Source organism: Pieris brassicae, chromosome Z (genome assembly GCF_905147105.1).
Source record: "Pieris brassicae chromosome Z, ilPieBrab1.1, whole genome shotgun sequence".
NCBI classification, from domain to species: domain Eukaryota; kingdom Metazoa; phylum Arthropoda; class Insecta; order Lepidoptera; family Pieridae; genus Pieris; species Pieris brassicae.
Window position 1 is genome coordinate 2118283 of NC_059680.1, and position 573706 is coordinate 2691988.

At 35.8% G+C, this 573706-nt stretch overlaps 18 protein-coding genes, 2 long non-coding RNA genes and 2 other non-coding genes across 49 annotated transcripts; 13 read left to right on the top strand and 9 right to left on the bottom strand.

Annotated features, from left to right (window-relative positions):
• Positions 1-20515: 20515 nt before the first annotated feature.
• Positions 20516-60398, top strand: LOC123718955 (transcription factor CP2-like protein 1). 3 transcript variants are annotated; one of them, XM_045675971.1, is made up of 20 exons: positions 25324-25386; positions 31853-33327; positions 34478-34586; positions 35391-35511; positions 36001-36088; positions 37558-37650; positions 39505-39595; positions 40448-40592; positions 40814-40915; positions 41871-41978; positions 42377-42511; positions 44024-44143; positions 45041-45108; positions 54174-54226; positions 54490-54532; positions 55083-55176; positions 55537-55652; positions 56098-56172; positions 57022-57157; positions 57481-60398. In XM_045675971.1, exons 2-20 carry the CDS (start codon positions 33186-33188, stop codon positions 57619-57621), a joined length of 1980 nt encoding a protein of 659 aa, XP_045531927.1. In that variant the 5' UTR covers positions 25324-25386; positions 31853-33185; the 3' UTR covers positions 57622-60398. The 3 variants fall into 3 exon arrangements, with proteins under 3 accessions (XP_045531925.1, XP_045531927.1, XP_045531926.1); XM_045675969.1 differs by lacking the exons at positions 25324-25386; positions 31853-33327 and adding an exon at positions 20516-21084; XM_045675970.1 differs by lacking the exon at positions 25324-25386 and having other exon boundaries at positions 31817-33327.
• A 1087-nt stretch (positions 60399-61485) lies between these two features.
• On the bottom strand, positions 61486-77041 carry LOC123718483 (LIM and SH3 domain protein Lasp). 2 transcript variants are annotated; one of them, XM_045675027.1, is made up of 8 exons: positions 76844-77041; positions 70009-70103; positions 68451-68583; positions 67576-67711; positions 66638-66916; positions 65860-65987; positions 65241-65288; positions 61486-65035 (listed from the first exon to the last, which is right to left on the bottom strand). In XM_045675027.1, exons 1-8 carry the CDS (start codon positions 76910-76912, stop codon positions 64895-64897), a joined length of 1029 nt encoding a protein of 342 aa, XP_045530983.1. In that variant the 5' UTR covers positions 76913-77041; the 3' UTR covers positions 61486-64894. The 2 variants fall into 2 exon arrangements, with proteins under 2 accessions (XP_045530983.1, XP_045530984.1); XM_045675028.1 differs by lacking the exon at positions 66638-66916.
• Trnav-uac lies at positions 72193-72265 on the top strand. Its single transcript has one exon. It is a non-coding gene; the product is annotated as a tRNA-Val (tRNA).
• A 161-nt stretch (positions 77042-77202) lies between the features above and the next one.
• LOC123718605 (coiled-coil domain-containing protein 13-like) lies at positions 77203-79974 on the bottom strand. Its single transcript, XM_045675258.1, has 4 exons — positions 79734-79974; positions 78546-79172; positions 78103-78321; positions 77203-78014 (listed from the first exon to the last, which is right to left on the bottom strand). Exons 1-4 carry the CDS (start codon positions 79929-79931, stop codon positions 77223-77225), a joined length of 1836 nt encoding a protein of 611 aa, XP_045531214.1. The 5' UTR covers positions 79932-79974; the 3' UTR covers positions 77203-77222.
• Positions 79975-80214: 240 nt separating this feature from the next.
• LOC123718766 (dymeclin) lies at positions 80215-101447 on the top strand. Its single transcript, XM_045675544.1, has 17 exons — positions 80215-80322; positions 81078-81223; positions 81510-81656; positions 82068-82191; positions 83504-83607; positions 84165-84284; positions 85053-85189; positions 85623-85829; positions 86435-86502; positions 93410-93532; positions 94190-94315; positions 95603-95765; positions 96271-96369; positions 96892-96950; positions 97250-97420; positions 98095-98220; positions 98742-101447. Exons 2-17 carry the CDS (start codon positions 81084-81086, stop codon positions 98889-98891), a joined length of 2064 nt encoding a protein of 687 aa, XP_045531500.1. The 5' UTR covers positions 80215-80322; positions 81078-81083; the 3' UTR covers positions 98892-101447.
• Positions 101448-112109: 10662 nt separating this feature from the next.
• LOC123718432 (guanylate kinase-associated protein mars-like) lies at positions 112110-144057 on the top strand. Of its 3 annotated transcripts, XM_045674913.1 has the most exons (8): positions 112110-112493; positions 126181-127217; positions 136680-137869; positions 138133-138229; positions 138502-138659; positions 139186-139325; positions 141586-141679; positions 142302-144057. In XM_045674913.1, the coding sequence occupies exons 1-8, from the start codon at positions 112432-112434 to the stop codon at positions 142395-142397; spliced, it is 2874 nt and encodes a 957-aa protein (XP_045530869.1). In that variant the 5' UTR covers positions 112110-112431; the 3' UTR covers positions 142398-144057. The 3 variants fall into 3 exon arrangements, with proteins under 3 accessions (XP_045530869.1, XP_045530870.1, XP_045530871.1); XM_045674914.1 differs by lacking the exon at positions 126181-127217 and having other exon boundaries at positions 112291-112493; XM_045674915.1 differs by lacking the exons at positions 112110-112493; positions 126181-127217 and adding an exon at positions 118553-118789.
• Positions 144058-147033: 2976 nt separating this feature from the next.
• Positions 147034-202700, top strand: LOC123718405. Of its 2 annotated transcripts, none has more exons than XM_045674836.1 (19): positions 147034-147462; positions 177403-177541; positions 180315-180404; positions 181452-181600; positions 182488-182600; positions 183001-183192; positions 183381-183486; positions 184201-184270; positions 186686-186777; positions 188486-188577; positions 190127-190280; positions 190587-191059; positions 192049-192371; positions 192478-192701; positions 193055-193228; positions 195655-195757; positions 196269-196699; positions 197518-198005; positions 198715-202700. In XM_045674836.1, the coding sequence occupies exons 1-19, from the start codon at positions 147310-147312 to the stop codon at positions 198839-198841; spliced, it is 3693 nt and encodes a 1230-aa protein (XP_045530792.1). In that variant the 5' UTR covers positions 147034-147309; the 3' UTR covers positions 198842-202700. The 2 variants fall into 2 exon arrangements, with proteins under 2 accessions (XP_045530792.1, XP_045530793.1); XM_045674837.1 differs by having other exon boundaries at positions 186689-186777.
• Positions 202701-210023: 7323 nt separating this feature from the next.
• LOC123718444 (cyclin-T) lies at positions 210024-232620 on the bottom strand. 2 transcript variants are annotated; one of them, XM_045674933.1, is made up of 9 exons: positions 232381-232620; positions 224127-224244; positions 223770-223880; positions 222199-222307; positions 221057-221193; positions 220565-220718; positions 219804-219917; positions 218316-219355; positions 210024-212498 (listed from the first exon to the last, which is right to left on the bottom strand). In XM_045674933.1, the coding sequence occupies exons 1-9, from the start codon at positions 232527-232529 to the stop codon at positions 212466-212468; spliced, it is 1965 nt and encodes a 654-aa protein (XP_045530889.1). In that variant the 5' UTR covers positions 232530-232620; the 3' UTR covers positions 210024-212465. The 2 variants fall into 2 exon arrangements, with proteins under 2 accessions (XP_045530889.1, XP_045530888.1); XM_045674932.1 differs by lacking the exon at positions 210024-212498 and having other exon boundaries at positions 213535-219355.
• A 211-nt stretch (positions 232621-232831) lies between these two features.
• LOC123718445 (KAT8 regulatory NSL complex subunit 2) lies at positions 232832-251360 on the top strand. Of its 2 annotated transcripts, none has more exons than XM_045674935.1 (11): positions 232832-232897; positions 234886-235046; positions 235520-235713; positions 241322-241435; positions 242184-242281; positions 244203-244362; positions 245608-245771; positions 247396-247541; positions 248568-248705; positions 249185-249316; positions 250388-251359. In XM_045674935.1, the coding sequence occupies exons 2-11, from the start codon at positions 234897-234899 to the stop codon at positions 250511-250513; spliced, it is 1422 nt and encodes a 473-aa protein (XP_045530891.1). In that variant the 5' UTR covers positions 232832-232897; positions 234886-234896; the 3' UTR covers positions 250514-251359. The 2 variants fall into 2 exon arrangements, with proteins under 2 accessions (XP_045530891.1, XP_045530890.1); XM_045674934.1 differs by lacking the exon at positions 232832-232897 and adding an exon at positions 233327-233443 and having other exon boundaries at positions 250388-251360.
• LOC123718447 lies at positions 235736-237336 on the top strand. The gene is made up of 5 exons (XR_006755024.1): positions 235736-236259; positions 236343-236500; positions 236926-237034; positions 237107-237200; positions 237271-237336. It is a non-coding gene; the product is annotated as an uncharacterized LOC123718447 (long non-coding RNA).
• Positions 251361-252915: 1555 nt separating the features above from the next.
• Positions 252916-260756, bottom strand: LOC123718446. Of its 4 annotated transcripts, XM_045674938.1 has the most exons (3): positions 257725-257757; positions 257179-257543; positions 252916-253091 (listed from the first exon to the last, which is right to left on the bottom strand). In XM_045674938.1, the coding sequence occupies exons 2-3, from the start codon at positions 257519-257521 to the stop codon at positions 252997-252999; spliced, it is 438 nt and encodes a 145-aa protein (XP_045530894.1). In that variant the 5' UTR covers positions 257522-257543; positions 257725-257757; the 3' UTR covers positions 252916-252996. The 4 variants fall into 4 exon arrangements, with proteins under 4 accessions (XP_045530894.1, XP_045530896.1, XP_045530893.1 ...); XM_045674940.1 differs by lacking the exons at positions 257179-257543; positions 257725-257757 and adding an exon at positions 260501-260756; XM_045674937.1 differs by lacking the exon at positions 257725-257757 and having other exon boundaries at positions 257179-257682.
• A 5903-nt stretch (positions 260757-266659) lies between these two features.
• Positions 266660-299299, bottom strand: LOC123718476 (PTB domain-containing adapter protein ced-6). 2 transcript variants are annotated; one of them, XM_045675007.1, is made up of 13 exons: positions 299159-299299; positions 292406-292657; positions 278838-278955; positions 274104-274268; positions 273168-273270; positions 272551-272683; positions 271897-271999; positions 271231-271393; positions 270687-270786; positions 270503-270591; positions 270249-270323; positions 269594-269895; positions 266660-268928 (listed from the first exon to the last, which is right to left on the bottom strand). In XM_045675007.1, exons 2-13 carry the CDS (start codon positions 292465-292467, stop codon positions 268851-268853), a joined length of 1491 nt encoding a protein of 496 aa, XP_045530963.1. In that variant the 5' UTR covers positions 292468-292657; positions 299159-299299; the 3' UTR covers positions 266660-268850. The 2 variants fall into 2 exon arrangements, with proteins under 2 accessions (XP_045530963.1, XP_045530964.1); XM_045675008.1 differs by lacking the exon at positions 292406-292657.
• Positions 299300-302629: 3330 nt separating this feature from the next.
• On the top strand, positions 302630-322862 carry LOC123718575. Of its 7 annotated transcripts, none has more exons than XM_045675208.1 (9): positions 302630-302684; positions 305210-305291; positions 306070-306130; positions 306770-306879; positions 307705-307808; positions 308147-308566; positions 309456-309530; positions 316229-318158; positions 318910-322862. In XM_045675208.1, the coding sequence occupies exons 1-8, from the start codon at positions 302674-302676 to the stop codon at positions 316248-316250; spliced, it is 885 nt and encodes a 294-aa protein (XP_045531164.1). In that variant the 5' UTR covers positions 302630-302673; the 3' UTR covers positions 316251-318158; positions 318910-322862. The 7 variants fall into 7 exon arrangements, with proteins under 7 accessions (XP_045531164.1, XP_045531162.1, XP_045531165.1 ...); XM_045675206.1 differs by lacking the exons at positions 316229-318158; positions 318910-322862 and adding exons at positions 313704-314166; positions 315276-315474; XM_045675209.1 differs by lacking the exons at positions 316229-318158; positions 318910-322862 and adding exons at positions 313509-313575; positions 313704-313788.
• LOC123718577 lies at positions 310041-312884 on the bottom strand. Its single transcript, XM_045675210.1, has 2 exons — positions 312680-312884; positions 310041-310842 (listed from the first exon to the last, which is right to left on the bottom strand). Exon 2 carries the CDS (start codon positions 310812-310814, stop codon positions 310251-310253), a length of 564 nt encoding a protein of 187 aa, XP_045531166.1. The 5' UTR covers positions 310815-310842; positions 312680-312884; the 3' UTR covers positions 310041-310250.
• A 1147-nt stretch (positions 322863-324009) lies between the features above and the next one.
• LOC123718907 (phosphatidylinositol 4-phosphate 5-kinase type-1 alpha-like) lies at positions 324010-365801 on the bottom strand. 5 transcript variants are annotated; one of them, XM_045675893.1, is made up of 19 exons: positions 365526-365801; positions 365355-365398; positions 360744-360882; positions 360277-360488; positions 359397-359561; positions 357667-357819; positions 356639-356791; positions 356170-356303; positions 353971-354018; positions 351941-352033; positions 351220-351352; positions 350867-350954; positions 350119-350181; positions 346755-346760; positions 345706-345780; positions 333954-334155; positions 332769-332863; positions 331621-331730; positions 324010-327026 (listed from the first exon to the last, which is right to left on the bottom strand). In XM_045675893.1, exons 1-19 carry the CDS (start codon positions 365620-365622, stop codon positions 326946-326948), a joined length of 2091 nt encoding a protein of 696 aa, XP_045531849.1. In that variant the 5' UTR covers positions 365623-365801; the 3' UTR covers positions 324010-326945. The 5 variants fall into 5 exon arrangements, with proteins under 5 accessions (XP_045531849.1, XP_045531850.1, XP_045531845.1 ...); XM_045675894.1 differs by lacking the exons at positions 346755-346760; positions 350119-350181; XM_045675889.1 differs by lacking the exons at positions 324010-327026; positions 331621-331730; positions 332769-332863; positions 333954-334155 and adding an exon at positions 338468-341525.
• Positions 335376-336913, bottom strand: LOC123718908. The gene has a single exon (XM_045675895.1). It carries the CDS (start codon positions 336786-336788, stop codon positions 335640-335642), a length of 1149 nt encoding a protein of 382 aa, XP_045531851.1. The 5' UTR covers positions 336789-336913; the 3' UTR covers positions 335376-335639.
• Positions 365802-366471: 670 nt separating the features above from the next.
• LOC123718842 (PC4 and SFRS1-interacting protein) lies at positions 366472-386440 on the top strand. Of its 2 annotated transcripts, none has more exons than XM_045675759.1 (16): positions 366472-366544; positions 366663-366808; positions 371413-371468; positions 372366-372525; positions 373166-373243; positions 373649-373723; positions 374981-375123; positions 376232-376364; positions 378744-378780; positions 382509-382673; positions 382784-382885; positions 382954-383088; positions 383960-384268; positions 385288-385380; positions 385462-385859; positions 385934-386440. In XM_045675759.1, the coding sequence occupies exons 2-16, from the start codon at positions 366722-366724 to the stop codon at positions 385991-385993; spliced, it is 2031 nt and encodes a 676-aa protein (XP_045531715.1). In that variant the 5' UTR covers positions 366472-366544; positions 366663-366721; the 3' UTR covers positions 385994-386440. The 2 variants fall into 2 exon arrangements, with proteins under 2 accessions (XP_045531715.1, XP_045531716.1); XM_045675760.1 differs by having other exon boundaries at positions 366506-366524.
• A 2048-nt stretch (positions 386441-388488) lies between these two features.
• LOC123718924 lies at positions 388489-389830 on the bottom strand. Its single transcript, XR_006755074.1, has 3 exons — positions 389728-389830; positions 388972-389184; positions 388489-388540 (listed from the first exon to the last, which is right to left on the bottom strand). It is a non-coding gene; the product is annotated as an uncharacterized LOC123718924 (long non-coding RNA).
• Positions 389831-428386: 38556 nt separating this feature from the next.
• On the top strand, positions 428387-465826 carry LOC123718642 (probable V-type proton ATPase subunit D 2). Of its 5 annotated transcripts, XR_006755042.1 has the most exons (7): positions 428387-428518; positions 428591-428762; positions 429934-430045; positions 431394-431465; positions 432344-432504; positions 463403-463765; positions 465149-465261. XR_006755042.1 is itself a non-coding variant. In XM_045675328.1 (6 exons), the coding sequence occupies exons 1-6, from the start codon at positions 428503-428505 to the stop codon at positions 465360-465362; spliced, it is 747 nt and encodes a 248-aa protein (XP_045531284.1). In that variant the 5' UTR covers positions 428387-428502; the 3' UTR covers positions 465363-465826. The 5 variants fall into 5 exon arrangements, 4 of the variants coding, with proteins under 4 accessions (XP_045531284.1, XP_045531281.1, XP_045531282.1 ...); XM_045675328.1 differs by lacking the exon at positions 463403-463765 and having other exon boundaries at positions 465149-465826; XM_045675325.1 differs by lacking the exons at positions 463403-463765; positions 465149-465261 and adding an exon at positions 442787-447406.
• Positions 430439-430512, top strand: Trnan-guu. The gene has a single exon. It is a non-coding gene; the product is annotated as a tRNA-Asn (tRNA).
• An 11381-nt stretch (positions 465827-477207) lies between the features above and the next one.
• Positions 477208-479313, top strand: LOC123718597 (ephrin-A4-like). The gene has a single exon (XM_045675247.1). It carries the CDS (start codon positions 477547-477549, stop codon positions 478321-478323), a length of 777 nt encoding a protein of 258 aa, XP_045531203.1. The 5' UTR covers positions 477208-477546; the 3' UTR covers positions 478324-479313.
• Positions 479314-511548: 32235 nt separating this feature from the next.
• On the top strand, positions 511549-512385 carry LOC123718656. The gene has a single exon (XM_045675342.1). The coding sequence runs from the start codon at positions 511595-511597 to the stop codon at positions 512351-512353; it is 759 nt and encodes a 252-aa protein (XP_045531298.1). The 5' UTR covers positions 511549-511594; the 3' UTR covers positions 512354-512385.
• The last annotated feature ends 61321 nt before the right edge of the window (positions 512386-573706 follow it).

A 573706-nucleotide genomic window follows, 5' to 3' on the forward strand; every position in this document is an offset into this window, starting at 1 on the left:
CCGGAAATATCTTCTTGATATTTTTGGGCGAATCTGAGGCAGCTGGACTGCTGGACCCTCGCCACCTCTTGTGCTATTCATCTTACATATATTGGACATTTTTATAACAGATTTTTTCCAGCTGCGATCTTTCCTCTGCAGTTCTGGGCAGGATCAGTTGAATCTATGTAAATAGGGTCCAAAAGCCCTATGGCCACCCAGGACTGCGCCATGTTACTTGACGTGTGTGTTTAAGTATAATTAGTTATTCGATAATAACACATACGTATTTTAAAGCGCCTGCCATTATATTTAAACTAAAAATTATACAGTGAAGTGTTATCGCAGAGAATATGTTGTTTAAGGCGTTGCACATATATGTACACATATACATATGTCGCAGTAAAGTAGTTAAATCAGAGAGTTAATTGAATATCTAGACAGACTCGTTTGGACGTTTTTAAAAAGAAATTTAATTTAAATTCGACACAGAGTCCTCTCAGGAGTTGTGACCGATATCGCGGGCTACTGCCGAGGAAGTTGCATGGATCTGGTCTGGCGCCTTCTTGAGTTCTCATGTCATTTTAACACGTGTATATCTTATAACGTTGTCATAAGTGATTTTAAGATGTGTGATATTTGAGAGCATAATTAAATTAAATAATTATTTAATTTATTTGATTGAAATTAAAATTTCGTACTTTTTAAGTAATTCCTAAATCCTGAGCGCGAATAGAGCTTTGCTAACCCAACCTTCCAGTGGAGTACGTGCGTAATTGCGTAGATGTCTCCCGTACCTTCTTCGCATTCTCAAGTTCCACGAGCACTATGACCGTAAGCGACAGATCCAACCGAAGGTGACGGTTAGAGCTCCACGCCGGAAAAAACATGGTGTGAATAAGCTAGTTGGAGAGCCCATCTTTTATTTACTCAACATTTGAGCACTGGATGTGAAGTGTTCTTCGTAGGCCCAGAGTTCGTACGAGGCTCACAACGACACAATATTGAGGAGTAGTCCTCAATATCTTTATAATATCATATATCTATATAACTTACATTGGGTCATATCGCCCGTCGCAAACCAGATATCCTGGCCAATCTAGTTAACATCGGCAGCAAAGGCTCAAGCCACGGGGTGTGACCAAGTCCCGATACTCACGGGTCTCCCCAACAGCTGTGCTAAGGGATGCTATAGGCTGAACAATGTGTGACATGACCTTCAGCAATGAAGAAAACTGAGATGAGTTCCGATCTTGCCCTTAGACCCCTGATCTTGCTCGTCCCCATTCCTGAAAGACGGTTTTATGAATTCAGGAAGGCGGTCAAAGTCCCATGAGTTAAGTACGTAGCAAAGTTATGTATATGTAACCACACACTTTTGTTACACCCACTTTGGTATGGCCTTAAAAAGTCATTGACATTGCACTAGGGCATCATTTATATATACATATATTATATAGGTCATATTGCCCGCGTTGTTGACAGGTGACAGGTGACAGGCTCAGTGGGAAGGAAAGACAGACACCCACCAGAAACCTAGGCTGGAATAAAAATCGGTCAAGTGGAATAATTTGAAGGGGTATTCACTCCGTCGGAAGTCGTGAATGTTAAATAAAATGACTTAATGATGACGTAAACTCAATAGGGTTGGTTAACCCCAAAGAACTAATATGGACAGGGGAAAAGGGTAGGAGGTTCATGTGATGCATGACACTTACTGCAAGATATTAGTATTGGTTTAGAAATATTTCGAAAAAACTTTTTTCTCCGAATAGCTTTGAGAGTATACTGAAACGGTCACAGAAGTGTGTTTTCCCACGCGCTCTTTGATAAGGTACGGATGTAGTGTAATGTAATTTTTAATCTGTTGAAATGTGATTGCACCAATTCTGGCCCCCTCAAACATTAGTGCAACATTGTTCGTGTGGTGTGCCTGCCTTCATAGAATTGTGTTTTGTCAAAATGTACAGGAATCCTGCGTTCGATGCGTTTTGGTGAGTTCGAAATTTAAAATTATAGGTTTGAAATAATAGTTATTCGATTTTTGAAAAAATCGTTTCATGTTATACTGAATTATCATAATTTATAGAATGACGCGTTTAATATATTGGTGACTTCGATATTTAAAATCTGTATTTGGGTATAAAATAATAATTATTCCATTTTTAAATAACAGTGTCATTGGGATTTCTGTTTGAAATAGTTCGATTTTTGAATAAGTTACAGCTTATTACTTTCATAATACTAGTAAAGATTAACGTTCTAAATGTACTAAAATCCCAATTACGATATTTGGAGTAAAACTTGTAGCTGAGTTTCATTATCGGACGTCAAGGCAGAATACAAAATACCATCCGTATCACATCGGCTGCGACGTCCGTCGTTCAGGTATTTTTTACCTCGCACCACCACTTTGTGGAGCCAGCTGCCTATTGAAGTATTTCCGAACCAATACGAATTAGTAACCGTACTCAAGATCGTACAAATTCTTAAAAGGCCGGCAACGCACTTGCGAGCCCTTGGGTGAGTGGTATCGCTTAACGTCAGGTGTGCCTCCTGCCTGTTTGCTTCCTATTAGGTTAATAAAATAAAATATTGCGTCATAATGTGAGACCTTACTAAAAATCCTAACAACAATGTCAATACATTCGCCTCTTTCTATCAAATTGTTTTTATTAATAATGAAAAGAGATAACGGTAGTCAAACAATAGTTTTCAATTGGTAGATTTGTTATCTTCATATTATGTCTATACAATGTTGTGACTTTCAAATTAGTTTATATAATCTGTTTTTTTTTGTAATTAAAAACCGCGCGAAACTCACCCATACCAGTTCGAACTCATACCAATCAAATTCAATTCAAAGGAATTAATGGTTATGGCGCGTTTCCTTTTGACAATGGTGTAAGGTTCATTTTTCCGTGTATTATGTAATTGCTTTCAATTGATAAATAGACGTCTTCCCTTGACAGAGCTACTAAGACCTATTTGAATTAAGAATGCGAAATTGTTCAATGAGCAGATTTTCGAGGAAAGCCTTTTTGAATTTGGAATGTTTTGAACGAACGACGGCTTTTGAATGAGAAAAGCTTACAAAAAATTTAATAATTAAATTAAGAATTCGGAGCAATGCTGATATATTGATGAACAGTTGATGCAAATTTGAATTTAGAATTCTTTGAAGGAACGACGTTTTTTGAATTAGAAACGCTTATTTAAATTAGGACTTGAGCAATGCCCAAATATTAAAAAGTACTTTCGAATTTAGAATTTTTAATATTTCGTATGATTGCCTTATGTGAATAAATTTTGGAGGACTGCCTTTTTCAATATGCAACGTGAAATGAGCAACGCTTTTTCAATTTAACACCAGATCCATGCCCAAATATGAAAAAAAAATAGTTTTCGAATTTAGAATTTTTAATGTGTCGTAGGATGAAAAAAGAAATGTTGCAAATTTTGAAGGAATACCTTTGTGAATTTGGAATGTTTTGAAGAAACCATTTTTAACACTAATTTAAATTAACAATTTGATTGCCGTCCATTCGAATTTAGAATTAAAAAATACTGTGCTAAGATTCACTGTAGAGAAATAGCGAGAACTGATTTTCGTATGTTCCATTTGAGATGGTTATGGAGGTATTAGATTTTGTTTATATTATTAGATAATTTTTGAAGTTATGTTTCTTTTGGCGCGTTAGGGAAAAATGATGAGAGTAAATTTTTACGATGCGGCGTACACCGTCACAAAAACCCGACACCCTGAAGTTAGGTATAGGCAACATTTTCACAAACGTAGAATAACATTTTTGAATAGATATTTACCTTCCTACACCTTGTGTTCATTTCAAAAATCAACTGCTGCAGAGCAGAAAAGTCTGCCCCATGCCCAATTGCGAGATAATGGGACGTACTTAAGTGAACAGGCTTTGCGCCGCTTTAATTCACTTCCAAATTGAACCTCATTGGGGTTTCAGGGTAGTTTCCCTTTGATAAAAACATCAACTAAGAACGCTTTTAATAATACATTTTTTTTCAGATCAACAAAGGCGATAGAAAGAGAGAGTTATACATCTCTCAGCTCGCCAAGTTCGTGTGATGAACATATATATAATTGACTGATATTGGCTTCTATTAATGGTGAGTTATATGTGTTCTACCAGTAGTCGGCCTATAACGGCTGCGAATGGTTTGACAATCCATCCATTTTTTTTAAATTTATTCTAATAAAAGTACTAAAAAGTATAAAAACCAACTCTCGAATTGGTATTTAACAGATTTAAAAGTAAAAAAGGATAATTAATCATATGCGGGATAATTAATCATATTTTGGACGAAGCACGATTTTTTTCTGGCAGATTTCAGTTAATATCCTGAAAACTATAAGTCTAATTGCCAATTCCTTTGACCTGGACTTAGTCGCTGAAACTCCTAATCATTTGACACCTGAATAATCCAGATCGGTCCACGGATGGTGGGGCTATAAACATACAAACATACACGTCGAATTGCTAAACATTTTTTAAGCTACTTAACAAATGGAGTTATCTCAATAGGAACGTATATTCTCTCTTTATATGTGATAAATGTAATAGTTCTGAACTGTCAAATTTGATAACTATAAAATGTCAATTGTTTGTAATATTTTATTTAAATGTGTTTGTCATAAAACTATTTTATTATCCACGATATTTGATTTTGATTACAAACTCAGAGAAAGAGGTTATCCGTAAATGTCGGCAATATACCGTCATCTCTAGGCGTTGCAGGTGTCCATGGCTAACACTAGTCTGCTCACATCCATAAAAAGGGTAATCATAAATTGGATTCGCTATACTTCGTGGTCGATGGTCCCTCATCAAATTATGAAACAATTAGTGAAGGATATTTCTCATTATTTGTCCCGCTATGCTTTGTATCAGTATGGGCATTATCCCATGGGACCTGTGCCCGTACTCTGTCACATCCAATGGCAATTCAGATTTCGACGGCTTTGTGTTCAAGTTCGATAGGTCTCTCAATATTCGTAGCGCTGACACAACGGAAGAAAACACATTATTGAGATCGGGATTTGACAATTCTTGTTTCTTTTTCAACACAATTATAACCAAAAGAATTTATCAATTAGACGTGTAAATTGTATGCGGGTAAGCGTTGCTCCTTCGTCCGAGGACCGATCTGAAATTTGGATTAATGCGCCATCTTTTTATGGTCATTGCATATGTTTTTAAATACGGGCGGAGTTGGATGCAATTTATTATAATAGAAGATCACAAGATGTATAAAATTTGTGTATCTTGAATGGCGATCATTTGAAAAATACGTGACATAGATTTTTTTACGGGTTAATTTATGGAACATCCTGTATAATTCAAGTTCGCGTCTCAGGCTAATTGAAGTCAATAAAAACAATTAATAACACACGCTTACTGATTGCCTTAATAGCTGGGACAGTTTTAAACATTCTTAAACTGAATTCGTCTTTAGATCACTTAATTTGTAGAAAATTATATGCCGTAACATAACTGGAATTCTGAATCACCAATTAATCACCATCCTGAAATCTACACACATCTCAAAATTCAGCCGGAAGCGCAGCCACCTTTCGGTAGTACGATGTTCTATAGCCTGAAGCTTTCGGTAAATAGACTTTTAAGTGCAGATTTTTGTTAGACATTGATGTCACACCTTGGGTTACACCATCGTAATGTCGTGAACTTTTTGATAATATTCTATTGCCTATGTTCTTAAGGTATAACGTAGGGTTCTAATGGTCATTGGGTTGAATGCCTTGGTGAACCCCGAGGGCCACTCTTTAGGGCGTGATGAGGGTAGAGAAGATTTTAGTGGGTGCGGTCTCGCTTCCACTCTGAATAACAGAGGGATAAGAGTGTAGACCCAGCCCAACAGTCCCCGCGTCGATCCCGACATCACAGGTCTACGTAAGCGCATTTTCTCCTCAAAAAAAGATATACTGGTTCTATTGGTGAATTTTTTTTTCCTGTAATTTTAATGCGAAGAAAACATCAAATCGTTCGTCCTTATAAGATATGTTATGTATGGTGGGAATGGTAATGCGCCTGAGTAATTTGTTTGCCCCGGGCACAAAGGCAAAGTCTATTTTTCCAGGAAAAATCAAAGGTGTTGCTATTATTAATAGGTCACGAAGTACATTATATATTCAAATATGTATATCAAATGAGAGCTTATTTCCTTTTCGACCATTTAAACAATGTTATGTATTAAATATAAATATGTAGATAAAAAAAGCTAAAGCGTTTTTATGATTGGTCCAACATTACGGACTGTAACCGCACATTACGACTAATGTCTAGTACGTAATAATGTATTACCACTCCTTTCGCGGAAATATGAAAAGGAAATACACCTTGGTGAAACAGATATACAACTATTTATTTGTTTTTTTACTGTCGCATTAACTTTTATGATTATTTAGTTTTACAATCTAAACTAAAACTAACTAGTCTGGCCATAAATTCTTATTTTTTCCAACTTCAATTATTTTGATTTTGAAACACTTATATTTTAATAGCTTCTTTCGATTTTGCACCATTTCACATATTTTTTCGTGTTCGTTATCAATTTACAATATGGAATGGGGTGTTAAAGAAAATAGGATTGCAGTGATCGCCTTGCACAAAGTGGAGTCATTGGTCATATTCCAGACACTTCAAAAGCTCGGTATCAGACGTATGTTCGTATATAGTACTATCAACAGATACAACAACACTTCGTCTGTCGAAGACCAGAAAAGATCGGGGCCGACGCATACTGTAGAACTACAGACGCTGTTAATGTTGTTAAAGCCAGAATTCGTCGGAACCCCATTAGAAAGCAAAAAACCTTATCGCGAGAAATGAAGATTCCCGCTAGGACTCTGTCTTACATGAAGACAAGACCTGAAACGCTTTCTGTCGTGATACGTGAAAAGCAAAGAAATATCCTCTAACCGATGAAAAAAAATCACGATAAGCAAAATTTATTGTATTTATTTATTTACATCCCATGCACGGCCAAATTCTAACTAAAAAGAATATAAAATTAAATATTATACAATTAAGTTATTTGACCCCCCATACGCTTCACAAATAGGTCGCTCTTCGGCGAAAAGTTGAAAGAAGCTGCGAGAGTAACCAGTAAGTATGCGCTTTCCGTTTCCTTTTTAATTATGCTTAAACCAAATTTGATTACAGCTTCATCTAGTTTTAAAGAATTATACCCCAAAACCTCCATCAAGAACTTAGTCGGGCTAAAGGTAAGGAGAAACGTACCTACTTTATACAAATTTCTAAGGATCTTCTTTTGCACGCTTCCAATCATGTCCCCATAACATCTTTCATGTAGGGGTCATATAACGCAGCTGGTTTCAATATTTGTCCCTACTAATGTTGAATATAGCACCCTAGTGGCAATGTTCGATACTACAAACAAACCCGAACCTCCTAAAAGCTGCATCTGTAATCGTCCGAATACGCTCCGCAAATGAGACATCTGGAACAAACAAAACACATAAGTCGCGGTCTTTGCCGACGCGCCTAATAACTTTAGGTCCTATTCTATGGTTACAGAGTATTTTATTCGGAGAAGTACTAAAGGTACTGATGACCTTCGAATTTGTCATAGTTAACGTGGAGTTTATTTAATTCACTTCAATGCAGCAGTTTCTTCAAATCTAGTTGCATTCACATACAGTCATTATTTGTCTTAATTACTTTAAAAACCTTTACGTCTTCGGCAAATAATAGGACTTTTGAAGATTTAATAACGCTTGGAAGGTCGTTAATCATTATCAAAAATAGCAACGGTCCCAGCTTTGAACCCTGGCCAATACCAGAACTTGTTGGACAATTGCTGTGAGATATATTGTCCATATTTAACATATTGGTTACGATTTGATAGGCAACTAGAAAAAGACTCGAGCAGAATAAGTCCAAATCCAATTGCGGCTAACTTTTGGAGAAGAATGTCATTGTTTACTTGATCGAATGCTTTGCGAAAATCCAATTATACTACACTACCTGCCACCGCTAATCAATTTCTAGCGATACCATGTCAGCCAAGAACAATTGATTATTATTAACTGATCTATGTGGAAGAATGTCGTGCTGGGAAGGACTGATGTGGGTATTGCATTTAGGCAATATTAACTAGTGCACCATTTCAAACACATTTCAAATACCTTCGCCAGCGTACACATGTGTTTTAGATTTTTATTTATTTACACTACGCGAAATAACTTCTTTTTCGAGTGTTTTGATATGAAAATGATTAGAGTATGCTTTCGCGTTGGCAGTTGCTGGATTTAGTTGCGGGTGAACTGCCAGAAATATCGACTAAAAGTGACTAGCAAATGGCTCTGCCGCGTTACAACCATAATTTTAAACATTTTTATAAAAATTACAAACGCTTGTTGTTTTCTAAGAGAATTAATATATTGCCAACATTGCGAAGGTTTATTACCTAAATTAAATGAGATGGTATGTAAATTGTTATTATTAGCTTTGCGAATGTTGTTCTTAATGATTGGCTTGATGTTTAAATTCTAAACGCGCGCTTTTATTATTAAGAAACTGCTAATGGAGCTGCGCTTTGGATAGTTCTTAATGTAGCGATCTTAGTACTAAAATATACAGGGAAGACCCCATGTTACTTAACTTTCGAAGTTTTTTTAGGAAAACATTGATCAAAAGAGATATATAAAAAATATAGTGATTGGCGATGTTTTTTCCTTTTATTTTAAAGCCTTTTCAATGTGAAGAATTCTGGGAACTGTGATGCGCTTGGATAACTTTTCAGGAAAAATCAAATGTGTCGCTATTATTAATAGGACACGAAGTATATTATATATTCAAATATGTATATCGAATGAAAGCTTATTTCCTGTTCGACGATTTAAACAGTGTAAATATGTAGTTAAAAAAAGCTAAAGCGTTTTTATGATTGTTTCACTGTTTCAACATAATTACGGACACAGTAAGCGCACATTATGACGGTAATTTTGACTGTAATAAATTTATTGTCTTTTGCTTTGGTGTTTCTAAGAGACCTAGTAAATTGCCAAAATTGCGAAGGTTTATTAACTAAATTTAATGAGATGCTGTGGAAATTGTTAATATTAGCTTTGCGAATGTCGTTCTTAATGATTGATCTAAGACGTTTAAATTCTAAACACGAGTTATTATCATTAAGAAACTTCCTCGCGTGTTAGCTCTTAATTTAGCAATAATTTCATTACTAAAATATACAGGATAGACCCTTTGTTTAGTTCAAGTTTAGGTCAATACATTCTCTCCAGTAATTCTCTTCATTAAAGTTCCATTCATTTATGTTAGTGATATTCGGTGGTTCACGGGTTTGCGCAGGTTGGTAAAAATTATAATTAAGAGTTATTTTCAATGACTGTCAATTCGGGACAACTCATCACCTGGATCTACCGCTACCACATTTACTCTGCTGTAACTCGACTCTTCACCGGTAAGAACTGCAACTAATACTCTCCCATTATTATTCAACATTTTATTGAACTGAATTAAGGCCACTTCAGCAAATGTGGTCGGAAAGGTACAACGTGGTCATCATCCTGCGTCAGTGATGGTTTGTTGAGGTGTGCCTTATCAAGGAGTTACAAAACAACATTTTTGTGAAAAACACGAGACAAATTCAGCCAAATTGTATCAAGATAACGTCTTGGATGATGTTGTGAAACCTTTCAGTAACACACTTTTTCAAAATATACCGTGGACTTTCCAGAAGGATTCTGGAAGTCTGGCTCGAAACCAAAGCTTCTGACTTTATAAGATCTGAAGATCGGCCCTCATTTAGCCCAGACCTCAACACTTTAGACGTCAAATTATGGTCAGTTTAAGAGAATATGGCCTGCTCTACACGGCTCGCCTACATTAAGTCTCTTAAAAAATCTTTGGAACAAGCAGTGGCGAACTCTCCCTTGAAAACTGTGCGTAAATCCATAGATTCGTGGCCAATCAGATTAAAGGCCCGTATGAAAGCCAAAGGTGGCCATTTTTTTTTGCTGAGACTAATAAATATGTAGGTATACATTTTAATAATTTTACTACAGGTAGTTTAAAAAACAATGCATTTTCATATGCAAAAGAACTTATGGCTGGACTAGGTATATTTATGGTTGGCTATCTATCAGGAAAGTCAAATTAGGTAATCGATTATTACTGACATTGTGCACAAAATAATGTCCGTATAATAAACACATCCTCGTATTTTTTAATTATAAAATGTTTTGCATTAAAACAATACAGTTATAGTACATCACCCAAGGAAAACATGAAAATAGTCGTAATAGTGCTATTACGACGTTTTTCCCGTGGACTTTACTTTAGTAATGTCCATTATAATTTTCTTAACCTACGTAGTAATATTAATAACAATAACCTTTATTTCCAATTCCTAATTCATTGAAGTTCCATTCCTAAAAATATAACATTAGTTAAAATACAATCATATGCTTGGCTTGTCAAGTTTTGCTTTGTTCTTTGGACATAAGGCTCGTCCATCCGGTTCCACTCGTGTCTGTCGTGGGTCAGGCGCCGCCAGGTGACTTTTCGACACTGATTTTAATTCGTTGTATTATATTTTTGTTTGATATCTTGGAGTTTTCAGTTTGTTGAACCGAAAAAAATATTTTTGAGTGATTCTTGTTCTGGTGGGTTTAACATCAGGTGAGCCACTTGTTTTATTAAAAAAATTGGCTCATATGTGTGTAGAATATGTGACTAGTATTACGGATACAAGACCAACATGGATTAGTGAGATCGGGTTAGGCCTTGTCGAACCTGGACCAAACCATGAAAGTGAGTGAAGCGAGAGAGATGTCAGGACCGTAGCACGTGGAGATCCGTGGCCTTCCGGAAAAAGGCTAACTAGAAAAGTGTAGCTATTTAGACTTCTAAACGTAAAATGGGCATACTTAAAGGCCGGGTAGACCCACTCAAACTGACTGACACTTTGACTGGAATCTCGCTGTTGGCCTGAAGAGCCTTGGCAGTTCAGTTCCTGCTGTTTTAGTGAGCAGAGACCTGCCAGAAAAGCATTTTGCGAGAGTCGGATCTCGACTTGCGTTTGCAAGGTCAATCGCCTGAAGGACAGGAAGCTCTGTAGAGTGAGAGAAGTCCGTACCTTCCTTAGTGATGGCGGTGTTTTACCCTAATGTGATTTTGCGGTGTCCATGGGCTGTTGCCCCTGTGGCTGTTCCGTAGGCTCGTTTCCCCTATTAAAAATATTGACGCAAATCTGCAGATTGATATTTGAATCGGTTCTTTTTATTTTGTTTTTTTTTAGTACACACAATTGTTTTGTATGATTCATATTGTCTTGAAGAATTGTATTATTTTTTTTGTGTATTTTTCTTAATATTGTTCTTGACTTTGCATTAATAAAACGTTGTGACCCTCGAGTTGATCTCAATTTGTCAGCTGGCACGCGATTGGCCGATGAATTAGGCGGCCATTTTAATTTAGTCTCACAAGATACGCCGTAAATTTGCGACAAGTTTACGGACAACAAAGCGGTAGAAAAATACGGGCTATTTTGTCTTAATTTTAATAATATTTACTTATTGTGATAAATTTGTAGGTCTTTAGATTTTCATTAGTTTTTTATTGTTGCTAAAGCTATGGTGATTTTTCGTCTTTTTTTTTGTGGTTTTTATTATATTTATTGAGGGTGATGTGTTGAATTTGTAGACAATGTTAAAAGCTTTTTTTTTCATTTTTTGTTTTGCTTTCATTTCGATAACCTGGTGGTTGAAAGCCTTTTTGTGTTTTTTTACTGTGTTCATTATTAATATTTACACATTGTGATGAATTCGTAGGGCTGTTTTTTCTATAGTATTCCGTTTGTTTTTTTATTCCTAATGGTGACTTTTATGTAAGTTTTTAAAATATTTACTCGGAGTGTTACGTGATAAATGTTGCTCGGCTGTTCTCCCTTTAGATTTTGATTTGTTTTTTTTTTCAATTTTAAAAAACCTGTTTTGACAGTCGTGTTTTTTCTTTGGTCATTTATTATTTTTCTATATTTTCACCTAGGGTGTCTTCATGCTTCGTTACATGCTTAATTTCGTACAGACACGTTTTTACGTATACGTTTACGTACGTACTTTTATTGCAAAATATTGTATAGCCATTCTTCATCAGGGATACTGTAGGGTTCTTAATGCTTAAAGAATCTTTAAATTTTCGAGCCAAAACAATCAATTCGTTCCTCTTTTGAAACCAGTTTTTAAATTTCTCATAACAATGAGTAAAATGTTGAATTAATTCATGGAAAACCGAAGTATTTTCCAAATCATCTCTAACATTTGAACAGAAATAAAAAAAACAGAGTTGCTACCACCATTTTGGTCTGGCCCTCTTATGTATCTGTTTTAATAGGCAAGTGCAAGGTAGCAAGGTGTTCAGCCTATGCCTGATTTTCCTTTCGGCTCGCCTGATGTTAATTGATACCCATGAAAAATTGCAGAAGGCTCGCAAGTTAAATGGTGCTCTTTCAAGTTTTTTTAATTCCTGGTCTTTTTCTTATGGTACAAATGATCGAAAGTATATATATATATACGTTTGATTATGAAGGTGATTACATATATATGTGTTTGTAGCGCTATTTAAATTAAATATTCAATAAACTTTTGTTTCAAAGTCAAAGTCATTTATTCATATCAACTATATCATATTATATACAATATCATATTCAAATATACATTAAATGCTTCTAATTTTACGTTTACTGCCAGTTCTCAAATCAAGGGTATATAACGGAAGAAAAGAACTGACAATAAACTCTCCGCCACTCTTTTTAATCGCCAAGATTAGTTTTTTGTATTACACAACGTTTGTAAGGAGCTGCAACCATCACAGCATGTTCCACATGACATCTTAAGTAATAAATAATAATAAAATAAATTAAAACGAACAATGTTGTTACCATTTGTATTAATTTTTTACGCCATTTTAAACTATGTAATCACCTTCCCAGAAGTTAATCACTGCCGTGTAATGCTTTCAAAGGGAAAATTAAATTTTTAAACTTTGAAATAATTTATAAAGAACAGTTCTTATTATTATGACATATGGCTGATAGTGCGAATTAATAATTAATCAATCTGAATGTCCCACTTGGCAAATTAACGATTTATGATTATTATTTAATTGACAAAATAGCCCGTTGGTGAGTTAATAATGGATTAGTGTAAAACACGACGACAAGATGGCCGTCATTCGCCAATATGGCCGCTGAAAAGTGATTTGTGCTGTGATTGGACGTTTTTTTTTTTTTTTTTTTTTTAGTTTGGACAAAGACGGTTTTAAGGTGAGAATAGTGTTTTGATTGTGGGGAAGTATAACGTACAGCGGTACCACGAATGCTCTAATACGAGTGTTTCGTGATCCGCTTTTATATTCTCTATGCGTTTTCTACAAAGTGTACTACTGGTGTTCTGAAGAGTTGTTTGGGTTGGTCCCTCCTGCCTTCATCACCGTACGAGCCTTATCAATTCAAAATTTCATCAGCGTCACCTTGTTGGATGGAAGTCTTCCACGGTCCTCTTCACAATACACTTTTGCGCACTAGGGAACTGTGGAATCTACTCCCGGTGGGAGTTCGGGTTTTTTTTCCTTTTTGTAAATTTACAAAACATTATCACATTTCTTTTAATCGCCATTGGTCTTAATAAGATGATGTCTTTTTAATTAAACCGTGAAATCACTTTCACGAAAGGAAATATTCATTAAAAAAAACATTCTACGTTTGTAGAAACAAAACGACTCTTACAATAGAAAAGGTATTTAATACATTGAATGTTTTATTATAACGCATTAACTAGTTATATAAAGTTTATTTAAATATCACAAAAATATTTCTTCTTAATCAAAGAAATGGACATTTTTTTATTTTATAATGATGATCTACGTTTATGAAAATGTTGCCTATACCTAACTTCAGGGTGTCGGGTTTTTGTGACGATGTGCGCGCGCATCGTAAAAATTTACTCTCATCATTTTTTCCTAAAGCGCCATACGAAAAGTAAGTATAACTTCAAAAATATTAAATACACAATTCCGTTGTGTTGTGTTGTTGGTGTTGGGTGGTGGTTGATGGTGTGTACATGGGGGGTGTGTGGGGTGTGCTCATGATGCAGGTTTAGCGCTATGGATATTCTTAATACTGCTTTAGCATATAATTCAAACTCAAAATTTCTTATTCATATAGGTAAACAAGTTCACTTAAAACGTCAAAAAGAAGTTAATAAATAATTATTATACCGCGATAGCTTGAACAAGTCAAGGCTTATGTCCGGGCTGCGCGATACATAACTAACAATATATATTTATTGTAGCAAGTTGATCTATATATGATGAATCTAATATTCTATTAGCCTTGGGTTGTAGATATTTAAAATGCCATCAAAAACATAATAAAAACCAGGTCTCGCATCGCAGTTCTTCTACCGTAAAAAGTGAGGTCCATGTAAGTATTCCGTTCAGTCCCTACTTAAGGAACCTTTTGTCTTAAGTTATTACGTAATTAACTAACCTAACATGGCATAGTGATCACATCAATAGAACTTCCTTAGGGTTATGATGATCGGTCAGTCAGTGACCGATCGATCGACCGAGTGATGGATGAATATTTCAAGGTATAAGTGCGGCTTAGCTATTGTTATTATTGGTGTGTATGTAGAGCTTGTAGCTCGCGGCGCAACTACCAACATAGGTTCCGTGCTGTCTTGCTTTTAAAAATAGAATTTTTGATCAATGCCACTTTAATAACAGTTAAAACGTCAAGTAAAACTACTAATAAATAGTTAAATGTAAAGTCAGTACATTTAACTATTGAATTTTAAGTATTTTAACGAGGCTCCAACTGCACGTCAGTTACGCTACGCTTTAAACAGACGAATTCGTAATACTGTTGAATTTGTGATGTGACGTTTAGTGATAAAAGTGTCTAATTGCTAGAAATCTTAGTGCAAAACGAAATACAAATAATTAACAGACATTAATAATCCGTAACCAAATAGAAATAGAAACTATTTTGCTACGTGATATTTCAAGTAAGGTATCAAAAGCGCCATCTAGTATAGAGTGGCTGTACCATAACAATAAGCTCGATCGATCGACGGTCAACTTTGTGAGTACTACAGAGGTCTGACAAGAGAGGGCGTTACTAGTACCATAAAATTATACTGCCAAGCGATCAATATAGCATTTACAAATATGGAAGAAGTTGCATGATGAAGTGCATTCATACTAAAAATATCCAAAGGAACTCGAGAAACAAAAATATACGGACTTAAAAAACGGAGAAAGAGTTACTGAACAAGTAACCCAAAATATAAACATAATTTAGAAGATAAATTTAATATATTAGATGGTAAATACAATAATCTCATGGAAAATTTTGAAAATCAAGAAAAAGACTATACCTCATTGAAATATGGAAGAAAAATGTCGTCTTTTTTGGGTTACAAAGAATCAGAAACATTATTTGCATAAAATAATGATCAAATTCATAAAAGAACGCTTTTCTTTAGACCTGGATCATAGGGATGTACAAGAAATAAAGAGAATAGGAAAAAAGTGGAAAGACCTAGACCGATAACAGTGACATCTTCCACACTCAGTATACAAGAAACTACAGAGTTCCATTTAAAGGAAGATTATCCACAAAATGTACTTGAAAGAAAAAAAGAGTTACAAGACCAGGCACGAACTGAGAAAGAGAAAGGAAATGCGGTAATAATTAAATATGATAAGCTAATACGCGACAAAAAGATCACAGAAGCCAAAAATAAAAGAATGCCTTCAACGTCTCCCGTTATCAACCTCGCCGAGCGTGACGAAATTAGAACGCGGACCAGCAAGAAGAACAAGACTCAAAACCCTGGTACCCAGGCGAAAAAAAGGACTACCAAAACACCAAATAGCGCACCCGGAAAAAGGGACAATAACAAAGAGAAGTATTTGGAACTACGACACCCCTCTCACACTCTGACATGATCAAATCACGTCTTCCAAGCCGGCTGGTCACCGAGGAAGATTATGACCAAAACTTCCAGAGGTTCAAACAAAAATAAAATCAATAAGAAAACTAAAATTTGCAACACAAATACCTACCCCGACTAATAGTACCACTACTAAGACTAGAACATCAGGAAAACTCTACATTTTTACATACACATACATTACATACATGTTAAAACACTCTCAACATACGATCGCTTAATTGAATTAAATGAATCCTTATCAAACATCAAATATGACATAATAGGACTGTCTGTAATTAGGCGTATGGGAGACAGAATAGAAGAGAATGATAATTTTATATTATGCTACACGGGACAAACGCTTAGCCTGTATGGTGTAAACTTTTTAATAAAAAAAAATGCCACAAAAGCAACATAGGCAGCTACTAGAAAGAGTCACTGTTTTAAACTTGGTATTCGAAGATACTGGATTGTCAATTATACAAGTTTATGCACCTACGGAAAAATCTAACAAGGACAAGATTGATATATAATATCAAGACTTACTGGATACTGGAATGCGAAAATTGGTAACCCAAAAACATATTGTCACATCAAAACAGCTGGTTCCAACTGGATTCAAGTAGCTCAATCTAGTGAGGACTGGCTATCTTTGGATGAGGCCTTCACCTACTGAGAAGTTCTTACAGAATGAAGAATAATAGTTTATTTCTATAGGGTTAAGGAAAAACTAACACAACTCAATTTAGGATACAAACTTAATTACAAACAAAACTAATAAATGTATGAAAGTGAACTAACTTAATCTAACTTCTTGTTTTATAAGAATTAAATTTATTTATGTATGTGTGCGTGTTTGTGTTTACTTAATAAATTATTTTGTTTATTATTTTTGTACATTGATTACCTATTGGCTTCAGTGTGCGACTCTAATCCCTGATGACGTGAATTCGATACCCGACCGTTCACCAATGGACTGTCTATGTGCGAATTTAACACGCACACGGTGAATTAAAACATCGTGAGGAAACCGGCTTGCCTTAGACCTAACTTGCGTCAGGCACAGGAGCAGAGGAGTAGATGATAAGCATCTACTTGCTTATTTTGACAAATCAAACAGATACAGAAGTCTGTGGCCCAGACCTATAAAGGATGTAGCGCTACTGATTTTCGTTACTAAATAAATGACGGAAGTATTGATAAAAATTTTAAAATGTCTAATTATCTGAACTTTAGAGTACATTAACAAACACCCACTCCCACTCACTGTTTTTTCAAAGATTATGCTTGTATAAACTATACTATAATGTACCACAGAAGAATAAAGACCCAAGGAAGAAGTGGATACCTTCTTCGTTCCTTACATGTTTGTAGCTTAGGTTAATGGACAAAAGTTCATAATTATATATAATACAAGATTTTTAAGTGTTATAAGTTACAGAGCAAGTGATGATTTTAATTCAAAAAATGTTTGACATCCAATATAACGTGGAGTTCAGATACCAATCACTGTTTGATCATACATTTTATTTAATCGCAATTAGAAAATGTCAATTCTAGAAGTACTTATGACGTATCCTGAATTTTCAGGAGCCGTAGGATTTGGGGCATCGCAGCGAAGACACATGGAGGCCCTACCTCACTCGTATTTAATTGGAAACCGTTTCACGAACAAATCGCTGCCGGGCCTCGTGCCGCACATACAATACCATTTGTGCAGGTGAATATTGTTATATTTATCGTACGCCTGTAAATAACATACATTATAATAAACAATCATACTAAAGATATAGCCAAAATTGGATGCAGCACTCCCAAACTAATAACGCGCTTACAGATCTTTGCGAGTTGTCGTATTCCTGAAAAACACCCGAATCATTGAATAAAGAAGTAGTAGTAGTAAAGAAGTTATTTAAGTTTATTTATTTAAGCCCAAAACAATTTATTTCTTTATATTTCGTTACGATAATATACATAATTATACAAATAATAAACAAAAAGTATGTAGATTACACAAGTTATTTGGCAACAGGCGGCTCTATCGCTAACAAGCGATTTCATCCAGGCAACCCTAATATGGGAGAATAGGAAACACCTACAGAGGGTAAAGTAGAAAAGAAGTGCATAATTAATTAACAAAAAAAAAACTCAAAATAATATGCAACTATAACTAAAAATAATTAAATAATAATATGTATAAACAGACATGTAAAAGCTATGCCAAAGGACAATTGACTCACAATTAATATATATAAGTAGTAGCTAATTAAGAGGCAGAAGGAAAATGATCAAAAAGAAGATTTTTAAGTAAATTTATAGACAGCTCGTCTGATATAAATTGGTAAGGAATTTCGTAGTAGGATACTTTGCAGTGACGGAGGAGTGATAGAATTCAGTTTTATGAATAGGAGTTTCAAGAATTAGATTATCTAAGGAACGCAAATCAAAACTACCGCCAGAGAGGAACATAAATTTGATATTGATAAACGACCTTCCAAGCGTAATTAAATCTTACAACGTCCTATTATTTGCCGACGACGTTAAGGTTAAAGTAGTTAAAACTACCAATGACTGTCTGTGTATGCAACATGATTTGGATAAACTACTGAATTGGAGTGAATTAAATATACTCCAGTTTAACTATGACAAATGTGAAGTGATGAGCTTTAGTGCCTCTCCAAATAAATTACTCTGCGACTATAGAATAGGATCTGTAATTATTAGCCGCGTCAGCGAAGTCCGCAATTGGGTGTTTTGTTTGTTCCCGATCTTTCATTTGCGGAGCACGTTCGGATAATTACGGATGCTGCATTCAGGAGATTGGCGTTTGTCCTGCGAAATTCAGTCGGTCTGTCGGACACTGACACTAGGGTGCTATATTCATCATTAGTAAGGCCAATTCTTGAAACCAGCTGCGGCATAGGGTACAGAAAAAGTTCCATAAAAATTTCTTTAAGAAGATACAATTTTTTTCCTTACCTCTACCCTACTAAGTTCCTGATGGGGGTTTTAGGGTACAATTCATTAGAACTTCGTAGAGAGTTAGCTATAATCAAATTTGGTTTATACGTAAGCGCATACTTGCTGGGAGAGATCGTGGGACTGTACGTTCCGAACAAGTATTACCGCTGTCGGAAACATAATCTTTTTGCTGTGCGTTCGGCTCGTACTGTCCAGCGTCAACAAGCTCCGATTCAGTTACTCTCGCTGCCGAGTTTCTCGACTATTCACCGGAGAGCGACCTATTTGTGATTCGTATGGAGGTTATATATTGTGATTTAAAAATATACTTGGAAAAGATTAGAGGATAGGAGGTTTACTGCCGAATTAATGGTATTTTATTTTAGTTTTATGTTAATTTTAGTTCAGAATTTGGCCATGCATGGGCTGTAAAATAAATAAAATGTTGATTTAAGTAACTAGGAGGATTAAGTAAGTTTTAGGATTTAAAAAGAGCATTATAGAAAAGTTGTAAAATGTGCATCTTACGTCGCAATGCAACATTTTGCAACTTGTTCGAGAGAAATAGGAGTCAATATCATGTGCACACAATCGAAAAAAAATCCCACAATTGGGGTGGTCGGCGGTAAGTCCAAAGTCAGTCAGTCGTCTTTAAATATTGGCCCTGAATTAGCGAAACAAATCTCGTTACTGATAAATTAATATTTAGCTCTTTTCGCACAAAATACATATTTCTACCAAAATAATTCGTGAAGAAAACAATTCGGACGGTCACCGATGAGTCCAAGGTCAGTCAGTCGTGTTTAAATATTGGCGCTTCGAATCGATCGAATCAAATCTCGTTACTGATAAATCTATATTTATCTCTTTTCGCACAGACTACACAGCCGCAAAAGCTAATTTGCCTGATTGGGTCTAGTGCCGGTATTACGATGTTCTCGCTACAACCTTTTCTGTCTGGGTCCTACGAGTGTGTATCTATGAGGCAAGTAGGTTGTCGGCCTTTGCCTGATTGGGTCTAATGCAGCTATTACGATGTTCTCGCTACAACCTTTATGTCTGGTTCTTACGTGTATGTATGTATGAGGCTAGTAGTAGTAGCTGGCAAAAAAGTTAGATGTAAATTTTAGTTTCTACGACTCATGTGTAATTTTATAGACCTTTTAAACGTATTAAATACAATAAAGTTAATTGTTTGAAAGTAATCTACTATATAATTGCCCAAACTCTTTATATAATTCAAATCTAACCTTCCTCAGATACATTTATTGGTGAATTTCTATGAGTCAGCCAGAGGTAAATACCCTAAACATTGAGGTCCTATTTCCATAGACCATACACGGACGCACCTGTAAACCATTAGCACCATAACCAATGTGTGTCTGGTGTTAATTTTAAACGTATTTTTCCAGATCGAGTACAAACATGCTCCTGAAAATCGAGAACCAATTACTTCAGAGACACCGACAGCGCGAGACAACTGGAATTAAGAAACTATATAATTCGTTCTTCGTTCTATTTTAACCGTTCAATTGAACTCACTTTTAAATATCAGTGTGGTATAAGTTCGATTGATATAGTGTTTTTAATTTAACTGACTTTATTGCGTGGACTTGTGTGTCGAACACATTCAAATCGTGTAAAATATCCTTTCAAGTGATACCAAATACATAATAAACAGTTTAATTCTAGTGCGGTAAATCCCGATTATATAAAACAGGTTAGTTCTAGTGTGTTAAATTCCAAATCAGTAGAACAGTTGAATTCTAGTGCGTTAAATACCAAATCTTAAAAACAGGTCAGTTCTAGTGTGTTAAATTCCAAATCAGTAGAACAGTTGAATTTTAGTGCGTTAAATTCCTAATCTGTAAAATAGGTCAGTTCTAGTGCGTTTGAAATCAAGTCAACGGACTGCGTCTGTTTAGCGGGCTTTGGCCCTGTGATGGAATTCGAGGGGAATATTATGCATGGGAGAGAATATTGGGAGTCGAGCGTGAGATTATCAGTTGGCGAGGACTTCGGAATGTTCCTTGAAGAGGGGAGGAAGCGGAAGTGGGAGGGGAAGGAGGAAAAGGAGCAGAGGAAGGTGCCGCCGAAGAAAGTTATGGGTGAGTGATTAATTAATATCTTAGATATTATATTAATTTATGAGTAATCTCACAGCTATATATATAAAAATTTATAAAATAACACAGACAATATACAAAGCCAAATACTTATTTATTTATTTTATTATTTCCTATTTTTCCACTAACTTAATGAAACTAATGAATATCCTTGAATCCATCTCTTTGAAGTCGGTTAATTATTACATCTTTTAGCTTAGTCGATTGGTTTTTTTTAATATAATAGGAGGCCAACGGGCAGGAGGCTCACCTGATACCGCCGCCCACGGACACACACATTGCCGTAAGGCTCGCAAGATGTGATACGCTCTTTTCTTGAAAGACCCTAAATGGAATTGGTTCGAAAATACCTAACGCCTATGGATCAAGGCAAGAGGGCTCGCGAGTGAGTTGCCGGTCTGTTAGGAATTTGAATTTTAAGGACCCTAAGTCGAATTGGTCCGGAAGTACTTCAGTGAGTAGCTGGCTCCACATGGTGGTGGTGCGCGGCAAGAATTAAATAACGCCCCATGGATGTTTTACCGTCTCCTTTCGGCATAGGAATCACTCTGGTGATTTTTCAGGTCTCTGGTAAGTATTCATTATCATGGCACAAATTGTTTACATAGGTCCGCAGTTCAGCCAGTACAGATCAGCAGTAGATGGTGGGGTGAAAAGGTTGTAGGCACAGAAAACCTTTTTTTTGTTAGAATTTGATTTGATACTAATTCGTTGCTAAGATGTATCTTTATCCTCAAAATGGGCTTCAATTTCGGCGATGACTTTTTATGATGATCTGGATCCGCCGAGCGCGATTTGAGGCGAACGAACGCCTCTCGCAGGTGTCAACGCTGGCAAGTGCAATCGTGAACTGCGAGCAGTTCCTGTTGCCTCGGCTCGACATCTAGCCGTCCTGTTTTTAGACTGAGTAGAATACTCTCAAAGTTTAGGTGCACAGCTCCACACTAGGATTCCTTGTGTCGTGGACAGCTAGTCTAAATTTTACATAACACTTACAATTTTATAACTAAAGTTCTTTTGCACAAGAATACTTTCCGTTTCAGAACGTAACGTCATAGAACAGAAGGTGTTGCTGAAAATTGATAGAGAATGTATAGTTTTTAAGAAAGTGGTTAAAGAAAGGGACTCAATTGGAGAAAAAGAATAAATAATGATTGGAAGATTATTTGTTCTCCCCTTAATATGGCTTGTCCCGAGAAACAAACGAAACGAAGTCGTAAAGCACTATGACGACTTTTTTTAATGTCTTCATTTTTGACCTCGTTAGGTGACTGAACTTTCAGAATGTTTACAAAACATTTTATCACATAAACAAACCCGAGGATGTCTTTATTCTACGGACATTATTTTGTGTCTCGTTTACTGATACTCGCTTTTATTTTGAATTTCGCTTCATTACTTTGATGCATATTACTCAATTGAAACTACGACCTCAGGGATGATAAGGGAAGCTACCAAAAAGTTTTACTAAAGAGTATGAACAATATTTTTATCTAAAGCAATAATATGTTATGTAACAACTAGGAGGAGTTTAATGCGCTCCAACCATAAAGGGGTATAAGATAAAGCGTGCGGTAGATTTATCAGTAGGGTTGGATTTTGGCCACTTTATATTTATTCTTTGTATTCTAAGGCAAGTTGGTGATCAACCTTTGCCTGTTGTCTAATGCCGGTGCTACGATGTTCTCGCTACAACGTTTTAGGTCTGGGTCCTATGTATCTGTTTCATGAGGCAAGTACGTGATCAGCCTTTGCCTGGTTGGGTCTAATGCCGACATAACGATGTTTTCCTTCACCATAACTGACCTAGGTATATTTAGCGAATGATTATTTACTCCATGACACATTTTAACGCATCGCATATCGAGAAGCGGATAAGGCTCTGGTGTTACTGCAACCCTTCTAAGGCGATTGTTGGTGGCGCTTTGGGGTATGCACAGAGTCCAACATAACCCTTTCGTACTAAGCTGTCGCGCCGCGGTTGGGAATGCGCAAAGCATTTTCCCAAGTATAAAAAAGCCAATTTTGACGTGTTATAAATCTATGATAGCCTGCTGCATGCAGGAAAATCACTCATTTTCACGTTCCGCATGCGCCAAGAGTGCAAGGCGTAAAACAAGCGATAAAGAGGCGCAATCGGCCTAAGCGTTTGCTTCAGATTAAAAGAGACCTATACGTGAACTGTTTATAATAAAAAAGTTTTCTTACGCATAAAGTTATCGTCGAACTGAAATAATTTGTTATTCTATACGTTACACAATTATGTGGTCGTTCTAAATTATTTTATGTTTGAAATAACTTAAAATTACTTGGCTAGTCTACTGTAATAACAGTATGTTGAAATCACTGTGCGATGACCTTTAACGGGCAAATCAGTGTGCGGTGACCCTACATTTATGTCAAATCATATTAATAACTACGTAGATACGTCAAAGATGAGGTATTTTGGAAATGGAAAATGTTTTGATACTTTTACACAATAACAATCTTCGTGTAGAGTCAAGACTTCGGTAGCAGTCTGTCTGCTGCCTTAACAAGTGATAAATGAATTTTAGAAAATGTAATGTGCTTGTTACCAATATATGGAATGATTTCTGAGAAAGGTTTAAATATATTATTTATTGGTTATAACGTTTATAACGTTTATAACGATTGTTGAAAAGCAAAATTAGTTTATAAAGATCGCTACGTATAAATGAAATCCCCCGGTCGATAAGAAGGAACTCAAAAACTATTGCACAGATTTTTATACGTTTTCATTATAGATAAAGTGATTCATGAGAAATGTGTTTATATATGCCTTATTATGGTTGTAGACAAACTGTTTTTTTTTTGTTTGAAGTTATAGCTATACATGTTATGTCAGTGAAGTGAAAGAAGTAAGTTATAGTTAATCAAGTCATTAGTGGAATGTAAATTTCCCTAAGAACTATATCAACTACTTTTTTACTTGTAAATGTGTTCGCCTGTTTAATACTGTCTTGGAGATTAATTACAGAGATTTTGATCGAAATATATTAATATTATTAAGTAATTTAAGAATGACACATGAGAAGCTTGATTTTCCACGTGTTTACAAGTACATTACAGGGGCTGTGACGCCATCTTGTTTAAAGAAAGGTTTTGACATTTGACATTACGAATCATAAATTTTTAAAGCAATACTCAACAGATTTCACTCACTCCTCGGGCTCTACAACCCAAAAAATGTCTCGGGCTGCTGCTGATATTTTTATCATATCAATTCTCTGTACCCTTTTTTGACAAATGCCGCCGTATCTGAACTGTGCAACTATCTGCTATGCATCAGCTGTTTACTTAATGTGGTTTATTCACCTTCTAAACCTAAACCTTGTCTTCAGCGTTTATTGTACCTTGGGCACCAGTTTAAAACTAGGTCCACTTTTCTGTTACTTTTCCCACGTGCTTAATTATTCTTTCTAATGATTTTTTCTTCTCTTCCCATGATAATAGTTCCATCTATCTTTAAGACACCTGTAGTTCTGTATGTGCGGTGACATTCATGTGTACACAAATATTAAATCCCCGCCTTTAAATTATCATGCTCGTTTTCTTGTCATGACGCTGTCCTGTTCCACCTTCCAACTGCTGAATTTCACAGCACGTCCTCTATCAACCCAGAGGTAATAGAACTAAATACAATTTGTATGTCTAGTTACTGATAAATCTGAATTTTCTTTATTCCTACATATGTATAGATTATTACGCTTGGCGGACCCAATGCGACTGACACAAACAGTCCTCTCGGGAGTGTGCTGTGATATTGCAGGTCTAGCCTGGTGCCTTAAGTTCTCATGTCATATTCACATATGTACAGGAATTGCCCTTATTTATCAAATTATTTCTGTAGTCTAATTTATAATGATTTGTAGAGTCCATAATTAGTTTTGCGTACCTTTGAGCTTGTTTCAAAATAACTATATTAAATTTGTGTTCATAGTTTTTGGGTTATTAAAAAAAACGGGTTTTACGAGAATAATTCTACAACGCGATTTCCTATAACGCGGTCAGGGTCCGGCGTTATAGTGGGAAATACCTTATATGCCTTCAATAACATATCTACATAAGTATCTGATCTGAGATCTGATGTCTGAGAACAAAATTAAAATCGTTTTTAAATATTTCTGAATGTGTCGCAGGGGAAAACAGCTATATGTCATGTGTATGTTGATATGTTATCATTTGATTTAGTATTGAGCGGGGCGTTACGTTTGTCGCGCGTGTACAATGTTAAGTGTTTGTGAATTTGTGAATAATATTTTAGTATGTTGAGATATTGTTTATTTTTAATTTATTATTATTCTGGATTTTTATCGTGGATTTTTCGTGTATCGGGAATTCAGTTATAACTTCCACGTCCACCTAAGCTCCGATTACAATAATATAATACTTAAAAACAACTAATATAATGAAGTGGAAGTTTTAATTTAAAAAAATATATTAAATTTTAATATGTAGATATTGATGTCTTCTATAAAACTGTAGTACACTGCTCTATTGCCAATTGTTTCCGCAGCATATAGGAATCTTTATTAGTCTTCACGCCTTGGTTCCAAGGTTTTCCTTCTCATAACTTTATGATTATATTCTACAGCCTATGTCCATCAGGTCCTGGTCTTTGTAGATATTGATGTCTTCTATAAAACTCTAGAACATTGCTCTATTACTCATTACTTTATGGTAATATTCTATAGCTCATGTACACCAGGTCCTGGTCTTTGTAGATATGTAGGTCTTCTATAAAACTGTAGAACATTGCTCTATTGCCAATAGTTTCCGAAGCAGGTTAATTCGTAATTTTCCTACGCATAACTTATTTGAAACCAGCCTTCATCAGGAGTAAGGTAACACCAGAATTAGACCCAATTAGGCATAGGCTGATCACCTTCTTGCCTCATGAAACAGATATAGATTACTAGGCAAAGTTTCCTAATTTTGTCACTCACTGTCCTATCATCAAATCTCTATGCCACTTCTGGCACAAATAGAAGCAGCATTTAGATAACAATTAGTGTTTAGTATTGATATGGTCACTGTAAGATGTTAGGTTAGCTAATTACGTTATAACTTAAGACAAAAGGTCCCCTTAGTAGGGACTGAACCGACTTGATACCACATGAATCTCACTTTTTACGGTAGTAGTACCAGTCTTGAGTTGCGAGAATTGTTTTCAATTTATGTTTTTGCTGTCCGATGGGAATAGCTAGAAATGCTATGCCATTTAACACTTTTTCTAATTTTTACATAATCATTTGTCTTATAGGCAAATAGGTGATCGGCCTCCGGTGCCTGACACACGCCGTAGATTTTTTGGGTCTAAGGCAAGCCGGTATCCCGGGATTGGGATAGGGATTGCCTTCCTTTGTATTAAATGCGCATTAGAAGTCCATTGGTGATGGAGACCTCAGGCATGTGACTCGCAGACTGAAGCCACTAGACCAACAGCTCTATAAGGCGAAACTCCTTTGTTAAATGATAAACTAATTAATCTATGGTTGGAGTAATTAACATAATATCTGTGTCAATTTAGTTATCAAACACGTTTACGCTCACTGTAAACAAGATATTGTGTAAAATTTGATTAAAAATTAAATAATTATAAGATTAGGGGCTTAAGCGAATGACAACCCTGAGTATCTGTATCTGTTCGAATTAAATATATTTTATTATCGTACTGGAATTATTTGTGCGACGGCGAAGGCCTAAGTTATTTGCGATAAGGGCGAAAATCTGTTGCACAGATCCCCGTTAACAAAGGCGTTGCTTCTGAATGTTGCCTCTGATATGTCTTCATATGTTCGCAGAGTTCACAGTAGCGATATCGTGTATCTATTATTATATACTTCGACAAGATTGTTCGAAGTACATGTATTTTTGTAAAAAAATTGTCAAATGAGATACAGTAACTGTCACAGACTACAAAAACGTATTCAAAATGGCCGCCTCTAGAGGGTAGCGATTCTGGTAACGCACTTGTGAGTCTTCTGGCAGTGTGTTTAAGGGCGGTAATCAGACATCCTCTTGACAATTATGTTAATCAGGTGTCTCGTGCCCTTTTACCCTGTCCTATAAATAGGCTAAAAATCAAATACTCGTATTTGCTATCAGCGCTCGACGGGAGTTATCGCCGACGCTACAGTGTGTTAATAATATTTTCGACACATCTGAATAGCTTGCTGCCCCCGCAAACATTTCGCCTTAATATGATTTTGAAGCCTAACGTTTTATTACTTACCAACATATAGATTTTGCCATGCTTTCCGATAGAGCTTTTCCGGAATAAAAACGGTATTTTTTTAGGATTAGTCCAATTTTCCTCCTTCAAGGAATTAATAAATACTGGTTAGTTGTTGAGTTTTGCGCTTGGCAACATATTTTGCGATTCATTTTTATTTATATACTTAGATAAACTGTTTAAATAAAATGCGTGTAAGTGATCTTTTTATGGCATTAAAGAATACAGTAAAAAGTACAAGTAATTAACAACTAGCGTAGTAATAACAGTGGGGGCCAAATCTGAAAATTCTCGATGATCCGCATTAATTCGGCAGAACAATGTTCTGTAGCCTAAAGCTTTCGGTAAATAGACTTTTAAATGCAAAATTTTTGTTAGACATTTGTAGAAATTGATGTCTTCTATAAAACTCTAGAACATTGCTCTATTACTAACTCTATGGTAATATTCTAGAGCTCATGTCCATCAGGTCCTGGTCTTTGTAGATATTGATGTCTTCTATAAAACTGTTGTACATTGCTCTATTGCCAATACTTTCCGCAGCATGTAGGCATCTTTATCGGTCTCCACACCTTGGGTTACATGGCTTCCCTGCTCATAACATTATGGTAATATTCTATAGCTCATGTCCACCAGGTCCTGGTCTTTGTAGATATGGAGGTCTTCTATAAAACTGTTGTACATTGCTCTATTGCCAATACTTTCCGCAGCATGTAGGCATCTTTATCGGTCTCCACACCTTGGGTTACATGGCTTCCCTGCTCATAACATTATGGTAATATTCTATAGCTCATGTCCACCAGGTCCTGGTCTTTGTAGATATGGAGGTCTTCTATAAAACTGTAGAACATTGCTCTATTGCCAATACTTTCCGCAGCATGTAGGCATCTTTATCGGTCTCCACACCTTGGGTTACATGGCTTCCCTGCTCATAACATTATGGTAATATTCTATAGCTCATGTCCACCAAGTCCTGGTCTTTGTATATATGTAGGTCTTCTATAAAACTGTAGAACAGTTATTGCCAATAGCACCCGCAGCATATAGGAATCTTTATTGGTCTCCACACCTTGGGTTAAATGGCTTTCCTGCTCATAACTTTATGATAATATTCTATAGCTCATGTCTGTCTAGTCCTGGTCTTTGTAGATATGTAGGTCTTCTGTAAAACTGTAGAACATTGCTCTATTGCCAATACTTTCCGCAGAATGTAGGAATCTTTATCGGTCTTCACACCTTGGGTTACATGGCTTCCGTGCTCATTACTTTATGGTAATATTCTATAGCTCATGTACACCAGGTCCTGGTCTTTGTAGATATGTAGGTCTTCTATAAAACTGTAGAACATTGCTCTATTGCCAATTCTTTCCGCAGCATGTAGGAATCTTTATCGGTCTTCACACCTTGGGTTACATGGATTCCCTGCTCATAACTTTATGGTAATATTTTATAGCTCATGTCCATCAAGTCCTGGTCTTTGTAGATATGTAGGTCTTCTATAAAACTGTAGAACATTGCTCTATTGCCAATACTTTCCGCAGCATTTAGGAATCTTTATCGGTCTCCACACCTTGGGTTAAATGGCTACCCTGTTCATAACTCTATGGTAATATTCTATAGCTCCTGTCCATCAGGTCCTGGTCTTTGTAGATATTGATGTCTTCTATAAAACTGTCCAATATTGCTCTATTGCCAATACTTTCCGCAGCATTTAGGAATCTTTATCGGTCTTCACACCTTGGGTTACATGGATTCCCTGCTCATAACTTTATGGTAATATTTTATAGCTCATGTCCATCAGGTCCTGGTCTTTGTAGATATGTAGGTCTTCTATAAAACTGTAGAACATTGCTCTATTGCCAATACTTTCCGCAGCATGTAGAAATCTTTATCGGTCTCCACACCTTGGGTTAAATGGCTTCCCTGCTCATAACTCTATGGTAATATTCTATAGCTCATGTACACCAGGTCCTGGTCTTTGTAGATATGTAGGTCTTCTATAAAACTGTAGAACATTGCTCTATTGCCAATACTTTCCGCAGCATGTAGGAATCTTTATCGGTCTCCACACCTTGGGTTAAATGGCTTCCCTGCTCATAACTCTATGGTAATATTCTATAGCTCATGTCCATCAGGTCCTGGTCTTTGTAGATATGTAGGTCTTCTATATAACTGTAGAACATTGCTCTATTGCCAATACTTTCCGCAGCATGTAGGAATCTTTATCGGTCTCCACACCTTGGTTTAAATGGCTTCCCTGCTCGTAACTCTATGGCAATATTCTATAGCTCATGTCCATCAGGTCCTGGTCTTTGTAGATATGTAGGTCTTCTATAAAACTGTAGAACATTGCTCTATTGCCAATACTTTCCGCAGCATGTAGGAATCTTTATCGGTCTCCACACCTTGGGTTAAATGGCTTCCTTGCTCATAACTCTATGGTAATATTCTATAGCTCATGTCCATCAGGTCCTGGTCTTTGTAGATATGGAGGTCTTCTATAAAACTGTAGAACATTGCTCTATTGCCAATACTTTCCGCAGCATGTAGGCATCTTTATCGGTCTCCACACCTTGGGTTACATGGCTTCCCTGCTCATAACATTATGGTAATATTCTATAGCTCATGTCCACCAGGTCCTGGTCTTTGTATATATGTAGGTCTTCTATAAAACTGTAGAACAGTTATTGCCAATAGCACCCGCAGCATATAGGAATCTTTATTGGTCTCCACACCTTGGGTTAAATGGCTTTCCTGCTCATAACTTTATGATAATATTCTATAGCTCATGTCTGTCTAGTCCTGGTCTTTGTAGATATGTAGGTCTTCTGTAAAACTGTAGAACATTGCTCTATTGCCAATACTTTCCGCAGAATGTAGGAATCTTTATCGGTCTTCACACCTTGGGTTACATGGCTTCCGTGCTCATTACTTTATGGTAATATTCTATAGCTCATGTACACCAGGTCCTGGTCTTTGTAGATATGTAGGTCTTCTATAAAACTGTAGAACATTGCTCTATTGCCAATTCTTTCCGCAGCATGTAGGAATCTTTATCGGTCTTCACACCTTGGGTTAAATGGCTTCCCTGCTCATAACTCTATGGTAATATTCTATAGCTCATGTCCATCAGGTCCTGGTTTTTGTAGATATGTAGGTCTTCTATATAACTGTAGAACATTGCTCTATTGCCAATACTTTCCGCAGCATGTAGGAATCTTTATCGGTCTCCACACCTTGGTTTAAATGGCTTCCCTGCTCATAACTCTATGGCAATATTCTATAGCTCATGTCCATCAGGTCCTGGTCTTTGTAGATATGTAGGTCTTCTATAAAACTGTAGAACATTGCTCTATTGCCAATACTTTCCGCAGCATGTAGGAATCTTTATCGGTCTCCACACCTTGGGTTAAATGGCTTCCCTGCTCATAACTCTATGGTAATATTCTATAGCTCATGTCCATCAGGTCCTGGTCTTTGTAGATATGTAGGTCTTCTATAAAACTGTAGAACATTGCTCTATTGCCAATACTTTCCGCAGCATGTAGGAATCTTTATCGGTCTCCACACCTTGGTTTAAATGGCTTCCCTGCTCGTAACTCTATGGCAATATTCTATAGCTCATGTCCATCAGGTCCTGGTCTTTGTAGATATTGATGTCTTCTATAAAACTGTACAATATTGCTCTATTGCCAATACTTTCCGCAGCATTTAGGAATCTTTATCGGTCTCCACACCTTGGGTTAAATGGCTTTCCATTCTTTTGATAATATTCTATATCCTATGTTTTCAAGATTTCCTGGATGAAGCAGGGTGGTGAGAGGAATTTTTAATTCAGTCCAGTTTTAATGCAAATAATCTTTCCTCGGTATAATATTAGTAGATCCTAATAACTCATAACGAAGCGATAAACTTATATATAGCTGTTTTGTGTGTTATTTGTATATGATATAAAACCCACTTAGCAACACTGAAGGTTTCTATTACATATGTGATAATTAAATTGTTAACCTTCTAAAATTCAGCGGTCGTGTGATCTTCTTACACGCGTTACGTGATTTAAATAAGAGTACTGTTTATAAACAAATTGAATAGTGTAGTATTTCCAAACCGATTCGACTTGGGCAAGGGCGTGCGACTTAAAGAACCTTCTAGCATTGATGGACTGGTATCTCTTAACACCAGAGTCTTTATAGAAAGATAATAAAAATTACATGTTAAGTCTAAAATTAAAAGTGTAGTGTAACATTTATGTTTACCATAATTGTCACGTATTTTAGAAAAGATAGCTTGTAAGGTATACTGTATATATATTTTATTGACTAATTACTGAATATTATGTTGACTTAATTTTCTACAATACTAATGAATTAAACTAAGCTAATGTTCATTAACAGTCATAATGTTCTGTAATGTTTTGACACTACGTTCGTGTGTCCGAGATAGTATTATATGATTAATAAAAATTTAAACAATATCTCAATATATTTTAAGTAGTGAAAGTAAATGAAGTAAAATGAGAATTGTCTCTGGACTCCTATTGAAGCCGTACAGTGTTATGTCAAAGAGAACCTATAGGTGGACAATAAAATGTTGTAGTGTGTTCTGACAGTGGATTTAAGGATTGCTTATAACGCCATCTAGAGGTTCCAGTCTGAATTACTGGAAGCGTTTGGAAGAGATTAAAATTCCGGTTGAGGAATGAAGACAGGATTTGAATTATTCTTGACTATAGTTAACTATAGTCTGAAGGAAGAAGAGTTTAGAAAAGATTTATCATTCGTTGGAAGAATGTTATACAACGAAAAGTTTATTTAAGGTTTGATACGTCCAGGAAATATACTAATTACAACGCCATCTGTTGGGAAGATTTGAATTATTATAGAAAAAGAATAACATATAAATCATATTTTAATACTACGTCCCGGGGGGACGAGAGTTTTATTATATGAACATCATTGAACATTCATCAGGATATAAAAACACATCATCGTAAAATTTGTAATAGCGCCATCTATTAAACAAAGTCTAAAATATTTTAAGTGTATAAAGAGGCTGAAGGCATATTGGAAGATCTGAGTAAATCATGAAAACCGTGGCAGGCAATGTTGAATATTATCAAGATTATCAAACGCGCCGTAATATTGGTTGATGAGTTTAAAGGCTTAGTGTACAGAGAGACATGTGGTGCACTGAAATTTATTTAAATAGTGTCTAGATTTGAAAAAGTACTTTCAAACTCTTGAAAAGATTGTAACAAGTGGTGCAAAACCAACAGTGAGGCAAAACCAAAACAAAATTCATCCTGAATTAACATGAACTTTGTTGAACACAGAACCATGTGAATAGTGTCTTACTGAATACAGAGGCAAACCTGGAGTAGGAAAACCTGAATAGCCTTCCTAGTAGATTATTCATTTTGTAAGGGTACTTGTAAACTCTTAATTTTTTTTTTTTACCATAACCAGTGAAGTACGTCTTTAGGCTGAACCGAAAGAACGACGTCACTTGTATTAACACTTGAACAAAACCAATTTAAGAGTGGCTTAGTGTTTACAGAGTCAAAGCTGGACTAAAATAGCCTCCTCAGCAGAGTTATAATATTGAAAGAACACTTTAAAATATTTGACGGTTGATGTTAATAAGTGAAGTGCATCGTGAGGCTAAAATAATACCGATACAAAAGCAGAATTATTGAGGGTGTTTTAGGCTGAACTAAAAATAGCCTTGTCAATAGACTATTGATTTTGAAAGGATATTTTAAAAACTTGATTGATCCCAGAACTAAGGAAGGAACCCGATAAAAGGAACAATATCTTTTAAAAAAATGGTGGAAGACACAACTCAAAACGGGGATAGGATGTCTGCAGCTGCGGTGCTGCAATTCGCAGCTCGGGAAGCAAGAGAAGGCAGGCGGTTCGCGGAATTTGGTGCCCATGCATTCGCCAGCATCACCTACAACGCTCATGGTATTATATTTTATCAGACTTGTTTAATATTATAAACAGGTAACGTATGTATGTAGAGCAGGGGTCGAAGCTGTCGTGCTGTCATTTGGGCACCAATGATTTTGGAAAACAAAACACCGGCATTACTTACAACATAGACCCAATCAGTCAAAGGCTGATCTCCTACTGGCCTAATGAAATAGAAACATATGAGGCCCATACCTAAAAGGTTGTAGCGAGCATTAGACCCAATCAAAGGCCGATCGCCTACAAGCCTCGTCAAACACAGGACTCAGACCGAAAAGCTTGTAGCGCCACTTTTTAATTTATTTTGCTTTTGTTTAACTACTCGACAATTATTCTATTATCTCTGGTCACATTCACCTATGACCCTATATCTCTAGTTTCGCAAATAATGAACCAGTTACTCTTATCAAAGCACTTTGCCCTGCCTCAGATAACTGGTTAATACCAATGCTGGACGAATTAGAAGGATAACATATGGAATCTATTTTCTTTTGTCGCGTTCTTCTTTATTGAACTTCTACCTAAAAAAACTACTTACCTAAAAAAACCTGAAGGTTCCCATAGGTTTCTCTGGGATACCATCATCAGGTTTTTACCCAGTTGTCTTCCCATAATAATAAATAAATATCAAATAAGGTTCATAAAGTCTATACAAAAAGTTTAAAAATTTGACGTGTATCTTTGTATCTAGCTCCTCCATGCTGGGACCGATCTGTATAATCTGGTGTCAATTGATGTTTCAGTGACTAAGTCCAGGTTAAAGGATTTGGTAATCAGACTGATGTGTATTAACTGAAATGTCTCGAAAAAAAACTCGCGTAGTCCCATTCGCCTTCCACAATTGCCTAATATGATTTTCATATCCTGTATTTAAATAACCAACTCGACTTACGGTCCAGAGGCGACAGGTATTGCTGAACCAATTCGACTTAGGGTCCTTCAAAGAGCGTAACAATTCTTAAAAGGTTCTTGTAAGCCTTTTGGTATTGGCTATGGGTTTCACTTATCATCAGGTGAGCCTCCTATCCGTTCCCCCCTATTCTTTAAAAAAACCTAATTAATATTGATATTAAATATATACGCAATACGCAATACGTTACTCATTGTGTATATCCTGTAATATTAAAATGTATGGTTATTACAGCATCCCTCGGTGAGATGGGTGGCAGTGGCAGCTCCTCCTCATCACACATGTCACCCGGATGGCAGGTCAACGACCTGGATCTGGATCTACCTGGAGAGTTGACGATGAAGTAAGTCAAATATCATTTATACTTTAATCAGTCGAATTTAAAGTATTTTTTCCTCTTACTCTGCAACCTAAAAAGTCTCACGGCCTCCGAAACGAGAAACTTCCAGCGCACCCTGTCTTGTGACACGGAGCCATTGCTGGCTTTTAGCTACAGCAGCTCCTCCTACACTCCGTCGTCGTCCGTCGCAGTACCTAGGCCGACCAGTAGTCTCCGACCACTTAGAATCCTCCACACTTTCGTTTCTTTTGAAATTATATTTAAGCCCGGATGAAAAGATATCTTAACCTCTATATTCTTGATGACAATATATTCATTCTTTTACTGCCTGTTCTCAAATCAAGGTCGTAAAGAAAGCGAAAAGAAGAACTGGCAATACAATAATACTATGTCATTCTAAATAGCATAGCTTTTCCTTGTTTAACGTTCAGAGGGGCATGAAATTTACCACTATGTGGAGCCAGCCCACTAAATGTTGCTGAACCTTACTTAGGGTCCTTAAAGCGCGTACCGATTCTTAAAAGGCTACTTACAAGTCCATGGGCGGTGCTACTTATCATCGTGAGGCTCCCTATTCGTGTCCTAAAAAAAATACCGCATGTCTTTCTTATTTGTTCTTCTTTTGGTTCCAACCCATCACTGGAGGTTGCCCGTCAGTCTCGTGAAGCGTGACCTGTACCAGATGCAGCAACCTAACGTTACGAATTAATGATTTTTTCACTCTACCAATACGCTGTTTACCCATTGTAATTGTAGTGGTAGACGATCATGGCCCAGGAACTTTATTTGTTAAATATTTTTTTACAGCGAGGCGTTGCTTTCCCTGCCATCGTTGGCAGTATTCAAGCAAGAAGCACCATCTCCAACTGGGGCCGTACTGTCGCCCCCACGTCGGGCCTGGCCCCCGAGACGACAGAATGAGAGACAGGTACGTCAATATGGTATATAGCTTCGATTGGTTAGTAATGACGTTTTCCAATGACGGGACTAGGAATCCATTAGTTTTGGGTTTATTTGTCACAAACATACAAACCTTTTCGTAAGAACTGGACGTCTGGAAACCTCGGGAGTTGTAAGCGATATTGCGGGCTAATTCTGAGGAAATTGCATGGATATCCTGGTCTCCACCTTCTTAAGTTCTCCTCCTATTTTCACATGTGTATTTAAAAACATACTTTCATAAGTGATTGTCTTTATTCTTAATGTGTTATGTTTGATGGGGTACTGTCGGCACCCCTGGTAGGGAGCTCCCCAGTATCAGCTCCTTCCACTTGACCGTATTCAACGAAGAGCAATTAGAATGGTCGACTACCATTTACCATGGATTGTTTAGACGAGTTGTTTAGATTCTGCAGCTGAGTTCAGTTAGCTGATGTGGCTAATAAGGACTAGTGTTTACAGATATAAAAATTTTCAGATCACAAACATGATTGTTGATAATCGCGAAGCGATGGACGAAGGCTGTCAAGAGTCGCCGTCTCATAATAATTTAATGAGTCAGCATTGTAAGTAGTTTCAATTTCTTTTTATACCTTTTATTAGAACAGGGGGCAAACGGCAAAACTGATGTTGGATGGATACTCAATAAAAGGTCTGGTGTTGCTGGACTTTTAAACCGAAAAACATTTCGTTGTTTCGCATCTGAGCGTTTTAAGGCAGTTTTTGCTCCACCACTATGTGATCAAGCCCATTGAATCCGAAGCAATTCGAGTGAGGGTGCGAGCCCTCTTGCGAAATAGTCAGAGCTGGTACCACATTGGTGGTGCGCGGTAAGAGCCTTTATATCATACGGATATTAAGAAAACACTTTACCGGATTGAAGCTATGTATTATTATAAACTTATAATTATTTTCAATAGGGAAGACGGCCTAAAATTATCAAACACCTGGGATCCAATAATATCCAAATTAAAATCTCAAGACAAATAATCCGCGGAAATAGAGGATACCGTTAGTCATTTCTGCAAAAACCCGTCATCTTTTAGTCGATACCAACTCCGGGGAAATAAATACAGATAATACAACTTTCTCTACAGCTGTGATACTTATTGACATTCAAAACCTTTTGTCTTCAGTCACCGTGACCACGCACGCTGTAAAGCCGTGAAACGTAGGGAGAAATTTAAAATTATATAAAATAATTATAAGTTTATTAATAAACATAATAAAGTGTAATAATTTACATAGATTCAATCCAGTAAAAAAGTGTTTTCTTTCAATGTGTCAAAGTTATGTTTATAAAACACAATACTATCATACGAATATTTCCGGAGTAGTGACCCGGGCTTATCTGGAGAAGCCAGACCTTTTTTACCTGTTAAATGGTCCGGGGAGTGCCAAGATCTCGATGCTACCCACTCCCAGGGCCTACTGTACGCGAATGGACGAGGACGGATAACAGCGAGGCTTCCAGATGTGGTTTGAGGAAATAAAGTCCCTTTTTCGGATTGGAGAGATTTGCCACTCCCCTGCTGCAGCATTTTGGCCATAGATCTGCCCGATCGCGTGGTTGATACTATTATGGAAACTAAGTAAATAAATGCCTTAAATAACGCTCAGTTGTGGGACAACGGACATCGAGGTGACACGTAATACACCTTTTTCGGTTGATAATTGTATTGTCCAAATCGAGGCATCGTTCTAGCTTCGCTAGGAATCTAGATAAACTAAAAATCGTCCATCCAAATTCACCTTTAAACTGATAGTTCGACAAGCGCAAATTGAAGGAGGAAGCTCGTTTGCGCCCCCATTCTATAAAAAAAGCTTTTTTGGATTACACTTTGCACTATTAAGTCAGGCCTGAGCTGACTCCAGGAGTTACTAGTAAAGGGACAGGTCAAAGATACCCAAAAGCATGGTAAATCTCATAGATCGGTATGTCAGAGGTGTGCAAGTGGAAATCCGTGTAACTTTAAGAAGATCTCGAAAAGTTGTGTAAAATATTTAGTATTTGATGAAAGAATTAATTTCGCAGCTAACAGCCCGGAAAGCATGCAGTGCCAAACAATGGCGCCCACCATGATGGATATGAGCGGATACAATTCGCCAAACGAACATGACAATAAAAGTGAGTTTCTCTTCTCTCTTTTTCATGATTTAAAAATACTTGAATTCCTCCTAAAACCCAGGTCTGGGAATCTTAGGCGAGAAAAAAATAAACCGGAGTAACACGGACGGTCGGCCGGTCGGACCTCTTTTAAATAACCTTGAAACACTATTAGACATTTTATGTCACTGTCAAGCCGATTTTAACACATAAGCATCAGTTACACGCAAATACACACCCACATCCATCGAGCATTCTCTCTCATGTTAAGTCTGTTGGCGTTAAGTAAGCTTTTTATAAATGAATTCTTGTCACGTGAATTACTTGACATGTGTCAAAGTATACAAGCATGTTACGACGCCATCTTGCTTTGAGACGCGTTTCGTTCTGTGGTAATTTAATTTGTATAGATTCTATAATCACACACTACCGGAGATCTCTAAACGCTGTAAGGTTCTGTTAAAAATTGTAATATGATCGAATACAGAAAAGTTGCCTTTTACAGGACATTTACATTGTCGTCCTATATTCATTACCAAGGTTTTTCAGCAGAATTTTCCAAATTACGTCTGCAAAAACCAACCTCATTTCCGAACTCTTCCGAAGCTTGACATATATGGTAGTTTATAAAAAATGCTAGTAATATATATAGAATATAGAAAAGATAGTTTGTAACATAAACTGTATATATAGTATTATGTATGATGTGGTGAACTTCAATAAATAAATCACGTAAAGGTTTTTGAAGTTAAACTTCTTTTGGTGATTGAGGGTAATTTTTTGCGGATGAAACGCAATAACAATAATATTAGCGTCACGAAGATGTGCAGAGTTTTTGTCGAAAAAAAAGGAGAGAGGGATTGAGAGAGTGTGAGAAATGGAGAACGTAGTATGAAGCAAATAGCCATGGAGCGAGAGTAGAACGACGAATGTTGAAACACGAACTTATATTGCATAATTTCGACATAGACATAACATTTATTACTAACAAAACACACACACAGAGAAACACACAACAATGAATAATAAAAAAATAAAAATAAATTATAAAAAAATAATAATAGAGAGATAACATTTTTTTAAAAGAAAAAGGTTTAATTGTGTAATGCGTGTGTTCTGTGGTTGTAATTGGCCCTCGCTCAGCATTATGCTGAGGAGACGAGTTGTTCCACAGCGCTGGTCACTCTGCCAGAGACCACAGCAGTTAGTTTGCGCCTCAGTCGCAAAAAAAAATAAGAATCTGATACTCAGTAGAAACAAATAATAATAATGACAGAAGTAAAAGTTAGCAGCGTAAGCAATGAAGATTTTTTTTTTAATAAAATTAAATTAAAAATAAGAATAATCGTTAAGAAGTAGATAAATTAATATTTTTGGGCGGATCAACAACTATAATTCGTGGGATTTTTGTTGAGTAAATTGATGTTTTTTTATAATTGCGACGAAAATTTGTTTTTAGTTGAAGATTTTTCAACGGAGGAGAGATATTATTCCAACATAGTTATCTTTTTTTTATATAAAATAGGGGCCAAACGGGCAGAAGGCTCACCTGATGTTAAGTGATACCGCTGCCCATGGACAATCTCAATGCCAGAGGGCTCGCGAGTGCGTTGCCGGCCTTTTAAGAATTTGTGCTGACTTATCATAACGCTTTAGTCACAACATCACCAAAAGAAATCGAAATAAATTCATTAAATTCCTAACATATCTTCCTTCTTCCCTTCCTCTAAGTCTCTGAATTCTCATGTTTTAGATTTTTATAAATATGACCAATACTTAACAATTAAATTGCCAAAGAAGATTCACTTCTGAAATTTGTGCATACGCACGCACTTTTTCTTTGATTAAGTTTGTATGTTTTAAAATAAATTACAGATGCCGGGTTACTAATGTGTTCTCCCAGCGCGTTTGACGGCTTCTTGCAGTCACCTGTACGCTCTGAGACCAGTTATAAGGATGACTCAAGGTAACATTTATTTATATATTAAGATATCTGTTTCATGAGGCAACTAGGTGATCAGCCTTTTCCTGGTTGGGTCCTTTGCGGGTATTACGGTACTTTCCTTCGTACCAGCTAGTTTTAAGAAAACCCATTTAACAGACGGAGACCATTCTCTTCAAGAATAAGAGTTGTAATTTAATTATGAATGGGGTGTCATGGTCATCATCTTATTGGGGGTCATGTAAGGAAATTATCGGGAGCCAATGAACGATGATATTGAAAAAAATATTTCATACAGAACTAGATCTTAACAGTCTGGTTCTCTGGATGCTAGCTTCAGGTCCTGTGTCGTTTGTTGGGTCTCCTAAATTTCTTCACTCCGCCAACCACCAGCCTTTACCGGCTTGTAACGTAACTGTGTTCTATAATACGTTATCCTAACTGTGGATTGGAATTACTTGTGGATACGCAAATTAATAAAAGGGCTTCGGTACTCAATACTGTAGTTTATATTTTCCCCAATACTAATCCACGTCCACACGCGATCGCAGTGCGCAGTAGCTACTGATCGCTAGTTCATACTTCTCTATCATACATCAAAACGCTTACTCGACACATTCATGCTTACACATGTCCCTACAGGCTCATCTTTCTAGTGGCCGTCTAACGCCGTTCCGATTTGCAGTTCATTTTCAAATTTCTAACTCAGTAATTTATATTCAGTAGTTTTTAAGAGAAAAAATCAAAAAATCATTTTGAGTCAAGTGATAACCACCACGCCACTCCGGGAGATAGCCGGCGCTAGAGTGGTCTCCGAGATCCAGAATTTTTTCCTCTCCCAGAAGTACTAGATGAAGATTTTGAAAAATATTTCAGATTTCAGTACGTCCTGGCTGCAGCGACGTCTATAGCCACGAAACAGAACGAGGAAACGTTGACCTATCTGAATCAAGGGCAGCCATATGAGGTTAAGCTGAAAAAACTGGGTGATCTATCGCATTCTAAAGGGAAAATATTGAAGGTATTCTTAAACATTTGCCACCAATTTTACTTCCGATGGGGGTCTTCCCTGGATGACCTGAAATCGTTTTTAAAGAGAGCATACTTCCCCCTCAAAGTTCTGCAGTGAACCTACTACATGGGTAAGATAGGGATCTTCCCTGGCCTCTACGAGATTCATTTGAAATAGCTTATTGCTTTTGTAATTTCTGACCTGATTTTCACCACTATGTATTTTTACAGAGTGTGATAAAAATTTGCTTCCACGAACGGAGACTTCAATATATGGAGAGGGAGCAGATTGCGCAGTGGCACGCCCAAAGACCAGGCGAGAGGATTATCGAGGTAATGTATTACCAAAGACTAAAGAGTACATGTAAAAAATTATAACCTTTTCAGGTCTGGGCCTCAGAATTCTGTATCTGCTTCATGATCATCTGTCTTATAGGTAAATAGGTGATCAGCCTTATATGCTTGACACACGCCGTCGACTTGGGTCTAAGGCAAGCCGGTTTCCTCACGATGTTTTTCTTCGTATGAGCGAGTGATAATTGCACATTAAAAGTCCATTGGTGCACAGCCGGGGTTCTACGACCTCAGGGATGACAGTCTCACGCTGAAGTTACTCCAAACAATCTCTGGATATTTGAAAAGATACTCAGGGATAATTTGGCGTTGTATGGTGACAAACAAACAAAAATTAAATCTTTAATATGAGTAGAAGAGCAGCCAGAACTGTTGGCCAATGCGAGTGTTACACCCTCCCTCGCTAGGAAGGTGCATTTTTGGGGCGTCCTACCGGTGGTGTGCTGGCTCGCGGCCAGCCCTGCCCTGTGGTAGTGGTAAGGATGCAGGTGCACCCCTTGATTAACGCTGCTGCGCGCGAGGAGACAGAGGGTGGTCGTGTCCCGAGGTGTCAAGTTGACAATTCACACGCAATAAGATACACATAACTATCAAATCCGGTGGTGTTGGTGATATCCAATATATACATTGGGAACAAGTATCAACCCATAAACAACTTTAAAAGATGATGAAGGAAATCCTTGTAAAACTGTCATTAGACCCAGATTTAAGTTTGACGATTAACAATACGAATAAGTACTGACATTTGACAATTAACATCATTGTCAAATTGAAGATTTAATATTGCCAGAATGATCTCTCGCATTATAATCATTGACAGCTCGAGACTAGATTCAAGTTTGACATATGTCATTCTTTATCATTGTCAATTAATTAAATCAATTTAGATATTTGTGGTCTAAAATTAATAATAGAAGGCGTAATTCTATTTTAGGTCGACGTCCCATTGTCATACGGTGTGACGCGTGTTGAACAGCCGTCCGCGTTGAACGCTTTGCATGTGTATTGGGACCCGACTAAGGATGTTGGTGTGTATATCAAGGTATATTTTTTTTCCTATTTCATGTTCCACAGTATACTATATTTTTGTATTTTTTTCCTTTGTATACTTTGTTTTGTTTTCCCTATAAGTTTAAATTAAAATCAAAATATAATTTATAAACTTTTTATTATTTACTCGCAAAAATACTTACAGTACAATACGATAATATCGAAAAATTATATAATATAATATAAAATAGATAATATACACAATATCGCTAATAAACTCTGCTGACAAGTATACCTCCTATTGACTGTTCTCAAACGTAAAACGAACTGGCAACACTGAACTATTGAACCGCCTTTTTTAATGTCAAATCATAATTTTAAAGCATTTCATTTATTATAATGAAATCAGGTATAAATACTAATAAATCAAGAGAAAATCATTGTTTACAGGTGAATTGTATATCCACGGAATTCACCGCGAAGAAACATGGCGGCGAAAAGGGCGTACCTTTCCGCATACAGGTTGAAAGTTATTTGGCGAGCGAGGAGTCGGTTCGACTACACGCGGCCGCCTGTCAAATTAAGGTAACGAACTGTTACGCGGAAATTGCTTGGGATCTTTAAAAAAAGATTATAATTATTTCCATATAAGCATATTAACTTAGATTATAATTCACAGTAAATAGAATAAAATCAGAGCACGTCTGCTTGAATTAGAGTCAGGAGAAGGACTGGCTTGATGGGAATGTAAGATTGTTGATGCATGGGAAGAAATTATGACGAGGATATAGCACAGGATATGTCAGCAATATAGGATGCATCGAGGAGTTGTAACAGAACGATATGAGTAATAGTGCAGAGCAATCAGTGAGTTGGTGAGTAAGGGAATGGCTGTGTGAGTGAATGATTGAGTTAGTGAAAGAGTGAGTGCGTCCGTCGTTCCTCAACTGAGTGTTTCTTAAGGCAGTTTTTCCCTCTCACAACCACTATGTGGAACCAGATGTCCACTGAAGTATTTCCGAACTAATTCGACTTAGGGTCCTTCAAGAATAGAGCGTAACAATTCTTAAAACGCACTTTTTTGCGAGCCTTCTGGCATTATGAACGTCCATGGGCGTCCTGCCCTTTTGCCTCCTATTACATAACATAAACGATTTAGTTCGTGAGTGAGTGAACGATTGAGTGATCATTATCCCTTCGAATCTTAATTGTTACGATTTAAAAGAAGCTACGATTCGTAACCATTACGACCCGATTTAATTTATTACAATGAATTCTCAAAATTGTGAGTTATTAAGTCTGGATTGAGGGAATTGTATGAAAAATATTGATATATCGGATAAGCCTTAGCTCAATATTATGACTTCCGTAAATATGTAATGCATTTTGTCATACGGGAAGCAGTTTCCTAGAGAGTGAGTGAGCGAATGTGTGAGTGAGTAGGCGTGTCCGTATACAATTCTAAATTGTTACAGGCCCTTGATTGTTCTGCGCTTATGTTCTTTCTAAGAATACAGGATTTGCAGCCATTACAATCCGTTTCTAATATATTTGAACTGAGTGATAAAGTGACTTAGATTGTGAGACAGTGAATGATTGGGTCAGGAGTGAATGAAGATAATGAGTGTTAGCTCTTATGACTCATGACTTTACAACAGTAGGCATATCATAATATCCTAGCTTCCTTCAGTATCATTGATCAGAACCCCGTCACGGGTAAAGGCCGCCTCTAGCCTTTTCCAAATATCGCTATCCATGCCATTTCTCCATTCGTTTCCTGCTAACGCCTCTATATCAATCCACCATTTTTTTGTGGAGCCTTGTTTCCCTTTGATAGGATAGTAGACCAATGGAGATGTCTACGACTCCCTTAAGCAAAAAATAATGTTTCACAGTAGTCAGAGGTTTCTTAGCTTTAGAATGGTCTTATCTAAGTATATATGGAGACCATCCTTGCACCTGGGACCAGCCATTACTAATTTCTCATTTGACTCTACCCATTTCATCAAATGACAGTAGATAGAAAGTATTACCCAAAAGTGTCAGGAATCCTGGAACTGAAGTCAGGATGTTTTTGTGATAACGATTTCCCCTTAGGTGTTCAAATTGAAAGGCGCAGACCGTAAGCATAAACAGGATCGAGAGAAAGTCATGCGCCGTCCGCCGGCTGACATCGAGAAATACCAACCTGGCTGTGAGGCAACAGTTCTTACTACGGTAAGTTTTACAGTAGACCAATACACTTTCGCTCTTAATACTCTAATAATGACATCGGAACTAGAACCCATCAGGCAAAGGCTGATCAGCTACTTTCTTCATGAAACAAATTCATTGGACCCAGACCTAAAGTGTTGTAGCAAGAACATCGTAAAACACGCATCACCTTGTTGGGTGTCCATGGGCTGATGTGACTGCGCTATTTGTATTCCGGTAAAAAATGGACTCAATCAGCCTAAGTCTAATCACCTACTTGCCTTATGGAACCAACCTAAGATGCCTGAAAGGTTCTAGAGCCTTAAGTCTTTTTTTAAGTCAAAATACTGTAGCATGTTACGCCAGGATGGTACGACGCCATCTTGTCTAGAGATATTTATTAAATTTTTAAGTTTTTAATGTAATCATCGGAAGTCGGGGCAGAGTTCCACAACTGAGTGTTTCTTAAGGCAGATTTGCAGCGCACCACCCCTATGTGGAACCAGCTGTCCACTGAAGTATTTTCGGACCTATCAAGTTAGGGCCCTTCAAAGCGTACTGATTCTTAAAAGACACTTTCTATGGGTGGTATCATTTAACGTCAGATGAACATCCTGCCCGTTTGCCCCCTGATCTAAAAAAGCCACTAATACATCTGAAATGATGTTAAAATCTTGTCTTATTTGCGCAGAAATACAAATTAAAGGGTTATTATTGTGTAGTGCCATTCTGACGTTTAACATATGTCAAATATAACGTTTAACTTTAGTCTGTGCAACTATCATTTATTCACAATAATTATATATATCTAATAATATATTTTCGAACTATGATGAAGTAACGAATTCCACAAAGGCTCGATTCTCTTTCCACGATAGCTAAATAAACATACTTTGTTGAAAGTATTTTTTTCCTTATCAGCTCTCAAATGACGCTTTGATGCCTCCACCGGTTGTTACAACATCACCACCATACTCTCCTGAATTGTGGTAAGTAATATGAAAAACTGCCTTGCGTTTGTCATCCATCAGGCTCGTGCAATGTAACAAGGGAACTGTTATTAACACTAGTACATAATAAAAATATCATAATATCATAAGACCCAATCAGGCAAACGCTGATCACCTACTTACCTTATGGAATAGATACATAGGACGCAGACCTAAAAGGTTGTAGCTCATAGATTTTCCTAATTAAAATCCGAAAATGTTCTTATGCTCAAGTGGCACCCTAAAGACACTTTCCACAGACTAACAAACTCTATCTCACAATTAAATAAAACGTCAGTATTGGCACTTGGCAGATAATTAAAAATCTAATCTAAAAATATAATTATTTCTTTACATATATAATAATATATAGTCATAGGGAAACTATAAATATATAACAATATTGTAATGGCTTTAATGGTGGACCTGCACTATTAATTATCGCTCCAATTAAGAAAAGACAATATAAAATCGACAGTCAACTAACAGAGTTATTTTCTCTGACAATTGTCATGTCAAGCTATGGTTATTGTGTCATGCTCTGTGCATTAGACACATAATATAATGTCTTTCATAACCGATTCCAAGACTCGAGAGAGAGATTTCCTTTGTCAATTTTCATCTAGGGCAGATGCCATCCAACGTAGAAAACCAGCCTAATCGCTCCTGGGCGGCTCTCCTAATTTATTGCTTGATGATGATACTTCGTTGCCAGGTCTGTTTTGGGCGGCCACGTTTCCTTTTGTCTTGAGGATCTGATTTGCGGCGTTTTATAGACGTGTCAATTGGCACCTATGTCACGCTGCGTTTAATGTGTAATGCTCTGTGCATTGAGCATAGTACATTATGCCTTTTATAGCAGATTCGTTTGTCCCCCGAATTGAGATGAAACAATCTAGCAAGGACAATCAACTGACAAAGACATATATCCACTGACAATTGTCGTGTCAAACTATGGTTGAAGCGCAATGCTCTGTGCATTGAGAATAAAAATAATGCTTTTTATAGCCTATCCGAAGACTTGTTTGTCGCTCGAAGACGAGTGTCATTTTATGAGAAGTGGCTAGTGTGTAATGCGGTGTGCATTGCAGGAGTAAGTGGAAAGTGAACCAGCAATTATGTAAACTGATATAATAACTTCAAAGAGCAATGTTGGCCTTGTGGCTTCAGCATGAGATTCTCATCCCTGAGGTTCATACCCCGGCTGGGCAACAATGGACTTTCCATGTCGGCATTTCACCGGAGGAAGCCGGCTTGCCTTAGACCCAATACGACGGCGTGTGACACAGGAGGCTGACCTACTTGTCTATTAGATTGAAAATCTTAAAACAGATTCAGAAATATGAGACCTAAAAGGTTATAGCGCCACTCATTTTTTTCACCTCGACACAGGTCCAGAATGTGTTACCTACAAACCCACTAAAGCATTCCGAGCCAATTACACAGACTACCCTGGTGAAGTCTCTGTTTAATCTGCTCCTGAAAAATTCTTGTAATTGGCTCCAGGAATATCACTCACCGCACGGAACAAGGTGGACATCACTTCACGCCGGTTTTCTGTGTGATAGTGGTACTGACCGCCGAGCCGGAGAGGAAGTCTGGCACTCCCACTAGGAGATTTGATTATTTCATGAGTAGGCGTTGAAGTTGTCATGTGCTGACGCCAAAAACAAATTAACAATTATGCTCCTGTATGCCCCAAGTCGAATCGGTTCGGAAATACCTACCGCAAAACCATCAATACCAAACGCCATTTTCAAACTGTATGTAAAAGTATGGTAACCATTCACCGTTACTTCTCGGCATTTTCACTTGTCTCCGTGGAAGAGGACCACAAATAAAAACGAACAAGAACAAGCTCAGAAGCAAGAAAATGCTCACCTCGTGTCGGCGTTTGCTTCTCTGCAGCGCGGGAGCATGAAAATGGTCCCCTGCACCTACACTTTGCCAGAGAGTTTAGGGAATGAGTGCGGTGTGAGAAAATGTGAACTTCTGTGTTATATATATATATATACGTAGGTACTTGGATGGCTTGACAAAGATATTTTAGTAGATATTGTGTCATTGAATGGAGTTAAAGTAGTACCGAAATAGAACGTAATTTGATTCAATTGACTTCGTTGTCCGATATGTGAATGAGGATCTAGATCATTGAATGAAAAGATTGATTGTCAATTGTAATTGTTGTTTCAGTAGGCTCTCAACGGCCGTCGTTTATCTAGAGACTTACCAATAATAAGACTGACGAGAGCGTACCAATTTTTAAAAGACACTTGCGAGCATTCTGGCATTGTTTATGAGTCATGTTAAAATCTGGTGAGCCTCCTACTAGTTTGCCCCCTGTTAAAAAAGACACCAAAAGATCAGTACCTATGCTGATCAACTACTTGTTTTTTTTTAATATTATGCAAGTCTATAATCTACGACTTGTCACTATGATGACGTCATACCTTAAAACGCGTTATCAAAGTATTTCTCGTGGTGCATATATACGAGATCTATGAGTAAAGCAGTCGAAATAAGATTAGAGTAGAATCCTCCTTCACCGGGGAAGGCGAGGTCTGTCATTCACTCCAGAGTGAATGAACACTCTGGAGTGAATGAAGTAGCTAGCTTCCGTCGTGCCCTTAGGTGATTGTCCACCCCGTAAGCCAAAGCCAAGCTTACAAAAATTGGTTAAAAATCGGTTAGGTCGGAGAAAGAGCTGCAGCTGCTTATTCCACATTCTTTTTTTAATAAAAAAAGGTGCTGTTCGCGCACGGCATGGTGCTATCACCGTCCTGACATGACTCGGTCCTATCACGGTCGTAGAACGCTTTTAATAATGTCAATTGTCAATGCTTCTATGTAACATGTTACACTGATAATATTTCTATATTGTTCATGACAATTTTGTAAAATTTTCAAAGAATAAATGAGGCTTTATTATTATTGTTGTATATGACAAATCTTTCGTAAATAGTTATGATTAAAACCGGTTTTTATACACATCACTAGGGTTTTAAAAATAGAATGCCGTTGCGTAATTGTTAGCGAGTTGTAATTGCATTAAGTTGGCTCAGAGTAAATTAACATACCGATGTAATTGAACTTATGCTTGATATATATATATAGGAGTTCTTGTTGAGTTGAAATATATCGTAAAGCCAAAATGACGGCGATCGTATATACTTACTATGCAACGTTTCGAAAATATTGAATAGTATTTTTTAACATAGTAAAACGTTATGATTGCTGCCATCTGCCCTTCTGTACTTTGGCGATACCCTTGCCACTGTGCTGCTTGTTCTTTTAGAATTTCATCTTACAGTTTTATAGAAGACATCAACATCGACATAGTCCGCGAGAACATATCTCTAACAAAAAAAAATTTCTTCATTTAAAAGACTGTTTACCGAAAGCTTTCGGCTATATAACAGCGTTCTGCGAATTGATGCAGGAACCGTAACAAAAGCCGTGGATTTACCAGTTAAATAAAATATAATAAATTATGGCACTATGCGAATTTAAATGCCGCGACGGGTGCGAAGCTGCAGATGTAGACAGACAGACGCCCGCATCGTTTAATCTCGTCAATCTATTTTTAGTTCAGAAACTGAACAGGTTTAATGTAGTTCTAACAAGCACTGCAATTAATTAACTAAACACAATTTATGATAAATGATGAGCAATATGGTACTCGACTCTGTATCAGCATTACAAGCTTGCCAGTTAAGCAAGAAGAAGTTCCATATACGCTATTACTGACTGATTAATAACAGAGCAATCACACTTTGGCTTGAGGTTTTTTATGTTTGTAGTAGCTGATGTTTGTTTTAGGCTTCTAAGATTAGCAGTCAGATGTCAAATTAAAATTTCCTGTATGCTGTTGAGCTAGGGGAAGTAGCTGTACGGTATCATAGTCATAAACTATCATAAGACAAGATTTAATCGACATATAACTTATATATACACACAGCAAAAGGCTGCATCTTGATATAACTTTGAGGACCTATCCGGTCGCCAATATCCAAAAAAGTAAATTGTCTTTCCATTTTTTGTCATCGTTTCTTGAAGTAGGGCGAATGGCAAAAATATATGGTGGAGTTGAGTAGTTTATGTATCCATTTTGAAAGATCGATATGCTATATAAATAACTTTGCTCGTTAGAAAAAAAATCGAAACATAACCAATTTTGGACACTTTGAATGCATTTTATGACGAAAATGTATATGGAACATGATTTTGAAATTTACACGATATATTTTATCACGAGCCAAGTAAGCAATTTAATCTTTTACATAATTAATTGTTATTACGGGATGCCGTGCCTCAGTGCTACAGCTCTCCACTGCGCACCGCAGTCCACCCCAACCTGGTTTTATTGATAAACCTGGGTTCTACGGTTTTACTCGTCAACTGATGGTATTGTTTGGTTGATGTGTCGTAGTGAGATGGTACCTATTGCTCTCTACAATAAATCTGAATTTAATCATATTATATGAATGTCAATATCATATAAATTAACATTTTTAAGCCACATGCTTCTACACAATCTTCGTGAAAACAGATGCCAGTAGAGCTATTAACTTAGGAGACTTTAAGAAAGAGAGCCTCCCTCACAGGTCACTGCCACAAGCTCCCTGGGGTTGCAAATGGGCTTCGGTTAGCACTTCATTATAAACAATTTTTTCATCATTTACTTTCGACGGTTATCCTCGAGTTCTCTAAAGTGGAATCGTCAGATTCTTTCTTTATCATGGTACCGTTTTTGGGATATATCTTGTCCAACAAAAAAAACATCAAAATATATTACAAACGACGAAGTTATCCGCAAACACATTATATTTAGATATGTATATATTATGACTTCGACTTACGACTGTATGTGTATATATATGAGAAACCTCCTCATTTTACACTTACAGTAAGGCCACCCACTGGTTCACCTTTACTGCCTTTTAAATATGTTAACTGATTGTAAAAGTGCTTTGCTGGTCGCCTTTTTTGTTTATATTTTGTGTTGACGATACCTTTATATTAATACTATGGCCCCAGCTTCGCAACGTTTACCGTAAACCGTGCAACCGTAAACCTTGAAAAATATACCTGAATTTTCATAAATCATTCTATATATTGGTGAAAGCTGCAAGAAATTCCGTGCAGTAGTTTGAGTTTTTTCTTGTTTTCATATATTAGACATCATATGTTTTATAGGCTTTATCAAGCTCTAAAACTTATATACCTCGCGTTAATGCAGCGTTTGTAAGAATGTCTTTTCATAATCGTCTATGACTCACAAATAACGTGAATTTCTATTGGTAACACAATTACAAAATCTTGAAATACTTTTGCAGTGTTTGCCAACGTGGCACACGCCCCATAGGGGCAATTCGGAAATTTATTAAAATTATTTGGGATTTGAATTTCAGTTTCTAGTTGTTTTGAAATTTTACTTACTGTTACGTAACAATGTCCTAGTGATTTATTTCTAAACCCTATTATTTAAGTTTATTACGTGAAAAATCATTTTTAATATTAAAAACCATGTCTGTTACATGGGGGGAATGTAAGAAAACGTAAGGTAGGTCATGGTACTAAAGAGTTTGGGAAACACTGCCAAAAACCTCGCAAATTTTACCTGTTTATTATATAGATAATAAATAAAATATATGAAGTGTCACTTAGATCTTTTGTATTCTGACTGACAGATACTTTTTTGATTTTATCCTAGCTAAAAACCGTTAAATTGATATCAAATATACTGACAAATTTATATAAGAAATTATTATAGCTTGAAGCAAACAGCGTAATAATACTATATTTCACACTTTCATGTTGATGACGCGATTTAATTTAGTTGTCTTAGTAATCGTACTTTTTTTTTAAATAACTCTGTTACTATCAATATTTATCGTGATCTATGTATGACACAATAATATTGTCCGAGGTCGTGAATTCGGAACAAGTGATGTAGTGATGTTAACCGGTAAACGTCAATTTTAATATAAAATCCAGATCGCGCCGATCTCGTACGCAATTGGAAACAGCATTCATTTATATGTTCAATTGGGTTCTTTGCCGTTTCGGCGTGTTTACACTTTAAATAAATTCAATTTATTCTAGTAACCGTCGAAATATTAAAACCGATAAACATATTCACATCACTATGATGTTCAATGCACTAATAGAGGCCGGTTGCGTCCTGCGCGAACCGATTTTAACCGGTTTTATTCCATTCGAGCGCGCCTCACTCACAGCCAATCAACGCTGGATCCGCTCAGTTGTTTTCGTTCAGTGATCTGTCACATACGCTGTACGCCATTTCGCAATATTTTCGAGTTTCGTTTATTGCTACCAAAACGCATATTTATAACGCGGTAACTAAATAATGCTGGACAAGTGATTGTTTAAAGCTGTGTTTAACGTTTGTAATGGTTGGTGAAGTGTTTTGGGAACTCGCTATGGTGGATGTTCGTAGCTCGGCTTTCCGTTTTGCCTCAGGAGCGTTTCTATTCTTTAACCTGACCAGGCAGGATTATAGCTGACGAGTACAATGCTCGTGATCGAGCAAAGAGTCCACACACGTAATTTAAGCCGAGGGATCTTTCTTAAGGCTAGACTGTTTCACGGTCTGGAGGCCAGTGGTTGGCGGATGAAATTCTCTCTTCTGAAGGCCGAGGTAGAGATCGAGGCCGATACTGAGACGTATATAGAGATTGCAAGAAAATTGAAAGCTGCCAATGTTGTGGTTAAGCCGACACGACTTAGATTACCGTAAATATCCAGTTATTACCGACTTTTACCAAGCCCCTCAAATTACACTGTGTACTCTAAATGTACTCAACATTTTATAGTTATTTTCTTAACAGCTTATGCAAGGCAGATACTTATTACATTGAATGAGTGTTACATATTATTACCTGATATTTGCATAATACATAAATCAACAATTACTTTTTATACAGACATTAGTATGAGATTACTTTTATTAAACATTATTAGTAAGAGCAGTATATGTCTAGAAGTCTAGTATAGACCCAAACATAGTGTAGGATATTTACCAAAGGATTTGTTGAATGTTTATATATACCTATGAATATTCTTAATCACTCAAAGAAACTTCAAAACTATATTGATTAAATTAAAGCATTACATTTCCATCTCAAAGCATAGTTTATATCGCATAATTTTATAGAAGTAGGTACATTTCTGCTTTAAATATATGAATTTTTACTCAACACTCGAAAATTACAAAGAAGAATGCTATGCTAAATGGTATTAAGTATTTTATTCAAGACAAACATATTCAAGGGTTTTTATTCTATTGCATTGCATTTTCCTTTGTTGATAAATTCATATAGTATCACAATGTACACTTATGAACATCTAAAACAGAAATGTATATAAAATGCTTCTACTTTTACACATACTAATAAGCTGCACATCATTAAAGCTTCAGAACAGAATAATAACAACACTATTAAAACATTTTTTTATAAAGAAAACTGAAATAAATTCATCCACATATTTAACTTAGAAATACAGTTAGTAATCTTTGGTTTATGCAGGAAATACTCAATTAAATACAATTAAAGTAAAAAATATATTAACACAATTTTTCTATTGTCATAGCTCATTGTTTCAAATTATTTACAGCAATTAAGAACTATATGACAAGAGCCTAATTGTTCTATTATTGCCAATAGAAAGAAAAATATTTTTGGTTTGGTTTTATAATATAATTTGCATATGACTCAAGACATTTTATCAGAACAGTTTCATAAATAGCTTGAATACTAATCCCATATTTAGTTCAGAATTTACAGTTAACTTGAATCTTTGCTTAACATAATGACGAAATTGAATGATTGTGCAATCTAATAGACTAGTATATTGCAACATTACAAGTAAAACTGTATCTGGAAAGGTTTTATGATTCAATGATTAAATGAAGGACAGGAAATTATCAATAACCAAAGACACTAGAATTGTCTATATCTTATAATAGATATATGTATGTGACATACACAGGAAAATACTAATAAAACCTTAGTACTTATAATTTAATAATAACCATTTATTTTCAATCTTTACAAATGTTGAATATACAATTTAGATTTGTAATATACATTTTTTTTCTTGTTACGATATCCTAATTTTCTTAAGTTCCATTATTTGGAACCCCTTCACAGGCAAAGGCTAAGGCTTTCTTTCTCCATATGCTTCCTGCTAATGTTTCTGTTTCTCTTACCTTTTTTAGGGCACCGTCTTATCCTACCCCTTGTTCCTTTCCATATAGTTGTCTCTGTCCATGAGTATAAAAATAGTAATCTCTCATACCTACCAAATACACCAAAAACTTATTAAAATTGGTAAAGATAAGGTGTTTGGTTAAACTCACCACCACAAACACTGATACTAGAATTTTATATACATATTTAATTAATTAATAATTAACTTATATATAATCTCGACAATATAAATACTTCTAGTAACTTAACTTAGTTAACTAACATAGTTCTTGATAGTAAAACAGCAGTATCGGTATCCTTACAACTAAGCATTGAGGTTTTGGGTTACTGGTTTGATATTCTAATAAGAAAACCTTATAAAATTCACATGGCTCTAGGTAAATTACTCACCAATAGAGAATAGATCATATAACTAGCTGTTCTGTGTTGTTTAACCTGCATTAATTCTTTGCAGAATGTTCTATGTTGCCTTAAGAATTTTTCGATAAATAGATTTTTAAATGCAGTAAGAATATCCTTCTGTTAGACGTTTGGTATTGCAGAAATTTTTGTAAATATTTGATGTCTTTTAAAAAACTAGTACATTGGTTGATTGTCAATAGTTTCCACAGGATATAGAGATTTTTATTGGTATACCTTGGGTGACACTATCTTAATTTCATACAGAACCCAAGCTTCTTAAATATTTTATAGCTGTTCCTAAGGGATAATGTAGGGTTCTAACAGTGAAAGATTTTTAAAAACCACTTATGTAGTTTTGGAGCCTTGTCAATGAAATCAATGATTCAGTCAGCACTATGAATCATAAACAAAATGTATTTTTCGTTTTAGCTCACCAAAGGTGGCAAGCCCTGGACTGAACAAGCCTGTGCTGTCTCAGCCATGTAAGTTTTAAATATTTTTTTTATTTATGGGCTTTTTGATTGTTGGAAATTTGACTAATTTTATTCAATGCGGAAGTATATATTTTTTATATTGAAAAATTATTGCATTTACTAATTTGTTTTATTTTTATAATTGGACTACACTACAACTGAGATGTCGACACTTGACAGCTAAGTTGAAGTTTTTGTCTTCAACGGAGCTGTCATTATGACATTAGTTACAGATAATGTAAAATTAAATATTTATTGTTTTTATTTTGCAGCTATCATCACAACAAACCAGATGAAAGCCTTGTACTGTCAAGAGTAAGTATCTCCTGCAGGCTTACCACAAATTTACAAAATAAGGCTACCGCTACTTATCCAGTGCCACTACATTAACAGGGTTGAAACCCCGGTCATGGTCTTCTCAACAATAATCCTCTACTGATCTCGATCCTTGGCAATTTTCCCCATCACTTATGTACTCTTCCATCGTTTCGTGGTTGGCCTTTTCTGCTGTCCACTTTCTGAGTCATGGTTTTTAGTGTCCTGGTCTACGGCATTTCAAGTACCGTAGTGATTTTGAAAAGACTATAATCGAATTGCATTCAACACTCACTTGGCTGGGTCTGCTACCCAAAAAGTGTCTCTTTTGAAATGGGAAACCTCCAGCGGGCCCTGTTTTGTGCCACTTCCCATTTACTTGCTTTCAGCTGCAGTAGATCCTCCTTCACTCTGTCCATCCAGCGGTACCTAGGCCGACCTACTGGTCTTTGAGCACTAGGCTCCTGTTCTTGACCCTTGCGCTCTAGGTGCCCGTGTTATTTATGTAAGATAAATAAAAAAAAAATTAAAAAATATTGTTTGTTTCTAGTGCCCCGGAGGTTAAAGTGGCAACACCGTCTTGTCACTCGCCCGGCGCCATCTTGCCCGACCTGCCGCACCCCACAGATAATGACACTGACAAGGTAAATGTCAAAGGCATTTTATACCAAAATAAATAAAAGTTTTAATGTAAGCATTATGTATAAAACTCAGCTTTAAAGCGTTAATAAGTAGAATTACTTGGAATTTATGATTAATTAATCGAAAAATATTCAATTTGTACGTCAATCGCGTGACATTCGTGGCGCAATATGCTTGTAAATAATGTCTTCGCCTAAAACAGTATCAGTATTTTGGAGTAAATATGGATAAGACGTGATAAACTTGGCACTTGTCAACGTATTTACAAGCATATTGCGTCACAGTGCAACGCCATATTGAAATTACTAATGTATAAGTTCTATAGTCTCTGATATATCTGAAATGGTTTTTGATATCTTCAGAATAACGGTCTCTCGAAGGAGGCATCCTCGGCGGACACGCAAGCGTGGCTGACTCGGCACCGTTTCGCCCAACACGCGGCTACGTTTAGCAACTTTTGCGGGGCCGATCTGTTGCGGTGAGTGTTTTGGGGTATGGGCCAGGTAGACAAGAACTTAGATATGCCCTATGGGGAATGGAATAAATTAAGTTTTTTGAGTCTTGTAAAAACGTGTCCCGCCATTATTGGAGTATGGGACATGTGTGAAGTCAGATATGCCCCAAAATGGGGAATGGGATATCCTGAATAAATAAAAGTTAATTTTACTTCACTTTTTAAGCGTCGTAAGAAATGTGCCCAGCCATTATTGGGGTATGGGACATGTAATTGTGTGAAATTGGCCCATGATGGAGAACGGGACATATATATTAAATTCCTTTTGACTTTGTGTCAATGTTGTAAAAAATGAGTCCAGCCATTATTATTATAATGGGACTCAGTGAGCCGTGGGACATATTTGAATAACTTTTTTGTTCATATACTATTTTTGGGGTATGGGACATAATATATACTGTCATTACAGTCTCTCTCGTGACGATATAATACAAATTTGCGGGCTCGCTGATGGTATACGACTATACAACGCCCTTCATGCGAAGTGAGTATTTAAAATTTCATTTGACCATGCATATATTGACCCTGCATTACATGTACAGTATAACCCGTTTAATACGATTTCTCTTATAATACGCCACTTTACGCCAGACTCTGCAACTTGAGACATATTTTCATACATTTCTTAACGCTTAATACGATTCGTCATCCCGTTTAATACGCCCCAGCCCGAGCCCCCAGAAGGGCACGTGAAGAACTCGAGAAACTCATTGATGACAATGTAGCACCGTACGAAATTCAATCACAAAACGCGGCTCTAAGTGATAAGGATGAAGACGAAGATGAGTCAACTCCGGTTTTGTCAAACGCCCAGGCTGCTGCTGTCAATGATTTAAGACATTATGAAGCTACTTTGGTTCAAAGCGAATACACATAATATATACCAAATAAATACCATAATATATACCAAAATTTGAACATAATACATAATAATATGTAGTACGTCTTATTTTCCAAATCCCGCATAAAACGCTTTCTCGCTTAAGACGCGTTTTTGATAGTTTTAATCGGGTAGAGTCATCAATTGTCAATGTCAGTCAATCATGCATGTATCTATAGATAATCTGGGTCTGCACGTGAAAGCCACCAGTTATTGAAGTGAATGCCAAATGAATTTGTTCTAACATTAGCACTGGTTTGGTCACGTGACGTCCTCGTGTCCTAAAGACCTGCGCATGGGCATTATATTGTAGCGGGTCAATAGACTAGATAATCTTGTGTCACTTAGATCTTAACACGGAGGGTCACCATTCAAAGTCAAATATTGTTGCATGGTCATAGTTTACCATAGTACAACATTTGCAGGGTCACTCAATGTTTACATTGTTTTCAGACGCATCGAACCACGCCTAACAGTGTACGTATGCGCTAGTGGTTCAAATATATACAGCGCATTGTACCTCGACGCATACGCAGCCAGCGAATTACTCATCAAGCTGAAGGGGCTTTTGCACAGTGCTGCCGCCAAGGTAATAATTGACCGACTTCAAAAATGGTTAACAACCTTTCAAAATTAATATTTAAAAAAAGTATTTCTTTTGATTTGTAAGATTACTCAAGTTCATCAAAATCGGTTGAGTTCTTTTTGAGATGTGGATTTCAAAGATTTATATATATACAAACAAGCATTTCGGTATCATCTGACACGTCGTCCTAGCTTTAAACGCATGAAACTTGAGGTCGTGGGTTCAAATCCCGTTAGTAAACTTTTTTTAAATGTTACATGAGCTGATTTTTTCTTCAATTGTCACTTAACGTTACTAAGCCTAATATAAATATTTACATTCTTTAGGAATGCGACACAGTGCTAGTGTCGGGACCGAACGGGGCAAGAGTTCGTTTAACGGACGAACTCGTACGACATCTCCCAGATTCGTCCACTTATAAACTTGAACATGTCGAAAACTCACTTCTACTAAGTCCGACTAACTAAAATGTAGTTGAAATTACGCGGTAATCATTATTACAGCATATTACCGAGACGTTCGAAAATAACTTAACGGTAATTGCAGGAATATTACGGTAATGTTTCAAATGTCAATGGTAATCATTATTACCGTATATTACTGAGATATTCGAAAATAATTTTACGGTAATGCTATTATATTTTCATCGATAATTACTAATACTTGGACTATTGTATTACTGTATAGTATAGCTATTGTATTACTGTGAACACAATGTTATTACTGAAATGTTTCTGGTATTGCCGTAATGTTACTTTATAAACCGTGAATAAAGGCTATCTTATTGTTAAAATAAATGTGAAATTCCATTTGGAGATTATTATACCAACTATTGGCAGGTGTCTCCGTCATACCCGATATAAAGGTAAGAGACGGCAACACTTGGACATTTAGTGATTGATTAAACTCATACATTGTTATTTTTAAGTAGTTTTAAAATTAGTAATCACCTCAACTTAGTAGTTGTTAGTAAATGTTAGTACATTTAGTTGTAATTTATGGATAACTCTCCGTAGAGGTTAAATGTCAGTTTTGACGCAAGTCTAAAAGTCATAAATATAAATTATGACAGAATAGGTTGACGTCTGTCAACCTCTTAGAAATGTCATTGTTCTTGTCGCATGAAGTTTGCGCTAGAAATGTCAACTACAATTGTTACAGACTATCAAATGGGTGCAGTTGTCAATTTTCAGATGTGAAAGTTATAAAAAATACTAAATATGTCAACACGAGTCCGTGATTTTGTAATAGAACATTTTAATACAGACTATCCAATTAAGTAAATGTCAATATTCTGTTGTCAGTTGTCAAAGTTATTTACTAAATTGTGTCAATATAAATAAGACCTTTGTGAGGAATTATCTATAATTGTTTTACTATTTGGGGACCAAAGTCTTCAATTCATGTAAACTAGATTTAAGTTGATTAACATATATGTATCATAAATCTATTTTTTGTTTTTTTAGAAAAATAAAATCATAAAAAAAACAATATGTAGTATTGTACAATGTTAAAAAATATGATGGGTAACACATCATATTACTGGTAATGACGAGTGTAGCTTAACCTCGTTGATCGATCAGAGTCATAAAAGCTGTTGTTCTTTAAGTGTTTCGTTTTTTTTATATAGACATAAATATATGTTTGCTACACGAAGGATATTTAACCCATAAGCCCATCGTATTCTCAGCCACGACGAGTGTAGCTTAGCCTCGTTGATTAGTATGAGTGAGCTTAATTAGCAAATCTTAACATATTTATTTTTAGCTACACATAAGAAAGAAAGAAAAGAATTTACGAGATTTTTTTGACAATGGGTAACCCATCATATTCCTAGCCACTACTAGTGTAGCTTATTGTTGTTATTTGTAAAATTCCCTGAGGAATATTTTAAGTTAAATACAGTGTAAACTTTATATAACGACACTGAAGGGCCAGAGCTGTTAAAGAAGAGAAGAAAAATCAGAAAAAAAAATTTCAGACTAGTTACTATTAGTTAAAAGAATTTTGTTTGAATGCTATTGCATAAATTCCGTTATTTTTGTCTGACGTCTTTTGCTGCACCAGTAACTCTTATATTCATATCTTGCGAAGCATCTCGGTGTTAAAGCAAGTATTTTTCAATTAATTTAGCTGTTTTTACTAATTTTAGCCAATTAAAAAGAACTTTTACCTTGAGTGTATCATGTACCAACCAACAAAAGTCATTTTATTTCGACCCTTTAGGGAGTTCGTCGTTAAATCGAACGTTACTTGGAGTTTGCACTGTATTTGTAAATAGTTTTGTTACGAATAGTTAAAATATAGAAACTGGGACCAATTCACTTTTGGTTTACTGGAGAACAGTTAATAATTTAATCGGCCTTATGGTATTTAGGAAGATTTTCCCTGATTTTCTGGAACTTGCGATTCCAATGATTCTTTGGCTTACTTGGAGACGAGTTGCTTGTTAGAAAATTACAACTAATGTGCGTAGGTTAAATATACTTTCTACATACACTACTGATATGGCAACTTGACTAAACCCCCAGAACTCCAGAAACAATAATTATCTTATATCAAAACTTTCTTAAAACATCGCTATCTATGTTCAGCATTAGCTAACTTAACGTTGTGGTTTATCTAGAAAGGGTCCAGTACGAGAATAAGTGTTTCTGGAGTTCCAGAACTGATGCAGTGCCGACGATATTAACTGCTTACTTAAAAAATTACCCTTTTTGGCAATTTTTCTCCTACCTACAATTTTTGTAATTTTTTAAACTACCCACATGTGTTTTAATTTTCTAACCTACCCACATTTTTCACGTTTATCTAAGGGTTCCTATAATTAACTAATCGTTGCCTCCTATGGTTCGTACGTTAAGAAAGTGTATGTAATATTGAAAGCGGTGCCTTAAATGTGCCTATATTAGTTAATAGATAAGCATATAGGCTTATGAGTAGTGCTTTAAGTGTGTCAACGTTTCGACAATCAAATAGGCTTGCTTCACTATAAGTGTTTTAAAGCTTGTATGCCTCAGATGTTATAATAATTTACGGTTAGATTAGCTTGCAGCACTATAAGCCAGTAACAATGAAGTGTTTAGTTAAGTTTCATGCTTCGCCATAATACCTACTTTAAAATGGAAGGATATATGTGGCACTATACTGTTAGAGCACGCATGCGCGTTGCGATACGGAGTATTAATGTTTTAATTTATAAGTAATAAGTGTATTTTGTTAAAAATAAATAAATTTTATGTCATTGTTTTCTTTATAACTGAAAATTTCTTCAAAAATGAGTTATTTTTGACGAGAACGACCCAGACCTGACAGGTCGTAGCGAGAACATGCGGCTTAATCCTCAAGCAAGCAAGTGATCAGCCGCTGCCTTATCACAGCGACCATTTAAAGGACAATTTTAAATACGTTGACTCTTCACTGAGATATGAAACACTTCAATTTAAACCTAAAAAGGATATATAACATAATGTGCCCCAAATAACACAACTTACAATTTTTTTCCAATTACGACAGCTGTTTAGCACTTAAGACTAACGTACACTAATTCAAATGGTTTTGCCCTTTTCAACCTTCTCGCATCGCTCTTGGTGTCAAGTTGAATAGCCTCGACGCTTGACTTGTCCGACTGAAAAATATTGCTGGAGCCCACGAACAAAGGCTCCAGCAATATTTTTAACTATTCTGGCGACGTCCTCTACATGAAGCTTCATCAAATGAAAAAACTCTGAAGACAAACGATGTCTTGTCTTACTGCTAAAAGCAGCAAAGTTTCTTCATGACAACCCAGACGTGAAAAAAACAAATTTAATATAATATAAAACTTAAAGTGAATTTTACTCAGAAGTTATATGTTAGAAATGATTGTGGAACAAATATAGAAATCTGAGGTCCAAACCTTAAAAGGTTGTAGCGCCACTAACAATTTTTTTTAAATATATTTTTCTGTTTGCGTGACCCCAACAAGAATAGAACGGCTCTTACCTCATGTTCCCAAAAAAATTGAATTAGTCAAATATTTTACACACACTACTCTTGGTGCCTCTGCATTACTGAAGGTAATTGTGGCCATCAGTCTCGTGAAGCGTGTCCTCTCCTATGCCAGATGCAACAACTCTCGCAGTCGCATTATCCATAACGTTGCGAAGCCATGATTCTCTCCTTCGACCAACACGTGGTTTACCCTGGACTTTAACCCTTTAAAATGGACCGGTCTTAGCACAACACCTGGCCAAGGTACGCACACATAATGTTTACCGTACATAGCTGATATGCCAGCATGTTTTAAGCCCAAACCAACAATTACTGGGAAGATTGAAATAAAACAACGATTTTCTTAAAATATATATTATAACTTTACAAGGCACATTTATCTTAATACTGTTACTTTTGTAACGAACGATTATAAGTAGAGGAAATTTCTGTTCAAATGTGATGTAGAATTAACTAACTTAAATTAAAATAAATATTTGTGCATAACTTAAGTGTAACGAAACCTCAAAGCGTCAATTGCCAGTTTTGTCTATGTCAATATAACAGTTTTGACAGCCCTAAGTAAAAATATGAATCTCTTTGGACTATTTGAATTGTTCGTGTTTATCTACGAAATTGGGTCTACGTTGTAACAAGGAAACGGATTACCACGTCACGTGTTAGTTCTGTTCTGACAGTTCTGACAGCTCAAAACTTAAGACATGGAAACCTTTTATGCTTTTTGTGTTCTTCATCTCTTTCTACGCAATTGGATTAACACTGTGATGAAAATAGATTTGTTATACTGGATTATACAGATCTATAAGTGTAGGCTAGTCATGTCTAAGATATATTGGCGGGTTTTCGACTGTATCTAATAACGGCAACTTAAAGCTTTTCAGAGCTGTCAGTATTTTTTTTTAATTTCTTGAAGTTTCCGTAAATTAATTGTATGTGGGGCATGGTTCTTTACAAACGTTGGCAAGATTATATTTCACATAAAATTCGTGTTGTCAACGACTGCATATTGAAAGTGACTGAACTGTCAAAGTAAGACGTTTAAGACTACAGATTAAGCATATGAAATGAGGTTTCTTTACGAACAATGGAATTAAAAGGAATGTAAAATCTCTGTATATTATGCTCTTATTCATACATATCTGATGAGATATTTCAGAGAATTTTCGTGTGTCAAATATAAAATGGCGGCACACTGGCCTTGCGTGTGTTTGTTTATGTCACCTTGTCACAGATATAATAGTAAAATTGTATAAATATAATGACGCCATAATTTGTAGAGTATAAAAAATATATTTACAATAATAAAAGCACTTTCCGGAGAAATGGAATGAAAACAAATGCGAAAACACTTGAAATTTGACACTTGACAATGTATATAGAACGAAGAACTTATCACACAGCTCGATTAGGGACTCCATTCGTGGCGAATCTAATGGTATTATATCAAAAACATACATTTTAGCAAAAATACTTATTTTGTTCTAAGCGTTAATTTATTTTATATGTAGTCTGGCTATAGGAAACACGAGTTCCCGCTTAAAATTTGACAAACGACAGTGAACGCTAAAATCTATAGCCTGTTGTATGTAAAAACAACACAGAAGTCTGTCGTAGATGGGTAACTTGACAAATGATAGTTGACATTTGACAGATGACAAAAACTAGCTTAATTAATGAGACAATTCTATATTCAAAAAAAACTTGTCACTGATAAATGACGTAGCATGATAACGCTGTGCGCTCTGTGGAAAAACTATCTATAACAAGCGGGTACGTCGGCTGAGTGCACAGAGAAGAAAGCTTATACTGGTGGTCAGAGACCAGTAGGTCAAACTAGCTCTAGGTCAAAGCTAGCGGAGTGAGTTACCCATCTCTACCACAGTCGTACAATATTTTATATATGATTTCTATAAATAAATTTGTGCATTTTTGAAACTTTCCAAACATTTTCCATAGTCTCGCTAAGGCAAATGTTTAGACAGTTCTCGAAACGTCGTCACCGAGTTAAAACTTTGACGTTTTAACTCGGTGTGTACAAAACTATAGGCGTCTCGCTTTTTTTCAGCTGGTCAAAATTAATTTTATAATATTGATATTAGGCAAGTTCTGCTAATTTTAAAATTATATTATTAGACCTTACGAATTATATAAAACCTGCTATATTAATGCGCAATATTAAAATGAAATGAAATTATATGAAATAACAGTGATTTTATAGCATTTATATCTAACCATAAAATACAATATTTGCTAGAGAACTGTCAAACAGACAGTAAAAAATATTAGACAACTGACTCGTGAGAGTTCGATCGATGAATGTTTATGAAACTGTCAAACAGATAGTTAAAAAATGATTTTTGACAACTAAGTCGTGTGACAGCTCTCAAATACCGTTGTGTTGCCGGTTCTTGTACAAAACGCCACACATTTCGGTAAACATATTAAAAAAAGTTAGTCGACGCATACAAAACTTGATTTTTGACATCATTTCAAGTAAAGTGTGACAGCTCTCAAATACCGATGTGTTTCCAGTGTTGGTACAAAAATCCGGTAAATATTTTAACAAACTGTATATGTAGGCGATCTCTTGACATTACAAATATCATTTACAGAGTATATAAAACATATATATATATATATATATATATATATACATATATAATAGATGGGCATGGCAAGGGAGCATACAAATAACAATGACAACAATAGCGGCTTAAGGCAGATATTAATTATAACGAGCGTTCCAACCCCACTATTAATTCAGGAATATCAAGTTTATATTAGGTCCTGTACTTTTGTAGTTTCATCCTCACGTAGCCTAAACCTAACAATATGATAAAATACTCGAAAAATTTTATGGACTTTAAAATAGATTAAAAATTGTAATAAAATCCTCAAAATGCATATTGACTTTATGAATCACGTGATACCAAACACGTCACAGATAAATCGATTGCAAATGTCATCTTATCAGATCGTAAGAACAATTGACTCTTTGTTGAGAGGACAATAAATGTAATCAGAACTTAAATGTAGGCAACGGGCTTATCGCTAACAAGCGATTTCCTTAAGCGGAATACTAACGCGCAACAGGAACTGCGTTTAGTTCATTTACAAGTAAAACTATTTGATATTATATAAAGTGTTATTGAGGGTTTTAAACATACCTTAAATCGTTACGGAGATATAGTCAATAATAATAATCGTGTCACAAAAATACCACAGTTTACTCAAAGTTGAAATTACATAACTTTGAGTTTGAGACTTTATTTCATTGCGTTTACAAGCAAATTGACGCCATCATGCCTAGAAGTCTGCTGTTGATCGAAATGTGTGTAAAAGAATGACAATTAAGTGAAAAACTTGACGTTTGTGACGTGTTTACAAGCATGTTACGTCACAGGACGACGCCATCTTGCTTTCAGCGATTTGCGTCCTTGCTATAAATGTTTAATTTAAATTATTGAATCTAATTATAGTAAAAAGTTGAGTCTGCGTCTATATACTAACACGATTAACTCAAAAATAACTGAACGGATTTTCGTATAGTTATCCCAAATAGTTACGAGTGATTCCTGAGGAAGATTTTCTTATATAATTAATAACGGTTAATATAATTTGATTGAAACATATTGGTTCAAAGTCGGGGTCGGAAGCTATTATAAGGGAACAAGATTATTACAAATATCGTAATGCTTTATTAAAAATATGATAAAATTTTAAAATCGCCTTAAAACAATTAACAATTTAATTGGGGTAATTTGGGGCAAGTTCGACGTAATTAGCTGGCAACATACCGGTGTGACCAGTTCTTAACACTTGACCGGTCATCCATCCCTCGTCTATGGAGGTGACATTTGAAATCAGGTCTCCCTCGCGGAATGATACCTGTAATCCAATGTATGTATGTTTTTCCAATATCTTCAGTAACATAATTAAATTGAGTCCAATTTTAAAGGGCTGAAAATCACGTCTATCTATAATAAGACGTAAATCTATAATCTATATTACGACAGTACGGTCATAGCATACCATACCTTACATTCAACTAGTGTGGTAGCAGCGTAATGTAATACAATTAAAAAAAACTTACCTCATCGCTATCATTTGCTTCGTAGTCATACATCGCTACGTAGACTCGCTGAAACAAAATATTAAAAGTTATTCCTTTTGGCTAGGAATAGTTCCTAGAGATTTGCTCAAGGCCTATTTAAATTTGGAACATTTTTTTATTAAATAAGGTTATTCGTTTTATTAGACAGATCGGTTTATTAAATTTGGAATATTATTTGAATAAATAAATTGGTTGTGTGATTTACTCTGGACTTCAAATGTTTTCTTTATTTAAATTTGGAATGAATTTTGACTAAAATAGATTATCCATGAGATTTGCTCTACTGTCTCCTTTTTTAAATTTGGAACAAAAGTCTGGTAGCAAAGTATTTAAATAAAAAAGGCAAAGTCCTGAAATCTATAGGCAATAAATAAATAAGAAAATACACTTTTACATCCATCTCCTATAGTAAAACAAGAATAACTACGAAGTCCTAAAGTAACTGATAAAACTCTCAAATAATAATAAAAAGATTGCTTAAATGGAGCTTGGAGCAATGGTGAACTAGATAGCCCATAAAACAATATATTATATAATATCACTCTTGCATTATAAGAGGGAAACGAACTTGAGACCCTACTGAAAATAGTATACCAACCTGATTGTGATGATTAGCCGGCCTGTGTGACTGATGCGTGACCTGCGATTGGTGATGCTCATTCGCGAGTGGATCCATATCTGTGACGCGCCCTATGTGGCGAGTCTGTTGTTGGATTTGCTGTGTTCCTGAAATTATAACACAGTAAGTATGCAGCCTTTGACATTTGGCGTATGACAGTTGACAGATGCCAGTTGGCACTAATTAGACCGATGTATATTTAATGTCTGCATCATTATCACCAAAATTATGTTTTTAATTTTTTTGAAATATTTAGAGTGTTATACATTAATGTGACAGATATACAAAGACAAACATCAACTGTCAACTGTCATGTGAAAGTAAATTCATAATTATTACAATTAGATATATTCCAGCTTAGCAAATATCAGCTCTCAGCTGTCATTTGTCATCTATAATCTGTAATCTTTCATCGATCGCCTGCCAACTGAGTAATTTGTCAAAATTTCTCCCTTAATATATGTTATAACTGTTTTTTTACTGAGCAGTCAAGAAAGTTGTAGATTTTTAATCCCCAAACACACAATACAATGATTTGTGCAATGATATATGAACATCAAATAGCAAATTAGTTTCTAGTATATGATTGTTTATAAATGGGAATTATTTTATTTGTGAATGTAAATAAAATATTTTAAAAAGTCATTTCTTTAAAATTTTGTTAATTTTACTAACGTCACATGCCGTGATCACACTGTATGACCATGCCAAACTCAAAATGTGTTCGAAATTCAAAATAATTCCCACGCAACCTCACCTCTCTTATCACTGGAGCTGTTATAAATCAAAGTAGCCGAAGCCCGCTGAGTGTTGGGCGGCGCCCGCGGCCCATCGCTCAACGGGTCATAATCTTGAATCCTACCAATTTTCGAGCCATAATTCGATTGCGACGCCAACTCCTCATATTGCGGGTAGTTGTAAATCTCTTTGAACTCTTGGCGTGCGGGTGTTTGGTAATGATTTTTCGGTGGTAGATTTGGTAGCATCTCCGTTGCGTACGAGTCGATTTGATGTTGATAATCGTTTGTTGCGAGATCTAGTTAGCACAAACATAAACCAATGTTCAGTTGCGTTTTAACGGACCGTTAAACATGCTTAACCATGATTTGACAGTTTATTTTTGTTCCTACCTTCATATTTATAAATATACTAAAAGATTTTATCAGACCGCAAGTCTGTCTGAACATCGGTTTATGCTAAACACAAAACATATAAACACATATTGAAACATACAAATTATGTTATATATAGAAATAAATGAGTACCATCCTTATAACAGAATTTTCTGGTCAAGTGGCGAGAATTCAAAGTTTTGACTCCTTACCACACCAGCTCTGTTCTATTTAAGTCAAAATTTGTATATTTCAAATAGCCATCCACCAGAAAATGATGTGAAAGTGAAAGAAAGAAAAACTGTGCAGTTATGAATAGCAACAAAATTTTCAATAATAACAGTGCTACAACTCTGATGACACAGAAGCACAGTCACACTTTAAAATGTATGAATGACGCTTCCTTTAGTAATGATTCAAATCGTTTTTCCAATATCAAAATGATATTTTCGTAAGCGTTTTAACAGACCATTAAAAAGTCCATTAACTTGTTAATCCATACGATAGAGCATCTAACTTGGTAGACATATGTGACTGAGTTGAATTTAAGCATTAAGGTACCCTCAATTTTTTAAATACTCACCAACAATTTCGCCATTCTCATTAATCTGCCTTTGCCGCTCCATCTGGGCCTTCTTTTCCAATTCACCGTGGTACGCAACGTTACTTATAATTTTCGTATTCGCCTTAATTCTTAATGTTTCGGGATCGTCTGCTACCTAAAATATACAAATACCCTCAAAATTTGTTGGTAGTGTCAAACTTCATATAGAAAAATGGTTTAACAGGTTCAGGAGGCTTCCCTGAGCCGGCCTAGTCATTAAAGACCAGTAGGTCGGCCTAGGCACTGCTGGATCGACAGAAGACCTGCTTAAGCTGAAGGCCAGTAATTGTGAGGTGTCAAAGCCGGGGATCGCTGGAAGATTCTTATTTCGGAGCCCAAGACACTTTGTGAGTAGTAGAACCAGCAGAGTGAGTGAGTTCTAGAATGGCCTAAGCTCCTCTCGGTGCAACTCCCGTACAGTGTTCACTGCAGTCAAGCAGCTGGACACACCTTCTTTCATACCATAAACTTCCACTTCCTACAGTCCTGACATACGTGTCTACTTTCGTTAACTTTCATCACATTCACCGCGCTTATGCTTATGGGTATTTTTAACTTGTCCCCTAGTACCTCCTGGATTTGGTCCGACAAGGCACACCGCCATAAACCAATCCTCATTCATCCATCTACACCAAACCACCTAAGCATTCCCTTTTGTAACAATGTCTTCTCTTTTAACCCTAAGTGCTCGAGTATATCACTATCACTTATCCTAGTCATATTATATTATATCAATATATCAGAATTATCCTGTAATACAATTATGAAATTATCATGATAGCATCGTAGTTCCCAATCCATGCTCCTGAGTTTTGGACGTTTGGATGAAAGTTCTCTACCACTCTTCGACTCACCTGTGTAAATTTTCCCTTGCTTTTCTCGAAATCGGCATGATAATTGACATTACTCTGCAATCTCGTGTTTTCGGCTATTCGCCTGAGTTCTGGTGTTTCCGCCATGGTCGTATGCTTCGCTTTTGGCACATGTCTGCAAAAAATCGATACAAAATTATACAAAATGACAAGTATCCCGCATACAAAAAAATACACTTCTCTGTTATTAACATTCTCACGAAAGAAAATATCGGCATTAAAACCAAGAAGTCGAATTATTAATGTGCATGTGGGCATTGTGTTAAATTTACTTAGCACTAAAAATACCACTGGCGCATCAACCTTTGAGGACTGTATCGTATGTGTCTGTTTCATGGGGCAAGTAGGTGATCAGCCTTTGCCTGATTGGGTCTAATGCCGGTGTTAAGAAGTTCTCACTAGACCTGTCATCGTTTGTCTAGAAATTTGACAAACGATGACAGGTTGTTTTTTTAATCCATTAATATTTGTTTTTACTGTTATAAAACATTCACGGATTAACTCGGGCGTGTCATGAAAGTTGTTTCGCGCACTTTTACTTGTTTTTACTTTCCCAATGCCGATTAGAATGTAATTACTCGCTTAATTAGCAAGACGTAGCGTGAACACTTGGTTTTATTAAAGCTGAGATTCAGCTACTTTTTTTTACATTATAATCCATTTATTTCAATTACAAATGAACAGTTTACATTCGTTATATACATGTTTCTTTTTACTAGATAGAATACTAAGAAGGTGAAAGGACCAAATTAAAGGAACAGCAGGTAGTATATGGCACAGTGCCGACTGCATGGCGGGATTTAGGGCAAAGGCCCTCAGCCAAAAAAGGCCACACAGATAGAAATGTAAATGTATTTATGTGTAAAAGTAACAGAAATGAATGGCTATCATTATTATATTCTAAAGAATACCCCGTGCGGCAAATAATAATAAAAATAATATTAGGGTAAAAAACCGCCTTCACCGGGTTACTCGTGGACAATAACTTCGTACTTCGCTCACTTCAGTGAGCTGCCGTCCTGCCCTTCAGGCGATTGACTACTCTGTGAAAGTCGTGGGAAAACACTCATTTCGGCCGCCTGCCCGAGCTGGGTTGTAAAGGCCCTTAAGCCAAACAGCGAGATTCTATTCCAAAAAAAAAACTACGCAGAGCCGATAAAAACAGCAACAACAGACATGAGCCACCGGTCGAAGAGAGAGATATTAAGATTTATTATGACACTTCAACAAGGCTGAAAACCATCCCAATCCCTTGGCTACTAAACTACTACTGACTACTGAATATGGAAGACTCCGAGTGTTCATAAACGCCGCCCGTGCGGCAAGTCTGTTCAGACAAAAAAGCTTTCAACGGGAAAGGTGAGGAGGTACTCCGTGCTTCACTCTCCAGTGAGCTTCCGTCCTGCCTTTCAGGCGAGTCACGACAGTTCAAGCCTCGCAGAAGCCTTTACGCTAGTCGTGGAAAAACAGTCCGAGCGGAGCTGTCAAGCCCTTCAGACTAACAACTTGAAACCATTTTTATTTAAAAAAAAATACTTACGACTCGCAATAAGGCAGTTTTCCATAACCTTTGTATGTTCTCATGTTAAGTGTCATCCCGCATTCTTGACATTTGAAGCACCCTTTGTGCCAAACCTGAAAACATTCCATTTATTAATATGAAAAGGTCGATACAAAACTACTTTCGGTGACAGTTGACAGTGTGATAATAGTTACTTTTCTTACAAATAGGTGGCGCTATACATCAACTTAAACGCGCTTGTTAATTACGTTCCTTAATCTATATAACTGTTGTGAAATCTTTGAAGGTTATATTATAGTAAAAATGTTTATTTAAGTACTTTATTAATTTTTACAATTACAATCTTTCAATTATCTTAAACAATTCGTAAACGCACGCCATATAGAATATAAAAAACAATTAAAGCAAACGAGCGATCTTATTGCTCAAAGCGATTCCTTCCAGTATGGATTTTTTTTTGAAAAGCACCAAATGAGTGAGTTACTAGTAGCTAAGTAATTACTAAGACAAACACACAAAATTTCAACCATTTTGTTTTCAACACATATATTAAGTTATAAATAACAATTCTAGTAGAAACCCCCTTCACAGACATAGTCCTCCCAGTCCAGCCAACTGGAGAGTTTTATCTCCAAATTTTGAGGGAATCTGGAGAAGGAAATTTAATTTTTAACATTTACTTAATTAACATTTACTTCCGAGTACTTAACAGGGTTATTGCATAATTCTATATAATTTATATTAAGCCTAAGAGGCTACAACTGAAATATCAGAATAGTACTTTAATTTCTAAATTTTATATATTACTCGAATGAATTTTAAATGCATATTTGAAAATACCTCTCAAGCTAGGCTCAAATCACTGGTTTTGATTTTAAAGTGAGCAGACAGTGTGATTAGGGAGCGTTCAAGTATTACGTCACGCAATTTTTGGAGATCTTGAAACCGCCCCCCCCCCCATTAAACGCACCCCCCCGTGACTCTTTATATCTAATACTTACCATTGTCAATAACGCGTAATTCAATCCCCGCATCGTAACGTATTACAAGAGGACCGCTCCCCTCCAAAATTCGTCTATACTACCATTAATGGAACAACTAAATAATAAACATATATAATATATACAGTCAAAATCTCTTACAACGCCATCGAAGAGACGTTGTTATCAAGTACCTAACACAATAGAATTCAGAACCTTTGATTTTGGTCAATGTAACTGGTATGTTGTCCTAAACGATCGTAAACGGTTTTGACTGTATAAGTAAATAATTCATAGCAATATACTTTAAATCTAGGTCAGTGAGGTTATTAAGAACATATGTTCAAAGTGCAAATGTAGGCCGCTTTGTACTCGATTAACTCAACAAATTTTGAACCGATTTTAATACTGTTCGCCATTCAATGGTGATTGAGAAAGGTTTAGGTGTAACTTATAATTATGGTTTTATGTTATTCAACAGAAATATGACTCTAATCCGAATTTTATAGAACTGGGGCAAACGGGCAGGAGGCTGACCTGATGGTAAGTGAGACCATAATTCCAGAAGGCTCGCAAGTGCCTACCGTCCATGAACACTCTAAATGCCAGAGTTGAGAAGTTGCTTTGTCGGCCTTTTAAGAATTGATACTCTTTTCATCAAGGACTCTTCTAGTAGGTAGGTTATTTTACTTCCTTAAGAAAGGATCCTTGACTAGTCAAACAATTGGCACTGAGTGGCCCTGATATCGAAATGTATAGCCCCAGCGAAAATACTTTGATAGCGCGTTTTAAGATATGACGTCATACGTAATTTGTAAGTAAACTGTGGATGTTGCTACATTAGGTAAGGTCCGTCCGTGGGAAGCCAGCATTTCACTTAATTAGCTTAATTAAATTAGACATTGTTAATGTGAGAATTGCTTATAATTATTTCTTTACTGGAATTAATGATTTTGACCGACTTAATTTATCAGATGTGTTTGTCAAGGGTTCGAAACCTAGAATAGACCAATGGACTTAAACACTCGCTGGTACGATACAGGCATTATACCCAAGTCGACAGGCACAGAAGGCTGATCACCAAAATTTCATTAAAACCAGTTCAGCTTTAAATATCCACGTAATTCTGAGTGGAAAGGCCAAAAAATAATATTCCTTATTTGGGGTCAAATTACATAATTTTGATACGTATCTATATTCTAAATTGAGACACTCCAACACAGGTTCCGTGGTGTAGTGGTTATCACATCTGCTTTACACGCAGAAGGCCGCCAGTTCGATCCTGGCCGGAATCATAATTTTTTATTTTTTTTATAATATTAAAACGTGACAATATATTAAACTTCTTATCATTGTAATGAAATGACTTACTTATTGTATTGTTACTTATTGTAATGAAATACATAGGCAATATTTAAATTTCAAAATTGTTTAGAATGAGATAAATTTTATATTTCTTAAATGTTTGAACTTATTTATAAGTTTTTTCTTATATATAATTTATGTTACCTATAGTTTTACGAACTCAATAGGACGCCCAACTTGCATAATGCTTACAAATAAATAATTACTGTAGTTACCGTCTGATATGCTTTTACTCCACAACCATGAAACTATATTAATCAAAATTTAATAAGATTTAGGACATAGGTATCGCAAATATAGTTTGAAATAGTGAATTGAATTTCTTTTACCGATTAAACAACAAAATTGTAATTTATAGTCTATGCTAACACCAAATGCTGAAAAGCACTTGAAAAATAATAAATAATGCATATAAACCCTACCTGGAGACGAGGAATGGTTACAACTAATGGGCCACCCAAACCAAAAATCCAAAACATCTAAAATTAATTTTGCACATACTAAATTCAATATTATAGCATGCAATGGGCAGCCTTATATAGCGTCTCTTCCAGGCCTAACAACAGAAAAACATAAATACTGATGAAATGCCAAAGGTTACATATTTACTTTAATCAATATCTTTTTTGCACTTCCTTTCACTCTTACCTCTCTTTTAGCCTGTAAGAGAATGCTGGGCTATGAGATTGTTGTAGTGATTTATTATATAAATTCAGAAAAGAAAAGAAATAATTAATGGACAGCAAAAGATATTTTATGTTTATAAAAGACACCTAATTGTATAATACTTCTATAATATTTTTTGTTAAAATTTGGCCATAGAAAAATTGGTAATACATAAAAATTAAAATTTTCCTTTCATAAACTCAATTTATGCCAGTTCTAAATAGCAAATATCTTAATAAAAAATCCTAATTAGAGCTTTTTGGTTGCATAAAAGATACTTTTTCATTGGAACAGTAGACCTTCTATGTTTTTTGAATCGGTTAAAAACAATATTGAAGTAACCTTGTTGAAATGGCAATTGTTCATATCCTCATTAAGGACAAAATAGGTACAGAATACAAGTCTTCATGGAATTACTCATAGCTTTGAGGAAATTACTCTAATTAATAATACACTATCTTCCCGAGTTAGTGCTCAGAAACCTGAACATCCCATAGGCATAGTCAGGTCCACAAAATTTTGGACATTTAAAACATTGCACTTAGGCCTCCTGAAAAATAACCTTAGGTATTACTATGGAATACATCTAGGCACCTCTTTATGTGCATTCACACTGGCTTATATGGACAAAAAATTATAGGAAACTGGCTGACTTAGAAGGCTTGCCAAAAAAGAATCAATGCTAACTGTAGGCACCAGTATCATGGTCTCCTTTGGGCTAATATCCTTAATTGTTTGGCCTAAGATTAAAGTGTTCAACTGTTTACTGTGAGGTCATGGCTTTACAACAATGGATATTTATTTTTATATGTACAATGCTATTTGTAAAAGTATAAGGTAAATCCAATCTCATGTGTCAGATCTGATCAGATGATGCTGGAATCTGAGTACAAATATTGTACATAATACTGATGTCATATATTGGTGATGTCATACCATATATAGACTACCTCAGTGCAATGTATATATGTATATTGTAAGCAAGTACCTTCAAATTGAATCAGGATAAAATCTAGCTGTTCCAGGCCTTTTAGGGGTGCTCCATACATATCACAGAGTATATATAGTAACACTGATTCAATTCATACTTTTGTAATTTCTTTGTTAAATGACCTTGAAGTTGATGAGAAATAACTGAGAATTGTGGTAATTACATGATTCAATCTGTGAGTCTTACTTATCTAATCATTTTTAACCAGCTCCAATAAAAGGTGCTGGCTGTGAATTTGATGTGTAGTTATATTTTTACAAAATACAGCATTTTAATATATTTAGCTTTCTTTTTGATTTCTTATCACATTATTTGTTCAAAAAACCTATAAGAAAACTATTGTCAGTTTTCTGAAATCATCAGTTACTGAATAAGTGCATCATTTGGCATACAACATACATGACCTCCTCATATAAAATTGTGAGCTAGCTAGATACTGAGGTTCTGTAGAGGGTCTAAATATTTTAATGACTGTTCTCGTTCGAAAGATATACGATATACGTGACTTCGGCTCTGTACATCGAGATCCAACAACGTAGGTATATGGGGAGAGATAAATGGACTACCCAGTCAGTTATTAGATAGCCTAAAATAATAAAAGTAAGATAAAAACTACTTTTATATGCGTTTATATTGCGTTCCTAAACAAAACTACAATGTTGCATTTATATTTACATTTATGCTGTGGATTACAGAGGTTTTCTAATGTAACATACATATTTTGATTTTATTATATTATTCTGGAAAATAAATTAAAAAAATAACTAAAATTTGAACTCAGATTTTCAAACAAGACAAAATGCAGAATGAACTAACAATTATCATCTCATCAAAAATTAAAATGAATCAGTGGGGCTAACACCTTTTTAGGTTCTTAGATCTCATGATTATTGTCAATCAAATGAACATTGCCTGACAATTTTTGTGACAAATCTTGATTGTGTCATAATTACTTACTAAATAAATAATGTTTTAGAATACTGAATAATAAATGGCTTATAATTTACATATTATCAATTTGAGAAATACCCATGTTTATTTAAACATACAAAAACGCAGAGGATAATACAATTCATGAGTAAAATAAGGAAAAGTTTATTTATAATAAATATTAGTGATAAAGCATTCTTATTTATTGTAAAATAAACATGCAGAGTCTATTTCTGTAGTCCTGAGGAAGGTTTAGGTATGTAATTAATTATGCTATATTTTTTAATACATGGAATAATCATTGAAGAAGTTGCAACAAGAGACTTGTGTCAAAACACTCAATCAACCCATGTGGTATCTTGTTTAAAATAAAATATGATATATTGGGGAATGATGTTACATTATACATATCATCTTATAGTTAGCCGAAAGCACCTTAAGCAATAATTTTATATTTTTTTACAAATCTATAATAAATAATCAACATTTATAACTTATGTAAAATAAAGACAATATAATCTGACATATTACAATACTGTTAATGTGTAAGTAGCTACCCTATTTGGACAATTAACTTGCTGAATTGTTATATGTATTAAAGTGATAAATTCATTATGACATCATTAACCTAGTTTCATGTCCTTGTTGTGTTTTACAATAAATGTATTATTATTGCAGCAAAGTTCACTTGTTACTTTTTCAAAGCCTCCAGAATGTTTAAATGATTTTTGTTTTAAAGAATTACATATAATACATAAAAAAATAAGTCACAAGTCACACTATTAATTTGTCATCGAGAGTTGTAACTCTACTTCTTCCTTAAATATTTTTAATTTGTATGTTACAGATTCTTATTTTTTTTAATAATAGACTACAGTTAACCCCCATATGCAGTAGTAAAGCTGTTATTGAATAATTCAAAAGCTACGAACACAACTTTCTTTGCAAATACATGATTTCATATATCCATATTAATTCTAAGTAAAACCTTAAATAAAATTGTATTTTAATTTTATAATTATAAGGTTATGTTAGGTTAAGTTAGCTTTGATATTTTGAATGTGCTATTTTAAATTTGGGAACATTAAAACCTTCATAGATATAATCACATGATCAAAGCTGGTGTGATGCTGGTAGGCTTATATCCCAAACCATTAGTTTAAGCATTGTATTGGTAGACTATGTTTGAAAATCTACAGTTTAACTAAAATGTCAATACCCTAGACAGTTTATTCTCAATATAGCAAACAATATAACTGATTTATCATAAATAACCCTTATTGCTCTTAATTTAAGAAGATTTTTCGCGATCTGTAATAATTATATTTATATCAGGGTTCAAATTTATATAATGTTAGATTACAACATTTTGTGTACAAGTTTGGTTTCAAACATGTAACATACGTGTAACGAAACTTGACGTATTTTAGTTCGCAAAAAAAATGTAATTATCGAGATTCATGATGAAGTAACATTTCAGGGTTATTATTTAACTTATCTCCCTTATCTATTTTTAATATGTAAATAATCTGATAACAGATAATACCTATGATAACGTCATGAAAATTAGGTAATCTATCTATGGCAAAAACCGAAATATGCAAAAATCAAATTTATTTGATATCTACTGTGGTAATTATGAAAATGGAAATAATAAATCTAAGTGAGACCGGACAATAGTATCGATATTTGTGAACTCAAGGTCATATTATTGCTTAATAAAGAATACAGGGCGGAGACATACCTAGTTATGGTAATAAATTGAACTCACGAAGTATTCATATAATTTTATGAGTCATTCGTCCGGTTTAATTCGGATTGGCTTTGTACTTAAACTAACGTACCTATAATTTCGCGTTAAAGTGTTATTAATTCAGTTAATTAAACGGAAAAAGTAAAATTAACTTTCTATCAATGTTACCTTGTCCAAGCATTTGAGTTCCTCTGTGGGATAAACAGTTTTTTCGCACCGCGCACATGTTTTATTCATCTTGAAATAAGAACAAAACACTAAAAAACAAACTCACAAGAAAGTTTCAATAACTTTTGAATCACCGAACTTAATTTTTAACAAAACACTCATGAGCACAATATCTGTAGCATCCTCAAACGCGCATGCCAAAAAATGACAAATGGCTGCCGCAAATATTGCCAACCTAAAAATCTTTGCATTTTCTTCCTTTCACCATTTTATATTTACAAATTACATAGCTTAAAAATAGTATACAATTTAACCAAATCAACATTATTTTAAACCGTTTTATTATTTCTTGTAATTAATCTAAAATACACATACAAAATTATGACATACACTGACACTTGTCTCTTTTTAAAACCGTTAGGGCCTCATTAAATAATTGTTTCGAAGTTTGAATCATATCAACGAGATGGTTATAATCATCCTGTTTTTCTTCTTCTATCATTTTGAGTTTATCTTCCAATATTTTTAATTTTTCCTCGGCAAGTTCCAGTTTATATTTGAGTTCATCCTTATCCAGCAAATCATAACCTTCACTTGGAGTTTCATCCGATACTGTTTCAGTAGCTCTTACAGCGATAGCGGCAATTGAAGAATGTTTTTTTCCTAACGAAGCTGCAGTCGAGGGAAAGCCATCAAACGTTTGTTCTTTTTGTATAGCTGTTTTAGAAGCTCTAGATGTTCTTTTGGAATCTTTCAAGATCTTCAATTCATCCTCAACCAAAGCAACCTTTCGTTCAAGTTTCCTTTTCTTCTCTTTTGTTTTTCTATGAGTTATATCTAATTCTTCGTATTTGTGCCTTTCATTATCTATTCTTTCATTTAAAATAAGAATTAAATCGGACAGCTTTTTAATTTCATTGTCTGTTGCAGTTTTCATTGGTGTAAAGAATACGCTTTGCAATGAACATTCTTCGTATCTCAGTAATTGCGCTCGTAGTTCTTCAATTTTTGTAGCTTTTTCTGTTGCTTGTTCTCTTAATGCGTCAATTTTTGCATCTGTGTTCTTAATAAGTTTTTGATACTCAACTATTTCAGAGTGCATTTTATTCATTTTTACAGTATTTTCTTTCAAAATTTCTTGATAGTAGGATTCTAAGCTTTTGATTTGATTCTGAAAATATATGTTAAATTAATACAATACTACAACATTTGTATGCAGTGTGAGTTTACTAAATTAATACATGTACTTCAGCACCCACCCTTTGTTCGTTCACGAGCAAATCATCGTGATTACTTTTTTCAACAAATGTCTGCATTTTTTGCCGCAACGTTGTAGCGTCACATTCCAAGTTTCTTATTCTGCATCGAGCTCCTTCCAATTTACGTTTAAGATCAATATTATCTTCTTTTAATGCTTCAAAATCTTTCATCGCTCGGTCTACTTCTCTTTTTCGCTTCATTTCTAGGTCACGTAATATCTAAAAAAGTTTCGTATCAGTAACTCTTAATAAAAAATATAAAGAACCATAGAGATAAACGTGTTGTATTTATTTTTAATAGGTGTTATTTAATCTGAGGGACCAAAAGCATTGTTTTATTTGAGTAGGGTAAGTATTTAATCAGGGCTCCTATAAGCGCTGGACAAGCTTTTAGTTAACGTTCTCGTTTCTCATTTACCTAAAGTGTTAAAGTAAAAACTTACTACAGTTTGATCATTCTTTTTAGCTTCAAGAAGATCCTTATGCTTTCCATTCAGTTTTTCTTCTAGAACAGCAATTTTACCTTGCAATAGAGCTATTTGTTGAGCTCTTCCTTTCCAACCTGCTAAATCATTTTGAAGGTCTTTTATACTAGTGAATTTATCCCCTAATTCCTGTTGCAATATTTTTGTTGCTATAAGAATATCGTTCTTTAATTCAAGATTCCTATTCTTGCTGTCATACAACTTTTTGTTAACGACTACTAGTTTGTTATTTAATTCTTTCAACTCATCAGGATTGACGTCTACTATCTCATCTTTGCATAGACAAGCTTCTAATTTTTCGTTTTCTTTATTTATTAGATCCAGTTGCATGATTTTTCTTTCTAGAGCAGCATTTTTAGTTTTATGGCTCTCCACTTCAGCAACTAAATGACGATTCTGTTTGCAAAGCTCTGTGATTTTAGCGCTAATGATTCCGGCTGATTTTGATGATATGGCAGGACCGGAACCGGATATTATATCGCGTATACGTTGATTTAAATCGGCAATTGTTTTATTTTGTACCTTTAATTCTTCGTCTTTTGTAAATATACATTTCCGAAGTTCATTATTTTCCCCTGTCATTATCTAAACAAAAACTTAACGATAATATTGAGTAAGAATATAGAATACCTTATAGTTATAATCAAATACTATTACATATATATGTATTAAGACTGTTGACATGTTTACATTGCTAGTATTACTTTGTTCCTACTTGCGTTGCTTGCCTACAAGACGACGTTAGACGTTTCATCATCGGACATCAAAGCAGAACGGCAGGACGGCAACTCACTTGCCACACTTCTAGCAATGTGATTGTCCATGGGCGGCCGTATCAATTAAAATCAGGTGCCTCCAGCGTGTTTGGCACCTGGTATATAAAAAAAACGCAAACCCAGAATAAATATTCTGCTTACATGTAATAAAAAGAGTAGCAATTAATTTTTCTATTTGCACAATTAATGCTTGTTCTTATGGTAAACCAAACATTGTAAAGGAATGGACAAGTCTTATAACCTCAAGTCGACGTCTTCTATAGGGCTATAATCAATGGGTTAAGGAATGCCTTAAAGAAAAATGATCTAGAAAGAATGCAATCTGTAAAAATAAAGGCTTGTATCCACACTGAATTATTATTTTAAATACCTTTAATTGTTCAATTAGGTGAGCATTCAGTTCAGGTGGGTATAGCAAATCCTCTGGGTCTGGTTTGTCAAGACCAGCTAACATTTTTAACTTCATTTCATCAGTTTCATCTATTTTCGCCGCTAATTCTATTGTCTTTTCATCTTTTAAATTCGTTTTTGACTTTATTTTCGCAGTCGAGCCTTGTTTTTTATCCATTTTGAATCAGATCTAGTTATTTATTTTCATAATAAGTCATGAACTCGTCAATAGTTTGTCAAATTACATTTGAATTCTTAAATTAAATTCTAAAAAATGATATAAGCGCAGAAAAATAATGTTTGAGTATTGATTTAAATGATTCTATAAATATTAATTTAAATAATTATTGTGAAAATCCCAGATTATAAAAACTAATTGTTTTTTTAAACCGGCAAGTTCATTCCCGTTGCAATTGATTAGGCTTATGTCAATGACATTCGTTATCTGTCAGTCATTAAGGAATTCGTATTTCGTGGCGTAAAAATAAGAATTGCAATTTGCAACTTGCTTGTTTGTTTATAAAAATTATTAAAAACACATAAATAAGTATTGTTTTTAACCAAACAAGGTAAGCAGAGTTGTTATAACCGTATTATACAATTCCTGTCGCCCATTAATTAGTTTCATATGCAGTTTTATTACAATTAGCCGCAATTTCTGAATAGCCACTTAATATTAATCAATACACTAGATTTTTTAGATTTATCGCTGATTAAAGTAATAAGTAGCATAAAGAGTATTCTTATACATTATTAACATCTAAAAACGACAGGGTTCAAGAAATATGTGGGTCTGACGTATTATATATTAATACCGATATAGAAATTTATTGTTGAAAAATTACGATGCATATACTACCAGTATTTAATTGTTGTATTTGGAATGGCTTAGGCATGGCAGTAATGCATATATATTGAGATCCTTTCATAATACATCTGTGCTTGGTAGCTGACTCTGTTTTCCATCCCAAACGGCTTAAATGCTGGCCATTATTTGGAAATTGTAATGGAATCACTGAGTATATTTACCCCTCCTAGAGACAGTCTGATTTTACCCTATAAATTTGTGTTTATTTTATTATTATAATATGTAGCATTAGTGTAGCACTCCAAGACAATATTATAAACATACAATGAATCAAGAACAAGCTTCAAGAACATAAGCCTGTAGAATAATGTGAAAAGGTTTTTTTCAATATTGTTCTATAATAGGATAATTACACATCCTAAAACCTAGGCATCAGTACTTGTTTATAGTGGATTTACCAAGTAATAAATGAGTTTCTGATTCTTTAACTTAAAGGATGCTATATTTATTTTCCAGAGAACAATGGGTATATCAGTGAGTAGATACTCAGACATCACAAATAATGACTTTGTTACAAGGTTTTGTTCATCAGAAGTAATTTGCCCTAATGATCCATTATGGAATCAGCTTTTGGCTTTTAATATACAGTTGCCGGCAAATGTGTAAGTTCATTATTTTATTACTGTATAAATAGTATGATCTTAAACACCCAACCTTGATAAGTGTCCGGGATATAAATACATATGACATGACATAACATAAAAAATATATGAGACACAAGTTTCAATAAACCAAAACTAACAGTTTTATAATTTTAGTAATGACTACATTTCCATTTTTGAAACTCTTAAAAATAGGATGGATATGACATTACTATATGTTTTGTCATTCCTGAGGCTGTATTGTGCCCTTCAGTTTTTGATAATAATTGATTATGTGTATTTTCAGTGATGAACAATTAATATTTGATTCAAATACGGAGCCATTACTGCAGAATTTTTTACAAAATAATCCGGTAACAGGCAACCTAGGGTCTTTGGTACAAGTGTTTATAACACGGGCAACAGAATTGTTAGCAGCACCGAATACTGACAAGTAAGTATACAGATGTTCATGGTTGTGAAGTTATTTATGAATTAGCTGTGTTTTGAGGATACACAATTCATTCAGTTGTAGCACATCGTTCTATAGCCTAAAGCTTTTTTCAATGAACAGACTTTTCAAAGCAAATGGAATATTATTTTATAGACTTATTGATGTCTTTGATATAACTGTAGTACATTGCTCTATTGTCAATTATTTTTGCAGCATATGCATTTTATATTATTTCTCACATCTTGGGTTTAACCATAATATCATATAAAACTGTTTTTAATATATTATACAGCCTATGGTTCAGTGTTCTATAAGTGATAATAATTCACATCAGTCCAGTTTTGGATCCTATTGAACACAGACAATCAAATCTCTCTTTATATTAGGATAGATAAATTAATTTTTTTTCAGTCTCATGCTGGCATGGCAAAGTTACAATGCAATATTTTTCATCCGAGCTGTGACAAAATATTTGGTTGAAATGGTACCTGAGTATGATTTGTGCAAGCATTTAGATGTTCAGGCCAGGAATATTGTGAGTAACTTCTTTATATAACATTGAATACCTTCCTCATGAATTCTAGATATTGGTGGTGGGTTTGAGTTTTACTTGTTTTTAAAAATGCTAAGTATATGTTGCTGGCTTGTAGGCATTATGAAGGTCTAAAACATGACCGATCCTTATAAAATTTTGTGAATATGTCATACTTTATTTATACCTCTTAGTGATAACGGCGCAGCGATTTTTTTTGTTTTTTAAATTATAATTGCAAATGTAATTGAAAATTAAAATAGAACTCCATTATACTGTTAAATGAATAAAATGAAATTTACCCAGAATTTTAATTTTTGTTTGTGCTTAGACTGAAGCTATGAAAACTGAGAGATGACAGTTAATAGTTATTGTATTCTTGTTAATACAAGAGCTTGTTTAACCAAGGTTTTGGGGTGTTTGTCTGCACCCCAGCTCATCTTGCTAAGCTTAATATTATTGACAGCCCTATGTGCGAATGCGTATTTTATGCTGAAGCTGATTTGAACCACATCATGTGCGTTTGTGCTCGGCGCGACCGGACAGCTGTTCTCGGAGGTCTCATTTCCCTTCAAATTCCTTTTCCTACATCCATATCCTGTTTTCTTGCAACAATGGACTGACATGTATATAAACTTAGCAGCTTTAGTAATGATATAAAAATTTAGACACTATGAACATGTATATATGTAAATATCTTGTTTTACATTCCATTTTTTCTATCTCTATAAGAACTGATATTTTATTTCATGTATTTTTTCCATTCCTAAATTCTGTTCCATCCGATAATTATAATTTTTTACTTGTTTCTCTGTTTTTATCCTGGTCCACAATGCACAATCTGTGCGAGCTTTAAAAAATTGCGCTATTTTAGAATGACAGATGACAATAACTGTTGACTTTAGTCTGTTTTAATTTAAATTTATTTAAACAGTGTATATCTAACAAGAGATTATTTTATTGCACTTATTGAGAATTGACATTTTGCCAAATGACATGACAGTTAACAGTTGACTTTAGTCTGCAATTTGGACATGTACGTTTTGATACACGTGAGATTCTTTAATTGCGCTAATTAAAAAGAATGTGACGTGTTGAAAGATTTTCTTTTAATAAGTGTTTAGTTTTAAGCTACTGTAAATAGAAATAAGGAAAAAAAATGTTGCTTTGTGCAAATATATAAGGACGTTTTGACACCTGACAGATGTCATTTAATACATAACAGTTAACTATAATCTGTGAACAGTATGAGTTTGTGTCCTTATACATAGTTTAGACACTGGAGATTGTTTTATGACTGATGTCACATTCACAGAATCCGGCGCAGGATCAGGAGAATGATAAATTACCAAATGGGGAGAGTCGGGTCGAGATGTTGATTGATGCATTGATAAGTCTTATCATTGATGTGCCCGTCACGTGAGTATTGTAGAGTTTGGACTATTGGGTCTTTGGGACAGAGTGTAGGAATGCTGGCTATGGAGGGAACAGGACAGGGAGGGCTGGAGGTGTCTCGTTTCATAGGGTTATTGGATGGCAGAGCCAGCGGAATGAGAGCTGCTGAAGTGATTTTTTTATATTGAAAAGCTGTTTGTAATTAATTTTAATATAGACGGTAATTGAAAAGGCAAATAGTGTTTTTGCTTGTAGATAATGACTGTATATTACAAGATTAAATAAAACTAATAATTTGCCGACATTTGTTGAGTCAATGTTGGAATGTTAGGCTGTGCAGGCATCTGAAAAACCATTGGATATGCGTTACGTGTTCCAGCAGGAATTCATGTTGTGATTCTCAAATCGCTCCATTCGTGTTAAAATATTGACCTGCGCATGCGCTTGCCACTTTTTTTTAATGTTTGGACATGCGTTACGTATATCCAGTAGGCATGAATGATATGTGGTTATATTAATATTAGCTGCGCACGCGCATTCCAGGCCAACACTGTTCGTTAAATGATTATCTGTTTTTTCAGAGACAATACTTACCATTTACACTTGGAAAGTATAAATACGCTGCTAGTTCTTATGTCTGTTTATATGTTCGCGGGTATACACGGACAGACGAGATTGGTTGAGACATCGCTGATATTCAGGTTAGTTCATTTCAAAACCGGCCTATATCGGACCTCAAAAAGGTTTAAAAAAATATATATATATAGAAACGGTTTTATAGCTGCTAAATATTTTTCAAAAAACACTTATTTATTTATTATTCCACCCCTTTCTGATAGGGTAGGATCCTTGCCTCATCCGCATGACATTCACCATGCTCGTTTCTTTTGACCTGTCCCAGCTCTAGTGCCTCCTGGATTAGGTCGGTCTGGTTGTCTACCCAACCCGACTATCCACTATCCACGTGTATATGCTACTTGTTTACCGCTTCCGTTCTACACGCCATGCTTATTTCCATTATACATATAAACACATTACGATGTCTAATTATTTGATTTGACCTTGTATCTTGATCTATTGCCATAATTCATCCACATAATTTTGGTCTCCCATTAGGGATTTTATCGGGTTAGCGAACTGTGGAATCGATTTACCGGGGGATGATAAAATTAGAATATATTTGAGTACTTTCATACGGTTTACATAAAGTATATGTTACTATATTTAATTAATACGACCTACGATGAAGAGAAGTCCTCCAAATTCTTCCATTTGTCTCCCATCTTCTATACCTTTTTTTAAAATGTGCTCCATGGGCTGCGATTACTGCACTTTATGAGCGTCCCGTATAATTTTTATTCATTATTTACATTTCCATAGTAAAACTGATTGTTTGCCACAAAAAACTTTGGTACCTACCCGCATTTTTGCAACAATTATTTGCTCATGTATATTCGTTTGTTTTGCAGAACACTATTTCAAGGCAGATATAGCATTCAAGCGCCACTGTTAATAAAAATTCTGTTAAATAATTTATCGAATATGACGCCTGCTCCGCCGCAGTTCGGATCGCCAGGACCGGGGAGCCTCTTCATTAATATCGCCTGTAAGTAATTTGAAGGTATTACCGAACCAATTCGACTTAGGTTCCTTCAATCAAGTACCAATTCTTTAAAGGCTGACGCATGAGTCGGTGAGTGTAAGTATCACTTCCACACACAGTTGAGTCTCCTGTTTGCCCAGTTATTTAATGCTGCCAACTGGACACTCAATGCCAGGCTCGTAAGTTGACGAATACTTAAATGATCCAAATCCTTGGGATTGATTTGCTCCAGTTAAAACAATTTGTATGACTCAATACTTGGCGATTAAAAAGAGTGGCGGAGAGTTTCTTGCCAGTTCTTCTTACCCGCTTTACGCCCTTGATTTGCGAACTGGTAGTAAATGTAAATTTAGAATCAATTTAACTTCTCTTCTGACATATCTAACGTATCCTTGTTTACCTATATGAATAAAAAAAAAACTAAAATACTTTTTAGCATCTCTATGGAGTATGTTGACGTTATCATCAACACAGACAATATACACGGAACCACCATCGCAGAGGCGAGAATTGCATGAGCGCTTGCTTCGGGAACATCCTCTCGCCAATCAGTCTTGCCTTTTGTTATTGGCTTTATCCAATCACCACATTCATGAAGACAATCTTTATAGATGCGCTCTGCTGAGGTGTGAGGATAGCAATGGTGAGTGAACTTCTAGGGAACTAGGTCTAGCAGGGCTGGATGTAATCCTGGAGAAGGAGTGGGTTTAAATAATAAACAAATTAGTGGCGCTGCAATATCTATCCAAGCCTCAGATTCTGTACTGTTTCGTGATTTGTCAATATAATAGACAGGTAGGTGATCAGTCTTCTTCATGACGCACGTTGACTTGCGTCTAAGGCAAGCTGGTTGCCTCATGTTTTCCTTCGTACGAGCGAGTGTTAAACAAGACAGTCCATTGGTGCTGGAACCTCATGGATGAGGATCGTATGTTGTAGCCTCTAGGCCAACACTTGCCTGATTGTAAAACAGCGCAATATCAAAGGCAAAGTTGAGTTTTTTTCTTCGAAGACTTATGGAGGCCACTCGGTTGTAGCCTTATTTGTGCTTCCCTAAACCTGACCCCAAGATGGTCAATCGAAAAAGTTACAAGAACTCCAGGAAATTAAAAAAAATCTACGTCGCGTATTTTGATAATTATTTCCATTAAAATGTGAATAAATTTTGAACACATGACATCAATGCTACCGCAAAAACAACAGACACATTTATTTTAACTTCTAATAGTTAAGTTATAACAATTTCAGAAACGGCCGCTACGACGCCGCATAAGGACAACGGGCAGTTAACACCGCCAAGAATTGATATGGCAGCAGTAAGTTTAACCTGATCTAGTCCACTTCCTGCAGTTCTGACATTCCTCTCTCGCCCATGATATTCACCATGCTCATGGGTACTTTTCATATGATCTAGTCGACTTCCTGCAGTTCTGACATTCCTCTCTCGCCCATGATATTCACCATGCTCATGGGTACTTTTCATATGATCTAGTCGACTTCCTGCAGTTCTGACATTCCTCTCTCGCCCATGATATTCACCATGCTCATGGGTACTTTTCATATGATCTAGTCGACTTCCTGCAGTTCTGACATTCCTCTCTCGCCCATGATATTCACCATGCTCATGGGTACTTTTCATATGATCTAGTCCATTTCCTACAGTCCTGACATTCCTCTCTCGCCCATGATATTCACCATGCTCATGGGTACTTTTCATATGATCTAGTCCACTTCCTACAGTCCTGACATTCCTCTCTCGCCCATGATATTCACCATGCTCATGGGTACTTTTCATATGATCTAGTCCACTTCCTACAGTCCTGACATTCCTCTCTCGCCCATGATATTCACCATGCTCATGGGTACTTTTCACATGATCTAGTCCACTTCCTACAGTCCTGACATTCCTCTCTCGCCCATGATATTCACCATGCTCATGGGTACTTTTCATATGATCTAGTCCACTTCCTACAGTCCTGACATTCCTCTCTCGCCCATGATATTCACCATGCTCATGGGTACTTTTCATATGATCTAGTCCACTTCCTACAGTCCTGACATTCCTCTCTCGCCCATGATATTCACCATGCTCATGGGTACTTTTCATATGATCTAGTCCACTTCCTACAGTCCTGACATTCCTCTCTCGCCCATGATATTCACCATGCTCATGGGTACTTTTCACATGATCTAGTCCACTTCCTACAGTCCTGACATTCCTCTCTCGCCCATGATATTCACCATGCTCATGGGTACTTTTCGTATGATCTAGTCCACTTCCTACAGTCCTGACATTCCTCTCTCGCCCATGATATTCACCATGCTCATGGGTACTTTTCATATGATCTAGTCCACTTCCTACAGTCCTGACATTCCTCTCTCGCCCATGATATTCACCATGCTCATGGGTACTTTTCACATGATCTAGTCCACTTCCTACAGTCCTGACATTCCTCTCTCGCCCATGATATTCACCATGCTCATGGGTACTTTTCATATGATCTAGTCCACTTCCTACAGTCCTGACATTCCTCTCTCGCCCATGATATTCACCATGCTCATGGGTACTTTTCATATGATCTAGTCCACTTCCTACAGTCCTGACATTCCTCTCTCGCCCATGATATTCACCATGCTCATGGGTACTTTTCATATGATCTAGTCCACTTCCTACAGTCCTGACATTCCTCTCTCGCCCATGATATTCACCATGCTCATGGGTACTTTTCACATGATCTAGTCCACTTCCTACAGTCCTGACATTCCTCTCTCGCCCATGATATTCACCATGCTCATGGGTACTTTTCACATGATCTAGTCCACTTCCTACAGTCCTGACATTCCTCTCTCGCCCATGATATTCACCATGCTCATGGGTACTTTTCATATGATCTAGTCCACTTCCTACAGTCCTGACATTCCTCTCTCGCCCATGATATTCACCATGCTCATGGGTACTTTTCATATGATCTAGTCCACTTCCTACAGTCCTGACATTCCTCTCTCGCCCATGATATTCACCATGCTCATGGGTACTTTTCACATGATCTAGTCCACTTCCTACAGTCCTGACATTCCTCTCTCGCCCATGATATTCACCATGCTCATGGGTACTTTTCATATGATCTAGTCCACTTCCTACAGTCCTGACATTCCTCTCTCGCCCATGATATTCACCATGCTCATGGGTACTTTTCATATGATCTAGTCCACTTCCTACAGTCCTGACATTCCTCTCTCGCCCATGATATTCACCATGCTCATGGGTACTTTTCACATGATCTAGTCCACTTCCTACAGTCCTGACATTCCTCTCTCGCCCATGATATTCACCATGCTCATGGGTACTTTTCATATGATCTAGTCCACTTCCTACAGTCCTGACATTCCTCTCTCGCCCATGATATTCACCATGCTCATGGGTACTTTTCATATGATCTAGTCCACTTCCTACAGTCCTGACATTCCTCTCTCGCCCATGATATTCACCATGCTCATGGGTACTTTTCATATGATCTAGTCCACTTCCTACAGTTCTGACATTTCTCTCTCACCCATGTTATTCACCATGCTCATGAGTACTTTTCACATGATCTAGTCCACTTCCTACAGTTCTGACATTTCTCTCTCACCCATGTTATTCACCATGCTCATGAGTACTTTTCACATGATCTAGTCCACTTCCTACAGTTCTGACATTTCTCTCTCACCCATGTTATTCACCATGCTCATGAGTACTTTTCACATGATCTAGTCCACTTCCTACAGTTCTGACATTTCTCTCTCACCCATGTTATTCACCATGCTCATGGGTACTTTTCATATCATCTAGTCCACTTCCTACAGTCCTGACATTCCTCTCTCGCCCATGATATTCACCATGCTCATGGGTACTTTTCATATGATCTAGTCCACTTCCTACAGTTCTGACATTTCTCTCTCACCCATGTTATTCACCATGCTCATGGGTACTTTTCATATGATCTAGTCCACTTCCTACAGTCCTGACATTCCTCTCTCGCCCATGATATTCACCATGCTCATGGGTACTTTTCACATGATCTAGTCCACTTCCTACAGTTCTGACATTTCTCTCTCACCCATGTTATTCACCATGCTCATGGGTACTTTTCATATGATCTAGTCCACTTCCTACAGTCCTGACATTCCTCTCTCGCCCATGATATTCACCATGCTCATGAGTACTTTTCACATGATCTAGTCCACTTCCTACAGTTCTGACATTTCTCTCTCACCCACGTTATTCACCATGCTCATGAGTACTTTTCACATGATCTAGTCCACTTCCTACAGTTCTGACATTTCTCTCTCACCCATGTTATTCACCATGCTCATGAGTACTTTTCACATGATCTAGTCCACTTCCTACAGTTCTGACATTTCTCTCTCACCCATGTTATTCACCATGCTCATGGGTACTTTTCATATGATCTAGTCCACTTCCTACAGTCCTGACATTCCTCTCTCGCCCATGATATTCACCATGCTCATGAGTACTTTTCACATGATCTAGTCCACTTCCTACAGTTCTGACATTTCTCTCTCACCCATGTTATTCACCATGCTCATGGGTACTTTTCATATGATCTAGTCCACTTCCTACAGTCCTGACATTCCTCTCTCGCCCATGATATTCACCATGCTCATGAGTACTTTTCACATGATCTAGTCCACTTCCTACAGTTCTGACATTTCTCTCTCACCCATGTTATTCACCATGCTAATGAGTACTTTTCACATGATCTAGTCCACTTCCTACAGTTCTGACATTTCTCTCTCACCCATGTTATTCACCATGCTCATGGGTACTTTTCATATGATCTAGTCCACTTCCTACAGTCCTGACATTCCTCTCTCGCCCATGATATTCACCATGCTCATGGGTACTTTTCACATGATCTAGTCCACTTCCTACAGTTCTGACATTTCTCTCTCACCCATGTTATTCACCATGCTCATGGGTACTTTTCATATGATCTAGTCCACTTCCTACAGTCCTGACATTCCTCTCTCGCCGATGATATTCACCATGCTCATGGGTACTTTTCATATGATCTAGTCCACTTCCTACAGTCCTGACATTCCTCTCTCGCCCATGATATTCACCATGCTCATGGGTACTTTTCATATGATCTAGTCCACTTCCTACAGTTCTGACATTTCTCTCTCACCCATGTTATTCACCATGCTCATGGGTACTTTTCATATGATCTAGTCCACTTCCTACAGTCCTGACATTCCTCTCTCGCCCATGATATTCACCATGCTCATGGGTACTTTTCATATGATCTAGTCCACTTCCTACAGTTCTGACATTTCTCTCTCACCCATGTTATTCACCATGCTCATGGGTACTTTTCATATGATCTAGTCCACTTCCTACAGTCCTGACATTCCTCTCTCGCCCATGATATTCACCATGCTCATGGGTACTTTTCACATGATCTAGTCCACTTCCTACAGTTCTGACATTTCTCTCTCACCCATGTTATTCACCATGCTCATGGGTACTTTTCATATGATCTAGTCCACTTCCTACAGTCCTGACATTCCTCTCTCGCCCATGTTATTCACCATGCTCATGAGTACATTTCACATGATCTAGTCCACTTCCTACAGTTCTGACATTTCTCTCTCACCCATGTTATTCACCATGCTCATGGGTACTTTTCATATGATCTAGTCCACTTCCTACAGTCCTGACATTCCTCTCTCGCCCATGATATTCACCATGCTCATGGGTACTTTTCATATGATCTAGTCGACTTCCTGCAGTTCTGACATTCCTCTCTCGCCCATGATATTCACCATGCTCATGGGTACTTTTCATATGATCTAGTCCACTTCCTACAGTTCTGACATTTCTCTCTCACCCATGTTATTCACCATGCTCATGGGTACTTTTTACCTGATCTAGTCCACTTCCTGCAGTTCTGACATTCCTCTCTCGCCCATGATATTCACCATGCTCATGGGTACTTTTCACATGATCTAGTCCACTTCCTACAGTTCTGACATTTCTCTCTCACCCATGTTATTCACCATGCTCATGAGTACTTTTCACATGATCTAGTCCACTTCCTACAGTTCTGACATTTCTCTCTCACCCATGTTATTCACCATGCTCATGGGTACTTTTCATATGATCTAGTCCACTTCCTACAGTTCTGACATTTCTCTCTCACCCATGTTATTCACCATGCTCATGAGTACTTTTCACATGATCTAGTCCACTTCCTACAGTTCTGACATTTCTCTCTCACCCATGTTATTCACCATGCTCATGAGTACTTTTCACATGATCTAGTCCACTTCCTACAGTTCTGACATTTCTCTCTCACCCATGTTATTCACCATGCTCATGAGTACTTTTCACATGATCTAGTCCACTTCCTACAGTTCTGACATTTCTCTCTCACCCATGTTATTCACCATGCTCATGGGTACTTTTTACCTGATCTAGTCCACTTCCTGCAGTTCTGACATTCCTCTCTCACCCATGTTATTCACCATGCTCATGAGTACTTTTCACATGATCTAGTCCACTTCCTACAGTTCTGACATTTCTCTCTCACCCATGTTATTCACCATGCTCATGAGTACTTTTCACATGATCTAGTCCACTTCCTACAGTTCTGACATTTCTCTCTCACCCATGTTATTCACCATGCTCATGGGTACTTTTTACCTGATCTAGTCCACTTCCTGCAGTTCTGACATTCCTCTCTCACCCATGTTATTCACCATGCTCATGAGTACTTTTCACATGATCTAGTCCACTTCCTACAGTTCTGACATTTCTCTCTCACCCATGTTATTCACCATGCTCATGAGTACTTTTCACATGATCTAGTCCACTTCCTACAGTTCTGACATTTCTCTCTCACCCATGTTATTCACCATGCTCATGAGTACTTTTCACATGATCTAGTCCACTTCCTACAGTTCTGACATTTCTCTCTCACCCATGTTATTCACCATGCTCATGGGTACTTTTTACCTGATCTAGTCCACTTCCTACAGTTCTGACATTCCTCTCTCACCCATGTTATTCACCATGCTCATGAGTACTTTTCACATGATCTAGTCCACTTCCTACAGTTCTGACATTTCTCTCTCACCCATGTTATTCACCATGCTCATGAGTACTTTTCACATGATCTAGTCCACTTCCTACAGTTCTGACATTTCTCTCTCACCCATGTTATTCACCATGCTCATGGGTACTTTTTACCTGATCTAGTCCACTTCCTGCAGTTCTGACATTCCTCTCTCACCCATGTTATTCACCATGCTCATGAGTACTTTTCACATGATCTAGTCCACTTCCTACAGTTCTGACATTTCTCTCTCACCCATGTTATTCACCATGCTCATGGGTACTTTTTACCTGATCTAGTCCACTTCCTGCAGTTCTGACATTCCTCTCTCACCCATGTTATTCACCATGCTCATGAGTACTTTTCACATGATCTAGTCCACTTCCTACAGTTCTGACATTTCTCTCTCACCCATGTTATTCACCATGCTCATGAGTACTTTTCACATGATCTAGTCCACTTCCTACAGTTCTGACATTTCTCTCTCACCCATGTTATTCACCATGCTCATGGGTACTTTTTACCTGATCTAGTCCACTTCCTGCAGTTCTGACATTCCTCTCTCACCCATGTTATTCACCATGCTCATGGGTACTTTTTACCTGATCTAGTCCATTTCCTACAGTCCTGACATTCCTCTCTCGCCCATGATATTCACCATGCTCATGGGTACTTTTTACCTGATCTAGTCCACTTCCTGCAGTTCTGACATTCCTCTCTCGCCCATGATATTCACCATGCTCATGGGTACTTTTTACCTGATCTAGTCCACTTCCTACAGTCCTGACATTCCTCATTTTAATTAATATAGCCCCGATAAAATGTCGTTTCAAGCTTATTTAAATAATATTTTTACTAAACCTACCTTTTTAGTACACAGCAACATATAGAACATTACTATATTACTCCATAGAGTTGGCTTTTCTTAATAAAAAACTGCAATAATGCTAATGCCATAAAAATCTTCATCAATAAAATAATACTAGAATTGGTCCAGTCGTCGAGTTTTGAATTTTGAGCTTAGCAACTTGCACAAAATATACCTTCAACACTCCAATTCAAAATAAAGGCCAATTAACGACAATTAAATTAATTATTCCAGCTCCACAAGGCTCTCTGTGCCACAGCAGGGTGTGAACATTCGACATTATTGTTATACTTAATGCTACACTCGTGCAATGCTTACAAAAGGCACGTCACAAATGTACCGCATATAGAGAAGTTGGTAAGTGTGAAGAGATTAACGAAGTTATTTCATTACCGCATAAATTCTTGAATGTTAATGATTGAAATCATTACGGAATCAATTTTATGTCAGGTGAATAATAAAATATAATTATTAATGACGTTGACGATGTAATTTCATTAACGTATAAATTATTAAATGTTAATGATTGAAATCATTACGGAATCAATTTTATGTCAGGTGAATAATAAAATATAATTATTAATGACGTTGACGATGTAATTTCATTAACGTATAAATTATTAAATGTTAATGATTGAAATCATTACGGAATCAATTTGTTGTCAGGTAAATGATAATATAAATTCTGTTTCCCGTTATAAACTGAGACACATTATTTGTATATATATTGCCACATATTTCGTGTCTGATCCAAGAAGTATGTATAGTCCTTTTAAAGGCGGCCATACGGGTAAACTGGCAGGAGACTCACCTGAGATGCCGCCCATGGACACTCAAATATGAGAGCACGCGAATGCGCGGCCGGATTTTAAGAATTGTTTCGGAAATTCCTACCGCCCATGTACACTCAATGCAAGAGAGCCCGCGAGGATGTTGCCGGCCTTTTGAGAATTGAAAATACTTCAGTCGTCATAGACTTTTTCACCGGTAATATAATCGTGTTTTTTTTTATAGATAATACCAATACTCCAAGTGCTGTATAACGCTCCAGACAGCAATTCCCATCATATATATATGTCCCTAATCGTTTTGTTAATTTTAACTGAAGACGATGCCTTAATAAAGAACGTTCACTTGGTCGTAAGTATATTTATTCTTTGGTAATAAAAAGTTAAATAAATCCGTGCGCTACTACCTTTTTAGGTCTGCACCTCAGATTTCTGTATATCTTTCATGATTGTCAATCTAATAAGCAAGTAGGTGATCAGCCTCCTGGAGACACGCTGTCGTTTTGGGACCAAGTCAAGCTGGTTTCTTCACGATGTGATCTTTCCCACGAGTGTTAAAAGTTCACAAAGTAATAAATAATTAATATAATTTTATATAAAGACAATCTTGATCCATGAGTGAATCAAATTTTTTTTGATATTTTTAATAGTTTTTCTCGTGAAAATAAATTGTATATACAATTTGTATTTTGTCGCGGCAGTAAGTTAGTTGTGTGATTTGTGTGAGATTTTCTTTCTTTGGACCAAAAATTTTAAATGGCCGGCAGCGCAATCGCGAGGCCTCTGGCATTGAGAGTGAGTTATCATTTAACATGAGATAATCCCTGTTCTATAAAAAAACTTTTGTTTCTTTTAGTAAACACATTTCTCTTGTAACTTTTTCTGTTGACTTCTTCCCTAAACCAAGGTGTGGTTTCGGGAAGAAGTCTTCGAAAAAACATCAACTTTTCCTTTGATATTGCGCTGTTTTACAAATCAGGGCTATGTTGGCCTAGTAGCTTCAGCATCCTCATCCATGAGGTTCCAGCACGAATGGACTATCTTGTGTAACACTCGCTCGTACGAAGGAAAACATGAGGAAACCATCTCGCCTTAGACCCAAGTCGACGTGCGTCATGAAGAAGACTGATCACCTATTTGCCTATTAGATTGAGAAAAGATACATAAATCTGAGGCTCACTGAGACCTAAAAAGGTTGTAGCGTAACAATAAAGATAATTAAATATGTTTGAATAGAAACTTATTGAAAAAATGGGTGCATCTTGGGACGCTCGATAGAAGTGCTAATTAATTAATTAATCACTGTAGAACTATTTAATTCTGTAATGTTCCGAGGATCATTATCTGCTTCTTTCGTGATATTTTTTATAATCACTTTCAAATACGACGAAAGATTAAGGTTATATGCTCACTGTCAACAGTAAATGTAACGCACACTAAACACTGAGGAGAGGGAGTGGGTTAGAGTGAGAGAGGAGGCGCTTGCCTGCCACTGTCGTATGCGTGAGAGAAAGGGAAACTAGACCGGCGCCGTAACGCGTTACGTGACGCAGCTGTTTAAGAAGTTATCACTTCAAAAATCTAAATTTCCTAAAGAAAATTTTCTTCTTAGTTTTGCTTCCACGTATTTTTTTTACAGATGTTAAAGAACCTGCCGTGGTATACTGAAAGGTCGATTTCGGAAATTTCTTTAGGTGGTTTGATGGTCTTGGTGGTTGTTCGGGCGCTGCAATACAATATGGCGCGGGTTAGGGACAAATATTTGCACACGAATTGTCTAGCTGCGATTGCTAATATGAGTTGTGAGTATCTTTTTTATTGATGTGTTTAGCACTCGCTGATAAAATTTTATTGTAGTGTAGTGTATTTAAAAAGTTTGTCGTTAAACAATCATCGTTTTAATTTCTGCGTATAAAGTATTTCATTAAACAATAATTGTTTTTAATTTCTGATTATAAAGTATTTCATTAAACAATAATTGTTTTAATTGCTGCTTATAAATTATTTCATTAAACAATAATTGTTTTTAATTTCTGATTATAAAGTATTTCATTAAACAATAATTGTTTTAATTGCTGCTTATAAATTATTTCATTAAACAATAATTGTTTTTTAATTTCTGATTATAAAGTATTTCATTAAACAATAATTGTTTTAATTGCTGCTTATAAAGTATTTCATTAAACAATCATCGTTTTAATTTTTGTGTATATGTTATTATTAAATCATTGCGTATTGTCTTCTTTAACCACTGCAAAAATAGATTGTTCTTTCAATATTAAGTTAAAATAATAATATCGTTTTCAGGTGAATTTAGAAAACTACACCCATATGTAGCGCAGCGTTTAATATCATTATTTGAAACGTTAAGCAAACGAAGAGCTAGACTGTGCAGTGAAATTGAAGGTATGTATTTTGATTGTTAATTATTTTTTATAGCATAGGTAGCAGGGGCAGACGTCAATTGGAGGTCATATCTCCCAGGGAAGTTATTTTAGTGAGTGTGTTGCCGGCCTTTGAGGGAGGAGTATGCTCTCTTTTTAAAAAATTAGAGATAGTATCTCCCAGGGAAGACCACCGAAAAGAGCAGAGCTATTTCTCAAAAGAAAATATTTAGTGGACCGTGGATGACGACTCGGTGTTGAAACGAAGCAGGATGGATCAAACAGGTTCTGAACACCCTGCATACTATTCTTTGTATAATAGAGAGAGAGAATCAAGTCCATCGGTAACATATTGGAGATTTTCAATTAGGTGATCAGCCTTTGTCTGCTTGGTTCTAATTCCTCACGATATTTTTCTTCAGACGAGGGAGTATTGATATAAAAAAATGCTGTATTGCCATGGTTCTACGACCTTAGGGATGAGAGTCGCACGCGCATGCTACTAGCCCAATACAGCTCTGTATATATGTATGATTTTTTTTAGGTGGGGACATTAATAGTATAGAATTACCACATCACGCTGAAGAAAAGACTGAAGAAATTGTAAGTTTGATTATTATGATTTTATAATAATACCCAATAGATTTATAGTATTTACAATATTCTTAACCTACATAGTAATAAATAGTAATAAATAAAAATTGACAAATAGAAAATTAAAATAAATTTAAAAGTTTTGAACTTGGACTATCACCCTGTTGTACACATTTAATGCTGGCATTTTCTCGCTGTATTGTTAATTATTCGTTGACGGTCACTTACAAAGTGCTTAAATCTTTAATTAGCGCACACTTAAACCCTACGGCTCAATATACTTAATTCCAAAGGGAACTTGCCCACAGATGGAGCACATCGCGGTGTTGGACGAAGTGCTGAGAATGTTGTTGGAAATTATCAACTCGTGTCTAACACATCAGCTCTGCAATAATTTGAATTTGGTCTACGCGCTGTTGCATAAGAAGCAGCTGTTTCAACAGCACTCGCATCATAACATCGCACAGAACATAGAAATGGTGAGTAGTCATGTGTCAACTGTCAGCCTCGTGTATAAACTAGCGGCATTTTATTACTTTGACGAATATTCAAATGATCATAATCCTTAGGATTGATTCAGTCAAATTCGAACAATTTGTATGACTCAAAACTTGGTGTTTAAAAGAGTGCGAGTTTCTTGCGAGTTCTTCTTGTCCGCTTTACGCTCTTGGCCTGCGAACTGGTAGTAAATGTAAATTTAGAATCAATTTGACTTCCTTTCTGACATATACGTATCCTTGTTTACCTATATGAATAAAGTTATTTTTTTAGTCTTAAAATGTCAACTGCCAAGATCATGTTACCTGTCAACTGTCAAAGTAATCTGTTAACTATTTAAGACGCCAGCCGTCATAATCATGTCACCTTTTCATGTTATCTTCTAACCATCAAAGTCATGTGTCGGCTGTTAAAGTAATCTGTCAACTATGTGTCAAGTCAACTTAAGTAATTTGTCTACCATCAAAGTCTGTCAAATTGCGTTATCACAGACTTGAACGAAAAAAATTAAACAGTCCCCGTAATTGAACTTCAAGGTAACAGGATTGGGCTGGTGAAGACAGTATTTACAAGCATCCTTGAGAGTGACCTTAAAGCCATATTTTGTACAGATTACTATCAATAACACTTTCATACTGTATTTTTTTAACATCAGGTAATAGGCTATTTCTCCACCCGCCTCCAGCGGGTACAAGAAGGAGCTGGCGGTGAGTTGGGAGTGACAGAAGTATTGCAATGCATCAAAAAGGGCGCGGAGCAGTGGTCTAGTGACAGATTAAAGGTATGTTTGTTTCTCTTATCGTCTCGGCGTAAACACGTTTTGGTATAAAGAGATAGAAGAGATAAATGTTTTGTTATTAACTTATATGCCTAATAGAATGCGAGTCCAACTCTTCCTGAGGTCTCAAAATCATGGATGTGCACCAGTTTTCAAGCCCTTTTTGTTGGAATACATCGTTGTACATTAGACACAATCAGGCAAAGGTCGATCACCTGCTTGCCTCATTAAACAGATACATAACAGGTCCAGACCTAACAGGTTACATCGTAATATTATTAGGCCCAGACCTAAAAGGAAGTGAAAATATCGTAATACCCGCATTGGACCCAATCAGGCAAAGGCTGATCTTGCCTCATGAAACAGATACTTAGGAACCAGAATTAAAACTTTTTTTTTTACTTTAACTTAGGTATAATTAAGGTAAAATCTTAGGTATAAATCCAATACATTTTTGCCGTACTGGACTTAGTGCTGTCTTGTTACTGAATTTTACTAATAAAATAATACCAATTTTTTTACAGAAATTCCCAGACCTAAAGTTCCGTTATGTTGAAGAAGATAAGCCTGAAGAGTTCTTCAGCCCGTATGTGTGGTCACTTATAAGTTCTTGTGGGAATATCTATTGGGCAAGCGAATGTGCAGCACGGGCCTCTGATAGGTTATTAGCCTAGTAATGCATTAAATCATTAATATATCACAATCATTAACATTGATAAATGATTAACATTTAATGATGTAATAATTAAATACAAAAACACCGACTTCTTAATCATAATAAAGGGCCGTTCAAGTATTACGTCAGGAGACTTCTATTTATCCCCTCCCCCCCCCCCCCAACAATTTCCTATCCTATTGCAGCAAAAGTAAGCAAAGCTCTCGAAAGTACATAAACGTATTAATTTTTTGGAAGAATCCTCGAACAGCATTTCGTTTTCAAGCATAGACAATGTGTTTAAAAAGTAAATCATTACTCTTGGTTAATCATCAAATAAGAAAATTAACGACCCCCCTCACCCCCCTTAGTGTTTACGTAATACTTTAACGGTCCCTACCTAGTATACAAATTTAAGTTTAAATTTTAACTAATTGAATTTTGGATCATCAATTATTGTGATCTGTATTGATAAAAATCAATGTAATTTAATTCATAGGGTGTTCATGAATTATTCACTATTATTTTACGCAATACACTAAAATAAATTATTAATTGTATGAAAAATATCATTAATAATAATGTAATAATGATTATTAATGGGTAATGATTAAAAAATAATTGTTCAGTAATACATTATTAATTGGTCTTTTATTATTTATAACAATTTATAATGCAATGAAAAAGTTATTAATAGATAATGATATACATCATTATATCATTCGTCATTATAGACATCATTAAAGTATCAAATACAATATATATTCATATAAGTAACACAATGTACACTTATGAACGTCAAAATATCAATAATATAACTCGTAATACATTTTTAACAACATTATACCATGTCGGACCAAAATGCATATTTATAAAATTTCTCCTTTCATTTTATGTGTAATACGCAATAATACTTGTATAATAATTAAAATTGCCTACTACAATTTATTTGAAGAATTGTATTATTTAGATGTTTCTTCATTACTGCATGGTCAGAGGGTTTTAGAAATAACCACCAATTAAGTAATATGTATAGTCATCGACGTCAATGTGTAGTTTAAACGTAAAACATTGTAAATATATTGTATTTTATTATAATATTTATTAAATATAACAAATTAGAATTAGCAAGTTTCTTTAAGTAGTCACAACGAGACGAGATATACTGTGGAATCTCTATAACTCGAATGTCAAGCGAAATGCAAAAAAATCGAGTTAACGTGTTTTCGACTTAACAAGAATTTTAAGTACCATATGTACTCAAACTTAACTGCTGAAATGTTCGTCTTACTAATTTTAATTGTATTTTTCAATTTGTAGAGTCGAATTTGAATAACAATTCAACAGTTCTGTAGTATATATTTTTTTATGAATGTATTCGTTAATTGCACGTGTACAATACATAAAAAATAGACTAGACGCCCCGAATGTTTGGTACATTCATTTTGGATTTTATTGCTAATAATTTGGTGAGTTCCTAGTAAGACCTCATTATATTTTATCCACTAGGTACGACTTACATACTTACGTATAAAGGTCAAAGCACACATAACAACTAGGAAAGGGATCGTCACGGTATCACCTTCAGCCGTTCAGTATTGTTTGTATGCATATTCCCTACTGCAACTGCTAATCGGAATCCTAACGTAAGCGCCTCGACTCGAAACAGGCTCCGAACCGCGATGCTGTGCATGGTCAAGTTGCGGTTCCCGCGCTTACGTCTCTTCGTCCACCCTTGTCCCTGCCCCCTCCAAACCCGGTCAAACAGCGGTCGGCGAGCCGTAAGCGCGGCCTTACCTAGCCGAGTTGACGTTGATACGTTTTGGTTACGTTACGTTAAGTTAACGCCTATTTGACGGCAAGGCGATCGGCGATACGGTGATCCCATTCCGAGTGGATATGTGTGTTTTGCCCTTTAAAACTTCCCTTTTGTTCGAGTTACAAAGTCTAAATAATTCGAGATATCGCGTAATCAGCGGAAGGGAACGGCAATACCATTCGACTTTCTGAGGATTTCGAGTTACAGAGATTCCACTGTATTTTTAAAATGTCATGAACCCTCATGACATTTTAACAACTGACAGCTTAAAAGGATTCCATTTGGTGTAAACTACTTTGAGGTGTGCCTAAGCGCTTCTTTGACTTCAAAAAACAAGGAGTGGGTTTGGCATTTATCTTGAATATTTGTTGTGAGATGACCCTTAGGGTTTAACTGGCGTATTACTAAGGAAGCAGTTTAACTTTGATCAAAATCGGTAAATAGATTTTAGATAATAGTAATTTCTGGAGAATATAGACATTTAAATAAATAATAAAATATTTTACTTTAAATATACGTTAAAAGTCCATACATGTTTTATTTTTGATACGTTAAAATTTTGAATTAATAATTAGGTTCTTTAAAGCTAGAGGTATGGCTTTGACACATTCAAAATTGCACATTTTGGAACCTCGCTGACGCCGAATGGACTACAACATTTCGATTGGAAGTTAATACAAACTTTTGTTTTAAGACATTTAAGCAAATCTACAAAAGATTTAACCTATGGTTTTTAACGATAAAGCCGGAAATTTATTACTGTTTTTTATTAGAAAATTCAAGTGTCTTAGTATTTTTCTTTACTTTATTATGTATGTTTTCCAAAGTTAAAAACCTTCCCTGAACTTCTTCGAATATTATAGTTCAGATCATAATTTGCCAAATCGGTCCAGCCACTCTCGAGTTTCACGAGACAAATGAACAGCAATTAATTTTTATTTATATATGTGGATTGAATTTCAAGGGTACTCTGTGGTTGTAATATGACTGCAGTATTGTCTCTGGAAGTATTTTTTTAACTTGATACTAGACATCTGAGTGATGAGTGTTGACAGCTCGAATTAAAAAAGACTCCACGAAATAAATCAATGGAATTCGAAATTAAATAATTCATATGCAGTGTTTGTTTTGTAAATAGGGAACTAAATTAATTGTTTTCAGGAGAAAAGTGTTAATTAAACATTTATTTTGAACGTTTATTTTATCAGTTTATTATTTGAAGACCGAATTATTGTGGTAAGTACATTTTGCACTATTATCATATTCGTTTTGTTAGCTATTTCATTAGTGCGCATTTTATTATTTTTATCAACCGTTACATGTTTATGTTTCGCGATTTTATTGTTTTCAGCAATTTTCTTTAGTTTTTGTCATTGACACGACATTTTAAATATTTTTTTATTGATTACCCTCAAGTTTTGCTCTTCATAAAACAATAATTTAAACGGTTACGGTTGTTACGGAAAATTTCTTATTCAAACATATTATAAAGCTTTATGTCTGGCATTCTAACAGTATACTCGGCGAGGAAATTCCTAGAGTTAAACCTTGGTAAATCTTAGATTTGACTGACCCAATTACTAAGGGTTGATACATTTTTAAAGCATAACTAGGTTTTTAAGGCCGGGTATTTTAAATAGATTTTACTTGCCCATTTTCTACTTAAGTTAGAGACCATAAATCAAAGTTGAGAAATATATTTTATACAAAACGTAAAGGAAATGCACTGCCACCAGATATGTTCCGAAATATGCTTGTTGAAGTTTTAGATGATATTCAACACTTCTTCAACAAAATCACTATAATGGGATATTCTTAATAAATTACATATTTAACTATGATTTAAATTGGATTAACTCTAAAGTGTTCTTCTTTTTATATTTATTGAAAAATTTTATAATTTTAATACATCTACCTGATTTTACTATTTTTGATAAATTTATTTATTTAAATAAAATTTCTTTGTCGCACTTAAACATTAATTCTTTAGACATTTTATTTCAATGTGTAGTATTGGCTCTATGTTGGAAAAGTACCATTAACTAAAGATTATGGTTCCCATCCACATTATGTAGATATTCCAATTATTTTTGAATTTTATATCGCTTAATGGTATCATTATCGATCATGGCAATATGCTGCCTTAATAACACTCTTATTAATTTTGAATATATATCCTCAAGGTTGATAGTTACTAAAGCCAAATGCTATAAGCCTATAATGAAGGAAGGCAGGATGGAAGGTCTCAGTGGTGTAACAAATATATTACTATTTAATAGTAGCACTAAACTCATTACAAGGCAGTTTATATTGTATTGTATTTGTGTATCTGAAAAGAATTCAAATGGTTGTTCTATGATTTAATATGTTAAAAATACTAATAAAACAGAATCAGAACTGTACATAAAATAATATAAAGTTATTTTAATAATTTGACAGAGTGCTCTACCAGTACTTTCCCTTCTTTACTAGTTCCTTTCTATTTCCGTTTACAAGTTACAATCTCATATTGTTAAATGTCATATAGATAAAATGTTTTGACAGCTGCTGTAACCTTTTTAAGTTAAACCGGACATAGCTAATTATTACTTTATTCTGGGAATATAATAAAATAGAAAGTCACTCAAGTGCCCAAAGCTTCAAACAAATGCCAATTGGTGGCTTACAGCTGCGGCTGCCTTTGACATTATGGGTATAAAGACCCATGGACTATGTTGGCTGGGCATCTTGAGCCTATGGGCCAAGATCGGGTGGTGAATCTTGGCTTGGAAGCTTACCTGAGTCAGCCTAGTGATGAAAGACCAGTATTTCGGCCTAGGTACTGCTAGAATGACAGAGTGTATATATAAGAAACCGAATGAAATTTAATACATTTTTAGATCACCGTGAGATGGGATATATCTTTTTACTGCCTTATATTAATGAAAAAATTATAAATAAATATTAAGACTGGTATGGTACAGTACAAATCTAATACTAAATGTATGAAAAAATGTTGGCTAATTTTCTTTGAATGAGCGACCTGTGCCTAGCACAAGTTGAGCAGTCCATTTGAATCAATTTTTGAATGGAATTTCATAAAATAAAGATCTTTCAATTCTGTTCAACTCGGTGATGCGAACTTGGGGCATTTTTCCGAAACTTAGTTCAAGATGTCTTGAGGGGGTTTATGAGAGGAACATTTATTTCGGGAGTAAAGTTAAAGAATTTTTTTTGTCAAAGGACAAACTGTAAATAAATGTTTGCAATCAAATACATATGTTGTCACAGCATACATTAACTCGTATGTAACAACATATAAAGTGATGTGATACCAGTGATGCCAACTCCTACAGAACATTCCCCCTAAAACCAACATACCTCTAAATATTAATTAAAAACTCCTAAACTTTTTGTTGTACACTCTGTTTAAGAGGTTATTTCAAATATGCATGAAAAATACATTCAAGGAGTTAAAATTTCGATCTTGGACAATTAAAGTTTTTTGATATTTCAGTACCCTTGGAGTATCTGATTTAATTTGTTGATTCGGTTCTAGGCTTGAAATAAATTGTATAGAATAAAACGAATTTTAATAAATAAAAATAAATTTCTTGTATCCCGTTGTTTTGGTTTACATTTATATATAAATGTACCCCCTTAAAAACCCCCAAGACAACTTGACTCCCCCTAAGTTTGGCGGAAAAACCCCCAAGTTTGTAGTAATTCTAATTGTCAAACGTCATTTATGTTTTGACAGTTGAGGTTGAAGTTGGACAGTCAAGTTGTCGACAAATATTGTCCTAATTCAATTAGAAAGCGTTTTGCATGTCCATAGATATCGCGTTATATTATGAATATTAATTATTTTATAGATTAAAACCTGTCTTTGTTCGTGAATATTTTTATTAATATATTCATAAATGATATTCCAATCTTTACAAATGTAAAATATGTATATTTTTTAGATATGTTATATATATATATATACTATTCTTGTTATCCCAATGCCAGAAGGTTCGCAAGTGTCATTTAAGAATTCTACAACACTTTTAAAAATTGTCTCTCTGCCCTCATGTTGAAGGCTGCCAAGTCGAATTGGTCCGAATTGGTCGAACCAAGGGTTCGCGAGTGCGTTGCCGGCCAATACTGAAGTTCCTTTGAAATACTAAATAAAGAAATTTTTGATCTAAAATTGAAATTATGTACATATATATAATATACAAATATTTTCTTTGAACTGACAGACTGATAATATATGTATATATATATATATGCTTAGTGAGTTTCGTTTGAGTTTTTTGACAGTGACATACGCATTGCGCACGCGCCTGCGCGTTCGGTTTGGCCAATATTGTTACGAATAAGGATTTAAAGTTTAAAATAGTATATATTTATATGACTTTTTAAATATAATACAGTGTTGGCCTAGTGGCTTCAATGTACGTCTGTCGTCCCTGAGGTTCAATACCAGCTGTCCACGACAGGCCAGGACTTTCTATGTGCGCATTTACCACTCGCTTTAATGGAAAACATTGTGAGGAAACCGGCTTGCCTTAGATACAACACGGAATGTGTCAGGTCACGCTGATCTCCTACTTGCCTTTAAGACCACGGAACAGATCAGAGTCCCAGACCTTAAAAGGTTGTAGCGCCACTGATTTTTTTAAGTACATCATTATATCCTATAGGACAAAGTTGGCCAAATGCCAGTGTAAGATTATTTATAGATTAACTTTATTTGACCTAAATAGTTCAATAGGTTCTGTGTGTATAGGTATAGGACAGATATCTAGACTATTGTTTAATCAATCCTGGGTTTATGTCAAGTGATACTACAAAATGTTCCCCCTACGACCAACTTCAAATACCTTAAAGATCTTGTACACTTGGTTTTAGAGGGATTGTCAAGTAGGCATCAAAAATACAATCAAAACATAAAATTTCGATTCTGGAGTATTATTATGATATATGGTTAAGTTTCTTGGTTGGTTTCGAGGTACAATTATATGCTTCAATTCTATAGAATCGTGCGTTTTAAAGAAATAATTCCTGCACATATAGTCACCCTAAATGGAGCGGAAAAGCCCCAAGGCATCACTGGTAGTGGAAATCTAAGCGAATCTTTTGTACGTTAAGTTTATGTTTAAAAAATGATAAACCCAGAAACCATAAGTCAGCCAAACTTAATACTTAACCTTATCGATTTTGGGGTATTGCCACGTTTTTACTGAAGATCCCTTCCAGCGCCTGGCTTCATCCGTCTCGGGCCTCCTTCCCCCACCAACTTAACGCTCGTCACTCCCTCGTGCAAAGGAGCGACCTCTCTGCTAACATGTCTCATCGTCAATCTATCAGTGCTCATATTCCGCCGGTTCAATATATATTTCTATATGTCTTATTGAATACGACGAAAGCGTTGCGGATGTACGTTGAGCTTTATAAAAGCTTCCATAAGCTTTTATAAACAAACGGCGGAAGATCAAAATTGTTCTACAAATATAAACATTAATTTATTAACAAAAATACATACACTTTTAGTACTAAGCCAATACGATGATGTCGAAGCATATAATATAAATACATAAGATACAAAATATCGCTATTGTGAACTGTCCGAACTTATAAAGATATAGTGTCGGAGACAGCGTTCAGTAGCAACGTCTTTGTTAACGGGGATCTGTGCAACAGATTCTGGCCCTTGGTATAGCAGACTTTGGCATCGCAAGCATTTGCCGTCGCACATACCCCTAAAGAAATTAAGTTTTTGGAGAACAGTTGGTTTGCTCACCATTGAGAATTGCTAGAAGTTCTTGAAGAATATTGTCTCTTAGTCGAAGCTTGTTTTATGGTTTTTACCAAGACTGGCAAAAACTATGGACACTCTGTTATAAACGGAGTTCTTTTGGATAAGGCGCAGAGGTCCAGAGAATTTTGAAAAAACTACTTTGATGTACACATTACCAAGCAATCCTCAACTAGGCAAAAGGCAACGTGGCCCAAAACAGATATGGCAAAGAAGTATGAATGGCGATGGAAGCTGGTATGACGAAGAGTGAAATTAAGAGAGCTACCAGCGATCAGGCTGGTTTTCTCCGCTGGATGACTCACCTGGGAGACATAGAACTCAGGCAAGAAAGTCACAAAGGTGAACTATATACACACCTAAAAGGAACAAGGAGCAGGAGGAGAAGAGGGTGCCCAGTAGGCAAACAGACAGCAGACTCGTCTGATGTTAAGTCATACCGCCGCATAGACAGTCACATTACCAGAGGGCTCTTAAGTGCGTTGTCGGTTAAGAATTGGTACGCTCCTTGAACTAAAAATTTCTGAACCAATTCGACCAGGGGATTCCATGTCGAATTGGTTATTGGGTATCGGAAATACTTCAGTCGGCAACTGATTCCATATAGTTCAAAAACGCTCTCTAACATTTTAATTAAAAAAATGGCGAAACTGTGTTTTTATAATGTGGCAAATCTTACGACCCCACAGTTAAATAGTAGTTTAATAATTACTCGTGAGTCAGTTATAATTAAACTTTGGTTTTAACAATTCGTTCCAATGAATGATTTTAGAAGTCAGTTTCGTGTCTGAATGAGTGATGTGATGATGTGATTTTGGATATTTTGTTTCGTAAAGTTGCACTAACTTTAAGATGTGTATGTGGACCTGGTGGTAGGTCAGGGACCTGGGGGCTGGACAATGTCAAGTAATGTAAATTCTTGGTTTGGCAACTGCCTGGGCCAATACCAACTTTAATTTAACGTAGTGTCGATAGTTATTAATTAGCACGTCAAAAAGCTTAAGATGTGTATCTGGACCTGGGGGTAGGTTAGGGACGAGGCCTGGGGCGAGTATAGTGTTTAATTAAAATTGTTGATTTGGAGACTGCACGTGTCTGTCTGCCAACTTTAATGCCTGAAAGTGTCGATATTGCATAGGCTATTTATTCTGAATTAGTTTTAAAAATGGCGTACTTTTAATCGAGATACAAGATGATTTAGAAGCAATGGAAAAGTTTAAAGAAATTCAAGGTCTTGTGAAGTTTCAAAGTTAATTTAAACTTATGGTTAAGTATGTTTAGTAAAGTATGCTCAATAAAGTATTCCTAATTTTATTATATATCTTAGCTTAGAGTACATTAAATCATATAACTAAAAAAGGCATTTCATTGCAATGACTCTGGGCAATCCAGTATTCTTGCTTTTACTGCCAGCATGCTGTTAGGACTCCACCGCACGTGTCTCACCAGACATACAGCTCGCTTGGGCATCGTGGCGTAGAAACGATCCACCAATGTATTAATTAAACCAATAGGTTAGGTGTTCAAAAATATATCACTAAACCATAGACCGCAAATCATTCCATTCTATAGATAACATCTGACATTCAACGGTTATAGAATATTGAACAAATCCGACTTGGGGTCCCTCAAAGAGCGTACCAATTCTTAAACGACACTTGGGAGCCCTTTGCCTTGGTCCATGGTTGGTATCACTTAACAACACGTGAGCTTCCTGCTTGTTTGTTCTAATAACAAAAAAAATGCATTTCAAAAATTGCATTTCGTACTGGAACCCTACCTAAGTTTCTAAATCCAAGAAACGGAGGACCAAGGACTAAGGAACACCTACGAATAGGACAGTTTTAGTGAAAGAGTTGTTTACAGAAAGTGTATACTCCTCCCCCAAAGGCCGGCATCGCATGGGTGTCCATGGGCTGCGATGACTGCCCTTTTTATTAATTCAGAATAAATTGCCTATGCTATCCTTATAGCCTGACAGTAGATTTGACAGTTGACAGATGACAATTTTTTATTGAGCAGAAAAACGACAAACATTAATTTATTAAGTAAAATTATCTGCGCTATATGATATAGGCAGTACATTGACAGTAACAGTGGACATTTGATATATGTCAAGCGTGAAGTTCAGTGGTGAGTGATGGAAGAACGCGTTGCCAAAACAGCAGCTATACGGCTTGTGAAGATAACTTGTACGTTTATTTTTATTATTAATAATAATGAATCGTTTATTTGCAAAGTTGCAGGCATTGCTTGCCCAGAACGCGAGGGTTATAGCTTGCCTTGCGTGCCTGAACGGCAGTACAAATTCCTTTAAAACTTAGATACCCAATATGGACATTATGATAGCAGGCTTAGGGTGTCATGTTGCACCCACATGACACCCTAAGCCTGCTATCATATAAATGCTGCTGCTAAATATAGTACAATATTAAATGAGAGTAATATTAGGTCTCGTCCTCAGATTTCTGTAGCTTCATGATTGTCAATCTAATAGGCAAGTAAGTGATCAGCCTCCTGTGTCTCACGCCGTCGTGTTGGGTCTAAGGAAAACCGGTTTCCACACGATGCTTCCTTTCGTACGAGCGAGTGTTAAATGCGCACATAAACAGTCCATTGGTGCAAACCTTGGTTTTAAACCTCAGGGATGAGAATCGCACTCTGAAGCCACAATACCAAAACTGCTCACATTACTCTTAACCTACATAGCAAAAATAATTAAAAATTAATAAATAGAAAACAAAAAAACAATTTAAAAGGTCCCTGTGTTGGACCTTTAATGCTGGCATTTCCTTGTAATGCGATTATTCGTTGAGGAAGGCACCAGCTCTTAAGTCACCTTCCAGGCGCCAACTTAATTCTATAAGTAGCTGTGCACTTGCAATCCTATGGCCCAAGAGTCTCTACTCCAAAGGGAACGCAATCGAAGTTGGAGGAATGACTTATATTTGAGGGTAAAATATTTAATTTAGATTGATTCTTTCGAACAACAAATAACTTCACTTAAGCTTCAATTATTACGAACGGGTTCCAGGCATCTCAGTCAAAGTCAAAATCATTTATCCATATAGGTAATACAATGTAAACTTAAGATCGTCAAAAAATGAATACATATTAATGCTTCTAAATTTATATTTCCTGCCAGTTCTCAAATTAAGGGCGTAGAACGGAAGAGAAGTACTGGAAATAAACTCTCGGCCCAACCAAACGACTGCAAAGACTCCGACTGGTCGATTGAACAGTGTTTTATAGTTTTATAGATGACATCAATATCTACAAAGGACCTGGTGGACATAAGCTTTAGAATGTTATCATAAAGTTATGAGCAGGAAAGCCATGTAACCCAAGGTGTGGAGACCAATAAAGATTCCTATATGCTGCGGATGCTATTGGCAATAAGCGTTTTACAGTTTTATAGAAAACATCAATATCTACAAAGACCAGGACTTGACGGACATGAGCTTTAGAATATTATCATAAAGTTATGAGCAGGGAAACCATTTAACCCAAGGTGTGGAGACCAATAAAGATTCCTATATGCTGCGGCAACAGTTGACAATAAGTGTTCTACAGTTTTATGTAATACATAAATATCTACATAATATGTCTAACAAACATCTTGCTTACTGAATTCAGGATGGAACCCTAGAGCATGTTTTAGACTTCAAAGAGGAATTAATCGTAATTTTGTATGTTCATTATAACTCCGCAATCTGTGCCCCGATCTGATCTTTATATAAATATATTTGACTGCAAGATGAAGACTCTTTTTAAACGGCCGGAGGCTCACTCTAATACGTATTGTTCTTTAATACTTTTGAGTATTTTTGATGTCCTTTCGATTTGTTTAAAAAATCTTCTTTTAGATTTCGATTTGTGATTTGGAGACACTTTCCCGTGTCTCTTTTAAAATTTGGGGAGGGGACAGTATTGCCTAAGTCCAATTGAAGATTTTGGTACTCTTTCAGTAATTCCTGTGTCCCAGCTCTTCAATAACAAAGCTTTTTGTGCTCTCAATATTAAGATGTACATTTTAGTACTACAATAAAAAAAAAATGATTCGGTGTTGGCGCGTTGCCTAACACAGGTTACATGGGTCATAAGAACTACATTAAAGCATAAAATTTCGATATTTTAAGTCATATTTAGACGAATATTAATTTAGGTTAGCTAATTACGTAATAGCTTGAGACAGAAGGTCTCTAAAGTATGGATTAACTGAAGTACATCATATATATAACATATATCATTTCGTCTAAGTAAAATTTTGGTTGTATAGCATATCTGATTTAGAGATGTTTAAATATTTTACCGTCCGCCCAGAAATAGGCTGGAGTGAGTCAAGCTTGTTTCTATATTTACACTTGCGACACCCTTTTTTTAATATTGGCTAGCTGGCATGGCTTTTTATTATGAAACCATAAATAGAAAATTCTGAATTTTATATTTTGACTTTGACTTGAGGGCTTCCACAGTAAGACTCCATCGCGTTCGGTCTTGAGGCTCTTATTTCACCTCGCTCCAAGTCTTTCCGGCTCTCTTTGCCATGCTCATCAAGCGTATGTTTTAGTTATATAAAAATAACGTTGGACTGAAAAGTTACCGTCTCCTAACAGAGCGCCCAGCGATTACTGGTTGCGCCGTTGGGTTGCAGTGGTTATGCACATAAGCGAGTTTCAAATGAATCTTAAGGCAGCCGCGGGAGGCTATGCATCCCTTCAATATCCCTTCGGAAACAAAAGAAGGTCCGTACTGAACTCACAACCTGAGGGCAAGAGAAATGCTGAACGAGTCTGAGTTGGTGCAAGAACCACGCGATTTCGATGGCGCGATTACACGCGGAAGCTAAGACCCATAAGGGGCTGTAATTAATGATCAAACTCTACTTTTAAGGCCGGCAACTCATTAAAATGGTTTAATACAGGAAAGTGTGTTCCTAAATGTGTTACTAGGGTTTGAGTTTGGCAAATCTGGCGCGCGCTTTCGTAAGTTTGCTTACAAATTTCTCGTAAACTTGGAATCACATATGGACAAGATTCTTTTTGATAATAATCCCAAATAAGGATTTTAATAAAAATCAGTTGCACTACAACCTATTTAGCTCTGAGCTTCAGATTTCTGTATTTGTCTCATGATTGTCAATCTAATAAGCAAGTAAGTGATGTGTATCTTCTGTGCCCGACACGCCGTGGTCTTGGGTCTAAGGCAACATTTCCTCACGATGGTTTGAATCTCATGGATGAGTGTCGTACTAGACCGCTCTATCGCTTTTAATAGTCCGATTTTATTTCTTTAATAGAAATTGTAACTTGGGGCAGGTATTTAAAGTACATATTAGCGTCGGTATAACATTCATTTCAAAAGACCTTTAAGCCTGGACAATTTATAATAAAAAGGCATAGATATTTTATATTATTTGTCAAAGCGCTTAAAATAAACGCGAGTGCAATGAAACTATCCGTGATTCGTAGACTGAAAATAAAATAACTTGCATATCAATGCAGCCGCCATGTTTGTTTTGGGATTCTAAATTTGAACGTGGACGCGCCAGTCACGGCGCGTGTTCGAGCGGGCGTATTTGATTTTTAAAATAAATCAAATAATTTTTGTGTTACAGTTAATAAATCTTGCAAATTTTCCAAATAGAATTTCGGGTTCGAGACGGTGTATTCGATTTTTAAAATAAATCAAATAACTTTGTGTTATAGTGTATCTATGCAAAATTTAAAAATAGAATATGTCGGGTAGAGTGTCCTTATTCGATTTTTAAAACAAATATAATAATTTTGATGTTATAGTGTATCTTCGCAATTGTAGTATATAATTTGAAAATAGACCATAGACTATAGAGTGTCGAATGTACGTATAACCGTTTGTAAATAACAGTGTGGTTTTGTTTTTTAACACTGCTGGCCGAACGCGTTCCATTTTTGAATTAGTTTCGCGGTGTGAGTGATGACGATGGGGAAAAAGAAAAATGGAAAAGGCGGGAGTCGTTTTTTCCGTTGGATCAAAAGGTTTGTTTGTATTTTTAATATAAAAATATATGTTGTTTAATATTTTATTTAACTGAATTTTGCGTGTGTTTAACATTAATAATAAGCATGAACAATAATCTAGATGCGCTACAGAATAAGTTTCGGACTGAAAATTACTACGGAATATTCTTTGATTATGTTGCATTTTGCGTAAAAAGTTGGCCCAGTAGCTGAACCCTGAGTTTCACCAATGGGATTTTTTATGTACGCAATTGGGGCTGTGACAGTAAACACCGAGTGACACAGACGGCTCATCAGCAGTTTATAACATAAAACAAGGCAATCTTAGGCTGGCAATGCACTCGCGAGCCTTCTAACGTTGGGTATTTCCGAACCAATTCGACTTGGGGTCCTTCAAAGATCATAACAGTTCTTAAAAGGCTGACAACGCACTCGCGAACACTGGCATTTACAGTGTCCATGGGAGGTAGGTTTTTCAGAACCAATTCGACTTAGGGTCCTTCAAAGAGAGTACGAATTTTTAAAAGGCCAGCAGCTCACTCGCGAGCCCTCTGCCATTGAGAGAGTCCAAGGACTTACACTTAACATCAAGTGAACCTCCTGTCTCTTTGCCCCCTGTTTTATAAATAAGAGGGATTTATACCTCACAATATTCACTTGCCACTTGCCAATTGCTGGCTTGCAGGTGCAGATCCTCCTCCACTCTGTCCAACGGTACTTAGTGGCACTTGTCCCCTCCAACCACCGGCCCAATTTAAATCCTTACGAAAGATCCCCAAACCATAGGGCCCTATAATTTAGTCTTGGGTCAATGTACACCCAATATGCTGTATTTAAAAGTAACTCCATTTTGTGCCTATTTAGATAAGGCCAAGGCACAGCACACGAGCTGGCAACGCACTCGCGAGTCCTCTGATATTGAGAGTGTCCATTTGCGGTGGATATTTCCGATCCAATTCGACTAAGGGCCCTTCAATGGGATACTTTATTCAAGAAATGTGTTTACTTACGCTCGATTCTATACAATTTATGTTAAGATTGTCTAGAACCCAACCTACAAACTTATCCAAACACTCCAGGCGTGGCTATAACTGAAATATCAAAATAATACTCAGAGATCGAAATTTTGTACTATATTATATTTTGTATGTATGTTTGATACATGTTTGAAAATACCTCTCAAACCAAATGTACAAGAACTTTAATGTTTTAAAATCGACTTTAAAGGGTATTTGAAGCCCGTCCTAGGGGGAGCATTAAGTAAGGGCATAAATGGCTCTACAACTAGGCTGCAGATATCAGTCACAGATTTTGGTAATATTTGGGACTGTATATAATATTTCTTTATATATAATATATCTTAAGAAGTCGGTTGACGACCAAGCAGAGTCGAAGGATTATGGTGAACTAGGTTATGTGACTCGCGTAAGGCGTTCGTGGCCGTAAATGGCGGACGTCCATTTGCTACCGGTTGAGAATGTGTTCCGGTGACATAACTATAATAGAGCCGCTGTAAAGTGCCGTTTATTGATGTAGTTCGCCTAACTGCTAATAGATGGCGTGTTGACATTTTGAAACGCGCGTTATCCGCTGCGTGTCGAGCCCTCTGTCTCCTCGCACACTGCAACCTCAATCAAAGGCTTGACAATGATCATTCCAAGCCAAAGCAACCCCAGCTGAGCTGTGATTTCTTCTTAGGCTAACAGCGAGTTTTCATTCCAAAATAAACTTCGTATGTGACTGGGCAAGACGTGGACCTTTACTTCGTACTTCGCTCACTCCAGGCGATTGACCAGCCTAAGCCGAGGACCGAGTCTCGCAGAAGACGCCCTTGCGCTAGTCGTGGGAAAATTTCATTTCCAGCAGAGTTACGCTCGCCAAAAGTGCCCGAGCAATCAACAGCCAGATTCCAGAAAAAAAACTTTGTTTTACTCTGTAGTCTGGGGTGTGAGTTGAGCCGTTGAGTTCCCAGTAAAATGCGATCGCGACCCCCGGGACCTATGTTACGCGACTTTGCAGGAACTACTCGTGGTGGTCTTAATGTATTGCCCACCAGTCCCTGAATAGCAGAGACTCTGGTGTAGGTCAAGTTAATGTTTAACTACAACCCTAACAAGTTTCGAGGGCAGGGTATGCTCAAATGCATTTCTACTCGGATAAAAAATAAGTAAACCTGAAAAACAAACCAAGTTTTTTATTCTACTTAAATAATGAGGGTACTGAATAAAATTATTGCTACCAATATTAAGTAAAATTCAAACGAATAATACGACTAAACTTCGTAAAAGCTACAATTTTGTTTTGTTTTTGTATATTGGATTAATCCCACAATTTTCATATTCCCTGCTCCGTCTATATGCAGAGGACTGATGTGTTTCACTGACAAACTACGTTTTGTCATACCTTAATTAAAAATGATAACTTTAATTAATTTTTATATTGTATTATGTTAATTTGTATGACAGACTAGTCATGGCCTAGTGGCTTCAGCGTGCGACTCTCACCTTAGAGGTCGTAGAACCCCGGCTGTGCACCAATGGACTTTTAATGTGCAATTATCACTCGCTCATACGAAGAAAAACATCGTGAGGAAACCGGCTTGCCTTAGACCCAAGTCCACGGCGTGTGTCAAGCATAGAAGGCTGATCACCTACTTGCCTATAACACAAATTATCATGAAGCAGATACAGAAATCTGGGCCCGCTTCATGATAATTTGTGACCCGAAAAGGTTGTAGTGCTACTGATTTATTATATTTAAATTGAATGGATTTTTTAACTATTTAAACATTCACAAATTCAAGAATCCGCCAAAACATTGGTCTAGGCAAGATGAAGTCATACGGCCGCGGTCGACAACCGCGCATAACGTCATTTTTTTTAAATTCTGTAAATCGCACAATCAACCTAATAATCTAATAAGAACAGTCAATTATAAGTGTTGTCAAAAACTTTAATATGGCGTAACAATTTTTTTGCATACTGATGCAGAACGGTGCAGACCCGTGTCGGATCCGTCCGATCCGTTTTGATCGGTCGATAGATACAGGCTTCTTTCTTTTGATGCTTTTGTTACAGTCCTAACTGCTTCTAGGAGATATAAACTTGGTGATCAAAATACCACTGCCATTTCCGTGCATGGCAGTGGTGTCTTGTCTGACGATTGAATTATCCCTAGAAAACGGGAATATGCCAGACCCGCGCGGGATATTTAATTTCATTTCAAAATTTGGACGTCTGGCAAAGCTATCCAACACTCTATCCACTAAGAACTGCTCAGCCCTCCACACGCTCATAAAATGGTCCCTCGCGGTTCACGAACTATTAGATCCTTACGTTATCCCTGTTGAACATAGGCTATAGAATATAAAAAAAGTTGGTTGTTTAAAGTTACGATGTTGCCTAAGGTGTGAAAAAGTCCAATAAATGCTGCGAAAACTATTGACACTAAGTGTTCTACAGTTCTATAGAAGACAATATCTAATATGTCTAACTAAATTTTTTGCATTTAAAAGTCTATTTACCGAAAGCTTTAGGCTATAGGACATCGTGAAACTTATCGCCATAAGAATGATTACATACAATCAAACGAGCCATCTTATGGTAGCAATGTTCTGATGATGTAAGCTTAGTCTAGATTTACGTGATATCCATATCAATGGTTTGAAATTTCTATTAATACGGAAGAAATGGCAACCATCGCCTCGTGGCTGCGGTTTCTTTAGTAAAGGTATCTGTGTATCTTCTACCGCATTTACCATGGAGAGTGCTCAGAGGAGTTATTCGGATTAATACCTGCAGCTGAGTCTCATCATTGGGCGTCGAGGCAGAATACGAATTTTCACCCGTATCACCTTGACGTCCGTCGTTCCACAACTGAGCGTTATTGAGGGCAGTTTATGCCGTGAACTCAGCTGGTCACTGATGTATATTCGAACTAAAATAGTTAGTGTCCTTAAAGAAAAGAACGTACCATTTCTTAAAAGTCTCGCAAAGAACTTGCGAAGCCGCTGGCCTTGAGGGTGTTCATGGGCGGTGGTGTCTCTTAACTTTTAACAACTCCTGCCCATTGGCCCCGTTCTATAAAAGGTAGTTGTTCTATAAAAATCATCAGAGGCAGGTCAAAGAGTTTATTACATTAACCTTCATCAGTGAGGTTTTCAAAAAAATCGACTTGGGGTTCTACAAGAAAATTACCAATTCTTAAAAGGCCGGCAATAAGAGTCCATGGGTCCGCACATCAGGCAAACTGTACCCGTTACAATTTATTAAACGACATTTCTGAATGTAGCCATAAATATATTTTATTTGAGTTATAAGTATTTTAAAAAACCCGAGTTTAATTATTTAGATGATGTTTTGATTTGAGGAAATATTTCCGGCACTGCTAGGAGCTATACGCTGAGTCTATAAGTATGCCATCTGAAACATAAATAGTTTAAAAAAACCGTCCATGAGATCCATGTAATACCAAATCGGTAAATTCAATCTCTACTTAAGGGGCCTTAAGTTATTACGTAGTAAGCTAATCTAACATCTTAGAGTGACCACATCAATATTGAACACTAATTGTATTCTAAATGAAGCTCCTTTGTCTGCTAAAAGTGCCTAAGAGTTTTGATCGGTCAATAAGTGATGACAAAATTAAGAAACTTCGACCAGTTATAATTCTCAAACTATTGGATCAAAGTGAATGAAATTTGCAAACCGTGTTTATAAAATCCTTGCTTGTTTCCTGGTATTCGGCTTCTAATTTTATCCACAACGAAGATATAGGGGGGTTAAAAATGGTCGGAATTGCGTCGAGAAAAAGATGGTACTTTTACTTTAATATTTTAATGCGAATATCAAAGGCATAGTTAAAAGAGTTATAAAACCAAGTTTTACGTCTGTAATTGAAGCAAAATGATATCATTAATTGTCTATTGTAACGTATCCGCTCATTCATGACACTTAAGAGGTTTTAAGAACAATTGGAAATACACCTTAATCCAACTTAATAAAGACGATAATTTTATGAATTTTGTTACCTGCATTGTTACTCAAGCCGAGGACAAAAATCTTTTTTCTAACCTTTTAGGTCTGGGATTCTTGCGTATCTGTTTCATGAGGCAAGTAGGTTATCAGTCTTTCTATGGTATTACGACGGTTATTATTGAGATTTTTTTTAATTTAAAAACCAATACAATTTGGACGTATTTTTAGTTTATTTCGAATATATATGGTCTTTGACTGCTGCAATAGGTGATTAAAGTGGTCTGTTCAAAGGTAAAAAATGCCCATCTGTTTCGGAACTATCAACAACACGTGCCGTTCAATCAAGGGTTGTCCCCTCTTTGTATATTATAAAGTTTTTATAAGGTTGTAGGTAATCTCTGGATCTACTAAACCGTACTTAATAGAAAGCCACGTTACTAGGCTACCCGAAATTTATTATAAATTAATCTGAAATATCTGTCTCAGTAGTGAGGGATCAGTATCTTGTGCCTGACATGCAATTTCATCAAAGGCATGGCAATTTTCTCAGGTCTCGTTCGTATTAAATGCGCACATAGTCAGAACGTAAACATACATTTTCTTCTCATAATACGAGTTTTTATCTTAATGGATCATGCTGATAACAAAAAGTAATCATAGAAACTATTTTTTTTTACTTCGTGTCAACCCTAATTATAAGTCTGGAGTAACTGTCCCCTTCCTTCCACTTTCCAAATGCTTTAACATACATTGCTGGGATGGCGCGATTCGCTTCGCTGTTCGATTCTCTTGGATTCTTCTAAAACAATAAAAATAAAATAGTGGCGCTACAAACATTTAAGCCTGGGCCTTTTTTCTAAAACTATGACTGTCGTCGTAGTATTTTCATTTATTATTATTATAAACCAAATCCTTTTCAATAAAGCTATTTTAATATCTATTCCCGGTTATTTTATAGTGATATTATTTTACTTAACACGCAATGTACAGCGCGTGCTCGTTAACAGTTAATTCCAAACACGTCATTCAGTTGGAACGCCTACTACGACTCAGTTGTGCGCGAGAGTCCGCTAGGTGCCGTTCCGGAGCCACTATTCTTTATAATTTATACAAATGCTCAAAACTAGAAGTAGCTAATTGTGTTGGACTTCTTATACATTTTATTGATGTTTTAAGTAAAATTTATGAAGTTAAGCTAATCTATTGATATTTCTAGTATTACATAAATTGTGTTTTTTGAGTGCTGAAGCTACGAAACTCTTAATTAATATCAAACGGTGTAGTGTCGTCGACCTTTTAGTGTTGTGAATTGTTATGACAGAGCTATGCACGAAATGTGTAAGTACTGTTATTTAGTAATATTCCAACGCTATAAAAATTTATCTCGGGCTTGGATTTTTTAATTCTCGCAATAGGGCAGGTGTTGACTTCGGCGTCCGAATCTAATCCCTGAGGTTCACACCCCAGCTGTCCACCAATGGACTTTCTGTCTATGTGCACATTTAACACTCGCCCGTACGAAGGAAAACATTCTCCTATTATTTTTGATGAAGAAATTCCTACACTATTATTATTATAGTTATACTTATATATTATTATACTTAAGGTATTGCTGAAGAGGCCTGAACACTCAGCAAATGCTGGTTACAAAACCGAAGACAGGCTGAGGTCTACATAAGATGCAGCCTGGACATACAACGACTATTTATTTCCAGTTTAAATTATCGCGGAATATGTTTGAAAAGTATTAGAGTATCATATCATCAAAACGAAATTCCACCCGTATGACCTGGAAGTACTTCGTTCGATTCTCAGCGTTTTAAAATCAGTTTCTGTCGCGCACCACCACTATGTGGTAACAGCCTACTGAATTATTTCCGAACTGATTTAACTTAGGGTCCTTCAAAGAGCGTTCCAAGTGTCAAAAGGCCGACAACGCACTCGTGATCCCTCTGGCATTTAGACTGTCCATGTGGCGGTAGGTAGTTCCTAACCAAATCGACATTCGAAAGGCACTCACAAGGTATCACTTAACATCAGGTGAGCCAGGAGCTCGTTGCCTATAACAGGTCTAAAAAATCTATAGCGCTAGATAACCTTCATGGTGAGCTCACCTTCACGTACATACACTGACTTATACAGTATATACAGTTTACACCCGAATTAGGTGTATACTGTGGTGCTGTATAACTGTATAAGTCAGGGTTACTTAGTTAAATGTATTGAGAATACATTAAGATACCTTAATACTTAAACACATTTATATTTCTATCTCATTATTTTTCGGTTAAGTCCTTTTTTGGGAAAGGCCTTCTCCAAATCCAGCCATTTCTGTACTGTGTCTCTCTCTGACATGTATCAGCTGATTCCAAGGTTTATCTACCTTCTAAGTTGTCTTACTCTTTTTCGTTTATTGTACCTTGGACACCAGTTTAGTACTTTCTTTTTCCACTGTTCTGTTCACTTAAGAGTTGCCCCGCCCATTGCCACTTGAGTTTATTTACTTTTATTGTAACATCTGCTACCTTAGTTCTTCTTAAAGATGTATTCTCTATATTGTCTATTTTTTTCTTTCCCATCATACATATATTCCATAGATCATTGCCAATTTTATTAGTCATACATAAATAAATCATTTAACGTGCGAAACAGGGACGTTTGCCCACTGTTATTTAAAAAAAGTTTGATCTAGTTCTCCTTCTTAACACGGGCTGGATTGCGTGGTGTGGACATATCTATAGATTGGTTCAGATATTAAAATCTATTGCTTAAACGGAAAGAATTTAATTGGCACATTAATTTTTATGGAACTTTCGAAAATGACACGGTCAATTTGTTAATATCTAAATTCGTCTTGGCATGTTTTCTCTCACTAGATGGCGTTCGATATTGAATAGCAGGCGCTAGTATTACATGGATTTACTTTAAGAATATCTGTTTTATACGTAACCCCCTAACACCCTGATGATACAGGGCGGTAGGGGGCACGCTTTAAGATCCGGGTGTCAACCCCCACACCATGACACCACCCGAAGGGTTAAGCCCCTTGCACCGCATATAAGAGGGTGCAGCGGATGCCACGGGATGCTAGGACCCTGTACTGGTCCTACTTCAGCCTTGTTGATGATGATGGCGTTGAAACGCCACTTCGACAGCACTACAGACCATACCAACCCATTGGTGCCATTGTCGGAGGCCACGACACATTCTTATTCATTGTTCGCTCTTTCCAGTGATTTCTGTCCTGCTCTTAAGGTGATTGACCTCCCCGCGATGGCCCAGGCCGAGGTATAAATCACAGAAGACGATCTTGTGTGACTCGTGGGGAAAACTCGGAACCAGGCTGAGTTCCGCTCGCCAAAACAGACCGAGCTGAGCTACCAAGGCCCTTCAAACCAACAGCGTGATTCAATTTAAAAAAATCCGTTTCGGGCAATCTTGATCTGTAAACCTTGAATAATATACCTAAACAAGAGTGCAGAGCAGTGTTGGCCTTGCGGCTTCAGCGCTACTTCATTCCTGAATTCGTAGGTTTGATTCCCCGCTGTGCATCAATTTCTGTCTATGTGCGCATTTAACATTTGCTCAAACGGTGAAGGAAAACTTGGTGAGGAAATCGGCTTGCTTTAAACATCAACAGACGCCGTCTGGCACAGAAGGCTTATCACCTACTTGCCTATTAGATTAACAATCATGAAACAATACAGGCCAGCCCAGACTTAACTGAAATAAAGAGGTTAAGAAATCTTGAACAATAAAATCTCATGAGAAAATGCGAAAGTGTTATGTTACATTTATAACAACAATAGGTGAGAAACATTATAACTTTCAATGGGAAATTGAAGGCCGATATTAAATGACACACCCATGACGTCATATATATACATCTCGGAATATATAGCTTTGATAAGGAGGACATATTGTTGGTGATTATTATGCTTGAAAAAGTATCTCCTGATTGGCAACTTGAAACAAATAGTGGCGGTTGTTATAAGGATGTTCAAATGTTAAATGAAACACTGTTTGAAGCTGGGTGTCAACTTTCTTTAATCATTTAAAACATGAGCTTATAACTAAGATAAAATTAGGGGTAGTGGAGGTTCGAAGGGTTATTGAAGGGTTCTTAAAATATATAAGTGAAACTTCTGTTAACTATAAAGAGTATTAGTGTAGTCGATCTATTGAACATTATCAGAAATGAGAATGTTATATTGGTTATGAGTGTGGGAAAAATAAAGGGCTCATGTTGGCGTCAAGTCTGCGATAATTGCTAAAATTTGATTTGCGCTTCTAATTATTAACTAAAATCTATATTTGTTACTTAACTAATGTTAGGTTATATAACTCACGTCATGTAATAAAAACAAATCTAAATAATGCGTTATTTAAATTTTAATAGATTAACCTCGAATTGAAGTTCGGTTCTGTTTCTAGAACAAGGCAGTTAGGAGCTATTCATTAATAAAATAAATCATTGGCGCAATCTGTTTCATTTGTCAATCTAATAGGCAAGAAGGTGATCATCCTGTGCCACACGCCGTCGTGTTCTAAGGTAATCTGGTTTCCTCACGATGTTTTCTTTCGGACGAGCGAGTGTTAAATGTCTTAGAAGACCATTGATGAAGCTGGGGTTTGAAGCTCAGAGATGAGAGTCTTACGCTGGAGCCACTAGACCAACACTGCTCGTACTAGTAGCAAATAGTTGAAAAAAAGCCATTTTTTTTCTCTTTAGTTACGCCTATTTAAATATTCTTTAATTTGACGATACTTACATTGTTGTGTTCGTCCTTCAGACATAATCTACACTAAAATTAGAAAGGGGTAAGATTTGATATATAAAGGCTCCAAAACTGGACTGATTGGAAAAATTCTTTCACCACTAGAACCCTACGTAACCCCTGATGAAGGCTATAGTTTCAAAAAAGATATGGGTAGGAAAATTACTATGTAACCCAAGGTGAAAAAAACCAATAAAGATTCCTATATGATGCAGATTTATGATGAGTTTTATAGAAGACATCAATATCTAGATAGGACCTGATAGACATGACGGACAGGAAAGACGTGTAGCCCAAGGTGTGAAGACCAATAAAGATTCCTATATGCTGCGATAACTGTTGACAACTGAGCAGTGTACTACAGTTTTATAGAAGACATCAATATCTTCTGTTCAGTACCAGATGGCTAACAAGAACAGTTACAGAGAAAGACTTCAAACATTCTACGACCGAATTAGTGCTGGTAGAATCGATAAGCATTGTGAATAAGGAAGTAATTGACTAGTTAAGAATATAAATGTTTGACCGGTGATTTAATTAAGAATGGACGACAAATTGATCAAGTGATTTATTGGATTAAGACCTTGGATGTTAACTGAATCAATTGCTATAAGACATACCGCGCCCCAGGCTCAGGACAGAGTCAGCAGGAGAGCGGGACAAAACAATCTCGTGCAGAGCTCAGCTGGTCTTCACACCCACAGATCCAAAAAAAAAACAGAAAACCTGTACAATCTTATGGATCTGGGCCGCCGATTTCTATTTCGTGTTCCGAATGGTGGAAGGTTGTAGCGATATGTGGATGTAGGAAGGTGTTGCAGTTCCTCCAAGCTAAAGGGTCCTACTAGTATAACCAATGACTGGAATCAGATGTATATATGTGCAACGGGAAATACTTCGATAGCGCGTTTTGAGTTGTGACGTCATCGCAGTGATTTGTAATCGTAGATTGTAGGTTTCTGTGCCTGATTGGGTCTAATATATATACGATGTTTACACGCTAGTTTTAGAAAACTCCATTGGTGCCGGACGGACATACTAATGCTTATAAATACTTTTTAACAGTAAGGGGTAGCGAGAGAGTCAGAGGGTGCGTAGGTGGGACTAACCAGACCCCCGATCCCTCAGGCTGTCATGACTATCAAGATACCTGCCTACCTTAGACCATAGTAAATTTACCAAACTTAGAAATAGAAATGTCTGATTTACAGTAATGGTACTTCCTCGTTCGTGTCTAATGCTTTTGCGTGTGAACGAGCGATGACCAACGGGAGGTAGTGTTGTGCGAAAAGTTATCGATAAATTAGCCCTTATATATGTAATACTCAATATATACGATCTCTTTAGGTTGTTAAAAACCTTCCTTCCTCCACATGTCGCTAAAATCATTACGATGACGTCATACCTTAAAAAGCCTTTCATAATTGAAGTATTTCCCCTTGGCCATACAGACATTTCGATATTAGGGCTAGTGAGCCAATTATAAAAAGGCCAGCAACGCACTTGCGAGCCGTCTGGCATTGAGTGTCTATGGGCGGTATGTATTTCCAAAGCAGTACGACTTTGGGTACTTAAAAAGTGGTACCGATTCTTAAATGGCATTTGCGAATTGTTTTTTAATTTTCTATATACGTATGTATTCATTGCGGTGACCAGACCAGACGTTTTTAAATAAAAAAATACTGCAAAGTAGGCCCAAAGCCTAAATTGTCTAAAAAACGAATGAAGATATATGGTTGTTGTTTGTTTCTTTCCTAAAACTAAATCAAATCCAGCAATTAACGTCTATCGATATTTTATCACATCACTAATAACTGTAACGTCCATTCGTTATTGTTTCAATAATAACGGAATTTTTTATCTTTTACCGTAAGCTATCAGATATTGCTGACTTATCAAAGCATTTACGCTGAGTTATACTGCCGTATGCCAAAAACCAAAGACACCGCCTAGACCTAATCAGGGAAAATACATAGAACTCAGACCTAAAAGGTTGCAACATCATAACAACGCCATTAGACCCAATCAGGCAAAGGCTGATCACCTTGCCTTATGAAGCAGATACATAGGACTCAGAATCTGGCTTTACAGGCCTTTAATCTGTTTAGCCACGGCTATAGAGCCGTACCGAATCCATAGTGATTTACGCACTGTTTTCAAGGAAATTTTGCCACTGCTTGCTCCAAAGATTTTTAGGAGACTCAATGTCGCCGTGTCGTTTAGAGCAGTCCATGTCCTCTAAAACTGACCATTACGTGAGGTCTAAACGGTTGAGGTCTGGGCTAAGTGAGGACCAGTCTACAGCTCTTATATTATAAATACCGGAACGTTGGTTTCAAGCCAGGCTTGGGTAGTTCGTGCCTGGTGCAGATTCTGGCTGGAAAGTCCACGCTATATTTAAAAAAATGTATTGCCGAGAGGTTTCATAAACATGAGCCAAGAAGTGACGTTTTCACTCCTTTTTTTACAAAAATGTCGTTTTGTAACTCATTCATAAAACCCGCCCCACCAAAACATCACTGACACGTGTGAAATGGTTCAAAATCAAAAGAATTTTTTATAATAATATACGTGTTCCAAATTCAAAATAATTAAAAAGTAAAAAAAAAAGTTTTTATGTAACAGTATTTATGGCCAGACTAGTTATATTTGGGAATTTCTTAACAAAATATGTGTATTATTTATTTATGTATTAAAAAAATTAGTAAAAAAATTGTCTTGTCAGTCACGTGACACATAACGGTCATAGTTTAGTCGTGGTAGCGCGCCTCTGAATAATCTAATAAAAGTATAATCCTCACCACCTTGGAGTAATTTCGTCGGAGACTGTTATTGACTGAAATATGATATATGAAAGAATTAACACGAAAAGGCGGGTTAATAGAATTGCCTATTTTTAAAACGATTATTTAATTTATAACTCTATCACTAATAAATCTGATTTTTTTTTAGAATCATATCAAACAGCCCACTTTAATATTATTTTGAAGAGTAATTTCTATCTGCTGCTCATCTCTGAGCGTCCTGGTCAGCAAGGAAGCATCTAGATCGGGCGTTTCTACCGGTTTCTTTCTGTGTATAGTTTTGAGGATGACGAGTCTTTCACTTCATCGGTCCATCTGATTGGCGAACGGCCACATAATCTGTTGCCTCCTGTTACCAACCACGATCAGTTTCTCCAAGTTCTAATCGCCTCTGCCCATTGTATGGCCGGAATTAGATACAATTTTCTGTCGGCATATGGTAGACAGGCGAGTCCGTATGCAGATTTGGGTAATTTCTATAGTCTATAGCATAAACTTTGCTTATCTATGTTATACCGTCAAATTCCAGTACATTGGTCCAATATTTTCGTTTATCTTCCTTTTCAACCTTCTTCCTAGCCCCTGATGTCGAGAAGTTGAATAATCTCGAGATTCCCGTGGCAATGGAGACTGGTTTCGTGAGGTCCAGCATTTCTATTTGTACTGGCTACGTCCTTTAGGTCTCCAGGAGGACGTTATGAACATATAAACTTTTACTCTGTAACTTCCAATAGTGGATCTCATATAATGAGTTTTAGTTCAAAGGTTGCGCCAGTGCATACAAAACTATCGGGATCTATTGCCTGTCTGAAAGGGCCTACGACCAAATATGTTTCCTGTCCCGTGTTAAAGACTAGAGATGCTGGATCAAGAAACAAAGGCAGTATAATAGTTTTTTTTGTTTCCATTCCCACCACCCTGATCCTTTTCGCATATCCAAATTCGGCGATGTACTGGCTCTCATACTATTATAATATAGGGAGCACAGTCTGCATGATCAAGAATTTATAATTACGTTTGTAAGTTAGTGTCTAACACATTAATTTTGTGTAAGTATTAATTTTTTGCTTGATTTTGTTGCTTTTTGTGTTTTTAACAAATAGATATTCCTATATATAGATGATATATAAGTCTGTTTTGATTACAGCGATCTGCCCGATGAAGAAGATAAAAAATCACCAGTTCTCCTTCTAGGAGTGAATAAAATATCTGACTCCCCATTTGCAAGAAGGCGTCATGATCCACAAACCGGTTCAATACGCTTCTTCAGGCCTCCTAAGTCCAAATATACAAGAGGATTAAATGGTGATGAAAGACTGGAGAAAATTAGAAAGGATCTCCTCCTTCATAAACACAAGCCTGACATATACATTCCTAATATAAGACAGACCAAAGACAACTGTCACAGACTCACGTGTATCGGTAGCTGTATCTGTGACGCATCAGATAGAGGCTCGTTCTCCTTCCACAGACCTAGTTCTGAATTCAACGAAATAGAATTCAAATACACAGAGCACATTCCAGAAAACCAACCATCCAGCAGCAAAACATCGTATAATATAACTCCTAAATCGACTGAGCGCAGACATTTCCTACTATCAAATTTAAATGAGCGTTTTCGTAAGACACTCAGCTTGGATTCGCGTAAAATTGATAGACTGGATAGGCCAAAATCTATAGCCACCAGTAATATAGATAAAGAAGGGTTAGTGCATCCAAAGAAGAAGAGGAAGTCATTTTTCTCACTCGACACGTTCTTTGATAAGAAATCGGATACCTCGTCAATAGATGATTTCTGTTCGTCGAAGTACAAAAGATTTGAATTGGAAACTGATGATTCGCCAATACTTAAAACTGATAGAAAGAACACGAGGTGTAAATTGGAGAAATTAGAAGACCATTTCTATAAGAGTCTGAAACAGAATGTGGTTGATGCTGTGCCAGCTGATGCGTATGAGGATGATGTTGAATATATAGAACCTATAAGTAATTTCACAAGTCAGAGCACATTGATTTTTGATAGAAACGATAAGTTAGACGCTAAATTGGATATAAAAGCGTACGAAATTGTCGTGCAAGAAACAGATTTGAGTCCAACGCATCTAGTAGTCAAAGTTATGGATAAGTCAGTAGACTCAATAGGAAGTTGTTCGTTGGATGTCGACGCGAGCACTGATTTCTCAGGTAACGAGAAAGAGATTTTAGTTTAAAGCCTGATTAACTAGTTACTATTTAAATATTTATTGTTTGCTAGAAAGATATATTTAAAATCTTGCGAAATCTATAGAATAAAATTTTGATTTCTTAAAAAAATCAATGTTATGGCAGTTGAATATGAAATTTAATAATTTGGTTTTACATTTTATTCAAATAAATCTTTCTATCAATCTCAATAAAATTATTTAACCCGTGATACTAGTTAAAGGTTAAACTTGTAAAACGTGGACTATATGTGTTGAGATCTGAATATATAGCTGTAATAGACACCTTTGATGACTCCTAAATGTCAAAGTTGTATGGAGGCAGACAATGCTGTTTCCAACATTGATTCTATGTGTTTGACATATATGAGTTTTACTTGTACTGATAAGGCACACTAGTCCACGTTTTATAGGAATCTTAGTTTTGCTTACGAGTCGTTTTTTAATAGTTACTGTAATACCTTTGCTTTTTAAGGTAATTTTTGCTCCACCACTATTAGGAACCAGCTGTCCTCTGAACTATCTGCAAACCAATACGACTTAGGGTCCTTCAAAGAGCGTAACAAGTCTCATATTCCATGAGTCCATGGGTGTTTTTTTTTAATGTTCCAAAAGTTTCTGGTCCGGGTCAGGATTTTAGACATTTGGTCTACAATGTGTCCCGGGACACGTTGGCCTCTTCTAGCTATCTCCACTTATTCCAGGCTATACTAGTCCACAGGCAGGATCTGTCCACCTCTTTTTCCATCTCGAGGCCTGCTCAGAATCTTGTCCATTACTCATGACTTGCTCTTATGCATTTTAGGCATCTTTTCTTTTTCTTCAACATTTCTCACTTTCCCTTACCTGATCTTTTAGAGTGTCCATGTTTGCAATCCATATGTAAATGGACACATCTGTTTCTTCGTCGAAATGGAAAAGTATTTTTTGATATTTCTTTCAACGACCAAAATTTTCTCCATGCCCATGTTACTCTTTTGTAAATTTCTGGCCCAGATATAATTGCTGACCTATTGAATGCTCCATCAAATAATAACGAAGGTTGTGTTAGTGGCGCCGCACAATTCCTCCACTCTCCCCTGTCTTCGGCAAGACTCTGCGCCTTGGTTATGGTAAGACCTGTAAGGGTCTCGATGTCTGGTGCCCTACATTCTGCCAGTCACGATGAGTTTTTTAGACTTTCTGGATCTCTGCGTTCTTACATGTGCAAAAATAAAATAATCTTTAGTAACTCTTAATCAACGACTCTGGATTGGTAGTTATCGTAACGTAGTTACCGATTCGCTGTAATGTTATTTATTTATAACTGGGAGCGCGTTCCAAAACAAAAGACTATATAATAACAGTTATCAGATGTCAAATTTGGTACGTTTCGGAACACGCACCTTTACAATATGTCTATATTTATTTCATATTATTAGTTAGAAGATATTGGTAAGAAGAATTTTCGCTAACTCATGCGCTAGTATCTTTATTACACAGCGCATGCCGCTATATATACCTTTATCTTTTATAGTCTGTGCGGCGCTATTGCGCTAGTGACAGCAACACTTTCAATCATGGTATACAGCGCATGTGGGATTAATTTCTTGAATAAACAGAGCATATTGTCATGGACATTATTTTTATTACTATCTTCTTGAGGTTCAGGTAGATTATGCGTTTTTAAATTAATAATAAACTTACATGAACATCATTTTTAAACAGGCGAGACCCACTAACGTCAACCTAACTTGTATGACAAGGTCACGTGCCAGATCGTTACCTAATGCAACACTTTGATGTCACATCACATCACTGTGCAATTGGCTCCCGGAGGTCTTCCCTGGAATACGAACTGTTGAAAGTTAGAGTTTACTTCTCGCTCAAAGGCTGGCATCGCACCCACTAAAATGGTGTGATGACTGCCCTTGGGCGTCCCGTAGCCTCTTTTGCCCTCGAGTTCTATAAAATCTATTTCGCAAGGTGTAATGACATTTTTTTGATTTAGCGTTAGAGAGTTACGCCTGTCGACAAGTGATTTTGTCTCGATCCCCTGAACAAAGTAACTGTCGTCTGTGCAATGTCGCAATGTCCAATTGAGTTTGCGCAATGCGTATGGTCTGTGCCTCAAATTTAAAGGGTAATTCAGAAATGAGTTAACGCATTGGATTATCATAGCTCCAGTCTCGATTCTGAATCCCTAACGGTTACCAATTTCTTAATGTTTGAGTGTGTTGTATCTTAGCATGTTTATTTTATGTTTTAAGTATATATTTATCGCTATAAGTATTGTTATTGCTTCCAAATTAGGCAATTTTAAAATCGAGATTAAGGCAATACTCCCTAGTATTGTCGAAAATCTTCTTCAACATCTTGTCACGTGATTATTGAGTGATAATTTTAAAATTGCTCGATTTATACTTTTTATTGTTATATGAGTGTTAGTTTAAGCTTTCGTCATGTTATTTAATAAATATTTCATTTCTTTTCACGTGTTTTCTTTGTGAATGTGACGCTTGTGTTTTTGTACTTTCTATAGTCCTTTAAATTAGTTTAAATATACATATTTTTAGTACAATAGATATAAAATATTTTGATGTTTTGGTATGTCAGTGTCGTCTCCCAAGTGCACTAATAATTATTACTTGTGTCTGTAATACCTGAAGAAATCATCTTGATGAAAAAACAATCATTTCCAAGACCTACAGCATAATGCTGAGCCAGGGCCGTTTACAACAACAGCGAACACACATTACACACTAAATATGTACCTTATCCTTTTTTCTTTCCATAACTTTTTTTCTTTATTATTATTTTGTATGCTTTTGTGCGTGGTTCGTTAGTAATAAATTAATATAGTAAATTGATTTACAATAGCCAAAACCTGACACAAGTTATGTTATGACCTAAAAATAGTCGGCGTTTGTCACAAAAGACTTATCAGGTAACATGCCTGCTTAGGTTTTGAATTATCACGTTTTCGTAATTTTTATAGACAGCGATGTCAAAAGAAAGACATTTCACTTCTCTGGTCAACTAGAATACGATAAAATAAACGCGCATTTAGATATAGAATCATTTTTAAAGATGAATACCAAGTCAAAACTATTGCCATAAAATATAAAAAAAAGATGAATACCATGAGATAAAAATGATCTAATATTTTTAGATTTGAAGTTAATAACCTTAATTAGAATAAAACACAGATTATAATTTATTAAGTCATCCAAGAGTTATAATTACATGTAAACTTTTTAATAATCGTTCCATTTATACGGTCTATTTGCGTCAGGTCAATCGCATCTCGTAAATTTACGTAATTTATTTTTAAAATCCATATGGTTCTCTTCAGAATATGTAGAATTTTTAATTATAGTTCTAATTTAAAGCTGTTTTTATTTAGTTATATTATTTTTTATTATATATAAAGTGTTTCTTTATCTTAAAAAACTAACCTTTTATACAGTTTGTTTCGCTTTGAAATACACTGTGAAATCAAAACGTTAACCTGTTAACAGCTTTCTATAAAAATGTCAAAAATATACAACTTAGCTTATTTTTTTATTCTCCGTATCTTTTGTTCGATTAATATCCCTCAACACCAGCTGCAAACAAAACAATAAAGTTAAACAATAAATATCTGGTCATGTTAACTTAATTTTCTTACAAAAATAAAATCCCTTACAAAATATTTATGAATAACGCAATTGGCTAGTGACAAATTACCTACGCAATAATATTTTTTTAAACAACCTCGCTATTAAGTAGGTCATATATGTAAAATTTAAATTGCAAAATCCAAACAAAGATTTAAGGCTTGGACAAGTCATTGGTTAACCTTCAATCTGCCCACACGTTTACGCCGACGGTCATTGTCTCGTTTCGTGTTAAACGAAACGCACGTTATAGACGAGTATTTCTATGTAGTAAAAGTGTTGTATAAAATAATGCAGGTGCGTGAAACGTGACGACTAACCAGCCTGCGCATGTGACGTTTCGGAAAAAAGTTTAAATTTGACGTTTTGACATTTGCAATCGCTTCGTCCGGTTAAAGAAAAAATTACAAAGTTTTGTGAAGTGCTTAAACTTGTGTTGTAATTGTTTTTGTTAAATTTGCGTGGTAAGTTTTATTTCCTTGTTGAAAGACGCTTTTACCAATGTTTTTATATTACATCGACGCAAGCATAAAATGCTTTTTTTAAACTTTCCAACTAAGATGAGTAAGCACGGTATTAAATTCCAAAGAAAACTTGATTTTAATATTAGTGGTAGGTACATTGTATGTCATTATGACGCGAGGCTCAATAATTATTGATGAATAACATGGCCATACATGCTCTGTGACGTCATATAATTGGTAACTAAAGCTATAAACAATGGAATAACGTTTTCCTGTAAGTAATCACATATTCTTTATATTGCATAATATTAGCAAGCTTTATTAAGCTTGTACAATGTGATGAACAAATTACTAATAATATATTACACCTACTTTTCCTGTAGTCATTTACACATACTTCCATATCAATTTGTACATTATATACATAGATTTTAATAACATAGAGAACATTGTACATACTATCACACAAATGCTTTGATTCCATCCTTCAAAAGCATATATTTCTATTTGTCTATATAGCTATGGACTAATGGTTCCAGTTAGATATGCTTTTTCTAGTATTATATCTACTTTCAAAATCTTATTGTATGTTTAGGACAAGGTATAAAATAGGCAAAATCTGACACAAGTTGTACTATATTAGAAATTAAACTTAATGATTAGTGGAAAACACAGAGGGAATGTGATTGAAAAAACATTTTACTGTACTATACATCTATTCAAAAAGTTAATCTTAAGAAAAACAAAGAATGGCTTATGGTATTGGCAAACCCAGATTATGCCTATGTGTTTTTAAACAATTAGTCATAATATTGATTTCAGTACCTATACATTATTGTTACCACCACTTATCACTAGACAGCCTCTGTTTACTCTTGTAAAATTAAGACTTCAGCCTAAAGTAAAAATATGAGATTTTTATATGAACAAAGTAGTTTTTGATATCTACTTACTTTGATATCCACGGAAGGGATGTGTAACCTATACTATCCTACCTAGCAAATAATATGTTGTAAATTCAAGTGACGGGTATTAGGTTTATTTATTTTAATTTTTACTGTTCAACTATAACAAGTGATCAGTAATAAACTCATGTTACTATGTTTCAATATCTCAACAGCTACCTTCTCTACCTTGTCAATGATTTTACTTTAACAATATTCATCCAAACTGATACCTAAGAAGTAAAACATATTACTTTAAAAGTCCTTGGTTTGCATTTCAGTTGGAAAGAAATTAATACTGCCTGACAAAATAAAATACCTGTTTGATTATCCATAAAATGCCAGATAAACAACTAGTTTAGAATTGATCCAATGTAGAACAATAGTTATTTGATAACCTACTTCCCTAAAAGAAATATACATTCAAAAATTATTACATTTTTACTATCATGTCCATTATTATATCATATATTATTAAGATTAAATTTTACATATTTAAGATTTTAGTATGTTTTAAAGAAATAAAGTTATGGACTGGACTAATGAAATTATTACACTATTAAAATACTAGGTAATGGGCTGTATTCATGGCAGTGTGGGGCCTATTCAGTCAGTTATAAATGGCTTATATATTCTGCCGATATAATAAATATTCATCTCATGTATTTGCTAATATAGTCAGAACCATTTTTGGAAATATCAAGGATGTTACCTTAGACATATTACTTTACATATATAATTTTAATGTACAAAATACACTCTTAAATTTTTATACATAAATATTTTATTTGTTATTCCAAGGACCTCTTATAGAGTGTAGGCCTCCTCCAATTGGCTCCATATCTCTCTATCGTGAGCATTTTTCTCCCAGATTGAATAAATTACATACAATAATGAGTTGTATACCCAAAGTTTCTTCGGGAAACACTACCTATGAGTGAATTTGTATGATAGTTGAGGTTCTCACGATCATACTAACAAAGAGCTGGGGAAATTCATGTTATATTATAACTTGGTGTTTTGAGTGCATTGTTAGTGATTTTATATTTGTTAAAGAAGTTGCTAAATGGTCTTTATTCTACATTACTTATGTATATGTGTTTAATGAGCAGGAAGCTCATCTGATATTAAGTATTAGCATGGGCACTCATGCTGCCAAGCTTGTGAATTGCCGACCTTTTAAGAATTTATACGCTTTTCTTGACCCTAAATCAAAGTAGTTTAGAAATGCTTCAATGCGAAGTTATTTCCACATAGTGGTGGCACGACGGACTGAACGCAATTCGTTACCTATATAAAGTAATTACAGGGCCGGCAACGCACTCGCGTGCCCTCTGGCATTTTGAGTGTCGGTATACCAAATGTTAGCTAGAAGGTTGAAAATAGGGAAATGCTTTTAAAATTACTCATCTCATTCCTTTATAACCGAAATCTCTGCGGGAGCTACGACACCACAGACTAATACATTTGTTTCTATTAAAATTAAAACCTGATAATATTACATGTATGATCTTGTCTCAGTTCCCAGTGGCTTACGGGACTCATCCCAGTCCCATAGCGCTATCAGCTCCAACCACTTACACGCGCCCGAAAGTTATTTAAAAAAAAACAATAAATATTACCTATTTTCTTTTTACCTGGGGAAACTTGATTCTTACTAGGAAGATTCTTCTCAGGCACAGAAGGCTGATCACCTACTTGCCTATTCAATTCACAAACGATCATGAAACGGATACAGAAATCTGAGGCCCAGACCTAAAAAAAGGTTGTAGCGCCATTGATTATTATTATTAAACTCGATTACGGTTGATGAATAATAGGTATTTTGGACATCTCCCGCGCTACGGGAAATGCAGCTCCGGCTTTTTGGTCCACCAGCCTTAGCCGCTATGGCTTGCATAATGCCTGTGCTTTGTTACAGCGGGTGGAGATAACTCTCCCTCCGCGCCTACAGGTTTAAAATAACACTAGGGTAGAACAGTCTAGTAACACAACATTTGAGGTTGACGGAATCGATGTTGTCATAAATGCGGACCTAACTTAGCCAAGATCTAGTTTACATGTAGATAAATATTAATTATTAGTTCACCTCGATGGTATTTTCGTTTACCAAATGTTGATACTGGACTATCTTCCCTGGGCCACCAATTTTTCCTACTACTTGATTGTTCCATTTCATAAATAACTATAGTTTCCCTGCAATAATTATACCAATCATTTATGGTGGCTCGGCTTATGTATTGTTGTCTATTTCTTTATATGGGTCTACATTAATGGCTGTGTTGAAGCTCCAAATTTTGCGAATATGCGTGTAACCAATAGAACACATGTACTTAATCTATTTTATTATCTTCGAAAACGTTCCTGTTGTTCTAGGAACTTCCGATTTTGCTTTGCAATTTCCTTTCGTACAACACCCTGAACCTAATGATTTATTCACCGATTAAGCGATTTTCATGGGAACACGATGTGTTCTATATTGCTTTTGCGAATGTACTAATCCATTTTCTTCAGCGAATGCTCATATGTTCTCAAATTTTTCATATTTTGTTGCCAATTTCCACATCATGACCACTTATTCAATACAGAGGTGATGATGGACAATGCGCCCATCTTCAAACTCATCCACAAAGGCCGGTCGTCTACTATGCATAGAACTAGTAGACGGCTCAGGCTCTGGATCACGTCAACATCCTCTATTTCTAGACGCCATCGCAAGCTGTGATCGCGAGAAATATGTGTCCAGTATGTATTCCAATGTCGTACAGAAAAGCAATTCAGTCAAAGTCCAAAAATATAGCTAAGTTTCCAAAAAATAAAATAAATTATAAGCAGAAGCTCATTCACGTAAACTTGAAAGTAACGGAATGAATCTGTCAAGTGTTATTCCTGCCAAATCTACATTCAAAATGGCGGTTTGCGTATTGCTGCTTGAAATATTATAATAATTAATAGAAAAGTATAAAATGTACGTTTCGTTCAACGAATTTCAATACAAGACACATTTTTTTTTAATACTTTTCTACTTTGCAACTCCGGCAGTCAAAATTATTTAATTAATTATTGGAGGGGTTCCAATTTAGGTCCATATCACCTCGACGTCCGTCGTTCCGAACTGAGCGTTATCTAAGGCAGTATTTGACACGCACCACCACTATGTGGAACCAACTGCCCACTGAAGTATTTCCGAACCAATTCGACTTAGGGTCCTTCAAGAAAAGAGTGTACCAACTCTTGAAAGGCTGGCAACGCACTTACGAGCCTTCTGGCATTGAGAGTGTCCATGGGCGGTATCGCTTAACATCAGGTGAGCCTCTTGCCCGTTTGCCTCCTATTATATAAAAAAGGTCCCCCGAGACACTTATAATCTACATAATCAGTATCATCAAATTCATATGACGTATTTATAAACCAATTTTAATAATAATAATTTACGTTTTTATCAGGCTTTGATAAGATAGTGTTAATTGTAAGTGTGTAAGTGAACATGTGCGACTATTATTTAATATTTACATGTAAGTTTTAAAAATGTCTATGTCTGACTATCCCTCCGTTAGAGGCTGCGGGGTTTGCTGTAGTTAAGGAATGCAATCTCCATCTTTAGAGATCGCAAGCCATTTTTCGATAACAATCCCGTAGCGAAACATAACTAGATAAAGTAGCAGTAGTATCATGATACTCTGAAGGAGCTAAAAGTTCTTCACGTGCTTCTGCGAGATTAGATTAGACTCGTTCATCTCTGCAGGTCACTGAAGTGAGGCTTACTTCCCGTCCCTGATCGCTTTGCTCCTCTATATTCCTTCAAATCGCTACTGTACAAACATTACCTGTCCAAATCGTATCCCGAACTTTCGTACAACTGATTTCCTGATCTAAATATCCTTATTCATGTGCACTTTTTCTTTTTTATGTGTTTTTTTTAAATATTGTCACTGTTTACATATATTTGAAGGGACTGTGTATTTTAAGGATTTATAACGAGTTGTCGTTAAATGGAGAGAAGAAAAACGTATAGATAATCCATGACTCCTGCTTATTAGTCATGGTTATCAACAGTATATACGTGCAATCCCAATTTGCAAACAAAAAAACGATTTTTTTTTAAAAGTTCGTATGCATGATGCTGACAGTCGAGTTTATTGCGGGTACCCTAGCCCGCAATAAAGCGACAAAAGAATGTACACAGCTGCGCAGTTTTTATTATGACAAATTATTCGATATTTCAGTTAAATCTATAATCTAACTTCCTCTATAATCATAAGCGATTACTTTGGATACAATCGGAGTTAGTAAGAGAGGAAGAAAAATGTGAAATAATTACGACCACAAAGCACTCTTCTCACTACGTACTGCTCTTCTCTTTTAAAATCACTATTTTTAAATATAGCGTTTTTTTCAGATACCACATCGGGAAGTCTGAACATCCTCACACCATCATCAACCACAAGCCGTATTAAAGAATTCACGTCGCGAATACAAGAGAGAGCTGGTACTCTGCAACCGAACCTAACTCCCACTCCATTTACACCACCCAGAACACCAGAAAGACCAGACCTTCTGAAACCCCCAAAAATCGTGATTGATACTTCGAGTCACAGATCCCGGAGCCATCTTAAAAAACGCGACGAGCATAAGAAGCCCAGCTACCTGAATCTGGCCTGTTCAGTCAACGGTTACACGAATCTGACGACATATGATTCCAAAATTCGCCAGGATATCAACAAGAGTCGTGAAGCGTCACCCATACGGCCAATAACACATTATCGAACTGATCCCCTGCTAGTACCCATTCCAGTAAGTGCGAACAAATTGGTTGTACCAACGTTCCCTCATGATACCAATTTGACGTCCAAGGCGCCGAGCAAGGCGCACACAGACCCATACTTAGCCAACACATTCATGGCGGCAGAAAATCGCCAGCTCAAGAACGACTTCCTCGGTACAATGACGACAAAAAGCTATATATCATCAGAAAGCAAGAGCTTCTCCTCCATACAGAAGGATGAGGTGGATCAGGTCTTCAAATGCAGTTACTCTGAAACTAATTTCATATCCGGAAAGGAGTTTTCGGAGTATACCATAACGTCGAATGAAAAGCGAGTCGAGATCACCAAGGAGAATGGGGAGAAGCTAACCAGTCCAATGAAAAGTTTCATCCAACAGAGGGTGGAGAGGCTGTACGGCCCTGGTGCGTTGGCACAAGGATTCTTTCAGCGGCATAAAAGCGACGACATCCTGACAGAGAAATCTCTAAACTGCCAAAGCCCTGAGCGAGTCAAATCGACTGAGGAAACCAGCCCCAAAGACCTTCCAGTCTTGAGACACTTGAGACCAGAATTTCGTGCACAACTACCAATATTATCGCCCAGGAAATCTAAAATTGATTCGCCCAAGTCTGAAACTAGTGAAGTCAACATTGAAGTAATCGAGAATGGTAAAACCGTGAATGAAGTGAATGGTGCTAAAAGTGAAGTAAAGAATGGCGAAACTGTGAAAGATGCATACTATTTCCTGGATTTGGAGAAGAAAGAGACAGAGAGGCTGCTCGCACTTTCAGCTGGGGCTGAAAAGGAATTGGAAAGCTTACAAGTGAGTATAAATATTAAAGATAATATGAAGCTCATCAATATTTTGTGTTTATTAATTATATGATTTTGAATTTTATTTTCAATTATGTATTAGTTAAAAAATTAAGCTAAAAATTGTTATTTACTGATGTCTTATTAACCAAGTCAGTTTAACTTTTTTTTTTATTATATTGACAAATTTTGCTAGTTTTATTAATGACCAATATTTTTCAACCCTTAAGAGAAATGCATATACTTTAAACAGTTTATGCAATAATATTACAGAACCAAGAAAATATAAGTGAGGAAGTGCTGGGTCTACTCCGAGCTGCCTCAGGGAAAGCGAGGCTTCTGGCCACACAGAAAATGCAGCAGTTTCAAGGTTAGTTAATATACTGTATATTGTGTATAATAAAGTTTTTCTTTCTTTTCTTTATTTCTTTCAATCTTTAACAGACCTTGCAACATTTCTGTATGGTTTTATTTTCTAAGTGTCAAAAATGTACTTAACCAAAATTTGAATTCACAACCTCATAGTTTGTGGGCTCAGTTTCTGCACTAAGACTCTCAATAGGTCCATTGTGCATACACAACCTCAGATGGGTTGTAGGTCTTTTTACAGGTTTCTATTTTAATGATGTTGAACATTTCCAGGTCTCTGCTATAACAATATAAATGAATGTGGAGATGAACAGTTCCCAACAACATTGGAAGACCTCCAAGGCTTCTGGGACATGGTGTTGCTCCAAGTTAGGAATGTCGATGCATTATACTCTCATTTGGATAGTTTGAAAGCAAATAATTGGCAAGAGGTGAGGAATTTTGGTATTTTTTTTACTTTTATTACTAATTAAAGATTTAAGCTAGTGCCTGGTTCTACCGGTGACCTCAGAGCTGGAACTCAACAAGTAAATATTGCAGTACAGCAAGGAAAAGCCAGCATTAAAAGTCCTGTTTATCCTGAGATCAAACTTTTAAAATTTGTTTCAATATTTTATTATTATTATAAGAATATTATAAATACCATATATTTCAATGCACAAAGGGCAGGAGGAGTCTCACCTGATGTTAAGTAATACCGCCCATGGATAATGCCAGAAGGCTCGCAGTGCGTTTCCAGTCTTTTAAGAATTGGTATGCTCTTCTTAAAGGACCCTAAGTTGAATTGGTTCAGAAATACTTCAGAGGGTAGTAGCTGGTTCCAGCTGCCATTAAGGCCTTAATAAATACAAGATGATATATATTGTTGAAGGTGGAAGGACTTACCACAGATATGTCGAACTTAGTTTCCATGAAACTTGTGAACACACACTTAGAAAATTTATTTGGTAAATTCAGATTGCACCACCACCATCCAAACCCCCAGCAACACCGGCCCGGAGTAAAGTGGCTCGCACTCCCCAAGTGAAGAATGAGAAGGCGCGTCTGGCAGCCGAGAAAAGAGAGGCTGACAGGAAAGCGATGCTGGAACATAGGAGGTATGTTTTGATCGTATAAAATCTAATGTCTAGAATCATTTCATTTATTAAACAACAGATGGCATTATGCATGTATAAAACGCGATAACACAACGATATCCTTGATATATATATGTTAATATATTATATATTAATTTCGCCCAATAAGGCCGAGGCCGAGCTATGCGTGCTATAACAGCCCGTGCTGAGCTGTAAAGGCCCTTAGGCCAACCGCGAGATTCCATTCAAAACAAAACACAAATATATAATTACGTTCTACCTATTATTATAATATTTTAATTACAATATAACTATTAAATTGATAACAGATTTTCACAATTTTCCTAACCGGCTTGTCAAATTCATTATCACATTTATATTTTTAATCAACAGATGGCGTTGTGCCTTTGTAAAACGCGATATCTAAACATGCCATAGAAATATAGTCAGACTAGGGTAAAACCGCCTCCACGTTTTGAGGAAAATAGTATAACTTAGTGTAAGGTGTGTCATTCCCATACGTTTGGTAATTTTCGTACGTAGCTTAATTATTCTTCAAATTACACTAGTTCGCCTATATTCCAATAGATGGCGCGCATCGCTTATTATTATTAATGAAACGCGCTTACATTGCATATTTCGGAACCACTTGCTATCGTGTGATTATTTTTTTAATCTATTCTGCATCCGACCGTGCTGACATACGCTAGCGTAGTCTTTGCGCATTGTGCCCACTCCTGTATTCACCGGCTATAGGTGTTTCAGTCGCGATTCATGAGAATCGCGACCGGTGCGCCCTTCTATGTGAGCAACGTCGATCTCCACCACGACCTGGAGCTCCCCACCATAGCCCAATGGATGAAGTTGGCGTCCACACGCCACTTTGACAAGGCTAAATACCATCCCAATCCGCTGGTGCGTAAACGTATCAACTATTACCCCTTCCCGACAAAAAGGGCTCGTAGGAGGCCCCGACACATACTAACGGATCCGGACGATCCAATTACCATAGAAAACGATAAATTAAAAGCCGCCCGCGCGGCCAATAATAATAATAATATTAAAAACACACAGATTAGGGTAAAAAACTGCCTTCACCGGGGAAGGCGAGGACCTTCGCATTTCGCTCACTCCAGTGAGCTTCCGTCCTGCCCTTCAGGCGATTGACCACCCCGCGACGGCCCAAGCCGAGGTTCGAATCTCACAGGAGACGCCCTTGCGCTAGCCGCGGGATAAAACGCCATTCTGGCCGAGCTACGCTCGCCAAAACAGCCCGAGCTGAGCTGTAAAGGCCTTTAAGGCCAACAGCGAGACTCCATTCTCAAAAAAAAAAATTAGTTTATTGTTTTCTCGTGCAAGCTTGTTGAGGCTGGAGGAAGGGAGATTCGTGACATGCGAACTAGGTTTAGTTTTATTAACTGGGGAATCCGGAGAAGTCATGCTCGTGTAACTCAAACTCATGTGTACTCAAATGTAACTGAAGCGATGACGAGTCGTTTAATTCAGTCAAATATGGTTGAGTAAAACGATGGATGGCTGATACGTCATGCCTGTGAACCGATCTCGTATCTCCCTCCTTTCTGGTTTCTTCTATCTATTTTTTTTCATTATTTGATATTTTACAATAGTACCGAGATTTTTTTACGCCGGTTTTTCTGTCGGTCCACACCCTCTGTGTGGCCGATGAGTAGGGATGTCTACCGATACAAATTTAATGACGTGGACCTGTATCTTATATTCCATAATAAACATATTTTATATCTTTTTTACAAAATACGTTCATAAGTGTGTATAACAGTCCTGAATATTATTATTTAGTTTAAAATAAACAGTGTTTTAATAAATTGTTAATTGTGTCATTAGACAGATTAAATTTTTATGCTAGGTCAATGTATATGGTCTGTCGTATGTAGTCTTATTTACTGAGCGAATTTTGACGCAATTTAAAGACTAATTTTGGTTTTATGTGTTATTCCACCTTATTGTGGGCAATGTTGGCCTATTGGTAGTGGCTTCCGTGTGCGACTCTCATCGAAGGTTCGATCCCCGGCTGTGCACCAATGGACTTTTAATGCCATTTAACACTCGCTCGTACGAAGGAAAACATCGTGATGAAACTGGATTAGACCTTAGACCCAACACGACGGCGTGTGACAAAGGAGGCTGATCGTCAACTTGACTATTAGATTGACAATCGTGAAACAGATACAGAAATCTGAGGCCTAGACCTAAAAAGGTTGTAGCGCCACTGGTTTTTTTTTAATTTTACATTTTATTCCAGGCGTGTGGCTCGCGAGCGTCAGCTAGCAGCTCGGGCTTCGACTCCCGGACAAAGCAACGAAACGGACCATTGTATGTCCGTTGAAGGCAGTCAGGTAATTTTTTATTCATAATTTGACAAGATTTTTAAACTAAATATTAATTAAATATACAAATTGTTATTTTTCATTAAAAGGCCAACTACCCGCAAAAAAATATCTAGAACAGATGGCTTCGCAATGCTTGTTAACATGTTAATTGTCAGTCTTACATTACCTATAATGACCATAATGGTTCACACGACTGCCGTATGAAAATAGATATTTTTAATTTAGATACATCTGATATTTGAAATCATACATTAGACTACCCGCAATCAGTGGTGCCAACACCAACTTCGAAAATAGCTTGTACACTGGGTTTGACACAAAACATAAAATGGAGATCTTGGAGTATTATGCTGATACTTCAGTATTTGCTTTAGGTAATATCAATTTTAAAATCCGGCAACGCACTCGCGTGCCCTCTGGCATTATGAGTGTCCATAGGCGGCGGTATCGCTTAACATCAGGTGAGCCTCCTGCCCGTTTGCCCCCAGTTCTATTAAAAAATTGTATAGAATTGTGGGGTTTGAAAAAAACCCTGGACAGCTGCATTCCCGCAAAATTTTGGGGAAACCCACAAGTTGGCATCATTGTCCGCAATGGCTCGTATTAAAGTTGGGTTTTATGTTTTCAGGAAGTGGAAATATTTGTCGGCAAAAGTGCGCCAAAAGTGATACCTCAAGGCGATTGTCCAAGCACGACTCAGTCTGACGATTCTCTACGCAGCTGATTTATGGAAGCGTAAAAAAATCAGTTGCCACAATTAGGTTGTCAAAAGTCAGTGTCAGATGTCGAAGCGTAAACGGTTGTCGGGAGTTGTCAAAAATATTCGCGGTCAAATGTTTGTCTATAGCTGTTAAAGCGTTAAGTGTTCGTAGGTTTGTCAAAGTTTTTCTTACATAAAGCGGTAACTGCATGATTTACTATGCTATTTGTCAAAATTATTGTCAACTTTCGGATATCATTTGCAGTTTTCTCACAATTTTCAACTAATTTTGATGGTTTGACATATTTGATAAGTTTTTTGTCATCTGTCATCGCTTTGACAGTTCTCAGAATGGGAAAAGTACAATTTTATACGGATTAATTTATGTACCTCGATGTGTTAGTATCTGATTTCTTTAAATTACGAAGCGTGAACATCTGTCAGCTGTCATCGCTTTGACGTGTAAGATTTGCACATCTTTAGTCAACTGTCAGTTGTCAAGTGTTTGTTTTACCTTAAAATACTAATATAAGCGTTGACTTCAAACTCAAACTTACGTGATACTAAACATATTATAAATCTCAAACCACTTTATAGTATATTATTTTATTATCCTATATAAATTTTCTCTCAGAGGAAAACTTTGCCAAAATTATGAAAAATAGTAAAATTTTCGATTTAAGCAATTTTATCATATTTACTAGAGTCCAAATATGGCGGCTTTTATCACTTAACACATCTGATACATGCCAAAATTCATTCATATTTGTTTAGTGTAACTTTATATCTCTAACGGCCTATATAGCCTTCTCATATAGAAACGAAAATAGTGTTCGTAATATATTTAGATAATAGCACAAAATGCATAATATAAAGAAAAAAAATTCATTATAAATACTGAATTTTTCATGATTTTTTTTTATTCCTATAGACAGCCCAAATATTTAATTATTTTTAAGTGTATCAAATCCCGTATATACAATTCACTGCTTTAGTCTTGTAATATGCACTGTTAATGTCTTCAAATCTGGCAAATGTCTGTCAAACAGTTCAAGACACCTGCCAGACATCTGACAGTTTAATGTACTGTTTTTGAAATTAATAATGAAAATCGCTTAAATGTTATGTATATGCGATGTAAGTCTTTTTCTAAATCTGACATTATTCATTCACTGTCAACATTTAATTTATTTCAGTTTATTGTACTGTTTTTGAAAAGAATAATGAAAATCGCTCCAATCTTGTGTATATGCGATATGTGTTTTTAAGTCTGACAGATGTCATTCACTGTCAAAATAATTAATTCCAGTTTATACGATGATTAAAAAAAAAGATATTACGATAATTGCCGCTTAAATCATGTGTATATGCAATGAAAGTCTATTTTTAAATGTGACAGATGTTTTTCACTGTCAAAATAATGAAATTCAGTTTTTGTTAGTACTGATAATGATGATTTAAAAATATTCCACTTAAATCTTGTGCGATGTTAGTCTGTTTTCAAATCTGACAGATGTCATAAACTCTCAAAATATAATCTGTGTAATGAATTTCAGTTTCTGAGCTTTTTTTGACAATATTGCGTTTATATTTAAGATAATATTTGACTGGATGATTTGTGTATAATATTGCAACAAGGATTTATCAATGTTTAAATGCTATCTCAATAAATTATTGTTTATGAGTTGTTCGTTTTATTCAAAGCTAAAACCACGCAGTAGTTTTGGGACATATAGATATCTGTTTAATGATCAAATAGGCAAGGGGATCAGCCTCCCGTGGCACGCGCCGTCGTGTTGGGTCTGAGTCAAGCCGGTTTTCTCACGATGTTTTCCTTCGCGCGAGTGTTCGAAGCGCACGTAGAAAGTCCATTGGTGCAAATTTATTATAAATAAATAAAATTATAATAATTTTCAATAATTATGTACCTTTATTAATGTAAAAACAAACTACTTTTTGCTTGATATATTTTTAGTATTTTCTAGTTCATAGTACCTACAGAGTGGTAAATATATTTAACGGGATTATTATGTTGTTTACGTAGTTAGTAATAAATTAATTAATGAGCTGTAATTTGTTGATTACCTCTCATATTTCTCTATGACGGTGTTTATTTCGTTGAAACCGTTTCTTATATTATATTCAGAATAATCATAATATTAAACGGAAAGAATAAAAAAAATACGTTTTTAAATACATACTTTTAGTTACACACTACAGAACCGATATTTAGGACCGAACCCTTATAAACAGTTTTTATGTAACCTTTTTATCAGTACCTAAATTACCGGTATTCAATCTCTGGTTTTAAAACAAAATCATTTAATTTTATTATTTTTAAAAACACTTTATGATAACGCCATCTACTAACTATTATTGGAACTACTACAAACTTTCTTGGTGTTGTCATTCCGTTCTCATGACGTTTTTAGAATATTTAAGAATGAAAGAAGTATAAGAAAAATGGCTTTTATTTATAATAGTTAGTAATTAAGTAATAAACAATGTTGGTCTAGTTGATTAAGTGAACCTTAAGGACGCTGCACCGCGCCAATGGAATTGCCTATATTCTTTCAATATGTGCACAATCAAATCTTTTTCCTACAGTGAAGGCAACCATTATGCGTAAAACAAAATGTTTAACCCATAAAATCGATAACATTTGTCAGACATAAAATTTACTGAGGAAAGAAATGCAATCAGAGAATTTATATAGGACATAAAAACGTAATTTTACCTTGTAACGTAGATATTATATTTAGATAGATATTATATTTACTAATAATTAACATTGTACTATATTATTAAAGTTTGATAATCCTATGACATTTGCAGCTCCGTTTTAATGCATATATAATGGAGTTCCTAGACACGATATCTACTTTGAAGAAACAAATTCATGAAGTATCTGTTAGACTCCGACAAGCGAGTTTTGGGACACGATTTATTTCAAATTTTTCATATGGCCACACTGCTGACTGTCAAACTAAATGTCACTATAACCTTTTGTTGTTGATGTGGTGTGATTATTGTAAGCTTTTCTGCCAAAACAATGTCGAAACCCATTAAAAGCGGAACTTGCTGTATACAATGATTAGCAAGTATGAACAGAGAAAGAATGATATAAATTAGCGTTTCGAGGAAAAATACGGATCTTTTGATTAAATTATTTCAGCTGTAAGTGGGGAAAGCCTAAAAATTTTGATACTCGTCCTAGAGTTACAAAAATAAAAAAATTAATGTATGGTTTTAAACGTTAAATCGAAGACTTAGGCAAATAACTTAAAGATGTTGAGAAAAAAGATCTATTACCTCTGAAACCAGGTATCATATAAACTATAATTTGGTATCTAAGACACTTATTATTATTATTTCAGAAGTTGGTGTCAGCACAACGAGGAGGATAAAAAAGGAAGGTTACGTTTAAAAACCAAAATCACACCAGGAAAGAAACGTTGATATGGTTTTGACATATCGGCAATTCGTAATAAAATAAAAGAATTTACTGCGTTAGGTAACATTAAATAAGTCCCAACAGTAAAAACTTTGTTAGCAGAACTGTGAGAATCTATTAGATTAACTAGATCTCGAGAAACCTTGTGGCAAATAATGTGAAAAAAAATGGCAAAAGATACATCATAGTCCATGCTGTCTTTGAAGGGTTTTGTGCCCAATGCATTAAATCTTAAATTGCTGATTACCATGATGATATGAACTGCAATAACTTCAAGGAAAAACAAATTATTATAAACAACTTAACTGAACCTAGTGTTATTTTAATGGATAATGTGAGTTAAAATCTAACACAAATTACCAAACCGCCTACGATGATCAGTTTAAAGAAGTTTAATGTTGAAATAACATACAAAGTAAAAGATAGAATAACAGGGGAAATGGATCCATGTCCGTGAAAGTGACAGCGATAAATCATTTGAAGGCATCGAATTTCTGGAATCAGATTTTGATTATGGTTCCGAATGAATAAATATTTTAAGTTTAACTTGTGCAGCTTTATTATTCCTGTTTTCGGTATAGTGGAAATGTTGGTGTTAATTTTGATGTAGTTAATGTTTTCGTTTTGCTTAGACTAAATTCTTTAGAGACTCCAACCAAAGTATTAAAGAAATAATCAAGTTTAGCAAAAGTATTAATATTGTTTTTCCAGACTATATGCAGTCGAAGCTTGTGCCACGACTCGCTTATCAGATTTTATTCTAAGATGAACAGCTCTGTGGTTTAATCGGAATGCGGTGACTATAACACTATAACAAGCTTAAAATTGTGTCTATGACAGTTGACATTTAAATATTTAAAAATATAATTAATTAAAGCTGTTTTTAACTCATTCAAAATTAATTAGTTATATTTATTTAAAAAAGGCTTTTTTGTTATTTTTAGTAGGTTTAAATAATACTAATTGTATGGTGTGTGTGAAAAGAATCGCGGAAAAGCTTTGACTTTGTCTATAGCTTGACAACGAATGTCCGATGTAATTTCTTTACTATTTAAATATTTAGAAAAATATAGGGTATTAATTTTAATCAAAATAAATTATTATAAAACATTTAATTTAATTATGAAGAATAAGTGTGTAATTTAATAATTTTTTATATAATAAGTTATAAGAGTTGTACACAGGCGTCAGTTGACTTTTCGTGCTTCCTTCCCGCGCACGTCGCGTTTGTAGAAGTTGGTCATGGTCGTCCGCCAAACGGAAAGCCGCCATGATGGCTTTCTGTAAAGTACGCTCAATATGTAAAGTTTCGTTATTGTTTTTCATTAATTGTGACTGAGTGCGTGCAAAAATTAATCATGGGAACGAACTAGAGCGTACAGAGTGTTGTTTAAGGTCCTTTAGGACCTCCTAGAGGAGCTATAAAGTGTGATAAAAGTGCATTTTAGTGTCGACGATAGCGTGTTTTGTTCTGTCAACAAGATGTCGAAGCTCTCGTTTAGGGCGAGGGCCCTAGATGCGTCGAAACCAATGCCAATATATCTCGCCGAGGAGCTTCCGGATTTACCGGACTACTCGGCGATTAACCGTGCAGTACCTCAAATGCCTTCTGGTATGGAAAAAGAGGAAGAAAGTGTGAGTATTTTACGCATTAAGGCTGTACAGGCATAGTCTACTATGTCCGCCATTATGTTCGGTTTCGTGACTTCACCACTAGAGGCGTATTTAATATAATATTAAATTTTATCCCTAATGATATGCCTAGAGCATGAAAAACTAACGAAATCGTCGTAGAAATTAACTCTTTTCTTCAAATTACTTATGCGCTTCAGGACTGTCACCAAATATAAAGTTTGTTGTTGTTTGTTAGTATTTGGCGCGTTTCTAACATGTGTGAATTTTTTGTTGAGCGGTGCTCACTTGTATCGCTTTGATATTTAATATCTTAACACTTCTTAGGACTGGAGAGATGCAATTTTGAGTGAAGAATACTTGAAATATGAAGAAAATAGTAGATATTTTTTCAAATAAATACGATGCACGGTACATATGTTTTTGTTTACAAACATATATGCCGGTATGCCAAATAATTTGATTACCTATGTAAACTATTACAGTTTTGAATAAACTGGTACAATTTTAGAAATATCCTTTCATCAACAATATCTTGAATATTTTACTTTAACATTTTTTATCAAATTGAATCAATTGTAGGTACCACAGTTTTTTTCTTTGAAATCTTTGATTAGATTATCTTAAATACTTTATTTATACACTCTTATACACATTTTTACTTATTTATCTATTAATTATAGAATTTATTTTCTTATAAAGTTTGGACTTTCAAAAAAAGCCAGTGCGCCTTTGAGTAGGTCATCGTTTCTTGCATTTCATTTTACTAAAAATGCAGAACTCTCATTAAAATAAAGATATAATAGCCTTCTAGATGCAATTATTTCTGCCAACTACTAGTAATATATAATTGTAATAGTATTTTATTTTTCTATTAATACAATGAAACCTTGCCATATCACTCGGTCTGGTGATATAGCATGGTAATTTGTTAATACTGAGGTAAAGCAGCAATGATTAGTTTTACAGTGCTTCCCTGCCCAATATTATTCAATATATAACACCTGTCCCTTAGTGAAAATCCTTATGGGACATCGAACCCAGGGTTCAGATATTTTTCAGCACTGGGCTTGATTCCTTGCAATTCTACAATCATTTAGCTAAAAAATGCATCTTGATACAATTGGTGTCGTTTGGGTTTGAAAATTTTACATCGGCATCGACTGACGACTACCTCATGTCCTAAGTTTTTACAGGATTTCTATACATATGATACTCAAATTAAATTATTTGTTTTAAATATGAGGGTAAAATTACACACTATAAATAAATGATAAGATTCATTAAATTGAAATCCTGGTTTGAAATGACTGTTTATGTTTGAGATAAACAGCATTCTGATCTGAGACTGATTGAAAAAAATGTCCATAGTTTAGTCTCTATTCTATTGAATGACTGACTGAAACAACTCAACCAATACTACTTATTACAGTCAAATCAAATCAGTCGCTATAAGTTTTGGTTTTTCCTGATTCAAAGACAATATTATAACACCCACTTGAATGGCACATAGACTCACACAAAGATATTTTAACAAAATAGCTACTTCAAATTAAGAATTTATAGATTTATTTTTTCCTGATGCTAATCTCATTGTAGGATGTAGCAACCAGTGTATGTATGTGTGGACTCAGTTTCCGCACTTACTCTCAATAGGTCCATTGTGTGTATGTGCGTAGCAACCAGTGTTTACTTGTTTGATTCCTAGATATACCAACTGTAAATATAGTATTGTAGACACACTATATTAACTTATCGCCAAGAAGATTAGAAAAGCTTGTATAGTTTATGGATAACAATTATTTGGTTGACACGTGGGGCTTCTAGACTGTCACTGTGGAAATAGTCTAGTTTTTTAAATATTTATTTGTATTAAAGAAAAGAGAAGTGTTGACTTAATAGTTGTCTGACTATAAACCCCGAGGTCAGAAATTCAAGTTATGTAGCAGATGCCAGTTATATACCACTGGGGCTTTCTTTGTTTTTACTGTTAAAATTATGTAACTGTTAAAATGTTGTAGACACAAATCCAATCAATATTTCTAAGCTATTCATGAGTCAGGTGCATTAGCAACCTGAGGCCAGGGCTACACATGGTTGCAGTACTAATGGATTTCAAATTAATTTAAAAATGCATGAATATTGAACTTGGTGTCTCATATTGGAATTCCTAACTATTGCTAATGCTGTTTAAATTAATTTATTAAATTAGTGGTTATTAAGTATTAATTTCAATTCTAATGAGTATATAATTAATAAATAATCATAATTTTTAGTTATTATTACTAAATTACTAATTTAATCATTCACTTCACTTTAAATAGTATTCCTGCTATTACTAATCATAATATATTTTTTGTAACTCAATTATTTAAGTGAATTCAATAGCAGATTATAAAGCTAATGCCAGGTTCAATTAATTTTAAGAAATTCTCAATATGGGATAATGTCCCTTAAAATAAACTGTGGTGATACAACCCTTGTCTCGCCTTTTTATATCTGTTTCTTTATGATTTTTACTTAGTGGCATGTGAGTGATTAAGCCTACTATGCCTGTTCCTGAACAAGGTTCTTTAGTGAATTTGTATTATATTAAGGGGTGTTTAGTAATAAAACATACATACATAACTTTACAATTAACCAATAAATAAATGCATTTATCCTGTTAAATATAAATTAAGTTTAAATCGACGGTAGTAATAATAATTGTGGTAATATAGTTATTTAAATATATGTACTATAATTACTGGATATATAGCCGTTGAATGATAAAAGAATTTAAAATCAATCTAGTATTTTTTGAGTTTATTTTAATGAATATCTAAGCAATTCTAAAATTATTTTTCTCACCTAAGTCATTGTTCGTTCTGCATTGGTTTTAATTTTGATATTATTAGACTAAATTTTGTAAAGACATACTTATGCTTATTCTATTTTAAAAATCTGTAGATTGAGCGAAGTATATTATATTAAACCTGAGAGTTCTATGGTAATTTCACTTACTTACTTAATTTATTCAAAGTAATTGAAATCAATAAACTTAAATTAGTGAATGTTAGTCTACACTATCATAAATTTCTTTTAGACAGCATATTTATCATAATTTTTGGTACATGGGTTCTCACAACTTGCTCTTGGTCCTGTGGTAGATGTAGCAACACCATTTCAATACCTGGGTTCTGTTTCTGGTTACAATAACTGTTTCAGTTTTATCTGCACAGTGACATGTGGCTCTTAATAAACACAGGTTTTTTTTTAATATTAAGGTGTATGAAGCCACGGGCCACAGCTGGTAAAATGCCTTATATTTAATAAAATTACAACTACATATCATTTAAAATTGTCGGAAGTGATATTGAGGGTGAATTGTAAGGGGTGAATTTTTTGTTTAATTTTATACTTTATGTGTATGTCAATAAGTTGTATTTTAGTCTAGTCTAGGCGAATGGCAAACTTTTATACACCCTTGGCACGAATTATTTCTACAATTGAAACTATACTAACGATAATCATTTCCACAACTGAGCGTTTTCTAAGGCTTTTTGCTGCGTACCAGTGTGGAACCAGCTGCCAACTGAAGTATTTCCAAACCAATTCTACTTAGGGTCCTTCCTTAAAAGAGCGTGCGTACCAATTCTTAAAAGGCCGGCAACGCACTTTGACATTTAGTGTCCATGGGAGGCGACATCACTTAACTTCAAGTGAGCCTCCTGCCCGTTTGCCCCTGTTCTTTAAAAAAAGAACACATTAAAAAAATACTAAATAAAGTAATCTGTGAATAGACTTATAACTATATAGAATAGAGTTATAATCAACGAACTTTAAAAAAAATCCAACTTGGCGCGGCTGTTATAATATAATAATGAGTTCTAAGTTATAAGTGATCTAACCGATACGGTTTACTTCCTGATACGGTAAGACATCACGAGGAAACTTTTTTCTTTCTAGGGTCGCCTATAATAATGAACTAGGTGTTAATATATAAATGTCCTAGAATCATTGCTTGTACATAACGTGGCGTGTTTTTTTTAATAATGAGTTTATTAGCGAAGAAAGCGATACATTCATCTGAATGATCAATCAATCTTGATTAATTATAATAATACCGTCTAGATCAGCCGTATAAAAATAGGCTGATCTAAGTTATTGTTGTCAAAGTGAATTAAAATTAAATTAAGGTAAAATATATCAAGTTTATATATCAAAAAATATAAACAGTCACAAACTTTGAATAAGATTAAAGGTTAAGTTATTAAAATTAATATTTAAGTGTAATAATTAAATTAAAATAAAAAATAAAACTATTAATAATTAAAATCGGATGCATCCCTAGTCTTAATACTCTCCCAGGCCATAAAGGTAGCTTGGCTTTACAAATTTACATATTAGTTAGTACATATTATAAAAAAATATCAATGGCGGTACAACCTTTTTAGGTCTGGGCCTCAGATATCTGTATCAGTTTCATAGCTCAAGCTAATAGGCAAGTAGGTGATAAGCCTTCTGTGTCTGACTCACGCGACGTCGACTTTTTGGGTCTAAAGTAAACCGGTTTCCTCAAGAGGTTTTCCTTTACCGTTCGAGCGAATGTTAAATGCGCACGTAGAAAGTCCATTGGTGTGCACCGAGGATCGAACCTACGACCTCAGGGATGAGAGTCGCACGCTGAAGCCACTAGGCCAACACTGCTCAGTACATATCATATCATTCATTAAAATTCATTTAAGATATTTTTTTTTGATCTTACGTCACGTAATTAACTTATATATGTATATTAATTATGATTCATTAACCCTAAGATTAGCCTTTACCTTAGTTTTAATTTTTTTTCGACTAATGTTACATGTTGTTTGTTAAGTAACGCACTTCTTGTACTTTGCCCTCAGTAGGTATTTCTTTTTTGTATTTTTCCATACCAGGGTTGCGGGGAAGAATCGCTTGTTAGCGATACAGTTTCCTGTAATAATAAGGTTCCGGTTTTATATGTTTAATGTAATGAAGTGTAAATAAATACATAAATAAAACGTTGTAAAACACTGCGTGTAACATATTTCTGTAACATTCAAATTGCATATAAAATAAATACATATGTGCATATATGCATAGCATTAGCTAACGTAAATATTAGCGTCATCTGTTATTATTGTAAAAACCTATTAAATTTATTGGTTTCTATGCCTTTTTTTGTTTGATATCCGAGGTGGAAATGCATTTATGTGGAAATCTGGGTAGATTTCCAGAAACTTTTCAGAGTCTGAGTGAGCAAATACCCTCTAAGGTTACCTTATCCTCAAAAACCAGTTAAGCCTAACATAATATAAATAAAACAAACAAAGAATGAAAATACTCTACATAATAAAATGGATATTTAGTTAAAGAGAAAGTGCACTAGGAATCCCTTTGTCGTGGGCAGCAAGGCTCTTCCTTTCGACATGTTAACGGTACTCGTCAATAATTTCTACATAACACTTAGATTTTTTATTTAAACTTTTGTTGTACAATATAAATATTTTCAGTTTTAGCATGAATAGGTTGAGACCAAGACTTTGTTTTGATAACTGTTTTTATACTATAAGCATTATATTTGCGGAAAGGGAACCTCGTGAGATTAATATTGACCCTCATTATAGTTCGTAGGCAAGCGTTATAATTTTTGTGTATAAATGAAAATGACAATTATATTAGTTCGTATTACCTCCTGGTCTTCATTCCGCCCCGACTGATTCCAACTGAGTATGTTAAACTGAAAATTCATCGGGGTTCCAAAAATATTACGCAATGTGTTTCAACCGACCCGTTAACCACTAATATTCATAGTTATCTTTATAAGGGAAATGACGTAAGCAGACGGCAGGTGAATAATTATGTTATTGTGTGTTATCTACTGAATACCGGTGACTGTCTGAGAATAATACAAATTTTAAGTATATAACTTAGTATAATATTTATTTACACTTCATTGGTGTAATAAAAGTACAGTACCTTTAGAATAATTAAATAAAAAGGAGGGAAACTGGCGGTCTTATCGATTTCGAGCGATCTCGCCCATGCAAGGACTGTGAGGCAATTTTTTTTAGATGAGGTTAAAGAAACAAGTGCAAAACTACACAGACTTACAATTACTTATACAAAACTAATGGAACAAAGTATTACGCTTTATTAAGCGCCAATCGGATACCTAACACGCATTTTTAAGCGCAGTATATATTTTTTAATAGGTAATTGTAAAAAGTACTTGTCATGTATTTTAGAATGTATATATTGTAACTTATACTGTGGAAAATGTAGTATATATGATGTGATCTACTGCGTGCTGTTGTGCTGAACGATCACGATTCACGATGAGATTAGTCGAATAATATAAAATAATGATATGTTTATTCATTACAACAATGCATGTAAGATTTGGGAAAATACCTGTTTAAATACCAACCTTTAATTTTTTTGTTCAATTATAATTTTCATATATTTTTTTTAAACTGTTTACAACATCTTGGAAGTTTTTTTTAACAAAAGTATTACGCGTCGCGAATGTGCGAATGATTGAATGAAATGTGTAACTACGTTAGGTCTATGTACTATGTTAGGTTCCGTGAGCATCTCCAATTCTGCGTCAGGTGTGATCAGAAGCCAGTCCTGTCATATGACAGTAATAAGTAAATTATGTATTTGCCTATCTTAAGACTGTATCGGTGTTTGATTACGTTGGAGGCTGGTTTTATTAGAAACATCATTATACGTGGACTTTGTTTACGTGTAGACTTGTACGTCGACATCTTGTCTAAAGAAGTGTTTTGACGGGTTATTGAGATTATAATTGATCCTATGACAGTAAAATGGTCGTAAAACTTTGCTCTTATTATATATAGAGATAAAAAACATTCGTGATTGTAACTTGAAATCGCCTACATTTTGGTTATATATACCTAATATAATGTTATAATAACGCAGCCTTCTTATGATTATCATAAAGTCAAGGTTACTTTGAATTCGAAAACTGTTTAACATTATTTGCCATTCATTTACGCAGTATTGCACATTATTTGTCATTCATTTACGCAGTATTATACATTTAAATAAAACATGAGCAGTAGGGCTTAAAAATGGATGTAATGTCAAGGCTAATAAAGGAAAGCATTCCCATAGGTGGTTTTGTGTAGAAAAGATGATTGAGAAGCGCCATACTAGTAGGATATACGAGGCAACCGTGCTAAGAATGGTGCAGTCCAGTTGGGTAGGCTTTTTGTCGTATCTGGACCAAATCCTAGAGATACCAGATACTAAGGTAAACGTCATGAAAGTAGATGTAGCCCCCTTCGGCATGAATAATAATTAAAATAAGATATCTTTAACGGATATAAACGTGAATTTATTATTTACATAATGAGATGTTCCGAGTGTTTTTCGTTAGCCACATCACGCTGACAGATAACAATTTGTTATTATGATTCATTATACAAATGTGTGTGTGTATAGTGTTAGCCAAGTTGATCACCTACTTGCCTATTTACGCTTATCACGGAACAGATATAGAAAATTAAAATCTGAGGCTGAGACCTAAAAGGTTGTATCCCTATTGGTTAACGCAAATCTGTTACAAATGCTAGCTTTTAAGGGTACAAAATACTTGTGTAAGGATTCTCAGCTCTTCAATAACAACACTCTTTTATTTATTATTTAACACTTTTATCATCATCATCAGCCATTCTCAAAATAGCTTGCGATTATCTTAATAAACATATTAAGTTAATATGTACTATCAATAGAGATACCGGCAAAGTTCTTGAGCATTAAACAAGGGAGTGGGGGAAAGTTTGCGCATCGTACACAGCGCGGGACACAAACATTAACTGATTTACCAATCACGCGATCGACACGTCACTCCCGCCGCTGCGCACCAGCGCCCGCCGCCTCACCTCCCACCCCCTCCCAGTGATACCTAAAAATCGCTTCTGCGCAGGCAAGGACATTTGTTCAAAATGTTCGCCTTTATTCAATATTTATAACATATTTTACTTATATAAAATTTGATGTTGCTTTTGCGAATTCGCTCTGCGAATAATTAAAAATTTCGATTGTGTAAGAGACAGTATTAAGCACTCGCAACGTTTTTGTAAAGTTTGTTTGTTTGCAACCTTTGTTTCACGAATAAACATTTATTGCAGTGACTCCCGCATTCCCCGCAAAGCCTCGTTTTTTATTTTAAGATTTTGTTGCTCTATTATTTATTGTTTTTTCTGTGTATGCGATATAGGATTTTCTTAGAATTTTTCACATTACCGAAGTTTGGATTTCTGACTTTTTGGAATATATTCTACATTCATTAGGGATACTGTAGGATTCCAATAGTGAAAGAATTGATCAAATCAGCCCACAATTTTGTAACAGTCTTTTCTCTTTATAGTATTAAAAGTACATAAATTAGAGGCTCAACAACCTATTTAGATCTGGGCCTCAGATTTCTGTATCTGTTTCACGATCATTAGTTAATCTAACAGGCAAGTGGGTGATCAGCCTTCTGTGCTTGACGCACACCGTCGAATTTTTGGGTCTAAGGCAAGTGGGCTTCCTCACGATGTTTTCCTTCACCGTTCGAGCGAATGTTAAATGCGCTAATAGAAAAAAGTACATTGTTGCACAGGCGGGGATCGAACCTACGACTTCGGGGATGAGCGTATGATTTACATATGTTTAAATTTTTGCTTCTTCTCCTTTATGTGAAGCGTCTAGCTCTAAGTTAGTTTTCGATATGCGTCTTAAAAAATAATTTTATTTTAATATCGCTTATTTTTTTTAATACAAATAATTTTATTAAAATACAGAACTTCACGAATACATTATATTTGATCTATAGACGGAAAGTTACATAGGAGTATAGCCTTCAAATCACCACGAAAGCCTTATTTTGAAGTGGGTTTAACTAGCTACACTAGACACGATATAGTAAGACGACACTCAAGGCGAGATTTATTAAAGACACACTTTTATGGCTGCACTGTGATATTTTTAATGCGAAAGAAAAAAGCAAAGTCAAATTTAGAATCTGCATTACTACTAGGTATAAGTTTTTGCAAATTGTGGAACCAGTCTTGGCCATAAGTTCGATGTTAGTTTTTAGTATAGAATTGCGAATTTTACCCAAACTATCTATATTTTGAATATGCTTATATATTAGATGAAAATGGTTTAATTAAACACATACTTCGTGCTAGTGTTTCCGATAATGACTTTGTCAAGGTTACGCTTTTTTAAGCTTTAAAAATATTATTTTGATGCTTGCGTTATTTATCTATTATTATTCAAGCTTTATTAATTATATATATGGCGATATGTCTCAAAGCCTTGCATTAAAAAGTGTGGCGTAGTAGAGTTTCGTGGGGGCCACCCTTTAGGATAAAAGCCTCCTCCATATTTATCCATTTCTCATTTTTGTTTATCTGATTACTCAATGCATTGTTCAGATCTATTTGTCTTGTTGCGGATGCTAAGGAAATTACGTTGAAAGTGCATAATTTTAATTGTGACGTGGACGCGGCTTTATTTTTATTATTGTCCTGTTCTTCGTTTTTCATATGTAATGGAGGGTAATTATAAATCCATATATGAAGTCTATATTTTTCTGACAAAGAACAGAATATCAATAGCAAGTAATCATATTTTTTTGGGTTGAATATTAAAATATAGAAATGTAAGTAGGGACTTTGAAGTGGCGTGTATTCGCCGAGTGAGTTGAGGGACAACTGACGCCGACGCGGGGTGCGGCTCTGTTTGATAATCAAATGACGTCATAGGTAATAGACGTTTCGTAAATACGTAAATAATTTTCAAGGTAGTGTATTGATTGATTTTATTTGATAGTCCACTCGTATATACTCGTATAAGGTTGTCGTATAAGAGTTAAATTCAAATTTAAATATCATTTTTACGGTCCTTCCATTTTTCACATATTGTTCGTCGCTACTTTAATATCGAAACATCTATAAATTTAGATAAATGAAAATAGGTAAAGGTCGTGAAAGATCTGGAAAAAAAATTAGTAAGTTGTGGAGCGTCTTAAGATATATTTCGTATTATTATATACAAAATATCCCATCTCTAGCGGCGAACAGAATTTGTACCTACTTCACTTGATTATGCGTGTTATCAAATAGTTATTTGTCAATGATTTGTTGAAAAATGAACGAATAAATATGACATGATTAGAGATATGAATTTGGACTTTATTCTTGACAAAATACCAAACTTATAGGTAAATTTGTCAAATCACGGCTCCACCTTAAAACAGCTCCCAAATATTTTTTCTATCGTTCTTTACACCTTGTATGTAGTATCCCAAGTAATATGAAGTAGTCGCTTGGCTTTGGACCCCTTGAAAATTTGATAATATTACGTGTATGATGTACATGATATTGTATCAGTTTCCAGTGGGTCGTAGTGAATTACGTTAAGTTAGGTTTTTTTTATTGTTTGTATTCTAAGTGGCGTTTGTGATTAGGTTAAAGCCAAAAAATTCTGGGACACAAACGTCAAACAATTTACCAATCACGCGATCGACACGTCACCCTCCCGCCGCCGCGCACCACCGCCCGCCGGCCCCTCCCAGTACCTAAAAATCGCTTCTGCGCAGGCAAGGGCATTTGTTCACGATTTTTGCTGGTATCTGTACCATTGCTGAGTGCTAAAAATAAGTAGAAAAAAAAATGGAGCTGTGATTCGACAAATTTACTAACCCATTATAATATACCCATTGATATGACATTTTCTTTATAAAGGTTAATTACTTTTTTATCGCGATAAAAACGAATAATTCTATATATCTTATTTTTTGGATAAGACAACAAATAAATGGAACTTTTTATTGTTTTATATGTCAACTTGATTCGACAGTCGCTAACACCTTTGGGTGAAAATCACTTATAACATGCAGTTATGTAAGCGTTTATATCTGTGAATATAAATTTTACTTTTAGACATATATTAGTGATTTATAATAACCCGATGAAAAATATTGTTATCAGTTGTATGAGCGGTTTATAAATAGATTTAAGCGAAGATCAGCTGTTCGACCTCGAGTCGTTGCGAGTATAAAATCCTCCCACTTCGACTGAGAGTCGTGTTTAATATGAACATTATTAACAATATATTTCGTTATTAAAATTATAGGGTTTATATAGAAACTACGAGAGGAGTAATCAATTATTTTATTTATTAATTTCTTCTTTCGCTTCCTGATATCGCTTAATATCTTCTATATATCTTTTACAACGGTGCTCTTGTCATCCACTTGGAAGGACCAATTATAAGCCCCGCCCGATGCGTTGATACCAGATGCATCTGTCAGTGCATCATTTAAGACGTCTATAACATTTGTTAGCCGTTAAAATGTAGGAACAAGGCGACCGTGGGTGTTGATCGGGACCTGGACCAAATCCAGGAGGCACTAGAGAAGGAACAGGTTAAAAATTCCCATAACCGATGAGCATGCATGGTGCATGTCATGAGAGTAGATGAAGCGAGAGAGATATGTCAGGACCGCAGTAGGAGACCTTTGCTATCTGCCTAATCCTTGGCGTAAAAAGCGTTAAGATCTAAATAAATAACGTCACCGTGACCACGTACGCGAAATACGTAAGAACGCACGTAAAGCACGCGAAACGTTGTAGTTATTTATAATTTAAAATTATGTAAATAATTACGGTCCTTCCATTGTTCACATATTGTTCATCGCTACTTTAATATCGAAACAACTATAAATTTAGGTACTGAAAATAGGTAAAGATCCTGAAAGATCTGGAAAAAAGTAAAGCACGCGAAACGTCGGAATAATTTTTAAATTTAGAATTATGTAAATAATTATAAGTTTATAATAATAATACATAGCTTCAATCCGTTTAAAAAGTGTTTTCTTAATGTGTAAAAGGTACGTCAACAAAAGACAATACTAAATAATATTTGTTTTTCATCTTGCTTTTTGTATTCTTATTTTTAGGACGCCTATTTCTATTGCTTTCTGCTATATTAATAATATATCCACTATAAACATCCAAATATCCCAGTCACAATCAGACCGAACGCGTTGGCGTATATAACCGACATATATATAGCTACTGCTCGTGCCTGTGTCTGACACTACTGAATCGAAAACTAAAATATATAACTTGTTCTTAAATAATCTTGTTACCTCTTTAAGTTGTACATATTGTCGAGTTCATTGTGTGGTTGGTGGAGACTTACCAATTGTAGACATATTTATGAATTATTAAAACCAATTTAGTTCTAATATTAAAAATAGTTACACAGATTGCTATATGTGAGATTGGTTTGCTGAACAGATGATCGCCTTGACCTCTACGCTGCGTGAATGTAAGGGAATAAGTTATCTATGTATCTGTACATTAGTATACCAGGACACATGTTTATACAAGATTTAAAATATTGCTTTTGCTATTTGAATTAAAATAAATTAGTCGTGTTTAGTTAAGTTAAAAACACAACATGCATTGCAGTTAAAAAAAAATTAAATAACAAAATACACATGACCATTAAATTTAACTTAAATCCCACGAGTGGCCGGCATAACTCTAATCATATATAGATCTACCTAAAATCAGAATCGAATACGTTCGCAAAATTTAACCTATTTCGGAGCGAGTCTTTACAACAGCATGCCTCCTGAGATATTGAAAATAGTAGCAGTGGAACTGTATTGAATACGCCTGTGAAGTATTTGTAGATGGGCTTATTAACGCAAGAACGGCGTACGACGGTAGCGTGATATGTTTAACTTTTATGTTTTTTAATCAAGAAGGTGACATGTATGTTTTTAATGAGAATAAACTTCTTTCAAACTAAATTTATGTTGTATGTTGTAAGACGACGAGGGAAGAAAATACGACATGTTTAATGCAGCATCTAAATGAATATGTACTGGAACTTAAATTATTCTGTACGTAAGTACCTACGGCTCGCTTATCTGCTACTTTTAATGCTCCAGTGAATAGGCTATCTCGCTCATAACTTAAACTAACATTGATGAAAATATTGATAAATTTCAACAATCTTCCTGGTTACCGTAATTTTGTCTATTACGCTCTTAATGATTTTTGATTTGTAGATTCTATTTAGGTTTTTACTGTTTGTTTGTGAAATTTTTATGTTCTAATGTGTTTGTGTGTTAAATTTGTGAAGCCATATTTTCTAGTATCTTTTATTTATTTATTAAAGTTAATCACATCATATATAATGCTATATCTACATTATATGTTTAAAGCTTATTGTATGACCGTTATGGTAAACATAAGTCTTTCAAAAATAAAAACACTTTTTTACAATTATTGTTTAGCAAAAAAAGTAGCAAAGCAGCTGATTAGGTATGAGATAATCAATGCTGCCTGAACTCCTAGGTTGGTTTTTGTAGACGGAATTTTGGAAAATTCTGCTTATATAACTTGGGAATTAATAAGGGACGACAATGTTACTGTTCTGTATTTGACTATTTAACCATTTGTATAAAAACGTAACACCGGCTAGAGATCTCCGATAGTACAGTAGCCTCCTTTTAAATTTCCTAAGAAGCTGATGGTACGGGTGCCTATCTTTATCTTTCATTTAAGCATAACTGTTGTTTTAGTATTTATAAATAAATATAAAGAGATAATTATTATACATTAGGAATATTTGATATATCTACCAGTAACTTAGATTTATTCACGAGTATATTATATAAATTAACAGTTCCTGATATACAAACTATTCAATTTTAATGTTAGTGAAGATTACAATGTAGTATGTGACTCATGGGTCACGTGGCGAGTAGTGAGTGGCGCGGTATGAAAATGTAAAGTATGCTAGTCAGTTGCGTGGAGTCTTAAAAAGATAATTTAATATTGAAAACCTACGACTCGTGGCAATTACGACTCGTATTGCTCGGTTGAGTGTTAACATAACTATCCAAAAACAGTGGCGCTACAACCATTTAGGTCTCTATAAATTACTGTAATGTAGGTGTACCCAGAAGGTGATCCTTCTGTACCCCTGTCAGCAGACAGACACCTACAGCCGTGTTGGATTCCTCCGTATCCTGTGACTTTCTTATTTGTTGATTACGTCAACAGTAATTATTTACTTTTTAACTCATCGTGTTGTGAAATGTATTTTCGAGGACACAAAAATATATTAAGAGGTTCGATTACTTTTGCGGACAAGAGATAATGGGGGGGATGCCTTGTAGTAAATGTGCTTACGTAATAATTGAACGGCTGCTAAGTTGTTTCTCAGTCTCACCCTTACAAGTACAGCTTTATATCACGATACCACGTTTTATTCATACAAACATTTTTTAATTATGTATGAGTTATTTTACTCTTGCTAACACAAACGTTACTACGCATTATATTTTATATTATCAAGTATGTCGAATGCTTATTGTGATAAGGAATTCTAATAATTGTTGGAGCGTTAGAGCTCTTAGTGAAAAGCCTTTAGAGGTCGTATAACACATACTGTAACCTTGAATTTGTGTGTTACGTAAAGTAAAAATTACGACCAGCCACTTGGCAGTCAAGTGGCTGGATCCCTTGGAGTTGCGGAGAGATGTGAGGTCTCTCTGCATCTTCTACCGCATTTACCATTGCACTGTGTGTAGGAGTTCATCGGTTTAATAGCTGCTGCTGAGTTTCGTTATCCGGCATCGAGGCAGAATGGGAAATTCCACCCTTATCATCTCGACTTCTGTCGTTCAGCAACTGAGCGCTTTTTAAGGCCCCTTTTTTCGCATAAGTATTTACCGAAACAATTCGATTTAGGGTCCTTCGGGAAAAGAGCGTACTTAAAACCGGCCGGCGACGCACTTGCGTGCTTTCTGGCGGTGTGAGTGTCCATGGGCAAATCACCAGCCCGTTAGCCCCCTGTACTATTTTTTTTAACCTGAAGCTTATTACGTATAATATAGGCAAGTAGTATGTTAAGAAGAACGTACGTTTGAGATCGCTGTCTAAACTACCTTACTTGACAACACGATTACGTAATATTACTTTGACAGTAATCTTCTGATACATAGTATGAATAATTTAAAAGATCATTTTTTTTGAATAATTGAAATGACGCGTAGAAAATGAGATTTATGTTAGTTCGTTCTGCTGTTCTCTCTGCAGACGGTGGTGATCTGCCTGTGTCTGATTATTTGGTCTTACATTAAGATTCCGATTAGAAACCTTAGTAGTAGACGTTAATGGAGCTGAGTTTGACTCCGGTGTGTCTTAAACGACATGGATTTCGACATAGTGGAGTCGTAAGCCTCGATTTCCTCGTGTTAAAGGTGAACCTTTACCATCCATGAATTGCATGTATTAAACGAGCACAAATAAAAATTCTAACGAAATTACGAATAATTACTTACTTTTAGCTAGCGACTACATATCCCGGTTTAGTATAGGCAACCGTGAAAGCCTTGATAAATTTATTTTATCATGAGTGAAAACCGCAATAAATTCAGTTGACTTGTTTTTATATAATGTTAAGGTTAGACATATATCGCTGATTTGTAGGCATTATGAATAAAAACTTTAGAAGTCAATCAGGTAGCTCTCATTGTATAAGTAGCGTTCCTAAGAAATCTTTTTCAATTGAGCGTTTTCCCACAAAATTTTCAAATCCGACCACCACGAAAAATACTTATTGTTTCGGATTATAATATAACCTATGACACTCACAAATAAAATGGCCTTCTATTTATCTACAAACTCAAAATGTGATATAAAATAAGTCTAAATATATCATGAACTAAATTTTGGCTGACGATGTGGGGAATGTCCACCGGGGTTTTTCCGATTACTGGTATCAGATTAATTATTCAAAATACAACACGCAATGGCGTTTTATTTCAGTACTTAATTAAACAGCAGTGGTTAGGTGTAATACTAAACTCTTTCGCTCGTTCGTACCTTGTAATAAATCACAAAATAAAAAAGCTATGTTTCCTACTGAACATTAAACTTTTATTAGTGTTTCATAATCCATGGCTATACAGACCCTTGTGGGCCTTAGCCCCTCCTCAAGTACACTTTGCCATCGCAATCTATCCAGATCTTCCCGTTTCTAATTGCGTACCCCTATTGTTTCGAGATCCTTCACAACTCCATCCCACCAACATAGCCTCGGTCTACCGGGTTTTCTCTTGCCACCGGGTTGTGAGTTTAGTAAGGACCTTGGGGTTCTGTCGTTCGCCATTCGGTGCACATGTCCCAGCCACTTGAGCCTGTTGCATTTTATGAATTGGACGATGTTGGCGTCGTCTAGGATGTTATAAAGTTCCTCACTGTAGCGAATACGCCAAACACCGTCGTCGCAAACAGGAAACATTCTTCAGAAAGAAGAGTTTTGAACAGAACAAGCTTGATATTCTTCTTAAGAAGTCGTGATCGAAAATATCTACGAAGGCCAAAGTAGCAGCGACTTGCCATCATGATGCGTGTTCTAATCTCTCGGCATCGATCATTATCACTAGTCACCATTGAGCCCAAGTACACAAACGCCTCACATTGTTCAAAGCTTACGTCGTCCACAACAAAGAGATTTCTTGTTCCTAATGGTATTGTCGTCATATACTTTGTTTTATCCACATTTACCGACAGGCCCATAGAACTGGGTGCTTTTCGGAGGCTTTTTAAACATTCCGCTAATTGGTTTTTGTTTCGCGTGACAAGATCCAGGTCATCTGCGTACCCCAGTAATTAGGTGGACTTATAAAATATAGTACCTCTAACTTCTACTTCGGCATCTCTAATGCATTTCTCCTATGCTAAGTTGAACAGTAGGCATGCAAGCGCGTCACCCTGTCCAAGGCCATTATATGTGGTAAATGCGGGGGAGATGTCACTTTGTATCTTTACTTAATTAGTGGTATTAGCCATAGACATTTTAGTCAGCCGTATAAGTTTTTAGGGAATCTTGAATTCAGTAATTGCCTCGTAAAGTTTAGGGCGTAAAACAGAATCGTAAGCTGATTTAAAATCTATAAACAGATGGTGTGTGGGTATTCCGAATTCCGTCATCTTTTCTAATATCATCCTGAGTGCGAAAACTTGGTCCATAGTGGATCTGTTGGGACGGAAACCACATTGATACTGACCAATTGTATTCTCGACATATGGCTGAAGCTTACGATAGATTAGGTTAGAGAGAACTTTATATGCGGTATTAAGTAGTGCCTCTGTAATTATGGCAGTCCAAAGTATCACCTTTCTTATGTAAGGGTATGATTACTCCCGAGTCTTAATGTTCGAGCATAGTCTCATCAATCCACACTCTCTCTATAAGCGAGTGGAGGACACGAACAAGGCTGGGGCCACCCTGTTTTAAGAGTTCTATCTATACCATCATATCTTGGGGACCTTTGGTTCTTAAGACATTGTATCGCAGATGCAGTTTCTTCAGCCGTTGGTAAGAATTCGTCATTTCTCCGCTTAGGGTCAAGTGTCGAGTCATCTGGACAGGTGTAATATTTGCATTGGTAGTAGTTCCATTTAGCAGTTCACAGAAGTGCTCGGCCCATCTTTTCAGTACACCATCGAGGTCATTTACAATTTCACCGTCTTTGTTATGGCACGCAGTTGTCCTAAGTTTGAATTATGTTCTCGCAAAGTTCCTCACTTTATTGTAGAAAAGTCGAAGGTCCTTTTTCCAGACGTTCTATGTCCCTTACCTCCCGCTCGTTACATTCCCGTTTTTTATTAGTGTTTAGTTTGCGAAAATCAAGAGTTAAGCTTTTTGTCACTTTTTATTTTATTGTACTACACTAGTTTAATTATAAAATTATAAGTGTTATATAGAATTTATTACGTCAAGTACCTAAAATTAATAACACAAATGGAAGAGGCTAGCTGGACACGACATAGGGAATCCTAGTATGCTAGTGCACTTTTAACAATACAATATTTTTATTAGTTTATTTAAGTTTTTCGTTATTCTTATGTAACTGTATTTTTTTGATCTGATACTTTTTCGATAGTTACCTGTAACACATGTTTGTCTCAATAGTAATTTAATTATATAACTATTTTATACACTATATTTTTAATATAGTTGTGTCGTATGACATTGTAACTTTGTGTAGGAATGCGATAATACACGAGATTACTATGATTCCGCTATGCCGGCGTCTATACTCTTAGTCTAATTGCGATCCCTATTTTAAGATTGAATATCTTTCGCGATCCTAAGACATCAGCGCGGCGACTGTATTAAATGCTACTATAGGTTATTAGGTTTGACCAAAGGAAATGTTCTCTCTAAAATACAATACAAGTCTTATTTCCAATTCAAGTTGAAGGAACGATTACAATATACATAAGCAAGTTACATACGATCAGTAAATGTAACCATGCGATGGGAGACCACAACCCAGTTTGACAGCAATAACTTCATTCAGCAAGTTTTTTTTATGCATTGTCTATAAGGTCTTAATAAACTATTAAGTAATATAAGTCTAGCCTAATTAACTAATAAGGCTATTTACTTATTTAACATAAAGTGTCCAATTGCACTACTTAATCTCTATTATGGGGATGACACTCTGTTCTTGTCTACAATTTTTTTGAATTACCACTGTTTAGCATTTAAGACTAACGTGCACAAACAATTGATTCTTTTTAAGTTTAATTGAACAAGTAACTTAATAATTTTATTTTATTTATGCTCACAAACATCACACAGGTTAAAATAAAGACAATTATGAAGTATGTAAGAAATAAGATGTACACGTGTGATTATGACATGATAACTTACGAATCAGGCGTCGCGCTAATCAGATCCATGCATCTTCCCCAGCAGTAGCCCTCGATATCGCGGCTGACAAATCCCGAGGGGACTCTTGGTTTCGAAGAAGACGCATGGGTCCACCAAGTGTCCGCAAATATGTTTACATATAAATAGCAATAAGTTGGGAATATAACAAAGCGAAAGAAAAAATAATAGTAAATAATTAAGAATGCAAGGTTAATAACGATGAAAGGTGTTTATTTTTTTTTAAATCTAAATTTCCCAATATCCGCGGCCCTTGTGGTGCGGGACTACTTAACGGTTGTTTGGACCTGCAGCTGAGTTTCGACATCAGTCGTCAAGGCAGAATACAAAATTTCACCTCTATGACTGAGCGTTTTTAAGGCAGTTTTTGCCGCGCACCACGGATGGATGGGTTCATGGGTTCGTAAATCCATTCGACTTAAAAAAAGAGCGCACCTTAATTCTTAAAAGGCCGGCAACGAACCTTATTGCCCCCGGTTACATAAAATAAATATATAGTATTACTATTGCATGAGTGTGTATAATTAATGTATGATTTTAACTTCTGATTTGTATATTTGTAAGGAATGAACTAGCATAAGGTGATATCATAAATACACTTTTTACATGGCTACGCTGAGTATTAGTTTGTGTTACCTAAAAAGTCGTGCGAAGTCAAAGCAGGGATTTAGTGAATAAAATTAATAATATGATTTTATTAAAACACATTTGGTATTCTATTCGTATTTAATTTCGACTAACACAAATATGCTGTACGGTCAGTAAGTAAGTTTAGTTTTATTTAATTTAAATTGGAATAAATAAACCAAATATGATAATACTGGAAAATTCGTGATTAATGTGCCCTTTTTCAGTGCCTATATATGATTTAATTGCTTTGTTATGTACTGAAACGAAGCGTAGATAAATAAATTGGCGGATTTATTAATTGACTTTTCAAGTAATGTCTCGCCTTTATTGTTGTTAAGTTGGCGTTCTATAGACTTGTGGAGGAAATTGTTATTTTTTTCTCTAAGTCAAGAGATGCAATCTGAGGCCTGGGCCCTTTACGAAGGCAATAAAACTGAGCCATTAGACATTAGTCGGTTTCCTCACTATGTTTTCATTTATATATATATAGTCTGTAGTGTTATATTTTATTCCATAAAATCTACAAATACATACGACACGAGTAACTAGTAATTAATCAAATAAAATGTTGAATTTATATGGATCGGTATCGCTATTGTTACAGAGTATTGGTAGATGTTGTAGGACAAAATTTAACACAAAACTTATTTATTTATATACATATATACAATAAAGTAAATATAGATTAGGTACAATAAACAACAATTGTACTAAGGATATAGTCAAAGATAGAATACATAATATGTATAAAGTTGAACCTTTTCATTTAAAAAGATAAATAAACTTTATTAATTACATTTTACTAAGTGTATATTATGTTGAAACAGTTTGTCTAACCGTACAGCGTTATTAAATGCCAGCCGTGTAGATTTCGCAAATTTAATAACATGAGTAATTCAGTTTCGAATGCAATTTATGTACGTCTGGCGATGCTTATTAAAATACTAAATTAATTGGTACTAGTGGAGGTGAAGTTAAAGTCATAAATACCTTACACTATGGATATAGATTTACAATTAAAAAAACAACAGTAGTGATACAACCTCTTTGGCAAGTAGGCAGACCTGTCATATCGTCTGATACCTGGATCATCCATATCGTGACATGGCTGTACATGAGGTATTCTTTTCTATCTTGGTTTAAAAATGGTTGGACTATCTAGTTGGTTTTCCGAAATCTATGCAGCATTTCACAGACTCGTAATAAGATTAGATTATGGTGGAATGTCTGGCAAACGCAAATATCAGAAATAGGCCGCAGTGGTGCCAACTTCTATCACTCATGGCGAGAATCATCGCTAGAAATGACCTCTTAGGGTGCCTCAAACAAATTATAAAGCGCTAGATTGGGTTAATTAATATTTTTAACGGTGACCAATCCCAAAAATGTGGCGGCGAAAGCGCTAAGTTGGCAACAGTGTTAGGTCGTACGCAATATTGTGTGTCGTAATACATTGACTACGCCAAAGATATCATGGTGACAACATTGTCGATTCATTGAAAATCTCTTAAAGAACTTAAGTATTACTAGTAGCAACTTTTGAATAATGCGTCCTATTCCCTCTGATCTCCAATCAAGGGCGTAGAAGGAAAGAGTGGAACTTCCAAATTAAGGCAAGAAATTCTAAATATTTTTTATATCATGCTTTCCTTTATAAGAAGCAAGAAAAGATTAAAAAATTGTAGCGAAGAAGTGAGACCAATGGAAAAATTTGGAGGCTTTCCCTCCATCGGAGGCCATGTTAATTAAATATGCGTAGAACACGAATAAAGACAAATGTTTTAATGGGGTTCAACCACACATTGCTTTATATGACTTGGAATAAAAGAGATTCAATATAATTTATTACTTCATTTTGTTATAAAAGTCGGTACTTTTACCTACAATCAATGACATGAACGCGTCAGAACAGCAGCAGTCAACCATTAAAATTCTTAAAGTCATCTATTTCTCTTTGTTACCGCTTGACAAACGGCGATTCCTTTCATGGGAGTTTTTAATAATATTTTTTTAATATATTGTTCTGTGCACAAAGACACCATTTAACAGTACGATCTAGCCTAACTTAAGACTAATAAGTAATTTAAGACTTATCTTATTTAGTAATAAGGATATTAAGTGAAAGAAACTGTTCTTGTGTACTATTTGTTTTTGACTTACAGTAGTCGATGGCGTGTGTCAGGCACAGGCTGATCACATACTTGCCTATTAGATTGACAAATTATCATGAAACAGATACTGAAATCTGAGGCCTATAAAGGTTGTAGCGTCACTGGTTTTTATTTGTCCTTTTCAAACTCCTCACTAGGCCCGTGTTGTAAATGGGTGGGAATGGACGATATGATAGATTATTATAATTAAAGATCGATAAGGTTCCCCTGTTGTACTTTGATTAAAGTTTAATTTTGTAAATTGGAACTGAAAAAAATATGGGTTAGTTACCAGTTGAACCAATTTGATGATTTTGCATTCGCCCTTCACTCTGAATAGCAGAATAACTATTAAAAATCGGAACTACTAAGTTTATTTATGTGTTAACAAAAGTTACAGAGAACAAACGAGGTCTTGAATTTTCTCAACGTCATAGACAAGTATTGCTTCATAGACATATTTTTCAATTTGTTCTCAATAAATTGTAATTGTTTTGTCTTAAACGATTTTGAATCTACGTTAGTGAATTTAAAAATCATGTTCTTTCTTCTCTTTTGATAAGTTAGTATTATTTATCATTATTATCATTAACTGGCTGCTCCTGCGAACTTCGTTTCGCCTTAAAATGATGTTAATTTAGACTACCATTTTAGTATCTTTATATCAAAATATGGAACATTAATTGCCTTACTGCGTTCACAATTACTGAAAAGAAACTGGTTTTTAGAATTTTCTGTGACGTTTTTCTCTACAAAAACCTTCCTCGAAGTTCAAGGAATAATTTAAAAAAAAACTCGAATTGATTCAGCCGTCATCGAGTTTGGGCTTGGCAACATATTTTGCGATTCATTTTTATTTACATAGACTATGTTAATTTTTTACTCTTTTATCTATTACTACGCTTAGCCGTTGTTCTCTAAACAATTATATTTATTATTATTTTGAATGCTTTTGTGTAATACAGTGTAAATAATTGTACATTTGGCATGTTCCTAAAATTATAATATGACTTTGGGAACAACGATATTCGTCTTATTTTTAGAAAGTAATAATTTTTTTGAGAAGAACTGTAAGGGACAACCATTTAAAAGGGAACGTAGGGTCAGGCAAACAGTTATGTAGCTCCTAAAACTCAGCCAGCTTCGAGAACCTTATCTTTATTAGCCACGCGGAATGCACGAATTTGGCCGTTACGCAACCGTACGGGTTCAACGACCGGGGGCCTCATGCGACGTGCGATCTATACTATGTATGATATGTTTCAAACTATCGTCTGCGTAAAAAAATATATTAATAAATATCTTATCTATATGTACATATTGTTAGATATATATTGTCAAAATTATTTTATTAACTTGTTGGAACTTAATTTAATGAAACGTGATTTAAAATCACGAATTAACCTAATGTATATAGAACCGGTCGAGTTTATCTAAACGAACTGGCGGAGTGCAGAACTCCAAGGTAAACTCCAAACTAAACCAACAAAAGCAAACCCTGTAGACCAAGGCTGCGTTCCTGGGATGGAGTTGTTTAGCCATAACGGCTTCTCGTAAAATTTGTAATACATAAAATACGAAATGTTTACTAACTAGATCAAATTAAATTCCAATTTTTTATTTATTTAAACATGAAAAAGTTATATGGTAGCTAATCATACAGACGCCAGTCTCCATATTAGGGACATCCGTGTGTGGGTGACTTCCGTTGCTCATGTACGTGGAATGGGATATGTTTGCACGTGTTAGAATAAGGGTACCGAGAATTTTTTACGCTGGCTTTTTCTCTCGGCCCACACCCTCTGTGTGGCCGATGAGTAGGGATGTTTACCGATACAAATTTAATGACGTGGACCTGTATCTTATATTCCATAATAAACATATTTTATTTTTATTCAATTGAAAATTTATACATGTCTTTTTTATTCGGAATAAATTACATAATACTCTATTTATTGGTGTTTTTTAAGTGTGCTGTTTTATTTGCGTTTGTTCACTGATGTTGTATAACCTATAGATTTTCTCGATAATTGGGGTGTGCAACACAAAATTATTAATATGGCAATTCTTCATATTACGGAAGAGTTCTTGAGTAATAGGTATTAATATAAAAAAATGGCTTCGTATCGTTAGGGAGTCATCCGTAGTCGCAATACGACGGGTACTTACTGCATCCAGAACAAGACTAGATACTCTTCACGAGACTGAGAGCCAACCTCCAGATATGGAGGGGAACTAAAAGAAGATATAATAATAAAAAAACAATTCTATGGCAATAGTATAAAACAGGAAGACAAATTAAAGAAAACAAGGGATGATGTAAATGGGCGGTCTTACTGACGCAGAAGTAAAAAATAAAAACATACAGAGATATAATACAGATCAAACGTAAACTGAATATAAAATTTTATATTTTTTCTGTTATTCTGGGATATTATGAATTAAATATTAATAAAGTGTTTAGACGCATAATCCTAAAATCGGCCGCTTTACTCACCTACTAATGTCTAATACAAACATTATTGTCCCTACACATTTATTAATTTTAAAAAGGCAGTGTGTATGCTAGTGGTCTTGTGGCTTCATCCCTGAAGTCGTAGGTCCGATCCATGTCATGATGGATAACACCGCCATGTCTCAAATTAAAAAACGAGACTTGTGGCAGTTTGATGGCTGCACCCTAATTACCTATTAAGGAAAATAATATGATCATGAAACAGATATGGAATCTAAAGCCTACTTAGAGGTTGTCACCCGTTTGAGATTTTTAGATAACTTTTTAAATAACTAACTAATAACTAGTCTCTATCCAAATACAAGAAACTGTTACGAGTCGTTATTAAAAAGAGCATTATAAAACCGTTCGTTTATGGAAAATATCGGCTTGAGAGTATTGAATATTGATTTCAGACATATTTAACGCCTGGCAAGAATCATAGGATGTCGGTGTCTTTTGTGACCTGTCAAAGGCCTTTGACTGTGTTCGTCCCTGATATACTGATTGGAAAGCTTCAATAGTATGGCGTTAATGGCAAAGCTTAAACCTTCCAGCCTGATGATTTCATATTAAAATGGAAGGATCCAAAAAGTGAATGACATGGAGTCACCTCTCTGGGTGCACAGGTGGCAATCGGCGTCCCCCATGTTTCGAATCTCGGGCTTTTCCTATTTCTAATTTACGTAAACAACCTCCCATTCTTTGTCAACGGAGTTCATGAGATGCTATTGTTTACTGACAACACTTAATTTCTATTTAAAGTGAATGGGAAAAAACGTATTATTGGACTGGTATAGTTAACTTCTTTAATGTAAATAACTTACTACTAAATGGTAATAAAACAAAATGTGTTAGATTTACAACTACTAGCGAAAAGCATGGTCTTGGTAAACTGAAAGTGAAGAACAGTGACAATAAAACTTTATTGACAGAACTGTATTCCTAAGCATAACGATAGATAGTAAACTTCAGCAAGACCCACACATAGAGACTCGAATGGGCAGAGCTCTGCAGCTATGAAAACTTAATGCTGTGAAAGTAGCTACTTTAAGTCCTACGGTATTTTACTTTGGTGTGCCCAATCCATATTTGTGCTGCAAAAGCGGGCTCTTCGGGGTATTTGTTGTGTTTTTCCAAGGGAGTCCATACAGAATAATTTTACGAAATTAAATATTATGACATTATCTGGTCAATATATTCTTGGAGCCTTGATGTATGTACAAAAAATTATAAATAATTTTAAAACAAATGGTGACTTTCACCAGAATAATACTCGAAACAGAAGTAATCTAAACGTACGACTATACAGGCTCCAGAAGATAAACCACTTTATATGGAAATTGTATTAGTTTTTACAACAAACTCCCATTTAGAGAATTATCACTAATTAACACTCGTCAGAAGTAAATGAATCAATAAAGTTCTTTTTTTATAAATTTGACGATTATTTATATGATTATAATCCTTGGGATTGATCCAGCTCAAAAAATTTGTATGACTCAAAACTTGGCGATTAAAAAGAGTGGCATAGAGTTTCTTGCCAGTTACCTACATGAATAAAGTTATTTTAAATTTGAATAGTAATAAACGAATTCGTGTATTGCTTATCTGGCAAGAATTTTGAAACTATTGACACCCGCTTTACACACAGTATTAAAGTGTTATTGAGAGTAATCTAAACAAAACATCGCGTTTAAAGGCGTTGAATAAACTGTATAAGAATACATTTTTAAACTTGGCATGACAAAACGGTCTCAGATTAGTTGAATCGACGATGACGTAGTTTCTACGAGTATATAAGCTTGTCTTCGCCTGTGTAATCATAAGCCTTGGAGTTTAATTTCGTCGAAGGCTTTGATCGAAATATAATCTATGTGTCAATTAATCAGAAATATAATTAACTCGTAAAACATGCTTGCTTGCTTGTTGGTCATGGTAGGTCTTTTCTAGAGAACGATTTTGACATTTATTTATTAAAGTTCACAACATCATCACAAGAGCCTTCTGGTCTCTCGCCAAAGCCGTACAAGGGAATTTATGTCAGCCATCCATTCCACAACTGCACAGGGAGGCTGACTCGCTCGCCCACACTCCTCCGACCGACCGACCTCTTGGGCTATCTCTTCGCGTCCAACTCGACTTTGGACGACCAAGGGAGATATACCCCCACCGACGATTACGCGGTGTGATTATTCGATGCCGGAAATCACATTCCGGCAACGTGTTGTTCACAAAGCACTATCCTCTTTGGACATTCATAAGTCGAGCGGGCCGGATGGTATCCCTCCAATTGTGCTGCGTACTTGTGCTCCTGAGTTGGCTCCGGTCCTGACTCGCCTTTTCCGGTACCTGTACTCGCTCAGCACTGTCCCGAAGTGCTGGAAGACCGCTTCGATACATCCGATCCCTAAAAAAAGGCGATCGCTCTGATCCGTCCAACTATCGCCCAATAGCTATAACCTCCTTGTTCGCCAAAACAATGGAAACCATTATTATGGCCAGCTCTTGAGGTATCTAGAGTGCCACGAGCTGATTAGCGATTATCAGTACGGCTTTCGTCGTGGTCGTTCGGCTAGTGACCTTCTAGTATATCTTACACATAGATGGGCAGAGACAATTGAGTCCAAGGGGGAGGCACTAGCGGTTACTTAGAATATAGCGAAAGCCTTCGATCGGGTATGGCACAAAGCACTGCTCTCGAAGCTTCCATCCTACGGGCTTCCCGAGAAATTATGCGAATGGATCTCGAGCTTTCTGGCCGATCGCAGCATCAAGGTCGTCGTCCACGGAGTATGTTCCGACCTTAAACCCGTGAATGCTGGGGTCCCACAAGGCTGTGTTCTAACCCGACCCTGTTTCTTCTGCATATCAATGATATGTTGCAACTTAGCAACATTCATTGCTATGCGGATGTCAGCACTGGGGATACTCTTTACACTGGCCAGGCAGGTATTTCTCGGGCAGTTGTCGATGAGTACCGGAACAAACTTGTGTCGAAACTCTACTACGTGGAGTCTCGGACTGGGGTAGACTAATAGTCCAATTTAACCCCATGAATTATGGTGAACATAAATTAAAATATGTATTACCCTTAATTTTAGGTTTTACTAGTAAATTCTTGCTTAACAATGCGGATTCGTTATCAGATTGGCACTTAATAATGTTTCTTTTAAAAATATTTTTCAAATGATGAATGTGAGCAGTGGTACTCTAGTCGCTACAGCGTGCGACTCTCATCTCTGAGTTCGTAGGTTCGATCCTCGGCTGTGCATCAATGGATTTTATTGACTTGAGCGCATTTAATATTCGGTGAAGGAAAATTGGCTTGCCTGATCCAAATAATCAACGTCGTATGTCAGGCACAGGAGGCTGATCACCTACTTGTCTATTAGATTGATAAGTGACCATGAAACACATATAGAAATCTGAGGCCCAGACCCAAAAACGTTGTGGCGCCACTGATATTTAATTATTTGAATTTTTAAAGCCAATACTTGATGTATGAAAAATAGTTACTACGTTCTATAGTTACTAATACATAATTTGAAATTGTTTTTAAAATAGCGTCATGCACCTTAAGTAGGAAAAATTACCCCCACTATAAACATAACAAGTTCGGCGAAAAGTCTTTGATTGATAAGATTTTATTAATACGATAACATTTCGATGAGCTAATGTAATTTGTGATTACTCGGAGGTGACAGCCAACAACAATTCGAGGAATTATTTTAACACTAATAAGATTATATGTTTACACTTTATTGCACAATATAATAAAGATTTACTAAGTATATTAAAAAACTACGACACTGCAAGAGTACGAAACTTGCCCCGGTGCCTTTGCTATCGACAAAGTGTCTTGGCCTCCGAAACGAGAAACTTCCAGGACTCCCGTCCTTCACCGATATCCTAAGAATATACAGAAAAAAGCTAATGTAAAAAAATACATTATGTATTAGCGACACCGCATTCGAGGGCAGAATGTGTCTTATATTGAAATGGCATGTCCCATCCTCGAATGGCTGTTATTTTATGCAATATTATATATAAACAATATCTCCTGTTACTCACCTATTTATTTAAAAAAGGAATGTTTATGTTAATTTTTGAGACCAAAAAAGTGATCAATCTTTTTAGATAAGACCCGCCGAGTAATATAGAAAAACAGTGCTTTGTGGGTGTGGAGGGCTGAGGTGTTTTTAGAGGATGGAGCATAGGCTACTCCTCTGAATAGCAGCGCTGAGTGGGGACATGGCCTACTAAAGCGCATTTTCACCTTAAAAAACCATTGTAATGGATGTCAAAGCTAATTTTACATCTATTAGTAATAGATGTACACCTACCCCATACAGGATACAGTACGTAATGCGATTATGTATAATGGTGACGTGATATTTGATGACGAAACATTTTTCATTATTATATAAACCTGTATAATACTAATATACGAACAATATAAAATTCATAATTCCTAAAAATGTGTCCCCAATTGCAGTATCGCGATATGCCCAGCACGTTCTTAGAACAATGATTCCCGTGTATATTCTTTCCGTCCAATATATTTTTGACGCAAGACGTATTCAAATCAATACGATAACGACTTCCAAATAATATATTAAAACAACATTTAAAAACAAGACCCATTAAGAATGTCGTTTTAAGTACATTTTGGAGTCAGATAATTTTTGTTAATATACGTTGTTGTGCCATCGGAGTTTCTACATTAACACAAATCTATATTTACTTTTCTGTTCGTTAATTTTACAGATTTTAAGAATTTTCCTAATAAAACATCGGCATTGTAAGGAATTGAATAATTGCTAACATTTTTCAAAGAACCCTCGAATGGGTTCATCCCTTCAGTGGTTCATTTTTGAATTCGTGTACTAAGAATAATTATCGTGGCGCTTTAATGTATCGGTATTTGGTAGGCGTTAAGTCTAATACGGTGTCCTCATTATTGCCTTTACCATACGAGCTACGGTTTATCTTATGATTACAAAGCAAATTCAATTTGTACAGGACCGTGAGCTGGTTGAATATTACACTTGGATTATCTATTCCTTTGCATTGATTGCCTAACTCACGTTGCGAAGTTCCCGCGGAGGGAATTGTGTTATTGTAATGCAATTATGTATCCACTTGAGTTTCGTATTTTTTAAATGACAGAACGACAGGCTGCCCTAAAAACTGGTGCCTGGTAGATATATTACTGGTGATTCCAGAGCTGGTGCTTTCCTAGCTTAACGAATAAGTATAACAATACAACGAGGACATGCTGCTAGCATTAAAGATAACATGGAACAAACTTTTTAAATTTATTTAATTTTCTATTAAGCAATTTTTAATGATTATTATTACTATAACGTTGTATTAAGATTGTATTATACGCAAATTTAACAATTTCTTTAATTAAATAGCGTTTCCAGACGGGCTCATCTTGTTTACCCAAATTCTAGAAATACTAGCGAACCGGCTTGCAAGACCAGTAGACCTTGAAAAATATACCTAAACATTCCATGAATTATACTAGATATTGGTTCCCAATAAGTTCTGCGGCGTAGTTTTTGAGTTTCCCTTGTTTTTATATATTAGACATATATTTTGTAGGCATTACCAAGCTCTAGAACTTATTTACTCGTTAAATCAGCGTCCATAAGACTGTATGTTTGTTTATCAGGGATAATAGTGAAAGGATTTCTCAAATCGGTACAACTTTTGGAGGCTATTCAAAACAACCAAGTATATGGTGGTGGTCCCCACATCTGGTGTTGTACGACTTCAGGCACGAGAGTCACACCGACCGAGAAAGTCTACTATGTATTGTTTCCAGCGTAAATTTTATTAAGATGTTTTTGTCCACAGGAACATCACCTCCAGCGAGCAATATCAGGAACTGGTCTAATAATTCCAACGCCAGAAGTATGTCAGGCGGACCTCGAGTTCTACGAGCGATGTTATCCGCCAGATTACAAAATGCCAAAACAACATATACATATGCAACGTAAGTGACGGATTAGATTGCGATAACTCACTAAGTCTGGCGCAGTATGCTAACTCAAAATTGCGCTAAACTTAGATGTTTGTTCGAAGTCAAGTAGTGCATGCAGTAGCTTTACACTTCCATGTAGGTGACTCTCTGGTAGAGGTGAAAGTTGGGTTTCGTTAATACACTTTTTTTAACCCGGCAAACTTCGTACCTAACAGCAGTCAATGAATGTCGTGTTACAGATTAGCTGAACTTAATATATTATGTAATTAATATAATCAAATACATTGCAATACTCATCGTTACAGTGTCCCTTGATTTGTTGTATATTTAAACATATTTCCTTAGTTTACACAAAATTTCTGAACGCACTATTAGGATAATCCCGGTGATTGGGTTTAAAGAAAAATATCTTCAGCTTATAAAATACTAGAATAGAATATAAGACAACAAATGTGTGTGCGGGTGGGCGGTGAATACCAAACTAAATTAATAATTTAGTATTTGATTTATAGTCTCATCTCTTGATGGGTAATGTTGACTTAACAGAAAGTAATAGAGTGTCAGCCAGATACAAGGTTGCGAATATTGTGGATATATATTTACCGTATCAAAGGGATGAAAGCTCTGACAGTTAGAAAACAGTTGGTATAACAGTTTGGTGAAATTTACCATTTATAGCTGTTCTGATATTCGGTACAAATACAAGAAATCAAAAACCACGAAGATCGGTCCAATCGTTATCGAGTAAAATAAATCCGTACCGTTCTACCGTTACAAACGTGTAAGTGAAAATATGTCAATTATATTCAACGTATTTATGATTTATGGAAAAATAATTATCGAGAAATAAGGTAATTTGAAATTGCTTAAGTTGTTTTTTATTTACGCTATGTAAAAACGATTTCAAATAATAAAAAAAAAACATTTCATAGTGCACGGGTGTTATCGCTAATAAAACAGGGTGCATTAGGGCAGGGGCTTATCATATGTTAAGTTATATAACCCCATGGACACTCAATGTCAGAGTGCTTTTAAAGAATTTGTGGTTGTCTTTTCTTGAACCCTATACAGCTTGTAAGCCAATATGTGACATTTTATATGTCATAAATGTTCATGCTGCACTAGATAACTTAATATATGAGAAGGTCTAAGAACCCAACGACCCTAGTAGGATCAGAGGTTTAACGTGGTTAGATTATCTCAAAGCTATAAGGCAGGCTTTTCAAGACAATTAAGGGCTTGGAGACTACGTCACCTTGAGAGGAAGCGACGAATGAATACACCCGATATCGATTTAGTCCAGACATACTTCAGTGGGTAACTGGCTGTATATAGTGGTGATGCCCTAGCTAGGGGAAGTACTAGATCAATAATTAGATCGTTTAATACAACTAAATTGACCAAAATGATTCAAACGGATGGTGCCTTCACTGGTGGTGGAATGAAATCCCGATAAAAGTCTCCTGGCCTATTCAATGAAATATTTTACTAACAAAGTTTATGCTTCTTACTTATCTATTTTTTTTATTATTATTTACTATCTTACTTAAGATTGTTACTTCTTATCTAATACACATACATCATAATGAGTTAAAAATAAATAATAACATGTATAATGTCAGCGTGTGATAGAAATAAACATTCTCGGAATTAAATATCACGACAAACGGAAATGTGAATGTATTCGTAGAGAAACAATAATTATTATATCTATTTTTGTTAAATGTATGTGATTAAGCCGTGGATGAGTGAAGGCTTCTTATTATAATTCCATCTTGATTGGTTAATTCTGGTTTTGCAAATTTTAATGAATAATTGTACTCTGTAATTATCAATTGTGATCACGACTCAAATGATTAGGTTTTGTTATCGCGTGATTATAAAGTTCGAGTGGTAACAGTTGTCTCTGTGGCGAATGGAGTTTTTCTAACTGGGTGCGCTATTAGGCTACATCTGCCTTAACATCATGTGGGATTGTGGCCATAAATTGTCAGCGAATAAAGGCTTATCTTATTTATTTAATTTTATTAATCTGAGAAGCATACATCTTTCAAGTTCTCAACCCATATTCGTGCGAATCACTAACCGCATAAAAAAATGTCGCTTGACCGGTCCTATGATAGAGCCTTCATCGTCCCTGACTAATTACTATATACATAGTTTATAAGTGGAAATATACTAGACTTTGTTGAACAACTTTATAAATAGAAATAATAAAATTAAAATTGTGAGTACATTACCCAGCTATGCCTTCCTCTACACTCAAATGCCGGCAAAGGACCATGTACAATTTTTTTTTGTGTGTCCTCCCTATACTATAAAAAAGCTCTTCAAACTTTTGATAAAAAACAAGTATTTGTTTACAATATAAAAATGCCAATCAATAAATATACATACCACTTATTAAAAATAGTAACAAATTTTATAACCTGAGTTAAAACCGTTTACTACGACGTCGTATATAACAACATACCGGTTACATTGACCAAAATCAATTATATTGTATTAAGTACTTAATAACAACGTCATCGGCTGTTACGACTATCGGTTTTTACGACCAAATAAGAGTTGTCTGATGTTGTTTGATGTTTACTCCCGCCCATGGACAACCGCTACAACAGGAGTGCAAGTGGGTTGCCGTGCTTGAATCTTCTTGTCTATTAGAATAATAAATTATCACAATGATGATAGAAATCTTAGGCATTTTGAACTTCGAGCACCACACACATCTTATACCGACAATTTTGCAATTAGAGGTAAAATACAATTATTTTTATATTTTCAGCGCTGTGGGAGGAGCAAGAAACCCCGGAGTACGATATCGACTCGGAAGATGAGCGATGGTTGAAGCAGCAAAGGCATCCCGAGCTGACAGGTGAGTCGACTAAAATGGCGTAATTACGACGGCTGTCAGACGACATCTATGTAAGAAGTTGATTGTAGGTACTTGAGAGCAATCACGGAACAGTAATCTAAGTAGCTAAAAGGTTGTAGCGCCACTGGGTTTCTTTAATGATATATTATTCAATTGGTCCACGAATTCAATTATTTGATTAAATATCTTGGTATATTTGGTTGAAAGTGCCAAAATGTCCGATAAAGAAATTTGCATTAATAACAGCATGCAGCCCTGAATTTGTTACGGTTACGGGATCGTTCAATATCGTTTTCATTCGATTTAATATCGAGACGCAGTGCCAATTCTGACGCTCCTTATGTCAAAATCCTTACGTTTTGAGAATACGGTATGTGCAGTTAAAGTTTTTAACAGCTTCGAAAACGGTTGCCAGTGTTGGACTTTAGGAGACACGACCTCGCAACTGTTTAGAAAAAAAGCAAGAAATAACCTTTATTATACACGATAAATAAAGATGTGTAGTTAAAAAATAATGTGCACTATCACAGCACACACCAAGATATACCGTGTCGTGGGCAGCAAGAACTACACTTTAGGCTTATTGTCCCCCGGTAATCTGAGCCAAATCGAGTATAAAAGAGGCATTACTGTAACATACGTTTCTCGAAACAGTTCAGGATATTTTGACCCCTATATCTAAGGTGTAGATGAAACTAGAAACGTCAGCCTGACTGTAAAGTCAATCTTTTAAAACATAACGTTATAAAATTGCTATGGTCACTATAAAATGTTATTAGGTTAACAAATTACGTTATATCTTGAGACTGAACTGACTTGGATCTTACTTTTTACGATAGTCTTTCTTCTGTATCGAGGAATTTATATTGTATTGTGTTAAGAGTCAACCATTATTTATTATATCAATACATATTTATTGTTTTCAATTCAAGCATCGCTTACTTGAAAAAATCAAATCTACGACGACTACTGGCAACTCTTTAACTATAAGGGCTCTGATGTTAAGATAGCGACTTACAAGGTTTTAAAAGAATTTTATATTTCCAGAACTGAAATTCGAGCAAATGATGGACAAGTTGGAAAAGAGTTCCGGTCAGACGGTGGTGACGCTCAGCGAGGCGAAGTTATTGCTGGAGAGGCAGGACGACCTCGTCATTGCCGTGTATGACTATTGGCTGAATAAGCGGTTGACTACGGTGAGTAGAGATAAGTGGAGAGCTGGATGGATTCATGACATTCACCATGCTTATGGTGAATGAAGCGAGGGAGGTAGAGTTAGCAAGTGGTGATCCGTGGTCTCTGACTATAAAAAGGCGTGATAATATAAATCATAAATGCCTGCCTTGTAAATGTATGTCAAAATCCATTATTTTTTTAAATTATTCATCAAATTCTGTAAGCATCCTGAAACCTTTATTACTTATCTAATATAAGTATATATTATTTTGATAAAAGTACAAAAATGTATTATTTCAATATAAACCATAAATATATATAGAATAATATAGAATGCTACTAAAGTTGACCATGGCCTAAGTTTACTGTATAAGACATTTCATGTCGGTCTCCTCTTACTTCAAGAGCAAGAACTCAGGACCTCAGGAGTCTTTACTTTAAGAACTGGACGAAGTGAGCAAAAGAAAGGATATTTATTTCACCCTAAAAACGAAGGCGGTCAATACTTTTTGTAATATTTTTTTTGTTTATTCAAGTATATCTCTGCTGTTCGTGCCGTTAATATTTTTTGTTTTTATGTAACAGAGGGCAAACGGGCAGGAGGCTCACCTGATGCTAAGTGATACCGCCGCCCATAGACACTCTCACTGCCAGAGGGCTCGCAAGTCTAATCAAGTATGATCTCGATATCTCATATATAATTATCGTTTAATACTTCCTATTCAGTATCTTGGTACAAAAAAACGGCTAGTGGTCTACTTCCACGGAAATCTGTTGGTTGGAAAATGTTGGCATTCTGAGAAATTCCCCCATATTATTTGGAAGTTATTATAAAAACAGAATATTGTAAATTAAACAATTGTACTAATAATGTGTTAAAAAATATAAAGATAAACTGCTTTTACAGCAACATCCATTGATACTATCCGTGAGGACAGAGAGTCGGCCTGGTCAATCTGCCAACAACCCATATTTGGCTTTTAGAAGGCGAACAGAGAAAATGCAGACTAGGAAAAATAGGTATGTGAAATTGAATAGGATTGACATGTCAAATGTCCCACTATAAAAAGGACACATTGAAATAATAAGAGTTATGAAAAGTCATTAATAAATTTAGGAGCTGTTTTTCTATTTTTACAACTACCCTCTTACTTAATTGCTTTGACTTAGTAACAAAGTGCTTATAATTCTTCTAAATGTTTTATTGTATTGATTTTCTACAACTACCCTCGTATTTCTAAAATTAATTAGTACTTAATTATATTCTCTACTATCCCTCTAATTCATATAGTAATAATATTTAAAAAACAGAAATATTAAGCTACAGGAAAATAACTATGATGGAACCGTATTGTAGTATTATTATTTAAGTGGTGTCGTAAATAAGTAATAGATTTTACAAGTGATTTTATAATTTAAGGAAAAACGACGAAAGCTCGTACGAGAAGATGTTGAAGTTGCGCAGAGAGCTCGCCACGGCCCTAAGTCTCCTCGAAATGGTCGCCCGTAGGGAGAAAGTGAAGAGGGAAATGGTCAAACTGACGGCCCTGTTGGCGGACAAACGCTACGAGGCCAAGGACTTTACCAATCAACTGCCGGAACCGGTAGTCAGGTATGTTACTTTCTGAACATGATGAGAGTCGAGGAAGAGCAGTGTTGAGGTAGTGGCTTCGGCGTGCGACTGCGACTGTCATAGGATGTGTATCAATGTACTTTCTATTATTATTTATTATTTAAATATCTTTCTATATTTAGGATTTATTTATTTATTTCATTTTATTAATTTTTCTATATTTTTAGGCCACAGTTAACAACCGTGCCCTTGGCGAGTTTGCGTCGTGAATTCGCTTATCCACCCAGACCACCCTCAACTACTACTTCACTGGACACCCACCACAGTAGACAGGTATTTTTGATAACATTTTATTGGAAAATTATTAAATATAACCTAATTGTTAAATAGGGTATTAAAGTTTTTACTAGTCTTTTCTTTTATAAAGGAAAAAGTGGACTGATTATATTTCATGCTTCTAAAAAATGCTACTAAAATGATGTTTTTTTTAAATACACTATTAAAAAAGCCTTTTAATTATACGTTTAAAATCTGTAACATAATTACAGCGTAAACACAATTTTATAGAGACGATATTTTTTTAAATAACTAAAAAAACGTTTTTTTCTTTCTAAATACACTCAAAAAGCAATTGTTCTATGTATGTGTACAAATTAATTAATTTTTACTTTAAGACTTATATATAAGAAATATAATAAAAAATATTTTTTGGCAAAAAATGTAGTTATTGTAGTAACTATCGGTTAACTATAGAACCTTACTGTTTGATTATTTGAATGCAGTGTGTGAATATTTTTAGTATATATTAAAAATATAATATTTATTATATAATATATATTATATTAATAATATTGAGATGGTAGATCAGTAGTATTTTTCTTATATCAAATATGGTATTTCAAATTGGTTAGTTAATAAAAATCTTTCCAATAGGCTACTTTATTAAAGGTCTTCTGATTTTTGAACTTTGTTAACTCAATAACGGAACGTGTCTGAAAGAAATGTTTTGTGAAAAAGATATTTTCATGAAAAATACAAAATTTTCAGCGCGAAAAACGTCCGTACAAGAGACGGAAACACAGACACCACACGCCCGGTACCGTGCAAGGAGTGCGAGGTAATTATTGCATATTGGGGCATGGGGCGGACATTTTCCGTGTCTGTTTCACTAATAATGTGTTTTAGGTACAGCTAGGCTAGCTAGCACAATAATTGTGTGTCTGTGTTCCACTGAATTTCCTTTATTTAATGGGACGGACATTTTTCCATGTCTGTTTCGCTAATCAAGTGTTTAAAGCCCGGCCCAGCTAGGCAATAGTTGTGTCTGTGTTCCACTGAACTTCCTTTGCAGAATGGTTCTGACATTTGTTTACACTGACATTGTCTGTTTCATAAATCAAGTGTTAAAGGCCGCAGATAGGACAATATTTGTGTGTCTGTGTACCAATTAAATTCCTTTGAAGGCAAGGGCAGACACTTTTTTTGTGTCTATTTTACAAGTAAAGTGTTTAAGTCCCAGATAGGACAACATTTGTGTGTCTGTTTCACAAATCAAGTGTTTAAGTCCCAGATAGGACAACATTTGTGTGTCTGTTTCACAAATCAAGTGTTTAAGCCCCAGATAGGACAACATTTGTGTGTCTGTTTCACAAATCAAGTGTTTAAGGCCCAGATAGGACAACATTTGTGTGTCTGTTTAACAAATCAAGTGTTTAAGGCCCAGATAGGACAACATTTGTGTGTCTGTTTCACAAATCAAGTGTTTAAGCCCCAGATAGGACAACATTTGTGTGTCTGTTTCACAAATCAAGTGTTAAAGGCCGCAGATAGGACAATATTTGTGTGTCTGTGTACCAATTAAATTCCTTTGAAGGCAAGGGCAGACACTTTTTTTTGTGTCTATTTTACAAGTAAAGTGTTTAAGTCCCAGATAGGACAACATTTGTGTGTCTGTTTCACAAATCAAGTGTTTAAGCCCCAGATAGGACAACATTTGTGTGTCTGTTTCATAAATCAAGTGTTAAAGGCCGCAGATAGGACAATATTTGTGTGTCTGTGTACCAATTAAATTCCTTTGAAGGCAAGGGCAGACACTTTTTTTGTGTCTATTTTACAAGTAAAGTGTTTAAGTCCCAGATAGGACAACATTTGTGTGTCTGTTTCACAAATCAAGTGTTTAAGCCCCAGATAGGACAACATTTGTGTGTCTGTTTCATAAATCAAGTGTTAAAGGCCGCAGATAGGACAATATTTGTGTGTCTGTGTACCAATTAAATTCCTTTGAAGGCAAGGGCAGACACTTTTTTTTGTGTCTATTTTACAAGTAAAGTGTTTAAGTCCCAGATAGGACAACATTTGTGTGTCTGTTTCACAAATCAAGTGTTTAAGTCCCAGATAGGACAACATTTGTGTGTCTGTTTCACAAATCAAGTGTTTAAGCCCCAGATAGGACAACATTTGTGTGTCTGTTTCACAAATCAAGTGTTTAAGGCCCAGATAGGACAACATTTGTGTGTCTGTTTAACAAATCAAGTGTTTAAGGCCCAGATAGGACAACATTTGTGTGTCTGTTTCACAAATCAAAAGTTTAAGGCCCAGATAGGACAAAGTTTGTGTCTGTGTTCCAATTAAATTATTTTGCTGAATGGGGCAGAATTTTTGTGTCTGTTTCACAAATTAAGCGTATAAGGCCTAGATAGGACAACGTTTGTGTCTGTGTTCCAATTGAAATCATTCGCAGACAAGGGTAGACACTTTTTTGTGTCTGTTTTACAAATTAAGCGTTTAAGGCCCAGATAGGACAACATTAGTGTGTCTGTACCAATTAAATTCCTTTGCAGAATGGGGCAGACATTTTTTGTGTCCGTTTTACAAATCAAACATTGAAGGCCCAGATGGGACAACACTTGTGTGTCTATGTTCCAATTAAAGTCTTTTACAGAATTGGGCAGACCTTTTCTTCTGTTTCACTTCTACAGCTATTGGAAGTTACAGAGTACAACTTCCAATAGCTGTAGCGATTCCGATGCCGCCGTGTTGTATCCAAATTAAATGAAGCTCTTTCAATATCCTAAGCGTTGTCGCAATTTTGAGATCGTGGAACTAAAACTCATTATTTAGATCGGAATCGCTATTGGAAGTAACCGGATCCGCGTGAAGCCTGTGATAAAAAGATTAAGCGCAATTTGTTAATTCAAAATTGTCACTTGACAATTGACACTTGTCATTGGTCAAGTCAATTAACAGTCTAACATGTTGTTTTTTTTTCAAGTTAACTTCCTTCATAGATTCTCCCGTGACATTTTCAATTTTGCAATGGGAAAGCCATGGAATGACCAAGTCATTCGTCAAAGTGACAGATGACATTTAACCACCGATCTCTGTTACTAGCGTCTGTCATCTGTGTGTTATCAGCATACCTCCCTGAGGTCGTAGGTTCGAACCCCGGCAAGGGATTTTTCTTTTTTTCTATCTTGAAATGCTTTGAATGACTGATCCTATAAATAAAATTAATATTATTATAATTAATTAGCAGAGTGTACATCTTCGGAGGAAGAAAGTGTTTCGCCAATTGATGATGGACCGTTCTCATTCCGAAGGAAGCCTGGATGTTATTATGAAATGGTGAGTGAATTTTAATTATCCCGGTATTATTATTTTATAAATTTCATTTTTTAAAAGTGGCGACATTACATGAATTACAATCTAGCCTATACAATAATTATGGCTAATAAGTAATATTATGTTGACTTAATTTTCTACAAAACTAATGAATTAAACTAAGTTAATGTCCATTAATAGTCTTAGTGTTATGTAATGTTTTGATACTATGTTCGTGTCTCCGAGTTACCGCTCTTGCACTTATATTTATTAACTCAAAAGGTTTAGTTCTCTTATTCCTGTCGTGTCAAGAAGTTGGATTGCCAGCATTCACATGGCTATGTAGCCTGTTTAAGTGTGCTAAGGCAAACCGTTTCGGACTGTATCTACATAAAGATCCTTGTGGATACTTTCATTTTGAATGTACCGTGGTGCATTGATAATGTCCCAAAGAACCATGTTCTGAAATATTTGTATTATTTCTAAAATGCTCTTCGCTGTACAGCCCGGAAGCGGAGTGTCACATGTCCATTTAGGCAACATCACTTGTTTATAAAGAAGAAATTTGTGATGTAATAACAGGGGCGATTGCCTTCCTATTAGCCAGTACATTCGTTCATGACATGTTCTTTCAATTTACGATCCAGGGTCATTCCAAAGTATTTAGCGGTATTAGCGTATGGAATTTTTGTATCCGTGATAAATAATGGTATTTATGGCTCGATTATTCGAAAATCGACATGACCAGATTTCGAAAGGTTCAGCTTTAGCTTTTCGCAACTTAGTTGTCCAATCAGGGATAAAATTAATGGCAATTGGTTTCATTTCAATGGCTTTTGCATAATTTTCTGGTAGACATTATTGCAGTATCATCAGCAAATGTAGCTATAGTACTGTTTTGGGGTTGTGGAATGTCACATGTGTACATTAGGTACAGGACCGGCCCTAGTACACTGCCTTGTGGTGCTTCAGCAATGATTTTAATCAGTTGGGAGTTCGCGTCTTCGCATCTCACCCTAAACATTCGGTTTTCTATATAAGACTCCAGTATATTTGAAAATTGCCGAGGTACATACTTATACAACTTATAAATCAAACTATCGTGTCAGTCTTTGTCAAAATCGATGATGTTAGTAATCCTATGAACTTAATCAATAGTCGAGTGTTTTTCTCTAAATCTAAATTGATGGTTGGGTATAAGGTTTTTATCTTCTAATATTGGCTTAAGCGTTTTTGTAAAAATCTTAGTTATTGTATATTTCATTTGTTACTTCACGGGGTGTTATCAATTTTATTTCCATCAAATCTTGTACGTTGTTGTTCCAACACTCACTCAGGTAGTTGTGGTACCTTCATTGTGCTGAAACGTTTTATATAGATGTTGAGCAGAAAGTTTCCGCTTTCTGGTTGCAACTTCTTGTCCACTGATAAAGACAAATTGAATTTATTAATAATCTGCTTTAAATTAATAATTAAATTTGGCTGATTCGTTTCGCCTTAATATGATGTACTCAGCCTTTTTAGTAACATACCAATACCCTATAGAGTTCTCTTGTCTTGAAAACTGTAATTTTTTTCAATTTTCCTCTCCATAAAAACCTTCCACAGAGCTGAAGGAATAAAAACTCAAATTGGTCCAGTCTTCCAGTTTTGAGCTTAACAACATAATTTTTAAACTATAATATTTATATTTAGTTAGTTTTATTTTTTGTAATTAATGATGATATTTCAGCCAACTTCAACTTTGTCCGGCGATCCAGTGGAGTCGACGACTAGTCCGTCGAAACAAGGGATGTTTGAACACGAAATGGACGAACGGACGAGGTATATTATTTATATATATATTTTATGTGATAGAAATGGTATTGATATCAAAGTCAAAAATCATTTATTCATATAGGTAACACTATGTACACTTATGAACGTCAAAAACAGAAATGTATATAAAATAGCTTCTAATTTTACATTTACTGCCAGTTCTCAAATTAAGGTCAGAAGAGACGAACTGGCAATAAACTCTCCGCTACTCTTTTTAATCGCCCAGGTTTTGTTTTACACAATGTTTGTAAGGAGCTGCAATAATTAAACCATGTTCCACATGACATCAGCAGGAGGCATGGTGAAGTAGGAGCACGCACTTACATTCTCGTGGGACAACACGCAAATACGTAGTCGAAATAACTATATAAATAATGTTTTAAATACAGTAGACTCTCGATAATTATTTTCTGGCCATGAAATTCAATAAATTTAATAAAATCAATGTTAAAGGTAACTAAAATATGTCGTAGTAGATTTTTTCTTGCTTGAATTGAAAACAATAAATATGTATTGATATAATAAATAATGGTTGACTCATAACACAATACAATATAAATTCCTCGATACAGAAGAAACACTTTTGCCTAATTTCGTATTTATTCAACAATTGTGCAGTCAAAAATTTAATTACAACACAATAGCTTGGCCGTGAGACGTTACTAGCGATTTTATTAGATATTGTCCGTCTCATCTCACTCGAACTTACGGCATACGTTTGTTCTACTAGTCACTAGATACCTCTATATACTATATACGAGATATATACTCAACATGCTATATGTCCGGGCTTCCTTGCTCGCTTGATAGAATATTTTTAATAAATAATAACTCAAGAATTTTCAAACTCATAGTAATTTGAAATTTATCTGTGGTCCCTTGAGGTTCAAATTATCGAGAGTCGACTTCGACTTTATTGGTTATAAAAAAGGGTTTTTTTTCATTTAACATTGCGATGTAGCCTAACTTAAATGTACCACAAAAATAAATTCTCTCTTAGGCGAGAGGGAATGGTCTGTGGTTTCCCAAGCCCAATGCGTATTGTATTCCACAGAACATAATATCTCAATGCATTCATCAGCTAATCGCTAGCTTTTCGGTTGTTCCCACGGGAATGTAAGTGCTTCCATATCACCATGTCTCCTGCTGATGTCATGTGGAACATGGTGTAATGGTTCCATCTCCTTACAAACGTGTAAAAAAAACTTGCCGATTAAAAATACTGGCGGAGAGTTTATTCTTCTTCTCTTCCGTTCTACGCCCTTGATTTGAGAACTGGCAGTAAATGTTAATTTAGAAGCATTAATATGTATTTATTGTTTTCACGTTCATAAGTGTACATTGTGTTACCTATATAAATAAATGATTTTCGACTTTGATACATTTAAATTAACATAACAATTGTTTGAGCTCGCGGCCTCTTGGGTCGGGGCCCATGCCAGCCCTGCCACTGCCACTCTATTGTTACAACACTGTAGACCCAATTGTAGGCCCTGCAATAGGCCACATCTCATGTGGTATTGTGGTGGTGTTGATTTTTTTCATATTTCTCCAGGTTTACACTAACATCTGTTCGCAATCCATACCCACATTATATTGGATTCGCTCGGCGTCGCCTGGGTAGAGGCGGACGTGTCATCTTGGACCGGGTCAAAACTGAGCTCGATTCGCTATGGTCAAAATTGCCCATACCTGAAAAGGAAAACCAGGTAATTAAAATGAGGGTAGTTCCGAGGTTTTTTTTGGGAGGCATTTCACAACAGGCCAAAAGTTCGTCAGCATCACCTACATGGCTTCCACGGTCCGCTTTCAGATATTTTCTTTTACGACTAGCAAACTGTGGAATCGAGTCCCGGAGGTACCTGGGAGGTTACCTGGGAGATGCGGCCTTCATTTGTTTAAATAGAGAGCATATGCTTTGGGTGTCCATGTGCTCTGATGATTGTTCTTTTTTGGGTAGGCTCGTCAGCCTCCCTATCCGAAAATACTTCATTTAAACAAATTAATATTTACAGGAGGACTTGGAAAATCAAAGACTTCGAACACCAAAAGCAATCACCAGAGACTACCATTCCGGTGGTAAGCATCCTTGGAGACACGCCTTTAGGCGACATCTCACCAGAAACCCACATCTCTGGATCGATGAGAACGTCAAGAGTGACGTCAAAATGGATATCGACGACATTAAATTTGACTTCAAAATGGAGGTCGATGACGTCACGGAATCGGGCGATTCTAAACTGGACGTGGACAGTCCCAGAATTGGTATTACGGGTATTGAGGGTACCGAGGGCTTCGAAAGTGAAAGTGCCAAAGTGGGAACTGTTAGTGACGTGAATCGGACCATAGACAGTGCAGTGCGTGGTAATCTCAAGCGTGTGATGAGGAAGCGCGTCTGGAGTTCGAGTACGGATTATGACTCAGATGAGAGTTTGAAACCAGTGGAGAGGGAATTTGAGAGTTTCATCACTGAGGTTCATGACAAGTGGTGAGTTGGTTTTATTTATTACATAATAAAAAAAAGTAGTGGCGTTTCAACCTTTTAGGTCTGGGCCTCAGATTTCTGTATCACTTTCATTATTGTCAATGTAATAGTGGCCTGAAGTCGTAGGTTAGCGAATAGATTTTTTTCTATGTGCGCGTGCGCATGTAACACTCGCTAACACGAACCGACCTGCCTTAGACCAGAGTCGACGTGTATCATTTGGGGGGGGGGGGGTTAATCTACAAAAATTGCGTGACGTAATACTTGAACGCTTCCTATATCTAAATAACATGATTGTAAGGATGTTCATGTCTTATGTGTATTTAAGAAAAGATGTGTAAAAAGGCTTACTTCAAAGTTAACGATTATCTAGTTGATAAAAGGGCCTGGGACTAGTATTTTAAAATGTGTTGTTTGATGATTTCATATTTTAAAAGAGTACCGAGAGTTTTTTTACACCGGCTTTTTCTCTTGGCCTACACCCTTTGTCTTCTTTGCCGATGAGGGCATAACATAGGCATTTTTTATGATTATGTTAAGCGTTGTCTAAATATATTTTAAGTTTAATTAGAACCAACTCTGTTCAATCTCGAATTCTATTGCCAGATTTTATTAATATATATTTTAATCCTGGATTTCTTGATTGTTATTCACAATCTTTAAATAATTAAAAGTTATTTTACTATATAATAATAATTTATTTACACAGTCAATTCTTCTTCCTTACTGTTCTGTTGTCTTTTTTGACCATATTGTCAATATGCTTGTTATTGGCCAGTATTACATATAAATCAAAAATTAATTTTGGCTGCTTCATTACTCCATATGATTTACTTGGCCTAACTTTTAGTACATACCAACATATGGACCTTGAATCTTTCCAATTGTCATTTTATCCTTTGCTGTTGGATATGATTCTGTAGCCTATTTATATATAATCTTCTGTTCTCTGTCTTATGAAAATAAATAATGAAAGATGCAATTCCTTCCAGGCTACACTTCCGACCAAAGACACCATCACCATCACCACCACCAACGGAGGAAGTGACCCCACTTAGCCGAGACGCTCCAATTTCCGTCGAACTCAGTACGGGCCTCGATACATTCACAACAGAGTTCAGATTGAAGGACCTGTATGACCTGAAGGACTTGGACGGCACAGAGGATATCGAGAACTTCACCGGTTTTACGGAGGCTCAAGTTGAGAGCATCTTGTCTGAGACCGATCTCAAAGCGTTGGCAGATAAGAAGTTGTCCGATGACCTGCTCGAGGAGCTGGTCAAGGATGTCAGCAAGGATTCTTTTTTATTACAAGGTATTTATTTTTATATTTTTAGTCAGGTAGACATTATGAGTTAAGAGATAATTTATTTGTCCGTATTTAATATAATTTTATATAATATGATGAAATTATTTTCTAGGCCAGAGCGTCCCCGGGCGTACCGTCTCTGGCCCGCGGCGTCGCGAGCCTTTCGGCTCCACGAGTGTGCGCGTGTGCGCGGTTAGCGAACCCCTACACCTGCCCACCCCCGCACCGACCCCCGAACCCCCGATCCCCGCCCCGCCCACGCCCCACGCCACTAAGCCCCAGCCCGCGCAGGAGGCGGTCCCTACTTCGAAGATTATCGTAGAGGAGGTTAACGAGGTATGCAATAATTATTTGTTGTTTATTATTCTTATGGTGGCATTGAAATCGGTTCAGTAGTTAAGCTTCGTAATGGACATACAAAAATCTGTTGTGATTTCAATAGTTCATGTAATACTGATACTGATACGTCCCCATTTAGAAATATGTGGATATCTCAAAAACTACTGATCCGATTTTAATGAAGACAACAATTTTATAATACCTAATTTAAAAATAAATGTTCGATATTTTATTATTGATAAAGTTAAGATCTAGCAGATGTACTTGGTCTAATATTATCCAATTATGATACAAAAAAATATCCAATGAATGTAGAAATAATCAAACCACTAACCCCCTTTTCTGTATAGGTCAACCAACCAACCAAAGTGGAGAAACGCGAGATCAAAGAGGACATCCCGACCGTACAATTGAAGGCAGTGCACAAGAAGCATATTATTACATCGCGGAGACCCGACGTCACCATTGTGACTTCAGACGCCCACTCGCAGCTGGTCACAGTGGCAGTCTCTGACAGCTTGAAGGTATTATTTTTATTTATACACTACACACTCTCACAACAATTCTCACCTGGTGTTAAGTGGGATGTTATTCGAGTAGTCATAGTCTGTTTATAGCTCAGCTGGTGATCTACTTGTGTAAATTACACATAGAGGCAATTGAGTCCAAGGGGGAGGCGCTGGCAATAAATTTGGACATAGCGAAAGCCTTCGATTGGGTGAGCCACAGAACACTGCTCTCGAAGCTTCCAGTCTATGGGCTCCCTGAGAAATTATGCGACAGGATATGCAGCTGTCTCTCAGATCGGAGTATCAAGGTCGTCATCGATGGAGTATGTTCCGACCTTAAACCCGTGAACGCTGAAGTCCCACAAGGCTGTGTTCCATTCACGACACTGTTTCTATTGCATATCAATGATATGTAACTTAGCAACATTCATTGGTATGCGGACGACAGTACTGGTGACTGGGGTAGAAAGCACAAATTCGTCCCCACATGGAGTACTGTTCTCACCTCTGGGCAGGAGCTCCCCGATACCAGCTACTTCCGCTTGACCGTATTCAAGGAAGAGCAATTCGAATCATCGACGACTTCAGGAGGCATGATCACATGGCATCGCGTAGAAATGTGAATTCTCATTGCATCTTCTATATGGGGAGTGTTCAGAGGAGTGATTCGGTCTCATACCTGCAGCTGAGTTTCATCATCGGACATCAAAGCAGAGTACAAAATGTATCACCTGGACGTCTGTCGTCCGGCATTTCTTAAGACAGTTTTTGCCGCTCACCACCACTGATTGGAACCAGCTGCCCGCTTAAGTATTTCAGAACCAATTCGACTTAGGGTCTTAGGGAAAAGTGTACCAATTCTTGGAAGGCTGGCAACGCACTTGCGATCCTTCAGTCAATGTGACTTGTGTCACTTAACATCAGGTGGGCCTCCTGGCCGTTTGCCTCCTATTACATAAAAAATATATATTTTTTAAAGAAATATGTCTTTTATATCCAAAATAATAAACATTCTACTATGAATAAATTTTGGAATTTGAAAAAAGTGGGAAATGTTAGTATACTGCAATGCTTCAGTTACAGCTGTGTTTTCCAACCCTTTTTTGTGACATGCCTTACCTCTTTTAAGTCTTCCTAAAATTATTTTATTTTAATATTTAATAAATCAAATCAGAACTTAAATGATAGGTTTCAGAAACTGATCACTAGTAAATTGTTAGTACAGTAAGTAATGTTCAAAAACTTAACACTCAATAGCCTCTTTAACACTCAATAGCCCCCCTTAACACTCAATGGGGGGGGGTCTATTGAGTGGGGGCTCTTGATACTTAATAGCTCCCCTTAATATTTAAATTTCCCAAGTGTGAGGCATGGGCACCTTGTTGGGAAACTGACACTGAGTTACAGTACAATAGTTACAATAAGCCCACCAATTGGCTAGTTCTCTTCCAATTTGTCATTGATATGCTCAAAAGGTTGGGGTCTTAGTCTCCAGTCCAGAATCTCAGTCCACCGGGTTGTCCAATTGATTTTCCATCATATAATTGATATCTATATGATATTCTTCATTGACCCGTGAACTTGGCTAAGAGTTATTGAGAGTAAAAAGTTTTAATTTCTTAAACTGTATTTACTCTATGCTAAAATTTCATGCCTTTCTATAACTGTTGGCAACATTGCTCTCTCTGCTCTGTGACAATAAAGGACGGAGGAGTTCGTTGTACTCCAAAACTTTTATTACCCAAAAGCAAATCCACTATTGTAACAATATGTAAAATAATTACAAAATAACAATGAATTTATCATGTGAGGTTAGAGATTTTTTTAAATTTAGTATAAAAATTATATGAGGTAAAAAATAACAAGCGTTAACCACCAAGAGTTACTCCGTGATTTATTATTATTTATTAACATTTTTTTATAAATTTTGATTTCGATGTCAGTCTATAATTTTCCAAGGAATTTCGAAAAACAGTTGACAGGTCAAATTATTGAGATAAAGCCCAGATTTCAAATTATCCCACGTTGACCAAGATAATAGTAATATTCATTAAAATTCAAATTCGCTAGGTAAAATACCAATTAACATTGATTTTATTCCATATATCGATTATTTAATTAAAACATACCGAAAGTCGTCTGTAAATAGCTTTTGCAGTTTTAACCAATGGCTTAGAAACGGCCTTTTAAAGGCGGGCACTCTAACTTTATTCGTATAGGTAAACAAGGATATGTCAGAAAAGAAGTTAAATCGATTCTAAATTTACATTTACTACCAGTTCGCAGGCCAAGAGCGTAAGGCAAGACGAACTGGCAATTGGCAATTCACAATAGCTAATTTACCATAATTTAAGCTGGCAAGGCTGCCTTTTTGTGTGTGCCGAACAATCATTATTCACGAAAAAGATCTCCATTTAAACATTAAGTATTCTTCTATTTAGGTCCGTCTCGGAAATCAAGCTACAACGAGCCAAGGTACGGTGGTTGGCTTACTTCAAAACGGGCCGTTCGCTGTTACGTTGCCAGTTCATTCAAGGGACATTGGTAAGTATAAGTATAAGAAAATGTATATAATGTTGTATTAGTGTATAATCCCCGTTGCCCCCGCCAAGGTACTGTCCTGTACTTCACTGTTCTCTCAATCCTGTAAATTTCTGTCCTGCCCTACAGGCGATTGGTTATCAAGTCTCGCTGTAGACGCCTTTGATAACAAGTCAGATCTGAACAGTCAAGGACCTTCAGGCCTACAGCGAGATTACATTTCATCATCTAATGACTAAATAAATGACGCCTTCCCTAGGGAAGAGATCCCATAAAGTGTGATCTTCTGTCCTGCCCTTCAGGGCCTTGACCACCTCACGACTACGAAAAAGGCTTATTCCAGCTGTGCTGAGTCTTTAAGCGGAGGATCTATACTGGTCCGGCATACTTTACGATGTTTGCCACGAGAGTCCATGGGTGCACAGCTGGCTTCCCTGAGGTCTAAGCTGCTAAGCCAACACTGTTCAAAAGAACATTAAAAGTCTAAAATAATATTAAAAACTGTTTCTTCCAGGTGCAACAACGACCATCACGTCCGGGAGCATACCCACCGTGGCCAACATGTCCAACATGACCAATCTCAGCATGGCCAACATGCAGACTATGGCCAATGTCTCCATCCCGACAATATCCAACCCCCGCCGACCGACCCCCCTAGTCCAAATAGCCCACAAACCCATAAACCCAACGGTGGTGGTCTCACCTCAACAGGGGAAGTTGAAGGTCCTCCACGCTCACCCCATCTCGAACACCCAGCGCGCCCAGCTCTTGGCCCAGAATCGGCAGCTGTTGCCGACCGTTGTGTCATTGGCGACGATCGACTCGAAGCCGACACTGCTGAAGGCGCCGGTGACGCAGTTCTTCGAAATCAAGTCTGGACAATTGTCGAAGCCGCATTTGGTCAGTCTTCAGGGGAAGAGATTGGACTTTGATAAGAAGAGACAGGTACATAATGCTGTTTATTGTTTAAAAGTTATGTCGTGTGTATAACCTCCTCCTTTGGACTTTTAAGTCGGTTAAAGAATATTCGTGAATATGTTAAATGGGGGAAAAGGTCTATGTAAGAAACAGTCTTAAGGTACGCCATCAAAATTCTGTGCGTTTGGTTCTAATGTTGGATTTCCTTCACCAATTCACGGAAATGTTAGAAGAAAGTCTTTTTCCACCGTCGTGGCCATGGGCGGAGGCATTACTTAACATCAGCTTGCCCGTTTGCCTGTTTATAAAATTATGTTTAGTTAAAAAATGTTGGTCTGTCTCGTGATCATTTGTCTGAAGCGAGCGGGTGATCAGCCTTCTGTGCCTGAGGTTTTGGTCTAATCGGTGTTATGTCATGGTATTATGATGGTTTTTCAAATTAATAAGACTATCAAAAAACAAACACATATTGGTCTAGTTGAACGAACTCTAAAACTCTAAGGTCATTTTAAGGTTCTGCTGTTACATAAAAAAAACATACTTTCAAATTCTTAAAAATCTTTGCTTTGAATAATTTTTATCGATATAGCGTCATCTATTTTTAGAATTAGGTGACTTGGCAATAGTAACTAAAAGTATTTCTATAAAATCACCTTCCCAATAGTTAATCACTGCCGTGTAAAGCTTTCAAGGGGATGATGATTGGATTGTATATAGGGAGAGTATTTGGACCAAAACTTTTGACAACATTTATAAATGACTGTTTATATTATTGTCATTTGTATGCCTATTATTATACGGCTGATATTGCGATGCATTATTATTATTATTAATACTATCACCAGGTCGTCTTCGATGGAACATTAAAAGGCAATATCAGACCGCGTTTCAGTCTGGACGGTCGTCAGATTGTACGGGCAACTTTGCCGGTGAGGAATGTCCGCCATCAGATACAATTGAAGAACCGAGTTGTGTCGACCATACGGCAACCCGAGCCGTCTACCAGCGTGACGAACATACAAGCGAACATACCAGTGATGAAAAATGTCTTGCCCAAAGTGAAGAATGTCATACCGAATAAGCTGGACAGACCCACAGGCCAGATGAACAATGTCATGCCGAAGGTGGACCGGCCGACAGGACAAATGAACAATGTTATGCCAAAGGTGGACCGGCAGCCGGGGCAGATTAATAATATCATAGCTAAAGGGCAGAAGATTGCGATATCCGGTGGGCAGTTGTCGGCAAATGTTCAAGCAATCGCCTTTACGACTGCTCAATTGAAAGCTAGGCAGGGACGCCTGATCACACAGCCCAGAGCTACAACTGTTGCGTGAGTATCTATTTCGTAATCAGCTAAATTAAATTATTACAAAACAATTAGTTTCATTTTTGAAAAGGCCGGCAACGCACTCGCGAGTCCTCTGGCATTGTGAGTGTACAGAGCGGCGGTTTTTTTTCTATAACAATATACTTAATATATAGCCAAAGGTGGAATACATAACATACAAATGGGGCCAAATTTATGTACTTAGAAATGAAATTATGAATAACACTTAACGATTTGGGTGTGAGTGCTCATGATGCAGGTACTTTATGTATTAGGGTTTATGGTATATTCTGCCACAGCTTATATAAAAAAAATCCGACTTTAATCCTGAAGTCCAGCAAAATAGATGTTGTTTTGCTAAGAAAGACAACTCAAGGTGTTAGGAATGAGTCCGATGTCGGAAAGGCTTAATGTCATCCCAAAAATATTCGTAGAATTGTGCCCATGCCCCAGTGGTGTTATGGGAAGGGACAATGCGATGATATCCAATGATAACTATTAAGTATTGTCGAAAAAAATATGTCCTTTTAAGGATGGAACATAAACTGTACAATTTATATCCAATAGCAAACAATATATTCTGTTTTGGTACAATTTTCTATATAGGAGTAAGCATGAGTGTCAAACAACGGTTCTTGCCTTATAAGAGTCGCATACATTTGAGTATTTAATTTACACTTTAATATCATTAATTTAATTATTTGTTTTCCAGCGAAATCGAACCGACGACCTCCGCATCTACCTCCAACGCCAACGTGGCTGAGACTCCGAACGAAGGTGAAACCAACGGCTCCGTGCGACGGCGCACCACAGATAACCTACCGATGGAGGTCACGTGACAAACGAACGCCGTAAAGGATATTAGTGCTAGTGACTGTGTTAAGTGTGTCAAGTGTCAAAGTGATGGCAAAAGTGTTCTGTGCCCTAGTTGCGCCGGTCATAGAGTTAGTGAACCTATGGGTGAGTCGATCCATTGTGACCCGGATAAGGGCAAAAGTCATTCTGACACAAGTAAATGTAAAACTGATTGTGACCCAAACAATGCCAAAAGTCATGAGGTTAATAAATGTGACCAAAATCAGAGCAAAAGTCATTGTGAGGCAATTAATTTGGATTCAAATAAAGCCACCAAACAGAAATCAGCCGCTCGTGACCAAAACAATGACCAAAGTCAAACAAGTCGGGGCGAACCTCGTCGTGGTGTTTGTTATAAAAACCTTGATAATTTAAACTTCACAGTAACGGTAGACACAAAAAAGACAAATAATGATGAAGCTTTAGATGGTGATAAAAAAACGGATGATCCTTACAGCATGTTATTTTTTTAAACACTTTTAATTGGTACACAAATCATTAATATAGCATTAATAAAATACGTAATATTGGGAACTAGTCTTCGCTTATTATGGAAAGAGAATAAATAACGGTAACTTATTGGGAGAGTTTAGGTATATTCATGTTTATGAAATTAATATAATCTTTAATATTTCATGACGACTTTAAAAATATATTCACCAACATCTAATGGCAATATTTAGTGTGATGAGACAAAATATATGCTAAGACACCCCACATTATCACACATTTTAGAACAATTCCTGAATTTTAAGAGAAAAAGTCCCATCGCTAGGGCATATCACCCTGTATATAGGGCAATCCTTATATACGTTAGGGGGATTTCCCTAACTTAAATAATAATTATGGGGATACATATTAAGAAATATTTGAATAAACCATTCTATGTGTAGAAACGGCATGCTTGGACTTGATATATTTTGATGGATTCCTGCATATAGTTAGTAGGATTATTCCCGCATTTATGGGATGTATATAAGGGAGATTCCTTGTTAGGGATTTCTTTGCCCCAGCGTTAATAATTTAAGTGGCTGTGACAAGTAGATTTAATTCACAAATGCCAGCCTCAATGTGGATTATAACTTACCCAAGGTTATGGTGAGGTTCAATGTAAAATGTTTGCTGAAGAAGGTGGTTTTATGGTTAAGATGTATGTTCGAAAAATGTGGGTAGATTTGAAAAATGGTAGTTTCGATATTTTAAAATGATGATTGCGAATAAAATTTTAAGCTACCCTCCATAGAAATTGCATAAAATAGATATACAGACAGCTTAAAACTAAATGTTATGCAGATAAAAAATTTGAAACTATCCTCAATAGACTACCCTCATTTTCTATAGTTATAATCCATAAGTTTTAGTATGTTTATTACTTGTAAATATTAAGCTTTTTAGCTCTGTTAGGTAAAATTCAGGAAGTTTTCACAAATTTTATAATTTTAAATTTTAAAAACTTTATCGTTTTTTATCAAACAACTTTTATATTCGACTGGTTGCAAATACCAACAGTTAAAAATACGCCTCGTACGGACTTGTACACTGAGGTATACAGCATTTGTTGCTATGTTTATAAACTTGACGAAAAAAATATTTTCAGTTTCTTAAAGGTAAAATAAAATCGCTTCTAAGTGTTCTATATTACTAATATAGTAATAGTATGTCCTAAGGCGATGTTTTAATCTTAAATTTAAAGGTATTTTTCATGGCTGGCATTGTGTAAATTTTTCTTAGCGTGGAGTGTATATATGTAAATAAACTGGCAGGCCCAGTGTATGCATGCCCTGTCCAAAATATTAATTCGTATATGCTTACGGCCAGAGCGCGGACTATATTCGTTGCCATGGTAACTGTGACTCGTGGTAATATATAGTCTGCGCCAAGGGGCCTAGTGAATAGCTTTTATCCCTGATGTTGTAGTTTAAACTGTAATGTTTTAATCCTGGCTATGTTCAAACTGACTGGAGTTATGTTATAAACTATAATAAAAATTAAATTACATTTGGTTTTTTCTCTAGTAGTTATGAATTGTAATAATTGTCGGTAATCAAGGAAATATTATCTCAAGAGTTGAAGTTAGAACTCGAAAAGTGTAATTTCTTGATTCTGAGAATCCTGTTTTTAATAATGATATTAGACTAGATTTTAGATCTGAAATGGACTTCAGGCCACAGGGTCTACCCACATATGCAAAAAAAAGTTATTATATAGTGTTTTATTTTATTATATTTATTTGAATTAAAATAATTTGTGTGTACCCGCAAAATCACAAAGGTCAGTTTGAATGGTCTTCAATTCTGTTATTATGACGATAAAGTGAGAATTGAGAAGGTATTTTTAGACACATTTTAACAAGTTATTTTCAAAGGTACAGGTGGTTTCAAAATCTCGGCTTAGCTGAAGATTTAAATGTAATTTTCAATGAATGATTCGGATGGACAGCTGTCAGTTAGACGTTTCAATGGATTACAAATACTGGACAGCCGGTACACAATAGGAATAGCGATATCAACCAACAATTTTAGTTTTTCTGCTCGAGAATATTCATTTTATGCCAAAAACATATATCTAACGAAAGCATACGACAAAGCCTTCTGGCATTGTCTATATATCACTTAACATCAGATGAGCTACTTACCTACTGTTCAATAAAAAAGCAGCCTAATAAATGTATATTATTGAAATGTTTCCGAAGCAATTCGACTTGAGAGTCCTTCAAAGAGCGGGCGATTTGTTAAGGCCGGCAACGCACTTTCGAGCCCTCTGGTATTTTGAGTGCCCATTGGCGGTAGGTATTTGCGAACCTATTGTACTTTGGGTCCTTCAAAGGGCGTACCAATTCTTAAACTTGCACTTGCCTTCTGGTATTGTCCACATATCACTTAAGATCAGGTGAGCCTCTTGCCCGTTTGGCTCCTGTAATAAAACTGATGTAAAGCCAAGTGCGAGCACGAACATTTATAATGATTAAAGATAATCAAGAAGATATGAGAAGAAATAAATTATTAAAAGATAGCCTGGACCTCATCATCTTTAAGGAATACATCTATTCTTAATTTACCAAAACTAATAATAGAAATCGCTATTGCTACAAGCTGTATTGGTCCTTGCGACAAGATTTATCATCTGTATACGATTCATGTGTTTTGGGACGTCATCAAGGGAAATTGAAGTTGAAGTACCCTCAGTGTAAAATTGTTGGGGGTACTCAGTTATGAATGATTATTAAAAAAAAACTAGAAAATTGTAATATTAAGGGTACATATTTTTCAGTAGGGTGACGTCCTATACTTTACGTCGAATTAATTAAAATTCGAATCTTATACTTTTAAAGAAATTGTCTTTAGTGTGTAATTAATGTATAGTGGTAATGTAAAATTAAAGATGGCGTTTGTGGTGTAGCAGGAATATCTGTTGTAAGAGAATTACGATAAATGTCTACGAATTGTCGATTCACGATATCGTTTACAAAAACCTGGTTCAGGGGTTTCGTCGTAATCTCTGGGATTGAGGAGCCGCCATTTTAATTTGACACTATCACGCCGATAGGCTATCGGTGTATAACAAAAAAAACGCGACAAGTCGCGCCAAAAAAAAATGTTTAACTTAGTAATTGTACAAAGGCCGCAAATTTGGGAAAAAATGTAAAAAAGGCCCCTTTTTGGGGCTACACATACGCTTAGTAATATAGGATGTACGGTAGTAGCTCGCACTATATGAAGCCAGCTTGTAAATAATTCATGTTCGGAGTGTAAATTGATTGTATAGTCATTCACAATTTCAATGTAGATTTTGTTGATTCTTGTCAACTGGAAATTGCTGAATTAAACGAACGATTCTGTTTCATTTTTTTGTTTTATTTCTCCTTTCCTCCTAAAATAGAAGTAATTAAAAATGTATGCGTCTCGGGACGCCCAATAAAAGTGATAACTAATCTACGTTGAACTATTTTATCCGATCCTTTTCTGTTTCATTCATCATATTGTTTATAATCACAAAGATTAAGGTTATATGCTCACGGTCAAAAGTAAAGGTCTAACGCACGCTGAACGCTGAGTAGAGAGAGGGCACAGCGGCAGTCCTAAATACGGCTAGCGCTGCGGGTTAGAGTGAGAGAGAAGGAGCCTGCCTGCCGCTATGCGTATGCGTGGGAGACAGAGTAGCTAGACTGGCGGCGCAACGCGTTACGTAACGAAGCGGGTTACCCTCCCTTAAGAAGTTATTTATTTATTGATTAAAGTTTACCACATCATACATAGTACTAAATCACTAAACTACAGTGGCATTGACTCTCATTAAGACTGTTGAAAAGCTTGGGGTCTCCTTCGACCAAACGTTATCCTGGGATCATCACGTAAAAGAAATCGGCCGTAAACTCTACGCTTCTTATGCTCTGAGACGTTTTTCTAATTTCCTTCGTATCCCCACTAAAACCATGTTAGCGCAATCTTTTCTGCTTCCTATTCTCGATCATGCAGACTCATGCACCTCTAATATGAATGAAGAGCTACTTAATAAGATTGAACGCCTGCAGAACTACTGCATACGTTTCATATTTGATCTTCGAAAATATGACCATGTGTCTAAACTCAGTAAGCAGCTGGGGTACCTTTCGACTGAGACATGGTCATCAGTGGCTCTAAAATTTTTGTAGGAAGAAATAACAAAACAACGATTGTGTATGACGGCGCCACTATCAATGTTTTGTAAAACAACGTGCAACGAGCGATTAGTCGAACGATCGTTCGATGTGTCACTCGATCCCCACTACGGAACCTATATAAATAGCGCGCGCACAACTCAGTCACTTCTGTTCACACTGTATACCGGCGACATCCCTAGGGCTCCCAATGTGGAGCTAGCCCTCTATGCCGATGACACCGCTCTCTATACCACCCACAAAGATAGAGGTGTCATTGTGGACAGACTCCAGACCGCTACCACGTCGTTAGGCGAATGGTTTCGGAAATGGGGCTTCCAAATAAATCCCGAGAAAAGCGTAGCAGTTCTCTTTGCCAGGGGCAACCCCGGTGCTATCGCTAGGGATAAATTTCACCTCAAGACAGAGGTAACCCTATACGGGCAAGCCATCCCATGGCAAAAGTCCGTTAAATATCTAGGAGTCACGCTCGATAGCGGCATGTCTTTCCGTAAGCACATAGCCGCCGTTCGCAAGAAGGCCTATTTTGTCCTTTCTCGCCTCCATTTCCTCCAAAATAAAAGGAGTCACATGTCTCTCAGACACAAGGTCACCCTATACAAGGCCTGCATCCGACCGTGCATGACATACGCTAGCGTTGTCTTTGCACATTGTGCCCCCTCGTATATTCACCGGCTACAGGTGCTCCAGTCGCGATTCATGAGAATCGCGACCGGTGCGCCCTTCTATGTGAGAAATGTCGATCTCCACCACGACCTGGAGCTCCCTACCATAGCCCAATGGATGAAGTTGGCGTCCACACGCCACTTCGACAAGGCTAATCACCATCCCAATCCGCTGGTGCGTAATAGCATCAACTATTACCCCTTCCCGACAAAAAGGGCTCGTAGGAGGCCCCGACACATACTAACGGATCCGGACGATCCAATTACTGTAGCAAACAATAAATTAAATGCCGCCCGCGCGGCCAATAATAAAAATAGAAATTCACAGACTAGGGTAAAAAACCGCCTTCACCGGGGAAGGCGAGGACCTTTACTTCGCACTTCGCTCACTCCAGTGAGCTTCCGTCCTGCCCTTCAGGCGATTGACCGCCCCGCGACAGCCCAAGCCGAGGTTCGAGTCTCACAGGAGACGCCCTTGCGCTAGCCGCGGGATAAAACGCCATTCTGGCCGAGCTACGCTCGCCAAAACAGCCCGAGCTGAGCTGTAAAGGCCCTTAAGGCCAACAGCGAGATTCCTTCTTCAAAAAAAAAAAAGAATTAATTAGTAGTAATTACCGAGTAGCCTTTGAAATCTTTACCCATTGAATTTGTTTATTAAAATCGTATTGAATTAAGAGACTGAAATTAGAATTGGAATAAATCAAGTGATTCGGAGAAAACTTTGTGTTTCTTATCTTAACAATGTCGGAGCTTGACGCTACATCAGAAGTTGAGTCTCTACCCCCACACCAACCATCATCGCCAAATGCGCCGAGGAGTATAGTAATGGAGCAAATGATGTTATTTTCGACTGGTATGGAAGAGATCTTCAAAAAAATCGCTGATAATATGACACATTGTCAGCCTGTTCAGCATGCACCGATAAAATTAGTCAATTATGACCTGGATGAACCTGAACCTGACATCATCAACTGGTGCACACTCAGCGAAATGATAATTGAACAGAAAAAGCTAGAAGGAATCGATTTAATACTTGCCCTAACACATTCTCTCAAGGGGCGTGCTGCAACCTGTCTGACGAATATCAAACCGGATCAAATATCATGGCCGACGATCAAGGAGATGCTGGTATCAAGATTTGCTAAGCCCATGATGACTCCAGACTACTTCGATCAGATCATTAAATTTCAGTTAGATGGCAAGGAGAGCCCTGCAGCCACTTTTGTGGGAGACACGGTCATGGAGGCCTAGATTGCCACGACAGAAATAGATTCGTCACAAGGGACTTTTCAGTGGCAGCCAAGACAGAGCCACGTTTCTCAGCCACTCCGCAGAATCCTCGCCCATCTGTTGCCTGCTACGTGTGTGCCAATCCCTGCCACGTAGCCTCGGTATGCCCCGCCCCATGCGTTACAAGAAAAAGGAAGCTGCTGCGGGTGCTGCCTTCAGTTCCAGCAAGTAGGTTAACGTGTGTACTCGAGCTGCGCATGGATTAATTGAGATAAGTGATATAAAATTGGCTTTTGTTTTTGATTCCGGTTGGGAATGTAGTTTGATTAAGTAAAGTTATTGCAAGTTTATTAAGGGTGAACAGTTTCATGAAAAAATAGCTTTAAAAGGTGTAGGTAATAATAATGTGATTTCTTTGCTACAAATCAAATGTCCCACTATAGTCCAAAACCTTAATTTTGACATCACTTATCACGCTTTGCCAGATGAGTTTTATTAGGCCGTAATGTTTTAGAACTAGGGATTTGCGTTTAGATTAGTAATGATAATTTGACTTTTGTTAAGAAAAAGATATCAAACTCTTGTACAACACTCTCGCCATTTCACAAAGGCTCTATTGATACCGACCTCGTAGGATGCGATAAAGAGCGGTTGTTGGGTATAATCAAAAAATACTCCAATAATTTTATACAGACATTGCCAACTACTCGTATTAAAACCGGTGAACTTTGTACCGGTGAACCGGTGAAAATCGATCTTTTTGAACCTGCTAGGATAGTTCACAGGAGACCATATGGTTTGTCTCCTCTAGAGCTTGATATCGTTCATGAAAAGATTCAAGAAATGTTAGATGCTAATATAATTCGAGAAAGTTCATCCCCATTTTCAAGCCCCATCCTATTAGTAAAAAAGAAAGTCGGTAGAGATCAATTGTGTATAAATTACAGAGAGCCCAACAGCAATACTCGTCCGGATAGCTACCCACTTCCTCTAATCAGTGACCAAATTAATAAATTGCATGGAGCGAATTATTACAGTATTGTGGACATGGCCCCAGACTTTCACCAGGTGAAGGTCCATGAGGATTCAGTGTAGAAGACTGCTTTTGTAACACCAACAGGAGCTCTCAAACCTAATCCGCGCAAAGTTCAAGCCTTACAAAATGCTCCAAGACCATCCACGACTAATCAGGCAAAGGCCGTATTGTATGGACTGCTGAACATGAGAAAATTCATGGTGAAATAGTTAGACACTTGACAACAGAACCAATACTCAAAATCTTTGATCCATCTTTGCTAATCGAGTTACATACCGATGCCAGCGGTGATGGATACGGGGCTGTATTAATTCAAAAAAAACTTGACAAGGGATGGTTATCTGTAGAGCAACAACGAGACTCTGAAATTTCAAATTTGATTTCGAAAAAATACAAGCGAAACAATTCCCCTCTGAAATCGCACACGCTTCCACTGTAGATTCCTGTGTGGTTTGCAAGTCTTCAAAAGGGTCCATCTGGTGCCCAACCAGTACGCCTGCATGCAAAGCGAATGCGCTTTAACCGGGGTAAAGCCAAAATAAGGCCTTTTGCCATTGGAGATTTCGTTTTCGCGAAAAGTGAAGAAAGACATCAAACTAAGTTGGACCCAAAGTATAAAGGCCCCTATAAAATCATTGCTCTCCTCGAAAACGATAGGTATGAATTGAAGTTTGTTAACGGGTCCAAGCGAACGTACAAAGTTGCCCATGAAAACCTACGCGAAGTACCCCGTGGTACAGTGGGGTTTTTAGAAGTAGTTTAGTTTTTTGCAGCTGATGGCCACATCTTACCCCTAGTTACGGTTGATCCACGACTTGTTGGCCACCGGTATATTGGTTAAAAGTTAGATGCACAGCCCAAATGTTAGCAATCCTTGCGCAGTTGAAGCCAAAATTTTAAGCCCTTTACTTTTTCCCCTTACTCTTAAATTGTAATATAACATTCTCGTTTCCCATAATGCCCAATAGGTCGACTACACTTATATTCTATATAGTTAACAGAAGTTTCATCTACTTCGTTTTTTGTTAGTCCATCGTCGCATAATCTAGTGATTAAGGGTAGTCCCTTAATTTTATGTTACATTATAGCGACACCTAATCTTTAAGACTCAGCTAGCATCAGGATACTGGGTGTTAACACTGAATGGAGTTTCGCAGTCATTTGGACGGGAAAGCTAAATTAGCCTCTAAGGAACTTGGTGTTGTCAGCAAGGCGAGACAGTACTTTACTCCGCGCCACTTTCAACTCTATAAACCACAGATTTGGCCTCACATGAATAACTGCTCTCATGTCTGGACAGGAGCTCTCTTACTTTTGGTTTCTTATGGCAGTTATTTCCGTGCACCACCACCGAACCGAACCAGCTGCTCACTGAAGTATTACCGAACCAATGCATCTTACCAATTCTTAATAGGCCAGCACCGCACTTACGAGCCTTCTGGCAAATGTGTCCATGGGCGGCCGTACCACTTAAAACCAGGTGAGCCTCCTGCCCGTTTGCCTCCTATTACAAAAAGACCTCCAAGCGTGGCTATAACTGAAATATCAAGATAGAAATTTTATCTTTTGAACGTATTTTTGATGCATATTATAAATAAATAAAAAATAAATCAATGGCGCTGCAACCTTTTTAGGTCTTCGCCTCAGATTTCTGTATTCGTTTCATGATCATTTGTTAATCAATAGGCAAGTAGGTGATCAGCCTTCTGTGCCTGACGCACGCCGTCGACTTTTTGGGTCTAACTTTGGCAAGTCGGTTTCTTCACGATGTTTTCCTTTACCGTTCGAGCTAATGTTAAATGCGCACATAGAAAGAAAATCCATTGGTGCACAGCCGGTATCAAACCTACGATCTCGGGGATGAGAATCGCACGCTGAAGCCACTTGGCCAATACTGCTCTTACTGATTCTTGATAGCCCTTTCTTAAAGCTATCATCAAATATGTTAAACAATTGCTATATCTACTTTAACACACGGTAGAGATAGCACGACAGGATATATGACCTTAGCTCAGTGGCTTATATTGTCACACTCTTAGATGTTGCCTTTCTAACGCTCACTTTGGACCATAGACAAAATTACTCCTATAAGGTGTCTCAAAAGAAAGTTCATATTTAGTAGATCGACTACAACGTGAGTCGTGTATCAAAACACTGGTTATTATTTATTAAAGTACACATTCTGGGAATTTATTTCTTAAAAATAATACCGTCCAAATATACACCCTCGCGTTCGCGACACTCAATCAAACAATAAAATTACTTATGACCGCTCGGCAGGTGGACTGTGATGGCTGCCATTTCGTGACGGAGATTTTTTGCCAATTGCTCCAGAGAAGTCGAGTTATTGGCGTAGACTTTAGATGTAAGATGGCCCCATAAGAAAATATCCATAGGGATTAAAATCAGGACTAAGGGGTTGCCAAATTTATGTCACCTCCTGGATCAATTTGCCCGAGAAAATTTCACGAACTCGTGGCAGAGACGTATTGGACGTGTATGACGTTGCTACGTCCTGCTGGATGGATGTTCTTTGGTTATAGGAAAGTTTTGAAATTCAGGCACCAAATCGTATAACATAACATTTTCACAACGCTCTGTGACTGCAGCAGTGTCAGTGCAGTTTCGTCTTCAAAAAAGTATGGGCCGATAATTCGTCGCGCTGAGCGCAGCCCAGTCTCTTTAGGCGTATGAAGGGGTCTCTGATGCTTGCGTTACGGATTCGTTGCACTCCAGTAGCGGCAATTCCGCTTATTTACGTGTCCATTAAGATGAAAATGAGCATCACCCGAAAACAAGATGTTGTCAAACGTTGTAAACCAGAGTTCACCAAACTTTTTTGTGTCGTAGACCACTAGCCATGTTTTTCCGTGTTGGGTAGATTGGGTAGACCCCCTACTTACCTGATATTGATTTCCTGTAAATTTCTAACTGTTAATTTATACATTTATTAATTGAATTTAAATTAAAACAACTCAAACTAAAACTTTGTATCTGTTATGTAAAATATACGTAACATTAAATAAACTATAAAGAAAATAACATAAGCAATAAGTCAATATTTTTAGTGAGAAGGATGAACCTGATGATATTATAAGATAGTATGATGTATGTAAATAGGTACTATCAGTTATGTGTTCCATAGATAGATATATAGATATCGTGGACCCCTAAAAATCTTTTCGCTGACGTAGACCCCTTGCAGGTTGTCATAGGCCCCTAGGGGTCGATATAGACCACTTTGGGAATCACTGTTGTAAACGCTCATTTACATGATTTACGAAGTCAAGCCTGTGACTGGCAACTTGGGGCTTTAATCCCTGAAGCAATTGAATTTTGGAGGGGTACAACTTTAGGTCTTTGAGTAAAGTTGAATTATTGCTTTCGAATTTAATGTTAACTTTCTTGAGACATTAGTTGCGTTATATATAGGTTTTTTTTAATAGGCAAGAAGACAAGCAGCTTTCTAACCCAAAATGGGTCTAACACCAGTTCCATGACGATGTTTCCTTCACCATTGCGAGTGGGTAATAAAACTACCTTATTATTAAATAAAAGGTTTAAAATAAAAGAAGCCACACGATTTATTATTTTATTGTTGTTAACATGTGGCATAACGCCATCTCATTCTAAACCTTACAATAAGAAAGAGATACTCTGACTCTTTAGGATACAGGTCTTTCAGAAATATGATCTAAACACAGCTAAGGATTGCCGTCCCTCTTAACTGGAAAGAGACAAACATAGCAAAAGCATGATTTTTGATAGCTCTTTCTCGTAGGAGGTGCTTTTGTACAAACATATTTAACTACTTAAAATAACGAATTCAGCCACTGGCTACACATATTATATATTGGTTAATTGTGAAATACCCTCCTATTATTTAAGAATTTTGTTTGAGGAGGGTAGTTCAGAAATTTAGTCATGACTATAAAATTTAGCATGAAACAATATTCTGCTATTTTTTTTTGTCAGTAGTTCACAATTAAAAGTGTGCAGTAAAAACCATGTGAATTGATTCCTGTCAGTTTCAACGAATATCGAAATCAGAAAGGCCCGACGAAATTTTGTGTGTTCAACATTTACAATTAGGTTTTTTATTTAAGACAAGTAACGGTCCAGCTGGTTCGGCTAAAATCCACGAATAATTAATATATCAAAAACATCCTAAACGGCGGAACAGATTCTGATGAATAGTGTTTACAATTAGATTTATTTAGACATCTGTCGGGTCCGCTATCATGATTGATTTACAGTAGTTAATCGCACTATAGACTTCCAAAGTCTACCCTAACCTAACCTAACCTATTCTCATTGTTAACGATAAACATGGCTACAATATTAATCCTAAAATGGGAAAAAAATTGTGAATAGTTAAAGAGGGAAATCTGATACTCTTAAACTAATCACAAAAATTAAATTTTTTTTTGTCTTTATACATAAAGTTCAATCACCTTTGATCTTTGGGATGAAGGACGCAAGGTGCGAGTCATTGACCTCACTAGCTTCACTTTTCGGACCAATATACCAATTTTCCAACAAAACTGTGGATAATTGAATCAAATATAAAAAATCTGTTAATATAACGATTATATTGGAATCGGCCGCGTGCCGTTAACCACCGGTTATTGGAATCCCTGCTCGTTAAATAGAAATATTTTCAATCAATATTGATTAGGCTACATAAAAATTTAAAGATTCTTTATGTTGTCCCTTTCAATTAAATAAGACAAAACAAATCATCAATCAAGCTTTCTTTTTATAAATAAATCACGCTATCGTTGTCTTTAAATAAAAAATGATATAATCTCAACCAACCACGAGGGTATGTCATTTTAATACTAAAAAGTCCATACAGAACTTATACTAATCTTAGACCGATAGACGTTTGTTTACAAGCATGCTTTCGTCATAAGTACTGGTGCCCGCCAACTTGCCTACGTGTTGAAATAGCATATAGCAGTATAGTATCATTAAACAATAAATGTTTTATTTTTGTGATCTACCCTCATATTAATAAATTTTGTCAGATACCCGCAAATCTTCAAATGGTTTTTACTGCAAATCAAACATTTTATATACATTTATTTACATGGACAAAAGCTGTGATATTATAAAAATATTTAATTTACAGTTGACGAAATAAAAATTTGTACAATTAGCTGACCATGAGCGCTCAAGACGATTGCCGACACTTAATGCATAAGGGCCAAAAAAAATAACGCCAAGTCGCAAGCGACTTTTATATTGACTGACAGTAGTGTCAGCATATCACCAGATATCATATTCACCACCCTGTTCACAAAAAAATTGAATAATAAAAAAAATCCTGCATCATTCTAGATGTTTTTTTTAAATAAAACAGGGGCAAACGGGCAGGAGGCTAGCCCGATGTTACGTGATACCGCCGCCATAGAATAAAAAATGTTTTTTATTAAATAGTTTATCAGACTGCATGAGCACCCATAGCGCCGTGAACACGTTTAAATGCGATGAATGAAATGCCCGCATTCGAAACCAAGAAGAAGCATATAGTACAGCTTTCGTTTATGGCATTCTAGAACATTCCCAACTGTCAAAATCCGAGTCCGTTCTAGAATGTACGTAATTGTTCGAAAACCCGTTTTCAAAGTGTCAACCCATTCGAAATTCGAACAGAAAAATACAATTTGACGTTCGAAATTCGAACTGTAAACCAAATAGAATTCAACGTTCGAAATTCGAAATCCAAGAACGGCTACGCTAAACCCGTTAACAAAATGTTAGTTCCGAGAGAGCCAATTCGAAATTCAAACTAAAAATGACCAAATATTAAATAACTTTTAAATTGGCGCCAACGGAGTTATATAACGAGTCTCGCTAAAACTATTCGAAATTCGAATGAAACAAAACCGTTACACTATTGAGGTCCATGTGTTGTTGAGGAACGTCGACACACGTAGCGCTAGGGTCACCTTCCTCGTGACGTCACTGCCGGTATGACGTCACTGCCGATATGACGTTACTATGCGACTGTGACGTCACTTTGCTGGTCCATTTCCGTTTTCGGCGACCTGCGGAATACGATAGTGAGCGCACAGCCGTGTGTCGGTGTTCCTAACAAGGCAGGGAACAACGCAAGGTATTTCCAAAAACCGGTAATCTAGACTTTACTAGCCATTTTTTAATCAAACTAAAGAGCATATAGATTCGTCCTAGGTTCGATTCTCGTAGAAAAGAAAAACGGCAATGAAACAGTTGACCACATGCCGCGCTATTCAACTTCACTATCGTTCACTTTAACAATTATTGATTTCATTAGTATAACCCAAGCAAATCTTAATTTTTGGAAATACCTTCGATATGTTATTGTGTGGGTACATGACGGTGTTGATTAGTGAGAGATGACACCCAATAAAGCTCTGATTAAAATTGGCCATAATTGCACCTGTACTCTGTAACTGCTAATAGCTATCTTGACTTGAAATTCCAAATAATTATGACGTCATCGAAAACAGCAAAATTTAAATACTCGATATTGAAATCGGAATCGCTATTCAAAGTTTACAGAGTAACGGTGCAATCTAAAAACTGGCCATTGATAAAAAAATTAACTGGCCCCAAATAAAAAAATAAAAACTGAACATTAATAAAAAAAAGAGCTGGCCACATTAAAAACCAAAACTAGCCGATGATAAACTTAGAACTGGCCACATAGAAAAGTAAAAATTTTGCAATAAAAAAAAAAGTTAAAAACAGGCCAATAGTAATCAGATCTTTCCCGTCACCAAGCAAAGGGGTTGAGTATTGTGAAGTCCCATACAAATCATTTCATTGAAACAATTCTCGCCCAAGGAAACGGAAACACAGCTGCGCGCAAGCTTACATTAATCACAGTGTTAAAGCAACAATTGAAATCACACATGCTTTAAAAAACCGATAATTATATCGATTTTTAAAATGCCGTTCCGTTATACGTTGTTTTTTAACGATAATATGTATTTGAATTAACAAATTTTATACGTCATAACAAAACAGCATTTACAAGGTTACAAATTACGTCAAAATTTAATACATTTTTGACAGTGTCAGGTAAATGAAATTCAAATAAACTTTCTAAAAATACAATTTTAATAAAAAAAATATGTACAAGTAATCTCTTCATAACAAATTAAGTACTTGGGCCTTTTCAAAGACACTTTGAAAAGGCCACACCTCGAAACAATTACAACTGAGGACCAATCGTTAAGGACATTTTTCCTGTAAGACGATATACGAAACGAAACGCCAAACGATAATGATCGTTTAAGATCGATAAAAATGAGGGTAGCCTTAAAAAAATCTCAATTTAGATAACCACACAAAAAACGTAACTGGCGTACAAAAATGCAGTCATAGTTTGGGCTAATTAGAATCTCACTATCAACATGACAACTAAAAAAATCTACCCTCATTTTAGCAACAAAAAATATACCCTCTTTTTTTAAAATCTCCAATTGTAGTGGGAGTAATACGAGTTATTCATTGAAACCGAATGGTCCTCTTTTATATAACTTATAGCTAAGCACTTTGATTCATAAAAACTCTCATAGCAGAAATTTCAATCTACCTTCGTTGAAATTGTATAACAATTTAATTCGTTTATTCGTAATGGTAACAAAACAATGGCACTCAACGCACACTAAGTGTCATGCTAGAGGTTATCGATAGACATTTGACACTGACAGATGTCTATATTGACAGTTAATGCGTAATAAATAAATCTCATAACAACAGATTAAAAAAAGATAACTATCTAATATGAAAAATAAAGTGTTATTAAAGTTAATGTCACGGACACAAAACAACCACAGATAACGATGACGTAACATGCTTGTAAATAATGTCTTATCTAAACACATTCTTGCAGTTGCAGACTAAATCGAAATATATCTGCAACTAAGAATGACACTTACAAGCTTTGTACGTCATAGCGATGCCATCTTGGCTAGACGAGTGTTTATTTGAATTTTGAAAGGTTTGGTGCTAGTCACTCTCCTAAATTGATTTAAAATCTATCATACATTAAATGTCAGTATTAAACGACAATCTGTCAAGCGATATAACATATCCTTCGACCAACTTAGAGCAACCATAGATAACGTTAATAGACACTACACATAAAATGTATCAAATATATATATATATAATATATAACTATTTCGTAATAATGTATGACAGATTCCATGACAGTCAAGTGTGTAAAACATAAAACGCTTCAGAGTCCCCTAAACCTCAGTTAAATAGTAAAACAATTCATAGACTACTTATAAACCCTGTTCTGTTGAGCAATGCGATATTAAATCATTCCTTTCTAATAATTGAGGGCTGAAAATTACAAAGGTGTTAACTATTCAAAATTTAATTTTGTGTTTTTTTAGTTAGAAAGGTGCTTAATGTATACGCCAATAACATTACAAAGGTGCTAAACCATTACTTTCGTGTATTAGTTCCTAACCTTAAAGATGGCATTGGTGTCAATGAACGAAGAAGTTTTTCTTACAATGGTGTCATCTGTCAAATGTTAATATTTTTTTACTGTGCTATCTGTGGTCATATGTTTCGTATTTCTTGCGTGGAAAAACACCACAATGGATGAAAATCATCGAAAAAGGCGTAGAAATGGTGAAGGAACACATAAAACAGAGCAAAAAAAAAGAAAATCGGGGGTGAAAGCTACTTGACGTGTAAAAATGACATTATCGCACCAAAATTACCTCCATCATCTGAGGTATGTAAATGATGTTTTGCACATTAGTAAAATCATATTTAGACACGATATACCAATATAATTCTCGTTTTTTTCAGTACAGGTGACATTCAATTGTTTTTATGACTGCAAAAAGATATCGTTAGAGTTTAAACTTGATCTTTTCAACAAATATTATCAACTTGACGATAGTGGTCAAGGTACATACATATTGTCATTATTAAGACCAGCTAAAAACCACAAAAATAATGGCGTTGAGGTAAGAGACACGATCTATTATAATATTCCTGATGGCTTAGGATCATTGGTGAGAACATGCAAGAAAACTTTCATGGAAATATTTGCACTTGGTCGAAAAAAACTAGCAACCATTATATCTAAAAAAAAAGAGAGGATTTGTCATTTACAAAGATGAAAGAACTAGTCATAAGGGAAAAAAATACACTGAATTGCATGAAAACATGGTGGTTATGCACATTGAGGTTGCCGAAGGAGGTAAGCCACTACACGAAAGAGGTTTTAAGTCCTGAATTAAATTTCCACAGGCTATGTAAAGCATATCATGTATGCTAATGAGCTTCACACAGATGTGCCGGTATCTTATAAGTATTACAAATCTGTCTTTCTTAAACGGTTCCCAAATCTTTCCTTCAAACAACCTCGAACTGATACTTGTAAAATATGTGATAAATTGAACTACCTGCCTTGCCTTGCAAAGCAAAACAGACAAGCTATTCTGGAGCTTCAAATCCATCATAGAAAGGCTGAAGCTGCTACAATTGCAATGACTAGTGACAACAAGTCATGTTTGTACCCTCTCTAGTACACAGTGAAATGTTTTACAGAAGGCAACTGTCTTGTTATAATTTTTGTGTACTCCTGAATGATAATGCTCAATCGTTTATGTTCATGTGGAATGAGATTATGGGAGGAAGAGGAGGAAATGAAATTGCTTCATGCATTCTGAAGTTTATTAATAGTGTTGAATTGTCACCAAAAGAAATACTGAAAACTTGGAGTGACAACTGTGCCGGGCAAAATAAAAACAGGATGAACTGTTTATTTTGATACTGCTTGTTGCTTTGGGTCATTATAAAGAAATTAATCTTAAGTTTTTGGTATCTGGTCACTTATTTTTGCCTTGTGATAGGGACTTTGGGGTTATAGAAAAACGTAAGAAACGGTGTAAGTCATATGTGCCAGAAGATTTACAAAATATGGTGTCAACAGCTACAACAAATCCACCATATTTCAAGGTTGTTCCAAAGGAACAGTTACATTTTTTTGATATTGAAAATGCTGCTGACAACATAATCAATACAAAAAAAATTAAACATTTCCAAAGCTGTATGGTTAAAAATTGATTATAAACATCCTGGTATGGTGTATATGAAAGAGACCTTTTCAGAAATAGAAGATTTTAATGCTGTTAAAATATGGAAAATAGGAAAGGGAGTAAATGATTTGTTAAATTTAAACTTGGAAGTTTCTAATAGGGTAAATATTACACAAAAAGAGAGAAAAGAGAAAAGGCTGACTTATTAGCTATGATAGACTATTTAGAAAAGGAAGAACACAAAGAGTACTATAAGAATTTGTGTAAGTAAATATAACTATAGATACAGATAAATACATTCATACAAATAACACCATTGCAAGCTTAAGTATTATGACAGTTAGCACCTTTCTATTGAAATAGGCTAACTCTTTTAACACTTTTCTTATTATTTTGTGTTTAAAGTGCTATAAATAGAATATTATAAGTGACATACTGTTTTTGTTAAGATATAAATATAGAAATATGAACACTGAATAGAATTTAAGACAATACTTTATAGCTTTGGAGTATTTTTTTCTGAATAAACAGTTTTTTGTAATTTACTTTGTTTTATGTCCCAATCACTTAGCCCCTTTGCTATTTCCAGCCCTCAATTATCAGGTACAAATAAGTCTAAAAATATCATTTTTAATTTTTGTCTAAAATGTTTGTTAGTTATATATATGAGACTCAAACGTGTCTAGAGTTCAAAATCGGTTCAGTAAATCCAGAGATTACCTACAACATACAAACTATACTTTATATTAGTACAGACGAAAAATCACAAGTCTGTATATAATTTTAAAAATGCTAGATGACGTTGCAAAATAATTATTAGTAAGGACCTAAAATCTATTTACAATAAACATATATAATATAACGAATATTAAAACGATTTTCAAGGAATGTTCATTTACTATGTACTTAGAGCCGCCCATTAGATATTATTTATAGGACAAGGCCTAAAATGGTAACCATGGCAACACGGCAAACTTTCGGTCTTGGAATTGGTAACCATGGCAACAAAGGCCAACTTTTGGTATTTGGTAACCGCAGCAACAAAACGGAGCAAACTTTTGGTCTTTATAGACAAGTAGGTTCTATGGATAAAAGTTTATAAAAGGGAGCTTAGGGGTGAGAGACGCACGCGCAGCAATTTTAATGGACGACTCTGTTTTAATATTAAGACAACAAGCAACATTTATAAATACTATCTACCGCTCTCAAAAAGTATTATTTATAGTATATAAATATATAAAAAATAAACCAAAAGTTATCTAGAAATAGAGATTTTTTTGAAAGCAGTTTTTTTTTCATAAAAAATATATAACGTACAAAATAAATACCTCTAAAAATAACTAATTTGTCGGTTTTTCACGTTAAACGTGGTAAAATTAAACCAATTTGAGTAACAATTATAAAAATATATCTATGCATAAACTTTTTTTCATAACTTGAGAAATTTATTTTTCTGTCTACATTTCTCAAATGTTATTTCTTAATCTTAATATAATATATTTCTTCACCCGCACACTGTACTAATATATTAGTCGTAAAATATTTTTAATATATTTTTTTTTGTCTGACCGTACTTTAATTTCCTTTTATCCTATATTCAAATATATATATATTTGTTTCTCTATAAATACCAAAACGTTACTCAAATTAGCTTCAGGGCTCCGGCGGCGGCGGCGGCACGGGCGGCGGCGGCATCGCAGGTAGCGGTGGATTTTGATACATGGGATTATAGAAGAACTCCATGCCGTAGTAGAAAGGCGGCGGCTGAACCATGTAGTAGGGCAGGGGCTGAAAATAATTGCCTACCTTAAACTCCTTGGGTATCTTCGGCGGCGGCCCTCCCTCCATATTCGGTCTCTTCCTAGAGTTCTCCAGGACGTCCTTGGAGATTTTGATCTTCAACCCCGGCGGGGGGATGGTTATCCTCTCCTTGGGAATCTTGATCTTGAGCCCGGGGGACGAGGACCGCGGAATGGTTATCCTCAACGCGTCCTCGGGGCTTTTCTGCGGGCTCTTTTTCCGCTCTTTCTTGTGCTTCTTGCCGCTTTTGTGTTTCTCCTTCTTCTTCTTCTCCTTCTTGTGTTTCTCCTTCTCGGGCGTCTCAGTCGGGACGGTGATCGGCACCGGCTTGGCGAGGCTCTCCTTCAGGAGGTTGGAGACCAGCGTCGGGTCGGTCTCGATGCCGTTCCGGACTTCCTGTTTCTCCTTTTCCGGTTTTTTCCTTTCATCTAATTTCTTAACTACAGGTACTAGTTCTGGCTCAGTTTTCTTCGGGGATATGGGGGAGAGGATGGCGGGTGGCTGCATCTCCCGGATGGCGGACGCCATGTCCGGGCGCTTTTTTGGGCTCGGAGGTTTCTCGGGGGGACGATTGGGTTTCGGGAACAATAAGGGTGGTCGTTTGGGCTGTGCGGCCGTGGCCGGTGGGGTGATATTCTCCGGGGAGAACAGCGATGGGGGGCGCATTCTCTGTAGAATTTCGGGTTGTGGAGGATTGGGTATTTGAGGATTAGGCAGCGGATTGGGGGGATTCGGTGGATTCATCTGTGGATTGAGGGGTCGATGCCTGTCGTGCGGAGGTTTGTCGTGGGGAGGTTTGTCATGGGGAGGTTTGTGGTGTGGTGGCTTGTGAGCCCAAATGTGAGGTTTGCTAGGGGGTCTGTGAGTCTGTGGGGGCTGGTTGGTCGGCCTCGGGCCAGCTCGTATGGCCTGTTGGCGTCTCTCTCTCTCTTCCCTCTCTTTTTTCTCTCTGTACAAATTGAAATCTATCTTCTGTGGTTGCGGCTGTGGTGTCGCCGGCACGTAGCCTCCGGGGATTTGTTGGCGGCGCCTTTCGCGTTCATACTCTGAATAAGAATTTATTGCATTCAAAGGCCATCACAAAACAGACATGAGCCTAGGTTGGCTATCATAGTTAAGCGTGGCTATTAGCAGGAGTAAAGCCAGAAGCGGAAATTTATTAAATTGTTGTATTGAGTGTTAATATAATTAAAATCATCTCTTTGAGGACCCGTAGAATGTCGTTTACATTAATATAACGTTACAAAAAAAAGAGAAAAATAATGTTATTAAAAAAATAACTTTAGGATATTCAGAGAGCAGAAAAATTATTGAATATTAAAAAAAATATGTTTGTATACTAAATTTGAGTAAAACCGATCATGTAAATTTCCTGATCTCTTAATAGGCATTTAGCCTTTTAGTGCACTGCCTTTGAACATCACTCCCTGCCCATGCGCATGCCTTGAGCCCATCTCTGTCACTTCAAACATTTTTTTTTTCAATATGACATACCTTTATCAAAGCATTTGTCGATCTCATCGCTCGTCGTATTAGTGAGCACGTGTTCCTTTTTCCTATCGAACGGAGATGCCGCGTTGGGGTGAGGTGGGTTCGGTGAAGTTCCGCCTGTAATTTATATATATGTCAGAGATTATGTTATTATGTAAATGAACACGATGTCATTTCTTTTATTAGAATGGCAGGCCCACGCAACATTATAGACATCATACAGGTCTTCCTGTGAATCGCGTTGAACCTGCGACATGAGTGGAGTGGAGCTACAACCTTTTTAGGTCCGGGCCTCTGTATCTGTTTAATGATTCAATCTAATAGGCAAGTGGATGATCATCCTCTTGTGCCTGACACGCTGTTGACTTATTGGGTCTAAGGCAAGCCGGTTTCCTCACGATGTTTTCCTTCGTCTATTAAATACGCACAAATAAAGAAAATCCATTGGTGCATAGGGTTCTACGACCTCAGGGATGATAGCCGCAAGCTGTAGCCACTAGACCATAACTGCTGTTTTTATAATGGCAAAACAAAAAATACGACGAAGGGATAATTATCATTTTTAATTAAAGCATCCAATAAATAAGGCCGGCGACGTACTCGCGAACCTTCCGAGAGTCCGTTAGCTGAAATAGTTGAATATCTTTTTTAAACCTGGACAAGCTATTGACAAATTTTATGGAAATCAGTTCAGACATTTATGATATTACCAAGACTAAGTATTCTGTGTAATGTATGTTTAATTATTTAAAAAAATAACTCACTGGCATTGGACATGGTCATCATCTTCTTTTTCAGTCTAGAGGGACACTTGTCGAATATGTGAAGGAATTCAGACGTGAGCCGCTCTAGAAGATCACCAGTTACCGTTTTATCCACATAGGAGAACCAATGCCTGCCCTCATGTGACTGCGGGATCTGGAAATTGACAGTTACTTATTTTAAAAAAAGTCTTAACACTTTTTGGTAACTTAAAAAAATTGCATATTTGATAACCGAAGACTAAATTGAGATTCGAAATAGCAAAAAAATTCATTAAATTTTAAAAAAATACCTCAATTCCTATAGGCCGGCAACGCACTCTCAAGCCCTGTGGCATTTCATGTTCATGAGCGGTAGGTATTTCTGAACCAATTCGACTTGAGTTCTTCAAAGAGCGTACCAATTCTTAAAAGGCACTTGCCAGTCTTCTGTCTTTGTCCACAGGTGGTATCACTGAACATAAGGCTGCCGCTGTTATATAAAAGAAAATTTACCTGCCAATTGCTCCACTTGGAGGCCAAATGTATACAAAAGCACGCGACCACCGTGGGCTTGTACTGCAGACACATTGTGGTCAGGTGGAGACTGTTTGATGCCATGAAATATGATGTTTGGGCCAAATCCTTCGGTGCTGGAATATGTGATAGGTTATTAATGATGGATTTTTCACGGGCGTCTGGAGTATGGGCAATCTCAATGTCATTTCCTTATAGTTTATCTTGTCATTTTGTGTATTACACACCAGTAAACGTAGCATCGGGTATATTACACCCTGACGCAAAAGTTTTTATTGTTTATCTTGTGATTTCGGTGCCACACAATAGCTAATATACTGCAAACGGGACATCAGGGCATGATACACCCTGTAGTGGCTTAACGCTGTGCAGTTTTATTACTTTAAGACCCTGGGTATGTGATCAAATCAATGGCTTAATATTAAACAACAATTGCTATTTGGAACCATTCTATAGGTCGGGTATTATACACCCTAGATGATCATGTGATTGCCCATTTATAGCAGTATAAAGGACACCCATAAAACAATTTTATATGAGAAATGATTTTTTTATAATAACAGTTAATTTTTTTTAACATAATCAAGAGATCCTAGGAGGGTTTGAGTACCGTCAAATCAATTCGAATCCAAAAGCATAGTGCTAATCTATTTTACAAGTTATCAATGAAAACAACTTATCTATCATACACACAGTGTCTGCTTAAGTTTGTAGATTTTAGTTTAAATTAAAGTACCCTCACTTTAAAGTTTTAAAAATGGTATGAATTATGCTCTTAAATCTAAATATATTTTACATACCTTCACTATGTAGGCAATGACGTAGTGACCATTTGATATGACTTCCATTTAAATCAAGAGACAAACCTGTTAATCACGAAGATCTTTTTCTCGATTTAATAAAAAGCATAGACAATTCATCTGACATATGCCATAGATTGCTAATTACATATTATATAATATATATTATATAAGTCAACTACATATTTTTATCTATACAATATATTAGATTCTGAAAAAACATTTAATTCTACTATAACCCAACCACCTATTCGTGCACATGCCCAATGGAAGTCAATTGTCAAATGTCACGTGTCAACTGTCAAACACGTCATCGCTCACCTTTGACAAGGTGACATGTCCGTACGACGTGCGTGTGTGGGTGGTCGATTGCCACATCGAAACCCAGTGTTTGTAATAGGACATTCTCGTTAAACACTAAGTCTTGGGCCTGGAAGAAGAAAACATATATTTTATGTGTCAAAAAATCTTTTTGTGGTCATTTCTCGTAGGCAATTAGGTGTTCAGCCTTCTGCGCTTTCTTCCGTTTTTTAGGACTGACTTTTTAATAAATATATATATACAGTGTAAAATCCATGCAACGACTCTCGATTTAAAGACGAACTCCCTAAAGCGTCGAAATCAATTGGCTTTGGAGGGTTCAGCTCGTCTTCCATACAATGATACACTCGACTTAGCATCACACCCATTCTCAATAATGACAAGAGTAGTAAAGTACTTTTTAAGTTGCTAAACTTAGTAAAAACTGCGCAGCTGTGTACGGTCTTTTATCGCTTTAATATCTTAGCCCACAATAAACTCAACTGTCGTGGATGCGTATTCCTCATTCCTCCAAAGAACTTGTCATCAATGCACCAGCAGTAAAGATATATAAGGACGGAAGAAAAGTAGACGAATTGGTTGGTACCAGTGTTTCCTTATCGAAAAATGGAGGGGGATGAAAGAGCAGACCAACTTGCAAAGGAAGCTGCGCATCTAGAAGACGCGCCCGTGAGCAACGCATTTGAAGAACTGTCTACGTAGAAATGGAATCACACACAATAACTGCTGCAATAACCGAGTTATTCCTTCCAAATATTGTTTCATCCTTTTCGATAACTAAACGAACAAAATCAACGGGATTACCCATGTTGGCAGGCTGCGGTGGATTCTTTCGTTCAGGGTTAGAAGTGTTGTCTGTCTACAGCTTAAGAGACGGTGTTCTGACTGTCCAATGTATGGATACGACAGGTATAACACTGAACAAGATGAAGATATGGGCATAAACGAATTTATACATTAATAAATGTTCAACATTATCATGAGAGGCATCTTTTTGGGATTTGCATACATGGGAAAAGTCATACAAAAAGTTGTTAATAGAAATAGACGGTAGTGTTTAATTATCCGGGTTACCAATACCATTTACGTAAGCTATTTAATACCTCCGACGACTAACATAGTCGGGGAATTGTCTAGAAAACATTTAAAAAAGAAATTCGACACCACTCATAACATATTTCAAAGAAATTCGTTCTTTTCTTTACAAATTGGGATTGCTTGCACGTGTATACTTGTTGATCAGGACTAATAAGTAGGAGTTATGGATTATCTTTACTTCAGTGTCGTTACATAGAGTTTACACTGTATGTTATTGTGACCAAATCGGGCGGTGAAGGACGCTTTCATGAGCTGGCCTAGTGGTCAGTGAACAGTACCGCTTGACCATCAGAGTGTAGTAGGACCTGCTGTAGCTGAAAGGCAGCAATTGGGAGGTGGCAGAGGACACGGAGCGCTGGAAGTTTCTCATCTCGGAGGCTAAGACACTTTTTGGGTCGCAGAGCCAGCGGAGTGAGTCGCAATACATCAATTGCCGGAACAGCTAGTATTATAAATTAGTGAACTCATCTCACCTGTTCCTGGTACTGCTCCGAGCTGGTGAGGGTATTCACACCCTCACCCCTGTGAAGGCAGACATGTGCTACTTTTATTACATATTCAAGCTTCCTTGGCTGCTCCTCCACCTGGAATTAAGAATGTCTAATAAATAACATATATTTCCTTGTGTTCATTACAAGCTGCCCCCGCGAACCTTGTTTCTCTTTAGTGATTTTTGTTCGCCTACCTGCTTAGTAGCTATCAACATAAAAAACTTATTAAACTTCCCTACATTTCCTACGAATGTGGATCACATCTGCATTTGCCTACAATATGTATGCACAGAACATACAAAGATAATATACATAATATAGTTAACTTAAATGAATTACCTTTGCTGCCAGGAATAGTGCAGCAGCAGCTATGGCATTCCTGTGAAACTGTGTGAAGGAATGAAATGCATAGAAGCGATGCATATACACTATAGCTGTATTTATGCATAATTGAGATCTGTTTTATTGTTGAGGAAATTCATTGTAAATCACATATGTACGAAAGAAGTAGTTAAAAGTAGCACTATGTGTATTTGTTCAATAGAAAATCATAAGATTATTGATTGTAATGAGTAATGATTCAATAATAAATAAAACTTATTGACAAAATTAAATTTAATAAATATATCTTTAATATTGTCCATTAACATAAAGTTTTTTTTATATATAAATTAGCTCGCTATAAAAAGGACAAAAAATAACAGATACTCTTAAGAACAAAACATTATAAAGAAATGAAATATTTGCAAAAAAGTGGTACATTAAGCGATATTGTCGATTAAAAATAACCACACAATCAACCATATAAAAATAGGCATGCATATATTATTATAAAAATAACAGTTAAGTTATTTATAATTGTTGTCAAATAAAATTAATTACCTACACCTTACAGAACAGGTACAACAACAACCAGTGGACACAAAAACTGGTAAAATGACCAGGGCCATGAGATCTAGTAGAGACCTTGTGCCAGGTTATAAAAAAAATGTGATAATTTTCACCATATAAATACAACTTTTATAATAATGTCTCGTGACTCGTGATTATTAATTGAAGTGACTGAAATAGACCACAGTGCCTATGTTACACAATCAAAAGAGAAATTCAGAATTCAAATAGAATGCATGATCTAAAAAGTGAAAGTTGCAAAAAAAATAAGGTCAAAGCCTGAGAAATGACTACAACACTTTCATATAGGCTTATTTTAAGAACTTAAAGTGCTGTATAATGTATATACATAAAATTGCTGATTGATGTCTTCCTAAAACTTGAGATTTGCTGGCCTGATTAGGCTATTATGATATATCCAATTTGTGGAAGTTCAGTGAAATGGTGGAACAACACACATGAGTAAAGAGGAATACTAAAAATGACAATTGAACTTTTAAATAAAAATTGTGACTCAGTTGTCATATATTATTGCCTTTAAAAATTTTGTAATAGCTTTTAATACACTTACATGTAGGTGATACAAAGTGATCTATAAATAATTAAAAAATAAATATAAAATTTGGCAAAGTTAATAATCACCATTATCAAGAATTGAAAACAGATGACAATGGTATTTGTTAAGTAATATAATGATAAACAAAGATAGGGAAAAACAAAGTACAATACAATAAGTAATTCAAACTTTTTTTGGTAATACATATGGGGCTCAATACAGTGAATGAGTTACAACATGTGGTCAGCATATTGTGACCCACTTGACACTTTTAATCTTTTTTTCTTTTAAACTGTTATTTAAATATTACAAAAACAGTATTGGCCTAGTGGCTTTCGGTTCAATTGCCAGTTATGATCCAATGGACTGTGTATCCATGCAAAACCAGCATATCTCAAATTCAAAAATCAACAATATATGTCAGACTACAACAACTTGTCTATGAAACAATGACAGAAAAATGCATGCTAGCAGAAACCAAAATCCATTTAGGGTTGTAGCGACACTGGATTATATTTTAAATATTACATAATATAATATAGGAGAATTAATTTATGGGCTTTATTCCAGTGGTTATTTTTTACTACTTCTTCAATATTTTAAACTCATTTTTACTTCAACATGTTGCCTAGTGTATTAAAAGGCACAACAATAGTTAAGAATAATTAACGTGTTTTTTTTTTTTTTTTTTTTTTTATAAAATAGGGGGCAAACGGGCAGGAGGCTCACCTGATGTTAAGTGATACCGCCGCCCATGGACACTCTCAATGCCAGAGGGCTCGCGAGTGCGTTGCCGGCCTTTTAAGAATTTGTACGCTCTTTTCTTGAAGGACCCTAAGTCGAATTGGTTCGGAAATACTTCAGTGGGCAGCTGGTTCCACATAGCGGTGGTGCGCGGCAAAAATTGACTTGAGAAACGCTCAGTCGTGGAACGTCGGACGTCGAGGTGATACGGGTGGAATTTTGTATTTTGCCTCGACGTCCGATGCTGAAACTCAGCTGCAGGTATTAATCCGAACAACTCCTCTGAACACTCTCCATGGTAAATGCGGTAGAAGATGCAGAGTGACCCCACATCTCTACGCAACGCCAAAGGATCGAGCCGCTCAGAGAGGGATTGGTCATCAACGATTCGAACCGCTCTTCGTTGGATACGGTCAAGTGGAAGGAGCTGGTACTGGGGAGCCCCCGCCCAGAGGTGAGAACAGTATTCCATGTGGGGCCGTATTTGCGCTTTATAGAGTTGCAAGCGGTGGCCCGGAGTGAAGTACCGTCTCGCCTTGCTGAGCACACCAAGCTTTTTGGAGGCTAATTTAGCCTTTCCCTCCAAATGACCGCGAAACTGAACGTCGTTCGATATGTCAACGCCAAGTATTCCGATGCTGGCTGTGGCTTCAAGAAGAGTGTTTTCGAAAAGAGGAGTAGCGACAAAGGGTATTTTTTTCGCGGAAAACGCGCAAACTTGTGTCTTCTTGGGGTTAAATTGGACTAGGTTTAGTCTACCCCAGTCCGAGACTCCACGTAAAAGAGTTTCGACTTCAGACACAAGTTTGTTCCGGTACTCATCGACAACTGCCCGAGAAATACCTGCCCGGCCAGTGTAAAGAGTATCCCCAGTGCTGTCGTCCGCATAGCAATGAATGTTGCTAAGTTGCAACATGTCATTGATATGCAGAAGAAACAGGGTCGGGGACAGAACACAGCCTTGTGGGACCCCAGCATTCACGGGTTTAAGGTCGGAACATGCTCCGTCTACGACGACCTTGATGCTCCGATCGGCTAGAAAGCTGGAGATCCAGTCGCATAATTTCTCAGGAAGCCCGTAGGCTGGTAGCTTCGAGAGCAGTGCTTTGTGCCACACCCGATCGAAGGCTTTCGCTATGTCCAAACTAACCGCTAGTGCCTCCCCCTTGGACTCAATTGCCTCTGCCCATCTATGAGTAAGGTATACTAGAAGGTCACCAGCTGAACGACCACGACGAAAGCCGTACTGATAATCGCTAATCAGCTGGTGGCCCTCTAGATAACTCAAGAGCTGGCCATTAATAATGGATTCCATTATTTTGGAGAACAAGGAGGTTATTGCGATTGGGCGATAGTTGGATGGATCAGTGCGATCGCCTTTTTTAGGGATCGGATGTATCGAAGCGGTCTTCCAGCACTTCGGGACAGTGCCGAGCGAGTACAGGTACCGGAAAAGGCGCGTCAGGACCGGAGCCAACTCAGGAGCACATGTACGCAGCACAATTGGAGGGATACCATCCGGCCCGCTCGACTTATGAATGTCCAAGGAAGATAGTGCTCTGCGAACAGCATAGTGTACGTGTATAGAATTTATCAATTACAAGGAAATGTCTTGATAGTATTAGTCATAAACAAAATACATTCTCAAGGGTATCGACTCACAAATGCACAAACATTGGTGACTCATTGCAATATCATAAAATTGTTTTTTACCTGACTACATAAGAATAAATATACTTTGTATATTGTACATAATATGGTATGCTATGTGATTTTTTACAAAAGTGTTCACTAAGAAATGGTTCCCAATTTTTAAAGTACCCAAGTTGGCTTCAGCGTGCGACTCTCATCCTTGAGGTCGTAGGTTCGATCCCCGGCTGTGCACTAATGGACTTTCTGTCTTTGTGCACATATACCATTAACTCGAATGTTAAAGGAAAATATCATGAGGAGTCTGATACCAACTTGCCTATTAGATTAAATAGTGATCAAGAAACATACAGAAATCTAAAGCCAAGAGATAAAAAGGTTCTTACGCCACTGGTTTGTATTATTTAATTTAATTGTTACTATAAGGTATTGTTAGGTTAGCTAACTACGTAGAAACTTAAGATAGAAGGTACCTTAAATAGGGCCTGAATAACCAACTTGGTATAAAATAGATCTGACTACTTTATACAGTAGAAGTACTAAATTGCGAGACTTGTCTTTTTTTAGTAAGTATTTGATGGCAATAATGGTTTACCGATGAAGGCTCTGAATTTTTAATGTAAATTGTAAAACAAAGGCAATATTAAATCACTAGCTATCACTTCAGATTTCGGGCCATTGGCATGATCATTTTAAGATTTCGATTTAGACTTAGTAATCTTATTACTTGATACTTATAATTGTTGATTAATATTAGCTAACCCACCCACACAAATCCCTCCTAATATTATATAACTTCTATGTCAACCATAATATTTTTCACCATTTATTGATTGCAGGACTAAAGAGATTAAAAACTTGACCATATGATTTAGAGATAATATGTAGGAAATGAAATATAGGACCAAATTTAAATATCTGACAGCAAATAAAAAAATATATTCATATTCCCACCCAAAAATTTCAAAATCTAATTAACTGCTTTTGAAGAAACTTTGGATTGGACTTGACCATGACCATGACCATGACATGACTATGACAAACTTAAATATTAATTAAATATCCTTTATTAGAAGTCGGTTTAGAATTATAATTAAATAAATGTCAAATGATTGTCATTTCCAAAACAATCACCATATTTTATCAAAAAAGCTGACTACTCTATAATCAATTGAATGGTCATGAGCAGGTAGACTACCTTTTTATTGTAATCTGGTAATTCACGTGACAAAGAAATGTAACACAATTTTTAAATAAACGCTATTTGAAGGCGTTATTATCGGATTAAGTATGTCTATCATAACCATGGTAAAAAACATAATTTTCATCAATCAATGATAAAAATATTTTGTCTCGTACATAACCTCTAAAACGGCAGAATCATTATTATAAACAATAAAAATTCTGTCACCAACAAGATCCCCAACACAAGGAACAATACTGTGATTATAAAAAAATATTGTGGTTATTACTAACTATCTTAGTTGCTTATCTTAGCTTAGTTTATGCTAAAACCAATTAAACACAGTTACTGTAGGGATTTTTTTTGTTATAAGGTTATGAAAGTCCTACCTGTACGCATAGACAGTTTTTTGTGTAGGTCAGGTAGTTTACCTGTGTATTACAATGAAAAGGTAAAGTACCTGCTCAAAAATGGTCAATTATTCATAACTATGTAAAATGACAGAAATAACCTAATGTCAATATAACTCGTATCTATATGTTATTTATTTTCTTTCAAATACATTATTTGTAACTTGAGAAACAATCAATTCAAATAGTATGAAAAATTTCCAATTTGTGTTGTTTTGAGTCCACAGATCAATATTGATGTCTACATAAAACATTACAAGCCCAGCATTATGTTAATTCAAACAGTTTTACACTCATGAATTTTTTATGTCCCGAATTATGACTGTATTGTTAGAATACTAGCATTGTGCAGTGCTGGTTTCAAAAAGAGGAAATATGCGTCAGGCACTGAAGGCTGATCACCTACTAGCTTGGTAAATAATAAATAAAAAACACATCTGATGATTATCTGACCAAAAGTATTTGATAAAAAAATACCTAAGCTCCAAATATTGTTACTAAATTGGTATTTCCATATATTTTTGTTCCCTTTATATGTTGTGATTTAATCAATGTATTTAATAAATTTGTAATATCATATATTCCTGTATGTCTTATGTATACATGAATTTATAATATATAAATATTTATTTATAAGTTACAAAACCTATGAACATTATATAACTAGTATAGATTTCTCTTCCATAAATGCATGGAAACCCACATTATCTCTAAAATTACTAAACCAATTTTGGAATGTTGAGTGTTCCCTAGGTTGGAATATCACTTAGCTTCTGAGAACTCAGAAATTTCAGAAAACTGATTAATATACTCAAATATTTTCTAATTCTAACAATATCACATGCATAGTGAAACTTATAATCTTTTTTTAATTGGTTAAAAGTATTGAGTCCATAGTTCAGACAGAGATAGAATTCTGCCAATGTTCAAATATATTTATTCAACTATATTGTGACTCATAATTAGTTATTGTTAGGGTTGACATGATTAAAACAAATTATTTTGTTTGTTCTTGTTGCAGTTTGTATTAAAATCGTGTTTTTATGAGGTTTTGTATTCAGTTGCAGAATTAATAATGAAATATTGGAGATATTATTTGTATTTAAATAATTTATGGGTTGTTAGTTCCCTGTTAGGAAATTCCCTTAAGTTCCCGAAAGTTAACAGTTGAAATGCTAATGGTTATTAAATATTTGTCTTTCCTCAATTTCAAAAATAGAATTAATAGGTCATAGGTAATTCCCCACTGGTATAGTTTCACCAGGAAATTTCCTATGTCATAATTTAAATATAAACATCAATATCATCATAAAATAAATGTTAAACCATAGATTGTATTTTGTAAACATTTTTATTACTAATGCGAATATGAAATGATCTTGGCTAGGAATGAAGGAAAATATCAAATTAATTAACCAAAAATAAAACAATTTGAACTGAATTTTTCATAATTAAAAAAGCTGATTTCCAGCCCTAATTATTGCCTTCTGAGAATTCTTTAATTATGTTGATAACCAAAAACACCAACACATTGTTTTGAAATGTTGTAAAATACCAGGAAAACTTGATGTTATTTTGCAACATTTTAGTATTCTTAGTAATATTTATTTATATACATTTTCAACAAGATCTAATATTAGTATTGTTTATTATAGTTAATATGTGTGAACCTAGTATATTTCTTTGATTTGTGTTCAAGAGACAAAGTAAGCCTATATAAGGCATACTTGAGTTCCTGATATTTATTGTTGTTTAAGATTCTTATGTAAAAAATAATTTAAATATATTATACTATCCCATAACTAAATTTCATATTTAAAATTTAAACCTATTTACAAATTGTTAAAAATGATCAAAACAGTCAAAACCGCATTGTTAAGAACAAGATATCGGTGATATTGACCAAAATCAAAGGTCCTGGCTGAATCCTATTGTATAAGGTACTTAATCACAATGTCATCAGCTGTTACAACTATCTGTTCTTTCGACCAAAAATGAGTAGTCCCGTATATGTCATTATAACAGATTTTGACTGTATTTCTTCGTAGCAAATTTTATCATCAAAACTGCCAATTTTGGAAATTTTTACACCATTAGAAAACTATTACATGGAAATTAAGAGAATCAATAGTGATTGTTATCTCATTTCCAGCTGAACAAAGTTGATAAGTTAGAATTTAGTTAACAAATTTTTGTACATTACAGCCGTAGATTACTAAAATTAATGAATTTATTATTATTTATAAAACATATCTGTTCGTTTCAGTCTTCAATAAATATTTAATCAGTTATTTAGTTGGCCTACATTATTTTTGTTCATATGAAATTGTCTATTAAAATAGCGTGACTAGAAATGTATTAATATCGAGCCCTTGACAGAGCTTTTATACTGCACATATTTGACTGTTGTATATTTCCTGCCTATATGTATGTAGCATATTTATAGATTGTTTAAAGAAACAGTATATGTTGTTTATACTTCAGTATCAAGAAGAGGAGTTATGGTCATAGATTGTCAGAGATAAACATAGCAATTTCAATGAAAAGTCACATAGTGGGCAGACAAAGGTGCTAGGGCTGTGAACAATGTTAAGTTTCAATGTTTGTATGTTATCGTTATCGTAATACGCGCGACATTGACAATTCATGGATTGCATTTATTTTGCGTAGTATGGCTTAAAAACATAATAACACGTGTTTCATGGAAATAGTTTACTGCGTAAATAAGATGTTTTATTTGCGCCAGACTATACCCGTCACCTCGCATGCGCGTCCTTACTCATACGATTGTCAATCAAGGTGCACTGACCTAAAAAATTACATGTCTCATGTTTTATAACCTTTCTCGTACATATTAAAACAATTGTAACATTGAGGAAAATCGATATTAGGTATATCTTATTCAAAATATTAAGCATACTCACGGGAAATCCCAGATATTTAAAGCGAAAGTGACTTACTGACGCCGTTAGCTTCACGAATGTTTCGTCATGATTTTTTCACAAAAACATCACAAGTGCACTTTCATATTGATTAAAATATGATTTAGTAAATATATATATAGTTTTCGTAAATATAACACTGTTTAGAGATAATTTAGCACATTTAAGCCCACATGACTCGACAAAAACATTGAAATTTACTAATTGAAAAGGATACACTTGTAGCCTCTGGCCCATATCCTGGATTAGATTTGCAGCCTGCTGCCGATATGCAAGCTCCTTATCTGCATCTAAGCCGCATTTTCTGCTTGCAGAATTCTGTAGTTGTTCTTTTGAAAAATACCATTTTTCTTGTGCACCAGCCATTGAACGGATGTTCCAATGACTGCGTATGAAAAAGCACGACGGAGAGTTCTTCTCCGTCTATGTGCGTTAGTGGGAAAGGGACGGCGCTATGACAGCGACAAACGGACGTAGAACTTGTTATCATTTGAGTGATTTATAAAATAGAGTATAGCATTTTTTAAATAAAAATACACTAATTGTTCACTAAAAAATGGGTAGATAATAATGAAAAGTTTGTCAACACTGATTATTAATAGAAATGTTACGTAAACAAATATTTTTATCCGTCTATAACTTTGTATGTATAGTTACGCGGCCGCCATTGTAAAATTACGGTGAATTCACAGCGAGGTCTCTGGTGACAGAACGATGATCTGCAACAATCACAGGTATGTTACACATTATCACTATGTATCATTTGAAAGCGTATACTTTAATCTAACTCTTGTGCATATTTTTAACACGTTTTATTTAGTTTAATGCCAGTAATCAGCATTTTTATTAAACGCACCTTGATTCCTTGTCACACGGTGCAAATGGCCGACCGCCACTATTTTCAATTGACTTCTTCATTATAAATGATGAAATATATTAACTAATGAGGTAAATCTAAACATATTACATTAAAATTAGTTAATTATTTTATCGCATCCTATATTGGTATTTAAACTCCGTAAATATGTTTCTGATATTATAAAATATTAATGCGAAGTTATTATGATTCAACTATTTTGCTTTGGCGGTAAATATCGAATGAAATTGCGAATGAATGGAAATTTTTATCATAGTTATTAATTTATTCACTGATTAAGTTGGTATTTCATGAATGTTTGATAACATTGAAAGTTTAAGTGAAAATAATTTTAGCATAATGTTGTTAATACATAAAGACAATAGAAAACATTTAATCCAACACAACATAAGAATTTCAGCCCGTAAGTAAAACGTATACGTAACTAATAATGATAATAAATTAACGTCATAGTTTTTATTTATAAAAAATATCATAACCAAAATGGCGGAATATTTTATTTACACGATTTTGGGAACATCACATAATAATATTTTTTTCTTGTTATTCATTAATTTAACAACTCCATTAGTTAATTACTTTATTTCTTGAAATAGTGTTTCATTGTATTCCCTATCATTTAACTAATCTATAAACACTTTCTTTGTTATGATTAAAAATCATTTAATCAAATTAATTTTTTATTGTCAAATAAAATAGTTATTTTGTATGAAGTTATTTGCAAGATAGTTTTTAGTGGTATTTTTTTGAACTCTAATGGTGACTTTTGTGAATACACAAAAATACATACAACATATGAGTCAAGGTATAATAAAGTATTTTTTTATTATTTGCCTTCCGGTCATGCTTTAGGGCCTTACACACTGGCAATTAGCGAGCGTTTTAAAGCGTCGCGACAGCGCAGCGCATACGCCGCGAGCTCGTATCCTCGCGGCGTACCTTCCGCGATTTATATACTAAACAAGCAACAAGGTAGTAGCAAAATGGATTCAGACAAGACGCAGGAAGCGAAAGCAGACACAACGACGAATATGATAGGATCCAATCAATCAATTGGGAGAGGGCTATGCGCTTTTCTGCGATCGTGTTATAACTAAATTCGGTCCTACCTGCGTATGACCAGTTCTACATTTTACGTGTTTGATACCAAATGACTTACGACACGAGGTGTCCCTCAAGTCAGTGTGTCTAGAAGGCTCGTTATTACTTTAAGGAACGTGTTAATATACGGTGTGATTATTGTTAGAGTACACATATGGAAATATTTAAATTTTACAAACTGTTAAACACCACCGCAAAGATTTCACCAGATAGCAGGTAACAAATGTCACTAATCACCACAATGCAATGGCGAATTCTGAGTTGCGAGTAATTAGTAAATTATTTTGTGGGCGAGTGTACAAAATGTCGCCGCGATGGCGCAGCCTCGTCGCGGCGTGCACGCTGCGCAATCGCGTAGCTGTCAAATCCCCAGTATGATAATGCACTAAGTCTGAGGACCATATTGCCTTACATAATATATTTCTACTTAAAATGCCACTCTTGGAATGTGGATTAGTTAGCCCGCCATTAAAAAACACTCACATATATATCTTATAAGTTTATAGATATATTTTCATTATTCATCAATTTCGGTTGATTTATTATTCCGTTTTCGAATGTTCAGAACTAAGATATTATCTATAGTTATTAAATTACTTTAATTCTGTCTTCGTTATGTCAAACAACGGCAGCTGGCACTCTTTTAAGTAAACTCTTTTGTCTCTTTCTGTCAAATTGTGTTTACGCTGTGATGGAATGATAAGTTTAATTAAAAAAGTGCAATTAATGAAATATATATTTTAGTTAACTCTTCAATGATGTCCCAATCCACGCAACTCCATTTACCCAAAGTGAGAATGTTGTCTCGTGGTGGTAGATCTATCAAGATCACAAATGTGAAATCCATCAAGCCACCAGATGCTGAGCTGATGAAGAAGCAGGAGGAGGAGAAATTGAGGGTTGAGGTAAATATACCGTGGCTAATATCGCGTTTAAATAGGGGTTGGTGGTTGAAGGGGGAAGGGCGGTCCATATTCTACTTCGTTTCTCAAGTCATTATCTCGTGATGAGTGTTGTCAAATGTCAAACATCAACATCAGAAATAAAAAATAGTTTGACGTATCTACAAAAACTACATGAAATACGCACAAGCCGTTTTGGAGGTTCTTTGGAAACACCAGATTTATGAATAATGATTTTTTTGTATTGTTATTATAAGTGTGGTATGATAAGGGATCTATGTGGGGTATGATCGGGTCTAGATTACCAAAGGTGGTTTGATGTATAAGCAAGTGCAAGCGGATGGTGAGGTCGTGTAGACCTTGTCGTAGCTGGAGCAAATCCAGGAGGTATTAGAGGAGGGACCAGTAAAATGTACCATTAAGCATGCTGGCAAGTGGATCCTTTTAAATGACTTAAGGTTTTTTTTTAATTCTAGTTACAAAAGGAGATAGCATCCCGATACCGCACCTGTGGGCATCAGAAGTACGAATGCCTCCTTCCAGTGTTGGGGGGTCGGGCATTCTGTGCCCAGCATATATTGGATGACTCCACAGCGCCGTACCAGCAGTGCGCGCATGTTAATTCCCAGGGTAGGAGGTGCCCTGCACCAGCCCCAAAGGTGGATTATAGGTGAGGTTCTAACAATTTTTTTTGGAAAAGTACAGGATTCTGACTTGAACCTACCCTGAGAGACTAATTTTTATTATTTAATTATAAATATAATATGTATATATAAATATCATGGATCTATCAATATGAATGATTATTGAAATTATTTCCATTTGAGAACTACCCTCTGTTTAAAATTGAAAAATAATAACATAATACAACATTTATAGAGATTTTATAATAACCAACGACTGAGGAGTTGGCCTATTGGCGTGTGCCTCTCAACCCTGGGGGTCTACCATGAGCTCTTATTGCGAGACTAATGACAACCTACGACTGCTTATTCGTACCCACGTGACGGTAATCAGGTTTCGTTCATTCATTTCGTTTCGTTTTATATGACAATTCGTACCGTGACCGCTGAACCAAAATATGACAGTTGGGCCTTCGAACTATGACAGAACAAGCGATTCTAGAAAAGTTACTTTTCTTTCAACTTTTTTTGTGTGGAAAGTGTCCAAATATTAATTTAATATTTATTTTCGAAGTTAAAATAAGTTTGTTAGAGTAAGTACAACAATTTTAACTATTTCCTTAGGGTTATAAAGAAATACATATAAAAAATAATTATTTATATTATAATTTCATAGATGACAGATATCGCGCGTTTTTTGAGTTTGTTGAATTGGATTATAAGGAAATACAGAATAAATAACTACGAGGACAGGAATTCCGACGACAAACCGACCCTTTAGATCTGATTGATTCGTATTTCAAAGGATCTATAGATATGTCGACTGAGCAAAAGGTAACGTACTAATTCTTCATGATTATTTAGTTTATTACCAAGAGATAAAATAATTTTTTTTGGTAGATTTTGACAACATTATCTTTTTATGAAACAGGATCTTACCAAAGACCAATTGGAGACATTAGTCTGCACTCACTCATCACCCAACTTACTTCAGACACACCTGATCCATTTCCCTTAAAATTTTGCAGAAATAAATACAAATAGAACAAATATATGTTTATTGAAAGAAATACATTGAAATTTAATAACGTTTAACAATGTGCTAAATATTATTTATATAACTACTGTAAAAATTACAATAACTATTAGAACTTATACAAAATACTTCTTTTTATTAAATTAATCATTAAAGTAACTCTTATCTTCATACTACATATAATAGATTCGTTACTTTGAATATTAACAAAATAATATTTTAGATTCTACCAAAAATGTTGCATGCCTGGTGTATTGGGATGTATAGACTGCAAATTGCTATTATCAGACCAGCCATACATGAAGAAAGATCATTCATTAAACATTCCATTGGTATGATGTTTGGAACTATGAAATTTAATCTTAAAATATTTGAGAAATATTTATTCTTGAATTGTCTTTTAGATTTGTGATGCAGAAATGCAAATATTACCAACGTGGCAACTAGGTTATATTGATTTATTTCTATCGAGTGACTACTGTTAAAACTTTTCCTGTGGTGAGTTTATTTATTTTAATATTTGTTTGTAAATGTATGCATAAATATCTTACTAAAGTTTATATTTCAGGTGGGCCATTATGGAAATGACATAAAATCAATTTTTAATACGGTTTCTGGCACACCCGAGAGTCATTACACTCATGCCCATGCTAACACAAGAAATCGAAAGGACAATTGGACTTCTTAAAGCATGTTTTCAGTGTCTATTAGTTCAGTGCATATTACATTATAAACCAGTGAAAGCAGCATCAATTGTTAATGTTTTCGTATTCTTACACAAAATCTGTAATGAAGCACAAATTCCTGTGCTTGGTGAAGACCAAATGGATGAGTCCTCGGTTTCGCTTATATCTTTAACTTGAATAATAAGGCTCTTCACCGAGATATGATTACAATGTACATACACCTCGTTCAGTGTTGTGCCAATTACCTGAAAATCAATTGTATAATTAATAAAGATACACTAACATTTGAAAGAAATTATTTTTAATTTTTTCATTCAATAATGAGCAAGGATTATACTATATTTTATTTTAAGCTTTTTAAAGTAAAATAAGGACTTCTTGCTTTATTTTGTGCTCTATGTATGAAGTTTTTATGAGATAATAAATAAAGATTTCAGATTTAATGATGTTTTTTTGTGTATGTGTTACATTTTCAAGTAATTCATCATTTCAATCCTGCTTCAAATTACCTGCTTTGAGTATGTCTTTCATATGTTTAATATCTTTAACATGCACTCTCCACAGTTCTAATTTTTCTTCTTTTAGCTTTGTTTGTTTTTGAGCTTCTTCAATTAGAGCTTGAACAGATCTCGCGTAGCTCGACGACGATGGCTGTTTACAGCGCGAGGTGGTCTTTGGGATCCTATATTGGTTGTTGGCAGCAGCTTGTGTACTACTACTGTGTGTGTTGGCGACTGTGGGCTGACTGTTCAGTTCATACTGTGAATGTTGGAATTGTATATGTTGGTAGTTGTTGTGTGGACATCGATGGTGGTGTATGGTTTGTTATCCCTGAAGGACCAGACCGGTGCTCTATACAGTCGGTATGTGTAACAACCCAGTTAGACACAGCTAAAATACTGTCTGTAAAATTTGTAGTATCTGTCGGGCAGGGTTTGTGTCTGCAAGATGGAAAATAAATATTTAAAATATAACTAAACATCTGATATTGATATATTTTATAAAACATATTTCATAGATATATATTATTGTTATTTATTTACCTACTCATTCAACATTTGCCTGTAAGGTGAAGGTATGTATGTAAAATCACACAGTATGTTAAATCTTTGGGTTTTTTTTTAATAGTAAAAGATTATTAAAGAAACATATGTAAGAGAGATAGATATGCTGAAGTAAAGGCCCACGGGCAATAAGGATGAAGTCCCACTGTATTATTATTTATATTTTATGTATATAAACTTACTTCCTTAAATGGTTCAACTCTAATCCAAAACCATATCTTATCAAAAACATATCTTCTTTCTTTTCTTTTTGTTTCTGGTATTCCTATCCACCACTTCTCTCCCTTGATAATTAAATTAGGTGGGCCAACTTTTTAAATTTAGTTTTATAATCATGCCATTACTTAAATTATTCAATATTTTTGTAATCATCTAGTGTTATTGTACAAAAATAGCTAAATCAATAAGTTATATAACCTTTTTTCTTTTAATTTAACGTTAATATTTATATATACCGTACTCCATGCTTTAAAATCTTCAACTGCGCCATCATCATTTAATCCCATCGCAAACTCTCCCCACATTCTCCGCGAAAATTCTCTCAATCGAGCTTTCAGTTATCAGATCACTATTTTAATTCAAAAATTCCCGCAAATGCACAACTGTCTGTAAGTGACTACGGTTCATTAATGAAAAACCTTATCTAGTTTTGTCTAAACTTTGAACAAAAAAATGAAGGAATCAGTTTTGCATATGCATAAATCATGTATGAAAAACATTTACCTCATTTTGAGTATATATTTTAAACAGAAATTTTAGATTTCTTAACGTATAGTAATTAATACTTTTGAAAAAAGCGCGGCAAAGTTGACAGCGAAAGAACGTTTAAAAATGTATGTGTCAAATAACAAATCACCAGCAAACTATGCTTAAAATATATATATTATTAGGATAGTTTTTATAAATAATTATATGTTTTAAATCATAATACCTTATTGTGTTTGATAAATTATTTAAAATAATTTTATATTTTATTTATTTTTTTAAAAAACATCTGTCGAATAAAACTTGACAGTTAAATTTCTATACTAACTAAACATAGAAACCTCAATATTATCGTTCTTTCGTTCGGTATTGCGATGCGTTTCAGCTAGGCGATTATGGTACGATAAAATTCTATTGACTTTAGGAACCTAAACTCACCAGCATCTCAACTGGTGTTGTTTTAAGAAAGCTCATGGTAGGATTCCTGAGGTCATGCCTTCTAACCCTGGCTCTGCGACAATGGAATTTAATGTGCATTTGACACTTGCTCGTATGGTGAAGGGGGCTTAGGGGTTTTTAATTTTTTAATTATACGCTTGTGATGCGGGACCCTTATTTTATTCACAAAGCTTGTTGAGTAAACTTGTTAGAGGATTTACTTAGCCACTTATGCAATAATATTCTTATAACTAGTCTGGCCATAAATATAAAATCTTTTTTTTAAACTTTTTAATATGTAATTAACATATTTTAAATTTGGAACACGTATATTATTTTAAAAACTTCTTTTGATTTTGCGCTATTTCACATATTTTTTCGTTTTCATTATCAAATTACAATATGGATATATGGGGTGTTAAAGAAAATAGGATTGCAGTGATCGCCTTGCACAAAGTGGAGTCATTGGTCATATTTCAGACACTTCAAAAGCTCGGTATCAGACGTATGTTCGTATATAGTACTATCAACAGATACAACAACACTTCGTCTGTCGAAGACCAGAAAAGATCGGGGCGGCCGCGTGCTGTTAGAGCTACAAACGCTGTTAATGCTGTTAATTCTAGCTTTAACAGCAGTAAGCAGAATTCTAATTCGTCTAAACCCCATTAAGAAGCAAAAAATCTTACCGCGAGAAATGAAGATTCCAGCTAGGACTCTGTCGCGTATTATAAATATAAAACAAGACCTGAAGCTCGGTGCTTATCGTCGATATACAGGTCGATGTATATGTGCCCTAAATCAATCTTTACAATTAATGGATCGATCACCTGGACATTAATGGACCTTCTGTCGTGTAATGATGCAAAAATTTTCATGATTGAAGACCGCTGCAATTAGCAAAATGATAAAGTGTACACTCACAGTTCTAAAGAAGCTGTTCAAGTGTTCGGAAAGGTAGAACGTGGTCATCATCCTGCCTCAGTAATGGCAATGGTTTGGTGGGATGTGATTCATCAAGGAGTCCCAAACCTATATTTTTTGTGAAATAGGAGTAAAAACTTCACCCAAAGTGTATCAAGATATATATCTAAGTTGCTATATAGCAACATACTTTTCAAAATTTACATTGGACTTCCTGCAGGATTCTGCACCTGGTCACAACGCACGACGAACTTCCCAAGCCTGGTTTGATACCAAAGTTCCGGACTTTAAGAGCTGAAGACTGGCCCTCATCTAGCCAAGTCTTTAGACTTCAAATTATGGTCAGTTTTACAGGACATGGACTGCGCTAAACGACACGGTGACATCGAGTCTCTTAAAAAAATCTTTGAAACAGTGCGTTAATCCATAAATTCGTGGTCAAACAGTGGTCCTGTATAACAGTCAAAGGTGGTTTTCAATATTCGAAATGGCCACCTTTTTTTGCTGAGGCCACCTTTTGTTGTTGATTTTTTTGCTGAGACTAACAAATATATAATTTTTTAATAATATTACATTACTTCATTTAAAAAAAGCATTTTCATTTGTAACAGAACTTATGGCTAGACCAGGTGTATATATATATTTATATTCTTTTATAATCAGAGGCAGGCCGGGTTGGGTTAGAATTGTTGTAGACAATAGTAAATGGATGAGTTGTATAAACAAGAGTGTTTTTGATTCTCTGTGGCAAATAGTGAGTGCAGGTAAAACCGCAGTATTAAACTAGGATGTTATTTTTCAGCGTATGCTTCGAACATGCCCGCGCAGCCCTACTCAGCCGTCAGCGGAGCGCTGCGCCTCCGCCCCCTGTCACTACGACGGAGACACTGTTAAACCAATTGCAACATTATATACGGTATGTATACTTATAAATTGAATAAAAAAAGTAAAATGAAGGTAAACAGAAAAAAAGACAGATTACAGACAGTTTACTATGGATTCATAAAGGTGGCGGTTCAAAAGGCATCTCCTGGACAGGCCCTCCATGGCCACATCTCATTTAATATCACGTGGGATTGTGGCTATACGTCTGTCCAGTTCCGTTTTAAACAAAATTAAAAATGAGGGTAAACAAAAAAAATAACCTGTCTTCTGTAACTTAATAGCGATTCCAATGATAAATAATGAAATGTTTGTTGGCATTAATTATCCATGAGCAGTTTCTCAATCTTCTCAGACCTTTGACAAATATCCAGTTCTAGTGCAGGAGATGGTTAAGCAGCAAGGTCATATGAGTTAAGACTGCTGACGGGGCTCATGAGCTCCACTTAGTAGGGCATACCTCCGGGATCTGAAACACTTTTCCGGCAGTTTAAGCAATTCCGGAAGCAGGACTATGCAGACTGCCGACAGAACTTTCGCTTGTTATAAAAAATTGGTAGAACAGTTTCCTAAAATTGAGTTTGTATTTTGAATATTGAGTGGCTTTCTCTCTTTTTATCTTCGTCTGCGCCACCTTTACCATTAGCTCTGCGGTCTTTCTAATTAATGGAACACCCAAGATATCACTAAGAGTACACATTTTACATGTACCCTACAAATTTAAAAAGGGAGGGTAGTATAAATATCGATCTACCCACAAATAATAAAAAAAAAAATTTCAGGCCAGAACGTACGCGTACAACATCGTGCGCCTCCTCCGTGTCTGTGGTTAGCGATCCAGCTGACAACGAAATTACATCGCATTCTGTCGATCCGTTTAGTATGTATTTTTTATATTTAATAATATATGTAGTGGCTTAAAAATCTATGTATTTGTGTATAATACTATTTAGTAGTGTAGTTCACTCATTACACTTACCGGTAGCATATTCTAGTCACAACTCTGTTTGGGAGAAGTGTTCTTCAGTTTTAAAGAACTTAAAATCACGCCCTTACCAGAAAGGATTTCATAGGTTTCAATGAGATTTCCTCTTAATCGCCTACTTCATGACTCGGTAAGATCAAGTGCTTTCAGATACTCATCAGGTTTGTTCCCAAGCGCTCTGATCATTTTCGTGGCTTTTCTTTGAGCCCTATCAAACATAACATTATTCCATATATCCCAAATGTATGTCTTGAATACACTGGCTGCCTGATCATTGGTTAACTGGTCTGTGTATATGTAAAAGCAACTTATTATAAACTCCTCTCCCGGGTAGTAGCTGGATTCTTGAGCGCCCCCCCCCCCCCATGAAACGCGCCGTAACGTTTTCTGTATCCAATAGTTTTGTGACCACCCCCAGTGACTCTGTGTACCTAAAAGTTACCTTTATGTGGTGTAAAATATTGGAAAGAGGAAAACAATATTAACAATAACTCGTAATTCAATCCCCGCCCCGCATTTTACAAGAGCAATCCCCCCCCCCCAAATTCGTCGTAACACTTGAACACTCCCTTAACTAGAATGTTCGGACGTCGAAAAAGTCATATTCATTCATAAGTCACTGTGTGATATTTATACAAATGCTAATTTGCATGTATTATACTTACAAACTTAAATCTAGTTTCAAGAGCTGTCAAACCATTTTTTTCTGTATGAAGATGAACGTATAGGGTCCATATTGTTAGCGGTAGTTGATTTAGTTCTTAGGGTAGGAAATTAAACACTTCAATGATGACTTAATTTACTTCACTGATTTTACGTGAACTGTATAACTTCAAACTTGTATAATGAAAAGGCCCGTACGCATGTGTCACAACCTCTTCATCACAACTCTAATCACAACTCCCTCCTCCGACTCGACCATCCCACTTCGGGAAAATGGTCGAGTCAATCCGTAACAACTCGTAAATAACCGAACGAGTCAAATGAATAACTATTGCACATGCGCACTTGTTGCAAGTTTCTTAAGAATATGTCTCATAAAAATGTTTAGAATTTAATTAAATAAATATTAGAAGCTAACAATATTCTAATTCGTATTTGAGCAACATTCTCGCTTTAAATTAATTAATTAATTAATGGCGCTACAACCTTTTTATATCTGGGCCTCAGATTTTTGTATCCGTTCCATGATCGAAATTTTCGCTTGAAGTGCTGTCAAATATGTCAAACTATACATGCATACGTAGTGAATAGTGTGACAGCTCATGACAGAATGTATATGTACCTAATTATATATTTGTTTATTCGTCATACTTTACTTTGATGGCTTAACACTATCTGTGCATTTTATATCCTAGGGTCTATGAATTAGCTCTACATTCTAGTATCTATGGATTCTGTGTCTATGATTAGTTATCAACATTCTAGTATTTTTATTTATTTATTTAGAAGATTAACAGCACAATACAGAATAGATGTATATATATATATATATATATAACAATGTGGGCCTATTACAAATTTTGTGTTTTGGATCCATATATCTTATAACCTATGGATTAGGATCATATATCCTATAACAATTCTAGTATCTATGGATTCTGTGTCTATGATTAGTCATCAACGTTCTAGTATTTTTGGATCATATATCCTATAATCATTCTAGTATCTATGGAGTCTGTTTAGTTGTATTTATTGTGAATCTCTTTATTCACTGTCTATGGTGTTTTGCATTAAGTAATTTTGTCATTAAATTATTTAATTATTAATAATTAAAATAAAAATAAAAATCCTAATATAAAATAATTATTTACAGAGGAAATAGAAGCGACCGTGGTCAACTCTGCTGTATCATCGAATATAATGGAATGCGCGAGCGCAAGTGAAAGTGATTGTGATAGTATCGAATTGAATGAAGATATTACAGACCTGTTGTCTGATACGGAGGATGCGCCGTGTGAAGATCAACCGTTATGGTATGTTTATACAGAGATTTTTACTTATATACAACTATTATATATATTACAAAATATTGACAGACCCAATCAGGCAAAGGCCTATTTTTGACAATACACAATGTGAACTCCCTATTTTGACGTTGCAACGAGTTGTCGTTAAATGTAAATAAGAAAGTATATTACATACTACCGTTCATTACATAATACAGATATACAATTTATTACACCCCCCCCCCCCCCTTTTTCAGCAAAAGCTCTAAAATATAATAATAATAATAATATTCCACATCTTTGACATACATTTGATTAAAAAACGATAAATTTATAATTTTACTAAGATGCGGCCCCTGTCCGGGAGAAGGCCTCCTCCAACTTTTTCCACCCTACTTTATTTTTCGCCATCGTCATCCAATCTCTGCCAGCTACCCTCTCGATCCTGTCGGCCCATCGCTCTATTGGTCTTCCTTTCTTTCTGTTTCCTTTCGGACCCGTCCATTCTGTTACTGCTCTAGACCATCTGTCATCTGTACAACGGGCTACGTGGCCTGTAATATAACAGTACATAAACGTAATAAGTTTTTGGAGGAATGTTCAAAAATGCATTTCGTTTTCAAGCATAGCCAATGTGTTTAAAAAGTAAATAATTACTGTTGACGTAATCGCCGAATAAGAAAATCAAAGACTCCCCCCTCCCCCCTATAGTGCTTACGTAATACTTGAACGGTCCCTGTACAGCATATGTATATGATATGAGAGGCTGAGACCTCAGAACCTAACAACCCAACGGATAAGTAGTGAATATATAAATGAGTACGGGATGTCTGCACCAAGAGACCTAAGGTGACAGACGGAGCCCTGGTGGGATCAGAGGTTCAAGGCAAGAGGGTGGTAAAGGGCTTGAAGTGGCTTCTCCACTTTGAGAGGAAGCGAGAATTGAAGACAGAGCAATATTCAATTCTGAGTTTATTCTTATAAAACATCCTAAATAGATACAGCTGGTGGTGTACCGTTCAGCTGTCAGTTTAATAAAACAGGAGGCTCACCTGATGTTAAGTGATACCACCGCCCGTGGACACTCAATGCCAGAGGGCTCGCGAGTGAGTTGCCAGCCTTTTGAGAATTGGTACGCTCTTTTCTTGAAGGATCCTAAGTCGAATTGTCAAAAATACTTCACTGGTTCCACATAGCGGTTCTGCCTCGACATCCGATGATGAAACTCAGCTGCAGCGTCCATTGTGGTGATGATTTTTTTGGATATTCCAGGCGCGCGGGCGTGTTCACTGCTGAGGAAGCGGTGTCGGAGGCGAAGAGCGTTTTGAAATTGTTAAAAGAAGCGTACGTGGGCCAAATGGAGAAGTTGAGGATCTCCCTACAAATCGGGAGACTGCAGTATTTGAGAACCCTAAAGGCCGAGAAGGAATTGTATTGTTAGTAAATAGATATAGATATATATATATAATTAATAGCAAAAACGCGTCTTAAGCGAGAAAGCGTATAATGCGGGATTTGGAAAATAAGACGTACTATATATTATTATGTATTATGTTCTAATTTTGGTATATATTATGTGTATTCGCTTTGAACCAAAGTAGCTTCATAGTGTCTTAAATCATTGACAGCAGCAGCCTGGGCGTTTGACAAAACCGCAGTTGACTCATCTTCGTCTTCATCGTTATCGCTGAGGGCCTCGTTTTGTGATTGAATTTCGTACGGTGCTACATTGTCATCAATGAGTTTCTCGGGTTCTTCACGTGCCCTTCTGGGGGCTCGGGCTGGGGCGTATTAAACGGGATGACGAATCGTATTAAGCGTTAAGAAATGTATGAAAATATGTCTCAAGTTGCAGAGACTGGCGTAAAGTGGCGTATTATAAGAGAAATCGTATTAAGCGTGATCGTATATTGTTACGAGGGGTTCGGATTGTAAATGCCGTATTCAAGAGTTCATAATTCAGTGGGGAGGTTTATAAACAAATAATCGCATAAATACACTTAACACACACAATACAGTCGCAAATTACTTTAATTGCGTACACAAACTTATCACTTTTTTCTCTTGTAATCGCATTCGATACTAAACAAAACTGGTCGCGTTTCGTCTCCCTTATATATCCCTGGGAATAATGTTAAATAATTCGAGAACTCTAGGCGGAATTGCCTTTGTCTCTTTCGCACATTGCTCCGTCCTTGTCGTACGGCGTTCTAGAGCGCTCGGTCTAGCTTCGTGAAGGTTCCGATCTCTCTCGCGTATCATTCCGTCCTTGTCCCACTAAAAAATTCGGTCTAGAATATTCCTTCTAGAGGTATAACTCGGCCTGAAACTGCCTGAATAAATGTTTCAGCTTCCTGAAAACCTGAAAATTAGAATTTTCTGATATGTCATTGACCATCTTCTGAAACGGTCAGAAATCGTATTACAGCCTGCTGAAAAGTTTCTCTAAGTAGTGGAAAAATCTAGAAACATTGCAGTACCGTATTCGTAACAATATGTTATATATGTGGTAGTAAAGTAGTTAAATCAGAGAGTTAATTGAATCTCTAGAGAGTTAATTAAATGTCGATATTCAATCAAGTCGCTAGTATTTTGATTTAATTAAAGCAGCGTCGAAAACGTTTAACTATCTGTCTGACCGAAAGCCAGCGTGTTGATTAACAATGTAAATCAAGACTTCGCCATGATTATTTCATTTGTTATTGTTATTTCGGTTTGATCTTGAAGAACTGAGAGCTTGGATATTCCGTGTTTTGCTTTATTGTCAATGGTTAGGTTAGTCTTGTTGCCTAGCAACGTTTAGGAAACTCGTTAAACGTTTCGTTCACTCACTTGTCTGACGGAACTTTAGCGACTTGATTGAATATCGATTTTTAATTAACTGTCTAGAGATTCAATTTACTTTCTGATTTAACTACTTTACTGCGACATATACATTAATCGACCCTCTAACACGGTACCACAATGACGCCTCGTCCTCCATATGACGCGGTATTTCGCAAGTTATTTCTGTAGGATTTGTCAAACTGTTTTTTTAATATTTATATAAATATATTTCAGGCAGTATAAACACCCAATCGAAGAGCGGGCCACAGACCGTGCGTGAGAGGAGGCAAATCAGGAAGTTGAAGGCGTACGCCAGTTATCACAGGAAGTATCGGTCGGAGGCCATTTTGGCGAAGAAACTTCAGAAGAAACGTGCTAAGGTATTTGGACGACTGTATGGATTCGTGTTAAGTCTTAATAACTTTATTCATATTGGTATACAAGTATACGTATACGTCAGAAAAGATAAATTGATTCAAAATTTACATTTCCTAAGGGGTAGTGGCATGAACTGGCAAGAAATTCTCTGCCACTTTTGGAAGTGAAAATTCTTTAGGCGATTGAGGGTAGAGTTTTTACAGATGAAACGCAATAATAATAATATTAGCGTCACAAAGATGTGCAGCGTTTTTGTTGAAGAAAAGGGAGAGAGCGATTGGGAGAGAGTGAGATAGAGCTATAGTGAGAAAGATCGAGAGAGAGTGAGATAGAGCGAACGTCGCGTCACGCACAGTGCCATGGAGCGGGTGGTGGGAGAGAGCTATAGTGAGAAAGATCGAGAGAGAGTGAGATAGAGCGAACGTCGCGTCACGCACAGTGCCATGGAGCGGGTGGTGGGAGAGAGCTATAGTGAGAAAGATCGAGAGAGAGTGAGATAGAGCGAACGTCGCGTCACGCACAGTGCCATGGAGCGGGTGGTGGGAGAGAGCTATAGTGAGAAAGATCGAGAGAGAGTGAGATAGAGCGAACGTCGCGTCACGCACAGTGCCATGGAGCGGGTGGTGGGAGAGAGCTATAGTGAGAAAGATCGAGAGAGAGAGAGAGTGAAAAAGGGAGATCGAGAAAAATACACGCTATTGGTTGATGTATTTGCTTAGTAGTTACATATTAGATCTGTAGATGGCAATTCTGTTGCATAACGTCTTGTGCAGCATCATTATCACGTATACAGTGTGTAAACAGTGTAAATATATATATACAAATACATTCTATCTATTCTATCTATTGGGGCTTTTACCTTAGTAATCATTAATTTTTTTTAAAAGTTTCACTTCTGACATCTGTTCTTTGTACGCACTTTTCTTTTAACCGCTGTAGCTGTATTAAAAACGTTAAATCTGTCAACTTAAAAGAGATGTATATAATATATGCCTTTAACCAGAATAAGCCAGGACCTCTGTCAACAGGTGAACGAGATACCCACAAATCGGGGTAATCCGCAGCAAGGCAGGTGTTCGTTTACAGAGGGCGGGGTTCGATGCTCGACGCATACACTCCCCGCGACGAAGCACTGTCTCAAGCACATACTGCACGACCGGCAGCAGGTGGGTGACGGACATTTGTGTGTCTGTGTGATTTGGACACAAAAATGTGTTCTTTATACATATAAACCCTCTTATGACGCGGTAGATCGGTTCGAAACGCGTTGTATGAGTATTCTAGCATAACGCGCTTGTATGACCGGACAACGCGTTATGGGCAAATAATTTAGACAAAATTATGTTATAAACGAAATAAGTACAAATCATTATAAATGTCAGTTCTGAATTATAACGAGTGGAATCCTCCGCGTTGTATGTGGATATACCCGCGTTATACAATTAAAATCGCGTAATATGAAAAAGCGTTATAAGAGTACCATGTTAAAAGGGGGTTTACTGTATAGTAGCATAATAAACACCAAAATAGTGTTTCGAAGCATGCGCGTGCGACCTACCCGTGACGTTGCCTCAGCTCTACCCTACTACTCTATGTTGAAAGAAATATCGGCTCTACTCAATATGTCACAATTGGTAAATTCCAGGTGCTGTTCAAGCAATGCAACGACCAGCGAGGTGGTGTGGCCTGCAGGGAGCCCATCGCCAAGTTGCCTCTCGCCTCCAATGCCTGCAGATACCACACGGGGCCCCCCGTGTATGCAACTTTTACGTTGAAGGTAAGGAATTAGTATACTAAATACATCCAGACATCAGCATATATTATTTATTATGTCTCAACATGACAGGCATAGAATGTTGATTTAATGTCCGGGTCACAAATTAGGGACTGTCTAAAAATTTCATCAAAATCTGTCCGGTCAGAACAATATCTTCTTAATATGGAAATAAAGATGTACTCTTATCTCAGAATAAAAGAATATACAATTTGTATAATTCGAGAAGCAAAGAAAAGCTTAACTTGAAAGTTGATGCGACTGAAAGAAATTTTTGTTAAATTAAAAACACATTACAATTCTGCTCTGTGGCATGAAATTTTAAAATTCATTTATTCATATAGGCAACACAATGTACACTTATGAACGTCAAAAACAGAAATGTATATAAAATGCTTCTAATTTTATATTTACTGCCAGCTCTCAAATCAAGGGTATACAGCGGAAGAAAAGAATCGCCAAGATTTTTTTTGTGTTACACAAAGTTTGTATGGAGGTGCAACCATTACACCATGTTCCACAAGACATTTTAAGTAATTAATAATAATAAATTAATTAAAAACAAACTTTTTTCCTCTATCAGCAGGCGGCATTAAATTGTGTAGTTTCATCAAAAACGGTTCAGCCAACTTTTGTATTAAGTGTTTAAAAATGTAAATTTCTTTGCTTTTCAAATTATACAAATTTTATATTCTTTTATGCTGAAATAAGAATACATCTCATTATTGTTATATAATATTCACAAAATAGAAAATATTCACACACAAATATTTATAATATTCTTAACATATATACTAAAAATAACAAGAAACAAATAGAAAATCAAAACAAATTTAAACAGTTTGGTCCCTCTATGCTAATTCGAGGAAAGCACCAGCTCTGGAGTCACCGGTATTATCTAGGGGGCCTTTTTGAAAGTTGACTTAATTTATTATTCAAATAAACTATATTTGATTAGTATAAAACATATCAAAATCAGTTCAGCTGTTTAGTCAACAAGCCAGCTCAGCTGTTAAACCTTACCCTTAAACCCATATTGTAACAGAACTAATAATTCTAATGAATATTTTGCAGAAAGACGAAACGGACTCGGATGCTGATTCCCACTCATCATCAGAGAGTGATGATGAACTGCCGTCTCCGAGGAAATCGGCTCCGGCCGTGGCCAGCGGCCTGGTCGATGTTATGGGCTACGAATGACATCCGGACAATCCATATGGCATATGGAGTAGCCGAATAGTGATTACTCAGTGTTCAAGTGACACAGATATAAGTGTATAATTGACATAAATCACTATAATTGCAAGTACATTGAGACCGATACAGAACTACTCTTGACCTGTCAATTGACTTGAAATATGAGCCTTATTGTGAAGTTGCCTTAGGTAGCATAAAGTGTATATATGCCCTAAAGTGACCTTTTAATGAAGTAAATTAAATTCCATAATTTATTAAGTTGGCATCGTAAAACATAAATCAAACTCAAAACTAGTATTAAGATTAGTTTTATGAAATATCAACTGCGCTTACCAGCCTTAGTGTATAAGTGACCTTAAATGAATATATGTGACATTAGTTGAAACAATGGTAATATTTTGGCACAGACAAAGCTAAAGCTGCTAGACGACTGGATCTATTTTAACGAGGTTCAGATAGTATTAATTAAGAGGACACCGGGCTTGTCGCTGACGAGCGATCTCTGTCAGGCAACCCTAGTAAGGAAAAATACTAAGGGACTATTACTACGAAATTTAAAAATGATAGTTACAGATATTACTTATAATAATAATGATGTTAGTCTAAAATACATAATAATATTTTTACCTTTAGAAAAAATTAATTAAGACATATTTTTTGATTTTTCATATCATTAAAGCTTCAATTAACGCCATCTATTGACGCGCATTTGTATTTAGGTAGATTACATTAAAATTGGATTTAATTATATGAACTTATTACATAGGATTGCAACTCGAAAATGTATAAAAGAAAATCTCGATATTGACTGTTTATTTATGTATTTTAAATGTTCAAACAATTTTTAATTCATTTTGTAGACCAGACTTAATAAAAAAATAGTGTTAATATATTTGTGTGATTTGACTTGGTTTTTTATTTACTAATGAAAATCTTAAGAAATTCTTTAACAAATACAAATTACAAAAACAAAATACTTATTTAATTTAACGCCCTCTAGCGCCTTAAAACTATAGTACAATACAAATAATAATGTTGAGTTTTGCGCCATCTGTTGAGTAATAGAAGAGGTCGAGTAGATTTGGGATATAAAAGTAATACTGCCGATAGTTTTAACGCCATCTGTTGTCAAGTATTTATAACAAGTTGAAGTTTAACAAAATTGAATTGTTCCTCTAATGACTGGGATTTATAGATTCTTTTGCAAAGCAACCTAAGGATATTTTTGATGAATTTAAACTCCATGTAATTAAATAACGTTACTAATGTAATAAAATAAATATGATAACTAGTGCGACCTCTTTCAAATATCACGAATACGTTCCCACTCTTTTGAAATGACTCTTTAGCTCCCTGATGAGGAGCAAATTGCACAGATCTTACTCGGCTCAGAACATCTCAGACAATACTGAATTGGAACAAGGTCAGGACTCAGGATCGAAACTCGCCAATTTAAACGACGACCATTTTGCTTACTATATAATGACACAACTGAGGGCTAGGCAAACATTCAGAAATAACTGTTATTTATCGTGCTAAGACTCCAGATTTTAAGAAACAGGAATCCGTTCATCTCACCCTAGATTTAAGAACGAACGTAGCGATCTTTATTGGCTTACATAATAATAACTGTACAGTTTTCATTTGAATTGACCAACTGCTGACACTGCTAACGTAACGTGGCTTTTCAAATAACAGCTGAACGATACACCACCAGCTGTATGTATTTAGGATGTTTTATAAGAATAAACTCAGAATTGAATATTGCTCTGTCTTCAATTCTCGTTTCCTCCCAAAACCTTCCACCGCCTTGAGCCTCTGACCCTATCAGGGCTCCGTCTGTCACCTTAGGTCCCTTGGTGCAGACATCCCGTACTCATTTATAGAATCACTTATCCGTTAGGTTGTTAAGTTCTTAGGTCTCCCCTTCTCTATATATAGTTATCTACTGCAGTTTGCTAATACATATACAATTAAGATATCCCTGAGTTTTATTACATATAAACACACATTTTACAGTGCACTGTGCAAGCTGTTAAGCAACTATAGTTTGTAGGAAAAGCATATTAATTAATTAACTAAAAAATAAATAAATTTGAGGGAATTGACATAATAAAATACAAACAGAAAATATTTTTATTTTTCAACAAATAAATTAAAAAAATTAACATCATTTCCATTAGTGTTCGAGATAAAATATATAAATGCTATATAAAAAAGTTTTATATTATAAAAAAATTAATTACCAAAATATATTTGTACAATGCCAGGAGACAAATTTAAAAAAACAAATAATTATTCCGCCATTTAATAGATATTTTTTATTTAGGATACTCTTTTACAGTAAGGGCAACACTCTGAGTGGTGACTTACCGTAGTCTAAATCTAATTTAATTAATGACAGATTAAGATGATATACTTTTAATCATGGACTCTGAAACAATTTAATGAAACTTAACACTATTATCTCAAACACTTCACAACATTTATTTCTTCTTTTTCGACTGCTTCTGTTTCTTCTTCTCTTCTTTCTTCATTTCTTTCTCTTTTATCGACTTGTATAGTTTATATCCAAAGAAGACTGAAAAGAAAAAACATAAATTAAAAAATCTATTATGAACATTATACTGACTGGGCACGTTCTTCATATATAATAATAGTTAGACATATGTCGCTGACTTGTAGGCATTATCAATCTCTACATTTCTCTAGAACTCATATCTCTAGTTATGGCTGCGTAAGTAACAGACCACTAAAGTCTTCAGCCGGGTTAATATAACCCATGACTTACAAACAAATTGGTAAATAACTTCAGTAGATCCAGAGACAAAAAAATACTAGTATAGTAGGTATAGGTACATACCTATTTAAGGTCGTCACTAATAAATTGCCTTTGAAAATACGTTATTATAAATAAAGTGATGCCGAGTACGACGTAAGTTTTCTTACTCTCAACATGTGTTCACGCAAGGAGACATTTTAGGACCAACTTTATTTTGAAGGTTCTATAATGTTCTTTATGTATAAGGCGTTACTAGATCCTTTACAGATCGACTATTGCTTTGATAATGAGATTTATATTAATTTAATGATGTAATAATTTAGTTTAACCAGTTATCCAATATTTTTAAAATCCTATTTGATCAGATATTAAAAACCATTTCATATTTATTTTATTAGTGACTATTAAACCTATATTGTTATTTTATTTTGATTGGCTTTGTATAAACTTAAAGAACCCACCATAACGCTTTCTGCAAGATGGTGATGATATTATTTCTATCAAGCCAGTAAACACGTAAACAAAGTTAACGTGTTAATTCTCACTCCTACTCATTACAGTAATACATATATATTTCATTCAAATCCCATCACCGAATAAACTCCAATACAGTATTAGACAGGCGAAGGTATTTACAAGAAGAATTTAGGAGATTTGAGGCACGTGAGCTCCGAGTAACTCTACCCCATGACGCTTTTTAAAGCCATATTTTTATACACATTTCTCTCAACGACAATATACGCCCAAATGGCTTGTCATCTATACAGAGAGAATGCATATCTGTAACTAACGTGTAACTGAAGCCTGTAATAAAATCAGCTTGATTTAGTTTATAGTGTTCTAAAGATATATTTTTGAAAGAGTGGATTGGGAATTTAATGTCTAGTGTTGAAAATAGTTGTTGTATCGAGCGGATAACCAATTAAATGAATAATTAAAAGCTCGAGTTACTAAAGTACGAGTTAAATACGTTTCCTAACCTTGCTCAATATGACTGAATTTTCCTCATTGAAATTAATTGAAATGCCATTAATCCAGCTCCCAAAACACCACCGTATGGGTTTTTGAATAAGAAAATGATATCACGCTTTAATTCAATAGACATCATCTTCTTCGGACCCATGGTGATAAAAATATATGTGATAATGTTTTTTTTAAAGTACAAAAAGAACAAAAACGAATCAAATTTCAAAAATGCTTCAAAAACGTGGGTAGCAAACAGACAGACTAAGGTAGGAGAAACAGTTTATGTACCTATTGTGCGATTACACCAAATCTTGCTCTCATTTCAAAGCAAAATAAAAAAATGACCAAGATATTTTTGGTTATTAAATTGTTCTTAACGGGCAAAAAATTTCAACAAACCAATCACAGACGCCACGAAGAAAACAGCGACAAACATAGGCCAATAGGAAAAATCATTTTCCTGCATTTTCATAGACAATTTCTCCGTCAGAGCTTCTTTTAGTCTATCCACAAACAATGTTCTATCTTCTTCCCCCATAACCTCATACTGTTTCAAAATATCCTGAATTTTCTCTTTAATCTCCTGCGATTGTTCGTCATGTGCGTCTATTGCCGCTGCATCTTGCAACATTGACAAAACGTCAGCATTTTTGACAGCTTCCGTCATCGCCTCGTAACCGTCCATTGTCATTCGTTAACTGTGGTAATATACAGGGTATAGAAATACCGCCTTCGAAAAAGATTTGAGATTTGACAATTTTGTTCATATTTATTCTCAGAAACGGCCCAAATCAAACTTTAGTTTACTCCAAGTGGTGGAAGACTAATTTACGTTTAAAATTAAAATTTCGCACTTCTATTAAAAACTAAGCTGGTTTAGAAGATTTCATTCCACAGATTAGTAGAGTTTTTATATCAAAAGCAATAGAAACCAGACTCTGATTGATAAGAATCAAAATTACGATTATCTAAGCCTGGCCTTCAACCTACCAAATCACTGTTTAAACTAGTAGAATGGATGTTCTATATATTACTTTTGATATAGCAAGACCGTTAATGATCCTTCCCCCTGAAGCTTATGAATTGAAAAACACTCGCCCCTTTGGCCCCCACGCTGTGTTTCTGAACGTGGCCCCAAAGAGGGCAATTTGATAGTTAAGGGCTGGATATACACACAACGTGGAGACTTACGACGAAGTTAACCAAATTGGACCTAATATAAAATCTTTGGATGGCAAGGATCTCACTAAATTAAAATATATTAATATATACGTAGAAAAATTAATGTAAATTATTTAGAATTTTAAATTTTCTAGCGATTTCATTCTAAAACCTTTAAGTATCTTTAGTTAAATTATGTATGTTAGATAGGAGCATTAGAATTTTAGAAAGGCTAAGGTTCGGCCGAACAAGGTTGAAAAACGCTGCCCTAAACATATATAACTCAAACGCAAATCTCAATCGTCAATAAAGGTTATTTTTGATAACTCACCGACCACTAGCAACACTTAATAATAAATGCAACAAAATCCGCAGATAACAAGCTTTAGATAACTCGACTTGACCTGTTTATCAGTTTAAAACAACATTACCTGTTATATATCGAATCGACGATTTCCACGTGGATTTTAGGTGCTAATAAAGATTGGAGTTTACCAATGGGGGTAATGGGTATGCATTCTAATCTTCAGTTGAAACTTAAAGACAAAGATAAAACGATGTAATACGAAGCCTTAGAGAATAGGAGGAGGCGAATGGTAAGGACTCCCTGGACAGCTAAGGTGTCCATACTAAGACAGTTACAGGTAAAAAAAAATCCTTCAACATTGGTATCAGACCAACGCATCCAGCGTTTTTTGGAAATGTAACACGCAGAGATCAAGAGAATCTAAAAACAAACTCATCGTGACTGCCAGTGAGGAGGACACCAGACCTCTATCCCCTACTCACTGGATCGATCCAGTGAAGGCCTTTACAGGTCTTACCATGACTTAGGCGCAGAGGCTTCCGGAGACAGGGGAGAGTGGACATAGTTCAGATGAACAGTGCGACTGAAGAAGAACGAAGCGTTACAAACATAATAGACGTGGCGTTAAAAAGTTGAAGTGGAGATTGGTAAAAAAAGACCCTTACTTGAAATGGCGCAGTGGGGAAAAAAGAAAGTAAGCACGAGAAGATGGGAAGATGGAATAAAAGGGGTAGCGGGGACGAATTGGAAAATGGTGGCGAGGATGAGAGACAAGTGGAAGAATTTGGAGGAGGCCTTCACTCTATCGGAGGTCGAGTACTAATATTAAATATATACTTAATATAATCTTATATAGTACTCGAATAAAAAATATAAATATATATAAATCCCTGTGGTGTGTGCTATACCTGACCTTTTGAGGTCAGGGCCCCAGGCTTCTGTATTTATTTTGTGATCATTTGTTTTTTAGAAAAGGAATGTTCAGCCTTCTACGCCTGACACGCCTTTTTCCTTTACCGTAAGAGCGACAGTTGAATGCGCACATAATAAGTCAGATAGCCAGAAACTCGGGGATGAGAGTCGCTCGCAGCAGCTAGGCTAGTGCTCTCGCAGCAACGCATAGGGTAAAAAACCACCTTTAGAGTGGAAGGTTTCCCTTATTTCGCACTTCGCTCACTTCAGTAAGCTTCCGTCTTTGGCCTCCCGCGAAAGCACAATCAGGTCGAGCTACGCTCGCCAAAGCCCAAGCTAAGCTGTCAAAGCCCCTCAGGCCAACAGTATGATTCCATAAAAATAAGCCTTCGCATAGGTTCTAAATAAATGTGAAATGATTTTTATGATGTCAAATTGCCTATTGCTATAAGAATCCTTGAATTTTTACAAAATTTATTGAAATATGTCATAATAGTAACATTAACGTTCACCTATCAAATCTATATTTAATTGACATACCAACAACTCCGATGACAATTAACACCACAACCGCGACAAATATCATCTGATCGCGCACGGCTCCTGCCAAGACATCCTCCACCTTTGACAGATCCGGTGGATTATTCTGGAAATGCGTAGCCAACTTTCGCGCCAACAGTTCCTTGATATATGTCAAAAACATTTCCTTCTCCGAATCACCCATTTCTTCGTATTGCTCCATAATCTCTTTCAATTGCGCCTTGAGACCCTCAGACTCTTCGCCTTGGAACGATTCTAGCAGCTTTTGAAGCATCCCCATGACGTCCGCATTGTGTATTGTCTCTTGAAGCTTGTCGGATATGAACTTTTGGAGGTCCGCCATTTTGCCGCGATTTTGGGCGTTCCTCAAAAACAATTTTTAACTATTGAGATTTATTTTTAATTTCCAATATTTAATGTTTCCAATTTTTTTTAAAACACCTCTGGTGAGAGTGGTTTAAATATTTCGGAATTGGAATCCTTATAATGATAATGAAATATAAAATTAACTACTAAAATAATAAATACTATTTAAAATAAACATACCACAGGGTTTATGTGAGCACCGATAAATACTACTGAATCAAAAGATAATATAATTGATACAGATAAAAAATTTAACAGATAACAAATCGATAATTTTATATATTTTAAAAGTTATAAATAATCAAGTAGCTAAGTTTTATCTTTTTCATAAATTTATGGTCAAGTAGGTGATCAGCCACTCTGTCTGAGTCAGGTCTATTTGAATGTAAGACGTATTGCTATGACATTGGGTCTTACAACTCTGCATCTCTTTCATTGATTTACTTATCAGGTCAGGTCATCTGTGCACATAAGTCACATCATACATTTGCGTGCACGTAAATGTTCGCTCTTCCTTAAATCTAACTCACTCGCCAGCTGAAAATGGCTTACAATGAGATGTACACAGCGTCAACGACTTTCTTATAAAGTTTGGAACGTTAGTTTCAAGCCAGTGACCTGGTGCAAAGTACATGTAGTAGTGAATCCTGCTGGAGAGTACACGGTATATTTTCACAACATGATCCAAGACCTTGATACCATCGTAATGCTGCTGTCAGAACTAAAATGTAAGATTCGAGGTTTTTCGTTAAAAATCGCTGTTTAAGTGTTATTTAAGATTGTTCATTCATATTATCAAATATTATACCTAGATAATTCGGTTATCAAAAATACCTACGTGGCGATAGTGTTTGCCTGGACTTTATTTACATAGGCAGTGTGTGAGTTGTAGGTAATCTCTGGATTTACTGAACCGATTTCGGACTTATTTATTCACTTACTGTAATAAACCAAGATGATAATGCCGAAATAATAATACATACACAATATCACTACTGTGAACTGCGAACATATAAAAATGTCGTGGACACAGCCTTCAGTAGCAACGTCTTTGTTAACGGAACCTGTGTCACAAATTCTGGCTCTTAGTATCGCATTGCAGTAACCGTGTTCTGTAGAACTGGGTTGCTCAACCCCAGCAAGACCTTTACTAATAGACAGCCACGTTTGTTAGTCATACATTAGCCCGACGGAAGACATTCACGGTAGTCTGTTTATTACGCTGCATTATCCAGAGATATATGAGTTCTAGAGAAATGTAGAGCTTGATTATAAAGTCAATAGCGTCTATTATAAAAAAACAAGTCAAGCTCCAAAAAGCACGGTACTTCACTTCACCAACGTGAAGACCGCAAGAAAATAACTTCTTCTTCTTCTACCAGATATTGATCTAGATATCAAGTAAATATAGTACCTACTCAGAGATGTATTATGGTAAATTTAAAATTTGTCTGTTTCAACTGTCAATACCTAATGCCACTCCGCAGTATTAATAGTTTTTGCAAATGACAATAAGAAATACAATTACTTGTAACGGCCAAATCTTTATAACACTATAAATAAAACAAAAGGAAAGGTACGAAAGAAAACTTAAGAAGTAAACAGAAAAGACAGACAAGACAAGGAAAAATAAGAGGAAACAATGGGAAGAAAATAAAGAAAACAGAACTAAAGAAAGTGAGGAAAGAAAACATATAAAGGATAGAAGGAAGTAAAAAAAATAAAAGGTAATTATAGAACCCAATGACAGAAGATAAGGGAAGGAGAAAATAGAACAAATAATTTATCCCACACTAATGAACGTCAATGTTTTTTAATAAAATTTTCCAGTTTTTCGTATAATTAAATTGTATGGAGACCTATCGCCGTGTCGTTTTAGCATAATAATAATATCTTGTTTCGCTTATATACAGATTATTTACTTAGTCCTAAGAACATTCTGTAGTAGGCCTTACTGAGCAGACTGAGAATCATACTGAGCTGGTAAATACACCCCATCAAAGTAACCTATAGTCTTCTCAATTCACAGTTCACTCATTCCCATACACCACTCGGTATCACCTAAAGGAGCACCATTCATAATGCACCCACGCTGCAGGCAAGACACGCTCGCCTACGCTTCTAATTTCTGCAGCATGCAACTTGCCCCTATCCTACTTATCTATATAATACGCTAACCAATATCTCCACGAGTAAATTACTTATTAAAGTACACAACATCGTTTAGACATTACTAAAAATTATAACTTTCTTTAGTAAATAATATAAAAAACTTCGCTTAATACATGTTCGGTACCATCTGGTCCAATAATTTTTATTTTCTATGAAAATTAACAAATCGAATAGACTTTTAATATCACACAAAGAGAACATACATTTTACAAAAATTAATTTAAAAAAGAATGCAATGTTAGCCTAGTGGCTTCAGCGTGCGTGCGAGGTCGTAGGTTCGATATGGCTATGCACCAAAGGACTTGAGGCCGATACCTAAAAAGGTTATAGCGCCACAGATTTATTTATTTTTTAATTAAAAAAAATATTCCAACTACAAATTTAAAATTTTCACCAAACTATTTAAAAATACTTATATACTATCGGACTAGGTACCCTATTGGGGCCAAGTTTTTTTATTATTTTCGATAGATATAAACGTAGTAAGTTATTTAATAGTGTATTTTTTAGTAATTTATTTATTTACTTGTGTTTAAGTCTTATCGTCAACGCTTTCGCTAATTAAAGATTTATGTTGGCGCCTGGTACTATTAGTAACCCCAGTGCTGGTGATTTCTCAGCGAATAATCGCAATAAAGTGAGGAAATGCCAGCATTAAAGGTCTACCGCAAGGAGGTAGCCCAAAGACCAAACTTTTAAAATTTCCGTATTAATTAATATTTTATTATTATTATAACTATATATTAGTGATTTTAGTATATTATAAATAAATAAAGTTACTCACATATAATGGAGAATATAAGGAAGACAAAAACAAAACCGAGAACAGTGCTATATGTGCCGAACACCTGTGGTATATCCCCCGTGAGCATGCTCCTCAAACTCTCCTTCATATCATCAGAAATATTGGCATTTTCAAGCATTTCCAGCAACTCCTGTTTGGACGGTGGCTCCTCAGAGTCGAGCAACTCGCTTATTCTCTCTAAGTCCTCGCTCCCCGCCATGACGTGTGAGTGTGCGTTGTGCGCGTATCACAATGAAGGTTAGTTAGTGATAAACTGTTTTACGATCGGAATGTTGAATCGAAACGAATATATATGAATTCGTTTGAGTGTTGCCTTAACATATTTAGCTACAAATATTTTAAATTAATTATTTACAAATAATCTTGTCTTAATAGGTGACCATAATCAACAAGAATGCCCAAAAATTCACACACAAAATACATGAAAACATAATTAGGAATAACAAGTGGAGGCACTAACGTGACCTTTTTCTCCAACCTAAAGGCATCCTCGACCAGTCTAATCACTGACTAGCCAGAAGGCCCCACTGTTTGAGTTTTTTTAGAATGGAATCTTGCCGTTGGCCTGGAGGGCCTTGACAGCTCAGCTCAGCGAGCTTAGCTTAGCGTCTCCTGCGAAAGACTTCGGCTTAGGCCGTTGCGGAGTGGTCAATCATTTAAAGGGCAGGATGGAAGCTCAAGGAGTAAACGAAGTACGAAATAATGGTACAAGCCTTCCCCGGTGAACTCCCCTTCCCTCAGAGACCAGCTGCCCACTGAAGTATTTCCGAACCAATACAGCTTAGGGTCCTTCAAGAAACAAGTGTACCAATTTTTAAAAGGCCGGCAAAGACCTTACGAGCACGTTTGTTTGCCCTATGTGTATAAAAAGGCTGTTTTACCCTAATCTTAATCTAAATTTTGGGCTAAGTTCAAGAAGTTGGTATATATGCTTAGTTGGAAATACGTCATTAGCGCGTTTTAAGGTTGACGTCATCGCTGTGATTTGTAGTTGTCGATGAAAAAATTGACTATAGAACCTAAAAAAATAGTAGAACTTATGTTAGTTCGGTTCGGTCTTGACGGACCGTGAGAGGTCCTGTTCAGATTGCATTTGACCATTGACCTACTGCTGACACGTCTCACGTGGCTGTTCTGCAAGCTGCAAAATCTGAACACCGACAGCTAACAAGAGTAATATATCTATGAATATGTGTAAGTAGTATTTAAGATGTTTGAACAATACATCAGTTTTCTCTTAAAATGGCGAGCCGTTAAAGCCGTTAATTACCGTGAGCGATAGTTACCTTACTGCTGTCTGCAATATTTATATATGCTCGTACTTATGTATTAAGAGTACATCCGTAAGGCTCAGGGATAATGGGTACCTTTGAACTGTCACATCTCTAGTATCTCCTGGGTTTGGTCCTGATACAAGGCCTGACCAATGCGATTTCACCGTTGTTGCCTTGTATAGGATACTACATAAGTTAATTATAATGTAAAAAATATTCATTAATATAATTTCTTATTGTATTGCAACATCCAAACCTTTGGAACTGAACTCGATATTTCGGTTTCGATGTTGAAAATCCGATCGAATTCATACGACCAATCGGATTGGACAGTAACAAAATCGGATCAAGTTTAGAAACATCACTAAATGCAGATAATGACGATCGCGCTGGTTTTAAACACAGCGAATAAAATAGATATCAAATAGGTCTTTGCATAATATATGCTTTTATCAAATCTAAAGAGCTGGTTTTTTGTAAACATTTATTGTATTGTATTGTATTTATTGAATTATAATATAAATATTTATTGAATAAAACACTACGGGATGTCAAAAAATAGACGAAATTAAAAAGCAGCTTAATCCCTTGAGATGTGGGATCGCTTTGCATCTTCTATTCACCATGGAGTGTTCAGAGGACTAGTTCGAATTAACATCTGCAGCTGAGTTTCATGAGACGTCGAGGCAATACGAAATTCCACCCGTACCACACAGTTGATACGGGTGGAAAACGCTCTGAGACCACCTCATGGAGGTCCATTGGAGGACGTTTTAAGGCAGTTTTTGGGCACTGCCACTATGTGGAACCATCTGCCGACTGAAGTATTTCCGAACCAAATCGACTTAGGGTAAGTCCGAAAAAATTTAACTTAGGGCGCTTCAAAATGCGTACTAATTCTAAAAAGGTCAACAACGCACTCACAAATCATATGCCGTTAAATGTGTCCATGGCCGGTATCACTTAACATCAGATGAGCCACCTGACCGTTTGCCCCCTGTTTTACGAAAAATATGAGTATTAACAATACACATAGCGCTGAATAACCTGCATTATGAGCTCATCTTCACGTATATAGTGTATATATAAACTAGCTGACCCGGCGATCTTCGTAAAGGTCAATAAATGTCGTGTTTATCTGAACCTAATTTATTACGAAAGTACTACAATACAAAATAAATAAATCATTGGGGCCACAACCTCTTTAAGGCTGGGGAACCTCAGATTTCTGTATCTGTTCCATGACTGTCAATCTAATAGGCAAGTCATCAGCCTCCTGGGCTTGACGCGCTGTCGACTTGGGTCTAAGGCAACATTTCCTCCTTGGTACGAGTTATTGTTTAAAGAGTTAGACATTGGCGCACTGACACTGCTGCATAAGAAGATATTGTATATTTAAGTATAGGGATTTAGCTTTCACAAATTTGATATTTAGCCGTGGCGTTTGACGTTCGTTACTGAACGGGCTGGCTAATGCTTAGGCAATTCGTGCAATACGTTGATCATATGACAGAAATAAAAAAAATCTTTTTTATACTGTTCTTTGGAAATTATAAGCGACGCCATATTGACAGTTCGGAAAGTTATGGCGCTAGGTGTCAGAAAGGGGATTTCGATTGAAATAAACAGACAATAAAAGTAATAAAACGCGATCGATCGTAGTTATTTCATATTTGCCTAGCTGTTTATTCAAATAGCCGATATCGTTAGTTTAGAGAAGAGGCTAGGCTGTTGATTGAACGCCCAATTAAGCTAGTTGGCTACGACATACACATCTTAGCGCTACAACTTTTAAACTAAGTATATGTAAAATACATTTTACTCATTAATCATTGTGATAATATAACAATGTTCTGGCCTTGGGTTCACAAAACTCAAAGAAAACCTATTTAAATGTACACTTAAAACTCAACTCTTGATTATTTTACAAGGAAAAGGATAATTTATTTATAGACATTAATTTTAAGGTCTAGACCTCAGATTTCTGTAGAATAGGCAAGTAGGTAGGCCTGATTACCTACCGACTTCTCAAACACTCATCCAGAGTGTTTAAATTATCGATTGGTATTATTTGTAATGAACATAAGTTTTGTCTGTTTAAACCTATTTACACAGGTGGTTTAATTGTGTGTTGTGCCCCTTTCATGGTCTGTTTCATTCAGGCATTATTTGTTTTAAAACAAAACAAACGAATACAGTAGTTCTTCAGCTAAACTTTAGAATATACACGTATTTACTACATTAATATTTTGATTTAAAATTGAGAGTATAAAATATAAAGTGTTATATCGTCTGTATTAAATATTTTCGAGAATATAGTATTTTAAATATTTTTAATAAATCTATAGATAAAAATATTAAATTTCATCCATCACTCACACAATATTAAATGGTCAGGAATCAGTGTAATCCGAAGAGACTATTAACTATTTATCGAAATACAAATTATGTGTAATTTAAGAACTATTAACACGCAGGCAACTTCGCGCAAAACATTTCTTTACGTTTGTATGCGTCATAGGGACTTGTGCGACGCCATCTTGCCTAGAAAAGCATTTTGGCGGGTTCGTGAAATAATGAATGTTTTAATCAATTATCAGAAAAAAAAATCGAATTCTTTAGTCAATAATGGTTTTTAAAAACTTGTCATACTATTGTCTATAGCCATATTTATATATATAATATTTTATATATAAGCTGTAATTTACAAAAATATATAATATTTTTGTAAATTACAGCTACCTTGAAGCTCTTGAATTGAAAACCATTTTGTGAATTTTAATTGCAAGTGTTAATAAATGAGAAACAAGCGATTGATTTTAACAGGCAATGTTGGTTTGTAACTTATTAAAAGTATCTTATACGAGACCTTCTATAAAGAGAAGAAAAAAAAATGGTTTGTTTAACATGAGTTTTGTTTCTGTTCCATACCAATGTCTTAACAAATGTCTCAATGTCAATGTACAAATTAAACCTGTTATAATAATGAATTATGAACCATTTTGGTGGTCTGTACATATAATTTATTATTTAACTTTTCTGTTTTCATTTAGAATCCTTCACAAACATCTATTGCCATACACATTACTAAAAAAGGGATAGCTGGAGAACACACCTGTACATAACTTGGGCCATACACATTTGTTGGTTATGGGTCTTTTTGACATTTTTTTAGAATATTATGAATCTTACCCATATTATGACTAAAACCTAAGGCTATATAAGGCATTAACATGGCAACTGTGCTTTTATTAAATGTGTTTTAACCACACAGAACTATCTTGAGGTGCTATATTGTTTTACAGAGCAACCGCTTAACCACAAACACACAACTTGCTTGCAAATAACTCTTTTTATCACATACATATACCTCCTACTGTCATTCCATATTGACAAATTTCATAGATATCTAAATTTACACTATCACAATCAATCCATTTGTCCATCCATCTTCTATCCATCTTCAACAATAAGTAAGTATTCCTCAATAAAAAATCATTGATTTAAAAAAAAATCATTTAAAACAAAGTATTAAAATTCAGTTTCATGTTTTCCATACTTGTACCTCTTCCAAAACAGTATGTTAAAAGTAAAAACATTATAAATACTATATTGGTTTGGTATAATTTTAGTTCAGTTTTAGTAGACTATTAAAAATATAAACAATAGAACGAAATTTTATCACTAGGCTATAAAAAGTAATGCTTCTATTTGTTTATTACACACCTGGAAGTAATTGATAATTTCGGCGACCATAAAAATAATATTTTCCTTAAAAAAATTCGAGTGCGACAAGCGAGTTTCAAGTTTAGTTTTTGTTGCAAAAACAATATAAATGGTACGTGTTTTTAAGTTATTCTAATTTCAAATAAAAAATCAATCAAAAATTACCTGATAACCCCACAACAACGATTCCAGGAATGATGAAAACTGTGTTGGAAAATGCATGTTCCAAGGGGCCGTCCTGCCCACCACTAAGGTCCACCATATTCGAATAATACTGCACAATTACACTAAATACTGCTTAGGAATACATAAAATCGCTAACTCAGATCATAATATGGAATGTACGTTTCAAATTAAGTGTTTTCCCGAGAGAAAGTCGCGGAAAATCTGTTGCATATTTTTCGGTAGTATGACGTTTACAAAAACAAATGGAATTGAATTGACGATAGAAATTTTAACGTCATTTTAGCCGACGTCAAATCAGAGACTAGTCTAAAATGTGAATTTAGACGAGTCTAAATTCTACCACCAATAGAACCAGTTTAATATTATTATTTATTTAATAATTTTATAAATTCTTAAGCTTCTTATTGCTTTATTATAGAGACATTTATAAAGTTAGACCTGAATTATTTGTTTTGTATATTAAAACGCCATATTAAAATATCATGCCTTCGCTTTAAGATGATAATTTGTGTAAGCGACATCTTGTGACTTTACGTAACACAGCTTGATGCTATCTCGTTGCATTGCAATTTGGAGGTTTTTAGGACGTACTTTTATCGATATTATATTAAGCTTAGAACTCAACCAAATAAATCAAATATAAATCCCGAACGTGGCTATAACTGAAATAATACTCTAAGATAGAAGTTTTACACTGTTATATACTACTCGAATGTATTTTTGTTGAATATTTATAAGAGGTATTTGAAGTTGGTCCTAGGGGAAAGATTCTGTAGTAGTTGGCATCACTGTAGTAGTCTTTCTGTTTGCACATATCAGTGGCGTTATAACTACATATTCCTAAAATCAGGATAGTTTATTTATGAATTAAAGCCATGGTAAGGAAATAAGTTAATAATAATAATTCTAAAATATTATTATTAATAGGAGTATCTTTTAAATAAAACACCAATTACAAACATATGTTGTCATAATATACAATGTATCTTTTGTCATTACAAAACTAATATATTTCACTAAAGCGTACAACAGTAGACACTAATATACAAAAAATAACACCATAACTGTTTGAGCAAGATATTGTTAAACATATCATAATATTCCTAATATTTCAAAATACATTGATACTAAAACATGGTCACTTAATTTTTTTTTATAATTTGAATAACCTTATATTGTTTTTTTGATAATAAAATAATCCAAAATTAGTCCGGTGACTTCAAGATATTATTATGCATACTAATTAAACTACTAAAGTATTCAAATGCTGTTTAATGATCTGATAGAGTAATTCTTTTGTTAAAAACTGAAGAAATTCATAATTCACTGGCAATATAATCTCGCTCTTAGTCATGGTGTCTGGAATGACATAAAAGATTTTTATTTACATTTTTTTAATTTATCAAATCTTTTTTTTTTAAATTTATTGTAATTTCCAGAATGTTAGGCTCATATCTTCAGACTCTGACCCCATATGTCAATCAAATTTTACATGCGGAAGAAGATTACGTTTTAAAAGAATTTACAGCTTATAAAATTATTTAACATTTTATTTTTTTTCTTGTTTATGACTTTTATTTATGCCAACTGGGCACAAGGTACTTCGCCAGTGTCGTGTAGATGAACATTTTATTTAAATATTTGAATGGATATTGACGTACCGTTTGAGAAGATTGACGTTACTATAGACTATATTTGCATATACATAATCTATAGAAAATGTTTTTGCCAAAATCTATTGATGTATATCGTACGGAAATTTCTATTTTAATTTGATTTTACATAATATTAAACAATCATACTTCATATATATATATAGATAGAGGAAAGTGAGCCATAACACATTCTGGAAACGAATAAAATTTTGACCTTAAATTGCGAAAGAATTATCACAGAATACGACGAACTTTAATTTATAATTTTTGGAAGAGTGGAGTTTTTAATACCAAAGTTAAAAGATTTGTATAATCTATAGTAAAAGTTCAATTATTATTAAAAAATCCACTCAGAACACCATCAAATTCTCATAATTATTGCTTAATTTAAATTACCAAAACGTACAAGTTTAAAATACATTTGTGGACATAAACTCCAATTATATGTTTTAATTATTCAAAAAACCAATATTGACGTTATGTAAATGATATTAGACAATTGTCAATGACAGATCACGGAATAATTTAAAATTATATTATTGCTTCAAAATTTGTTTGTAAGGGTATAATTATATATTTTGTATTATTCATTAGCGTATTTTCAGAAACGTATTTTTTCGAGTTCTTAATGTCAGCATTGACAATTGTCATAACGTTTGGCGCCAACCAAAATGACAGATTGAGCACTTCTTTTCTTCTTCTTCTATATTGGTCAAAAATTGTTGATCAAATTTGCAATTAAGCAAAAATTATGAAAATAAGGGTACAACCGACGCCATATACTCTTTTTGGTCCCTAAACATAATTAACCTATGAAAATACATTCTTAAAACTACAAGACCACAGTTCTACAGATAATACTTCATAAAATCGGATACACAAACTGTGGTCTCAGGCACTGAATAGTGCATAAATAAAGATCAAAGACAATTTAATCTATTATCACGGAGAATTTGTAACCAAACATGGCAACATTGTATTTTAATATGTCACTCGTAATTGTGTTCAGTATGAACCAAAACATCTCAAAATCAAGACAAGATGGCGATGTGCTATCAGCAAAAAAAATATCCTAAAATTGCATAAAATATTATGATAAAAAACCCTTTTAATACGACATGATTTTGAAGACAAATCTTTTTTTATAGTTAAGAGTTGGCCTTGAGACTTGATTTGACTTTACTGAGAAGACAAAGATATTCGACAGGCGTAAGCGATGAACCAATTTGTATGCAGATAACATTAACTTTATCACGTGACCATATCCAAAAACCGTGGTAAGTGTGTATAAGACCGCCTTTTCAAAAGAAGATATAAATGTTTAAGAACTTTGATTCCGTTCAATGCCCTGCTTTATCAACTATTTTTTTTAAATTATCTGTGGAATACCATAAAGATTAGCATTAACCCCCGAGTCACATCTTACAATACATAGGCTTAAAAATATTGTATATTGTCTTAAATATAACTAATTTGTGTCATTCGTAGTTAATTTTTCTTCAGAGGATCGAGGTTGTCTATTGAAAAATCGTCGTTTCCAAAGCTGATCCCTCTGCTGAAGCCGTCCTGTAAATGACAGTTGACTTTAGACAATTGTCAATATCTAATACAATGTCGACAATGACAATTAACCATTTAATAATATTTTTTACTGACTATACTACAAATTGTTTTCTGTGATTAAAAATTTAAATAAGTCATAATTCAAATAACAGCTTAAACGTTTTTTTTACCCAAGATGGCGTCTAACTCTGTGACGTACCGCTTGTAACGTCATTTATGTTAGTTTTGACGTGTTATAACGAGCGTAGAAAACGCTGAGAAAGGAAAATCACAATAACTTGGTAAACATATTAGCGTCTCCCTCACACTCTTCCCAACAAGTTATTAATCAGTAACTGTCTATATCAAAGTGGCAATGGCCAGGGTTATAGCAAGATAGATATGAGATGGAATTTAAAGACAACTAAATGAAGAGGGCGCCCTAAAGAAAGATGGACAGAAGATATAGAAACGTTAGTAGGAAGCCGAATGAAAGAAGAATGCCGTGGGAAAAGAGATTAGGAAAAGGCTGGAGGAGGCCTTTACCCGTGAAGGGGTTCCGAACAATGGTGGTGAAGAAAGTCGGTGAAACGACAAATTTCGCCCCGGAAGAAATTAAAGAGTTTGACGGGAATAAATACTTACCTCTCAACCCAATTCTTAAATTTAACCTACTCCTTTATACATACCTTCATTTCCGTAATGGTCTTATCCAGAAACCCGTCAAATCCTCTGTCCAACTCACGCTTCTCGCTCAAATTGGCGAATCCATTAAAGTTGTTGCCATAACCGAAAATGCCTGCCTTCTGCGTGTCAAACGGGTCGTAGCCTGTCAGATTGGTCGACGTGAACACTGACGTTTGAAGATTCAAGTCAATGTCATAATTCGGCTTGGGAGCGAACGACTGAGCCGGGACCGAGAACGGCGTCGAGCCGAACGGGTCACTCCCGTTTTGGTTTTGGCGTTTCGGCGTTTTTGGCGGTGGAGCGACTGGAAATTAAATTAAATTAGTTATTCACTTCAATTTTAAGACAATTATGTTTAAGTTTGGTTAAGACTTAACAATAGTACGAAAAGTTTAAGTTAAATATGAAAAATGTTATTGAGAGTAATTTTTGCATGCATGGCATCACAGTGCGCCATCTTGCATAGAAAGCATTTCTCGGGTTCATTATGCATATTTAACTATAACTTTTTGAGGTTGTTGAGTAAAATTAATTTGTCAAATAGCCTATTTGCATAGATACTTCATCTCTTTTCATCACAGCGTAGAGACACTGCGACAGAAAGAGACAAAATACTATTATGGTAACAGAGTCTTATGGCAACACTGAAATACTCACGAATTGGCGTTGGACTCTCTATGGCTGAACTGAATCGCGACACAGGCTCGGATTCGTAGGCACGGGGATCGAATTCTGTTAAAAATATTTATATTAATAAAAATTGCATATCACTGAAACAACAAAATGGAATGATGAGATGGACTCATCACTTAATAGAAGGAAATGGATGTGGAATGGTAAAATATAATGAAAGGTAATATAGTATAATATCATAACATAGTAAGACAAGAATAAAAAAAAAAATAACATACCACTATCAGAGTCCGAGTTCATGAGGAGACCCTCCAGTTTGGTTCCTACCGATGGAGTCTTGCTTGGAGACAAGTCACCCAGGAGCATACTGATAATATATTCAGGAAAAAAATACAAAGTCAATAAAAAAATATCGTGAATTTTTCAATTCATATTCCTTTAAGAAATCCGTCAAAAACTCACCCGGTCTTATTGTTGTGAACTGGTGGCGGAGTCGACAACAACAAATTGTTGTCATTCGAATTGTTGGTTTCTGTCGAAGTGTTTGACAGCGCATCTGCGCCTGGAAGTTACACGTAACATTTAAGATAATCCCACCACCTTGAACCTCTGATCCTACCAGGGCTCCGTCTGTTATGTTAGGTATCTTAGTGCAGACATCCCTTGGTGTAGGTTGTTCTTCTCAGGCCAATACAGATACATATACTATATAGATACTCGCTAAACCAATTTAAATTAAAAAAGAATTAAAAAAATAAATCTTTGGCGCTTCAACCTATTTAGGTTTGGCCCTCAGATTTCTACATCTGTTCCAAGTAATAGGCAAGTAGGTAGCCTCCTGTGTCACATGCTGTCGACTTGGGTCTGAGGCAAGCCGGTTTCCTCTCGATTTTTTCCTTCGTAACAGCGAGTTTAAAATGCGAATAGAGAACGAATGTCACCTCAGGAATGAGAGTCACACGCTGAAGCCAATACTGGTCATATGTGCAAAGAAAAGGAAACTCACCAAACTCAGTCACCTTCCCATTAGACCCAAACCCGTTCGCAATACTCAGAGACGAGATCTGCTTCTCCAACTCCGGTGGCGTTTTGAAGTCGACTATGTCCGATATTTTGTTGCGAGTGAGGTACGCGGACAAGTCGTCCTTGTATGTTATTTTTGACAGCTCCTGTAATCAATCAACAGCCTGTTAAAAGGACAAACAAAAAAAGACAGACACCTGAAAAAGAGAAAACAGATTGAACAATTTTTTTATCCCATGACCAGTCCAAATAATCTCTCTTCCAGAGGAGTTCTATAGCCAAAACGGGGCATTCATGTTTTTTTGTTATGTAACAGCAGGCAAACGGGCATAAGGTTCCCCTGATGTTAAGTCATGACCGATAGACAATGCCAATGACTCGCAAGTGCGCAGCCGGCCTTTTAAGAATTGGTACTCTCGTTGACGGAGCCTAAGTCATTTCGGAAATACTTAAGTGGGCAGCTGGTTCCACATAAGGGTGAGGCGGAAATTACCTCAAAAAACGTTTGGTTGAAACTTAGACGTCCGATGATGAAACTCAGCTGCAGGTATGAATCTGAACTCTGAACACTCACCGTGGTAAATGCGGTAGAAGATGCAGAGAGACCACACATATCTGCACCAAGAGGTCAATTAGTTTAATATATTACCTGTAATCGGTTCTTATATGCTGTAATCTGCAATTCCAGCTTTTTGTTTTGGAGCGTCAACTTCTGCAATTCTATATACTTCCCGTTGTCATTCAAAAAGCGTCTGAAAATTATAAAGCTCTTAATCACCGGACTAACGTAGAAATTAAATGCATCTGACTTTTCATTACAGCGTGTGGAGGAAGGTGAACAGTTTCTCCAGCCTACAGAAAGGGTTCTCTACTAGCCTGACCAAGTGATACCAACTCTAAAAGAATGGTACAAGGCAACCCCCATGACAACTGGTTTCCACCATAATATGGGGAAATCATCCAAGTTTTCCAACTTGGGAAACTGACCACTGACTGACTCCAATATAGAAATATATATGTGTGGTCATAGATCAGACAATGATAAGTACTTTTTGCTCAGTAGCATCATCCACAGATATATGCCTAACGGGAAATACTTCGATATACAAGGTGTGACGGCATCGTAATGATTGTAGCCACATGTGGAGAAAGGTTCTTTTAAAAGCAAGAGAGTGTAACTGACTGGCCCGTAAGCCCAAGTTGCAATTTTTTGTGATTTGTGATGAGATTCGGATTGGGCCGTCGCGTCGCGAAAGCAGGACGGCAAGCCATTGGGGCGAACGAAGTAAGGGACATGCCTTACCTATAAGCTAGATCAAACGCTTGACCAATAGTTAAAGTGATTTCCGAAGCTAATTTAGTCGAAATGAACACAAAACATTCGTGTTTCTCCATATTTGTATCGTGTCCATTTACACCGTTGACGGTACTGCCACCTGAAAAAAAAGCGTCTTAATAACATAGATTTGATAGTTATATAACGTTGGTAATGGTACAGCACTGAAAATAATATAGTATTTGTAATAATACAGCGGTGGTAGTAAATCAGCGATGGTAATAATACAGCATCGGTAGTAATGGAGTATAGGTAATAATACAGCTTTGGTACTAATTTGGTGATAAATAGGTTTTAATATTTTTTTATGTGATAGTTGTGTATATTAATAATTAAGCATGTAAACATATATTGTTTATTGTAAATGTGTACAAAATTTTAGTGATTAAAGAGCTTTTTATATTTCATTCTATTTTTGTGTTTCTACTCTTTCTTTCAGTTTATATCAACATTAGTTAGACTGGTCGAAAGCTTTCTTAAGGTCAGGGATGAGCAGCATCTTGCATCCTCCACATATCCCGTAAGTACTAGATTCAACTTAAATTAGACTCCCTCGTCCAATGAAGGCATGAAAAATAAGTTACCTTTAGCAATAAAAGAGAAATACTTCTTCGCTCCTTTATCATCAGCGCAGTAGGAGATTCTATGAAGTGGAAATTGATACATCACGTTGTTCGATCTTGGCTCCTAAAATAATAATTTAGATATTAAAGTCATGTTAGAAGCAATCGGTCAATCAATATAATTATAACGTTAAAATACTGTACGGATTTTGATACAGTTTCCACCAATAGATGGTGTGATTCCTGATTAAGGATTAGGTGTATAATTAATTATAGTTTTCTGTAAATTTACTGACTATTGTTAAGGTCACAAAATACCTGAGGGGTGGAACCTACATAATAATACAGTGGCGCTACAAGCTTAAAGGTTTGGGTGTTATGTATCTGTTTCACGCAGCAAGTATCAGCCTTTGCTTGATTGGGGCTAATGTATTACGATGTTTTTGCTACAACCTTTTAGGGCTGGGTCCTATGTATCAGTTTCATGAGGCTTTTAGGTGATTAGCCTATGCCTGATTGGGGCTAATTTATTACGATGTTTTTGCTACAATCTTCTAGGTCTGGATCCTATGTATCTGTATCATGGGATTCGAGGTGATCAGCTGAGACATTATTGTGTCTAAGGCTTAGAGTACAGTACTCACAGTCTCAATAGACAAGCCTCCGTGTCATTCGAAACTTTCGAAATGAAATCTTAGTTGACAATTCAGTCACGTACTGAGCCTAAAAATGGAGGAACAGTTTCACTTTTCACTTTACTATTGTGTTCATTGTAGGTGGTTATTATTACACGTTCATTAGTGTTGTAATCTTTACTAATGAGGTAAAATTTGTTAGGTTGTATGTAATCTCTGGATCTACTGAACCGGTGTTAAATTTACTAGCCACGTTTGTAAGTAAGGGGCTATATTCACCCGACTGAAGACGTTTGCGACCTGTTACATTAAAAAAAAATACCTGTATAGCCACTCCATCCACAGACACGGTAATCTCCACCTTCTTGCATTTAGCGGCATCTTTTGTTTCCGACTTCTTCAGTTGCTGCGTGAATTGCAGCTTCTTGATGGCATCCTTGACCACTTCTATCCCTTTCGGCTGATCCACGTGTGTGCAGCCGAGGAACTGAAATAATTTGGAAAATTTAAACTAAATTTCTCATCGAATCTGTGGTAAGCTCCTACGAAGCTTAGGTAAGCTGTTTAGGTCCAAGAAGGCCAAGCGAAAGACAGGAATGATGTCTGAAGCCGAGCCAAAATAGTCTAAGGGATTAGGGTGGAACAGACTTTGGGAGTATGAAAAATAAACAGTTATTGAGAGTAATCTCAAATGGCATTAAAAGCGTTATGGATGTAGACCGTGCCGTACTTTGACTGTGATGACCAGACAGTTGGAGAAAAGTCCATTTGAGAGTATTTTGCCATGAAAAAAGCGTTATGGATTAGAATTACTCAGACTTAAGCATTTATTTAAGGAAATCCAAATTAGTAATGCTGAATATTATACGTAAAGTCACAAGACACAAATCCTAATACGTTGGAGTTTGATTCGTCGAAGGCTTTGAACGAAATGTAATCTGTGTACGGTTCCTGAGTCACCTGGGTGCTTTAAATGATAGAGGATTTATATCATATATTTATTTATAGAATAGAATATAAGCGAATTAATGAAATGTTAAACGAAACTGTAAGATACGTGAACCATATATAACCGTGATACATGTAAAGTGAATATAAATTATAGAGGGTGGAACTTTATGGTTAGAGCAGCGAACAGATTTAATGAGTTGACTATTGACATTGATATGTTCGCCACGAGTGTCGTGGCAGCAAGGAGAGCTTTGACATAAAATTATTTCGATCATGATGGATGATCCATTGTCAACTAATTCAATTTTCATATTTTTTTCTTTTTTGTTCTAAAACCAAAATAATTGGTATGTTTTCTTGCTTATTTGAAAAAAAAATCTACATGTGAAGATTGTTAATTGGCCCACATTGTTATATATATATATATACACATCTATTTTTGTATTGTGCTGTTAATTTTCTTAATAAATAAATAATTGGTATGTCACAAATGACTGCAATGCAACAGTTGAAGAGAATGCCTAAGTCTCGGGGGCGTAACTCCGCCGATTTAGGAAAACCAGCCTTATAAAAACAAAATGTACAGCCTTGGCTCATACAATGTGTGTAATTTAAAAAGTATGGTACAAAATGGCATTGGATAGATACAAAATCCAAATTGAAAATGTCACGAATCGCCCTCACCGTGTAGTGATAATTAAGAAGATCGTTGCACAAGCCACTCTAAACGAAGTAGGTACATAATAATGCCACACTAAACGAAGTACATAATAATTACTTGTGTCACGGTCAATAGCTTTAAGTATCATGTCGCATGCAATGTTTATAGTTTAATTACTTCGGATCTGTATTTGTATGTTATTATGACTCCTTGCCTCGAACATATACGTAAATATTATAAAAAATTGAAGCCATTTTAAACAAGGCTGTTGGAGTCTGAATGTGTGCAGGTGTGTGTGACAGTTTTGAATATTGGAATGTTTGTTTAAATTTTATCACTGATGATTGTCTTCTATTATGAAAACTTACTTCTCTTCTACCTACCTACGCCCATGGATACTCAAAACCAGAGGGTTCGCAAGTGGGTTGCCGGCCTTTTAAGAATTGGTACGCACTTTGAAGGAACCTAAGTCGAATTGGGTCGTAAATACTTCAATGGGTGGCTGGTTCCACATAGCGCTGGCGCTGCCTATTAACTGCTTTAAATAACGCTCAGTTGTTGAAGCTCAGAACATGTCTCGAAAGGACATATAAATAATTGATCACAGCACCGAGATTCATTGTAGAATTGAACAAGCGCGGTAACCCTTTCCGAGACCGAAAGTTAATTTCTGGAGGGATTTCATTCTTACAAAGCTGTATTGTTAAAATCATACAAACAGGCCGCCAGAATAGTTCTTATCGTAGAGTTCAACTGTAATGAGTTCATGTGACGTACGCCCCCACTGATAAGGGGCGACACCCACAAACACGTGCCGTCTCGAATATCCTTTGTAATGCGGAATACAAACAATTTATAAATAAACCACACTATCACGTCTGGTATTGTTGCATTTTCCTCAACAAATTGATGATGCGTGATCGCTGGATCGACAGAGGAGCCCGCTGCAGCTGAAAGCCAGCAATTGGCGGTACAGGCGCTGGAAGATTCTCGCCGGAGGCCAAGACACTTTTTGGGTCGTAGAGCCAGCGGAGTGAGTGTGAGTGAGGGTAGGTCTGACACAGGCGTCTTATCAGTTACTTTAAAGAAGTACTTTCCCTTTTAACCGGGTAAAAAACCGTGGGCCTTGTGGAATTTTTCTTCAAGTTCCTTCCCTGGACGGACTTGTATCGAATACTTGCAGTGTTTTCATAAATATGTCCATACTTATATGAAAATTATTGTAATACATTTAATTCCCGCATACAACACATACATTACTCTTATATATATAACATAAAAAATAAAATAAAAGTTATTGATGCACTATCCCATTGCAAAGAAGAAAGAAGAAACAGAACAATAGCAGATGGACAAAAAGGGCCACCAGGGAATAGAGGTCACCTGCACGGTGGGCTGACGAGCTTAAAGTTGGTGGGAGAAAAATGCTCAAGATATGATGAAGCTAGTTGGAGGAGGCCTATACTCTATAAGAGGTCTTTGGAAAAAAATATAATGATTACTGTATACAATTTGTAAGTGTTTCCTTCGTAAAGATGGATGAAATGTTGGTTCCAAAGAATAAATGAGGCATAATTATTATTTTAATACAAAATAGCCTTTATTTCAGATACATTTACACTTAGACACATTTATATTCTTAAGCTTTTTAGGTATCTGTGTGCTCTGTTTTGGCATACGCCAAACCCCGCCATTCCTGCAGTATCCCACTCCATGCCATTAACTGTTTCCTTGTTCTATCCACCTTTTAAATTGTCTTCGCCGTTTTCTTGTATTGTACCTACATACAAAACCCAATAGAAACATTTAACAACACAATAGAAACTGGAGCGCACACAATTGGACATGACATGACTATGAATCTCACACAGAAATATCGAGAATACACCGCGATTATTGTAAATACTTTCAGGGCAGAGTCTTGCTTCTTTATCCACGAAAAGACCGTGTCAAAAAATGTGAGGGGTCATCGCTGGAATCACTCATGCGCCGCTCATCTCAAATACGACCTCGGGTTGAAGGTGACGATTTCTTTGTCACACAACCTTCAATTACTTGTTCCTTTCATATTGTTCTCTTATTTATTAAGTTACACTTCGTTAAATACATAAAAATAACACGTTACATAATTTATTAGGCAACGGCTCTTACTTAGAAAATTTATTAGTTTCGCCCGGTTTACCGATAAAGCAAAATTACTCGTCATGCGTAAATTCCTCATAATCGTGTTAATTCACTATCATGTAATAACAACATTTTTTAATTTCTCTTCGGATCAGCCAATTAGAAAGGCAAAGGATTGACGCCTTTGAGAAGCGAAGCTGGAGGCGAATGCCAAGAATACCGTGGACTGCGAGGCACGCCAACAAATCCATCCTAACCCAACTCCAACCCCCCCCGCCTGTCTACCATATGCCGACGGAGTATACACTGTTGTAGGCACTGGACCGAAACCTATGGAATCAGTCCAGAGCCCTTACTGACCACGGCACTCAAGACATGAGTTACCGACTGAAGAGAGTGATAATAAGCCTTTATTTATTTACATATAATATACAAATATATTTATATATATATATAATGTTATTAAGAGGAGGCCCCTGTCCGGGAGAAGGCCTCCTCCAATTTTTCCCACCCTTAAATTTATACCATAAACCAACTTGGGCCAGCTATCTCGTCAATTACTCTTTTGCCTGCCTGACTGCCTGACTGCCCATTTAATTTTTCTTTTTGGGCCAGTCCAGGCCATTGGTTGGTTATTTACCATCATCCATCTCTGTAACGGGCTACGTGCTGCCCATCTCCATTTCAATTGCAGGGCATGCTCAGCATATATTATGTTTTGGTTTCCTGCTTTCACTTTTCCGTTCGTCACTAAGTTTAATTACAATAGTTTTCTTTCTATCGCATGCTGGCATTAACGGACGGAACAGTCGTTCCGTTCAAAATATTATAAAACGGTTAAGTGTTTTTTTTTTCAATTATCAGAAAACCCTTTTGCTCCTTCTTCCTCTCCTCCTCCTGCTCCTCTCCTTATCCTCCTTTTGCATCAATATTTTTAAGCGTACGCCAAGTGTACTCTTTGCTTTCTTCATCAGCGTGGCCAAATCGTTGGAGTTACGTCCCGAAAGTATATCCAATCACAGGCACTCTCATCATTATAAAGTAATTAATAAAAATAATAATATTAAAGCCACTTTAAATTCTTTTCCTTCAACAAAAGAGCGTCCCAATTCTTAAAAGGCAGACGCACTTGCTTGCCATTTTCATGGGCGGCGGTATCACTGATTTTAGATCTGGGCCTAAAATTTCGGCATCCTTAATAGAAGATGCCTAAAGGCAAGTAGGTAATCTTCTGCGCTTTTTGGGTCTAATACCTCATTCCTCACGACTTCACGGTTACAACTGTAACCAGCACAAACCACACATAAAATTTATAATTACCTTAACCAAATACGCAACATGCCCCTTCACCAATGCGTCTGGTGCGTGTATCCAGTTCCTGCCATTAGGGGCGCCGTTCGCCTTGCCTTTGCCCTGCCAGAAGAGCAGGGTAGACATTCTGAAACAAATACACAAAATTGCTTGAGATTACATAAAACACACCCTCCGGTTTTTGATCTCTTGATGGGCTCTCAAATGCTAGCTGTGTGGACACAGGTCCATTTCACGGCCCCCAGACAAGCGCAAGAGCTGCAGGGCACCATTTCGGACTATTATTAATGATTATAGTACCAAAATAAATAAATCAGTGGAACAACAACCTATTTAGGTCTGGGCCTCAGATTCCGCTGTATCTATTTAATGATCATTTCAATCTAATCTATCTGATCAGCCTCCTGTGTCACGCCGTCGTGTTGGGTCTAAGGCCGAGTCGTGTGTTCAGGCGAATGTTAAATGCATACATAGAAGGCTTATTGGTGCACAGCAGAGCATCAAAGCTACGACCTCAGGTATGAGAGTCGCACGCTGAAGCTATTAAGTTTAAAATTATTTCAGTACATATAAACCTTTCCACTTTTTATACGCTTAGATAAATTATTTTCCGTTTAAATTACGCAGATAACAATTATAGTTCCACGTGTTGCATTCATGTGTTTCTGTTAATGTTAATTCGTGTTAATGAATAAATTAATAATGTAATATAAAGTATGGGTTGTGACGTTGTAGCTTATCTCTCGATGTACTGAACAGATTTGATATTTAAAGGCCAAAGGCGTCGTGGCAAGGTAAAATTAGATTTGGATAAAAAACCGCCATCACCAAGGGAAGGCGTGAACCTTTACTACGTACTTAGATCACTCCAGTTGCCCAGCCCAGCTTGAGCTGAGCTGTCAAGGCCCTTAAAGCAGATGTGCTGCTATTGCATTTAACCCCCCCCCCCCCCCCCCCCAGCAAAAGCCAGCTCAAAACGAAATAAAATTAAACGCATTCATTGTATGTAGGAATCCTCGAAAATGCATTTCGTTTTAAAGCATAGACAATGGGTAGGTAATATGTATAAAACAGTAAATAATTACTGCTGACGTAATCATTACATAGGAAAACCAAAGATATCCCCCCATAGTGCTTACGTAATATTTGAACGGCCCCTTAACAATAGATATATGATTTATTGAATTACATTTGTTTTGTTAAACTCCACAACTACATGGAGATTGACATAACAGACTCCATAGTTCGCGCTTAGGCAAGGTCATACGAGAGTCAGACAGTTAACTCTCGAGAAGCTTCTGTAAATTATAACTACGCAAGTATATATATATAATAAATCCACTCAGATCAACACCACACCAACGTACACACAAAACGTATTTGTAACCCGCAGCCCGGACATATAGCGACTTATTTAAGCTGTCCCAGAATATGCTTAAAAGTATAAAGAATATCCATAGCGCTAAACCTGCTTTGCATCGTGAGCACATCCTCAAACAACATAGCCGATATAGGTATTACATATGTAGTTAAATGTATTTAATATTTTTCACACACCCACCACCTTCAATTAATTATAATGGGTCAAATTCAGGGTAAAAGGTATGCTGCTAGGTAAAATCACGGCTTCGCAACGTCCCTGTGGACTGGTATTGCGACTCCAGAAGAGTTCAAGCTTCAAGAGGCTAACGGCCATGGAGATGTAGGTATGGTAATGGAGAGGCACTAAAAAAAGAATAATTTTCATTGATTTTTTTTCGTGAATTAACCTTTTTGTATCTATTCCCCTTTAACTATATCTAAAGTATGTGTTTTAGTTATATATAATATATGTCAGCTAAACTAAGATAAATAAATAATACGCATTACGATTGACAAACACAGTATTTTTTTTAAAAATGGAACATTTTCAAAACGCACCTGCATAGAGCCAACATGAAAAAATCTAACAATTTATCCTAAAGCTAACACGCAATACGCGGCTTAATAACAACAGACACACGTGCCAAATTTCAATACAAACACCTCAATCTTCCATCGTTACATAATTTATTAGTAAAATACCTTAACTCAAAGCAATAAGGTTCATACTACCAAGTTCCCTTTCTTAGCGAACAACGCTCATACTAAACGCGACCTTAATAGTTTGACATAGGTTATATAATACCGTATGTCGGTTACGACGTTTATCAATTAGGTGACACACGATTCCGTACTAAGCACGGCCTGGCACGGTCTGATGCAAGTTAGTTCATTCAACCAGTTGTAGTGTTGTTGATATTTCGATATCGAATATAAAACTATTATTTTTAATTCATCTGCAATTTCACACAATTATATACTAGCTATGACTTTTAAATGATAAAAATATATTCTTTTGTTAGATATATGTACATATTAATAGTTTCCGCGGCATATAAGGAGTTTTACTGGGCTTAAACCCCTATTTTTTTGAAACTATTAACGTAGGTTTCTAATGGTAAAATATTTTTTCAATCAGTCCAGTTTTGGAGCCTTTATAATTAAATCTTTCCTCATTACAATATTAGTGTACGAAAATATTAAAAGAGCAGTGTTGGCCTAGTAGCACAGCGTGCGAATATCATCCCTGAGGTCGTAGGTACGATATCCAATCACCAATGGAATTTATTTCTATGTGCGCATTTAAAATTCGCTCGTACGAAGACAGATGAGGAAACCGGCTTGCCTGAAACCCAAGTAAACGGCATGTCAAGCACAGAAGGCTGATTACCACTACTTGCTTATTAGATTGACAAATTTCTACAATTTACAAATTATCTTGAAACAAATACAGAAATCTGAGGCCTAGACCTAAAAAGGTTGTGGCGCCACTGATTTATTTAAATATATCACATGCATGTATAAATAAAACGTTCACTGCACATATCTGTATTTAAATATTAAATAAAATCTGTGGTCTCAAGTTAATTTTAAGTTATAGTTAAGTTTTGTACTTCAGTTATATCTCTCGCAGTAAAACGTTTTTGCTAACATATACATAATTTTGACTCCGGAAAACTAAATTCGTCATATTATGTCTTTGCATCAAATGATTGGGATTTATTTAAAAAAAATATTTCAGATCCCGGACGTATGCCCTGCCGAGTGGAGCTCACGAGCTCCCTCAGTCTTAACTCATATGATAATTGACCGTTTCCTTCTGCATCACGACTGGATATATTTATGACAGGTTTGGTTATTGCCTACAAGACGCGTAGTCGTGCTTTGTCACATGTTCCACACATCAACACTAACTCAAGTTTTAGACATAAAACGACCAATATGTAAGCCTTGACTTGTTTAACGCAATGTATTTATAATATATTTAATAGCTTCTATCAATAGAATATTCTTAAAATGAGTATTAAGAATATCTATAACGCTAAATCATCTGCATCATGAGTACACCTTCGCGTATATAATCTCACTTTTCTACACTCTCACACCATCATAAACACAGCTAAATTAGGTATTACACAGTTAAATATGTTGAAATTTTTAATTGATTTTTGAACCTTTTTGTAAATATTATGGCATCTTTGGCTATTTTTACTGTAATTAATTCTTAACGTGTCGCAATAAATTATAGATTCTTACAGTTCAATAACTAATATATTACTATTTGAGTCTTGGTTTGCATCAGTTTCTCGATGTATATAGAAAAGCATATCTGCTTCAGTGAACGACAGTATTTTCAAACCAATTCGACTTAGGGTACCAATTCTTATAAGGCACTTGCAAGCCCTATCATAATGTTAGTGGCCATGGACTACGGTATCACTTAAAATCATCAACCTCCTTCCCATTTGCCTAATATTCTAAGGCAGCCTTGGCATTATCATATAATGTTTTAGTAAACATTGGTGCACAGTCGTGATTCGATCGCACCAATAGTTGAGGACTCAACCCAATACTTAAGTAATATTATAATTGTCATTTCACGTTAAACCATATAGACGTGTTTATATAGAAATTAGATAACATTTATCGATAGTCTATGGCACGACACTATTCACTTATTTCGTCATAGATCCAGGAAAACTGGAGATAAGCAGTTTAAAAATATCTTAACTTCCTTCGTATATTGATTTATATTAATATCTGAACAAGTACCTTACTGAACTCAACCTGGTAACAAGGGAATAGGCTGTAGACCAGTGATGGAGTTATTTATGTATTTTATATATAGCATACATGCCAAACGAATGTTTACAAACACTCGACTCTAGATAATTTGATATTTTTCCGATCCCTTGGAAAATACTGTATAAATTGAATAAATTTAATGGGACCAAAGTCAAAGTCATAAATAATTTATTCATATAGGTAACATAATGTACATTTATGAACATCAAAAACAGAAATGTATATAAAATGCTTTTAACTTTACATTTACTGCCAGTTCTCAAATCAAGGGCGTTTGGTCCCCTCGCTAACTTGAAGTTGAAGGAATAGTATCTTGCTCAACTTGCTCAAGTTGAAGTTCAGGCTTCCTTACTCTCTATAATTTGAAGTGTTTATCAGACCTTTTAATTGTTTTATTAAAACTCCTTGGGCAATGATAGACAGAAGTCGAAATAAAAGTGTGTGAATAATTGTTAATTTACATAATAATAAAGAAAAAATAAATTACGAAAATTCTAACTCTTAGTAATTGTGGTAAGTGTTTATCACAGTCAATTGTTTTTTTTTTTTTTTTTAATTGAACAATGACAGAGTGTAGTCGAAATAAAAATATGTGATTATAATATAGCAAAATATATTTGTTCCCTTTGGAGTGTTGGCAATGCCAGCATTTAAAGTCTACCACAGGGTATCAGACCTGCGACCATCTGTTTCAATTTGTTTTTAATTTCTATTTATCATTATTATTGCTATGTTGGAACAAAGATAAAATTAATCACGATTTATCAAACTCTTATTAACTTCCGACAAAATTAGGTAATTTTAAATTATCTGCCTTCTTGGTCCGTGAGTTTCAAATTATCGAGAGACTAGAGTTACATAATACGTTAAACTACCAAAAAAAATTAATACTATATTGCACCAGTTCTGGTGTAGAAGGAATTGGTGACGGAGCTGTACTTCGTCGTGTGCATCCGAACAACTCCACCGAAACTTAAGTGAATGATACGGCCAAGTAGTACGAGCTGGTACTGGAGAGATCCCGCCCAGAGGTCAGACTACTGGCGGAGGACAGTTCGTGAGCTCCAAGTCAAGTTGTCAAGCACATCAAGCACGAGATTGCTAAGGAGTGGCCCGCATTGGTCTGTACACTGGCGATGACCTTTTTTAAGGGGTTTTAAATATATATAGTTCGCTATCCTAAATACATAAGAGCGAGTCTCATGTGCCCTAAATATATAGAGGATGTTTCAAAAGATAATTGGAGCAGTTAGAAACTGTTAGAGAATGGTTAAATAAATGATTTTTTGGATTTATATATAATAAATATTTATAAATGATAGTTGTATCACCATCCGATATATCTTCTAGTAACTAAAACATTCATAAATAAAATTTAACAACCCACCAAAACGCAAACAAAGTTTGCGTCGCAACAGTTCTTGCTTGTAAACACATAATATAATACATGTTTATGTGTTAATTATCATTCTGCGTACAGTATATATTTTAATCTAACTCCAAAACAGTATTAGTATATCTAAGATAAATTATATATAAAATATTCGCAAATATTCGCAAATATGTCGCTAGTATCGAATACACCAATTCGATAGTTTATATATTATAATTCTAAAGGTTTTTGTTGAGAAAAAGTGTTTTATTTGGGTAAAGCGTGTATGAGTTTAGTAAAGTGTTCCATATATTGGTATTTCCTAAAAAGATAGGCTAAGTAAATCATATTAAGGCGAAATAGAGTTCGCGGGGGGAAGCCATATGTTATACGGATCCTATCACGGTCATAGTACGACATGGTCCTAGTACGACAGTCTTATTACGATCATAGTACGACACGGTTCTTTAACATCCACGATTCACGACGCAGCCAAATCGATTTTTTAAATTTGAGCTAAGACTAAGCTAGATAATAATAAAGCTTCTTAAAGCATATACAATACAGATAACTCTCAATAACATTTTATTTTTCTCATCTCATATATTTCGTAAACAAAGTACAGATTTATGTAGCCCCCATGTTTTAAAACCGGACATCTATTAATCTAAGTGGATAATATCAGTGAACTTTGACCATCTATTGGCCCAAATTGGCTCAAATTTGTCTGATTCAAGGGCCGATTACAAAACGGCGACCCTTGGGATATGTGACAAACAATTATTTTTAATGATCACGTGTCTATTTATATTCCATATGACTTAATATACGGAAGGACAAGGTAGTGTCGCAACGACCTTATTAGGTCTGGGCCTCAGATTTTTGTATCTGTTTAATGCTCTTATAGGCAACCAGGTGATCAGCCTTCTGTGCCTGACACACGCCGTCGCCTTAGGTCTAAGACCAGCCGGTTTCCTCACGATATTTTTCGAGCGAGTGTTAAATGCGCACATAGAAAGTCCAATAGCGCACAGCCGGGGTTTGAACCTATGAACTCAGGGATGAGAGTCGCACGCTGAGATCACTAGGCTGCAAGAAGGAAACATATCAAAAATACAGTAGAACCTCTTTAAGTCAAACCTCCAAAACTGGAGAATATTTTCTTCTCTAAAAGCCCCAAAACCATTCCTGGTAACTCCGAAGTCCGTACTTCTCAGGTTTTGTCTTCTGGATACCATTCTAATTCGTCTTCTCTTTCGTATAAGGTCACTATAATATAAGGTATTATAAGGTCCTATCAAATACCATTTTATTTCTTGACTTTATTTTTATTTACTGCTCATAATCGACCATAGATATTATACCAAGTTATGCATAGAGGAATTGTTTTGTCGCCTTGAGTCAATCTCCCACATAAACAATATAATTCACATGCGTTTTTAACTGTGCATTATGATATTAATCTCAATTGTTTATAATTATTTTTACAGTGAAGTGCTATTTTCGTCCGTATATAATCTTACTTCAAACCTTCTATACAGTAGGTCATTTGAGAGTCAAAAATGAAGGTTTTAGAACGTGAATAAACACGGCTGTGGGTGCATGAATGTTGAACCAATATTAAAATTACGCCATTTCAAAGTATTTAATCACCTTCCCAGAGGAATCCATGCCGTGTAATGCTTTCAGAGGGAATTTGATGAGATTTATAAAAGGCATGGTGTCATTATAGGGAGAGCATTACGACCAAAACCTTTGACAGCATTGATAAATAGCTTAACTGTTCTTATTATTATGACACTTGCATGCCTGCATGTTTATAAGGCTGACTGTGTGATTTTATAATTAATTAATCAATCTGAATGTTCCACTTTCGTTGCAAATAAACGATTTATTATTATTAACATATACATATTGTAAACGAAAGTCACGTGACATCAAAACGCCTTCAAAATTCATCTTGTAAACGTCTCCACCGCATCCTCCGGGAGTCGATTCCACACTTCGCAAATAAAGAATGTCTCAAAACAGATCGTGGAAGACTTCTAGCCATGGAGCCGATGCGAATAAAATCTGGACTTAATACGGCTCGTACGATGATGAAACGAAGCAGGATGCATAGACCCAAACTCTCATCGTAGTAGTCAACGAATAACTATCGCTACTCAGCGAGGAAATGCCAGCGTTAATGGTAGGACAGGGACCAAACTTATTAAACATATTTTAATATTCTGTTTATCAAATTTTAGTTTTACTTATTACATTAAATACAATCTTTTCCTAAAGCCTTACACCAACTTTCTAGCACGGATCAATGATTCAAAGAAAGCGATATAATATAACAGTAATTTTACGATTAAAAAACTTTCTCGACGTTTCTATATCAGAACACTGATAATAACTACGGGTCGTTAATGCAACCACGAGCTAATTTCATTGATATTTTGTTAAACTACCTTAAAAGCCATTGGCGCTACAATCCTTAGGTCTGGGTCCTATGTATCCGTTTAACGAGAGTAGGTGATTAGCCTTTGCGTGATTAAAGTCTAAAGCCGGAGTTACGATGTGTTCGCTACAACTTTTTACGTCTGAGCCTCAGATAGCTCTTTCGTGATTTTAATAGGCAACTAGGTGATCAGCCTTCTGTGCCTGACACGCCGTCGAGACACTAAAAACTAAATTGAGTACAAACAACCAATCTTCTAGTCTCTAGTTGACTAACAAACTGAGTTTTTATATAACAAGGGACAAACGGGTTGGAGGCTCACCTGATGTAAAGTAATACCAGCCATAAACAATGCTAGAAGAATCCTTAGTCATATTGGTTCGGAAATACCTACCGCCCATAGACAAATGCGAGAGGGTTTACGAGTGCGGCAACTTTAAAGCATCGGTACATTCTTTGAAGGAAACTAAGTCGAATTGGTTCAGAAATACCTCAATGGCCAGCCTCTGAATAGTGGAGGAGACCAGAAACCGCCTTTGTGGAACTGATGTTTATGTAACCAATAATTTGTAATTAATAATAACATTATTAACTATTAAAATTTCAATTTACTCAATTTCCTGGAAACCCAATATGTATTCATCTCATATCAACAAAGTTTCATATGTTATAGACGAAATAGTACAATAAACAAGAACATGTTTTCCTTAACGGAAAATTTTGAGTTGGAAAAATACTAAGTACAATACGTGGCTAATTACATTAACCTACGAGACGTTTTTTATCCTACAAATTTTAAAAAATTCCTCTCATCAAATAGTTAATCAACTTATGTTCTAACGAGGTAAGGATTTGATTTAAATAGCATCCAAAACTGGACGGGTTTTACAAAATTTGTACACCATTAGAACTCTACGTTATCCCTGAAAGTCTATAAAATATTTTCAATCAAGTATGTATAGCATGTATGTATATAGTATGAAATTAAGATGGAACCCAAGGTGTGAAGGCTAATAAACATTTCTATATGCTGCGAAAACTATTGACAATAAAGCAGTGTACTATAGTTTTATAAATGACATCAATATCTACAAAGACCAGGACCTGATGGACATATGCTATAGAATATTATCAAAAATATGAGCAGGAAAGCCATGTAACCCAAGGTGTGGAGACCAATAAAGATTCCTTTATGCTGCGGCAACAATTGACAATAAGTGTTCCACAGTTTTATAGAAGACGTCAATATCTACAAAGACCAGGACCTGATGTACATAGGCTATAAAATATTATTATAAAGTTATGAGTAGGAGAACCATGTAACTTGCAGTAAATCTGTTTACGTAATACTTGAACGGCCCCAAGCCCACATTTTTTATTTTTATAGAACAGAGCAAACGGGCAGGCACCTGAAGTGATCTATGGATGACCTGTTGTTAAGTGATACCGCTGCCCGTGGACACTCTGAACGCCAGAGGGGTCGCGAGTGCGTGGCCGGCCTTTTAAGAATTGGTGGTATTGGTGGTGGTGCGCGGCAAAAATTCCCTTGAAAAAGGATCAGTCATGGCACGGCGGACGTCGAGGTGATATGGGTGGAATTTCGTATTCTGCCTCGACGCCCAATGATGTAACTCAGCTGCAGGTATTAATCCGAAGAACTCCTCTGAGCACTCTCCATGGTAAATGCGGTAGAAGATGCAGAGACCCCAGCATAGCATAAGCATAGCAATGAATTTTGCTAAGTTGCAACATATAATTGATATGCAGAAGAAACAGGGTCGGGGACAGAACACAGCCTTGTGGGACTAGAGCGTTCACGGCTTTAAGATGAGAACATACTCCGGCGATGACCACCTTGATGCTCCGATAGGCCAGAAAGCTGGAGATCCAGTCGTATATTTCTCGGGAAGCCTGGAAGGCTGGATGCTTCGACAGCAGTGCTCTATGCCACACCCGATCGAAGGCTTTCGCTATGTCCAAACTAACCGCTGGCGCCTCACCCTCGCTAATCAGCTGGTGGCCCTCTAGATAACTCAAGAGCTGGCCATTAATAATAGATTCCATTATTTTCGAGAGCAAGGAGGTTATAGCTATTGGGCGTTATTTGGATCCGTTATATAGTGCCAAATACGGCAACAGCCCGAAAAGCGGGGCCGTGGAGGGCGCGTAGGCACAGTACTCCGGACCACACAATGATCGGACGAAACCAGAGGAGGATCGACGGAGACTTGGTAGATCTCTGGATGAGAGGTCAACAGAAGGTCCAACATCTGGTATTCGCATAATTGCAGGAACCATTTGAGTCAGGTCATATGCCAAGGCAAAGTCATGAAAAGACCTATCCGCGTGATCCGTAGTAGGTCATCTCAGTCTACGCGCAGCCAGAGGTTAGATAGGTCCTATCAAACATGATGGGCTCTGGGAGTCTCACTCACCGCACGAAACGCGAGTACAACAAGATGAACCTATTGTATCATATCGCCAGTTTTCTGTGAGACAGTGGTAGTGCCCCGGTCGTGCCTGCCCATTTGGCTGAATCCCGAAAGCAACAGCATCGCCCTCCCACTAGAACACATAACAATTACAACACCACATAAACCGTTTTGGGGACACAAATTCAAATTTCATAAAAATACCTGATAACAAAGGGTATAAATAACAATAGGCCTTAAATGTATAGCCGGCGAGGTCTGGACTAAAGCATTCGACAACGTGAATGACGGTAAAGCAGGAATTTAAAACGCTTAGATCAAGTGAAGGAAACAGTGAACCGCTACTAGAGGAACGGAGAGGTTGTTATCCGAGGCCAGAATATACTATATGCTTAGACTTGCGGGGGATAAGCCACCCAAGTGACCAAGAACTATGTGCGACGGCGAATTCCAAGGTTGTTTGCGATACCAAGGTCCACAACCAGACTATTGCATACTCCCCGTTATCAAAGACGTTGGTACTAAATGCGGTCTCCATGACATCTTTATATGTTCACAGAGTTTACAGTAGCGGTATTGTGTTTTTTTTTTAAAATATTTATATGGTTTTCGACATTATCGTATTGGCTTACTGCTTTAATGATAGTGTATGTATTTTTTTTATGAATACATATAGCTATTATATGAAAAACGCGCAAAGGCAGGATAGGCTAGATAAACTGGTTAATAAACTTTCTTCTATGTAAAGCAACACTTCTATATTTGTCTCGTGATATGGAGGCAAGTAGGTGGGTGGGTTTTTCCAATTATTATAACAACTATTGGCGCTTATAAATGTTGATTTTAAAATTTCGGCGTTGCGTAGAGATGTGGAGTATCAGATAAATTGGGGGGAGAATGTGCACAGTTGTTCGGACTAGCAGCTGAGTTTCATCATCTGACGTCAAGCCAGAATACGATATACAATCCGTATCACCTTGACGTTTGTCGTTCCACAACTGCGTGGAAAAAGTGGAACCAGCGGCCTCCTGAAGTATTACCGCACCAATTCGACTTAGGACCCTTCAAATAGCGTCCCAATTCTTAAAAGGACGGCTACGCACTCATGAGCCCCCTGGCCATATGAGTGTCCATGGGTTATCACTTAACATCAGATGAGACTCCTGTCCGTTTGCCTCCTATTACATAAAATTATATTGTACACGTCTTACGGGGAGGATAAATATTGTTTTTAAACATCAATTCTAATATAGAAAGTGTTCGCGTGTATTGCGTAAAAATAACATTTATATAATAATGACGTACGATAAGTCGCTTTGAATAACCGTCTTTAATTGTTAACCAGTGTTAACCAGCTGTGTCCAAGGTGTGGCCTATGCCCCGATTTGATTGTTAAGGGATGGATCTAACACTTAAGACTTAAAACTGAATCTAGCTAAAATGGAACCTAATATAAAATCAAGCAAGGATCTCACTAAATTATAATATTTTAATATAGAAAAATGTTTAGTAAAATTACTGGAATTTCAGTTTTCCATTGTATATTTAGTCCAACAAACCAAGCAGGCATAGGCTGATCAACTACTTGCCTCATGAAACAGATACATAGGAACCAGACCTAAAAGGTTGCAGCGAGAGCATCGCAATACCTGCATTAGACCATATGACAAACAGGTCCAGACATATATATTATATCTATGCTATCTATATACAAGTTTTAAATTTTACATACGAAATTATTGCATTGAAGCCTCACTTCGTTTTATTATATTTGGAAATATGTAATCTGTGTCAAGGTTGAAATTTTAAACCAACTTCAATATTTGTAAAATTTTACCAAGCATATTAAAACTATATTTTATCTAGATAAACAGTGTTTTGGACGTAGCATTATCTTTTTTTATGAAATTTACAGACTTTCGCGCCGGGACAAGTTATTTAAAGTGGTCGGTTCGTCACTTGCAATGGGTTGCAATTGACCCTATCCACTGAAACCCAGCCTCATCTACTCGCTTTGTACTGGAGCGTCTACTACGCTGCTTCAGATGTCGGGTTGGATTTAAAAATACTTCCGTCTGAATTTGATAATACTGAGTATGCAGGTGGACCTTGATTGGAACCCCTGGAATTTTGACTGCCGAAGTTGCCGAAAAAATTATAACTTTGTGTATCGTATTCAAATTCGTCCAAACGAAACGTACATCTTATACTTTTATTAAAATAAATTATTATAATATTTCAAGCAGCGTGTATTTCAGAACATGTGAAACGAAACGCAAACCGCCATTTTGAATGTAGATTTTGACAGAAATTACAGTTGTCATGATGTGGAATTTGGCAAAAATTCTAAAGAAATTGAGTACTAATGTGTGGCATTCGCTGAAGAAAATGGATTAGTACATTCGCAAAAGCAATGTAGAACACATCGTGTTCCCATGAAAATCGCTAAATCGGCGAACAAATCATTCGGTTCAGGGTGTTGTACGAAAGGAAATTGCAAAGCAAAATCGAAAGTTCTTAGAAAAATAGGAACGTTTTTCGAAAATATATTTAGTACATGTGTTCTATTTGTTACAAGCATATTCGCAAAATTGGAGCTACAACACAGACATTACTGAAGACCCATATAAATAGACAACAATACATACAATAAGCCGAGTCATAAATTGTATAATAACTGTAGTTATTTATCAAATGGATAAAAATCAAGTACCTAGTAGGAAAGATTGGTGGCCCAGGGAAGATAGACCCAGGTTGATGAATCACGACCCCGTAAATAAATATCGTATCGCTTGTAAAAAAAAATTGTTGTTACGCCTAAATAGCATTCCTAAGATTCACGCGATCTTTATTACATTAAGTTTAATCATAAGTTAAATGCAGTTAACATACTGACCTCGTTTCTTTATAACCTTTCGATTAATTAGCGATGTTTAAATATCGTAATAACGAGATTTAATTAACCTACTTAGGAATTGGAAGATTAATTTATAAACTTTTTAAATCTTAAAAGACAAGTAGGTGATCAGCCTTTGCCTGATTGTGTATAGTTATCCTTCACCTTACGTGCGTTACAGGGTTCGAACTTACAACATCAGAAACGCTTGCTTGATGTAAACACACATCACTAAGTAAATTTATTTCTCATAAACGTATTTACCTTGAATTCTTGCCTTTAACACTAAAATCGTCGCTATAACTCGTCACTAAAGGCCCGTCCATGTTTAAACACCACTTCACTTCACTTTAAATATTCAGAAGACGTCCGCACACCACGAATGCGAGGTCCGACTGAGCGATTCTCTGATGCAAATGAATCTTACCACAGATAACATATGTTATTGATATTTGGACCGCTGTATGCAACAAGTCTTATTCGGTTTCTCTCCAAGGTCGTGCGTTCGAGCTCCGGCTGTTCAACAATAGAAATATATTATTTTAATGTTTAACATATCTGCTTATAGTAGGAAAAAATAACGTCTCAAATTCAGGTCTTTTCAACTTTGATTTTTTCCAAGCGATATTTAAAGATTTAATTCGGTGTCAGTGCTTTCCTCAGCAAATAATTATCCTAATATATCGAGGAAATGACAGCTAAACTACAGTGAAAACTCTATATAACGACACTGAAGGGAATTGTGCAGTTTATGGCGTTACAAAGTTGTCATAGTCTACACGTGCAAGCAATCCCAATTTGTAAACAAAAGAACTTGGAAATTTCGTATGCCACCATAAGTCGAGTTTATTGCGGGCTAAGATAATAATAAAAGAACGTACACAGCTGCGCAGTTTTTACTAATTTCAGAAACTTAAAAAGTACTTTATTATTTAATAGTTGTTGTTATTGAGAGTGGGTGTAATGCTATGTTGAGTGTATCATTGCATGGGAGACAAGCTAAACCAACCAAAGCCAAAAGATTTCGACGCTTCGGGGAGTTCGTCGTTAAATCGAGATACGTTGTTTTAACTTTTTATTTATTCATTTTCAATTATTATTATTACTATGTAGGTAAGAATATTGTAAATACTGTGTAGCAGAGTAAGTGTACTTAAACGTTACGATTTTTAGGAACCCTATTTTCAGGCATTTTCAGGACTAGTTATGCCCTCTTCACTAAGGAATATTCTAAACGAATTTTCTAGGTGTGGGACAAGGATGAAATGATACGCGAGAGAGAGAGAGAGGTAAGATCGGATCCTTCTATGACAAGGACGGAGCGATGTGCGAAAGAGATAAAGAGTACGTAAGTTTCAGAATGGTGCAACCGCTTCTCGGTTGCAATCCTGCCTAGAGAGTTCTCAATTATCGTTCAATATTATTATTTATAAGCGAAACACGACCAATTGATTCAGTTTCGAGAGCGATTCCGAGAAATAAACACCAAAGAAATAAAGTGCGAATAGTGAAGACAAGTGATAAAAGTGTTTTGTATGTGGTAATTAGTGTATTTCTGCTCGTAACAATATTATCATCCAAGGAAGAACCTCTCATCAACATCTGGATACCGACAGCTCGCTAGTTCACAAAAGGAAATCCTTGATAGGGATCCACGCTAAATCTAGCGTTGCGTGGAGACTGGGGGTCTGTCTGCATCTTCTACATTTTGAAGAGTATTCAGAGATATTCGTTATGTGGAACCAGCGACCCACTGAAGTATTTCCGAACCAATTCGACTTAGGGTCCTGCACAGAGCGTATCAATTCTTAAAAGGCACTTGTCAGTCTTCTTCATTATCAATGCATTACTTAACATCAGCTGAGCCTCCTGCCCGTTCCCCTGTTCTATATCAGAAAGTGCGGTCTGTCAAATGAATTTTGAGATACACGCGCTTAATTTAAAATCCTAACCCGTTAGCCTACTCGCAAACAATTTCGTTACCACAAGCTATTACATAGTAACCGTATAACATTATTACATCCGTACAACGCTTTCCCGTATTCATTTACGTAATTCCTCACGCAAATGATAACTATATATCTTCTGTACGTATAATTAATCTCTTAAACGGCTGGGCCGATTTTGATTTAAACTAACACTGGTCTGCTAGTTAATAAAAAAATTGTGACTTTTTAATAGAATAGGGGGCAAACGGGCAGAAGGCTCAACTGATGTTCGTGGTTCGGAAACACCTACCGCCAATTGATACTCTAAATGTTTGCTAGTGCGTTGCCGGCCTTTTACAAACTGTTACGCTCTTTGAAGGACCGTAAGTCGTATTGGTTCGGAAACACCTACCGCCCATGGACATTTTAAACGCCAGAGGGATCGCGAGTGCGTTGCCAGCATTTTAACAATTGAAACACTCTTTGAAGGACCGTAAGTCGAATTGGTTCGGAAGTACCTACCGCCCATTGATACTTTAAATGCCAATTTAATTGTATTTGAGTTCTCTGCATAACATCATCCACATAAACCAGCCGGGCAATACCCAAGATTTCTTGATAATACAAATTACATATAGTTAATATATTTTACAGAAACAAATAATATAGCTAATAGAGCAGTATTGTTCTAGAGCTTCAGCGTGGCGCACGCTCATCCGTAAGGTCCTAGGTTTGATCCCCGGTGCACACCAATGGACTTTCTATGTGCGCATTTTACATTCGACTAAACGGTGAAGGAAATAATCATAAGAAAACGGGATGACTTTGACCAAAAGTCGACGACGTGTGTTAGGAGGCTGATCACCTACTTGCCAATTAGATAGACAATTGATCATGAAACACATACAGAAATCCCTAGAGGCCCTACCAACTGAGCCTTGGATTTTTTTTTCATATAGTTTAGGACAACGGTCACCAGCAGGGGGACCAAAACCTCGAAGCCCGGAACGCCAATACTACATTGTACTGATTTCTATGCAGGTGGCAGACCACCATTCATGGACACCGCAATGGTACACTTTTTGAAGGCCTAAGTTGTATTGGAAATTTCACTACGGGCATCTGGTTCCACAAAGAGGTGTTGCGCAGAAAGTCACCAACCTCTCATTATAAAGCATGTCTTGAGAGAGGGAGAGTATGTATTGTCTATGATACTTTAGCACCAACTTTCAAAACCCTAATAGGATCAAGCAACTCAGCCGTCGCTGATCCTCCTTACATACCAGGGTTATAGGTTGGTACACTGGTAACAGGACATTTTAATATTCTATTTGTTTAATTTTAATGATGTTTACGTCAGGAGTGTAATGTTTTAGCTCTCACAAGAGTCTCCAACTGTGCGTAAGGTATGTTCATAAGTCAGTCCTTTAACAGATTGTGTACAATGAATGAGTTGATAGTAAGTCAAGTCATTTAATTTATTACAGATGTAGTCTTACCTGCATGTTGCATTGAACTACACATCCCTATTTCTTTTTAGATACAGCCTATGAGTGAATGATAAATTTTATTATATCTATTATATATTAACACTTTATAAATTCAATTCTCTTATACAATAGCACAAATCATATTATTGAATAGTATAGCATCTTGGAATTGGTTATTAGTTTTGTTAAACAGGAATTTATACATATGATCATACCCGTTTTATATAAATAAACTTTTATATCTAACTGAAAAGCTCACAACATTACTATAGATTCCTATTCAATAATTATGGCTAATAAGTAATATTATGTGTATTAACAGTCTTAGTGTTGTATAGTGTGTATTGTGTTTGTGTTTATGTTTTTGTCCTGTTTTATGTTTATGTATGTTATGAGATACCACACTTGTACATAAATTTACTTTAGTTTTAGTAACTCAATAGGTTACTTTTTAGATGTTTTGTTCCTGTTTATGAAGTTGGATTGCCTCAGCATCAACATAGTATTACAAACAATTGTCTAAGTAATACAAGGACAAGTAACAACAAAAAAAATGTATTTAAAACTTTTCACATGACTGCTTTTTGGTGTTATACATGAAACAATACTTATATAGTAAATGCAATGCAAATAAATAAATGCAACTACAATTCAACTGAGTGCTGGTACAACCTGCCACCTCCAATCAGCAACAACAAAGGCATAAAAATAAAATGTTATCTTATGGAATAGGATGGGCGGAATTTATGGGCACAAAATGCAGTCAGTGCAGCCCATGGACACCCATTCGTGTTTATAAATGCCTATAATTGTGGTATTTAGTAAAGACTAAAAAACTTTTAATTTTTTATTGCATTTTGAAGTCCATCAAAAATTTAATTAAAATTCATTTATATATTATTCCTTAGTTTTGCAGCTGGAAAGGTAGCTGGAAAATAATGAGTGACGATGGCAAAACTAAAATATGGTGAAAAAAGTTGTTGGAGTAGCCCTTCTTCCGCCAGGGAATAATGAAAATAATGAAATCGTGTATTATATGTCAATAAGATCTAGATGAATAAAAGGTGGACTTTAAAGATAACCATATGGACTCAAGGGGAAGAAAGAGCACCAAAAAAGATGGATAGAAGAAATAGAAGTGTTAGCAAGAAGCAAATGGAGATAGAAAGCCATGGACGGAGATATTTGGAAAAGCTGGAGGCTTTATCTGGGAAGGGGTTCCGATCAATGGTACTTAAGGAAGTTAGGATAACAAAAAATATATATATATAACCTCTCTAAGCTGTTAATTTAAAGGGCTTTTATTATTATTATTTATAAATTGTCAAATTTATTAATCTACCACGAGAGAATCGATTTCGTACCACGGGCTCGTTAGTTAACTTTTGGTTTTACGACGCGAAAGTGAAAGTTCAACTTTCTTATTTCTATGTATGTATATCACGTTCTGTGTTAGGTTTGTGACCAATTTTATAAAACTGTAGATAAAAATAATTATTCATGTCCCCTTTATATGTGCTGTTATTATCCCGTATGACTTCTTGTATCCGGGACGTGACAGTGATTATTTAAATATATAGTTACAACGCGTTTATGGCTAAGTGGGATTATATGCATGTAAAGACGTTTCGATTGATGAATGCCCCAACTGCGATAGTGCGCTGAATAAACCAAAAAACACTAAATTCAGCCAATTCCACAAATATACTAAAGATGTTTTGATTGTTTCACTTAAAGGGCTTCAGAATGAATAGTATTTCAGCGTACACTAATCCAAGATCCAGCTACGAAAGCGGTAAATAACTAGATGTCAACTAACCTAACGGTTGTGTGAGGGGGATAGATCTATAGGTGAGAAAGAGACAGGTATACGATGCATATTTCGACCTCAATCTCACGATTCCGCATTTGCAAATTACGTCACCTAATATAGGAGAATTTAAAAAAATAAAAACTAATACATAAACAATGTCTTAAGAGCTGTCAAATTATTTGTTATGTAAGTTTGACATTAAAAGTCTAGCACAAAGTTTTAGAACTTTTTACGCCAATAAAATAACAATAGATATCCTCACCAAAGTTCTTATACATAATTAACCGGCGCAAAAATTCTTTAAAATTGAAAAAAAATCAATAACTTCATTCATTGGTCTTGACCAAAACTTATTCGTATTTTTCAGGTATAAATTTGTTTTTTTTAATCACATTCCGAAACGCTTACGTTGAAATCCGTCTCCAAGGCTTTTTTTGTTAATATTGTTTGCTTGAATCATTTTCTTTGTTCTATCTCATAACAAATGCACCTGCTTCCTTTGTTTCTGAGATTGCATTCATTACGAAGTATGCATTCGTTTGCTATTAACATTTTATTTTAACCGACTTTACAAAGGCTACTTGGAATGTAATTTTAATAGCGATATTAATATTGTATTAATCTTTTTACAGCCAGTCTGTATTAACGATTAGGAATGATTCGAGGTTAAATCAAATAATATTACATTTTTGACAGAAGTTCCAAAGCTTTTTTAATTAAATATTATTTAACTGAAATAAACACGAATTGATTACAATACCACGCTTTCTTGTTACTACGCAAGCGCAATAATAATTATTAGTTGGAATGGATTAGTTAATAAACAAATCTGTATACGATTTCAACATTGTCATTGGTATTGAAACAACAGTTAACACAATGATGCTTATAGTTTGTACATTATTATACTATACTAAAATTCATCTATCTGTTAGGTTTGTGGTTAAAGGGGCCTCTGAGATCGTGCGTTCACTACTTCCCCAGTGTTGAAATTTTCTTTCTTTGTGAGGATAACTAACTTTGCAATTCGTATTACGCTAGTATACAGTATATCAATTACAAAGTTTTGTCCCAATTATCACGGACTCGAAGAAGGCTGTCAGACGCAGTATACCTACTGGCATATAAACAAAGGCAATCTGGCAATTAAAAGGCAGATTAAAAAAACGAGAGCACACGAACTATTTCATACTCTTTGACGTACTTAAAGACCTAAAAAGCGCACGCTCATCAAAAAATCCTTTGGTGTTCAACCGTAACTAGAACATACAATCTGCGTTTTGATGGTCGCATGTTTAAGCCACTGGACCAACGGCATTTACAATGTCGTACAACAAAATGTATTAACAATAGTTAGAATAACGTCTACGATATATTTTGATAGTTAATAAAGCTTATTTAAACTGTTACGTGTTATTAGCATTTAAACTAATACAAACCAACTCACGCTTTACAGTATTTATTTAGAAAATTTATTGTTATTCTTTGGTATACCTACAAATATCTCCATTGTTTTTGGAAGTAAATATACTCCGTTATAAATTATGAATGAGGCCGTGGATCGCAGTTACATTTCAAAATTGTTGGAAAGTTCTCACAATTCGCCCTGGCAGTTTTCAAGTAAATTTAAAACATGGGATGCATCGCAAAACCTACTTATATAGATTACTAATGCTTACGCGTACCCACAGTTATTTAATACAGGTGTCCATCTTGTATTATTTGTTTAAACAAATTTTTCATAGGTGCAACTGAGCGCAATAAAAACAAGAGAAAGTGAACGTACCTGATCAGGTCTTGTCTTTTCACTAAATAACACAAAGTAACAAAATACTTAACAAGAACGATTGCACTAATACACTTTTTGCCTTTGTTTTTAATGGAAGTGTTTAGAAATGAAAACGTATAAATGCAGCGTGCGTTCTAACCGGGCCCCCGCGCAGAACTAAATGCCACAGACTAAAATGAGTCACTACAGATAAAAACAGGTTTCGACTTGCGAACGTGAAAGGTTGTCATACCTCTATTGTCTTTATTCTTTAAGACAATGCATAAACTGCTTCAAGGCAAATAAAATTACTTATAAGTTTTTATTGAGATATTATTACTAATAAATATGACACATTGATTGCTCGAATAATAAAATTGTAATATTACGAATGTATGAAAAGATTTATTAGATTATCAGATTGTATTTTCTTTTTCGTTGATTGGCAAGGCCATAAATGGTCAACGATTGGGTCTAGACGGATTTGTCATAATGTTTTCATTCGCAGCACGAAACATTTTCGCATATAGATAGAAAAAAGTAAGAGGTGTTTAAAAACAACTTCACTCATTGTTGAATCTAACGATGTTTTAAAAGGAATTGTTTGGAATAAATTCCATTTCCTCATTTATGTAATTACTTTCTATATCGTATAATAGTATTGTTTTATACTTAGAGCATTACAAAATACATTTTTATTACAAGTATAGTTAGGTACGGTGTGTTTTGCCAGAGAGAGGTGATATATAAATTCTTCAATAGGAATAATAATAAGTGTTTAAGTATTAGTAAACATTTATCTTATTCCTTCGTGTGTAGCATAATAATTTAATATAAACTGGTGTATATTATGGAAAAATATAAATAGACTTTAATGTACTTAATATATTCTTAAAAAATCGTTATTCGGCAACTTTGTGTGTTATTATCTCGCTAATGACCGCTGTTAGGCGTCCATTATGTAAATTATAAAATATGAGCAATTTACAATATTTTAAATAGAATTTTCAAGCTTTTTTACGTGTTTAATTTAGATAATAATTGTCTCCGACGAAATTTAACGGCTAGATTAAGATTGATGAAATGAAGATTTACATGTTTGGTGTTGTGCCATCATCGATTCGACTAACCTGAGGCCATTTTGTGTCACGTGAATGACGTAAAATAAACATGCATTTTTGGGAATTGATATAGAAGCTTGCTCTTAACGATTTTTAAAGCCATTATACAAATTACTCTCAATAACACTTTATATGTAATATCAAAAGCCTATAGAGTAGGTTAGGCTAGTTTAAAAACAGTTATGACATAAGATCGTAGCGATCGTAAATTGTGGGTAAGTGTTAGAAATAATTTATTCTATCTTTAATAAGTAATTAACTCGAAAAGTGATTTTTTTATTTCAAATGTGACATTGTCATAAGACTACTTTTTATATATACAAAAAATGGCCGTTAGAATCATGCCAGCTGTTAGCAGCTACCAATAGTACAGCGATATGTTACCTCCTTTCCAACAATAATTACTATGTTTTATCGAATCAAAACTGACTGTCTATTTCTGAGAAGCTGCAACAGAAGAAGATCATTATGGATTCATATATTTTACCTTGCATGACATACGCTAATGAAACGTGGGTTATCATCAAGAAAACAACATAAAAAATATTTCTTGCCAGCGTGCAATGGAAAAAGCATTTGTAGATGGAATCGAGAAGAATAAACAAAACAAGAGAAAAGTCACAAAACTTAAAGATGCTTTAGTACACGTACTAAGGCTAAATGGAGACTGGCAGGTCATGTATTACCACAGCGCGGGATAAAAGAAATTTATATAATATATATACATAATTTTGGAAAGATATGTACTTATAGGGCAAAAGACGAACAGATGACGTAATATAACTAGCAATGAATGATGATATTAATACAAAAACTGGAACAATAACGAAACTAATACTTATAGAAAAAAAATTAAACTGAGATTTTATTGTATGGATTAATTAATAAGCTTTATTAATATCGTATCAGACTTTAAAAGCCACAGGGCTTTGCTCTCTCCAGTAAGCTTTCGTTCCACTCTTCAAATGTCGCCACGGTGCAGTCGTCACAGTGCAGTGCGTCCCAGTGTCATGGCTCCCTGTCAAACCTACGCTCACCACGTCCGATCATAAGCTAAGCCAGGCCAACAATAAGATGTCTATTGAATTAAAGCGTGAAAGCGTTTTTTTATTCAAAGCCACTTAGATGGTGTTTTGGGAGATCGACTGGATTAATGGTATTTTAATTAATTTCAATCTGAATAATTGATTCGAGACCCGCAAAGTTAGGGAACGAATTAAACTCGTATGTCGTACACCACTGTAGTTATTATAATTCGAAGTTATAGACTATATCGAATAAACAAATATAAATTTATATGATACTATACATTTATTAAATTGAATATGAATTTTGTAATTAAAAAATATTGCGCCTGACAAAAAATACGCGCAACTACATATTTGAGATAATCCGATAAAAAGCTACTACTACGTATACTGTTAAATATAAAATCCTGTCCACAATATAGCTATGTTTTAGTTACGGTTATTGAAGTTCAGTAGTTGCCTTAAAATCTATACGTCGCAGCCAACTAGCTTCATAAGCCGTTTAATTAGCGGCCTGAAAGATGTTCAGCCAGTTATTCAAAAACCTAGGCAATTGACTTGGATCAATGACTTGGCTGCGACGTAGCTACTAACATGGTCTAACTACTATATATGGTACTAAGTCAAATTATATTGAAGTTCATGCATAACTAGTTCTAAATAATTATCTAATGTAAGTGGTACTATGTAATTTATTTAATCTGCAACGCCGTTAACCTTCAGATATAATAAAACTGTATAAACAGAACACATCAACAACATCATTCCTCAATTATGTGAAAAGATAATAATCCAAAACTTGGATTATTTGACCAACAACCGCTTCGGTTGACAGCAGACCGGCAGACCCAGTTAAAAGCTTTATAATAATAGCACCTGATAAAAAATACTCATAATTATGTTACAAGTATGGATTGCATTGATTTAAACTCAAACAAATGTCAAAATGCATATAATTCAATAAGCAGGGACACGATGTTGACAAAATCTTCTAACATTACAGAAATATATCTTTCTCAACTATCTTTCTCAGAGCCATCAAATTTAACATACAAATGTTACAAACTCTCTTCAGTATCCTCTTTGGCCGGCAACTTTTTTGAGGATGGGACCGGCTTTGGTATTCGATGCTGCTTGTATCGACTCGTTAACCCCGTCTCACCTCCCTCGGACAAGCAAAAAGCGTTATTAATTTTCAATTATTTGTATTACTGTAAATTAAGAAAATTGAAATACTCTATATTAAATGAAAAAAAAAACATATTTTGTTAATACTCAATCTATTCGACACTTTATCTATGATAGACATTGTACATAGACTAGTCTTACGTCACATGACAGCCATGATTCAAACATTTTTGTCGTTAATTTATACAATTTAAATATGGATTATTGGTGAGTACATTAAAAGCAACTAAAGTAGAAAATCTAGTCCAAAAGTGTTAAGTTTACTTACACACGGTCGATAAAAAACGAAAGTCAACCTCATTTGTTAAACGAATTATTAAGAAAAGGTACTGTAACCAACTTGGAGTTGCAACGCCGTAGGTTTCTTAAAACTGTGAAGGTGTTGTTGTTTTCGTTCGACCTAAAGACAGGACCCTCCAGAAGTCTTAGTCTTAGAAGATAATTTTTCTTTGTATGTCACTTTTAATCTGTTTTATATTATGTAATGTAAATAATATACAAGTAAGCAACCTTGGATGGTGACGTCGTGTTGGGTAGGCCTTGTCTTGGTCCAAATCCAGGAGGCACTAAACAGTGCAAGGTACAAGGTACAAGTACCCATAAGCATGGACTGTTTCAAGTGGAGATCTGTATCTGTGGTATCTGCCTGCCCGTGAAAAATCGTGAAATATTAATAAAATCATTATTTCGACGGTGAAGTCGACCAAATCAAGGACGTACTAGAGAAGGAACAGGTAAAATTTCCCAAAAGCTTGGTATCATATGGATGAGGCGAGGTATGTCAGGTATGTACCATTGACATGAGTGGTCTCTGTCTGTCCAGGAAAAGGCGTGAAGATCTAAATTAAATAAGTAAAAATAATATAAATCATTGTTTTTTTTATTAAACGAGCGGTAAGCAATTAAAATTAAGTCACAGCCACCAATGGACATCTGCAACCTGGCTTGCAAGTGTGTTGCAGGTGTCTGGTACATTCTCTAGAAGGCCGACGGAATGGTAGCTTGATCGTGGCAAGATTGCCACAGTCACACGGTCAAAAGGTGGAAAAGGTGGAATACTGTGTCTAACCTAGCTGAAAAGTATTTTTGATAACATGTTAGTCTTCAGAACTACTAGGCCCTTCTTTAACTTCCAAGAGCGATCCTGATCTCCTGTTTGATCCCAAGGTTAAGAGGACATCGGCGTTGACATATAGAATAATGGTAATTTGAAAGGAAAGGCTAAAGCCTCTAAGAGGCTTGGTGTACTCAGTAAATCAAGACGGTACGTTACTTCGGATTACCGCTGGCAACTCTATAAAGCGCAAACATGAAGTATTGTTATGAGACACCAGTACCAGTTCCTTGACCGTGGAATGAAGAGATTCAAATCGTCGACGATCAGTCATTTTCCGAGCGGCTTGGCGTTGTGTTGACTAAGGGTCTCTGCATATTCTACTATTCTACATAGTAGAATGCCCGCCAGGTCCAGGTGACAACTACTCCAGAATTATCCTCATAATATTTATGAGCGAGGCGGAGCCCGCTGCCCAGCAGGACCCACGTTGCCTCTCGTGCCTCGTATTTATCTTAGTGACATATTTGACAATCTTACGACATAATTTTTCCAGCTGCGATCTGTGCTCAAGGCACTTAACTGACTGCTGATGCTACTGGAAGTTACACAGTACCTGGGGCAAAATCACTATGGAATGACATCAGCTCACGATTAGTCACGTGACCGCTTTTATACAGATACATCATACGAGATAGTGTAGACTAGGACAACAGTATCTTGTATGATGGCTTCAGCGTATGACTCACATCCCTGAGTTAAAATCCTGGCTGTGCACGAATAGACACTCTATGTGCGCATTGCTCGAAAAAAAACATCGTGACGAGACCAACTTGCCTAGACCCAAATCCACGGCGTATGCCTGATGCGTCAGGATGATTACTTACTTGCCTATTAGATTGACAAATTATGAAGCAGATTCAGAAATCTGAGGCACAGGAATAAAATGGTTGTAGCGCCACTGATTATATTTTCTTTTTAAAACTCTCGATTGTAAACAATTTATTTTAAGCCTAGAATCCAACCAACAAACAAAATTAACCAAATAGTTCAGGCATATCAAAAAATACTCGATCGAGAGTGAAATTTTATACTATAATAGCTGCCCCCGCGAACTTCGATTCTCCTTAATGTGATTTTACTTAGCCTTTTTGTACATACCAACATGGAATATTTTGCTACCCCTGTTCGGTTTTCCGGAAGAAAATTTTTAAGGGTTTTCTGTGAATATTTCTCTATATAAACCTCCGAGTTCGAATCATAATTTTTTAAATAACAAATAAAATATAAGAGTTGATAGTAGAGGGATGAAAATTTTGGGTTGTATGTATTTTTGTATGATGTATCCTAATAATATAAAATTTGGAGTGGTCACCCCTTATCACTTCGGGGTCTGAAATATAGATAGTAGCCGATTATCACTTACTGAGTATGCATAAAAAAAATCATAAGAATCGGTCGAGCCGTTTCGGAGGACTATGGGAACGAACATTGTGACACGAGAATGTTATATATACATAGAGATGTTGTTTATTTAATGTATATTTGATGCATATTTGAAAATACCTCTTAAACCAAGTGTACAACAAGAACTTAAAATCGATATTTCAGGGTTTATGAAGTTGGTTGAAACATTCTGTTGGAGCTCGCATTACAGTCTAAATCTCCTTATTTTCAGCTGTTCCCAATGCTCCTTCTCATCACAGTTTCAGAGCGCCCTTCTTATGCATAAACAATTACACCATGCTAATGTCAATCCTGTAAGTTATTTTTTTTTTTGGGCTCCAAGTTTATTTTTTGCGCCTCAGAGTACGGGCGACCCCAGAGCTGATCCTTTCCTCTTTCCTATTTCCTTGCTGTATTGCAATACAGCAAGGAAATACCATCATTAAAGGGTAAGGGTCATCTTTAAATTTGTTTGAGTTTATTTTGTTCCCGTTTGGACTATTGGGAAGTGGGGATACCGTGCACAGCTAATTAAAATTATTTGATTATATGAATATATGATTTAAGTTGGCTCCTGGTAGGTGACCTCAGAGCTGGTGCTTTCCTCAACGAATAAGTACCGCATTACACAGAGGAAATGACAGCTTTACAAGTGTGACAGGGACCAAATTTATTAGATTTGTTTTAATTTACTGTTTATTAATTTTTAATTATTATTAATACTTTGTATGTTAAGAATATTGTAAATACTGTATATTTGTATGTTGGGGATAAATATTATACGTTTGTTGTATTGGTATCGTGAGGAAATCTGTGTTAGATCCAAAACGTCGACATGTGTCAGGCACAGCTGATCATCCTAGGAGACGAAACCTATAGTAAATTTGAAGACCAGAAGGTTTTTATGAACGCATTATTAGATGCGTTTAAGAGTATTAACTTGCTCGTACGGTGACGGAAGTGATCTAAAAAGTGGTATTGGGCCCTAAAATCAGACGCATAAGGCTGATCACCCACCTGTCTATTAGAAAAGACCCAAAAAGTTGTAGCGCCATGAAATTAAAAAATGGTTTAACAATTGTTTAATTTCAGATAAAATCAATGCCTGGCGTGAATGAAAAATCCTCGTTTACAAATATTAAAGGGATTAAATGTAAGTTAATAATTTAATTTAAATATATAGTACTACATTAAGCCCATTTCACTATGTTTTACACTAGTATACGGCGTGAAGACCTCCAAATTCATCCACTTGTTTTTATTACTTATATTATTGCCTTATTTTTCTTAATTTTCAACATGTATTTATAATGCTGAATTTAAAAAGAATGGGCCGTTAGGATGTAAAATTCGGTAATAAGTTCTCAGTCTTAATTTCATGAATCTATCGAGCTGATGAGAAGTTAGAACTAGTTTTTTAAAACAAGTAGGCAGTAATTTTAAATATAAATTAATTACCGACGTCTTTTAACAAATTTAAATTATGTTAAAGAATATATATTATACATGAGCAGCGTTGGCCTAGGATGCGGCTCTTATTCATAGAGGTCATAGGTTCGATCCTCGGCATATTTATGCGCATTTAACCTTCGCTGGTTCAAAGAAAAGATCGTTATGCCGGCATTAGACACAATCAGGCAAAGGCTGATCACCTACTTGGTACATAAATCTGATAAGAGACCCAGACCCAGAGAAAAGTTGTATCGAGAACATCATAACACCATTAGACCCAATATTAGAATTGATTGGAATTTTGTAGAAAATATATATTATATTTAGAGAAAATTTTCAGTGCCCACTAGAACGATGTCAGCTACAAAGTTGTTTGAGAAGTTGCGCACGCGACTGTGTCGAAGTAAAACTTTGTTTTCGCATCCCGAAGAGAATGTGTTGGGTGATTTCGTATGTATAGCAGTTTATATTTAATATTTAAAGCCTGTATAGTTTAAATAAAAGTGTTATTGAAAGTGATCTTTATAGCTTTAAATAGCGTTATAAAAATTAAAAATATAGATTTTGATACGTGGATCGTGTCGAACTATGGCTGTGATGGGACCTTGTCGTTGCATAACCGTGACAGGAGCGTGCCGTGAACGGACAGGCTGGGAGCATTAGGCTGTTTGAGAGTATACTGCCGTTGAGAGTAATCCGTATAAAAATATAACTTTAAAAGCGTTATATAGTAGAATTTCTCGGTTTAAATTCATAATTACAAATACGGATTTCTAAACTCAATCATCTCATCTAAACAGTAATTTAAATGTTAATAAATAAATGAAAATTTGTGCTCATTGTTTCATTAGTTCTAACAGGTTTTACAATAAAACTGATGAAAAATGACTGTGGACATCAGGGACTCCATGGATACCTATCGTTTTCGTTTTAGATATCTTGCTGTGTTATTTATTTCCTTAACTACATAAATATATGTACATTCTCCTGGTCCTGGCATATGATTATTTTTTAAATAGAATATATTGACGTATGTGCCATTACTTTGTATTGCCATCTTATATACCTATAAGAGATAAATGTAGGACACGTGTATAATATAAATTGCTTTTAAGACGGCTTTTAGATTTACAATGGAGGCCTACAATGGCATTATAATCATCATTATCGTCTTCTTTATTTGGTCCTTTTCTGGTCGAAGGCCACCTCCGTTTTCCACCAGGAGTATTATTTTATGTATATTTTTCCGAGGAACTTAACAAAATTCGTTTTCAGGATTTTCCGCAAAGTGAATGTACTTCGAAAGCTCTAAAGGAGAGCTTTTGCAATGAAGCCAAGGATGTCTTTTCGTGTCACTTGTGTTCATTTAATGCAGATAGGTTAGTTTTGCTGTAACAAATAGGTACCCGAAAAAATAGCACTACAGACCGTGAAGATCTGGGTCCTATGTCTCTGTTTCATGAGGCAATTATACCTACTTCTGATCACCATCAGCATTTACCTGATTGGGTCTAATACCTGTATAGCGATGTTTTCGAGGTAAGTAGGTAATTAGCCTTTGCCTGATTGAGTCTAATGCTACGATGTTCTCGGTACAACCTTTTAGGTCCCATCCTATGTGTCTGTTTATTGAGGCAAGTAGGAGATTCTTCTTTGTGAAGGTATCTTTGGTTCAAAGACAGAAGAATACTTTAAAATAGCAAATTTAATATTTCAGAATAACAGTACTCGACCGCCACCTTTTGAACGACCATAAACTCGGTTTGGACAATCTTCTAAAACTGGTCATGGCTAAAACTAAAAATGGTTTGGAAGACGATAAGCAATTAGAAAACGGGACGCGTCAGCCATATTATCAATTGACAGAAAACGAGTATGTAATCGAAACGGTCACGCCAAAAATTAAGATACTGAAGCACGTAGCTGTCAACACAGACTTGACGTTGATAGATGTCGAGATGACGGTCGACAAAGAGGACGCGGTGTGCGAGAAGGACGTGTTTTCGAAAATGAAGAGTCTTAATGAATATATGTGCAAGTTTGTTGATTCGTCCAACACGTTGAAGAGGGTTTTGACCAAGGAGATTGATCAGAAAAGATCGAATCGATCCACTGTTGATCCACTGGAGTTGGGGGAGTAAGTTTATAATTTAGCTTAGCCATAAGGTCAAGGGTGAGATACAATAACGAGATTTAGCATGAGCTATGACTCTGTCAACAAAACAAGGCCTGTCTTCATCTCCAGATGCTCTCATTACGGTAGCTTACAATATATTCTCGAAATATCGCATGAGAAAAGTCTGTTCAGATTAAAAACCGCCTTCATCAGGAAGGGGAGATCCTTTAGTTCTTTCAATCCAGTGAGCTTACATCCGGTCCTTCAGGTGGTTCACGATGGTCCAAGCCGAGCTCCTTGCACCGACGCACTTGCGCAAGTCATCATCTTACTGGGCATACCTATGCTCGTCAAAACAGCCTGAGCTAAGCTGTCAAGGCTATTTAGGCCAACAGTGAGATTCCATTTGAGACCCTGACCTTGCCATCCTGCATCCCAAATTGAATGTTCGTTTCACGACTAGACCATATGACATTTGACTTTAGCGTCTATGAATACCTATACATAAACTATGCGTGAGATTCCCAAACGAAGTTTAGGGCTTTTGATTCGTGTAGATAAGGTCCAAATACATATTGACATCTGTTAATTGTGTCTGTCTGTCTGTCTTGTTGACGGCTGTTGGTCTTAACGCTTTTATAGCTCACCTCGGGCTGTTTTGGCAGGCTTAGCTTTGCCTAGTAATCCCACGACTAGCACAAGGGCGTCTTCTGCGAGACTCGGAGCTTGGCTTGGGCCATCGCGGTGTGGTCAATCACCTGAAGGGTAAGCCGGAAGCTCCCTTCAATGGCAAAGGCGGTTTAACGTCCTTAGCTAATGTTTTCTCCGGGTCCGTTAAGACTTGTCGGGCCTCCTAAGGGTCTTTTTTATCGGGAAGGGGTATGTTATCCTAAATGACAAATAATTTCAGTCGAGATTCACCTCACGGTTGGGAAAAGGCTTGCAGCGAAAAGATTGGTAGGAATAGGAGAAATCGTGATTCCAGGTAACATAGGAAATTATTATTATAAGTTTGGGGTTTTACAATTAGTGTAAAGTTATTTATTACTGAGATGCTGATGGCGCGGCGCAGTTCTAGGAATTGATTGTAAATAGTAAATTGATTTTGCGTTTATGTCGATATGTTAACTGTAGACTTTTTTTTTCCAGAAGCGACAAATTGAAACTCTCTTCAGACAGTTTTTATTTTTAATATGTTTTTATTAAATATTTCTATCTATTTGGTTTTTAATTGGCTTTATGTTTATGAGCGAATAACCCAACGTACGGAATGAGACACATCACACTAGTTAATAAATTCATCAAAATAAATGTTAAGCATACCATGACAACATTTCGATATCGCGTTTTACTTTTAGCGTCAGGTATGTACAACGCCGTTCACTGAAAAATAATGAAACAATTTCCTTACATCACTAAATTCCACAGTTGTCGTTTTACTATGGATTATTAATATTTTTTAATTTATACGCGTAAATAAAGATACTACGGCAGACAAATTTCATTTAATTCAACCGACCATAGAACGTAAATATTTTTATGCAATTGTATTATTTGCAAAAGGGTTTACATAATCTTAATTAACATTTCTTTAATTTCTTTCATTTCTAAATTTCTTCCTTAAACATCAAGTACCGACTCTTGAGCCCAAAATGCGCCGGGCACATACCAAAGAAGAAGAACAAGTCGATAAACAATTTATTATCTACAAATAATTCTCGCATTGATAATGGCAACACACAAACACACTTGCCTTGTCAGATCTGTCAGTTTTGACAACAGGTAATATGCGCGGACCATTTCTAACTGTCGGTCGATTTAAATTAACATTTGCAAACATTCTATTCACCTCAGCGATTGGGTCTCTGTGTTTTTCGTGTCTCTGCTTCAATTCGTTTTTCATCTGTGGTATTGACGACGATTTGATAGTCTGTTGAAATTCGAAGTCGGAGTTTATTGACAGATTAAACGTTTTGCTGATAACCAGTTTCTTATCTGTATTCGTGGTTGCGTCTTTTTTGAATTTCTTACTTTTAAATACATTTAAAACTTCACTTATTATTTCATTAATATCTTCTGTTTGGACATATTTCGACACCTTATTTCTCTGTGGATGGCAACCATTTTGAAGAAATTTTGTATTCCGTTCGTTATGTGTTCTATTCTCCTTTTTTGGATAAATTTCTGTTATTTCGTCAATATCTCGACACTTGTCAAGATGTCTATGTTGTAAACATATGGAACAGATCAACCATTTTTGATGCGACATTTTTAAAGTAACGTCTTTATAAATACATCTAAAAAAACGGTTTATTGTATAATACTGTTAATAGACTGACAAACTTATGATTTGCTGATGACATAGTCTTATAACGATGACATGGCTACCATGATCAGAAATCTGAAGAAACTGGATAATTATCGGACTTTCGATCTTCTTCCGCATATTAATGAGCTCTTTAGTAGAACTCCAGTGAACAGACTAAACAGTAAACTAGACGTGTACCACGAGGGCAAACTGCATTTGCGTTCACCTGCACTCTGTCCAGGGACGGCGGAGGATAAAAGATACTTTTTGTGACCTCATTGTAAAATATTTACCGACTCTTTCTTACTTGCTGCTCTTGTAAAGAGCTTCAGTCTTTCAGGACTGTGAAATGTGTGTATAAATTTATATGTAATGTATCGGGAGTATCTGTATAGTATATGTATTAGCAAGGCGCTCTAGATAAATGAATATATTACAGAGGGAGGCCTAAGATCCCTACATAGTAGCCTATCGGGCAGTTGATCAGGCAGATCTGTGTCCAAAAAGATAGGCAGCAGGAAGTTTTACTTTATTTGGTTAGACTTAGGTCTGTCAGGCGTCTCCCGCCTGGCCTGGGTGACAACTATTCCGGAAATATCGTCGTGATATTTATGGGTGAGAACCCTAGATTTTGACACAGCCACATGAGCCGTGTCAAATATGGATGCAAAGCGTAAACTTTTAACAACACTATTAAGGAAGATTGGAGTATGCCAAAGTGCTGTGGAGCGTTCGTTTCTTCAACTTTGTCTTCTTGTGACAAAGTGTACAGTACCAAGCCTCATAGTAATAATAGCACGTCTGTTAATAATACACTATAAAGTAAAGTGGAAACGGGCTGATCAAATTGCCCGCCTTTATGATGACAGGTCATAACAATCCTTACTTGGAATGGCTTAGTGGGAGAAAAACATACAGAATGCCCACCAAAAACCTGGGAAGATAAAATAAAAGAGCGGGGAAAAATGGAAGCGAAGGTGGGAGACAAGTGGATAAATTTGGAGGCCTTCACTCCGTCGAAGGTCGTGTTAATTAAGTATAATATTTGCCTAATTTGATTTATATTGTGATTAATTATATGAATGAACTAACCACTAAAGCGCAGCATACAAAGCTACACGTGTGTCAAAGATCGATGGAACGATGTATCATGAGAAGAAAATAATACAGCTTTAAGAAAAACAACTAACGTTACCAATGTTTCACTAAAAATAAATAAACTTATGGAAATAACCACATGGCAAGAGGAACAGAGAGTGGACCAAGAAAATACTAAACTGGTGCCCAAGGTCCAAAAGAGGAAGACAACGTACAATAGACCAAATTAAAGAAACAGCAGGTACATGGCAGAAAGTGGCATAGTCCAGAGGAATGGCGGGATTTGGAGGAGGCCTTTGCCAAAAATGAGCACACAGATACCTAAAAAGAATGATATAAAAATATGAATGTGTTTAAGTGTAAAATATAATTGGTAATATATATATGTATATAAAATATAGTTACCGTATCATAACTGTTTTTTGAAGGATATAAATGGATTCACGTCTAACAGTTTGATAGCTTCGTGTAACCGTTTTGGGATTATTCCGTTGGACAATGATACTGGTGGGACTATTATTTTGATTTGTTGTTAAGGGTTCACATTCTTTTAAGTTAATTTTTAAGATTTTATATCGTGAATTTATGATCTATTGTTTCTTGTAAGTGGATATGTATCTAATTAGTTTTATTGACTTGTGTTATTATTATTATATGAATTATTTGAATGTAATCGTTTTACGATGAAGATTATAAATTAAAATTTAACAAACGAATAGGAAACTTACCAATAAAAAATGAAAAATTGTAGAAAAATATAAAGCCATTTGAAAGACTGCTAAAGTAATGTCAAAATCTCGAAGGATGTTAAATTTGGCGAACCTTTTGACATATTAATACAGTACTAAATAACAGTGACGCTACAACCTAAGTATCTGTTTCATGAGGTAGGTAGGAGATCAGCCTTTGCCAGTTTCGGTCTAATTCCGGTGTTACGATGTTCTCAGTACAATCTTTAAGGTCTGGGTCCTATGTATAAACAGATGAGGCTAGTAGGTGATTTTGGTCGCGATGGTCATGACTAGAACTGTCCATGGTTATATAAATATATTTAACTAAATCACTGGAGCTACAACCTTTTATGATCTGGGCCTCAGATTTCTGTATCTGTTTTGTGATTGTCAAGTAGTTGATCAGCTTCTTCTGTCTCACACAGTCGACATGGGTCTAAGGCAAGCCGGGTTCCTTACGATATACGCGCACATGGAAAGCTCATTGGTGCCAGCCAGGGTTCTACGACCTCAGCCGTAACCTGAGGCCAACACAGCTTTTGGCAAAACAGATTTAAGTAGTCCATCATACTCCTAGTTACTGTTAAGTATGGCTCGAGACCTACTCAATATTAATAGTGTTTATTCTTCTATATCGTATATAGACAATAGACCATAAAAAAGAAAAGAAATAAAGAAAGCCAGGGCTGGTCGCTTTGAATGTGGTCATTACAATAATAATTTGAGGTATTTATAAGCAAACACTGACCACATCATACACAAGCGAACCTAAACATCCAAGAGGCGCGCTTTCTTCGCCCAACGTTTTGTCTTCTTCCTCTTGCAGGGGGTGGTGAGCAACTCAAGTGCGCAATACAACTTGTATTTGTGCGACGGCAACGGCGAAGGCCAAGGTTGTTTGTGATGCTTTTTCTTTCTATCTATCTTAAAAACAATTGCCACAGACATTTTGTTTACTGAAAAAAAAATTGGCAAACTGAAATATTAATTATCTAACAATTGAAAGTACCCTACATTACAGACCGCGCATCGAGGAGGCAGAATGCTCCTTCGCCAAACACTGTTACCATTTTGGCCAGCCTTCGCTTAGGAGTGCCCATATTGGGTATATATGACCCTACCCATAAGTGACCCTGGCTTGAAGTAGGCTTGGACACCATGGCGTTCATTGCCTCAAGAGGGAAAGCCACGCGCCACAGGGACCATTTTAAATTTGTTTTAATTTTCTATACATCAATTTTTAATTATTACTATGTAGGTTAAATAATACCATATATTTGTGTATTGGTAATAAAATTTTGTCGAAGTTAGTTGGAACACACGAACTGCTTTTACAATATGTCATGATAAAAAAGTATAACTGTCAAATAAATAAAATTTTCGTAAAAATGTAATAAAACTATGATCAATAAAAAGAAATGAAGACGAATGTGAAAAGGGATATTAAATTAATCGAATTGGATACATATGCAAATGATCTTAAGGTAATGTGTTAGAACGCCTAATATAAAAAAAAATAAGTGGCGCTACAACCTCTCATGTATCTGTTTCATGATTGTCAATCTAATAGGCAAGTAGGTGATCCTCCTGTGTGTCCGTCGACTTGGGTCTCCCCAGTTTCCTCATGATGTTTTCCTTCGTAAGAGCGAGTCTTGTTAAATGGGCACATAGACAGTCCATTGGTGCACAGGTGCCTGGGTTCTACGAGCTTAGGTATGAGAGGCCCACTATGACACCACTAGGCCAACACTGCTCTGTAAAACAATTATTAAAATTAATTTAGGTAAGCTAATATTAATATTATTATATATTAATTGTACTTTTTTTATTGTTCCTTGAAGGAAGAAATCGCTTGTTAGCCATAAGGCCAACCGTTGCCTAATTACATATGTAGCCTGTGTTTGTTATATGTATTTTTTTGGAAAAAGTAACGAAATGTGAATCAATAAATAATATTATTTTATTAGGTATTCAATCAAAAATTAGGTTAAAAAGAATAAAATCCTACATTGAAGTATTTCCTAACTAATTCTACTTCAAAGAGTACCAATTTAAAAAAAAACAAATAACTGTAACAATAAAAGATAAATGCACGTAAATACGCCCGCTGCTTTGGAAGTAGTTTCCAAATGAATATATTTTTGGACCCTATCACGGGTGAAGTCTCCAGCTGTTTCCTAATATCACCGTCCATGGCTCTCTATCTCTTTTCTTTTGAAATTGCATGTAGCTTGATTACAAAAAAATGCGTGTTTTTTTATTGAAATGAACCACATTGTACGTACTATATTTGTCACAAGTCAATCTAAAATAAATGACAATTTTGGTAAACTTAAATGTTAGAAAAAAACAGCGGTTTAGGTATGAGATATTTACTAAACAATGCTATCTTTAAAATAAATCAGCCCTCTACCGAATCCAGCTCCGGAGTACTGTTTAATCCGTTATAAATCCGAGAAATGCCTGAACGCCTAGGTTGGTTTTTGCAGACAAACTCGAACGCGTGATGGAATGGTTATTATTTAATTATTCAAAGTTAATAAATAAATTCTTGTAATTGTTGACGAGTCTCTTTAATAATGTAATTTTTCAGGATTTCAGTAATCAATTCGATACGAAAACAGATGTATGCACTTGTAAGAGAACACGAAAGATTCACGAAATTTCTGAGAATTTAAGTGGTACAGAGATTGGTGTTAGTAGTGTTAAACCACTACCGAAACGTCGAACTAGAAGAATATACGCACGTAATACTAAAGATACTGGAGTGGGGAGTAGCATTGTTTTACAAAGTAAGGGTTGCCTTTAAAATAAACATATTTTAGCTCTAAATCATCACACATGTTAAATCGAGGACAATCACTTGTGAAAAGATGCTAAAAAGGTATTGTACTGTGAAAATGACATGAGAACTAGCGTGGAGAACTGTGGAATCGACTCCCTCTGAGGGGTTTCCCTGAGACATACGATCTCCAACTCTTCAAAATTTGAGTGTACTCCTCCTAAGCCGCCGTCCAAGGCCGGCAACGCACCCACTAAACATGGGTGGTTTATGCGCTGTGATGACTCCCCTTTTTTAGTGTCCCACAGGCTCCGTGACCCCCTAAAAAAGAGAACTTAAACTTAAGAAAAAAGAGAAAGAGAAGAGAAAGCGCCAGAACACATCCATGCAACTTCCTTAGCAGTAGCGCGCTATATCGCATAAAAATCATGAGAATATTTCTGAGGATAGTTGTCGCCTGGGCCCGGAGGGAGACGAGTTTAAGCAAATTCCCCTTTTAGGAAAGGGGAGATTTTACACTTTCCTGCGGCATAGCTTCTCGGCCTAGATCTATCTGATAGGCTACTATGTAGGCTCTTATGTAATAAAAAATCACATAATATAAATCAAATTATATTTCTCTTAACTATAAAATGAAATAGATTTGTACACTACACACAATTTATATATTTTATTGATATATATTTATCATTTCACGTTCCCGAACAAAGTAGGATTATAGATTAAATGATTGTTTACATCAATTATACAATTTATTGTTACAGAAAAAGAAATCAGCTATTATGAACACAAGAAGACGTCATCCAAATGCGTTGGTGTTTGGGAATCTAAAATTGTACCAGTTTTAAGTAAAAAATTATCACCGATAATTCAAACGGAATCGCACACGACAAGTCCGCTTGATATTACAAAGAAAAATAGGAACAATTCAACTCAAACAGTCGTAAAAGAAACGAAACCAAACGTTGATAAATTACCAGAAGTAGCTAAAGCTAAAGTTGATAAGGAATCATCTGATTCCCTGGTTCAACACATACATAATCTTGAGAATCCCAGCTTTGACAAAACATCTGAAGATCTAATTGAAAATAAATTAGAAAGGGAATATAGGAAAATGTTTGCAACCGACGAAGGGTCTGATTTAAAACGCGCATCTGTGAGAAAGCGTTTTGAAAGTTTGCGAAAAGGAATGTCAAGAAATGACTCAGTGAAGAGCGTAAGCCGCAAGGATGTGTCCATAGCTTCCGACCCACCGTCGTTGGAAGCAAAATCGTACTCGAATACCAAAGTTTACAGTCCATACACCTCATACACACAATTTAAAGGCACTAAACAAGCAGAAAAATCGAATTCATCCACTCATATTATAGAGAGCCAAAGTGTAAGAGGCATGTTTAAGTTGTGGGGAAAGAAATTCAATCTCGAAGAAGAAAAAGAAAAGATACCAGAAAAAGTTGTGCAGATAGTGGTCCCAAGTAAAAGTGGGAAGAAAAGCAAATTTTTCTGCTTCAATAAGCGCAGTAAACGTGATAAGAAGAGTGTCACAGCTAACAGATGCGAAGTTGGATTGAAAGTTAAAATGAATTCGAAACACAAAATTCCAGATAAATGCCAAAACAATGCAAAGGGATATTTAAATAGTACGAAAGAGTTGGTAGTAGAACTCGAATCGGAAAGTTATTCAAATGAAATGCGGAAATCGTGGCTGAAGAAGTTTCTAACCAACAAAGTCGATTCGAGACAAAGCGTTAAACTTAGGTGGAACAACAAAATGTATTCCACAAGCAGCAGCACAGTGTTTGAATTACTCGACTGCGTTTACAAAAACACAGTGATCCAATCGAAAAGTGAAATCTCGTGTTCCCAAAACAAATTCATGCCGAGAACTATCGAAGCCTGGATGATACCACAGATAATTACACAAATGAATCCCCAGGCCATGAATGCACAGATAGTAAGTCCCCAGGTTACAACTGTAGATGTGATACATAAGCCTTTTCGGAAGAACATCAAAGTGACGTATTTAGATAGAAAATGGTATATAGACAAGTCACATAGGGGCAATAAAATTGAATTAGTACTTCATTCAAAGAATTTGATAGAGTCAAAAAGCTCTGATTATATTCTGATAGACATACCGAAAGGTTATTTTACAGATTCAATGGAATCAAGTCAAAGTGAAGAAGTTTTTAAAATAACTGATTATGAATCTCCAAATTCTAAACCGTCGATTTTAAAGCGTAATTTGGATACGGGTGACCATGTTCTAATAGAAAATGATAAAAAAAGTATATTAATAAGTTCTAATGATGTATCAGTGCCGATTAGTGATAAAGAGAGTGTTCAAGAATTGCCAAGAGGTGTCATAAATGAAACAATGCCAAGTACAGATGAAGAAGTTGAATATAGTGACTATAATCACAATGAATGTGATCGTGCTGTAAAAGGAAGTGGTGATACAGAAAATGAAGAAAATGATTTGAAGAAAGACGGTGAGAAAGAGAATGATAGTGATAATTTTAATGTAAACGAGGATAGACAAACGGAACAAAGTGAACAGAATTTAGAGCAAATTGGGGACACTATATTAGACAATAACGTTGCGGTCATTCAAGAAAATGAGCATATACACTGTGATGTAATCGGTGTTGGTATAATTACGCAGAGAGATATAAGAGATATAAAGAAACCAATGTAAGTGAGGTTTCATTAGTATATGTTTTACATTCCGAGTAAAATAGTACTACTTTCACCAGCTCATTCGGTCGTCGCCCACAGCTTATTTATATATCACGGCATCACACAACAATTGTTTATAGTTAAATAAAAATTTGTTGTGTGATGCCGCTATCAGGAACTTTTCAATTGAAGCCAAACCGTTTTTTTCTCGCTCATCTGATATAAGTGTCCCGCCCCCGCCACCGCCCCATTCATATTGTTAGTGGACCCGCAAGTTTCCAGCGAAAGAGCGCAGAGTTTCCCCCCAAATAAGACAAATAAGAAGTGTCTGGCAATAAAGATTAGATGATTTTTTACTATTTTACATTAAATAAAGTTACAAATGTTAAAACCTAAGAACGATTGTGACCTATTGCCAAAATCACAGCTTGACTCATTCTGGGCAGCTTGAATCTTTCTGGCCATGTTTTTATCACGTTTTGAGAAATACGTTCCCCCCTATTTCTCACTGAGGAGGAATTCCAATAAGGATTCCAGTCGAGGGCTTGCTTGTTAACACTCCTCCAAAGTGTGTTTTAGTCAATTGGCACTTCATAGCTCTCATAGCTGATGATTTGAGATTCTCTCGGGTCCGAATACTTCAAGGATTTCAAGCCAACCGTGAACACTGACGGTTAAAGAAATTACTGTGTCTGATCTTAACATCTTACAATTATATTATTCCAGACAATACTGTAAAATAATTTATCGTTTCAATTTATTTCAGATTGAAAATCCAAGATACCGATTCTGACTCTGCCCATAATCTACCTCCACCGAAAAAGTGTGAATTTGCCGAGAGTTACCTCCAAGAATACTGCCGAAACTGGATTCCTTTGGGCATAGATTTTTTCTCTTGGTGCGTGAGTGATACCCAGATAAAGTCAGACTCCCACACCAGTCTTAACAATCAAGGTGACGGCTCCAAATCCTGCCCGAATATGTATGAAGAGCCCTCAACTGTGGTATCTTCGTACAACTCGTCTTGTAGTCACTGTCTCGCGTTGGAAGAGGAGCCAAAGAGGCAGAATTTCCTGAGTAAATTTTTCGGAAAATCCGATATTGCCAGCACGGAAGCTCAGTCTATTTCGGAACTGAAGAGATTCCAGCCAAAAGATTCTATTGAAGTCTTCAAACGTCGAAAGATTTATTCTGAAGGATATAACGCTAAGTGGAATAAACTGTGCCCCAAACCGTGTATAACGCCAGCTCCGGAATCGAAGCCGAAGAAACATGTCTCGATACCCGAATGCCAGCCGTATGAGGTAGTGGAGCAGCCATGCAAGAAGTGCTTTCCAGGGATTCTCAATCTTTCTGGGTCCAAACCTTGCAAGAAAAAGCACAAACACACTTATGTTGTACCTGACCCCATTTGTGCCATACCGCCAAAGCCTGTATGTTCCAATATATGTTCGAAAGAGTGTTGTCCACCTTGCGTTAAGGACAAAGGAAAAAATAGTAGGCCATGTGCCGGAAAATCTCCTCCAATTTGCGGTAGATGTCCACCATTAACACCATCTGAAATTATTAATTTAATGAGAAAATTCCCCGACTGCCCATCGTTACCTCAAAGATGTCCCCTATGTAATACAGCGATCATGCCCCAAAAATGTTTAAAGTGCTGCACATTAATATTACCCAAAAAATGTCCAAAGTGTGCTGCACCAGTGTCACCATTGAAGTGCGCAAAGTGTGCCAAACCTATTATGCAACAAACATGTCCAAATTGTCCATCTATAACGGTCCCGATTAAATGCCCCAGGTGTACCATGGAATTGATGCCTCAAAAATGTCCACAGTGCTGCTCGATTCTCGTTCCACAAAACTGTCCGAGATGCACTTCACAGATAATTCCATCTAAATGTCCTATGTGCTCTACGATTGTTCAGCCTCCAACCTGTCCCAAATGCTGTGTTCCTTTACCCCAGAAGTGCCCCAAATGCTCTCCAACGCAAATATGTCCAAAGTGTTCTTCGCAAATACCACCTCCAAAATGTGGAGAGTGTCGTCAGGAGATATTACCAAAAAAGTGTTCTCAGTGTTCGTCACCGGTCCTACCACCGACTTGTCCAAAATGTCGTTCTCAAACGACCCCACAAATATGTCCCAAGTGTTCCACAAAGGTCATTTCTCAAAAATGTCCCAGATGTTGCCCTGCACTTCAAAAATGTCCTCAATGCTCTACACAGTTGCCACCTCCAAAATGTGGAGAGTGTCGTCAGGACATATTACCTAAAAAGTGTTCTCAGTGTTCGTCACCGGTCCTACCACCGACTTGTCCAAAATGTCGTTCTCAAACGACCCCACAAATATGTCCCAAGTGTTCCACAAAGGTCATTTCTCAAAAATGTCCCAGATGTTGCCCTGCTTCCCAGAAATGTCCTCGTTGTCGTACACAGTTGCCACCTCCAAAATGTGGAGAGTGTCGTCAGGAGATATTACCAAAAAAGTGTTCTCACTGTTCGTCACCGGTCCTGCCGTTTGTTTGTCCTAAATGCCGCACTCAAACCTGCCCACAAATATGCCCCAAGTGTTCCATAGAGGTCCTACCCAAGAAGTGCCCTAAATGCTCACCCCAATCTCCTATAAAAAAAATCTTATCTACAATTTTTCCCCCTAAATGTCCGATATGTTCTTCTCCACTCAAGCCCCAAAATTGTCCAAAATGTTGTACTCCTATTCCCCCCAAATTGTGCCCCAAATGCTCTATACCTATAGCGTCTCCAAAATGTCCCAATTGTAATTCTTCAATATCATCAAGATGTCCCAAATGCTCATCACCATTGCCACAATCATGTCCAAAGTGCCCAGCACAGTGCCCAAAAAGCTGCTCGCCGATACGTGTACAGAAATGTCCGAAGTGTTTCGTGCCTATATTAACTCAAAAATGCCCAAACTGTTGTTCTCTATTATGTCCTACTACTCCCTCACAAACTTCATTACGAGGTTCTCAAAAATCACCAAGTATTTCCCAAAAGCCCTCAACTCAAAGTATACCTGACTTCTGTAATCTGTCTCAAGCGAATTCACCAAGACCTAATTCAATCTCTGGTATAAAACTTGCAAAGCCCAGGTCTTGCCCTCCTTGTCCACACCCAACACTGAACTTTCCACCTCAAACTTCTTCAAAGCAATCTCTAAATGATTGTTCCAATTGTGTAAATCAACTGCAAGAAACACCGAGCTCACAAGAGTTAAGAGAAGGCTATAACATTAAAGTGCAAGATGAGGATGGTCAAACGTTGTACGAAAGGATTGATTACAGATCAAACAAACCTCAACAGTATCAGAACAAAATATGTGGAGATTCTTATATTCACAGAGTGTCAACGCCATCTGTTGTTCTGAACAAAGTAGGACTAAACGAAAACGATTCTCAAAAGAATAGTCACGAAAATTTATTAGAAATTAATCTAACCCTTAAATTTAAACAAGGCGATAAAACTGAAATCAATGTTTGTAATCCAGATTCACAAAAGGAGGAAAAGCAAGATGTTATTAAAGCAAAAGAAATCTTTCACATGCAAGATGCCAAAGAGTGTATTGATACGGACAAAAATGACGTGAACATAAAAATTTTAATTAAAAACTTCACAGGAAATGAAGAATTCAAATCTAAGCATATTGATAAATCTAGTGAACAGACCGAATTCAGTAAAAATATAACAAATAAATTTCAAACCGTTTCCACAGGTTACAGTGAATTTGTTTTAGATCAAACTATGGATGAAGGAATCTGTACAGATTGTATAAACACAGAAAAGTCGTGTGTAAACATAAAAAAAGAACAAGTTTTAACTGTATCATCAATAAGTTTTACAGAGCACACGGCTACAGATGTAAGTTCTATTAAGAACGATGTAGATTTCGATTTTAAAACAGATATAAGTGAAAGAGACGCTACAGAGAAATCAGAGAGTGTATTTACAGATGAAGAAAAACACGAAAACTATTTCAACGAAACTATTAAGAAACTGCGCAGTAAGCGAGAAAAGAAGGAAATGTTAAAAAAGTTATTTGAACAATCAGATGTCATCGATAAAGAAAAAGTTAAAAGCGTTCGACAAACATTGCAAGCAATACTAACAGACAGCGATGATTCAACTGACCAAAGAGGTCTAACATTATTAAAACCTTATTTCAGAAGTGACAGCTTGACAAACCTCTATGACTTTGACAATACAATAATAGAAGAGAAGAAATCGGACATTCTGTATCCGACGAAAGAAAACAGCTCCGACAGTGAAACACCAAAACGATGCATGTGTAAAACGCTGGCTGCTAAACTCAATATGGATTTTCCGATCAATCCATGCTGTTGCCGAGGGTGTGACAAACAAGATGAGGAAGTCAGCTGCGACCTACAACTTGTTGACGTACAGACACAAGATTCACGGAGGAGAACATACATAACAAACGTGTCAATGGTCAAAAAGTCATTTGAAGTTTTTGATACGGAGACAGATTTCGTTGATATCCTGCAATCCGAAGAGCTGAAGAAAGCTGTATTGGAGATATATGCAGAGAAAACAGCGACAAAAGAGGGTACGCGATACATAGCGCGGCTGCCTAAACTTGTTTTTGGCAATGATTGACAGCTGACAGTCTGTCAAGTAACATGACGTCTTAAAATTAAACGTCATGAAAATTGCCATTTGTTTTTTCAGTTTCTATATTACTTTTGTGGTTTTTTTTTGTATTTCTATTTTTAATATATTTTTCATAACTGGTTAATATTTTTTGTTTTTTAAAGCATAGGGGCTAACGAGCTTGTGGGACGCCCAAAAAGGGCAGTCGACGACGCCGCCCATGGACCATTTTGGCCTTCTTTTAAACAATTGAAGGTCGAAACTCACAGGGAAGACCCCTACCGGGAGTCGATTCCACAGTTCGCTAACGAAAATGTCTGTACGCAGACCGTGGAATGTTTCCTGCCATCACGGTGATGCGGATGAAATCGAGAGATAATTGACGGACAGTAAATGATTACGATTATTTTATTATTTTTACACGTAAAAAATATTTAATCGCTTTAATTTTCATCATTGTCGTCGATATTTTCTTCGTCACTACTCGTCCATTATATTGACTTCGACTCGACTTTTCGTGTTTCTGAAAAAAAATTACAAGCTTATAAAATTATGAATAATTTAAAAATTATGACAATAATAATACCTGATTGAGTTTTAAGCGAATCACTTACAAACTTGGTAGTTCATCTCCTGAAAACCATTTAAAAAAAAGATGATGCGCAGTAAGTAATGGGAACAAAATCAAAGTTGCGAGGCGACTCGCATATTTTCCGCCATTAACAGAGATAACAAATCATTCCATTCCAAGCTCTCATAACGCCATTTTGTACTGTACTGCGTGTTCGTTGTGTCGATTTATTATTATAAAATTCAAAGTGTGTGCTTAGTGATGCCTTAACTCTTTAAATCGATTAAAAATAAATAAAGTAAAAATTGCAGCAGTGATGGCTTAGTGTCTTCAGCGTGCCACTCTCTTCCCTGAGGTCGTAAGTTCGATCCACGGCTGTGCACCAATGCACTGTCTATGTGCGCATTTAACACTCGCCCGTACGAAGGAAAACATCGTAAGGAATCTGGCTTGAATTAGACCCAACACGACGGCGTGTGACACAGGAGGCTGATCACGTATTTGGGTATTAGATGACAATCATGAAACAGATACATAGGAGGCCCAAACCTAAAAAGGTGGTAGCGCCACTGATTTATTTACATTAGAACACGAACTCTTCCGAACTTCTTCGCTACGATTTTGGTCTTTAGCTGTATTAAACAGAAATAAAACTCAATTTCCAATACACATTTAATCTCTCAAGATATACACAGATAAGTACGAATTCTTACATGACACTAGCAAACAACGAGAATACAAAAATTTGTACATTATTCAATAAATAACAACAATTTGTTAACACTCGCTTGGGATTTATACTGTGTTCACTGATGGTTCAATTATTTAATAAAATATATATCGCTTACCCAGAGGAACACAGTCGTTAAAGCAGTTGTATTCGATAATTAAAACATTGTTTTGTATTAAGTGAAAATAACTGAATGTACATTACAGTAATTTATTACGATTATTTCAATGTTTAAAAATGATTACGGACGACACAGTAACCGCAGATTACTACGGTAATTTTGACGAATGTCTAGAACGTAATAATGTATTACAACTCCTTTCGCGGAAAGATTACGACCTCAGTGAAGCAGAGATATATTATTACTACTCTATTTGTTTTTAAAGTGTCGCATTCATTTTTATGATTAAAACAGTAACCGCAGATTACGACGGTAATTTTGACGAGTCTAGAACGTAATAATGTATTACCACTCCTTTCGCGGAAAGATTACGACCTCAGTGAAGCAGAGATATATTATTACTACTCTATTTGTTTTTAAAGTGTCGCATTCACTTTTATGATTAAAACAGTAACCGCAGATTACGACGGTAATTTTGACGAATGTCTAGAACGTAATAATGTATTACCACTCCTTTCGCGGAAATATTACGACCTTAGTGAAGCAGAGATATATTATTACTACTCTTTATTTATGATTGAAACAGGCGTAATAATGCTTTATGACTTTGTTCCCTGAGCCAAGCGATATGACTTGTGTGCGAATAGAGCTGTCGATTTGACATCTTGCGTTGTAAATATGACTCATCAGTTTTAAGTAAATAATCATTTGCATTTAAGCGCGAATTTTAATCCAGTTTGATGTCTTTGTTAATATCGGATAAATAATTTTACTTACGAAATCAATATTATAGTACTAACTCGGGAAAATATTTTTTAAATTATTATATGTATTAAACACAAAATTGTGAATCAAATTTTAACTCTTAAATTTAAGGTAAATATCAATTTCCATTTTAAGAGTTTAAATCTAATTTTAGTCATAGCTGACGATATTATTGTAGGACCGCCGCTAGATGGCGTTATTCCCAATAATTGTAAAACACAGTATAAATCTTATAAAAGAACACATCTAGCTATTATTAACCATGATTATATTATCTATAAGAAATAGTTTGTGATATTCAACAACATATCCTAACTGTCAGTTTGAAATGGCGCGTAATTTGACATGTCAAAAGCTCCATAGATATCTGTTTTGTTCAAATTAAGCGCCACACAATTAACTTGACAATTCAGGGACAGGAATGACGTTATATCGGTAGTAATAGCACTTGATTTGACGTTGACGTTATTATTATAAACTAGTCACATGACCCGCAAGCAAGTTTGACATTTCATACAAATTGTTATATATTATACTTATTATTATTGCTTAATATAAACACTATAGATATAGTGGAATAAAGCGCGGAATTTATCGTCTCTATCGTCTGAGACGAAACGGAAAGAGACATGAATATAACGGTTCATAGTCATAGGTTATCCGTCTCATTCTTACGATATTAGCTAGAAAGAGACAACATTTTTTTAATAATGACCGCGTTCAGAAAATTCATATTTCTGAAACATAAATAGCGACTTAAATAATAAATTTTGACAGCTACAAAATAATTATAGTGCTTTCAAAAACTTTTGATTTCGTGAATAAAAACCATTGTTAATAATTTCAATAAAATTACGCGTCGTAATAAAAAAATTACACAAAAAGTGTTCATTGTGAATGATTACGTCAGTAAATCTAGCACTTGACATATAAAACGTGACACCTCCGCGCACTCACTATATCTATGCGTAACTGCTCTACTGAAAACAAGGTAAAATGCGTATTTTGGCATTTAGCTCGTGACAAAAGACGATACAATGACGTTATACATGTGTCAAGATTTAAAATGCGCGTTAAATACATGAATTACGCTTAAAATTATTTTGTACACATAAATCTTAATATAAATCAATAACGAAGCCTAAGTACGAAGCTAAATTAAAAATAAGAAAATTAGATCGAAAGTTCCAATATAAAGAAAAATAATTTAAAAAATCACAGATTAAAGAGAAATATCTTAAATGAGATTCCAATATACAATAAAGTTGCCGTACACCGATGTTTGAGCATCAAACTTAAATAGAATATAAAACTACACGAGCACAGTACACAAGCACGAGTGACAAATAAAAATCGGCGGGAAAGTTAAGTCAAAAATTATAGTGTAGAATTTAAATTAAGAATTTATTTCCCCATGACATTTGTATACATTTGAAATTATGAATTCCACATGACTCACGCATTTTAAATTAAGAATTCATTTTCCCGACAAGACATTTTAAATAAAGAAATTATTTCCCTACGACAATTTAAATTAAGAATTTATTTCCACATGACACTCTCACACATTTAAAATTTTAATTTATTTCCCTACGACAATATAAATTGAGAATTCATTTCCCCGCCAAAACATTTTAAATTAAGAATTTATTTTCCTGCCAAAACATTTTAAATTAAGAATTTATTTCCCCATGACATTTTTATACATTTAAAATTAAGATTTTACTTCCACATGAAATCCTCACACATTAAAAATTAAGAATTTATTTCACCACAACATTTTAAAGTAAGAACTTACTTCCCCACGACACTTTGCTACATTTTAAATTAAGAACGCAATATTAAACTCGACTAACAATTACAAGATACATATATTGTTCATTATTATATTTGAACGTTTCATATTTGCGTTATCTATACTTGTATATATAATACTTGGCGATACATACTTTGCGTTTTTCAACATTCTATTAATTAAGCATAAAAATTAACTTTTATCCTCCACTTGATGCACTTCATAGCTGGAGACTCTTATCGATGTTTCTGAAGTCAAACGCGTTATTTCGACCTGCAATATTAATTGGACCTTAAAATCAAGCATTAATAACAAGTGTAGACAATAGAACCTATAAATGGCGAGCAGATCATTACTGCGAGTCCTGTCGTAGGTTCGAATCCCAGCTGTGGACTTTTCTATTAAACAGTGGCTCGAAGGAAAACATCGTAATATAACATTTAACATCTCAAGATAACAGTTGATATCGAAAGTGACAGCTGACGACGAAAAATGACATCTGACATCGATAGGTGACATTTGACATCTAAATATGACAGTTCATAATAGTCCCTATAACTTTTTCTACCTCCGGAATAATACCAAATTGTGAGACGTCCCGAAATCCACTTATATCATCGTTCAACAGTTATGATGCAACAAAAATAACTAGAAAATGTCTACAACTGTGCCAGGATCATATAAAATTTAAAATATTTCGAAACAGGAGTAAAAATAATGGTAGTCATACTGATAAAAGCCTTTGAACCTAAAGATGGGTTAGATGGGTTAGATGCCGGTCAAGTATTACGTAAGCATATTTACTACAATTTATCCCCCTTTGTCAGCAAAAGTAAGCAAAGCTCTCAAAAATAATAGTACATATACGTATTAATTTTTTGTATCGTAGAAAATGCATTTCGTTTTCAAGCATAGCCAATGTGTGTAAAACGTCAATAATTACTGTTGACGTAATCACCGAATAAGAAAATCAAAGACTCCCCCCTCCCCCCTATAGTGCTTACGTAATACTTGATCGGCCCCTTACACAGAATACATATACACAATATTAAGAAAACAGTTTTTAAACGGATTGAAGCTATGCATTATTATTATAAACTTATAATCTTATAATTTACATAATTTTAAATTAATTTTTTTTCGACGTTTCGCGTGCTTTACAGCGTGCGTTGTCACGGTGACATAATAATACATAGCTTCAATCCGTTTAAAAAGTGTTTTCTTAATGTGTAAAAGCTGTGTTAACAAAAGACAATACTATATACACAATATTTTAAGTCTGGGCCCTATGTGTCTGTTTCATGAGGCAAGTAGGTGATCAGCCTTTTCCCTAATTAGGTGTATGATGTTGGTGGCGTGTTAAATTGATCACGCGTTTCCCGATAGACATTTTAATAGATCGGAACCAGATGATGGATCATACATTTTAGACAGCCCAATTTTATACGTCAATTTCACTCACCCCCACATATGCTGCGCACCTTGACTTTTCACTACTTGGAAAACATCGTAACACCGACATCAGACCCAACTAGGCAAAGATCACCTTCTTGCCTCATGAAACAGATAAGAGGCCCAGACCCAGGTTGTGGTCGAACAATTCCTTTATAAACTCTATATATTACCTTTTCGAATCCACAGATGCGTAAACAGTAAGTATATTTATTAATATCATGCTATTATCAAGCAACACTAAATAAAGAAGAGAATAAAGAATTAATAGTCATTTACTTGACTATTTACACTGAAACTTTTATTAGTGATTAAAACCTATGAATGGAGAAATAATGAAGCTCCAAGAAGTGTGTGTGGTGTATTGCGTGATAGGACGTATTAGCAGTGTGGGTTAAAAGAGGAGAAGACAAGGATGCGAAAGGGAATGCTTAGGTGGTTTGGTGTAGAACAAATAAGAAGCTGTTAACAAGTAGGTTAAAGGATACACAAGGACACTGCCACACAATGGTGAATTCGGGTTTGGTAGGCGTGGACTAAATCTAGAAGTTACTAGAGAAGACAACACAGAAGTGCTGTAACATGGTAGATGTCATGAAAGTGGATGCAGCGAGGTAGGGGATCGTAGCAAGTGGAGATCCGTGGTCACAACTTGTCTTCGGGAAAAAGACGTGAAGATGGTGAAATCAGGTTGGGTAGGCCTTGTCGTATGTATCAAATCCAGGAGATACTAGAGAAGAGACAGGTCAAAAGAACTCAAGTATAGTGTAATCATATAAATGAGACGAGGTATGTCTGGACAGTAGCAGGATAATAATAGAGCTTTTCAATACTCAAAGTTCATAGTTACTTAGAGCAAAATTTTATGTTGATTTTAGGTAGATTTGATTTGCGTTCCCAGGTCAATCTAATTCTTGAAACCCCTATTCATAAACTGAAACATCTACCACTCCTGTGCAAAGAATCCAGCTTTGGAACCCCTAACCTCTTGTTATCGGACGAGCTCAGATTTATTTAAAAATCTTTTTAATCATTTATCTTCTGCCTCGTAATTATTAACTTATATATATATTGTGTCTAGGGGTTACATTTTTGTTTATGTTTTTATTTTATGGATTTAACTTTATTTAAGTTACAGTTAGGGTTACATGTTATTATTATTTATGTACTTCTTGTAGGTTATACTCTGTAGGTGTTGCTTTTTTATGGTCCTATCTAGGGTTGCCAAGAAGAAATCGTTGTAAGCGATAAAAGCGCCCGTTACCTAATATTGATGTAACCTGATTTTTATACGTATGTTTTTGTGGTAACCCAAGTGTGGATAAATAATTAAATAAACAAATATCTATTCATCTTCTACTAAAATTAAATAACTTATTAAAATCATTATAAGCACGCCATTACCAAAACTAGTCAACTGAAAACCGTCTGTCAAACTGTGGCGTATGTGGTATCGTAACATCGAATGCAAATTTGTGAAAGAATTTTTCGTTTTAAATACTTTGGGTCATCTTGACTATTCTTAAAGTTGACTTATTACTCCCGTATGTCAAAATTTGAGTGACACTTAGCGCTATACACTACCGCCGTTCTATATTATTAATTGAGAAATAGGCGTTTTAGAGATCGTAATGTAATTAAGAGGCATTTCTTTGGTTGGTAATGTAATTAAGAGTTCAAATGTTTATTATTCATAATTATTTTTGATATTCGGAGAGTCATAAACAAGCAAGAACTAGGGTGAAGTCTCCCATAGGCTTATTAATAGAATCTCGCTGTTAGAAAGAAAAGGCTGTTCTCCCTGAAGGCCCTTGACAACTTAGCTCTGCCTGTCTTTCACACGACTAGCACCAGGGTGTCTCCAGCGACTCGGACTCGGACTTTGGCTTGGGTCTTCACGGGGTGGTTAATCGCCCAAACGGCAGGACAGAAGTTCACTAGAGGGAGTGAAGAACAGAGTGAAGGACCTAGCCTTCCCCAGTTCTTTCCATCGTTCATCACTATCCGTAACCAGAATTATTAAGTCAAGAAGTTCTGTCTAAAATATGTTAGATTTTGACATGCGGGAGTTAGGCTCGCGAAAATTCTCGTTTATAAATCACCCTTACATGGAGTAAAAGTACGCTTTTGGCCTTTACAGCACGGGCTTTTTTAACGAGCATAGCTCCGCCTGAATAAGGTACTAAAAACAGTAAGAACAACGCTTCCAATATAACATAGTTTTGCATTCTAACGATAACGCGTTTCACATATGTATAACGCCATCTATGATTCAATAATAACACTATTAATAAGCAGTTTCAATACTATAAAAAGATCATTTATAATCAAAATCAACTCTATGTTTTAGTTGCATCTTAACCCACCATAAAGCAGCGTCCAAAGGAAAAATTTGCGTTAGTGATACAAAGCTAGCGTATTGCGGTCTAGAACGAAACTTTAATACAAATAGCTGTCGTAATAGAAAAGTAATGGCGTTGTATAGAAAATACAAAAACGTTAGAAAAGCTATAAAGATACATGTCACAGTGATATTAAGTTTCTCATGTAAATAAAATATATTTTTGTAATGGGAAATTAAGTTCTTTAAACATTATAACTGCTCCCTAAACTGGAATATGTCATCCAAAAAGACCACATTGGACTTGGGCTTTCGAAACATTAGACACACGCACTACCTTTGTCACACGTTTTAACTAAACTCGTGTTTTGAAGTCGATTAATGAGCACATACATCTTTCGAAATGGCATTCGTTCGAGCTATTAAAAAAGTAATATGTAATTATGTCAACTGTATGTAGATGTCAGCTGTCATCTTTTAATGTCAACTGCCACCTTTAAATGTCACTGACATCTTTGGATGTCATCTGTCATCGTTTAATATTAACTGTCATTTTTAGATGTCAACTGTCATCGGAACTACAAAAACGGTAACTACAAAACTTTTAAAGGTATGTCATAATTTTCAGCACTTGGCAGTGTCAAAGACAAATGACAATGATATAGATGCCCAATCAAGTTAAGATTCATTGTTTATTAAGTCGTAATATTTGATTGATTTAATTAAATATTATGGTAAATTAACTTACTTATAAGTTAATATTCATGGCAATTTTTTATTGATAATTTGATTTTTATATTCGCCAACAGATAGCGTTATGCACACTGACGCTAAGTCTAAAAAGCGATAGCGAAACGTTGCCATAGAATTAATATATATTTTTACATTTCTTTTGTACTCAATATGGTATATTGTAAGTGGTGTCATTCCATACACAATTAATTAGTAACTCTTCCGAAACTCAGCGTCATCTACTCATTGACATGGTTTCCACACAATCGTTGCGATGGTAATGGGAGAGCCATTTTTACTCATCTATTACGGCAACCATGGGATATTCGTAACTTCACTCACCACTTCCGTAGTGAGAGAGTTGATGGGTGTGGCTCTCGGTGGTGGGGCTGGGCGTGGCGACCTTCGACCTTCGTTTGGAGTGCCGCCACGACCTGGAGTCATCGGGTAGCCTGAAATACCAGAATAACAATGGAGTTCAAATAATTTAAGACTTAAATAGTATTCAAGTTTCAATTCGACATTGATCAACTGTTGACACGGCTCACGTGGTTCTCCCAAGAGTAATATGTATGTGTGAAAGTAGTATTTAAGATGTTTAAACAATAAATAATATTTGTTTGCTCTGCCTCTTTCATTATACATTTCTCTTTTCCTCTCAAAGTGGTAAAGCCCATCAAGCTCTTCCAAACCATTCCACCTTAAACATCAGATCCTACCAGGGTTCCGTCTGTTACCTTAGGGTTGTTATTCTTAGGCCAAAACAAGATTTCATCACATTCCCTATGATATATCCTTGTAAACAAGGATTTTACGTGTTAAACTGTTATGGACAGTTAGTAATAGTTAATATTAGACTATGGCCATGTCACGCGACTAAGGCATAAAAAATGTTTTGGGAAAAATACGATTATTACCAATTTATTTTCTGATAATGCTCTACAGACTCAAATTAAACATGTATTTTTCTAGTTAACGTAACATTAAAGGCATCTGTCACGTGTCAAAACACGTAGCCACGCTTGTAAATGTCTTGACAACACGATAACCAGGTTAAGACGTTTGTTTAGAAGCTTGTTACGTCACTAGTTGGCGCTACGCCATGTTACTTTCGGGTTTACACGCCAAATAGCCATTTGTATTGTGTATACTAACTGTAAACTTAAATGAAAAAAAATCACTAGCGCTCCATTTTTAGATTTTTGTATTTGGTACATAGTGGTACCTGTGCTTGGCTTCCGCCGTCGACTTGGGTCTAAGGCAGGCCGGTATAGTCATTATATTATTTTCGTACAAGCGAGTGTAACTAAGTCAGACTTAACAGCTGTCGTTTCTGAATTCAACCCTTAATTATTACATTTTCACTTTGGGTATATTCAATATTAAATTTAGATTATTATAATTTGATTTGAGGATTCACATATCATCTATAGAATTGCCTGGATATCATACATCCATCAAAGCCCAACACACAGTTAACCAATTAATACCTTGCTCACTGCTACTTGATTCTGTAAAACTCGGAGTACCCTCGGTCCATGTTGGAGTCGATCCCTCAACAGATGCTGGAGGAGTCCAGCAGACACTGAAATGTGATAATCGCTTACATTAATATTGGCGCTACAATCTTAAGTCTAGGGATCTGTTTTATGTGGCAAGTAGGTGATTCCTTGCCTGATTGGAAGCTGATATAACGATGTTGGCCTTCATACGAGCGAGTGATAGATGAATAGAAAAATTGATGGACATCCTGGACAAACACATCTTGGGTTGAGAAGTTTTAATTGACATTGTTTTATGGAACGGCAAATGTGCTGGATGCTCACCCGAAACCTTCCAGGTTATATTTCCGTGTTTTGCGATAGAAGATATTTGCTTATCACACCATCTTCCGCCACAATATATGAACAATGGAAATAAAATACTCATATTTTTATGTCTGCATGGTCAAATAATGTTGCAATAGTGGCTTACGCGAGCTCACCTGGGGTCGTATGGTCGGCGCACCAAGATTTTTGTCGGCATGTATTAACACCCTTTGATATCTTGAAGACCGTATTGGGTCGGAAATACCACTTTTGCCAGCCAAAATGAAGTGAATACCTAGTTAACTCAATCCTACCTTCTAGGGATATAATCATCTCCACTTTATGCAACCAACTGCCAGATATTTCCGAACAGCTGCCACTTAAGGGTCTTCGAGTAACACTACCATAAAAGCCGGCAACTCGCAAGCTTGGTGACCATGAACACTAAGAATCTCATACGTGTGAGACTGTGACGAAAGAACCGACCAAATCTGGAGCTCGAGATTGGTATGAGAGTATCCCGGGATGCCTATCCGACAGGTTGCTTGAGCACCGATCGCAGCTGGAAAATTTATACCATAAAATTGACAAATATGTCAGAAAGATCAATAGCACAAGAAGTAACTCGCCCATAAAGATCATGAGGATATTTCTGGAGTAGGTGTCACTCGGACCCGGCGGGAGACGCCAGGCCTTTTAAGTCCCTTTTTAAGAAAGAGGAGATTTGATCCTAATGACCATGTAGGTCACTATTTGACACTGTCTAGCTTCTTTTACAGATCTGTCTGATAGACCTGATGTACACCTAAATAGTAGCCCATAAAAACAATGAAATAAAAAAGCACAGTCACATAAAACAAAACTTACCTTGCTTCATTGCTTCTGGCGCTACTCAAGGCAGCTGGAGTGAGTGCCAAAGACGAAGCCGACGACGTCGTCATGACACTCGCACTGGAAGCCCCCCGGCGTCGTGAGGCACTGGACGAGGTTGTTGAAGAGGAATTGGTTCTACTGGTCCTCGGTGGTGCCTCTTCGAACGGTGGTGGTGGGGTCGAACAGCACGGTGCGGCTAAAGTTATACTAGCTACTGAGAATCTAGCGTAGGTTGGGGGAATTCCACTTAACCTGGTCAAGGGGTATTGGGTGCAGGGGCTGAATAGTTGCCAAAAGTTACTCAAGATTTTAATGCTGCATGGCTGGTTCTACAAGCGTCTTAATATCGGATTTTTTAACTTAACATCATTTAAAATACCACAGGAGGGGAGGTGTTTTACGAGTTCCAAAAAATCTGAATATCACCCTTTTAAGATATTTAATTCTCTTAACACATTTTGATATTGGTCTATAATTTATGATCACAATATGACGCCATTTTGTTATTCATGGATTTTGGCATTTTCCATCATACCTTGTGTCAATATAAAGAGAATTTTGTTTTTAATAAAGCACAACACAGGAAAGTGTATTATTTATTAAGACTTATATTGCTGGCATAAATAAATCAGCGGTGAATGGGGAAGCGCCGCCATTTTGAGATTGGCAATTATAACTTTTGACTTTTGTTTGTTTAAGTTTTAATCGACTATAATATAATACATTTAAATAAAAAGAAAGAAGACAGTACATAAATAAAAAAGAAAACAATAAGAAATGGGAGGGCCACTCTCGCTATTTGGAGAAGGCCTATACTCCATAAGAGGTACATGGAAGGAAATGGGAAAAAATGTGTATCATTTGTAAATATGGATGAATGTTTCAAGGAATAATTGAAGCTTAATAATTTCAAGTCAAGGGGACAGTCCTCAATTCAACAAAAATGGTACATTATGTAGGAAGAATATATAAATCAGTGGCGCGACAAGCTTTTTAGGTCAGGGCCTCAGATTTCTGTAACTGTGTTATGGTTTTCCAATCTAATATACAAGTAGGGTATCAGCCACCTTTACCACACGCCGTTGTGTTGGGTCTAAGGTAAGCCGGTTTCCTCGCGATGTTTTCCTTCACCATTCGAGCCTTGAAATGCACACATAGAAAGAAAGTCTATTGGTGCACACCGGGGTACAACGATCTCAAGGAATGAGAGTCTCACGCTGAAGCCACCAAGACCAACACTGCTCTCACAAGACAAACTGCATGCAAAGTCTTTTAAAGCTCAAAGGTACAAAGAAACATTGTGCATTGTCTATGAGAAAATAATATTAAAGATGTTGGGTATTAAAACTTTTCGGTCAAGAAGTAAAAATCTAGAGACATCGTTGTTACTAAGAGGCAACGTTAAGGAACCTATCATGTCTAAGATATAGACAAGATAAAAAACATGCAGGTTTTTAAAGCTCGCTGTGCATTGTCTACGAGAAAAAGTATGATGTATGATGAAATAATGATGTTGGATATAAAACAAAAAACTAGGCGTAACTTTGCGACCCGATCTCGAAAGTGCTTTTAGTGGAGTTTGGTTCGTTAAACACCAAACATTCAAAATATATACCATTCTATAACCGAGGACATGCTTAGTAATAAAATAAAAACAGACAAAAAGATTTATTAAGCCATTTACAATTCTATCTCAAACTCCTTCATCATACGAAGTATCCTTCGATTGGATCTCCTCAAACTCGTCTTTTTGATTTCGCCAAAATGTCTCGGGCGGCTTTCCGGGACCACTGTGACTGAAAACTTTCGGATTTTATCTGTAACATTCGGTACTTGGAGCTGGATTGGCGGTTTGGGTGCTGGTCGTTTTTTTGGTTTCTCCACCCTTGACGCTACTGAGCTGGTTTCAGACTTCAAAATGTTTTGAAACATATCAATTTGAGTCTTAGCTTTCTCGTGGCATATCTCCTCTTCTTGTGATGTTTGTCCATGTTCTTCTGAGTAAGTCTTTATTTCTATTTTTGGTTTAATCTTTCTCTCTTTCTTGGATTGTGTGAATATGAATTTCTTTGATAGCCCCGACATAATTTTTTTTGTTCTTTCGGGTTTTTCATCATTTATCTCTATTTTTTCTACTTTGAATGCCTCTCTTTCTTGTGGCGGATCAATAACATCTTCATCGGACATACTCTGCATTAGTCTAGGTTGTTCTATTTCTTTATTTTTTCTAACCTCTCTCTTTTCAATTATATCAACTGGCTCGTATATTTCTCCCTCATACACCCTTTCAGGTGTTTCTGGCTTTTTGGTTGGCATTTCAGTTTTTTTAACAGTCCTTTCGTCTTCAGATTCAGACATATACTCTTCGACTTGGACAATTTTAACTGGAGTCGGTGTCTTCTTTCCGAATTTCTTAAGAAACGGATAACGGCCTTTCTTTACCGTTGTATCTTTAACTGTCTTGTATTTGATATCTTTGATTTCCTCTATAATAATCTCATCTTCACTCGAATCGGTGAAGGATTTGTCATCAAACTCACCATCCAAGTTGTCCATAGCATCTTTCATGTCGAATTTGGCCATCATATTCGATTGGGCAAACAAATTTGGCGGCTTTACAGCCTCTAAATCTAATTTAAGGTCTAAAGCGTGGCATGCAATATCGTTAAAATCATGCCGATAAAGATCGTCGTCAAAAAAGTCACCTTTGGCATCAAAAGTCGGCTGATGACCGCCACGTTTCCCTTTAGGAGAACCCCTAGGAGGGACGGGAGGCGGTACTCTCTGTTTGGAACCTTTGAGTACCGCGGGGAAGGCGTCCGGCTCCATTTTGGCCGGTTTGACAGTTGACACAACGGGCGACGTGACCGACGTCGGTGTAATTTGCGCTGTGACATCTGTCAGTGACACTTTTGAAATGAAACGCGGTCACGGATAAAAGCGTATATTTCGCAGATTAGAAATCAAAAATGGCGTGTTTATATTTGTGTTTTTTAAGTTGGGCTTGACCGTCGTTTTTGTTATTGGTGCGAGAGAGATACATAATGAAAATAAATTATACCAATAAGATCCGAAAGTCGAAGCATGGAACAAAGATTGACGCACATTAGTTTATATTATTGAAAGTTTTTCTAATCCTATCCTTACTTCTATAAAAGTATCAGAGAGAATGTAGAACGAAAGACGAAACGATAGGATAAGGTTATTACTAAATGTATTTTAATTACTAAACACGTCAAGCTCCAACCATAACTTATAAGAAGTTTTTCGGAGCGATAGTCATTTGTTTTACATTCTCGGGCCTTTTTTTAATACAATATTACCAAATATGAAATATATGTCTGTATAACACGTTTGATATAAAAAATAGCATAGCATTCGCTATTATCTACTTTATTTAAATTGGTTTATAGTTCTCACCTGTTTTGTTAAATCCACTGGAACTAGCTGCTCCTATCCGAGGCAAGCATGAAATTGTATGTAGATATTATAGTAAAGTAGTTCGAATTACATTACTTGAGTAACCGTCGAGCGGGTCAACGACCCCAGTATAGGTCAAGGACCCGAAAAATAGGTAAATGACGTTTCATCTCCGTTCGATAGTTGGCAATAGTCAATCTTTCAATCTCATTTACTTTTTAAAGAGCTTATTTTATTATGTAGCAAGCTGTAAAGCAATATACCATAAAGAATATTAGTGCATTTGGTGAAAGCACACTGGCAATGTCGCAGTAGACAATATTGTTTTGCGTTGCCGCCTTTTTAAGAATTGGCACGCTTTTTGAAGGACTCTAAGTCGAATGGGTTCGGACAAAATTTTAAGGTTTTCAGCGCAGAGTTTCATCCAGAATACGAAGCTGAATGATCCCTGAGCTTCTCCAGAGCCGAAATGTGTAGCCCCCTGGTGTACATACGTCATATAATAATAAAACTTTATGCATGACAAAAATATGGTGCCTGTGTTGTGGGCCATGTACCACGTAAAAGTCTCTCTAAGTGAAGTCTAACTGAATTATAGATGTTTTAAACTCTGTAGGTAGCCAATTAAAGCAATTATGTCCAGTGTCACAAAATGACGGATCAATATTTTTTATATTTAAAGGGTTTGATCTGATGGTAAGTGATACCGCCGCAATCACATTTCCAGAGGGCTCACAATTAGTGCCGGCCTTAAGAATTGGTACGCGCTTTGCAGGTATTAATCCAAACACCTTCTAACACTCCATGGTAAATGAAGAAGATGCAGAGAGACCCCACATCTCTACGCAACGCCAAGGCCTTGGAAAGTGAATGGTTGTCGACGATTTGAACCGCTCTCCGTTGAATACGGTCAAAATACTTAACAAATGTGTTACCGAATAAAGATTATAATCTTTTGAGGGTATTATGTATTATCAAAACAATTATTTTGTGGGTATTCATCTAATACTATTTAGATGACTTGTTGATTTCTACTTTATTAGGGCTTCACGTATTCACAAGGTTTTAGTTAAAAAAAAAAACAAAAATCAATTAAAATCTCATTTAATAACATTTACACTTTACATCACGTAATATCAACAACATCTGAAATGTCCGATTTTACAATGCTGTCTTTTTGGTATTATACTTAACTGTCAGAAAATGGCCACAAAAATGTCTTTATACCATATATATTATTAGAAAGTTTTTTTTTTATATAACAGGGCAAACGTGGAGGCTCACCTGATGTTAAGGAAATCACCTATGGACAATGCCAGAAGGCTCGCAAGTACTTTTAAGAATTAGTGCTCTCTTTAAAAGATCCCAAGTCAAATTAGTTCGGAAATACCTACCGCCCATTGACTGCGTTGGATCAGCTATTGGCGGTATTGTTTCCTTGGTAAGAGAGTGTTAAATGGGCTCAAAGTCCAAGACCTCAGGATCAAGTTGCTGAAGCCACTAGGCCAAAAGGAAAAAAAATGCAAACTGTATATTAATGAAGTAATCCAGCAATTGGCGGAAGTAGCACAGTACAGGGACTTAATTGGCGGGAGGTAGCACAAGACCTCCTGGAAGTTTCTCGTTTCGGACAACAACGGAGTCTAGAACTGAATGAATTCACTGCAATTATTTTAGATCTTACAATAATGTTTTTGAGTTGATTGGAGTTTCACAGCGAGGTTGGTTTTATTTTCATTGTATCAACTTTGGACTTATATAAGTTATATAAGGTATTATATAAGTTGATTTTATATGACAAGCAACATGATTTTCGGGGCCATTGACATACTTTAAGATTTATCTTTATAAATTAATCAGCTATGAACTACAATTTTATGTAAAATGCTTCAACGAACCTAATCTACTTAAATAAATTTATAATAAATTCTTTGTGATCAAGGTAACAAAAATAAATCTCATTCAATAAAGCCGTTTCGACAATGGATAACAATTCCTCCTCCTCCTCCTTCGTTCAACTAAAAAGGCAAATTGCCAGAGAAGACCTGGAAGAAGACCTGGAAGACGCTCGTCTTGGTTAAAGAACCTTAGAGATTGGTTTGGTCGAAGCACCAATTGATTGTTCGGAAGCGCGGCGTACAAAATTAAAATAGCCCTGATGATCGCCAACCTTCGAAAAGAGATGGATTGCAAATGCCGTCAGACTCTTATCAGGTACCCCGACCGACCCAAGAGAAGGTTTCATGGGACTTAGGCCCAAAAGGTTATACAAATCACAATCTCGCTTTGAGCGCTGTCATATGTCAATCGAATGGTTTAGAATATTTTAGGTCTTCAAGAAATAGGTTTTATATATATAGGACAGTTTGTCGTAATGAGCTTTTGCTCGAAGAGAGGTCTGCAAGATATTAATAGAATATCGAAACGTCAGTAACCAGATATAAAGGTAAAATATTATAAGGCACTCACGAGAATTGAGAGTCCATGGACATTAGTCAGATGAGACTAGAGGTTTTGAAGAAATGTTTATTTCTCTCTAGTAGGAAATCTTGATATTTCCTTTCCAGCATAATTTAATAATTTCAGTAACTTGAAAACATGTGCCGCAATCCATTATCGAAACGTGTCAAAATAAATACTTAAGTATAAAACCAATTTACAGAAATATAACTGCATACATTTGTGTCGAAACGGGTCCTGCCCCATCGCTTTTATATGTAAATACAAATTAAAAAAAAAATACTAAGAATAATTTTGACAATACAAGTCAAGTATTTAAAATATCGAATACACAATTTTCTACAATCTATCTTATTTTTTTTATTATAGTCTTGAACGCCTACCCACAAAGATGGTGAGGCATTCGAGTCCATAACTCAATAGCCGCAACTTTTATGTAGCAGAAATATATATAGTTTTCAATAAGTAGATATAGTATACACGCAAAAGCGGTTAGGCGTACGAGTCCTCGTCTACAATAAATAGAATTGATATAGGATTAATTTGTGTCACTGGCTTTGAAATTTCTTTCCAACGTGGCATTATAGGGGTCAGGCACGGATGTCCCCCTAGTGATTAGGTGAGCATGTCCTTCATACTATCAGTCCGCCGGCGGAACGAAGATTATAGTACTCCCACTATCTTTGCCGGAATAAATTGCGGATTTATCCAAGCTTTTTACATAAACGACTTCCTTAATAACTCTCTCAGATTCGGAATCTTTAATATATTCATCGCCATTTAACTTTACCACAGAAACGTGTTCCGGTCGAGGTACATCCGTTTCCTTAGGTATTTCCGGTAATGGAGATTCTGGTTTAATATAGACAGTTTGTGTTGATCTTACTTTACGAAATCTCATATCTTTCGGTAAAGTGGAAGACTCTCTTGGTTCAAAAGTATTTGGCGAAACACTTCTTGTACGTTCACTTGACTTGGGCAACGTATTTGTATTTATCTGAATATCTGTATTAGGCGTACTTTCGGATTTCACCAACCCTATATCCATAAAAAACTTTTTAAATTTCTCAACAAAAGTCGGGGATTTCGCCCTGTTGAGACTCATAGACAGCCTCTCATTAACAGTTTCTATTATCTCTGGAATATTCGACGTACTTTTATGTTTTTCTAAGACATTGCGTTTCTTATCAAATTCTTCTTCATCTATAAATGGTATATCTTGGAGATTATTATCATTTCTCGTATCCACCGCTGCGTCTTTAACTGTTTTCACCGACTGTGATTCAATATATATCTGTGGTACGCTTGTACTAGTATTGTCTGTTTGTATACCACTATCAGCAAGACTACCGTTTATATGGGAACTCCCCGCTCCGGTACTTAAGACTTTAGTCAGCTGATCAGACAACGTGTCCATTTCTCTAATCCTATACATATTTTCGTCATAAGAAGTCCCAGGTTCACGAATTTGCAAATTCGGATCAAAATCAATTCGTCTGAACGGCCTATCAATTTTCAATCTATCGGATAAAACTGATGGATATTCAGTGGTGATTTGTTGTCTCTGGTACGTTGATATCGTCGTATCTGTAAAATCGCTCAAACTAGATCTCACGGAAGACCTAGGCGATCTGATTCTCATAAAGTCCGGATTATAATCCTTGATCGGTCGTACGTACAGTCGTCCTGCGTAAGAAAGGTTAGGTGTATTCTAGGTTCCTCATTGGGCCTCATACATTTCAGTTTATATAACACCAGTCCACAAACACTTCACAACACTTAGCGCGGCAAAAGCGGATAATTCAAAAACATATATATATATATGCGATTCAAATAAGAACAGGAGCATCAAATAAACTAACAAACATAGCGGAAATTCTTTTCTAAATCGCACTAAAGGATTGGGTTCGGGATTAAACTGAAATGTATAAGTAGGGATGACATTTAAACTACATAAAGTGTATTTTTATCACTTGTCATGCTAACATGCAATAACTAAATACGATAATTACCTTTTAGCTGGATTGGTCCAAATAGGGTAGATTTTTTAATCCATGCTAATAAAGGCACAATTCGCTACTAAAAACTTTAAAACTCTCTTTTACAAAAAACTCCTGTGCATCTAACGAACTTTTAACCAACTTAGAATTTAAACTAGTTACCCCAACCCATCATTTCGCCTTAATATTATTAATTTACTTAGCCTACCTTTTTAGTACATACCGACATATGGAAAACTTTCCTATACTACCCCACAGAGCCTATTATTTAGCTATTTCCATGCCAATTTTCTCTTCATAAAACCTTCCTCAGAGTTCAAGCCCCAAGCTATGCTACTGATCGCAAACACTGTTCGCTTTTCACTCCATAAAATTCCTCCTCAGAATTCAAGGAATAAAATTACTCGAATTGGTCCAGTGTTTCATTCATTTATATTCCTACCTGCCTGGCTCATCGCATTGAAGGCCTATAACAAATCTAGTAGCGAATTGAATATTAATTCGTAATAAAAATACACTTTAAATAATATTACCTTACTCAAAAATCTTGAGCGAGGTATGAATGAATAGATGAAAATATTGTCGTCACATTCACACTATAAGACAAAGAGGGAGATGGGGGGAATCCCCCTCATACGGAGTTTGTTGAACTTAAAAGGCATGTTCTTACACAAGGTTTAAACTTCAATAGTAGAGGAAATAGAGGATTTATTTCAAACAATTACGTTATCTTAAATACTACGATATATATATATATCTGCCTACCACACATTCAAACACATCGAGAGAGACAGGCACATAAATTCAGGACAAATAGCATTCCATTCAAAAGGATTGTTGTCCCACACTTTTACGTAAAGAGGAAAAGAGTTGCATTACTTGGCAGAGTTACTAAGGTAGAACAATTTGAAAATTACGAAATTTTGTCTAAAGTATACTATACACTCTTTCGTACGGAACTAGCAACAAATTGCCCTACACGACTTTAAAGGTCTCAAGACGTTCATGAGACAATGGTCTCACACAAACACGTAACTTTTGGCTAAAGAATACTATACACACATACGTTCGGAACTAGCAACAAATTGCCCTACACAAGTTTTAAGGTCTCAAGACGGTCAAGAGACAATGGTCTCACACAAACACTTTTGGCTAAAGAATACTATACACACATACGTTCGGAACTAGCAACAAATTGCCCCACACAAGTTTAAGGGTCTCAAGACGTTCAAGGGAAAATGGTTTCACAGAATTACGTAACTTTTATTACACTCATTCGCACGGTACTAGCAACAAATTCTCCTACACAAGTTTAAGGTCTCAAGACGTTCATGAGACAATGGTCTCACACAAACACGTAACTTTTGGCTAAAGAATACTATACACACATACGTTCGGAACTAGCAACAAATTGCCCTACACAAGTTTAAAGGTCTCAAGACGGTCAAGAGACAATGGTCTCACACAAACACTTTTGGCTAAAGAATACTATACACACATACGTTCGGAACTAGCAACAAATTGCGCCACACAAGTTTAAGGGTCTCAAGACGTTCAAGGGAAAATGGTTTCACAGAATTACGTAACTTTTATTACACTCATTCGCACGGTACTAGCAACAAATTCTCCTACACAAGTTTAAGGTCTCAAGACGTTCATGAGACAATGGTCTCACACAAACACGTAACTTTTGGCTAAAGAATACTATACACACATACGTTCGGAACTAGCAACGAATTGCCCCACACAAGTTTAAAGGTCTCAAGACGGTCAAGAGACAATGGTCTCACACAAACACTTTTGGCTAAAGAATACTATACACACATACGTTCGGAACTAGCAACAAATTTCCCTACACAAGTTTAAAGGTCTCAAGACGGTCAAGAGACAATGGTCTCACACAAACACTTTTGGCTAAAGAATACTATACATACATACGTTCGGAACTAGCAACAAATTGCGCCACACAAGTTTAAGGGTCTCAAGACGTTCAAGGGAAAATGGTTTCACAGAATTACGTAACTTTTATTACACTCATTCGCACGGTACTAGCAACAAATTCTCCTACACAAGTTTAAGGTCTCAAGACGTTCATGAGACAATGGTCTCACACAAACACGTAACTTTTGGCTAAAGAATACTATACACACATACGTTCGGAACTAGCAACGAATTGCCCCACACAAGTTTAAAGGTCTCAAGACGGTCAAGAGACAATGGTCTCACACAAACACTTTTGGCTAAAGAATACTATACACACATACGTTCGGAACTAGCAACAAATTTCCCTACACAAGTTTAAAGGTCTCAAGACGGTCAAGAGACAATGGTCTCACACAAACACTTTTGGCTAAAGAATACTATACATACATACGTTCGGAACTAGCAACAAATTGCGCCACACAAGTTTAAGGGTCTCAAGACGTTCAAGGGAAAATGGTTTCACAGAATTACGTAACTTTTATTACACTCATTCGCACGGTACTAGCAACAAATTCTCCTACACAAGTTTAAGGTCTCAAGACGTTCATGAGACAATGGTCTCACACAAACACGTAACTTTTGGCTAAAGAATACTATACACACATACGTTCGGAACTAGCAACGAATTGCCCCACACAAGTTTAAAGGTCTCAAGACGGTCAAGAGACAATGGTCTCACAGAATCACGTTTGGTAATTTTAACGAAAATCCGTCGTCTCAACGAAGTAGTGAGACGATCTATTCCTAAACACAAGTATGTTTAAGACAAATGTATCGTTGTCCCATTCACATTCACAATGAACGAGAGAGACAATCGGCCCAATCACACAAATTACAATATGATGAATGCAATATTCTATCCGATTTCAATATTAAAATTACGATACGTTTTTGCAACGATTGAACTGCAAGCTTACCCCAGCGATTTCGGTGATGCAGTATTTGTTGTATCACTAGAGGACATATAATATAGGTTTACAACAGAGCTGGTGCTGCTTATGAAGCAGCTGGAAAAGCTACAGCTAGCAAATACAGGGGCCTAGCCTTCGAAAATAATTTTGTCCCATTCGGTGTCGAGTCCCTTGGTCCGTGGGGTCCTAGCACTATACGGCTTCTTAAGGAAATAGCTAAAAGGTTAGTCGATATCACAGAAGGCCGAAGAGCTGACAGCTACCACAAACGAAGACTTAGTCTAGCTATTCAAAGGGGGAATGCTGCCCGTATCTTCAGAACCTTGTACTTTTAATAAAATATTTTATTTATTATATTTTTTAAGCTTTTTAGTTTTAGATGCAAATAATGTTATTTTTACGTTGCTTGATTAATGTAGAATTTGATTTTATATTTTACAAACATCAGCTAGATTAACTTCTGCTTGATTATCACCTGAACGAATATAATATAGGCTTTAACGGGCATGAGTGAGCCTTTTCCATAAGTGTTTGTTTAGCACTTTCTATTTCTTTTTGCATCTTCAATTTTTTTAAAGAATTTTAAGGCCTTTTTAGCAATTTTAAACTAAATATTATTTACGCCATTTTCTATTTTGTTTATTTAGTATTTTCTTACAAATTTTTGGACATTTTCGTTTTTTTTTGCATTTTCTATTTTTTTGTCATTTTATAACTATTGTATTTAATATATTCACATTACAATTATGTTAAAACAATTTTTGTTAATAAAAAAATCGCTTGACCCATTATTTATTAAGGTAATTGAATATAAGAATGTGTAGGCGGGTTTCGTCCAAAGACTAAAGTGCTAATGTAACATAATTAGTAAAAGATGTGATTTTCTTTATCTAATTAACTCACTGCTGAGGTAAACTTGCAGATACCGTCAAAATTCGTTCAATATACCCGCGTTTTAAATCCCGTACTAACCTGGCGTGTCGACTTCCTCGATGGCTCTGGCTGGCCTAGCGATGCTTTTTCTCTTCGACGGCGAGTGTTTCAGAGCTGAAAATCATTTTAAAGTTCTTCAATAAAAGCCTTTGTTGACAACGGTCTTCACCCTTAAATCTATTCATAACATTTTCTAGATCAGACTTTTTATAATACTAAAAACTTAAAAAACACTGTTTTATCCCTAAATATACAGGGCGCAAACGATCTACCGGATGCGTTGCCGGCCTTTTAGGTTGTATTTAGCAAGGCTAACATTCCCGTGTACGTCAAAAGCTAAAATAATATCGTCAATGAATGATCTTTAAGATCGCTTTGCAACTCAAAAGGCGGAAATGAATTGTTGGAATCACTTCCAATAGCGATTCCAATGTCGATGTTACGTCAATAACGATCTTGGAATCGCGTACTCTGGTATCGCTAATGGAAGCTACAAATCATTCAGCTAATATTATAATGCATAATTCTAAATAAAATATGACACACACCAAAAAAAATGCTAAACGTATCGCAAAAAAGGGTTTTTTTTTCAAATTTGGACATCTATAATTAAAAGTACTGTCGTAGGGAAAAAATTGTAAAAACATTTTAAGAAAAAAAAATCTAGATAAAAACATTTTTTGGTAAATAAAAATTTGTAGACAAAAACGTTTTTCGAAGAAAAATTTTAATAAAAAGAAATTTCGAAAGATAACATGTTTTTACAAAAAAATACCACAGTCATGCTTCGAAGCTGAAAGAATAGAAAATCTAGCGCACAACCGACATCGGGACAATCAAAATTTCATTACAAAAAATCGTAATTAATAATCTTAATAGTCGTAATTTTCTTAATTGTTATAATGATATGCAAACTATTTCTACCTTGCCCACCATTCCCTCAATTTTGAACGCTTTACATTTAAATAATGTTAAAATTTCCTGTATAAAATCCAAAAAATTCAACATATTCGTTTAAAAAACATTTTTTTATCAACATTATAACAATTCTGACAGACACCATGCCAAAATACACAACCCCGACTTACTTAGACCTCCAATGACAGCGCCAATCCATTTACGGACAGTTGAATAGGAAAAGAAAAAACATTATTTTTACATAGCAACACATATCTTAATTAAAAATGGTCCTTAAGCTTTGTAATGATCTAAAAAATTATTTTCTAAAAAAAAACATCTTTTTAGAAAATGTTTACTATAACCATTATTTTCGAACAAAACCAGATATTTCTTAATTAAAAATTGTCTTATCTTAAATTTTGTAACAAAAAGGACATTTTTTTTTAAAGAAAATGTCTACCTGATTAGTTGCGAACAATAAAAAAAATCTTAATTAAAAACTGTCTACTAAAGTTTGCAAGGGAGCGTTAAAGTATTACTTGAAGAATACGGGTTTGAACAACGTGTTACGTAACATTATTATTAATAATATTAATGCTATTAAAACGACTTACCGATACTTTGTACTTTTAGTTAGAAATGGTCACTAAGTGTATTAGAATGTTGGATTCAAACATCTTTAAAAAAAACCGTAATAATTAAGCGTCCCTCAGAAAAAATAATCTAAAAATCATTTTCTAAAAAGAATATATTTTAGAAAATGACTACGATAAACAAAACAAATCATGCGAGGAAAAAAATTGCAAAAAAAAGTCCGAGAATAAAACCATAGAAAGTTGTGTATTGGTGCATAACTAAAAATTCTTTTTTTTTTTTGTTGTATTCTTACTTTTTTTTTTTAAATGTCTTCGTTCTGTATAAAATGTTAAGTGATACCATAAATAAACACTGCCAAAAGGCTCGCAAGCGCGTTGCCGGTAAGCCACGCTTTTCCTGAAGTATCTGAGTTTCTGAGTTCTCAGTTAATAAAGAAATATTAATTTTGATTTTTTTTTAAATTTTGACATTTTCATTTGCTGGATATATAGAAACATTTCGTAGCAAATACGATCAGTATTTCGAAACGTCAGTTTTATTTTTCAGATAACGTCATTGACGCACCAACACTCAACCAGAACAGCCAACTAGAATTTTCTCTAATTTTACATTAAGGGAAATAAAGTTTCTATTTAATAGGCTATTTCTATATGAAAAGTGTACAATGGCTTTATGGCCGTGTGGACGGTCATAAGACCGTGTCATGTCATGACCGTGTCGTACTATGACTGTATCATGACCGTGCCGTCGACGGACAGTTGGAGAATAGACAATTTGACATAGTGTTTTTAAGAGTAATCTGTATAAAACATGGCTTTTAAAAGCGTTTAAAGTAAATAATCATTAATTCATAAAAAACAATATATTTTTACGACAATCACGTGACACGAAACAGTCTCATTACGGCGACGACGTAACATGCTTGTAAATAGTGAATTCGTCTGTTTAATCCTAATACCGTCTTACTTTTAATATATAATATTTAAGAATGACAATTCAGGAAAACATAGTTTGTTTACAAGCACGATACGTCGTACTCGTGCGACGCCATCTTGGCAGTTATGGCAGGATCGTGAAATTTTAAATAAGCCAATTCCTATACCGTATAGTTTCTAGTAATAAATCAGGAAATAGTATTTAAAATCCTATCAAATAGCCTATTCAAAGAAAAACCTAAAATATAGACCTCACAGAACAAATATGGCCAATTTCACGTAATTCTGGTAAGACGGAAAAATTACAGAATTTTAGACAATCTAAGTTTTAATTTTCGATAAAAAAATGAAATTAAAAATATAGAAAAAAAATTACCAGCAGGGTTACAACGTCAATCTCGTGCACTGACTTTACACTTTGACAGCACTTGAAACTAGAAAACTATATTCGCCATAGTTAGGCCTTGAATTTACGTTTCCTGACAAATCCTGAAGATTACAATGTAACCCTGCTATATTTAGCAAGATTTATAATTTTCGTTCAAATCACTTTTGAACCGGCTTTTAAAATGACGTTATCAATTCAACCGTTAAAACGTCCACAAATCCCTCGAAAATTCAATTCAATTTAAATGCTGTCAAGTATAAAATCATTCGACAAGTGAAACGAGATGATTGACTTCAATTGACATTCATTTGCTATTTTTTTTTAATCCAACTACATATTGCAGTACACTTCGAACTGATAAAATGAGTTTTTTTTAAATAGAACTTTGTCATTTGTCAAAAATTCCATCTGACGTCAAGTGAGATGCGGCTAAGAACTACTAAAGAAAATTTAAAATCTTGCTAATAATTTAGTCCTATCTCTAAGGATATAGAATGGACAGATTCTATTTGATATTTTTAACTGTTTCTTCTATTTAAAAAAAATGCGTAAACGTTTTTCTGTTTTAGTTAAAGTTATGATGTTTGACTAGCAACATTTCATTCTTGCGTTACACTGTACTTACATTATGCTGTACACTTACGTTACACTGTACACTTAAGTTACGCTGTTCACTTGCATTTCGCTGTACTTTTGTGTTACGTTATATATTTACGTTTTGCTGTAAATTTACGTTACGCTGTACTTTCACATTACGCTGTACATTTGCATTTCGCTGTACTTTTGTGTTACGTTATACACTTACGTTTTGCTGTACACTTACGTTACACAGTATACTTACGTTATGGTGTTCTTTTACAATACGCTATACTTTTGTGATACGCTGGACTTTTGAGTTACACTGTGCTGTACACTTACGTTACGCTGTACTTTTGTATTACGCTGTAATTTTGTGTTACGCCAAACACTTTCGTTTTGCTGTACACTTACGTTTTGCTGTACACTTACGTTATGGTGTACTTTTACATTACGCTATACTTTTGTGATACGCTGGACTTTTGAGTTACGCTGTGCTGTACACTTACGTTACGCTGTACTGTTGCGTAACGCCGTACACTTGAGTTACGCTATACCCTTGAGTTACGCTATCTATACACTTGCGTTATGCTGTACTCTATCATCACGCTGTAAAATTTCTTTAAAACCTTTAACAGTTAAAATTAACAATAAAAATCGATCCATTCTATATAATAGGTGCAAAGAGACCGCTCCCGAAAAATGCCATAAAACAAATCTAAATCTGAACAGGAACATAGAAAAAGTTAGTTTTTCTTATTTTTGTGAACATTGATCTTCTTTAAAGTTCTAGTGGTTTACGCAATGGTTCCTTGGAACTCAAGACATAGCAGATTATTATTTAGGAAATGGTCAAATGGCGAAGCACAGATAAAAGATAGCCCGATAAAGCCACCGAATACCACAAAAGCGATGTCCTGACGAAGTAGTTATAAGCTTTCTGGGCAGAAATGAATGGAAAGAACAGATCCAAATGGAATGTTTATGAGCAACAACCATTTAATAAGTAGTGGCTTTTCGGAAGCAATCTCCGAAATAAATCACACCCCACAGTACCTATATAACTGGTGACGAGCGTTCTGAACTTGCGATGATTTCCCTTGATTTCCGGAAGGTCCACTGAACATCATACATATTATTAAGTAGATATATGGTACCATTTTCTGTTTCATTGTCAAACAAATGAAAAAATCGAGATTTATAGTTTATTACTTCCGCCAAGAGATGGCGCTGCTGGTCCAATCATGCGCGGTATCAAAACTACTTGATTATAAATGAATTATTTCTCACTAACAGCCGTAACGAGTGACAGCCGCCGCCAATGGACAACTGCCAGAGTCAGGGGCTAGAGGGTGTGTTGCCGACCTATCAGAATGGTACGCTCTCGTCGTCGTATCGGTTCGAATGTACTCAATTCGCAACGGCGATTAGTAATAGTAGTGTTAAAACCGACCACTAGATGGCTGACTATTGTTTTTTGGTTTGTTATTGTATATAATGCGTTCCCCGACTAACTTGATAGCTAACCACGAGTCTTAATAAACTTTAGTTCTAAAATAAGGTTCAAAATTAATTTCATAACAATTTAACAGCAAATTGGTACCATATCAGTTAAAACTAACATTTAACACACAATTATTAATTGCGATGACAGCTTAACTACTTGACAAAAATGAAATTTTTCACGTTTTATAATTTTTCCTCAAAATTTCATTTTCACGAGCTTTACAATCTACAAGAGTAAAGAATTTGGAAAAAAGAAAGCCTAGACGCCAATTATTTTTTAATTTAAGAAAATACTTACACGAAGGTATCTTCTTGAAGACAGTCTTTGCCATGAAATCTAGAAACCGCTGCGCGTAGAAGCTAGGTCTATGCACTGAAACTGTATCCTGGAATATTTTTTTAAATAATAATTTTTGCATAATAAAATGGAGGTTAAAGAAGGTTAAGGGAGTTATATAGGTTGTGCGTTCCCCGTGACTCCTCATACCCAATCAGGCATGGGCTGATGACATTATTAAGAATAATAATTAATGAAGTTTAATATTGACAAATAAGAGATAATGCTAATTATGTTAAATGACAGTTATTGGAAATTATTGATGATAAATGATAATTATTAATAATAATACATTATGATAAAAATCGACTCACCCCATCATGTATCATGCTCTTCCACGTGTGCTCGAGTTTCTTCCTGAGTCTGTAAGACTGGAGTATATCAATGATACCAATAAACAGTAGGAGACGCTCCCCACGCGCGTTTCTTGCCGGTATACCACCAGGACTGCAAAAATAATAATTAGTATTACGAAGATACATCTTACAGATGTTCAGCAGCTGAAGTGTGATTCATGACCATTTTGAGGGACTCTATTGTTTTCTGGAGGCTTAAACATCTTTTCAGGCCGTTTTCGGGACTGGTTCCACCCCTTTGCTGAATATACTGGAGTGATCTCTCTAGATGTGTAACAGGGATGGGGAAAGAGATTCTATACCAGATTTTAAAAAGCTGTAGAAAGAAGCTGCGAAAAGACAATGGCAGGAAGACACCGACACATCAGCCTACTTGCCCTGTGAAACAATAAAACCCAGACCTAGAGGTTGTAGCGCCACTTGTCAAGGCTCTCACCAGCTTGTTCAGGGCATAAAAGGCTGATCACCAACTTGCCTATTAGGAGTTTCAGCCTGTTGACGTCCACTGCTGGATATAGACCTGTCCCTTATTAGGAGATTACAAAACAAATCTAAAGCTAAGACCTAGAGACTAATGTACTGCCTAGGGAAATGGAGAAGATTTCCAGGGGAAAATCGTGTAAAAGGTTCCCTTACAATTTAATAATAATTTTAGGTAACTTTATATTAAATATCTTACGGGACATCTTCTTCTTCATCAATGGGTTCGCTCTCCGCTTGAATGCTCTCCATGGCCGTTGAGTGTGCGACGAGCCTCTGGCGATTTATAGACCTGGAGTGTTTGAAGAGACCACGATATGAGGCATTAATTCCACTTGGGACTCGGAGACAAGACTCAGCGCTATGACTTTATGACAAATGACTGCGATTAAGTACTAATATTTATGACATCTGTCATCTGTCACTCGCGCTAAGTTCGAAACGTCAAAATTGAATTTGACAAGACAGCTCATAGAAAGGCTACCTACCAAATGTCAAAAAATATATATTTCGAGTGGAAAAGAAAGGAGATACTGCGCTAAGTGCTCATATCTGTCGAAAATGGTTTTTGACAGCTATAAGTAACGACTGACACTTAGGTCCATATTCTAATTCGTGCCTCGTCACGGTCCCGTCTTGAGCGCTGTGAAATGTGTATAATTTTAAAAGCAGCTCACACACTTTGACAGCTCTTGAAACTAGATTTAAGTTCGGGTTGACGTGTTAGAATACGGGCCTTAGAATCACATTGTTAGTTTAGTACCATGCTTGAGTTATTAAATCGGACCAATGCCCCAAACGGTACGGAACTTCTCTAGGGATACTAAAAATTTAAAGCTCTAACGAATCTACTGTTAGTGATAGTTTAGTATAGAGAAATTTTATATATACAGAGATGTCTGTCCCATGGAGAGCATGCCCATCAAGGACTATGGGACGCCGTTCATGCTGTTTAACGAAATTGCCTTCAAGCTCAATTTGTCTGTAACATGTTTCGTGCCATGTCCCATCTTTCAAAATGGGACTTAACTTTCATTACGATACTCCATTTACTTAAGACAATATAAACAGTCATATGTGGTTCTCATATAAACCCTTTGTCCCATGCCATCTCGATTTTCATGCACACTTAATAAGAGAACAATACAGGGTCCTATTAAGACAAAGAAAAAAAATTCGTCCCATACCCCACACTGGGACATGAGACCATTACTAATCCTGGTTTTAGTAGACATAGTAGAATTCAAAAAAAATCCAAGAATTTTACCAAATACATGAAAATAATGAAAAACATATATGTGAAACAACATTTCACTCATCCATCACAGCGTAAACACAATATGATAGGAAGAGACATACACACTTAAATATTAACCAATTACGATTAGTTACACATACAAGTAGTTACAGGAACCCGGTTAATAACATGCCTTAAATTCCATGCACCGATTTTTAACGGGTCCATAGTAATAATGTCCGTTTACATCAGCGAACAATTGAGCGTAACAAACATAGGTTGTGATAAACAACGAAAATTGTAACTGTCAGCCCCCCCCCCCAAATCTAAGGAACAGCTAAAATTAAGCTTTCAAGTATTACGTAACGCTCCCATAGAACATTGTCAAATATATAAATTTTGACACATTTGACACTCAGTGACTAGATGTTCTAAAATCTCAAAAATATTTTATCCGTGACAAATGACTGACATTCAGAAGACTAGCGGTCAAAACGTACGTCCTTTTGTTTCCTCTTGATGTTTTTGTTTATTTTTACTCGTGTGTAGTTTCCCAACCTTTTTCTTGAAACTGGCATAAAGATAACACTATTTCCGTTATATACGTTACGTAAGGAGGTATCTGTACCATACCTACAACATGTACATATAAAACGATTTCTATTAATTCAAAATAATCAAAAAATCTATTAATGTTTATCACGCTACACGTAAAACATGTCCTTGTCTGTCACGATCAATGTCCGTAAACATAAACGGAGATTAACGAGCATAAAATTAATAATGTTTATCGATATTTATGCTAAGTACTTTATCTGTCATAAAAATAGTACTTTAGTAAAGGTGAAAGGAAAGGAAAGCAAAACAATATCAATATCATTATAAATTATAGGCCAGCAACGATGCGTTTCCCTTTCACTTCAAACGCCTCGTCACCATTGATTTATAGAAACCCGGGTTAGACGACACAAGCTAACAAACAAAATTCGTACTGTGTCCTTTTCACTTGCGCCTTGAACTCGTCCTGACTTTGTTCAGATCTGAAATATTAATTGTATTTACACTTTTTGCAGACATTAAATATATAAACAAAAATATGGTGCAATGTAACGGCTATTTTTTTTAAATTGCTTTAGGAATCAATTTTGCAGAAGAATACATTAAAAATATATATTTCTTGTATACAGTTGTACCTCGAGGTATGAGTTTAATTAATTCCTTGCTTGTATCCCAAATTCACCCAATAGAAATCCTATTAATCCAGCACCGAAAACCACCACCCACCAGTTTTTGAATAAGAAAATGATGACATCATCTTCTTCGGATCCATGTATATACAGGCAAATGTGATAATGTTTTTTTAAATATATAAAAACTTATCAAAAATGCTTCGAAGGGAAACAAGCAGATTGAGGTCTAGTCAGAGGTGGGAGAAACTGTTAGTGTTTAGTGAGATTCCACCAAACCTTGCTCTCATCTCAAAGCAAAATATAGCTCGTTCTGTTGCTTGTATATCAAACACTAGACCACTGGTTTATCGAGGTACTACTGTATAGCAAATCTTATATATATATATATATATATATATGTGTGTTGAGGTTTAGGTGCACAGCTAATTAAAGCTTTAAATTAGTGCCCGGTACTACCAGTGACCCGAGGGCTGGTGCTTTCCTCAACGAATAAGTATCGCAATACAGCGAGGAAATGCCAGCATTAAAGGTCTACCACAGGGTGCTATACCTGGGACCAAACTTTCAAAATTTGTTTCAATTTTCTATTAAATAATTTTTACTACTGTGCAAGTCAAAGTTTAATATAGACAATATTTTAACTAAATACTAAAGTCTACTTTTAAAACTATATCATTTAATTTTTAATTTATTAGGAAATTTATAAAGAAGACAAGAGAAGAGAAGTGGTGATGGACGGGACTCGCAGCGATGAGCTGAGATAATTTTTTATAGAACATGGGGCCAACGGGCAGGAAGCCCTTCTGATGTTAAGTGATACCACTTATGGGACAATGCCAGAATCCAATTACTTCTAAGAATTGGTACACTATGAAGGAAGCTAAGTCGAATTGGCTCGGAAATATTTCAGTGATCAGTTGGTTCCACATAGTGGTGGTGCCCACTATATTAGATAACGCTCAGTTGTGGACGTCCTTTCATGAAACCCAGCTGCAGGTATTAATCCGAACTTCGTGGTAAATGAAGAAGATGCAGAGGGAAGGGACGCCAAGCAGGAAAGTGACTGGTCGTCAAAATTTCTATAGGTGCCGAAATTTGTAAAATGAGTACAAGTGATGCGATATATAACTTGAGGCTTAGTCAAGAAGCCTTAACACCAGTGTACGTAGAAAGTCGAACACTGAATTTGGATGAAAATTACTTACAGTTTGGTTCGAAAAAAAATCATACAAATTAGTTACGGAGCAGTGTGTAAGGGTCCAAAGGAATTCGTAGTTTTTAAATTTATTCTAAGGAAAAAAATCTACTATAAAAGTAATTGCAAAAAAATTAACAAAAAACTATTTTAAATACGGATATTTTAGTTCTTAGAATTTCCATATAATTTATATTTACTTATAAAGGGGAAAAAAGTGTTGGCCTAGTGACTTGTGAGTTCGACTATCATGCCTGAGGTCGTCGGTTCAGGCTTGTCTTAAACCCAAAAAGTCGTCGGCGTGTGTCAAGCATCTACTTGCCTATTAGATTGACAATCAAGACAGAAATCTGAGGCTCAGACCTAAAACGGTTGTAGCGCCACAGATTTTTTTTAAATTTACTATGAAGGGGATCATGGGGTCGTAACCCCCCCGTAAAGGTGTCACTTATATAACACTAGATTATTAGGGTTATAAAACTGGGACCTATGTCCTGGACATTACTTCCTGTCCATGAAATATATTTTTTATAAGTGTACCTTCCTTCACACTCTTAATCGAACACTAGATCCACAGCATATCACAAATCAATGACAGCTGACAGTTTGACATTGACAAGCTAAAGATTAAAACATTTTTATCTATATTTAACTGAATCAAAATAACAATTATTTTATATAAAAATATATATGCACTCTTAGGTTACCACTTAGTCGACACTTAAGTATGCCTTCCATATGTCAAAAACTAATCAGATTTTGACAGTTAGCACAGCCTACACAGGTCACCATAATCCCCCACTTACCGAGTCCTATTAAGGCCCTTCTTGTCTCCATCCTCGTCATCGCTGTGAGAGTCATTCCTCTTTCTCGCATCGGTCTTCTCCCGTTGGGCCTCGTCCAAGTTGTGTATTCCCACGAGAAGAGAGTAATCCATGATCTGAAATGATTTAACATCATTTTTTTAAGTTTAGTAAGATGTTTTAAACAATACATCAGATTCTTCTTTCTCTTTCATCTGTCTTATTAATGTCTCGCTTCCTCGTCTGTGTATACGTCTGTGACTTAACAAGCTTGTAAACACATGAACAAACGTCGAGTTTTTATTTTGCGATGTGTTAAATGATACAAACACATTTCTCGTTCAAAAACAGTCTCCGAGGAAATTAACCACCAAGACAGTATTAAGATCAGGCGAGAACATTTACAAGAAGGCTTTAGAAAGCATTTTGCGTCACGACACTGGGGAAAAATAACCTCATATATATATCATACCTTAAAACTCTCCAACACCCGACAATCCCGTTGCATGGTCTTAATGAGCGCCGTGTAAGTGTCCGCCTCGAGAAAGATGCCCTCCGCATGATGCTCCATGAAATCCAGGTCTTTGTATGTCGGGGAGTTCTTCACGCGCTCGGATTTGCTCGCCTAAAATTGATAGGAGTGTTAGTGACCATTTTCTAATAGGCAAGTAGGTGATCAGCCGTCTGTACGTCCATACGAGGGAGTGCTGCATAGGCACAAAAGTCCGTTGGTGCACAGCCATTCAAACTGACCACCATATGGCCAATAAACCTACGCCACTTCCTTCTTCTTCACTCTTCTGACATAATAAATGAATAAATAAATAATTAATTAATTTGTAAAGGCAGCTTCAAAACCAGACCATATTGCCAGCTCCCAAATGGGAACTTCAAATGCATTCAAATTAACCCATTCTATTATTTTTATGTTGCCGGCCTTACAGAGAATGGTGCGCTCTTTGAAGACCCCCTTTGAAGTATTTCGGAAATATCTCTACTGGCAACTGGTTCCACAAAGAGGTTTTGCGCAATAAGTGCCTTAAAAATATTTGATGTGTATATGTGTCTCAAAATGTATATTCCTACTTAAATCCAACATAAAAATCGGATCAGCACTTTTCGTTACACACAGAGGACACACAAAGCCTCAAGCCTCATTTATTCCTTGAAACATTCATCCATCATTTCAGAAGATTTTATTTTTTCCAGGGACCTCTGAGTATAGGCCTCAAATGTCTCTTGAGCATTCTTCATCTTTCCCACCAACTTTGAGCTCATCAGCGTGCAAGAGCAACCTATCATTTCCCTGATGTGCAACCAGTTTCTAATTTGTTACCCTTGTCCAACTGCCTGAGCGTTTTTCAAGGCAATTTTTGCCGCGCACCACCGCTATGTGGAGCCAGCTGCCCACTGAAGTATTTAGACCAGAAGAAAGCGTACCAATTCTTAAAAGGCCGACGGTAGCACTATTGGTGAATTTTGACAGGATATAAAACTCACCTTCCGCTTATAAGTCGATCCCTTTAAGTCATATTTCTGATGCAATTTAACAGATGAAGGCAGAATGTTATTCATCGCCACCAATCTGACATTCTTACTGTTGCATTGGTAGCAGTAGAGGCCGAAGAACTTCGGAAGGAGAGTACGCGGATTCTGAAACAAATTTCAGATTGTTTGTGTGTTCAAGTGTTTACAAGCATGTTACGTTAAGTCTGTGACGTAACATACTTCTAAAAAATTTAACAAGCGTCGAGTTTTTATTTTGCAATGTGGTAAATTACTCAAATACATTATGAAAAATATATATATATGGATTCACAATTGCTGATGAAGTCAGCACAACCGAAAAAAAAATGGGGGAGCGTAATGGAGAATCACCGTCAACGCCCTCTTCCTCATCCAGGGCAGGTTGATTCAGATCCGGTTCGAAAGACCAAAATATGCGCAAGTCTGGAAACACTTGGGGCGAGATAAAAGGCTCAAGACTGCAATGGATAATCACCGTGAACGCCCTCTGCTTTATCCAAGGCACATAAGAAGTTAATAAGTTTATTGAGATCCAGTGGTACAAATAAACGTGATATAATGTTATATCAAGAATAAGCAAAATGTCTACTAATAAACCCGGAATATCTTATACCTAGTATAACGTCGGCGTAACTATTCATACTAGCGTTATTCCAGCCGCCATCTTAGTACAAGTTTGACATGACCTAAACCATGACTGAAGGTTTTTAATGAAAGCCGTTTAAACTGGGTTTTGAGAGGGAACAAGTTCATGGTAGATTACATGGAGAATCTGGCTATGCTTACACTCCTTTATTTACACCAGTACTTAATCCAAGCACTCATAAAGAAGAATTAGAACAACCGCTTTAGGTGTTTATTGTCAGGGGATTCAGAACATCTCTAGAAAACACCAAGATGTATATAGTAGCTTTGGCAGTCTTGCACAATATAGCCATTGAATTGAAAGAGGAACCAATCTCTGATGATGATGATGAGACCCTGCCTCCACCACCAACAGCACCCTCATCTCAAAACACAGGATGTTTTATAAATAAATAAATATGGCTATTTATTAAAGAAAACTTTTAAGTTTGATAGTTCTATAACAATTAAGTTATTTAAACAAATAAAACATTTTTATTACATTATTATATTTATTTTTAAGTGACAACTAAAGTCTTCACTAGAATGTCTGTCTGTAATTTTAAATTTATCTTTACTTAGCAGTGTATCTTGGCCATATTTTTAATTCTTTTGTTTGTTTTCCTTTGGAAGGCGCCCATTTTCATATTTAGGTTTTTTAACAATAAGGTTATTTGATAAAACTCTATTGTATTTAATAATAAAACATTTTTATTACATTATTCTATTTATTTTTAAGTTACTACCAAAGTCTTCACAAGAATGTCTGTCTGTAATTTTAAATTTATATTATATTAGTGTTCTTTGAAGGTGCTTATTTTCCAGAGCTCAAAAACTATACATATATGCAAATTAGGCTTCCCCGAAACTAAAAACTAAAAAAATATATTTACTTCCTTTTTGTAACAAATAAGACAATACTAATTTAGTCTCTGTCCATGCACAACTAAAATAAAATTATATGTTTTTGTAAAATATAGTGTATATTTTTCTTTATTATATTAAATATTTTTTTAAATCTAGAAATTTGGAATAGGACAAAATTTATACGGAGTCCACACCAACAACAACCAACACACCTGATCCAAATTCAAATAGTAACCCGGAAGTAGCTTCTGCAAGAACTCTCCCTCCTTATGCTGCACAGTCTTGATGATGAACTCATCGTCGTTGGTGAGATAGAAGATGCTTCCAGATGCACCTGGATTACTCAGTTCACGGAGAGGTGCACTGCACATGGACATCTGCAATTTAATTGTAAACTTGTAAACAGTTTTAGAGAATGATGGATCTTAACATTATCGTCGTTTCTAACGTCTTTAAATACCTTTAATAGGCTATATTTCACTGAAATAATGTGACATTCTACTGAAGCAGGTATATATATAAGTCTAGCAGTTTCATAGTTAAGAAAAAAAATGAAAAATGGTTACGGAAGTGTCCAAATTCTGCTAGTCTTAATAGAATAGGCTTTAGATACACCTGGGCACTTGTACTTAAGTATCCACGAAGTTACCACATCGGGACGAAAAGAAACATCACCGACGCGCTAACCCCTGCCTTACAGCTGAAATGGAAATGGGCGGGCCATATTGCAAGTTGCACAGATAAAAGATAGAATTCCGAAGCCTGCTGCAAAGAAACGTAAGACCACAAAAGTAATGTGCTACCGATTTAGTTAAGTTTTCTAGGGAGATTGGATCTAGGAAGCTAACAGCGAGACTATATGGAAACTTCATGAGGACGCCTTTAGCTTTAGGGGTCCATACTGCAGAACATGCAGAACACAACTAAGAGTATAATAACAAAACTAAGATCCATTTGATATGAATTTTTCTAACAGTATGTAATTATCTGTCCTCTGATTTTGGTGACTTTTCCAGGACATCTTCCGCAAGAATTAGAGAACCCGATGCCATACAGGGCATCCCTTTTTAGGTAATTCCCCATAATACTCACCAAAAAATCATCCGGCTGGATCCCGAAGAGATCACGAAAGTACCTAAACGCGATAGGGGCGTATGTCTTGAACTTAAACTCCGAGTAATGGTGAGCCGGCGTGTGGTTAGACCCTTCGCTTGGGAAGTTTGTTGTCTCCACCGTCATGAAGTCTTGCATGAGGAGATCACGTTCCGGCTTCGATGCTAAACCCCCGATCGCGTGTTGGATTCCTGTAAAAGAATTATATTGTATAAAACAATTCAGACCCTGTCAGGTGAGAGAGAGGGCAATGAGGGATCCATGCTTATAATAGAAGGGATGCCGATGCATCTCTGTAGTCACTGGAGCAGGCTTCCCCCAGCTCAATATACGAAGGCGGATGGGAAAATTTGAGAACGGCCCTCGGTCCATCCAAAAAGGGCTGCTCTGCCCTTTTAGGGCGCCCGGTAGGCCCCGACCCTCTATCTATATAAAACATCGCTTACCCAATTGTATGGATCCCATGATCTGCGAAGACTGAATCTTCTTATAGGTAATCTCGCCTCCTTCACCCACACGGCGATGCCCAATCTTTCGGTCGGATTTGTGCACTTTGCCGATAGCCCCGGAGGGACCCACCGCTGGCTGAAAATTCAATAACTCATTAAAAATCAAGTATGCCAAAAGTACAAGAGCCTGAAATGTAGAAGAGCGGAGGAATGGAAAGAAAACCACTAAGACAGGGGTTTGAGAGGATGATATACTGATAGCCGGGTAGAATATTAAAGTGGCAAAGGACCAACATGGCGACAATTGTAGGAAGCCTTTGACCAGTGTCAAGCTAATTAAAAAATTACTGTAAATTGTAATACGTGTCGTGACGCGTTATACAACAAACATTACAATTATTTAATGTGAAAAAGACAAAATTATTATAAATAATAGCTAGTTTGATCGCCTTAACATGATTTTACTTAGCGTACCTTTTTAATACATACCAATATGTATATAAGTATGTATGTATGTCATGATAGCCGGTAAATTTAGGCAAACGTCCAAATTTGAATAAATTATCGCTTAATACACTTATTCTATATATCATATATATTCTCTGCAATGCTCCTTTAGCCTTTCTAAAATTATTATGCGCCCTATAACATACATAATTCTTAATATAAAAATTGGAAATATTTATATAACTTTACTTAGGTTACATATAAACTTTTTAGTTTATTAGGAACATAAACAATTATCGCACACTAGTAACCAATATTGAGCTCTTTAGTTTTTACCACACTTACAAATTGTAGTTTAACATTCTAGTTATCCGATAATGTCCAAGAATATTTATTTTTATAAACCCTTAGATAAGCCAACCTTTTTTGTTAGCGTCGGACCACTACCCCTAATTTTGTCTTAATGAGCTCATATTTCCAACCATTAGTCGTTACCTAGATTCATACAAAGAGTTTTATTTAAAAATGTCCATACATCATCCGCCACCGAACTTAACTCATGGCATCACCTTGAAAACGCTCCAAATTTTGTATGGTTATTTACAACTTTTTTAACCCAAGTAATATTAAGGAGTCGCACGGCTTTGGGCCCCTTAAAAATGTAATAAACTGATAATATTGGATGCATGATGTAAATGATATTGCCGCAGTTCCCATGGGTCCCAGTGAATTACATTAGGTTCGGTTAGGTTACGTTAGGTTAAAACCAACAATCTGTTACGTCTTTCATTCATTTCACAAATCATGGTCTTTTAATTAATTTCTATGGGGGTAAAGAGCTTACCGCACCACACTATTGCCGAGTGATTAAAATGTTTTAAATCGACCAATTTACCAAAAATTTAATAAATAATAATCGTTTATTTGCCATGATAGTCATACAGTGGTTAGATCGATCAATTACAAATATCCGCACAATCAGCCATATATAGATAGGCAAGCAAATGTCATTTCAATTTTTACAATGTCTTATTAAGAATATAAAGTAATGTCAAAGTTTAATTATTTACAATTGGTGTTAAATCTATGGTCCAAATACTAGAATTAACTTAATAATTGTTTACTTAACAAACATAAATTATAGGTTTTAGGAAGAAATATTTAGGAACTAAATATATTAATCAGAAATATTGAAATTCCAAATAATTTTAATATAGATTTATCTATATTGTATTTTTATTTAGTGAGATCCTTGCAGCATAAATATTTTATATTAGGTTCCAATATGATTGCATCCACGTGTTATATCCAGCCCTTAAAATCAACATTCGCCTTTGGGGCGTGGGCCACACGTTGAGAAACACTGTCTTAGACCAATGAAAATAAGAAAAATTGTAAATACTTTTGAGCCCATTTTAGAAGTCTATAAGTTCCAGTAGTCCGATAGAGGGAAACAAATGGGAAACTCCGTACTTCCCTAACTAAGCATTTAGCACCTAGAGTCATAGTTCACGGCTGTTCCGATCCTACTTTAAGAGTGGTCAATGCCTGAGTCTGAATAGAGATGGAAATTACGGCATACGAGAAAAAATCACTAAAAATATGTACATTACATATCTAAGAGAGGTCTCAAGGGGGGAAAGGGGAGCAAGAGCAACTCATTAAGTCTAGACGCAAAGTCTAGACACAACTTGGCAGACAATCATTCTTTGAGCTTAGGCCGGTACCAGTACTGAATTTTATTACACATTTAATACTTAGATATAATATCGCAGTCTGTATATATGTATATTTTTGCCTTCTATTAATCTGTAGTACATTGCTCTATTGTCAATAGCTTCTGCGGATAGACGTTATTATTGGTTTTCTAGATTGATCGTTTCATTTTTAAATAATCGTCAACAGATGGCGTTGTGTATGTGTAAAATGCAATACCATGCCACACAATATATGTAGATAGTTTCAAGAGTCAAAGCCCTTCAGGCCAATATTTTATATGAGTGGATCTGAGTCACCAAATTTAGAATATGGCTGCCGTACCCGTAAGTACTGTATAAGGTAGAGGTGAGTCGTACTCGCCACTCGATAAAAGACATTCTTAGGAGTAAAGCATAAGGTTGAAAATAATTTAGCACTTGCAAGGGTTTCACTCACACATGTAAAAAAGAACGCGTCTCGCGTCGCATTTCGTGTCGTAGATTGAAATGGCTGCCGTGAGCAGTGGAGCATAAAGTTGAAATTAATTAAGCACTTGAAGGGTTTCACTCACACTTGTAAAAAAGAACGCTTTTCGCGTTGAGTGTATTTCTCATGGATTGAAATAGCTGCTGTAAGCAGAGCATTCAAATCTCTACTGCCGCAGATGTAAACAGGATATATGATAATACAAAAAAAAAACAGAACAAAAAATACAGTAATTATGTACAAAAATTTATGTTAACTTTGTAAAACTATACTTTTTATTTCATTTTTTTATACCGTAGTCAAATAAAGATTATGTTTACCATTTGCATGCACAAAAATATAATTTAACACTGAAGACATCTTTTTTTTTTTTTACTTTATCAACTCTGACTTAAGAGGAAAGTTAGAAGTTAAGTTATTAACAATATAGTTATTTAAAAGCTTTAGATTCAGATTTCTGTATCACTTTGGCATCATTTGCCTCTAATAGGCAAAGTAGGTCTATCAGACTTGATTGAGAATCTTATAAGATATAAATATCCACACATTTCTAAAATACACATTCAACATGCATGACTCTACATCCATGCATAACATATTTTTCATATTGTAAACATTTGAGTATAAGGATTATAGGTGTATTAGAATTTCAAAATTGTTCGTTTTATTATAATAGGTTAATCATAGAATTTTAATTTGGCACATAGGCCAGAAATTAGAATTATATTAATTTGAATACATGTCGTTGTTCTTTCTGCATACTCTACTATAAATATTTTTTAATCAAACCCATCAAAGGGCAGCTTATTCTTATTAAACATTTGAATCTCTAAGTACACAACCTTGATATATATTTAGGATTAATATTGCATACAGATGCTAAGAGCTTATTGAGGTTAGACAGTCAAGGACTTTTTGGTAATCTATGGGAACATTTCATTTCGTTACATAAGAGAGAAAATACAATTAAACATTACATAAGACATATAGTTCATTAGACAAAACTAATGGAACAAAGTAAGGCAACAAAAATATGTAAACAGTGGAACAGGACATTAAAAAAATAAATATGAAAAGAGCATATGTGAAAGAAAAACTGCACATGAATCCTGAATATGAATGTAAACTGTGGATAGGTGATGTACACAGTAGAGATTTAAAGGAAGATAGATAGATACAAGTTACTTATTAAACTATAATTTATTTATACCAGTAGCGGTACAAGCTTTTAGGTCTTAGCCGCAGATTTCTATATATGTACAGTGATCATTTCTAATAGGCAAGTAAATAATCAACCTGCTGAGCCTAACGCACACCATTAAGTTTTTTAGTCTAAGACCTGCTGGTTTCCTCAGTATGTTTTCCTTTACCATACTAGCAGTGTTAAATGTGGATATAAACAAAAATACCATTGGTAATGCAATTCGCAGTTATGTTTGATGTACATAAAAATAAAAACGATTGTTAAATAATTGTATTGTATTGTAAACTGAAGCCATTGTGTTCTTCACAATTACTTATTTTAAAATTTACAAAGCCATGTTTTCAATGCTTTTGCTTTGCGTTCATTAAATTCACACCAATTTTATACTATTTTTAAGTAACAACATTATTTCTTTGTTTCTTGGTGACCAATAAGTTAACATTTATATTTAAAAATCCAGAATCTTTAAAATATTAATAAAAATGAGTATGAATATATCAAGTAAGGATATATTCATACTATATGTTGATAACATTTTGTTCTCAGTTGAATCTGGACTAATGGCCTTATATTCACATTCAATACATGTTGATAAGCAAGTTGTCATGTTTTATCTCGCTACTCATTTAGTCATGAGCACCAAACAAAACAAACAATGTATCATCATGGAGTATCGTAAATTATATGTTCACTTGCATACTAATTATCATGACCAACTTTCACCATAATGTATGAATGAAAAGATATTAAACTAAAAAAAATACACTACTTACATCGTACGGAACATTCTTTTCAGCGATCGAGAGTCTATCGCGATCTGAAATTAAAGAAATAAAGGATTTTTAACAAACTGAATAATTTATTATATTTATATTAACGTCGTATTATAGGGAAAATAGTGTCGTTTTAACTTGGGAAATTGCAAGTCAGTGATATAAACTTACCATCATCCTCGGAACCAGACGGGCCTGTTGCCATATCCGCCTTTTTCGTCATGGATAGTTCCATCACTTCTATATGATCACAATCTCCCGAAGCCATTTTTGTTTTCTGTTACACCCCCTATTTTGAAGTCACTACAATTAATGTTGGCACAATTATAATTAACATGGCTCACATCACAATTGCATCGATGTCACAATGATTCACTTTAATTTAATTAGATGAAATCAATTAGTTAACTCAAAATATACTCGCCCAATGCAACCGACTGACACGACCGTTCATTTTTCACTGGATTGCCATTTAAACCACAGATTGAATTTAAGGATATAAATCATTTATTGACTGTTGTTTTAACATTTAAAGCTACAGGATACACAAATATTGATTATAATTTCCAATTCCAATGCCAATTCATTCTCAGTACTTTATTTCCTATCGAGACATTTATGTGACTTGTGTGAATGAGAAAGTTTTTGAACACAAACAGGGAATATATTCTTGGTGGCTGTTAAAAGCCAGTTAAAGTTTTTGCCAGGTAAAGCTGTTAAAAGCCAGTAAACATCATCATTTCTATGTTATTGTTTGCATAGTAAATATTATAGCTCTGTAAATGAAAAGCAAATATTGGACCCAATACTCGTACCAAATTACAATATGTATGTTACCAAGGGAGTCCTTAAAAAATACTATTTATAAATAAATTTAGCTGGTATTCTTACAGCCTAGTTAGTCTCAAGTAACAAAAAACATAATAGTAGTAAGCTATGGCGTATGTACACAAAGCTTTATGTTTTATAGCACTTATTTATTCAAGAATTTTTAAACCCTAAAAGAATATAAGTTACATATAATGAAATTTGATGGCCTTTTTCCTTAGTTAAACTAAAAAGATTTATCTGTCAACCATACGATATCTCATAAACGATAGCGGATGGTCACATTGACGCCATGTTTATATCATTGCATTTTGGATTTCTTTCCGCCACTTTGTAACCGCGGTGGGAATTATATATTCTAGGTTATTTTCTTATATTTAGCGTCTTTTGAATTTCCGGATTTATTTAAAGTATTTATCTTGTTATTCTATACAGCACTTAAAGGTTTGATGATTAAACAGTGTTTTCTTATGGTTACAGAGTGAGTGTAACGCTGTGGCTGTTTAAAATTTGTGAATACATATCAATTTTGATTAGCAATGAAGATGGGGAAAAAAGTTAGAGAATATAAAGCGGGAGACTTTATTTTCGCTAAAGTGAAAGGATATCCAGCATGGCCTGCAAGAGTAAGTGCCTTTTAAACATTTTAAGCTCTGCGTATTGTCTAAATAGCGGTAAATTTAGTAAAATACTGATTTCGGCGGGAAGTTGACGCTTGCCAAGCCTTATAATTGATAGTAATCGCTTGATGGCTATGGCGTGTTTTTACCTTTGTCTTGCTACGTAGCTAGTTATTTTACACGCTATTCGTTCAAAGATATATATTGTAACATATGGATAGTGGTTGGACCTATTCTAATAAGTTTTTATCACTATTTTCTTGTATTATGTAAGAAGTTACTTATTTTTAATAAAACCTTCAGCATTACAATGTAGATATTTCACGTATGTACCGCAACTTGATGTCTTGTTGGGCCATAGATATAAACTTGTGAACTCAATTAATGACATTTATGGACTAATTGATATGTTTTTACCATAAAAAATAACCTGTAGAATACCATTTTTGGAAGGGTTTTACAAGAATCATCAATATTTAACTAAGTAACAGTGAGATTGACAAGCGCTGATTATAGAATGTATCACTTACCATAATTAGGTACAGATAATAATTAAATTATTTCTCTTTGTGTATATCAAAGTAATCAACAACATTGTTTCTTGTGTTGCCTCCAGACGTCAAAATTATTGGTAGGATAATTTAAAGCCGGCAGGTAGTAGCTTTGCATTCAAATTTATTCACAGAACCATAATAACTTTTTAAAATTATTATTGCCTTACTTAGTAATACCATGGTATTACTAGCATATACATTACATCAAGGCATATCAAAAAATTTAATATACCAATATATAGAAAACATATGATTAACTATTAAAGAGAAGGTATGTTTGATTGTATGTTTTTTATGTATAACAAACACATGATACACAATGTTTTGATATAGATTAGAAATTTTATCCCACATTCTGTTCTACATCACTCCTGCTACTTGTCTGATATTGTCTTCCCATCTTATCGAGGTCTTCCTTTAATCCTTTTGCCTTCCCTAGGGTACCAATATGTCACAATTTATGTACAGGTAGAATGCAGGTGTTAAATAATTTGGTTTTTGCATTTGTATGTAGCTTTTCATCTTTCATGACCTCTGTCAAGTTCCAATATATTCCAGCCATTAGCGTGATATCTACATAATCATAAAATATGAAATAACCAGTGGCATCTTACTTTATTATGGAGGTTAATCTGTAAAAAGTGCTTGCCATACCATTGGTCATGCCCCATTATTTGAGTTAGAGCTGGTTTGCCACATATAAAAGAAGGGGCAATAGCCATATGTTAGGGGTAGGTATGCATATATTATAACATACTAGGCATGTTCTGACAAGGCATGTTATTTTTTTTCTTACAATAAAGTTCACAAAAAAGACTGCAACTTTGATATGAATTACAATCTAAGCCTACACAATAATTATGGCTAATAAGTAATATTATGGTGACTTAATTTTCTACAATACTAATGAATTAAACTAATATAACATTCATTAACAGTTTTACTGTTCTGTAATGTTTTGACACTATGTTCATGTGTCCAAGATACTGTACTTGCACTTATATTCACTACACTAGGTTTAGTTGACATTATGCATCCTATTCCTGTTGCGTCAAGAAGTTGGATTCCAAATTAAGATCCTTGTGGATACTTTCATTTTGAATGTACCATGTCCTGAAACCTTTGTATTATTTCTAAAATGCTCTTCGCTGTACAGCCCCAAAGCTGAATGCAACATGTCCACTTAGGCATTATCACTTGTTAATAAATTTGTAATGTATTGACAGGGGCGATTGCCTTCCTATTAGCCATATATTATTACTACTAAGATTATTTTACAGCATTTCATTAATTGTAATAGAATTACTATCATTGTTATCGCGATTAAATATTTTTTGTTATTAATGGCTTATGGTAACTGAAATATGAAATATATTGTTTACATTCCACAAAATTTTGTAACAGAGTAAATACTCCATCAATTGTAGTGCCAGATCTTGTCAAATAAATACCACAATCACACCCAAGTATTAGAAAAAGAGATAATTTTATATAATAAACTACAAATATTAACAACTAAATCAGTGTAATTATACAGTTTTAACTAAAGTGCTCATCTGTCTCTTGAGAGAAAATAATAGCTTTGTTAATATAGTGCAATTACATTGATTTTTATGAATATGGGTATAAGTTTATAATACCTCTATAATACTGCATCTTATACACAAATAACTATTTACATTTAGAATTAATTTACACAATTTATGAAGTCATGAATTACATTTTTCTTCTAAATAAATACAACTTATTTGTATATCTTAGAAATTTAGGACAAGTTCACAAATCACTTCAGATTATATCTCTTTAAGAAGACAATAACTCAATGTCTCATATCATAATCTTCAGGTTTATCCCCAACTTCCCAATGTGGAAGTGGCTGGCATTGCTATTGTTCATCAACTTTGAATGTTGAATAGTCCCAGACAGGTCCCATTACGAATAATAGCATTAATTGCTGATGTTGGAGGTGCTTGAAATGTTGGTAATGCTTCATTATTGTTTGTAACTGGTACAGTATACAATAATTTTTCATTTGGCACTGGCTTGAGATGCTTGAGAAATGGCTGTTGTGAAGACATTGGTAGGATTCAGACTAAATTCACTTAGCATATACATTTCAAAGTCAAATATTACGTCTTGTAATCTCTCAAATTTTAGTAAACGCAGTTCATTTGCAATACCAAATACTGCAAATTCATCTCTCTTTGCTGTTGATGAGTAAACTAAGTTGGAATCTGATATATTATCAGTTCTTGCCATTTTAGCTGGTGGTGATAAGCCATCATTTTAGTATCATCAGGTGATATTGCATTATCGGTTGATGTATTGTTAAATGTAAAAATATCCTGAAAAATTATAAGAGATAAAATTGGGCAATAGCATATATCTTAAGTAAAGTATTAAAATACTTGTTACCTAAACTTAATGATTAACTTATTATTTAGGAAATTTATATAAGGGCCGTGACAGTAAGTAATTTGTTTTGGATATACTTTTTATAGGAATACAACTAATCGAATGAGCAAGTATGTGTGGCTTATTTGAGTCCTTTTAAAGTTTAATCATAGGCATACCAATTTGTAACGTATCTAGCATTTGGATCTTGAGAATGGGCTCTATCTCGAGCTAATTTTCTGTTATTTTGAGTCATCAAATGCTGTATTTTCTTTGTTATTTCGAAAACCGACATTCTAAATACATTTGCAAACGGACAAAGCCTTTGTTTGCGTTTTTGTTTCTTGCGCCTAATTTCACAATTGCTAGGATGCCAAGCGCTGCATTTACTTGAAATCCGACTCATTTCAAGGTTGTCTCGCGAGACCATTTCAATTCTTTCAATAAAACATCGGATTCAACCTGCGATCGATAAAGCAATTTGTAGTTTGTATTAAATAATTTACGTTCATATTGCACAACACAGTTTGACAAATTGATTCTGCGTCCTGCTATTTCGGATCCAGTTTATTGATTAGTTGCAAGATATGTGTTGTTTGCTATTGATTTATTAAATAAATAATCATTCAACCATTAGATTGAGTTTTTACAGAATAACATTAACTGTAATAGAATTATTACTATCATTGTTATCGTTATTATAGATTTTTGTTATAGCTTCGAATCTCTTCTAATCAACCGTGGTAGGTATAAGAAATAGATGGCGCGTAACGGAAATATGTGACGGTAATTTTATTTCCAACGCCGATAAAGAAGTTTCACATCAAAAATATATTTCAAGCAAATATATAATTAAACTATTAGTATAGTTCAACAGTATAAGAAATTTTATGTTTTATGCATAAGCTTAAAACTTGATTGGGTTGGATATTTTGAAGAGTTGAAACTTAAAATTTACTATGTACAAATTAGTTCAAACTTATACTATTAGGCAAAATATACTATTTATTAATACTTTATTGTAATAGGAGTACAAATAAATCTGGTGACTTAAATTATAGACATCAATCTTATTGACTCAAGCGATCTCTTCCTGGCAAGTGTAGTTAAATGAATTACAATCTAGCCTATACAATATTTATGGCTAATAAGTAATATTATGTTGACTTAATTTTCTACAAATCTAATGAATTAAACTAAGGTGATGTACTGTAATGTTTTCATATATATTGGAGTCTCGGTGTTGGTCTGAAGGGCCTTGATAGCTCAGCTTAGGCTGTCTGACTAATCTGAAAAGTATGGTGGAATTTCCGCATTTAGACGCGTAGTTGGTTCGTTGTGCCTAAAAGCCCTGGCTAATTTAGCCAGCCTAACTCCTTCCAGAAGCCCGGTTGGGATGGCGTTTAGTCTTGTAGAAGTGGCATGTGGACGCCACTGGACGGCTATGGAAGAGAGCTTCAGGTAGTGGTGGAGGTATAGGAGGGGGCACAATGCGCTAAGATAGAGGTCTTGTACAGTGTCACCTTGTGTTGGAGTATGGTGGGGCCAGTGGCCGATATATATTCGGTCGGAAATGCTTTGATGCCGCGTTTCAGGGTGTGACGTCATCAGTGTATAGTAGATGTCGCTACAAACAAATTCCTAATACTTGAAAACTTTCAGGTACAACGGCCAAATGGAAAGAAATACTTTGTGTATTTTTATGGGACGGCTGAAACGTAAGTGTTAAAGTTTTATAAATTTAAAAGGTCGGCAACGCACTGTCAAGTTCTCTGGCCTTGTCCATGGGCGGCGATATCACTCCCTGGTCTATGAATAAAATTTAAATATGCAAAATTTGTTGCTGAGCTCAAAACTCGAAGACGCCTGGACCAATTCGATTATTTATTAATTCCTAGAATTCTGAGGACAAAAAATGGCAGTGCGTGGAAAAACCCCAAAAACCAGGCTGTATGGGCTAGCATAGCAAAATGGTAGGCTCAGTAACTCATAGAATGGCGAAACAAAGTTCGCGGCTAGTAAAAATATATTAGTTACATTGGATACGGCTGTGTTGGCTTCGTGGCTTCAGCGTGTGACTCTCATCCCTGAGGTCGTAGAACCCCGGCTGTGCACCAATGTACTTTAAACATTTAACACTCGCTCGTACCAAGTAAAACATCGTGACGAAAACGCTTGCCTTAGACCCAACACGACGGCGTGTGACACAGGAGGCTGATTGCCTACTTGCCTCTTAGATTGACAATTGTGAAACACATACATAAATCTGAGGGCGAGACCTAAAAGGTTGTAGTGTCACTGATTTATTTTATTTTCACATTAGATAGAGGCTTATTTAAATTATGGACACAATATCTTCCCATTGGCTTTTTGATGTGTGAAAGATGTTCCAAGATATCTACATGTGGTATAAATCTTGAACTTCATCCATTAGATTCCAACCTGTGCACCAACTTTCTACGTTGATAAAGACACTCAATGTGTCAGGCACAGGCTGTTCACCGAGACACGAAACAGAAATCAGTGCTGCTTCACTTATTTTAAAGTTTTCTACTGTATAAAGAAAAAATATTTTAAATTTACTAAAATTATTAATATTATAATTTTAATTTCAGAGCGAATCTACCACCAAATATGATTTTCGATTACGCCGAGAATAAAGATAAATTTTTAACTAAAACAGTTAAACGGCGAGATTTTAATGATGGCGTTAAACAGATCGAATATGACTTCGCTAATAATGTTCCGCTGGAGCAGGTTGTTGGTTCATCTGCGGTGAGTATTTTGTTTGGATTATAATTGTAAAAAAAAGTAAAAATCTTGAAATATGTTAAATTATTACCAGAGGTCTCTTTTGTATAGTCTTTGTCTGACACTCTCTTCGTAACATCTTTTACAAACACTCTTCTCTCTGACACGCCCTTCGTAATAAAATTTACAAAGACTTTTATTTGTCTGACACTCCCTTCGCAACACGTTTTACAAAGACTTTTCTCTCTGACACGCCCTTCGTAACACTATTTACAAAGACTATTCTTTGTCTGAAACTCCCTTCGCAACACGTTTTACAAAGACTTTTCTCTCTGACACGACCTTCGTAACACCATTTACAAAGACTTTTCTTTGTCTGATACTCCCTTCGTAACACGTTTTACAAAGACTTTTCTCACTGGCACGCCCTTCGTAACACCATTTACAAAGACTTTTCTTTGTCTGATACTCCCTTCGCAACACATTTTACAAAGACTTCTCTCTCTGACACACCCTTCGTAACACGAATTATCTGTATTAGGTTTTGATTAATCGTGCAATTCCTCACAATTGTTTGTTTTGTTAGGGAGAAAGTGAGCGCTTAATTGAAAGCTGTTGCGAAATTTTTAATATATAATCAGCAATTTTTTTTTTCGCTTTACAGGCTGAACCAACAAACAATGAAACGCATGAAGATGACTCGGCCCTTGACACAACGGCTGATGACACGGTGGCGGATGAGGTTAGAAAAAACTCTGTAATTTAATTAATGTTATAAAAAAGCACGTTAAAACCGACTTCACCTGGGAAGGGGAGGTCTAAATAGTTTACGGGTTCAGCGGAGCTGGCATTTTTCCTACTTATTTCGAGGATTGAGTTATAGAGATTCCACTGTACAACGTTTTCAGTCTGGGCCTCTTTTCCGTTTCATGAGGCAAGAAGGTGATCAGCCTTTGCCTGATTGGGTCTAATTTAGATTTCCGTCGTATGAGCAATTGATAGACGTAGAATCGAATCAAAAGTCGCATGGTAGGGCACCACTTTGTTCTGCTCATCTTCTGGAAGGATGTGGCTAGCCTATGGACGCACAACGGACCAAATTGGCGTTGAGACGAATTATTATAAATAATTCTCAATTTATTTTCAGTCGACGCTTAATATGACACAGAATGACACTTTAGCTGACGAATCGGACGTTGGATTAGTTATTGACGAAATTAAGGTAATAATATTAATTTTATAGTTATATTATACAGTTAAACCTTCCTAATGAATCGTTCTAGATATTGGTTAAAATCGATGATATTCTTACGCCATATCAAACTTTTAAATCATCTTCCCAGTAGTTAATCATTGCCGTGTAAAGCTTTCAAGGGGATGATGATTGGATTGTATATAGGGAGAGTATTTGGTCCAAAACTTTTGACAACATTTATAAATGACTGTTTTGTGTTTGCATACTATATGGCTAATTGTGTGGTTATATAATTAATCAATCTGAATGTACCATTTTGAACTTATTATTTTTTATTTAAAACTTATAAATTTAAACATATGTTGACACTTGTAGGCATTGTCTAGCTCTACATTTCTGTAGAAATAATTTTATTTATTTATTAAAAAACAGATTTTTTTCATCATACACACATATGGTGTTTAGGAGTTAGGGCCAGGCCTCACAGAGATGCCATGGCGACGCCAATTAGTTCTTATTGAGATGTATACCGGTTAATTCACATGGCGACCGACTGGCGCATGCGGCGATTGTCGATGCTGGATACCTAGCAACTTCGCCAGTTGTTTGCACGTGTTTGTATGCTTATCACTCAGTCGCCAACCAGTTGCCGACATAAACTCAACTGTTCATCGAACGATGTCAGTGATATCATCAGATAATTGAAGATTTTTCAGGATATTCTCTCAAATCTTCATAGAGTTTGAGTAAAAACACCGTTTCGGCTTTTTTATTTTCTTTTTTCGTTTCATCTGATTGCGACGCTATATAACAGTGCAGTTCTGACTATCGAGACAGGAGTGCATTGGTGACGCAGGGCTCTGGCTATGTCGCCATGGCATCCTCCCTTACGTAGTCCCATGGGCACCTGGGCCCTGGGGACTTCGACAACGATGGGGTGAAACTTCAACGTTATGTTTTTTCCTTGTTGGTGACGTGGCCTGGGTCTTTTTATGTTTCGGGTTATGACTGAGTAACGTGGATTTCTAGATTTTAACTTCGGTTCAGTAGATCATACATATATTATGTTGAAATGGATATACGTGATTAATATTATGAGATACCGGAGATGTTTAATATAAAGGGTGATTAAAAAAATATGTTTTTATTTTATATTTAGAGCGGCTTCAACTCCATTTTTTTAAATTTAAGAATTATATTTGTACTTGTGAAATTTTATAACATATTTATATATATATATAATATTTAAAAAATCGTATGGTAATGTTATTTAATTGTTTCTAGGTGAAAGGTAAAAAGTCGATAAAATCAGCAAAGGAAACGCCGAAGAAGGAAGTAAAAACACCGAAAGCGAAGAAGAACGAGGAAGAAGAGAAGAAGGACGAGGAGGTTGTTAGTAGAAGCGGAAGGAAGATCAGGCCTAAGAGGTAATCAATATTTAAAAGGCCGGCGACGCACTCGCGAGCCCTCTGGCATTTAGAGTGTCATTGGGTAGTAGCTATTTGCGAACCAATTCGATTTTGGGACCTTCACAGAGCTCATCAATTATTAATAGGCCGGCAACGCACTCTCGAACCCCCCGGCACCGACATTTGCGAGCCTTCTGACATTGTCCATGGGTATCACTTAATATGAGCCACCTGCCCGTTTGCCCGTTCTATAAGAGAAAATGAACCTAACCTAAATCTACCTAAAAACCTAACTCTAACCATAAATATTATTTTTATATTAAACAAGAAGCTATTTATTAAAATGTTTTATTATATATGTATTAGTTTTCTGTATGTGCCGCACACATTTGTGTGTGTGGCGTATATTGGATTTTTCGGAAGGCATTAATCATTTTACTGCTAGAGACGAATCCATAGATTAAAAGTCGCTGCCGAAATGCGAATTTGAAGTTTAGACTCGTATTTGCGATTGTGACATACAGGTTAGATAAGTGAACGCTGTGCAGGTGGTTTAGCCTAGAATTTTTTTTTAGTAATTTTATATTATTGATTACTAAGAAAAACACTTTTTGAACGGATTGAATATATATAGCATATGTATTATTTAAAAACTGTTGATTACTGTAAAATGTCGTAATTCAATCCAACCATAACATGCTTGTCTTTTCCTTTTTTTTGTTGTATTAATAACCTAGTCTAAGCAAGAGCTTTGGTGCTGTAAGGCGTGGCTAGTGTGCACGGCAAACGTTCAATATATAATGCTATGTACTATATGTGTGTGGTGTATTTAATGACGTTGCGGTTACACAACTTGCCGAGTTGTTCTTCTCGGAACAAGGCCTGGTGCGAAGTGATGGTGTGGTCTTGCTCCTTCGCGAATTTTGTTAACGTTTTTGACATTCATAAGCATACGCTGTGACGCATCTAACGTGTTTTGTTTTTTTTTTAGAATTTTTCATCTCGTATATAAATAAATAAATAGTTTTATCTATGCGGCCCCACTCCGGGAGAAGGCCTCCTCAGCTTTGGTATATCGTATATTTGTATATAATAATACAAAAATGGCATTTTTTTTTAAATTCAGATACATAGACGAACACACAGAGGAGAACACGGCGTTGCAATCCCCAGTTGTGAAGAAGAAGCGCGCGCCTTCACCGGCTCTGGAAAAGGAGGCGAAGAACGAGGTGTTGAAAAACTTTAATGTTACCTCACAGGTATATTTAATTTATTAATTATTACCTAGGTAACACTGAAAATGTTTAGAAAATGAATAATTTTTTATTCAGATCACTTTCGTCCTTTATCCAAACATGTTTGTCAGCTTTAATAAACAGCAAAGCTTTGATATATTGCAATCTCAACCATGTTACATACCTAGGTAACACTGAAAATGTTTAGAAAATGAATAATTTTTTATTCAGATCACTTTCGTCCTTTATCCAAACATGTTTGTCAGCTTTAATAAACAGCAAAGCTTTGATATATTGCAATCTCAACCATGTTACATACCTAGGTAACACTGAAAATGTTTAGAAAATGAATAATTTTTTATTCAGATCACTTTCGTCCTTTATCCAAACATGTTTGTCAGCTTTAATAAACAGCAAAGCTTTGATATATTGCAATCTCAACCATGTTACATACCTAGGTAACACTGAAAATGTTTAGAAAATGAATAATTTTTTAATCAGATCACTTTCGTCCTTTATCCAAACATGTTTGTCAGCTTTAATAAACAGCAAAGCTTTGATATATTGCAATCTCAACCATGTTACATACCTAGGTAACACTGAAAATGTTTAGAAAATGAAAAATGGCTTGAGAAAGTTGCCAATACTTTTATTGTTTTTCGAAGTAATTTCCGTTCCTCTCTACACATCGTCGCATTCTATGGAACCACTGAATAAAGCAGTGGGCCCATTCTTCCTTGGGTGCCACTTCTATGGCATTTTTGTACGCTTTCACCGCATCTTCAGGGCTCGTAAAGCGATTACCTCGAATTTTATCTTAAGTCTTTGGGAATAAAAAAAAGCAGGCAAGGTCAGGACTGTATGGCGGATGACTCATTATATCGACACCTGCCATAGTCAAATATTCAACAGTCCGTTTTGCGGAGTGCGCTAAAGCATTGTCGTGGTGAAAGAAGATCCTGCTTCGTGGGCGCTGCTGTCGAGTTTTCCAAGACAACAGGCAAACAGCGATTGACATACCAGTCTGCAGTAAATGTCCTGCTGTCTTCTAGCACAACTATCGCGAAATAACCTTTCCAACCAAAGAATGAGGCAATCATCTTCTTTCTTTACCTTAGTTTGCTGATACTCGAAAGGAAACATCCACTGAGCTGATTGTCTTTTGGTTTCTGGTTCGTATCAATATATCCAGCTGTCATCACCTGTGACGACGTCAAATACAGCATTTGAGTCACCGCCGTTTACTATCTGCCTGATTACTTGCTGTATTAAAGTACAGCATACAACAGGTATACCGTACGTGTTACAAGCATTTTTTTTTCCAAAATATATGACAATTTTGGTAAACATAAATGTTACAAGAAATTAAAAAAAAAATAGCAAAACAGCGGATTGGGTTTGAGATAGGAGATAATTAATTATCAGAATTCGTTTTTCGTTTAAATTAAGCAATTCTAAATTAATTATAGAAATAGTCTAAATAACTTCGCTGATTGTGATCCAATAGGTGTCTTGGCCTCTGAAATAAGTAACTTCCAAGTGTTGTCTTTTGCTATCTTCCGCTGGCTTTCAACTGCAGCAGTTACTCCTCCACGCTGTCGTTACCTAGGCCGGCTTACTGGTCTCCGACCACTAGGCCGGCTAATGAACAAAAGGCTTCGAATGTGACAGTATCTCTAACACTGCTGAAGCGAAATTCGTGAATATTGGTCTGATCTCTGAGTTCGAACAGATCACCTAAATATGAAAAATAACTGGCGCCACAACCTTTTCCAGTCTGTGTCTCAGATTTCTGTATCTGTTTTATGATTTGTCAATCTCATACACAAGTAGATGATCAGCCTCCTGTGTCACACTCGTGTTGGGTCTAAGGCAAGCCGGTTTCCTCGCGATGTTTTACGAGCGAAAGCTCTACCTCAGAAAAGAGTCGAACGTTGATAATAGACCAACGACTTGACTATGACTTTCTGATAAATTTATGGGCAAGCATACATATACTTAGAACAATGAGTCATGACTTGATTTAAAGTCCTTTGTCCCCAAGTAGGACAGAAGGTATCCAGCATAGAAAACCATCCTGGTCAGTCCCGGGTAGCTTACTTAATTACACTCCACGTCATTCTATTGAAGTTGAGCTGTAAGAAGCGTTGTCCTAAAGGCATAGTTGTGCCTCAGATTTTTCTATGTCCAACACTAGGAAAACATCGTTATACGGGCATTATACCCAATCAGGCTGATCACCTACTTGCCTCACAAAACAGATAAGAGATTCAGAACTAAAAGGTTTTTAATAGCTTTTTAGATATTTTTGTTTTATCTCTTCTCTAACATAGAAGGGATTTATCATATGCTCGGTCTAATTAATTTTTGTAGAGAGTAAAGAAAATCATTTTCTCTTTTCAGTCAGAGCTTGAAGAACTAAAAGAACCCTTTAATACTGGTAAGTTTTTAAACTATTTTTTTAATACAGCTAACATAAATTATATATAACAATTTTTTTTTAGCCAAAGATGGAATACATAATATACAAAAAGGTTCATTTACGAAAGGAAAAAATCTATTATTAAGTACATTTAACTAAGTAATACCTAATTCGCCTGTGTTGTGTGATTATGTGAAAGTGTTATGTTATAATATATTTTCTAATAATCAACGTTGTATCAGCTGTGGTCGCATTTGACAGCTATTCGGTTTTAAATATAAGGCCATCTATTGTCTAGATTTAAACTTATACTTCTTTTGGTGCGTTAGTGAAAGATGATGAAAGTACATTTTTACGATGCGCGCGCATACGTCACAAAAAAACACACCGTGAAATTAGCATTGTCAAAAATTTGAAATAAAAATGTCCATTTCTTTTATTATGTAGAAATAATAATAATGCGTTATAATAAAACTTGCTATGTATTAAATATCTTTTTTCTATTGTTCTCTTGTTACGCCTAAGAAGTATTACTTCTAATGCGTGTACATAAGTACACACAAAAATTCGTATAATTCATAGACAAGAATAATTTTATACTTTTATAATTTTAACATCAAAGTTCAAAGTTACATTTATATTCATTTGTTATCATTTTCTTTCTCGGTAGATCTATATGCTGTACAATCCGGTTATTATTTCTATTTATGTGACCAACACAGAAAAAGCAACATTAACATCAAAATATTTATTATTCAACGAAATATAATTTTATTTTAAAGAATAATCAACACACTATTTAATCGGTAATCTGTACTAAATTACTAGAGCAAAAATTATTTTTTTATTGGTTTCCTTTTTTTTATTTCTAGAAGTACGGATTGCATTATGCAAACAATACTTTTTATGTTATCTTCAAAATTTGAATCTGTGTTACTTAAAAAAATTACATGGTCAATAGACTAGACGATATAGGCGAAATACCTCAGCCCGGTCCCGAGGCGAAAATGACTATCGAAGAATAATTGATAAATGACAATCGAATTTTAAATTTTAGGCGCGAAATCGAATATTTTTTTCAGTAAACCCGCCCTTTCGTGAAATAAAAGATTTCTCTTTAATTTAAATTGGATTACTGGAAAATTAATTATACATTTGCCACGAAATGGATAATATTGGCTTGGAATTATTTGAGAATCTAGAAATTGAGTCAAATATGTTTAATGGAGGTAATTTTTATAATGTTATTTTATTACAATAATTAGCTTATAAAAACTTTTGTTTCGTACATTGAATATGTTTTTCTTCTACATTTACTTATTATCATGCTTGCTTAACAGTAATAACATAGGTTCGATTCGTCTAAATAATTTTATCTTTCACTTTCCACAAAATATTAAAAAATATTTTTAGTTTTCTTTCTATTTAAACAAAATTGATATTGTAAGTAAATATTTAACTAAATAACAATTTCAGCCCCAAATATATCGAAAAATAGTTCGACAATTTTAAACAAATCTAAAGAGTTAACAAAAAATTCTCAAAATAAACAAAAGAAAGGAAAAAGCAAGAAATTTGTGCCTCCCGTTAAAACAGCCCCAAATAATATTGTTCAAATATCTAATGTGGAGAAATGTGTATTTTATGATATTAATACGGAATATAATGATTTTATTATTCCCTCCGAGAATGTTAACGAAAGTAATAATAACTTTACATTTGATGGTATTATATTGAAAACATTAAATATCCTCAATGATGAGGACGTCCAGCCGTCAAGTGCTGCAATTGCCGCGTCGCAAACGTCAGTGGCGTCTGACGCTTCGCTTAAGGAATATAGAGATGCGAAGAGTTATGAGGATTTGCAAATGGAACGCGGCGTTGTCGATTTTTACCGCCTTTTTAATACCCAATACGACAGTGGCAGTGATTCGACGCATTATGACAATTTGTCGCAAACGTCAGTGGCGTCTGTCACTTCGCTAAAGACTTATAAAGATATGGACGTGAAGAGTTTCGAGGATTTGAACATGGAACGCAACGTTTACCGTCCATTTGATGTGACACAATTCGACAGTGTTTTGACGCATAATGACAATATACAATTTGTACCTATGTCTATAAAAGAAGGTGATATAGGTTACGAGAGATACTACTCCAAACACGTCGATGACGAAGTTTCTGATGATACAGAGAACGTTGAGATAATATTAAAATTGTATCCGGATGAGAATACATTGTTTAAATTGAATAGAAATGAAATATAGAGCTTAATTTGTTAAAATATATAATTTATAATAACAACTTCAGATTTATTACCGACTATAAATTTGTATTTAAGAATTCTCTAGACAATATGGCGTAGCACCAGTCCTTGTGACGTACCAAACGTCAAACTTTTCATTGAGTTTTCGTAGCCGTAGTCTGTGACTGACATATAAAAATTAATACTATTCGATAATTGAATCAATATTTACAGAAAAGTCCATAACACCTTATAAAGCCATGTTTTATACGGATTACTGAATCAAAAAATACCCTGAAATATTCTCGAACTGTCCATGCACGACACGGTCATAATACGATACGGTCGGAATCGGATGTAGAACGCAATAGGAATCTGCTTCTAGCAGAGGTATTTACTTCTTTTCCTGGATATCCTATCCTAACTTTAAAAAAGAGCATAATCCTCATAAAGGCCTCCGACCCAACGTTGTTTGGTTGTTGGCACTATTTTTTTTCATAAGTACTTACGTATTGAGTACTCGAAATGACTTAAAAGACCGGCAACGCACTCGCCAGCTCTGATATTTAGAGTGTCCTGTGTCCACTCTAGTTTAGTTCACTTTAGATCAGGAACCGTTTGCCTGTTCTCTTAAAATAACCATAAAAACATTTCAGGATCAATATTATGACAGCTTGGTGACCAAACAATGAGTTATGTGATAAATTGTAGCTAAAAAATGTCTATGAAGCTCTTTAAAGTTATTCTTGTCTATGGCGTTGAGATCGGAACTGTAAAGTTTGTCTAAAGTTATCTATATTTTTGTTTAAATATAAGTTTGAAGTCGTTTTCACAAGAATCATAAAAATCGCTTCAGCCGGTCTCCAGTTAAAAGAGAACGAGACCAGGTCACGAAAGGGAATGCTTAGGTGGTTTCGTGTAGAAAGATGATGGTAAGGTTAGGTAGGCCTCTGGACCATATCCAGGTGGTACTAGAGAATAGTGGCCCAAACCGCAAAACACTTGATCCTTTATGTGATGCACTGTCCTCACTTCTGGGAGCCTCCCACTACCAGCTCCTTCCACTTGTCAGTATTCAACGAAGAGCGATTCGAGTCTTCGTCGACCAGTCACCTTCCCAGCAACACCTACTATCGTATTTACAATAGAGAGTATACAAATGAGTTATTCGAATTAATACCTGCAGCTGAGTTGTCATCATCGGACGTCCGTTCCACAACTGAGCGTTATTTAAGGCAGTGGACACCACCACTATGTGAAACCAGCTGCCTACTGAAGTATTTTCGAACCAATTCTGCTTAGGGTCCTTCAAGAGCGTACCAATTCTTTAAAGGCACTTGCAAGCCTTCTGGCATTTTCCACGGGTGGTATCACTTAACATCCGATGAGACTCCTGCTCAGTTAGTTCCTTATTCTTTAAAAAGTGTCATAAAAGATCAGGTCAGGTATGTGGGAAGTGTAGATTGGATTGCCCTTTATAAAGTGAGATGTGTAATTTCAGACGGGACCAATAAGGAGAACATACTGATTGCATATGTGCCTTCGGGACAGTATGTTGGTATCAAGCTGTTCCATGCAAGGCCAACCAACTTCAAAAATGAGAGTTCTAAGCTGAAATGGGACAAGCAACAGGCGGTGAATGCCATCACGCTGAAATTGCAATTAGGTAAGAGATTATATTATAGATAGGGCAGTAAGGCTTTCTTTTTTAATTACTTGGTTTAATTCGATTTTATTTTTATTCAAACACATAATTTTTAAATAAATAAATTGCAGAGCGTGGTCAGATAACGGCCCAATCTGTGGCTGCACAGCTTATTATGGAGTTACATTTGAACGATGAAGAGAAGGAGCTCTTGGACAAGGAAAGGGAGCTTGGTGAGTATAAAGATGGCGGTGGTAATAATAAATTCGACTTTTCTTATTTCCCCATAAATTTATTACAGATGAAAAGAAATCACGACTGCAATTCCTGAAGACGGAAGTGAAAATGATGGAATTGGACGCGAAAATCAAAACTTGCCTTTGTTTAGAGAAGGCGGACACTGAAATGTGTCTGAAGTTGTTGGACGAGTTGATAGGTGAGTCAAAAAATAATAAATATTTGTTTTAAACAGACAAATATACAGTATTTAAATTATTACTAACCTACATAGTAATAATAATAATAATTAGTAAATAAAAACAAATTAAAAGCAACAGCTCTCACTTGTCCAGGCGCCCACTTAAATCTTTAATAAACAAACATATATTTTAGCAATGATGACATTGTTTTTAAATGTAATTTATAAAAAAATATGAATTACATAAATTTTAAGAAAAATTATGTGTATTATTTTACAATATAACGTTATTTGCCTGTTTATTAAAATAACAAAAAAATAATAATTAGACAGTGCTCTGTGATCATTAATATTAATTTATGTATTATCATAAATATTAGAACATCCGATAAAAATAATCAGTGTTCGAAATTCATAATTTTTAATGAGGGTAGTTATAAATATTTTTTTCTCGGCCGAACGTCGCATTTGTTAGTTTAGTCATTGTTGAGGTGTACTCGTGTTAGGTTAGACGCATTTTTATTTTGATCTATACTTTTTGTTAATTTTATTTGATAATTGTTACGTCCAATATTTATAATTTCATAGTGAGTTTTTCAGGACTATCGTCTAACCTCTCGGTATTCCCAAACTAATAGAATTTCTTCAAATCCTTACGGCTGATAATATTGTGTGCATTTCTTCCTGGTATGAATATTGTAACGAGGTATGTACTCGGGACTTATTATTCTAGTATAAGAGTCCGCTTTAGGTCTGGGCCTCAGATTTTTGTATCTATGCACAGCTGGGGTTGGAATCTCAAGGATGAAGCTACTAGACCAACACTGCTCCTTTAACTCATATTAATTATCATTATTACAAGACTCTTCAACCCTCAATTCAATTCCAGAACTGGAAACCAAGCCCCTCATGCTGCTCAAGCACCCCGCGTGCCTGGAGACCGTGAAACGCATGCGCGCGTACGTGGGCAACACGGCCTCGTGGGGCCTTAGCGAGGCGGAGGCCTTCCGCTTCAGCAAACACGCGCATCGAATACGGAAGCAGGCGGACGTCATCTACAATAACATGAAGAGACTCTTCTCGACCCCCGAAGGTCTCTCCTTCTTCGAGTACTTCACCGAAAGAGCGGCGCTCTTCAAACAGATCACCGGCAAAATGTCCCAAGAGGCCGTCATGGAGATGGTCCACGAACCCATAGGTATGTATTCTGTGTAATCCAAATATCATTTATTCATATGACCTGTGGAGGAAGGTGTGATACTCCTCCACGTCTGAGAGCCTAAAGTTCTTGTTTATGGTATTTCGCCGTTTTCCTGAAGGTCCTTGACAGCTCAGCTCTGATAATTATTTCACAACTGGTTATGGTAAGGGTTGGACGAATCATTTTCCGCGCTTAGACGTCCGTTTGGTCCGTTGTGCGTAGTCCTGGATAACTAAGCCAGCCTTGCTAATTCCAGAAGCAAATAATGCTCCAGGGCAGTTCGCAGGCTGGCGAACTGGCGCCTCACTGCTCCGAGGATTTCTATACGTTGGGAAGCCACAGCATCTGGACTACGTGGGTGACTGATTACTCTGAGCTGAAACAGCCTCTGCACATGAGACTGTCCGTCGTGCCTAGGTCAAAGAGATGTTTATTAAGGCCGTTATTGTCCCTATCGCTATTTTGAGATTAATTCTGTTGTGGCTTAGAAGTAGCTTCGTCACCAGCGGGATTGCTGGCAAAGCCATTTTGTTTTCGTAATGTTGGAGTTCTTTGGATCTCTGGCGAGTCCACTTAACACTTGCGAGAAGGTCAAGGGAAGGAGCGACCAGTCGCCATCATTTCGGAGCCTCTCCTCGACAGCATCATTGCTGAGAGCTCCACTCTGTCCTTTTATCCACTGTTGGGTGCATGGTCCCGCGAGACTGGTCCTGGCTTGGGCCATCGAGGAGTGTTCAATCGCCTGAATGGCAAGGCAGTAGCCTATTGGAGTGAGAGGAGTAGGGAGTAAAAGAGAGTTGAGTTGAATTGAGTGCCTTATTGAGAAGTTGTTTATATCCTTTACGGGAAATACTTCGTTAGCGCGTTTTAATGTAGGTGGCGCTACAACCGCAATATGAGAAGAGATAATTAACTAAAGTGTAATTGGGAATGAAAATATAAACAAAGCCTCGTTAAGCTCAAAAACTAATTTGTTTGTTTTTAAATTAAAGATTATTTTAATTCAATTATTTCAGAAATGTCACAGCCGACATCTCACACTATGAAGTCAGCCGTTCAATCGGCGAATGACATCACCAGCTCAGTAGACGGTCAGGCGAAGCAGACCGGTGAGAAGATTTCTTTTTTACCATAAATCGAAATTGAGACAAAAGTTTACATTTAATATAAATCATTCTTTTTTTTTTCAGGAAAAGCCAAGAAGATTGCGAACACACTGACTAAGACGCCGATGAAGAAGAATGCGAAGAAGCAAGAGCAGAAGACGCCAGAGGAGAAGAAAGCCGAGGAGGATGAAAATGAAGCTGAGAAAGAAGAGGAGAGCGAGAAGGAAGAGACAAAAGCGGAGGATGAGAACGCAAAAGACGAGGAAGAAGAGAACAAAGACGTAGAAAGCACGGAGAAAGAAGACACTTCGATTGGCACAAAAACGGAGGCCAATGAAGAAATTATAGACTTAGATAAGGAGACAGCAGACACGGCAGAGAAGGATAAAGAAGAGAAAGTGGAAAAGAGAAAATTGAGCACAGATTCGAAATCGAGTTTAGAAGAAAAGGAAGAGGAGCCCAAAGCTAAGAGAACGAGAGAGGTAAGTTTCTTTATAATTTATGAGGTATTCTTTTAATAATCAAAATACATTCTTTAATATTCTTTGTTTTTCAGAGCAAGAAGACTGATCAACCACCTCCGAAATCTCCTGGGAAAAGAAAATCAAAAGCTTGAATCTTGAATAATTATTTCACTATCACTCAGAGTCGATCAATAATGTTAACGATTACTTAAGTTTACATTTAATTGAGCATATGAAGACTATAATGAACGACTTTGAGTCTAATTAAGTATATAAAGTAATATTATAGTATTGTAATATAATAAAGCGTTCCATTTACGGATCGTTATTCTAACGGATTGGTTTATAAACTAATTTTAAATATTCCATTATAATGACACTAGTGTTAAGTGTCTTATGTGGGTTTCACTTGGATTTCAAAAATATTCATATTAAGAATATCCTTTTTAATTAAATTAAATATAAATGACTCCGAAGGGAATAACATATAATATTATTATGTTTTACAATTCACATTTAAGTGACTTTCCTGTACATTAGAGCATTAAGTACCATAGTACATAAATCATGTAATTGGTGAAGTTATATTAATAAAGATATTAAAATTATGTCTTTTGTTCGCCGGCTGAAGAAAGGTGAGTTTGACCTGTATCGATAGTACAGTAATCACACCATGATTTTGTTGCCTTAGACCTCAGTGAAGGCGTGTGTACAGGGCAGGAGGCTGATTACATATTTGCCTATTATATTGTCAAATCATGCAACAAATAGGCCCAGACCTAAAAAGCTTGTGCCACTGGTTATGTTTTGGTAGCAAACTCCTCGAATGTCAAATAGACTTGAAAATTTAGTGTTATATGTATTATTTTTAACTCTTCAATATCATATAACAACAACCCATTGGGGCCCTTCAAGCGTGTACTGCAATTTATCTCATATATATAAACTAGAAGTAAAGAAAAACACTAAATTTTAACCTTGGTGTTTAGGGTATACTTGGGTAGTACAAATTTAAATTCCTAATAAACTAAACCATTAAAAATCTATTGCTTCGCTCCCAAAGCATTTTAAAGTTTGCCTCAATCAGACCTTTTAAATAGGCTATTTGACACTAAGTATAATTGAAAGTAATTTGTATGTGTATTGGCGTTATGGATTAAATAACTAGGGCTATGATATAAAAGAATATCTCTAAATAGGGCTCATCGTATTATGAGCGTGATAGAACGGATAATTGGGGAATAGGCTGTTTGAGACTTGAGAGTATAGACTAAAGTGACGAGAATAATCTGTAAAAAGACGTGTTAATAGTCTAGTTCGTCACGTGACAAAAAACGGTCCGATTAATCAAATCGACGATGACGTAGTTTTTTTAATAATTTATTTAAAACTAAATAATGCGATTGTGTACCTAACTTAATTGCCGTAATATAGTATATTTAACGTGGTTTTTGCGAATTCGCTCTCAGAAAATATATGAAGCACGCAAGCAGGGTGTTGCCCCTAGCGATAGGCGCCTTCCCTTTTTTTAAATATTATGGCATGTGTATTATCTTCTTTCATAATCAATAATAATATTAAGATGTAATATGTTTATGTACATATTTTGTTTTTAACTAGCTTATCCCTTTGTTTTTTTTTTCTCGCGTGTAGTTTCCCAACCTTTTACTTGAAACTGGCATAAAGTCAAAATTATTGCCATAATATAAAAACAAAAGACAGGAGATTTTAGCCGGAAACGGAACATATAGTAATTGTATGGAATACAGAAAGGAAGTGCGGTCATATTGGGAACAAGAAAATATGGTCGAGGTCACCAATATCTTCTCCAGACTCACAAATATTGCGGGGCCTTTCCTTCCTAACCTTCCAAAAAAATCCAAGGATATAATTCAAATATTTTTTTTGACTTTTGCACTGACAGGACTAATGTTACGCCATCTTGTCGCGCGTATTGGCGGGTTACTTAAAAGCGCGCTTTAAGCTAGCAAAATTTATTCATTTCACCCGCGCGTCTCTGCCCGTTTTAGTCACCAACGAAATCGGTCGGGTCACTCACTTATTTTGTACGGTAGGTATATATGCAATACAATTAGATAAAATATTAATATGCGGTTTACTATAACGAGTGCCAGATGAACTACTTGGCAAGAGTAGTCCCATACCTGGCGTAAGCAAACTTCTCTCCACATTATCATATTGGTATAGTCCCGAAGGATAATGTATGAAATTCGGTAAATAAATAAATAAGTTGACGTCTTGCCTAGGGACCAAACTTCTTAACTTTGTTGTAATTATCTATTCGTACATTTATTATAATATAATATATTAAGAATATTTTTTTAGGTTTTAAGCGTGATCTGTAAATACTAAACCGATTTTAAAATTAGATAAAATCAAATCTGCGAGTGATTTTGGTTAATACCCGCTATTAATAACAATTTTTGTAAGGTAATAAATGTCACAAAATGATTTTAAAATATTCTTACATAGAGGTAGTATTTGAAAAGGTATTTTACCTTTTAAATATAGATTTTATTTAGAGATATTCTTTTATATCATTTCAAGGGGAATTAAAAACACATAAATAAATAACATTTAATCAAATAAATTTAAAATATTCTTTTTTGGACACTTCAAATTTTCTTGAGGGTATAAATTAATTATTTTCTTGTAACTATCAGCTGCTTCCCCCCTTACTGAAAAATGGTTTATTAAATTCGGTACTTAATTTTTGACAGTTTTAATGATGATGATTGCTTTGTTTGTAGGTGCCGTTCGGAAGTCACCACAGATACTGTAGTACATTTGGACCTTTTCCGGCAAACCACGGAGATTACTTTCCTCTCTTTCTATCAAATTGTGTTTATACAGCGATGAAAAGAGAGTCATAGAGGTGGTCTTTATAATCTTATATTATGAGCCAATAATATAAAGATTTATGAATAGTGATTATTTTAATAAGAAAAGTTTTCCATATGAAATAAAATCGATATGTCTCTGAGGTCTTATGTACATGTTGAATAAAGCAACGCCATTTTAGATACTCAACTATAGACATAGGTTGTCTATAGATGAGAGATGTCACACAAAACCTTTTTTACATTCGTATAGATTTGACATCACTCACTTTCAAGAGAAACGTCATTTGATACTGACATATCGAGATCGCATCCGAAACCATATCGATCCACTCTCACACTAGACCAAGTGGATTTATTCGTGTCCATTAAGCGTGATGGGTAATGTTGGAATAACTCCAAATAATCATTGCCAGTTGGAATTTGGTGCTTTTTAACTTTTTTTGGGGGTGGAAAATATCCTTCCATAATGGTTATTGGATCTAAAATTTATAGGTTTTTTTATTTAACGTTATGGTATCTGTTATATATCTCGACCAATGATGTCAATTCCTACAGAATGTCTCAACCAACTTTAGGGATACTAAACACCGGTTAAAAACCTCTAAAGTTTTTTTTATCCTAAATAACTGTACTCACTTAAAAACACCTGAGGGTTTTGTCAAGATGCCTTAACAGTAGTGTATGTAGAAAGTCGAAACCTAAATTGGTATGAAAATTTGTCGAGACGAACTAAGACTGTCTTAAAGCATCTTGACTAAACCCTCTGGAGATCTTAATTTTTGGGAAAGCCAAAAGCTAGCATCTCTATCTGACTGAATCCGAGCGATATCCTCGGTGATTTTTAGGTGTACATATATTGATTGTATTTTTAATACATATTTGAAATTATCTTTCAAACCGACATAGAACAAACCTCTAGGGTTATTAATCGATATTTATTTGATTCAGTTATTTTAATGCAAAACGCAATAAGAGGCAATTTTCAAGAAGATAATATTTAATAAAACAATTATTATATTTACCATTTAAATAATACAATCCCTTCATTTTAGCTTCCTCTTCAGTGATAAATTCAAAATTAAAACTTCCCTCAGAATATGTTTCCTCATTTTTCCAAATGGCCGACAATTCACTCAATGGCACGTCGTCAAGAGATGTTTCAAAATTCTCTAATACCTCTCTCTTATATCCAATATTTTTTGTTTCTTTTGAAGTACCCTCAATTTCTGTATTTAAAATTGAATTTGTTGCTAAATTCAATTCAATATTTTTGTTGTTTTCTAATTTATAATCTACTTCGAGATCGAATAAATTATTAACAATTTCTTGAGTATTACTTTCTGCATTCTCATTTTTAGGTAAATTTAATTTAATATTTTTGTTGTTATCTAATTTATAATCTGCTTCGAGATCTATTATATTATTAACAATTTCTTGGGTTTCTGAATGTTGTGATAAGTCTATTGTATCATTAGAAATTAAAATATAAGGGATATTATTAAGAAATTTAATATATTCATTAATAAATGAATAATTACATGTAAAGTCATCTTGGTTAATCTTGTCGATCATCTCCATTTCTGAAAAAAAAAAAATATTCGTACCAATTTTAAAAGGCCGGCAACGGACTCGTGAGCCCTCGGCATTGAATGTCCATGGGCGATATCAAATGAGCCTCCTGCTCCCTGTTTTATAAGATCCTTTGATGTGTCTTCATTGATGTCCAGGATGACATGAAATGATGAATGAAAGTTTTATGATATCCTGGTATTCAATAATTAGTTTTTAAGATATTAAACATTCAACATAAGTAAATTAGAATTTAAGTTTTGCTTAATATAAATACGTAAGATACCTTCTATGTCATAAATATGCGTCAATATCCTTTTTTGTAATCCACAACTATTCTAATTAACTTTATATGATGTTTTCTAATCAAGTTAAATGTGTTCACTCTTTACTGTTAATTCATAATATAATTTTGATTAAAGGCGGGAAAGTTATTATTTTTATAAAGGCGGGAGGTGGACGAGGAAAGGCTTTTCGCCTTGCATATTTTACAAATACGACAATTATATAACAGAATAATTAATCAGCATAATTAATGCTAATGAGTAATTGTTAGTAATTAAAAATATCATCCAGTCTTTTGGAATTAATCAATTATTTATGATCAATTTATTTTATTTCAATAATCTATTAGAAAAAAAATCTCGTCTATTATTAGTTTTGCCGTAAAGATGTATGAAGATTTGTGAATAGGTAATAAAAAGGAATGGCAAAAATTTCATGATATTAACAGGTTAGCAACGATTTTCTTCAAAAATTTATATACAAGCCAACATACTCTTCAGACAAAAGATCTACCAAGAGATGACATGGTTCCAGACATAATGTTAAATGAAGTAATATTAAGTGAAGTAGTAAAAGCAATAGCCTCATAGAAAAAGGACAAAGTTCCTGGTCCAGACCTCATTACAAATGAATTTCGAATAAATAACAATGACATCATAGCTCCCATACTTACATACATATTCAATGATGTTTTGAGGACAGTCTACTCCAGACCATTGGACAACATCAACAATAGTATTACTGCATAAGAAGGGGAGCAAGGATGACATAAACAACTATAGACCCAACAACAAGTTTTTGCTAAAGTGTTACTTAGCCGTTTAACCAAGATACTAGATGAAAACCAACCAAAGGAGCAGGCAGGATTCAGGAGTGGTTATTCAACCCTAGGTCACATCTATGTAGTTAAGCAAATTTTTAAGAAAGTAAGGCTTTTGATTCTCTGGAACACAAGGAGATATGGCGAGCACTTAAAAACCAAGGGGTTCAAAATAAGTACATTAGAATACTAAGAAACATCTATAGATAGAGTAAAGCAAAGATAAAACTAGAGAGTGAAGGTAAAGATAAAGCTAGAAAAAGGTGTCCACCAGGGTGATCCAGTGTCACCTAAACTATTCACTGCAGTTCTGAGATTTTCCGTGAATTAAACTGGGAACAAAGCGTTCTGAAAAGAAATGGAGAAAATCTGTCACATTTAAGATTTGCAGATGATATCCTGCTGTTCTCAGAAACGGAAGATGGTATTGAAAAAATTATAAACGAGCTGGAGATTGAATGCAGAAAAGCAGGGTTAGAAATAAATACACATAAAATGAAAGTCATGACAAATGGTAAAAGAGAACCTATAAGCAAGGAAGCTACAATTGTTTATGTATAGGAATACATATATCTAGGCCAAAATATGTCAATAAAAGATCTAACAACAAAAGAAATAGAAAGACGCATAGGAAATTAGTATGGTTATCAAAAGGAAACTCTACAACACAAGCATTCTGCTTATATTGACTTATGGCTGTCAAACTTAGACCTTAACAAAATGATGAACCAAAAAATAGAATAGAAGCCTGATGGGGAAAAAACTTTCTGACAGAAATATACATATCAATGATAAAAAATCACACAAAAACAAAAGATGTATCTATTCTGTGGGCTGGGCATACCATCACAGGACATTCAAAATGGAGCAAGTCATAAATGCTTTACACAGGTCAAATGAAGAGGAAAAGGGGTAGACCATTACTGTGGGTTGATGAAAAACAAGCCGTGGCAGGTGGCACATGGACCTGAAATGCCCAGGTCCAAAGTTTATTGTGGCGATTAGATGAAGCCTTTGCCAGCAAACAGTCAAGGTTGTTGAGGGTATGTAAATATTAATAATATTTATGTGAATTTTCAATACCAAATATGTTTATTCTAGCTTAAATAAAATTGTATCTTGCTTGAATAAAGGCTTATTATTATTATAAAAAGGATGTTAGGTTCACACAATCATGTATAATAATTCAATTTCCACCACCGCAATTTTGTACTGCTGTAGTATTATATTTATGGATACTACATGCTAAAATAAAAGGCAAATATTTTTTAACAATGTATTTTCTGGCAATTAAATGCATGTAGCGAAATAACACTTAAGCCTTATGGCAGTGTATTGGTCTCTTTAATTCGAAGTTACAAGAAATCATTGACAATAATGTCTAGTTAAAGTTTAACATTTTACCACAGAGTTAAGAAACTTAAAATAATATTTATATAAAAGATAATTGATGATTCGTCACTTTTTGCCAGATTTCTTTATACCACCTTGAGTTAAAGGTCCTTTTTGTGTAGCTTTCGCTTTTGCATCCTGAAACATATTAGTAAAATGTAGTGTACAGTAATGTAATGTGTTTTGACAATTGGCATTACATAAAAATATACACACAATATCTACTTAAACACTCATGAAACTGGCATAGTATTATAAATTTTCACCTTAATTTATAAATGACACCACAAAACCAGGTAGACAAACACTAACTTATCATGGTGTGGTCAAACAATTTTAATGAATTTTCAAATATCTGTACTTAATTGAAGTTACTATTTATTTGGTTACTTAGGAAATGATTTTATGTTGCTATTATGGAAGTATTAAACATTAATTTAATGTTAGATCACCAATCTGGTTTTTTACTCTTCTATGAGCAAGTAGGTGATCAGAAATCTGTGCCTAACTTCATACAACACACACAGATTCATATGAAATTCACTATTCAAATTAAAAAAAAACTATAATTTATAATATCACAATTTATCATAAAATTATAATAGTTTGTTGATATTCAGTGGTACCTCGATATAAAAGTTTATGTAGTTCAATAACCTTGTATCTCAAACCAATTTAACCCATTAAAATTCTATTAATGTCCATTCTAGTACCGAAAACACCATGGCAGTTGTTTTTCCATAAGAAAATGATTTCACACTTTATTTCTTCTTCGGACCCATGGTAATAAATATGATTATGTTTTGTAAATGTAGAAAAACCAAAAAACGCAAACGCAACTAATAAAATATGCTTCAAAAGTGTGTGAAACAACTGAACAGACTGAGGTGGGAGAAACTAGTATAGTGTGTGATTTCTCGCATCTTAAATCCTGCTTTCATTTTAAAGCAAAATATTGCTTGTATAATGATATTATATTAGGACACTCATATATCTAGGTATTACATGTACGAAATGAGGATAACATTTCTGAAGATAATTTCTTTAAAAGGAGCATGAATGTGAATACATTATTATTAACACAATACTATGAATTATTGTTCAATAGTTGAGTATCTTGCAATATGATTTAAGGTATAATATTTTTAAATCTATATAATCAGACCAATTATGTACCTGTAAAGCTTTTTGTTGCTCCTTAAGTTTTTGTTTTAGAGCTACATCATCATCATCTAATTCCTTTGAGGATTTTTTTGGTGCCTTCAGCGGCTTCTTCTTACCACCTTCTCGGCCAGACATCTGAAGGATTTTTTAAGTTAAACTAATTTTATTCAAAAAGCTGTTATATGTAAAATGAGATGTTTGTTTTTTGTGTGTTTATATGTTTATTTCAATAAAATATATGTCATCTTTACCATCTATGGTTCTACAATTTTTTCACAAATGATTTTTTGATTAAAAAACTGCAGCAGCAGGTTGAGGTGATTAATTTTAACTACTAAATGAAAATTAACACAAGTTTGTCTATGATGTGGCATTTACTGCTGTACAAGGTTAAGTGCAGAGGCACTTTTGACCATCCATTACTCACAACATGCTATAACAGGCATAACTTGAGCTGTACTCTACAAATGAAAAAAAGTCAGCACTAAAACCATAGACAACCTCATGTTCAAGGATTGCCTCACTAAATATTTTATAGGCAATTTGTGTATGTAACATTTGTCAGAAATGTGAACTCTATTCTACAGAAATCTTGTATTTAATGATCGCAATATTAATCCTTTTATCTAGCTCATATAACACTAAACGTAAGGTCTTAAGGTAAGGTAAAAGGCGAACTGTGTGATTTTATTTCAGCTATTTGTCTTTAAATAGCTCTAAGGTAATACAAATTTCATCACTATTTGCTATTGCATTTAGCTTTAAACGACGTATTATACTTAAAATACGCCGGTCTGAATAAATGCGTGAATTTTATATTAGTTGTATAAACAGTTGTTATAGTTATAGGTTATGAGTAATAATGATAGAAAACGCTTAGTGTTATACAAACCAAATAAGTACATATTAATAATAAGGTACTTACTTTGATAATAAACTTTCGTAAACTAGTAAAAACTTAATTAAATGTTATTAACCATTAATACCACGAAGACGAAACCTTGCTTTAAATTTTTTAACAAATGTAAATGTCAAAGGCAAGTGACAGTAACTAGTGGTAGCCCGCAATTAGGTTTGACTGTGACAAATGACAATACTCTGTCTCTGTTCTCGGTAAACCTGTTTATGATCATAGAGAATACACCGGATTCTGAAAAATAAATCTCTTGTATATTGCGACGTTTATAGAAATTAAAACCAGAATATACGTTTAGAGATCACACATTGTATATAAAAATGAAGAACTTTAATGGATGTATATATGTCTAACGATTCAGCCGAGTATCAAATAGGGTACATCTAAAAATAATCTCCAAAGAATTGTAGGGACCTCAATACTATCCAGAGAAGTTATATTGTGTGTATGACCGCCGTTTTAAAGAATGGCGCCATCGCCCATGCTACGATTCGCTTGGTGAGGGCGTCCTAGGGGATTTCTAGGGGGAAATCAAATTAGTCTAGGGGTACGTCGTCGAGACCATCTGACAACACTGCTCGAGACAAGTGGTACCAAATCCTACAAAATATGCCCCCTACGCCCAACTTTAAATATCCCTAAATATCGACAAAAAACATTAATTGTTTTTTGTACTTAGGTAATTTCAATTATAAATCAAAAATAAATTTAAGAAGTCTAAAATAATGTTTTAGTTATATTGGTGCATTTTACACTTTAAATATATTAATTAATAATCAAACCTATGATTTTCTTTATTTAAATTAAGTTCTTAAATTTTCGTGGCATATATTTTTTGCGTTTTCCTTATTTGTTTTTTGTATATAATTTTTAAAGGTATTTATACTTTTCTAACCGATGAGCTATTATTTCGATCTTAGGGTATTAGTTATATCCACGCTTAGAGATAGTTAAATTTGGGTTGGTTTTAGAATTGTAGCAGTAAATCAAGTTCGAGTATTTACTCAGTAAACATTGTAAAGAAATATGTAAATTAGATAACAAGATGTTTTATTGACCTCTTCATTCTTTTAAATTTAGACTTATAATTAATTTCCACTATTGTCAACTTCAAATTTCTTTATTGTGTGATTAATTGAAATTGTCATTTCAATTTCAAATAATCACACAATAAATATTTTCAAAAAATCTATCTATCTAAATATAATATATTTTGAAATATTCTTAATTAATTTCACCGAGCGCATACAACAAATGTTTCAGACTACATATGCTCGCTGCTGCATCTGCTGTCAACAGAGCTGCTTATAAAGTTGTAGGATTATTAATTTTTAAAAATCCATTCGGCTTTCCCAAATTTTACGAAATAGTATATTAATAACTTTTTATTGCCATGTGTACAAGGATACTGGCCACTTAAACATTAAAAAAAGTGGCGTTCTTTACTAATTTAAATTTAAAAATGTTTTCTTGCAGAGTTATGAAGACTTTATGGGGGGAAATTTAGCGCCAAGATTCGTTTTTGACAAGATTTCTCACAATGCTTGAATTAAGTGATATTATTCTGACAGACGTAGTCCTGTCTGTACGAGAGCCTTTAAACCAAAATAATAATAATGTAATTCATTTTCTGTTTGACTGCTAGAACTAGTAATATGGGTCTATGAACTATGAAGTGATTGGTGCGCTACAACGCATTTGTAATATAAAGGTAAAAGGTTCTAGGTCTTCTTTGATTCACCCCTGACATAGTTTCAGGGCTGGCATAGATAATAAGCGAAATATAACTAAAAACTTTTTAAAATTTATATGACGTTTACAAATCGCGAAAATACAGATTAAAAAGTAAACGTTTATATACTATATTTAGATAAATAATTATATTTAGAGGTACTCCCAACTTAAATTAAGACAACGCGCATTAGTGTGCAAGAAAATATTCTAACAGAAATTCTTTTATGAATATAGAAAAATTTGTACACTTCCGAATATCAAACGAGCAACGTTTTTAATTTTGACATAGTTTAAACACTTCAGTTACTTGATTTATTATTATTATTTGGATTTCACTAGAATGTTCCGTAATCTCTGAAGCCAAAATATTTAGCAAAATCCTATTATAGACAAATGACATGCCACAGCCCACAATTTTCAACTATGTTATGGTGAACTGTATATGTAGGTATTATGTAAGCGCACAGATTAGTAAAATGCAACATTTTATTGTCATTGACAATATAAATATAGCATTAAATGGAAAAAAAATACAACCTTTTTTAATAACATTTGACACTTGTGTTTTTTCATAAATATCATATTTAATCGCCATTGATTATAAATGTGACAACAATCTATTGAATCACGGTCGAATTCTAGTTAATTTTGAACTAGAAATCGATATGAAGTCGTGCTAACCCTAATGCTAGACTAGGGTACTTTAACAATAGAACCATGGGGTAGTAATTAAAAAAAACACGATAGGTAGGGCGTGAATTTTCACGCGTTTCCACTTATTACTTGACATTAAAGTATTTTATAAACGGCGCGGTTATCATTTAATTATATTAACTACTAAAAATAAACTGAATATCGCGTCTTTTTCTGTGGAATTGAGTTTACACTATGGGGACAAGAGTAAGAGAACTTCGGTTAAAACGGTGCAAAGGATCATTTGACAGGATTTTCAGGACGAAAAAGTATTTTAAGATTTATTAGTGACTTTATTTTTTTTTAATTAACAAATAATTGGCATTAAAATCCAAAATATTAATTATTTCAAGAACCGAAACTCTTCTCTAGACAAGATGGCGTCGCATCTTTTTTTAAACAGGTAGACAAACGTCAAAAACTAAGTTTAGCGCGCTAGTTGTGTTTCATATTTAATACCGTAATACATTCTACATTTGTTGTTACGACAGACAGTTCCTTGTGCCTCTGTTTCAGTGCAGAGTAATCAGTCACGTAGTCCTGGAAGCGTGGCTGTGGCTTCCCAACGTGCAGAAATCCTCGGAGCAGTGAGGCCGCTTGGTGGAGCCTGTGAACTGCCGAGGAGAATTTTGCGGTTCTGGAAAAAGCTAGGCAGGCTTCGTTAGCCAGGACTTTACGAACAACGGACCAAATGGGCGCTGGTGTGACCAAGTTACGATTGTCGAAAAGAAAATTCATGAATTCCCCGGTAAAAGAATTTGTTGGTAAAAAAATTTTTAAGCGGTTCAGCCGCGCATGTGGGACCAGCCTATAATATTATAACATATGAGTACGTGCGTCATTAAATGGGGAAGTATTTTGATTGATTGTTTGTTGAAATAAAAAAATTGTCTTATAAACCTTCACTAACATAGGTGTTATATTTTTTTTATAGAACTGGGGGCAAATTGACAAGACGTTCACCTGATGTTAAGTAATACAACCCATAGACAATGCCAGAAGGTTCGCAAGCGCCTTTAAAAATTGGTACGCTCTTTGAAGGACCCTAATTCGAATTGGGTCGGAAGTACATTAGTTCTGGTTCCACAGAGTGGTGGTGCCCTAAAACTGCTCAGTTGTGACGCGACGTTCGTCCGATGATGAAACTCAGGTGCAGATCCGAACAACTCTGAATACTCACAATAGTAAATGCGGTAGAAGATGCAGAGAGACCCTACAACTTTATGCAACGGCAAAGGATCAAGTCGCGCGTTCGCGTTATCGTTATACGTCTGTCAAATGTGTCAAACTTCATAGAGAATAGACTGTGTTAACGTCAACACAAGCATTGTGTTCTTGTTTAAATTACATTTAAACGTCTCGATTTGGTTAGAGAAAACTAATGTTAAGTATTTTTTATAACTCGTTTCGCCGTAATATGATCTACTTACAGTGGCACTATAGCCTTTTTAGGTCCGGGTCTCAGCGTTTTGTATCTTTATCATGATTTTAAATTGAATAGGCAAGTAGGTGATCATCCTCATGTCACACGCCGTCGACTTGGCCTTAGACCCAAGACCAAAGGTTTAAGCCGGTTTTCTCACGATGTTTTCCTTCGTACAAGCGAATGTTAAATGTGTTAGAACGTCCATTGGTCCTCAGGGTTCTACGATCTTAGCGATAAGGGACGCACGCTGAATCCACTAGGTCTAGCTGTACTTTGCTGAACTGCACTTTATACTTTTTGGTACATATCATGTGGATCAATTTGCTAAGCTACCCCATGGAGACTGTTCGTTTTTCACTCCATAAAAGCCTTCTTCTGAGTTCAAAGAATATAATTAATCGAATTGTCCTTGTCTTCGAATTTTAAGCATCATAATTTGCAATCAACTAGACGATTACGTCCTACGACCTTTGTCGATTATAATACTATCATGTTTACGGCGGTTACTAAGAAGGAAGCGGTCGTAAAACAACAAAAAGACATAATTACTTTTCGCTTGTACCAAAACGTGGCGTATAAGACTTAACTTGTGTATTTAAAGAAAAATGAACTATGTTCAATTCAATTCTTGTTTATGGCTTTTATTAGTGCCAACTGGGCACAAGGTACTTCGCCAGTGTCGCCAAGGCACGAGATTGATCGGTGGTAATAATAATTAAGTTAATTTTGAATATGCACCTAAAAAAAAATTCTTGAAATTCGAAATATCTTCTTAGTTTTAAGACAACACAAAGAACATTATTAAATACTATTCCTATTTATGAAAATTGTATATATATATTATTAATTGTATATACACTTTAATTTTATTGCTTTCTATTTATTGACATAAAAATCTACAATATGGACTAAACACAAACATTTAACAGGACGGAGGAGTTTAGGGGGAAGAACGTCATACAGAGGATAGGTTAGTTTGGGACAGGTAATGAACTATGTTGTAGTAAATCTGTTAATTGTTTAAATGACATTGACATGACAATAATACAATTGAAAATTGCGCCAAAACAGCATCTTTGGAGTCTGTACCACAGAGACAAAAATAATAATTAAGCTTCATTTATGCATTGAAACATTCATTCATGAAAAGATACAAGCACTTAAAATTGTATTTCTTTTATCTGTTCTATGCTTTTATAGAGTTCACCAACTGGCTCCATCTTTCTCAATCTTCACACTATCTGTAACACTTTAAATATTAATTAAAAAGTAATTGCGCTTTAAGATGTTGGCAAAGTATGTTATGCAACTATTTTAAATCAATTTTTTTTATAAGTAGGCGTTTAGATAGTGTGGCTGTTATTTGTTTTTAGATGTTCTCCTTAGTCACATTAGAAGACCAACACTGTTGCACGAATTTTATATAATTTAAAACTGGCAGGGTTTCGCTTCAGCGTGCGACTGTCATGAGGTCGTAGAACCCCGTGCACCAATGGATATTCTATGTGCGCAACACTCGCTCGTATGAAGGAAAACATCCTGAGGAACGGTCTTAGACCCAAAATGGAGTGTATCAGGCAGAAGTCTGATCACCTACTTGCCTATTAGATTGACAAATCATGAAACAGATACAGAACTTCTGAGGAATCTAAAAAGATTGTATCTCCGCTTGTTTATGTATTTATTTTAACTTTGTTGTAAAACATTATTGAGAGGCAAAGGCTTCATCTATGTAGAATATGACAGAGCAACAGAGTATACATTCAATCTAATGGAGAACGAATGAAGAGGAATGAAGTTCGTTCCGAATATTTATGCTATAATATACCGTTTCCAAAAGTTTTAATAAAAATATTAAACTAGGAACGTTTCCATTAATACCACTTCAAATCTAAAACTAACATTGCGTTTTCACGCGACATAATCCATCTGGGATATCACACACTGCGCGATTGTTTCGCGACTTTGGTGGCTCAGTTTTATAGGTTATGACACGCCATCATATGTTTAATTAAGAAGGTCATATATATCTATATATATTACTAACTGTGTTCTGCGGTTCAACACTCATCAATTCTGTAAGCTCTTCTATAAATGCCTAAAGCAAATAGACTTTTAAATGCAGAAATGTATTTTGGGACATGATATTGGTGTCTTCTATCATAATGTAGAATTCTTATTGTCAATAGTTTCCGGAGCATATAGGATTATTGGTCTTCAGACCTTGGTTTACATCTTAATACCATACACTAACTGATTTAAAATTCTATACCCTATGTTCATACGTGTGACTTTCATCCCTGAGTAGTCGTAGGTTCGATGCCCGATGTGTTAAATTATCGTGAGTAAACTACCATAAGACCCAAAATGTCGACAGGGAGTGTCAAGTACAGAAGTGATGGTCACCTGCCTCTTAAGAAAAGAGATACAAAAGTGTGATGGCCCAGACCTAAATGGTTGTAGCGTCACTGGTATTTTTCACACAATCTTTGAGATATCAAAGAAGATTATGAAAATGACAATTTTAATCCTTATTTATTACAATACAAATTAAGAATAATATTAAAATGTCCTCCCCACGGGCTGTTATCTTTTATACAACAATAAACGGGCAGGAAGCTCAGGAGGTTAAAAATTGGTACGCTCTTTTTTTGCTCTAAAACCTTGTTGCGTTAAGGAAAATAAGGATTGAAGCGTCTTTAAAACTTTTTAAAGTTATAAAGCTGTTTCCGTAGGTAATATTATCAGGATATATATTGCGAGGTGTTTAAACAGCCTAAACGAAGACCCGGTTGTTACTGAACCTATTTCCTGGTACATAAGGAAAATGCGTACATGTCGTCAAGTGTGCGTGCTGCGTTTCGTCATGAATGAGCATCTGGTTCCATTGTACGAGTTTTAATAAATAAATAATATTAAAAATGCCTTTAATTTCTTTTTCAATTCAACGATTAGCTCTTATACAATGACCACGGCCATGACAGCTGACAGAACTCCGCCATTACTCTGAAATACATATAATAAGATATTAAATTATATTTAAGTAGAAACTCCAAGGTTGCCTTAACCCAGCCAGGTTTTAAAAAAGTCACCCTTCCATCACAATCGAGACCCAAATGTGAGCCTTTTGGTCCTTTCTATTAACTGTATTTGTGGCAAATGACAACTTGAATTGTTGTATTTTTGCCTAATATGTTTTATTCATTGTTATTCTTGTTTATTCATCTTCTTGAACAGTCAGGAAGACTACTGTTCTTTGTACTGTACTCAGCTTTATATGTTGATTTGCCCCGATCATCATCTCTAAACACAGGATCCTTTGTAATTAACTAGGCCTGGAGAAAAATATATTAAGTTCAACATTTCGCGGTATTTTTACAACATACCACAAACGTGTTGTAAGCTGTCAGTTGTCATTCATAACGAATGAACGGCTAGAATGTTTTTTTATTGATGAATTTATTTTAAATTATTCTAGACGAAGACGAACAATGAATTTCACGAATTAATTAAAATATATTTCTATGTGTAATGGAAACATACAAACTACTTCAAAAGTGCGTAACACACGCTCTCAGTGTGTGTAATACACACATATAAGCAGATTAAAAAGCGCGCATAATTACGAGTGTTGCCAGGACATAAATGCAATTTGCTTTAATAGGATACAGATTATGTATATCGGTAATCAGGGTTTCCATCTCTCTCCAACGCACTGTTAACACGGTTTGATAGAAAGAGACGCACCGATAGATTGCAGGAATACTCCTTATTATGCCGTAATAAATTCCTTTAAAACATTAATTATGAAAAAACATGAACCAACTGTTCAGAAAATTATTGTGTATATTTCTAAACCAAATAATAATATAGTTTCTTGAATAATTATTTTACAATTTAAGATAAACAATTTTTTTTGTTGGAAAGGTATCTCACTGTTAGCCTGAAAGCCCTTGACAGCTTTGGCTGGAAATAGGGATATTCTGCAACTAAAATATAGGCGTCTCCTGCATGAGTCAGACCTCGGCTTGGGTCCAGGGTGGTCCATTACCTGAACGGCAGGATGTAAGGTCACTGAGTTGAGCGAAGTACGAAGTAAGGAACCTCGCCTTCTCCGGTGAAGGCGGTTTTACCCTGATTTGGCTTGGCCGCTGCTTTTAATATTACTTTATCTAATGATTGGATTCGTTAAGACAAATCTTTGACAAAATTATGCCAACATTATAAAGCTATAAAATGACGTGTTCTTTGACACGTTCATGGTTTAATGGCCGGTTGGTGTGTGCAGTGCAGGTTTATATTAATTTACGTATAAAAGTACTTTAAACAAGTGAAACATTCTAGCTGAGCGATTGTTCCCGCTCACCACGATCCACAATTGAAGTTATTATTAAAAATATCGTCATTATATAGGCCACGCAAAACCCTTCTGAATTGTCCATGGGTTGTATGAGACCACAGTTATACTTTAGGAATTCTTTCCATGTAATGGAACCACAGGTGCTGGACCATCTGCCTGAAGCGATGGGCATGTTGTTCTTGTATTAGCGAATGCAAAATATTGTCAAAGCGGAGTGAAGATGTGCATAATATAGTATAAATTTTTCCATGACACACAGTTGATGCCTACTATTACACCGTGTTGTTTTATCCATTTATTTCCAACACACAAATAAACAGTATTTAAAGTCAAAGTAAAAAGTCATTTATCCATAAAGATAACACGATGTACACTTATGAACGTCAAAAAAAAAATTACATTAAATGCTTCTAATTTAACATTTACTGCCAGTTCTCAAATCAAGGGCGTAGAACGCAAGACAAGAACTGGCAGGAATAATAATAATAATGTAAATTTGATAAATAGGAAATTAAAACAAATTTTAGAAATTGGTCCCTGTGGCATTGCATTTTTTCGTTGTATTGTGTAAGTATAATGTAGTTATCTTTAAACCAAGAAATTACCTACCTGGTGTCAATTTAAATCTTTAATTAGCTGTACACTTGAACCAAGCCCCAAGAGTCTCTACTCCAAAGGGAACAAAATCACACTTGGAGAAATCTTATATTTGAGTTTATTATTTTTAATGTTATATTTTATAGAACGATAAGTGCCATCAAAATTGTATGAAAACCAAGTCTCGCAATTCAGTTCTTCTGCCGTAATAAGTGAGATCCATATAGCTTGGTTAATTCAGTCCCTACTTAAGAGACCTTCTTGTGTCTACGTTACTAACCTAACGACATATTATAGATTATATCAATATTATAAAATAATTGTATTCATGATTTTATGTCTGCTAGAAGTGCCTTGTTGTGAGTTTTGTTCGGTCAGTCAGTGACAAATAAAAAAAAACTGTTTTCGTTTGGATAGGTAAAGAATTACTAAAAATATATTTTTTATTACTCTTATGATATTAGGTCCTTACATATGAAGTTGGCGTATTTCGTACTGGCCACTTTAATCACGATGTTCTCCTCTTTGGTAAGGAATTCCAAATTCAAATTTGTACAGCTATTTACTCATGTATTTGTGCTTCGATGACCGTCATTCATTTGCTTGTTTATTCTGTTTTTTTCTGTTTGCGTCACTCATTTTACGAAATGGAAAACTTAAAGTATCGCATTATTTACGAGTACGAGTTCCGCCGTGGTACTAGTGCTGCGGAAACGACTCGAAGGGTGAATGATGTGTATGGCGGTCATGTTGCAAAAGAAAACACAGTTCGTTTTTGGTTCTAACATTTTCTGGAAATTTCGACCTGCAGAACAAGCCCCGTGGACGGCCTGAGACCCAAGTCGATAATGAAGTATTGAAGGCTATTGTGGAAGCGGATCAATCGCAAACCACGTCCGAGTTATCTGCAGGCTGCGGTGTTAGTGATAAAACTGTTTGAATTCAGTTGAAGTAAATTGGGAAGATTAAAAAGCTTGAAAGGTGGTTACCTCACGAATTGATTGAAGCAAACCGGCAAACGCGCGTCGACTGCTGCGTTACATTACTGAACCGGCACAATAATGAAGGTATTTTAAACCGAATCATTACCTGTGATGAAAAATGGATTCTTTACGATAATCGGAAGCGCTCAGCGCAATGGTTGGATCCTGACCAGCCAGACAAATCCTGCCCCAAGCGAAAATTAACCCCAAAAAAGATACTTGTAAGCGTTTGGTGGACTAGTGCCGGTATTGTTCATTGCAGTTTTCTCAAATCTGGCCAGACTATTACGGCTGATGTCTATTGTCAGCAATTGCAAACCATGATGGAAAAGCTAGCGGCTAAATAACCTAGGCTGGTCAATCGCTCCACGCCACTGCTACTTCACGACAACGCTAGACCACACACTGCACAACAGGCGGCTACCAAATTAGAAGAGCTTCAATTGGAATGTCTAAGACATCCCCCGTACTCCCCGGACCTTGCTCCAACAGATTACCATATTTTTCGAAATTTGGACAACTTCTTGCACGGGAAAAAAATAAACTCTGATGGGGCAGTCCAAATCGCCTTCACAGATTTTATTGATTCCCATCCGACTAGTTTTTTTTTGTAAAGGGATCAATGAACTACCTATGAGATGGCAAAAGTGCATAGAAAACAATGGTTCATACTTTGATTAATTAAATATATTATATTTAAAAATATTCGACTATTTGTTCCTCCGATACAAAACGCCAATTTCATATGTAAGGACCTAATATTAATTTATTTTATTCGTTCGGTTTAATTTAGTGTACCTAAGCAACCAAGAACTAGACCCAACATAATTAAAAACTTGAGGTTAACGTTAAGTGATACCACCCATGGACAATGCCAGAAGGCTCACAAGTGTCTATTGACAATAGTTACGCTCTTTGAAGAAACCTAAGACAAATTGATGATGACAACACCAACTTTTAAACAATTTTCTTTTTTTCTTTCCGAAACACTTTCATTGCCAGAGTTCTCGAGTGCGTATCTATATTTTATGTGCTTCTTTCATGAGGATCAGGTCATCAGCCTTTGCCTAATTGGGTCTCATAGAGGTATTAGGATGTTTTCCTTGAAACTTACGATCGAGGCCAACACTGCTCTTGTGTCGAACTAATTTTTACATCAGCATTACGCGTCGGTGTAACATGGACCACGGCTAAGTGCATACAGGAGGCGAGGCTTCAAACGCAATTTGCGGAGTCTCCCTTTTATTTCGACCCCGTTTCGCGTGAATTTACCTTAAAACGATACGTCTCTATATAAAGTATATTTAAATAATAGAGATATTATTAACATTTGAAATGCGTTCTAAAACACTTTTAAATAAATGAAATAAATCAATGGCGCTACAACCTATTTAGATCTGGGCCTCTTATGTATCTGTTTCATGAATTGTCAATCTAATAGGGAAGTAGCTTGTGCCTGACACACACCGACTTTTTGGGCCCAAGATTCGTGACGTGTGATGAGATGAGAGTCGCAGGCGGAAGTGACTAAGTCAACACTGCTCAAAAGTCTTAGATATTTGTAGTCTGTCAAAGAGGAATAAATGACATTGATTAATTAATCAATATCTCAACTCTAATGTTAAATTTTTTCTTATGTTATAATCTATAGTAATAAATGATAAAGCCCGTTTATTTCCAATCATTACAAATGTTATATTATAACTTTAAACCTTTAAAAGCTAGATTACAGTTAATGTCTTTACTACGTTCGGATGAGCCTTCTGCCCCTGGCAAGCCTTGGACATTCCTCACCATGGATTCCTTCACCGTATGATCGAGTGTTAGGTAGTATTTATTCGTTAACAACCTAGAACCTCTTAAAAATGGATAAATGGAAAGATAAAACAAATTTAATAATGGTCCCTGTGTAGCCATAATGCTGAAATTTCCTCGCTGTATTGGGATACTTATTCGTTGAGGAAAGCACCAGCTAAGAGGCTAGAGTCTCTTCTCCAAAGGCAGAAAAATCAAAGTTGAATAAAAGATAAAATATATTTTCTGCCTGCTCTGCAGCCGCGCCAGCTTATGTGCTCGTCCGAAGGAGGTGAGTGTGTCTACACAAGTAGCATCCCGCACATCTTCCTAGAGATCAAAGACTCCAAAATGGCTGGTACATTAAAATTTATCATTATTATTTATTCATTTGTTCAACTAGTTGTTAATAATAATAATAATAGGCTTTTAATTCTATTTAAATTCGAGTTCTATTTAAATTTTCTTTGAGGTATCTGTGTGAATTTTTTTTCACAAATCCCGCCAATCCTGTTTGCACTGTGCCCTTAATTTGGTATATCCATCTCCCTTTTATCCGAGTTGTCTTCTTTTATTTCGTTTGCTGTAACTAGGGAACCAGTTTAGTACTTTTTGCTCCAATTTTCTGCTTTTCTGGCATGGCAAGAACAACGGTTGTTGTTAATCTTATTCAAATGATTTTTTTAAATATAATTCAGAATTCAACGGTGAATTACTTTCATTGTGTAATTTCCCTTTGTTTTAAAGTATTAGATTTTAATAGTAAAACAAAATGGCGTCGTCTAGGGGAGCGGTCAACGACCCAGGTGTTGTAAAGGGTGTGAAATAGACTTTTAGAATGCCTAGGAATGGATTTGGCTTGACAATTCAGTCGCAAGTTATAATTAAACCATAATATTAATAATGGACTAAGTGAACAGGGGAATCTATATAACTCGAATGTCAAAGGAAATGCAATGAGTTAACTGCTGAAACTTCGACTTACAGAGGCGCGACTTAGTGTATTTTTCGATTTGTAGAGTCGAATTTTAATAACAACTCAAACTAAGTTTCGTAGTTACATATTAAATTTAAGCATTAATGAAGAAAATGTAACTGCACTAAAAAAATAGTTATCTTCTTTTGATTTAAACTATGTGTTACTTAGAAAGTTTTATGAATTTATACATTCCTTGTATAGGAAAAAACAATAGATTAGAAGCCCCGAAAGCCCCATTAATTTTTAATTTTATTGATATTATTTCGGGAATTACAAGTAAGTCATTATATTTTACTGAAAACGACCTACGGAGTCCCCTTTTTGAAATTTGACTTATAGAGTATTAGTGTCAATTCTTCGTAAGGACATTTTGTTCGAGTTACAAAATCTAAATATTTCGAGATACCGCGTCTTTAGCGGAATAGCTTAATGACATTGCCATTCCGTATTGACTTAAAGAGGTTCGATTTATAGCGATTCTACTGTATGTAGTTTAAAAAAAAAATACATAACACAATATTATAGTGTACAATTAAGGATGTAATTGGCGCCTGGTAAAAGACTAGAGCTGGCGCCCATAAGGAATAAGTATCGCAATAACATGAGGACATGAATTGATTGAACAAAGTTTTTTAGATTTATTTTATATATTTGGCATATTATTTCAATGTAGGTTATGAGCATTTTTAGTCTAGTGGCTTCAGCGTGTGACTCTCACCCTGAGGTCGTATAAGGATGTACACCAATGGACTTTATTGTGCGCTATTAAGACTCGCTCGTACGAAGGAAAACATCGCGAGGAAACCGGCTTGCCTTAGACTCATCAGCGTGTGGCACAGGAGGCTGAACCTATAGATTAACAATGATGAAAGTGATACAGAAATCCGAGACACAAACCTAAAAATGTTGTAGCGCCACTGATTATTTATATTTGTTAAGAATATTGTAAATACCTACTTTATATTTGATTCAATATATTTCTATTATATTTAAATTGTTTTGGCAGTAGAGACATTGCTCCGACATATACTATAAAACAAATGTTCGAGTATTGCTTAATCGAGCGTCATAATTAAATAATTATTTCAGAATTAAAAAATTAAAAAATTAGGTCTGATTTGAAAAAAAATATTTCAGCGTTAGAACCTGTAGTTGTCCCATATCTTCAATAACTTCTAGAATTCAAAAACGTTTCTGTATAAAATTACAGAGCAGTAGCGGAATTACCAGCAGGCTGAGCAGGCTGGAGCCTGGGGCGGTAGACTTTTGGGGCCGAAAATTTTTTAACCAAATTTACAAACATAAGGGTTGAACACATATTACTAATATTATAAGGAAATACTTGATTTCATTGAATAGGCTCCAAACTTGAAGTGAACATTTCTCACCATTAGAACACTATTATTTCAATGGACATAGACTAAAGAATTTTAAAAAGATCTAGATGAAAAGGTGGGAATACCAATAAAGATTCCTATATGCTGCAGCAACTGATAACAATAAGTGTTCTACAGTTATATCTATATATGTCTAACAAAATCTTATTGTATTTAAAGTCTATTTACCGAAAGCTATAGGTTATAGAAGAACGTGTTACCGAGTTTATGCTGGTGGAACAGCAGAGCTCTTCTTTCCACTGAAAGCTTAAAATAAACTATTTTTTTATGTCTTCTTTCAATACCAAAGAATTAAATGTATTACGATAATTTATGTACGGCGTTTGAAGATGAGGCATTTTAAAAGTAATCGCCTTTTAAAATGCTTAATCTTCAAACGCCTACTTTCTGCTCGGCTACTATATTAGCAGTAGTAAATAGTATATAGCATCCCAGTCACCCTGGTATTATGTACCTTTCTAGATATTGGTGAAAACGGCAAGAAGTTTTGAGTTTGACTTTGTCTCTCTGACTACAATTATCTAGAACTCATATATCTCTTGTTAATCATATGACATAGACAATAACGAAAGTCTTCAGACGGGTTAATATAGTCTCTGACTTACAAACGTGGCAAAGCTAGAAGGCATTGCCTTTTAAGAATTGGTACGCTATACGGACCCTAACACGTATTGGTTCGGTTATAGTTACCGCATGGACACTCAATGCCAGAAGGCTCCCGAGTACTTTGCCGGAATTTTAAGAATTATGACGCTCTTTGAAAGACTGAAAGTGGAATCGGTTCGGAAAGGCCTATTGCCTATGTGTCCAAAGTGCTCGCGAGTGTCTTGCCGGTCCTCTTAGAATTGGTACGCTCTTTGAAGGACCCCAAGTCGAATTGGTTCGAAAATACTTCATTGGCCAGCAGTTGGTTACACATAGTGACCATGTCCAAAAACTGCTTTAAAAAACGCTTATCGATGGACATCGAGGTGATACAGGTGGAAAGTGTTCTGCCTCGACCATGATGAAACTGCATTATTGAGAAACCGCTCAATTAATTGGGAATTAATTAATTATCAAGCTTTGGTTATGGAGATATTTTTTTCATGTGTGATATATTATTATATTTATAAATTAAATAAATAAATCTCATTATTAATCAAATTATTTAAATACTTTTAGGACCGGCCCTCAGATTTCTGTATCTGTTTCATGAAGCAGTTTAAAAGAGACCCAGACCTGAAAGGTCGTAGCGAGAACATCGCAACACTGGTATTAGACACAATCAGGCAAAGGCTGATCACCTTCTTGCCTCATGAAACCGACACATAAGAAGCGCAGACCTGCAGTATTTCAGGCTTCTGGGAATGCTTAATAACTTAGACCACACCCCGTTGAATCGTTTCATTCAATCATTACATAAATGGCGACAATTGAATACAGAGATGGAAAATTAGGCATTTTATTCTGAAATCTTTTTAAAGGAGACAAAGGGGCAGGAGGCTCACTTGATGTTAAGTGGACCCATGGACAATGCCAGAAGGCTCGCAAGTGTATTTTGAGAATTGGTACGATCTTTGAAGGGACCTAAGTCAAATTGGTTCGGAAATATTTCAGTGGGCAGCTGGTTTTACATTGTGGTTATGCGCGGCAAAAATTGCCTTAAGAAATGCTCGGTTGTGGAACGACGGACGGAAGGTGATACGGATGGTATTTTGTATTCTGCCTTCACGTCCGATTGCTTTTGGTAAATAAACTTTTGAATCAAAAAAATGTTTCCGTGTACACACGTAACAAACAAACTTCTATATGACCTTATTTGTCAAAAAATGATCTACTATATGCAACTTTACAAAAATTGGTTAAATAAAATAAAATTAGATAAAGTTTAGCAAAAGGCTTTTATTATCATAGACATGAATACAAATAATACAATTTAATTTTACCTTGTTACTACTAAGATTATTACAGAATTTCATTAATTGTAATACATTTATTACTATCATGGTTATCGTTATTATATATTTTTGTGACCCAGATGTTAACCCAAAAAAAATTTTCCAACGCCAATAAAGAAGTTTCACTTCAATAAAGATTTTGTTAGACATCTTTCAGATCATCTTTCTATAAAACTAGAGACCATTTATTGTCATCAGTAGCCGCAGAAAATAGATCTTTATTGGTATTCCCACCTCTTCATCTAGATCTTTTGAAAATTCTTTAGTCTATAACCATAAGGCATAATAGGTTTCTGATGGTGAAAACATTTTTAACTTCCAGTTTGGAGTCTATTCATTCTAATCAAATCCTTACATATAATATTAGTTTAGGTATATCATACGTTCAAAGCTCATATTTATTTGAATGTAATAAACGCATATTATATTTTATTGATATGTAATAAAGTTCGGTGGCGCTTGTTGCAGGGATGTTTTTGCAAATAAACTTTGTTTAAAGCTGGGTGTTATCTTTGTTTAATCGTTTAAAATATGGGTAAATGAGGGTTGCGACGCTAACAAAAAACTAACTTGACTTATTCAAGGGTTCTTAAATCTAAGTAACTTCTGTTAAAAATAATATTAGCGTAGAACTATTGGACATTATGGGTAGCGTGAATGTTATAGTATCATTTATGTGTGTGAGAAAAACTAAAGGACGCACTTTGGCTTCAAGTGTGTGATGATTGTTAACATTTGGTTTGCGCTTCTAATTACAGTGTAAACTCTATATAACACCGAAAGGACTTTGCATTTGATGGCGTTATAGGGTTTTGTCATTACATAGAGAGAAGAAAGACGTGTAGATAATCTATGAATCCTACTTATTAGACATGGCATGACATGACAACAGTCTACACGTGCAAGCAATCCCAATTTGTAAACAAAAGAACGAATTTCTTAGAAAGTAAGCATGATGCCGGCAGTCTAGTTTGTACAGCTACGCAGTTTTTACTAATTTAAGCAAATTGAAAAGTACTTTATTACTCAATTGTTGTCGTTATTGAGAGTGAGTGTAATGCTATATCATTGTATAGACGACAAGCTAATATCACATGGAGTTTACATTGTATTAACTAAAATATATATGTAAGTTAACTAATGTTGTTACATAATTCGAATCAAAATGTTTTAATCAGAAGAACGCTTCGTATTTATTTGAATTTTTATTCACAGACGTTTTGCCACAATTCCAGCTGATATTCAGTAAGATGCGGCCTGTTGGAGGGCCTGTCCAGGAGATGTCTATCACCGCCGCTTATATGGACACTTACTATCTAGAGTTTCAATCCGTATAACAAGACATTTACATAAGAATTTTCATTGCATTGCATGTCGTTTTAAATCATTTAATATGCAATTAATCAAAACATCCTCTTTGGATCCAAACACATTTTATTCCTATTACTAATTCACAATGCTACAATACAATGCGTATCACCTCAACGTCCGTCATTCCACAACTGAGCGTTTTCTAAGGATGTTTTTGCCGCGCACCACCGCTATTTTTAACCAGCTGCCTACTGAAGTATATCGGAACCAATTCGACTAAGGGTCCTTCAAGAAAAGAGCGTAACAATTCTTGAAAGGCCGGCAACGCACTTGCGAGCCTTCTGGCAATGTTAGTGTCCATAAATCATCGGCGGCGGTATCACTTAACATCGGGTGAGTCCCATTTGCCTCGTAGAAAAAAAATGCTATTCTTTTTTCCAGCAGAAATCCTTGGAGTAGTGAGATCCCTCTTAAGCCTGCAAACTGCCCACGAAACTTCTGAGCTTCTGGAAGGAACTAAACTGGCTTAAAGGAGGCTTCGCCACTTTGAGAGAAGTTAATCCTTTAAAAATACCACCTTAACCCCCTGATCCTACCAGGGCTCCGTCTGTTACCTTCGGTCTCTTGGTGCAGACATTACGTTCACTCCTTATCCGTAGAGTTGTTAGCTTCTTAGGTCTCACCCTCCCATATATTTAGCTATCTAGTGCAGCTTGCCATTACTATACATATACTATACAGATACTCGTGACATATAAAACACACAGATCACAAGCTGGCAAGCTGATCATCACCTAATAACATTGTTTTTTTTAATTCTAGCTTCTAATTAAACATTCATAATGTCAAGAACGCGCTTAAACGCTTCTGTTGACAAGATGGCGTCGCTAGTACCATAAACACGTAATTTAGTGTCAAGATTTTAATGTGTTAATTGTCATTAAGTTACACAAATACTCAATGGAGTGTAATACAAGAACAGCATACGGCGGTGGCGTGATTTTTTCTCTTATGCCTGAGCTCTGTTCGCCTAGTGGCTTTAGAGTGCGACTCTCTGAGGTCGTAGGTTCGATCCCCAACTGTGTACCAATGAACTTTCTATGTGTGCATTTAGCATCCGCTCGAACGGTGAAGGAAAACATCGTGAGGAAACTGGCTTGCCTTTGTCCAACACGACGGCGTGTGACAAAAGAGGCTACTCGCGTACTTGCCTATTAGATTGACAATCATGAAACAGATACATGATAAATCTGAAGGCTAAAAAAAGGTTGTAGCGCCACTTTTTAATGGCTAAAATCAATATTTTGATAATTTTTTGAATAAACTCTAAAAGCCATTTTAAATAGTTCTCTAGTTCATACTGTTACTACTATTCACAAGATAGCTATTGAGAGATAACTTTGCCCCCGTTTTCATTTGTCTTGTTTTAGACGAAGACGCGTGCATGACTAGTGTCTGGATAAAACCTTTGATGTGTACCAGGCTGTATGTAGGGCACACGCATTATGCGACTCTAAACACCTATTACTACGCATTCACTCGGTAGGGCGTAGACCTCGTGCAGATATAAGAACGATCTAGACTTGTGTCAAAAAATAAAATTAAAAAATAAATAAAAAGAAAATTAAAACAAATTTAAAAAGTTTGGTCCCTGTGGCATCATTGCTGGCATTTCCTTACTGTATTGAGCGAGGAAAGCACCAGCTCTAGAGTCATATACCAGGCGGGTTTAATCTTTATTTTGGTGTACACTTGAACCAAGCCCCAAGAATCAACTCCAAAGTCGGTGGAAAAACTCTTATATTTGTCCGTGACACAAGTAGCAATCCATACCAAAACCTGTCCTATCCTTAAGGGATCAAGACATCCCATCTTGCTTACCATCGTCTCTAGCGATGCCTATAGACTTCAAAGTAGCTTGAACATTCACAGAGGTAAAAGAGTAGCATATGATATCGTTGAGAGAAAAACGACCTGCACTCCTTTGGCAATGGAGGCCATGGTGTCCAAGGCTACTTACTTCAAATCCATAGGGGCTCTTATGGGCACTCATAAGCGAAGGCTGATGGTATGGCAAATGTTTTATTAATATTGTATATTTGTGTGTTGGAAATAAATATAAATTATTTTGTTGCGATACGAATCACTTGAACTACGGAGAGAGCAATCAAGCAATGAGTAGAACAGACTACATGGGCCTGTATGTGCCGGAATAGTATTTAAAAGCCCGGAGGCATGCAGACTGTGGAGCTCAAGAACCGTCCTCCGCCAGAAGTCAACAATGATGGCATTAATGGTAACCCGCTGCTTAACTATCTCCTTCGCATCAGAACTGGATATATTTGAGATAAGTTTAAAGATATATAATCAAATTTGTTACTCGTTTAAGGTTAGTAATTATAATTAATATTTAGTATATATGCTATGAATGAATCAATACACTTCTTCAACAAGTTAATATCACATGGGGTTTACATTGTATTAAGTAATATATATATTATGTAACTTAACTAATGTTGTTACATAATTAGAGACAAAAGGAATTAAATGTCTTAATCGTAAACGATAATTGTACGCTATTTTTGGAAGTATCGAGAACATAATAGTCAAGTTTTCATCCATTCTGTTAGGCGGTCCTTGTGCTGTCAATGAGGACACTAAGTGCGGCAATAGAGTCCACAAACCTTTAACCTTTTAAGGCAGGCACTAAGCCTGTGCACCTATAAACTTGATTAAAAACTTTAAATAGTATTTAATGCTCTTATTGGAACCTGGTGTTTTTTTCTAATTACATTTTTTAACAATTATTTTGCTGATCTCTACATACCGTATTGCTTTAAGTATGTAAGTTGGACAAACGTAAGGCTCCACAAGCTTTCTTTAAAGGAAATGTTGTCCTAACGGGCTTTGACAGCTCAGCACGGGCTCTTTGTTTGAACAAGCTAATGCAAGAACTGGTATATTTAACTAGCAGTTTCTATTCGCCGCACACAACTGTCACAAAGCCATAATGACATGCGCCCATAGTCTATGCGTTGGTAGGTCTACGGTCTGTCTTTCATCTCTAGGGGCGCGCTAGGCACACACTCCTAGTTGAATTAGACCGCACGAAGGATTAATGCATAGGAACACTGTTTTTAATAACTTCGATAATTAAAAAAAAATATGCGTATTTGTAATCTGTGCTGGATTTTCATAATTATTTTCCTAGTAAACATATGACACTTATAAATCAATAGCACCTTTTTGTATATTAATAAATGAAATGGTTTTAGATAAAGGACGAATGGAGGCATACGATGAAACAAAAATATAAGATATAATAGTGTTTATAGTTTCTGCGAAATAGGGCAATATATAACGACAATAAAATATTTAAATAGTATGTCTTCATCTGTCTCAACATGGAAACATGATAGTTTGGAAGCACAGATAGGCACCAGTGGAACCTGGCAACAGAAACAATTATTACAGAGCTGGCAACGTACTTACGAGTCTTATGGCACTGAGAGTATCCAGGGGCGGTATGTATTTCCGAAAGAATTTGATTCAGGGTCCTTCAAGAAAAGAGCATACCAATTCCTAAAAGGCCGGCAACGCACTTGCGAGCCCTCCATCACGTGAACCGCCTGCCCGTTAGCTCCCTGTTACATAAGGAAGTAACGGCGAAATAACTAAGTTACTCCTTCAAAATGTTGTTACGGCCTATAAAAGATTTAAGTTCACGCCTGGTAGGTGACGCCCCTACTGGGGCTGATAGCTCGTGGTCAACGAATAATTGCAATACAGCAAGGAAGCCAGCATTACACGTCTAGCACGGTTATGAAACATGTCAATTTTTTTTTAATTTTCTTTTTATCAATTTTTAACTGTTATGTATTATTATTACTAGGTTTAGAATACTGTAAATACTGTATATTTGTGTTGGATATAGTTAAAAATAATGTAAATTGCCAAAGGTTTTATTACAATCTCGCCTGAAGTCTAATTCTATGACATTTTTTGCCAAGTCGAGATTTTGGAACTTGGGAAAGTGGGACAAATTAAAAAAAAAAAATAAGCTTTGAAATACCTATATTTTGATTTAAGTCCGAATTACGTTTATTTATTCATTTTGGAAACAACACAGATACATGTCTAAAAGTAAAAATAAAACATAAAATTAACACATTGGACACAAAAAGTTTCACTAATAAAAAATAAGATATAAAGCAAAACAAAACGTGACAGCGGAATGTTATTTAAGTAGACAATATAATACAAAATTTATAAATCAGGAGAACAACAAACACACTAGCAGCTAAGAAAGAAGAAAGATACAAGGCTTAGGACATTAATAGTTATTTTAACCTATTTTTAAATGAAGCAGTAGAGGAGTGCGAAAAAAGATCGATATTAGTAACAGAATCCAAAGTAGAACACATCCTGTTTACGTGACAATTGTCTCAATTGTCTTCTTAATAAAAAAAGAAATAAAAAAAAACAAAATCAAAAACGATTTATTATAATAATATGGCGTTTCAAACAGTAATACTATTATAATTGCATACAACTTATACTGGTGACTCCAGAGCTGGTGCTTTTCTCCCTCAACGAATAAGTATGGCAATACAGCGAGGAAATATTGCCAGCTTTATATAAAAGTATCACAGCTTCAGGGACAAACAAAAATATTGTTTAATTTTATAATACTTTATTCATTAAATTATATATACCTACAAAAGTAAACTAAGAGAATAGTTATTTATAATAATTAATTAACCATAAAATTTATGTGAAGATTAAACTTGTTGTAGTTTGCGTTTTCTCTTTAATAAATACGAACTGTTCACAGGATATCTGTAGATTAATCTGGATGAGTAATTCCGCTTTAATTTACGGACAATTTATTTCTGGCATTCGCCCATTTAAATTCATCTGGGATAAACGACGTTCAGGAAAGCAATTCGATGTTGGGATACTTAATATGAAACATCCTAGTTTAGACATATTTCTTTTATCTTTTTTGGAGACTGTTGAAAGTTATGGCGCCATTTCTGTGCATAGTATTGAGTGACAGTGGAGTTATCCCCAAAAAGCGGGAATAAGCTTGTCAGCACATTAAATTTTCATAGAGGTAGGTTTTTCATTCGCGAAGTCCCACCAAAATTGGGACGTATGGCAACGCTGGTTACCTGGCACGTTTTTATCAACATTTTAACACTTTTAAAATTGCAACCGTCTTAAATCATAACTTATAACCAGAAACACTAGATTTCTTGTCCATTACTTAAATCAAATCCAATGTTAATGTGTGGGAAAAGTTCGTTGCCTAACCTGGCTCTACTAGTATGAAATTAATATGATTCTTAGTTTTGCCCATCGAAAGGCAGAACTCTGGTGTTTTCCATATTTTTGTACCAATTAGAGTCCTGGTCGATTCGTGCAGCGAACCGAAAACATAGACGCATTCGAGATGTGATGTTGGTGGTGAATGTCGCGAATACCGTGGACTGCAAAAAGAACCAAAAAGGCATCCTCAACAAAACTGTCGACAATCATTTACAAACGGGTCCTTAGCTACTTTGTCCATATACCCAAGAGAGAAGAGTCTCGACAAGCTTGAAATTGTAGGGGGCAGTGATGGTAGGAAAAGTCGAGATCGATCGCCTGCCCATTGGTTTGACCAAACAAAAATTATGTGTCTCAACATTCCTAATGCCCTCACAAGCTGATAGAGTGGTGTGGAGACAGCAAGTCAACGTATCAAGGTATAAAACAGGCACGACCTTCAGTAGAAAGAACTACGAAGAAGAAGAACAGACTGTCCTTTTATTTGAGTGAAGAAAAGAAACATTTGTTTGTTCAAAAAAAATTTGTAAATTCTTATTTCCCTTAACAATTAATAAATGATTTAATTATAATTACTGTCGTAGAACTGTCCTAAGTATATGTTCTCCTTAACCCCTTCTAGCAGCTGGTAGACGACCAAACATTTACCAACAGTAATAGTATAACGAGGAAGGATTTAATTAGGCTCCAAAACTGGACTGATTTGAACAATTCTTTCACCGTTAGATCCTTCGGTTCTCCTCCATCCTTTAATAGCTGAAGGAGCTGAACACCAACAGCTTACAAGAGTAATATATGTGAGACTATGCGTTAAGTGTTTTATAACAATAATTACAATATTGCTCTGTCCTCAACTCTCGCTTCCAAAGTGGTGAAGATACAACTAATTATCGTGGGTGCTTGATAGCTTTGAGATAATCTCATCACCTAGAACCTCTGATCCCACCAGGGCTCCGTCTGTCACCTTAGGTCTCTTGGTGCAGACATCCCGTACTCATTTATATATTCACTACTTATCCGTAGGGTTGTTAGGTCTCACCCTCTCATATATTTAGTTATCTAGTGCAGCTCATACATATACATATACGATGCAGATACACCCGACATATATTACTTGATTTTTAACACACAAACTGTGCAGATTTTATTATAAAAATTAAAATAAATCGGTGGCGGTACAACCTATTTAATGCCTCAGATTTCTGTTCGTCTGTCATCATCATTTGTCAATCTAATAGGCAAGTAGGTGAGCGGCCTCATGTTCCTGACACACATAGTAGACATGGCTCTAAGGCAAGCCGGTTTCCTCACGATGTTCCCTTCGTACGAGGGAGTGTTAAATGCGCACATGGAAAGTCCATTGGTGCACGGGGCTCGAACCTACAATCTAAGGGATTAGAGACGCACGCGGGTCTAAGATTTTACTATGTATAATGTTGGCAATTAAAATGTAACACATATAGAATCTCATTGAAAGGGATTTAATGACACTTCAAAAGCGAGGGGTTGAAATTGTCGTGCCATAATAAATATAAACTTATTTTATTCCTTTGAGCAGTGTTGGCCACGAGTGTCACGCGTTGCACTATTCAAGTGCGCATTTAATTCGCTAGTACGAAGGAAAACATCGTAATACATTAGACCCAATCAGGCAAAGGTTGATCACCTACCTCATGAAACAAATACACAGGCTTTAATAATAATAAAAAAATATTAAATACGTAATAACTAATTAGTGTGTTGTGTAAGGGAGTGAGCTCATGATGCAGGTTTAGCGCTATGAATATTCTTAATACTCCTTTAAGCATATGGCGTGATAGCTTAAACAAATCATCCTTGATTTATTTAAGATTGATTTATTTAATTTATATTTTATTCGTCTTTGGTCCGGGCTGCGCGATACAGCTGAGTGTTTTGCATAGTTGCTGTTGATGTGATGAACGTCAACGATAAAATATACAGTATTTAGAATAGTGCTAACTACATAGTTATAATAATAAATTAATTAATTGAAAATTAGCACAAATTTAAAAAGTTTGGTCCCTAACGCTGGAATTTCCTCAACTTATTCATTTCGTACCAACCGCCAACTTAAATTTTTAATTAGCTGTGCTCTAAGAGTCAGCTCCAAAGTTGGAGAAAAGACGCTAGACTATATTAGGGCTTATCTGAGGGAGGTAATACGGGGCTAACAACGGACCGAGTCTACACAAGAAATATCCCATCCTCAAAGGAATCAAAGACATCCCATTCGGCTGCTTGCCATCTTCTCTAGCGATGCCTGTTGGATCCAAAATGGCTGGAACTTTCATCGAGGCAAGAGAGCGGCGTGAAAAGATACAAAAAAGTACATTATAATGAGTTAAAGAAAAACTCAGAGAGATTTTAAGGGCGCTCCTGCGAGTGCCTTAAGTATACTTAACATAAATAAGGGGATAAATAATTTTTGATGTGTTCCAGGGGTGATGCTATGTAATAATAGTGGCGTGATAACGCTAGAGTAGAGTTGGCCTAGTAGCTTCAGCGTGCGACTCTCATCCCTGGGATAGAATCCCGTGGACCAATGGAAATTCTAACACATTTAACATTCGCTCGTACGAAGGAAAACATCGTAAGGAAACCGGCGCGCCTTAGACCCAAGTCGATGGCGTGTCGTGGTCCGCACGTCGCAAGTCGCACACTGAAGCCACTAGGCTAACACTGATCTGCTATGACACTATATGATTTACTTAAGTTACCTTTTTAGTACATATATGGAACATTTTACTATGCTATCCCATGCACGATTTTTCCGAATATAAAAGGATTTTTCCAATTTTCCTCTCGATGAAAACCTTCCTCAGATTTCCAGGAATAAAATTACTCGAATAGTTTTCGAGTTTCAAGCGATATAAAGATTATTTATTTTTATAGAAGTAACTATGGTTTGCTTTTACGAGAGTCATTAAACAATTTGTTAAAATAAAAATATTTATTTCGGCGAAATCGGGACCCGCAGAACTCAGCTCCGTTCCAACAGTCTAATGATATCGTGATAACTTTAATTAAACCTAATTTAGGATTTTATTAAGGTTACAACAATTATACAACATTTTTTGCATGTACAGAAATGAATGGCAGTTTTACACATTATGCCGCTTTCTCTAGCGCTAATATTGCGATACTGATACTTAAATCAATTTCTGATATACAAATTTTTTTGTTTTTTTATCCGGCGCAATAACAAATAAAACCGAGGATTTGCCGGCACGTGAACATGCCACAAACAATTGGCCAAGAGAAAAACATGCATTTTCTAGATGTAGATCACAACCACTCAAGGATTGACCTTGTGACTTATTATTGTCATTATATGTCATGGAAATTGAATTCGCTTGAACTCAAAGGGCAAATGGGTTGGGATCAACGGAATCCTCGGAATGAGAACTTCCTCACCTTTGCATTTCCCTTTGAGTACCGTCGCGTGTATCACAACCATTTCTTTTATAGGCGTAGTTTTGTCAACAGATGGCACCACATTCGTGAAATTAATTAATTTATAAATTGTTATTCGATAACTTATCCGATATTATATTTCTTAAGCTGCTATTCGGAGCGGAGAAGAATACACAAAAAAGAGATAACTAACATCGGTCCAGCCGATCTTGAGTGACACGTTGGTAAGTGGTGTAACTGTCGCAGTAAAGTAGTTAAATCAGAGATTTAATTGAATCTCTAGACAGTTAATTAAAAATCGATATTCAATGAAGTCGCTAAAGTTCCGTCAGACAAGAACGGAACTTTTAACGAGTTTCCTAAACGTTCCTATGCAACAAGACTAACCTAACATATTTGAAATAAAGAAAAACACGGAATTTCCAAGCTCCAAGCAAGTTCTTCACGATCACACCGAAATTACATTATTTCCTATAATCATGGCGGAGTCTTGTTTTACATTTTTAATCAACACGCTGGCTATCGGTCAGACAGATAGTTAAAGTTTTTGACGCTGTTTTATTTAGATCAAAATGCTAGCGACTTGATTGAATATCGACATTTAATTAACTGTCTAGAGATTGAATTAACTCTCTGATTTAACTACTTTACCGCGACATAACTAACACGAATTTGTTTTATATAATTAAGATTATTTAGTTTTCATTTGACCAGTTACTGACATAGCTTACGTGGCTTTTCCAATAACAGCTTAAGATGCGCTGACAGCTAGTAAGAGTAATATTGTGTGTGAATAAATGTAAGAAGTATTTAAAATGGTTTAAACAATAAACCAGATTAGATTTGTCTTCTTCAAGTCTTGAATTATCGTGAGCCCGATAGCTTAGGGGTAATTCTACCACCTGGAACCTCCTATCCTAACAGGGCTACCTCTGTTAAATTAGGTATCTTCTAGAAATCCCTCTTAATTGATACATTCACTAATTATTCGTAGAGTTGTTAGCTAGTTAGGTTTACTCTCTCCTCTAATTTGTTATCTAGTGCAGCTTGCTTATACATAAACAATATAAAATGTATAATAAACAATATACATATACTATACAGATACTCCTGACATTTACTACATATAAATTTAAGCACACATTTCACAGTTTCACAGGCTTGCAGTTATTATTTTTGACGCTGTCTATATTTATATTTAAGAGATGGCTTGGCTGTCCGTTGCCAAAGTTGTAGTTGAAGATATACAGATTTTAAATTATTTACATAATTTTAAATTTAAATTATTCCGACGTTTCGCGTGCTTTACAGTGTTCGTGGTCACGGTGACCGCGGTAATTATAAGTTTATAATAATAATACATAGCTTCAATCCGTTTAAAAACTGTTTTATTAAAATTGTCTTGTTAAATCATATTTTAATACTGGACAAGATGTGATGAATTTATTATTTACTTTGATTGTATTTAAAAAGATTTAAAATATAATAGTTAAAATTTGATTTGTGTGAAAAAAGCGTGTATGAATATGTGATGTTTATAGAACTAGTTCGGCTATCCGCGTCTATACGCGATTAATTAAAAAAACGAATAGATAGGTAGATTTCTAAAGAGAGATTTGTATTAACTTGGGGGTTAAGATGACGCCGACTAGACTTACCAGAGTTATGAAGAACGTAGTGCAACGTCCTGATTCTTTCAAAATCGATTTCGATTCTGAATCAAACAGATTTATACGCAATTTACGAAAAGACAACTAAACGGATTTTTATATAGACTATAGATAGATAGATTCCTAAGAAAGGTTTTGGGATACAGTCTATTATCGTTTTATGTAAATTGACTGAAATAGTTATAGTTGAAGCAAAAATCTCTTTAAAATACACGAAATGAAATACGTAAAATAAATAAAGTCTCTAATCATTAGTGTTTATAGCTAAAACAATAGTCTAGACTTGTCTATGCCTGGTCACCTATTGTTTATGGTATACCCTAGGTAATTCAGAAGCAGCTGCGGCCACTGAGTTTCGAGTACTCTTTTAATTTGAATGGGCGTTATTAACTACCAAGGGTTAACGTCCAGCAAAATTTTAAATGACTTCAAAACCTGACCTGTGTTACGTGTCACGGATTTATGGCGACCTATATATTCCATGCTATATCTAAAAAACATAACTTTATAGCTTTAAGCTCACCACTGTCGATTAGTCTTGATTTTCTTTTTATTTTTCTTCTGTTTTTCTTTTAATTTCTTCAGAAATTTTATCGATTCTGACGAGTTTATAAGTTTTGTTATTTAGTTTGTTTAGTTAAAGACCGGCAACGCACTCGCGAGCCCTCATTAAGTGTCCATGGGCGGTATCACTGAACATAATGTGTTTTCGTTTCTACGAAATAATATATGATAAAATGTAGGTAAATTCGAAATAATTCGACTTAGAGGGTCCTTCAACGAGCGTACCGATTCTTAAAAGGTCGATAACGCACTCGCGAGCCCTCTGATATTTAGAGTGTCCATGTACGGTAGGACTTTCCGAACCAATTTGACTTCGGTTTCTTCAAATATCGTGCCATGTCTCAAAAGACACTTGCAGGCCTTCTGGCATTGTCTCTCTTTTCTCTATACTCTCTTTCATCCAAATAAATGCCTTACGTTATTATCTTAAATGTACTAATGGTCAATTACTATTTACCAAGTATTAATTTCTGCCCTAGGACTGGTATAAGAAAAAGTCCTACAGTTGGCCTATCTACTTAAAGTGTTGGTGGTGAGAAGCACAAGTGTTCTCCATGGTTTCTTTGTAAGGAAAGCCGCGAAGGACAAGGGCCAGAATCTGTAGCACAGATCCCCGTTAACAAAGACGTTGTTACTGAATGCTGTCTCCAAATTAGTAAATTAAATAATTAAAAATTACCTAAGTCATACAAAAAATATATAATTAATATTTTTTTGACATATAGGAGAAAGTTATCTATTGTTTTTTGCATTCGATTGAACTGGATAGGTTAGCCCTTTGTGTAGTCGGTTAATGGGGTTGAGCTGTTGTTGGGAAACTGGTTCACACCTCTTTTGATAGATTTTTATTGAGTGTGTTTGTATAGAGATGTCACGACCGTAATTGAATGTTTGCGTTCAAAACTATTCTTCAAAGATTGTCTCATAAAAATAAAAATAGTTATTACACAAACCAAGCCCAAGGGTTGCCAGTTTTCCAGTGATTTTATCTCTTTCCAGATATATTTCTTAATAGGCAAGTAGGTGATCAGCCATTGCCTGATGAGTCTAATTCATTACGTGTTTTTTCTTTTACGAGCAAGTGTTTAATATGTCCGTGCGTTGGAATCGCAACGCTTTATTTTCCATCCATATCATACCAATCGTTGGTAATGTCAGAGTTAGAAGGCCTAGTCACCGATTAATCTCTGTAATAAATTAATCTATAAATCCTTTTCACACCTATCTCAGTTCATCTGACACCTGTGAGAATTAATTAAATTAAAAAAAGCTATTCATCGCCATCTTTTGTGTATAGGAGTGTTTAAAGGAACACCTTGTTTAACATACGTTAATAATGTATATTTATCTTAAACCGGAAAGTAAGTTTTGCCTTAATAAAAATAAATCAATGGCGCTACACCATTTTTAGGTCTGGGCCTCAGATTTATGTGTCTGTTTCATGATAATTTGTTAATCGAATAGGCAAGTAGGTGATCAGCCTTCTGTGCCTGACGCACGCCGTCGACATTTTGTTCCTCATTTTTCCTTCACCGTTCGCCCTAGTGTTAAATGAGCACTTAGAAAGACATTGGTGCACAGCCATGGATCGAAACTACGACCTCAGGGATGAGAGTCGCATGCTGAAGCCACTAGGACACACTGCTCTGATTTACCTTAATATTTATTTATAAAAGCATGCCAACGATTGGCACACTGATACATTCGTAAATAGATTTCATAATGTGAGTTTTGGTTAAATCGCGTTCCTCTGACAGGGCAAATGGGATGATAGGGGCTAGCTAGGTGGTGTTGGGGCAATCAATTCTTAAATATCTTAAACCCAAACGATATATCAATTAATTTTCTACGATTCATCAATGGCACAATCTTTGTATGCGACAGCCTGGTTTGTTAGCAAATTTTTTTACAGCATACGGGGACAAACTAGTCTATGAAACGCCCTTAACGCGTCTCTTTTTTAAACAATTGAATGTCCCAGGGAAGACCTCCGCAAGTCGATTGCACAGTTCATTAGCAAAAGAAAATGTTTGCAAGCGCACCGTGGAAGGCTTCCTGACAAGGTGGTACGGTTATTTTTTTAGTTTATACGGCTTGTACGGAGTTAAAACGAAGCTGGAGGGATCAGCCCCAACTCTTCAGAACACTTTCCATAGCATCACCACTTAGCACTTAAGCCGTGCATTAACACTAATTCAGTAATTAAAATGGTTTCGTCTGTTTCAATCTTCCCACTAGGCTCATGGTGTTCATGTGTTGGTAGAGCCTTTCGTGTTCTCCAGTACTTATCAATACTTTTCAAACATTAATCTGTTTATTTGTCAAGATTTAAAAATCGGAAAGGTCAATCCTCAATCCTCTTCAATTTCGCGGAAAACAAACGTTCTTTATGGTTGCGGATTTGGCGCCGATCAAGTAGTACGTTTAGGCACTATAGGGGGGAGGGGGGATCTCGGTACTTTGCATTGCATTGCATCAACAGTAATTATTTACTTTGAGACATATGTTATTCACACATTGTGCTTGAAAACGAAAAGCATTTTCGATGATTCCTACAAAAAATGAATACCGTTGCGGACAAGAGCAAGAGGGGGGGGGGGGGATAAATACTTGAACGGCCGAACCATTTTAACCCATTAAGAACGGCACGGCACGGGAATATCCCCAAAATCAATGTCAGGGCTAGTATAAAAACCTGCCTGCAGCAAAACTTTCAAATTTAGGTAAAAATGCAGGCTTGGAATGGTTTGTGTTTAGCGCCATCTATTGAATTGGTACTAATATTTTTCTTGTGTTTTTAAATTCTTGAGCATATTAAAAATATTTATTATATAAAACACTTTAAATTTAGTTTCATGATATTTAATATCTTGTAGCGCATTTGCAAAAAAAACACAATTATACGCCCCGCTTTTTCTTAGCGCACAAGACAAAATGGCGTCCACTTGACACATTTATGTGCAGGGGAGCGACCCTCCTAGATCCAGGCGTTAGGGTCTATGTATATAGCCTAGGTCTAGGATTTGGGTTCCGCGTTCTATAACGTTATATTTTTTATGAATTAAAAAAGTCATTCTGAATTAATATTTTCTGAAATCATGTATTTAATTGGATATTTATTATTATTAATATATAATAACTCCTCCTAAATTTCCGATTTTTTAATAGTTTTATTTTTTGGAGCCAACAGGTATCTTGATTCATTTCAGTAGAGATCTCGAGCCGTGAGGTCCAATGCACAGCTAATTAAAGATTTAAGATGGCGCCTAGTAGGTGACCCCAGAGCTGGTGCTTTCCTCAACGAATAAGTATCACAATACAGCGAGGAAAGGCCAGCATCAAATAGTACAGAGACCAAACTTTTTAAAAATGTTTTTATTTTGTATTTCTTACTATTTAATTTTGATAACTTTCTAGGTTAAGAACATTACAAATACTTTATATTTGTGTGTTATAATTACGTACGACTTTTATATCAAAATGATTTATATATGATTGATGATCTATATGATGATTTTTATATGACGAGCATAAGCTTTTATACGTAGACTAACTAACACAAATTCGATATGTAAGTATGTAATTAAAGTGGATTTATTATTATAATATATAATATTATATAAAATAACTCTATAACTTAATAAGTCCTGACTGAACCCACTAAATGATAGACAAAAATTCCCGCACTTTTCCGATGACAAGGGGACGCCATGTTGAATTCGTCACCGCCCCTCGCATAGATCAAAATACGTTTAATAATCTGCAATTTTTTTCCCTATTTATATAAAAACCCTTATAAAACTGGCAAAACCCATTTGTGGCTTTAAAAATTATTTGATTTTGTTTATGTGTATATAAATATAAAAAATAATGTATATATAAATATTTCAGGAGTATCTTTATAGTATATGTATATTGCGAATGTATTAGCAAGCTGGACTATATAACTTAATATTTAAGGTAGATCTCCCATCTTTTAATTTGACCTCCTCGTTTTCTTTTCCTGTTTATGGGGACCACTCCATTATATACATCTTTAGTCCATTTTTCTTTGTTCTTTGATTTACTGTTTAAAACATCCTAAATTATATTTACACCTTTACCAGATTATTCACAGATAATATGAAAGCAGAAATGAAATCTAAACACTGAAATGAATGTGTTTATTATATATTTTAGTTATGCTACATAGGTATAATTTGTATTTACAATTTTCATAACCTAAAAAGTAATAATAAATATTATAAAAGAGAAAATTAAAAAATATATAAAACGTTGGTCAAATTAATGTGTTTAAGATCGTATTGAACATCTTAAGAACTTTGATCACTAGATATAGTTTATCGTTCAAAATCCCGACCAAGTCCTACGTCAAGTTTAGATAATTGTATCCAGACATTGTCAATGAATGTCTGGTCTATTGTGTTCTGATATAAATTGTGTACTAATCTATGGATCCAAAAAAAAAATTATATAGAGTTTGGGTTGAGCCTTCTTGCCTCGTTTCATCACCGAGCTGTATCATCCAGATTTCATAGGTTCTCTAGGTAGCCGTTTCTCAGACTTACTTAATACGCATAAAAAATCATAAGATTTGATCGAGCCGTTTGAGAGGAGTATAGGAACGAACCTTGTGCCATGGGAATTGTATATATTAGGAGATTACGCTGGCGGACTTCGTCAGTCCTGTCGGGAGTTGAGAGAGATATAGCAGGCTGAGGAAGTTACATGGATCTGGTCTGGCGCCGTTCTTAGTTCTCATGTCACATTCACAAATATAAAATAATAATAATAAAACCACTTTAATTCCATACTGATAAAAAAGGTAATATAAAATGGGTGTTAGTGTTATTATTATACTCTTAGTTTCCATTAGTTATTGTTATTTCCGTTTGTGTTCTGCAGTAGCAGATAGAAGGCCACCAGCTTTTGGGTAAAGGCCTCCTCTTGAACTTTCTAGTTGGATCTGTTGTTAGCTTCTTCCATCCAATTCACCCCAGAAACCTTAGAAGACATCAGCCCGCATTTGTAGTCTTACCACAATTCTTCCTCCTTCAGGTCCTCTCCAGCGGCCAACCCAAGTTCGGCGGTCTATATTTTTTTATGTGCACTTCAGCTGCAAGATTAGCGCGTGTATGATATTCGTTTTCGTCCTGATGTGGTCACGTCGAATTTTGTGGATCTTTTATATTTTTAGAACGCTCACAACGCGCGTACACAAATATAAATCCTTTCTTACTTTCATAAAGTGATTGTCAATTTAAAAAAAAAAAAAATTGTTTATAATCTTCACAAAGGTTTCATATTTGGTAGTTCTGTCATTCATCTATCAATCGAAATTCTTTTAAACCCAAAAAAAAACCAATAAAATGCCGTAGTAAAACCAATTTTCAACCAAAAAATTCCAGTAAAAACCATAACAAAATCCGTTTAAACCATGAAGGACGACGACGGTTAGTGCCATTGCTTCTGCCACTGCTCCTAAGCACCCTACGAACTTCTGTTAAACTTCCTAAATATTACAGAGGATGAGGAAAACACCTTCGGTGTCACCAGATACCCCTGCATGCCATCTCTGGTGGCCCTCCAGCAGATGCGGAACCGTCTCCATCTGGCTTTCCTCGGAAGGAAGCTCATGAAATGGACCATGACAGCCACCGGACGGGAGATGAGGCGAATTGCTGGAGAGATCGACGCGTTAGATTTTATTTTAGAATATTGTCTTATTTATTTTGCTCACATACATTATATATAACAGAAAACAATTACGCTAAACATATTTCCAAAGATGGAATACATAATATACAAAAATGTTAACACATTTACGAATCGAAAATGTGAGCATGTGTATGTAGGGTTGTGCTCGTGATGCAGCCTTAGCGGATATTCTTAATATTCTTTTTAAGATTCCGTCAAGGCCCAGTGGTCGTTGTATTTCTGGGCTGCGCTATACAGCTGAGTGTTTTGTATAGATGGTGTTGTCGTGAAGAACCTGAAAAGCACGATAACGAGTCTGGTAGGTTGCACGAGACAGGGCTATTGTTCTAGAAGTGAGCTGCAATTTATTGTCATGATGATGATGTTATGTCAGCAATGGTTTCGTCGAGCCTAAAGTATCAATATTAAAATGTATCGTCTATATAGGTATAATAGGTAATATTCTTTTTGTGTACTGATGGAGACCACATAAAAATAGTTGGCCATACCGATAACCTTATTCAATAACACTTCTTACAGTATAGCATGATGCAATTGGTATCATGAATCACTTATACGTCTTACAAAGCCAAACTGCTTATAGGCTTTGTCAACAGCATCAATAGTATATTGTGTTAATATGTTAGTCTAGGCATATACCTTAGACACGACCATAATTTACGTTAAAGGTGTTATTAACATTATAATTTAAGTTTGTGAAGTGAAACTTCTTTAGGTGCATGAGGGTAATATTTTTAAGGATGAAACGTCACGAAGATTTGCAGCGTTTTTGTCGAAGAAAAAGGAGAGCGATTGAGACCGATTGAGAGAGAGTGAGAAAGAGAGATCGAGAAAAATACACGATTATGTCGAGACAATAATGTCGCATAACGTCTTGTGCAGTTAACGCAGATTTTTTATTTATTCATATTATCATTAGCACGTATGTGAAAACGGTGTGAATATAGATATACAAATACTTGGAGTGATCATATACCGGTACATGGTCCTCTATTGGGGCTTTTACCTTAGTAATCATTAATTTACAAAAAAGTTTCACTTCTGACATGTGTACTTTGTACGCACGCACTTTTTTTTAGAATATAAGTAGTTGATATTTGTAAGATTCAGATCGGAGGGCATCGTTTGACAATTGACATTTCGTTTACAGAATATACAAAGGCTTTGACGCCGATTTGCGAAACGCTTACATACTTTTGGCAAGAAGTCGCTATTTCTATCCGACCCTCAACCAGATGGTGTTGGAGAACATACCCAATAAGGCAAGTGTTTGTTTGGATTAATAGATACCTTAGCTGAACATCATCAGAGTCGAGGCACAATAACATAGGCCCACCAAAGCAGTTTGGGCAGCACCTTTATGTGGAACCAGCTGTCCACTGGATTTCCGAACCAATTAGACTTAGGGTCCTTCAAAGAGCGTATTAAATCTTAAAAGACCGGCATCGCATTTGCGAACCCTCTGGTATGGACACTCCAGTCCGTGGGTGGTACGTATTGCCGAACCTATGAGACTTAGGGTCAAAGAGCGTACCAATTGTTAATAGGACTAAATGATTTTCATTAGTAATATTGAAATAAAAACATAATAATATTGAGATGCATGACATCAAGGCGTTTATGTAATAACACACAATTTCGAACTGTCACCCAACGCCTCCGTGGCGCAATTGGCTAGCGCGTTCGGCTGTTAACCGAAAGGTTGGTGGTTCGAGCCCACCCGGGGGCGCATTCTTTTCTCTTTTTTGTAGTTTGATTTACGTAATAATATAATAAAAGTAATAAATTTAATTTAACGTATTTGTGAGTCGACATTATTTACCCTCCCAAGTGCGTATTACAAACAAACGCAAAAAGTAAGACAAAAGTTCATTACATAATGCAATCAGGTATTTACTAATTTTCTCAAAATCGGCTTCTTAGTTTTTGTAATAACCACCCATATTTTATTTATATGCTATAAAGAGGCGTGGTGGCCTGGTAGCTTCAGCTTGCGTCTCTCATTCCTGAGGTCGTAGTACCCAATGGACTTTTAATGCGTATAACACTTGCTCACACTGGCTTGTCTTAGATCCAAGTCGACGGCATGTGTCAGGCACAGAAGGCTGATCACCTACTTGCCTATTTTATTGAAATTATAATGTAACCAAAGATGTGAAAACGACCAATATTCCTATATGCTACGAAAACGTTTGTCAACAGTTTTATAAAAGACATTCTACGAATTATGTTTAACATTTTTTTTGTATAGGATCTTTGTTTTGTACATCTTATTACAGTAGTAGGTGATAACGGGCGAAACAGATCTTTCTCTTCATTCCAGGCGTACATATCCCCAAGGTGCAAATCTGCAAAATGACTGCGGCTGGAACGGCCGAGAAATCTGCGAACATACAAAGATGTCCGAGGTTTTAACGAGGCTTCGTGCAGCGGTATCTGGCCCTTGGTACCTTTGTACCTTGGTACCAAAAAACCTTTGCCTTCGTGGTCCTAAACACATATGTGGGACCCTGGATTTAGGCGCCGAGAAACCCAGTTCTTGTAGACCTCGGGTACAAGACAAGTAGTTAATTGTATTTTTTATATTTATGAAATAATTTTGTTCTTTAGGCTGCCGTCTTGGTGTTGCCATCATCGAAGGCTATGTCTGGTGTGAAGCTCATGAGCTATGCTATTATTGAGGTGAGCCATTTTTTTTGACAGTTGACATAAGTTTAAGTAAGGAGGTGTTCTAGCCTCCGTCCGCTCCGTAGTTGCCTCCGTCCGAGCGGCTTGAGCCCTGGACGTTGCGTAGAGATATGGGGTCACACTGCATCTTCTACCGCATTCACCATGGTGAGTGTTAGGAGTTGTTCAGATTAACACCAGGGAGTTTTATCATCGGCTGTCAGTCGTTCCACAACTGAGAGCTTTTAAGGCAGTTTTTTGGTTTTGTGGAAAAGCTGCCCACTGAGGTATTTCCGACCCAATTCGACTTAGGGTCCTTAAAAGAGCGTACCAGTTTTTAATAGGCCGGCAACGCATTCCCGAGCCCTCTGGCATTTAGAGTGTCCATGGGCGGTTTTTATTTCCGAACCAATACGACTTAGGGTCCTTAAAGAAGCGTACCAATTCTTAATAGGCCGGCAACGCATTCACGAGTCCCTGCGTGACATCATTTAACATTGCCCGTTTTGTTCTATAAAAAACTTTACGCGTAAGTATTGATTAGATGGATAGCGTGTTTTAATATATATATATATATATTAAAATTAAGAATTCTCTTATATATAAAACGCATGTTTGCAAAAAATAATTTTACCAAGAGTTAAAGCAAACAATAAGAATCATTAAGAAATGTAAACGATCAAAGCAGACTTGAAGCCAATATGAGCCCATTAGTTTTTACCTTATATGTTCTACTTTAACATTCTCGTTAAGTCATAAGTGTCATTATGAAGTCTCCGATAAGCTTATGTATATGTATAATAGAATAATGAAGGATTCAATATAAATATATCATAATAGTTATGTGAAAATTGACTGAAATAATATCATTGTTAAACAGCTGTTTTTTTTAGACAAATACACAAAACTACGTACACCTGGGCCTAGAAAAGGGTGGCCAGACTATATTGGAAACGAAAAAGGCGTGGCTAGAACTTCTCAAAAGGCTCATTTCAATGCTGCAATTGCGTACCAGTTTCTTAACAGTGGAGCTTACGAACAGAGCAGCTACCAAGTAAGTAATAAACTATTTAACCGTAGTAAATTGTTTTCATATTTTTATTGAGTTGAATTTTACTTTACAAGCCTGTATATAGCCGTTGACTTGGGCGAGAGGGTAACGCGCTGGTATGGTAAAAAAATTACTATACACAATGGAAATTTAAAAAAACAACGAAAAATAATGAAATGTCAAGTTAAAATTGGCTAAGTGGATTTCTTATCTATGGTATACACCTTTACTCTGTAACTTACAATAGAGAGAGAGAAGTTTCTTTGGCCTGGTCTCCTCGATTTGACATATTAATAACACTACACTAACAAATTTATTGTTAAAGTACTGTTGTACAAGAAGAATACTTTCCGATAGGACAGATTGCTTAAGATTGTTAGCGAATCGTTAGTGAAAACTTTTGTTTTTAAAAAAGTACTTAATAGTTAACATAGAACAAACAGACAGCTGCAAACCACATTTCATAAAACTAAACATTATCACTCTACCCTCATTATACATATTGGAAATTTGTAAATTTGCCCATACACACAAAGAATTTTACACCACACGCGAAGACATACAGACAAGATATACACTTCGACACAAAAAACGCCTAAACCTACCATCTTCCCGATTACAAATACATGCATCAAGCCCACTAGTCATGTCAATCAAAATTTATAATAAACTACTGGAGACACTAAGAAATGAAAAAAAGATACATATATTTACAAACAAACTAAAAAAACTTCTTATACGTAAATGTTATTATAGCGTTAATGAGTACCTAGAAGATAAAAATATAGCTTAATTTCATGATTATTAATCCCTAAACATACAAAATTCAATAAATAAAAAAAATGTATTCTATGTAATTGGTACTAGCCGGGAGTGTGAAGTTTTATGTGCTATTTTTTATTGTGTTGCTATTAGCTATGTTATATAGGTTTCGTAATGCCTTTTTTTGCTGTGCCCTAACAGGGTCCATAATATTGTACTTAGCTTTAAGCCTCATAAACATCTTTTGTAAACGTTATGGAATGCAAATAAATAAATAAATACATGAATACATGAAAAAGTATAGCGGTACTGATTCCAATGTTCCGCGATCCTAAGACATATTGAATACACGTTCGTACTAACGTGTATTCCTAGATTTATATTATGAATGCAATAAAATACAAATTTTAAATATATTTTTATTGAAAATTGAAACAAGAGCCGACCTTTACAACTCTGTACACATAGATCTGGCTAAACCTTTTTAATTAAAGTACACAGCTTTCTCTTTCCACCACAACAATAACACTAATTGTCAGAAAGAGACTACTCCGAACGCTTTATCTATAGCTCTTTTGTACTTTACTCGCAAAGGTGCAATTCGATGTTTTATATCTAGAATACATAATAAATAAGGATGTTCAGTTAAAAGAGAAAGTGCGAAAGTGCCATTTGACATTTTAATATAATTAAACTACTTTTGCTCAAGAAAAACACATTCCTTTCCAGTATACGGCAGACATTTATTAGTAAAAATGTTGTGAGCAGTGTTAGGTTTTCGCCTTGCCTTTGCTATTCATTTTTCCAAGGGCGCATTTAACACTCGCTTGGTGAAGAAAAACATCGTAATACCGACATAAAGCATATCATAAACCTAATAAAAAGGCTGATCAACTATTTGCCTCATGATACATATGAGGCCCAGGCCTAAAAGGATGTAGTGAAAACATCATAAGACATTGGAACCAATTAGGTAAAGACATAATTGCATCATGAAACTGTTAGATAATAGGCCCACAACTACGATGAACATATTGCGTGGTCCTGACAGTTTATTTTGCAGTGTTTTTTAGTGATTTTTCTACCATTTATAAATCGGCGCTTTACCACGATTGTATGCCCAAGTTCAACGTCATACGGACTATGAAAATAGTTTATAAAATAAGGAAGATCACTTATACTACACCTATTTAGACCATGATGCAGAAGGGACTTATACAACTGTATAAAAATACACTATAACCGGCTTGTGTTATCATAAAATCGAAATATAATTGCACCCTTTACAACAATAGTACTCCCTTCATCTCTTTCTGACAAGTTACGTTAACGCTATAATGAAGAAAGAGGTCAGTACTTTGTTTAAAACGATGCAATTAAATTGCGTTATTGTGCAGTTATAGATAGGATTAACGAAAAACTAAATTTTGCTATAAATTATAAAAGAGCGATTCCAACCTTGGCTGAAGGCATATTACACCAGGTTGGAATATTTTTTTAAATGTACATACGCGCATTTAGATGTAGACGTAGACCTTGTAGTTGTCGTAGTGTAGTTTGGTCTTAGACTGCCTCACCCTTCCGTCACTCTAAGGACTGGACCTGTCTCTTCGGCTCTTTTAATGATTACGCCTTTTACTAGCAAAAGACGGCCTTTATTATACCAATCATATGTATACGATTAATACGGGTACTTAAATTGAAAACCCGTTAGTACAGACAAGCTTCCGTTAGTACCGTTTATAACTATTGTTGTGTGTATTAAGCAATGTCGACACTATATTTAAGTGTCCCGATAGATTACATATTTTCAGCGGGTATTTAAACTGTAAACCCGTTAGTACCAACAACATTCCGTTAGCAATGTTTGTTTTCAACATATTAAGCAATGTTAAATGAGTATTGAAGTACCCTGAAATATCTTGATTTTCCATTAAATTCACACAATATATTTGTAATTTGCCGTAAAATTTGCAGCGGGTAATTGAACTGTAAACCCGTTAGTACTAAGCACGTTCCGATTGCACCGTTTATAACTACTATTGTTGTTTATATTAAGAAATGTTAAAACTGTTGATGTATAATAAGTAAATGGTATTTGTAATTAAAAATTACAATACGTATATGGTATTTCGCGCTCCCTTAGTGCGTTTTACATTTGCTTACATTGAATTTTTAATTCCTGACTATCGGTATTATTTATTGTTTATGTAATTAACTTGTGTCAATGCTTCTTTAGAAAATGTAACTGTTTGTAAGAAGCACTTAACAAAATCATTCTTTTGATCTGATTTAATCTAAGTACCTATCTAATGCTTAAATTAAAAATAATAAATATGTATTGATCCTTCACTGTAATCTCAAAGGTTAATTCTAATTAAAAACACAATACAATATAAATTTCTCGAAATAAAAATCACACACGCACCTCGTAAGTTTTGCCTAATTTTGTTTTTATTTAATTATGGTGAGTATTATGGAGGCCAAAATCAATTGAGTTTGTTAAAAATGCATTCAACAATAAATCCTGTATAGGGCTTCCAAAATATTTTTGTCGCACAGCATGGCCCTTGTGGCATGGTATACCTGGGTTTGAATTTTTATGGGGTCACTATATAAAAAATATATTAACACAAATGTATCTTGACACAATCAGTTAAGTAGTTGTCATAATATAAATTAGGCCGAGACCTGATACCAGCGACTTGTTTGAATGTTGTGAATATTATGAATTATTTAAATAAAAATCAACTGGTGTTTACATCATACTTGTTCCGCGAAACACTGTTGTCATGAGAACTTCAGGCATACGTGTGTGTCAAGTCACTAGAGCGGGCGGAGGGACACGCGAAAGTGACATCATGAATTTTTCTAGCCTATCACACTCGTATTGTACCCTTAGATGTTTTTGTGGCCGTCAATGCAATAATAATAATAAATCCAGTTTATTATAGATTTGTTGTTTACATTTTTTGATATACGAAGTTAGCTTCGTTCAGGAGCGATCGAATCCCCTCGTTCAACAAATGACCGTTTCTTAAGGGAGTTTTTGGGCACGTCAAGCCACTATGTGGAACCAGTGCACTCAAGTGTTTCAGAACCAATTCCACTTAGGGTCCTTCAACAAAGCGTACCAATTCTTAAAAGGTCGGCAACGCACTAACGAGTCTTCTGGCAATGTGAGTGTCCATGGGTATTACTTAACATAGGTGAGCCACCTGCACGTTCCCCTCCTATTACATAAAAAAGTCCTCCATTTTCCAAATATCTCTTCTTCCTCCTCCTCTTCTCTTCATATCCATTCGATTCCTGCTTCTCAATCTTCTATCCCTTCTTCTTCTTTTTCCCCTTGGTCCTATTCTCTGTCTTGCTATATGCCCCACCCATTGCCACTTCTGTCTTATCAATCCTCCAATGCAATATTTTTGATACACAATTTACTTAGAACGATCTTGAATTTTACTATATAAAAAAGTCGTGTTTGTTCGTAATAACTTAAGACAGAAGGTTCTTTAAACAGGGACTGAAAAACCGACTTGGTTTTACGGAAGAAGAACTGCATTGCGAGACTTAAAGTGGTTGTTGAAGGAATCTTCAAATGTAGGTAGGTAGGTATTTTCGAACTAATACGACTTAGGGTCCTCCAAAGAGCGGACTAATTCTTAAAAGACCAGCAATGCATTCACGAGCCCTCTAGCATTGAGAGTGTCCGTGGGCGGTAGGTTTTTGCTCCTGATACATAAAAGAAAAATATGTATGGGCCATCACTCTGTTACGCGACATTCATTAACGTTTAAGCGGTTCAAAGTTCGCCGGGTCAGTTAGTACCTATTTAGCAATTACAATAAAAAGAAAAACAAATATGATAACACTATATCTATTAATAAACAACATATAACTACAATAAGAATTATATAGGTAAGGTCTATATCTGTTGCGACCACGGAAGAAGGATGATTTTCTAATGGAATCTCGTTGGCCTTAAGGCAATAGCTCAGCTCGGCTCCTGCGAGGCTCAGGCCTCGCGGGCCGTCGAGGGGGTGGAGTCTCTCGTCTCACTGGAATGAGAGGAGTACGAAATAAAGATCCAAAGGGCCTTCCCCGGTGAAGGCGGTTTCTTACCCTCATCTGATTTTGACTTTTTGCCGCGCTGGCAGCTTTTAATTTGTCGTTAGAGTGAAAACTACGCGATCTTTTTGAGCTGGACTTCAGTTATTTATTTTGAAATCCTACTGCTAATTTATGCTAAACATATTGCCAAAGATGGAATACATAATATACAGAAATGTTAAAACATTTACGAAACGAAAGATAGAATATTATATTTAACTATGTATTACCTAATTGAGTTGTGTTGATATGTGATTGATGATGTATACGTGAGGGTGTGTATGTGGGGAGTGCTCATGATGCAGGTTTACGGATATTCTGAATACTTCTTGTAAGATATCGCGCTAGCTTAAACACTAAAGTAGTGGTCGTTGTATCTCCTGGCTGCGTGATACAAAACTGAGTTTTTATTCTTCACTCCTACTCGCTTGAGTTTTGAGCTTATATTTGTCAGAGAGATCTCGTCACTCCATATAAAAGTAAAGTCCGAGCACTAAAGACACGAATAATAATCGTACAGTATTTAATTTAATTACTTTGTATATTAGAAATAACACATTAACTTAATGATTATAAAGAGCAACGGGATCAAGCGACCAATGTATCCAACCACAAATCACATACACCCAACTCGGTCAAACGTCTCATCATCACCTCTACCACTCCACCATAATGCTCCACCGAATACTGTCTTGCGTTCCCAGAACGCCTTATCCAGTGTCAAGATGGAATCCCCCACTCGAAGCATTTTCTTTAATTGCTCGTAACAATATTCGTTAATTAATTATTCCAAGTTATGATTTTTAAAAGTAATTGAAGAAATCTCAATTATTAACCAAAGCAACAATAAAAATTTACTCTATCAGAACATCCTGATAAACGTTCTCTGACATTTATATAACCACCTTTATAATTTATCTTACGATAATAGTTTTGTTTATTAACCGGCTTTTAATATTTTAATATAATATAAAATAATTGATAATTATAGACTTGTAAATGGGAGCGTGATAAAGTAAAATCTAAATGTTGGGTTTTGTTTGAGACATTCCAATTACCTAACGATTCTTTCACTGTACGAGTGTGTTAATCCTACCTTCCTTTTAGGTCTGGGTCTCAGATTATTGTACATGTTTCGTTAAGTTTTCTTATTTTCTAATACTCAGCTACTTGGTTATAAACATTCTCACACGACATCGAGTTTTTGCCGAGGCATGCCTATTTCCTAACGATGTTTTTCTTCAGCTTACGAGCGCGTGTTAATCTGTAGGCATGGTTCTACTTGAGGTTTAAATAATCACTAGATTAACGCTAATTTTATTTCTGAATGAAGTTCGATTTTAGTATTGCGAAAATTCTGATAAGGGTGTAGAACATTGAAATTGGAAAGAAATGCGACTACTTTACAGATGTATAAACTTTAAAGCCAAGGTGAAGTGTTCTTTAAAATTATAAATGATATCAACTGTCTTCAAAAAGGAGGTTTTATTGGTGTAAGAATTTTAAGTGGAGCACGATAGTTTATCGTGTGAAAGGCTTTAGAAGAATGTATATAGACATGAAGAATACGTTCAGTCCTTACAGAGAGCAGTCATCGGTAGCAAATAAATGCAAAATTAAAAAAACATAATTTTCAACAGGAAAATGAACGTCCTGGGCAAAATTGTAATACCCAAAACAAATGTCACAATGGGTTATATCAATAATGAGCTGGAGGAGCTGGCGAGAGAGGAGTTTTTTAGACTGAAAAAAGTGCTAGATATAAAAAGAAAGTTGAAAGAGGCCAAGGAGGATAAGATAGAAAAGAAGACGGTAGAGGATAAGCCCACAAAGCGAAAACCCAAGGTAACACCACCAGAAGAAATAGAAGAAGGGAAATGTATTATCTGTGGAGGTATTATACAAGAATTAACAGAAGAAGAAAAGGAAGCACAAGCGGAGAAACTGGAAGAGTTAAAAGCACAGATAAAAGAAATCATGGACACGACAAAGGGTTTGAATCGAGAAGGAATTTTAAGAACCAATGTAAACGAATTTCTACGAACCGCTGAAGAGTTGAAAGAAAAGATTGACGAAGAAGATAGTTTAGATTTTGAACTAATATCAGTAGATTTAAACCTAGATGAAATGTGTGAGGAGTGTCGGATTAAATATTTAGACCAACATAAGAAAGTTAAAATACTCGAAGAACTTATTGAAGATGGTTTACCTGAAGAAACAGAAGTACCGAGTCGGAGTTTAAGTCAACTTACTGTTATTACAATACAAGAGCCTTCTAAAGAGACTGTAAAGTCAACAAACCCTCCTGAGGCCGTAACACCGAAAGAGCCATCTAGAGAAACTGTCAAGTCATCACCTCAGTCCGAAACACCAGGATATTCGGGCGTTCAATCAGATATAGCGTTGGGTACATTTGAAATTGAAGAAAAAGAAATAATCAAGATAAAACGAATAAGAAATGAAGATGGTACTTATTCGGAACAAAAGAAGATTATTAAAATTAAGAGAGAAGTTAAAACACCTGCTAAAACTAAGTCTACATCGTCTAATGGAGCACCACCTTCAGCAAGTTCAGGAAAGCCTCCATATTCTGGTTCTAAAACTATAGGTATGGTTGAAGTGCATACGAAAGCCTTTAATGCTTTTCATAAGGAAGAGTACGCTCTACCTTTTATTTACACACAATCTACAGAGTCTTTAAAACGTATTTTTACGTCTTGCGTAACTTTATTAAATACTAATAGTGACCAATTTAATGCAAAAATTGAAAATTCACATAAAATATCTAAAAAAAGCTATGTTACAGCAGCGTTATCAACTTCAGAAGAAGAACTCTTGTTGCAGATCAAAGATAGGCCCTGTAATGTAGGGTCAAGTTTAGAAAATATAAAGCCACGCTGTAAAATTAACAAAAGCATTTCTTATTACTATTAGCTATTTCTATATTTATGTTTACTTAATACCGTTTTGAATATGATTGAAAAGTCCTTAGAAGAGACTGAAGGGTGAATATAAATCGACATCAAACATTGAAATTACCTATTTGTCTACAGGCGAATGAACGTATTGAAAAAAATTGTAATACCAAGATCAAATGTCACTGTTGGGTATATACTCTCTGAGTTAGAAGAAATGGCTCGAGAAGAATTTCATAGATTAAAAAAGGTAAAGGAAAAAAAGGCAAAAGGGAAATACAAAGGCAAGAATCCAAAACCAGATCACGACGGCCTATGTCCAGTCTGTCTAGAAGATCTAAATAAGGAGGAGTTTAATACTAGAGTTAAGCCTAAGGTAATGCCAACACCAGCTCTAGAGGTGTACAAACCAAGTACCCCTGAAGAGTTAAGCGCAGCTAGTTCATGGGGAACCGGTACTGTGCATGTTGAACAATTACCAGACGGTAACTTAAAGCTTGAATATATAAAAAAGCATATAAATGAACTAATAACATTAGGAAAAACTTTTGTGAATTCTGGAGTAGACTATATTGACGTAGAAGAATTTTTGCGTATTTGTGAAGATGCTAAAGCTAAATTAGAAGAGGCTTTATTTGTTAACGATGAAAGTACGAGTCAATATAAAGGAGATTATGATACAAGACTCGAAGACTTTAAAGGTCATCTGCGAGGTGTAATAGAAATAGCGAAGGACGTAAACGTGGAATCTTCGGTTGAACCAAGCTTTTGTAATTTTTTACAAGCATGTGAGAGTATTGACGAAAAACTAAACACAGATGTTAAAGAAAATAAATCTCGATTGCAAAAATTAGACGGCCATATTGATGATGTAGTCAAAATTACCAGTGAGTATAAAAAACAAGGGTTGCTGTCACCCAGTGTTGAAGAATTTATGGAATCTTGTAAGCAAATAAAGTTGAAAATAAAGGAATACTCCGAGCAAGAATCTAAATTGGATAAGATTAATCACCTTAAACAACATGTTGGTGACTTGGAAATTTTAACAAGTGAGATGAAGAAGAAAGGATTACAATCGAGAAGCATTGACAACTTCTCGAAATCGGTTAAAAAGTTTAAAGAGAAATTAGATAGTTATGCAAAACCAGAAAAAAATGCTATAGAACTGAATAATTTGATTGAACAAATTGATAAAACTATTGGCTTGAGTATGGAAGCAAAAGATACAGGTATAGTAGGTGATAGCATTGAAGATTTGGTGAAATCATCAGAGAAGCTTAAGAAAAAGATTACACCTGTGCAGGATACTAAGTCAAAAATCTTACAAAGTTTAAAAATCAATATTGACGACGTTATGGGATTAGTAGATTCGTATAAAGAGCAAGGGTTAGTGACAGACAGCGTAGAAGATTTTTTAAGAACATGTAAAGTAGCGAGAAAGAAAATTGAAGGCTATGAAGTACTGCCCCCACGCACTAAAACAGAAGAAGAACCGCCATGCTTAGGAAGGTGTATCAGTTGCAACGAATCCTTCCAGACCGAAGTTATTATGCCAGAAGGAGTTGACGTTTGTAAATCATGTCACAAAATGTACCAAAAAGATATACCAACACCATGCGAGTCATGCGCTGCTGAAATGAAGGAATTCAAACTTCCTTCCGATTTAAGTATTTGTGAAACCTGTTCTAAAGTAAGTGAACCACTAGAAATAGCTGAAAGCATCTCAGCCACCTCTGAACAAGTTCCTATGGAGGTTTATTGTGATATTTGTAAGAAAATGATGAAAGAAGACCACGAACATGAACCGATTCCAGTTGACAGTAAGACAGGGTATTACGAAAGGAAAATACGTAAAATAACAAAAGTCATAAGATCCCAAAACCCCGATGGAACAATTCGAGAAGAAACAGAAACAATTTCGATACGGAAAATTAAAAGAGAACCAACTAAAACGTCGCTAGATAATGATGATGACGATGAAGATTCTTCCGATGATGAAACATGTGTTGCTGTGTGTATTTTACATGATCATAACCAATGTGGCTTTCACGCACGATTGATAAAGTCGGAATCAGTGTTGAAAAATTCAGTCTTACGGAAGGTCTTACGGAATTGTAATTCTTTTAGTACTTTGTAATAACATAATTCCTATTTTACAATTCGAAAGATTTTGAAGAATTATTAAACATGTCATAGATATTAAAACATTCAATAACATTTATCTTTGTTTCTTTATGATATTTTATTAAAGCGTTAACACACTTCTTAAACTAAGATATTCAATCGGAAATTGTTTTTGTAATTCATAATATTACGTATATAATCTATAAATTGAACCAAATATTATCTAGGAATATACATAAAGGATTTAAAATTGCCTAATGAAGATTGAACGAATTCGTTATTTCTTTTAATGAACCAAATTAACAGAAGACGGAAAGGTGGGCTATAAAGTAGTTTGTGTTCCCAGAAAATTAAATTTATAATTTCACCCACAGGAAATATAACGTACTATCGAAAATGGTTGTACCACGTGTCAAACTCAGTGAGAAATATATCGTATCGGAGATGGAGGAAATGGAACGAGAAGACAACTTTCGTTTAAAACGATTCAAAGAACTTAAGACTAAGAAGAATCAAGCAAGTAATGCACAAAAGTGTCCTGCATGTAAAATGCCAATTGATAAATGTATATGTGAAAAGCCTTTAGAAGGACAACGCATAGTATGTCCAATTTGTGACGATAAAACAGAACCTAAAGATAAAGAATGTGTTTGTGTTCGCAAAGAAGAAGAACAAATTATACAACCAGTTTCTAAAGTTAAATTAGACGAAAATGTATGTACGTTTAATGAAACTGTGGGTGACGTTTTAAGGGAAGTACGTTCATGTCCCGTAATCGCTGAAGAAGAAGATAAGCAACCAGTCCAAATTATAAAAGAGGCTACAGTTACACCAGAAAAATCTTGTACTTGTGTTGACAATTCAGTAGACTGGAATACCCTTTGCAAAATTATTGGTACCGAGAAATTAAAAGAATTAAAGGATATATATACAGCAAAAAGTAAACAAAGTCAGAATGAATGTTCATGTGAACATATAGACTCTAAAAGTATGACAGAAACTCCAGAAAATTCGTGTACGTGTGTGCCTAAGCCTGTGAACTTAGAAGACCTTTGCAGAAAAGTTGACGTAGAAGAAATGCAACGAATTAAGGACATCTACCTGCAAAAAGCACTTAACCCTGATCCAAGTCAATATGAATGTAGCTGCGAACCAATTAAAAATAAATCAAATTCAAATGAAGGTAAAAGTGATACAAAATCGGTACAGGTACCATCGAATACACATGAATGTTTGAAATGCCAAAAGATCAAAAGCAAAGATTCTAAAAACGTTTCTATAAACATTAATGATAACAAAGACGAAGAAGAAAATGCAAATGTCCAACCCCAACAGGACAAAGATATTGTGGGTGACGATAATACAGACACTAAAGAGAAAGAATGTATTTGTGCCCACCAAGAAGAAGAACAAATTATACAACCAGTCTCTAAAGTTACATTAGACGAAAATGTATGTACGTTTGATGAAACTGTGGGTGACGTTTTGAGGGAAGTATGTTCATGCCCCTTAATCGCAGAAGAAGATAAGCAACCAGTCCAAATAATAAAAGAGGCTACAGTTACACCAGAAAAATCTTGTACTTGTGTTGACAATTCACTAGACTGGAATAACCTTTGCAAAATTATTGGCACCGAGAAGTTAAAAGAATTAAAAGATATATATACAGCAAAAAGTAAACAAAGTCAGAATGAATGCCCATGTGAACCGATAGAATCTAAAAGTATGACAAAAACTCCAGAAAAGTCATGTACGTGCATGCCTAAGCCTGTAAATTTAGAAGACCTTTGCAGAAAAGTTGACGTAGAAGAAATGCAACGAATTAAAGACATCTATCTGCAAAAAGCACTTAACCCTGATCCAAGCCGATACGAATGTAGCTGCGAACCAATTCAAAATAAATCAAATTTAAGCGAAGGTAAAAGTGATACGAAATCGGTAAAAATACCATCGAATACACATGAATGTTTGAAATGCCAAAAGATCAAAAGCAAAGAATCTAAAAACGTTTCTATAGACATTAATGAAAACAAAAACGAAAATGCAAATGTCCAACCCCAACAGGACAAAGATATTGTGGGTGATTCTCAAGAGCTCGGCATAACTGTAACTGAGTTTAAGGAATTTGTAACAATTAAAAGATTTAGAAAAGAAGATGGTACGATTGGAGAGGAGAGACAAGTTGTAACTGTAAAGAGTGAAGCCAAACATCCGCCGAATACTGACACACAGTCCTGTTTATCCTGTAAAAGTTTGAAACAGAAAAACTCGTCATCTACCCAAGCAAAAGTAAAAATAACATTTCCGGTTGAAAAGAAACCCAGCGAGACATCTAATGTTTCAGTCAAGTCCTGTACAATTTGTAAAATGAAAGCAAGTGGGAGTAACATTTCGGTGGATTCAAGAGTATCTTTTAAAAAAATAGAGCGTGCTAGTAAAGCAACCCAGACTGGAGATAAATCTAAAGGGACATGCTGCAAAATGAATAAAGGAGAAAAATCAAGTTCAGCTACCAGTTCTATGGACGGTAAATCATCTGATACGTGTTTGAAGCATTCGTCCAGTAACATTACTAATCGCACCAAAAGCTGCTGTTTAATCAAAATTGTATCCAAACCTAAGGATGACCATAGTAAAGACGATAAACTCATAGCTGACAACTGCTTCGAACTTATAAAACGTATCTTGTTAGAATCGAATAAATCTAACGCGTCTAAACCTAGCGTTTGTTCTTGCCAGTCAAAAAATGAAGTGAAATGTTCAAAGAGTCAAACATCTACCAAAACATGTGAATGTACGAAATCTTCACCATCATTAAAATCCGAGAAATCACCGCAATATTCCTCGGAATCATTTGTTTCCTGTAAAGATTCGATATGTAAAAAGAAGGAGTCAGAATCGTCTTGCAAGTGTAAATCAGAAACGAAGGACGATACCTGCCCCGCTTGTGGTTCTAAAGTTGCACCATCAAAACCTGTTAATAAATCGAGCGAATGTTCTTGTGTGAAATCTAAACCTACCAAATTTGAATCCAATCCATCTTTATTATCCTATGATTCATTTCAAAAGTCTATAGGCATAGAAACTGACTGTCCCAAATGCGTCAAATCGCAAAGTGCAGCACGGAACAGCGCTTGCCAACAACCAAAGCCTGAATGTCCACTTTGTTCCAAACACTCAAAAAGCTTCAAATCCAAGTCTGATTCGAGTATACAACAAACGAAATGCTGTTTACAACCAAAAATAGAATCTATACAATCAAAATGTCCGACTTGCGCTCAAAAGAATGCTAGCTTCTGCAATTCTGCGAAACCCAACTGCCAATGTTCCCAAGACTCGAGTACTTCCAAAAATACTTCAGAACATTCAAAATCTTGTGTGCAAGTTGTGGAATGTGAAAGTTGTTGTGAACCAAAGGCAAAAGAAGAGCAACAAACAAAATGCTGTAAACAACCAAGAACAGAATCTAATCAATCGAAATGTCCCATTTGCGCGCAAAAAAATGCCTGCTCCTGCAATTCTGCGAAACCCAACTGCCAATGTTCCCAAGACTCGAGTACTTCCAAAAATACTTCAGAACATTCAAAATCTTGTGTGCAAGTTGTGGAATGTGAAAGTTGTTGTGAACCAAAGGCAAAAGAAGAGCAACAAACAAAATGCTGTAAACAACCAAAAACAGAATCTAATCAATCGAAATGTCCCATTTGCGCTCAAAAGAATGCTAGCTCCTGCAATTCTGCGAAACCCAACTGCCAATGTTCCCAAGACTCGAGTACTTCCAAAAATACTTCAGAACATTCAAAATCTTGTGTGCAGGTTGTGGAATGTGAAAGTTGTTGTGAACCAAAGGCAAAAGAAGAGCAACAAACAAAATGCTGTAAACAACCAAGAACAGAATCTAATCAATCGAAATGTCCCATTTGCGCGCAAAAAAATGCCTGCTCCTGCAATTCTGCGAAACCCAACTGCCAATGTTCCCAAGACTCGAGTACTTCCAAAAATACTTCAGAACATTCAAAATCTTGTGTGCAAGTTGTGGAATGTGAAAGTTGTTGTGAACCAAAGGCAAAAGAAGAGCAACAAACAAAATGCTGTAAACAACCAAAAACAGAATCTAATCAATCGAAATGTCCCATTTGCGCGCAAAAAAATGCCTGCTCCTGCAATTCTGCGAAACCCAACAGGCAATCTTCCCAAGACTCCAAAAAAACTTCGGAACATTCAAAATCTAGTGTACAGTTTGTGGAATGTGAAATTTGCTGCGAATCAAAGGTAAACGTAGTTCAACAAACAAAATGCTGTAAACAACCAAAAACAGAATCTAATCAATCGAAATGTCCCATTTGCGCGCAAAAGAATGCTTGCTCCTGCAATTCTGCGAAACCCAACAGGCAATGTTCCCAAGACTCCAAAAAACCGTCAGAACATTCAAAATCTAGTGTACAGTTTGTGGAAAGTGAAATTTGCTGCGACCCAAAGTCAAAAGATGTTGCTACGAGCACAAGAAGATCTGATAGATATGATGTAAGAAATATAGAGATGCTCAAGCCCAATAAACAGTTATCACTTACTGCAATAAACAGTTGCACTTGCTCGTCTGCCAGTAATGTAGCTGGAGATAAATGGTTTGAGCCACCCCAGAAAGCGAGCTCATATCATGATAGATGCTATCATTAAAAGTTGAATGTTTTGATAACTCTGATTCAAAATTGCCATAAGAGTATAACATTGAATTCTACTTTTATACATGCATGCATACGGACATAGTTTGACAAAATACATTAAAAAATTTAAGCACTACGTCTGCCACAATCGCTGGACCCGAAGTACAAAGTCGCGAAGCACTATTACGACTGTTTTCAATGTTTTCTCATTTTAACTTTCTTGTGTTATGAAATAACTGTATTTTTTTTTAGAAATTTTCGCAAAACATTTTATTTAAAAAAAACGAGGATGTCTTTATACCATTTACCTAATTTTACTTTCTTGAAATAGATAGCAACAACTAAAAGGATAGTTTTAGTTTAGATTGTAGTTCTACCAAATAATCATAAAAGTTACTGCGACAGTTTAAAAACAAGTAAAGGTAGTAATATATTTCTGTTTCACCAAGGTCCGCGAAAAGATTAGTAATATGTGATTACGCTCTAGACATTCGTCAAAATTCCCTTCGTAATGTGCGGCTATCGGGTCATTGGTAATTATGTTTGAACAGTGAAACAATCATAAAACGCTATTGGTCTTTCAGTCTTATTAGATAAAATACTGTTTAGTTGTTTTTTCAATCATCGAATACGAGAAGAAAATAGCTTTCATTTGATATATATATATGTATATATGTATTGTATTTGTATATGTAATTTATTCAGTATACAAGTTATAATAGCATTATTTTCTTCTTTAACTTTTCCTATAAAAATAGATTTTGCTTTTACGACTTTGTGCCCCGGGGCAAACGATATGAAACAATGTGTCTCACTGTCCCACTACGAGAAACATTTAAAATAAATTTTCGAAGGCCTTTGCAAGATTTTTAAATTTTTCTGCATTTGTCACTGTCATGATTTATCTGTCATAGTCATGTATATATATTTTTTCATTTAACGATTTTTTGCATATATTGTTAAATACGGTCTGAATTAATTTATATAACAGAAATAAACAAATGAATATTGACTGATTTTATTTATTTTTTATAAACTATCGCAAGTATTATTACTGGGAAAACATTATGGGGTAAATTTTTGACGTTTGCCTCAACTTATTTTCGTCTTTTTGATACCGCCGCCCATATACACATAGCCAGAGGGCTCGCGAGTGCGTCGCCGGCCTTTAAATAATTGGTGCGCTCTTTGTAGGACACTAAGTCGTATTGGTCCAGAAATACCTACCACCCATGGACACCCTCAATGCCAGAGGGCTCAATGCAAAGGCTGGCACTTACAGCCTTTGAAGGACTCTAAATCACCAACTAAATAATCGTCAACTTCCTCATCCATCAACACTGCATTAAAAAACGCTTTAGCTATACTTGTACTTTTATTTTATTATGTTTCCACGTACATAGATGAAGACATACTATTGAAATGTTTGTCGTCATGTATGCTCTTATATAGCTGAAACTATAAATACTATATCTAATATACTTATACCATTATATGCCTCCGTTCAACCTTAACACTGTTTAATGTTTTAATATACATACAATAAGGAACCTGTCATATTTATAGTTATCTAGTGCAGCTTGCTAATACATATACTTTAATATAATATACTGATACTCTGGACATTTATTTACACTGCGTTACACTATAAAATAAAAAAAATTGACCGTAATTAAATCAAAAGGAGGGCAACTGGCGGTCTTATCGCTTACAAGCGTTCTTTTCCAGGCAACAACACATTTATTACATATATATTTAAATACTATAACAAGCTGGCAAGCTGACCATATAATATTTATATACTATTAATTTTATTACTGTAAGATGTGGCCGCTATTCTGCCTGCCTCCTCCCATTTTTTTCCACCGAATTTTATTTTTTTCCGTCATCATCATACCAGCGACTTTTTCAAACTGGTCCATCGCAGTTTTGGTCTGCCGCAGCCCGCAGACCATCTGCTACCTGTATAGGTGCTGCCCATATCCATTTAGGTTGGACATGCTCAGAATCCATTTATTTTGTTTTTCTGAACATATAAAAAATCAGTGGCGCTACAACATTTTTAGGTCTGGTCCTCGGATTTCTGTATATGTTTCATGATCGTTTTTCAGCCGATCAGCCTTCTGTGCCTGACACACACCGTCGATTTTTGGGTCTAAGACATATTGGTTTCCTTACGAGGTTTTCCTTTACCGTTCATTGGTGCACCGCCGGGGACTAGACCAACACTACTCCTGACCTCTCTGACCATAAAACAATTGTACTTTGGTCCAGCGTGTCTCTGGACTATTTTATCTCTCTCCACGTTTTTTTTACGCTTTAGAAAATTGTTTAATTTAATTTGTCGTTAGTGATGGCTCGCTACGCATAGTAACGAAGTTATCTAAGGTATGTGTGACGGTGTGTCTGCGTACTATAAGGTTTGGATGAATGCCAAGGATCAGGGTTGGCACTTGTCAATTGCGAAATCTTCAAAGTCGTTATAAAAACCTTGCTTGATTGGATTTAAAGCCAGTGCTACGATGTTCTCGCTACATGTGTCAAAGATAGTCGGGATGACTTGGAGGAGAGAGGTGGAATAAGAGACCGAAGAGATAACGCGATAGACACGTATTTTAGGGTTAGACCTTATCTAGAACTTCTACCTCTTGCTCTTGCTAAGCTCTTGCTTAATAATATTATTGGAATCTATTCGGAGTGTGGCCTCTCTTCTCTCTTTAATCGCCAGCTCATGCCTGAGCGTCGCGGTCACCAAGGAAGCATCTGGAGCGCACTAACTGTTTCCACCGGTGTCTATCCAGCGCCTCTCTTATGACAGTGTACAGTTTTGCGGACAATGAGTCTTTAACTTGATCGGTCCATCTGTTTGGTGAACGGCCACGTGATCTTTTGCTTTCTATTACCAACCAACCGTCTCTCCGCATTGTATAACAGAAATAGGATACAATTCACTGTGCTGGTAGACAGGCGAGTCCGTATGCGGAGTTGGGTCAGGATCGATGCATAGGTGCGCTTCGCAGTCCAAGGTACTGTGGGAATTCGCTACCAGCACCACATATCATAGGTCACACGTGGCAAAGGCGATCCAGTTCCAATTTAGGAATGAACACAAATTCCCGACGTTTCCGTGTTTACAAACATGGTGAGGGGTTCTGGTGCGACGCCATCTTCCCTAGGCGTTTTTTGAAGCCAATAATATAACTTCTATAGCCACTAATAGATTTGAAATAATTTTTAAATATTGTTCATTAATAATATAATAGAAGTCTTTCAACTGGCAACCCTAGAATAAAAAAGTCTAGCAAAAGACGACGTCTGTCGGTCAGCTTAGCTAATTATCCGAGATCTTAATTTGAAGTATGCCGAATTGTACGTCTTGTTTTCCGTCTAGACATACTGGGAGGTAGAAAATGCAAATAGATTCGAAATGCAAAATGCTTTAAAAAGGCTTTTATTTCTAACGGATATGTAAAAAACCGCTACTACCTTTTGAGGTCTGGGTCCTATGTATCAGTTTCATGAGGCAAGTACGTGATTTGTGCCTAATTGAGTCAAATGCCAACGTTACGAGGTTCTAGCTACCTTTCAGGTCTGGGCTGGGTGCTATATATTTGTTGCATGAGCCAACTAGGTGATTTATGTCTGATTAGGTCTAATGGCAGTGGTACGATGTTCTCGCTACAACCTTTTAGGTCTGAGCCTCTTTAAAACTGTTTCATGAGGCAAGCAGGTGATTAGCTTTTTCCTAATTGGGTGTAATGTAATCGCAAGTGTTTGTAACGCTCCTTGTCCATTGCTGCACGGCAGAGGATGGGACCTAAGGGTTGAGAGTGAGAGTTGAAGTTGCTAGGCCTAAACTCAACTACCATAACCGCGAATTTATTGGGAAAACTTGGGCTACATTACCTTGGCCCTGGAAAGGAGGTTTTAATTAGTTTAATAATTCAATTTAATTCATTACTTAATTTATTATTTTAAAGGCCTGCATATTTTTAATTTTCCGCGACCTCAAATAATTGTTATATATATACATTAAAGCCAAACATACATCACACTTTTGGTGTAAATAGATATATCGTCACTCCATTGATATGGACATCGTCATTAGCAGGTTTAGGGCGTCAAGTGGGTAAATTGCGAACACCAACACGATTAATTATCGTATAGTACTTATTTTGAGAGCAGTGTTGGTCGATCCCCGGTTTTATACCAGTGTGCTTCCTTTCTATGTGCCCATTTAACATTCGCTCGAACGGTGAAGGAAAACATCGTGAGGAAACCAATATGCCTTAGACCCAAAAAGGAGACTGACGAAGGCTGACCACTTACTGCCATGCCATGCCATGCCTCCCCATTACATTGAAAAATGATCATGAAACAGATTTTGAAATCTGAGGTCCAGACCTAAAGACGTTGTAGTGATGTTGGCCTTTTAACATTTCATTAAAATATCACATAAACCTAACTCCAACGTCTCATCACCACATTCAGTACTGGCTGGCGTTCTCCGAACGCACTGGCCAATGTCAACGCGCCTCCACTCGAGGCAATTTTTCTGATTGGTCGTAACAGTATTCGTTAAGTAATGATCCCAAATTATGAAACAGTTTAATAATAAAACAAATGGAACAAAATAAAATTATGATTCTGAAAAGTAATAGAAGGAATCACAATTATTAACCAAAGTAACAATAAACGCCCAATTTACTAGATCCGATTTTCTGATAAGCCCACCAATCTCTGATATATTTATGTACACCAAAAAGATCATCATGATCATCATAAAACATTTAAAGTGTTTCTTTAAAGAAAATAACATCTATGTTACACTGTTCAACTATCTGTGTGCTCCGACTTTTCTATCGTTTTTTTTAATAGAAGGAGCCTAACGGGCAGGTGGCTCACCTTATGCTAAGTGATACCGTCCATGGCTCGCGATTGCCTTTAAAGAATTGGTACACTTTTTGAAGGACCATCCGTTGAATTGGTTAGGAAATACCTACCGGCCATGGACACTCAATGCCAGAGGGCTAGTAGGGAGTGCGTTTCTTTTAAAAATTTATATGCTACACAATATATCCGTTTCCTTAATCTGGCAGGAAGTCCAGAAATGTGGCTTAAAAAATCTTCTTCAATCACCATCAGTGCTTGTTGGTGTGAATATTTGATGGAGTTTCTGCTATATACTAAGCCGATCGAATCACAGATTTGTTCAAACACAACCAGTACAAATTCTATCGCAATTCATATGTACCTATTATGAGATATATATAAGGAAAATGTGTGATATATATTTTTAAGCGTGATCACTCTTGTTTTTTATAAGCGAAGCCGCAAATTCATAGTATTAGGTATCTCTGCAGGGTGGTCTGTCAATCAAACTAGAAATTCGCGTGACAATACAGTGAAGTCAAGTAGAAAACGCTATTATTTTACACATATAGGTTACATATTAAAATATTACTGTTATACTGATATACTGTTTCACGAGACAAATAGGTGATCGGCCTTTGCCTGCTGTTATCTTCACCTCTATTGCCGGTGTTACGATGTTCTCGCTACAACATTTTAGGTCTGGGTTCTATGTATCTTTTACATGAGGCAAGTATGTGATCAGCCCCTGTCTAATTGGGTCTAATGCCGGTATTACGATTCCTTACACACGGGCGAGTGTTAGACACAGAACTTACACCCATTTCCACATATATATTAGGTACACTCGTGAGCTGTTGTCACCTTCAACTGTTATTGGAACAGCCACGTCAGCGGTTGGTCAATGTTCAAGTGAACTGAACAAATATTGTTTCTTGATGTCTGTAGTGTTTTTTATTTTTATTATGTAGAAATTTTCCAATATCTCTTGTGGGCGGGACCTTATTCTATACACATATTTTGTAGATTCATATATACATTAAGAAATTTCCTAATAGATATATATAAACATGTCTGTAGTGTTTTAAAGTGACATTAATCAAAAAAAAAAATCCCTCACAATTATTTTATTGAACCAGCCCGCTGAAGTATTTCCGAACCAATTCGACAAAGAGACCTTCAAAGAGCGTAGCCATTCTTGAAATACCGGCAACGCACTCGCCAGACCTCTGGCTTGAGCGTGTCGTGTCGACTTAGGATGATTCAAAGAGCGTACCAATTCTTAAAAAGCTTGGCAATGCAATCGGGAACTCTCTTGCATTAAGGATCCATAGTGACAGGTACTTCCGAACCAATCCGCCTTAGGGTACTTCAGAGTGTACCAATTCTTAAAAGGAACTTGTGAGCCGTCCGGCATTGTCCATGGGTGGTATTACTTAACATCAGATAAGCCTCCTGTCCGTCTCTATAAAAAAACGTATTATTTTTTCTTCTCGTATTTTTGCCCATCAGCTAAATCCATACGATGGCAGGTTTTTTGTAAATAAATAAATGACCATATGAAAATCTTATTTTATTGACTTGAAGACCCATCAGATATAATATCATACTTGAATGAAGATGGGTTAATCGTGCGTCGTGTTCTTAGCATGTTTGAGCGTATCGGGTAACTGAAACACGAGAAGCACGCAAACGCGAGAACGATGTGTGGGGTGTTGGTACACACCTACGTGTTGGCTGGTATTAAATAATGAAAAAAATTACTCTGTGGCGCCCGTTGTTAGGTCTATGATTTCTGTATCTGTTTCATGGTTTGTCAAATAGCCAAGTCATCAGCCTCCTGTGTTACACGCCGTGCCGGGTGTAAGGCAAATCCACGGTGTTTCAAAGGAAATATAGGAGCGAATGTTAAATGCGTCAGAAAGTCCATTGGTGCAAAGCTGCGGGTTCTACCTTTTGGGGATGTGAGTCACATCTGGCATTCTTCATGTATATACTTAACGTTCCCGTTCTATGAAAAAATCCTTGTATTAGAATATTTTAGGGCCGCTTAAGTAAAGGCCTTCTCCAACTCACACTTGTTTCTCTACCAACTTCTCAACCCACGGTGCAAGTGATATTTTGAAACAAAATTCTTGCCGATTCGAAGGAGATAGTTTGGTGTGTACCCGTAGTTTCCCTGCATTTTTTATTTAAGTTCAAATAACAACGCGATACGAAAGGCTGTAAGAATCATTTAGAGGATTTTCGACTATCATATCTAAGAATAGGGTTGAAAATCGATTGTATTCATTTATAGAGGGGTTACATTTTAATTATGCGTAGGGAATGGGGCATCTCTAGGCTAGTCTTAATTTTATGTCACCACTATGAGTCTGTGGAAATCTTTGGGATTGGGGTCGCTCGAAAAAAAACCTTTTAATTATCTACAAGCATTTTTTTAAATAAAAATATCGCATAGGTCAGTAAAATATACGGTATTTAAAATATTCCTACATAGTAATAATGATAATTAATAAATAGAAAATTACAACAAATTTGAAAAGTTGGGCCCTGTGCTGGAACCTTTAAGGCTGGCATTTTCTCGCTGTATTGCGAAACTTGTTCGTTGAGGAGAGCACCAGCTCTGCGGTCACCGGTATCAGGCTATAGAGAACTGTAGAGAGAGAGAGAAGAACGCTATAGAGTATCTAAATGGAACAAAATAAATAAAAAAATTATTAATTTCAGTAAAATTAATATTTAAAGCCAGTTCTTAAATCAAGAGAAGAACTGGAACTGCGTCTCTCTTTCAAAGCGCAAGTTCTTTGTGATCCTTAACAATGTTTATTGTTTTGAGGTCGTAGATTCGATCCCCGGCTAGGTAATCATGGACTGTTTGTCTTTGTGAGTTTTTAACGTTTGCTCGTACGGTGAAGTAAACATCTTGAGGAAACCGGCTTGCCTTAGAACCAAAAAAGTCGACGGCGTGTGTCAGGCACAGGAGGCTGATCACCTACTTGCCTATTAGTTAACAATTGATCATGAAACATATACAAAAATCTGAGGCCCATACCTAAAAAGGTTGTAGTGAAAGAATTAGTTTATTTATTACATTTAGTTAATATACGTCTATAAGGTTATTATCGCGTTACGATATCCTAAATATTTAATTTGTTGATTAAATCATAAAATCTAAAATAGCACATGCAGTCCATCGCAATGACTCAAGAGCAGTCCAGCCATCCCGCTATTACCACCAGCATGCTGTTAGGGCCCCCTACGCCTCACCAGAGACAGCCCGCAAGCGTAGTGGCGTAAAAAGTTTTGGAATCAATTTTAGCTCTGAACTCTGGGCCTCGGTTTTACAGTCATACAGACCTAAAATCTGTGGCAACATAATCTTATGATAAATAAAAATCAATTGCAAATATGTTGTTAACAACTTGATGGTTAACCAACCCTGAGGAAGGCTTCTATGGAGTGAAAAGCGAACAATGTCTATGGAAAACAAAAATGTTCCATATGTACTGCAAAGGTAATCTAAACAGTTCATACTAAGAAAATCAAATGAAGAAAGGGCAAATTAAAATATTACACGTTACAATGGTCAGACTTGGTAGGTTATAGTTTTTTTCAATCATTCAAAGTCTACCCTCAAAGTAACCTCCTTTATTAGGCTTTAAGTAACTCATGGCAAGGCATTTTATAACTCACATAATTTAGCGACACATGACTCGTAAGTGAATAAATAAATAATCTTCCTGCTTTTATTACTGCCTACTGAAGTATCCGAACCAAAGGGCGCATCAATTAAAACGCCGGCAACGTACTTGCGAGCCTTCTGGCATTGTCCATGGGTGGTTTAACATCAGGTGAGCCTCCGTTTCCGTTAAAAGAAATAATAAACGTTACATTTTCCTATAGTGTAGAATATAACATTGCTATGTTATGTACGAAATAACTAAATGATCGGAGCTCAAACCTCGCCGGATCAACGTGTATAAAATCATTCACTGCTATGGTCTAAGTTAAAAGAAGTTTGAATAATTTTGTATTTTAATAATAATAATTATCATCACAAAAGTAAAATACATTTCGCTTAGATTTGCTTTGCTATATTTTGTTCCTAATATCCTAGCTTCAGTACCGTCGATTCCTTCTCCATTCGCGCCAGCTTTTTTTGGGCCACCCTCATCTTATTTCCTTTGGTTCTTTACATTGTTTTAACTGACAATTTTTATTTATTTAATTATTAACCCTACAATATTTTCGTTAGGTATATGACTTCTCTCTTAGCCACGGGAATGTTTTGTTTTTGTTTTTTTATTAACAGGACCCGCGATACCTCTTGTGTTGTCTCTATCTTACCGACATATTTGACAATTCTATAGCATTAAGAAAGACACTTTTTGATCGGATTCAAGCTATGTATTATTATTAAAAAACTTATAATTATTTACATAATTCTAAATATTTTTAAACGTCCGTAAATCCGTTCAAAAAGCGTTTTTCTTAATGCGTAAAAGCTATTTTAACAAAAGACAATTCTATAGCAGATTTTTTCCAGCTGTGATCTATGCCAGACCAACATGTCGGATAGCCCATCCCACTTTTCATGCCGATCTCGAGCCCCAAATCGCACTGTTTGATCGGATCTTCTTTACAGTCGCATGCGGGGCTTGTCTTCAGTTTAAATCTGTGTATTAGTCAGTAGACAGAGTACGGTTCACCATCCTTCCTCTACGTGGTGACTCCTTCCAGAAGGCCTACAATTCCAGTGTAAAGTTTTTGTACTGTTTCACCAACCTAAAGGAAGAATCCTCGACCGCTGATTGGCTCTAATATCCAATGTGAAATACTACGATAGATTGTTTTCAGGGTTTGTCGTTATCGGAGATTGTAAATTTCGCCTTCTTTATTTATCTCTCCTTCTATAATCTCCTTCATTATAATGCTCCTAAAAATATTCAGCCGAGACAGCTCACAACATTGCAGTATTCATCATTCAAATAAAAATACGAAACAATTTATCAACATTATTTTTATATTAATCAAAATCAGGGTCTAAAAATCGATGGACAATAACTTTTCACATGCACCAAATGTATAACACGGTAACATGAACTGGGGGCGTTGATGCGAAAATATTGGAAGCTATAACCAAACTCCTCGTGTTATCTAAATTATATCTTCATGCGGTTTTAATTTATCTGAAAACATTTCTTCAGATATCTCTGGGAGACAAACTGGCAGGAGGCTCTTTTTAAGTGATAACGCACATGGACACCCACAATACCAGGGCCTGCGAGTGCATTGATAGTCTCAGTAAGGCTTTTTCTTGTAGGAATAAGTCGAATTGGTTTGGAAGTACTTTAATGGGCAGCTGGTTAAACATAATGGTTCTTAGTAAGGTTTTCACTCTTCATATATTGTGTCTCTTAAGAACAGTAATTGATTAATTGACCAACGAATTGGGATGATGTCTAGCCTTGTTGAAGTGGCGTGTAGACGCCAACTTCAACAAGGCTACAGTAGGGAGCTCCAGGAGCCCCTGTAGCGGATTACTATAGGAGGGGGGCACAATGCGCTAGCTTAGGTCATGGATGGTCACTTAAAATTATACAGTGTCAGTTTGTGTCTTCTTTTATTCAGGAGGTATTATAGGCTGAGAGTGGACAACAGAGGTCTTCATGCAAACGGTGGCTATGTTCTTACGGAATATCGAGCATGACTTCTAGATAATCGACAGACTATTGCCACGGGATGGCATGCCCTTATAGGGTTTCCTCGTTTTTGAGGCGGATTTTTTCCCGAGGTTGAGCGATGGCACCGGGTTTGCCCTTAGCAAAGAGAACTGGGACACTCTTCTCGGGATTTATTAGGGAGTCCCATTTCCCAAACTATGGAGTCTGTCCACGTTGACACCTCTGTCTTAGTGGGTGTTATAGAGAGCGTTGTCTTCTGTATAGTCAGCTAGCTCCACTTTTGGGAGCTCTGAGGTTATTGCCGGTGAACGGCATGAACAGGAGGGGCGCGAGGACCGTGCTTTGGGGACACCGGCTTTGGTGGGTCGGGGGGATATTATCGTTCCCTCTACACGATACTGCATCGAGCGGTCGGAAAAGCATGGTTACTACATATCGGTCGGAAACAGTTCGATTACGCGTTTCAGGATATGAGGTCATTGTAGTTGTAGCTGAGGATTGTAGATGTCGCTACATAACAGTATTTCTTTGCATTGTTCCAGCCATCGAATATAAATATGTCACTAAAGATCCACCGCTATCGCATCATAAATTGGAAATTGAGGTCAGAGAAATATGAAAATTTTCCGCTCCGTTTGTGTTTTCCGATATTCAGGAATTTTTACGTTTCTTTGTGGCGACCTAATGTTTGGTGTTACAGCTAAATTCACAATTGTTTATTCTAAGCTGTAGCCAGCCAATGGTCTGTAAAATATGTGTTTAAATTTATAGGTATATCAGAAGTATCTCTATAGTATATGTTCTTATATGTATTATCAAGCTGCACTAGATAACTAAATATATGAGAGGGAGAGACCTAAGAACCTAACAACCCTACGAATACGTAGTGAATATATAAATGAGTACGGGATGTCTGCACCAAGAGACCTAAGGTGACAGACGGAGCCCTGGTGGGATCAGAGGTTCAAGGCAGTGGGAGGGTGGTGAAGGGCTTCTCTACTTAGAGAGGAAGCGAGAATTGAAGACAGACCAATAAATATTCAATTCTGATTCTTATAAAACATCTTAATGTAACATATATGATGTAAATTATATTGTCTCAGTTCCCAATGGGTCCCAAGTGAATTACATTAGGTTAGGTTTTTTTCGTTTTTAGTAGTGTTGTTGATAAGATTAGGTTAATTGCGATATCGTTCAGTGAGAAAAGCACCAGCTCTGGGGTCACCTGCCTGGCGCTTTAAATTTTTAATTAGCGCACTTGGACCCCACAGGCTCTACTCCAAATGGATCAAAATCAAGAAGCAAAATCTATTGTGTTTTTGTGAATTGGAGATGAGTTATGGAAATAGAAATGTTAACTATGAAAAAATAATGTGAAGATAGACTATATGTCTATATGTCCGATTGTTTTATAATTGAAATGATTTTATGCAAAATTTCATTTTTCTGTTTACTCCTGATTTTAAGGGCGTTGCCACATTTAATCAGTAGAATCAGACTGATGACGTCCACTGTTTCCGGTTGGTCACGCTGTGCTGGCAACTTCCCTCCAGGTCTCGTCTACCATCTGTTCATCTAGTAGGTCCGTCCAGTACTTCGACTGGTCCTCGGCCTCCAGACTCTGCTTAAAGTTTAGTTGAGGTGTAGTCAACGTTTCATCAACATTTTGTTTGTTTTAATCTATATAAATATAATACCGCATCACCTTGTCTGGAAGTCTTTCACGGTCCACTTTCACGGGACATTTTCTTTTGCGGACTGCAATCGGCTCCCGGAGGTCTTCCTTTGGAGATACCATTTAAAAAATTCCGGCCCAATAAAATCTATGATGACTTCTCTTTTTGGGTCTATATGTAATATGATTTTTTGCACTTCTTGCCTATCTTATCTAAGTTAATACATGTTTTTCTCACAGTGGTTGCCTGGAAGAGATCGCTCGGAAGCGATAAGGCCGCCAGTTGCCCTCCCTTTCATTGAGTTATGTTCAATTTTTATATTGTAATACAACGAATTGGTAATAAATAATAATCTAATCTTTTGCTTTAACTGTGTTAGTTTACGAAATAAAAAGAAGGTTCTTTATGAAATGGCTTTGTACTTTAGAGAGTAAATATTACATTAAAACCGCGTAGTGTGTTGGCACCCGTAAGACAAACAATTGCTATACAAGCCGCCGTCGCGTCAGGAAATTGAATTTGTAAGTTTTGCTTTGTCCCTTTTCCATCAGTGTTACAACTATTTATAGCAAATATGACTTCCCATAATGTTTGCACAAGGCATCAAAAACAATTATTTATGTCGAATTCCAACAGCTAACAATTACACTAAATATGGTATACATAACGTTCAAACATTTGCAAAATCAATTACTAAATACATTTAATTATGTAATACCTAATGCGGCTGTGTTGTGTGATGGTATGGTGGTATATACGTGAGGGTGTGTATGTGGGGTGTGCTCATGATGCAGGTTTAGCGCTATGGATATTCTTAATACTCCTTTTAAGAATCCGATGAAACAAGTCAAGTTTCAGTGGTCATTTTATGTCCGGGCTGCGCGATACAGCTGAGTGTTTTGCATAGTTGGTGTTGATGTGAGGAACGTTCGTACAGAATAATATCGCGTGTCATGCCTAGGGCAACCTTCAAGCCCCAATAAAGTGCATTAGCCCATGGACACTTGCAGTCCCAGAAGGCCTGCAAGACTTATAAGAATTGTTAGTTAATTGGTATATAATAATTCAGTGGGCAGCTGGATCCACATATGTGCCAATTGTCTTAAATATGGTATTAATCCGAACAACTATGAACACTGTTAAATGCGGTTGTTCTAGAAAAATGGTAATTTGATGTTAGTAGCATCGTGAGTTCGCTTGCAATATCGATTTTACATTGCTGATTCATTTAAGTACACGGCATTTATATATTATTTGTAAAGAAATTGATGGCATTACTACAAAATGGCGGTAATTGAGCGGCCATCTTGTAACAATGACAATTTCCGATCAATTTGTAATCTATCATTATGTTTGAACTTATATTTATTGTTAATGATTTCTTTATCAATTGGTTTAAAGGCTTCAATAGTGTGTAATGTACCATTAAGGACTTCTGGTATGAACTGTCAGTTGCTACACAGGTATTCGTTCTTCAGAGCGGATGGGATACGAATTACTGAGACTAAGTTTGATAATATGATGTTTGTTTGTAAGTGACAAACAGTTCTTTATTTGGATGTTTGATGTCTCTTAGGGAACTTCCTATTATTGCCTTTCTCTTCATTATCAGTGTAACTAATTAGTTAGGAATTAGGAAAGATTTGATTAGAAAAGGCTGAAAAAAGCAGGACTGATTTGAAAAAAATTTCACCGCTAACCCTACGTTATTCCTGATGAAGGTTTTGTTTTTAAATGGATCTGTATTATATAATAGTGTAACCCAAGGTATTATATTAACAATTCTTCTTTGTACAAGATAATTAAATGTGTTTAACGATAACGTTTCAAACCCAGTCCCAACATACATAAATCTAATAGCCCGCAGTAGTTGTACAGCCTAAAGCTTTCGGTAAATAAACTTTTAAATGCAAAAATAATTTGTTACACATGTAGATATTGATGTCTTCATAAGACTATAATAGAAATAAGATGTTCAATAGTTTCCGCAACATATAGCAATCTTTATTGGTCTTCACGCCTTGGGTTACATCCAGTACTGAATTAAGCCAGCGCGGGACCTGTAGTAAATTCTATCAAGGGGCCCTTGGTTTGCTTTAGGTTCTCATGTTTAGGATATTGAATAAAAACAAAACCGTTACGACTAATTTTTTCTGGATCTGATAGGTTAGGTTAGACTTATTTAAGCAAATCATGATCTATAGTTAACAAAGTGAGATGATAAGGACGTTCGTGTAAAAAAAACAAAAAATCTGGCCACTTGAAAGGTAGATGTGGTATAGATGTTAGTCTAAAGATCAAGATTTTAATTAAACATTACAGTAAAAGTTTGTAAAATACCAACTTATTTTTACGATTTAACGTGACGAAATCGATTTTTACCTACCTAACCTATGTAATATGTTTTTATTATGGTTACGGATACGTTGGAGGGCCTGTAGAGTTTGCTATTCTTGCTATACGACTAATCCGGCACTGGTTACATCGTGATTTGATACAAACTTTTATAAAACACTCTATAGCAGTGTGTCTCAAGCTTGTTTGTGCCGTGCAACCCCCTACAAATGGCTAAGTATGTAATATTAAACATAATTGATAGCTTTCAGGAAAAAATACTAGGAGTTTTTTTTTAACTAAACACAGTAAGTAGATTTTTGAACTTAATGAAAAACTGAAATTGAAACGTCAAATAATTCTAATAAATTTTCGAATTGCGTCCCTTAACAATTGCCTCCTGTGGGGTGTGGACCGGGCCGCACGTTGCGAAACGCTGCTCTATAGCCTTTATCAGGGAGAGCGTAGGATTCAAATGGAGAAAGTATTTTTCAAATGCAGTGTTGCCTATTCATGTTTATATGTGTAAATGTAAAGGAAAAGTTTTTAGCAGTCTCTCTTTATTCTCGAGTTAAGAATGGATCTTATATTCAGGGTATAATATTTAAAATTCATTTTTATCTTTATTCACAAAACAAAAAACATCCTTACAGTACTAAATCAATACGATAATGTACTGATGTAATGAACCCTGCGAACATATAAAGATGTCACGGAGACAGCATTCAGTAGGGTCTTGGTCAACGGAGATCTGTGCAACATGACCCCGAATTTCTGCTACAAACATCCCGAGTTCTTCGCGAACACGTCCCGTATTGTTCCTATTTTGTACCCCACCATCTCCAAGAATGCACCCAGCATTAAAGAAGAAATGCCGTACAGTCTATAAAGAAGAAGACGTGTCAACTCATTCCAGCAAAAAAATGTGTAGTAATCGTTCTTTGTAGTATAGGAAATAATTTGTTTAATTATATTCAAAGACTTTAATGAAAGTAGGTTGCAAATGTCAATTTCCCATCGCAATTAAGCAGGTATAATTACGATATTGTTTAGTGGTAATGTCGTTGCCATGGCGATAATTGTGTACCAATCAAAATAATCTATGACAAATTTCCTTTTAGTTAAAACTTTACTCTACGTAAATGCAGACATAATATATTTCACACCACGCCTATCTAGTGACTCAGGATCCTTGACCAGGCTTCGGAACTGGTTCATAGGTGAATGACCTCACCTAAAACTGTGTTAACTTATGGTCTAGTAGATTAAATTACGTTTAGATTATATAGTCTAGTTGGCCTAGAACTGAGTTGACCTGGGATCAACCTGGTGTCTCTCATCCCTGAAGTTTGATGGCTGTGTATCAATGGTCTTTCTTTGTGTGGTGCGATCGTACGGTGAAGGAAAACATCGCGAGGAAACCGGTGTTACACCCGAAAAGGTTTTGGCGTGTGTCAGGCACAACTGTTCACCTATTAAGAAACAGATACAGACATCTAAGGCCCAGGTCTAAAAGATTATAGAGCTGGACCCGGTGGTCTCTTTTTGTGATAGATTTTTTTATGTATCACTATTAAATTGTTGTTTGTGGCGTGGGGTATAAAATCACAGGTTATAAAAATCGGTTCGGCCATTTGGAGATTCAGGAGTTGGGTTACAACTGTAACGGAATGCATCATTATTTTAGACCGGCTTTTAATTTTTGGCTCACCTGGAGCAGATACGTCGTTTCAGTGTCAAAATGTGTTTTTTTATAGAACAAAGGTCAAACGGACAGGTGGCCCATCTGATGATCACCACAAGGGTGACCACCCATGGACAATGCCAGAAGGCTCGCAAGTGCTTTTTAAGAATTGGTACGCTCTTTAAAGGACCCAAAGTTGAATTGGTTCGGAAATACCTAACGCTCATTGACACTCTAAAAACCAGAGGATCGCGGAGGTCGAGAATTGATACGCTCGATGCAGACCCTAAGCTTCGCTCGCCAAAGCAGCCAAAGAGTTGTCCAAGCCCTTCAGACCAACAGCAAGATTCCATTAAAAATAGTTAGCAGTTTGACTTGTCCAGGATCCTTTAGGTCGAGCAGTACATGGGGGAAGCCCCACAGTTACATAAAATGGGTATGAATAAACTGTGTTATAAGCGGCGAAATCGAGCGAGTTTCTTGCTGGGACATTTTAGTTTATATCCTGAAAACTATAAGTTTGACTACAAAATTTTATCTTTATCAGTAAAACTTTTTGGATATGTCCAATGTGTTGATTTTATGTTTTTTTTATACTTTTAGAGATGTATCTGTTGTTTCCTAAATGAATAAATAAAAGCTTTTCTATCTGGTCGCTACAAATGCCAATATGCTGGCTTTGATCATCCAGATCCGTCTACGGATGGAGGAGCTATGCTTGGACGTACTCGTCACCTATTAGCCTTTTTAGGGCGGTTAAAATGTAGTAAATTCTAACTAAAGTTGGTGTCTGTTACATAAGAATTATTCAAATATGATAGCCTGGAACCACTATTAGCCAATGCTTTTAGTCCGGTCTAGACATTGCTGAAAAAGTTTAGTATTAGGGTTGCGCGGCAATCGTTATTATGCTATCTAGCAATTTGATACGAAACCTGTTATTCTGAGTAATCTGTATAAAACATACGTATAGCTAAGTGTTATGAAGTAAAATAATCAATAATGATTCATTTATTTAAAAAAAAAAATATTTTTGTGAACGGTAAAAGAAACATCTTTCGATTTACTGTTCCTCTTGGCAGCCTCAACAGTGACAGTCCATATTTTGGACTGAAAACCATCTTGATATCCCCTCCCCCTCCATGGGTTACAGACGATGCTAGACACAGCCCAGGGGTCGAGACCAAGGAGTAATCTCCACTTAGACCTGGTGTAGGTAGAGGGGGGTGGGCCCCTGCTGAGTGAGACCACCGGTTTTTGGACCACTCAGGCAACCAGCGGCCGAAACCACGGTACCTGGGTACTGGAGTCAAAAAATAAATCAATGGCACTACAACCTTTTTAGGTCTGGGCCTCAGATTTCAATTGTGAAAATTTTAATGTTAATTATTTTAAATTAAATTTAAATTTTAACAAAAATTTAGTGAATTAGGACTTTATCTCAAAAAAAACTCTTCCTCATTTGTGCTTAACACAGCCCTGGCGAACGAAAGTTTGTGGCGGTAGTGTCAGTTTCCATGTCAATTAACAAATGCTATTTTCGTATGCAATGAATATTTAATTTGAAACGTAAACTCAAACTGATTTTAATGAATTCAATTAGGTTTTATTTACCCCCACCTCAATTACCAGACCACATATGTAGGTACAGAAAGTACCTTTTTTTAAAAGGGGATTAGGCAATCGGCTAAAGAATGCTTGGTCACTTGGTTGATAGGCTCTTATAATTTTAAGTCGCTCTTACAAAACCTATATCCTTGAAATCCCATCTCATGAGAAATATGAAGTTGTTTAAAAATTAAAATATTTCTCTTTTCAGAAAAGGCAATGTGCTGTCCAAAATAGTCGTACCAAGGATAAATTTGACGTCAAAATATATTGTCTCCGAATTGGACGAGAAAGAGAGAGAGGAGACGTTTCGTCTGAAACGTGTTAAACAAAAGAAGATGGCGGATAGGAGGAAGGAAGAGTTGAAAATTCTCGAGGAGCGTGGATTAGATAAAATAGAAGAAGATAAAGAAGAAGAGAATTAAAATACAAATGGTTTGGCAAAACAACCCAGTAAGATAAAGGACCGTTTTTTACGGCGAGCGTCTCTGCTTCTTCACTTTGATGCATCATCACCTCTGAGAAGTCTGATGGCTGGAAGTCATTTTACTTTAAACTGTATAATTGGCTCTCTGGAGATCTTCCCAAGGGCAGTACGTATTTTTTAAAAAGAGCGTAATTCAAAGGTCGGCAACATCCTTTAACTAAATAACGTAACCATAATATTATGTAGTATTTTTAATATATGTGAATATTATTTTGTTAGTTTTCTATATATTAACAGGCTGTAAATGCCTTTTTGATTGCGTGTTATATTTTTCGACTCACACATTATATTTATTATATATTGAGTGATTTTCTAATTGGAAGTCTTAGGCCAATATAAAGTTGATAAATTAGTATTTTATGTATGTTGTTTATATATGTATACCGAATAAATTTGCCTTAAATCAAAGACATTTAATTATTTAATAAAGTATTTTTTTTAAATCTTTCCCCCTCATAGCCTAATTAAGCCAGCGGTTTGTGGTGGAAGATGGTCTTTCTTCAAAGTTAGAGGGTAGACAGTACTTTGACTATGGTAGCCGGATGGACAACTATCACTACGCTTCCTGGATCGAGATGTGCCGTGGTTAGACGCCGGTCATCTACTTAGGTGTCACCATAGACCGGGGACTCTACATAAAACACCTCATCTCCAGGGCAGTAGGGAGAGCCAAGTGCACAAGCTCAACCTATTTATCAAAGGCAACCTATCCAACTGGCGCTATATGAATTATATGTACGCCCCAACCTCACCGGTGTAGTTTTTCTACACTAAGGAAACCAATCACCAAAGACCGCGTGCAGTACAAAATACTGTCTTACGGCGTGCAGTACAGGCTCCAAGCTACGCGAGGAACCTGCGGATGAAGTGCATACACGAGTTCGTCGCACCTCGTCGAATTAGCAATTATATAATAGTGTAACTCACCTATCTACTTGGTATATCTTTGACCATTCATGTTCAGGAATATATAATGTTTTAATAGTTAAAACTAAACCCCATAAGTAAATATTAAAACTAGTAATTAGAAAATGTACGTTTAAATCTCAAGGGAACAGTCACAGTTGTGGTTCCAACAGTGTGTTATATATGTGATAATATTTTAACAGCGTTCACACGATCAGAAGAGCAGTGTTTGCGTAGTGGCTTCAGCGAATGTCATCCCTGAGGTCGTAGAACCGCAGCTGTGCACTGTGCAGCTGTGAAACCGCCTTGCCTAAGAGCCAATACGACGGCTATCCTATTCCTATATCACAATATAGGAAGCTGTTCATCTACTTGCTTATTGGATTAACAATTCATCTTGAAACAAATACAGAAAGCTCAGAGACTATTGTCAGATTGTCTATTGTCTTGCTTAATGGCACGCTTAGCAATGATAGAAAAATATTGTTTCTCTACTTTGACAAGTTTATAAGTTTCTTTGATGTTAAGGGATACCTCCCAATCCAACTGTTCAAATCATAATGTGTTCGTTAAGAATGAACGTGACTTTTTGCATCTAAAATATTTCAATCTCCTGAGACTTGGTGTACAGATTGGGGATTTAGTTATTTTATGAATCAAAAACAGATATTTTTATGTGTCTATATAATAAATAATTTGAGAGTTCACAATTATATACAGGTTCTTCAAAGGCTGGCAACGCACTCGCGAGCCTTTTTGCATTTAGAGTGTCCATGAGCCACCTGCCCGTTAACCTATTACATAAAAAAAAATTACTCAACTTAAGTATGTTTGACCAATAAAGGACGAAAGAGAGAAAAAATACAGTTTCGAGAGAGCGTAAATATATATAAAGGTTTTTATTATATATATGCAATTCTCGCTTCAAGAAATTCGGAAATTTCCTTTCATAGTGATGTGCTAAATGGTCGATAATGTACCGTCTATATCTATGTCGTCTTCATCATAGGTATTCTTCAGAGACCAAAAATCTTTGAAAATCTGGTATAAAGTATTTACAATATAATTAATAAAAATAAATGTTAATAGTAATGGGTTTGGTTCCTATGCTTAATACTAGCATTTCTCTTGGGATATCGTTACACGAGAAAAGTCCTAGCTCGGGGGTCATTCACTGGTAGTACCAGGTGCATTAAATCTTTAAATAGATATGAAAATCTAAGCCGCAAGAATCTCTACTCCAAAGGGAATAAAATCAAATTTGGAAGAAATACTGTTACATTCTCTCAAAAAAGTAGTATCCCATACCAAAGCCGATCCCAAAACTTTAGATTTATTTTTATAAAATATAGTCATGAAGCATTTGGAATTGTCCCATCGTGGTAAAAGAAATCTCACATACACATATTTTATGCCAGACTAAGTAGACCCTGGCCTTATTACTGTATAGTAGGTTTAGGTCTGGGCCTCTTATGTATCTGTTTCTTGAGGTAAGTAGGTGATCAGCCTTTGCCTAATTGGGTCTAATGTATTACGATGTTTACCTTGTACCAGCGGGTGTTAATAACAAAATTCCATTGGTGCTGGGGTTCGACGACCTCAGGGATGAGAGTCGCACGCTAAAGACGTGGCGGCTCACTAATAAATATAATTGTGAAATCTGTGTCAATATTTTACCTTCATATATAAATACTATATTAAATCACATCACTAGGCCATTATCACACTGCATCAATCATAATCTGAGCATCAAATAAAAACTCCACCGTTCTTGTCAATCAATAGAATTTAACCTGGAATGATTTATGTAATATTAACCTAAATCGAGTGGAACACACAATACAGACACAATAGGGCGTCGCAAGACGTCTGTTGTGACTGTTAAGGGGAGTAGGGGTGCACCCTTAAGTGCCTAACTGCCCCCCTTCTAGTCATTGTACAAAAGATGGGAAGAATTGCATGAAACAAGTGAAAATCTAAAATCTAAAGATGATTAAAATCAATTTTAACTAGTTAATTATTAATAAAAATTGTGTCATGATTTTATCACCATTTATCCCTGACTTCCCTTCCCTGATTAAGCCCTTTTAGACTTCAAATTATGGTCAGTTTTACAGGACATGGCCTGCTCTAAAGGACACGGCGACATCGAGTCTCTTAAAAAACCTTTGGAGCAAGCAGCGGTGAAATTTCCTTTGAAAATAGTGCATTAGTCCATAGATTTGTGGCTTTTCCAATATATTTTTTTTTTAGTTTTTGCTGAGACTTTACCACCTAGGTAACACTGAAAAACGCCTAATTTAGAAAGTTACCAAGACTTTTATTGTTTTTCGAAGTAATCTCCGTTCCTCTCTACACATCATCGCATTCGAATGGACCACTGAGAAAAGCAGTGGGCCAATTCTTCCTTCCTCTTCTATGGGATTTTCGTACGCGTAACCTTCATGGCTTGTAAGCGAATAATTTTATCTTCAGTTCTTGGAAATAAATGAAAGTCGCAGGGCACCAGGTCATGACTGTATTGCGGATGACTCATTATGTCGACACCTACCATAGTCAAATATTCAACAGGCTGGAGTGTGCTGAAGCAATGTCGTGGTGAAGGAGGATCCTGCTTCGAGGGCGCTGCTGTCGAGTTTTTTCCAAGACAACAGGCAAACAGCGATTGACATACCAGTCTGCAGTAACTGTCCTTCCATCTTCTAGCACAACTGTCGCGAAATGACCTTTCCGACCAAAGAATGTGGCAATCATCTTTTTTCCTAGTCTTCTTCCTTTCTTTACCTTAGTTGGCCGATCCTCGAAAGGAAACACCCACGGAGCTGTTTATCTTTTGGTTTCGGGTTCGTGGCAATATAGCTTTAATCACCTGTGACGACGTCAAATACAGCATTTGAGTCATCGCCGTTGGCGACACATATGGCGACACCAGTCCATGCGAAGGTGTTTCTGGTCGTTGGTTAAAGTATGGGGAATCCATCTGGTACAAAGCTGATGACGCCTCCTCTATCATGCGTCGCACAGCACTGATGTTATTTTCAGTAGTCGCTGTTAAAGGACGTCCCTCACGCGGATCATCATTGAGATTGCTATGTCCACGCATAAACTCTTTAAACCAATTGTAAATAGTGGCACGAGATGGGGCTTCATTAAGAAATGCTAATCGCAGCCTATCATAGCTGTATTGTTGAGTAAGCCCACAACAAAAGTCATAATAAATCATTGACCGAAAAGTTTCTCGCGTTAGATTCATTTTCTCGTATAACAAGAGTTTTAGATTTGCCGTCAATTCACAAAAAAAATTACAAATGAATGCATTATACTGCATTAGGTTACCAAAGAGTTCTTAAATTGAAATTAAAAAAAGTTTAGTGTAAGTTTTTATAAACAATTTTTCTAACTGGCCAGTTCTAAACATTTTTAGTGTTACCCACGTATAAATTATAATAATATGACATTACTTCATTTAAAAAAAACATTTTCATTTAAAACAGAACTTATGGCTGGACTAGGTATACTGGTGCCAGGCTCTTAAAGGCTCCATTATAATAATAATAATAGTTGGAAGCGTTTATAACCGCAAAAAGAAAACTCATACTTGTGAGTTGAAAAGAAGGACATCATGTCTGACTGGACTTCAAAAATAATAATGGCGGTTCAAATATAAACATTTTCATACGCATTACTATGACCATAAGTTTGGATAGAAATGCCTATTTTGAGACTGTAATATCGGATCCAAAGTATCCCTGGTCAGAACAGGGTCTCGTTATTTTAATTCACATTGCAACACACAAAATACGCAGAGCTGAGTTTTATCATGGGAATTCGGGATACGTACGTACAAAGTACGATATTCCACACGTATCACATCGACGTCCGTCATTCCAAAAGTAAGCGATTTTTAACGCAGTTCTTGCCGCGTACCATCACTGTGGAACCAGCTGCCCTCTGATGTATTTCCGAACAAATTTAACTTAGAGTCCTTCAAGAAGAGAGTGTACCAATTCTTAAAATGACGGAAACGCACTCGCGAACCGTCTAGAGAACCCTATTCAGAGTGTTCATGGGCGGCGGTATCACTTAACATCAAGTGAGCCTGCACATTTGCCCTCTTGTCTATACAAATAAAAGAAAGTTTCTTTAGCTATATGGAATAGTCATGATCATGGTCATGTATATTCTGTGGATGTCAACGGCTTGTCAGGCACTGGCTGCTCAACTTGCCTGTTAAGTTTAAAGCAGATTACCAATGCTGGAGGCGATGGCTTTAATATATAAATGGGATCAGGAACAGAATAAAATATTTTAAACTGATATGCTTTTTATTTTGGTTAAATTTTCATGGTTTATACCGACAACTGGCCTACCAATGTGTAAAAAGACTTACTACAAAGTTAACGATTATCTAGTTGATTAAAGGGCCTGAGACTAGTAGACAGGCTACTTATAATTAATTTGCTATATTTGTTTTAAAATAAGTGTTGTTTGATGATTTGCTATTTCAAAAGAGTACCGAGAGTTTTTTTACGCCGGCTTTTTCTCTCGGCCTACATCCTCTGTCTTCTTTGCCGATAAGTAGGGATGTCTATTTATTTAAATTAAATGTCGTGGAATAAGAGATACTTGTATATTATGTTCCATAATAAATATGTTTTATTTTATTTTTATTACAAAAATCTGAAGCGATGATACCTTAAAACGCGCTATCGAAGCATTTTCCGCTGAGTATACATTGGATCCTCCGTTAGGGTTGGAAGAACAGATTAGAGTAAAAATCCGTCTTCACCGGGGAAGGCGAAGACCTTTACTTCGTACTTCGCTCACTCCAGTGAGCTTCCGTCCTGCCCTTTAGGGGATAGACCACTCCACAAAGACCCAAGCCGAGGTTCGACTCTCACAGGAGAAGCCCTTGCCCTCGCCGCGGGATAAAACGCCATTCAGGCCGAGCTACGCTCGCCTAAACAGCCCGATCTGAGCTGTAAAGGCCCTAAAGGCCAACAAAGAGATTCCATTTAATAAAAATGGGTTGGAAGAAGAATAGCACCTTTTCTCCAGTATCCCTGAACATCAATTATCCGTCCGTCGATAATTTATTCAATAAATGAAAATTTTATCCCGTAAAACCCAAAACCATGGTGATATTATCAACAATGGCGATTGTGTTAGTCAATAATATTTTACAACTTACAACAATACAAATTGTTTATGGGCTGACGCATCGCCTCCGTCTTTTTTTATAAAACAGGGGCAAACGGGCAGGAAACTATTCAGATGTAAAATAACGAATATCGCCCATGGAAAATGCCAGAATGCTCACAAGTGCTTTTAAGAATTGGTGAGGTTTGTTTCGGAAATACCTACTTGCCATTGTTATTCAAATGCCATACTCGCGAGTGCACTACCGGCCTTTTAAGAAGCGGTGCGCTCTTTCAGGGACCCTAAATCGAATTGGTTTGGAAAAACCTACTGCCCTTGGTTACTCTAAATGCCAGCGTGCTCGGATTTAGATCTCAGTACGCTCAATTGTGAAAAGTCAATAATGTAAGGTGATACGGGTGTAATTTCGTATTCTGCCTTAGATTTCCTATGCTGAAATGCAGCTGTAGGTATAAATCCGAACGACTTCTTTAAAATATAACCTGCATTTTGGCACTTGGCATCGCTGTATTTAAGTCAAATATACAAAACCTTATACATATCATATACACTCTTCATTGGGAAACACGCTACCTACAAGTGTAAACTGCATAAAAATCCGTTCATAATTTTTTGAGTTAATCAAACTTAGATTTGTCTTCGATTATTTTTTTCTGTGAATTCTTTGTCGCTATAACATTATTTCTATGAATGCCGTGTGTTATGTAATAGTTAACAACTAGTTCAGTTACATATTTTAGTTAATAATTAGAAGCGCATATGTTAGCAATGATCGCACACTTGAAGGCAAAATGCGCTTTTTAGTTTTTTCCCACACACATAAATCGTAATATAGCATTCTCGTTTTCGCTAATGTCGAATAGGTCAACTACGCTTATATTCTTTATACGTAACAGAAGTAACAATTAGATTAAATGACCCATGTATAAGTGACAGTTTTTTATTTATTAAGTTAGTTATAACTACTAATTTTATGTTAGTTATAAGCTCATATTTTAAATGAGTAAAGCCAGCTTCAGACAAAGTGTTTAATTTAACATATATTTGATCACCCTTTTTGTTATTAATATCATGACCCCCGCGCGGGCAACAATTTAGAGGTGACGCGGGGAGTGAGGGGTTCAGTCCGTATGGTGGAATGGACACCTACCCACTAAAACCCAACAGCCGCAGCTTCGCTAGGGAGGCGTGGTAACAGTTTCATATTTGAACATCCCTGCAACAACTAGACTTTACTAGTTTTTATTTATTTTAAGCCTTAAATTATTTCCCGATTCACTAATATCTGGTTATCCTATGTGTTAGTAATTTTTTGTAGCAGTTAGTATGTATCTCCGGTACCATCTCCACCATCTCCGGTAAAGGCCTCCTCCAAGGCTTGCCATCTTTCTCTATCACGAGCTATTGGCACCCATTGAGGACCCGAGATTTTCATCCTCATAATCCCATCGAGCGTAAGGTCTGTCTCTGTACTGTTTGCCTGGTGGGCCTCTCCATGTAGTTACTACTTTCGTCCACCCATAATCGGTAAGGCGAGCTACATGACCCGCCCACTTCCACTTCAGTTTTTTGGCGTGGCTTAGAGCATCAATTGCTTTCGTCTCTAATCTTATCTATATTTTTGATGTTTAGCATGCTCCTTTCCATGTCTCGTTGACATGTATTTATGTTGTTTTTTGAAACCAAAAAGGACTTTACTAGTATTAATTGTTATTGTTTTATGATCCAGCAATAACCCTTAACGGGGTAACTAACGGTGTAAAAGAAAGTTGTTTGTTTGTTTTGTCCTTTTGTTTGCGTAAGATATTGTTTGATTGTATTGTTATCTTAAAAGCGAGCGTTTATGATAGCTTTTTGGAGAATTAACCCTAGAATATATAATAATAACTTTCGCAAGGGAGAGAACGGAAACATTTCTTTTTAATTACTGCAGAGGAGACGGAAAATATAAGAACATATCCTCATACTTATTTAAGATACTTACGGGTCAGGTTCATTATCTGGATATTGTGGAGAGACTAGGTCTACGGGTACCAAGTAGAAACCCGAGGCTTCCGTCAAAACTTGTGGATGTACCGCGCGCACATTCCAGCTTGGTTAGCAAAACGCCACTCTCGCGAGCAATACGAATAATTAGCAAAATTTCTACTGAGGTAGTTGTTTGTACACTGGCTGAGTTCACAAGAGTTGCTTGCTATATTTTTAGTTATAAGATTTAGGCATATAGATATGTATTTTTTAAATGTTTTTTTTTTATGTAGGACAATCGGTGTAGGTATTTTGACGTTCTATCAAATTAGTTGTAACTGTTAAGGTAGAATAGGGATGTCGAATAAATAAATAAAAACTTTGATTTTCTTCACTTTGGATACTCGTGAGGAAGTGAACAGCTAATTAAAGATTTAAGTTGGCGCCTGGTAGATAATGACCCCAGAGCTGGTGCGCTCAACGATTAACTATAAATATTACAGTGAGGAAATGCCGGTATTAAAGGTCGAGTACAGGCACCCAACTTTTAAAATTTGTTTCAATGTTCAATTTATTAATTTTTGATTATTATTATTACTATGCAGATTAAGAATATTGTATAATTAAAAATATTTAACGTCTTAATGTATGCAGGGATGGAGACCATAATTTTGGATGTCATTGCCAAAGTGTATAACTTCCTAAGAACCTTCCTTTGTTGTGATTAAACAAACAAATATGTGCAAACGTTTTGTTTCTTACTATTCATGACAAGTAGGTTTAGATATTTAAGAATGTCGAAAGAAGAAGAAAAAACTGGCAGCAGAGAAGGAAGATTTTTACAAACTTGCCCAAATTAAAAACAAGACAACGATAATGACGTTGACATATAATGACAATGACTTTTCTCCTTTTTTTTACAAAGTGTACTATGGAGAGTGTTCTGAAGTACTGCCTCGTTTTAACAGCCTATGACAGTTATAACATTAGAATCATCCACATCACCTTGTCTGGAAATCTTCCACGGTCCTCATTCAGACATTTTCATTTGCGATCTAGCGAAGTGTGGAATCGACTCCCTGAGTTTTTCCCTGGAAGATACGACTTCCAACTGTTAAAAAATCGGCAGGCCGGCCACGCAGTAAAATGGGTGGCCATGGGCTGCAATGACTGCCCTTTTTGGAGGTCCCGTTTGACCCCTTTAAAAAAATACAAAATTAATTAGAGGAACCCCCTCCACAGGTATTCCTTAAATACCCCTTAGACAATGCTGGAGCCAGTTTAGGCCGGCAGGGGTCGTATAATCAGAAGTTCCAGAACACTATCAGTTTGTTTACGAAATCCTTTCAGGGAATCTTTTGTCACCTGTATCATCTAGAATGGTCTGCGGATCGGAGGAGCTGCTTAAATTCGGTATAAAGCGTCGTGTCTATTAAGATAACAAATACAAGATAGAAGTGTATGTCTATTTGTTTGGTTTATCGTGACATGACAGCTAACAACTATTTAAACTTCATATCAAACTTTCATGTTATTGACATAACGCAGCTTTGAGAGACTAATAAAATTAATCTGCATTTTCTATAGCATAGTGCATGGGGAGTGTTCCGAAGTATATCTCTAGTATAGTATATCTCTAGTATATAGTATATCTACCTGTCACTATTACTCTAAGTCAGAATTTCTGAGAGATATATACCTAATAAATCGAAAAACAAGGAATCTTTTTATCATGTTATGATTTTGTATAGATTTTCTACATCAGGTGAGCCTCCAGCCCGTTTGACCCCTGTTCTATAACAAAAAACGTTTTTCTCTCGTTCATTTCTCTGGGATACGATCATTAGATAGTAACCAGTATTACCTTAACCAGTAGGTTAAGCCGGCAATACAAAGCTCCTGGTGTTGAGTTAAACATTTAACTTTAAGTACCCCACCAGCTTGAATGCCTTGTCCCAAAAAAATATATAACTCAAATGTAATGTAATGTAACTCATTTACATATATAAATGTATGTAAATTTGTAATATATTTTGTTTGGTCGGTAGGTATTGCCGAACCAATTCGACTTAGGGCGTTTGAAAGAGAATATGCCTGTTTAGCCGCCTCTTAAATTAACCCATATTGAACCATCTAAGAATAGCAAAACAAGCAAGGCAAGGTAACTCCTTTGCTGTGCAACAAGAAACGATTAACCAAACATTGCACTGCGACACCTGGGGATGTTTATCAAGGTTTCCAGAGGTTTCTGTCCAGCGCCTCTAATATCGGCCACGTGATCTTTTGCCTTCTGTTACCAACCACGATCAGTTTCTCCAAGCCTCTACGCATTGTAAGATATGCGCTTTCGGCATATGGTGGACAGGCGTGTCCGTGTGCGGAGTTGGGTGAGGAGCGAAGACGGTGATGAAGGTTTCTGAGGGATTTTATTGACTTTGGCTAGGTAGCTAGCTTTGGCTATGTTTATCTAAAAGAGAAAATACCACTGTCTGCCTAAAGATACTGTTTTCCCGTCTTGAAAAATGTCGAACGAATAATCTACATAGGGTTTTGGTTTATAAAATAAATTGTAATCACAATTAAATACTAGGTTAATACATCGCAATAAAATCTGTCTTTTAACCATCCTAAATATATATAACCAATAAATTGTTATAACATTCAAATTTAATTCCAACACACAAATATGCAGTATTTACAATATTCTTAACCATCTTCATAGTAATAATAATAAATTTAAGATAATTTAACTCTCTTGAAAAAAATGTATTTAGTAATGTATTTTTTAACTCTTCGTTGCATTACAATATAAAATTTAACATAATTAAATTATAAGGAGGGCAACTGGCGGCCTTATCGCTTCCAAGGGATCCCTTCCAATTTAATACCTTTTAATATATTATTATTATTGTTCTGTTGTCCAATTTTTATTTACTTGAAAAAATTAAACAGACAACAAAAGCCACTTTAAAAATATATAATAAGTAATTAAACCTATCTTACTACATGTAAGATAACTAATTAAGTTTTGTAAAGTTAAATTTTTAATAATAATACAAATTCGGTTGTAAAAAAATCATTACATAATCATTTATAATATAGGTATGCTTTAATCGACCCATTAGAAACCGGGGCGGGTCTTTGTATTATAACAATACACAGAATATGGAGTCCTGAACTCTACTAAAATAATATTAAAACCAAATCCTTTATATAATTAGCGTCAGGTTTTAATGAATGTTTTATCTGCGTTATTAAACGAACAATATTGTTAGGAAACTATAAATACAGAGCGGGTCATTCACTATTTTACCTTCAAAGCCTATTAAAATATCTCCCTATTTCATCGTCATACACATCGTAAAAGCTTCCAGCTCAAAAGCCCGTGTTTTTTCTTATTGTATGCGTTCACAAAACACAATTCCAACGATAAATTTTAAAAACGCTGCATAATAATCAAAATGCGAATATATAAGTATAAATATGCATTTTATATTCGAATTTATAATAAAAATATAATAATAGTTGATTAAATAGTCATATGTTAATTATTATAAAATAAACAAATCTATTGAAACATTTTAAACGTGGTTAGGTGTTCGTTCAAACGCAGACGGGCGTTCCTCAAAACTCGAAGCTTTGAACGCAGCTTAAAGCGCGGGCCCAAGGGCGAGGGGCAGGGTGTCGCATGCGTAGAGCGGGGACAGCATTCCATTAGTTCGTCCGGCCCCCGCGCGGCGTTACGTCTACAGCTCCGTGTCTATACAAAGAACGCCTCATTGTAAAAACTCTGTGATGTATTGATTAATTTCATCGTTATTCAAACATAAAAGGTATCCCTGTGCGAAATCGAACGCGTTCCGCCCATAACAAAAACAGTTTCAGTGAACATTGTTCGTTTTAGAAGGGGCCACGTCCCGTGAAATTCCACTTTTATCGACACATAGAATCTTGTGTGCGAGTCGAACATGGTGGACTGCGGCGCGAGTGAAATCGTCTGTTGTGTTATAAAGTCGTGAATGTAATATACTAAATATGGATTGGTGTATGAGTGTTTAGATAGTGTTCGTATAAAGTGTATTGCAACAATGGTATCCTACGGTTACTTCGGGCTGCGCCAGACACCTTGGACGCTCCTTGTTCTAATTTTCATCGTCGAAAGCGTCATGGGGAACTTCGCTAAATCATTCTACATACATTGGAACACCACAAACAGCATATTTAGAATAGACAACACAGATCACGTATTCGACTTAAATAAAGGAAACGCTCAGTTTGAATATGACCAAGTGAACATAATATGTCCTTTCTACACTCCCGGTACGTTTGAGGACGACACGGAAAAATATATTATCTACAATGTAAGCAAAGAAGAATATGATACGTGTAGAATTACAAACCCGAACCCACGAATCATAGCGATATGCGACAAACCGCACAAATTAATGTATTTTACAATTACATTTCGACCGTTTACACCTCAGCCTGGAGGGCTAGAATTCCTTCCAGGCAAGGACTATTACTTCATATCCACGTCTAGTAAGGACGATCTACATCGGCGCATCGGAGGGAGATGCCTTAGTCATAACATGAAGCTAGTCTTCCGAGTATGCTGCAAGCCTGAGGAGGGGCAGGCTCCAGCGCCACAGACGCCACCCCCTCCGCCGTTGCCACCCACTTTCCCCCCGACCACTACCACGACGACGACCATGAAGCCGGTGACGAAAAAGACGCACAAGTATGACAAATCTCCAAACGAAGTTGTGAAAAGCGAGGAGCTCTCCTACTCTCGCGGGGCGGCCTTGGCATCTTCTATCGCATTGGCTCTGGCTGCTATCTTCGTACTGGCGCCGCTGGTCCGGTGAATGTGTGTTAAAGCGGCCCGGCGACCGCAACGCGAGGCAAAGCCCGACACACAGACTTTGCATTATCTGCGACCTGACTCTATAATCTATGCGTGAATCTGTGGGTGATTAGTGACTTTCCTAGTATCCAGTTCCGTGACGTTTTAGTGTAAGCCTAATGTAAGGCCTATAATCGAAGATCTTAGAAGGTACTGTAGTTGCATTAAAGGTTCTCGAATCGTTAGAAATTAAATTTTTTATATTTTCACTAACGCAATGAAGGATATTTGATTAAGGATACAGTTAGGTCATTTAGGTTTCAAAAGACTTTCCACCTAACGCTTAATTTAACTAAATTCGCGGCGAAATTCGTCGCCATACTGTGATTTTTGGTTTTATTTAGAATGTAATTTTCTATTCTTTGTGATATCGAATATGTGCATTTTTTTCTCGACTGATTTTAAAGCTTTTTTTATTGATTTAACGTAATTTTTTCGTGACTCACGTCATTCACTCGTTTTGAGTTGGCATTCAAATCTTGCCATAGTCTAATTACCATCTTGCATTCATCTGTTCTTGATTTTATCTGTATCGGATCATCAATCACATAAATACAAAAGAATTCCACGAAAGAGGTTTTACACCACACGTACCTTTATGAATGCTGGCCGAAAAAAAAGAAACATTCCAAGATGGCTGTCAAGCCACAGATAATAGATGATTTCTGATACAGATAATCGTTCTTCAGCACATCAGTGCCATTACAATTAATAGTAAAATAGTCAAGTAGTTGAAATAGTCCGGTTTTCTTTTAGACATACTCATTTAGTGGCAGTCTATATTTTTAAATAGCGCTTAAGGTTTTCAAACGTTTGAGTTTCATATTGTATTATCGGTAATGCCAATCAACATAATCTACTTAGAAGCCCTGTGTAATCTACGTAATTATGAAGTGGGTGATAAATATATATTTATATATAACGTCGACATCAAGGTATGTGGTATGTATATCTGAAATAACCATAAATATATACACAATAATCATTTTGAGTGAAATAAATTTGTTAAGAAAAAAAGGAACATTTTTCAAATTCGTTCTAAATTTAAATGTGTCTTCGTAGTAAATAATAGACGTTATAATTTAAAATGAAAAATGAAGTCTTTACAGTAATTAATATGAATCATCGTTTAAAAGGAACTAAAGACTCCAATAATTATTTATTCCAATTTAAATTACGAAAAAATGTCAGATTTTCCTGAACTAACTGCAATTAGCAACACTTTCTACATTTAAACGATTGCACTTCTAAAAACTAAGAAGAAAAAACAATGATTCATAAATACGTTCTAAATTTAAATTATGACAGGCTATAGGTAGAATATTTGCTAGGCCCATATCCGGTTACTATCCGCCCCGTTTTTCGTAAGGTTTCTTTGTCTAATTTCCGTTATTGAGATGTTGCGTTTACAAAAACAATCAGGAAAAGGGAACAAGCTATAAACTTTTTTATTATTAAACACCACGTAAACGGAGTATATTTTCAATCTGTGGTCGTTTTAATATTAAAAAAACCAAATGCTTATAATATAGATGACATAATCAATCATGTGTTATATTGGAACGAGAACTTACCCCAAATGTATAAGACATTTTTTAATTGATTAATTTATTTATAGGAAAGGTTAGCCTTCTGCGATATTCTACGCTAAGTATGAATCTTGGAAGTATGGAACTCCCTTGCTGCTTGCTTAATATCTTGATAAAGATGGATACAAAAATAATTAAAATATATTCAAAAATATCAATCAAACCATTGATTTGTATCCATATATTGAAGTTTTAGGTCTGCACCTCATGTATCTGTATAGTTTCTCTTAATGGGCAGGTAGGTGATCAGGCCTACCAGACACAGGTCTAGGCTAACCCCCACTATGTTTTCTTTCCGTTGGAGCGATTTTTTAATGCGCATATAGCCGGGGTTCAAATGACTCAACCTTAGGGTCCTGTGACCACCAGGTGGGGCAGAGAGCATCGAAGAATTCACGCAATGCACGACTATTGGGTATTTCTTTTAATTTCGCTCAAGTTCGAATGAATTAGTTGCTAAATATGTTCAACCACGTTTCCTTTGAGAGCATGCTTGGCAATGTCTACATCTTTAAGCGTGATCTATAAACTGTTTAAAAAATCTCATCAATTATAAGTTCTTTAATATAATCAACATTACATTCGACAAAAACAGATGGTCCGCCATTTTGTCAATAGGCTAGTCAATTAAACCTTTTGAGGTTATAATTGTGATATACGATTGATTAATATATTTAACTGAGAATTGAGAGGTTTGTATGGTAAAATATAACAGCTTATTGCGAAATATATTTAATTCTTCGTTTTAATAGTGTTGTCTCTTTTCATCACAGCATACACGCGCTTTGTCAGAAAGAGACGGAAGATTTTTGTATGTGTGAGATGTTTTGAGATTACAGCAGATGTCTATTGTGTGTTTTTATTTTAAATCAATTTCAGTTAAATTAAACATTTTTGAGATTAATTAAAGAAAAGAAAAAAAATACATTATTGAGATTATTTAAAAAATTTCATATTATTGCTTGCTTCAAATGGCTGTCAAATTTGTGTTTAAACATGTTCCATTCAGATATGAACGGTAAATTGATTAATATATTTAACTGAATGTTGAGAGGTTTATATGGTTATATTTAACAGCTTATTGCGAAATATATTTCATTCTCCGTTTTAATATTGTTGTCTCTTTTCATCACAGCATACACGCGCTTTGTCAGAAAGAGACGGAAGATTTTTGTGTGTGTGAGATGTTTTGAGATTACAATAGATGTCTATTATGTGTTTTTATTTTAAGTCAATTTTAGTTAAATTAAAAAAAATAGATTATTTAAGTTTTTCAGATTATTGCTTACTTCAAATGGCTGTCAAAGGAGAAATTTGTGTGTGTGTGTTTAAACATGTCCCGTTCAGATATTTGCGTGAACGGTTATTTGATTAATATATTTAACTGAAAGTTGAGAGGTTTATATGGTTAAGTTTAACAGCTTATTGCGAAATATATTTCATTCTCCGTTTTAATACTGTTGTCTCTTTTCATCACAGCATACACGCGCTTTGTCAGAAAGAGACGGAAGATTTTTGTGTGTGTGAGATGTTTCAATATTATAAAAAATGTCTATTGTGTTTTTATTTTGAATAAAATGTTGAGATTTTAAGAAAAAAGAAAAACAAAAACAACACATTTTTGAGATTTTTTAAAGTTTTTCAGATTACAGCTTACTTCAAATGGCTTTCAAAGGAAAAAATTGTGTGTGTCTTTTAACATGTCCCGTTCAGATATGCGTGAACTTGAAACTACTGAATCGATTATGATGATTTTTTTTCTATTACCTGAATTAATATGACATTTTCGTGATATTTAATTTGTATTTATTGTGACACAAAAAAAAGCTTAGACGACGGACATAGCTTGCTTGTAAATAATGTATTTGCCTTATTCCAATGTTTTTGATATAAATAATATATGAATACTACTTAATAATGACTTACCACATAACAAATTTCAAGTGCGACGCCATCTTGTTTAGAGAAGCGTTTTGGCGGGTTGTTGAAATTATTCTTTTTTATTTGACTTTTTAAAGCCACAGCATTACAAACATTGTTATAGGTTCTATATTCAAATTGATTTCGTGAAGGGAACGTGAAAAATGTCTTGGTTAGAAAGTTATTTGAAATTTTAGGTTTTTGATACGATTGCACAGAGTATAACAATGGTTTATGATAGTTGTCAAAATGTATCGCTGATAATTGGCAGTTTGTAGACGTTGTAAAAAAACAATTTTGTATTACTAGACTTATTACGCAATTATCTGTGTAATAATTATTTATTCAATTAACCAAAATATTCTCAATACTCTTATAAGATAAGATACTCTAGTATCTTGACGTCTGAAACGAGAAACTTCTAGCGCTCCCGGTCCTGTGTTGTTTTTCGTCTGCAGGCCCTCTTCTACTCTGTCGATCCAGCAGTACCTAGGCTGTCGTACCGGTAACCGCCCACTAGGCCGGCTCAAGTAAGCTTCCATAACTGCCCGATCTTGGCCCATGCCAAATTAATATTCATAAACTAGTACAATAAGGTTTGGGTAGACACATTTTTGTGTCTGTTTCATGTTTTAGGCAACCTTTCTGTATCACGTCATTGGTGAAACATTTTCTACCCAAAAAATTATACATGTTCTCGATAATTTTAGCATTATTGATCAAGTTAAACACAATTATTTATTTATTAATTACTTAACTCTTTATTTCGGAAGACGGACAGAGACCATGGTTCACCATTTGCTACAGTCCTGACATACCTCTCTTTCATGACATTCACCATGCTCGCTTATGGGTACGTCCCGCTTATGGGTGGATGGGTATAGAAAACGTCCAAGACCTCACCATCCGCGTCTACCTTGTCCTAATCGTTATCCTTAATGAAAATAATTATAATCTATCATTTAAAATCATTGAGTCGTTCACTTTGAATGCGCGTAAGGTCAACTAGAATTGTAAACTGCTGTGGTGTCATTTGACAGAATATACAGTCAAAATAACAGGATATCGAAGGGATAAGACATAGTTGGTCGTAAATACCGATAGGCGTAACGGCCGACGATGTTGTTATTAAGTACTTTTAGTTATTAATACTTTTATCCGCCGGTACCTTTGATTTTCGTCAATATAACCAATTTGGTCAATATGACAGCTCGAACGTAATACAATTTGTGTAGGAGAATTATATTCGTGTATTTTAGTTCTAACGGAAGGTTTTCTTTCATACGAAATCTTCAACTATTTTAAGAGCAATGGTTTCAGCGTCTCACAAACCTGGTCGTGCGTGCGAACCACATACCGGCATTAGAAGGCCAATCAAGCAAAGGCTGATCGCCTACTTGCCTGATGAAACAGATACATGAGAGGCCCAGGCCTAAAAGTTTGTAGCGCTGTTGGTTTTTATTTACATTTATAAAATAAGTATAGTGCTTGATACTCTTAAATAATAGACAAGAAACCATTGAGTAACGCAATTCACGAACAAAGAAGTTATTTTGAAATAATATAAACACTTATCTGAAAGGCAATATAAAAGTTATTGTAATATGAATGCGAAGTTGAAACCTATGTTCAGCTCAATTGGAGAAAAATCAATTTTAAATAAAAGGTAACCCTGGAACTATGGGAAAATAATAATTGGAAATATATTCGCTTTGGATCTTGTGAGAGTTATCTTTAAAGTTTGGGAGAAAAACAATAAAATTCATATGTACGTCAAAAAATGTACATTTCTCAAATTAATTCGAAGAACAGACAATAAACTTCCAATTCTTTTAAATCACTCAGTTTTTTTTATCAAAATATTTCAATACAATGTTCTACATTACATAAATTATATAATAATAATAATAAGAGTTTATTTAATCTTGCTATTTCGCGAGTTTTGTCAACGCATTTAAACTGAATAAATGTTTTTTTGACTTGATTTGACGTTAATAAAACCGGCAAATGTCAGTTTTATATTATTTGGACTTCTATTTGCCGGATAATGTAAATGATAAGCTATTAATAATCCTTTCTATGACAAATCTGAGTTATTCGAGTCCTCAATCATCCATGGACTTATGCTGGAGCATATAATTGAACATAAAATATAATAATTTAAAGTTTTCGTGAATCTTCTTACGTCAAAATAAGCCTTGTCAGCATATAAACTTTTTTGTCCTTATAACATTTGAGATTCTAAAAGTCATAATAAACATACGGAAATATAATAACTATATAAATCATTATGAAAATCGGGGCTGGTAACTACCAATAGTAGTAGTGAACCTAACAAACTTAATAGTCTGCAACGGCTACGGGAACTACAGTAGAAACCTAATATAGATTAATATTAATTCATTATTAAATAGCTGTCAACATTAATTAACCTTATTAAGAATTGTCTCTATAAAAACTACTTTTTGATGTAACTTCGGATGAGATTCGAAAACCTGCAGTCATAATCCAACAATGTTTTTGACGTCCACTAAGTCTCTGAATATATATACGTATCATTGACAGTCTCGTCGTGAGCGCTGACAGACATTTTGAAATTCATACATGGCTTGACAGCTATTGAGACTACATTAATTGACGTTTAAAAATAACGATCTGTGACTGTAACTTTTTATATAAGGGGGCAAACTAGCCTACGGGACGCCCATAAAGGCCAGTCATCGCAGCTCATGGACACCCATTTTTAGTGGGAGAGTTGCGGGCCTTTGCGGGATTAGTACACTCTAACTTTGAAGAGTTTGAGGTCGTATCTCCCAGGGATGATCCCAGCGGAGGTCGATTCCAAAGTTGGAATATGTGATTTTAAAAACGCGATATCGGAGCAATAGAGCAAACACCAAGGGAAATCAAATGTAGGCTGGTAGAGCTAGTTAAAGAATCCTTGGCAACGAATGTTTAGGAGCACCAAGTTGTTCATAAGTACAGCATTAAGCCACGGTCCTTTGAAAGGTGCAACTATCTCCGTTTTATGACTACACTAACGCTATTGGTATAATCAAACTGGCATACAATATGAAACTCTTCGTATCAGTTAGTTTTTAGTTGTGCTGTGTAATTAGTGTAATTTTCTGTAACTCAGGTTTTAATGGGATTTTGAGATACGATTTGCAATATTAATCGTATGGTATATTAAATAAAGTGCTAAGGTAACAAGTCCTTGTTTTAGAGTATTTGTCAGTTTAGGTGAGATGGATATTGTGAATTATGCAGTAAACAAAAGAATTATGAAATTTTAAACGTGCATTAAAAAAGAAATAAAAACGTCTTCTATTGAAGCAATCTCTTACAGACAATTTAAAACAAATTCATAAGCACGAAGAAGCTGATATCACCAGAAATGGTGATTTAAGTATTTCTCTTAAATATTATAACTGTTCTCTAATCTTGCAAGCCTCCAGTGGTGCAGGTGCCCATGGGCAGCGGTGAGCACTTAATTCATAGTGTCCGTAGAAAGGTGAGATCTTTTATCCAAGTTTTTTGTTCCACAAGAATCTCGTAAAGACTCCGTTACACCTTTGTACATGATATGGAATGAATTATATTAATAAAGATAAAATTAAGTATATTATATTAATATACGGTAATCCCCCTTATAATGTTTTGTGTAACGCGATTTCCATCTCCCATGTAACGCGGGGAATTCTCCTGGGGAGAATTGTTAGATAATATAAAATTTAATAGAGAATATTTATAACGGGGAAATGTTCAATTGTGTTGTTATAAATAACTAAATAAAAAAATTGTGTTCCTAGTTTTTGAATTGTTCAAAATCACGATTTTACGAGAATACTCATAGTGCAATTACTTCCAAGGCGGCCCGGGTCTACCGCGAGGGGGATTACTATTAAAAAAATTACATAGAGTATTATTGCATTAAAAAAACTTACAATGAATTAATAATATTCTGAAATATAAGGTTAAAATAATATTAAGGATTTTTGTTTAACAATATTCATTAAAATCTAGTAAAATTTTTAGTGAAATCTTTTATGTATCACTACTTGGAAATTAAATTTATACATGTGTAACTTATTATTATAAATCGGTGGCTCAGATACAGTTCTTGAAAACATTATTTCTTAATTAATTAAGTTTAAATTCTAAGTTGTTGCTAAAACTTAAAAATATCCAAGTACTTAATTTTTGTACTTATAACCAAAACCATAATCTGATTTAAAAGTCATGAAAAGCTTAAAGCAGTGTCCATCATCAATTAATGTTTTGTTTGTTTCTCATCTATTTTATTTAAAAATTAGTGTGTGTTATTTTACCAGTATATATAGACTACCTCAATCCGCTACTATTTCACCGTTTTCTGTTGTACTGTTTTATAAAAATCCAATTTAATTCGGAAGTTTGGTATGCAAAGTTATAATTTTTGAGGCATTTTATACCTTAAGTGTTGTAGGATTGAAAGAAACAATTATAGCTAGCCTATTCTACGGTATTATAAATCCGGGAACTCTCTATATATTTTAAAACTCTCCCGATACATTGAATAATATATTTGTTTCCTATTTTTTTTATTTAGGCAGCTTTGAGGTTGTGCATCGATATCCCAGAGTTATAAAATCAAATGGGTTTCTTAATTACTATTAAACATCTTTTTTTTAGAAAAATTTATAGAACGTTTAAGTTTTTTACTATGTAGCACTTAACATTCATCATTTATTGTATATTGTATCTCAAATCCCATAAATTATTGCTAAGTGAAAATGAATTTCTTTTACTATGGTATAGTTAAAATTATTAACCGTTATATTGAGACAAGGTTGAAATTATCAAAAGGTGCCTGATTCGTCGGTTTTTGTTGAGCATTTTTTAATATTCGAACACAAAGGTCCATGACCTTTAACAGGTGAATCACCCTAAGTATGATGTTTGAACATTGTGTGATGAGGATGTAACAAATTTTGGTCAGAAACTAATATCTCTTAGTTTCTGCCCAAAACGTGCATACTATATGTATATATGGTATGAGAAAATATTAAAATAGACTTAAATAAAAAAAAAAATATAAAATGCATTGCATATTCTGGAGATGTCGTTTAAAGTTTTTCGGATTTTCACTAGATGGCGCAAAACACGTATTTGTTGCAATGTTTAAAATCCAAAAATAAATAAGGATTGAATTGACCCAAACTCATTCTAGTCCTAACGTTGAAGTTTGTGGATAAATTAAAAAAATGCTTAACGAATTCCGGCGAATCATTTTGTTGCTCAGTGGGGGTTGTAACTTTTTTAAAATTAGTGTTTTCTTTTTAATATTTTATTTATTTTCGTCCAAAAGTGAATCTTTATATTGTCAGACAACGTATGATAAATGGCGAAACGCTATGCCGTGATGCATTTCGTTTGACCGGTGATGCAGCGTTCTTAAATTTAAAATCAGTTTATGAACTGGAGGTTCTAAATTTCTTTGTAGAGATACCTCTACTTCCAGCGTCCAAATTAAGTCTTGAAAACTAGAGAACGCTACTCACCCATGTATTCCCTCACGTTTCATCAACAAGGAATTCAGACCTATCCGCGCGGATACTTCTTACAGCTATATCGGCAATATTAAGATTATATACTGACTTGACTTGAAGTCCTATTTCCCCTATGTGGGGGAATCCGGCGATCGAAAGAAGCATGATCGGTCCTAGACAGCTCTCTGAATTTCCCTCCACGTCATTGTAGTTCCCTTCGCTTCTGCAATGATGCTTCTATTCTACCTCTGTTTTGGGCGGCCACGTTTTGTTTTGCCTAGATTCCAGTCGAGGGCTGGCTTGGCAAAGTGCTCCGAAGCGATTGGCCCACCCACTTCCACCTTTGGCGTTTTATATACCTATCAATTGACGGTAGAGATTCGGGCCAGAAGTTTTGGTACCGTGCGGTTTCACGCTTTCCACAGTATCTACGGTTAAAGGGTCTACATCTGTATCGGGTCAGTCTTAATCTCTGCCTGGTTGATTGGATGTTGCAGCTGGGTTTATTGCTTCAAAGATTCACTTATTTAAAAATTCATATTGGTGCTAATTAAGGTTACTACGAAATTGTTTTATTTGCAGTGCGCGAAAGTGTCAGTAAGCATCTTATTTAAAAAGTGAACCTATTAATTGAGACGATTATAAATCCAGAGTGAGTGAGAGAAACCTCGCATTGGTAGCTTTGAAAGGTCTCTATTCATAATCATCACAGTTTAGGCAGCTATCCCGGGTCGAATGTCTGTTTTTATGATTAATTTTGAGTTGTGGAACCAGGTATTGGGTAGCACTATTGTAAGACAATGCCTTACGTCCTCTGGTGGCTCTTAAGGTTTGAACGAAATGCACGAAGACATCCTTGGTTGATGTTAAACGGTTACACAGTGGTGACACTTTCGCTGGAAATCTTTGAAGAGACTGAAATTATTTGTACTTAATTTATTAGTATTAAAAAATCTACCTCTTTTAAAAAGATATTTTTCTATACATTTAAATTCGCCTTGTCTCAGACGGTTTTATTTCCTATGGCGTCGCCAGATCCTAAAACAATTGTTGAAATTTTTCCTAGATTAAGCGGCAATATTGTTTTACGAGCAGAGTTAATGAGGAAAAGTGTACATATTTTATTTATAGATCGAAATTTCGATTGAAACGTGAGACGAAAACTATCGTTAATAGTATGGCTTAATATGGTTATAAATTTCTTACTAAGAGCGCGAATTTTTGTTCAGCATTGGTCAACCTTAACTAGGCGATGTAATTCGTGTTTAGATTAGTTTAAGAAGTTTTATTAATAGACCGATCTGTCGTCTGTACTTAAGTCCTTATTTTTCAGATTTTTCTACCCTCACAAATAGGAATTATCTAGACTGTCTATCACATTCGAAATAATGGAAACAAAAATTAATGAACAAATTGAATGTGAAATTCAAAGTTATAATTAGGAGGGTAGTTTTCGTTTCAATGTATTTATGTCATTTATATCAGTATTGTATGGATTAGTGGATGTTTTGTAAAATGAATTTTGTATATTTTGAATTATTACGGAATTATATTGTAAGAGTCTTAAAATTTGTACTAAATTGTGATCTTAACAAAAAAGTAGTAACAAGAACCTTCATGGCTACTTCTGGTACCAAATTGATTGTTTTTAAATTATTTAAATCAAAAATTATATGATGTAGAAATTCCATAAATATAGGCTCTACTGTGAGTACTCTAATATGAATATTCCAATAACATTGTTATCCAAGTCGGCCTTTCTCAACCCTAAATAGGTTTCCTTCGCTAACCAATAGATATTCCTACGGCTGGTTGGTTACCTTAAACTTACAAATGTGTGGCAGACCCATGACAGGTTCTAGCACCACTGGATTTTTCCTACTCATAGTAGAGCCGTCGTTTAAGGAATAACTGGTAAACGAGAATACTGTGTCGAGGTCCATTCAGGAATCTCGGTCTATTGTCCATGGCCATGGCCAAAGCTGCAGTGGCCTGGAGTCGTCTCCATATCCTACAGTTTACGAGATTAGGAGGTATATCAGAGGTAGTTTTCTGGTTTCTACTTTATTTGGTTAGTCAAGCAAATTTACGTATATAAAATATTTTACCGGATTCCAAAGCCTTTTCTATCTGGCTGTCCCAACATTGGCTATAGGATAGTCGCGATTTAACACAACGGGCAATTTGAGAAAAATCGTGAGGGTAGATACAAATTTTGTAAAGTAACCACAATCTAAAACCATGGCACGAAAGAGAATCCGGTAGGAATTTTATTCAGCCGTACTTGGTCGTTCATTTTCTAAGAATTAAGGAGTTTTACAACTTTGATGTTACTAACCTTAGCGATTATAATAATTGAGTCTAAGTATGGTTGTTTATGTATGGCCTATAACTATGAAATTTACTTGGCCTATGTCGGCCTGTGTATATATAATTGTATACCTTTTCCTCAGTAAATTTTTTTTATCGATTGCTTTATGAAACCGGCCATTACAATAATGTTTTGTCAACTAAGACTGTCTTGATAGCTACTAAGACTTGCGTGGAAATATATGTATCCTGTAAATAAATGCTATGTTAAGATAAATTTTAAATTATTGTATCGAAATTTTTTTTGCATATTGTTCTAATTGTAAAGACTATCAAAAGTATCTGAAAATTTATTTGTGACTCTGTCAAACGCCTAACTCAGATTTTTATCTGTAAAAATCCGGAAAATGGTTTGGTATTTTAATTTATGGCTTGTTATTTGGTGTTTTAAGTATATTACTTAAAAGGAAAGTCTGCCTTCTATGATTGCATTACTCAATTTTATCAGCCTCGCTCATGCGTTTTAGGAGATGGAATTGGTCAGTGACTGTAAGAACAGCAAATGTAATGCGGTTGAGAATGTTCAAGAAGAGACATAGATTCGTTTGATTCGGATTGGTTGTCGTTAATTTTACATTCTCATCCCAGAGTATAACGGTCATGACTGCAGGCAGACGGCCTTGTTAAAGTGAACTAAAATTTGTAACGTCTGTTGCCATGGTTACACTCTAACACGGTAACCATGGTAACAAGCGACGGTGGCTAGGACGGTCTTAGTAACCTCTGCTCTAATAAAATGTTTGGTAAGGTGTACAAATAGTTTCGAAAGTTGTACCTAATGTACATAATCGAATTAATATAAGCGTAGACTCCCGTAGGCGTATTGATTAAGTATTCGGGCCTCTGTTGAATTCCCAAAGTTTTTTAATTTATTTTTCGACCAATAAATGTTGGAGAGAAATATATTGTGTTTGATTTTTGTCCATAGAACTGCAAATGGAATAAGGCATTTGATGTGGCAGCAGTATTGGTGTATTAATTAAAGAATTATAAAGCTTTGGTCCTCCTTTTTTGGTCCTTCGCGCAATTAGTACAGAATCTAGCCCTATATATCAAGGCCAATGCCTTTTCTAGTGTCTTATTCCATGGAATAACCCCTTTTTAGAAATGTGCTGTTAAACAATAAACTATCTCTGTATCTGTTTCATGATCATTTATCTAATAGGCAAGTAGGGGATGAACCTTTGCATGACACACCCCATCGACTTTGGGGTCTAAGGCAATCCGGTTTTCTCACGATGTTTTCCGTTTGAGCTAGTATTAAATACGCACATAGAAAGTCCATTGGTGCACAGCCGTGGTTTGAACTTACGACCTCAGGGAAGAGAGTCGCACGCTGAAGCCTAGGCCAACTCTGCTCTTAGAAATATGCCGTTACCTGCGGTACTTCTGGGACTCTGTTAATAATCTCTGGAATCCAGCTCGCCAACGACGAGGCAGCTTGTCATATCTTTAAGTTTACATTTGATTACACTCTTCAGTTGTGACAGGCCCAAGAATCATTGGGCTATCAGAAACTTGTAGATTGGGACAAAAAAAGTGTGTTGGTTAGGCGCGCTATTAGATTATTACTGCAATTTTTAGATAAGAGACCTTCTTTTTATGTAACAGGACAATCGGCCAGGAGGCTCGCCTAATGCTAAGTTTTACCGCCCATGGACACATTGCCAAAGGGCTCGCAATTGCGTTGCGTTGAAATATAGTACTCTTCCGTCTTGAAGGACCCTGAGTTGGATTGTTTGCAAATACATATGTGGGCTGGTAGCTGGTTTCCAAGTGGTGGTGCCCAAAAAGTGCTTGAAATAATGAGAAATTTTATGTGTGGTTTTGTCACTTTTAAGTTAGGTCCATGTTAATAATGCTGTATTTTAGTAAAATAAATAAAATGTTAATATCGCTAATGCAGTAAGTAAAGACAAACAATTACGCTAATGAGGCATAGATAATGAGCTACTGAATCTATAATCTATGCTTAAATACTTGCACTGCACATATACATTATGTATTAGTAATATATAGATAGATAAGTGTTGGCCTAGTGGCTTCAGCGTGCGACTCTCATCCCTGAGGTCGTCTGTTCTATGTGCGCATTTAACTCTCGCCCCTACGAAGGAAATCTGCCTGCCTTAAACCTGACACGACGGCGTGTGACACAGGAGGCTCACCTATTGGCCTATTATATTGACAATCGTTAAACAGATACAAAAATTTGAGGGCTTGGTTGTAGTGTCACTGATTTATTTTATTTTTACAATGGATAGAGGTTTATTTAAATTATGGACATAATATCTTCCCATTGGCTTTTTGATGTGTGGAAGATGTTTCAAGATTTCCCTACATGTAGTATAATTCTTGAACCTCATCCATTAGATTCCAACCTGTGCACCAACTTTCTACGTTGATAAAGACACTCAATGTGTCAGGCACAGGCTGATCACCTAGCCATAAATTTTCCAAGTTAAATTAGTGCATGGGTCAATCCTGGGTCCAGTTTATTATCCAATGTTCAGCATACCTGAAACTTGGAAGTTATACTTCTCGGATAACGAACTAAGTTAGGCCCTAATGAATGACAAGTTATTTATTTCGTAATACAGCTAACATACAGTATATACAAGGTGTTTCATAGGTTTTTTTTGCCGTTTGGTCACAATATTTTTTTTGTTTTTTACAAAAAATAACACATTGTATGTAGTAAAAATACAATGGGTCCATTGATAATTGTTACCAGCGAAGATGCAGTTTTGTGTCAAGCTATTGTGCGAAAAGTAAGACAATATCTTTCTATCTCTTGCCCTGTCCTACTTACATATTGACCTCTCAGTCGAATTGTCGATGTGACCGAAAATGGTTATGTAATTTGTCCACGTGTCTCTTATCCGCGCGTATTACTTTTAAGTTTAACGAATAAAGAAGTTGTGATTTGTAAACCAATATGAATTAATAAATGATGTCATAATAGTGGTAGTAGCTTAAGAACCTAGAAATAGAAACACCAATTAACTATAGGTACAAACAAAGGTAGATTAATATTTGTAAACAATAAAATTTTCTTATTACTATGAGTTTACCGTTACATTGAAGTGCCGTAAAAAAGTAGCAGTAAGTTTCTTACCTTAATATTGTTAATGATTTTATTCTAAAGACAATTACCTTTTATTTAACAAGTCCTCATACGTCACAAAATAATAATTTCCATACACAAAATAATGGTGCATGCAACATGACGTAGAACGACTCTTTTGTTATGACAGGTTATACTATTATAACAAATTTTAACAATGCAGAAAATTGTTTGATGTCGCCAACAGCTCTAGTTAAATTCGCGCCGCTTTTTCACAGTCATATTATGACGTTACGTATTGTTTTTACTTTTTACATTAAGTTTAATAACGTAAGTTAAAAGTTAGGTAAGTGTATTACAAATATACATTTATCATAGGCTATATGGTACACATTAGATATACTTGAGATTTATTGAAATATTCATACGACACTTCTGAACATCTAAAAAGTATAACAATCGCATCGTTATCTTAATTGTAATGATTTGGACACAACTGAACTTAGCTATAATATTTACGTCCCGGTTGAAGGTATTATACCGAACTAGTGTGCCAATGCGCGGCGTTGCCGATTTTCACCTATGTCTAGTATGAATAAATTTGCAAAGTGATCAATTTATTAACTCATTTTACCTAAATTCGTTTGTATGGAAAAAAGGGTTTCCTGGGTAATATGGGTGGTCCAAGGGTAATATGCACATTGGAACTGATATCCTTTAAATATAATAAATGTGATTAGGATTAAAATACGTTGCATAGCAAAAAACAATTATACTAAACATATTACGTATTCATAATATAAAAAAGGTTAGCGCTATGGATATTCTTAATACTTATTGAGCATTTTGCGCAATAGCTTAAAAAAGGCAAGGCTTAGTGGTCGTTGTGGGGGCTGCGTGATTCAACTGAGATTTTGCTATTTGTAGGAGGAAGGTGATAAGTATGATCTGGTACAGCACATGGATCTGCAATTCTTGAAGTACACTGCTAAATATTATTTGATATGATGTCATATATGTATTGTTTTCGTCAAGAGGTAATTTGTAAATATATGTTTTGATACTTATATCGAACCATTGGGGATCAATGTGTTTTATTTTAATCAATAATTTAAAAAAATCGTATTATTACCGGCAGCCGAGTTTCATCATCGGATGGCACAAGTGAACGTTATTTAAGGAAGTGGGTCCCATGAGCAGTATGTGTTTCGTATTCAATTCGACTTAGGGTCTTTCAAAGTGCGTACAATTACTTAAAAGGCCGGCAACGCACTCGCGAGCCCTCTGACATTAAGTCTATCCATGGGCACTTTTCACTTAAAACCAGATGAGCTTCCGCCCTATTGCCACCCGTTCTATATAAAAGCACAACTAAGTAAAATATCTATTGATTCTATATTAATATAAGAAAGCTGTGGAGTATCTTGGTCTGAATGAGCTAATTTCAGAAACTACTTGTTCTGTATAAGATGGCTACTACTTCCACTACTTACGAGCGGAGTGTCGTGGAGAAATGTTGCGATATCTAGAAAAAAAATCGCTCATTAAAATATCATGTGAGCAGTATTTCCCTTGAAATACCCTAAAAACATATCATTAATGTTTCACATTCGCAAGCAAATTGCTAACAATAAAAAATAAATAGGTATATAGAAATATTTTCTACGTGACAAATAAATAAGCTATTCATCATTTAGAAACTGCCCTTGACACAATTAGATTTTAATATATATCTCAGCAATATAGAACGAAATACGTTAAATATCGTTTAAATTTAATTCAGCGCCCTCTAGTGATTGCCAACAGTACTACCAAGAGGTACACAAAACAAAATGGCGCCTTTACGAGTACTAGAAAAACATTTAAACATTAACTTATTCGTGTATTTTACTATAGCGTAATTCAATTGAAGTAATTATTTCGCAATACTAATATTGAAAATAGAAAATATTATATCATATTAAAATATTTGTGTGTTCAGAACCCCGAATCCCGGCTAGACTTAGTATTATTGTACTTGTTCATTGTAGGAAAATATATATAATACTCGTAAGCTAAACTAGCGGTGCATATACATTTAGGAAATATCGAAATCAGTCCAAAGGTTTTTGAAAAGATATTTTATAGACGAAAAGAATATGTCTTGGTTTTCAAAATCAGGTCAGTAGCCTAAAGCTTATTAAGCTTATTATTTACCAGATGTATGTATATCTATGACTCGTTGGTGACATATAAAATCTGCATACATCTTACTGAAAAATTGTGTTTTTATTAATGACTAGCTGACCCGGCAAACGTCGATTTTTGGTGTTGGGTCTAAAGCAAGCCGGTTTCCTCGCGATGTTTTCCTTCACCGTTCGAGCGAATGTTATCAGACAATTGTAAAATAAACACTGTCTCTGTGTATATGATCGATTAACTCAAAAACTACCTAATGGATTTATATACGGTTTACACTGCAGTGTTGGTCCAGTGGCTTCAGCGTGTGACTCCCATCTCTGTGATCGTAGAACCCCGGCTGTGAGAGGAATCGTGAAAGAGCTGCAGAAATCTGAGGCCAAAATTTTAGTACCGCGACTGATTTATTTTTAAAACGGTATTTATACAACAATGTTTAGCTTTTTAAATGAAAGCAAGTGCGGCGGACTAATTCGTTAAGCGATTAAGTTATTAGGTAACCAGGTTAAGTGTCCATTAAATTATAAGTCGCAATTAAACATACTTTAAGGCTTTAAAGTTTAACACTTGTTCAGATTTCATTTAAACCAATTTCCAATAACAGCTAAACACCAACACGAGAGTAATATTATGTGTGAATTAGGTGTATGTAGTATTTAAGATGTTTTAACGATAAATCAGATTTGATTGCTCTGTGTTATTCATTGCTCGCTTCCTCTCAAAGTTGTAAGGCTAACGGAGGCCTTCCCAACTATCCCATCATCTTCAACCTCTGAGACAATGTCCGAGATTAGTAAATTTAAAAATACTTGTAGTATTGAAAAATTCACTTGGTCAGTCCAGGAATTTTTAGCTTATAATTGTTAAAATAAAAGCAAAATTTCAAATTGCGATACTTTCTTCTATAATATTAGAGAAGAAATTGATTTGTAGAACTTCAGAATCTAAGAACATCTTTATACACAAGATTTGACGTAGTTTTGTTTCAGCAAAATAATTTCATGTTTTGCAGTTCCGACTTGGGATAGGCCAACATACAATTGCCAAAGGGTAAAACATTCTTTTTGTGAATATTGACACGTTATATAATACTGGACAGCATTCTTTTGTTCTATAGTTTCCACAGCGCACGCGATGACTGATATTTTATGGATACACCTCGAGTTTAATAATAAAACCGCTTCATACAAACATGTTCCGACGCAATCTGACAAGTATAATATGTCATGTGTAGCCCTAAGTGTTTACTAAGATGTATTTTAAGTATGAACTGTTCCTTATTTCTAATATATATAAGTGAAAACCTGAGAAGAAAAAAGAGTCTGGAATTGAGTAGTTAACCGAGCGATCCGTTTTTAATCAAAGTGTCACTGAAGAGACTGGCGCAAATTGTGACATTTCAAAATCCAATTCGATTTTGACATACATCATTGGTAGTCCTAAGCATGACGATCTATACCATATTCCAAAACCTCAGTCGAGATCTGAGAACAGATGCTTGTGTACATTTTGGAATTAAGTGCCTACGTTGAGCAATCTGTTTTCAAATGAAGTCTCAGGTGATATAATCTTTGAATTATAACATATTCAATATGTTTTTGACACATGTCAAAGCGCTGAGTCATCTGTCAAGATATTTACCTGTAAGAACAAGTATATATAATTATTTGTATTTTGTAACAAAATAGCCAAACGAGTTCATTATCGCATGTCTTATCCTGTCAAATATTTGTTTTGAATTGTTTAAATATAGCGGCAAAGGTCTTAAAGTGAGGAAATGTGTTATGTGTTTAAGAAATAACCAATTTCAAAACGTTTGACTATTCGCAGTAAATATTACGATGTTTTTACTACAACCTTTTAGGTCTAGGTTCTATGTATCTGTTTCTTGATGAACCTAGGTGATCAGCCTTTGCCTGGGTTAAATGCCGGTATTGCAATGTTTTCACTACAAGCTCTTACGTTTGGAGCTCTTACGTTTCTGTTTCATGAGGTAAGTAGGTGATCAGCTTTTGCCTGATTGTTACAAATGCCAGTATTGATAGAATAACAATTAATCATCATCAATTCAGTCCCTTATAGTTCTAAGGGTCCGTAAGTACGTTTCTCCATCGAAATCTCGTTCTTCGTGCGTCCAACTTCGTATAGCTACAGTTTAGAGGTTGCCAACTCCATCCCAACATCGCAGCCGCGGCAGAGTTTTCTCTCGCCCAGTTTATGAGTTCAGTTTATCACCCAACCAACTCACTTGAGCCTGCATCATGAATTGGACGATGTTTCTTCATTCGCCAAACATCGTCGTAGAAAACAGGGTGAAAATTTTGTGGAAGACAAGAAGGCAGAGGATTGGTGCAAATGACCAAATGGTCAAATGACCTTGGAGATAAAAGCCGCACTCACACGGCTCTTGGTGTGTTGTATATAATATTAATATTCAGAATGTGACCGCATGATTCGTCATTCTTAGAAGACTTTTAAACAATAAACAATGCGTCAGCGTTTGACGAAATATATTTTTGATTAAATAATGAATGAAACAAGTCGGAACAATTGGCATACTATCTATTTAAAGTCTTGGTGGCGAGCGGCCCAAGTGTTCTCCAGGAACTCGGTTTCTTTGTATTTGTGCGACGGAGAAAGTTGTTTACTAAGAGCCAGAATCTGTTGCACAGATCCCCGTTAACAAAGATGTTGAAGTACTGAATGCTGTACCCACGACATCATTATAAGTTTGCAGAGCTCTCAGTAGCTATGTATTTACTAATATATATTTTCTGACATTATCGTATCGGATTAGTTAAGGATAGTGTTTGTATTTTGATGATGATTGAATGAATGATATAAAATTTATTCACTGCATTCTACTCTTCTACGCTCTTGATTTGAGCAGTAAGTGTAAAATTAAAAGCATTTAATATGTATTTCTTTTCTGACGTTCATAAGTGTATATTGTGTTACCTATATGAATAAATGATTTTTATAGCCTCACCTACAGATAGCTTAATTCCTAAGGCCAAGGCATTTGATATATATTCTGGTTTTATGTAAAGTAACTGTTGAAAGATATAACGATTTTAGTTTCAGCAAACAAATTGCATTCGAAAAATACTTTGACAATCTTAAAAAATGTCCTGATAATAGAGTGTACTCCATGAAAACCGCTTCATACAAACATGTTCCGACGCAATCTTACAAGTATAATATGTGATGTGTAGCCCTAAGTGTTTACTAAGATGTATTTTAAGTATGAACTGTTCCTTATTCCTAATATATCTAAGTGAAAACCTGAGAAGAAAAAAGAGTCTGGAATTGAGTAGTTAACCGAGCGATCCGGTTTTAATCAAAGTGTCACTGAAGAGACTGGCGCAAATTGTGACATTTCAAAATCCAATTCGATTTTGACATACATCATAGGTAGTCCTAAGCATGACGATCTATACCATATTCCAAAACCAATTAAAAAAATGACCTGACAATAGAGTGTACTCCATGATGAAGAGATACATGTTTTAAATGAGTTGAAAGAGTTATAAGATGTTAATGACCGATACAGTAATAAAATAAGTCAACCCCGTAACAAATTCAAGAATGTGCCAGGTCAGGGTTGTCGTGACACCGCCGGCTGACCCCCAAACCGTGTGAAACTGTCATCGTGACAAATTACCGATGACGTTTCAAAAAAGGTTCCGTATTTTAAAAATACTATATTATGTTCGTCTTTGTATCCAATTATAGGTTTGAAACGAAAATTTGAAACGGAATGATGATCCTATATGCTCCATAAGAGGAGTAGGATGTTGGAGTAGGCTTCGGCGTGCGACTCTCATGAGGTCGTAAGGTTGCCCTGGTTCTGCGCTAATGTATTGTCTATATGCCCATTTAATCCCTCGTACGAAGGAAAACATCGTAATTGCCTTAGATCTAACACGACGGTGTCTACTTGCCTATTAGATTGACATATGATTAAGAAACAGATACAGATGTGACCCAGACCTACAAAGGAAGAAATATTTAGGGACTCGAGCGTTGATTTTAGACGGATCCCTAAATGCTACCGGTCGTAGTTGGTCAAGAATGTACTTTTTTTTAAATCCATGATTTCTCATGTTTTGTTGTTTTAGTTGTGAATTTCACAATAAAAACTTTACGGCAGTTATGTAACCTAACATTAGGTTACATATATATTCTAGTTAATAATTAGAAGCGCATATGTTAGCAATGATCGCACACTTGAAGGCAAAATGCGCTTTTTAGTTTTTTCCCACACACATAAATCGTAATATAGCATTCTCGTTTTCGCTAATGTCGAATAGGTCAACTACGCTTATATTCTTTATACGTAACAGAAAGTGTCAATTAGATTAAATGACCCATGTATAAGTGACAGTTTTTTATTTATTAAGTTAGTTATAACTACTAATTTTATGTTAGTTATAAACTCATGTTTTAAGTGATTAAAGCCAGTTGGCACCCAGCTTCAAATTTTCATTTAACATATACTTGAACATCCCTACAACAACAGCCCTCGAACTTAACTCGATAAAAGGGACTTTTTTCTCATTTAGACCATTCACTTACTAAAAATATAATACTATAAAGTTACACTGCCACAGGGACCAAACCTTTTTATATTGTTTTAATCTTTATTTTAATTTTTAAATACTTTTATTATTACTATGTATGTATGATTACTAATATGTAAATACAATAATGTCTTACGCTATAAATTGTATTACAATAGCAAGGAAGCAGGTAAGCATGGCTATCAAACTATTTAATCAGCTTCCTAGAAGTTATAGATCACTGCCGTGTTTGTCAACGGGAAGGTGAAAACGTTCAAAGGCACAGTGCCTTTATAGGGACAGTATTTAGACCAAAAGTTTGACAACAATTAGAATCGCATAGCCTCGCTGGAGTTTCAGCCCTTCGTTGTTGACATCGCCAGGTGTCGCACTGCGAGGACGGCGTTTCTTGCTCACAGCAAAGGTGTGGAACTCCTTCCATCCCTTGACAATACAGTACAGACAATATGGAGCCATTTGAGTGGCAGTTAAATAGGCATCTAGACAGGTGCTCAACAATAAGCCACATCAGGCATGACTCTGGCAAAACGTGTCCAGTTCTGTATAAAAATGTCCAAGTGTATATGCGAGATCTTTGAGAAACATCATAATAAAAACTTTAATCGTATTTTTTATATCAAAACATGTCAATAAACTCGCGTTTATGACTTCATTAAGATGTGGGCGTTTTAATATTTATTTTTCAACACTTCAAACCTGCACAATCATGACATTTTGATCCACAATGTATTCACTAGCTGTGCTCTGCGGCTCAACACGCATTCATTCGGCGGCACAATGTTCTATAGCTAGTCCGCTAGGAAAGCGTGGCCATGCTTAGCGAACCGAGGCAAAGAGAGCCAGGAGGCCCACTATAGACGCCTTCTGCCCCATTTAGGGGTCATAGGACTGAGGATTCGTTTAGCTTGGAGCACCTACCTTCCTAAGGCGATGTTAGGCCCACTGAATGACAAAACGTTTTCTTTAATAATTAATTTGTGTTATTATTTAATATGAGAGTGTATAGTGAGTGAGTGAGAGTGTACTTCGGAGTGTACAGACAAACATATATCGACACCCACCACCCACTAGATCACCAGGAAAAAGAAACTTGGGCAGACCAGAAAACCGATGGACTGACGACACCCTAAAGGTTTCAGGGGAGAAATAGATGGAGGTCAAATATCCACAAAAGAAAGGGAAATAACCACAACCCACAACGTAACATCCATTTGATGTGTAATTTTAATAAAATAAAAAAATTGTGGCGCTATATTCAGTGGCAGGATTTCTGTATCTCTTTCATGATCATTCGCCAATCTAATAGGCATGTTGGTCCACCACCTTTGTCAGACGCCGTCATGTTAGGTCTAACGCAAGGTTACCTCACGATGGTTTTCTTATACGGGCGGGTGTTAAATGCGCATCAATTCCATAGATACACAGCCGGCGTTCTACGACCTCAGGGATGAGAGTCGCAGAAGCCACAAGGCGAACACTGCTCAAACTTTTCAAATTGTATTTTTATAGGATGTATTAAACGTGTATTATTATCTATTAGTAACTGTATACTTAAGGATTCACGATCCTGGTGAGATGAACATACACAGATGAACACGGGTCTAAGCCAAGTGAACACAGTATTTATGGGTTATTTTGTAGAAATTCACGGCTGATTCTTCCTGCTTCCTGCCGATTCCATGTCCAACAATTTGATAGATTCGTGCTACTGTTTTGGGATTTTTGGTAGATGATACTAGTCCTTATGCCTTTAATTTCATTTATAAGGGATAGGCAGATATTATTGGCCTTCAACTGGCCCCTTAAGAATTGTCTGGCGACGCCAAGTTTGATTCAAATAGTTTAAATATTTGTGACAGGTTAAATATTACAGGTCCATTTCGTTCGGCACTAATCAATTTTGCGTTTAAATTGTAAAAGCGAGGTCATGACGTTTACTCATAACCGCTATTTAACTGTTCAATAGTTATTTTAGATTGTGCCGGTGACCCCCGAGTTGGTGCTTTCCTCGCTTAACGTTATCGCAATACAGCGAGGAATTGCCGGCCAGAAGGTCAAGCACAGGGACCAATCTTTTTAAATGTGTTGTAATTTTCTATGCAACGCTCTCAAAAGTCCTCTGGCATTGAGAGTGTCCATAGGCGGTAGGTATTTCCAAGTGTGTGGTGACCAATTCCACTTCCACAAAGAGCGTATCAAATCTTGAAAGACACCTGCGAGCCTTCTGGCTTTGTCCATGGGGGTATCTCTTAACATCAGTTGAGCCTTCTACCCGTTTGTTTGTTGCATAAAAATTCTCTCATCTAAATAATATCAAAGCTCCTGCCAAATCACCCTCCTCCTAGAACAAATATACTGCATAGAACTGGACGGACGTTTCGCCACAATCCCACCTGATGTTAAGTGAGATGTGGCTTATTGGAGGGCCGGGTTCAATCATAATTTATCAAACCGTATTCTTACTCCTGCAGACCCAAACCGCACCATTGTACCGCGCAGTCATTTGTTTTGAAAGGTTAAAAAAATGCGTTTTGGATATTAACATAATTTCATTGTTTTCGATTCACTTTTTTAGCGATAATTGCTTACACGTATAAGATAGATATATGCCGTTCTAGACTTTTTTGTGAAGCTTTTATAGATCTACATTTTTACCATACATTATGTTCGTAACTCTTACTGGATTTGGCAGCACCCGTCCGTATAGCTCGCAAAAGGGGAAGAGAGAAATTTCCGACTTAAGGGAAAATTATATATTTGGCCAATTTACAATATCTTTATAAATATAATCTATGTATTATTCTAATATATTAGCTATTAATTGTAGAGTTAAATATCGCTTCAGTAGTTTACGCGTGACAAACAGTCGTCATAGAACCGCGTTTATAATCAAATTTGACATTTTTTCTACTATGATAAGAGACACTATTGTAGTGGACATAGTTAATTTTCTATATGTGTTAGGCACAAAAGGCTGACATAATATGTACTTATTAACGCTGAAGCGATAATCGACCCAGCTAAATATAGATTTTGGTTGTAATAAATTATTCACGCCAATTCGACCGCGGCCATTTGGAAAACATGAACGCGGAGGAATAAATGTTAATAATATAACGATTAATACTAGTAAGAATATTGTAAATATTGTATATTTGTGTTTAAAATAAAATTAACTTGTGCCATACTTAGATATAATAAAAATAACTATCTAATAATCTTCTCGGTCTGCTTCATAGTAAAGAATATAGAACGAAACTCTTTCTCTGTTGAAACACCAATTTAGCCAAGTAACTTTTGAGTTCGACTCTCACCGGTCGTAGGACCCTGGCGGTACACCAATAGACTTTCTAACGCATTTAACACTCATTCGTACGAAGTAAAACATCGTGTGACATAGGAAGCATATCACCTACTTGCCTATTAGATTGACAATCATGAGATAACAGAAATCTGAGGCCCAGACCTAAAATGGTTGTAGTGCCATTCATTTATTATAACTGTACAAACCAATTAGGCGAAATCGATTTCTGGAAAGAATCGCATTCAAATGGAAATAGCCGTTTTGCATTTCGTTAAATTACTGGTTGTGAAATCATTTTTCGATTGCAAAGTTATTTAAATATTTTATAATCTGTTATCATTTTAAACTCCTCAGGCTATAGAGGCAGGAGGAGGCTTTTTATAGAACTGGAGGCTCATCTGATGTTAAGTGTTACCTACCACCCATGCACAACGCCAGAATCGGAAGTGTCTCTTTGTTTTTTTTTTTTAATGGAATCTCGCTGTTGGCCTTAAGGGCCTTTACAGCTCAGCTCGGGCTGTTTTGGCGAGCGTAGCTCGACCAGAATGGCATGGAAGTATCTCAAGAATTCGTTCGTTCTTTAAAGGGCCCTATGTCGTATTCGTTCGGAAATACTTACCCCCCATAGTCACTCTCAATGCCCGAGGGCTAGGGAGTGCGTTTATGGCCTTTGAAAAATTGGTACGCTTTTTGTAGGACCCTAAGTCGTATTGGTCAGGAATATCTATCGCCCATGGACACTCTCAATGTCAGAAGGCTCGCGAGTGCGTTTCCGGTTTAAGAATTGGTACGCTCTTCGAAGGATCCTAAGTCGAATTGCTTTGGAAATGCCTACTGCCCATGGATACTCTAAATGCCAGAGGTCTCGCAAATGGCGGCCTGTTAAAAGTTACTACGCTCTTTGATGGCTCCACATAACGGGGAGTCCTGTTTTAAATAATGCTCAGTCGTCGACGTCCGAGGATGAAACTCAGCTGCAGGTATTAATCCGAACAACTCCTTATATTGTAAATTAGTTTTGTTGTAATTATAATTGATGTTAAGGAATAAATAAGGTTATATTTATTTGGCTTGGCTTTCAAGAATGCAAATTTCGTTTTGTATGTTTATCTATTATTATTATATATATCGAGTTAATTATTTTTGATTTAAATTGACCCTTCTGAGACTCGCTCGTATGGTGAACATAGTGAGGAAACCAAACTTTAGAAAACTGATCATCTTCCCTATTAAATGATGAATGGTGATGGTTTTATTACTTTTATAGGGTAGAAAAATCTATGTTTTTTAAACAAGAGTCTCTAGATTATAAAGAAACCAACAAATTCGTAATACTCAAAAAACACACAAGAAGTATTCATTGATTAACGCGGTTAAAAAGCTTTCAATACAGCCCTAAGGCCGTGCTATAGATAGCAGATTACTTCCTCTACATTAACTTTCAATAGACCCTGTTCATAGGAAATCAAAATTGTTTGGGCATACACAATTAAAATAAACTTTCGCGTATTTATTACAATATGTACGTTTTTATATAGACCTTGCAAGTGCGTTGCCGGCTGTATAACAGCCAGCCAGTGGGTTCAGAAATGTGTGTTTAAATTTATTTGTAATAAATGTCAGGAGTATATATATATATATTGTATAGGTATGAGCAAGGTGCACTGGATAACTAAATACATGGGAGGGTGAGATCTAAGAAGTATATATAAATAAATACAGGATGTCTGCATCACGAGGCCGAAGGTAACAGAGGGAGCACTGCTAGGATCAGAGGTTCAAAGTAGTGAGACTTTCATTTAGAATATATTTTATTCAGGCATCTGAAAGGCTTGAAGAAGGCTTCAGAGAAGCTCAGAGCAATATTCAAATGCGATTTATTGATTCAAAATATCTTAAACACTTCATCACACCAATTCACATGTATATTATTCTCGTGTTGATGTATCGCGCAACTACAGCTGTTATAGGAAAAAGTTCGTGTTCGCAGTTGGTAAAGTCAACTTTGACCACCGGCCTTTGAGGAATCGATACGCTCTTTACAGTGGTTAGCTCCACAAAGTGGTGGTGCCGCGAAAGTGTCTTATTCTGATTTGAATGAAAAATATTTGTCGGTGTTCGATAGTACATTTATCGAACAAACCTATAGCATAGTTATATAACATCGTTATTATAGAAGATCATCATTCTCCATCATCACCTTCATGATAAAAGAACAAAAAACTTTAATAAACTAAGGGTTTATAATTGTTAGTTTATTGGTTGGGTTCTAGGCTTGACATGAATTGTAAAGAATGGTGCTTTAAAAAAAACTTGTATAAAATATCCCCTGAAAACCTTGCAGAACGCCATCTGTTGATGAATATAAGAAACATTCAATCTAGACAAGACCACAGCTCCACAGGAGGCACCAACAGTTGAATGGGCGTGTATGGGACGCAGGTATATTTTGAAATTCCACAATGAATCGACTTCTAAACGCCCAAGGCGGACCATTATCTATAACAATGAAACTATAATTATGTACTGTATTTTAAAAAAAAAGTGTTATATGTTCCTATCCCTTATATTTATTCCCGCCACTAAAGGTCAGGAGTATCTGTATAGTATATGTATATGTATTAGCAAGCTGCACTAGATAACTAAATATATGAGAGGGGGAGACATGAGAAGAATATATAAAAACGAGGTGTCTGCACTTAGAGAGCTAAGGTAACAGAGATGGTCCTGGTAGGATGAGAGGTCCCAGAGGTCTTCGCCACCATGGAGAGTGTTCAGAGGAGTTGTTCGGATTAATACCTGCAGCTGAGTTTCAGCATCGGACGTCGAGGCAAAATACAAAATTCCACCCGTATCACCTCGACGTCCGACGTTCCACGACTGAGCGTTTCTCAAGGCAATTTTTGCCGCGCACCACCGCTATGTGGAACCAGCTGCCCACTGAAGTATTTCCGAACCAATTCGACTTAGGGTCCTTCAAGAAAAGAGCGTACAAATTCTTAAAAGGCCGGCAACGCACTCGCGAGCCCTCTGGCATTGAGAGTGTCCATGGGCGGCGGTATCACTTAACATCAGGTGAGCCTCCTGCCCGTTTGCCCCCTATTTTATAAAAAAAAAAAAAAAAAATCAATTTAAACACACAAGCTGTATACCTCAAAGCGAGTGTACAACAAATTAGTCCTAACATTTTGTAGAAGGCATCACTGTTTCAACAATTCGTTCATAAAATATTCCTTTAACCAAAATTTCTCGTCACGCTTTGAATATAGGCGCCTAAATAGCGTGACCATTTGGCTGAATAACGTGAGTAATTTGTTAAGGTGAAGTTGTTCGGATAGAATCACTATTGTTTTTTTTTAAATATACAATAGAACCCGTTTAAGACGTTTAATACGATTTCTCGCATAATAATAATACGCCACTTTACGCCAGTCTCTACAACTTGAGAGATATTTTCATACATTTCTTAACGCATTCCGCATTCCGTTTAATACGCCCAAGCTCAAACCGAGATGTCTAACGCGAGCCCTTACGTAAAGAACCCGAGATACTGTAGGGTTTTCCTGGATATTCTTCCATTGATGACAATGTAGCACCGAACGAAATTCAATCAAATGAAGATCTTATTGAGAATGTGAATAAGAGACAAAACGAGGCCCTAAGTGACAACGATGAAGACGAAGATGAGTCAAATGCGTTTTTGTCAAACGCCCAGACTATATTAGATGTTAATGATTTAAGACACTATGTAGCTACTTTGGATCAAAGCGACGATGCACTGTAAAAGTTGAATTATGTTGAAAATCTTTTAATTGCTAATGCATCAAAATCTTTCTGTCAAACTAAAATAAGCGATTTATTTTAAATAATATAATTATAATTACAATACGTGTTTAATATAATTCATAAATGCATAATTTAATACCTATATATACCAAAGTTAGAACATAATACATAATTAGTAGTACGTTTTATTTTTCCTATCCCGTATAATATAAGTCCCTGAGAAATCGTCTTAAGCGGGTTTTACTGTATATTTATTAGTGACAACAATCAAAGATACAGTATGTAAAATTTACTTAACCTACTTAGTAATAACAAAAATAATTAAAAAGAAAATTAAAACAAATTGTTAAAGTAAAAGAGTGAGTGAGTGTGAGTTTAGTTACAAGTTTTTTTTTTAAATTGTCTCTGACCAATGACAATTTATCATTACGATCTATATCTATAATTTAAGACTAATAAGTAATTAAAACCTAATTTACTAAAAATAATTTTTAACATATTGTCTGTAGGTCTGGGTATCCGGTAGCTATATTGGAAAGGTTCTTGCAAACTAATTATATCTATACTAATATTATGAAGAGGAAACATTTGTGTTTTGTATGTATGTTTGGAATGTTTTCGCACAATAACTACTGGAGCGATTGCAAAAATTATTTTACCATTAGATAGCTGCATCCACACTGCTTGACAGATTGTATGAAAAAAAGTAGGAAAGTTATAAATCGGTCATCGCGTGCGCTATTGATGATAGAACAAAATATTTGATACAGTATTATATATCTTATGAATACAAAATGAATCTTTTACCCATGGGCAATTGTATCTTGTCTCATCCCGAGTTGGAATTCCAAAACATGGAATTATTTTGCTGTGAAATGTGTATATAGGGAAGAAGAAGTTCTACAAATAACTTTCTTCTCTAATGTTATAAAATAAAGTATTGAATTTCGATTTTTTATTTTATTTGAATAATTTATAAGAATTAAGCTAAAAATTCCTGGACTAATATAAATAATTCTTTCATTACCGACTTGAAATCAAGAACATTTCAATACCTGTAGAGTATTTTTAAATTGACTAATTTCGGACATTCTACGTAAATGCTGTTACGAGTTTAAAAATATATTATGTATATATATATATATATATTCGTTGTAAAGTAAAATTTGTATATTGATTAGATTATGAATATGTGTATCTAATAATCTGAAAGGAAGTTATTAAAAACTAAGTAAAATAAAACTATTATTATAACAAAAATATTACGGATAAAAATTTATTTTCTGTTAAATATATATGAAAGCAAGAAATAATTTTATTTATTTATATTAATATATAAGGCGTCGCCTTAAGAGTTATACGGTCACAGTCGATAGACTTGAACCCTATTAATTTAACAATAAACACTTTAGGCATTTTTTGTATCCAATGGCGCACGGGTCATATGATGATGAATCCACCACATCCTAATTCTTAAACGTTTCTTTACATCGTGTTGAAGATTCTCATTTCGGAGGCCATGTTCATGGGTCGCAGAGTCAACGGAGTGAGTGTGTACATCATGAGGAATGTTGTCCCCTTTTACCTTGCGACATTGGGTCTATGAAAACAAATCACTATATTTTGCGAACTGTGTAGTCTACTCCATAGAGATACGACAATTGATAAGTATACTGTCAAAATTGGTTTCCATGGGCTGCTGGTTAAATAGCTAAATTAGAGTGCAGTTATGGCTTAGTAGCTGAACGAGTCTCTGTCCTTGTGAACTTTTTTACACTCGCTGAAGGAAATCCGATTACGATATTTGCCTAATGTAGGTTTATACCTGTATTAGGCTACAATGGCTGGTCACCTACTTGCCTCTTGATACATAAGATTCAGGCCTAAAAGGTTTTAGCGAAAACTTCGTAATTCATTAGACCCGATCAGGCAAAGGCTGACCAAGACTAAAGGTTTGACTAAATTATTTGCTGGAAATCAACTCCGGAGGCTACAACCACTAGGCTAAGCTTCATACAATAAACAATGCATCCTCGACGCTAAGATAATATTGTTCTTAAACAATGCGTCATTATGTATAATCTTTGCTTAGGCTAGTTTCACGTTAGTATTATAGCAGGAGGCTCGCCTGATGTTAAGGGACACCAACACCCACCATCTTCTACCGAATTTACCACTGAGAGTGTTCAGAGGAGTGGATTGGATTGATACCAGCAGCAGAATTTCATCATCGGACGTTCGTCTGAGCGTTTCTTAAGGCTGTTTCCTCTGTGCACCAACACTATGTGGAAGCAGCTGCCCATTGAAGTGTTTCCGAAAGGATTCAACTTATTTCCTTATACAAAGACCCTAGTCTTTATAGCGTACCAATTTTTAAGAGGCTGACATCGCAACTTCTGGCAGGTTGAGCGTTTTTTCTATTGAACAGTAGATAAACGGACAAGATGCCCGTGGTCACAGACAGCCCCGGCAAGTAACGCCCTTGCTTCTGACCGTCGACGAGTCGTCTCATACCTCTAAACCTAGTGGTGCAACATGACCATCGCCAGGACTTCCACGAGTATAAACGCTGTTTCCCGAAAGGGAGCCAACCGGCACACATTTGAAAGAGGAATTAGTCTTAAGTACTGGTCACAAAATGAACGAAACTGAACATGTGTGTCATCACGTCATAATTCAAAATGACCGCTCACAAACGGATAACGACCAAGTGCCAAGTGGCCTAAGTTCGAAATAGCTGACGAGCTCTATTTCTGGATTTTATTTCCTCCTATAAAAAGGTCTACGAACGCCAAACCTGGACGTTTTAGGAAAGAGTCTAGTCGAAGGCAATCAGAGAACAATGGAGCCGGAGCTAAGAATAAAAAAGAAACACATTATACAAAGTGACCACATCAAGGTGAACGCTAAGACCACGCGATAACCCACACCTTTCAGCTGATTTGGAAAGGGGCAAGCCATATCGCAAGGTTCACAGACAAATGATGGACCTCCAGGAAAAAAAGCGTGGTAAAACCACAAAGCTATGGTATCTGGGGAGAAATAGATGGAGCTAAGAACAGCTTCAACTGGAAAGTTCAGGAGGAGACCTAGAACACGAATAGAAATAACAAAACATCGATTTGACAGATAATAGTATGGAATTAAAGTGGCTTCATTATTATTATTATTGATTAACAAACCAGTGTTGGCCAAGTGGCTTCATTATTATTATTGATTAACAAAGCAGTGTTAGCCTAGTGGCTTTAGTGTGCGACTCTCATTTCTGAGGTCATAGTTTCGATCCTCGCTTGAGCACCAATGCATTTAACACCACCATTTAACACGCACTCGTTCGTATCAAAAATCGTGAGGATACTTGCTTACTTTATACCCAACACGATGACGTGTGACACAGGAGGTTGATCACCTACTTACCTATTATATGACCAAAAAGACGTAATCCGATAGGATCATGTCCATCCACATTTCCTGAAGATATGAAAAGCGATTTGACATGTTCGATGCCCGAACGTATCCTGTATTGACACTGAATTGGAACTCTCAATTATGCGACATGGCGTGTGTATGTGTATGGGTTGGAAATTTATTTTACATATAATATATTTTTTGGCTAGGTTTTTGGACATATTGAGCAGGGTTGGTGTGGTGTCTTGTGCGTTACAACCTCAACGCACAGGGTTCGAATCCGATTTTAAGTTGAGTATAAAAATAATAATTAAAGCTTGATATATAGAAAAGTAAAACAAATTTGAAAAGTTTAGTCCTTGTGGTATACCTTTCGTGCTGGCATTTCCTTTCTTTAGATACTTATTTGTTGAGGAAACCTCTGGGATCACCGGTAGTACCAGGCACATTTGAACCCAGGAGTCTACTCTAAAGGGAACAAAATCAATGTTGGAGGAAGGACACTACGGCCGCGCCAGGTTTTGTGCTTGTCCATATGAGCGTCCACACAAGTAGCATACCATAGCCCGTCCTAACCTCCAAGGGATCAAAGACTTCCCATCGGTCTTTTGCCATCGTCTCTAGCGATGCCTCTTCGCTCCAATGGTTGAAACATTGTTAATTTAAAGTTCGTCAACTCTTATAATTATCTACCATACAATGCAGAAAGATTTCGTTTTAAAAACCAATTACTTTCATAAGTTCGAAAATAGTTCTTATTGCTACGGAATTAGGTTGAATATGGGGTGTCTCTTTAATTAGGAGGTCGTTCCATGTCCTGGATTAGACGTAGGCTCTCGAAATCTAAATTTCAAATGACGATTGACGGTGAACTTTTCGCACAATTATATTAAAAGTCTTTATGAACGGATTTTAATAGAGTTTTTACTCATAGATGGATTCCTAAGAAAAGTTTAATATACAATATGTTATTTGACTGAAATGTGACGTTTTTTGTTTATGAATACTATTCTTTACAAAATCCGCTTAGAATTTGATTTAACACATTTATTTGGAAACTTTAATACGTTACTATAATAATTGCACACTTGCAGAAGCTAAAAATAAGACTATCAGGTGTGAGTCTCATTCCTGAGGTCGTAGAACCTCGGTTATGCACTTGGTGGACTTGTGCAATGGACTTTCAAACGCATAAAACTTGGTCGGATGAAGGGAAACATCGCGAGGAAAACGAGTTGCCTTACGTAGAGATCCAAGTATCGGCGTGATTTCAAGCGAAAAATAGGACTCAGACCTAAAAAGGGGGAAGTGCCAGTGATTTATCTATTTAATTAATTTATTATAATATAATGAAATCGTGTCAATGCAGGACTCTGTTTAACACTCGATCTTTCTAGTCTGTGAACGTCCACTAAATAATATTTTATATGGCCATATTTTAGTTTGCTTGTCACAATTTTCAAAACGTCACTTTGACTCAATAAATTCCAAATTTCCGTTATGCAATCCAAACACATCTTCAAAAGCAAATCTGAAATGAACGAGAACATTTTCAGGCTATGTTACGGGGACCTTTACATCATTGGAAGGTTGTGGATAGAGACGCTGAAGTCTGTCCTAGTTGGTGCAAACATGGCCCTAATACCAGCTGTGTACGCCGCTGCACCAGCTCCAGAACCGAAATATCCACCATTGATGAAATACAAAGATCTACCACTGTACCAGAGCCCGCACTACGAGTACAAAGATCACGTCGCTGATAAAGAAAAGTGTCCAATGGCCCACACGCCGCTGCTCCAGGAATACCTGCTTCCCTCAGTAAAAACTTTCAGGATGGACACCCAAAAGAGTATGTGCCAAATCGGCTGTGGTTTCTCCAATGCGTGGCAACAGTTGAAGATGGAAATGGCGGATCACGAGAGGAACTTCAAGAGGTACATGCGCAATCCAGAGAATTACACAATGCGCATCACGAGCGTTGTGTTGGGAACTATTTCTGGGTTCTATTTGACGCGAAAGCGAGGAGTGCCCGGGAAAATTTTTGGCACCACGCTCGGTGGCCTTGTGGCCGGTTCTGTGTCGTTTCCTGATGAAAGTGATAGTGCTTTTAGGGAGATATTATATAGGGGTGGTAAAGTTTTAATATATATGTATAATATATTATGTAGTGATGATTACGCTTTGGAGGAGAGGTTGTCGTGTAGAGAAGATTTGCCCCCAAATCCACCGCCGAGGAAACCCCAGTGTCCAATGAAATAATTTTTGTTTCTCATTAAACAATTCAAAGGAAACTATGTTTTATTGAATGCCATTCAAGACGTGATGTGTACTTTGTGTTAGTAATTTTGTAATTTCTTATTCCGTCCGATTATGTATACGCTAAGAAACAAAAGAATCTTACGCTATATGCTGAAATGAAAAATGAAGTGTTATCGAGAGTAATCTGTATGAAACACAAACATACTTCTTTCTCACATTAACACCTACGATGCAAAAAACTCAGCTGTATCGCGCAGCCCGGAAATAGCTCTAACCCTTGAAGTTAGAGCGGAATCTTAAAAGGAGTGTTAAGATATATAACGCTAAACCTGCATCATGAGCACACCCCACATACACACCCTCTCTTTCACACGACCACACAACACAGCCGAAGATATTACTTGTTAAACGTAATACTTAAAAAAATGTAAAATTATTTTATTGACGTTTTCCTTTCGTAAATGTTTGTATATTATATATTCTTTGGCTATATCTTTAGTATAATTGTTTTCTATTGTATCTTATTTATTGATTACGAAAAAAATAAAAACACCACAGTCACGTGACCAAAAACCCATATTAATCGAATCCATTATTACGTAGTACTTATTTTTTATATAATGTGGAAATACTGTTTTTATTCGAAATATAATATATGTTTAATTTAAGAATGATAGTTAACTCGTGAAAACATAAAACACGTTTATGTGTTAACAGGGATGGTAGGGACTTGCACCGTCTTGGCTAAATAAATGTTAAGGCGGCTTGAAATTATGAATTTTTAATTAGAGTTTTTACTGCCAAAAAAGAAATGAAAAAAAAAACATTTTTTTTATATCTTCACTATCTGCCTTTTTCCCGATGGGGTAGACAGATAGCACGGATCACCTGCTACAGTTGTGACGCCGCATCCACATGGTATTTACCAAGCTTATGTGCTTTTAACGTGTCCGTTGTCTAGTGCTTCCTGGACAAGGTTTACCCAACCCGACTTATGACGTATACCTATGTGTATTAACCTTAGCATACGCCGTCCTGCACAGCAGGGGATCGGACATACGACCTCAAGAATGAGAGTCGCACGCAGAAACCACTAGGCCAAAACCTCCAACAAACTGTCCTTTATAAATAAAATGAATAAATAAACGATAATACCGAACATAATTTATTTATTTTTATATAACCTTTCATTGTATAAATGAAAAATTGGTAGTGTTTAATTTCGCGCAAGTCAAGATAACATTAATCATAATGTGACCTTGGCCTTTACCTTCGCAAGGGGGGTGTTCATCCCCTTCGCGTGGTGTGTGGGATCGCACCTTGCTAATACAGGTCTGGTACGGGGGCAATTAGCCCTTGATGGGGGCAGAAGCACTGAAGAGACAGAAGGCTCGAATCGCAGTGCGCAGCCGATGTCATAAATGTGTTGATGTATGGTCCAAGGAGGGCTTCCGCGCTCCACCACTATGTGAAACCAGCTTACCATTGAAGTATTTCTGAACTAATTCTTAATAGGCCGGCAACGTTTTTACGAGCCCTCTGGCATTTCGATTTAAGAGCGTCCATGGACGCTACCGGTGAGTATTTCCGAACCAGTTCGACTGAGGGTCTTTCGAAGAGCGTACTAATTGTCAAAGGCACTAGCGAGCTTTCTGGAATTGTCCAAGGGAGGTATCACTCAACATCAGATCAGCCTCCTGCCCGTTTCGGGCTGTTCTATAAAAAACTAACTGACACTTTGTATGTTTTTAGTTATTACTATTATTTAAACCCCTTTAATGGAAATAAATTTTGTTGTATAATAATGATTTTCATTTGTGTTTAAATATTATGTTAAAAAGTATTTAATTTTCAAATCCTTGATACAATTTGATTACAATAAATAATTTAGAATATATCACTGTTAAAATACTATTTTTAAATTTCATAAGATCTATGGGGTCAAAGACCTTTTTTTGCTTCGGCTAAATCTTCGCGCCTTAATTCAAACGTCAATATAAATGACTTTTGCCACAATGGCAATCATAAATTAGCTGTCACCTTGACAGTTGCTGAAAGCGGTGTAAAGAGTTTTTTATGGCGCGAGATTTATGCTTTGATTAATTGTTGTGTTAAATACTTTTGATCTGGTTATTATACTTCAATTTATATACATATAACAAAATTTAATACAGGCGTTTCTATATTTAATATCTAAGCAATTACGTAATCTTTTCAGAGAGAGAGAACGTCTATAAACCTTTTTAGTGGTATTGCACAGAACATGCAATGCATGAAATTTAATTTTTGACAACTAATGAATAATATTATCAAAAATACAACAAAAATTAAATTTGAAGAATTTAGATTAAGAATTATTATTTCCTAATAGCCTAGGTTTAATCATGATTGTTCCTGAGGTTGTAGGAAGGCCAGCAGGCTCCGCCTCGCCCATAAATATCATAATATTTCCGGAATAGTTGTCGCCCGGGCCCGGCGGAAAACGTAAAGTAAAAGTCAAAATCATTTATTCATTTAGGTAACACAATGTACACTTATGTATGTCTATAAAGAAATTATTACTGGCCGTTCTCAGATCTAGGACGTAGAATAGACGAGAACAACTCTCCGCCTCTCTTTTTAATCGACAAGTTTTTTGTTTTACAGAATGTTTGTAAGGAACTGCCACCATTATACCATGTTCCACATACATCTTAGGTGTCTTCAGTAATTAATAATGAATTAATAAAAAATAAAAAAAACTAAGATTTGAACTCGCATGGTGAAAAAGCACGCCCTTACATTCTCTTGGGAACAACACGAAAAGGCACTATGAAGGGATTCTATGTACTTTTATAAAAACAATTAAGAAATATTTAGAAACTGATTGACATATTATATGTTTGGTATGGCCGAGAACAAAGAACTAATACCTTATTGAAGTTTCGATAAATAACAAAAAGAGTAATTTGTCAATGTTGAGAGATGAATACGTAATAAATGGCTGTATCGTAATTGTAATTCGTAATTTTTAATATACACGAATAATTTATGTTGCTAAATAAAATTCTTTCACCATATTATCTGGTGAAGGCTATAGAAAAATTATAGATATTATCAAATAACCCAAGGTGACCAATAAAGATTCCTATATGCAGTGAAAGCTATTGACACTGTTCTACAGATCTATAGAAGACATATCTACATAAAGTCTAACAAAATCTTTTTGTATTTAAATGTCTATTCACTGCTGGAACCACAGTCGTTGCTGTTCTCATTTTCTGCTCTTACCGCACTCATACCTGAAACACCACTCGGTCTCTCTCGCCTTTTAAACCTCCCTGGGTATGGCCCAGGGAGGTGTAGAAGGCGGGGACCATTCTCCATGCTGCTGAGAAGAATTGCAAACGCCGACGCGAGGTCACGCTTCTTCTGACTTTTACGCTTGTGATTACGCTCACGTGTGGTCTTCTCCCACGGATACCAGTGGAGGACTGATGGTGAGTGATGTTTAAATATTTTTACTCCTCATTCCACTTGCCCCGGTCTGCTTTTCTTTGTTATCGCCGCTATATTGTTTTTTATACAGAACTGGACAGTCTGGCCACAATTTCTGATGTTAAGTGAGGAGGCCTATTGGAGGCCACGCCAATAAAGGCGGCAACGCACCCACTAAAAATGGGTGTTCCTGAGCTGCGATTACTGCCCTTTTTCGGCGTCCCGTAAATTGGTTTGCCTGCCTATAAAAAACCATTGAATTTGATCCCTAAGGTGGAGGAGGATGACCTTCAAGGATTACTACCTTTCAGGATCCAGGTCAGTTGAATACAATATGATAAATGATTATTAAAAGGTTTTCCAATACTATTTCCTGTTACCTGAGTCTACTAAAGCCTCTGACTGGATAAATCACGATTTTAAAGTATTTAAAATAGCCCGGCCATTGTTTCGTTTATGGAGGTTCGTGTAATGCCTTATGCGCTTAGCTAAATACCTCGAATTGGAAAATATTCATTTTGGAATTTTTTTTGTAGAACACCTTATGTTATACTGCCCGTGGGCATACTACTGAAATACTCGCAAGTGCGTAACATTTTACGATTAATATGTAACAAAACCCGCTATTATGTATCTGTTTCATAAGGCAAGTAGATGATCACCCATTTCCTGATTGGGTGTAATGCTGTTACGATGTTATTGCTAAAACCTTGTGTGTCTGGGTCATATCTATCTGTTTCACGACGAAAGAAGGTGATCAGCCTTTGCCTGATTTGGTTTGATGTCGGTGTTACCACGTTATCGTATGAGCGATTGCTGAAAGCAAACATCCATTGGTGCAGGGTCACGCTTCAGGCCGTCACTGCTCAATTAATATAATATAGGGGATATTATATTAATTGAGCAGTGAAGTTGTAACCAAATGACAATATTTTTAGAACACATTCAGATTTAATACTGACAGTAGAACCTATACTGAATATAATCTGTGGCACTGTCTATTGTCTATTGCACTCGTGCGTATTACAAGTAGAAGAACCGGTTCCGGCGTGTAAATCCAAAACAGTTTAGCACCTCGAGTGAGTCACCGGTGAATTACCAAATCATAAAGACTTTTAAACTTTTAGACTGAGTTATCGACTTTGACATTGACGTAAGATATTGTTCCTCCAACATATACAGCGAAGGCTAATTTAGATCCAATGCAAAGAGTTCAAAAGCTTCTTTTATTTTTTTTCTGCCGGTATTAGCAATCAGCTCTAAGGCTATGAGCGAATCTGTTCTGTGGTGCTGTCATGTTGAGTTTCTTCCCATTGGACTTCTGACTAGTGCTACTGCCGGTCTTCTAGCTCTAGAATATGGTGAGGTTTTAGTGTCTCACATACTGTTTAATGGTGAGTTGTCGAGCAAGGTCGTTCGGGTGACAGCCTGAACGATCTTCTATTTAATCGTGCATATACTACACATGTATTCTAATACGTAAAATATTAAGTAATGAAATTCATTCCAATATAACATTTGTAACAAAACATAAAACACCAAAGATTGAAGAAGAAAGAGGTGATAGTTTATGGTGACCCTCCTAGAACTAACTATGGAAGAAGAAATTTGGAGTTTGAGGGTGTTACAATTTATAATAAGTTACCATCAGTTACGATAGCAGAACAAAGTTATGCCCGGTTCAAAAAGTTACTAAAAATATATAAAATTTAACAAAAATAAATATATACATTATTAATTACCTAAATTAAATAAAAACCAATACTTAAAATGTTTCATAAATCATGTATATACTCTATTTATAAATAGAACAATAAACTAAAAACAAAATAGTCTTATAAATAAATAAGAGTAAAAAATCTCATTCGAACATCTACGTTATGCTTGGTTGACTGATCAAGTTTATTATCTGTTTAACCACATTTTTGTTGTGTTTCTTTATGTTACTTTATGGTCCATTTGCTGTTTCGGTTTCTTGGATCGTTGCTGGTTTGTCAGGAAAGCAGGAGATTAACCCACGGTACCCTAGTCTGATAGTGGGGCTGCCACTTTACAGCTTCGCCTTTATCCCTGCATCCTCATGTGAAGCTCTAGGTAGTGGGCATGCGAAGGCATGACTGCAGCAGGTCCCAGTGTGGACGACTCGAACGTGGATGACTCGGACTAGCCGGGGTTCTGCCTACACTAGTGTTTCACAACATAACACAGCAGATGGTTCTTTTTGCTTTTTCTAGGCAATGCTGACCTCACTCCATCAGCGATTCCCACCACCATCACACGCCGTACATCTGTGCGCTCTAATAATTAATCTTACTTTTACTTATTGTCTCTCAGTAAGTGAGTTATGTATGCAATTCTTATGATATATAAAGTTATTATTAAACACTAAAAGCTCCCCGAGTAGTCTGATGACTGATGACTACAGCCACTGATGTTTTCAGTGGCTAGGGTCGCGAAGTTGTAGACCGTATATTGACTTAATATTAAGCCTTTATTGCTGACAAGATTATAATATATAAACTTAATCATACAGCAGATGTGTCGGTTTTGTTTTATGAGGAAATTAGACCAGAGATAAATTGTATTATTTTTCGACCACATTTTTGCAAATCGATAAACATACCGAACTGCGATCACCAAACGGCGTGAGCGCTCGTGATTGTTGAAATAAGTCACTAAGCTAACTGTAGACTCTTACGAATGGATATCCGTTAGTTTATAAATTTACCACTACACGACAATACAATTTATCTCTCGTTTAGAATCCTACGACATTTAAAACATATAATTTTTTTTTAATCAAATAGTTATTTATTTGTGTATACTACATAACAAGAATGCGATTTACTCAAAAACTATCAAATAATTATTTATATAGTTTTATCAATATATAGTATGATTCCTGAGCAGGGGTTTGTGATATAAATATTTGTTTAATGTAAATTCAATAAAATATAACGATTTATGTTTGAACAAAAATTCTATACACGAATTACGCTTCCGTTGCGAAGTATTCCGTCTGGAATAATTTAAACAATACAATTTAGTAAATATATTTTAATAGGTTTCATTATTGCTAGCATAGTTATAGCAACTCCTTGGCATTTATAAGTAAAAAGCTGTCTTCGCCATAGAGTTGACATATTTTAATATAAAAACTCATTTGGCTATAAATATCCAAACCAAATAAGAACCGTATGCAAATTACACTGATAATTAAACAAAAAATATTGTTTAGCATAGGGTAATTGTCACTGTCACTGTCATTCATTTTAGTGAAATGTGCAAAAACTTATGTGAAATAAATGTCAGGACTGTCTGTATAGTGTATGTATTTGTATTGGCTGCACTAGATAATTTAATATATGAGAGGGTGTAACGTAAGAACCTTACAACCCTAGGGATAACTAAATAAGGAGGTGAAGTCTGCAAGGGGCCTAAGGTAACAGACGTAGCCCTGGTAGTATCAGAGGTTCAAGGTGGTGGGATTATCTCAACGCTATTTCACGATGATAAAGGGCTTCAAGGAGTCTTTCTTACTTTGAGAGGAGACGATGAATGAAGAAATGAATTCCATTCCCGTACAGGCTCTGTGTGGTGTTGCTAATAAAATTTTTATCTCCATTCGTTATAATTCTGGCCACTTTTAAATAAATAAAAACGCATTAGTGAACTATAGGCATAAAATGATGTACAGTAATGCTCTAAAAAAGAGTGATTTTTACCTCTCGCAAACCGCTGAAAGATATAATTAGATTAACTTGAAGGACACTATCGTCCCTTATTCATTCCCAACATTTAAAAATCAGCAGAATTTTCCAAGTTTCGTCTTGCACGAACTTAGTTTAGGCACCTCTCATTCTTGGCGAATATAACAGAATAAACACATATCCATAGCTTGATTTCGTACTGCGCTGATCAATTTTGAAGAAGGCATTGTAAAGTTTTGCTTGAATTTTTTATTCCTATAACATTTATGTTACCAACTGGTAACGTCAACATAATTTTATTTTCTCGTAGTGCATAATTTTGAAGAAAATATAATATATATATGTAGGTACCATATGTACTAATTATATAAAAACAAATATGGGAATATTATTACAATAAATGTGTTAAAGTTATCAGCATATAGATATAGAGCACTAAAAAGATTAAGTGGATCGAAAATTTTATGACATGTGAAAATCGTAAAGTGCATATGTCGATAACATGGCGCTTTACCCTTAACTGGTTAACCGGTACTAGGCGAATGAGAATTCTTGTTAAATAAACTATAAAATACTAAGAATTAATATAAATACTGTTTTGACGACGGACCGGATATTTTGTTAAAGAATTGTCTCTGCATATTAACATCATTTACAATATTGAATTTGAGACTAATAAAATAATGATCATTTGTCAATCTAATAGGCAAGTAGGTGATCAGCCACCTGTGTCACACGCCGTCGTGACGGGTTTAAGGCAAGCCAATTTCCTCACGATGTATTCCTTCGTACGGGCGAGTGTTTAATATGCACATTGACAATCCATTGGTGCACAGCCGGTACATGAACCACAGAATTGAGAGTTGCAGCCTGAAACCACTATGCCAAATACCCCATTAAAATCCGAATATATTCAAACAAATTTATTCCTGTAAAAATTCAAATGACAAGCCAAAAGCGTCTTTGCACAGGCTAACAACATTACAATGAAATAAACCGTCAGTTTTGACATATGACAGATAATAATCATGTCAGAAATGTAATTAAAATTTCTTTATATATATCGACCACGTTTCGGTGGTAACCCTTATTTATGTGGTAAGGCTGCTGGTAAAATCCTTCAATTATATCGCTTCATTAAATTTTAACGGGCCCTTGTTATGAAGACCGGACTCAAAATAATGATTTCCCAATTTTAATTTCGACGATTTTCGAATATTTTTGTTAGAAATGACAAACCGTTTTAAAATGCGCTTTTTTGTGCACTACGGGTGTATGAGGGGTCATGACCTAGGCACAGAGTAGAGCAGAAATGTTTACTAAATAGTTTTAACAAACACACTTATACTCCATGGTGTTGATTGATGTCAATCTTGACATACGGGAGTGTCAACATTGACATTCATAGTCGCATTTTGCGCTAAAAATCTTATAAAGCTCGATAAAGCTAGATGGATAAGATTCATCGTCGTGTCTCAACCATTTTTATGTCGCGACCCATGAACGAATATTTTGTACCTATATGTAGTTATTATTTTTCAACAGCTATGAGCTATACTTTAAAGAAATATTTATAATTTTATATAAAACAAACTAAAATACTGGTCCTTTGTTTTTTTTATATTTAATTAATATTGGTATATGATGCGCTTATTTGCCTTCCAGAGTGACTAAATTTTATGTTGTTGAATATGAATATTAAGCAAAATTCAAATTTAATGGACACGCGACACGTTTTTCGACGAATTCAACGAATTATTTAATCCAAAGCGCGTTTCTAAATTTGACCTGCCAGGTCAATTTGACTGTGTGCATGACGTTGTCATATGACTTGACAGTTTTTACAATTTTATGTTTAAAAGACTATTTACTATTTTACTTGTAATCTATAAAAAGTGGTTGATGTGTGACAAAAAATATAATAACCAATGTATTCAAAATAAAATTAAAAATAGTTACCAAAAGACAGTCATGGTTTATTACAAAATACAAAATAATGGTTACCCATTCATATTCTCCTTACAACAAGTGTTGCTTAACTTTGGTAATCGGTTGAATGAATTCTGAAAAACATTTCCTACGCAACAATTCTTTAAGTTTTGATTGATTATGATTGATCAAAAAACTTCGTAAATATTATATGTATTATATATTTCCTGAACGCTTTAGTCTAGGAGAAGCATATTTCCTTAATTATAACAAATTCTTCAAGTCCTTCGTACTTATTTAGAATACAGTCCAGTCTCAATAGGTAGACCGCTTTACGCTGTCGCGTGATCAGCCTCATTGTTAAAATAGGTCAGATCTTAATACCAATATACCACGCATTCGAGCTTATAAAATTATTTTAAATTGCCAATAAATTAGTTTTTTAATTAACCAGTGTTAAACAATAATTAATTTAAGCCAGAAGGCTGTGTAATATGTGTTTAAATTTATATGTGATAAATGTCAGGAGTACCTGTGAAGTATATGTAAATGTATTAGCAAGCTGCACTAGAGAACTAAATATATGAGACGGGAGATCTAAGAAGCTAACAACTCTACGGATAAGGAGTGAACGTAATGTCTGAACCAAGAGATCTAAGTTAACAGACGGAGCCCTGGTAAGATCAGAGGTTCAAGGGGGGTTGGGGGAAGGGCTTGAAGGAGGCTTTTCCACTTTGAGAGGAAGCGACAATTGAAGACAGAACAATATTCAATTCTGAGTTTATTCTTATAAAACATTTTAAATGCTTACATATTCACACATATATTACTTTCGTGAGCTGTTGTCACCTTCAGCTGTTATTGGAACAGCTACGTAAGCCGTGTCAGCAGTTGGTCAATGTTCAAGTGAAATCTGAACGAAGTCTGTTTCGTAAAAAATGGGTTATTCTCATTTGAATGAGAGACTGAAATAACTTATTTACTCATTTTTATTTGGATGATGCGAGCAGTATTGGCTTACTACTTTTGCGACTCTAATCCCTAAGGTCGTAGAACCCCGGATTTGCACCAATAGACTTTCTTTCTATGTGCACATTTAAAGGCTCAAACGGTAAAGGAAAATATCGTGAGGACCGGCTTGCCTTAGACCCATAAAGTCGACGTGTGTCAGGCACAGAAGCCTGATTACTTGCCTATTAGATTGACAGATCATGTAACCGATATAGAAAGCTGCATACCTGAATACGTAGCGCCACTGTTTTTTATATAATCTATGCGCCACAATAGTCTATGACGCTAATCTGTCTCGTCTATGATGTTGGGAAAATTTTAAAGCAAATGTCAAGTTGTCTTTGTTTTGTGTTGGCTCTAGAATAGTTTTTTTTTAATATATGTTAATTAATTGATGAACTAGGACCGGAACTGTTTTTGTTGTTGTTTGTTGTGAACTTATATCACATGCAAGTCAAATTAACAAGATTTTTACGAAAAAAATCAAAATGGCGTGTTGCGTTTAATTAAATACAACGTCATCACAATATAATAACCGAAAATGATGACTTGCTTAACTTATATTAAATATTTTCATAGCTCATTAATCATTCGAGACAAAAACATTTTTGTCCTGCTCACTCTAATTATGGAAGACGAGAGAGTGGCTTACCCTGAATTCGAGCCTTCAAATTTCCGTTTTGTGGACCAAAGGGTAGATGAAAAGAACCTGGTGCTCCACTGATGAGGAGCCTGCCATTGTGTGGAGGAAGGGCTGGTTGGCTCCACCGTCCTAAAGAGAAGATCCTCAACCAGTTTAATGTAATCGCGCAGTTGGTCTAGACATCTCCACTCAGCCTGTATTGCCGAGCGTAGAGAGCGACCAGAGGATTTATAATATATATTTAGGATTATCAGAGGATAATCGTGTTTTCCCATGAGCAGCACAAGGGCGAGACTCGGACCTCGGCTTTGCCGTCAGTGTCGTACAGGGACGGGAGTTCACTGGAGTTCACGAAGTATACTACGTATAGGAGCCGGCCTTCCCCGGTGAGGGACTGGCCTGAATGACAATGTTGTATAAATGCTTTAAACATGCCAACTGTCATTTTATAACCTGACATATTCAAAATGGCCGCTGCGTGTTTCGCCATATTAAGAAATTGCAAGGGAATATTGAATGCTATTTTCCAAGTAACATATATACGTATTATGTCTTAAAAGGTATATGTTACACAGTATCAATAAGAAATGTTTTTTTTAATAGAACAAGGGGCAAACCGGCAGCAAGCCCTGTTGTTAAGAGAGGCTCGCAACTGCGTTGTCGGACTTTTAGAATTGGGCCGCTTTTTGAATGAATCAACGTCGAATTGGTTCGGAAATACTTACCGCCCATGGACACTATCGATGCCAGACAGCTCGGGAGTGCGTTGGCGGCCTTTAAGAATTGATACGCTCTTTGAATGACTATACGTCGAATAGGCTCTGAAATACTTACCGCCCATGGACACTCTCAATGCCAGAGGGATTGCAAGTGCGTTGGCGGCCTTTAAGAATTGATACGCACTTTTAATGATTCTACGTCAAATTGTTTTGGAAATATCTACCGCGTATGGACACTCTCAATGCCATAGGGCTCAGCCCCAAACAAAATGTGATAAATACGAAAGGTTTTAGCTTTAAACTTAAACCATGCATCGTTTGTTTTCAAACAGCTAGTTCATGACAGCTTCTGCCGGAAAATACACTTCGAGTAGACAATTTTTCATTTCCTAGACCCCATGACAATTCTTCATCAAAATACATAAACGCTGGCTTAAGTTAATATGTAAATAAGCTCCATTCGGTCCGTCGAATTAGACAATTTTATAGGCTTTTAAATGAGAGCATAAGAGAATTATATTTTATAATTCTTCTTTTGGGCCTCTCTATTACTAGTGGCTGCCCGTCAGTCTTGAGAGGCTTGTCTTGACTTGCGTCAGATGCAGCAACTCTTCTGCAGTCGCAATACCCGTCAAATCCGTAACATAGCATAACATTTAATTTTAATTTTACTGACAGCTATCCTATGGACCTACTGGAAAGAGATGCATAGGACAAAAGATGATGGACAGATGACGTAATGGACAACATGGATGAAATATCTCAATACAAAGAAAATTTTAAAAATATGGAGGAGGCTCTTACGGTAAAAGGGTTATACAGATAGAAACACAAGAACTCTATGTATGTACGTAGTGTGGGCTCAGTTTTCACACTTAAACACCCATTTGGTCAACTGTTACGTCCTGGCTAATTAAGCCAGCTCCTTTCAGAAGCTCAGAAGTTTTGGAGGCACTTTTGCACGTCACTGCTCTGAGGATTACTGCTGGAAGCCACAGCCACGCATTCCAAGACTACGCGCTCTTGGAATGGCGACTGATTTATCTGCACTGAAACAGCCTCTGTATAGTCATCTGTCGGGCCGAGGACAAAGAGATTTTTATTAAAGAGACAGTGGCCTGTAATTGCACAGGCCAGGAACAATTACAGGCCACTGTCTCTTTAATAAAAGTCCCTTTGTCACTATCCAGTGTACATCTAGCAGTGCCTAGTGCACCCGCTTCTACCTACTTGGTAGAAGCGGGTATGGGCCATACTTCATCAATTTCCGAGAGATCCAGTATCCTTTTATCCACGCTAGGGTAATACTGTTTATTAGGATAATTGCCTTAAGTGCTTTGTGACACTCCAGCATCAGTTTGTTGTTCTAACTAATGTAACACTTATATTAAGAAATGGAAACTATATTATTGTATGGATTAATTAATAATAATAATGGCTTCGATAGAAGTGAGTATTCAAAAATAAAAGTTTCTCCTGTTGTTCAGAATATGAACACGACTTATGCTTTATGTATATAGGGTTGGAACATATTTTAATACAGAATTTAAATGTTGGTTTTAGCAGGGAAGCATGAAAGTAGAGATGCCTAGGAGAGAGTTAAGCATGTGTGGTGCCTGATGAAAGTATAAGTAATACAGCATGGGTAAAAGAGAAGACACGAATATGAAAAGGAATGCTTAAGTGGTTTGGTGTAGAAAGTATGAATGATAAGCAGTTAAGAAGTGGGATATACAAGGCAAAAATGGTGAATGGTTCACTGACTTTTTGACTCAATAACTTATTGATTTTTATTAAAACAATTACTTTAAACATAATTATTTGAATAAATAAATCAATGGCGCTACAGCCTTTTTAGATCTGTGCCTCAGATTTCTGTATTTGTTTCATGTTCATTTGTAAATTGAATAGGCAAGTTGGCGATCAGCGTTCTCTGCCTGACGCACGCCGTCGACTTTTTGGGTCTAAGACAAGTCGGTTTCCTCACGATGTTTTCCTTCACCGTTCGAGCTAATGTTAAATGCGCACATAGAAAGAAAATCCATTGGTGCACAGCCGGGGATCGAACCTACGACCTCAGGGATGAGCTTCGCACCCTGAAACCACTAGGCCAACACTGCAGTATCAATTATTTAAATAGTAATGATAAAACAATTTTCTTTTTGTATTCCTAACCTGAAATGAAATAAAGTTCCCCGGAAGTCTCTGTATAAAGGGAATCTCAACATTAGCAAAAGCATTTTTATATAGTTTTAATTAATAGATAGATAAATTAGAAATATTTTAGTGTACGATCATTTATGGTTTTATGTTAATTGACTGATTACGATTCTAGTTTGATGATGGGTCTTGTTGAACGCGATTCGTTCAAAAACTACTGAACGGATTTTTATATAGTTATCATCAGTAAATAGCGTATTAGAAAGGTAATAATTATATATATAATTATTTATAGTTTTACTTAATGAAAATATAACGATTATTATTCACGTAAAGTATTGTGCAGCCCTAACACATTGACCGCGCCATGTTCCCGTTTATTTTTATTTGCACGAATACTATATTTTTTTAACATTCACATTCTTAAGTTAGTCGAAGTTTTCATGTCTTTGTTATTTAGTCATACATATACACACAATATTGCACTAATAAGCATTCTTAAACATATCATTATACAAAATATGACATCTATATTATACAGAAACAATACTCCTGTGTATGCAAATCCATGTATATGTATATCCATCCATTTGTTCTATGTTCATATTCTACGCATATGGTGTAAAATATTTTAGGTCTGGCCTGTTGCTGTTTCATGGGGCAAGTAGGTGATCAGCCTTTGCCTGATTGGGCCTGTGTTACGATTTCCTCCGTTCAAGCAAATGTTATGCGTACAAATCCTTTGGTGCACGGGGATCAAACCTAAGCCTTTATTAACTAATTATGTATGATATATAATGGGGTTTTGGTGTATAATTCATTGTTTTTAGATAATTTGACTGATATCTAGCGGTTACTGTATAAGATACTTAATAAAATTCTCCTCAGTCTCGTCTATATAAACGAGAATTGTTCAAAAACTAATGAACGGATTTTTATATAGTTTTGATAAATAGATAGATTCATAAGAAAGGGTTTTTTATATAATTTAGTATAGTTTTCTGTGAATTGACTGAAATATAATGATTCTTGTTGAGGTCGTATTTTACAAAGGCGCGAATGAAGCTTTTAATTTAAGGGATTTAGCAGAAGTATTAAGAAAATAAAAATATTTTTTTAAATAATCGTTTTATGTTCCGTTTGTCCGATTTTAGACGCAGAAACCTGTTTCTAGTTGGGCCGTGACCTTTAGTGTTGCGTGGTTTGTACATGTCGATAAAAATTATCGATCAATATAAACGTATCGATTAAAACGGCGTTTGGTGAAATTAACTTTCTAATAATAATAAACGTATTTTTATATCTCACCGGTCCCAGACCTAAAAAAGTTGTAGGGCCAACTTTTTTAGGTCTGGGACTGAGATTTTTATATGTATGTTTCATGATTATTTGTGAATCCCACGGGCAAGTAAATGATCAGCCTCCTGCGTAACACCCGTCGACTTTTTAGGTCTAAGGCAATTCGGTTTCCTCACGATGTTTTCCTTCACCGAGCGAGTATGTCGATTGGTGCACAGCTAAGGTCTCGGGGATGATAGTCACACGCTAGACCCACTACGCCAACTCTGCGTGATGTTAGTAGTAATATATAAGTCATCTGCAGATATGGGCCTCTCTTGGATGAAGGGCTCCTCCTTTCCTGACGCCTCTAACTTTGCCAATAGTCTAATCTTTACCGGCTATTTCTATCAAGGCCTCAGCTATTTTGGCCTGCGAACTCTTCTTTCCCTTCCATTGTGTCTTTAATGACCATCAGTTGACTAAGTATCGTGTAAAATGATCAACCCATCGACCCCAAGTTGAATTGGTTCGGAAACACCTACCACCCATGGACACTTTAAATGCCACAGGTATTGCTAGTGCTTTGCCAGCGTTTTAAGTATCGGTACGTACTCTGAAAGACTCTCGTCAAATCAGCTAGGAAATACTTCAGTAAGCAGCTGATTTCACATAGTTTTGGGCCCACTGCCTTAAAAACACTCAGTTGTGGACGAACGTACGATGGTGAAACTCAGCTGCTGGTTATAATCCGAGAAACTCTAAACACTCTTCATGGTAAGTGGGGTAGAAGATGCAGATAGACCCCACATCTCTTCAGATCTCAGCAGGGATCAAGCTGCTCGGAAATGTATCGTGAATCTTAGATAAGTTTTAATATTTGCAATGTCATTCTTTTTCGTAGCGTAAGTTGTTGTTTTTAGAAGTTATATACAGAAATAAGTTAAGGCGAAAAAAATAATCACATTTTTTATTTAAATCACTATAAACGCATATATTACCAATTCATTCATATTTTAACACTCAACATGTATGTGTGAACACAGATATGTACCACCAAATAGATTGATTTATTTAAATAAAATATTGTTATCGATAAATACTCCCAACACGATTGCACGCGTCTTTGTGTTTCATCTTTTACACCTTAACACCTCTCTTTCTATACACCCGTCCCTTTCTATTAACAGTGCATAAAATCTTTCAAATATCCCGTGCGTATGGCTTAAAAATGCGCTATCACTGCGATGACGTCAAACTCTAAATCGCGCTATCGAAGTATTTCTAGCTAGGGATATATCTAGATAACATCTTTGGCTTATCTGGCCCGCCCTATCTATTGTACTTACTAGTATGTATTTTCATTTGCCTTCTCGTAACTATTCCTCCAGTTAGCCCTATCAGTCTTCTCAATACGCTGAGAAAGCCGTACGAAAGAAAGTCAAGAAAGCGCTTCCTAGATTTCGCTCTAGAAAAACGACTCATAGACTCATTCCGACGAGTAGTTTGGCTTCAGACGGGGCCACTCGTGCTTCCATCAAGTCATTATCAGGAGTACATCCTTTCAGGGTTGAATAGTTTCTTGAAACAGGTGGCTCTCTGGTGCGCTATTCTTCGTAGCGAACGAGTACGCCAAGTTCTGGCACAACGGCTTGGTGTCAAGTGACTGATCGACGACGTCTTCTTCCGCCGGTCGTTTTCTCCAATAAGCATCCGTCCTGCCCTTCATGCTGCATGCTGATTGATAACCCCGCGGTGACAAGCCGTGGTCCAGTCTCGCGGAAAATAGCCTGCCATAACCGCCCTAGCTGAGCTGTAAAGGTCCTTAGCCAACAAGACCAACATCCTTCCTTCCACCAATGCTTAAAAGATCGGCAACGCACTCCGCTCCACTCCGGCAACGGCCATGCCGCTGCAGATAACATCAGATGAGCCATCTGCCTCCATGATTAGATCAAGAACCGATTCTAAGGTAGAATAAACTACATAAATATAATGCAGTGGCAGTACAACTTATTAGGCTTCTTATGTATTTGTTTCTTGAGGCAAGTTCTATGTCTGATTGGGTCAAATGGTATTACGATGTTTTCCAACGAGCAAGTTCTACGACCCTGAGGTATCCTGAACACACGACCACTGAGCATTGGTGGAGTACAAATTTATTTTAATATTAAACGGAATGTATGGACAGCTGTCGCGAGCAAACAAATTTAAATATGGAATTGAGTGATTTTATTTTTTTGTTCGCAGTTTTCAATAGCCTATACTAATATTATTAAAGATGTATTTTCTACTGGACCTATATCCAAAACTCTCTCACTTCAATATAGTAGCGAACTAAAATCTCGTGAACCATTCTAGATATTGGTGAAAACCACAAAGAATTCCGTGCTTGACATAAATTTAGACACAATCACTGACTTGTATACATATCTCTTTTCACTAGAACTTATTAGCTGGTTAAGGCAGCTAAAGAAGTCATTAGTCTACTCACAAAACTAGACCCACATTTCCCGCTCTACAACCTCACAAACTTGACATATTTTTAACTTTAAGACGCGAAAGACGTTGCCCTGTCTCAACTATGAATATTGATTTCGAAATGGTAAAATTATCAAAAAAAAAATTTCTAACTTACCAAATATGGAGTATACTAAATTGAACTTATAATTTTATAAATAACGGTGATGTGTAATAAGAAATTCTTTTTTTTGTTAGAAATCATAAATTAACTATTTTATATATATTTTATGATTACAATAAATCCGATCAAGGCATTTGTTTTAAACGATACTAATTTTTCTTACATCCTTTTTGTCGATATATGCAGCAAGCATACTGTCAACGTTATGTCAAAGGCCATAAGGTTACATCAAAAAAGTTTGAATGAAATGAAAAAAGGAATTTGCAACACAAAAGTCAGGATTACTTAATATTGTGGTTAAGTATTCTTAAATTTTCTAATTTCCCGCGCAATCTTCTTATTTTTTTCTTCATGAGAACCTTCTCCTGATAATAACAAATACAAGAAAAAAATAATTACCGAAATCGGTCCAGCCGTTCACGCTTGATGCCGTGATCAACGGAAATATTAATTCATTTTTATATATATATAGATGAACATGTTGTTTTGACTGGGCTGTCATGAGCATTGTCGAACCAGGTCAACTTTGGAGCGCTGTATAGCGTTTCAAACAAACGAAATAAAAAAAATTACAGAGGAAAATCTTCAGAAAGAGATTCTCTACAAAATTGTTCTGTTATAGTTTTTTAATAAAATCAAAAGTAAAACTTTGTCTCTTAGAGCCGAGCAGCGTACGCTCACACTGAGTACATCTATATTGTACAGTAATAGTGATTTAAATTAATTTTTAACATTGTTAGTGAATAGATGTTTGCAAGATTCAATAATAATATTTACGTTTTACTTAATTTATTTCATATAAATGAATCAAAACTATATAAAAATGAATTTAGTAGCTTTTTGTGAATCGCGTTCACATAGACTGAAGGCCATTATAACATAACGCATTTTTAACAATAAACGTTATATTGCAGTCAATTTACACAAAACTATACTAAATTATGTAACAAAACCTTTCTGATGTATATATCTCTATCTATTGAAGAAAACTATTTAAAAATCCGTCCGATAGTTGTTGAGTTAATCGCGTTCATACGCGGCTGGTTTATTTCGTTATGTAAAATTTCTTATCTACACTAAATTTCATTAAAAATTTAATCATTGATAAATATTATCAATATAATAAATCTGTTAAAGTATAATAAATCATTTGGTATCGCTTAAATTTATTGTGAACGATAAAGAACTGTCTGTACGGGTAATGTCATTAATTGAATTTGCAAAAAAAACACAGGAAAATATTCGTAACTTGACTTGACCCATGTGTGTGTGTCGTTCACTATTATTTTGTTAACTATTGAAATAGTTAATTACTAGAGACATCTACAATCTTTTATATGACCGAATGTTACGCAAACAGGAAATCCCTTGGTGCACTGCCGGGGTTCAAACATATGACCCTGAGGATGGGAGCCGCTCGCTGAAGCAATTAGGCCAACACTGCTGTTGTAATCTTGATACACTCAAGTGTGAGACTCGTCTTCTGTTTTAATACCCGTTTACTCACGATGTTTTCCTTCTTCGTACAAGCGAATATAGAAAAGAAATCACAATACTGTATTAGAAATTAAATTTTGCTTAAAAAACTTTGAGTAAAAACCTGTACAACCCGTAAATCCGAGATAAGCGCATTTTATTATACATCATACAATTATATGTCTTATGTAATTGAGATAACGTCGAAATTCGCATGAAAGAATTACCAATCAAAATTTTGGGCGTGCCTTTAACATTGAAATATCATCTGTGAACACGAATATAGACTTAGAGTCAAAAGAAATCCTAACAAAAAAATTTATTCGTATAAACGCGATTAACTTAAAAAGTGCTGGACGGATTTTTATATAGCTAACATCAATAAATAGGTAGATTCTTAAGGAAGGAGTAACTTGACTAGACTGAAATATAACGATTCTTGTCGAAAAAGTAGTTTATTGACTTATAATGCAATGTTATATATTTATACTCTATTGTCTAAGCTATTATGATATAACTCTGGTTAGCAATAAGACTTTCACAATAATTTAAATTAAATTATTTTCTACCTAAAATACACAAAACACGCACTTTCTTCGACCAACGTTTTTCTCCTTCAGAGGCAATCTTTAACATGTCCTATGCTCAAAAAGTATTCTAGTTTATGTAACTAAAAATGTTAATATATCAAATGGAAGAAACTAGCCCACGAGAAGCTTTTTTAAATATTCACACTTTTCGTGTTCTTTTTCATTCTAACCCTAGACTTATATAAAACACATTGGAAAATCATATTAAACTTCGATGATAGGCCATAAAGCCTGTATTCAAGTATATATGTATTCCATGTCATTTTTAACATGCTCCGACGGAGTGAAGGCCTTCTAAAACTTACTCTTGTCTCTCATCCTCGCCACCATTTTCCAATCGTTCCCCGCTATTTTATTCCATCTTCCCAGCTTTCTGGTGGGAGTCCTCTCTTTTTTCTCCTCGAAAGAATCCGTGGAGTTCTTAAAACTGAATAGCAAGACCTTAACATAAATTAAACTGAATTTTTAATAATTCAGCTCTTACATATTTTCCATACATACATAAAACCCGAATCATGTCTGGTGAGTAAAATTAATTGGATACAACACAAACATACATCAAAATGAATTGTAACTTGGGCTCCGTGGATCGACAGAGAGGAGGATCTGCTGCAGCTGAAAGCCACCACGGGACAGGGAGTGCTCGAAGTTTCTCGTTTCGGAGACAATGTTTGTGTCATAGTGATGTGAGTGGGTTAACAGGTCCGTCTGAAAAAATTTTTTTTCCTACGAGCGAATGTTAAATGCGCACATAGACAGGAATACCCACAGCCAGAGCATAGGGATCGAACGTAGGACCTCTGGGATGAGAGTCGCATCACCTAGTATTTTAAGCATTTCTCACAAATTCAGATTATCAGAGGTCAGTAAAGTTATATTCGTTGAAAAGAATTAATTTTTATTACCAAAACATAGGTTGATGCCGAAAGGCCACGCCCTGTTAGTCAATAATTATAGCATTGTGGTAATAAATATTAGCAATAATTTGGCTACCTTTTTTAACCGAGTTAAAAACGAAGGAATGTTTTTTTTCGTCTCCGATCTGTTATCGTTCAATACTTTATAGTGTATTTATTTATAAGCTACATATCTTAACATTAAGGTTTTCTACAGTAAACAATCCAAATTTGTGGCAAGCTTTTTTTAAATGGTGCGACTAAACGAGCCTATGGGACGTCCAAAACGGGCAGGCCCTATGCTGGGCCCTTAATGGTGGCATGTCCTGTATTACGATATCATTGAGCGAGAACAGCACCGGTTCTGAGGCCACCTACTAGACGCAACATAGATCTTTAATTAGCTGTGCACTTAAACAAACCAAGAGCCTCTATTCCAAAGGGAACGGAATCAAAGTTGGAAAATTTCTTAATATCTTCCGACTCTTGTCTTACAAGTCTTTACATAAAGTCTCCCAACACAGAACACTTCCCTTTGATATCATAATATGATCTGCTTCGCCTACCTTCTCAGTACGTATCAATCAGCATATAGCAATAGCATCTATTCTACTCCATAGAGAATCTTCGCTTTTCCTTAAAAGCCTCCCTCAGAATTCAAGGAATAAAACTCGGTACACTTTAACATACAAAGTTATATTCATAACATAGTATTTTATATATGATAAAATGCGTCATTACAGCGAAGCGATTAATATTTTAAACGGAAATTCTGTTTTTGACACTTACAACACAATGTACGGTAAAATGTACCAACAATTTCGTGGAAATTTTTAAAATCAAACTTCAATATTTTCGTGACAACATATTGACAGTACAAAAGCAGTGTTGGCCTAGTGGCTTCAGCGCGTGACTCTCATCCCTGAGGCTGTAGAACCCCGTGAATCAATGGACGTTCTAACGCTTTTAACATTCGCTCGAATGGTGAAGGAAACCGACTTGCCTTAAACCCAACACGACGGTGTTTGACCAAAGAGGCTCATCGCCTACTTGCCTTGAGTGACAACATGAAACAGATACAGAAATTTGAGGCCTAGACCTAAAAAAAGGTTGTAGCGCCACTGAAGTTTTTATTTTTAACATGTTGACATTCGTAACAAAACACGGCTTACAGATGGAATGGTACTACTGAATCATAACAGAACAAAATCAAAAATCACGCCTGTTTACAGGGCACGATTGGATCTAGTTTTAAGTCCCGAGCCCCATTATGGGATATCCAATATCTACGTTACATAATTAACATAGTAATCCAACAAGAAAATGTAAGTTGAATGCTTGCCAAATATCTACAATAACATCCCTAGAATAAGGTTAAGTGATGCGAACTATCGATAAAAATACAATTTGAATGTTAAATTATGTTAGTTCGATTATAAATTGCTGTTTAACCAAGTTTAAAAGAAGTAGTACATAATAAAAAATAATGAATTCATTCAATTGTTAAATGTTCGGATGAAAGATGAATGCAGCTGTGTCCAGTGCACCAACACTATGTGGAACCAGGTGCTTACTGAAGTAATTCCGAACAAATTCCACTCAGGGTTCTTTAATAGCTAACAATTCTTAAAAGGCCGTCAACGCACTTGCGATGTGCGGGCATTGAGTGAGTCCATGGGCGGTAGGTATTTCCAAACTAATTCGACTTAGAGTCCTTCAATAGCGTACCAATTCTTATAAGGCCGTCAACGCTCTCCCGATCTTACTGGCATTGAGAGTGTCCATGAACGGTAGACATTTCCGAACCAATTTCGACAATGGCAGGTACACAAACATTTGGGCCGCCGACTTTTTGTGTCTAAGGCAAGTCGGTTTCCTCACGATATTTTCCTTCACCTAGCGAATGTTAAATGCCTCAGGGGCCTCATGAGAGTCGCGCGCTGAAGCCAACACTGCTCTTAATTATAGAGCAACTATACTCTTTTTTTCTTATGAAACAGAGGCAAAGCGCGTAGAATTAAGTGCATCATGCTCATGGACACAAAACTCACTTGTCGTTGCCAGCGTCGAAGGTACAACGCACTTTAAAAGTCGCTGCTGTTCGGAAACATTTACGATGGCTGTTTCATTAACCAGTAGCGCGCGGCAAGTAGTGTCTTGCTATTGCAAGGGATAGGCAGACATGACTCTCCACTTGCTACAGTCCTGACTCCCACCTTCTTAACAACTCTTAGTACTACTGGGTACTTTTGACCTGTCCCTTCTCTAGTACATCCTGGATTTGGTCCAGGTCTACCCAACCTTCATCATTGGTTCCTTGTATATGCTACTTATTAACTGCTTCTCACTCTCACTCTTATACCTAGGTTATTCGAAAAAAATTGTGGTCGATACTCTAGATATTTGAGAAGCCATAACTAAGATCACGCGATGTTATGGGTTGGAATGTATGGAGATGGAGTCCAAAAGTTAAATGTTTTAACGTATTTATTTATCAAGCCAGTTGCCTCTTGATGTTTCGTACGTTCAAGTTGTAAATGCGTACATAGACAAACAGTCAATTTGTGCACAGCCGATCTGCACTCTGTGATTACGTCTACAGTAAGTATATAGTATACAGTAAGTATATAGTAGTACTTTTTTACACATATTACCCACACATTATTTATCTGTGTTTGACAACGAAATGCGAAAATTCCAACATAAAATTAATACGTTTATGTAATATTCGTTTTAAGGGATTTTCTTACTTTTGCTGACAAGATGTATATAGCAACACATAGAGATTCAAATTAAAAAAATACACAAGGCTAACACTACTGTGCTGGAACTACATAAAGGTGCATTATAACTTATAAATCAACTAATGGTTAAATAGCTCTCTCCTTACAACACAGCCTTGATCGTGGCTTACTTAACCCACAGGATACCGCCTTCATTAACAGGGTGTTCTTAAAAGCTTCTACTTGTTCTTTCCGTGTTCATTCGTCACGGGACAAATCTTATAATGGGTAAAATAAGATCTGAATTAATTTATTAATATCTACATTTCTCCCCAGAGACCTTAATTATATATTTACCAAAGTGTGTACATCACTTTTGTCTCACTCTTCCCGCGTTTTTCCTCGAGGTCCCCTCCAGCGGGCAGCTTCGACCGTTCTTTTATCTGTACACCTTGCAATATACCCATTTCCAGCTGTAAGGCGTGAGTTACCGCGCCGTCTTAGCTTTCACCCTGATGTGATCACCTCGTATCCGCTCTATTGCTCTCTGGGTATTAGTCACCTTCGACTTCACTCTTTCCGTGAACGTCCAGGTTAGGCTCCCGTAAACTGGCCTGGGAGAATGCCAGTGTCCAGCAACCTTGTTTAAATATAGGCTGTAAGTTTTCATGGCTTTTGTTTAATGTTAAATTAACAATATATTGAGTTTATGTTAAAGCTTACACAACACTCTGTATAATTGATGATCATATTACATGTGTTTTGACAGGAATTTGTTGATGGGGCGAAGCCATAGATAACATCTAATTACTTTTTATGTCATTTGCGAAATGTCAAATCAATAATCTGTAGTGTTTGTAATTTAATTTTAAAACAGATTTTGATGAAATTTTGTGTATTCAGGTGGATTCGTGAATCGTTTATTTCGTGAATATTCGATTCAATATTATATTATATATAAGACTCTCATCCCTGAGATCGTACAACCCCGTGGACCAATGGACTTTCTAACGCATTTAACATGGCGAGGAAACCGACTTGCCTTAGAGCAGTTTTAGACCAAAAATTGCCTATATATAGATATAGGCCGGCAATGTATTTATGGGTCCTCTGGCATTGAGAATGTCCATGAGTAACATATTACATCAAATGAGCCTCCTGTTAAATCAAACATCAAAATAGCTCTTAGTCATCCAATTTAGTGGATACGTTGCCGGATTTTTAGATTCTAGTTAGTATAAGAACTTTTATCAATAGCTGTTGAGTCGTTTACATAATATTTGTTCTATTGTTTCTCGGTTTTAAAATACCTGACATGACGTCAAATTGTCCAAAAATGTCCGCGTGTGGCTGCTAAGTGTTGGACAAACACATTTAACTGTTTGGACAATATGCAGACCTAATAATGCTTAGAGCGAGAGAAATGCAAACTGTAAAGAGAAATTTGTGAATGAGAAACTTGCGCACATAACACACAAGTCTAATAATAATCACGACGTCAGGTGTGTGTTAAAGATTCAAACTTAAATTTCATTTTATTATCATTATTATGTTTGTCTTCCTCCATTGTCCTCCAGTACGCACTCTATACACTGGGAGCCAACCTGCTTGACGATGTCAGTTCACCTATTCGGTAGGCGTTCACGCGGTCTTTTATATTCTTGGTATTCTGTTAAGGTCTCCATTCAAAAAGCGCGCGTGGTGGCCTGCCCACCTGCCCTTAAGTGAATATTATTTATAGGACCGTAAGCATGAGTTCGAAAACCATCCCTGAGGCTGTGGAACCCCAGCACCGATGGAATTTTGCTTATAACACTCGCTCGTACTGTTACAACTCCTCTATGCATCCTATATTGCTGACATACCCTGTGCTATATCCTCGTCATCATTTCTTCCCATGCATCAACAACCTTACATTCCCATCAAATCAGTCTCTCTCCTAACTCTAATACGAGCAGATGTGCTCTTATTTTATTTTCTATTTTCTTTGTGAATAATCTAAGTTAATATAGGAGATATATAATAGAAGGAAAACATCATGAGGAAACCGGCTTCGCTTAATCCCAACAAGACGGAGTGTGACACAGGAGGCTGATCACCTAGTTGCCTATTAGATTGACAATCATGAAACAGATACATAAGAGGCCCAGATCTATAAAGGTTGCAGCGCCACGGATTTATTTATATATATTTTTATATTTGATCCAAACGTGTATTTAACGAGGTTTTAACGACTTTTAAATTGTTGGAAAAATCTCATACAAATAGTTTATTTAAACAAATTTTAATTTTTATCACTATTCGTTGATAGCTCTATGATACAGTAGCTCGTTTGAGAGCAGTCTCTCAATGTTTGTACGTATATTACGCCTAATGGATGAACAATACTAGATGCACTCGGCATAGGTCAAGTAGTAATAATAAGCTGTTTCGGTGTTTAAAAAATTTCGTGGTTCTTTGGACACGGTCTGAAAATCTAATAAAATGTCAAAAATTCAATAAATTATTTATCAAGCGTTTTTCTCAAAGGGGTAGGTTACGACCACAGATCTCCACTTCCCACAGTCTTGACACATCTCACTTTCATGTCCCAAGAAGACAGAAATTTGCGCCCTTCCCCTAAAAACACCTTTGTTGCTATTCCTCTAGTCGAAGATACTCTTCTTACAGCCACAGCCAGCATCAGAATACTCTGCGTTGACATATTGAACGACGTTCAGTTTCATGGTCATTTTGAAGGAAAGACGAAATAAGCCTCCAAGAAGCTTGGTGTGCTCAGAAAGGCAAGGCAGTTCTTCACTCCATCGCTTGCTGTATAAAGGACAAATCTGGCCTAACATGGAGTTCTCACTTCTAGTCGGGAGCTCCCCAGTATTAGATCCATTATAGGTTCCTCTTCTATAAAAATAGCATTCACGCACCTCAGTTACTTGAGACTTGTCCCTTTTTTAGTACCTTCTGGGTTTGGTCCAACCACACCTTCCGCTTGCCGTATGTTGTAGGCCGCTGCTCATGAATTCTACATGGAACTTCTCCTTTATTCCGCACTGCTCTTTTTGGTCATCCTATAACGCAATATAACACACACGCTATAAATTATAAATCGTTTTTAAAGATAAAAAAACAAATTTCTGTATGTGTTTTTGGTGGGCAAATAGGTGATCAGCCTTCTGTGATTTTTGGGTCTAATTTTTTTAAAGAGGTTTTTCACACATTGAAAATTCATTGGTGCACGCCGAGGTTCATAACTGTCGAAGTTAATGTCTTGTCTTATGGATGAGAGACACACGATCAAGCTCATCATTTATGATAGTTTCATAAAATTAAAAAGAAAACCTAGCTGGGTTAGAACATAGAACGAGGGGACACTCGGGAGATGTGATATTGCGGGCTACTATAACATATTTTCATAAAATGTTGGATTCAGTTTAACATGTGTGATGTTTGGGAGCAAAAATATAAAAACTATAACTTTTTTCATATTATCAAGAATAATATCGAACTATAATGACACAACACTGTTGCCAACAAAAATGACAGTTCTATCTCCGTACAGACTAGTAAATACTATAATTAACATTTTTTTTATAATTTTTGTAGTTCTTACTATATTTTAATTATAGTTAGTGTTACATATTTTGTGTTGTTTTTTATTAATTGTTATGCACGTCTTGTACTTTAACCTCTGTAGGAGTATCTTTTTTTTATTGTTTCATATTAGGGTTGCCAGAAAGAAATCTAACTAATAACTTATGTAACCTGCTTTTTTGTGTATGGTTTTTGTATAAATAAATGTATATATTTTGACATTCATAAATATTAATTGTCCTCTAGTGGTACACGCCTTTTTCTAGGTTCGTTTTTTTAAATCGAACCTAAAAGCATTGAATAAGCGACACTGATAAAGGAATGATGAAATTTTAAATAGACGCTCCGCTCGCTAAGTGAAAACAGGAATAACGCTTCTAAAAGCACCCGCTTGCCGACGATCCATAGATAACTAGAATTGACAGTTTTTTTTTTTGTAAATTGTTTCCACGACATCGTTTAACTAGCCTAAATTATGACTAAGTAATTAAAACCTAATTTAATAAAAAGGATATTTAAAATAAAGCGTCCAATAACAATTCTTACAGTGTAACACTCTCTAATAAAAGGTAGACACTCTGTTATTGGGTGCCATTTCTTCATTGACTGCTCATATCATATTTCGTTCTTAAACTAAACAAATATATAACCTTAAAGGCTAGCTACGTACTTGCGAGCCTTCCGGCTTTGAGTGTCCATGTACTGTAAGTATTTCCTAACCAATTCGACTTAGCGTCTTTGAAAGAGCGTACCAATTCTTAAAAGGCCGGTAATGTAAGCCCTCTGACAAGTAAAGTATCCAAGGGCGGTTGGTATTACCGAACCCATTCGACTAAGAGGTTCCTTTAAATTGCGTATAGGTTCTTAAAGGGCCGGCATTTGCGAGCTTTTAGCATTGTCCATGGGTGGTAACACTTAACATCAGGTGAGCCTTTTGTCCGTTCCTAAAAACCTACATAGAATATTTATCCGAAATTATGACAGTTAAACTATGTTTGCATAGATTAATAAATATGAAATTAGATTAAATAACCTTTTTATTACAAATTCAACTCTATTGCATTGAATTAAGACATATTTTTAAACAGAAATAGTTCACTTGTAACTTGACAATCCAGTTCTATACATCGCTGTCTCCACGTAAGCAGGTCGTGTCATTATCGTCAAAGTGTATACATGGTACACAATTACTGCGATGACTGACAACACACAAACACACACAATTTATGTGTTACATGAAGATATGTTCTGTAAAATCGGTCTAAAATAGTCAATCTTATTTTTAATAGAACAGGGGGCAGAGGGGCAGGAGGCTCACCTAGTGATACCACCCATGGACAATGCCAGAAGGTTTGCTAGTATGCTTTGAGAATTGGTACGCTCTTGAAGGACTCCAAGTTGGTGCCACATAGTGGTGGTACCTCTGCCATAAATAACGGTCAGTTGTGAAACTCTGCAACCCGAATAACTCCTAACACTCTCTGGTAAATGAAGAAAAGATAGCGCTCATCTCTACCCAACGCCAAGGGATCACACGTAAATTGACTGATCGTTTACGATCAAAATCATTATTCATTTAAGAAACACAATGTGTACTTATGAACTTCAAAAAGAAATATATATGCTAAATGATTCTAATTTTACTGCCAGTTCTCAAATCAAGGGTTTAGAACGGAAGAGAGAACTGGCAATCAACTCTCCGACAATCTTTTTAATCGCTGTAATGTTAAATGTTTATAAGTAGCTGCAACCATTACACTATGTTCCACAGGACATCTTCAGAATTAATAATTAAAGAAAATTTAAACAAAGATTTGTCCTCTATCAGCAGTAGGCATGGTGGAATAGGAGCACGCACTTACATTTTCGTGCATCATATTGCTCTGAAAAGAGAGACAAATGGGATGATGAAGGGTATTTAGAGGGTTCACAAAAATACATACACCATCCTCACAAGCCATTACGATAATGTCGAAAATATTATATTAAATACATAACATACTCGATATCGCTAACGTGAACTCTGTGAACATATAAACATGTCGTGAATACCGCATTTAGTACCAACGTCTTTGTTAATCTGTGCAACAGATTCTGGCCCTTGGTCAAACAACCTTTCCCTTCGCCACCCATATCCCTTACAAAGAACCCGAGTTCTTAGAGAACACTTGGGTCCACATCAGCAAGACTTTAAGAAGATATGCCTGGACATAGTGTTGACTCTTAGGCCGTTGGTTCAAGTGCGCAGCTAATTAAAGATTTAATTTAGTGCCTGGTACTACCAAAGGGCTTTCCTTAACGAATAATTATCGCAGTCCAGCATTAAAGGGTTTAGTTTTCTTTTCATCCATTTATACATTATTACTAAGAATCTTCTTAATATTAATATGAAAACTTACGATAGTTAAAGATAATATGTGAGTTGAATATTTAAATAAACGTGTAAACTCACTCAAAAAATACCACTGGCCATTACCCTTATACCCTTTATTTCACTAAGATGGAAACCGAGGGCGGATGGTGTGGGCGTCATAATCCTACCCTTGTCTAAAACCCGTTCCATTAATACTGTGTGGGCTTGGGTATCTGGAAGCTACGCTCCATTCCCTCGGTAAAATACTATGCGCTGGATCGGCTATCGCGTATAATAAACAATAAGAAATCCAAGAATCGATCAGCCTAATACTAGCAGGCACCATCAACGGTGGTGTGTCCTATTGCCAGCACTGGATCCTTAATAATTTCAGTGCACTCGCGACTTCTGTTAATTCAACTGCCTTTTCTGGCGCCATTACGCCGGAACACCACCTGCCATTTCTGGTTCGTGTGTCAGAGTCACCATTTTCATCCTTCCATAATTGTCATACTTCTTTGACTGACACCGATTTAGCGCCAACAAACACCTACTCTTATAATAATAACACCATCACCATTCCTTTTCGTGATACGTTGCTTTTTGAAGTACTAATTCTAAAATGGCTGAACATTAGGTCTGATGGCAACTGGATTCCTTTTTAAGAAGACTCTCTTGTCTTAAGTTCATTTACTTTTTTTTTTTTTATAAAATAGGGGGCAAACGGGCAGGAGGCTCACCTGATGTTAAGTGATACCGCCGCCCATGGACACTCTCAATGCCAGAGGGCTCGCGAGTGCGTTGCCGGCCTTTTAAGAATTTGTACGCTCTTTTCTTGAAGGACCCTAAGTCGAATTGGTTCGGAAATACTTCAGTGGGCAGCTGGTTCCACATAGCGGTGGTGCGCGGCAAAAATTTCCTTGAGAAACGCTCAGTCGTGGAACGTCGGACGTCGAGGTGATACGGGTGGAATTATTACTTATTCGGATTATCAAAGTATTTTGATATTTTTACGGGGGTCACGTTGTTACTGCCCATGGATTGGAACGCCAGGGGCTAGCGAAGGTGTACGAACTTTCAGGGAATTTAATATGATGTTACTGTACGGTGCCGGTGTTATGTTCTTATACAAAATAGCTAAATGTTCAAATACAGAACAGTAACATTGCCTAAAGTTTAAAATCAGCAGAGTCATGCAAATTCCGAACGTCACCAACCTAGGTGTTCAGGCGCTGGATATGGTAGGGTGATTGAATTTAAAAAAAGCATATCTCATAGCTAATCCGCTTTTGCTGGTATTTTTTTTGTAAAATTTGATAATAAACGTGTCATATATTTAAAAAAAGTTGTTTGTAACATATTCTATGGATATAGCATTATGTATGATGTGGTAAATATTAATATATAAATTTGTGGGTTTCTAAGTATGGTCCGAGGGAGAAGAGACAGGTCTAACGTCCACACACGTCCTAAATCTTTAATAATCGCCATCTGTAGAATGTATACTCTATGCAAATTCCTTAACGCCATCTTGAATAAGTCGCCATCTTGTTTAGGATTTGATGTTAATCTCGTTGATCGCGAAAATTATTTAAATCGTTGATAAAAATCATTTTCATTTAATTGGCGTTTATGTTTAACAGATCGGAGATTATTATAATTATGTAAATAAAGAGGCTGTGATGGATGCGTTGATTAATTTTGATTTTCAAAAACACGAGGAAATAAATACGCGATGTGAATGTGTGAATGTGATTTAATTAAATTAAACTGACATGAATGCAGACCATAAGGTATCGAATTTATCACCTCGACGTGCGTCCACAACTGAGCTTTATTTAAGGTACAGGGTCTAGCTGCCCACTGAAGTATTTCCGACTTAGGGTTCATCAAAGAGCGTATCGATTTTGAAAAGACAAGCCTTCTGGCATTGTTTATGGGTGGTATCACTTAATATCAGGTGAGCCTCCTGACCGTTTACTCCTAGTACTGTAGACTTAAATAAATACGTATTCTCTATTTAAAAAATGTAAGAACATAGTTTAAAATCAAGTTTATACAGACTTCAATAAATTAAAAAGAAATTAAACATTTTTTAATTAATTTTTGAACTCGTATGTAAGCAAAGAGCAATAAAACTTCTCACAAAAGATTGTCAACATAGCCATAATTAAATTTAACTGGCGTTATAAAACTCCGACAAAACCAAATAATTAGCGACACCAATAAATATACATTAAATCCAATTAATTTAAAACATATATCAAACAAAATATAACCCTATTGCTATCAAAATTAAGTTTAAATTTCTTCAACACAAATTCTATCGTAAGGATCGCGATTCCGAAATTTCTATAAATAAGGTGAGCCTGCCTTGTATGTACCAAGCTGAATGAAGCTTACGAACTGATTGGCAGATTTTTGCTTCAACCATAATCGTTATATTTGACTTATTTTACACAAAACTTTAATATACAAAATAATTAATCTATCTATTCATAAAAAAACTATACAAAAATCCGTTCGGTAGTTTTTGAGTTAATCGCCTTCATATAGACGCCAACGAGGGCCATTTTATAACAAGACGCGTTTTCAACAATAATCGATATATTTCAGTCAATATACACACCAAAACCTTTATTAAGAAAGATACTATATATTCATGTAAACTGTATAAAAATCCGCTCAGTAGTTTTATAATAATTGGTCATAGAAAATGTCGTTACTCTACACACACATCTCTTTCCATCTTGGGCCGTTTTGCATTTTTGGAATCATTTTATCTATTGAAACAGTGAAAATCTCTTTCCATCTTGGGCCGTTTTGCATTTTAGGAATCATTTTATCTATTGAAACAGTGAAAATTTCATCCGCATCACCTGGATGGATATCTTCCAGAGTCCGATTCAAAAGACATTTTCTTTTGCTAATTATGGAATAGACTCCCGGAGGTCTTCAAACCTTTGAGAGTGTCTGCTGAAGTTGAGTAAGTTAACATCAAGTGTGACTATAAAAAAAATCTTAATAGACAAGTAGATGATAAGATCATCATCCTTCTAACACACGACGAAGCATGCTCGTCTTCTCACAGACGTTTCGAACCCACGTCCTCAATCACATGCTCCATAAGTAGGAATTAATTCTTTTTGAATCAAATCAACGGTTGAAGCTGGACGCAGTAATATAAATTTTAGTATAAAAATAAACCTTTCGCTAAGAAAGTAAACCCTACCGATTCGGCATTTGAAAGATTTTGAATTTAAAGAAATTTGTCACGACCTAATCGCAGTTTTTTGGACGATAAAGATTTTTGACATTGCTCAGTTGAATTTAGCACCAATTAAGCTGAATTTAAAATATTGCTTGAAAAGGCTTCGTCGAAATTTGCACAATTTTATTGTCCTGGTGGATAATTTCGATCTTGGATTGTTTGGTTTTTGTTCTTTTGTTTGCTCGTTGTAGTATTCCAGTAAAAAACAGATTACTTCACAAGCTAACGATGCATTGCCAGGTCGCTGGGTGCATTTATGATGCTGTTGGTACTACCTCGCTTTTAGTGCCTCGGGCATGCACTGATGGCTGGCGAAGAAGATCTTCTACGCACTTATCAACGAGAGTTTTCAGAGGAGTTGGTCTGAGTCCTGCTGAGTTCTACAACTATTAACTGCGTTATTTAAGGCAGTGGGCACTACTAATACAATGCGGCTCCGCTGAAGTATTTTAAAATTCGACTTAAGAGCGTACGAATTCATAATAGGCCGCCAACACACCCGCACGCCCTCTGGCATCGAACGTGTCCATGGGCGGTAGGTATTTCCGAACCAATTCGACTTAGGGAGAAGAGCGTACCAATTCTTAAAAGATACTTTCGAGCCTTCTGGCTTTATCCATGGGCATCATCAGGTGAGTCTCCCGTATATGAATTGAAAGGCCCAATTTTTGGTATTTTTACTGGAGTTCGGATATTAATCGTTTTGACATGACTCAATCTATTTTAGATCATCATTTTCTTGTTAAATCGTGTCATAGATCCGCACATGCCGCGCTGTCTGAGGACATTTCCTGTCGGCTATTTGCGGATTTGAAAATAGTTGGTTCCAATTCGAGAATTCATCAATTTTTTGAACCAGCTTAAGCGATTTTATTAAGTTTTTTGTGTTTAGGTATGATCAGATTTCACTTGAGCATTGACCAAGTGCCCACGTGGCTGTTCCAATAACAGCCGAACGATACACCAATACACATATATTATTCTCGTGTGCTGAATAGATGTATTTAGTATTTCAGATGTTTAAACTATAAATATGATTAGATTGCTGCGTTTCATTAATTTCTCGCTTCCCTCAAAGTGGCGAAGCCTCCTTCAAGCCCTTCACAACAACCTTCCCGTCTGTTACCTTAGGTCTCGTGGTGCAGACATGCCGTACTTATTTATCTGTGAGGGTTCATCTGTATGGGATAATGGTCCGTAGGGATGTTAGTTTCTTAAGTCCCACCTCATACATACTTTCCAGATAAATTTAAACACATATTTCACAGTTGACCGGCAAGCTGTACAGTGTAGTATACTGAGGATGCAAAATATAGTATTATAGTAAGTATTACGTCACGCAATTTTTGGAGATTCTTGCCCCCCCCCCCCCCCATGAAACGGGCCGTAATGGTACCTGTATTTTAATAGTAAAACGTTTCGTAATCACCCTCAGTGCCTCTTTATACTTAAAACTTACCATTATGTGGTGTAAAATACAGTACTTACTTACCTAGAAAGTAAAAAGTATGGAATTTATAACAATAACGCGTAATTCAAACCCCTCCCCGCATCTTAACGTTTTACAAGAGGACCCCCCCCCAAAATTCGTTAAGTAGTACTTGAACCCCTTACAATAAAAATAGTAATTCTAAATCAAAGAGGGATGAAGGAGGAGACGAGGGATGAAATAAGGATGGAGCACCCCAATTTTTATAATTTTGCATGTATAAAATAAAAAAAATATCAATGGCGCCCTTAGGTCTGGGATTCAGGTTCCTGAATCTGTTTCATGATCATTGTTCAATCAAATAGGCAAGTGGGTGACGATGTTTTTCTTCAACGTTCGATCGAATGTTACATGCGCACATAGAAAGAAAGTCCATTGATGCATAGCCGAGGCCAGAACCTACGCCCTCAGGGGTAAGAGTCCCACGCAAAAGCCATAGGCCAACACAGCTCGATTTTCCATATATATTTAACTTAAATTTTCTCAATTTTTAAAAATGTACTATATTTTACCGAATCAACTAATTTCGCTAAAGTTTGAAAGAAAAAATGAATTGTAAAACCAACTTTTTGTTTTTAACAAAACGTAAACGGGCAGGAGAGAAACTCACCTGATATTAAGTGATACTGCCCAAGGACGCGTTCCGTAGGGCTCTCGAGTGCCTTTTTTGAAATGGTACGCTGCTTTCTTGAAATATCTACCGCCCATGGACACTCTCAATGCCACAGGGATCGCGAGGCTGCCGGCGTCAATTTGATTCGGAAATAATTGGATAATCAGTGGGCGGGTGGTGCAGTGGGTGGTGTTTCATATACTGTGGAACGACGGACGACGAGGTGATACGGGTGGAATTTAGAATTCTGATATATAAAAATATCAAGATATAGATTGAGTCCTATTCACGTCAAAACTTATATTCTGACAATCGGCAATGAGAGACTTGAGGCAACCCTAAAACGTATTAAGGAATTAATTATTTCCCTTCTAAGATTGTTCAATTATTAAAATATATAATTCCAATTTAAGAAGGGGACTCATGCCTCGTATAATAGGCATCTAAATTAATAAAATTATTGAAAATCATTTATTTATTCACAAAAATACATATACCATCTTCACAGTACTAAGCCAATACGATAATGTCGTAAATATAATATTAAATACATAAAATATACAATATCGCTACTGAGAGCATTCAGTAGCAACATCTTTGTTAACGGGGATCTGTGCAACAGATTCTGGCCCCTGGTAATGACGTCATAGGGGCAGTTGTCCTCCTTCCGTAGAGAATTGAAAAGCCCTGTTCCAAAAATTGTCAAATCTTAGTTACTATGTTGAAACAGCTCATTTAAAAATCCAATCAAATCAAATTGCAAAGGTAACCACAGTCTAACGATTTGTAAATTCGTTAGTGTTGCCATTTAAGAGGAAATAATATCAACAGTAAGCTAAATCATTCTATTAAAAATAAAAATAAACACATCAGTGGCGCTACAAAATTTTTCGGGTGTGGGTGTGGGTTTCTGTATATGTTTCATAATCATTTGTCAATCTAATAGGGAAGTGATCAGCCTCTTGTGCCTGACACGCCATCGACTTTTGTATCTAAGGCAGGCCGGTTTTCACGTTCTTGCCTTTTACCTTTCGAGCGAATGTTAAATTTCCAGACAGAAAGTCTATTGGTGCACAGCCGGGAACGAACCTACGAACTCAGGGAAGAGAGCCACTAGGACAACACTGCTAAAAAAAATTAATAATATAATGTATTACATTCTTTGCACACACGAATAAACTCCGATTTAGGGGCCTCGGCCCTCTATCCGAGATCTAATCGGTAATAAAATATTTTCGATGCAACTTCAATTGTAGTTAGAATTATGAAATTAATAATGAACCTGTTATATTGTGCAATAAGTGCGACAAGAATATACGTACGAAAGGGAAAGCTTAGGTGGTTTGGTGTAAACGGAATGAAGAACGGTTTGAAGTAAACCAGAGGAAAACAAATCTTGAAGACTCAAAGTTCTTTAACGACCCTATCGGTTGAGCCCGTTATTCTGTTTTCGCTATTTCGTTAGCAATTTCATATTGAATGGGCCTTGGTATATTTTTGTTTTGTATTCTAACAATAATCTAGTTATTTAAGTGGGTTAAAAAGAATTCAAGTATATAAATTGCTATTTGGTTTGGAAGACTTTGACCTGTGTTCGAAATACAAATATTTTATTCATAAATTATGATTTGGCCGATCTTACTGACACTTCTTTGTTATACTCAGCTTATGCTAGACGCATTTTTATTATAGTATTTAGTTGCGTCCTCAATTTTATATATTTTTTATGAGTTTGTGTGTATTGTATAGGCAAATTATTAGTAGTATACTATCAGTTTAATATCTTATTGTTCCCAAACTCTTTTCATTATCCTTAAAAAAGTCTCAACGGGCACCGTACCCTTCGTTGTGGTATATACGCCCTGTGAATATAAATACATAGTTCAGATTTCACTTGAACATTTACGAAGTGGTATTTAAGATGTTTTATAATAATAAATCAGATTTGATTGCTCTGTTTACTCATACTTACCTCTCAAAGTGGCGAAGCCTCCTTCCCAAAAATCTCAGCCATCCCACAATCATGAACCTCTGATCCTACCAAGGTTTCGTCTGTTACCTTAGGTCTCGTAATGCAGATGCTAATTAAGTTGAAGGTTCATCTGTAGGGCTTAATGGTCCGTAGGGTTGTAAGGTTTTTAGGTCTCTGATATATGTAGTTATGTAATGCAGCTTGCTAATACATATAGACACTCATGACATTTATTACATGTAAAACATACATTTCACAGAACACTGTCTAGCAAGCTGTTCTCAGAGGCCTATAGGTTATCAGCCTTGTGTTACATTTTTGGTTTAATGCCAGTTTCCTTCACATTTTCCAGAAAATGTCCACAGTACAAATGTACATATATGTGATTCGAAATATATAATGAGACTGAAATCTGCCAAAGGCAAGGGCTGCACCGCACTCGTTTATTTATTAACCTAGCCGATCTAACATATGTTACGTTGGGCGTGTCGTTCGTCAATAAATTAATTAAACTCGCAGGAAGTCTTTTGTAATTTGATTCGCTCACATCAAACGATGCTATTTACGGCCGCCATTTTGTCGTCATTTTAGCGGGAATACTAAAAAGAAATATTAAATATTGTGACAACAGGGGGAGCGGATTCGAATCCGATGGTGTTTGATGGATACTTAGATCAGACAGGACTTTTATGAATATTGTAAGCCTTTTTAGCGACGCCTAATCTGTGGCTACAATCACTGCGATGACGTCAACCTTAAAACGCGCTTTCGAAGTATTTTCTCATATATACTCGTACATCTAGATTAGATAACCACTTCTGTTTTGGTTAGATTGGGATAAAAATCATCCGTCCTGCCCTGCACACGATTGCCCACCAGGAGACGCCCTTGTCACTGGTGCTAGTCTTGGTTACTGGTTTAATCAGGCAGACCTACGCTCGCCAAAGCAGTCCCAGCTGACCTGTCAAGGCCCTTCAGGTTAACAGGTTCGATTTCACACACGTTTCAAATCCATCATCAGGACAGAGGAAGTGCAGACCCTCTCTTGACTCTTCATATACATACTTTTTGGGTTTTTTTAGTGACTATCTTTATATTTATTAGGTTCTTCACTTTTCGAAACCCTCTCACGTTTAGTATATATATATATATATATTGCAGCTTGCTAATACATATATTACATATAAATTTAAACATACATTTCTCAGCAAGCTGTACACTGGCATTAGACCCAATCAGGTACAGACGGCTGATCACCTAAATGACTCATGAAACGGAAGGAAGGGAGACGATTGCTGACCATGCGTGATACTCGTGAACGGGTGCTACTTGTGGTGACTGGTCGTAATAGAATTCATGTATGCGGTGATATTAGTTGTTCCCACGAGAATGTAGGTGCATGCTCCTTTTTCACAATGCCTCCAGCTCATAGAGGATCTTTGGCAATCTGAGACAAATATTTGTTTTTTAATTTATTTTATTACTATTTATTACTTAAAATGTCATGTGGAACATGGTGTAATGGTTGCAACTCCTTACAAAAGTTGTGTAATACAAATAAAACAGCGGCGGAGAGTTTATTGCCAGTCCTTCTTTTCCGTTCTACGCCCTTGAATTGAGAACTGGCAGTAAATGTAAAATTAGAAGCATTTAATGTAATATACATTAAATACAATTTTGATGCTCATAGAGACCCAGACCTAAAAGGTAAGCGCCACTGGTTAGAATCGATAAACCTCTCCTGAAAGGTTTATTCAAATATACAAAGACGATTTTATACACGCAAAGATTCACATAAAACACGAATTAATTACTGAAAACGTTTATAAGCTGTGGAAGAGAATAATTAAAACCATATTTTTTTATTTCGCTTTTTATATACGCATTTAAATTCTATTTCAAAAACTATATATTCGAGGCGTGATAGTAAAACTATTGACTCAACCGGAAGTAGCCATTTCGCGTCCATTTTGACGCGTCAGCCATAGGTCATAGAACTATGTGAGAATAGACATGATTTCAGTCCAAGTAAGTATAATACTGCCAATTTCACCAATTACTATAATTATTATAGCTGCAGCTGAGTTTCATCACCGGACAGAAAGTCAGTCAAGGCAGAATACAAAACATTATCCGAATTACCTCGATTTTCGTCGTTCCATAACTGAGCGATTCTTTAGGCTTGTTTTGCCGCGCACCACTATTATATGGATGCGGGCAGCTGCGTACATGTAAAGAGCGTACAAATTCTTAAAAAGCCGCCAAAGCAAGCCTTCTGGCAATGAGTGACCATGTATCATTTAACATCTGATAGGCATCCTACCGTTGGCCTCCTGTTAGGGAGCGTTCAAGTCATCGTCACGCAATTTTTGGAGATTTTTGACTTTAATGCATAATTCAATCCCCGCAACGCATCGTAACGTTTTACAAGAGATCCCCGTTCCCTAAAATTTGTTAAATAATACTTGAACGCTCCCTTACAAAAACATGCCCATAATAGACAGTCCATGGTGCACGGCAGGGATCGAACGACCTCAGGAATGAGAGTCGCACGCTGAAGCCACTAGACCGAGACTGCTCAGTGTGATATCATATATAATATTTCGCGTCTAAATCTTGTTTAGTCTATAACATCAATCGGAAAGAGGCGTGGTGTGCTTTTACTCAAATGAACAGACTTCAATCTTATCATTTTCTGTATTGTTTTTAGCCAAAAGTAAAAATATGTATTGATTTGGTATATTTCAGCCTTTTTACTTATCTTGTGCAGCTTGCTTGTATTTGAGAATTCAAAATGGCGGACAGTTCTCATTCGTTACTTGATGTAGGAATTTACATGAGCGTATATTATTTATTTATTACAGAAATACATACCTTATCCTTACAGACTATGCCAATACGCCAATTATGTACTGTAGTGACTTCAGCGTGTGACGTCCATCCCTGATGTCGTAGGTTCGATCCCTGACTGTGATCCAATGGACTATCTTTCTATGTGCGGATTTAACATTCGCTTGAAAGGTGGAAAACATTGTGAGGAAACCGATTGCCCTATACACAAAAAGTTGTATTACTATTGACAAATGATCATAAATCTGAGGTCCAGACCTAAAAGGGATGTAGTGCCGTTGATTTATTTTATTTATATTAGGTACTGATGTTTAATCCAATCTAGTATTCATTAAATTAGGAATAAATAACTTTAAAAAACTAATCCGAAGAGAATCTGTCAGCATTTTTAACTAATGTAAAGATATTGTACTATTTATTTATTTATTATAATATACAAAAATGAAGGAAACAAGCCCTAAAAAAAGAGTGGCAATGGGCGGGTCATATAGCAAGATACACAGAGAAAAGGTAGTCTTCGAAGATAACTTTATGGAAAATACCAAGGGGAGGAAGGGGAAGAGAGTGCCCCAAAACAATGTAGGGAGAAATACAAGCGATATCAGGAAACGAATGGAGAAAGAAAGCCATAGGCAGAGTCAGTTGGAAACAGCTGAAGGAGGCCGGTACCCGTATAGGGGTTCTGATCGACGGTACTGAACGTAGCTAGGATATAGGATAACTAGATAAAAATAATGTATCAAATGTAAAATGCTAAGCTGTATATTATTATCATTATTTTTTGTTATGACTGGGGACACCAGATATGATGGTGCAGATGATGCAGATGATGCAGATGCTTCCCTGAAGGAATAAAGATCTCAATACAGTGAGAAGCCAGAATTAGAGACGTAACACGGGAACCTAACTTTTTAAATTTGTTTTAATTTTCTAATCATCAATCAATATTGTAAATATTATATTTGTGTGTTCATGAATATATTAAATTGTCATCTATTGTATTTCCACAAATACGTGAAGCACATAATATACTTTGAACTGTTTTTTTTTTTATAATGGGCAAACGTGATATGTTTTTTCGAGTGTATAGATAAACATACAAAATTACGTTTTGGGAGATTAAATATATCATATTTTACAATAATTGAAGTTATTATTAAAGAAACAACTGAATTATGAATGCCTAAAATCTCGACTCCAAAATGGACGAGAAAGTCCAAAATATTAAATAAATATTTGTTTTTGTAATCAAAAGAGAATTAAATGCATTAAACGCCAAGCGACAATTTCTTTTCAAATTACTAAACTATTTATTCATAATCTAATCTAAGAGGGTAATTTTTTCTTTAAAATAGAGACTCGCTGTTGGCCTTAAGTAAGGCCTTTACACTTTTACAGCTCAGCTAAAGCTGTTTTTGAGAGCATAGCTCGGCACAAGGGGAAAACATTTTGCTATCGCGTTTTAAATATGCACAACGCCATCTATTGTTGTTAATAGACAATAATAATTTGAATTTAGGCAATTGTCTAACTAAATTTAGTTATGCCTAAAAGTAGATGTGGATCTGGGGACTTTAAAGACAACTATAGGAGATATAGAATGTAACGTTATGAATCGAATGGAGAAGAAAAGTCATCGACAAAGATATTTCAAAAATGGAGTAGGTTAGAGAACTTTACTTGTAAAATATGTGTGTGTACCTATGTATACGCATTAGAAGTTATACTTCTTTGGCGTAACAAGATAAAAATCATTTCAATTATTTTATTCTACGTTTGTAGAAAAAACGGCACTAGCAATAGAAAAAAAATTCAATACATTGAAAGTTTCATTATAAAGCATTGTCTAGTTAGATAAGGTTTATTTAAATGTCACAGAAAAATCATTTCTACATAATTAAAGAAATTGACATTTTTTTATTTTAAAATGGTGACTACTACTACTATAGTTTTAATCTACTTCAGGGTGTCGGCTTTTTGAGGCGGTGTGTGGGTGTCGGTTTCTTGTGTTTTTCGCTAACGCGCCAAAAGAAGTTTATAATTTTCTTCTTATTATTATTCATCGTCATCGAGATGGATTTGTAAACTGTACTGCGGGTTTTAACATGGTCTGTTCAGAATAAAAATCTCAGCTTTTGAAATACCAAAGAACTATGCGTTATAATCAAAAATAGATTTTTCTCACATCTGGCTTCTAAACTGTTTACAAAACTGAATTGAGAGCATTTCAACTTTAAACGATGATAGATTTATAATATATGCAATATTTGTTTTAATTTTCAACAAAAAAATCTAAAGTGGAAATGGACCACGTCGGTCGTATGAACCATGGCCGATGGACCGGGATAACACGGCGGATAGTTGGACGAATGTTTCAAGTAATAAATCAGGCTTAATTATTATTATTAATTATAATTTAGTGTCGCAATTTCAATTCCCGGCTGTCCACTTTACTGAAACCGCCGAACACCCAAATGAAACCCAGCTTGATTTTCTTACGTGACAGTTTTACTGTAATTTAACTAGACAGGCCATAATTCTGTTGCAAATGAAAATTTAGTTTTTGTTTTTAATATACGTGTTCCAAATTCAAAATAATTAAAAAGTTTCTTTAAAAACCTCTTTCGATTTTGCGGCCATTCACATATTTTTTCGTGTTCACTATCAAATTACAATATGGATGGGGTGTTAAAGAAAATATGATTGAGTGAACGCTTTGCACAAAGTGGGTACGGAGTCGTCGGCGATATTTCACTTCAAAAGCTTGGAATCGTACTGTCAACAGATACAAAGACAATTATTCTGTCGAAGACCAGAAAAGATCGGGGCTGTCAATGGTGTTAAAGCCAAAATTCGTTGAAACCCCATTAAGAAGCAAAAAATCTTATCGCGAGAAATGAAGATTCCAGCTAGGACTCTGTCGCGTATATAAATATAAAACAGGACCTGAAGCTCGGGACTTAAGTCGGTATACAGGACATGTCCTAAATCAGTCTTTACAATTTAAGAGAGTGGATCTATCAAATCTGTCGCGATACGCAGTTGAAAAGCACTGAAATATCCACCTTTACCGATGATAAAATTTTCACAATTGAAGACACACACACACACACTATAAGCAAAATGATAAAGTGTAAGCTCAGAGTCCTAAAGAAGCTGCTCACGCGGACGGAAAGGTGCAGCGTACAAGGCGGCTTATTATATTAGATCCACTAATAATATCGGCCTTTCGAGTCGGAGTTATTAAAAGTAGTTAGTCGGATTTCTGTGTCATTTTTTTCAGCATTAAATTGTAACAGAAGGTCCATTGGGGCACGCCGGGGTTTGAAGCTAGGACCTCAACGATTAGAAAAGGCTCCAAATATTATTAAAAACGTGTGTTTACATATGTACACGCGTTAGAAGCTATACATCTTTGGCGTAAGATAAAAATCTTTTCAAAATATTAATATACGTTTGTAGGAAAACCGACACAAACATTAAAAAAAATCTTAAATGTTGACTATAACTATATTCAGGGTGTCGTTTTTTTGTGTCGGTGTGCAGGTGTCGGTTTTTTGTGACGGTGTGTCCGCGTCGTGTCTCCCATTTTTCCTAACGCACCAAAAGAAGTATAACTTTAAAAATCCGATCTCTTAAGCAATAATTGCTATATTTCTGTAAATTTACATAAAACTACAACACATGTATACACTTACCTCAGGAATTACACTATCTATTGGCAAAAATTATACTATTCGAAAGTTTTTGAGTTTAGCTTTGAGATGCGGCCCATTTCCTTTGTAAGTGAATAAAACCCTAATTATTTGTTATCACAAAACTGAATAGTAAAAAGCGTTATTAGGTTTTTAGACTACACAAAATACACATCCTTTGAATCTTCGTTTATAATTATGTAAAACTATGTCAGTCTATTCAAAATTAACTAAGCCGGCTCTGAAAGGCACATTTGTAATTAAAGTGCGCTTGTTAAAGCTTTTAAAGGATATAAGCCGTCTCATCTTATGCCTCGCAGTATTGCCCATTTTGTTGCGGAATTATTTAAATACTATATCTCGATACAGTAGCGACATCAACAGTCAACTATCACTGCAATGGCGTAACCTTAAACGCGCTATCGACATTTTTCTCGCAGATATTTTGTATTTAATTTCTCGACCATTCGTGCTAGACGCCTACTAGTCTCTACCACACACACAAGGGCTGTGTGCGCAGGACGCTAACAACCACACCGCCAGCAGAGGAAATGCCCGAACTGACTGATGTCCGCCTCAGAAGGGGAACAGCTAAACACATGCCAATAAAGTCATTCGATCCACTTATGCGACAGTCTGTTCAGATTAGTGTAAAATACCACCCGGGAATGGTGTACTTCACTCACTTCAGTGAGCTGTAAGGTTTAGTCCCGACCTTCAGGCCCACCCTCGACAGCTTCCACAAAGCCTAGGGCCGAGTCCCGCAGGATACGTCCAGCCCAAGCTGAGCTGTCAAGGCCAAGATAAATTTTCTATAAAAAACAAACAGAAGTATTACGGAACCAATTCATCTTTCAAAGTCCAATTCTTAAAAGGCCGACAACGCACTTTTAAAGAGAAGGCAACGCTCTCGCGAGGCATTGTCCATGTATCACTTAACATCGGGTGTACTTCCTACCTCTTGCCCCTGTTCTATTTGAAAAAAAAAAGATAAATACCATAAACAGTGACCATAGACGTAGAAGCCTTTTAAAGACATTGTGTTTTGTAAAACATTTCTGATATTGAAATAAAACAAGAATTTAAAATAGATTACGGTATAATAAAGTATGGTGGGCAATGTCTTAGTTATATTATTGTATATATATATATATATTTTATTTTATTTTATAAGGCATACTAACGAAACACATACAAACACAGAAAACACATGACATATAACAACACGATACATACATGTGCACCAATAACATGTGTGCACAACATTTAAAGGGAAGCATTACAATTATATATAGTTATATAGAACAGAAGTTCATGGATAGTTGTATGGTCATGTTATCCTCTGATATGGGCCTATTTGCCCTATATTTTCTTCGTAGTGATATGCGTTACGCATACCATGCCAAGACGCGACTGCCGTGCGGTGGAGGGTTATGTGGGAATCGCTACAGTGCATACCCACTAAAACCTCACGACGCCACCAGCAATCACCCGATGCTGGACTTGGCAATGACCTAGCCCTTACCGCATCCCACCACGCGATCAGCCGTTGAAATCACGGCCCACTACGGACATGCATGATTTGGAATGGACCTTAGCACAACAAAAGCCAGACTCACATTGGCCAAATTGCCCTGGTTTGTAGAGCAGGGATAGGTCGGCTGCAATGCTTGCAAGGATCCCATCTTTGCATTTGGCGTCCTCTCTTCCTTTTGTCTTCTCTTGGAGACCTTCCTAACAGATCTTTTGGAACCCAGAAGGAAAGCGGAAGCGTGGCTGTCCCAAGTAAGCCTGGCATCGTACATAAGTCATAAAGAAGTACAAGTTGTTGATATTTTAACCGTACGAGCGAGTGTTACATAGTCCTTTTGTCCAAAATTATCTCTCCTAGCGTCACACCATATATTTTTGAGCCATGTCGGATCACATCACTGCATCTGTGTCAGAATTATGTTAACTTGAAGGGAACTCGAATGTCTACAGGGAGGGATTTTGACACATCAAAGCTAAACCATTTTTAATGTATAATAATTCCGTATTGTGGGTCTACTAAGCGACCTTGACTCACTCGTCGTATGATCGGCACATTTAATAGATATCGCCATACCTAACACCCACAACTCAAAAGAAACAATAAACTCAAACTCAAACTATCTTTATTCATATAGGTAAACTGGTACACTTATGAACGTCAAAAATAAGTTAAATTAATTGTAAATTTACATTTACAACCAGTTCGCAAGTCAAGGGCGTGGAGCGGGTAAGAAGAACTGGCAAGAAACTTTTCCGCCAATCTTTTTAATAGCCAAGATTCAGAATAGCTAATGAGATCACGAAATATACAGATCTTAAAAATAATGTGGACCCTTAACAGACTATCATTCACCACCGGATTAATCCCAAAGCCGTTACATGGATCTATCAAATTGTTGTACCTCCCGAAAACAATTTATATCCTTCAAAAATCAGCCATATTACAGAAAGAACAACCTGTATGTTTATGGAACAACCTGTATCTTTTAGGAAATTTATAATAGAACCCATAAATACTGTGTTCACTTGGCTTAGACCCCTGTACATCTGTACGAGGATCATGAATCCTGAGCCAAAGTAAAAAAAATCTGTGCGGATACAACCTTTAAAGTCTGGGACTTTCTGTATCTGTTTTATGATTCGTCAATCTAATAGGTAGTGTTAACAGCTTGACACGCCGTCGACTTCACCGTTCGAGCGGATGTTAAATGCGCACATGGAAAGTCAATTGGTGCTACGAAGTCGTACGCTGAAGCCACAACGCCAACACTGCGTTCTTATTAAAATTGTCAAATGGTCAAATACAGAACAGTAACATCTTACAGGACATTAAAATTGTCTTCCCTTATTCATTCCCAAAGTTCAAAATCAGCAGCATTTTCCAAATTCCGTCCGCTACCAGCCTAGGAGTTCCGAAACTTCTTATTATTGGCGAATATAACAGAATATACATATATACAGCGCTTGATTTGGTAGCGGGCTAGACAATTTAAAAAAAATCCTTTTTATTTATTTTTTACGCCGAAAATGGTCAGCCATCGGAGCCCATGGACACCCATTTTAGCCGGTTGTCGGCCTTTCGGAGGAGTAAACTTCTCTAAACTATTGGAGCTCATATCTCCTCCTATACCTAAACCGAATTGTTAAATAATTGGAAGTGTAATATTTTTATTATTTTGTGTATTGTTCTATATGTTCATTCTAAACTATATATATATATTGTAATATATACTATTGATGACATATGTGGCGGCGTCCATGCGTTGGGTTGTCTCTCTCCCTAAAATATGGCGAGGGTGCCGATGGCTGGCCATGCATGATACTCGTGAACGGGTGCTACTTGTGGTGACTGATGTAATGTTAGTTATTTCGATTATGTATTTGCGTGTTGTTGGACGAGAATGTAACTGGGTGCTCCTATTTCACCATGCCTCCTGCTGATAGAGGATCTTTGACAACCTGAGACAAGTCTTTGTTTTTATTTTATTTAATTATTATTTATTACCTATGATGTCATGTGGTACATGGTACGCTTGCAGCTCCTTACACACGTTGTATAATAGAGAAAACTTGGCGATTAAAAAGAGTGGCGCAGAGTTTATTGCCAGTTCTTCTCTTCCGTTCTACGCCTTTGATTTGAGAACTGGCAGTAAATGTAAAATTAGTAGCACTTAATGTATATTTAATTTTTTTGACGTTCATAAGTGTACATTGTGTTACCTATATGAATAAATGATTTTTGACTTGATATGAAATAATTGTAGGCATATTAATATACACGACGTCCGTCCCTGTGTTAGTGATTTTAATAAATTCCACGTTTCTGTCCGTCTTTACATTAAATACGGAGCTACTGAATTAAACTGGGAATCTAACAATTTCTTGTTTTGTGTCTACATTCCGTTAATCCGCGATAATGTCGTTTTTTAACGATAATAAAAATGGAGGAACATAATTCCATTTCGTTAACACAGAGTATAGAACCGCATTTGATAAAAATTGATTTAAATGTAATAGCTTATTTATATTTACAGGTTTTGACCAAATGACACTGCTCACGTGGCTGTTCCAGCTGAACAATACACCTACAGCTCACGAGAGTAATATCTGTCTGAAAATGTGTAAGTAGTATTTAAGATGTTTTATAATAATAAATAAGATTTGTTTGTGTCTTATTTATTTCTCGCAAGCTCTCAAAGTTCCCCTTTCCAGCCCAACCATCCCACCTTGATCCTCAGATCCTATCAGGGCTGCCACTGTTACCTTAGGTTTCTCGGTGCAGACATCCCGGTCTTATTTATATATTCACTATTTATCGGTAGGGTTGTTAGACATAGACATAACATTTATTACTAACAAAACACACACTGTTAGCTAGTTAGGTTAATACCATTTAAAGTACTTTGTTTGAAAAATTAACAATGTTCGTACAACTTTGTAACCCGCCCTTGGCGAGTCCATTCTGCATTAGTATCAAATAACTGGTAAGCAGTTGAAATGTATATTTGTAATTAAGGATTATTGATCTCGCCGTGGCCTAGAGACTGCAACATTGAAGTAACAGATAACTATTTTATTGGAGCAGTGTTAGTCTAGTAGCTTCTGAGTATGACTCTTGTTTGAGGTTCACACCCCAGCTTGGAGCAGCTTTCTATGTGCGCATTTAATATTTGCTCGTACGGTGAAAGAAAAAATCGTGAGGCTTTAGACACAAATCGTCGACGTAGTGTGTCATGCGCAAACGGCTGACTTATTTGCCTATTAGAAATGGGTTTTTTTTCTAAATACTTTATTTTTATGCTAGTAATATACTCGTAACATATATGATAATGAGATTCGTCTGGGAATGGACAGTTAGCAATGCGTTTAACCCAGTGGACCTCAAACTCCTTCTGGGCTGGGCCGTAAATGTTGCTTCTCCTAAACGTCACTGGTTTTCTAGTTATTTATAACAGCGATGCTTATGCATATAATATCAATGTATCTATCTCACAGTAGTATTAGGTCAGAGCTGGAGTGTCACATGGTGGTATGTTATATCCTCTTTTTTCGCTATTTTCGTCGACGTACTAACTTCTCGGTTTTTTTGAGGATGGCCTTAAGTGCCCAAGGTACACAAAAGTTTCAGTCTATTAAGACAAATGCTGATTTGGCTAAGATATTGAATTGCAGCAATGAGTTTTGAAACATAATTAACCATTGGAAAGGCCATAGTACCTATAATATATAGCATAAACTGATAAAAATAGAGTCTGAAAGTGTTTATAAATTGAACTTTAATGGGCTGTCTGGTCAAAGAAGTACACCGCTTCAAGTATTCTTAGATTAGCTTTCTTCCTATAACTCTCTTAGATTATGCTACTCTCTTCCCACATGAAAGAAGATGTACTGGATATTATCTCCGAACTCTGTCCCTTTTTTATCCCAAAACTTCTTTCTACCTCTATAAGCAAATATTCAGCTAAAAATAATTTCGTATTACAATTTTACATACGAAACTTTACATAGAAATGTAAATGATCTCGACATAGGACAAGACTGATTTGAATTCTGCGCGGGCGCATTTGAAATTTAAATAATACACGTTATACCAGTGGCATGCATCAGGGGTGAACGTATATAAAATGCACTGTAAAATGTAAAAAAAATACATGTTGTGTACAAGACACCACTATGACTTGAGTGTGTCAAAATTAAACTCCTGGTGTGATAAATAATAATAATAATAAAGCCTTGTTTCCATCACCTTAATTTACATTTTAAATTTTGTTAGTATTTACTTATAAAGATGAAATGTTAGGCGCCTGTGAATATTCTGTTGTCTGTACTGACTATGACCAGCCCATGGCCAAGGTCAAAGTTTGTGATATGGCATCAGCTGCTTTATTTTCTAGTCTAATATTCACTTTTGACTTTGTGTATCTTCTTTATATGTAGTGTACCTCTTTTCCTGCTATTTCTATCAAGTTATCAACTCATTATTCTTTTCCCTTGCATTGTGTTGTCGTTAACGTCCATTTGTTATCGTGTTACAAATTCTATGAACATGGTGTGCGCTATAACTTCAGTGGTATACAATCCAAGTCCTGGTCTTGATGTGCTCAGAGCAAGGATTAACCGTCTCAGAAGGCCACAAAGTACATAGTTTAACGTACCTTTTTGATTGTCCGTTGAGTGAACTGACAAATGTATTATTTGTTAGTGCCCATAGTTACACATTTTTTTTGTATTTTATTATGTAATTTTGTTTTTCCAAAATAATTTCGGTGATGCATTGATTGTCGATTTCGGGTCACCTGTTAGGACAGGATTATGTTTTTTTTTTAAATAAATATTTATCGGTCGTTCCCTGTTTAGATTGTCTGTGGTGTGAAATTTGAATTGAATAGATGTTCTGTTTTTGGAAATGTCACTGTCAAAGTTGTTTATTTTGCGTTTATTCGTTGTGTGTTAGGTTGCAACCTTTTTATTACCTAAGTTTTATTAATACTCTTGAACGTCATTGTTATGGATTTGAACTAATTCTTAAAATGCCGTCAAAGCACTCGTCAGCACTGTGGCATTGAAAGTGTCCATGGGCGGTAGGTATTTCCGAACCAATTCGATGTAGAGTCCTTCAACGATATTAAAAAGCGGTCAACACTCCCACGAGCCCTCTGGCAGTTCGAGTTTTCATGGGCGGTAGGTAATTCCGATCCAATTCGACTTGGGGTCTATAAAGTGTGGCATGGCACTGGCATTGCCCATAGGTGGTATCACTTAATCATATAAACCTCTTGCCCGGTTTCCTCCTTTTGCAAAAAAAAAACAACTGATAGTTTAGCACTTTACCCCGTGGTTTGACTTGTAATACTGTCTGTCCCTTTTTTTTAATCAATCGAACAATAATTTTCATTGAAGTCGTTCAGAATTATAAATTATTTTCTTGTGAAATTATATTTTGAATAGAATTTGAGAGCTCTCATAAACGCTCTTGAATAAGGTGTTTCATATAAATAAATCAGTCGCGCTACAACCTTTTTAGGTGTAGGGCTCAGATTTCTGTGTCTGTTACATGACTGTCAATCTAATAGGCAAGTAGGTTATCACCCTCCTGTGGCCACGCCGTCGTGTTGGGTCTAAGGGAATCCAGTTTCCTCACGATGTTTTCCTTCGTACGAGCGAGTCTTAATAGCGCACAAATAAAGTACATTAGTGTACAGCCGGGATATACGACCAGGGATGGGAGTCATACGCTGCAACCACTGGGCCCTCACTGCCACATATTATTAGTAAACTATTTATCTGATGATTTACCATGTGGTAGTATTCAAAATCCTCCTGCCTTTATTCCTTTAAGATATAGAATTGTAGATTACTTAGTTGTTGCTATTTAATAAAGAGCGTTCAGTAGGAGTATTAAGAATATCCATAGAGCTAAATCTGCACGAGCAAACCCCACACACACACTCACTTTCACACCATCACACAACACAGTCGAATGAGAAATTACTTAGTTTAATTTATTTAATATTTTTAATGGAATAAACCTTTCGCAAATGTTTGAACGTTTTAATTATTTTACAAAATAAATTAATACAGTTATAACCGGTGTAGTTTGTGTATAATTATTATTAAGCCTTTATTGCTGACACCCAGTAAAATGTACTGTTACGAGCTAAGGGATCGGATAGAAAATGCCGTAGATTTCTTCAAGAAAAATCTAGAAACATCGCAATCGACGCGACATCGTAACAATACACTTATTTAAGTTACATAATAAAACTTAATCTAATACATATTATGACCCGTTTTAGGTAATCAGCGTGTCCTCACTAGGCCTGTGACACATAGGCATCTTCCAGCTGCCTCCATTATTTTGTAATTCTCTTCTTGTCCAAGTTTTCCCGTCTATTCTCTTTATATCGTCTGACCATCTCTTGCTCTGTATTCCTTTTTCCTTTTTCCATCACGTGGTTGTCATGCTGTAATTATTTTGGTCCTTTTTATTAGTATAATTGATTTCTGTTAGCTGCAGGTTTACGGAATATATAAATATACTTAGTCTTTGTTCATACTGTTTATATGTTTTCTTTCAGAATACAATACATCTAAGCAACTCCTTCACTATCTGTGCCACTCGGCGTTACCTGGATCGATATGACTGAGCCTCACTTGACATATTTTTATAACGACGCCCGGGACACACCGGGAGCAATATTTACGATACTTAAATATAGCTACATAGTAATAATAATTAAAAATGGATAAGAAACGATGGTAGATCTTTAAAGCTGGCATTTGCTGTATGGCAAAATTGTTGAGCATGGAAAACACCAGCTCTGGGGTCACTTCATCCTCATTGGGCTATTGTAAGAATTGGTAAGGACATAATAAATCCGATGATCTCGTTACATACTTGGTGTTTAGACCCGTTCGGGGCGCATGCCTTGAGGCCTGAGGTTTTGTAGGTGCGATACTATGAAGCGTCCGCTGGATCGAATATTCCTTTCGCGAGCCGTTCGACGAACTTGTCTATGCACTCCATTTAAAGATCTCGTGCTATGATGGCGTTCTTTATGTAGCGGGAAGCCCCACTACGCGCGGCGGTTGAACTTCTGTGTAGGAGTACCACGCCGTACGTGAGGTGAGAAATGCATACATAGAGTTTATGTATGAGGTAGGTTCCCGATGAGGAGCGTATACGCCGCCCACTTATTGTCGTAGAGTAGATATTGGCGTAGAGGTTCGATCTGCATTTAATGCTCCCCCTACCTACTTGTCTCATAAAACGGTTTTAAAGAGGACCGGACCTAAAAGGCTGTAGTACCACTTTGTCTCTTTTGATCTAAGCGTAAACACAATTAGAGTGAAAAAGACGTGTGCAATATAATTTGTTTTAGAACAAGCTTAATATTTGAAATCACCGTTATGGCTCCAGTGCACCCCACCCTTAATCCCCACTCAAAGTTTTGTATCAAATTCTTGTACGAGATCCATTTATATTTTATACAAATTGAAATATTTTCGCGAATAAAAATGTTTTTTTTAACTGTTTTACTGAATATAATCATATATAATTAAAACTCCTTGAAATAGTACAACCCAGTACTCGGTACGTCGAGTGCAAAAAAATCATAAAAGATGGTCAAGCCGTTTCAGATGAGATAGACGACACGAAAGTTATATAGATTATTTTAGGTTGAATAGAGCTTAGAAAGCGTCTAGTCTAGACTTAATAAACTAATGAGGTCTGCTGTTACGGCCATCTTATACATGGCTATCGGAAGGTAAAAATAATTATTTATTAATTAATTGACTTAAATAAAATAATGATCCATTCATATGTTTGTGGTGATTCGTACCACAACTGTTATTAAGGCAGAGGGTACCAACACTATGTGGAACCAGATGCCCACTAAAGTATTTCCGAACAAAGTCGACTTACTTCAGAGAGCTAATACCAATGCCAAATACCAATTTCTAAAAGGTTCCATTCAAAGGTTCAAAGGTTCAATTTCCGTTTAATTTCTGGACACACTCAGAGATTTAACTTGCTTGAAAGCATCATCATACTCAAAATATTGTCCAAAAACAAAGTCAAACACACCTTTTCGAAGTCCGTTAAATGTGAATTGCAAAATCGGTTTGAGCCTGCCTTAACCTATTAGTTGATGGTAAATTTCGGTAGTCTAATACCGTTCACGATTTTTGAATTTAATTAATTCTTGAAATTCAGTTAATAATGTTTGCTATCTGAAATTGGCGGTTGTAGCGCGACTTTGAACTATGAGTGCATGGGTTTCTGCCTTTTTTAATATACACCTCAACCAATAAAGTATTTAAATAGGCTAATTTCAATAATAAACGAGGACGTGGCTGCCTCTTTTTTGACAATCTTTTAGACGGGACAGGTTTTCAACCTTCTAAATATATAAATATTGCACAATATTGTTGCTGGAAACTTTACGAACGAGTAATTTTATTCCTTGAACTCCGAGGAAAGTTTTTATGGATTGAAAACCGAGCAGTGTCCACGGGGTAGCATAGCAAAATGTTGTTACGAGCGAGTTGTACGATTGTTACGAGTAATATGATTACTCTAAATACCGGAAATTACAATTTGCGCTTCAAAGTTTCATGTCTGAGTATTATGTATCTGTTTCATGAGGCAGATAGGTGATAAGCCTTTGCCTGATTGGGTCTAATGCGGTGTTGTGATGTTTTTGCTAGAACCTTTTAGGTCTGGGGTATCTGTTTCATAAGGCAAACGTGATGTTTGCCGGGTTGGGTCTAATACCGGTACTACGACTTACTCCTGTGTACAGCCGCGATTTGAACACACTCAAATTTGCGTGTTGGACCCACTAGGCTAACACTGCCTATATTTAATTTGATATTCATCTTCATATAGAGAATAATCTCTGAAAGCTGAAGGCATATTTTAATTTAACTGTCGTATTAGAAGCCTTTAAGTATTAACGAAATTTTCCAAGTGCTCGCGTTAATTAGGGAAACGTCAAAATTGAGGTGGGTATCGCAAACCCCAACTACTGTATGCGTTGACATTAAATGTATTCGAGTAGCGGGACATGTTTTTTGTTCGAACGATATAAAATGATTTGATGAGCAGTGTTTCTCCAACTTTGATTTCGTTCCCTTTGGTGTAGACTCTCAAGGCTTACTTCAACTGGACACCAAATTAAATAATGGTGACCCCAGAGCTGATGCTTTCTTCGACGAATAAATATCTCAATACAGCAGGGAAATGCCAGCATTAATGGTACACTGCTACGGGGACCAAACTTATTTAATTTGTTTCAATTTTCTTTTTATACATTTTTAATTATTATTATTACCACTGTCTAGGTTATGAATATTGTTAAAACTGTATATTTGTGTGTTGGAAATAAATATAATGATAAATAGATATATTTGATAATGTATTAAGATTATTTATTCATTAAATTACTTGCACAGTTGTCAGTAAAAAAATGATTCTACGTTTACTGAAAGTTCTCAAATCAAGGACGTAGAACGAGAAGAACTGACAATGCTCCTTTACTCTTTTAAATCGTCAAAATTTTTAACAAAACAAACTTTTTATTACTAAAAACAATACGCATGTGTAACTTAATTTCCGTAACCTATATTAAACGTTATTTCGAGATCATATAAAAATATCGATCGTTTCAGAGACTCTCACTCTCAAGCACTCGCAACGCTTTTGTTAAGAGGGTTTTGCCTCTAGGGACTGCAAATTACCTTTGTTTCCACCGGAAATAGCCCTCAAATATAAACGGAGCTCTTGCAGAACACTAGGATTAATAATAATAATCCAGGCAAGCTATAACTCCCGTCAAGTTTCAAGAAATATTTTTAAAATGAAGATATTTGATAGATCTTCATTATATAAGTCAAATCGAGGACCGGTGGTAGCGGTAGCTTTGCGCCATCCGACGATCATTCAGGAAGAAACCGAGATACGGTTGCCATGACAACAGTCCCACGTCAAACCGAAAACAAAATGTATTATACATATTATGACTTGGTACTTTTTACTTAAGCTTCACCACATAGTCTCAATAGAGCGGCAAAACTCAGAGACAAGTATTTAATGATCTGTGCTCAAAGTTTAGTCGATTGGTTATGTATAGATACCGGCAAACATCTTGAACAAATGTCCTTGGCTGCGCAGAAGCGATTTTTAGGCATCACTGGGAGGGGGGGCGGCGGTTGAGTGACGTGTCGATCGCGTTATTTGTAAATCAGTTGACGTTTGTGTCCCGCGCTGTGTGCATTGCACAAATTTCCCCCGCTCCCTTGTTTAATGCTCAAGAACTTTGCCGGTATCTGTACAGCTTGCCAGCTAGTGGACTGTGAAAATGTGTTTAAATTTATATGTAATATATGTCAGACGTATCTGTAGATTTGTTTATGTATTGGCAAACTGTACAAGATAACCACATATATGAGAGGGTGAGACCTAAGGTAGCAGACGGCTATAATCGGACGTCGAGACAGAATATAGAATTTCACCTGTATGACCTCGACGTCCGCCGTTCCACAACTGAGTGTTTTTTACCACCACCACTATGTGGACCCAGCTGCCCACTGAAGTATTTCCGAACCAGTAACCGTACGAGCCTTATTAACTCCAGATTTCATCCGCATGATCTTGTCGGAAGTCCTCCAGGGTCTGCTTTTGCAGCGAAATTTGGGCAACTGTGTGGGCGAGGATACGAACCTAAATGCTTTGTTGGTGTGAAAGTGAGAGAGGTATGGCGGATGGACGGTAGCAAGTGGACCGTGTGAGGTCGCCTACCCCTTATTGGGATCAAAAAGTCAAGTTTTGACTTGAATTTTTCACTTTTATATAGAAGTAATTAAATGCCAAAATCCCGGCGCCTGGTAGGTGACCCTAGAGCTTGTGCTTTCTTCAAAAAATAAGTATCGCCATACAGCGAGGAAAGGCCAGCACTAAAGGTAGACAGGGAAGATTTTTTAGTAATTAGTTTTAAGTTTCTATTTATCGATTTTAGTTATTATTGTTATATACATTATATTTAGTATACTTTATATATTGTTTCGTATTAAGCGATAAAATCCTTGAAATAAAAGCGACACCACCAAAATTACACTAAAAAGTATTGAAATCCATCCAAGGTTACAACAAAAAAATCATCACAGATTTATTGGTTCAACTGCCCAAGCGATGGTCAGTCTCACGGGAGACGTACTTGCCCTTCTTCAGGCAAAGCTGTCAAGGCCCAGGCCACCAGATAATTTCCTAAACCGCCTGGCTTCATGACCTCAATTGACCACTGCGACCAATGTAATTGATCGACCACACGCGAAACAAATAAATTTTCAAAAAAGTGACAATAATAGTCTTTTCGTTGATAACACTTCGAATTACTTCTTATCGCGGATAAAGAATGCAATTTAAGGCTGTGTATACGCGGACGTGTTACACAGATCTGTATAGGCAACAGCGGTTTTTGATAACTGTGGCTGAATCTCAAAAACAAATACAGGATTTACAACATTCTTAACATACATAGTAATAATATATAAATAGCAAATTAAAACGAGTTTAAAGTTTGGTCCCTGTGCTAGACCTTGATGTATTGTGATACTGATTGAGGAAAGCTGCGGTCACTTAAAGCTTTAGCTGTGTACTTGAACCAAGTCTACTCCATAGGGAACAAAATCAAAGTTGTTTCTCACAAATATATGATGGGCCACCCATATAACACTGACCAACTCTTTACATTATTCACGATTTTTAAATACTAAAAATATTATATATATTGACTGACAACTCCATTTGATTGAAAATGTCAAATATCAGTCGAACAGAATATTGACATCCCTTCCATTGGTAAAAATAATAACTAAGCCTCATTTATTTCTTGAAAGAATTATACATCCTTACAAAAGATTCTCTAACTTACACTATCTCTCTCTCTATCTTGAGGATTCTCCCACTTTCCCACCAACTTTAAGCTCGTCAGCTCACCGTGCAGTGGCGACCTCTTTCTTTAGAGGGCTCGCGAGCGCGTTGCCTGTCTTTTGAGAATCGTAACACTCTTTGAAGGACCATAAGGGAATACCTACCGCCAATGGACATTCTCAATGCCAGAGTGCTCGCGAGTGCGTTGCCGACCTTTTGAGAATCGGTACGCTCTTTAAAGGACCCTAGACGAATTGGTTCGATAATACTATAGTGAGCTGGTTCCACATAGTGGTGGTTCCCAATCCCTTAAATAACTCTCAGTTGTGTATTCTGTTCATATTTCGTATTTACTGAATGCTGTCTCCAACATATTTGTATGTTCACAAAGTTCACAGTAGCGATATTGTGTATCTTATTTAATATTATATATTTTTCAACATCATATTGGTTTAGTAAGGAGATAGTGTATGTTTTGTGTATAAATAAATAATGTCTACAAACTCCAAGCGTTCAAACAGCCTTAGTTCGTCTCTTTCACGTGTTAATAGCGGTTGATATCTGCTTGTTTTATTTTCGTTTGTCTGTAACGAACGAACCGGTCAATTGATATATCGTTAATACCGTTATTTTCTTTTGTGTACGCAATTTGATAATGGCCAATCTTATATTGTTTTTAATGCATTTATCTCTAATACTATATATTTCCTGTCAGGGAAATAATCATCTAGGTAAGGACGATGTTCTATAATCTATAGACAACCGAACTCATAACATTAAATGTTCCTGCCAGATCTCTATGCTTGCATAGAACCCTTAACCTTCCGACTCCTAGAACCAACATTGGGTTCCGCGAGCTTTTTCACAGAATGTTTGGATTCTCTACTTTGGATTCTGCCACTAATATCGATCGTTAAAACAACTATTAATGTCCTAAGATTTGTATCTTTCTTCTTTATTATAGCTACTAGTATGTTTGCCGTTGTCCTGATTTATAAATTTTGTCTAGTTAGTTAACGTTCTGCTGTTATGTTTTGCTTTGTATCAAATACCAGTGAAACTCTTTGTACATATATGCAATTTGTAAATTTATGTTTTATACAATAGAGATGTATCTGTATTGTTTCCTAAATAAAGCTTTCGGTAAATAAACTTTAAATCCACGAATTGTTAGACGTATTACTCGTCCCGGGGAACGAAATCGTAAAGCAGTATTACGACTGTTTTAATGTTTCATATAAGGTTCGATGTAGGAAATCAAATAGACACGTCCATCTTGTATGATTTCTCGTGTATTTCATCTTAATAATTAAAATACATTTCTCGTTTAGACTAAAGCCTTACATATACATATGTTATAGGTATCTTATAATATACAGACACCATATTCCTGACTTCCTTAGGTGTTACTATAATTAAGTGTAATTCTTTTAGATATTTTCTTTGTATTTTTTCAATATATTTTCTTATAAAAACTGTGTTTATTCTACAAAAAAAAACAAATTTTGGACAATTTTAGTAATACTCATTTACCTTTTAGTTTAGATTGTAATTCTACTAATTAATCATAAAGTTTATGACAGTTTAAAAACAAATAAAGAGCGGTAATAAATAATTACGTTCTAGACATTCGACACAATTACGGTCATAATTTGCGGTTACTGTCTCGTCCGTAATTACATATGTTTAAACAGTTAAACTCTTCTATCTAATTATATAAATGACTGTAATGTACATTTAGTTATTTTTAAACTAATTACACAAAATTCATAACAACTAAAATAGCTTTCATTAGATATACATTTGTATAGGTAAAGGCCTTAGTATCCTAGTAATAATTAGTTTCCTGGAAAAAATATATTTTTCTTTAACGACTTAGCAAGCGATATATATATATATATATATATATATATATATATATATATTATGGTGTTTTCTATAAACCTGTAGAACACTTATTGTCAATAGTTTCTTCAGCCAATAGGATTTTTTAAGGGCCACTAAGAACTACCTTAGGCATCTTGGGGCTGAGCTGATCTACCGTGCTATGTACAGGTAGGGTCAAAAATTTAAAACAGCAATACTCACAACAATTTAAGGCTCAGCTTTTCGCTAGTACGATGTTCTTTAACCTATAGGTTTCAGTAAAGACTTTTGATGCAGAAACATTTTTTTGTTAGACATATGTAGATATTGATGAAGACATCAACAAAAACAATTACAAGAGTATAAAACTGTAGAACACTTACTGTAGTAGTTTTCGCAGTATATAGGAATATTGGTCTTTATCACAACGTGGGTTACATCGTAATATCGCTACCATAGCTTTTTGAAAAGATTTTTTAGGCTTTATCAGCGATTTAGGGTTCTAATTGTGAAATAATTTTTCAAATCCGTCCAGTTTCGGAACCTATTCAATGCAATCAAATCCTAATAATTAAAAGTATAGATAAATAAGTAGTTCTAATTTAACTATCATAGAAAAAAACCTATCGTTGCTCGCTAATGTATATTTCAAAAATAAAAAATATTTCAATGAAATCGATGTATATTTTAATCTTAACTATACCTATTATATGAAAAAACAAAATGGCGATTTAAACATCAATTGTCCATCCCTGTACTCCTTCTTCTTCCTTCTTTCGTGGTTAGGTTGTCCAACTGTAACATCTCGATCCCATTATGCAATCTTCCTAACATATTAATGAAAGTTTCAGTTCAGTGTTCAGTGTCAGTTCAGTCTTGTGAGATATCCGTTCCATCTTAAAATGCGAGTTATAGAATAACAATATTAGCCATTCTCAATAGATTTCCATCTACATTTCATGCCAATGAAAAATAGCACGATAAATTATAAAAGAGTTCGCCACCGCGTTTATGAACGTGCAATGTTAACAAACGCTCGAATGGATTTGTATACAGTTCCTCGCCATATAGCGTGATTTCAGAGAAAGTTTTAAATGTATAATTCATTATGGTTATATATAAATTCACTGAAATAGAACGATTATTGTTGAAAACTCGTCTTGTTATAAAATCACCCTCGGTCGCGTCTATATGAACGCGATTAATCAAAAAACTACCGAACAGATTTTTATATAATTATTGCTGTTACATGAGAAAGGTTTTGGTGTATAATTTATTATGGTTTTAGATATTTTGACCTAAATCTAACGGATATTGATGAAATGGTCGCAAATTTTGCACAAAGTTATAATAACCAAGTGACCTTTTATTTTCAATTAAGTTAGACAAATTCACAACATTTCCGTGTTTTAATTATATTTATTAAATATAATTGAATATTTATACTTACTCTCTAAAATCAAACTCACACAACAAAAAGATGAAATTCTAGACCTTCATTGTTATATAAGCGGTGATAAAAAAGGTATTGTTAAAATGGCAGATGCATTGTGATCGAAGAAGTAACGTAATTGACATTAAATGAAGTGTCATTGTCGTCTGACAATTGACTTACACTTTTAAATTAGGGATCCTGCTTATATATTGTCGTGTGTAAATTTTCAAGTGCTTATAATATTATCTTTAGACAGAAAAGAAGAACAGAGTAGTTTTGGTCTAATAGCTTGACCGTGCTCTCATTCCGTCTCGCCAATGGACTTTTCTATGTGCATAGCACTCTCTGATACGAAACATCGTAAGGCATGCCTTATATTTATTCGTGGATACACTGCCGGGGTTTGTTCCTTTTTTTAAATAGACCAGAGACTATGTACCTTCAGAGCATTTCTGTATATTGCCACCATTTTTACTGTATTATCATATCGCCATATATAATGTTCTATTTCCGAAGGGGTAGACAGAGACCACGGAACTTGCTACAGTCCTGACATACCTCGCTTCATGCACATGGCATTCACCATGCTTATGGATACTTTGAACTTATCCGTCTCCTGGGTTTAGTCCAGGTATGACAAGACCTACCCAACCCGACTTCGCCAACTACGGTTGCCTTGTATATCCTGACATTTTTCATGATAGACAAGATATAAACATACTATTTTTAATTAATAAACTAAGTTATTTATTAGTCTTTTGGTAAATTTTCAACACTGCTTTATGTAATATGAAAATAATAATCGCTTTGAACATTATTAAAATGATAATTTAAAAACTGCTGTACTCCAAAAACCACAAAATCTTTTGAATTTCAAACTTAACCTTGGAAGAATAAGACAAAACGAATGAACTATTCATTGATGTAATAATAATAATTGCCTTTTATTTCTGATAATTTTACAATTAAACACTTTTATATTTCTATCTCATTCTTTTTAGTCCTTCAGTGCCCGTGTTTGTCAAAGGCCTCCCCAAATCCACCATTCCTGTCTGCACTGTTCCATGTTAGGTACATGCATGCATCTATAATTTGGATAGGTCTGTTAATTTTTGCCTTACCCCTATTTTTCTTCTTCAGTATATACAAAATAGGCAGCTTTTTGTTAAACGATATAAATATTGTTAGTGATACAGTAACAACTATAGAATATACAGATTATGTTTAGTTCGTAATTTAGACAATTTTAAATAACACACACTTAATTTGATACCATAGATGTATAATTAAACATTTACCCTTATTTATGGCAAGATTACCAACATGTACGGAACCATTTTATAAGACCACACCCTTGTCAAACCTGACAGGTGGCTTCAATGCTCTAAAACTTATTGTATTGTTACAAGAATAGTTGAGAGTGATGATTTTTATATATTTAAAAACATACTGTTCACAGTCATTCAAAATCAAAACATAATATTTGTTTACTTATAA

What these genes read in the sequence shown, in the direction of transcription:
- LOC123718955 (XM_045675969.1), top strand. Translation starts at nt 20,919, where the DNA reads ATGGAATTCGAGGGGAATATTATGCATGGGAGAGAATATTGGGAGTCG. An exon ending in AAACGAACATGACAATAAAA is followed by an intron (nt 37,651 to 39,504) that starts GTGAGTTTCTCT and finishes AATAAATTACAG; the next exon opens with ATGCCGGGTTACTAATGTGT. An exon ending in AGTTATAAGGATGACTCAAG is followed by an intron (nt 39,596 to 40,447) that starts GTAACATTTATT and finishes AAAATATTTCAG; the next exon opens with ATTTCAGTACGTCCTGGCTG.
- LOC123718483 (XM_045675027.1), bottom strand. Translation starts at nt 76,912, where the DNA reads ATGAATAAAACATGTGCGCGGTGCGAAAAAACTGTTTATCCCACAGAG. An exon ending in TGAGAATGGCGAAATTGTTG is followed by an intron (nt 66,917 to 67,575) that starts GTGAGTATTTAA and finishes TGTGCTAACTAG; the next exon opens with ATCTCGCAACAAACGATTAT. An exon ending in CAGCTCCAGTGATAAGAGAG is followed by an intron (nt 65,988 to 66,637) that starts GTGAGGTTGCGT and finishes TTATAATTTCAG; the next exon opens with GAACACAGCAAATCCAACAA.
- LOC123718605 (XM_045675258.1), bottom strand. Translation starts at nt 79,931, where the DNA reads ATGGATAAAAAACAAGGCTCGACTGCGAAAATAAAGTCAAAAACGAAT. An exon ending in ACCTAATTGAACAATTAAAG is followed by an intron (nt 79,173 to 79,733) that starts GTATTTAAAATA and finishes GTTTTTGTTTAG; the next exon opens with ATAATGACAGGGGAAAATAA. An exon ending in TGCTCGTGAACGAACAAAGG is followed by an intron (nt 78,015 to 78,102) that starts GTGGGTGCTGAA and finishes ATATATTTTCAG; the next exon opens with AATCAAATCAAAAGCTTAGA.
- LOC123718766 (XM_045675544.1), top strand. Translation starts at nt 81,084, where the DNA reads ATGGGTATATCAGTGAGTAGATACTCAGACATCACAAATAATGACTTT. An exon ending in CAAGAATTGATATGGCAGCA is followed by an intron (nt 86,503 to 93,409) that starts GTAAGTTTAACC and finishes TAATTATTCCAG; the next exon opens with CTCCACAAGGCTCTCTGTGC. An exon ending in TACCGCATATAGAGAAGTTG is followed by an intron (nt 93,533 to 94,189) that starts GTAAGTGTGAAG and finishes TTTTTTTTATAG; the next exon opens with ATAATACCAATACTCCAAGT.
- LOC123718432 (XM_045674913.1), top strand. Translation starts at nt 112,432, where the DNA reads ATGACGATGGGGAAAAAGAAAAATGGAAAAGGCGGGAGTCGTTTTTTC. An exon ending in AGGAATTGGAAAGCTTACAA is followed by an intron (nt 137,870 to 138,132) that starts GTGAGTATAAAT and finishes ATAATATTACAG; the next exon opens with AACCAAGAAAATATAAGTGA. An exon ending in AAGCAAATAATTGGCAAGAG is followed by an intron (nt 138,660 to 139,185) that starts GTGAGGAATTTT and finishes TGGTAAATTCAG; the next exon opens with ATTGCACCACCACCATCCAA.
- LOC123718405 (XM_045674836.1), top strand. Translation starts at nt 147,310, where the DNA reads ATGTCGAAGCTCTCGTTTAGGGCGAGGGCCCTAGATGCGTCGAAACCA. An exon ending in ACAACATATACATATGCAAC is followed by an intron (nt 177,542 to 180,314) that starts GTAAGTGACGGA and finishes TTATATTTTCAG; the next exon opens with CGCTGTGGGAGGAGCAAGAA. An exon ending in ACTGAGGTTCATGACAAGTG is followed by an intron (nt 191,060 to 192,048) that starts GTGAGTTGGTTT and finishes AATTCCTTCCAG; the next exon opens with GCTACACTTCCGACCAAAGA.
- LOC123718444 (XM_045674932.1), bottom strand. Translation starts at nt 232,529, where the DNA reads ATGGCTGGTGCACAAGAAAAATGGTATTTTTCAAAAGAACAACTACAG. An exon ending in ATGGGCCAGAGGCTACAAGT is followed by an intron (nt 224,245 to 232,380) that starts GTATCCTTTTCA and finishes ACAATAAAACAG; the next exon opens with ATCTCAATTATGCATAAATA. An exon ending in CGGAGCAGTACCAGGAACAG is followed by an intron (nt 222,308 to 223,769) that starts GTGAGATGAGTT and finishes TTCTTCTTCCAG; the next exon opens with GCCCAAGACTTAGTGTTTAA.
- LOC123718445 (XM_045674934.1), top strand. Translation starts at nt 233,335, where the DNA reads ATGTTTGATAACATTGAAAGTTTAAGTGAAAATAATTTTAGCATAATG. An exon ending in GCATTCTGTCGATCCGTTTA is followed by an intron (nt 242,282 to 244,202) that starts GTATGTATTTTT and finishes AATTATTTACAG; the next exon opens with AGGAAATAGAAGCGACCGTG. An exon ending in TACTGCACGACCGGCAGCAG is followed by an intron (nt 248,706 to 249,184) that starts GTGGGTGACGGA and finishes GGTAAATTCCAG; the next exon opens with GTGCTGTTCAAGCAATGCAA.
- LOC123718446 (XM_045674938.1), bottom strand. Translation starts at nt 257,521, where the DNA reads ATGGCGGACCTCCAAAAGTTCATATCCGACAAGCTTCAAGAGACAATA. An exon ending in AATTGTCATCGGAGTTGTTG is followed by an intron (nt 253,092 to 257,178) that starts GTATGTCAATTA and finishes TTTTCTTTTCAG; the next exon opens with TCTTCTTTGGATATAAACTA.
- LOC123718476 (XM_045675007.1), bottom strand. Translation starts at nt 292,467, where the DNA reads ATGGACGGGCCTTTAGTGACGAGTTATAGCGACGATTTTAGTGTTAAA. An exon ending in CATATAAGAACCGATTACAG is followed by an intron (nt 271,394 to 271,896) that starts GTAATATATTAA and finishes GATTGATTACAG; the next exon opens with GAGCTGTCAAAAATAACATA. An exon ending in TGGGAAGGTGACTGAGTTTG is followed by an intron (nt 270,787 to 271,230) that starts GTGAGTTTCCTT and finishes TGTAACTTCCAG; the next exon opens with GCGCAGATGCGCTGTCAAAC.
- LOC123718577 (XM_045675210.1), bottom strand. Translation starts at nt 310,814, where the DNA reads ATGTCGCATCAAAAATGGTTGATCTGTTCCATATGTTTACAACATAGA.
- LOC123718575 (XM_045675203.1), top strand. Translation starts at nt 314,101, where the DNA reads ATGAAGACGAATGTGAAAAGGGATATTAAATTAATCGAATTGGATACA. An exon ending in CATATGCAAATGATCTTAAG is followed by an intron (nt 314,167 to 315,275) that starts GTAATGTGTTAG and finishes GTAATTTTTCAG; the next exon opens with GATTTCAGTAATCAATTCGA. An exon ending in GAGTAGCATTGTTTTACAAA is followed by an intron (nt 315,475 to 316,228) that starts GTAAGGGTTGCC and finishes TTATTGTTACAG; the next exon opens with AAAAAGAAATCAGCTATTAT.
- LOC123718908 (XM_045675895.1), bottom strand. Translation starts at nt 336,788, where the DNA reads ATGGAGCCGGACGCCTTCCCCGCGGTACTCAAAGGTTCCAAACAGAGA.
- LOC123718907 (XM_045675889.1), bottom strand. Translation starts at nt 365,622, where the DNA reads ATGGCTTCGGGAGATTGTGATCATATAGAAGTGATGGAACTATCCATG. An exon ending in GATCGACTTATAAGCGGAAG is followed by an intron (nt 356,792 to 357,666) that starts GTGAGTTTTATA and finishes TATCAATTTTAG; the next exon opens with GCGAGCAAATCCGAGCGCGT. An exon ending in GGGTGTTGGAGAGTTTTAAG is followed by an intron (nt 356,304 to 356,638) that starts GTATGATATATA and finishes AAATCATTTCAG; the next exon opens with ATCATGGATTACTCTCTTCT.
- LOC123718842 (XM_045675759.1), top strand. Translation starts at nt 366,722, where the DNA reads ATGAAGATGGGGAAAAAAGTTAGAGAATATAAAGCGGGAGACTTTATT. An exon ending in TTTTATGGGACGGCTGAAAC is followed by an intron (nt 371,469 to 372,365) that starts GTAAGTGTTAAA and finishes TTTTAATTTCAG; the next exon opens with AGCGAATCTACCACCAAATA. An exon ending in ATGACACGGTGGCGGATGAG is followed by an intron (nt 373,244 to 373,648) that starts GTTAGAAAAAAC and finishes ATTTATTTTCAG; the next exon opens with TCGACGCTTAATATGACACA.
- LOC123718642 (XM_045675325.1), top strand. An exon ending in TGGAGAACATACCCAATAAG is followed by an intron (nt 430,046 to 431,393) that starts GCAAGTGTTTGT and finishes TTTGTTCTTTAG; the next exon opens with GCTGCCGTCTTGGTGTTGCC. An exon ending in TGAGCTATGCTATTATTGAG is followed by an intron (nt 431,466 to 432,343) that starts GTGAGCCATTTT and finishes TGTTTTTTTTAG; the next exon opens with ACAAATACACAAAACTACGT.
- LOC123718597 (XM_045675247.1), top strand. Translation starts at nt 477,547, where the DNA reads ATGGTATCCTACGGTTACTTCGGGCTGCGCCAGACACCTTGGACGCTC.
- LOC123718656 (XM_045675342.1), top strand. Translation starts at nt 511,595, where the DNA reads ATGCAATCCAAACACATCTTCAAAAGCAAATCTGAAATGAACGAGAAC.